A 547,017-nucleotide genomic window follows, 5' to 3' on the forward strand; every position below is an offset into this window, starting at 1 on the left:
CTGGTCATCATTCTGAAGTAGTGTGATCAGGATGACAGGAAGTTGGATGTTAGGGAGACAGAAAAGTTTTGCTTTCAAAGAATCCCTGGCTTGGCTAGCAGTGTGTTTAGTCAGCAGATTCCCAGTCTCTCACTCATAAATTGATTGTGTTCAAAATATTTCGTTTCAAAACCACTGTATGTATTTCCCTCAAAGTGAAATTTCCTGTGGGAACAATATTGTAACTGGTTGTTAGGATCCCAGCTAGTTGGTACTATCCTGCCTATTAAACAAAGTCCTATTAAACAAATAATGTAGCTAACATTTTCAATTTCTCCTTTGAGATCTATCAAGCCCCTAAAATATCCTTTCACTTCTTTTTATCCCCTTTTGTTGCTAGTCTCCAAAGGTGTACCCTCCCACCCCCCTATATTGGACCTGTTACCCCCATATTGGACCTCCCACCCCCCATATTGGACCATGCCTTCTAGAATTCATGCGCCTGTACAATTCTCTCCCACATTAAATCTGATCTGGTCCTGTGGAAACTAATAGCATGTGGCAGAAGTGGTGCTGCGTGACTTTCAAGCTAGAAAAGAAGAAGCCTTGCAACTTTTGCCTTTACCTTTAAAAACACTCACTCTGGGGGCGTGGCAGCCAAAAGTAAGAAGTCCAGCTACCCTGACACTATCACATTGTGAAGAAACCAAATTTCGCCAGGGGAAGAGTCAAGCAGAGAGGGAACATGGAGAGAGAAATGCCTGGCTGGCCACTAGCTCTTCAAACCATCCCAGTTGAGGTGCCAGACACAGTGGGTGAAGCTTTTAGATAACTCCAGCCCCAGTTCTACCTGGGTGCCACTGCATGAGACACCCTAATCAAGAATTTCCCAACTGAGCTCAGTCAACCTACAGAAACATGAAGGATAACAAACTATTGTTGTTTAGGCGTTAACTTTAGACATGTTTATTACACAGTAGCAGACAACTAGAAAATACATCATCCAGTCTCGATCTTTTTTCCTACACTGTATTTTTCTTATATATCATTTCTGCTACATTTTGAGTGAATCAGGCTATTATTGTGAGCCAGCCCGGGAACCTGGTCACTGATGTTGGAACATCGATGTGCTGGGATTGTGTGATTGGCAGGGAGAGAAGACATAGGACCCTGCAACATAATTAGGCATTTCTATTTAGGCCTAAAAAACAGACATGAGGGAATGAATACTGCTGTTCCTCAGAGCTTCTCAGGGGCTGGGATTGGAGAACATTATCTGTCAGGAAGTTCCTAAAATTGAGTGTTCAAAGAGAGATGCCTCTATTACAATTTCTATCTTAATCATATGAATTGTTTGGGGGGAGGAGGGGATGGGTATATAGAAACATAATGAGTGAAATATGCAACGTCTGGGGGATGGTCAGGCTTGAAGCTCTGACTCGTGGGGGAGGAGGGGCATGAGCAATATACATAACCTTAACATTTGTGCCCCCATAATATGCTGAAATTAAAAAAATGGGAAAAAAATAAAAATTTTAAAAAGGGCATATGAATTGTTATAGATTTTCTCAGACAGCAAATATATAGTTGTATTTATAGTTGGAATACAATTAAATTAGAATCTTTTCTAAGATAAAAATAGAGCCCTTGAAATTGCCCACATTTCTAAAGCACGATGGTGCTAATGATCAGTGCTTTGCTACAGTGTGTTTCTGTCCCATTGGCTTCTCCTCCCCAACCAACTAGGTAACACTTTACAGTGTTTGCTTTTCACCTTTTATTCCCAGACTTTCAAATGTAAATTTTTCATTGTAACTCATACTCCAGCCCTGGATAGGCAATTATATATTTGCTTTGTTATATTGATAAGAACATATTTGTTTAGCAGCTGTGCTGGTGCTTTTACAAAGCAAGAATAGGCAGGAGTTCATAGATCCTCAGCTCTTGTTCATATTAATCTTATTTTTCAGATGGAAAAATAGATAAAATCCCAGACCTTCACAAGGAATGGGCTTCATAATGTTCAGGTGGATAGCTGGTATGGATTTTAATTTTCTTCCTTTAAATCTTATTTTATGTAGGGAAAGCGTAACATGTTAGAGTGTTTACTTTTTGAGTTCATACAATAATGCTGAAATGGACTTGTGCATGAGGATGATTTGGTTCAATTTTAGGCTCTCACCATTTAATGAGTGACCTTGGGCATGGTACTTAACCTTTATAGCCTCAAATTTCTCATGTGTAAAGTGGGGATAATAATAGAACCTGAAACACACAGTTGTTTTGAGGATTACATGAGATACTGGATCTAAAATGCAGGTAGCGAATGCTTCCTAGATATTGGCAATCCTTCACTGACTCAGGTGCTCTGTGGGGTAGATCACTTTTATTTTCACTTATTGATCCCTGCTTTGGAAAGGATTAAAATCCCAATCTGTAGGCTCTTAATATGACCTAGATCTATTATGTCATACTCAAAGAATCTGGGTGTTCATCTCTCCTCGAATCTCCTAGTCTTTCTCTCATTAAACTCATCAGTGAGAAGCACAACTTTAAAAACACCACTTCTCTGCTCAGAGATTTTCAGTGGCTGCTTAGGGCTGACCTCAGTCAAGAGTAAACCCTTTAGCTTTGCATTCAGAAGGCCTTCTACAATTGGGCCTCTGGGTCTACCTGTCTAGATTTATCATGTTCCCTCTGCTTTTACCAAGCAAGGTCAGTTGCATCCTTTTTTCAATATATAGCTGCTTTTTTCCCTGACTTTATTCACATAATTCACTCTGCCCGAAATGCACATAATCCTCTATTTTTACCTCCCCGGAGTCTATCCATTCATCAAGTAAGGCCTCATTCAATAATTTTTTCCTTCATAAGCCTTCTGTTAGCTCTCCTGCTTGAAATCATCTTTCTCCTCTAAGTGTCTCTAGAACATGTTGTTTATGCTTGAATTGTGTAACCATCACAACCTACCCTTCTTATTAATATCCAAGCTTTATGAAAGCAGAGATCATTTCTTATCCACATTTTTGTTTTTCACAGTGCTTAGCACAGTTAAATCAGTGCTTTCCAAACTATCTGTGAAGAAGAACCAACTTATAAAAAGAAAAAGCATCCTACACCAATTCATCTGGAAAGAAAAAAAAATAATAAATAAATAAAAAGAAAAAGCAATCTGTTGCAAACCGAGATGTTTATAAAATACGATAAAAAGGAATTATTAATACAGGTGCAGTGGCTCATACCTATAATTCTAGCACTTTGGGAGGCTGAGGTGGAAGGATCACTTGAGGCCAGGAGTTCGAAACACAGTGGGACCCTGTCTCTACAAAAAATGAAAAATTAGCTAGACATGGTGGGACACTCCTATAGTCCCAGCTACTTGGGAGGTTGAGGCAGGAGGATTGCTTGAGCCCAGGAGTTTGAGGTTGCTGTGAGCTATGATGACAACACTGCCCTCTAACCCAGGCAACAGAGCAAGACCCTGTCTCAAAAAAAGAAAACGAAAGGGAAGAAGAATTATTAGAAAACTGAAATAAAAATAAAAATGCAGGTTTACAAAATATAAGCCCTAATATCTGATATTATAGTTAATAGGCATATTATTGTTAAGTGCCATACATGTACCTAAACAGTTTCTGTACTTTTTTCAGTTCACACTGGTAATAAACAGTTTATGGATGGGCATAAGTCCATGGGCCACATATTGAGTAGTATGACGTTACTTATTGCTACGTAAATATGTAAGTTAAATAAGTAAATCTATGGAACAGAGAAATGTTTTATAACAGCTTTTCAATTACTATTTGTTTCAAGGTCCATTCTTTAAAAATATAAGATAATTATTAATAAACTAGCCTGACATTTGCTCAAATTTGTACAAATTGCTTATTTAAACAAACCAACAAGTCAAAATACAATTTTCTCTTTGAAAGAAAAAACATGGAGTAGGAAAACTGCTCCCTGCCAGAAGTTTAGAAATGTTCCCTATTGAAGAAAAATGAAAACTTACTGTCTGGCCTAGTGTTCAGCCTTAAATTATTTAATTTCAAGAAATATCTTCTAAATTGAAGAGATATACATCACACAATTTACATTGTTAGTCAGAAATTACATGGAAAGTTCATTAAATGATGTCTAGGGAATTTAAGTGAACTCAAGTAAGTAAATTAAGTGCTGAGTTAATTAAGTTGTTAATTAGTTAATTAACTGTTATAGTTTTAAGTGATATCATTAACAAACTGACATAAATTTCAGTTTTATTTTCCTATATTTAGAAGATCTTCACAGAACTGTAAAAGCTTGAGGGCCTAATTCTTTTCACAGAGTTTTGAACCAAATACTAACATATTTGTAATAAGATTTTTATTATTTAGGGTTGAAGGCATTTTAAAACAATTTGTCTAATTGACTTTTTTTTTTTTTGCTTTTATAAATCAGAAGGTACTCTCTTCATTTTTTAAAAAACAATATAAAACAAAATATCTGGGTGAAACAAACATGCTGATATTCAGAGTACATAACCAGTTTGGTGTGTACCACCACATTTCTTTTTGGTGGTGTTTTTAGGCAAGAAGATTTTGAAAAGGTGGATTCCAGTTACTTTCTGTAAAACAAACCATCTCAAAACTTGGTGGCTTAAAATAATAGCAATCATTTATGTCATGGTAGTCCATGGATCTGCAAGGTGGACAGGGCTGGATGGAGTCAGCTCATCTGTCCCGACTGGGACATTTGTAAGATGGTTTTCCCACAAGGCTTTTGTCTGGGAGCTCAGCCCGGGCTGTGTCTATGGCTTTGGAGCAGCATAGTGGCCGGCTTCTAAGAGTGAGTTCTAGGAGGCCTGGACAGAAGCTGACAGGCTTGCCCAGGCGCGGTGGCTCACGCCTGTAATCCTAGCACTCTGGGAGGCCGAGGCGGGTGGATTGCTCCAGGTCAGGAGTTCGAAACCAGCCTGAGCAAGAGTGAGACCCCGTCTCTACTATAAATAGAAAGAAATTAGTTGGCCAACTAATATATATAGAAAAAATTAGCCAGGCATGGTGGCACATGCCTGTAGTCTCAGCTACTTGGGAGGCTGAGGCAGAAGGATCGCTTGAGCCCAGGAGTTTGAGGTTGCTGTGAGCTAGGCTGACGCCACGGCACTCACTCTAGCCTGGGCAACAAAGCGAGACTCTATCTCAAAAAAAAAAAAAAAAAGCTGACAGGCTTTGTATGACGCATGCTCACAGATCACAGAACGTCATTTCTGCAGTGTTATATTGGTAAGACAAGTCACCCAAACCAGCCCAGATTTAAGGGGAAGGGAATCATTCGACTTCTCAGAAGGGAAAATAACAAAGATATAGAGGAGTACTTCAGTCCAGCAAGTTAAGGAGGACTTGTAAACTCACATAGCGGACTCTGATCCTGAAAAAGATGGAGATGGAAACTTTTTTTCTTAGTTCAGGCCCCTCCACAATGAGCTGAGCGTTATGGGCCATCCCAGGGGCAGATGATGGAGTGGGAGACAAACTGGATTTGGACAGAAGATCTGCATTTGAGTCAAGGTTCTGTTGCATTATTTGAGATATTTGGTGAAAGTTATTTAACCTTTCTAAGATTCGGTTTTCTTGAGTTTAAAGGGATAATAATAGCTGACCATCCGAGAGCATTTGAATTAAAGAAGTTCGTGTATGGAAAAGTTTATTTTAGATGGAAAAACAAGTTGCACATGTATGACTGGGCATTCTTACTGCCAGAATATAGCCACCGTGCTCTCTTCCTCCTTTTACTTGTCTATGGTTACATTCGTTTATACATTTTTATTTACTTGTATGCGTATAAGTAACCCCAAATTCTTGAACTACTAGTTCATTGGGAATCATGATTCTGTGACCGCAGGCAATATGCTTATACATTGGGATGGTGGAAGCAGGGATCTGAGAGAGAGGGCATTCCTGCTGCTGGAAGTTTAGACTTTGGGAAGAGATAGAATTGGTGGGTACAGGCACATGACCTAGTTGAGACAGTACCTGTGAAACTGTGGAGATATGTTGAATGTGGGTCAAACTGAATTTCTGTATCTGTCACGCTTTAAATCTGGGAGCCTGAGTCATGGTGCTAAAGGGTGTCAGTGGTTGCTAAGTGGTTGGACTTGGTGGTGGTGATCATGGCTATGGGCCAACAGGGGATGCCAAAATGATCTCACCTGGTCCTAGAGAGGTCCTGTTATTAGTGAGCAATGCCAGGCAATTGAGCATCTGAAAGAAGTATTAGAGATGAGGAGAGTACAGGAAGGAATTGAACAAATCTAGCTTAACAAATTATAGCTGGAACTGCTTGGTGAATGAGACTTTGATACCCACAAAGATAGAACAATGCAATCCAATGCCTTTCCCATGAAGGTAAAACAAAGTGGAGTGTCCAGGCCAGGCCCACTGGGGACAAATGGCCCTTGCAGGCTGGGGCTTGTTTAAGTGTTAACTTAGTAGGGCTAAGGAAGCCATAATCTCTCTAGGCCTTTCTTTCCCCTGTTAAGCAGTGTTACACAGCTCATCTCCCTTACTAGGTATGAAATCTTTGAGGGCAGGCCCAGCCTCTAACAAAATCAGAGCTAATTGAATGGTTGGTGAAATGTATTTCCAAGTGAGTCTCAGATACACTGTTGGAAATGTTGGTTTGGATACTGGAGAAGAGAGGCCTTATTGCACCCTTGTGAAATGGATTGGCATTGCTTCTTGGCCTTTTAGCTAAGATCAAGTGTAAACGGATTGGCTTCCTTGAAGACTGGAAAAAAGAAAGTGGAGGCAAGCCACTCTGAGCAGTCAGCCAGCTTCTCTTTGCAGCCTGCCTAGTGCTCTCGGGTGCAGCCGATTGGCAAAAACTGAAACGATGGTCTTGACTAAGATTTATAAAAGTTTACAACTTCAGAGTTGAGCATGCACAATACGTACTTTGTAGAAGTGGAATTCTGCTCATGGTGGCAACATCCATGTGAATTTGAGATGGCACCCGAAGTTAACGTAGTGTGTGGGTCCAAACGGAGATAGGGAGTGAATAAAACAAATGTTTCACATGGTGCCTAAAACATAGGTGGAACAGCTGAAGAGCACTTTTCCCAAACGAAAGGACAATAGATGCAAAACAATATATAGTTTGCCCTGTTACTTGGTTTAGTCAGGATATAAGTTGTGTGTCAAATATTCAGGCTTTTAGAATGTCCTTCTAGGATTATATTTTATGGGGAACACTTGATTGCCTAATCCTTATCCATTCCTTCCTTGTTTCTCAGTAACAGAACTCAAAATAGTTGAATCTGGCGCTTAGCTGTAAAATGACATTTTTAGACTTTCTTACAGATAACGGCACAAAGTAAGGTTATGGGGGCAGGAAAAAAATCTCTGCATTCCAGATGATCATGGAATTACCATTCTAGCCCCAGACTGCCAGCAAAAGAGTACTTTTGCTGTGAGAAAAAACCAAATGTCTCTTCTGTCTTAACTACTATTATTTTTGGTTTCTGTTACTAGTAGTTAAGAGCAATTCTTTCTTCAGAGTATTAAATGCGGCAAAATCATTTCAACACTATAGACATAATGAACTTACTTTAATTTGTATGTGTGTGCTTATCTCTCTCTATATATATATGTATATTTATTTAATTATTATTTTTATTTTTTTTTTTTTGAGACAGAGTCTCGCTTAGTTGTCCAGGCTAGAGTGAGTGCCGTGGCATCAGCCTAGCTCACAGCAACCTCAAACTCCTGGGCTCGAGCAATCCTTCTGCCTCAGCCTCCCAAGTAGCTGGGACTACAGGCATGCGCCACCATGCCCGGCTAATTTTTTCTATATATATTAGTTGGCCAATTAATTTGTTTCTATTTATAGTAGAGATAGGGTCTCGCTCTTGCTCAGGCTGGTTTTGAACTCCTGACCTTGAGCAATCCGCCTGCCTCGGCCTCCCAGAGAGCTAGGATTACAGGCGTGAGCCACCGCGCCCGGCCTAATTATTATTTTTTTTGAGACAGAGTCTCACTCTGTTGCCTGGGCTAGAGTGTAGTGGCAACAGCCTAGCTCACAGCAACCTCAAACTCCTGGGCTCAGGGGATCCTCCTGCCTTAGCCTTCAAAGTAGCTGGGACTACAGGCATGTGTCACCATGCCTGGCTAATATATATGTATATATATATTTAAGTTGTCCAGTTAATTTCTTTCTAGATGTATGTATATTTAAAGACAGGGTCTTGCTCTGTCACCCAGGCTGGAGTGGAGTTGCAGGATCACAGCTCACTGCAACCTTGAACTCCTGGCCTTAAGTGACCCTCCAGCCTCAGCCTCCCACAGTGCTGGGATTACAGGCATGAAATACCATGCCCAGGGCCATTGATGTATATTTTTAGCCTTTCCTTTTTCCAGTTATGACTAAAGCTGAATTATAAGGTTCTTAAAATGCAGGAGAGCATGAACTAAAAATGATGTCAAAAGATCCCCCTTAATACTTTTCCTCCCTTCAAAAAGGTAAAGACACCAAAAAGGATTCTCTGAACATGCTTTAACCTTTTGTTCCCTTTCATTCTATAATTCCAAGTCACATCAGGATCTTTTATGCATTACAGCCATTATTAGGAGCATCATGTGTGGAAATTCTGGTCAATAGAGTCCGATTGAATTGAATGCCACTAGAGAGAAAGAAAAGGTTGAGTAAAGAGAAAGGTTGTTTCTATAAAAACTAAGTCAAATGCCTGGAATGATTATAAAAATGAATGTTCCACAAATTTTGCTTTTGGATTAGGTGTGGTGAAGTCAATAGTAATTGCAAAAGAATCTGTAAAGACACTGCTACCAAATTGCTTTGGAAGATCTTTAAAACAGTGTGTTTTAGTCAGGTGCAGTGGCGTACACCTGTAGTCCTAGATACTCAGGAGGCTGAGGCAGGAGGATAGCTTGAATCTAGCAGTTCAAGGCTGCAGTGAGCTATGATTGTGCCACTGTACCCCAGCCTGGGTGATAGAGTGAGACCTTGTCTTATAAAATAAAATAAAATAAAATAGTGCACTTTGAGTGTGGTATGAAAATAAAAATCCATGTGGAACTTCTAAAGAGTGGAGTTGGAAGCAAAAGAGCTTAGCCCTATCCCTAAAATTGGTTAATACAGAAGTATCTAAGTATTTTAGTTGAAAATAAAATGTTTAAGGTATATATGCTTGTTAATAACATTCCATTCTGCCAGGCAGTTTGCACTCATTATTACATTAGAATGGGTGAGTGCTTTTGCTACGTGTACAGAATTCACACTTAGTACAGGCATATTCAATAAAGAAATTGAAATCCAAGGGGATTAAGCAGTGCTTCAATGTATAGGTGGCAGGTCCATTACTGTGCTATCTTGTGCCTTTGGGAACAGGCATCACTAATCAATCATAGTGCTCAGCCTGCTCCTCTTCAATATTGAACACCAAGCAGCTACTTCCAATCGATCAGTTGGCCCGTGAAATGAAACCTCTTTGCCATGGTTTAGAGTAGGCTAGTGATATAGGTGACAGGCATGAACTGGCGTGTTACTTGAGGCTGTGAGGGTTGGAAGCGTATCAGGAACATACTTGGAGGATCTTGCTGGGACATCCACTGTCATGTGGATTGCCCCTGGCCAACCTCTCACCCTAGGCAATGTTCCCTACCTCACACTCCACTGGTGCTTCTTTCAGAAGTACACCCTAGGTGGAGAGGGTGATCCTGTCAGAGAAAGGGAACATTCTACGGGGATACCCCTCAGAATCACTGTGCTGAGCTGCCCCTAGGCAGCTCTGTGTGGCAGGACCCTGGTGGCAGAATGTCTCGGTGTGACCCTGATGTCTCCACTTCTAGCTATGGCTCCAGCAAGTTAGATAATCTCTCCAAGTTCCCATTTTATCAATAGAGGGTTTATAAGGATCAAATGTAATAATGCACAGAAGGCATAAAGGACTGGGTCCCAGCGCCTCCAAACCCTCTGCAACACGGTTTTGTAAATACAAATCTATGAGCTCTTCAAAATCCTGCACATATTTTTATGTTCAGGGTTTATGACTTTCCTCAAATTCTCAAAGGAGTCTGGGATAAAACAAAAGTAAAAGCAAAGCAAAGCAAAACAAGAGAAACTCAACATGTTCTTGTTCAGAGCAGAGCTTCTTGAACTTTAATGAATCACATGACAGTCTTGTTAAAATGCCAGTTCTGATTCCATAGGTCTGGGGCGGGGCCGGAGACTCCACATTCTTAATTAGCTCCCAGTGGGTACTGCTGCTGCTGGTGCTACAGACTACACTTTGAGTAGTGAGGGTTTAAAGTATCTGTCTTAGTTGGGGATATTTGTTAATAGTTTAGGCTGTAATCTGTTATAATAAAATGACACACACTGGGTGGCTTGTAAACAACAGATATTTATTTCTCACAGTTCTCGAGGCTGGGAAGTCCAAGACCAAGGCACTGGCAGACTCAGTGTCTGCTGAGGGCCTGCTTTTGGCTCATAGACAGTGCTGTCTCCCTGTGTCCTCACATGGTGGCAAGGGCTAGGGGTTTCTCTGGGGCCTCTGTGACTAATCCCATTCACAAGGGCTCCAGCATAATCTAATCACCTCCCAAAGGACCCAACTCCTATCACCATCATAGGGATAGGATTTCAACATATGGATTTTGGGGGCATAGGAACATTCCGACCTTAGCAGCACCTACACTTTTATTTTCTTCTGTAGTGTGGAAAGGCACTGTAACATGATTATTAGAAGCACGAGCTATGGAGACAGCTGGCCTGGGTTTGCTTTCTGTCTTTTTGTCCCTTTTTATAATGTTGGTCAAGCTCCTGAACTTCTCTCTACCCCAGTTTCCTCATCTGTAAAATGGGTGAAATAGCAATATCTCACCAATAAGCTTGATGGGAGGATTAAATGAGTTAAAGAGTTTATAAGAATGCCTGGTGCACAGGAAGTGTTCTGTAAGGGCCAGCTGTTATTCTTACCAAGCTTGTGAGTACACTCTCGGTTGCTAGTGCCACACTCTTAGCTTTGACTCAGGTGAACCCATGCCCAAGGCAATGCTTCCCAATGAGAGAAGGGTCAAATAAATTTGGAAACCAGGCGGGGCGCGGTGGCTCACGCCTGTAATCCTAGCACTTTGGGAGGCCGAGGCGGGCGGATTGCTCAAGGTCAGGAGTTCGAAACCAGCCTGAGCAAGACCCCGTCTCTACCAAAAATAGAAATAAATTAATTGACCAACTAAAAAATATATATACAAAAAATTAGCCGGGCATGGTGGCACATGCCTGTAGTCCCAGCTACTCAGGAGGCTGAGGCAGGAGGATCGCTGAGCCCCGGAGATTGAGGTTGCTGTGAGCCAGGCTGACGCCACGGCACTCACTCTAGCCTGGGCAACAAAGTGAGACTCTGTCTCAAAAAAAAAAAAAAATTTGGAAACCGTAAAATAGCCGTCCCTTGGGAAGATAGGTAAAGCAAAAAAAAAAAAAAAAAAAAAAAACAACAAAAAACCCGTTTAATTCACATTTCTACCAGTGAATTTGAACCCAATTCAGCACTGTTTTTCTTCCATCTAATCCTAATTCACACACTGGTGCCATATGTAATAATTATGGCTGGAGAGTGGAAGAGAGACAGTCAAAGCAGGGTCACAATGCAATGTAGGCACTGTCACACCAGAGAAAGTGGCTTCTCCAGGTTGTCTGGGGTAAAACAGAAGTTCCAACGCACAGTCCTGCCCCCAGCTGAGCCCTCACCCCAGAGCACAGGCCTTGGCGAGGGGCCGGCCCTGGTGCTGCCTTAGTTGTCCTGCTTTGGCCTGTGCCACATGCAGCCAGGCCTGAGCCCGCGTGCAGCTGAGCGCTGTCTTGGCACGTGAGATTGGGATTCACCAGACGTTCCCACCCAGCGTTGTGCTCCTGCAGCAATTTATTTCTCCCACAGTGTGTCGTCTTCAGCACTCAGTTGTCTTCTGAGAGAATGTGTGGAAACAGCGATTCCCCTTCCCTAACCCTTGTCTTCTCGATCTAGGTTTTTGTTCTTTTCCAGGAACTCAAAGCTTGTGGCTAAATACTGAAGCAAGAGGGTATCTGTTTGTTAGTATTTTTCCTTATTAAAAATGGATCCAGGTATATTCAGGTTGAAAGAACAGATTAGAGTATAGGATTTGACTAGCAGGAGATTTTTTTTCTTTTAAAATCACCTTTTTGAGGTATATTTTACATAAAATACAAATGCATTTATTTTGTATAAATAAAGTTGAATAAGTTTTGCCAAATGTGTGTGCCTGATCAAGATCTGGAACATTTCCATCACCCTAAAAGGTTCCCTTGTGCCCATTTGAAGTTTCCCCTGCCCCAGGTGACCAGTGATTTGATTTCTATCTGCATAGGGTAGTTTTGCTTGTTTTGGACATTCATGTAAGTGGAAGCTTATAGATGTGTTAGTTTATGTCTGGCCTGTTTTGTCAGCACAGTGCTTTTGAGAGTCATTATTTTTGTTATGAGTATCACTAGTGTCTGTAGCAGAATCTTTTTTAAGAAAAATCTTCCGGTCGGGCATGGTGGCTCATGCCTGTAATCCTAGCACTCTGGGAGGCCGAGGTGGGTGAATTGCTCGAGGTCAGGAGTTCAAAACCAGCCTGAGCAAGAGCAAGACCCCGTCTCTACTATAAATAGAAAGAAATTAATTGGCCAACTAATATATATATAGAAAAAATCAACCGGGCATGGTGGCGCATGCCTATAGTCCCAGCTACTCGGGAGGCTGAGGCAGAAGAATTGCTTGAGCCCAGGAGTTTGAGGTTGCTGTGAGCTAGGCTGACGCCACGACACTCACTCTAGCCTGGGCAACAAAACGAGACTCTGTCTCAAAAAAAAAAAAATCTTTCAGTTGCTGGGCACGGTGACTCACGCCTGTAATCCTAGCACTCTGGGAGGCCGAGGTGGGCGGATTGCCCGAGGTCAGGAGTTCGAAACCAGCTTGAGCAAGAGTGAGACCCCATCTCTACTATAAAATAGAAAGAAATTAATTGGCCAACTAATATATATAGAAAAAAATTAGCCAGGCATGGTGGCGCATGCCTATAGTCCCAGCTACCTGGGAGGCTGAGGCAGGATCGCTTGAGCCCAGGAGTTTGAGGTTGCTGTGAGCTAGGCTGATGCCACGACACTCACTCTAGCCTGGGCAACAAATCGAGACTCTGTTTCAAAAAAAAAAAAGAAAAGAATCTTTCAGTTAATTCTGTCAAGATGTCAACCATTATGTGTACATTATAAATTAATAATATTTGCACTTCAAAACATGTTTTTATTTTTTTAAATACAAACCAACTCACAGGTTGGGAGTATCGCCAAGTGCCAAACTATTTGAGTAGCTTTGAATTTTTCTGGAATTGTGAGGATGGTGTGGAGCAGTGGGAAAGCTGGTCACAGTGCTGGTCCAGTCACTGGCTTTGCGAGGTCCCTCACCCTCTGGGGCTCAGTTTCCCCATTTGTACCGGCCTTTGCTGTCTCCTGAGGCCCACTGTAGGTCTGACACACGCGCTGTTTTGGGGATGGCCACTGAGCTGTGGGGCCAGCAGAGGGAGCAGGAGTCAACAAATGAACGGCAGAGCTGGCCGGTGCTGAGAGGGGCCCGGGACACAAGCGTGGGCTGGCTGGCTCGGGGACCACATAGATCCAAAGTTCAGCAAGTCCTGTGGTGAACTGACAGTTTTTAAAATTGTTTTCTTAAATTTAAAATTATTATGGGGGTATGAATGTTCTTGGTTACATGGATTGTTTTTGTAATGCTCAAGTCAGGATTGTAAGTGTGCCCATCACCCAGATCGTGTTCGTTGTACCCGTTAGGTAGGTTTCACCCATATCCTCCTTCCTCTTCCCTCCTGCTTGACTTCCTTCGAGATTTACTTCCCTCTGTGCACATGTGTGCTCATCACTTAGTTCCAACGTAATAATGAGTACAAGTGGTGTTTTTCTCCCATTCTTTAGATATTTTGCTTAGAATAATGGTCTCCAGTTCCATCCAAATTGTTGCTGACTTTTATTTATTTATTTTTTTGAGACAGAGTCTCACTCTGTTGCCCAGGCTGGAGTGAGTGCCATGGTGTCAGCCTAGCTCACAGCAACCTCAAACTCCTGGGCTCAAGCGATCCTGCTGCCTCAGCCTCCCAAGTAGCTAGGACTACAGGCATGCACCACCATGCCTAGCTAATTTTTTCTGTATATATATAAGTTGGCCAATTAATTTCTTTTTTTAATTTGTTTATAGTAGAGATGGGGTCTCGCTCTTGCTCAGGCTGGTTTCGAACTCCTGACCTTGAGCAATCCGCCCACCTCGGCCTCCCAGAGTGCTAGGATTACAGGCGTGAGCCACCAGGCCCGGCCCGTTGCTGGCTTTTAAAGTGACTTATGACTCCAGATATGGTTTTGCAAATAGCTTTCTCTGATTAAGTGGGATTGTAGGTTCTGTTTTTTTTTTTTTTTGTAATGCGAGATATTATTGCACACAAAAGGGTGCATAAACAAGAGATCTATGTGTGGTCTTAGATGCAAATAAAATAAATTGATATTCAAAATTTATTTAAATTAACCTTTAAAATGACTTAACATTTCATGGTTATCACCCCAGAGAAGAATTATACAAAAAATGTTAACAGGGGCTTCTTTAGAGTTTGCTTTTCAGTGAAAAAAACTCCACAAAATGAAATCAGATGGAGTGATCAGAAATAATATAATCTACCTTCTGTATCTGCTGTTTCCACATCCTTGGATTGAACCAACCGAGGATAGAAAATATTAGGGAAAAAATATAACAATACAAGAATAAAAAAGAATACAAATTTTATAAAACACAGTATAACAACTATTTATATAGCATTCATATTGTATTAGGTAGTATTGGTAATTTAGAGATGATTTAAAGCAGTGGTGTCCCAACCTTTTTGGCACTAGGGACCGGTTTCATGGAAGACAGTTTTCCCACAGATGGAGCGGGGGTGGTGGGTGGCGGAACTCAGGCAGTGAAGCGCAGCCTGGTTCTTAATCGGTCACAGACCAGACTGGTACTGGCCGCAGCTGGGTGTTGGGGACGGCAGATTTATTTTTTTATTATTTTTTTATTTTTTTTTCTTTTTCGCAGCTTTAGTACCAGGCCAGGGGACGGCAGATTTAAAGTATACAGGAGGATGTGTGTAGGTAATATGGAAATACTATGCCATTTTATACAAGGGACTTGAGCATCTAGGGCTTTTGGTATCCAGGGAGCTCCTGGAATCAATCTTCCATAAATGCCAAGGAATGACTGTATAGAATTATGAAAGATAAAATAGTTTATAGCATACCATTATCTGAAAATAGTATTGAGTCTTTGAAAGCAGTTAACTGATCTGATTCTGAAACCAGATCTATAAAAACACAGTTAAATGGATATTTCGTGCCACAGAATTCCCCTCATCCACCATCCCTGCGCTTTCAGCTCTCAGAATTACTCCTGTTCTCTCTTCACTTTGCTTCTATAACTATAACTGACATTGTGTGAAATATTTATGGTTCTATATTTGCTCCCCAAATTCTTGTCTTCATAATATTGGATGACCCAAAACCAGAGAGAGGAATTAGGTTGAGCATGGCTTGCTGAGAAACACTCTACAGGCTTTGGAACACCACCCCTCTGTCTCTTCCACTATAAAACGTTGCTTTGAAATAACCACTTTGATGAAAAGCTTTGTAATTTTTAAATTAACTCAATAATATGACACATGCAAATAAGAAAGTTAAATATGCTATAAATAGCATTTTCCAGGTAAAATAACAAGAGTACTAAAAATGCAAATTGTAAAAAGGTAGCTTTTGCTGAGATTTGTGGAAGGAGTAGGAGGAAGGAGTGAGGGGAATGAGAATGATATAAAGTGAAGGGTGGAGGCCGGGCGCGGTGGCTCACGCCTGTAATCCTAGCACTCTGGGAGGCTGAGGCGGGTGGATTGCTCGAGGTCAGGAGTTCGAAACCAGCCTGAGCAAGAGCGAGACCCCGTCTCTACTAGAGATAGAAAGAAATTAATTGGCCAACTAATATATATAGAAAAAATTAGCCAGGCATGGTGCCGCATGCCTGTAGTCCCAGCTACTTGGGAGGCTGAGGCAGAAGGATTGCTTGAGCCCAGGAGTTTGAGGTTGCTGTGAACTAGGTTGATGCCACAGCACTCACTCTAGCCTGGGCAACAAAGTGAGATTCTGTCTAAAAAAAGGGGGGGGGGGAAGGGTGGAGATTAAGGAAAGCCTGTCTGGGTAGCAACAAGCTGAAGCTACATTCAGTGTCAGAAAACCTTATTTCCCTTGTCAAAAAGTGGTGCCTTGACAAACCTTTATGGTAAAGATGAATATGATGTTATTTTAGCTACCCCCTACCACAGAGAAAGAAGGAAAGCATCCCAATTATTTTTATTAGGCCAGCATAACAACTGATATAGAAACCTGAACAAAACACCATGAGAAAGAAAACCAAAGTAAATGCCAGCAAATAGATTGCAAAAAACACCTTGGAAGAAAGTACACCATGACCAAAGAACAAAGAAACTCATACTTTTCTAGGCCTTGGATACTCTTATTTTTGGATATGAGATCATATTAAGAGTAAAAAGGAGAAAAAAAGAGATTTGATCATATTAATAGTTGCTGAAAAGGTACTGAATAAAATTTGACATTCATTCCTGAATAGAAAGAAGCAGAAAATTCCTGATTATGATAAACAAGGTATAGCAAACAAATGTGAAGAATTTCTTTCTCTTTTGAGACAGGGTCTTGCTATGTTTCCCAGGCTGGTCTCAAACTCCTGGGCTTAAGTGATCCTCCTGCCTTAGCCTGGGACTACAGTCGTGAGCCACTGTGCTCGGCTAGAAGAATTTCTATTATGGTAGAAATTCTATTCTAAAGAAGAAAGTCTGCTATCATTGTTATTATTTCAACATGTTTCATAAACAGTTTTTCACAAGCTTAGGCTAATGCAATTATTAAAGAGAACAAAATAGGTGATATGAATATTAGAAGCAAGGAGGCAGAATTATAATATTTAAATATCTAGATATTTCAAGAGAATTATTTTTTTTAAAAACTCTAGTATAAACAGTAGGAAAATGCAGTAAATTGGCTACAAAAGTATTATACAAAATTATTATCTTTCCTGATATCAAGAATAATTGATAACAAATACAATACAAGAAGTATTAAATACATAAGGATATGCTGGGATTATGTAGGAATTATATGAAGAACAGTTTAGGCCAGGTACGGTGGCTCATGCCTGTAATCCTAGCACTCTGGGAGGCTGAGGAGGGTGGATTGCTTGAGGTCAGGAGTTCGAAACCAGCCTGAGCAAGAGCGAGACCCTGTCTCTACTAAAAATAGAAAGAAATTAATTGGCCAACTAATAAATATAGAAAAAATTAGCCGGGCATGGTGGCACATGCCTGTAGTCCCAGCTACTTGGGAGGCTGAGGCAGTAGGATTGCTTGAGCCCAGGAGTGTGAGGTTGCTGTGAGCTACGCTGATGCCACCGCACTCACTCTAGCCTGGGCAACAAAGCGAGACTCTGTCTCAAAAAAAAAAAAAAAGAAAAAAGGAAAAAAAAGATCAGTTTACCTTGGATTTGGCAGTGGATTCTTAACAATGATACCAAAAGCAAAAGTGATAAAAGAAAACAAAAATTAATTGGATTTCATCAAAATTAAAACTTCTGGGCCGGGAGTGGTGGCTCACGCCTGTAATCCTAGCTCTCTGGGAGGCCGAGGTGGGCGGAATGCTCGAGGTCAGGAGTTCAAAACCAGCCTGAGCAAGAGTGAGACCCCGTCTCTATTAAAAATAGAAAGAAATTAATTGGCCAACTACTATATAGAGAAAAAATTAGCTGGGCATGGTGGCACATGCCTGTAGTCCCAGCTACTTGGAAGGCTGAGGCAGCAGGATTGCTTGAGCCCAGGAGTTTGAGGTTGCTGTGAGCTAGGCTGATGCCATGGCACTCACTCTAGCCTGGGCAACAAAGCAAGACTTTGTCTCAAAAAAAATAAAAAAAAAATTAAAACTTTTGTGCATCAGAGGACACTATCGACAGTATGGAATGGAACAAAATACTCACAAACCATATATCTGCTAATGGTCTGGTATATAGAAAATAAAAATAAATATTACAACTTAACAACAAAAAGGCAAACAGCCCAATTAAAAAATAGGTGAAAGATTTGAATAGATATTTGTTTAAAGAAAATATACAAATGGCCGACAAGCATATGAAAAAAATGCCCAACATCAGTAGTCATTAGGGAAATGTAAGCCAGATCACAATGAGATACTGTTAATACTTCACACACACTAAGATGGCTATAATTAAAAATGGAAAATAGCAAGTGTTGACAAGGATGTGAAGAAATTAGACATTGTTGGTGGGAATGTAAAATGGTGCTATGAAAAATGGTTTGGTAGTGCCTCAAAAAGTTAACCATGGAATTACTATATGACTCAGCAATTTTCCTACTCATTATACACCCCAAACAATTGAAAACAGGTATTCAAACAAATATACAAATGTTCATATCAGCATGAGTCACAATAGCCAAAAAGCAGAAACAGGCTGGGCACGGTGGCTCATGCCTGTAATCCTAGCTCTCTGGGAGGCCGAGGCAGGCAGATTGCTCGAGGTCAGGAGTTCAAAACCAGCCTGAGCAAGAGTGAGACCCTGTCTCTATTATAAATAGAAACAAATTAATTGGCCAACTAATATATATAGAAAGAAATTAGCTGGTCATGGCGGCGCATGCCTGTAGTCCCCAGCTACTTGGGAGGCTGAGGCAGGAGGATTGCTTGAGCCCAGGAGTTCGAGATTGCTGTGAGCTAGGCTGACACCACGGCACTCACTCTAGCCTGGGCAACAGAGTGAGACTCTGTCTCAAAAAAATAAATAAATAAATAAAAATAAATTTAAAAAAGCAGAAACAGCTCAAATACTCATCAACTGATTAATAGATAAACAAAAATGTGGTATATCCACACAATGGAATCTTATTCAGCCATAAAAAGCCATAAAGTGCTGATACATGCTATCACATGGATCAACCTCAGAAACATTATGCTAAGTGAAAGAAGCTTGACTCAATAGGTCACATCTTGTATGATTCTATTTATATGAAATATCCAGAATAGATGAATGAGTAGAAATGGAAAGCAGGTTAGTGGTTGTCAGAGGCGGGGAAAAGGGAAAATGAGAAGTGACTGTTAGGTAGGGCTAAGGGCATGCAGGTGGCAGGGCAGGTGACAGGGGGAAGGTAGTTAAGGGCTGAGGGCCAGCACGGATAGCAACGGAGGAAAGAAACCACAATAGCAGGAACTTGAGGTTAGGGACTTTTCCTGACCAGGAGCACAGAATCTAGGAGCTTATGATCGAAAGTAGAGTTTGAACAACTTTCCCTCATTAGCATTGTAAAAAATCACACCCACCAGAGCCATGACAGTTTATAAATGTCATGGAAACCCCTGGAAGTTGCCCTATAAGGATAAATTTGGGGAAGGTCTTTAGTTCCAGGAAATCTCCCCTCTTCGTCCCCCCAAATAATGAATATTCCACCCACCATTTAGCGTAACATAAGATGGAGACATAAAAGTAGAAGCGTGTTAAAACCCCAGGGTCTCCTCCACTCATGGAGATAGACCCATTCCTCCCTCTCTGGAATGTTCTTTAGCTTTGTACCCCTCGCTTTGCAATAAAGGCTGCTTGTGTGGAATAGCTTCACATCTGTCTTCACTCTGTCCTACTGGCCCTGCTTGCAATTCTTCTAAGGTAGGAGCCAAAGAACAAGGACATCTCTCCAATACCACATAAACCCTAACACAACTGCTTAATGGGCACGGGGCTTTCTTTTTGGGATGATGAAAATGTTTTGGAACTAGATAGAGGTAATATTGTACAACATTGTGAATGTACTAAATGCCACTGAATTGTTCACTTTAAAACTGTTAATTTTATGTTACATGAATTTTACCTTAAAAAAAGTTACATACTGTACAATTCTGTTTATATGGTCTTCTGGAAAAGGCAAAACTATAGGGTCAGAGAGAAGGTCAGTGGTTGCTAGGGTCTGACATTAGGGGAATGTTTGATTATAAAAGAGCGACACAAAGGAATTTGGGGGGTGATACTATTCTCTATACTGATTGTGATGATGAATACATGCACCTCTGCATTCGGCAATAGAATTGTGCTTTTAAAAACAGTGAATTTTACTGTATGTAAATACAAATATTTAAATTAAAAAAAAAAACCCAAACAAACAAAAAACCCTAAGGTAACAGGCAGTGAAGCCATTGGATGAGAAGGTAAATAAAGTGGCTATAACACATTCAGTTTTCCCAACTGTAAGATGGAGCTAATAATAGAACCCATCTGATAAGGTTGTTATGAGATTCTGCTTACACGGAATCTGGCATGGAGTTAGTTCTCAGTAACTGTTAAGCATTATTAGTAATAAAATGTAGCCATTAAGCACACAAACCCTGAAGCAAGAAGGCCTGAGTCCAAATTCTGGTTTGTCCACTTACCAGTTGGGTGGCTTTGGTTGGACTTGAGTCATTTTGCTTCTGATCCTCTGAGTTCTCTTTTTAAAATGTGGATATAATAGTACCTACCTAAAAGGGTTACTGTGAGGTTCACTGAGTTAATCGGTGTAGTCCACTCAGAACAGGGTCTGGCACTGTGCTATAAAAGGAGACGAGAGGTGGGAAGATGCAGAGGCAGGTGGGAGGCACTCCGCCTACAGCACCTGTGAGTGCAGAGGCAGATGAGGCAGCTGTTTATGGTACTCATTGTGTGTTTGTGGGGAGGGGAGGCTGGCCTTGGCCTGGCTGTGTTATCTAAATGAGTGGTACAGGTGAGGTGAATGGAAAAAAGGTATGGAAAGGCAAATCTTACAATTTCTCAGATAGACCTTTCAAGAACTCTTTCCACCTGTAGCAGAGACAACGGGTATCGGGGCTGGACAGAAACAGACCTGGATTTTCCAGAGACCAAGAAAGCTAAAAGAGAGAATTTAACTTGGTTCTATGGTTCTAATGTGGTGTCAAAGCAGGGTGGATGAGCATTAAAGAAGTGTGAAAGGCCTGGCAAGTGGCTCACACCTGTAATCCTAGCTCTCTGGGAGGTGGAGGCGGGAGGGAGGATCGCTCAAGGTCAGGAGTTTGAAACCAACCTGAGCAAGAGCGAGACCCCCCGTCTCTACTAAAAATAGAAAGAAATTAATTGGCCAACTAAGAATACATAGAAAAAATTAGCTGGGTATGGTGGTGCATGCCTGTAGTCCCAGCTGCTTAGGAGGCTGAGGTAGGAGGATTACTTGAGCCCAGGGAGTTTGAGATTGCTGTGGGCTAGGCTGATGCCACAGCACTCTGGCCCTGGCAACAGAGACTCTGTCTCAAAAAAAAAAAAAAAAAAAAAGTGTGAAAGTTTAAAGGCAAAGTAGGTCATGAGAAAAGGGAATTCAATGGAGAGATCTGGAGACTATTAAGCTAATTGAACCAACTAAGGAGGCTGTTTTTTATGTGTCTGCACGGCCATAGTCATTGCCATAGCAGCTCAGGGTGACTCCAGTGGGCTGTCTTGCCAGTGGCTATGACAGAAATAGAAGAGACTGCTCAGCACTTGTTCTTTGCCTCAGTGGCTCTGTGCTTGTGCCTTTCCCTGGTGGATTAGTCATGGTCACATGAAGCTGGGGAGACCCCTCTTGGATATACTTTGTTGACCTCACTTCTAGGAATCACATACGTCGCAAGAAGATGAGGAAGAGAACAATATTAATATTTAATAAAATGAGAATTTTTTAATCAATATGTTAAGTGAAAAAATAGACTATGAAACTATATGGACTTAATTGGTTAAACATATGCATAGAAAATGAAATGAAACACATCAAAATTATAAATAATAGCTATCTCTGGGTGGGAATTATAGATGACAATCTTTCCTTTATATTTTATATCTTCTATATTTTCTATGATAAAAATGTTTCACTTTTGCAACTGGGAAAGAGGAAATAAACACAATTATCTTAAAAGAAATATAAGTTCCTCTTCCATGTTTATAGCCTTACACATTGTTTGGCAACAAATGGTTATTTGCTAATTGGTATGTAAGGGCAATAAGCAATTTAATTGCTGGCTACATTCTCTAACTTCTGAAGGAAGCCCAGAGCTTCTCAACTTTATTTTAGCTCCAAGAAAGGGGAACTCTGATGTAGGCCAAAGACATATGGAGTGGCCGGGCACAGTGACTCACACCTGTAGTCCTAGCACTCTGGGAGGCCGAGGTGGGATGATACCTTGAGCTCAGGAGTTAGACACCAGCCTGAGCAAAAGCAATACTCTGTCTCTACCAAAAATAGAAAAATTAGCTGGGCGTGGTTGTGTGAGCCTGTAGGCCAGGAGGATAGAGCATTTTTTCCAGAGTGTTCCTCCTGGGCACATAACACTTCTATACCTCTGGCTGCATTGAGGCTGCTTGAGAATTTGAAATCTTGGTCATCTCCTTCTTGGGGACATAATGAGTACATCATTCTGTCAAACTTGCCACTAGATTATTGGATATTTCTGCAAAAGCAAAGCAGAATTGAGATAAAAAATGTTAGAATCTTATTCAATAAATGATAGGGCTTAGAGGATGAAGAGGTGGCGTGGTAAAAGGGTGGTGTACTTTGGTCATATTACCCTGGATCGGCTGGTCAGCATGTCCATTCTCTGGTAAAAACAAGAAGCATTCTAGAATGTTAATGCAATTAAATGAAAGAGGTTATCTCTCTCCTCTGCCCAGGGGATGATCATCCATAGAATGTACTCTGACCTCTTACCAGTCACAGAGATGAACCCTGAAAGTTTTGCAATATGGCACTGATTTCCTTGACCTATGAAGGAGCCCAGGTTTATGAATTTTGCCTTTGCCCAGCCAGCAGATGGTGCCATTTTTCTAGAAAAATGGAGCCAGATTCAGCTTGAACTGTCATTTGGCCTTCAATGTTGCAGGCACTATGCTCACAGCATGGTGTATGGAGGATCATACATAACCAATTTCTGTTCTAGAAAATTCTAGTGATTTTATCTGCAATTAAACACCCTGAAATCTTCAAGCTTCTCATTTTAAGTAAAAATGTTCATTTTTCAAATTTAGGGATAATTAGGAAATTATCTTTTAATTATCTTTAATTAGTATCTTTTTCAGAACAATATTTTAGGATTTTATATTTTAGTCTTCTCCCCCCTTCAAAACACACACACACACACACACACACACACACATACACACTCACACTCAATCTTGTTCCAACATACTAGCTGGAATCATCTTGTCTGTCCTTTGAAAGACCTTCTCATAGTGTTTCACTGTTATGCATGGTGGTGGGACCAAATTCTATAGTAAAATTGCATCTGTTGGGAGTCGACTACCTCTCACCACCCTACCCAAAAGAGAGACAGAGACACCGAGGATGCAAACACACAAGAGGAGTTTATTTTCTGGCTAGCCAGGGTCCAAGCCTTGAGCACCAACGCAGTGGCCACTCTGGCAGGCAAGGACCCCGACCGGGGTTGCAGCGTGCCTTTTATCCCTATGGTGCATACGCTATGCAGTGGCTGATCACGCGTGGATCATGCATTGACCTTTAACATGATTGGTTGGCTGGCAGCCCCACTATACAGGGGTTCGAACAATGCAAAGTTGGCCCAAGCAAGCAAGCAAGCAACGGTTTCCATGGCAAGCAAGCAACAGTTTCCAGAAGCTGGATGTTGGTTCTAGCTTCACTGGGGGTGTGGGCCTTGCAGGTATGCAATGTCTCGACCCCTCACACATCTTTTTACTTTTTTTATCTTTTATTCTGAGGAGTGAGTAGTTATGAACAGCTGCTTTACTTTTGTGGGGATGGGGGACATGTAGCTCTCTGTATTTATCTTTTAAAGTATAGATATTTTTCTTCTGTCTCTCTATATAGAAATATTTGGAAGCCAGTTGCAGACATTATGATATATTAGCACTAAATATAACTAAATATTTTAGCATGTAACCCCTAAGAAAAGACTTTCTGGCTGGGCATAGTGGCTCATGCCTGTAATCCCAACACTTTGGGAGGCCAAGGCAGGAGGATCGTGTAAGCCCAGGAGTTGGAGACTGTTCAGTCTCTGCTAGCATAAAATATCCCCAGCTCTCCTTCTACTTAAGACAGCAAATCTATATGTATGTGTGTCTGTGTGTCTGTGTGTGTGTATTTTTTTAAGTAGACCAGGCCTATCCTCATTTAGAATGTTCCACATGCTAGATTTGTCTCATTGCTTCCTCCTAGGATCATGCTTAGTTTGCACAGTTCCTCAGAGATCACAGCCTGAGGAAAGGCTCGTGTGTACGACTCTAGCAGGGAGTGCAGCCTTTGGGAGCAGGCGCGGGTGTGTACTGTGGGTAACTCGGCAGGGAATGGGAATGGGGTGATACGAGGATGTGTCCTCAAGCTGCCCACTATCTGGTATTAAAGAGGATGACTACTGGCTGGGCGCGGTGGCTCACGCCTGTAATCCTAGCTCTCTGGGAGGCCGAGGTGGGCGGATCGTTTGAGCTCAGGAGTTCAAAACCAACCTGAGCAAGAGCGAGACCCCGTCTCTACTATAAATAGAAAGAAATTAATTGGCCAACTAATATATATAGAAAAAAAAATTAGCTGGGCATGGTGGCACATGCCTGTAGTCCCAGCTACTCGGGAGGCTGAGGCAGCAGGATTGCTTGAGCCCAGTAGTTTGAGGTTGCTGTGAGCTAGGCTGACGCCACGGCACTCACTCTAGCCTGGGCAACAAAGCGAGACTCTGTCTCAAAAAAAAAAAAAAAAAAGAGGAGACAACGGGGAAGAATTTATCCATTGGCTTTCATATTCCACTAAAGCAAAAAATCGTGTTCACCCTACAGAATATTAATGCCGCCTTCCTTCCACTTTGTGCACGAGCAAGCACAGAGCTGGCCGCAGAGTCTTATACCTTGTCTGCCCGGAAGCACCGGGATGAGCTGTGTGCTTCATATTGCATCATACCAGGAGGCACAAGATGTCAGGTTGTTTCACTCCAGTGATGCTAAGTCACTTGGTTTAGTTGTGACCACTAGATCTGTGACTGTAAAGGCCCACATTGCCTTTTGCCTTTTGCAGATTAGCAAGCAATCTGGGGAGATATACGGCACTGTCTTCTCCCCGGCAATCTTTCAATTAACGGTTTTAAGCATCAATTGATTATCATTTTCTGAATCTATTATTTCATTGAGGGTTGCAAAATGGTGATTTAAAAATTGCATGTTTTTTGAATATAAAGGCACCATTTAGATAAAATTCAAAACTCCAAAACAACACAATATTGTACAAATGCATGCAAAGGTGGCCAATACGAGTGGGAAAGCAATTATGGTAATGTCAGGAAAATGGTCATTTCTGGGAGAAGAAAGGCATTGTCCCCTTTTTTATCAACCAAATTCCATAGGTTACAGTAGGGCTACTCTTTGCATTGTACGTACTATTGATTTTGACTGATGTATAAAGACATGTTTCCACCATACACTGGCACACAGAATAGTTTCACTGCTCTGAAATCCCCCGCGCTCTGCCTATTCATCTCTCCCTCCTGCGAATGCCTGCAACTATTCATCTTTTTACCATCTCCACAGTTTGGTCATAAAAATTCCACTTTTGTTATACATTTTTTATTTATTTTATTTATTTTAAATTTTTTTGAGCCAGAGTCTCACTTTGTTGCCCAGGCTAGAGTGAGCGCCGTGGCATCAGCCTAGCTCACAGCAACCTCAAACTCCTGGGCTCGAGCCATCCTCCTGCCTCAGCCTCCCGAGTAGCTGGGACTACAGGCATGCGCCACCATGCCCGGCTAATTTTTTCTATATATATCAGTTGGCCAATTAATTTCTTTCTATTTTTAGTAGAGGCGGGGTCTCACTCTTGCTCAGGCTGGTTTCGAACTTCTGACCTGGAGCAATCTGCCCGCCTCGGCCTCCCAGATTTGTTTCATATTAGTTGACATTCTTCTGTGAAGAAGCTTTTCTTGATCACCTGGGGATTAACTACTATGTCTCCTATGAAGGCAGGATAAATATTTAGTTCTTTTTAATTTCCAATTTTCAGAGTAAGGAGTTGAATTTTTGCAATAACAGGCAAGTATGTATTATTCTATTTTTCCTTCACAAAAAGTGGCATGTAATGTACATTGTTCCACTATTTGCTTTTTTCACTTAATAATACACCCAGAATTTCACTCCATATTGGTATATAGAGATCTTTTTTATTGTGTTTTCAAGGTTGCATAATACTTTATTGTGTAGATGTGTTATAATTGGTTCATTCCTTTCCTTATTGGCAGGCACATGGATTGTTTGGAAATAATTTTAAAACTTTGATAATATTAGATGGAAAACTTTTTTTTTTTTTTTTGAGACAGAGTCTCACTTTGTTGTCCAGGCTAGAGTGAGTGCCATGGCGTCAGCCTAGCTCACAGCAACCTCAAACTCCTGGGCTCGAGTGATCCTTCTGCCTCAGCCTCCCGAGTAGCTGGGACTACAGGCATGCGCCACCATGCCTGGCTAATTTTTTTTATATATATATCAGTTGGCCAATTAATTTCTTTCTGTTTATAGTAGAGACGGGGTCTCGCTCTTGCTCAGGCTGGTTTTGAACTCCTGACCTTGAGCAATCCGCCCGCCTCGGCCTCCCAAGAGCTAGGATTACAGGCGTGAGCCACAGCGCCCGGCCTAGATGGAAAACTTTTTAAAGAGTGTTTCCTTACTCTTCTATCTTTATAAACAGAGGATTGTTTTTTTCTTAATGCCTTAACTTCTGATCTATTTTTCTTTAATAGTTGCTGCTAATTTGCTTTGATTTTGAAAATTAGATTGCCAAACTTGTAATAATTACCCGTAAAACAGGAATGCATAGACATGAGCAAGGCGCCAGGGAGCTTTCTTATTAGGTAAACTACCCTATTCAGAAACTTACATTCTAAAAGTCTTTTTATGCTTTATTTTGCTCTTTTGTTTTAAGCTACTTTCAGATTATCAAAGGAAAGTAAGTTTTCCCCCATATATTTATCAATCTGGAAATTGGATTGTGTGTATTTCTATGATTGAGGTAACAAAATTTTCCCACTCCAGAGACAAGTTAGATATGGTGGAGAGAGTAAGTGAGAAGTGAAAATGCTAGGAGTCTAGGGAGAGGGTCAGCACAAACACAGCAATGTGCACATATATACAGGTAAAAAATACCTGTAATATAATACCTGCATATACCTGTAATACCTGAGTCTTGTAGCTCAGTGTGCAGACTTCCATTTACTTCCCATTTTTAATCCGAGGCATCATCACCATGACCCTCTGCCATACCTGAGGCTTCAAGTATGGAAGCTTTGTTTTGCTTCTCTAGAGATTATATCTCCTGTCTCTTTGGAGGACAGTTAAAGGTTACTGTCTGAGTGCTCAAAGAGAAGGAGAAACCTGGGACATTTATTGTTTCCCATACAGATTTTTTTCAACCAATATTTTGTCACATGCGTCTTCCCCACTGTAGCAGAGACTCCAAATTCTGAGCCTTTCAGGGTTCTGTGGGGTGGCTTAGCTCTTTCTCATAGGTATCCTCCTCCATATGCACTTGGGTTTTAGCTTCTTTCTGTTCTGCCAAGTCAATTTTGAATTCTCCATCTGTTTTTCACTCCTAAAATGTTATCAAAATATCATGTCCACCATTATCCCTTCTCTTTGTCTTTTAGCCTTTGGTCTTTAGCCCTTTGCTGTCATTTTCATGACGTTTTAGAAGCAAGTAGAAGTGTAAGTACTCAGTCCTTCATATTTAACTAAAAACTTCCTCAAGCAGTTTAAATCTTCACTGTTTGGGAAAATGTATTTTGTTTATGAAACGTGATGAGTGATGACTCCCTAAAGCCCCACCATGGATCCTAATAGACATTGCACCATCATTATTGAACCATTACCCTAGTTGGGCATTTAGATGGTTTCCAAATCGATACTATGGTAATGACACAGTGAGCATTTTTTGCATGAATTATCATCCACAGTTATGGCGATTTTTCTGTATAAATTGTTTATATTTGTACTTTGTCAAGTTTATTTTTTCTCCCATATATGTATTAGAGATCTGCATTTCTTCTTTTGAGAACTATCTATTGTAGATAATAGTTCTGTTATACTTTATTATAATATTTATATAATCCACATCTAATATGTATAGATGTATATTATATTTATATATATTTATATAGAATATTTATATGTGTCAATTTGTTGTGTTTATTAAAATATTTTTCTGGTTTATTGTTTGCCTTTTTATTTTTGTATACATTTGCTGACTTAGACATTTTTAATTTTTGCATGAATAGATCAGATTTATTTATCATTTAAATAAATCTGATCTATTTATTAAATCTGGCCTTTAAATTTAAAAAAATGTTCTTTTGTAGATATTTAGTAAATATTTCTGACTTTGGAGATAAAAAGATAAGAATCATTAGCATAGATGTCAGAGTTCTGAGACTGAAGCTGCTTACTCTGGGAAGAATGTGGAGAGAGAAGAGTTGGGGGGATAAGAATTAAGGTTTGGGAAATGCTTACAGTGAGGAGAAGAAGGAGAAAGTGGACTTGGTAGATCCCTGAGAGTGCCTAAACACTTCTCTGAAGAGATAAAGACTTGGGAGTGGGTACAATGATCCTGCCTAATCTCATTCTTTCTTGTTGAAGTTCCAAGGCCACCCCTGCAAATGCCAGTAGGCACATCCGGAGACAAGGGAGACAGTGAGACAGATGCAAGTGTATCTCACCAGACCCACCTTCAGCTTCTCAAGTGAAGCTACTGCTGCAAATTAAAAATGCCAGTGAATCACAGTCCTCAGCCATTCCTTTGCTCTTCCTATTCAAGGAAGAGTTATTGACTAGCTGAATTATCAAGACTATTGTATCTCAAATGGAAAGTTTAGTTCCCAGAGCAGTGGTGTGTACCTGCCATTAGGAAGTGTGAATAAGAGCTACAAAGCTCCCCACAGTGGGTGGTGAACTATGATTTTTCAAGTTGGATTTTTTGACTTTGCTTCTTCTGATTCTTGGCCTCATTCTAGGTCTTCTACCTCCTACTCTTTAACACCACCAGTCTAATGAGAAGAGTCCTAAAGTACTATTTTACAGGAGTGGCTCCTGGAGAAAGCCTGTCATGTTTTTTGGGGGGATTGTTCAGAATGCAAAAGTAGTGCTGGATTTATGAGGTTGTAGAACGTCTCAAAAGGGCAGGGCAGAATGAGAAAGGGATCACAGGACACAAAGGTTTGGGAAACATATCTTTATTGAAGATAATATTTGCTCCATCCTTTATCAAATATACTTAGTTACTTTATACATATTTTAATGAAAACTGTATTTATATAAAACATTAGAGATTATCAGTGTCTTTAGTCCCTGAGCTTAATTTTTAATAGCATCACTGCTTGGTTTCTGTTAGATTTTCACTGATTTCATTCAGATTGGTGGTATATGAATACATCCTTAATGGAATAGCCCCTCATCTTTCAGGGTCTAAAGGCAGGGCATTCCCACAAAATTATCACCATGATGATTCCTTGGGTTCTCTAAAGATCGCTTTTTGCTAATGACTTGATCACATAGACCTCCATGGCCTTAAAATCAATGTTAATTAAAGTGACCTAAGCCTAAATCTTGGCTCTTAATTTTCCATTCTAATGGGAATTAACTGTGATGAAGGAGCTGTGATTTGAATAAACAAACATTTACTGAGTGCCAACTGAGTGCAGGACCTAGTGATGCTGTTCTTGTGCTGTTTGTTTGAGTAGAGTGCTCGGTGTGCGCCGATGCAGAGAACAGAGGCGGGCAGGGTGGAGGGAGGCTTGGAAAGTTTTCAAGATTAATTAGCACGAAGGTGGGGCATTTGGGATATCTGGCACTAGATAGCAATCAACAGCACTAATTATACTCTCATATGAAATCAGTTATGGTGGATGAATTGGAGTTGATCAGCCAGAATGGTTAAGGATACTGCAGTTGTCGTAAGTTTCTCTTTACATGTTTCTATAGCTCATGTGTTGGTGAGTTGTGTTTTATCTTGCTGGATTTTTCTTAGAGAAAATGATCCTTATTTTTTTTTTTCAGTTATAGTATAATGGAAAGTTGAAATGTAAGCGTAAAATGTGTGAGCATAAAAATCATCTGGAATGGTACATTCTCAGTCAAGTCACAGCATAGTCAACACTTTGCATTTTCAGTTTTTTGGTCCGTAGATGAGGATACTCACAGTACTATACAGGATGTGTGATGGATCTTGGAGCCTAAGTTCCAAATTAAGTGACTTCATTGTTAGATAGGAGAAGACTCCATAATATGTTCTCTTCATTAATATTCCTGTTGGGAAATTAGATGGCATTTGAGGCTGAGCACGCTGGCTGGTGGGAGCAAGAGTGGGTGTTTTGTTCTCTGAGCACACGCATCATTCATCAGCAGCTTTCTGGCGAGTGGGGTGGCTTTCCTTTGGTTTGATTGGAGCTAATTTTCTCTAGATTCATCACACACTATAATTGGGCTTTAGCCCTTAGGGCGCTGAGAAGATATCTATGCCATTTTGTAGAGAATTTAATTCAATTCCACTAAATGTGTTGAATGTACATGATTGGCTTTTAACACATTTCGTATTCAGCATTCTAGGGTAAGACACAAAAATGAAAAAAATACATTCTTTTTTTTTTTAAGAAAAAATATCTGTGATGAAGAATGTTTTCAGCAAGCAGCCACATATATTCACATAATATGATGACTCTTGGAGAATATTCTGTCCTCTGTATTTTCTGTAAATTGGTAATTAGATATAGAGTTCATTAACTGTAGAGGATTAATCAGATTTGAGTTAAATTATTTTTGACAAGAATATTTCCCTGGGTGGTGATGAATGTACGTACAGCAAGTCATAGAATGTTGGGTTGTTCCTCTTGTTCTGTTAGCAGTCATTGATGATATTTGCCTAAATTCCTTAGTTTATTAGAATTTGCAAAATGTTGATATTTTAATTCTTTCTTCACTTCTCCATTTATTTATTTATTTATTCATTTTGAGACAGAGTCTTGCTTTGTTTTCCAGGCTAGAGTGCCGTGGTGTCAGCCTAGCTCACAGCAACCTCAAACTCCTGGGCTCAAGCGATCCTCCTGCCTCAGCCTCCGGAGTAGCTGGGACTACAGGCACACGCCACCATGCCTGGCTAATTTTTTCTATATATTTTTAGTTGGTCAATTAATTTGTTTCTGTTTTTAGTAGAGACAGGGTCTCGCTCTTGCTCAGCCTGGTTTCAAACTCCTGCCCTTGAGCGATCCTCCTGCCTCGGCATTTCTCCATTTATTAACTGGTACATTTCTAGAAAGAGAAACTTCTCCTTATCAGCTATTTGAAGTATAGCTTATCTAGGAAAGTCAAGATAAATACTTAATGTGGGGACTGAGTAGGGTTGGATGGTTTTTCAAACTAATAAGACATTATTACTATATTTGCTTCAAATAGTCAATAATAGTTTAAGAAATTTAAAAATATTAAAATAAAGGCAATAACAGTCTTTTATGTTTACCCAGGTATTTACTTTCTTTGCTGCAGATCAGGGCTTCTCTGATATCAGAGAATTTCTTACAGATTAGGGTTTCTCTGATATAATTTTCTTCCAGCCTCTGGAATTTCTTATAATACAGATGGTTGTAATGAATTCTCTGAGCTTTTGCTCACTTAAATATGTATTCATTTTACCATACTTTTTGAAGGATCATCTGGTGGGATATAAAAATTCTAGGTAGATTGGGTTTTTTCTTTCAGCACTTTAATGATGTCACTTCTCAGTCATTCGTGCTCCATTTTTTCTGATGAGAAGTCAGACATCATTTGTGTCATTGGTCTCTGTGTATAACATGTCATTTTTCTCTGACTGCTGTAAACCTTATTTTCATGTTTGGTTTTCAGATGTTTGATTATAGTATGCCTACATGTTTTATTTTTAATTTTTAATTTTTTAAATTATTTTGCTGAGGTTTGCTGGTCTTCTTGTATTTATTCTGCTTGAGGTTGATGTGCTGATGTGTTTAATCCACTTGGGAAAATTATTGGCCATTATTTCTTTAAATATTTCTATTAATTCCATTTTTCTCTCTTCTCTGCTTTTGGGACTCCAATAACACATATGTTAAACTGTTTTATATTGTTCTGAATATCTCAGATGCTCTATTCCACTTTTTCTCTTTCGTTTTATATTTCCTTTTATATAGTTTATTTAGGCCTGTACTCAAGTTTATGATATCTATCCTATCAGTGTCCAATCTGTTATTAAGCCCATTGGGCGAATTCTTCATTTCTGCTATAGTTTTCATTTCCAGCATTTCCATTTGTGTCTTTTCATAATTTCCATTTTTCTGCAGAATCCCCAATGTCCTCATGCGTGTTGTCCATATTGTCCATTAGATGCTTTAACGTATTTGTCATATTTACTTTAAAGTCTCTGACTGATAATTCCTTCATATGGGTCTGTTTCCAATGATTGTTTTCTCAATTTCTCATAAGTCACATTTTCTTGTTGCTTCATGGGACTTAACATTTTTTATTGTATAGTGGTCATTTTCTTTGACATAACAGTAGGGATTGAGATTAAGAACATTTGCTTCCATAAAAGAACGTACTCCTTCTTCTCTCAGGCTGCTAAGTAGAGAGCACTAGTTCGTCATTGATTTGGGTGTCGGCTTTGCTGCCATTTTATTTGATTCGGTTCTCCACTAGCTTCAAGTGTTTTGGGGGCAGGATTAGGACTTTCTCTTCAGTAATAGTTTGAATCTGAACACTGATGAGATTCCAGGGATCTCTTTTTACTTTACAAATGGGCTGTCTGATTTTTGAACCATGGGAGATCACTCTTTGCTTTTTTGCCTGGCTGTTAGCTTTTGGGGTCTTTGGGGAGTTTTCTTTGCTTTCTAGCTCTGCCTTCAGTGTTCTATGCCAGGAGATATCTCCTCTGCTACCTGCTCACAGTCTGTGAAGGGCTGCCGCAGTATACTCAGGGAGGCTAGAGTTCCTCGGAGGGACTCTTTTTAGCTCTTCTTCCTTGGCCCTAACCTTTGGAAGCCTCCTAGCACTCAGTAAAGGTCCCATGTGCCTTAAATAGTTAGTAACACCATGTGCATACTTTTCTCCAATGTGCTTTCTTCACTTAATATATCCTGGGGAGCACTCTGTATCCAGACACTTCTCAGTACTGGATAGTATGTGGCTATTTGCACGGGTTATTCAGCCATTACTTTTTGTGGAAAGTTGTATGTTTCCAATCTTTTGCTACCATAAATCGTCCTGTAATGAATAACCTTTCATATTTTTTCCAGTCAACCTTTGAGATAGAACCCTAGAGGTCAATTGTTGGGTCAGAGAGTAAATGAATTTATAATTTTTAAGGACTTGAAATGGAGGAAGAAAACACATCACAAGCAACTGGAACAGAGTAAAAAAAAAAAGCATTGAGGTATAAACACATCAATTTGTTCAGGAGAGTAAGAAACCACTGGTCTGGTTAATACAAAGTATACAGATGGAGGGGAAGCTGGGCCATCACATCAATGCCCAAGATATTGATTGGTGCTATGTTATGCTGTGATTAGCTTTGACTGATAAGGCAGCAACTTTTTCTGTCCTATTGGTACTAGGAAAACTTGGCCTGATTTTGACAAAGAAAATGATGTACTTCAAATGACAAATGTACTTCTTCATTTTGGAGAGATGAATATTTCCAAGCTGTGTATGATGATTAGAGAATGGTCTTGAGCCATGGAAACTGGCTAGGTGATTATTAGAATATTCTAGGCACAAGATGATAAGAGCTACCATCAGGACAAATGGAGAAAATGGTTCAACATCTCTGAGGAATTCTTCGCCTATCTAAGCTGCTCATACTCATGTCTTCTTTTCCTAGAAGCTTCTGGCACTTATGTCTACCTTTTTTTTTCTTTTTTTTTTTTGCTTCATAAGCTTCTGTGTGTGACTTATGAAGGAAGAAACATAATAATGCATATTATGCTACCATAGGGGGACATTTTACTCAGAGATAATTGGAATACTAAAATAGAATTCAATACACTATATTGCTCTCATCAGTATGAAGAGAAGAAATTATTCCTGGAAATCATCTTTTGTTAATGAGTGAAATCATCTTCACTCATTAAGACTAAAGTGATTCTTAACTTTTGGGGGGTTATAGGTGTGTATCAGTGACGACAGATGAGGACATGATGTAGTAACAAATAGCCTTGAGATTTCTGTGGAATAAGACATCAAAGCTTTACTTTTTTGTACACAGTGCATGTCCACTTTGGATTGGCAGGAGGGGCTAGCTGATTATTGACCATCAGGGGCCTGAGCTAATGAGGCTGCTGCCATTTTGACCATTGCCAACCACTGTACCAGAAGGAAGAAACTTTGTTTCTTAAAGCTTCTGTCCTGAAGTGCCACGGGTCGCTTGTCACATTTCACTGCCCCAAGTCACATGGCCATATCAACTTCTAGAGGTAGGGGACTGCCTTCTTCTCATGGGGCAGTAGGAGAGAAGGCCAGAAGATGTGCAATTAGCCCTAATGACCATCATGGAATCACTTTAGTAATCTTATAAAAGCTATGGACTCTCCCTCTCCCGAATGCACAGATGCACACATTTTTGGTACAATTTCATTTCAATTTCAAGTAGTTTACAGGCATCTGAAAGCTCATATGCTGATTCTTTAGAGGTTCAAGTATAAGATAAAAACCTTAGTGCTAAATTATATATACGCTGCTAATTTCTTTACCAATATTACCAATCTCTGATCCATCTCTCTCTCTCTGTCTCTCAAAAAATCTTAGTTCTTTTCATGTACTATATAAAGTGCTGTGGGGATCAAAACAGTATTAGATTCTGGGGAAATGTAAGCAGCATAATCTGGCACAGTAAGTCCGGCTGTCACTTTATGATCTTGTCATTTCTCAGCAATGTGATTGGGGCAAGTCACTTAACATTCTCTGTCTCAATTTTGTCTCCTCTAAAATAGAAATCCCAAATCTTCTTCACAGGGTTGTTGAACAGTTAATGGGATGGATGTTTATGGGTCAGGACCATTATGTACTTCATCCCTAACAACTTTGCAAAGTCGGGTGGTACTGTGCATGTCTGAGGTGGAGAAAATGATACCTGTGGAAACTTGCAGGGTTATTAGAAGAAGGTAGGCCTGAGTATTATCATGAAAAGACATAAGGCTGTGCCCCTGCTGCTGATTCATGGCCTAATTGTAGAAGCAAGGCATATGAGACCATTGAATATTGAAAGAAATTGTGAGGCTGGGATGGGTTGTTGCCAAATGATTACTTTAGAAAATAAATGCTTTGGATTCAGATTAGAAGGAGATTGCTATGGGAGGAGGGATCATGCAAAGACATTATGGAAGAGCTGAGGTTTGAACCTGAAGAATCGAATTCAGGCCAGTGGTGTAGAGGAGGCAGACTTTTTGGTTAGAAGGAATGATGGAACAAAGCCATGGAATTAAATGAGATGATGTGCATGAGTTTTTATGAGCTTTTTGAGCATCTGGGAAAAGCCCAGCAGGATTTTAATAGCCAGGCTTAGGCCAGCGGGTGGGAAGAAGGGTACTTAGGTACTAGGGCACTTAGAAGAGTCTTGGTGAGGGAGAAGACAATATCCTACGAGGGTAACAGTGGGAGGGGGCTGGGGCTAGTCCTAGGCAATTCTGTAATTTCAGTCTGACTCAACCTGCCACCTTCTGTTACTGATTAGCACCACTTCCCTCAGGGAGCCTGAGCCCCTGTGAGTTCCTCCAGATCTTCCAGGAAAACTTAAGTCGTATCTGAAATCACCCATTCCAGGAGTATTTGCATTTTCACAGGGAGCAAAATCAGAATCTAAAGTCATGTATCCAAATGATGAACAAGTTATGTAATTAAGTGGTGATGGAGTTTGGGTGGCTTTCCAAAACCATGCACCTTGTTTTCAGCTGCTCTGCCAAGGCCACCCCACACCCCACGGACACTCTGAGGCTCACAGCCCTATCCCTGGACAAGGAGGCAAAAGAAGAGAAAGGCAAAAAGACTGTCTCTCATTGGAGGAGTCAAATGCTTGCCTTTTTCACCTCTCACAAAAGTCATTATGGACAGGAGGCTGAGAAAACCATACCGAGCAGAATGTTCACCTTTGGCTTTGGAGAATCATCTCAGTGTTAGCATCTTCCTGGAGTTCCTGCAGTGATTTTATTTGTATCACTAAGTCCGCTTTGCAACTCAAAGTCAAGAATATTTAGCAAAGAGGCTATCTGAGTACCAAAAGCTTATTACTGCCCTCTTTCCATACAGGATTTCTGCCAAGCAATTATTGTTAGGTTAATCTTTTTTTTTTTTTTGGAGACAGAGGTTCACTCTGTTGCCCAGGCTAGAGTGAGTGCCGTGGTGTCAGCCTAGCTCACAGCAACCTTAAACTCCTGGGCTCAAGCGATCCTTCTGCCTCAGCCTCCCCAGTAGCTGGGACTACAGGCATGTGCCACCATGCCCGGCTAATTTTTTCTATATATATTAGTTGGCCAATTAATTTCTTTCTATTTGTAGTAGAGACGGGGTCTTGCTCTTGTTAAAGGCTGGTTTCAAACTCCTGACCTCGAGCAATTTTCCCACTCGGCCTCCCAGAGTGCTAGGATTACAGGTGTGAGCCACCGTGCCCGGCCTGTTAGGTTAATCTTTGGGTGCCCCTTCCTGTATCTTATCAGTGGGGAACCATGGAGGTCTATAGAACTAAGCATCTAGAAAGGCACGTGGGACACTGTAGCCTGAGTCCATTAGGTTTTAAGGTAAGAGCTAGGTCTCCCCTCTGATTTTTCTATCCCAGCCATAGGGCTTCCTAGGGAGTTTGACATGATAAGGTAGGCAAGTATTCATTTACTTTTTCTTCTTACACATGATTTACTTTGATGAACTTGACAAACCAGCTCAACTGCTTTTGTGTTTCAATGACAGTGAGCACAATGTATGCATATGGCAAATCATACAGGTTTATTACACTTTTCTTCTGCTTCACTTAATCTGCTAGAACAGTAAAGAAGATAAGTTTGCTTAAGTAACAATGGTGCCCCCAAAATGTTTTGATCACTGAAATACAGATTCACTTCAGGACTCTGAGGGGTTCCCACTAAGCTAGGCAGGGATGAAAACTCCAGTAGACATTCCTTTACTAGAAGACTGCCCCTCCCCTACCAGCATCTCAGTTTCCCATTGGTGAGCGTCTCCTCCGCCGTGAGTGGGCAAGCAGGCCAGACGGCCAGGAGTGCCATGCTAGCGGAGTCCCCTCCATGGAAGAAAACCTCCGGAGAGGAAAGCTTTCTTCCAACACTACACTGCTCACTGCTTGTGCTGCTGCAGTGCCTTCAACCTGCCAAGCTCGTTCCTGCCTCTGGGCTCCTGCCATGTGTGTTCACCATGGAGTGCTGTCTCTCCCGACGGCCCCATGGCCCCTGCTCTTACAGGTTGCTGGTCAGATGTTGTCTCCACAAAAATGCCTCTGCTGACCATCATACCTACAGTAGTCACCCCTGCCCTATCCTGGCACCCTGCATTTTCATGTCTTTCTTGATGGCCGTCTTCACTGCTTGTTCATGTCTCTCTGCCCACTAGAATGTAAGTGCTCTGAAGGCAGAGACTTTGTCTGTTTGGCCCAAGCTATATCCCAGTGCCTCAGAACAATGCCTACTTTCTAGTACACACTCGAAAAAAAAAGTTGCTGAATGAATGAGCTATTTTCTCCCTTCCTCCAGGACAGCCATGAGCAGGTATATGACTTAAAGTTGACTAATCAGGGCCTCTCTCCTGGGATTCTGATTCTTGAGCAAAGGTGTCGGAGTGGCCAGGGTACAGTGACGGCATGTCCCAACCAGGCTGGGGCTCCTGCCTTGGCTGCTTTGGCCCTCTGCAGGCCTCTGCTTCAGCCTAGCTCCCCATCCTCTGTCACTTCTCTGGCATTCCTGGTAGTCCTTCCCACAAATCCCCTAAGTTAAGTCTAAGTTAGGCAAAGTGAGTCTCTGTTAACCTGCAACAGAATCTGAACGGATACCATGTGGGAACACACTCTCTTCCAGTCCCCAACACGCTGTCCTCACAGTGCCCAGAGGTGTCATGAGAATGTCTTGAGACTGGTCCTTGTGTGTAGGTTATGGAAGCAGCCTCATTTCTTTATAGCCCACTGCTAATATTTTACCCCTACACATGCCACCTGGATACAGCTGGACTATGTAATTGTAGATAGTTTTCATTACTCTCTTTGCTTCTGGTTTTGTTTTTCCTCTTCCTGACTTGTACCATATACGTACCCCATCCCTACTCTTTGAAATTTTGGTCAGTTTTGTTTTTGCCGTACATCTTTTATTCCTTCCCTCAGAGAGAACTCTGTTTAATGTGCATGCATTTAAAAAATAATTGGAGTTTTGTATTATCATTTATAGTTAATGGCAACACTCTTAAATGTTTTGCAGAAATAAAGACTGGGAGTGGCTGGTGTAGAAGCAGAGATCTGGGGGTTTTCCAGTTCTCATGGCTGTTGGAAGAGATGGCAATCATTCCTTCCAACTTAAATACTGTCTTTAGGCTGAAGAAAAAAAAATTATTCTAGAACAATCAGAGGCTAAAACCCCTGAATTGACTTTTTAGGAATATATGCCATGAATATTAAATAGTGTTCTTAGTAACGCTTCCCCAGCCCCACAGACATTTCCCCCCATCCAATACTGATGAAAATGTGCAGTACCAGTAAACACTAAGTGTTTTGTTTAAATATTAAACTTTAAAGTGCTGCATCAATTTTTAATGTGCAAACTATCCTTGAAAGCCTCCACGAGGATGCTCTTCCCTATCAGTGAAACACTTGAGGGTCATTAGCCAAGCTCTCAGGTTACAAGGAAAAGGCTGACCGCGCTGCAAACCCTCGGCGGACCATCTCTGCAAAGCCGGTGTGTGAGCACAGGGCAGGACGGCTCCCAGTCACTGAAAGCCTCTATTTCCAAAACTGCTTTAACCAGTCATATACTCAAGGAAGTTGCAACCCCAGGAACTTCTTTAGTCAACAGACTTTAGCGCTTACCTCTTACAAAAAAAAAAAAACAACAACAAAAAAACGGCTGATTGGAAGAGAATCAACCAGAACATGCCAGCATAGCAGTTTTTACTGGAGAAATTGGGGCCCTAGTGAAAATGTCTCTGGAGAAATAGTCATACCCTTGTTTCTCCCAAACCTGTTCTCTGGGAGAGTTAACACAATATTTGCATGGGCAGTTGTTGATTGTCATGACTAACTGGATTTGCATGTTAAGGGTCACTGTAGACGGGCATTCCTCATTCTTTTTATCCTTATGTGACTGAGATAAAGGGTCTCAGCGGAGTGGGACAGGAGTTTGTAAAGAGCAGGTGCAAGAGAAAGGTCAGGATCATGATGCCTGACTTGGTACTCGGGCAGGAGTATTCTGATGGTAAAGGGGAGACCACACAGCACGGACCTTGTTTACTTCATGCATTTATTCATTCATCTGTTTGCTCACTTATTGATGGAATTTATTGATTGCTCTATGGCCGGAAAGTCCTTGCTGGTAGCTAGTGTGTTTGAAACGTGGTGAGATGTGCGGAGAGTGGCATGAGATGAGGTTGCATCGTTAGTCCGTGTTTGGAGGCTGTTCCATCACTGGCTTAGAACACGTGTTAGAACAACTGCCTCAGCACTTCAGCCTCACCATGAGAGTAGATAGGCTCATGCACTGTCCAGAGTCTTTCTGGGCTTAGAAAATCCCCCAAATCATGTATATGTTATAGTTTTAGATCTTGTAAGTCTGTGCTTCAGTAAGACTTTGCTGCCAAGTAGTTTGGGATAAAAAGATTATCCCATGGCAAAAGGGATTTGAAATTCAGAAATAACAGTAGATAGAATTGCTTGAAAGGTGGCTGTTGGAGCTTTGAGAACCAAGAATTTCACGATGAATTTCAAGTTCAGTATAAACTGAATTATGAATAACATAGGAGAAGAAAATGATATACTTTGAATATTAGGAAGAAAATTGGATTTTAGGCTAGGATATTTACTAACTATATGAAAGGACCATATTGTGGTTGAACATTTATGGTTTCTCTATTATGTGCACCTGTTAGCTTCACTGTCTAATAGGGTAGCCACTAACCACTTGTGGCTATTTAAATTAAAATTAAATACAAATAAAAGTCACTTCGTGTTTTAGTTCATTTTATGTTGCTATAACAGAATAGCACAGATTGGGCAATTTATATTCTTTCTGGGTAATATTTCAGTCTTTTTTTTTTTTTTTTTTTTTTTTTTTTTGAGATGATGTCTTACTCTGACATCCAGGCAGGAGTGCAGTGGCATCATTGTAGCTCACTGCAACCTCTGATACCTAGGTTTAAGCAATCCTCCTGCCTCAGTCTCCCAAGTAGCTGGGACTACAAGCATGCACTACCATGCCTAGCTAATTGTTTAATTTTATTTTTTGTAGAGACAGGGTCTCACTGTGTTGTTCAAGCTGGTCTCAAACTGCTGGCCTCAAGTGATCCTCCTGCATTGGCCCCCAACATGCTAGAATTATAGGCATGAGCCACCATCCCTGGCCCAGAAATTTATTTCTTATAGTTTTGGAGGCTGGAAAGTCTAAGATCTATTCTGAGGACTTTCATGCTACATCATCCCATGGTAAAAGGTGAGAGAATGAGAGAACATCAGAGAGAGAGGGAGAATATGAGAGCAAGAGGGGGCCTAAACTGACTTTTATAACAAGCCCACTCTCACGGTAACTAACCCATGTCTGTGATAACCACATCAATCCATTCTAATAATTACCTCTTATTGGGCCCCATACCCAACACAATTACATTGGGGATTAAGTTTCCAACGCATGAACTTTGGGGGACACATTCAAACTGTAGCACTTGCTCAGTTACATTAGCCACATTTCAAGGGCTTGGTAGCTGCATGTGGCTACTGGCTATTGTATCGGACAGCACAGATAACAGAATGTTTCTACCACTTCAGAAAGTTCTACCAGACAGAGCTGTAGACAATATTGTGAGGTTAACAAACTTGGGCAATACAATGTTTCCATTAAATGTACTTTCTCATTTCCTCAGTGGTTATTCCAAACTTTCAGCTCACTCAAACTTTGTAATCCACCACCCTCTCATCACTTTTGACAAGTGGTTGTGGCTCCTGTGTTATAAGGAAAATGGACAACATTTTATATTTTGGCCTTCCATCCCCACCATCTACTTCCCCACATCTGCATCTATTTCCTCATGGGTTCTCAGAGGAAGTGGCATCATCCTTCCTATTTATTGCTAATCCCTCCATCTGTGCCCTGGAATCAACTCTTCTGTCTCTTTAAGGAAAAAAGCTTTATCAGTTATCTGCTTTCTCTTCCACATGTACTGTATATGAATCTAGAAGATATATCTCTCTATAGTTAATAGATTCAAAGATAGTTTTTAAAAATGTAAAGGAAGGTTCCATGTACTTTTTACCCAGTTTTCTTCAATGGTAATATCTTATAAAACCATAGCGCAGTATCTAAACCAGAAAATTGACACTGGTGCAATGCACAGGACTTATTTGTTTTTCATCAGTTTACATGTACTCATTGGTGTGTATATATGTATGTATGTATTTATTTATATCTATATTTATATAATTTACATAACATTCAAGAATGTTAATAATACAGTATGCAAACTTTTGAAACTGGATTTTTCATTCAGCTTAAGTCCCATGAAATCCATCCCAGTTTCTTGTATCAGGAGTTTGTTCCTGGCTGGGCATGGTGGCTCACACCTGTAATCCTAGCACTCTGGGAGGCTGAGGTGGGAGGATTGCTTGAGGTCAGGAGTTTGAGACCAGCCTGAGCAAGAGTGAGAAGAGTCTTTACCCCAAAATAAAAAAAAATTAGCTGGGCGTTGTGGCAAGTACCTGTAGTTCCAGCTACTTGGGAGGCTGAGGCAGGAGGCTGGCTTGAGCCCAGGAGTTTGAGGTTGCAGTGAGCTATGTTGACACTGCTGTACTCTAGATGGGGTGACAGAATGAGACCCTGTCACAAAAAAAAAAAGTTTGTCTCTTTTAAGTGCAGAGTAGTACTCCATGGTACGGATATGCTAGTTCATTTAGCCACTTACTCATTGAAGGATACCTGTTTTTTCCCCACTTTTTGAATGTTACAAATAAAGCTGCTATAAGCACTTATAGTTTCATGGGAACACAAGTTTTCATTTCTCTGGGATAAATGCCCAAGAGTTCAATTGCTGGATTAATGGTAAGTCCAGCTTTAGCTTTGTAAGAATAAGAAACTACCAATCTGTCTCCCAGAGTGGTTGTACCATGTCATATTCCCACAGCAATGGGTGAGCAATTCAGTGTCTCTGCATTCTTGCCAGCATTTGGTGTTATCATTATTTTTCATTTTAGCCACTCTGGTAGCTGTGTGGTGATATCTTATTGTGGCTTTAATTTTTATTTCCTTAAAGGTCCAAAATGTTGAACATCTTTTCATGTGCGTATTTGCCATATATTCTCTTTGGTGAAATATCAGCTCATGTCTTTGATGAAATATCTTGCCCATTTTCTAACTGGATTATTTGTTTACTAAGTTTTGAGAGTTCTTTATATATTTTAGAGACAAGGCCTTTGTTGGCTATATAGTTTGGAAATATTTTCTCCCAGGGTAGCCTGCCTTTTCACAGAGTCTTTGGCAGAGCAAAAGTTCTGTAATTTTGATGAGTATCCCTACTATATATATATATATATATTTTTCCCTTTACTATATTTTTAATTTACATGTTTCACCTAACCCGCTTTACTGCTCTATTTCTCCTAGTGCAAAAACTGCACCATGGTGATCTACCTTGAGACATATCTCTTTTCCTGTTGTTGTATCAGCTAACGATGCCATAATCCACCTGGTGCCCAAAACAAACACCTGGAAGTCAGCCTTCAGTCCTCCAATTCTTTCAATTTCTATCTCTAATCACTCCTCTCCCCAAATCCTGTCTATTTTTTTTTTTTTTGAGACAGAGTCTTGGATTGTTGCCCAGGCTAGAGTGAGTGCCATGGCGTCAGCCTAGCTCACAGCAACCTCAAACTCCTGGACTCAAGCAATCCTGCTGCCTCAGCCTCCCGAGTAGCTGGGACTACAGGCATGCGCCACCATGCCCGGCTAATTTTTTCTATATATATTAGTTGGCCAATTCATTTCTTTGTATTTATAGTAGAGACGGGGTCTCACTCTTGCTCAGGCTGGTTTTGAACTCCTGACCTCGAGCAATCTGCCCGCCTCGGCCTCCCAGAGTGCTAGGATTACAGGCGTGAGCCACCATGGCCAGCCTAAATCCTGTCTATTCTTGCTAAATATTTCTTGAATTCATTCTATTTCATTGTTTTATCCTCAGTGCCACTGTTTTAGTTCAGACTCTTATTATTTCTTGTTTCAGATCATTGCACTGAGCTTCTAATTGTGTTTCTGCTTTCAGTCTTGCCTGGCACAAAGCCAGGTTCCACATTGCTGCAGAATGATCTCAAATGCAGCCCATTCGTGTTGATCATGAATGATCTCAAATGCAGCCCATTTCTTAGCTCAAAAAAAAAATCCTATCAGCTTACCATCATCTTGAGTATAGTTGAAATCCCTGAATATGATGAACACGTTCCTCAGGATGCCTCTTCAGCTTGCATCTCACTTCTCCCCCACACCACACACTGGCTCCAACCACTCTCCTCTACTTGCAGGTTCTCGGATGCAGTGAGATTTCTTGATTAGGATGCTTTGCTTGAAATATTTTCCCAGACCTCTCTGCTTGAGGCTTCTCTTCTGCATTCAAGATCCAACAAGACGCCAACTCCTCCATGTAGACTTCCCTGATTGCCCAGCCAGGATGACCTCTGTTTTGCTCACCATAACATATTGTACATAGCCCTGTCAAGGCAGGGACTATCTCTGTGTTTATTCCTAGGGTTAGACAAAGTACTTGGCTCATAGCTTACAAATATTATGGAGTAAATGAATACATGGAAATAATTAGATTGTCTCAGTACTGTTTCTCCACCTTTGCTACTGTAATTTGTCAAGGGCTAGAGCTGTCTCTAGTCCCTATCCACAGCACCTGAATAGTGCCCAACTCACAGGACATTCTCAACACATATTTTTGTTGGATAAATGAATGAAGCCAAGTGTATATCCTTGCCCTGTGGTGCAATTTAAGTTAATTTTTTTGGCTTTGCTTATCCCTAGAGGTGGGCGCTGAACCTAACAGTAAAAATGTATGGGATAAAACAGGAATTATTGATGGTTTAATACATTCGTATGGCTGAGTGGGCCCTTCTGGCTCCAGTATGGATGTATCCGCCCTAAGCAGCCACAGGAACCCAAAGGCTACTTATGTTTTTCATAATTTAACAAGAACATACTGACCTTTCCACTATCGGACAGCTACTGATTGGCAAGAAGAATCTATCCTCATGGTTTGAAGTCAGATTCTGTTTTGAGCTACTGTTGGTACAAATAGAGATGTTAACCTTTTGGGTAATCATTCTTGAAATAGATGAGTTTCTTCATGGTATTAAAATAGGTATGATGAAATCAAATTTATCTGACTAATTTTAGAGTAGAAACTTCTCTTAGATGCATACCAAATTAGATGTGTGGTGTGTAAAATTTGGCCAGAACTGGCCTTAAGGTAACATTTATAGAGCAGCTCTTAGTTCCCTCATTTCTCCATTTCTCCTTCAAGCTCTCTTACCCTGCCACATAAGGGGCCCATGTCACCTCCTTGCTCCACAGGCTCCTCCGTACCCCACCTAACCTTAGCATCCTAGATGAAATAAGATTTGTCAAACATTCATGTATTAATAACCTATGAGGTCATCACATGTGCCCCAAAAGCAGTCATTAGTTTTTAGTCAAGAGATGGTGGACAATTAAGCAGAAGAGGGAAGGACAGGCTGTTAGGGTTAATGCTGGGTCTCTTGTGATCACCTACCTTAATGATTATTAATGTCATTCCAACTCAGCCACTTAGTCCCATGGTCACACCTTGGACCTGGTCATTGCCAGAAACTACTCCATATGAAGTCTTAATTTTGCATATCCTATTTTCTGACCATGACCTCTTGTTCTTCCAGTTTGCTTGCTTGGATTACCCATGGGCATGATTCTTTGTTGTTATTTAGACGGCCAATCCATTGATTCCCATCACCTTCTTCTCACTTTATTTCCTTCTTATCCATGTAGGTTCCAGGGTCCAACACAATCAGTCCTTTGCAAATACCGTCAACTTTCCTTTCCCTTCTCTGTCCATCATACTCACCTGACAAAATCCCAACCTTGGAAGAACATTACCATCTGTCTTCTCTGTGCCTCCATTGAGCAGTTCAGTGTTGCTGGACAAAATCACACACATGAATGGACTGGGTTCACTATAAATTCATTCGTAAGCCTCAAACTGGAATTAATCTTACTTTGTTGCCTTCTTCCTAGTATTACTTTCCTCTTTCTCTTTAAAGGTCCCATGGCCCTTCTTCCACTGTCATGCTTTGCTGACACCTCACCCTCAGGCTGACAGTCCCTTTACCCTTCCGGGTTCGTCAGAACCTGCAGACTGACCCACACTCGCACCCCTTTACCCCATGCCCTTGCAGCCAAAGCCGGTGCTTCCTTTTGTCTCGGGATCTCTTCTCAACCTTCAGTTTCTCCCATTGTTTTCAGTATTCCAGGAAAAATTATGTTAGCTATGTAACAAAAATAACACCAGAAATATTTCCTCTTCATATAATTATAATTGCTAATTTAGACCTAACAGGGCAATTGTTTTGCATTGGTTTTTTTCCTCCAAAAAAGTCATGCAGATTACTTGCAGAAAATTCATCTGCCCTGTCTATCACAGCAAATTCTCACTTTCCTACCTTATCTAGTCTTGTTTTCACCCATGCAACACCCTAACTGCTCTGATTAGGCAGGTTTCCTCACTACCTCATGATTTGTTTTATTCCATTTCCTGTTTAACTACTATGTTACAGAAAGGAACTTCATTTGAGAGCTCTCTGACCCCCAAGCCCCTAAACCCAGCCTTTTAATAAAATTATTGAAATTTAAATAATATCTATTTTATTGTATTCACATATTGTTAGGAAATAAACAGTTTGTGAAAATTCTCATAAAATATCTTGCTTTAAAAATCAATTAAAATATTTAGCTTTATATTCCAGACAATTTCAAGCATAAAGGTGAGACTAATATAACGAACACCTATGTAACTATCACTCAGCTTCAAAAATTAATGTTTTCTCCATCTGATTTAACTTATCCTCCCTCTATTTTTGTTTTTTTAAATTTTAGACCAAATCTCAGACATCATGTTTTTTATTCTTTAATGCTTAAATACATAGCTCTAACCAATAATAGCTTCTTAAAAACTTGATCATCATGCTGTTATCATACCTTATAAAATTAATGATTTCTTAATATTATTCAATACAGGGTTTCTCAACCTTGGCACTATTGAAATTTTGGGCCAGATGATTCCCTGCTGTGGGGAGATGTTGTGTGCCTCGTAGGATGTTTGGGAGCATCCTGATCTTTACTACTAGAGGCTTGTAATACTCCCTTCATTGTGACAACAAAAAATGTTTCCAGGCTGGAGGCAAAATCACACCTGGTCAAGATTCACTGATGCAATACCAATTTATATTTAAGTTTTCACAGTTGTTTTTTTATAATTTTTTTAATTTAAAAATTTTATTATATATTGACAATTATAGTTGTACATATTTATGGGGTAAAAAGTGATGTTATGATTTTCTAATATAATGTGAAAAGATTAAAATAAGCTAAATAACATATCTATCATCTCAGTTAACATTTTTTTGTGATGAGAGCATTATAAATTTACTCTCAGTGATATTGAAATGTACTGAAGTCATCATTATTATATTATTATTCACTATGCTGTGCAATTGATCTAAAAAAAATCAAACTTACTCTTCCTATCTGAGGCTTTGTACCCTTTTACTGTCATTTTCTCACTCCCCCCAGCCCCCAGGGAAAAGGAGGTCAAACTATCACTTTTTGCTGATGATATAATCTTATATCTAGAAAACCCCCAAAAATCTGCCAAGAGACTCCTGGAATTAACAAATAAATTCAGCAAAGTCTCAGACTACTAAATTAATGTACATAAATCAGTAGCATTCCTATACACCAACTATAGTCAAGCTGAGAATCCAATCAAAGACTCAATACCTTTCACAATAGCTGCAAAGAAAATAAAATACCTAGGAATATATTTAATCAAGGAGGTGAAAGATCTCTACAAAGAGAACTATGAATTACTGTGGAGGGAAATTGCAGATGATGTAAACAAATGGAAAAACATATCATCTTCATGGATCAGCTGAATCAACATTTTTAAAATGTCCATACTACCCAAAATGATTTATAGATTCAATGCAATTCCCATCAAAATACCAACATCATTTTTTTTACAGATCTAGAAAAAAATAATTCTACATTTGGTTTGAAATGAGAAAAGAGTCTGAATAGCCAAAGCAAACTTAAGCAAAAGAATAAATCTGGAGGCATCACTTTATCAGAATTTAAGCTATACTACAAGGCTATAGTAACCAAAGCAGCATGGGACTTGTACAAGAACAGACACACAGACCAATGGAACAGAACAGAGAATCCAGATATAAAACCATCCACATGTTGCCATCTGATCTTTGATAAAGTAGACAGTAATATACACTGGGGAAAAGAATCTCTATTCAATAAATGTTGCTGGGAAAATTGAATAGCCACATGTAGAAAATTGAAACAGGATCCATATCCCTCACCACTCACAAAAATTAATTCAAGATGGATAACAGACTTAAATCTAAGACATAAAACCATAAGAATTCTAGAAGAAAATATTGGAAAAACATTTCTAGATATCAGACTAGGAAAAGAATTTATGAAGAAGACCCCAAGGGCAATCACAGCAACAATAAAAATAAATAAATAGGACTTGATTAAATTAAAAGTCTTCTGCACAGCCAAGGAAACAATCAACAAAGCAAATAGACAACCTACAGAATGGAAGAAAATATTCACAAGCTATACTTCTGAAAAGGGGCTGGCAACCAGAATCTACAAAGAACTCAAGCAAATCAGGAAGGAAAAATCAAACAACCCCATTAAAAAGTGAGCAAAAGATTTGAACAGAAGCTTTTTAAAATAAAATAGACTAATGGTCAATAAACATATGAAAAAATGCACAACGACACTAATCATCAGAGAAATGCAAATCAAAACCACAATGCGATATCACTTAACCCCAGTAAGAATGGCTTTTATCAAAAAGTCCTAAAACAATAGATGCTGGCATGGATGCAGAGAGAAAGGAACACTTATACGCTGTTGGTGGGACTACAAACTAGTGCAACCTCTATGGAAAATAGTATGGAGAGTCCTCAAAGAACTAAAAGTAGACTTACCATTTGATTCAATAATCCCACTACTGGGTATCTACCCAAAGGAAAAGAAGTCATTTTATCCAAAAGACACTTATACTAGAATGTTTATTGCAGCACAATTCACAGTTGCAAAGATGTGTAATTAACCAAAGTGCCCATCATTCATGAGTGGATTAATAAAATGTGGTATATGTACATCATGAAATACTACTAAGCCATAAAAAATGAATTAATACCTTTTGTAACAATCTGGATGGAACTGGAGACCATCCTCCTAAGTGAAGTATCTAAAGAATGAAAAAACAAACACCACATGTGCTTACTATTAAATTACAACTAACTGATCAGCACTCATTTGCACAGATGGAAGTAAAACTCAATGGAAATCGTGCATGCAGGTGGGAGCAGGGAGAGGGGATGGGTGAAATCATACTTAATGGGTACAATGTACACTATCTGGGTGATGAGCACACTTATAACTTTGACTCAAGCAGTACAAAAGCAATTCATTGGTGGCTCACACCTATAATTCTAACACTCCGGGAGGCTAAGGTAGGCAGATTGCTCAAGGTCAGGAGTTCAAAACCAGCCTGAGCAAGAGCAAGGCCCCATCTTTACTATAAATAGAAAGAAATTAATTGGCCAACTAATATATATAGAAAAAATCAGCCGGGCATAGTAGCACATGCCTGTAGTCCCAGCTACTCGGGAGGCTGAGGCAGCAGGATTACTTGAGCCCAGGAGTTTGAGGTTGCTGTGAGCTAGGCTGACGCCACGGCACTCACTCTAGCCTGGGCAACAAAGCGAGACTCTGTCTAAAACAAAACCAAAAGGAAAAAAACCAAAAGCAATTCATGTAACCAAAACATTTGTACCCTCTTAATATTCTGAGGGAAAAAAGAAGTGGGATTGCTAGGTCATAGAGTAATTATAGTTTTGGTTTTTTGGGGAAACTCTGTGCTTTTTTCCATAATTGTTTTAATGGTTAAAGAAATTGTTTTAATGATTTCTATTGTAGGTGGGCTTACTTGAACTGGGATCCAGACAACAGTGATCATTCTCTTTATCACTATACACTAGGAGAGAGAAGGCAGCTGGGCGACATGGCCAGGAGAAGAGGGCTGGAGACAATGAGAGCAGCAGTGGGGATGGTAAAGTATTGGAAGTACAAGAGGAGGTGTCCCTGATGTAACTGGAAGGGTGATTGGCTGGGAATGTTCTGATGGTAAAGCAGGTTGACATCTCTCGACACACCTGTGCCAAATGTTCAGCCACAGAAGGACTTGTCCACAGGTGCACCTGTGACTGTGGGTGTTTGGGCAAGAGAATAAAGGCTGTGCTCTAGAAGATTGGCAACACCTGGCAGGAATGGGCACCCTTATTCCAGACAACAAATTGTTCTTGGATCCTAATTTGTTGTATGACCTGCCTCCCTCTCATAGTCACCAGAAGCACACTGAGAAGATAAAAACACACTCGCATTTATAAGGGAATCTCAAATTCAAGGCTGAGCACACAGTCCAGGATCACTAAATGTTTAGAAAAATGAATGCCATGAAAGAGATCTGATGACTCAGTGAACAGAAGAACTTATGCCTGAGAAAACAAAAAGTTAGAAGCCTGGGCGAGGTGGCTCACACCTATAATCCTAGCACTCTGGGAAGCCAAAGGGGGAGGATTGCCTGAGCTCAGGAGTTTGAGACCAGCCTGAGCATCAGTGATATCCCATCTCTACTGAAAATATAAAAATAATTAGCTGGGCCTGAATTACAGAAAATTAATCCAATAAATAGAAAATCTGAGTGGAGAAATAAAATTGAAACAATTGAAAATGTTGTCAAAGACCTAGCTCTTTTAAAGGTCACCAGACCTAGAAGGTTTTAAGGGTGAAATCTTGGTATATTTGGTAAATTACCATAAAAATTTGGTAACTTTTATGATAAATTATTATTTACCATAAAATACACAATTTCTATGTTAGACAAACTACTCCAAACAATCTAGAAGCTAGAAAACAATCTCGACTCATTCTGTGAAGTTAGGTGACTCTTATACAAAAATTGCACAAGAGTCATGCACACAGAAAAGAATTCCACAAGCAAAACTCACTAAAATCTTGATGTGCAGAACTCCTATAAAAGTTAACAAATTGAATCAGCTGGAGTGCATTACAAAATAGTAGATTATGACCAGGTAAGTTTTATAATAGAAATACAAGGAAGTTTCAATGTCAGGTAAACAATTTAATTCACTAGTTAACAGTATAAAGAAAAAAAAATCAGGTATTTTCACAATAAATAGAAAAAATTGACAAAATTCTATACCAATTCATGTTAAAAACTAGACATAGAAGGAAACTCATTAACCTTTATAAAGAGTATCTTTTAGAAATCTATAGCAAAAGTCTTATAGTGAAGCTTTGAAAGCATGCTCTTTACCTGTGGAAACAACATAAGGCTGCTAATCACCACTGTTTCTACTGGAGAGGTTTTGGCCAATGCAATAACACACAAAAATAAATCAGGCATGTAAATATTGGAAAGGAAGAGGGAAAAAAATCTATTGCTTTTGCAGACAACATGGTTATCGTTCTTGAAGATCCAAGACAATAAAATGACACATTGCTAGAACTCTTGTAAAGTACTTGGATAAAAGATTAAATGCAAAAAGTATTAGGTTTTCCATATATGACTAGAACCAATTAGGTCATCCACTTCCCAGTAGAAACAAAAAATAAGAAATGACTGTGAATAAACTTCAAAGTATTTGTACCATTCTATCTGAAAGCAAGAACAACAGCATCAGTGACATTGAAAAGTGTTACTGGATGATATAAAAGACAACCCAAAGAAACATGAGAAATACCATATTCCTGAATTAGAAAATACACTATTTTTAAAATGCTAGCTCTCCATAAATATATTTATACATTTAATGTATTCCAGTCAGATCCTACCAAGTTGAATCTAACAATCAGTTGGTCTTCTAAGTTCAAAATCTATTGATAGTTAAAAATAATCTTAAATAGAAGAAAACATTTCATTTAGTAAATCTAAAAGAACCCCTCCAAATCCTCGTATAAACCAAACATCATATCTGATGCAAAATGTCACAAGATTTCCCTCTGAGACTGGTAGCAAGAGAAAGATGTCTACTAAAATGGCTTTTATCAATGTTGTACCAGAAGCTCTAACTGTTAAAATAACAGTTGCTTCAATATTCTCAGGGGAGCAGCAAGTAGTGGAGGAGAAAGGGAGGAGGTATTAGAGGTCCGAGGCTAAAGGGAAAAGGGGAATTAGAGTGAGAGAATGGATGGACTAGGGAAATACCATATGACTGACTGGTGATATAGTCAGAGCATAAACTCCTATTATAGAGAGTAGCCCTGAACCATTAAGTTACTTCATGTCTCTGCAGAAACAAAACCTATGAGTTCTCTCCATTTTTTTTTTATTTTCATGAAAACAACCACCAAAAAGTAAACTGCAGTTCTGAGTTGGAAGACATGACCACTTAGTTAAGGAGATCAATGCGCTTTACGTTTCCCGTCCCAGTGCTTAGGAAGAGTCGCACGTGCCTTACAACCTGACTCTTCAGACAGAAATGGCCAGAGTTTCTAGAAAAAGAAAGTTTGTGACGCGTTGACCAATCTCAAGCCACACCACTGTGATCACAAAGTCACTGCTGCACATGGGTAATGACAGAACATCCCCTTCATTCAAACGAAAGCAGCAGGCGTCCTTGGCAAGGCACGATGAGACTAAGTGCTGTTGTTATACTCTCTGTTCCTGCCTGGAATAGCGTGATGAACCAAATTACTTTAAGTAATTATATAAGGTGCAGTGTTTCCAGAGCCATCCAGATACAGCCAGTCCCTCAAGGTCCTTGGTAGCTTAATGTCCAGCTTCATGATCTCTGGGACTTGATTTCTTTCAGCAATCTTATTAGTATGTCCTTGACAATGGACAGTGACTAAGACTGTTAATTTATTTTGGCTTGAGATTCGGTAGAAAGCTAAAACTGGAAGTATTTGGAGACTGGGTAGCTGTTTTCAATACACTTAAGTCAGTGATTTCAAAGAAAGCTCAATTCCCTCAGATATCACAGTTAACAACACCTTAAACAAAGAGTCGGGCAAGTTTGTCATCTATGTAGTCAATGTTTGAGTTTTCTCTAATATTCTAGATATTCTTGTTAACTGACAGCTGAACTTTTTTCCCCCCGACACATAACTTGTTGACTTGATCTCTTTTCCTTTTTCTAAGGAGTTGTGTTAGTTCTGGGAAGCAAATGCCGTGACAGTATTATATATGCAAGAGATTTATTGGGGAAAATGCCTGGTAGAGAACATGGGACAGAGCAGGAGTTGGTTGGGACATGAGTCAGACTGCAAGGTGAGACAGGCTTGTGAAGGGGAGAGAAAAAGGAAAAATCTCTGATGGTCGTGCAGTTCTAAGAAAGTTCTGGGAAGGCTGATGGGAAGACTTTTGTTTGTTTGTTTGTTTGTTTGTTTGTTTATTGAGGCAGAGTCTCACTCTGTTGCCCAGGCTAGAGTGCTGTGGCATCAGCCTAGCTCACAGCAACCTCAAACTCCTGGGCTCAAGCAATCCTTCTGCCTCAGCCTCCCGAGTAGCTGGGACTACAGGCATGTGCCACCATGCCCGGCTAATTTTTTCTATATATTCTTAGTTGGCCAATTAATTTCTTTCTATTTTTAGTAGAGACGGGGTCTCACTCTTGCTCAGGCTGGTTTCAAACTCCTGACCTCAAGCAATCCTCCCACCTTGGCCTCCCAGAGTGCTAGGATTACAGGCGTGAGCCACCATGCCCGGCCCTGATGGGACGTCTTAAAGCCAAAGTGGCTCATCAGAAGCGTCCTGTCCCTTCCAGGAACAGGCCTATCTCAGTATCCATGCCATGTTTAATGACTGGGGAGCAGCAGGTGGGAAGAGTGGCAGCTTTGACAGAGTGATGGATTGCAGAGTGCAGTAGCTGGGCTGTCAGTTAGTCACACTGATTCGTCAGTCTGCTCGGGCTGTCATGACAAAATACCACAGATTCTTTCTGAGGCCTCTCTCTTGGCTTGTAGATGGGCATCGTCTCTCTGTGTGCTTCTGACTTCTTTATGCATAGCTCTCTGGTGTCTCTTATAAGGACACTTAACCCTGTCAGATCAGGGCCCCATCCTTCTATGACCTCATTTACTTTTAATTATTTCCTTAGAGGCCCCATCTCCAAATGCAATCACTCTGGGCTTAGTTAGGGTTTCAACATTTTGGGGGAGCCACAAGTATTCAGTTTATAACAAGTATGTATAGTCAGAGATTTGAGAGGTACATCTTTTAAAAACATGTCTTGGCTGGGTGTGGTGGCTCACGCCCATCATCCCAGCACTTTGGGAGGCCGAGGGGGAGAGGATCACTGAGGCCAGTAGTCAAATACCAGCCTGGGCAACATACTGAGACCCTGTCTCTATAAAAATAAAAAATAAAAAAATTAGCTGGATGTGATGAAGAGCACCTGTAGTCCTAGTTACTCAGGAGGCTGAGGCCGGAGGATCACTTGAGCCCAGGAGTTGGAGGTTGCGGTGAGCTATGATCACACCACTGTACTCTAGCCTAGGTGACAGGACAAGACTCAGTCCCAAATAAATAAATAAATAAATAAATAAATTTAAAAAAGTTTTAAATGTTTTATTGCAGTATATAATATAGAAACTTACACAAACTTTATATTATAGCTCTATTAATTTTTCTAATGCTATGAGAACTTTATTAAAGCATAATTGATATACAGTAGAATGCACAAATTTTAAGTGACAGCTCAAGGTTTTTAATAGTGTGTATATCTGTGTAGCCATTACCCATGTCAAGATAGAGAGTGTGTCTATCACTCCAGAAAGTTTCTGCGTGGACCACTGTGCCCCAGTACAGTCTGGTTACCAAGACTCAGGTGAGCTTTCTTGACTGTAGGTAAGTACTATGAGGAAAAGCAGAGTAAAAAGGTGACGGGAGTTCTGGTCATGGCGTTGGCAGGTGTGAGGGTGTTCATTTGAGGAGAGTGGTCAGGCGAGGCCCCTCTGGTTGGGTGATCTCACCACCTGAAGCTAGTCTTGTAACAATTACAGTTACATATAGCAGTGCTGGTGTGCTGATGAAGGCTGCTTTTCAGCCATAATGAGTTTGGAAAACTGCACATTTTATCCTTTTGACACTGATGGAAATGCGAAATTCCCAAGAAGCTTGTAGTAAACAATCTTGCCCTCTTACACTGCAATGAGACAACTAAAACCTCCTAAAGAATGAATAACAGTTCTTACGGGAAACTTTGCTGGCTTCCATGTTAATATTTAATGGATGGAAAAATGCATCTGTAGGCTCTATTGAGATTCTCAGAAATAGAGATTCACTTATTCATTCAACCTTTTATCTAATTTGTTTATTCAACAAACATTTGTCGAACACCTACTATGTCCCACGTTTTGAACTGGGCACTGAAAGAGATAAAAATGAATAAGAAACTCTAGGATCACATAGTCAACAGCAGGGAGGCAGAACTGCGAATGAATTGTTCTGCTGTGCCTGGAACACTCAGCAATGGTGGTTGTCTAGAACAGACAGGAAGAAGGAGCTAGCTGAGAGAGGCACATGGTTAACTTGAAAGAACTAATTTAGTTAATGTTCAATGACAAATATTTACCAAAGTGATCCAACCATTTGACTTAGTACTGGGGCTATAGAGGTAAACACAGCAATTGGACAGTGAAAAAAGAGGCAGCCTTTTTATGATGTTGTTAACAGACAATCCTAGAAAAAGAGTCATTTAGAGCCAGATCTTGTCTAGAATAGGTATTTATGGGCTTTGATATGAAGGGGCCTGTGTAGGATGTGCTGCTGGGGACTTCTGAGCTCCTGAGAAGGGGGAACCTCATTCTCAGGAGAAGGCCAGGGGCTCACCTTCTGCCAGGACTGCAAGGTACGGGGGCAGAGAGGCCAGTGAGTGGATGGAGCTGGGGTAGGAGTGGAAGGAAGGCTGTTGGAAGGACAGTCCACCCCAAGGTTCAAAGGAGATAATAAAACCTAGATAAGAGTGAAAGATACTAACTATGAAGTTTAGGGGCCCAGAAATAGGCTCTAAGAATAGCAAGACACTGTGGTGGGGAGTGGAGCCAGGAACCTACATAAAAATCAGTCACATGGGTGATGGAAGATGGAACTGGGGAGTGGCTTGGCTGCACCCCCCTGCTCCCCCAGAGGATGGCTGGAGGCTGGTTTATAATCAGATGTAGAGACTGATTTTTCTCATGGGGAGTTTGCTTTTCACATCCTATCAGGCCAGGCTGCTTTTGGCACGAGGTGAAGTCCGTTGAGATAGGGTGTGGGATCCACAAAGGCAGGCAGGCTCCGCAGGAATTAACAATGGCTGTAAAATGTGAGAAGGGCTGTAGTGGAGCAATGTGCAAAGTGTTACTGGCACTCAGTGGAGGAAGAAACAGTTTTCTAAGGGCGCAGGGCAAGGTTTCACAGGAAACACATGTTTTCCCTCTTATTGATTCTTTTCTTCAAAAAATATTTTAAGATATTTTTAATAAAGGTTAAAAAAATAGTACCAAAGGTATTATTACCCCAAACAGTAGTCCCATATACCAGTTGTCAGCCCGATCACATTCCCTAAAGGCAAATGTTTTAACTATCTGAGCCATTCCCTTTTGTATCGATCTATGTACCTCTTAAGATTATGCTTAGAATGGTATTTCTTGATTGTTTTTTTTTATAATTTTGATATTATCTATTGATTTCCTGTTGGGATAGTTGAGAATTTTGTCCTCATAAATGTCACTCATTTTCCATTCTCTAGCCTTCCGAAGAGTTTCTTGATTAAATCAATATCCAGTGTTCTCAGTGTTATGATCATGTAAATATTGTTCATTGCAGAGCCAAGTGTTTTTAAATGATTGTTTCTCTTTTTTTGTGTGTAACGTTTAATTTTTTGTAGAGTTAATTGTTACTTTTTGAAAGTTGCATATCTGTGTGCTTATCCTTAATTTTTCCTTTTTGGTATATTTTAAATCTTTCAGTAGATTTTCTCCCCATGTGCTCAAATATATCAAGTGGTCCATAAGTTTTGCTGTCTTCCTCTCAGAGCTCTCCATCCTCTAAAGTGGTTCAGTTGTTATTAAGTTCTACTACCCAACTGTCATCTGGGACTGGGACTTTACCTCACCACTGTCCTCTGTAGCTGTGGTCCCCAACCACTGGGCTGGGACTGGGACCAGTCTATGGCCTGTTAGGAACCAGGCCCCATAATAGGAGGTGAGTGGAGGGCAAGCAAGTGAAGCTTCATCTATATTCACAGCCACTCCCTGAAGTGGCCTGATTACAGGACAGGGGATGAACACAGAACATAAAAGAATGACACAGACACACACAAAGACATTACATGACTTGAGTGCCCAATGCACTGGTCACTTTTATTTTATACCCCGCAGACCCAAGGTTAGTTCCTTGTACATGAGTATCTGAGCATAGCAGCGATAACCGTCGATCCCAGAGTTGTTTCAACAGGGAACAATTTCCCATGGTCTCAGACCTCGAAACGGTTACTTAAGGCGCCAGACATAACTCAAAAACCAAGGCCAAAATAAGCAACATTAAACAATGCAGCCATCAGAAGAACTTCTTGTGCTCTCTCCCAGTCGGCGGCAGACCCCCACGGTTGTGCCTGTCTTTGGTCGTCCCTCCTTTGAGGGACCTTACCCGTCGTTGACTACCAACCATCTTATGGGGCCAGACCTTGGGAATGTTCTTCTTAGCTTTATGGCCTCCAGACTCCCACTATGGGGCCCACCGTGTGGGAGCTGGGCAACATTTGCTTACGTGCAGAAACTCAGGCCTCTTGTTATGTCCCAAGGCAGTAACCGTGTCTGAAGAAAATACTGGCCACTGCTGCATCATGCAGCACACATACATTACAGGCTATAGTGAATGATTAGTATAAGGCATAACGCCAGAATCAGCCCCCAACAACTCCCCATGGCTTGCATCACTGCCTGAGCTCAGCCACCTGTTAGATCAGTGGCGGCATTAGATTCTCATAGGAGCACAAACCCTACTGTAAACTGTGCATGTGAGGGATCTCGGTTGTGGCTTCTTATGAGATGCCCGATGATCTGAGGTGGAGCTGAGGTGGTGATGCTAGCGCTGGGGAGCGCCTGCAAATACAGATAATCATTAGTAGAGAGGTTTGACTGCACGATACAAGTAATACGCTTGAATCATCCCCAAACCATTGCCCCCGTGCCCTCCCCAAAGTCCATGGGAAAATTGTCTTCCATGAAAACAGTCCCTGGTGCCAAAAAGGTTGGGGACCACTGCCTAGGATTTCTGGTCTCTTTCATTTTTTATCTTCCTTCATTTTGGTTCATTCATTTGTTTTGTTGGATCATACTTTCCCTAAAGTCTTTAGAAAGTGTTGCGGGTTAAATTGTGCTTCTCAGAAAGATCTGTTGAAGTTCTAATCCCTGATACCTGTGGATTTGACCTTAATCGCAAATATTGCACATAGGGTCTTTATAGGAGGAACCAAGTTAAGATGAGGTCATCAGAGTGGTGCCCTGATCCAATATGACTGGCGATCTTGTAGGAAGAGAAGAGAGGTAGACAAACACATAGGGAGAATGCCACATGACAAAGACAGAGATTGGAGTTCTGCTGCCCAAAACCAAGAATGCTATCTATTGCCAGCAACCATTAGGATCTAGGAGTAAGGCATTGAATATATTCTCCTTCTGGGTCCCTAAGAAGCAACCAACCCTGTTGACACCTTGATTTTGGACTTCTTGCCTCCAGAATTGTAAGAGAATAAATTTCTATTGTTTTAAGCTTGTTTGTGCTAATTTGTAATGGTAGTCCTACAAGAGGTGTATGAGTGGTGAATAGAATCTTGGCAGGTTGGAAATGTCTTTATTTTCTTCACTCTTGATACTTTGATATTGGACCTATCTTAATTTTATAAGAAAGTATCAATAGGCCACAACCAGGTTTTCATGCCACATGACTGGCAGTGATTGTAAGATGTATTTCCATTAAAAATTTTTTTAATATGTCAAAAAACATGAATCTTCTAACAATTGTAATAGGGTATTTGGCTGGGTATAGAATTTTAGGTTGAAACTATCCTTTATCAAACTTTTGAAGGCATTCTCAATTGTTTTCTGTTTAAGTGTTGCTTGAGAAAGCTAATAGTCATGTGACCTGTTTTCCCCGTGTTAGAAATTTATAAAATACGCTCTGCCTTTTCAGTCTACAAACACGTGTCTTTCGGTTCTGGGTGACTTTCTTTTATTATTTCTTTAAACATTTTTTTTTCACTTCTTTCCTCTTTCCCTGGCAAGTGTAATTGTTATTAGGCAGGTATTTGTCTTCCTGGATTGATCTACTTACCATGTGATCTTTGTCCAACTTTTATTGCTTTATTATATTTTTCAAGAGATTTCTTTTTTTTTAATTTTTTAAAAAAATTATATAACTTTATCTTTTTTTTTACTTTTTACTTCCTTTTTTTTTTTACTCTTTATGGGGAAGAGATTTGCTAGAGTGATTTCTTAAACTATATTTTCTAACCATCCTATAGATATTTTTACTTTGTTTATCACAATTTTAGTTTCCAAAAGCTCTTTTATGTTTCCAGATTCTTCTTTTATTCTGAAAAAATCCCACTGCTAACTTTTGGGAGGAAAAGAGACAAGGTCAAAGAAGTTGTCCCCAAGGAGCAGACATAAACTTTTCTTCTTACAGCTTTCCCATCATTTACTTGCCTTTCTTTATGTTTCTGCATTCTATCTACATTGCTTATTATTTCATTTCCTTAAACTATTTGCACAAAAAATGGTGGGATCCTGCTGTCCTGAACCTGCTACAGATTTGCTCATAAACAATACAGAAAGGCCTATCTTCCGCCTCTGCCTTATAGAAATCCTGACCCCAGACAACAAAATAAAACAAAACAAAATATATTTTAACATTTTACCTATTCTTGCTTCCAACATCCTTTAAAAAGTGTTGAACTAAGACCACGTTTATTCTAAAAGAGCTCTTGGTGGAGATAAATATGTGATAAGATAATTAGAATGTAATAGGAGAGAGATGGTGTAGTCGTAGGATGCTCAGTAGAAGCACAAGTACTGTATTTTAAATTATTTTAAGTTCTAGATCTACCAATTGGTAAGTCACCCCACACCCTCAGTTTGTTACTTGGTAAAGTAGCGATAATGAGGTCTATCATTTCTAACCCACTAGATTATTGTGTAAAATGAAGTAATATGTCCAGGCAATGACTGGGGTTAGTTAATAGTTGATAGAGGATTGGACGTGGACTTGCAAGATCTGGGATCAAGATCTTGCTTTACCTCTCATAGGCTGTGTGATCTTGGACAACGTTTCATTCCCGTTCTCTGAACCTCAGGAACAGGGGTTGATATACTCTCCATGGAATGAACATTCTCCTCTGCAGTTTGATCATCCCTCCTTTATTTTTCAATTTTTCCCTTTTATCCACTCTTCCCATTCTCATTCTCCTGCCCACTCCCCTTCACTTATAGGCAACCATCCTAACATGTATGAAATGGATCTTTTTATTAATTTCATTTTTGTACAGTGTGAATTGTCCTTCTCTATGCAAGCATTTGAATTTATTAAAATGGTGTTGTGCTATATATATCATTCCGTGCTTTCCTTTTTCCACCAAAAACTATATTTTTAAGATCTACCCGTGTTGCTATGTATTTATGTAGCTCATTGCCTCCAATTGCTGCCTAGTATTCTGCAATATTTTATTTATCCATTCTTCCTAGTGACGTATATTCAGGTTGCCTCCAACTATCTCTACCATAAATGACACAAAGTTATGAACACTTTGTACATATTTCCTCAAGAACCTCTGTGTGAATGTCCCTGAATATATGCAGTGTGCTAGCAATCAGTATACTTATTTTCAAAACATATTGCCAAATATATCTCTACAGTGATTAGACAAATCCACACCCCTACCAGGAGTTCACTGCTAACATTCATATTATCTACTTTTCTGATTTTTAACAATCTGGTGGGATAGAGTGATGTCTGCTTGCTGTTTTATTTTGCAATTTGTTTAACCACAAATAAGTTTGATTCTTTCTTCATAGTTTTCTTAGCCTTTTTGTGCTTAATTTTATGTAACTTACTTGTTACATTTTTTTACCCCCATTTTTTTTGTGTTGGATTTTCTGTCTTTTTGTCAGTTTTAGGAATTCCTTGTTTTCTATGTATTAGTCTCTTTTCGGTTTCAAATATTGAAAATATATTCTCTCAACCTACTAGTTTTTAACTTTGTCCACAGTGTTCTTCATGGAAGTGAAGTTCTTAATTTTGAAAGAATCAAGTTAATCCTCTTCATTGTGGTGATGTTGGCACAACTCTTGAATATATTATAAAACATCGAATTATACATTTTAAATGCATGGATATATGGTATGTGAATTATATCTGACTAAAGCTATTATTGAAAAAAAAAAAAGACATTGGTCAGATTGCCCTCCCAAACCAAAAGGCAGTACTTAAAGTCCTGGCAACTCTAATAGATAAGAAAGAATAGATGTGTGAATTGGAAAAGAAGGAGTAAAATTGTTGTAATTTATAGATATTGTCTTCTATGTCAAAAAACTAATAAAATGAACAGCAAACTATTAGTGTTTTTAAGATCAATTTATAAAAGCTTTATAACAACTATGATCAACCAGAAAATATAATTTAAATATTCATAGTAGCAACAAAATTTATAAAATATCTAAAAATTAATAAAAAATGTATAATACCTCCATGAACTAAAAGGTAGAACTGTACTAAAGGGAATAAAACGAATCTGAACAAATGGAGAAATTTTCCATGCTCTTAGTTGGGACGACTTCATATTATGAAGATGTCATTTCTCCCAACTTAATATATAATATAAAGAAATTCCAGTCAAATTTTCAGATTTTTTTAAACTTAAAATGTGTATTTTTGTCTTGTAGCCTTAAGAAGGATATCTTTAAAATGCCCCACTGAGTATTATAATGATTTCTGGTATATAATGTTCCCCTATTTGCTGAGTAGGAAGTTCCCTGTTTGCTGAAATGTTTTAAAATAATAAATTTATATTTATGTTTTTTAAAAAATATGTTTTCTTATATCTACTGAGGGAATTATGTAATTTTTTCTTATAATCTATTATTGTGGTGAAATATAATGATACATTTGCTTACATCAAACCATTCTTGCATTCCTGAGATATACCCTAATCACTGGATATGATTTTTGAAATATACTGACAGTGTGAGAGTTGGAGGTTGAGAAAAATCCCTTCTTTGGGGCAACACAAAATAGCAGAAGTAGGAGTCACAAGTACTTTCACTAGATGGGTTACTTGTTGTGGCATATTGGAATACCATGAAATATTATAAAAAACTTGAAATGGTAAAAAAAAAAAAAAAAAGAATTACTCACTTTTCTGAATAGTGGATCCTTTCCAGGTTATTTCTACCTTTCAGACATTGAGCTCTTTTCAGCTCTGTAAGTTTTAGAAAACTGATAATAATGAGAATGATTCTTGTCTATAGGTATATAAATTATTACTGTCTAGTAGAATGATTATTGTCCTATGGATAGACCCATTCTGTATCTATCTTAAATTATTTTTGGCATACCTCGTTTGTCTATATATATGTGGTACTTTGGATTCTCCTTTAAACCATTTGAGGTATTTACTGTTTCCTTCAAAAGTTAATGATTTAAATAAACCTTTGACAAATGTTCATTTTTGTATCTGCATAAGAATCACAATTGAAAATAATACTCCTTTGAAAATAATCTCTTTAAATTTTTTATTTCATTTTACTTTTTTTTTTATTTTTTGAGACAGAGTTTCACTCTGTTGCCCAGGCTAGAGTGCCATGGCGTCAGCCTAGCTCACAGCAACCACAAACTCCTGGGCTCAAGTGATCTTATTGCCTCAGCCTCCCGAGTAGCTGGGACTACAGGCATGAGCCACCATGCCCGGCTAATTTTTTCTATATATTTTTAGTTGTCCAATTAATTTCTTTCTATTTTTAGTAGAGACGGGGTCTTGCTCATGTTCAGGGTGGTTTTGAACTCCTGACCTTGAGTTATCCACCTGCCTCGGCCTCCCAGAGTGCTAGGATTACAGGTGTGAGTCACCACGCTCAGCCTCATTTTACTTTTTTTATATGTTAGATGCTTTTTATATGTTAGATGCTTGTTGAGCACATCTCTATGTTCCTTTCTTCAAGTCCCAGGAGCCCCTGGTAACCTTGGGCAACTGCTCTCTTTCAACCTGCACTGATCTCAGCCCCTACCACCTCCGTCTCAGAGCAGTCAGCTAAATCTCCCTCCCATATGAAAGCCTGGATAGAGAGGCATAACAGGTGTCCAGCCCCGCATGCATTTCCATCGTCCTGAAATTAGGTGTGGGGTGTAGGACTTGGTGTTATATAGCTCCAAGAATCCCCATTCCTGTTGAAGTCAATGTCAGCAGAACCCCCTGCAGCACAGCTTTGTGCAAGGTGAGTGACGATCCCTCGGTTCATGCCACACTGTGAGCTCTGATTGTGAACAAAAGGCATTTTGAAATATTTTCTAGTCAAATATGTTCTTGTCTCCTTCACCATTATTCAGCCAATGAACCTTCCTCTCCTGTTTTCCCATATGGGCAAAATTTAGGGAAGGTGAGGGGAGACACAAGTGCTGGAAGCAGACCAAGCCTGGGCCATCTCCCTGGACACTTCTCCATGTGGGGCGGATCTCCCACCAATTTCCCTGAGTGTGGAAATCCAGTTTGATTGCCTCATCCTCTATGTATCTATGGACATGTACAAACATAGGACATCCAGGAATGTTCTCTATGTCACCCAATGCCAGTTTCTGAGTTCTCTCAAGCTATAAACTCCCCATTGGTAGTGAGAAGTCCTTGAGTTTCAGATGCTTGAAAAAGATCTGGTCAGAATTCTCATCCTCTGAGGGCTCTGGTCCTTTCCTGCCTAATGAGTGAATGAGTGAGTATCTCTGAACTTTAAGTTAGTAAAATCAAACATGATGATGGATGTACAGTATTATTAATAGGTTCTTAAAAGCAGATATTAATCTTCCAGGGCTCTAGACTTGCCCACTAAGCCTGTTTCACTCTATAGGAGAAAATTTGCTTTTCTAGGACTATAATCAGGCGGTGGCTCACGCCTGTAATCCTAGCGCTCTGGGAGGCCGAGGCGGGCGGATTGCTCGAGGTCAGGAGTTCAAAACCAGCCTGAGCTAGAGCGAGACCCCGTCTCTACTAAAAATAGAAAGAAATTAACTGGCAAACTAATATATGTAGAAAAAATTATCCGGGCATAGTGGCATATGCCTGTAGTCCCAGCTACTCGGGAGGCTGAGGCAGTAGGATTGCTTGAGCCCAGGAGTTTGAGGTTGCTGTGAGCTAGGCTGATGCCACGGGACTCATTCTAGCCTGGGCAACAAAGTGAGACTCTGTCTCAAAAAAAAAAAAAAAAAAAAAAAAAGAGCTCTTGGGTAGGCACGGTGGCTCACGCCTGTAATCCTAGCACTCTGGGAGGCTGAGTTAGAAGGGTCGCTTGAGGTCAGGAGTTCAAGAGACCAGCCTGAGCAAGAGAGAGACACTCGTCTTTATTGAAAAAAAAAATTAAAAAATTAGCCAGCTGATTAAAAATAGGAAAAAACATTTATCCAGGCATGGTGGCACCCACCTGTAGTCCCAGCTACTTGGGAGGCAGAGGCAGGAGGATTGCTTGAGCCCAGGAGTTTGAGATTGCTGTGAGCAAGGGCATTTTACCTCTGGCAACAGAGTGAGACTCTGTCTCAAAAAAAAAAAAAAAAAAAAAAATAGAGAGCTCTGTCAGGGTGGAGTCGGGTGAGCCACAGGGCCCGCTAACATCTCCACTGCTCTGGTTGTAAAAAGCAGCAGTATCAATACATCAGATGGCTTCAGTGGCTTCTTTCATTATGCATTCATGTGGATTCCAATGTCACCTTTGCCTTATTCTTTAGTGGCTTCAACACCTTCAAAATCTTTGTGGTCACCCCACTCAGTCCTTCAACATTGTTCATTGTTCCAAATGACATGGATGTGGATAAGATTGAGGAGCCATTGGTGCCTTTGGCCACTCTGACCTCAATGAGCTGAGTAGGGTTGTAGCAACTCCAAGTTAATGAAGATCACAAGGTGGTGACTCAAACTCTTGAGATCAAGGACAGAGTATCATCCACATGGCTTCCCCAAGCAGGGCACTGCCTTGTCTGACAATATCTATGCAGATGCCATCTTTGTGTTCAAAGATACACCCATTCATACTTCTGCCAAGATGGCGCCCAAGTGCTCCACATTGGCCTGGTGAGACACAAAGTCATGGGGCTTAGATTGAGTGGTGTGTGTTTGGGAGCCATGATTAAGCATGATGGGGACATTCCTGTTCTTTACCACCTGCATCATTTTTTTCCTCCTTTTCATTCTTTTTCCTCCTTTCCCACTTAAACATCAAGCTTTCCCTTGCTCTCTGCCTCATTTTTCTCCAGGCACTGTGTGTCTGTACCATGAACACTCCCACCATTGATGTGCAAGTGCTCTCTTTGTCTTGCACGAAATCGAGACAGGGAAATGGCAGGCCCTGCTCAATAAAGTCATATGACCCTGGCCAAGGTCCCCAATAAAACAGGGGATGGCAGAGAAACTGGCTAGAACCCAGTTGGTCACAAAAAACGACCTCAAGTCACCCTCACTGCTCATTATACTCTAGTTATAATGTATTAGCATACTAAAAGAAACTCCCACCAGCACATGGACAGTTTACAAATGCTATGGCAACTCCCAGAAGTTACTCTATGTGGTTCAAAAAGAGGAGGAATCCTTGTGTCTGGGAACTCCCCACCCCTTTCCCAGAAAGCTTATAAATAACCCTTTCTCTGCATAACATAAAATTAAATACAAGATATAAAATAAGATCCTAGAAACTCACAAGGTGCTACTCTCCATTGCTCTGAGAGATAGCTGCTGCCCTATGGGACGACCTCCCTTTTTTCTTTTCTTGCTTTAATAAACTTGCTTTTGCTTTGCTGTATCAGCTCACTCTTCTTTCTTGAGTGTAGCCAAGAAATTTCTTGGCCTTCAGGCCAGACTCCAGTACTGGGGCCCTCTTTCTTGTATCAAAACCACCAAGAAGATACCATGGAGTGACTCTGTGAGGAGGGTCTTTCTGAGATGTCCACCTGGTAGGGAGACCTCATGGCCCAGGTAAAAATTCGGTCCCAGACATATGAATGCCACAAATACCACGTGAGAACACAGCACGAATGCGGCTGGCTATAAGCTAGGAAGAGAGCTTCCAACAGGAACTGGCCAGGCTAGCACCCTCATTTTGGACTTGCAGTCTTCAGAACCGTGAGAAAATAAATTCCTGTTGTTTAGTTTAAGTTACCAAGTCTATGAAATTTGTTATGGCAGCCTGAGCAGACTAAGAAAGGACAATTTTCATGTCCCTGGCTTTGAATCCAGTTCTTATCCCATTGCTGGAGAGTGCCTGGAGTGCCATTGGAGATCTGTAGAGATTTCTTGCCCACACCTGAAAATGCAATGTCCCCCTTTCCCCTCTTGGCTCTGGTAAGACCTTTCCTCTGCCCCCTCACCTTGTGGCATCCTCCTGTTGGGAGAAACAAGAGGGGAGAAAAGGGGACCCTATCCTCCCTACCTCGCCTGGGTCTATAGTGCTTGGCAGGAGATAGTGGAGGTTCCCACAAACACACTCACCCACCCACCTTGCTCAGATGCTGTCGGGCTTACTGGGGTTGAAATAGGGAGATGGGTCACCAATGGCCACATTTATTTGGAAGTAAACAAGACCCAGAGCAGCCTCCCTGCGAGATCCCCACCAACATACCCACAGGGCTGGAACTTAGCTCAAAGGAGGATAAGAAAAGCCCTAATTTTTTTTTTTTAAAGACAAAAACAAAATAGAACTCAAAGTAGGACAGTGAGCTCACACAGTTCGTTAGTTGTTCCAGAGTTGACCTGGGTGCAGGGGTGGGGTCAGCAACACATGCTATTCCAGCATCGAGTCTGGAACAGAAGCTTCTTTTAGTTCCTTTGTGTATTATCTCATTTAACCTGCTGCTTATATCTAAAAGTAGACTGCATTGATTATTAAGGTTCTTATTGCTATTAACAACAAAGCATTCTATAAGAGTATAAAGGGTAGCAATTTCCCCTCAAGGATACCATTCCACTGTACTGAGGCTTCATGTTTCTCATGTGCTTAGTGTGGAAGTTCTAGCAGCTGCCTGGCATTATTTTTTCTTGTGGATAAATAAGGCCATCTGAGCAAATATTGTAATTAGGACCATAATGACACATTTTGATTGCTTTTAATAAATAACACCAACTAGAATTGTTTCTTAGATGTGACACTAATGATCATTAATGGCCAAACTGTTAGATTTACATCAGAAATTCTTGGCTGAAAATCTTTGTGGGTGCAAACTACAATTCTATCAAAGCAGAAAATAAACGCAAAACTTTCTGCCATTGTCTCATTATCTGGCAATAATCTTCAAGAATTCCTAACCGAAAAATGCAAGGAGCTAGAAGCTGGTATACCTCAGCAGGTGTTTTTGTGAAGAGAATATGGGCAAAATTGAGATAAAGAGAATAGGATTGGAGCGTGGTTGGCAAGTCTAGGCTTTGTTCAGTCTTCATTTTGGGGAAACATTAGTAAAATTTGGGTAAAAGTAAAAAGTTGACATTTTTATTGGGCTAGAATTTAAAACTATCTAGACCACTTAAAACTTTAGGATTATAGAATTTTGCTTTTTAATTATCCAAGTGGTCAGATAAAGATGACTCATGTTGACATAGCAAAGCTGTGACTCATTACTGTTTTTCTGATTACATCATGCTGCCCTTTTATCTTTACAGAACTTAAATAGCTGACACCACCATCATGTATTTGCAGTTTGCCCTTCCATTCTCCTCCCTAAAACTTAATCTTTCCATTTCTTTTACCTTCTTGAGATTCCTTGATTATGAGCAAATTATTTCTAAATTCAAAGTTTCTTTTAGCTTAAAATAAAAAAAGAAAAAAAAATGGGATTTTTATTTAAAATGTTAAAGGCTAGCTGTTAAGATTTCCCATGAAGTCGCAGTGGTGACACTGTTGAACTAAGCGCGTGCCAAGGAAGCCTAAGCTGTTGACCCACCCACGCCCTGTAGGGTCCCGTCAGGGAACCACAGAGCTTGCTGAGGCAAATGGCTCTTGCTTTTCTGCGTGGGGCAGGGTTGGCAGCACTGAGAAGTTAGCTGTTCGTCTTCAGTCCCCTCTCCTCACCCTCCATGTTTGTCATTATTGCTTTGTGGCTGGAGCACCTTCCGCTATCCCACGGTGTGCTCTACAGACCCTTTCTCCCCAGGCGGCCTGTCCCCTGGGTCTGTGCGTTCAGTCACACAGTGCGGGCCTGCTGACTACGTGCCAGCCGCTGTCCCCGCCTCGCTTTTCTGGGGAAAGAAAAAGTGACACTGAACTGCGGAATGAGAAAAAAACCTCCGAGGTGGGGGAGACTGTGCTAGCTGGAGGGTGTGAACAAAGTCACGGAGGTTTGCAACTGCCTGACTTATTTAGGGGAAGGCAAGTAATCTGATGGGGCTGGGGACAGGGTATGTGACAGAAGGACGCTGGCTTGGGTGCAGGAGAAAAGAGACAGAGTGGGAAGGGGAGGCACAGCTAGACTGTGGAGGGCTGAGCACCAAGCAGAAGAGACAAGGGAGAATCATTTCTCCTCTCTGAGGAAACACTAAACCTTGGGAGGCAACACCTCCACCCTGGCTGTGTGAACAAGTCTTTACCACAGTGAGAATTTTAGGGTGAGTTGGAGGGGACAGGACCAGGTTGACAGCAGAGGTTGGCAAACTATGACCACCTGTGGGCCACATCCACCCTGCAGCCTTTTTTTGTGTGTGGCCTGTGACAAAAGCACAGTGTTTACATTTTTAGGTGGTTAATAAAAAGTCAAAAGAAAAATAATATTTTGGGACTTGTGAATCATCCAAAATCCAAACTTCATTGTTGACAAATAAAATTTGGTTGGAATGCAGCCACACTTACTTGTTACGCATTAACTGCTTTTGTCCTTCAAGGACTGAGTGGAATAGCTGCCACAGAGATTGTGTCGCCTGAAAAGCCTGAAATATTCACTGTGTGGCTCTGTTTAGGAAAATTATGCCAAGTCCTGTCTAAGCCCTTCAAAGACAAAGGAGCAGAACACGAGTCAGGTTGTTCAGGATGGGGCCCTAGAAAGATAGTCTAAGTTTTATGGAACTTAGTTCACAAATCACTTTAACTAAATTCACTAATTTCGGTGACCATGATTTCCCTAGTACTTATTCTCATGCAGCATACTTGAAAATTATAATAAGCCATGGGTTTTTTGGTTTGTTTGTGTGTGTGTGTTTTTAAATATATGTGGATTAAATATTTTTTAAAAAAGCATTCAAAATGATTTCTGGGAAATCTGGAAAACCATGTTGATAGTGTGGTTATCATGCATTTTTCAGGAACATTTACATGGTTGAAGAGTCATATCAAAAAGGAATATCTTCCAGAATCACATATCCAAATCAATATAAATAAATTGCTGAGACCTTTTCTAACCTTTTAAAAATGCATCTCTCTTTATGAGAGCAGTAATAAATGTCCTCTGTTCTTGGAGCCTGCCAATCACATATTTCTTCTTTAGTGTGGATAATTTTAAAAATTATTTTCGTTATCAGGTGGCTGGGTGCTGGAATTTGAAAAATAAAATAAAATAAAAAAATCATTTTCATAAGGCTAAGAAATATTATCTTATATAACATCTTTATTTATTTTTTAAAGATGGTAAGGCAGAATTTACTCAAGAGTGGGACCATTGAGATAGGTACAGGGATCATTGCAGGTGGGTCTTGCAGTTGGGGAGAGATTGGACTCAACTCCCCATAATGTCTTTACATTTTAAAAAATGAATCCTTACTTCCTGGACCCTCCAAATTTATAATCACATGTTGATCTAATTCAAGAGGAAAACTCAAAGTTGAGAGGGCCCAGTTAAAGAAAGGTGAGTAAAAGATGTAAAGCAATGATAGGCAAGAAAAGTTGGTTGATTATGTGAGACAGTAGTGGAGTTGTTAGAGTTGCCTGCAGTTTGATGTATTATATCTCAGAACATCTGGGATTCCCAGCTGAGAGCTTCTGCCTCCTATCTGATGGTGTAAGAGTAGAGGTTGTATTAATCAGTGTTCAGCAGGAGCGAAGAGAAAAAACTCCAGTTATTTTAAGCAGTAAGAGATTGAACATAGAATTAAACTACATGTGAAATCAATGAAAGTGCAGGTAGAAAAAGGTCTTCGAGCCTTTGGGAGACTCCCAGGACAATGCAGAGCTTGCCAGCTAGGAGAACAACTACCTTTTCCAAGAAAGTGGGGAATCAGAGGGCTGCTGCAAGATTAGGAATCTGCAGTTGCCTCCATGCAAATGCCTCTTGACTCCCATGAAGCTGGGAGTTGAGATCACCCAGCCGGAATGCTGCTTCAGAAATATCTCTTCATGACTGTGTTTTCCAGTGAAATTCGGCCAAAAGCAGCCGGAAAATCACCTCCGCCTCACTTCCACTTTTCAAAACTTGCAGAAGTGCATCTAACTAAGGTTAAGTAGATGGTCAGAACCCTAGCTGCAAGAGATTCTGGGCTATGTAGGTTTTAGATTTCTAGTGGGAAGTTTGCACACTAGAAGCCAGTGAAAGAGAATGTTGAGATCAATGGTCTGTATTTGTTTCCTGTTGGTGCTGGATGAAATTGCAATGAACTTGGTAGCTTGAAACAATACACATTTGTTACCTTTCAGTTCTGGAGGTCAGGAGTCTGATATGGATTTTTACAAGGCTAAAATCAATTTGTGTAGCAGAGCTGTGTTTCTTTTCGCAGACTGTAGGGGAGAATCTCCACCTTTCTCAGCTGCTGGAGGCTGCCCACATTCCTTGTCTCATGGCCACATTACTCCAATTCTGCTTCTGTTCTCACATCACCTTCATGTCTCCTTATTATAAGGACTCTTGTGATTTCCTTGGGCTCACCAGATAATACAGAATAGTCTCCTATCTTGTGATCCTTAACTTAATCACATATCTCTTCTTCCATGCAGTGTAACAAATTTACAGGGATTAGGATGTTGACCTCTTTTTTGGGGGAGGGGGGTGTTATTCTGCCCACACTCTGTCCATATCCAAATTATTGAGGGACGGAACCAATGTTTATTAACTATATGCTATGTGCCAGAAACATTATATATATCATTTCATTGACCATTCACAACAACCCCTCAAGGTGGGCACTATTATTCTTATTACAAATGAGAAAATGACATTTAATGAATTTTAATTACTAGCCCTAATAATTTAATTACTAGGAATTAAAAGGTAATTTCAATTACTTTTTATTCATTGATAAAAAGAAATGAGCTATTAAGCCATGAAAAGACACGTAAGAACCTTAAATGCTTACTGCTAAGTGAAAGAAGTCAGTCTGAATAGGATTCATACTGTACGATTCCAACTATATGACATTGTGGGAAAAGGCAAAATTATAGAGATAGTAAAAAATATCAGTGGTTGCTAGGGTTTAGGGTGGAGTGCAGGGAGAAAAAAGTGAACAGTTGGAGCCATATTTCTATATTTATGTGCAATAATTTTTTTCAAATTGTTGATATTATAAACAGCCTGTTGCAAAGATTCTTGATATACGTTTTTTCACACTTATTTGACTGTATTTTGAGAATACATTCCTAAGAGTAGGCTTTCTTAGTAGGCACGTTTTAGACACTTAATATATATATTTTTAGAAAGGGACAGTGGTGTCCCGAAGCTGGCTTGTAGCTGCTCATGATAGCTCATTGTCTTTAATCTCTTCCCAACTTTGTGTCCATTGACATCATGTTGTTATCTTAAAATTGGCCATGGAAACCAGCAAATACTACATCAGAGCCTTCTTTGGGGAAGACAATTATTAAACGTTTGCTAGCACACTACTGGAAAGTGCATGCAAATCTCCAGTCCTAACAGTTTATGAGGACTTATTATTTTCACCTCAAAATCCATACTCCTGCTTAAAACAGTAACATTTTCTATTTGTAATTTATATATTCTAATATTGATAATTCGTAATACCTGTTGTTATCTCTGGCTTTTCTACAGCTTGTTCAGAGGTTGAAAACAATTTTGGGTATATTTGGGCATAGTTTGTACTCAACCAGGTCAGTATTGTAAGGACAAGCAAATTTTGCAGACATTTGGCATAATTATGTGATAACTCCAAAAAGTGCACTTTGGAAAATTATTATTTATAAAAACCTTTTAACTAATTGTTTTGGCACACATTGTTGATCCGCAAGGAACATCAAACTTGGTGACACACAGGGAGGAAAGGAGAGAGAGTGATTAGCATCTCCAGGAGTCCCTTAGCTAATTTTCCATGATCACCCCAAACATTCCATTTCAGATCGCAGGTGGGGTTCTTCCTGACTTTGACCCCGACACATGCCCTGGTAGCTAGTAAACTACTCTGTTAATGGGGTTGTGTTGTTTTCATTGCAGCAGAATAAAAGTTTGGGCCACTGAGTGACCTAGTTCTAAGAAGTTGTGATTCTATGAGAAATGATCATAGAATCATTTCTCACTCTAAGGGGGGTTTTATCAACTTTTAGCAAGCTCACTGTTCATGTTTGGCTAATCCTATAAGAGCTGAAAGGTCTTAGCATTTTACTCTCCATGCAGAAATAAAAGATGGAAAAGACCTGTTTGGTTGCCTGGTTCTGTGCCAATGAAGGATTGCCTTTTCGATAGCTTTGAGTGTAATTTTCAGTTTGACTTTAGAAATTTTAAATTACTGAACTTGAACCACTTACTTGAGGAGACCATTTTAGAGAACAAATAAATTATTTGCTTAGTTGCAGCAGAATAAAAGTTTGGGCCACTGGGAAATCTAGTTTTAAGAAGTTATGATTCTATGAGAAATGATCAAAGAAGGGAGCCAGTCTGGCTTCATGAGAATAGCACTAATGTAGGAGTCAAGGTCTCCAGAGTCCTACTTTGCTATAGGGCTTTGCCTTCTTATGCAAAGAATATGACAGATTCTTCTATTACATGTCTACTCCACAGCTTGGTTTGCTGATATGCGCAACTAGATTGGTGCTCCATTTTCCCTCACTACTCCTTGTAGGTTTTTCCTGCAAGGATCTACAAAGGAGATGGTCAAGACATTCCTATGTGGAAGAACGATAGACTTCTACCCGATAAGCACACAGAGTAGTCACTTTACCTCTACATAACTGTATGCTCTTAGAAAAGCTTCAGTGTTCTCATCAATAGAATGAGAGTATGTGTGTGTGTGTGTGGGAGGGTGCGTGAGGGGAGACTGGGTTCAATAAGTGAATCCTGAAGGTCAGTGGTTCTGTGAAACCAATTCCACTTGCATAGCAGGTGTAGTGGGATCAAAATAGCCCCTCAATAGAAACTAAACTCCCTTAAGAGTAGCATTTGAGCTGGCTTCCACAGATTGCCAAATGAGAACATGATGCCAGAATGTCATATTTACATATGCTATAATTTGGCCCTCACCGGAAGAATGCAGCAGTGATGAAAGAGACTGTGAAATTTTGCCATCAGAGAATTATAGTCCATGATTGTAAGGGCTGTAATTCACTTATACACAGACACCCAGCGTTATTGTAAAGCAATTGGAAAAAATCTAGTTATTTAAAAAATGCAAATATTAATAAAATATATAACTTTTATTAAGTAATATAAATATAAAGTAAGATCAAATTCTGGATCTGAGCTGCCTTGCATGTTGATAACCTCTGGAGCATTTCAAATTGTGTGATTTCTTCATTGCTTTCTTTTCTTGGTAATACCAATGGCAGCCGCCCGCTCAATGTAAATTGAAGGGTACAGCAGAAATTATCACCACATCCCCCGCATATATTTTCTGCCAATGCTTTTGAAACATTTGCCCCTTGACATGAAGAAATCCTTTTTCTCGGTTTCTATCTCAGCATCCCTTTGTTATAAGAATATTGCAATATAAACGGGTCATTGCCACTGGACAGAGATGGACAAGGCAGTCACCAAGTGTATCAGTTTTCTGGGGCTACCGTAAGAAATTACTAACAGCTTGATGACTTAAAACAATAAAACAAAATTCTGTCACATTTCTGGAGGCCAGAAGTCCAAACCCAAGGTGTTGGCAGGGCCGATTCCTTCTGGAGGCTCCAAAGGAGAATCTGTTCCTTGCTCATCGCCCAGCTTCTGGTGATGGCCGGAAATCTTGGCATCCGTTGGCTTGCAGAGGTATGGATCCAATCTCTGCCTCCATCTTCACATCACCTTCTCTTTGTCTCCGTGTCTCTCATCTCCATCTGCCTTTCTCTTATGACTCCTGGCATCAGCTTTAGGGCCCGCCCTCAATCTAGAATGCTCTCATTACCAGATTTGTAGCTTAATTACACCTGCGAAGACTCTTTTCCTAAATACGGTCACATGCATAGATTCTAAGGAAAGCCCTGACAAAAAGGGACACATGACAAATAAATACTGACCAGAAGGGATGGTAAAAAGAGAGATTTAAAAGGTAGCATGAAACATTAGGCTGGAGCTGGGGGAAGGGTTGGGCACGAGAGAAGGGGAAATAATTTCCACTGTACTGGATGAGCATCTAAAAGTGGAATTGACAGTGTGTGAAGAACTTTGCCTTTGGGGTCTCCTTGCCAACCAGTTCTTTGGCCTGACAGATCACTGGCCCTCATGCTGTTGGTGCCGTAAGAGAACCTTGCAGCATGACTAGGACTGAAGCATGATGTAGGTGTTTATTCTAGATCCTTATTCATTTGTCTAATTATTTGTTCATTCATCCATCCATTCAGCAAACATTTATTGAGCACTTACTATGTTCTAGGCACATAGTAAGCTGCCTTCTTCTCAAGGTTATTGTTGGGATGTTCTGTCCTTGTTTGCATCCTGCATTGGGTTGGCTGTTCAGTGGGGCTGCATGTGGTTAAGTCAGTCACTAGGATTATAATCATGTCTGTCAAAATTACCCTAGAAAACTCCTTAAAATAGATATTTTAATATCTATAAAGCACACTCAAATGGGTTTCTCTACGCTGAACAAATAAATGGTCTAGACATCATAAACAATCACAGGATGAGGATGAATGAAGTACAGGATGAAGCACATACTAGGATGATTAACTTTTTTTCTTCTAACATTATTTTAATTGTTTTATTCTCCCCTTTGCCGAGCTTACAGAAATGAAGTTGTGAAAATTATGAGTATCATTAGTGTGATTCTAGTCCACAGCTACATGAGGACCTGCTGGAGATGTAGCAACTGCAAACTTTCAAAACTGTGTGAGCCAAAGGCAACCATAGGAATATTTCTGTTGCTTGTTTATTTAGAAGTCCTTGTTGTGTGGTTGAAAGTGACATGGACTTGGGGGTCAGACAGGTCTGGGTTTGAATCCAGGTTCATCTGCTCCTTTCTGTGTGACATAGACTTATGCAACCTGCAAAAGGCCAGGTTGCCTCATGGTTCATTTAAACGATGTCCCCATAAAGGAAACACCAGTCAGGTAACCCTTAAAGTATTGAAAACAATTTAATCACTACTGAAATTTCTTGAATATGCACCAAAGAAGAAGCCCATGCATACTAGATAGTATACTTTCTGAAAATTCTCTATCCCACATCTCTTTCCCAATACTTCACATATCACAAATGGCAGTTACCTAAAATTCCCACTTTTGGTCCCTTAAAATTCTGCAAATGCTCCCCAGATTGTTTGCACTCTGGCTCTTCTTTCTCTCCCTTCCTTTGGTTTTCCTGATCTCAATTTTCTGCCCTTTTTAATGTAAATCAGTCTGGAGGGCTTCAGTATTTTTCAGTTTTCTTGACCACTACCCCACCCCCTATACTTCACCCCTTCCCCTGTGGATCCATAAATCACAAAGCAAACCTACCCAGAAAACTCTGGGATTACTGGGATTTGAATTGAGCAGTCTGATTTTGCTACTTACCAGCATTGTGATATTGGGCAAGTTTCCTAAACTGTCTTATCCTCTTTTCTCCCCCCTTAATTTGTAAAGTACCATCAATGATATCAAGTTTGGAAAAGAGGGTTTGAAGATGAAGTGAAATAAAATATTTTGAGATTTCTGTCATAGAGCTAGCCCATATTAAAAGGTCAAAAAAAATGCTAGTCCTCTTCTTGTTCCTTTATCTATAGACAGACTCCTCCTCCCATATAGACAAATCATAAAGATGTTTTTTTTTTTTGTCAAGGTAGGATCAGAGAGCACATGGTACTCTGAAGGCACCATGCTAAGAATAACTGATGCGTCCATGCTACTATGAGAATCATTTTGCAATGGCAACTACAGGGCTAGCAGTCTGCCTTCCATCATTTTTTGGAGAAATTCACAAAATACATGGAAGAATATTCAAATAATAGGAAGCCAAGAAATTTCCAATATCTGCTACATTGGATCATTTTGATTTGGTCTTTTTGCCCCTTTCTGAAATTTCCATTTTGTGAAATCAGGAGCTGTGACTCAACAGTGGTAAATCTGCACACAGCTGGAATATGCCATTAATTTTACCATCACTAATGCCATGGTATTAGCACATACGGCACTGGACCCATTTAGTCAACTAATGGAATCTCAATTTATTTTACTTCCATGTTGGCTTTACCTTCAAAATTTATTGTTATTATTGCCGTTGTTGTTGTTTTCCTTTTCATCACCTCATGGCTACCTCTCTTGGTCCAAGCCATCACTGTCTCCTGTGCAGGTGAAGAGATAGAGCCCTAGGGGGTCTGGGGCTCTCCCACTGCTTCACAGCAACCTTCCCCTCTGCATAGAAGCCAGAGTGATCTGTACAAAGCCACTCGTGAGAACATGTTCCATTGGTGGCTTCCCACCACATCTGAAATAAAATTCTTATATCCTACTTGATCTAGTGAGCCCTAAGAGCTGGCCCCGTCTCTCTATCTGAATGCATTTCCCACCTCTCCCCACGTGCTGGGCATTGCTGGGCATGCTGGGTACTGCTGGTGGTGCTGGTCTGCCTTCCTAAGTGCATTTGCCCTTGTGATCCCTCTGCCTAAAGTGTCATCCCCTGCAGTGTCCCCTCCATCATTACACAGCTGGCTGTTCCTTGCCATACAGGTCTCAGTGTCTCCTTCCTGGCCCCTTAATCTTAAGTAGACCTGGTCCTTCCCCGGTCATTATCATGCTTTTCTGCTTTTTCTTCATAGCATTTGCTACTTTCCAATATTTCAAATTGATTATTATTTCATTGCTTATTGTCTGTGTAGGAGAGGAAATTGATTTTTTCCTTACTCATTGTAAGGTTCATGGCTGACACTCCTGACAAAAGACAGACTAACAAGAGAAGTGCGGATAAATGTATCTAATGTAAGTTTTATGTGACACGGGGCCGTTCAGAAGTGAAGCCCCAAAGACCCAGGGGAAAACTGCATTTTTATGTAGAGTTGTGCAGAAGGATGATTGGAGGATGTATGATCTAATGGTAATTAACTGGGGAAACTTAGCAAGGCCTGTTTGTTCAGTTTCTTCTCAGAGTCCCTCTGTGACTTTTCTTCCTTCTATGCATAGGGCAGGACACCTGTCACATGAGAGTCTTCAGGGGAGAAGGGAAGGAGAAGGTCAGAGAGTGAACTTCCTTGGTTTTATGGTCAGATTCAGGGGAGGAAGGCACGAGAGATGGTCAGAGAGACCTTCCTGCTTCTGCTGTTTTCTCAGTTTCCAAGATGTCATGCTTTGGGGTATTGTGTCCTGAGCTTCAATATCTGTCTCCTTCCACCCGATGTCTCTGTGAGACCACAAGCCTGCATGCATCTCTAGTGCCTAGAATAGTGCCTGGGACTTAGTAGGAGCTTAATCATTGTTATCTCTGCATGCAGGGAATTGCCATGGACATGTTTGTGAAGACTGAACAAATCCTTAATTCCTTCCTTCTCCTTCTAGGAGTCTTTCCCCCATTTAGGGCTTTTTCCAGAGCTCCCTGGGTCTCTGGGTCCTGACAAGTCTTCCTTATCACATAGAGAAAGAATCCAGGTTTCCTGTCTTCCTTCCCCTTACCAAGTCGGTTTTCTCTACTCTCAGCTGCTTTTGCTGCGTGCAAAGTTCAACTGTCTGCCTCAATTTTAATTATTCAGTGTTGAATGGGCGTATTTGCATACACAAATATTTGAGGAATTGAAATGGCAATTAACATATGTATTTGAGATTATTTTAAAATATCTTTTTGTCTTCCTGTTGTCTTCTCTGCATGGCCCAGCAGTAAATCTGGTCTTAGTGACTTGCTGTGGTTTTCCACCCAGCCGGCCGTGTTTTCAGATCTGTGCAGACCCGAGTCAGAGTTCTCGAAGGGGCTGTCTTGGAGTACAATTGAAAATCACCATTTTAACCACTTTATAGAACCTAATATGGCATTTCAAAAGTGCCTTCATTTCCTTCTATTTCTACCTGGTTAATGAGCCTCTCTCCTTTCAGGCTTCAGCGAGAGGGGATTTGATCAACACTTACTTATGATAATTATCTGAGGGCCTCCCAGGGAAAGGGCACCGGGTGGATTGCAATGAGTGGGGACTGGAGGGGTGGGGTGGGGAATCCAGGGGTGAGTGAGACCAAACCCCTGTCCGCTGGGGTTTTACACTTCCACAGGAGGAAGAAGATGTGAGGATCAGTAACCTCAACTTGACGTTTGATGAACGACTCAGCGTCCAACACAAAACATTTGGCATCCCCAAAGGTACCATCTGTTACCGAATGAATAAAATCTGGGTGATTTCCATGGCGTTTTCCCAGATAACAATGATTTTGGTCTCTTGGATTGTACATCAACAAAGTTTTTCAACTAACTTAACCATTGGGAAAAGTGGATCTATCTAGGTTTATCGTTAAAGAAACAACAACATTATGTTTTGGAGTGACAATGGAGCAGGCTTTCTCTAGCTGCTGATTCCACATTTTAAAATTGGTTTTAGAAATGTTTTTTTAGTTTTAGAAATGTTTTTTTAGTTCATTCAATGAAAGTAAGGGGCGGAGGGGTTGGGGGTAGTGGGGAGGGAAGCATGAGAGAAGGGATCCAGAATCCAGCAGCGATAATATCTGTTCCTAACTTAACTTTCTGAGCTGAGTCTAGTAGTAACACGAATGAGCCCTTGAGAGAAACAGAAGCAGTGTTTCCCAGGGGGGCTGAATTCCAGGTGGGGTCACCCAGGGAGTAGGTCAAGGAGAGTTTGACAGAGATCTTGTTGGGAAGCGTGTCCTTCGCTCTGCTGCCCAGGCTGAAGAAAATACAGTTAAGAAGACAAATGCTACAGCTGGCTGCTACAGCTCTATGTTAATGGAATTGGATTTCCTTCTTCCTTTCCTCCAGGAACTTCAGTGGTTTTATGATGCAGAGATTCAGAGGAGGGAAATGCAGAGCAAATAATTTTTTGCCCTCATTTGAAATTGATGGTTAGTTGGACACTTTTTTACATCCATTTCTATTTTACTACTTTCTATACAATATTACTGAAAACACATTAAATGCTGGATTCATTTTTTTTTCTAAGTGAAATGTCATCACTGTATAAGAAGAGAGATCAATGGCCTTTGTTAAACAGCAATCTAGCAGCATCTTTTAACCTGAAATTTGAGTCTTTTTTTTTTTTTTAGGCTTCCTGTCATTAATAGATAATTCCTCTGAGGACATCAGCATTTAAAACATAAGAAAACAGATAGTTTCAATAAATCCTGCTAGTAAAATTTCTCTTTCCAAGCTTGTTGGTTTACATCTCTTCATTACTGAGCTTTAAGTTGATGTTCCTTAAGTACCTGATTTTTTTTTTTACAGACAAACATTTTTATGGCATCTTAACATAATCTTTCTGTGTGTTACACAAACATCGAAAGCTACAAAGATATTCAAAGACTTTTTATTAAAAATATGGCTTAATTTCTCCGCATATATTTTCATGTTTTTATGGATCTAATAATTGTGTGATTCAGTTTAGGTTGGAAACATTCACTCAAATATGGCATTTTTCCTAGGACACAAAGACCTGGAGTGCTAAAACCACCACCCAAAGGACTGAAACTGAAGCCTCTGACCATTGGTATGTAATGTTTTCCACTTTATGGGGGCAGAGGGGAGGTGTTCAGGATGGGGAAAGGAAGAGAGTGGTGAGGATGGAGTCTGGGTAAAGGAGTACTTAGTGGGGAAAAGAGCGACTATTTAGCTGAGCCATAATCCATGACAGGAATTTTTAATGACTTATGATGCCCAGGCTTCCGGTACCTTCACCTCTCTCCTTCTGGTGATTTCTCTGGTGCATCTGCAAGCAGCAGGTGTAAGAGATGTGCCTAAGAAGTATTGGGTAGGTGAGAGTGAGATCAGCTCATTCCTAAGTGTAGAAGAGCAATTGAAAGAGTTGTAGAGTAACACCTTCTATATTTTTCTCCAGTCTTAAGTTCACAATGGACAGGCACTTCACAATGTGTGGTAGTTTAGTACCTGGGCTCTGGACCTTGTCACCTGAATCAGAATCCTGGGTTGGCTACTTACTCCTTGGGTAATTTTGTGAAAATTGCATCTTTGTAAATTGGTCTACATATCTTTAAAATGAAGTTAATAATAGTACCTGCTTTATACATTTGTTTTGAGAACTAAATGCTATTAATACACGTAAAATGATTAAAATGATATTTTATGCAAAGCAACTGCTCAATAATCATTGGCCTTTTTAATGAAAAAGGCTTGAACTTTGGAATACCGGGTCTGGATTTCAATCTTTGGGCATGTCAATGAACAATTTTGGGCCACAGTTTGTTTTTCTCTAAAATGAAATCGTTGTAGTCCCCATTGCTCTGTACCTTATAGGGTTATTGCAAAGATAGACTCACACAACTTGAAAATCATTAACATTCCATGATTCTTGCCAAACACTTTTCCAGTGGAAATGCATGATGGGACTATAAGTTAAAGTTTATACTATAACTGTGAAACATGCAGTATTGTTTTGAAGGGAACTGAGATGCCTTTCTGCAGGAGGAGAGTGTGTAAAACATGAACCACCTGGCCTTAGTAGTATAGCTTGAGTGGAAGCTGAGACTTTTAAGGCCATCTCCCTTTCTTTCACCAGGCCATAGATCTGAGAGTGGCGGCCACTGCCTTATTATCCTGATGACTCATAGAGCCAGAGTACTTCCTCTCTCCTCTGCTGTCCTTTCAAATTAAATTCATTGCTCTACAAGATGTCTGTGGTTCCCAGAAATGACGCAAATAGTATGTACCCGATTCAAAGCCTGGATATTTCACTCTTAGGACATTCTCCCATGAGATCTGGAACCTGCCACTTGCTAATACAGATCTGACAATTCTAATAACCCCTCTTTCCTCTTTCTTGCCAGAAGCTCAGAGAAGATAATGGCTCTACAAACTCCTTTTTTTAAAAAAAGTCATGCAGAGCCTACCTTAAAAATGTCAGATATTCTTGCCAAAACACAAAAGAAAAAAAAGTTAATTTTTCTTAATATTAGTTGCCAAAATGGGTAATATTTGACCATCCACAGGACAAAAAGCAGGCATTTAACAGTTGCTTAAAAGCTAAATGAGAAGCACTCTTAAATGCACATTAGTTCTGTTTCTGTCTCTTGTTCTTGAAAGAAGCTTGAAATGCTTTTAAACCTAGTTCATCTGTGAGATTCAGGTTCTTAAACCCCTTCTGTTGTATGAAATAATCTAAAAGCAGCTAACATAACACTCCTGCACGAAGGAGACCATACCTGTCAGAGGTGTGGCTGGTCAGTGGGAAGCTATTATGGTAATGAGCCCGGATGGCGAGTCAGCACCTGCCATTCCAGCTCCATTTCATTCTTAAAAGGATGGTGCGTGCCAGGTATTTTTTTAACCCACTAAAGAGATTTCCTCATATTCTCCTTTCCATGGTTAACATTTCTCATTATATGTAGGGATGTTAGCATGTGCTTTTTAAAATGATGATCTTATAAAGTAACTAGGGCAGGTATTATTTTTCCTAATTCACAGATAAGGAGATTAATAATCAGAGAGGTTAACTGCCCAAAAGTACTTGCCCAAAAGTATATAGCTGGGTGTCACATCCAAGCTTTCTGTGTCATGCTGCTGTGAACACCAGGGCAGCTTCTGCTAAGGATAACTTCGGATGCCCTCATGGTGGCGCTGACAGCATAAGAGCACCAGGAGATGGGTGCAGAGCTACACCGTCCCTATCAGAGCCTACACGGGAAAGACACAGTGTTCCACGGGGGTGAGGAGTGGTAATTTGGGAGTATAAAACACACAAACGCTAAGGAACTCAAATTTTGCCAATAAATAATACAGGTAGATGTGTTATTGCAGTGTCTTTTTCTGAAACAGGCCTTTCATCATACAAAGCCTAGGTTGCAGAGAAGCGTAGCCTGTTACGTGCTGTAGCATAGACACAAGTTATACTCAGATCGTTTCACATTCTTAGTGACTGCTGATCCCTCTACAATTGACTTGGAGATTCTCCTCTTGTTGGGCTCTCTTCATGAAAGCTCTTACTTTTACTCAAAACCACTGCATTAAGTTTCTCCTCTCCTTAACAGACACCTGGAAATGACAAAAATGGCAGCTACTGACCAGGAATTGGGCACTTTGCATGCATTGTTGCATTTAGCCTTCACAACAATCTTTAAAAGGGAATATTATTCCTATTTAATAAGATGAAGACACCGAGGCTTAGAAAGGATAACTTGTCCCAGTTTCTTAGCTAATAAATGGCCAGGTTTTCTGGTTATCTATTGGTATGGAACAAATCCCAGATATTTAATGGTTTATAATAACCATTTTATTATATCCTATAATTTTGTGAGTCAAGAATTTGGGCAGAGCTCAGCAGGGACAGCTTAACTCTGTTCCATGTGGCATCAGGAGGGGTGGCTTGGTTGGGGTTGGAGATTCTATCTTCAAAATGGCTCACCCCAATGGCTAATGGCAGTAGCTTAGTTCCTCTGTGTGTGGACCTCTCCACTTGGGCTTCCTTATGAAATGAAGGGTAGGTTCTAAGAGCATGTATTCCAAATGACGCGAAGTACAAATTGCCAATCTCAAAAGGCCTGGCCCCAGAAATTGACAATGATATCACTTCTGCTATATTTTATTGTTCAGGAAGTCATGGAGCTCTCCTAGATTCAAGGAGAGGGAACAGAGACCCTGTCACTATTGGGAGGAGTGTGAAAGAATGTGCAGCCATGTTTAATCTACCACCCAGAGCAAGGATGAGAATACAGATTTTAGTTACTACACCATATTACATCTCAACTAGTATCATACCACACGCATTCCTCAATCACTGCATTTACCTCTTTATATTACAGTGAATGGACTCTGAGCTCTTTGAGGGAAGGGATCACGTCTTACGTATCTTGGGCTAGACATATGCCAACCTCAGCATCGTCAATGCTCCATAAATGCTGAAGGAAGGAATGAAAGAGAGCTGAGTTCCAGTCCTGGCTCTGCTTCTAAGTAGCTCTGTTATTCCGAGCAGGATACTAACCTACTTTGGCCATGGCTCCCTCTCCATGGAGGGAGGAGGAGGGAAGAAGGAGGTGAGATTAGATGATCCTTAAAGTCTCTTCCTTTTTTCTAACACTACGATCCGATTAGTCTGTTTGTGCTTCTATAACAAAATACCGTAAACTGGCAAGATTAAAAAACAGACATTTATTTCTCACGGTTTTGGAGCTAGGAAGTCCAAGATCAAGGTACTGGCCAATTTGATTTCTGGTGAGGGCTCTTTCCTGGCTTGCAAATGGGCCATCTTCTTTCTGTGTCCTCACATGGTGCTGGCATGGGGGAAGTGGGGACAGAGGGGGAGAATATCAGGTCTTTCTCTTTTCGTAAGAATACTAATCTCATCACAGGGTTCCACCTTCATGATATCTAAGCATAATTGCTCTCAAAGGCCCCACCTCCTAATACCGTCACGTTGTGTTTAGGGCTTCAATATATGAAGTTTGGTGGGGGGACACAAGCACTCAATGCATAACAGCCTCCTGCTAATCTACTCAAGATATTGATAATGAATTGCAAGATAAAGAGAGCTCAGATACAGGTCTCAAATGAGGGGAGTCCAGGAATCAAGAAATCTGAGAGTGAAAAGAAAATAGCAAAGGAAGTGGGATTGTTCTACAAACAAAATGCAAAGGACCCTAGTGAGAGAAGGATGAACTTTAGGTTCAGATGCAATACTTGAATTATGGTGGTAGAATTTGGAGTATAAAGGAAGGAAGTTGAAGGAGGACTTTTTAAAGATTGAAGACATCGGACCAGGGATTATTTGGCCATACAGGGTTGGAGAAGGTAATAAATCAAAGGGAACTTCAGGTTTTGTATGTGGGTGAGTGGGAGATGCAAGTTCACCTAACATCAGCAGTAGTTCCCAACTCTGGCTACACAGAGAATTACGTGGAGAGCTTTGAAAAAATACTGATGCCTGGGCCCCTGTCGAGGTCACTCAATTCAGAATTTCTAGAGATGGAGCTTGGAGCATCAGTATTTTTCAGAGCCCCCAGACCTCCACAAGTGATTTCACTGTATAGCCAGAGTTGACAATATCTAGGGTTAAAGGCACTAGATTTTTTGCTGCTATGGAATTATAAAAAAACTGAGGATCAAAATCTGATAGCCACCAAATGACACAGGTATGGGCTATGTGGTATGCAGAATAATGACCTCCCAAAGATGCCTACAATATAATCCTCAGAATCTATGCATATGTGAGGTTACATCGTAAAGGGGAATTAAGGTTTCAGATGAAATTAAGGCTGCTAATCAACTGAGCTTAAAATAAAGGGATTATCCTGGATTTTCCAAATAGGCCAGATGTAAGCACAAAGGTCCTTAAAAAGTGGAGCAGGAACGGATCAGCCATACACTTTAACAAAAAGCAGAACAGGAGGTTGGAAGAACAGTCAGGGAAAGGCAACGTTACCGTTTTGAAGGCTTTGAAGATGAAGGAAGATGCCTCAAGTCAAGGAATGTGGGCAGCTTCTAGGAGCTGGAAATGGCAAAGAATGGATTGTCCCCTAGAGCCTCCAAAAAGGAATGCAGCCTGTTGATACTTCGATTTTTAGCCCATTGAGACTTATGTTGGACTTTTGACCTATGGAACTGTAAGATAATAAATTTGTGTTGTTTTAAGCCACTGAATTTGTAGGAATTTTTACAACAGCCTCAGGAAATTAATACCGGTGGTCAGTTCAGGAAGGCTTCATGGAGGAGGTAAATTTCGGTAAACTTCTGAAGGGCCATTATTGGTGGAGAAAAAGTAGGGGAGATAGATGGTGGCATTTGAGTTTACCAGAAATGTGTGTGTGTTTTTTTTAAATTCCAAGGCTGCGTAATACCTATCCAGAATATTTATAATTAAAAGTCAGAAGAAGAAAACAATGTTATGTAATTGTTGCTAAATTCCCCACTGAAGTCAGAGGCAAGGAATGAATTCTCAGGAATTTTTCTCAGTAATTTTACTTGAATTGTGAGCAATATCACAGATTTAAAGGCTGACAAAACACTTGTTTTACCTGGTTGGTTTTAAATTACTTAAGTCAGCAAAAGAAGCAGATAGAATCTTCAGCTTCCACATGGCCTGTAACCTGGAGCTTAATTTCTTAATTACGTTCTTTAAGCTGGAACTTAATTCCTATCACTCTCCCTTAATCAGATCTATGGACTCTGCTCATTTCTTTTCATTGGATCCTCCTAAAAAAAAAATTGGATCTTGAGGTGAGTGCATGTTCGCATGCGCACACACACACACACAAAGACAGAGAGACAGAGAGACAGAGAGGGCAAAAAGCTTTCCAATATACACGTATTCATTAAAATATCTATATTGAGAATCCATCAATGAACGAGACAGGGAAAGTCCCTGTCCTCATGAAATTCATAGCCTGGAGGACACAGAAAAGTATTCAGGCAATTTATAGTAGAATAGAAAATGTAAGTTACTATGAGAGAACACAGAAGGGGCAACTGACTCAGTTTAGGGATGGAAAGAGAGGACTGCATTAGGGGAGGAGGCTTTCTGGAGAAAGGTAACCCCAACTCCACTCCTTCTCAGAGTGTGGTACCTGGGTCAGCAGCACCTGCTCACCCTGGAAGATTGTGAAAAAATGCACATTCTCAGGCCCTTTAAGCCAGTTGTATTAAGCTTAAAATTCTGGGGATGAGCCACTGAAAGCTGTGATTATCCAGCCCTGTAGGTGAGAACCAGAGCATCACACCCAGGCTGTACTTGGGTGCAGGATCACTTGGGTCACTTTTATACCAGACTGATGCGTGGCCCTGCACCCACAGATACTGATTTAATTGGCCTGGATCCTAAAGCCTGGGTGTCAGTATTTTTTAAAACCTCGGGTGATTATGATGTGATTTTAATGTGTAGTCAAGGCAAGAAGGGTCTCGGAGGTGGGGATGCCAAGGCTCAGATGTCTGGGGACCGGACAAGGCCAGTGAGTCCACACGACCAAACTCCACGGCTTAAAAGAATATCCGTAGCTATAAGTGGGCGTTGACTGCAGTAGTTCTTAAACTTTAATGTGCATAAAAAATCATCTGAGGATCTCATGGAAACACGGACTCTTCTTCTGTAAATTGTAGGGAGGGAACTGAGATCCTGCATTTCTAATAAGCGCAGTGATGCTGATGTTGCTGGTTGGGGGCCACACGTGGAGCGACAAGGTTCTGTTGCCCCAGCTGTCCCTGAGCATACACGCCGGAGAGAGGAAGGGGACTGCAGAGAGATACATCTATGTACTAGCCCCAGGGCCGACACGCGGGCACCCAGCTGGAATGAACTGCGGATGCCGGGTGCCGGGTGGGTATGTTTGGAGGGTAGGGAGGAAAGACGACGTAGCCTAGCACAACCTCTCAGCCTGCTCGTCTGATGACTGCCCATCAAGGTCGTGCTGCCTTTAGTTCAGCAGGACCTCCCCCGCAGCCCCGCGCCCGCGCCAATCTAGCTGAGTGCATCCCTGGCCAGGCCGGCAGACCAGCTCATTAAGTGACCGCCGGGACACTCCGTAACGTGCCAGCTAGCCAGGGAGGCGCTGGCCGAGGAGGGGCCTTCCCGGGACCTGGCTCCCTCCTCCCACCTTCCCTCGCGGACCGCGGCGGCGCCTGCGGCAGAGCCTCCCCTGCAGCAGCCCCTTGCACTTGGCCCGCACTTCTGGGCGCTGTCCATGGTTGCGGCATCTCTCGGCGCGCCGCGTCAGGAGGCGCAGCGGGGCCCTGCCATTGGCGGAGGAGCCCTCGCCACCCCCGCGCCCCCGCGCCCGCGCCCGGCCCCGAGGCGCGTGCCCCCGCGCGTGCCGGGCGCTCCCTGGGGCTCCCGGGCGGCACGCCCACTTTCCTTATTAGGGCAGAGCCGGGCGCCCGGGGCGGGCGGCGGGGCGAGGGGCGGAGCGCGGAGCCCTGGACAGCCCAGGGCGCGACCACAGCCTCCGCCGCAGCCGCCTCCGAGCGGCAGGAGCGAGCGGTCGGTCGCTGCGCCCGAGAGGGGTCCTTGCCCGCGACCCCGCTCCTCTCCCTCGGGCCGAGATCTTCCTCTGTGCCCCTCCGGGCACCCCTGGTCCAAACCCCTCGCAGCGACATGGAAGAATTTTTGCAACGCGCCAAGTCTAAACTGGTAAGTTGAGGGAGCGAGGCTGTGTGCGCGCGTGCGAGCGCGTGTGTGCCGACGGAGAGGTGGAGAGGGAAGGGCGTTGCAGCGGAGGGGGAAGAAACAACTTTGTCACCAAGTTGTCAAGGCGTGCGGGCTGTCCCCTGGAAAGAAGCTCTGGAAACTCTGGTTCTTAAAGCAGGCAATCCATCATCTCCAGAATCGTCCACCACAGCCAGACAAAGGTGCAGAGCTGCGGACGGTCGTGGCCTGGCTGAGTCGCTTGGGTCGCTTGTGTCCAGCTTTGGTCCCCTTGGCCTGAGATTGGAGAGCGGCAGATCCAGCCAAATCTGCAGTCTGCTCCTGAAGGCTAGCAGATGAATGGGTGTGGTCCTCGTTGAGAGAATGAATTCAGTCTTCGCAGATGCAGTATGTGCAGGTGTAAAAGAGAAAAAAAGAGTCCCTTAGGGCTGTACTTCAGCTGGAGGTGACAAAACGTAAGTGAGAAAGTCAAGGTGCTGACTAGGAAGGATATGTACGAGGGTGCTGTTTACAGGGGCATCCACCGGGTAGAGCTTGCTCTGGCGCAGAGTTAGGGACAGTCTGTATTGTGTGTCTGTCGAATCCCTGTTCACATCTACAAATTGGGGCAGAGGCAGAAGGGGGAAGCCCTAACTGTTGATGGTGATATGGGGTTTGCCGAACTATTGTTCTCCCAGGAGCAGAGCAGCCTGCTGGCTCGTATTTTTTTTAGCGTCTCGCCATCCAAACAGTGAGTGGGTAATTTCACTGTGTACGTCCACAGTTGCTACACATTCTGGAACAACAGACTCTAGCAGTTTCCTAATTCCAAACTGTTTTGGCTCTCCAGGATACCAGTCATAAACATAATGGAAACGTTTTTGTTTCAGCACTTCAAAAAAAAAGCCCGTGCCCACTTAGAAGTAATATGTTTAATGAACAGTAAAAGCACCTTTTATGGGCCTGGCATAGAAAGAAATGCATAATTTATGATGCCTTTAACCTTTAAACCTTCACACTAGCCAAAATATGAAGTCTGCATTAAGGTGACATTTCAATCACAAGGCAGGATACTTGCAGGGTTATTACTGGAACTCATTTATCCTCGGACAACAAAGTGGGTGCAGGGAGGAAAGGCCCCAAGGTGCTGAACCACCATTCAGAGTGTAGACGGAAGTGTGATCCTTACAATGATTTAACTGTAAATACCTTTAAAAAGACCATGAAAGTTGATGAATGCTAATGTAAGAAGTTTGTTTTCTGCCTTAAGTCTCTCAGGGAGTTGAAAGTTCGTGCAGATTTCAGAACTGAGAGTGTTTACGATCATCTGTGTTTATTATAGTTTCACTATAGAGCATGTGAATGAAAATACTGATTGTAGAAACTCAAGTACTTTGCGTTTCTTAAAGTATAAGGACACACTCTGCTCTTTACCCACTAATGGGTGAGAAATGTTCAAAAATGAAAGTCAATTTTGACAACTTTGTGTGTGTGTGTGTGTGAGTGAGTGTGTGTATATGAAAAAGAATGGTGATTAATGGTGAATGTGGAGTATTTTATCAATGTTTTAACAATAAACATTAGATTGTGGGGTCTGATGTGAGCAAGAGGCTTGTCTCGTTTCTGAAGAGCAATTGCTGGGGTGGAAATTTCCCTATTCCAGAGTAATCAGCTGAAAGTAATGTGTAATTTATTTACTGAGTCCCTTCATTAGACAAGCAATTGCTCTACATCATTAAAAAAAAAAGATAGGAAAAAGAAGCAATTGTTTGAAATGCTGTTATCAGTTTCCTGTGTTAGCCAGAAGAATAATTACTGTCAATTTTATCTTTTCTCAGAATAAGTTTCTTGCTAGAAATCATGATTAGCCTTGCACATCCAGCCACAGCAAAAGTCACTTTTAGTCACCTTTGGTGTCACATTTCTCCTGGTAAATAACCTTTTCTAGGTAGTAAAAGTTTTACTTAATATGGAACGTTCGAATATAGTAGTAGATAACATTTTGCTTTGCTTTAGAGGGTAGATAACCTTTCCCTTGGAGGAAAAAATTAAGTCACTAATTATGCCATTTACTTGTGAGAAGTTTATTCATAATAAAAAGGTGGTAGGATTTTCTAAAATTCAGCCAATCCTTTGGAAAACATTTTAAGGAGAAGAAATTTATCATGCTGGTTTCTAATTAAGCCTTATTAGACTAGAATTAAAACTCAGGAATTGTTATGGTTAAGCTGTTTTTCATTAGAAGTTAATACAGATTTTAGGTATATGATACCTAAAGAAAAGACTAATTGATCGTTTTTCCCTACATATTTGACTTATTGCTTTGGTAGTCTGTAGGCATGATATATATCTTTTAATGGTTTGAAATAGTCAATGCCCCTTCCAAAGTCCTAACATAACTTCATTATCATGAGGGCTAGCTAATTCCAGTAGACCAAAGAATCTTTAAAATTACAAAATGGAATTGCTGTTGGCCAAAGATAGAATCTTCAATAATCAAAATGTTGGAAAACTGTGTGCCTTTTTTTCTAACTAGGAGCATTTATTACTCACCTATCATTGCGAAGAGCGAGGAAACTCTTCCACTCTAGTCCCGGCCCTTAGGTTGAACAGAACTCTTTGAAGGAAAGGGGGTGTTTTGAATTTTTATCATGTAGTTTGGGGCTTATTTCCATTGAAACTGGGCGATCACTCTTTCAATTCTATTTTTTCATTCCAGTGTGGCCCTACTAGTCCTTAAATTGAGGAAGATTCATTGGCATAGTCCCATCCTCCTTTTCCCTAAATCTTCCCTTCTGGAACCTACTATTCCTTCCTGCCGAATACTCAGTATTTATCAGGAATGACAAAAGTAAACTCCAGCATGACCTCAGTGGTATCACCCCCTCCTCTGGCTCCAATGCTTCTCAAGCGAGCATGCTGCCTTCTCCCTGGTTAGGACAGGCGTGGGAGCTGGAGCACATTTGCAAAAAACCTTAGTTGGAGGTGGGGGGCAGCAAGGGAGGTAGGTACTTCTTCCAAGCATGGTCTCCAGAAATGGTAACTTCTTGACAAATATGGAATGACGACTATGGAATTGATACAAGGATTGTTAAAACAAGATGGATAGAGTGAGCTGTCTGAGAGCAAGATCCCGAGCTTGTCGAGGTGGTAATCGGAGGGTTATGCTTTTTAGCTGGGCTCACTGCCCCAACGTGAGAACCCAGCTATATTTCTGATCTGGATGCTCACTAGTAGAACTAGAAATGAGAGTGAAAACAATTTTCTTTTTTCTCCTGCAAATGCCCACCCGGCTTTTCCTCTACTTGACCATTCAGAGTTGGAATAGGGACAGGAATCAAATCCTATAGTCCCAGATCAGTGCTTAAGTCTTAGCCACGCTTTCCATTCTTAGTTACACCATTTCTATGGTAAGAGAAATTGAAGGAGGCCAGGGCTTCCAGCCCTAGACTGTGATTTGGGAAATGTCCTCCACTTTTATAGTGGTCAGCTCAGAAAAATATTCAGGACAAGGACAACCTCATGGCAGTAAATGGTCCAAATTCCCTTGCACTTTGGGGGAAAAAATGAAGTAAATGAGGAATCGTCTGGAGACAGAGACAGCCCTGAGGCTCTGGCTGGTTGGAAGCCAGGGTCCCCATGCTGGGGACTCAGACTTATGGCTGATCCTCCCTGCCTGCCCAGATGCAATTCAAGTACTTGCTAACGGGTGGGGTTCACTGTAGCCCACATGCCCTAAGATGTAGATTATGAGGCAGCAGGAGTTGGGGCAGGGTGGTCAGCTGCCACATGCAGGATACAGGGCACATCAATGTCCCAGGAATGCTATCTTCAATGAGAAAGTGGAGAGAGAGTCACTACTGCAGTTTGGGGGCTGCATCTGCTACTTCAGCAGTGACAGCTGCAGACGAAGGGCTCATTTCTGCAGCAGGTCTTAGTCAGTACATGGACTTCTATAGAAGAAAAATTCTGGGTGACCTGAATGTCAACTCATACTCTGTGGTATGTGGCATGGGGACAAGAAACACATTCAAAACTCTAAATGAACAACTGCATTAGAGTGGATACAGGAGATGGGGTTTAAGAAAAAGAAAGAAAAACACTGCAGCTTGTCTGCAGAATAACCATCTTGATTAGAATTGAAGAAATATATTCTTCTTGATTTCCTATATGGGAAGAAAGTTGTGCATGCCAATAAAAAAAGATCTTGAGAGTGAATGCTTTGTAGCTTTTAAAGGGCTGCTGTAGTGACTAGTGAATATGGAGAAGCTGGCAGAGTGTTTCGTTTCAGGAGCTGAGCTCATTCTGATCGGAGACCACGGGATCAGCCCCGGCTCCAGTGCGAGAGAAAGCAGGTGCTCCTGAGACTGTGCCTCTTGCCAAAGCACTTATGAGCAGGAAACTCAGGAATCCAAAGCACTTCTGTGAATGTGCTGCCAACCCCTTGGGGCCTGATGAGGAATGAGCCCCTGACTGCTTTGGCCCCGGAGTCAGCTCCATTTCCCACTGCCCAGGCATGCAGAGGGTTGTCCCAGTCCCCGGACCTTCAGAGAAGAACCAGATGTGTTTAGTGAGTTGTCTATCTCAAGAGAAAAGAAGTGCTCACTGTCATTCAGACAGCACCTTAGGTCTTGGAGGACATATGATCATGTGAGCAAGCCCACCCTTTGGTCAGTGACTTGGGGAATATTTTATGTCACTTAAGTAAGAAGCTGACAGCTTGGCCGGGCGCGGTGGCTCACGCCTGTAACCCTAGCACTCTGGGAGGCCGAGGCGGGCAGATTGCTGGAGGTCAGGAGTTCGAAACCAGCCTGAGAAAGAGTGAGACCCCGTCTCTACTATAAATAGAAAGAAATTCATTGGCCAACTAATAAATATATATATATATATAGAAAAAAAAAATTAGCCGGGCATGGTGGTGCATGCCTGTAGTCCCAGCTACTCGGGAGGCTGAGGCAGGAGGATTGCTTGAGCCCAGGAGTTTGAGGTTGCTGTGAGCTAGGCTGATGCCATGGCACTCACTCTAGCCTGGGCAACAAAAGCGAGACTCTGTCTCAAAAAAAAAAAAAAAAAAAAAATAGCTGACAGCTTTAGTATAAGATGTGCATTTTTATGTAGCATAGATGTGGGCAAATATTCACAGCATTTTGGGTTTGGTGTCCCAGTCTGGGAAGCTCTTGTAAGCAGTGGAGGGTTGGTGGTAGAGGCATTATTCTTTCCAACACTCACCCCTCCCTAGAGTGCTAATTGAGCAGAGAAAAGAATGCGGGCAGAATACCTGGGTCTGGGTGAAGGCTGCAAAAGAGGGAAGAACATCAGGGGACCAGAGGGGCATAGTGTGTGGTCCTGTCCATCAATTCTTCTTGAGCCCTGGGGATTATGGGAGGGTCATGGAGTTTGGGGTCTTCTTTGAAAGGGATCTGGGGAGGGGCAGGGCTGATATATTCTGGAAGAAGCATTTCCTATGGACTTTGGTATGAATTACACCCTCTGAATTTGTGCAGTACGCAACTTACACAGTTGTTCGTGGCTGCCCTGCCAGGCGCCCCAAAGCAGCCTACTCAGCATCTCTGGCGTTATCCCAAATCCATTTCTTTCTGAGCCCTATGGCTTTGGGCTTTGGTTTCCAGGGAAAGGAAATCTTTCTTCTTGAGGGCTCTTATGAGGCTAATTGGGCTCTAGATTGCCCTGAAAACTCAGACCCACAAAGTCTAGGTTAAAAAAATTAAGCTGGCAACACAGCTTTGGTTCTTTTTTTTTTTTTTTTTTTTTTATTTTATTTTTTTTTGAGACAGAGTCTCACTTTGTTGTCCAGGCTAGAGTGAGTGCCGTGGCGTCAGCCTAGCTCACAGCAACCTCAAACTCCTGGGCTCAAGCGATCCTCCTGCCTCAGCCTCCCGAGTAGCTGGGACTACAGGCATGCGCCACCATGCCCGGCTAATTTTTTATATATATCAGTTGGCCAATTAATTTCTTTCTATTTATAGTAGAGACGGGGTCTCGCTCTTGCTCAGGCTGGTTTTGAACTCCTGACCTCGAGCAATCCGCCCGCCTCGGCCTCCCAAGAGCTAGGATTACAGGCGTGAGCCACCGCGCCCGGCCACAGCTTTGGTTCTTAATCTGGAAAATGGAATAATGGTGCCCACTTTGCAGGTTTGTTGTGAAGCCAAAATGATGTACGTACAGCCCTTAGCACAGAACTTGGAACAATGGCAGCTCTTTCCACTTGCCCCCAAGCCAGTCTCTTCTGCAGTTCCTCATCTTAGCAAATGGCACCATTCATCCAGTTTCTCCTACTGGAAACTCCCCCCCCCCACCCCCCTGTATCCCAGGTATCACCAAGTCTACCTGATTACTGCAATGGCTGGCAAATCAGTCTCCTGAAAATTGCTCTCACCTGCTGCCAGGGAGATTATTTTGAAAGCGTCTTTCACACCTGCCTCCCAGTCCCCTTAAAACCTCATAATCACTTTCCATTGCTCTTAGGAGAATGGACAACACTCTTAGCATGACCATGAGATGTGGCCTGGTCTGCCAGCCAACTTCTGGCTTCTCCTCCTGCTCTCTGTGGCTTAAATAACTCCTACCTCTTCTTCAGACTAGTAGAAGAGAGGGGCCTCTTCTGAATGAGCCCTCTCTACCCCTTACTCCTGGAGTCCAAGTCAGGAATTTTGGTAATGTTGTTAGATCTCTTGCCTCTGCTTGTCATTTATTGGACATATTTGTTCCATTCATGCCAGTTTGGTGAGAGTAGAGACCAGGATCTGTGTGATTTTGTTCATCATTGTATCTCCAGGATTTGGTACAGTACCTGATGTTCGATCTTAATTTTAATCTTGTTATGCTTGTTTTAATGTTTTTTAAATTTTAATGTGTATGTCTCTTTTATTATAAGTGGCTTATCTTTTTGGTCACTGGCAAGACCAAATACATTTTATAATAATGTATATGATCTTGAACATATTTTGGCAACAGATCTTGCCTGGTTCAGGGTTCATCTACTCACATTTGAGAATGAGCTTTTTTAGTAATAGAGAATCTAGTGAGAGGGCTTTGAAACAAGTAGCTAAAAGCAGATGTCAGCATAGTCAAATCTTTTCTGAGTTCTCATCCTGGAAGATCGGTGACCTCCCTGAGAGCAGCGATAACCCCACACGCCTATGTGTGAGGCAGCCCGTGGCAGCAGCTCCCTGCCCTAAATCAGATCCTGGGAGATTTTTGTACAGCATGAGTTGTAGATTTGGGAGGACCTTAGGAAGACTTTTGTCCTCCTTCCAACTTCTTGCCCCTAAATCCATGCATGGTGGCTGATCGTGTGGGCTCTGGAGCAGATGCCTGGCTTCAAATCTTGACTTCTACTTTCACTTACTAGTCAAACAATCTTACTTACTTAGTCTCCCTGAGTCTCGATTTCCTCATCTGTAAAATGAGAACAATAATAGCATTCCCCTCATAGGGCTACTGCAGATATGTGTGTACTGAGACAGGGACACGTGATCGCCATCCACGCTAACAAAAACATGAAAAGGCCACCAGTGGACAAGAACCAGGAAGCCTGATAACATTTCATAGAAACAGGGACAATTCTTAGCACCCTGAAGTTTAATTAGAATTTCTTTCTTTCTTTTTTTTTTTGAGTCAGAGTCTCACTGTGTTGCCTGGGCTAGAGTGCCGTGGCGTCAGCCTAACTCACAGCAACCTCAAACTCCTGGGCTCAAGCGATCCTCCTGCCTCAGCCTCCCAAGTAGCTGGGACTACAGGCATGTGCCACCATGCCTGGCTAATTTTTTCTACATATTTTTAGTTGGCCATTTAATTTCTTTCTATTTTTAGTAGAGACAGCGTCTCACTCTTGCTCAGGCTGGTCTCAAACTCCTGACCTTGAGCGATCCGCCCGCCTCGGCCTACCAGAGTGCTAGGATTACAGGCGGGAGCCACCGTGCCAGGCCTAATTAGAATTTCTTAAATAACTCTCTCAGCTCTATGAGATACATTTTTTTTTTTTTCAAATAACTCCCACAATGGTCTTGTAAGGTAGGGATTAGTCTCCTTTTGCAGTTGAGGAAACTAAGGCTCAATGAGGTAAGAGGTTTTTCCAAGGTTGCATAGCCAATAAACAGGAGAGCTGGAGTTTGCTCCCAGATTACCTGACTTCATCCAGTGGCAGGACCCTCTCTCTCATACCATAAGTCCCTCTTCCCACAAGATCTCCTGGAGCATCTCATTCTCCTTAAATTCAAAGTGAACAACCTGACAGGTTTATAGGAGGGTTGAGTGGTAGGTTAATGAGATTGCATACACGCTGTTCACTTTGACCCAAGAGAAGTTCATTCTTCCGTGTTGCCTGTTTTATGTTAAAAGACCTCAGACAACAGGGTAATCAACTAATGTTGTTGAAACCTTGCTATGAGAAAAATATGGCATTAGGCCATCTCTGATGTGAATAAATATTGAGATTTTTCTCACTGCATACCCATTTGGAAGGAAAAGAAATGACCGACAAACTATTTGGAAAATAAGGTACCTACCACATACCAGCTTTTAGAGTGACTAGAAATATTGTGGGCACTTGATGAATTTTTAATAATGAGAATGCATTTCAAAAAGAGTTTAAATGTCCCTTATTTTCTATCAAAGTTGTTAGCACAACTTTTGGTTTTGCTGATTTCTTCACTGTTGCCACTCTCTTGTTGGTTGCCTTAAGGGTTACTTTGACAGATTGATTGTAAGGTGGCCACACAGCTAGGAAGAAGAGAGGGTTAGAATACAGCTCTGGGCACTCGGTTGTGCCAAGCCTAATGTGGGTCTTGAATCTGTTGGTTCAGTGATGCCCCAGAAAACCGTGGGTTATGTTGGAGTGAAGGGAAAGAGGGAGAAGGGAAAGAAGGAAGGTAGAGGCAGAACTGGAAGGGAAATAGGAGGAAAGAGAGGGATAAAAGGATTCAGGGGGAAGCAAGTCTGAGAAGCAGTGAGGCACAGAAGAAAATCTTTCCAAAAGTCAGGATGTGATGAGTTGTAAGTGCAACAGTTCTTATGTCTGAGTTCACTTCTCTGGCAACACCAGCCAACCCAAAGTCGTCTGAAAACTGAGAATTTAGGCAAAGGCAGCTAAAATTGACTATTGTAAACCCATCATTAGAATTTGTTCTTTTCTCACAGGAATATTCTCCAAGCTCTCTCTCTTTGAGGCTATTTATGAGATGATAACTGTAAATCATTTAGAGCAATGCTGGGGTCCAGCAAAGACACACAAACATTAGCTACCATCATCAGTGTTATGATTTAATATGCACTTTGACACAATATTCAGAAACTTGGTTTTCTCGGAAGAGGGTGATGGAAAGAGAGGATTGTCAGAGGCTATAATCACTAATAACTTATGATGGGGAAATTACACAAACAAAATCAAAATCCAACAGGACTTGTAAGAAGTGGACCCAGGCCCCCAACACGTATGTTCTATTTGGTAACAAATACATAGTCTTAAATGCCTGCACAGCCTCTGGAAGGCATAACACCATTGATGTGAAGTACGTAACTGATGTTCATAGCAATGATCCTGAATAATCAGGGAGAAAAGGTAATTAAGCTTGGTGTCCTGTTTAATAAGAAAGATGTGATGCATGAGTGATTTCAGAGAAACTTCCCACTCAGGTAATTAAAATAGGAAAAAAACTAGAATAGTCATTGTCACATGGAGGATAAGCTTCGGTTGTCTGGAAAAGCCTCTTGTTCTTGAGTGAAGCCAGATATGGGAAACGTCATGGTTTATAACAAGTGACCATGAGTCAGGACAGAAGGCGATCGTGCGACCAGTGCAAGCCGGATGTTGGGAGGCATAAATAGGCCCCCAGCATGTGCAAGATGTGAGCAGCCCTGTCCCCACTCCTAGCCTCAGTCAGGAACTAAATCTGGTTCTGGACTCCAGAGGAGCCATAGTAATGACCACAGCCATGTCAAATAAGGTCCCTAAGAAGAGCCAAAGAAGGAGGGTCAGACTGCTTATGGCCTTCCAATTTCCAGAAAGATTTTGATGGAAGAATTCTCATTGATGGGAACCATTTCTTTCCTTCAGTTGAAAAAAAACAGGACTTTTAGGGTGAATGGCTCTTTCCTTTTTTAAAGAAAGTCCATCCATTCGATAAGGTCCAATTTTTTTCCTGCAAAAAAATTAATGAGAGGGTGCAAAAAGAAAAAACATGCATGCTGGCCTCTTGCTCTCCAGGAAAAGCAAAAGCAGAAGTTCCTCCTGAATGTAGAAGCATGCTGCTCCCCTCTGCATGCCTCCTACACATTTTCTGTAGCTAGTGGGGGTGCTGGCCAGACCAGCATCTGGCTCTGAGAGGACAGCAGTTTCACAGCAGGTGGACAGATCAGCTGCTCCCTGCTCCCTGCAGCTGTCTGACAGGACAGGACGTGTGTCTGGCTGTTCCCCCAGAAAGGCAGTGTCCCTTGGCTTCTCTCCAAGGAGATAAAGGAGCAAATCCTTCCATGTCCCCCATTCTTGATTCTGTACACTTCCACCTCTTCCCCGGCCTTTAGCAAGCTGGGTTGGTTTGCATGCAACGTCTCCTGTTCGAAATACAGGGTAGGATTCTCTCATCCTTCGTGGGCTACGATATACTTCCAGACTTCTGGAGCTACTTTCTTTTGGAAGGCTGGATTCTTGCAGGGAAAGGAGGGGAGTCTTTCAACTGATCCTTGTGGATTTATACAAACCTAAACTTTGATGCAGGTTTTAAGTGTTTACCACCAAGAACATTGAGATAATTGTTTTCCTTCTGTTTTCAGATTGTGGGCAAATTGCAACCATGGTCTTAGGAAATGTATACAGATCATAGTAAAAGATAAATAAAATGGAGACATTTTGTTCTCTAGCTGAATATTTTTTTTCTATTATTTGATTGTGAGTCTTCTTTTTAAGACCCTAAAATAAAGCTGAGCATAAAGCAAAGCAGTCTCTGAGGCTCTGACTGGGGGTGCATTTGCCATTTGGCTGATACCCCTGGACTGCGGCCTGAAGCGTTTCTACTCTTGGCTCCAGTCTCCAGGAAATCCAGACGTAAACTCAACGTGGTGGATACAGATCAAAATGCCATCCCAGAACTGGCTTTTAAAACATTTTGAAAAATTCATTATCCCTCCAAACCATAAGATCATTTTGAGCCTTATGGAGGAAAGCATGTATTTCTCACTTCCATGGAATTATTTCATGCCAAAACAGCCTTCTGACCAAGCATGACATCTCTGTAAAAATCAGTTCACACACAAAAGTTTTCATAGCTAGCATTTATGCAGACTACTTTGATGAATCCTGTAAACACTTATTATTCTTGGCCCATTTGTGGGACTTCTGCTCTTTGCAGATTTTATGCTCAGCCACCCTGGAGACCCCCTGACCCATGGCTTCAGGGATGGTGTGGACAGGAAACACTAGGGTTCCACATGTTTAAATACAGCATCCTATGGCCTTCGTCTTTTACTTATGATTTCTTGATGCATAACTGTTAGCAATTTTAGCAATTATAGAATCTCACACCCTTATGTTTGAAACTATTATAACGTCATAGATCTTTAACATCGGGACAGATGTTGTTGAAATAGACTTTTGTCTATTTCAACCTCCTCGTATTATGTCTCAGGTTTGCTTTCTTTATAAAGTAATAAATAAGCCTTAAAGCAAACCTGGAAAATAGAGGAAAGCTAAAAAATTACCCATAAATAATAAAAATAAAAACTAAATATAAAAATGACCCACTTTCATTGAAGCATGACTGGGTAATAGTTTGGCAAGTAGTTTTCTTAGTCTTTCTTCCCTGTAAGATTTAAAATAAGATAATCATATGTTTCGGTACCCTGATTTTTATTTTACTTAGCATTATTTATTAAATATGTTACTATGTTATTTCATAATATTCAGAATCAACATCCTAAATAATAGAATACAGTTTAATTAAGAAGATAAAATATGGTTAAATATTTTGATTATCCCCTTTTTTGCTATTGTTAATTACACCATAATAACCATTTTCTGTACATAAAACATTTTATCTCGTTTAAAATTGTCATTAAAATAGCTTTCCAAATATGTAATTATTGAGGCAAAAGATATTAATATTCTTATGCCTCTTGATAAATATTTCCAAATTGATTCCTGGAGGAATTATCTCCGATTTCCAGATTTAGAGAGGTTAACCAGCGCCATAGTACATTGTGACAGAGCCAAACAGAAAACCTGGATCTGTGCTCCTGAGAAATTTGAGAGACTGTACGGCACAGTGTCTCAGGGAGAGGACTGTGCTAATTGTGTATATCACGGATCTGAGCAAATAATCTGAAGCTGCCTGGCTGCTAAATTCAGAGGGCCATGACACACTAGGGCGCGGCAGTTACAGCTCTGTTAATGAGATCATGAGGAAGATTCTAAATAGAGAGACCACTTCCTCTTTTTCTTTTTCCTTCCTCTCTCAAGTATTTCACAAGGACTGGGAGCAGTAAAGCTAATCGCTCTTATGCTTGGTGAGGTAATTCAGAGTGCAGTATTGCACCTCATAACTGCAGTCGCCTACCCGATCTTATTTAAACAACCTCGGGTAGGGCACATGCTATTATATTTATGTCACCGATGAGAAGAAAAAGGCCAGAGAGGTTACATCCAGCCTTGCCCAAGGACACAGAGCCTGAAAATGGCAGAGCCAGGCGTCCATTCTGTGTCTGCTGATTCCTAAGCATCTGTGGGAACAAAAAAATTGATTGATATTTTCAAAGGATAGTTTGAAGGTCTCATTGAGAGTTTGGTGGTTTGGATTAGTCTGCATACAAGAAAATGGCTGAACGTAAATACGGGGCACTTTTCCCCCACGGAGGAGACGTGCAGAGGTCGAGTTTGCTTCAGCACAGGAAAACAAGCCTGTCGAGCTTTGGAGTTTCATGTGCTAGACTCTGAAGCACAGTTTGCAAGTGCCAGATTAATGAATGTGTCATTGGTGGAAACGTGCTGAGCTCCACAGGCCCTGGAGACCAAGTGTCATTTGCAGTGGGAAGAAGGTGGCTGAGAGGCAGGGTCTCTGGAGGGCCCCCTGGGCGCCAGCTGACATACCTGTAATGGGGCGACAGGTGACTGGATGTCACTTTCATCCATTCAGCTGAGAGTTCTGTGTAATGTGGGGAAAGAAGTTTAATTGCCTATAACACGAGCTTTTCCCTGCTACAGAGCAGCTGTGATCCCATCACATTCTCTGTCTCTTTCTCCTCCGGCCCCTCCCCTCAACCGTTTCTCCATTTGGATCATTCTCACTAACTGCCACAAAACCTAAATGCATCCTGCATGGATGCAGTCAGAGTAGTTTTGATTCAATGTCGTTTAGTGTTGCTTAAGCCGAATGCTTCTCTTTCAAAACCTGCTCTAAGAAACACATGCGTCTTCAGACCAACCTTTCTTATGGCCACAGCATGACAGACGCCACGTGACTGCTAAATTCACTACGCACAAACATGGAGATGCATCAGATATGTTGGTCTGTGGATAGAGGCCCTGAGTCCCCTGTGTTTTCCAATCTTTCTTAAGAGCTTTATTAATTCATACTGGTGGAAAAAGGGAGAAACATCCAAACATAATTGAAAGAAAATTTAGGGACATGGAATTCAAGGTTAGTCTGGACTTGAAATTCTGTACAGGTGAAAATTTTAGGTTGATAGTTGTCCTAAAACCCTAACATGATTTTTTTTTTAAAGGAGTCTATTGTCTTGTCTAACAGGATGATTTGTACACAGTACAGTAATTCCTTTACAGACGTGGTGTTGGGAAGCTTTAATATATGCCAAGGGAAATATACTTGGGGTGATATTTTCTTGTAAGTGCTGGGTAAGAGTGGAAATCACTGACTCTGAGAGACCTAGCTGCGTAGTTGTTAAATCATGCACATCTGCTAAATAATTAGCAAGCTGTCGGACAGGAAGCTCTGGAAGTAAATCCTTGTGTGCTGCGACTCCTACCTGTCCAGCTGCTTCCTCAATCCAATCTTGCTTTAATTTAAAGACACTGAGCAGAAAGCATAGAGGCCCAGGTAGGCACAATCAGATCACGCTAGTGTTTTGCCATGCCCAATATGTCTTGCAAGGTCTTCTTTCCTGCGCTTATGTTTTAGAACATCTTCACGTTGCTTCTTGCCCCGACCAGTCCCCCCCTCAGTAAAACCTGCTCTTGGTCAGCACACCAGGGAATTACCATCGATCAGTATTTGCTCTGCAGCTACGTAGGTTATTTTATTTGTCCTTCATTGAAATCCTCTGACACAGGCATTCTTATGCCAGTTTACAGTGGGGGAAACTGAGGCTTAGAGAGGTCAAGTAAAATGCTTTAGGGCATACAACTAATAAATGTTGGAGCTATGAATAAATTTCTAGTACGATAAACTTGAGAGTCTTAACTTGTATTTCTATTTCAACACACTGCAGGGACATAACCCGCTTATTTCAGGAAGAGTGGTCATTCTGGTGGCGCTGCTTAAACTTCCATGTGTGTAGGAGTCATGGGGGTCTTGGTAAAATGCAGACTCTGATTCAGTGCAGTTTGGGGTGGGGCCTGGGATTCTGCACTTTTAACAAACTCCCAGACCCCTACGATTTGAGTGGTGAAGTTCCAGAGCATCAGTTCGCTGGGAGGCAGAGGGTGCCGCTCATGCCCCCTTTAAAATGCATTAGAATCTGAGGGGGTTTCACAGCTGGCCCCCCGAGTAGAAATGGAACACTCCTCCAGAGGTGTGGCCTGGCTGCAGTCACACTGCCGTGAGATGCCTGCTGTGCCACATGCCTTCTAGCATGTTAAAACCAAAGCCAAAGCAGCAAATCTGTAGCAATCGTATTTCAGGTGAGAGAATTGGTCTGGGAGGAGAAAAGGATCTTTCTGCAGTCATGCCACACAGACAGCCATTGGTTCTAATTACCCACAAGGCAGGGCCTGCCTGTAACATGTTTCTAATGTGTTAAAATAGTTTCGTATCTCTTACAGTTTGCTGGTACAAAACACAGGCCCTTAAGGCTTCACAGTGCCTGGCAAAAAAGGAGGGATGGTAAGGACATCGACAGGCTTTAGGGAGGGCCTGGGAGATGGCAGCTGAAGGAACTGGCAGTCTTTTAGAAAATGGTCTTAGGAGTAAAGCATACCAGTGACCCTTTCCTGAGGACTCGCTACAGGAAACTTAATGTTTGAATGAGACTTTTGTTTCCCCCTCTCAAACCCATTCTCAGTAGCCCTCACCACCTTTTGGGCTCTCTCTTTCTTTATCTAAATTATCTAAAATTTTTCTCCTTGTTATTTGATGTCATCTTTCTGGCAGTCCTTTTGACATCTGGATGGCCATTTGCCTTCTGTTTCCTTGTCCCCACCTTGTCTATTGTTAGTGGAGCATGCTGTTATGTGATACTTATTTATGATGTTCCTCTATTATTCATGCTTTTCTTCCCTTGTTGATGGCTTTTGCTTAGTCACTCTGCTTCTCTGATGTGTTCTTTGTTCGTACTTCATTTCCTACCGCCCTTTGCACTTTTCTGTTCCTTTTCCCTGACCACAGAATTCTGTTTCTCTTACCGTAGTGGGGAGCCCAGTGGGGAGGTACATGAGGTTTGCCAAGAGTGGCTTGTGGAACCTCGTGTAGTTTGGGGACGATCGGCAGGCGTCTTGGAGGTTTTTTGAATCATTTTAGGTACTGTTCCGTAGCCATCAGCTTTCACTAGGTTATGCTGTGGTAGCAAAAATCCCCGAGGTCAGCGGCTTCCAACAACAAAGGTCTATTTCCTGCTCATGTTACAAGTTGCTGAGGGTCAGCTGTGGCTCCAAGTGCCTACTGCGTTCTGGAATGCAGCCGCCTGGGATATGCTGCTCTCGTGGCAGAAGAAAAGAGTAAGAGAGCTGGTGGCATCCGGCAATGGTTCAAGCTTCTGCCTGGAACTAGAACAAGTCACTTCCACTCGTACTTCATCAGCCAAAGTAGGCAAGAACATGGCCGAGCCCTAAAGCAGCGGGGTGAGAGGTATACTCTGCCCACAGGCAGGTACTGCAAGTCACATGGCTTTGCACAGGGACATAGTATCATCCTTTTTCAGGGAAGAAAGTGCATAATTAGGAATAATATTGCAATCTACTAAATGCTGTAAAGCTAGAATTCACCTTGTTGAATGAACACTAGCCAGAACCACACTTGCATTCTATTAATGGTTATATCAGTGGGTAGATTGTCACCAAATAAAAACTTTAAGAAACATGAGATTTTTTGGGACAGCTTTTTAATATTATTAATCAATGACAATCTCCAGTAGTTATTTAGTCACATCTTATGACTTCAGATGAGGGTTGAGTGGGCTTGTTTTCATGGCCACATTTGGGATGACTTCAGGCTGCGTCTGCAACCCAATTAGGAATTTGAGGAAGCTGGGTTAATCCCTGTAAGTTACCAGATGCATTTATGGAGTAAGACTGCCTGGGAAAATCCTTTACAGTCTCTGTGCTTTAGTTTCTTTGTATACAAGTTGGGAATAATGATAGAATCCTCCTTGCAGGAGATTTTGAAGACTAAATTGAATAGTATCTGTAAAACTCTCAGAACTGTGTTTGGTACATAATAAATATATTTGGGTGGGTGCTTTTATGATGATAATGATGATAATTTCTACTACTTTGGTATCTGAATCCCTGAAAAATATACTGGGAATCCCCAAACTACCAATTTTAGAATCAACAGACAACTGGAGTTATGTTCCTTAGTTAAGATTTACTTATAAATAAATAAAATCAAAATTAACACAGAAAGTAAGGGCTTACGTTTCTGGTCTCTTATAAAACTAGCCACAATTTCTCTTAGAGAAATTCATCTGTGTTGTGGGCTCACCTCCTCCAGTCATTGTGTGGAGTGAAAGTCCTTTAAAAGTTGTTACTTAAAGTTCTTGGTTTATGTGGTGACCACAGTGCATTTGGGGCTTGTTTGAGTGGGGACAGTTGCACGGTTTGCTGGAAAATTCCAAACAAGGGCAGAGAAAAGAGGCTTCTGTCTGTAGTCACTGGCTTGGCCTTAGGGCAGATCTTCGTGGAAATGCGTAGAGATAGGCAGGTTAGTGCTGGAGCAGAAAGTGGCATTCCTAATACATGCTGTTTATTGTGTGCACACCCTCAGTGATAATTGCTAGCACTGGAACCAGGACTCACTATGTGCCAGCACTGTGCTTAGTAGTTCTCATGCACTATCTCTTTGAATTTTCTTAGCTACTCTGTGAGCTCCTCTATCTATTGGCCAAAGCCAGTCATAAAGCCAGCCCAGATTCAAGGGGTGGAGAAATAGACTAATCTTGATGGGAAGAGCTGCAATGTCATAATGAAGGGATGCAGAAAAAGGAAGGGGCCATTTTTGTAATCGATTTGCAAGTCTCCATGCTATAAATAATACAAAAGATCATGCATTTACCTGGAGTAACTTCTACACCCAAGAAAAGGTGAGTCAGGTGACAAATGCCTCCTTGTATCTTGAATTCCCTGTATTACAAATGAAGTCCAAGAGGCAATATAACTGAAATGTAGCCCCATTGTCTGATAAACTCAGGAGCCATATTGCATCTATTTGGAGAATTTTGTACTTTCTGAATTCACTTGGGTTCCCATATTCAAAACAACCCCCAAGCTAAGAATGTCAGTATCTGTTATCTCACATCTCTGCCAAATGCTATGTGGTTAGTGTGGTACCCAAGGCTGTAAATATTTCAGCTAGCTTTTCCAAGGGAGAGAGAATGGGTAATGAATCTTACCTTTTAGAAGTAATCAGAGCCTTAGCCTATCAATTCATGAAAATGGTTGTTCAGGGCTGAACAGTATATCCAAAAGGTGGGATGTTTTGTATTGTAGGAAGTAAGGTGGATCATTGGATGACTTGAGGTGGTTCATTAATTTTTTCCTATTTGCAAGTGATACTGGCTTTCTATATGTAGTAGTGATAATACAGTTTTTTGAAATAATTTTGCTTATAGGTAAAAGTGAGTCAATTAAAATGTAAGCAAATAACGGAGGTGATCTATGGACAGGGCCAAAATCATGAAGATGGTATGTGAGTGATTCTTGGTCAATGGAGCCATGTGTACAAAAGCGTGGAGAGCCAACTTCATCATTCAAAGTGAGAAAATTGAGGCCTGAAAAAGGAAGTAAGTTGTTAAAAGTATTGTACCTGGTAAGGAACAGATCTGGGCTCTGAGGTGGGCCTCCTGCCTCAAAATTATCCCCCTTCCTGCTATACTGAACTGCTCATTTTCTCTAAATCAACAACCTGAAATAAACAAAAATTACTCATATGTGCAAACATATTTTATTAAGAAATGTTACAAAAGGAATAATATTTCCTATCATTTACAATTAAGTACTTTATATACTGGGTGATGAGAATGGTGATTATAATCATCATATATCAGGTTAATAGTCACCTCAGTATTTAGTGCCTCATAGTTTTTGTGGGCTCACACGGTAAGCAGAAATAACTCTATGCACAGTTGAAGTCTGTAATATACTGTATACACTTTGAGATAAATATTACTTTATAAACATATATTTGTGTATACACATTAGATTGGAGAGAGATTGTCTAATCAGAGATCATATTTATCCTTAAAAAATAGATGATAGCCCAGGCGTTGGTGAATCATGCCTGTAATGCCAGCACTTTGGGGGGCTGAGGTGGGAAGATCACTTGAAGCTAGGACTTTGAAACCAGCCTGGGCAACATAGTGAGATCCTGTCTCTAAAAGAAAAGTATAAAAAATTATTAAAAAGTATAAAAAAAGTAAAAAAAAAAATAGTATGGAATGAAGTACTGATACATGCTGCAATGGGTTGAACCTTGAAAACATTTTGTTAAGTGACAGAAGCCAGTCACAAAAGGTCACATATTGTATGATTCCATTTATATGAGATGCCCAGAATAGGTAAATCTGTAGAGACAGATTGCAGATAGATGATTGCCAGGTGCAATGGGGAATAACTGCTTAATGTGTACAGAATGTTCTTCCAGGGTGATGAAAATGTTTGAGAACTAGATAGAGGGGTGAATGCCCAACACCAAGAGTGTACTAGGCCGGGTGCGGTGGCTCACGCCTGTAATCCTAGCACTCTGGGAGGCCGAGGCGGGTGGATTGCTCGAGGTCAGGATTTCAAAACCAGCCTGAGCAAGAGCGAGATCCCATCTCTACTATAAACAGAAAGAAATTAATTGGTCAACTAATATATATAGAAAAAATTAGCCGGGCATGGTGGCGCATGCCTGTAGTCCCAGCTACTTGGGAGGCTGAGGCAGTAGGATTGCTTGAGCCCAGGAGATTGAGGTTGCTGTGAGCTAGGCTGATGTCATGGCATTCACTCTAGCCTGGGCAACAAAGTGAGACTCTGTCTCAAAAAAAAAAAAAAAAAAAGTGTACTAAATGTCAGTGAATTGTTCAATGGTTAATTTTATGTTATGTGAATTTCACCTTAATTTAAAAAATAGATATATACATAAAACCTACTCATATATACTCATACACGAGCCCAAGCGTGACATTCTTGCTATTTTTTTTTTTTTTTTTTTGAGACAGAGTCTCGCTTTGTTGCCTAGGCTAGAGTGAGTGCCGTGGCATCAGCCTAGCTCACAGCAACCTCAAACTCCTGGGCTCAAGCAATCCTCCTGCCTCAGCCTCCCGAGTAGCTGGGACTACAGGCATGCGCCACCATGCCTGGCTAATTTTTTCTATATATATTAGTTGGCCAATTAGTTTCTTTCTATTTATAGTAGAGACGGGGTCTCGCTCTTGCTCAGGCTGGTTTCGAACTCCCGACCTCGAGCAATCCACCCGCGTCGGCCTCCCAGAGAGCTAGGATTACAGGCGTGAGCCACCGCGCCCGGCCCATTCTTGCTATTTTATTAGTGCAATACTCCTCAGCCTTCTTGGTTTTAGGATCCCTTTACACTCTTAAAAATTAATGAGGATGCCCAAAAGCTTCTATTTACATGTGTTATATTTATTGGTATTATCGCATTAGAAGTGAAAATGGAGAAAAATTTAAATACTTATTTATTAATTCATTAAAAATAATGTAAACCTATTTTATGTGGACTAAATAACATTTTATTTTAAAAAGTATATTTTCCAAAACAACAAAAAACTTAGTGAGCAGAAGCTAGTTCAGTTCACAATTCAAATAATCTCACAGATGCTTTTACTTCCAGACAACCATTGATCTTCAGAATGCAACAAATAAATTAATTAATTAAATGCTGTATGCATACTTTCCATTTTACCACAGAGTATTAAAAAAGAGTTGAGTACTTGAGGTTTGAGATTTCATTAAATTTAGTAATTTTTACCATTTCATCAAGGAATTCTCAAGTGAAACTGGCAATTTTGGTCCTGTGAGGTCATGGCTACAGAGAATACACAGACTTCCGGTATAATTTGGTGCCATTGCTTTGATCTTTGCTAAAGCTCTGGCAGTTTTACCCACCACTGCTTTTGCGCAATGTCTACACAGAGAAAAACCATCAGTGCAGGTGTCTACACAGCAAAAAAGACAATGTTTTCTAATTTTCATGAAAATAGACTTGACTGCACAAGACAGCCTGAAAGTGTGCCAGGGATTTCCAGGGGTCTGAGGACCACAAATGAAGGACTCTGTGATTCCTCACAGTGAAGGACAAGACTTGTGAATTATGCGTACTTTAAACACGCATAGCTTTAAAAACATGATAGGTTTCTTTCTTAAAAAACTGAGGAATATTTACAGTGGAAATAAAAAACAGGGCCTCGTTTTAATCAAATTTCAGATCCTTCTCCCTGATATACTCCCACCTCACGGTCTTTGCTGAATCCTTTGCTCAGAATGCTTCTCTTCCTCATCTCCAGATGTGTGATAATTCCTTCCCTCACTTCCTTTGGAGCTTTACTTAGCTATCACCCCAGGGAGTAGTCTTTGGCCACCTTATCAAAAATAATTGCCTCTCTCCCAACACACAGCCTCATAAACACATGTGCACAAACTATTATCCTTCCTTGTTATTTTTCTCTTAACATTTATTCCTGTATGATATACTACACATTTTATTTATTTAGTTAGGTTTTTGTTGTTCATTACAATATAAGCTACATAAAAGCAGAGGTTTGCATATGTTTTGTTAATACCTCCTAGAATAGTGTCTGACACATTAATGTTCAGTAAACATTTGTCAAATGTTGTCGAATATGGCATAGACAATCCCAACATGTGTTCCATAAGATGTGCAATGGAAAAAGGACTTTATGATCACATAAGTTTGAGAAGCCCCTCCTCCGCCACCAACCTCAAACATACAGAGATTTATAATGGACTAGTATGAAGCATCTGAGAAGGCCTGTGATATGAACATGTGTTTAAACATTGTTAAACTCAGTGGTCTTCCAAATTTTTTATGAGTGTTAGCTGGAACACACTTTGGGAAATGCTTTCTTATATGCAACCTCCTTGACTCACCTTTTGGCATGATTGTGAGGGTCAATTGGTGTAAAAGCTATGGATTTGCTTAGTATATTCTGGGGAGCTATTCCAACATAAGATATTATCATTGGTTCATCCAAGTGGAAAATAAAGAAATATTTCATTTCATAGTTCTTAGTTTTGTGTGCTGGTGAAACATTTTGGTGTTACCAAGGATTGAAAGAGTAGTCTTTTCATAATTATACATTTAATATATTTGTAATTTCTAAGTATTTTGAAACAAAAATAATTTCTTGTAATTCAGATTGCTTTTGGGTGGGTGGAGTTTAAACAGGATGAGTAGTTGGACTTTTTATAATTTTAGAAGAGAACTTAAGAAATTCTTTAATCCTAATGGTACCTGTCTCAAAATCAATTAACCCAGAGGAATGAATACATTGCTTCAGATTTTACAGATCATAAAGGAAGAAAATCCCAAAAGACCACTTAATAATCTTACACCTCATCGGAAATCCTTACTGTGTGTCCTTTCTAACTTTTCTAAAGTGGATGGTCTACCTTACATCTCTTAGAAGATTATGAACAGAGATTTGCTCTAGGGACTGAAGAATTCTCAAGATACTGGGTTATTTGTGGTCCTGTCTAAGTAATTTCTCATTATACAGCCAGAGGGTCAACTTGACTATGAAAGAGAAAAAAGAAACCACCAGGACAATGGCTTCTTCGTAAGAAGATCGTGGTTCACCTTCTTGCCCATGACACCCTTCCCTCTTCCAAGGAATCCCCACCTTTGAGTCTTTGACATGTCCATGCACATAGACTGTTCCACTTGCCCTTCCCTTTTCCTTTTCCTCCTCTTTGGCTATCTTTAGAGAACACTTGGTTCTCTAACTGGCTTCCCTGTCCTTGAGGTCCGTCTGCACTTTTGTACTCAGAATCATCAATACCTTAAATCTCCCGTGGTTTCCAGGGCCATCTGATTGCCCACAGCACTGACCTTTCTTTGCCAGGGCACAACTTCTGAGAAATCAGCGGGACCTGCGGCATCTTGCAGATGCAGCTATTGATCCCTGCCTGTACCCTGCTAAACAGCTTGGTCAGCCCCAGAATCTGTCAGTAACAACACCGCTGCTAAATCCCTGCTTCCTGCTAAATCTGGATTCCACGTCTCTGACACGAAGGGTCCTGGTATATATTACACCTTACCTAGGTAGTTTTTATTTTCTGTCTTGAGCAAGCATATCCATGAGACAGGTATTCTCTGTAAGCCTCAGTGGCTGGAAGTGCTATTGTAAAAGGTAGCAGTTGCTTGTCCCTGTCAATGCATTTAGCTTTGGATTATTTATAACCCAGAGAAAATTTTCCTCTTTCAAACTACGGATTATTCATTCACCCATACTTGGTTACTGTACTCTGATGTCTCAATATTTCTTAAGCATTAATCAAACAAACCTCAGGAGAGAGTCAGCAGCCAAGGGGGCTTGCTTTTTAGTGGTATTATTGGAGGGGACCCTAGAAGGTCACCTCAAAGTCTTGAGTGCAGCAATGCCTGGAATTTCACACTTAGAAAGCCATTCCTTTGTTTTTATTTTTTAAATGAAAAATGTATAGGTCCTTTTTCAACAAGGAAGTCCTCTTGGGATCCCTATTCTATATGTGTATTCTTTTGTAGACTTGTTCTAGAGCATCAAAACTGAAGGGAATCTTAGTGATCATCTCACTATTTCAGAGACGGAAGAATCTGCGGCTGAGAAGATAGAAGCGTCTAGATTGCGGTCCCACAGCTAGTTAGTAGTGGAGTTGGGCTCAGTACCCTTGGTCTCCTGCCTCTTTACCAGAAAGCTTTATGTGTCTTATGGCATCCTGAGGAAACAATGTTCTTTCAGATGTGTCAACCTGAATTAAATTCCATGCCTAAAAATATTTCATGTAATGCAGTTTGATTAGTGTTTCTCTAGAGTCACTGTAATTCTAGAGATGGCAGGCATTTGGGGTAATTATATGTAAAAATTCCTCTTGGGTTTAAGTCACTTCCAAGATCCAATGGTTATTTTAAAACTAGTGTGTAGAGTGGCATGCTTAGGTAGCAGCAATATTAAAAAGTTAGAATGACAGGCGGGCACTGGTGATCTTTGTCAATGCCACTAAAAATGGTGGGACCATGTCGGCTTCACTTTCTCCCCCCAACTCCTCTCCCCCACAAATGTAATAGGTATGTCTGTGAGTGAGGGGAGGAACCCAGGTAGCACAGAAAGAGGGAATAAGTCAAAGGAAGGAAAGGGAAATTGAAAATTTGCTTATGGAGGTATCTCCATGAAATCAGTATTGCCAGTTGCCTGCCTTGGAAAAGTCCTGAAAAGTCCAGGGGGCAGCTGGCTCCAGAGATGTGGTCAGGAGGAGCCCTGGCCTCAGCCTCTCCTGTGCTGTGGGTCACGGACACAGATTGCTCTTGCGTTCCCAAGCAGGATGTGCTATTCTTTGCATTTATTGAAACACGTTTGACAATTTTCTGTAATTTACTTCAGTCAAATCCAGAGAAATTTTGAGTTCTGAATATTAATTGTATACTTTTAGTTCCATTTACCTATTTAAATAGTTTTCTTCTAAAATCCAAGACTGTCCCTCTATGTCTTTTCTCTAAAAATGGGTTTCTCAAGCAGATCCACAGAAACGATTTCCTCTAGCTCATGGGAAATAGGGATTTCTACTATTAATTACTATGTCATGGAGCCATGATGCTTGAATGTTGGTGAGTATTGCATTCATCTGGAGAGCTTGTTCTAAACACAGCCACCTGGGCCCCACTCCAGATCTACCTGATGAGAATTCAGCAAAAGGGGACCAGTGCTGTGTGCCTTTAATAGTTCTTGGTGCCTCCTGCACCCACCCTGTGATTTTGATGTTCTCCCAAGTTTGAGATACATGTCGGAGGGACATAGATAGGAAAGAAGGATGGTTAGCAATGATATAGCTTAAGTGTTGCGGAAGCCCTAAGCCCCTGTTCCCCATTCATTCATTTATAAACATTATTAAGCACCCATTTGCTGGGTGCACTAAACGATACTAGGTTTTAGGCTCACACGGATGAGTAAAACACAGATCCTGCCCTTAAGTTGCTCACAAGTTAGGACAAATAGATATGATGACATCCATTTACAGTTCAGACGCCTCCAGTACTGAAAAGTACTGAAGGTGGTGTGGGTGGGGTGGTCAGGAGAGGTTTTACATAAAAAGTGGGCAGAGCTTTGAAAGAAGAGTCACAGTTCACTGGGCAGACAAGGGGAAAGGGCATTCTAGGCATAGGGAACTGCCAGTGCAAAGACTTGGGGATTGAAAAATGTGCAAGGTTAGAACATTTCAGGCGCCCTCTGCATGGTTCATAAACACTGAGGTGAATATTGGGGAGAAAAACCTGGGAAAGGGCCTAAGAAGTATAAGTTTTTAAAAGCAGATAGTAACAGGAAGGTCATTGACAGGGAAGCAGGTTGTATGCAAGTGGCATTATTGTTTGAAACTTGTTACTGATGTTTTGGTGTTGATTTATGATTAATCTAGTCCCCAGGAGATACAGCCCTAGCCTGGCCCCATTCTGATTTCATCTTGGGGTAGTTAATATACTCTTCCTAATCTTTTCCTTCTCTCTTATTTTTCTCGCATGCTCTGGTTCTGAGGCATGCTCGAGCCTGCAGTTCCTAGCACCGTTCCTACTGTATGTGAGCCTTGCTATTAAAATGTATATGTCCAGTTTCCTTAAATGCGAAGTCTAAATTAAGCAGTAATGCCAAATGAAGCTGCGTGGTGGGATGGAAAATGTCGACTGTCTTTTACCTAGCAGACTGACCTATGAATGTGTCTCGGATTTTTTTTTTTTTTTTTACGTTTTCATTTCTTTTTAATGTCAGGAAAACTTAATAAAGCTCTGTCTAGATTTTGAACTTAATGGCTGTCAGAATCAGTCTCAATAATTGCTTCTTTGGGGTTATCTGCGTGTCTTCTTTCCGTCTGTAACAAAAACAATACCTGACACTGACTCATGGTGTTATGTGAATACTTTCCAACGTGCCTTCCCTTGCACTTTTTAAATGGTTTTAACAGGAACCCTCTGAGTTTCATAAAATGTTTTTTATTATTTTCCCAATGTAACAGGTGAGAAAATAGAAACTCAGCTTGGTTAAAAATTTTCTGTAGTGACTGTATTTTTGACATTTAATATGACTGGCGTTTTATGTAACTCTTTGGAGACAATAGGCTCTCCTTCCTTTTATGCTACCACCAGAGCAAACACTTTAAGTGCTGGTGTTGCCATTTGGTATTCATAATTAAGATAACATTTATTTGTACTAATAATTCAGTATTACATCTCCCTAATAGATGTACTGAGCAAGCACCACGGTGACAAGATAAGTTGCCCTGTTTTGTTCCATATGTCTGTGTTCTAAGTGTTCCATAGTTTTAATTGGTTCCCCACAGAATAGCATTTACAAGCATATGGTATGGAAAAATGCTGACTGCTTTTGTTATCATGTATTTTAGTATTTGTGGTGGCCCCGGTTCACTTAGCCTTTAAATGTGATTATGAGGTTATTTAATGCACTTTATGGTATGCTTTTCTTAAGCTGCCTACTGAGTGTTAAATGCCATCAATATAGCGTATCGGGTAGCACGTTCACATTTGGGCAGAAGACTAATCCGGGGAAGCATTCATCCTGAATGAGTGCTGCAAGATGCTCTCTCCCTCCTGGCCTGTGTGTGGTTCTCACAGGCGCTGCGAGGCCTCCTGCAATTATGCTAGAGAGGAGGATGCGCTGCTGGGAGCCCCAAGGAGCCAAGAGGCAGAACAGAGCTCTCCGGCGCCTTGTTTGGGAGATTTACCAGCAATTGCTTGAAAAGGGATTACAGATGTGAAATTAGACTCACGGATTGAAGAGGGGACCAGCTGTATTTTTGGATATTAGAACTACTTTGGTACTTGGGTAGTTTCCTCAGGGAGGACTGTGGCTGAATTATTAATATTTCTGAAACTATGTGCAAGGCTTCTTCTTCCTTTTAAACTTTTTTATTCTGGGAAATTTAAAATATATACAAAAGTGGAAATAATCATATAATGAAGCCTCAGTGGACCTATGAATTATTGCACGAGTTTTCCAGGCCTAATGTAACCAACTAGCAAAAACTGAGTGGCTTAAACAACATAAATTCATGGTTATAGAGGCTAGAAGTACAAGATGAAGGTGTTGGCAGGACCATGTTACATTCTCTCTGAAGGTGCTAGGGAAGGATCTGACCCAGGCTCTCCTAGGTGATGGTGGTCTTGGGTGATCCTTAGCTTGCAGATGGGCTTCACCCTGTGTCTTCACATCATTTTTCCTCTGTGCATGTCCCACGTTCAAATTCCCACTTTTTACAAAGATGCTGTCATATTAGCCTAGGGTCCACCTACTGACTGCATCCCAGCTTAGCTAATTACTTCTGCAATGACCCCATGTCCAAAGAAGTTCCCATTCTGAGGCACGGGAGGTTAGGACCCCAACATATGAATCTGGGGTGAGGAGAACACAACTCAACCTATAGCACTTATCTTTAGTAAATTACCAATATTTTGTTAATCTTGTTTCATCTGTTTCCATACCACACATGTACATTTTTGTCTCCTGAGATATTTTAAAGCAAACCACAGACATCATGCTATTCTGCCTGTAAATTCTTCAGTATGCATCTTTTACCAGTAAGGAGTTTTGGGGTGTGAGGGTGTGTGTATGTGTTGTGTATGTGTTTGTATGTGTGTTTTCCATAATCATCATGTGCAATTATTTCTTTAACTTAATGAGATGTGTAGAAAGAACAGTAGAGGCTCTTGCTACTTCTCAGACTGGGAAGCTTCCAGCTTTCTTCTCTTGAAGCAAGACAAGTCATCCCCGCATTTAGGGCAGTTAATAGCTCTTGTCCTATGTGCTCCCACATGTTCTTTGGTGACTTGTAATGCAGAAGTAATCATACTGTGTTTGTTGCAGAGTGCAGAAGAACTTTAAAAGAAAGACTGGTGTGGTTTTTTTTTTGGTTTTTTTTTTGAGACAGAGTCTCATTCTGTTGCCCGGGCTAGAGTGCCCTGTCATCAGCCTAGCTCACAGCAGCCTTAAACTCCTGGGCTCAAGTGATCCTTCTGCCTCAGCCTCCCGAGTAGCTGATACTACAGGCATGTGCCACCATGCCCGGCTAATTTGTTCTATATATTTTTAGTTGGCCAATTAATTTGTTTCTATTTTTAGTAGAGACGGGTCTCGCTCTTGCTCAGGCTGGTCTCAAACTCCTGACCTCGAGCAATCCACCCGCCTCGTCCTCCCAGAGTGCTAGGATTACATGCGTGAGCCACTGCACCCGGCCTAGACTGGTTTTTGTCCATCACTGGTCTGTCCCTCTTCCCCCATTTCCTAGTAGAGACATTCTAGAAGCCCATCTAGGGGCAGGGAGCTGAGGAGGAGCTCAGGGAGGGTGGGCTGAGGGAAGGGTTTGGAATGTGCACATGAGGATGCTTTGATGGCAGGGCTCACTGATGCTTCACTCAGAGGAAGTTGTGGGAATGAGGGGACAGTGCTCCCAGGGGCTACCCTTCCGGTTGGCAATGCCTCTGGTAGGTACGGCGTGGTCTCTATTGTTCCTAGGTGGAGCCAAACAATGGAAACCTAATGTGCAATTGTTTGTGCTAATCTGTATACATATTGATTGTTTTCATTTTTTATAACATCACTACCTATAGTGAAATCTAAAAAAATTATCATAGTCATTTATATTTGCCTCATTTGCCCCAAGTAAGAATTGACCACTGTAATTCATGTCAGTCATGGCCAGCAGATAGAGTGAGGCAGGACTGAGCAGGGCCTTGGTGGCACAGGATTACCAAAAACACTGAGCATTGCTGTCAGCCAATGCAGTTTAGTGGAGCGGTCACATGCACAGGTTTGGGAGAAGACGGGCTTTGGTGATCCTTGTTCTAGAACGGTTACCGCAAACAGTCTGATGGGCAGTCTGTCACGTAGGGACAATGTGGGATTTCCTAGCTCAGGGTTCTGATAATGCTGAGAAATGATGCCAGGCTCAGAGAAACCACATGATCAATGTTAGCTGCTCTGCCGTTGCTTTGGAGGCACCATTCACTTTGGATTCCACCTGAATGGCGCCCCCTGGAGTTGTGTGATGATGAGGTACTCTTTGTTACCACCAGCGTTATTAACTAGTTGTTGCCACTTGGGTTTCTGTCTCCAGTTGCTGGATTTTGCCAACCAATTAGCGGGAAGGAGGGACCTCCCTACACAATGGTCTCAAACTCGCCATGCCTTCTCTTGCTTTCGCTCCGCATTGTGCATTGTACCTCCCTACGACCATAACCACAAACTAACCCATCATACTTTTTTTTTTAAGCATCTTCTCCCTCCTTTCCACTCTGAAACTCTGAAGAGTAAATCAAATTATGAGTGAATTAAAAAGTCATTCTTTATTACAAAAAAAAAATTTGGAGAGTCTTTCTATTTTTCTTTTGATAACAGTTTATATTTTAATGTGACTTGCAGGGTCTTTGTTGCTATAGGCTTCTGAAGCAGAAACAAAGAAACCAACAAAAACAACTTGGGAGGGAAACATAGAGCAGGACTTTGGTCTATTAGAGAAGATAAGCAATACTTTCTTAACCCAGTTCAAGATCACTGCTAAAATGCTATTACTCCTTTGTGTCTTCAAACCATGGATTCACTTATATAACTGCTATTTGGAGAGTAATTGACAAGTGTTTATAATAAGGCTGTTTGTTTCTACATCAAGAGAAAAGCTTCACATCTATGCCTTAAGCAGTGGGTTTACATTGGTTTGCGTTGGTAGAAGTGTTGAGTTACTACCATGTTTCCCTGAAAATAAGACAAGGTCTTATATTTATTTTTCCTCAAGAAGACACCCTAGGGCTTATTTTCAGGGGATGTGTTATTTTCTTTTTAAGTACAGTACAACAATCTACATTTATTCACATATAGTTAAGTTGTCTTCTTCTGGAACATCATCATAACTCTCCAAACCCCGAATTCCATCCTGAATTTCTTGCAACTCTGTTTCATTTAGAACCATTGGCCCCAGTCTCTCATGTAGAGCAATAGAGCTCACATGGCGCAGATGAGAAGGGCTGCTCATCTTCTTTACCGCTCTGCGACGAAATGCATGGGTTGTGCAGATACGATACGTAGCCACGCCCATCACTAGGTCTTATTTTCAGGGTAGGGCTTATGTTGCGCAAATGCTTAGAAATCATGCTAGGGCTTATTTTATGGGTATGTCTTATTTTTGGGGAAACAAGGTAGTAGTTCTAGATATTTGAAATTTTCAGAGTGGACATCACAATATAAAGAAATTGATATATAATATTCTGGTTGTTGTTAGAATTCTAGACTCCTGCTAAGGAAATTACTTACAGGAGTACCTTAAGGTAAATAAAATGGTAAGAAAATTCCAAGTCTTTAATTAAGTGTTTTACATAATTCATCACTGAAGATAGCCAATAGCTCAAGATGAATAAAGATTTATTATAAAAAAAAATTGATTGTACAAGATATATAAAAAACTTTAAAAGCTGATGCCATCTATTTTACAGCTATTTATTACGGTGAAAAGATTTGGTAGTCTGTTGCATTTTTATTATGTATCATTAAGGTTTCCATAATACTTTTATTTTTAAGTCTTTTGCATTTTTTAATCTCTGGATATGTATTTTTTATTGAAATTCCAACAAAAAAAGTAAAACAACAAAATCTTCCTCTACTATAACAGCTTTCTTTTTTATGTGACTGATTTATTTAGAACATCAAGGTAGAAAAAACTTGTTCAAATGTTCTGTATCAATCTATTCAGTTGGTTATCTCTCTTAAAATTACAAAAATAATATTCAAATTGATAATACTAAAATTTTCCAATTGAAGATCTCTATTTGGAGACTCTAGGGAATTCTCTCAATAGAAGAAATCAGACAAAGGGAAAATGTTTGGGCAACTGAAAAATATATTATTTACTACTTAGAATCATAAAATCATATTATCCCACTGTGGGAACGATCTGATGCTTGGAAAACTTGAAACTTTACACTGGGAAAGCTTGCTCTTGCCAGAGCGTGACATTCAGTTAATGTTAACATGTTTATGCTTTTAAAATATCAGTAGAATAATACAAAATTTACATACACATGTATTTTTATCTCCCTCTCTTCATCTATATCTGCATCGTAATACACTATTCTGTGGCCCACACTGTGTATTTTAATAAACGTTTATTGAATATCTACTATGTGTCAGGTACTATTTGGTTTTAAAAAGCATTTTCTATTTTGCAAAATATTTTGAGAGAGAGAGCAAGTGAGAGAAAAAAAGCATGCGAGGTCACCTGGAAGGTGAGAGTTCTTCCGTCACTGAAAAACACACAGTGTAATAAATAATGGCATCATTAAAAAGTGTCGTCTTTGCAAAATACAGTAATTGCCCTGCATATCCCTTGTACATTTCCCCCTGAACCTGCGTAACCGCACCGTGCTAGAAACGATCGTCTCCTCCCGCCTGCTTGCAGACGCTTATCTGTTCATTACTGTCATGTCTGAGTGGGTTTCAGACATGCCAGGTGTGTGGTGTCACTGGCCTGACGTCCGTTCCAAACGCAGACGTTTACACTCGTGAGTATTAAAGCAATAGATCTTCCTTATGACAACAGAAAGCTGACTGCAGAAAAGCAAAGCTTCTGGGAAAAGTCTTCTGAGTGCATCTTGGCTTGTGCATGGGGGGAGAAGACCTGACTAATTAGCTCCAGCCCTTCTAATCAGAAGGAGCAGAAATAATTAAAGTACCTGGAGGAAGATGTGCCACACAGCGGCAGGCTATGGAAGGGGCGACGCTTTAAGAGGACCTGATCTTAACACGGGCTCACGAAAGAAAGTTCTGGAAACGTAGTGCGGAGTGACAGAAACATTTTTCTCTTCAAGGATCCATTAAAGAAAAACTAAAATATTTATGAATGGCAGTTTTTCAATAAAGTGAAAATATTTTAATCTAGAAGAGAAGGTAAAGTCCTACAATTATGCCAACTTTATTTATTTATTTTTATTTATTTATTTTTGAGACAGAGTCTCGCATTGTTGCCCAGGCTAGAGTGAGTGCCGTGGCGTCAGCCTGGCTCACAGCAACCTCAAACTCCTGGGCTCAAGCAATCCTCCTGCCTCAGCCTCCCGAGTAGCTGGGACGACAGGCATGTGCCACCATGCCCGGCTAATTTTTTCTAATTAGTTGATCAATTAATTTCTTTCTATTTATAGTAGAGACGGGGTCTCACTCTTGCTCAGGCTGGTTTCGAACTCCTGACCTCGAGCGATCTGACTGCCTCGGCCTCCCAGAGTGCTAGGATTACAGGCGTGAGCCACCTCGCCCGGACCCAACTTTAAAGTAGAGAAAAATAACAGCAAAATTTAGGACTGTTTATTAAAATATTAGCCTTTAGGGTGAATTTGTAGAGAAGTCCTAACATAATTTTTTGATTGTTACTGTATGTTGAGGCTAAGTGGGCCAGATGTTACCCGTGCCTGGGCAGAGTCCAGCAGGGGATGTGTAAATGCCCCTATAAATGTGATTGTTAAACACAGGTGGGCTTCCATCTTGCAGAATTCCCTGATAGGTGTTAACAGCGATGCCACTTTCTCTTTACTCCCACATGCACCTCACTCAAGGGCTTATTAGTAACGGTGGGCACAGGAAGTGGAAACAGACACCTGAGAGTACGCCTGGACACCTATAAAGCAACTTCATCGCTCATGTCTGCACAATGACGAGCACTTTGTTTTTCAAAAGGTTCTGTATTTTTAGTGGAGAGCCTCGGAAATAAATGAGTTTGGAGGGGTGAGGAAAGACAGGTAAATTGAAGAAGTTCAAAGGGCATCATAAGTGTTGTTATTTTGGATCTTTTCCCCTCTGTTCTTGATATGTTGCCATAAAAGTCCTATGCAAACATTTAGTGCATGTCATGTATGTATGATATTAAGGGTCATACTAAATTTTTCCTTGATATATTAGGAAAGAGTTTATAAAGAAATCTCCCGTCTACACCCACCCTGTATACAGAGTGTGTTTCTTTTTTCCATAGATGGGGAAAGTGTGTTTGAATGCTGTAGTGAATCAAGAGTGGAATCAGAATATGGGACTATTGCTCTACATCTTATAAATTGTTTTTGACTTAATTTGCAGCTGGGATAAACATTGAGATCATGTACTCAAGAGGGTAGGGATAACACTGGGCTGTCAAGATTAAGAAAGAAAAAAAAAAAGCAAAACCACAGAAGAAAAGCAAAGTGAAGGTCCTGGTCCTTTATCTTCCTCCAGTCACTTTTCTGATACTGAATCAGCCTGACAGCCCTTGGAAGTATTGCTGATGCAGCCTTAAATTCTAAGTCCACTGAGAATATTTTCTTTGTTCGGTTGTATCGCGGAAGATCCTGTTTGAAGCGCGTCATGGTGGTGTGTGATCTGTCTGCGTGGTCTGAGCAGTTTGTTGTTTCTTTGTTGTGTACTGGTGGTATCAAAAGCACTGCCGTTCTCCTCTACCCCCTCCCCATAAGACAAAAGATGAAAAAGAATGCCCCAAACAACATACGACATACTCAGGGACAGGGTGGTGGCAGTGGTGTGGTGTCGTGGGAGAGGACAGAGTAGTAGGTAGGGGAGGAGAAAGGCACATGGGGTGGCACATGAACCGTCCTTCTGTTTTTGTCATTCTAATCCCAGCCTAGGCTGTAGCTGCCCAGGAACTCAGAATTCAGGCTCCCTATTTATTGCTTTTGTTGGGTCGTAGTTGTCTGTTCTTGGTTCTTGGTGTGCTCTTGGCCAAAGAATGATCAGACACACCAAAAAGCAAGGCAAGAGTGAAATGAAGTTTATTGAGGAAGAACAAGATAGGTTCCCAGAGCAAGATACATTGGCCTCAGACTGCCATAACAAAACAGCCCCAATTACGGTCTGGAGTCCTGTTTTGCATTGCTTAGGCTGGGCCCTTGTCATGGTTCAAATGTCACCATTGAACCAATTCAGTGGACAGTTGGGAGTTATGTAACCTGAGTCTTACTTTGCATGAAGATCTCCCATAAGTCTCTCTGAAAGCCCATTTGAAGGGAGTGAGCTACAATGTGGATTAAGCTAATGACATGATAATTAGCCTCAGGTTGTTCTAAATCACCTTCCAGACCCCTGTGCTGCTTGGCCCACAGGCTGGGGAATCCTCTGCATTCTTTTGCAGGTGGCAGGTTAAATTCTGATGAGCATATTGGTAGGGTGTTCCCTCCTCCCCCAAGGTGTGGCAATTGCTTGGGGCATCTGCCTTTGTGCACAGGAGGGTCTGAGGTCCCTGGCTATCTACTTAACACTTTGATTCATTCTCTCTACAAATACTTAGTTGAGTGGTTTTACCAAGCACAAATCTAATTGCTGGTTGACCTCTACGGATTGAAACCAAAGACATAGTCTGACCAGTGTGTACTCAAGGGCCTGGGCTTTTCATAAAGCCGGATGAAAAGGGCTTTCCCTCCCTCCTACCCCTTCCTCCTACCCTCCCTTCCTCCCTCCCTCCCTCCCTCTCTTCCTCTTCCTTTCTTCTGTTCTATCTCTCTCTTTCTCCTCCCTCCCTCCCTCCTTTCCTTCCTTCCTTCCTTCCTTCCTTCCTTCCTTCCTTCCTTCCTTCCTTCCTTCCTTCCTTCCTTCCTTCCTTCCTTCCTTCCTTCCTTCTTCCTTCCTTTCTTTTTCTTTCTCATAAACCTCTTTGCCCTTTTGACCTAGTCTTATTTTTTATTCTTTAACTTTTCAAACATACACCAGCAGAGAGGCCAAAAAGAACTCTACAAGCCCATCTCCCAGCTCCAAAAATTACCAACATTTTGTGAAAAGGGCTAAATTTGAGTACTTAACAACCTTTGAGGGAAGGTAGTTGTGTGTCTTATTTTCATTTTATTTATGAATAGGCATTAGGAAGTTATTTGAGCTTTACTACATATTTACCACAATTTTTCCACTGAAAGAGACACTATGTAACTGTAAAATATCAATAAAAAATGCCATGTGAAATTTTGGAATTCCTTAGAAATCATTGTGCAAAATCGGTGCCTGGGAACAAAACCCCAGCAGCTCTGTTATTAATACATAAATACCCTTTTGTCTTGAAATCATTCAGACTTAAATTTCAGAACTACTTTATGCTGGACATCCCTTAATCACCCAAGTTTTGGGAAATAGAGCTAAGTAACACCTGGTAGCTAATTGCAATTATGCCCTTTCAGTTTGGTGGTTTATGGATCTGCTTGAGGGCCCAGGATTAGGCTGGATGGATATACGTGTGTTAATATCAAGTCACATTTCCATAGAGGTCTATAGCGCACGTGTTCACGCTGCTTGAGATATTTAAAAATAAAATTATTTCTCTATGTGAAATTAAAAAAAAATAAAATTATTACAACTGTTATGTCTTCAGAATAAAGAATAAATTAGAATTTGGTATTGAGGCAAAAAGTATTTTAAGTCTTGAGAGAAAAGAGGGAAATAATTGATGACATAATACTTCTAAAATCCATTACTTAAAATATCATTTTAATACATTTTTTGGAACTTTACACCATAAGGTAGGCAGAATGTATGTGTCATGGTGCTCTGGGGTATATGCATGTGTGTGTACGTGTGTGTACAGAGAAAGAAGGAGAGAGAAAAGGAAAGAAAGAGTCTCCACCACCAATGAGAGTCTATTAAGCTCGAGAGAGGAATGATTACTTATAGCAGGCGTCCTCAAACTATGGCCCGCGGGCCACATGCGGGTGTTTTTGCCCCTTTGTTTTTTTACTTCAAAATAAGATATGTGCAGTGTGCATAGGAATTTGTTCATAGTTTTTTTTTAAACTATAATCTGGCCCTCCAATGGTCTGAAGGACAGTGAACTGGCCCCCTGTTTTAAAAAGTTTGAGGACCCCTGCCTTATAGCCTGTAGTATAATTTTTGATTTTTGTGCTATTAACAAGGTGTTATTCCATGGTACTGTTATTTCACGAACATGACAAAGAAATGATATAAAGTCAAAAACTTTCTCCTGCTCCGCTGTCACATCTGATATCATTGTTTTCAATAGCAGATGTTGATTTGAGTGTCTCTGCGTGCAGCATGCTGCCTTAGGAAGTCTTGTGGGTACAAAGTTCAGGATGTGTCCAGGGCTCTGTGGGAACCATCAATCTAGAGGAAAGTGGATTACTGATGCTGAATAGCTGATCCCCAAATACATGCATGACTAAGAACTAAAGGTTACACACAACAATTGCAGAGAGTTACTGTTCAGTTTTATTTGCGTGGCTGACACCTGTTTCTCCATGCTCCACTGTAGAAGCAGGACATTGGGCCGAAGAGGCAGCATGTGGATTTCAGATGGGCAATGCAGTATGCAGTTATTGCCTGCCTCTGCTGTTCGCCTCTCGGATCTCATTGACTTATCTGTAAAAATCAATTTCCAACCTTTGTTGGTTGTACAATGACTTCACTAATAGTCTTTTGAGTATATTCACCCCAAACATTCATTCTGAATTCTAGTCATATATTACTTGGCTAGCATATAAGGGACATTGTAAAACATATTTTAAAAAACAGGAAATTTCAAAGGACGAGATAAATTGATGTTTGCATTGTTTCTTCCCTAATTACCTCATTTTAGAAATTGTTGAAGGGTTTCAACGAGGTGAATCCTAAGACCTATTTTAACTCAAGACTTCAGCAGATCTAAATAATGTAACACCAGCAATTCTCTCTGAAATTGCTGCTTGATCTAGAGCAACTCAAGCAGTACTTCTCAAAAACCAATTGCAAATGTATTCTGCAGTTGACAGGAGCCACATGGTCCTTGGGAGCTTGTTATGGGTCCTCTTTAAGGCAATGTTTCCCCAACCCAGGTGCTTGTAGGAATAAATTTTAATTTTTTGCCAATCTGATAGGCAAGAAAAAAGACATTTTATTGTTGCTCTAATTTGCATTTCCATGACTACTAATAAAATTGAGTATCTTTTCATATATTCATTTCTTGTTCTGTTAATTGCCCCGTTCACATCTTTACTGATTATCCCATTGGGATTTTTCTCTTTTTAAAAACCAATACGGCCGGGCGTGGTGGCTCGCGCCTGTAATCCTAGCTCTCTGGGAGGCCGAGGCGGGCGGATTGCTCGAGGTCAGGAGTTCGAAAGCAGCCTGAGCAAGAGCGAGACCCCGTCTCTACTATAAATAGAAAGAAATTAATTGGCCAACTAATATATATAAAAAAAAAAAAAAAATTAGCCGGGCATGGTGGCGCATGCCTGTAGTCCCAGCTACTCGGGCGGTTGAGGCAGAAGGATTGCTTGAGCCCAGGAGATTGAGGTTGCTGTGAGCCAGGCTGACGCCACGGCACTCACTCTAGCCTAGGCAACAAAGCGAGACTCTGTCTCAAAAAAAAAAAAAAACCAATACGTAGGAACTTTGTGTTTTAGAAATATTGCCTTTTAATGGCAAGAGGGTACAAATATTATCTTCTATTGTGTTGTTTCTCTTTTACCATTCTTTTTGGTACTATTGTTTTACCAGATTTTCCTACTTTTAAAGACATTTAATAATGACATGTTTGATACCTTAGATTTAATTTTAAGGTTGCATTATTGTTTTGACATGAAGCAAAGCAGAGGAGTAAATGCAGTGCAGTGAGGAGCTGGGAGACCTAGGCTGTTTTCTAGCCTAGTCTGAAGTGTATTATTGCAACATTTTCAGGAAGCAGAGTAGGTAGATCGGGAATAAGATGGTACAGAGTGTGCTGTTGTTCTTTAGTGCTCAAAATGATAATGTCATATTAAATAATGCATGCTTATTGCATACTTAATGCAATTTATGGAACAACTTGTTCAATAGATGCCCAAGGCCAGAAAACAAAATAGTATCTTATTGATGTTACCAGAGTTGAATATGTTAATAATATTTTAATAGTTTATTCATCACTGAGAGTAGGATAAACACCCTAAAACTTAAGCAGAGAAAAATTCACAAAATAATGTCTCTATAGAAAGACAATAGTATTTTTGTGTTCATGTAAAAAAAATGTTCTAAAGCATTCATAATCATAAGTACAAATTAAACAACATTAAGGCACAATTTTACCTATTAACATGATAATGCTTAAATATACAGTTGAAGGTTAAGAATTAGATATTTCTTTGGATGGGAATACAAATTTCTACAACCTTTCTGGTGAGCATAAAAATACTCACATTATTTGACCCAGAAATTTAAAATCCAGGAGTTTATCCTGAAGAAATACCTAGGGATGGACACAAAAATATTATCTTCCAAATATTTACAACAGCCTTATTTAGACTACTAAAAATGAAAATAAATTATATCTCTGACAATAGAAGATTCATTAAATAAATTACAATGTCCCATATTAAGGAATACTGTATTCATTAAATGTCATAATCATTCATCCATTCATTTTTTAATAGTTATTGAGCATGTACTATATGTAAAGCAGTAGGCTGGTGGCTGGGGTTACAAAAACAAACAGAAGTCATCTCTGGCCATCATAACATTTATAGTTATAATTTTAAAAGAACACAGAGTGTTGTTAAGTTAAAAAAGAGAAGTTAAACATATTATGTATAATATGATCATAGTATTGCAAAAGAGAACACTCATAGAAACATAAATAAAAAAGATTAGAAGGAATATATTCAATCTTCATAGTAATAAACATAATTTTGGGAATTGAGGGTTCTTTTTCCCCTGAGTTTCAACATTTTCCAAATGTTTCATAATGAACATATATTATTTTATAAAGTAATTAACATATAACCCTTAGACGACAGGATATAGGGTTCTATGTACACATAGCCGGAGTGTTCTTTCTCATTTGGCCTTGAAGACTCTTGTGTTGCTTTTGACATTGATCATTTAGTAAAAGAAACTCTTCTAAGCTTTTTCAAAAATTCAGTATCTCTTAGTGGTTTTGAATGACTCCAGCCTGGAGGACTAAGTGCAGTAAAGGGGCACAAGACAGTACAAGGTCAGAGGAAGCACAAGGATTGTGGACCCAGAGGCATGTCCCTGTGGGGCTAGGTGAAAACAACCACAGCTCTTGAATCTGAAGAGGGAAAGGTTGAGAGTTTATAAAAACCTATAGAACCATGGAGGATACTTTCCTAGAAGGGGCATCTATTTAAGCTGGAAGAAACCAGTCAGTAATAAATGGATACATCTCCCCCCAAAATGGGATAGCTGGAAAATGAAAACATCTTAGGAATCTATGTAGGACAGTTCTCCTGAGAGCTCTTCAGGGAAGATAAGAATTTGAGGGCACCATCCCTGACTTTTTGAGGTTGAAGTTGTGGAAGAAAAATAATGGTGCTGCCCCCCAAAATTGTCCTTTGAAGTCACTGTCAGAATGAGAATCCTGAACAAAAGTACTAAAAATTAAATGCTCTAAGGAAAATAATTCTTGCATAAGTCATTATTGTGATCCAGAATATGCACAGAGACTATATTTGAGGTCACTTCACTGCACTTGAGAACACTGTTTTCAAGACTGGCAGCAAACAGGCCTAGGAAGTATAGATTAAGCTGAGAAGGCAAAACAGTAGTTGAGTCACATCCCATGCTCCAAGTTAAAAGGAGCCTGGCCTGAAGGCAGCTGGAGACTCAGACTGCTCATCCAAGAAGGGCTTCTGGCAAAACTTGGATTTAGGTAAGGAACCTCCCATTTCCCAACCCCATGGCCTCTTGCATGTGAAAACACAGATGGAGGTGCAGGTGCACAGGGCCTGAACTATTGATAGCTGAATTTGCTCAAACCGGTCCCTTATCTCTCCCAAAGAAGGGATTTTAAATTTCTTATAATCTTATCATTACCTGGAGAAAGTTTGGGGCCCAGAGGCAGAGAATGGTCCTAGGAACCAACAACAAAGAGAAATTCAGGCATTCTCAAAATCATCCTCAACCCAGGGCCAGTATCAAGAGGCATGCCATTTGTTTACCAAAACGAACAAAGCATGTGGCTTTATCTGCACAGGGCAGAGCTGATGGAGGGGAGGGGTTGTCTTTGTCCTTGGAGGACCAGGTTGCTCTGGGCATCTGAGTCCTTGCTGTAGCTCCATAAGCTTCCTTGTCCACCCTGGCTTTCCTAGCGACTGTGACTGGGGAGTAGTTGGGGATCTACAGGCTCACAAGCAGCGTGTCAGTGTTCCTCCTTTCCAACCTCAGTCTTCTTATTGAGAATCGTGGCAGCCACAGGCGCAGGGGGGCTTCTGCACAGGACCTGGGGGGCCCTTTTCCATACCATCCCCAGCCAGCCTTCTGGAAGGCAGACCCCCTCATCGACTTGGGGTTGGTAAGTAGCTCAAATTGCAACTCATGTCTAAGCCCAGCTTTCTTCGCAGATACCATCCTATCATTTTGGAAGGCTTTTGCCTCCTCTGGTTTCTGTATCTGTTGGTTAGAAATAAGAGACTTAAGAAATGAGCCTTGCTTTAGTGAGGAAAGCCAATCTCCAACTTCTGTGGGCTTTGCCTATAATATGTTTGCAACAAAATTCATTGCAATTAATTATTTTTGAAAAAATGTTCATAAAATTTTTCAGAAAAGAGAGTTGGGGAAGATGAGTATTGGAAAGTCATAGCATAACTGTATGGCAAGGGCCTTTTGATGAAAAGGTTTATCCTGAGACTCTAGCTGTGGAAAGTTATAGGCAGGGGCAACTTTGTTTCTAAGAGGGGGGAGGTAGGAAGAAGCAGATGGAGGGCCCGGTGGCCCCCTCCTCTTTCTCATTGATTCTTCTGTTTTTTGTGGGTAGGTTTGAAAGTGCTTTTGCCTAACAAGTGCAGCTTCCTTTAATGGGCAGTTGAATCTGAATGTGTAGGCATTTTGCTAGCTTTTTTTAAAAAAAGATAAGAAATGAACTTCATTAAGAAGTCTCATTTTAGCGGTGTATAGGATTGCACTTTGACAGCATATTGTGATCTGGAATACTGGCTTGGTCAATATATTTTCTTTTATCCATTGATTGCAGAAAGAGTCTGTCCCTCTATTTGGAAGTGTATTTACATGGCAAAGTAGTATAGTATCTATTGCAACCATTATCATATTCCATTTTGTACTAGGTTTGGGCAGCACTGGGTTTAGGCATTGGCAAAGGGTCACCTGTCTCCTGAGGTTCCTTAATGCTTGGTGTGCATGTGCTGATATTAGGGAATGGGTGTTTACTTAGCAGAACCAGTCACTCCTAGTGAAGAGTTTACAAAGTTACATTTAGAAAATGTTTACACTGGGTGGTGATTATTTGTTGAACATGCCAGGCCTGCTGTCACCTCAGGGTCTTTGCACTGGCTCTTCTCTTGGCCTTAAGTCCCGCTCCCTGATTTCAGATCTTTATGCAAATGTCACTTTCTCAATGTGCCTCACCTTAGCACACTTTATCCTTCTTTCATGATTTCTTTTTCTGCATTTATCATTATCTGATTATTTGGTTCATGAGATCTCCTTGTGCTAAATTGCACGTGCCATGAGAGCTGGGATTCTTGTCCATTTGGTTCCCTGCTGTATCACTGGGGCCTAGAACAGTACCTGGTACAAGCAGGGTTTCATTGGTTCAATGACAATAATAAATTGAATTGATAAAAATTGTACATTTATCATTATTATTATTGTCCTTGTTATCTAGGCATGATTTATCTGTTTGTGAATAATCCAGAACCCAATCTGAACTGTGTTAATATTTAGATTGAACATCTGTGAGTCTCTGGATATATGAAGATGTGAGCTAGGAAGGAACCCACAGACCTGCAGTGAGCGGTGCAGAGTATCTCTCGGGTCAGGAGTCTCTGCTGAGTTCCACGGACCAGGGTCATTGCTGCCCATGCAGCTGCACCATTGCCGCACCTGCAGCTGCACCATTGCCTCAGAGTGGACCAGTGCCACGGGGACCTCCTGTTACCTGTCTCAGACACCCAAAATCAGCCCCCAGACTTTTCTGCCTTGGCTCGAGCCCTGTGCTTGCTCTGTTCTCACAGCCAAGGTTGTCTGTGGTGGAAAACTTGAGAGCAGGGTCTGTATTGTCTGGTTCTTGACATCAATTTGAAGAGGCAAATTCGGCCGGTCGCAGTGGCTCACGCCTGTAATCCTACCACTCTGGGAGGCCGAGGCGGGTGGATTGCTCAAGGTCAGGAGTTCGAAACCAGCCTGAACAAGAGTGAGACCCGGTCTCTACTAAAAATAGAAAGAAATTAATTGGACAGCTAATATATATAGAAAAAATTAGCCGGGCATGGTGGCACATGCCTATAGTCCCAGCTACCCGGGAGGCTGAGGCAGCAGGATTGCTTGAGTCCAGGAGTTTGAGGTTGCTGTGAGCTAGGCTGACGCCATGGCACTCACTCTAGCCTGGGCAACAAAGTGAGACTCTGTCTCAAAAAAAAAAAAAAAAAAGAAGAAGAAGAAGAGGCAAATCCTATACATTCCTGGAGCTCACCTACAGGGTGAGTCTATTTGACTAATCTCATGTTTTGTTCCTCCACGCAGGCAGGAGTCTGTCTGAGCATGGTTACCTTTTGCTGCCCTCCAATTCTCTCTTATCAGTGATTGCTGGTGGGCCCTGGGCACTTAGCAGCATCTAAGATATTTTGAGTTGGAGCCTTTTGAAAGCTCACTGGCAGGCACCAAAGGTACCTTCTGGTTGGGATGCTCTTTCTATCTGGTTGCATTCTCAGCCCGGCAAAAATTTCCAGCCATATTTTTGGATTGTGGCATGCTATCTGCCTTTTTACAATGACAGCATATTATATTGGTAATGCATTAACCCAGGAGTACTCATTGGCATATTCTCCATTGGAATTGCTGGGGGAGAAGCAGATAGGTCCCCTGAGAACCTGGGCACCAGGATGGTACATTCTAATGGAGGGGAGTGGTGGGGGAAAGAGATATTGGAGCCTGGAAACTGTGGCATTGACTAAAGATGGCACATGTGGGTGAATGGCACTGGAAATAGAGGAAATGAGGAGAACTCTCAAAATTTTACACCAGGGTCCGCTGTGGCCCTGAAATGATATGTATCTTTTTCTCTTTAAATGGAGAGGGAGGAATCGATGACGATTATCTTAGAAGGTTCCTGAGTTGTGAGAGTTGGTCTAGCATGCTTTGGGTTTACAATCCTCATTTAGCTCCTGTTTTTTCTTTTTTTTAAGTAATAATTGGGGGTGGCCTTGGCAATGAATTGCACACACATCTTGCAACGTCTCCGGTGTCTTCTTTCGTGTAAGTTAAGGGTTGAACACAGAAATGTGTGGAAATGATCAAGCCTAGACAAGAAGCAAATAGGTCGACTTTGGGGGTAATTTTGATGGTACAAGTGTCTGAAGCCTTGCTGTATGTAGCGTGCATGTTTAGTGTTCTCTTTTCTCCCTTAATGCCAGTGCTCGCTTGTTGTGTAGAGGGACACTGAAGTCATATGGCATTGTGGAGTCATTATGGCATTAGTGCAGGGCAGGGGAGACAGGGCTCACTGCACTGGGTCATGGATTCTGGGAACAAACCTGGCCTCATCGCAGACTCCTCTGACCTATAAAAAGTGTTGTTAATCTTCTTACTGTCTGCCTTACAAGAGACAGTAAAGCAGAGGAAGAGAAATGAGGTAATGTCTACTTAGACCTTTGGGCTTCTCGGAAGAACAGCATTCTGCAGTGATATGATTTCCTAATGCATTTGTTTGTGTTATAATGGAGTGTAATTCCATTTACCTAAATTTCTTTAGGTGCTCCTAGAATATTTGACTGTCTTGCACAGGGGAAGCAGCCTAACTCTGAGAGTGAGAACTGAGCCTAGACTAGAACTCTCAAAGGATACTCTGCAAAGTGAACCAGCTATAAATTTATGAGGTTGGGGAAGGAAACTGGGAGAAGAGGAAGAAATGGGAGCTAGTTTTGGTGGTGATGGGGAGAGGGGCTTGTAATTATCTTCAGAGGGTTTATATTAGGCTTTTAAATTATGTTGTTTGACTAAGGATAAATATCTTAATATTTTTTAAAAATGTAGGTTTATTTTGGTTTAGCTATATTTTATATAGGGTGACTCATCAGCACCATTGATCCTGCTAGCTTTGTCTATAACGATAGATTCTTTAATCCAGTTCCCTCAAAGATTTACTTTATTAACTTTCTTGGGCTACAGACTGATTGTTTATTAACTTGTTTCTGACTCTGATACCAGCAGTTCCATACAAACATTAACGAATGTTTAGATCCACCAGTAAAATCCCTCCTAGGTTATTAAATAGTGCTTTATCTTGGTTCTGCACATAAAAGAATAAGTCTTTTTTATTAAAACAAATAGTCTAAACTTTTATATAGCCTTTTGGAGCAGAAGTACAATGAAGTTGGCTTTCTGGTCAGTTCTAAAATGAGAAGTTAAAACAAATGATGAAAAGTGGGGAAAGTATACATGTGTCATCTATGACATACTATAAAGATGTTAATTTATGTTATAATTATCTTAATTGGACAGTTGTGCTATGGAATTTTCTAGAAGCAGTTGGTTTTTTGGAAGTTTCAAAAGAAGGTCAGCCTTCCAGAAAGAAATTTTCAGTAAATGTTGAGTTAACCAGGAAAAAACAAAACAGTATGCCTTCTCTTCCAGAGAGGTGACTATATACTTTGTAAGAGCAATTAATACTAATCATACCTCTTTCTTTGAGAGAGGAAAGTTTTCAAGTTTCATTTACTAAATTATAGAATATAATGCAGAGAACATATCCTGTTATCCAAAATGTGACGTGAAAAATAAATCCTTACCAAATTGCATTTATTTGCTTACATTGTGTGCCAGAGAGATATATGAAAAAAGTCACTTTATATCTTAAATTAGGAAGAAAATCTTACATGAGGAAATAGTATAGAGTACTATGCAACTGCTCCTTAGAACAAAATGATCTTTTACTAAAAAAAATTATGACTCAACATACAATTAATATGAAGTTAAATTGTGAATAATCTTAATAAAACCAATTTTCTCTTCCTGACAATTTATTAGAGTTTGAGTGAACATTTCAGAATGTTAAACATGTGCAATTTTTATGTTCTTATGTAAAATTTCATGATAAATTTATGATTTTCTGCCATCATGTATGACTATAGATAAGGCATACTTAAAAAAAGATTGAAAAATTTCCTCTTTATATAAATCCGTCATTGGTTAAACCGTGATGTTTTATCTGAATTTGTTTCAGAATCGAAGCAAACGCCTGGAGAAGGTCCACGTGGTTATTGGACCCAAATCGTGTGACTTGGATTCTCTCATTTCTGCCTTCACCTATGCGTACTTTCTAGATAAGGTGAGGAAAAAAGGATTATATTTTTAATATTTTGTATTATTATGTAGCTTTTAAGAACAAAGATTTTCCAGAAACAAAAGGACCTGTCAACCTAATTTTTCATGTTCTGGTTTATTGTTGCAGGGAAACAAATTATTATAATCCATTAATCAGCAAGTAGTACTTATTGAGCACTTCCTATATGTTAGGCATTGTTCTAGTTACTTCTTACCAACTCTCTTTATAAAACATTGCTACAATAAGGTCAAGGCTTTCAAGTAAAAACTTTAGAATGTTTATAATAGTTGATTAATTTTATGGGAATTTAGGGAACTAACAAAAGTAAGGAGCAGAATTTCTTATTTTCCTACATCATCGTTATTGGATACTCTTAAGAGTAGAAAAATACGTACAGAATAACTTGTGTGAACATTACATGAACCACAAAGATGGTAAATTATATTTACTATTTACTACTATCTATTTTACTTAAATTTAAAAAATCACATTGGCTAGAATTTTCAGTGGCAGAGGTATTATATGTCAAATCTACATCTTGTAAACCTTGTTTGGTTTTGTCTTTAGCCCTGACTTTGTACAGCAAGGTCATTCTCAGTTAGTGATGATCCGCCTCGAGGGAGAATCTCTCATATGCTGTGAAGCATATGACATACCTATAGAAGTGGAAAAGACCTTTCAATAAATTGCTTTAAAACCTCAATCCCACGATACTGGGTTTTATTACTTTAAAGCCTAAAAATGTACATTATGAGTGTTTGGGTGCTATTTCCAATGTCACACAATGTTTAATTTTTCAGAGTCTGATTTGTTTTATTCCAATTTTGTTTGGGTCCTTGGCCCCTGACAGTATGCATAGCTGCTCTAGAGCGATTTAAATTCACATGAAACCCAGTCTTCCAGAATGAGCTGTGGGTGGCAAAAACTGCTCTAGGGCAGCAGCTGACAAAAATGCCGGGTAAAATATTCTCATCTCTACATGTGGGCTTTATCTCAAATTTATCTTAAAATTTGTTGAACTTTACAAAGGAGATTAATTGGTATGAAGAGATGAATGGGCTTGTGCCAAGACATGCATATTGAACACTAATCTTACTAACTGGTTTTTTGACTCCTAGAAAAAAAGTGTTGCTTGTCTAGAGAACATAGAGTTGACTGAACTGGATTGCTTTTTAGACTGACACTGGCATGGACTTTTAAGGAAATTATATAATAATAATGACACCACCACCAATGTCATTGAATGACATACTACAATGTCTTGAATGAATATAATGACATCTAACAAAAGGGACAGGAAAAGTAATTTTTTTTGGTGGAGGGAGTAATTGTGATAGTTAGATAGATAGATAAAAATGAGGAGATGTGGATTCTTTTCTTCTTTGAAGGCTCCCACTGAGTGTGGAGACAAATGTGGAATTACTGAAGGGTCACATACTGAGAATTTTGTCACTTCTCTGTGATTTTCTCTCAGTTTACTGGGCTCCACCCCCTGCTAGTGGTCTATGTTCCCATTTAAATTTTTTTCTGAGAATCTCACTACTTCCTCTCAGAGGATTAACACATAAGGAAAACACAGAGCTTTGCAGTTCCGTATGCATGACCCTGTTTAAATCCTTCTCACTCTGGGTAAGTGAGCCCCTTCAATAGTTAAGGAAAACTGTGAGAGGAAAATGGCCGCTGTCTCCCAGCAACGCCCGGGGCTGTTACCTGGTTCTGCTGACACCAACTTCAGAGTAGGTCCTGACAGGGTAGGTTCGGGCCACATGCTCTTGACTTGTTTCTTTCTTTTTCTTTTTTTTTTTTTTTACCTTTTTTTTTTTATTTCGGCATATTATGGGGGTACAGATTTTAAGGTTTCAATAAATGCCCTTGACTTGTTTCTTCAGTCTTCTCCTCTCAAGAGTTGGCAAGAACTCTTAATTAATTGTGAAAAATAACTTGCCATACACAAAAAGTTAGTGATTATTATGCAATTGCGATTCAGTATTAACACAACAGGTGGAAGAAAACCCACTTTGTTGGAATGGCTTTGTACTTTGTGTACTATAGTAGTGGCTGATTCATTTATTTCATTCAATAAGTATGTATTTAATGTTTACTATGTGCCAGACTGTTTTATGTACTAGAAACATAGCTGAAAAAAACAACCAAAAAAACTTGCCTTCTTAATGTTAGAAAGGGGAGACAGAAGATAAAGATGTTAAGAAAAAAAAGAAAAATATATATATATATATATATAAATCGTAGAGGGGTTGAAGTGAGATAAAATATTTCAAGTAAGGCATGAGACATTTCAAGTAGAGTAATAAGAGTTTAAATAATATTAGGGGCCACTTACCAGTGGGTAATGCTCTACTAATTGGGTTCAGGAAAATTTGGTTATGAATGTCACATGGTTTAGTGAGGCCAAAAGACTTACATTCCCTTTAGCAGCTACTCTCCGGCTAGAGGAAATGTAGTTGAACCCTTTCCTCATGCTGTTTTCAGTGATTCAACCAACTTTTTTCTTGGTAGGTAGGTCCACCTGGGGTTCTCTGTTTACCAGTCCTAAACATACCAAGAACTGAATTCATCTACTTCACCGAGACAAGATTTATTTTAGAAGAGCTAAATATCCCGGAATCATTCCACATATTCCGGGATGAAATTAACCTGCATCAGCTAAACGACGAAGGGAAGTTATCTATAACACTTGTTAGCAGCAGCGAGCTGGCAAGGTAAGACTCAGTGGGAGGCGCTGGTTGTTCAGTGGCTAGAGGAAGGTTCTTCTGGGCAAAATGTCACCTTGTTCAGGATGTGTTTGGATTAGGAGATATGTTCAAATTAGAGGACACCCAAAGGAAAGGAAATGTCTTTTTCTTCTCTTATGGCAAAATTTGGGCTATGCTGATCCTCTGTTTTTACTTTTACATTTCAAATGTGACATCTTTAAGTGGAAAAATTCTTGTAAAATTAACCAAAATTATAATCTTAAAGCATTTCAAACATTTTCTTAGAGCAACACAATAGTCTTTTGTATTGATGCTGAAAGTGTGTGACGAAAATTGAAATTAAACACTAGATAAAACCGAATAGTTCTTAAGAAAGAAATCTTAGTAAAGTGAAATGGAAAAATATGTAGAGATGACTATGAACATTTGATCATTGGTTTGTTCATTCACAGCATTTTGTAATATAAGAGAAGGGTGGATTTTTGAATATTCATTTGTTAAGAGTTTAAACCTCTTATTTTACAGATAAGAAACCTGTAACTCAGTGTTGTAAATGACTTGCCCAAAGTATCCCTAAAGGTTATTCAAAATAATCATATGCTCGACATAAATTTATGTGTTAACTTTTTCAAACCAACTAATGCAAATAGACACAGAAAAAGACAATGCTAGAAGCCATTGTGTGTGTGTGTCAAATTCCGAGGAAGAGTTTTGTTACCAATTCAAATGGAAAAATTTATGCTGATTTTGAGACTAAAGTGGTGAACTCTGGCTTTGGGATTGTTTATGAAACAGAATACTTTTCAAAAATGAACTGAGATTTTATTTCCTTAATTGTCACTCATTTGTTTTTGACAGACAGAAAGAATAAAGTTAGTTTCATCCATATCTCTCTTCCTGCCTTTGGTAGACTCCAATTCTATCTCACATATAATGAACAATTCTTGAAATAAATAAGCACAGTAGTATTTTTTCTATACCACAGTGACTGGATGTGCAAGCTTTGGATCTACATTCTCAGAGTTTCAATACCAGCTAGTCTACTACTTATTCATGTGACCTTGGACAGATGTCTTAAACCTCCCTGTGCCTCAGTTTCCCCATTTGTAAGGTGGGGGTTTTAAGAGCACTCATTTTTTGAGGTTATTTCATAGTATAAAATATAATAATACGCCTAAAGTATCTGTCATAGTGTCTGGCCTGTAGTAGAAGCTCAATGAATGTTAGCTATCATTATTATTTTTCAAAGTGGAACAAGAGATAAAGCTGCTAAGGTATGAAGGTATCTTAAGATTCTTGGGGAAGAGAAATGAGTTGACACGAAATGTGGAAACACGGAGACTAAGGTTCTATTCTTCCGAGCCACGTGAAGTTTACCTCACATTTTTGGTTATTGAGAGGAAGTCATTTGTGCGAGAGCGGAGATGAAATAATTCCAGAAAGTGAGAGGAAAACATGCCATGTCTCTTTCTCTTCCTTCTCCTCCATCTGCTTTCCAGCGAGGACAAAACTTTAGAATCCGCGGTCGTCAAAGTCATCAATCCGGCTGAGCAGAGCGGGGCCAGGTTTGAGCTCCGCGAGCCTTCCTCTTCCCTCCTCGTGCTGCAGGAGATTCTCCGGGAGGCGCCCGAGCTCCTCACCGAGCAGCTGGCTCAGCTCCTCAGAGGTGAGAGACGGCGACTTCCATTACGCTGCAAGGCTTAATGGAGTGTCTCTGGGCCTGCTCATGTAGAAAGAGTGTGATCCATTCTTGGGTTAACAATCCCTTTAAAGACCACGGGAAGCTTCATCAGAGAGGCAGGGAGTAAAGAGTTTGTTAAAGAGTAGCATTATACGGAATATTAAAAATGTGCATTTAAAAACAGGCACGAAGGGCCTTTGCTGTTTCACCAGACAAGAATATGAAAGGGAACTGCTTGCACCGCTGCCGGGGAGCTGGAAAAGCCACTGTGGCTGCTTTAATAGCTCCCAGAGGTGATTCTTGCCCCCAGACAGAGTGAATTCCGGCCAGAATTTCGCATTCCCATGTGAAAATATCATCTGATATTTTTACATGCTTGGTTTCTACAATACTGTGTGGATGGCAAAATGCATACCTTTCATTTTGGCGATAGTGTGTCAGGACTTTTATATTCAGATGTCACCTCCTCCCCTCCCCCCATCTTGTCACATGTTCCGTCTTCACTTGGCCTGTTTTCAGCCCTGGGGGTCTGGGCACACGCCCTCAATTATCAACTAATCTGCCTTCCCTCTCCATTTGGTGGAGGCCCCTGCTTCCAAAGAGTAGTTTTTAAGCTAGACATTAGCAGTCGACTTTGGTGTCACCAAATGACCACAAAAATTCAGTTATTTTATCACGTAGGACACTGCTCTGGTTTTCTATAAGGCTTTTTTTTTTTTCCTTTCAATAATTCATTTTGAACATGGTAGACAGATTTTTCTCAGAAGTGTTTAACACAGGAAAGTGAAAAACAGTAATGAACAGACTGAAAGAACTAAACAAAGACTAAGAAAATGTTGACTCTACTTTTTTGAGGACTCTTTCCTTCCTTTGTCTCTATCACAATTTGGAGGGGAAAAGTTCCAAGAGTTTTTATAACTGATGCCCCCCGTAAAGATGCCTTAAATAGTTTTCTGGCAATGGATGTCTGTAAAAATGCTCTGCAGGAAACTGTGCCCTCAACTGAAATAAGTAAACAACCATTATTTCTGCAACTGAGCAGAAGGAAAATTAAGGTAATTGGGGGTCTCAGCCGAGAGGGAAGTTGTTGGGCGGCGCAAATGTGTGGTGCAGGCAGGCACTAGAGAAGATTTTGTTTCAATATCTTGTAAACTAAGAAATCTGGTTAATTGTTAAAATATACATGTGTTATTTAGTGGGAAAGAAATGTAGCCCGTCGTTGATTCTCTATAAATAGTAAAATAATATGAAACTGAAATACGTTGGCACAGAGATATGACCTTATTGTTATTGTTGATGATGATATTCAGGGAATGAAAAGGGATGCAGACCCTTTTGTTAATAACCTTGGTGTGAGTTTGCAGGGCTACCAGGAAATAGAGCTATGGCAAAGGGTTTTGTTTTAAGAAACTCAGAGATTTTTCATAAGGTTAGGCTTGAAAAATGGCATTGGGAAGGCTGGCAGAATGGGGACATCACTTCCTTGTCACTTGGAAATTGGGAGGATGAACAGCCTCTACCTGTGACAGCCGGATTCACTAAACCCTGGAGGCAGAAGAGGTAGGTGGCTTATTGTGATGAAAAGAGGGCTCTGGAGACCTTTGGCTAAGGCGTGTGTGTGTGTGTGTGTGTGTGTGTGTGTGTGTGTGTGTGTAAGATGGAGCATCACTGAATAGTTCTGGCAAGAGGGAACTGAAGAATGGTGATCCAAGGAGTCTTGACTTTAAAGAAATAACTCAAATGTTCAGAGGTAAAAAGTATTTGGAGGCAATAGGTCAATTTAAAAAAGCTCCTGAATCTTTAGTAAATATGAAAAAAGAATGATTAAGTCCAATTTTGCTATTTTCACTGAACTCAATTTTAGATTTTATAGTTTTTCAATCATGTAGTAACATTGAACCTAAGAAAACTTGATTTCTCTGTTCCTATAAATAATTTTAGCATTTTTTAATTTTCATAACATGAATAGTTCTCTTTCTAAAGGGTTCTTTTTATAAGCAGCTGTGATGTTACTTTGTATTTTGGGGTGCTCTAAATAATCATTAATTTGATACACATTTCTAGAAGGTGTATTTATGTATTCTTCTAGGTCTTAAAAGAACGCAAACATTTTATGCACACCTTTGCCATAAGGAATTTTAGAAAATGTCTGTTTTCAGATGTCGTGAGACTAGATATTTATGGTTGAGACTTGGAAGAGTCTTTAAAAGCATCATAAGTAGACCTCGGTGGAGAGTGTATTATTATAAACTTCTTACCAAAGAAATCTGAATTTACTATGAGCTAAGTAACTTATCAATTTGATTGTTCTTTGCTTTTCATTCCCATGGGCATAGCCTAGAACATGTCATATTGTGGCATGCTGGTGAGCTATAAGTGGATTTCAGGAGGGTCAAGATACTGATCCCCTCAGTTCTTGGGGGAGACCTTACGTATACCACTTAGCCTGCTGTGCTGAAAAAAAAACATAATTTCAACGTGTTCTTTAATGTGCAAAAGGTTGGGCTTACTTTTCATTAGCTAACTTGCTTGTTAGCTCCCTTTCCTCTGTTCAATTTCTAAGTATTGGAGCGCACTAGAATGCATCCTGGGACATTTTTTTTTTTTCTATACATATCTTTAGGTGACTTCATCTAGTTCCAAACTTTAATATTATGCACAGGTTGTGACTCTTTGTATTTCCAACCTCTCTTTAGAATTCCGGATAATATATCCAATGCCCTGTGACATCTTCACTTGCATATCTAATGAGCACCGCCCCCTTAACGTGGCCGCAGTGGAACCCTCTAGTCCCCTGTACCTCCAAGCCTGCTTTTATTCTAGCTTCCCCATTTCAGTAAAAGGCCCTGACAAATTACTCAAGCAGCAATCTAGGAGTTGTACTTGATTCTTTCCTCCATATTGATCCATCAGCAAGTCCTGCTGACCCTCCATCTAGGACATAATCTGTATCCACTCATGTTTTCCATGATCACTATTAGTGACCCAATCCAAGCCGCCATTCTGTCTCTCCTTCAGTACTGCAGTAGCTGCCTGAGTGTCGCCCTATTTCCTCCATAAAATCCATTGCCTATGAAGTAGTCGGAATGACCTTTTAAAAATGTAAGTCAGGTCATACCAATCCCCTGTTTAAAATCCATCACAGTCAAAATTGAAGCACCCTACCTCTACCCTTAGCAACCATAGCATCACCTCTCTTCTGCCTACTCTGACACCATCTGATGAGATTTCACCCTTTTCCAATTGTGTTCCAGGCACAAGGACCTTTCAGATTTTCAGCTATGTCAAATTCTTTCCACCTTTGAGGATTTCCTTTTTTTTTTTTTTTTTTTGAGACAGAGTCTCGCTTATTGACCAGGCTAGAGTGAGTGCCGTGGCGCCAGCCTAGCTCACAGCAACCTCAAACTCCTGGGCTCAAGCAATCCTTCTGTCTCAGCCTCCCTAGTAGCTGGGACTACAGGCATGCACCACCATGCCCGGCTAATTTTTATATATATATATATATTAGTTAGCCAATTAATTTCTTTCTCTTTATAGTAGAGACGGGGTCTTGCTCTTGCTCAGGCTGGTTTCAAACTCCTGACCTCGAGCAATCCGCCCGCCTCAGCCTCCCAGAGAGCTAGGATTACAGGCGTGAGCCACCGCGCCCGGCTACCTTTGAGGATTTCTATAAACTATTCCCTCCTACTAGAATGCTTGTTTTCATCTGTCTACTTATCTGACTTTCTGCCTATCACCAAGTCTCCTCCTTCCTCCTCCTCCCTCACTCCAGGATGTAAGCTTCATGAGAAAAGAGACCTCACGTGCTGTGTGCACTGCTTCACTGTTGTGTCTCTGGTGCCTAGAACAGGGCCTGGCACGTAGTAGACCCTCAATAAATATTTTCATAAAATAAATTTTGCAAGACTTTTTATGTGCTCTCTGTTTTTATTACTGCATTGATTTAGTTAGTGCTATAATACTTTAATTTCCATCCCATTCTCCAGTCCATCCTTCCAACGTTCTTAATATCTAGAATTTGGACGTTGTTCCTTCTAAACAATAAACCCTTTCTTTAAGCTTTTAGAAATCTTGATGGAATTAGTTTTGGTATTTTGAAAGCATTTGTTTTCATTTTTATCCTTTGGTTGTATAAATAAATAAACAGATGTAATTTTAGCCCTTTGTGGAGCATAATACATGGACTAAAAATAATGCAAAATCTATGTATACAGGTCAAGGGGTTTTTACGAAGGGAACACCTTTTAAAATATTATCCAGGTAAAGAAGAACTCTTTGTTGCCACTTGCCATCCCTGCCCACTCTCTCCCTAACTAGAGATAACCAGTATTCTGATTTTTATGGTATACTCTTATTTACTTTTCTTTATAATTTTACCTTTCCTGTGCATTCCCCCTAATACTACAGATAGATTCTGCCTGATTTTGTATATTATATGAATGAAATCATATAGTATATATACTCATTGTTTCCATATATCTGCATTTATATTAAATGTGGTATCTACTTGCATAGTTCAGTTATCTATCTAACTAGCTACTATTTATTTCATTATTTTGCCCTTCCTTCTTCCATAGACTATTTGAGTTGGCTTACAAAAATGCATGCAATGCAATAAAACAGAAAAAAAAAGTCAGGATCAGGAAAAATGAAAACAAGTAGAGAAAGGGGTAAAATCAGATACAGTTATAAATTTGGCGGAGTAAAAAGAATATGTGGTTTGAAACTTTGAATATGAACTTCCTGGAACCAATGAAAACATAGAAATATAATTAATTATGAATATTAGTTCATATGCTTTCTGAAACACATATACCAGTTTCTTGTTTTAAATAGATAAAACTAAGTCTAAAGATTTTGTTGCATCAGTCGTCTTGTAAAGACACCTGATGATGTCATGGAGATCTGTCAGCTCTAACTATCCTTTGCTGCACACAGTAGGGGTTTATGCAGGATTGCACACAATGTGTCAGCTACTTCCCATCCCTCAATCAAGCTATGGGGATTCCTTTAATAACTTTACACTTTAATCAGCTTCCCTTCTAGTCTAGTCACCTTATTATTTTCTGCTCCAAATTTCTTTTCTATATGTACTGAGGTTTTTCTCCAAATATAGAAAATACATGTTGAAATTCAATCATACTTGAATCTTTTTAGTTTTATTGCTGTAGCTATGTATCAGTGTTTGCATGATGGTGTATCATTCTATTCAGACATTGAGGTAGAATATGATTATTATGGATGTTGTTGAAAGATCGTTTATATGCCAATTAGAAGTAGGTGCTTCTCTAGTAATCTCCCTTGTCACTCTGTCATTTGGGTCCTGACTGGACGTCATGGGTAAATGTCAATAGTTGACTCAGCCATGGCCAAGAGTGTGTTCAGGTTTTGTGGGCTATTTAACAAAATTTAAATAATTTGCATTTTTAAAAATTAATACTTCTTACAGTAGCTAGGTCTTGCTGTCATTCTCTTTTAATAGGGCATACCCCAAAATGTAGACATTTCAGGATACAAATCATTAGCATCCACTTCCACCTGGGAAGGCGCATATTTATGTGGCATTACTTTCCAATTATTTGTCTAAGAAGAGAAAGTGCTCATGTAGATAAGATGATAAATGGCCCTGATTTTTGGAAATGTGTCTACCTGTTAGCCTCTTCCTTTCCCTACCCATTTCTGTTTCTGCTGTATGGTTCTTCTTTTTTCTTTGCTTTCTTTCTCTTCTTCCTTTTCATCTCCCCCCTGCCCTTCTTACTCTTCTCTCTTCTCCCATCTGCTTCTAAGATCCGTTTGTTATCATTTTCAAACACACTGCAACCTGAACATTCATAAAAGTCACATTATATGGTGATGGTGGCCTAAAGTTGGTGCTTGGTTATTTTCTGGGATTGTGCCAAAAGCCAACAGCTACAGACCCGCCAGACTCCTCAACCTGTATTCTGTTGTTTCTCCAGGGATGTGCACTGGGGGACGACTGCCAAATTGAAGATCCATTAAATTGCTGAATCATCACGCTGGGGCTTTGTGCGTGTGTGCGCATGTGTATTTGTGTGTGTGTGTGTTTCCGGGAACCAGCTGGCAGTGAGATTTCAGCCACTGATCACCAGGCACACTCCGATCAAGACCACACTTTACCCAAATGGCCTTTCATAGTTATTTGCAGGAGGCCTTGACAGAAGCCACGGGACAAGAGGAAAACAACCGCAATTGTTCTTACTTTAGGACTAAGTGGAAAAACTATGCTCTAGGTTTTGAAAAAACAAACCCTCTCCTTTCTATTGGTAGTTCCATTTGACCTTTAATAAAGAATAGTTGCTTGCTATTTTAGTAGCTGGATTAACAGCTTCGAAAAGATCCTTTTAAGGAGGTCAGATAGGAAAGGAACAGAGCCAACTATTTTTTTTTCTGTCTCTCTCTTGCCCAGAGTGAATCATCCCTCTCCTGAAATGGTTACAAAGCCCAAAGGGAATTACATTGCCTGTTTTGCTTAGGAAGAGGGAAGACTGTTTTGCTTGGGAAGGTGTTGTGGGTAGGGGAAAGAAATCATTGCTTTTGCTAGATGTAAAATCAAAATTATTCCTCAATCTCGGAGCGTTAATATTTCTTCTGTCATACAAAGATAATCCTTATTCTTAAATTTAGACATTTTAAATTTGCAAGAATAGTAAGCACTGAATATGCTTCCTCTTATAACTTTTCAGACAAAAATGTGACTTAAATTGTATTTCTTTTTTGCTCTTTTCTTCTCTTTTCCTACTCCCTCTCTCTCTCTCTATTGTTCACTCTTCATTATTTTTTTGTTTTAGTGTGAAAAAAATCAATCCCAAGTGAAAGAAGAAAAGAGATTTAAATCCCTTCTTTTCTGCTAAGAATTTATCATGCAGAATATGCCTTTACTATGCTGAATGTTTTCCCCAAACAACTTCTGACTTCATTAGATCATGTTTAATATTAATGTACTGCAATTGCTTTTGGCAAGAGGTCCTTCACTTCTCCATTCTTTTCAGCAAAGAATATTGTGGTTGATTTCTTTTCTAATGGAATGAAATGTTTGTCACTATTTTATTACAATTGCTTTCTTTGTTGCTTTCTGTTAATCACCCGTCCCTCTACCTTGCCTAAGAATAGCTGGGACACTTTGGGATACGTGTTTATGGATTTAAGTATTTTTTTCATTCTGCAAAATTTGCTGGAAGTTAAGTCAGTGCTTACTACAAAAACAGGTTTGAATTTGCTGAGAGGTGACTTTGGCTGCTATATATGCTGATATTTAACTGAGTTTGTAACTGAATGGGTTTCTAATGTGGTAGAAGAATTTGCCATACATGGGGCCCAGGGATAATGATGGGCCACAGCATTTGTTGTACAGTAAAATCAACTCAGAGTATGGTGAGCATCTTTGTGAGTTAGGTTTTGCTACCTGTGTCAGTACATTATCTGCTTTGTAATAGTCAAGACAAACTTCATCATAAGTCAATGTGTCAGAAATCTCCTTTCACCGAAATGTTCTGTAGTCTCTGTTTAATGCAGTGTCTGTTAATTTTTGAATACTGCCTTTCTATTTTACACATTTTAGAAAGTTCCCCAAATCAAAGAAAGGGGATTCGTGGTTTGAAAGAAAGCCAGGCACATTTTTGTGACATTTATTCCTTAGTATTCTGTATATTGATGCTCTTGCGGTTTTCTTTGACATTTTTGTTTGATTTTTAATCATTTGTGATTATTTGTAGAAATGCAGGCAAGAATCCACTTTCTTTGATTTGGAAAATGAAGAACGAACAATAGAAAGAGTGGGAGAGTAGGAAAAGAGAAGGAAATGCAGGCAATTTTGTATTCTTGACCTTATATGCAGCAAACTTGATAAATTTACTTGCTATTCTAAATTCATTTGTAGATTTATAGTTTTTTTTACATACACATGAGATCATCTATGTCTGCTGTCCCCAACCCCTGGGCTGTGGACTGTTACTGGCCTGTGGCCTGTTAGGACTGGGGCCACACAGCAGGAGGTTTGCAGTGGGGCTAGCAGTGAAGCTTCATCTGTATTTGCAGCTGCTCCCCACAATTCGCATCACCCCCGCCTGAGCTCCACCTCCTGTCAGATCCGTGGCATAGGAGCTGAAACCCTACTGTAAACTACGTGGGAGGGATCTAGGCTGGCACTCCTCCTGGGAATCTAATGCTGGATGATCTGAGGTGGAGCTGGGGCGGTGATACTAGCCCTGGGGAGCAGCTACAAATACAGCTTATCATTAGCAGAGAGGTCTGACTGCACAATAAATGTAATGCACATGACTCATCCCCAAACCATTCCCATCCCCTCCCCCCGGTCGATTGAAAATTTGTCTTCCACTCCCTGGTACCGAAAATGTTGGGGACTGCTGGTGCATGTGAAAAGACAGTTTTTATTCCTTCCTTTCCTTTATTTGCATTTTTTTACTTCTTTTGCTTGCCTTATTGCTCTCTGACTAGGTTTCACAGTCCATTGTTGAATAGGAACAGTAATAGTTGGCATTGCTGATCTCATTCCTAATCTGAAGTGAAAGTCTTTTAGTATTTCACAATTAACTATGATGTTTGCTTTTTTTTTTTTTTTTTTTTTTTTTTTGAGACAGAGTCTCGCTTTGTTGCCCAGGCTAGAGTGAGTGCCGTGGCGTCAGCCTAGCTCACAGCAACCTCAAACTCCTGGGCTCGAGCGATACTTCTGCCTCAGCCTCCCGAGTAGCTGGGACTACAGGCATGTGCCACCATGCCCGGCTAATTTTTTTTTTTTTTTTATATATATATATCAGTTGGCCAATTAATTTCTTTCTATTTATAGTAGAGACGGGGTCTCGCTCTTGCTCAGGCTGGTTTTGAACTCCTGACCTTGAGCAATCCGCCCGCCTCGGCCTCCCAAGAGCTAGGATTACAGGCGTGAGCCACCGCGCCCGGCTATTTGCTTTTTTTATTTGGCTTTTATAAACATCATTTATCAAAGTAAGAAAGTTGTCTTCCTGGGGCTGGGCATGTGGCTCATGGCTATAATCCCAGAACTTTGGGAGGCTGAAATAGGAAGATCGCCTGAGGCCAGGAGTTCAACACTAGCCAGGGCAACATAGAAAGACCCGGTCTCTAAAAAGAAAAAAAAGAAAAAGAAAGTTGTCCTCTATTTCTACGTAGCTGAGATTTTATATAATGATTAAATTTCAGATTTTATGAAGTAGTTTTGCTACTTGACATCTACTGAGGTGATCATATCATTTTTCTTTATTCTATTACTATGGTGAATTATGTGGGTTGCTCTGTGAATGTTAATTTACCCTTGGATTCCTGGGAAATCCCAACTTGGTGACTATCCTACCACACACTGTTGAATTTGACTTGGGACTAGTTTTAAAAACTTTTTTGCATCTATGTTTATGAGAGAGACTTGCCTCTAATTGTTCTTTCTTGTGATGTCCCTACCAGGCGTTGATATCCAGGTTATGCCAGGTTCATAAAATACGTTAGGAAATCTCACATCTTCTGTTCTTTGGAAGAATTCTTGTGAAATCAGTGTGTTTCTTTCTTAAATGTTTGGAATTGTGGATTTTAAACTTCCCTGCCAGTTTTGGCAAGTTGAGTTTTTCTAGTTGTCTGTGCTACTTCTAAATTTTAACACTTATTAAAATAAAGTTGTTCTTACCTTTTAATGTTAGTAGAATCTGTAGTTGTATCATGGTTTCATTACTAGTATTGGTAAATTATGCCTTCTTTCCCTCTACTCTCTTTTTTTCTTGAGCTGTTTTCAACACTATTTGTATTTGTTGTTCCCAGAGATCAACCTTGTGTTTTATTTATCTTTTTCGTTATGTGTCTGTTTCCTGTGTCTTTAAGTTTTGCTCTTATCTTTACTATTATTATCTGTTCTTCTATCTTTTATTTGAATTTAATGTTCTTTTTTAAACAGCTGACAGTAGCCTCCCAGCTGTTCTCGGCACTTCCCCCTTGCCCTCTCCAGTCTGTTTTCTGCACTGCAGCTGGAGTGATCCTTCCAAAGTGCAAATTTGTCCAATTTACCCCCTTATGTCAATGGTTTTTCCTTTAGCTGTTAAAATAATAACTTTCCAAAAAACTTTGGGCTGGTGCGATGGCTCATGCCTATAATTCCAGCATTTTGAGAGGCCAAGATGGAAGGATCTCTTGAGGCCAAAAGTTCAAGACCAGCTTGAGCAACATAGTAAGATACTGTCTCTATAAAAAAATTCTTTGGCTGGGCACGGTGGTTCACGCCTGGAATCCTAGCACTCTGGGAGGCCGAGGCGGGAAAATTGCTTGAGGTCAGGAGTTTGAGGTTGCTGTGAGCTAGGCTGATGCCATGGCACTCTAGTCCTGGCAACAAGAGTGAGACCCTATCTCAAAAAAAAAAAAAAAAAAAAAAAAAAAAAAGGCAGGGCGAGGTGACTCACGCCTGTAATCCTAGCACTCTGGGAGGCCAAGGCGGGCGGAGCATTTGAGCTCAGGATTTTGAGACCAGCCTCAGCAAGAGCAAGACCCCATCTCTACTAAAAATAGAGAGAAATTAATTAGCCAACTAAAAATATATAGAAAAAATTAGCTGAGCATGGTGGCACATACCTGTAGTCCCAGCTACCTGGAAGGCTGAGGCAGGAGGATCTCTTGAGCCCAGGAGTTTGAGGTTACTGTGAGCTAGGCTGATGCCAGGGCACTCTAGCCAGGGTGACAGAGTGAGATTCTGCCTCAAAAACAAAAAAACAAACAAAGAAAGAAACAAACAAAAAACCCCCCAAAACACAAAATAAACATCTTATGCTGTTAAGGCTATAAAATTTCCTCAAAACAAAACTTTAGTTGAGTCCCATGATTTTAAATGACATATTTTCATTAGCATTCAGTTTAAAGTATATTAAAATTTACATTGTGATTTCTTCTTCTACCATGAGTTATTTGTTGTTTTTGCTTTATTATTGATTTTTAGACTATTTTCATGTGGCCACAGAATATAACTCTATGATTGCAACACTTTGAAATTTGTTAGGACTTGATCTATGCTTCAGCAGATGGTCGATTTTGGTAAATGTTTCATTTGTATTAGGAAAGAAAGTATAGTTTGTCATTGTTGATAACAATGTTTAATATATATGCTAATTAGGTCAAATTTGTTACTCATGTTGGTCAAATATACTATATCTTTACATATTTTTTCCTGCTGGTTAATAGAGTTGCTGAGAAAGATTAAAGTTCCCCACTGTGACTGTGGATTTATCTCTTTCTTCATCCAGTTTTGTCAATTTTTGCTTTATATATTTAGAAGCTATGCTATTAGTGCACACAAATTTAGAATTGATATATCTTCTTGAGGATTGGCCATTTAATAATAAAGAAATATTTATCTTAATCTCAAGTAATTCTTCTTGTTCTGTAGTCTGTTTTGTCTGATAATAATGTATTACACCAACTTTCTTGTGGTTGGTGTTTTCATGTTGTGTCTTTTTCTACCCTTTAACTTTCAACCTTCCAATACCATTATATTTAAGGTATGCTCCAATAAATACTATATTGTCATCATGGTTCCTAAAATTCGGTTTGATAATTTTTACCTTTTAACTAAAATACTTTGTCTCTTTATAGTTAATGTGATTGCTGTTACACCTGGGTTTAATTTATCATTTTGCTATTTCCCCCTTTCCTCTCATTACTTTTACTGTTGTCATACTAAATATTTTTAATATCCTTGTAGTAGTTACAATAGAGATTACAACATAATTTAAATTTCATATAAATTGATACTTTATCATTTCCTTGACAATCTGAGAACCTAGAACACTTTCTACTTAGATCCTTCTGCAATTTGTTACTATTGAAATGTATTTTAATAATGCATATATTTTATAGTCCATAAGATAGTCTTATAATTCTTTTATTAATATATAGTGAGTGTTGATTTATTCTTACCTACATATTTACATTGTCCCATGTTCTTCTTTTCTTCCTGATTTCCTTGCTTCCATCTTTTTCTTCTATTATTTCTTTTAGTGTAGGTCTTCTTGTGACATATCCTTCCAGTGTTTTTTCTGAGATGTATTTATTTAGCCTTCACTTTTTCATTTGATTTTATCCATTGTAGAATTCTGGATTGCCAGTTATTTTCTATCAGCACTTTGAAGATATAATTTCATTGTCTTCTGATTTCATCATTTTAGTTGAGAAGTTGTTCTCAATTTTATTGCAGTTCCTTTGACAACAATTTTTTTTCTCTGATTGATATAATTTTTTTTTGATTCGTATAATTTTTAGCAGTTTTACCCTCATGTGCCTACAGGTCTTTTTCTTTGTGTTTATCCTGATTTGGCTTCATAGTTTCTCTTGAATGTTAGAGTAATATTTTTCATTAATTTTGGAAATTTAGTGTACCCATTGCCTTTTCAAATATTAGTTCAGCCCATTCTTTCCTCTCCAAGGAAAACTATTACCTGTGTGTTAGACTTCTCTCTATGTCCTTCATGTCTCTTATGTTCATTTCTATATTTCATCACTTTTTCTCTCCATGCTTCAGTATAGATATTTTCTTCCGACATATTTTCCATTTCACTAATCATTTCCCCCATGTGTCTAATCTACTGTGAATACATTTTTGAGATCTTAAATTCAGTTATTAAATTTATAGTTTTAAAATTTAATTTGGTTATTTTGTTTATAGATTCTAATTCTCTACTATAATTCTCCAGCTAGTTTTTTTTTTTTTTTCTTTCATTTCCTCTGGCTCTGTTTCTATTCTTTTTCTCATGAGTTTTTTCTTCTGGCATTTCCAATCATTTAATTGTGTTTCTTTTATGATTGGTCATTTTTAACTGATGGTTGAATATTGTATATGAAAATCATAGAGATGATGAGATCATGGGTGATGAAATTCTTTTGCTCCTGAGAGGATTTACTTTTGTGCCTCCAAAGTTAAAAGAGTGGTAGATAAATTTAATCTGTTCTCTGTCTAAGCTGATTCAAATAAGGATTTCAGTCTTTATGAAAACTGGTCCATTTTTGCTTCACCTTTCTCCTTGAGCAGGTGTTAGCAAAATTCTTGTAGCTAGGGCCAGATAGTAAATATTTTAGGCTTTGTGGGTCTACAGTCTCTGTTACAACTACTCAACTCTGTCATTATAGTATAAAAGCATCTATCAACAATATGTGAATTAATGGGTGTGGCTGTATTCCAATAAAACTTTATTTATAGAAATAGGAAGTTAGCCAGATTTGACCTCCAGACTGTAGTTTTCCAACTCTTATTCTAGGGTATAGCTTTCCAAGGGTCCTGTCTCAAAACCTGGGCTATTTAACTAAGATTTGTTTTTTTTCTGTAGAGGGCCTTAAACTTTGGTTTTTGTTTCCATTGCCCTGTGAAACTTCTCTTAGATCTGTTAACTTTCTCAGCCTATTATAGTGGGAGACCAGGAGACAGGGCTGAGACCCGATGCAGGGGCTTGTAGAGTTGGGTGCAGGTGCTGAAATGAGCAACCCTAAGGCAGAAGCTAACTAAGCTATGGAGTTAGGAGCTTGATGCAGGGGCTTGCAGAGTGTGTGCAGGTGTTAAAGTCTAACTACAGGGGCTGATGGCCACAGACAAGCACCAGCTTCAACTGGCTTGTCAGCTATCTAGGTCACCTTGCATGAACTTTGGCTAATTGCAATATCATTTGCATTATAGTTTAAAAATATCTCTGCCCTTTAAATTGCCATGACAGTTCCAAAATAACCATATAAAGTATGAGAGGGAACCCAATTCTAAAAATTACTACCTGAATTCTTAATAAAAACCAATCCCTTAGCCTTGAATAGTCCTCCCCTTAATTAGTGAAACTTCTTAAGACCAACAACTCCTTCCTTGCGGTACAACTGCTCTTTTCCTTCTTCTTTTTTTTTGAGACAGAGTCTCACTTTGTTGCCCAGGCTACAGTGAGTGCCATGGCGTCAGCCTAGCTCACAGCAACCTCAAACTCCTGGGCTCAAGCAGTCCCAAGTAGCTGGGACTACAGGCATGTGCCACCATGCCCGGCTAATTTTTTCTATATATATTAGTTGGCCAATGAATTTCTTTCTATTTATAGTAGAGACTGGGTCTCACTCTTGCTCAGGCTGGTTTCGAACTCCTGACCTTGATCAATCCTCCCGCCTCGGCCTCCCAGAGAGCTAGGATTACAGGCGTGAGCCACCATGCCCGGCCACAACTGCTCTTTTCAAGCCTGCCAGCGCCCTCTCTCCTGAGACACTGTACTTTCACTTTTTCAACTTTCACTTTAAATCTTTCAATAAAAGCTGCTTGCTTTTAGCTTACGTGGTGCCGTCCTGAAATTCTTTTCCCAACGGTCACCAGGAACCTGGAAGAACCTCCACATGGAGGATGATAACTAGCCCATCGGCTATAATTTATGAATTAGCAAATGCCCTTAGGTTCATGTCTCTGCACTCACCTTCTCCCCAGGAGGATTTTAACTTCTAAAAGAGTCACTTGGGTAACTCTCTGATGCTTTCACATGTTGTTATTATTATCTTGGATTTGATCTAGCTTTTATCCTTGTTCTTGGTACAAGTGGTCTATCAGAGCCAGAAGCAGATGAGGAACTTTTGTGAAATTCATATTCACCATTGCCTTAATAATGAGTGGGCAAATCATCTTTGTATGTTGGATTTTATGCCAGAAATGGACAGACCACAGGGTATATACAAAATCCGGTTGGCTACCCTGCACCTTCGAATGATCGCCCAAATTGAATTTGTCCAGTTCTCTGCATGCTGACTGTTCTTTCTTGGTTCTCATCCAAAAGAGCCTCCTTACTTGACCTTCCCAATATTCCTTGTCTAATTTACTCTCTACATGATAACCAGAGTGATTCTTATAACACATACATTTGAACATGTTATTTTACCTACTTAAAACTCTTTAAACACTCCCATTTCCCTTAGAATACAAAAGACAAACTTTAAAATGATTTGTAAGGCTCTTCATGATCTGGCCTCTGTCTACCTCTCCAACCTAATTTTTCAACCTTTTTTCCCCTCTAAAATCATATTATTAACCTCTCACTAATTGCTTTCCTTTCCTTGAACTGGCCAAATTCTCTCCCACCACAGTGCCTTTGCACATGACCTGTCTAGGTCATGCTCTCCCCCATCCTTTGCCTTAAGTGCCTAGTTATCCTTCAGTCTCAACTTAGGTTAACTCTCCTTAGGAAGACTTCTCTGACCCCCAGATTCTTGCCTAGATCTGGAGTACTGTGTATTTCCCCAGCGATATTTCTTATAACTTTATACTGAAAATGTGTGTGTTTACTTATTAGTAATGTCTAAACTACTGTGAGCTTCAAGGGGCAAGGTTATCTCTATTCCAATCTCGAATCATTACCATACAGCCCATTACCACTGGCCCATAATAGGTGCTCAGTAATTGTGAAGCAACAAATGAATTAAATGCTTTAAATATATTTGACAGTATTTCCTTTTCATTATGATGTTTGCATTTATTTGATTCTCAGTATGACATTGTGAGTGGGGAAAGCAGTATTATTTCTGCTCAAAATGGGCAAATGGGAACAGAGAGGCCAGATGACTTGCTTGGGACATTTCAGCATGTTTAATGGCAAAGGTAGACCTCATCTCTAGGTCATGTAGGCCTTAGGTCACGTGTTTAGATTGGGTACCATGGTTTTCCCTCATCAGATACTTTATTTCCCATTCCCCCCTTTACTTCTTTCCTCCTCCTTTATTTATTTTCCATTTTTGCTCTCCCATTATTGGCATTAATGCTACACTGAGAGTTAGAGAGAAACTGTTATCTTGATTAATCAATAGATTTGGGGGATTTTGGGAGAGTTGAATGGATCATTATTAAGCAAAACTCTCTCTCCCTGTGACTCTGTGTTGATCTGGGCGTGAGGTACAGAGGATGTACATGTAAGGCCAGACACGGTGGCTCATGCCTGTAATCCTAGCACTCTGGGAGACTGAGGCAGGAGGATTGCTTGAGGTCAGGAGTTCAAGACCAGGCAGAGCAAGAGCAAGACCCTGTCTCTACAAAAAATAGAAAAATAATAGAAAGAAATTAGCTGGACAACTAGAATATATATATAATATATATATATAATATATAATTAGTCAGGTGTTGTGGTGCACGCCTGTAGTCCTATCTATTCGAGAGACTGAGGCAGGAGGATCACTTGAGCCCAGGAGTTTGAGGTTGCTGTGAGCTAGGATGACACCATTGCACTCTAGCCAGGGTGACAAGAGAGTGACTCTATGTCAAAAAAAAAAAAAAAAAAAAAAAAAGGCCGGGTGCGGTGGCTCACGCCTGTAATCCTAGCACTCTGGGAGGCCGAGGCGGGGCGGATTGCTCGAGGTCAGGTTGGGAGTTCGAAACTAGCCTGAGCCAGGCCCTGTCTCTACCAAAAATAGAAAGAAATTAATTGACCAACTAAAATATATATATACAAAAAATTAGCTGGGCATGGTGGTGCATGTCTGTAGTCCCAGATACTTGGGAGGCTGAGGCAGTAGGATCGCTGAGCCCAGAAGTTTGAGGTTGCTGTGAGCCAGGCTGATGCCATGGCACTCACTCTAGCCTGGGCAACAAAGTGAGACTCTGTCTCAAAAAAAAAAAACAAAAAAAAAACGACAGAGGATGTGCATGTAATTGATGGTAACTTCTCTATTCCAAGGTGGGATTATCTGTAGAAATTCCAGGAGTTTGTGAGAGGCCATGCATACTGGCAAATTACTTTGTAATCTAGACCTGTGATTTAGACCCAGGTTGTAAATGCTTTTACTTCAAAACTATGAATGATGCTCAGAAGATTACAAATGAACTTCAGGTTAACCACCTTGTCAGATTCCTTAGCCACCACAGTGGGATTATGCAATCACTTAGTTGTGAAAAAGAGGAAGTTTGTATGTAAAATTAATAATGTGGCAAGTGGGAACAGTATTCCCTGTGGTCCCTTAAAGGAAATAATGTTGACTAGATTTTTAAGTAGTTTACCATTAACTTCCATCTTGAAATCACTTGAAACCACTGTATGTTTTGTTGGTGTGTTTGTGTGGGGTAGGGGAAAGGAATATATTTTGCTCCTTTATTCTATACCATAGAGCATGCTAGGGTCAGTTAAATGGTAGAGAATAAAATTAACACCTGGAAAACAATGAGGCTGGGAAGATGGCATATGAAGGATTTTCTACAAATTGCCTCTTGAAGGTTGTGGAGTCCCCTGGGCCAGGTGAGAAACAGGAAGGAAAAACTTAGAGTCTAGAAAACGTTGATTTTCCTGGCCCCTGTCTTGGCTGGTCTGGAAGGTCTAAGGCATATTTATTCATGTCTCTCAGGTAGCATCCTTTTCAAGTGGATGGCCATGGACTCAGAGAAGATCTCAGAGAAGCAGGAGGAAATTCTTTCTATCCTGGAAGAAAAATTTCCGAACTTGCCTCCAAGAGAAGATATCATCAACATCCTCCAGGAGACCCAGTTCAGCGCTCAGGGTGAGTGATTCTGTCCCTGGCTCTCTCATCACTAGCGAGTAGGAATGGTTTGTGCCATAGAGTGTAGTCAAGCCCAAGAAAGCAAGTTTGAATGTGTTTTTACTTTCTTCCCTTTGGCACGTGCTTGTGGAAGATTCTCAGGCACATCACGTCAGCTCACCTGGAAACAGGCAGTCTGTGCTACAGCCCCTGAGGCCTTCGAGCCCGGGTATGTGGTTAATTCACGTGTATGATGCTCTCGAGCCCGGGTATGTGGTTAATTCACGTGTCTGATGCTCACCCCAGAGGCATTGTTACATGCAATCCCTGAGCTGACAGGCTTCTATTTTGAGAATGTGGCAGGAGCAATGTCAAGCACCATGGGATTTCATAAATCAATTAATTTCAGAGAGAAATGAGAGAGAGGATGGCTAAGCTGATGACATCATTCTCTAAGTCTAAGCTTTCTCAGGACATTGAATTTCCCGAATCAATTGTTTTTTCATAGCAAATAGCTGTAATTCACTGAATGCCTAATATGTACGCGGTTCTGAGGGTGTAACTCTGCAAGGATTACCTCACTGCGTCCTCATGACAACTCTAAGAGTCAGGGGCTCTACCATCCTCCATTTCCAGAGAGAGCAGTGAAGCACAGAAAGCTTCTTTGCTTTCCCAGCATCAAACACACACATCCAGCAAGTGGCCAGGCCGGGAGTTAAACCCAGACTATCTGTCTTTAAGGTGCAAACACTACCAGGCCGGGCGCGGTGGCTCACGCCTGTAATCCTAGCACTCTGGGAGGCCGAGGCGGGCGGATTGCTCGAGGTCAGGAGTTCGAAACCAGCCTGAGCAACAGCGAGACCCCGTCTCTACTATAAATAGAAAGAAATTAATTGGCCAACTAATACATATACATATATATATATATATATATATATATATATATATATATATAAATTAGCCGGGCATGGTGGTGCATGCCTGTAGTCCCAGCTACTCAGGAGGCTGAGGCAGGAGGATCGCTTGAGTCCAGGCTTGAGTCCAGGAGATTGAGGTTGCTGTGAGCTAGGCTGACGCCATGGCACTCACTGTAGCCTGGGCAACAAAGTGAGACTCTGTCTCAAAAAAAAAAAAAAAAGGTGCAAACACTAAATTGCATAACTTTCTCCCTTAGTTTGGAATCCCCAAGGGGTAAAGCCTGAGGCAAAGCCATGTATGTGGGAGGTGATCCCAGGCAAAGCTGCTGGGGGCAGGGACTGCTTCATCAACCCTGTTAGCTCCGAGAAACCAGAGCTTACCTCTCCTGCAGACCCTTGAGAAAGAATATAAAAGTGCACCTCAGGGTCCTCCCCCTTGAGGGGTGAAGAGATGTGCAGGAATGTGCTCACCTGGGCTCCAAGAGCTGATAGTTAGATTTACAGGAATTTTGTGAGTTGGTTGCTGCTGGATTGGTAGCTGGAGAATTTATACCACAGAGATGGACAAACAGTACAAATCAGGTTTTGTTGGGGGTCTTCATTCTCCAGAGTAGGCTCTGGTGGCCAAAGAAAACCCCCAGGAAAAGAGGGGCAGGTGCTGGTGGTTGAGCCCACTGGGATGGGAAAATGAGGAAACAGGGTAGGGTGTGGACAGCGTCCGCTATACCATCTGCATGGGTGTACGTGTATATATGGCCACATGATGGTAGGCATTTATTTTGTCATACATTTTCAAAATGACACCAAACTTTTAATGGCACCATACATTTATAAATCATTTTATGCTGCAGGATGAAAGATCATGGCTTTTCAATCTTTCAGTCAAAGAAAAATATTTAGTGCCTCTGTGTTTCTCCACGCTGCTGTGATTGACAGCGTGTTCTAAGTGGGTAGGGCAAGCAGTCGGCTCTGAGGTCTTACCAAATATCCCGGGGGGGTACATGGGCTTTACTAGGCTTTATTGTGGATCTTCTTCCCAAGAGGGTAGGCCTACTCAGATGTAATTATATAGAGTGAGAATCAAATGGCAGGCCAGACCCTTTGCTGTTTTGCTGTGATAGATTTCATTGAGTCACACTGGTCAACTGACTACAACTGTGTAGTTCTGGATAATTCGACCATTCAGGATTATTACTCCCTTTAATTAAGGAGTTCGATAATTCCTATTGCCAGAGCCAATTACAAGGGTGAGCAACTTTTATTTATTTATTTGTTTGTTTTTCCAGCATATTATGGGGGTGCAAATGTTAAGGTTACGTATATTGCCCTTGCCCCCCAGAACAACTTAATTATGATAGTTTTATGGGTCACATTTATGAAGTAAGTGTAGTTTGAATAAAATTATACTAGAAAACATACGGGCTCACTGAAATGCATCCTGATGGCAAATGTTGGCCTTGTTTGGTATATTTGACTAGTTTGCATGGTTATGCTGGTTCTTCTTCATTTTCCCACTTCTACCCATCCGTTCCCTGCCGTTGTCTTCTTTGGGTCTCCGGAGTCTGACCCCTGAGTATTTAATCTTCCGGGTTCCCTCAACACTGGCTTCTGGCTGACTTGGCCAATGAGAAGAGTTAGTAACAGATGGAGGTGGTGAGAAGGAGAAGAATGAGGCTGTAGTCGATCTTCCCTGCTCCCTTCCTGCTTTGGTGCTACATTTCTGGCAGCCAGTCTTCTCCAGTTCCAATCTGCTTCCTGCCCTTGTTCCTTTGCTGGTCTCTGGATGTCTCACCATCTTTCATTCACTCTCTTAGTCCTGCCCACATCTCTTTAAGTGTCCTACCATCAAAGAGCCTTCTTTTGCATCATGAGGGGTGAATTCTCTTTCCTCCTGGGATCCCAGCTGATGCAGACATTGTCATTAATGTGATTATTGACTTAATGTGTGTGTGTGTGTGTGTGTGTGTTTATTGCGGAAGAAGTGACATTAGAGGGGAAAATATTGAAAATTAACATGGTGAATTATTTAAATAATACCTTGCTATTATAAAAAAGTTGTCCAAATATAACATAAGGTTTTTTTTCCCCCTCTCATTCACAGGTTTAAGTATTGAACAGACAATGTTGAAAGATCTAAAGGAGCTGTCGGATGGAGAAATAAAAGTGGCCATTAGTACAGTGAACATGAACCTCGAGGTAAGGGGGAAAATGCTTTTTCAGCAATGATAGATTTCACACAATTGCAGTGTAAGTAACTGGAATACAACTCCTTCTATCGCCTAAGTCAGTGTTCGTCTTTTGCTGCGAATGCTTCTTTGTGATATATTTGACGTGGAATGCAGGCTATTGCTTTGAGTGAAAACAGTGAAAGTCAGTGAAACACCCTACACCTGGATTCTCAAGATGAATGCTATTTTATTTGTCTTAGTGCAACAAAACCTAAAACATGCTCATTTTATGTGTGTGTATGTGTGTGTATGTATTTAGCCTGTTTAATAGCGATTATAATATTTGCGATTAGGTTCACTTCCATGTTTTCTATGTACCGCCCGGCATTTTTCATAGGATTTTTCTTCAAAAACAGGTTGTCCTTTGGCCTTCGTAAGCTATTGGGATGCATGTCATAGTGGTAACCAATGGTGACAAGTCAAGTATTAATAAGGAACCTCTTTCCAGTGTATTAAATGAATGACTTAGAATGAATACTACCCTCGTGTTTGTGTGTTTCCTTGGTAAATTATCTTGTGTCTACTTTGGGGGTTTTCAATGACTTGTATGTTAATCTTAATTAACCTAACTAATGGGAACTATATTTTACAAATGCGCTTTTGTGCTCTTGCAGAAGTCTACATATTTTTTTTTATTGCTATGTTGCCTTGATCAAGTTATCAGCCTTTGGTTGAGCTCTCAGGTCAAATTTATGGAGATTAAATTTGCTCTATAGGAATTTGTATTTTGATTTTTGGAAATTTATGTTGCTATTCTTTTTTACTCATGTTGGTGGTGACTACATCATGCATATTTCTATGGAATAGCAGGTACTCATTGTTGTTGACACCTCAGAAAACCCAAGAGCAAGACAGGTGCTTTTTCTGTAATCTTTTTGTAAAACTTATTCCCAGTTGATTAACATAATTCAGCTTCTATATCTATATGAATACTTGAAGGCAAACTGTCACATTATATAGTGCCTGAGAGTTTATAGAGCATGTTCTCGTTGTATGTACTTGGTAACTCTACTGTTTCTGTGAACTTTCAGATTGATAAAAGCCCCATATAATTAGTTGTTGATGTGAATCAATACAAGAAATATGTTCACTTTGGGATGTAGTAACTAGATAATCACCTTTAATTAGAAATCTGCTTTTTGCCTGGAAACCCAAGGAAAACATGGATTTTGCAAGGGTCAGTAGCTCTGAGAATCATTTCTACTAGTTCAAGCCTTAGGGTTTTCTTCCTCTTTTTCCCCCTCCCTGTCTCCCTACATTTAATGGCATCTTATTAGGTTTTAAATGCCTTGTTTGGAATTCCTTTCTAAATTAACATAGAACATCTTGTAATTGCTTAAGGAACTGTCTGTAGTTAGCAAATTATTTTAAGGCTGTTAATATTATAGGCTTACCGTAACTTTAATGTACCTTCATTTGTATTACAGGGTTATACAAATGGCTTTGTCAGATGTATTAAACTGTAAGTGTTTATCAAGCAGAATAAGTGCTAAAATGATCATCTTAATGTTGACAGTAATTTACACTCAGGTTCAGTGATTAATCGGGTAGTTAAGTACTTCTCTGGAATTACCGTATGATCTGCAAGGAGGGGAGAAGGATATTTGTATATATAAAGAGGTGGGGAGCTTTTCACTTTTGTATAATGGGAATACTAAAGGTGACTGAGAAACGAAGAAAGAACTTTTAAATAACATTTTCTATACTGTTCTTGATAGGGAAAATTCACATAATTTATCCAATCTGTCAGTTGAAAAAAAATCCCCAGGTTAAGAGCAGAGTTTGGTTTTCTCTGTAGATTGTCCTGTGATTACAGTGGTATTTTCCCAATCTCTACTCATATTTGATTACATTTCAGCATTCTTTTCTCATTCCCATTCGCCTCACTTTTAAAAACAATGACAGAAGCCCCACAATCTTATACTGTGGCACAGTGGCTCACACCTGTAATACTAGCATTTTGGGAGGTTAAGGTGGGAGGATTCCTTGAGGTCCAGCCTGAGGAAGAGCATGCCCCTGTCTGTACAAAAAATAGAAAAATTAGCCAGGCAGGGAGGCACATGCCTGCATTCCCAGCTACTGAGGAGGCTAGGGCAGGAGGATCACTTGAGCCCAGGAGTTTGAGGTTGCAGTGAACTATGATGATACCACTGCACTCTAGCTGGAGTGACAGAGTGAGACCCTGTCTCAAAAAAAAAAAAAAAAAAAAAGGAAGGAAAGAAAGAAATTACAGAATCCCCAAAATCTTATTTTATGTGTTTTGGAACAGTGGTATAATTACCCTTTGAGCATATACTTTTAAATCTAGGTTTGTGCTCAAAGAAAACTTCTTAATTCCTATGACTTTCTAAATCTTGTTCATCCTCCAAAGCATAGTCAACCTAGGTACTTCATAACGACTCATAAATTCTCCATTTTTAATTACCACCCTCTGAACTCTAGGACAATGTAGTCTAGGTGACCAACGTAGGACTTAAATTCGTGCTGTATGTTCCATTAATTTTAGACTTGTTTCATATATTTAATCATGGTTAGACAATATTTTAAGTTAATTGAGGGTAATGATGGTATCTTTGACCTCTGTCTGCCTTCAATTTTCTGGCACAGTGCTGGGCATACAGTAGTTGCTTAATAAATACAAATAGTTAATTCTTATTGATGTTTATTTGCAATGTGTCCCTTTGATACCTGATTTTTATTATGTTTCCTTTTTAATTTAAATAAATCAACTAGGAAAGCAAAGCCACCTAGCTAGGCATTCAAGGCAACCTACTTTTTCCCCTCCCCACCAGTTTCTTCTAGAAAATTATGGCTGAAGGCTGACATCAGATGAAAAATGGCCCATATATTTATAGACAGTACTGCTTATCCTGCTGTCCAAAAATGGAGTGGGTGGCATTGCAAAGTAGTTAGCTATTGTCACTGGAAGAAATCAACTGGCGGTTCTGTAGCATGCCAGGGAGGGATGTGGGAAAGAAGATTCCTTACATTTTTGATGGTCCTTTGCAATGATGTAATTCCACAGTTGTATGCGCCATGGTCTTTATTTGACTGGTGACCCAATTAATTTTCTTGTGTGGAAATGTTCATAAAATCAGAAGGATTTGTCTCCTTGCAACAGATAACAGCATGCTCTTCAGAGGGAACCATTATTTTGGGAGGTAGAAACCATTGCCTTTGATAGCTTAACTTTGAATCTGTACATGACAAGAAGGAGGCTTCTAAACCCTTTGTTTCTCATTTTTATTGTAGTATGTCTTACAAATGATAGTTGCAACCTAATCAAAGTTATGTAAATTACTGAATGAACTACCATAAAAAGTAATTAATTATAATGATACGGAGTTTCAATGCTTTGCTCAATATACAGGTCAGAATGAATGTGATTTTGATGAGCAGTGAGTAGACATGCTCTTTTCAGAGGCATGGCCAGAGGGGCAGCCCTTCTTATAAAGAGGACTGTTGGAAAGTCCCCTTCCACATGGCCTCCAGGCCATCCCAAGCCTGAATGCAGCATGCATCTTGTGGGGAATGCACATCACACATTAGAATCCACTTCATTGATTATTGTCATACCTGAGCCTTTGCGCCCTTTTCATTGCTTGCTGATTTGATTATCAGAAGAGAATTTATGGATATCAAAGACTGTGCTTCACTAGAACAAACTTTGCCTTTATTCCTCTGTCAGTAGAACTGGTAATGATTATACTTCTCGGGCCTAGTTTACTCCCTAGTAAAGCAGTATATTAAAGTGTTAAGAGAAAGGAACAGATCTTGTCATTCTAATGAGGTACCACTGAAGCAAGGTTGCTCACGGCAGTACCATATTAATGGTTCCCTTGCTGACACCAAATGTTATTGCGCCTTCTTTGAGCATCTCCTGAAAGGCTGTAAGTCACTTGCATCTTTACTCAGGAAGGACAATAACCAGGCACTGAATTATTATGATCAATTGCACTATGATTTATTCTTACATATACACCGTATTAGTGTGCTAGGGCTGGCACAACAAAGCACCACTGGGTGACTTAAACAATAGAAATCTATTGTCTCACAGTTCTAGAGGCTAGAAGTCCAAGAGCAAGGTGTTGGCAGGATAAGTTCTTCCTGAAGGCTGTGAGAAAGAATCTGTTTCATGCTTCTCAGCTAGCTTCTGGTGTTTCGCTGGCAGTCTTTGGTGTTCCTTGGATCCTAGAGGGGTCACCTTGATCTCTGTCTTCGTCTTCACACCATCTTCCTTCTATGCATGTCTCTGTGTCCAAATTTCCCCCTTTGTAAGGACAGCAGTCATAATAGATTAGGGCCCATTTAATCACCCCCTCTTAACTTATTATATCCACAGCAACCCTGTTTCCAAATAAGGTCACATTCTGAGGTGCTGGGGTTAGGACTTCAGTGTAAAAAGTTTTTTTGTGGGACAAAATTCAACCCATAAAATATGTTATCATGAAAGTAGTCACTTTCCAGACAACCTAAAAGAATAAAACTTATAAGACTGTAGGAACCTGTTGTCTGCTAAGCGTATCTGTTTTATGTGTTGCTCTCACTTTTAAAAAAAAATTCAGATCAATTTCCTTTAAATGAGGAACAGTGAAAACTTTTCAACTGCTGAGATTCTGTCTCCTTTATTCAGAGCTGGAGTCTAAGAGAATTGCTCAGGTCTGTTTTCTCTCTGGGGCTCTGGGCTGTTCTGCTATGCTCTCAACCAGGGACCTCCTCGTGGCCACTCTGCTATTTGAAACCTGGAATGGGGAACACATGAGATGCGTTCTGGTAAAGTACTCAGAGATCTCTGACTCATTCTGCCCTGCAAAGAGATTACCAGCCACCTTGGAACACTGCAGAGGGAAAAATACTAACATTTTCCATTAGCATTCAGAGCACAGACCAGAATGAATTCCCAGGATCACTGTTAAACTCCTCCCTGACAAAAGGGAAAGTTGACTTGGGCCTCAGTGAAGCATAATTGACTCACTATAACCAGGGATGTAAGACTCAGCAAACCAGTCTGAGATCTGGTTTACCAATTTTAGGCCCTGTTTTACCAATTTTAGGCCAGTGTGATTTCTCATGGTTCGAGCTTGGAGATTTTTGGAGCCACGGTAAAAGTACCTGTAGAGTATTCACCTACCTTATTTTGGGATGGAATGCATAGTCTCATTTGGGGGAGCATGTGTTTTTGATTAGGATATTCTTCAAAATTCCAAATACTTACACCAAAAAGTAAGGCGACTTTTCAAAGCCATTCTGCCCAATGTATGGAAATACATGCAGATTTGTCCTCTAGGTTCTAAATACCAATGCTTCCATTTACTTTTGGGTCCAGTCTGCAAACTCTTCCTTACTGCAGTGAGAGTTGACAATTGATGATGAGTACTCACTGTGTACCAGACAGCAGAATGAGAATTTAACAAACAGTATCTTCCTTAACCCTCCCAGCAGGAGATAGCAGTACTAGAATTACCCCTGCACTGGTCAAGGTGGCTCCAGCCGCTGGAACAGATAAACTTCAAATGTTGGCAACTCAAGACAAAAATTGTTTATTTTTTTTTACTTGTGCAGCGATCTCATTTGGTGTTCCCGGTCAGGTGGCCAGGGCTGATTCAGAGACCATCTTGAACATGCGGCTTCCAAGGTTGCCCTGGAGGACGTCTCCATCCTATATTCCAAAAGGGAGAAGAGCTTGCAGGAAGTTTTCATGGATCTGGTCAGGATGTGACACCTATCACTTTTGCTCACGTTTCATTGGCTCAGCCACATGGTCACATCTCACTGGAAGGAGGCTGAGAAATGTAGTCTAGTTATGTGCCCAGGATGAAGAACTAGTTTGGAGAATAATTAACCAGTGTCTGTCATAATCCCCATCTTAGAGGTAAGGACACTGGAATCTAGAGAGGTTAAATCATTTTTCTAATGTATAGCCAGGACCAAATCCAGGTCAATCCTGCTCCAGCACTACGTACACTGCTTGGGACATGGTGCCAGCGTGCACGACTAATATAGAGTTTTGCCTACTCAGGGGTTCACTGTTAAAGCATCAGAGGCAGTCACTGCCCCAAACTCCTGGTGTCAGACAGCCATCCACAAGCAGTCCTTAGTTGGCACTCTTCTTGTCCGTACTCCCGGCAGCAAACTTTCTTCCTCTTTGTTTTCACATCTTTGATTCTTTACAAAAGCATTTTACTTTTGAACTATAAACATCATCCACATTCTAAGGGCTCATAGTGAAGCTGTTATTGGCACCCAATATAGAGGAGATTTGGCAAGATAAGTCAAGTAGATAAAAGTGGTATCGTAGGCAAAAGGATTATGGGGCAAGGGGTGAGAGGGGAGATACCATGTAGGAAGAAAAAAAGTCTAATGATTTTTTCTCAAACTGTCTCTAGAATTCAAGGACATTGGTATTCTGGTTTTCTTCGGTGTGATTTAGCTTTTAAAAATTTGTGTTCATATCAGAGAGTATCCTGATTAGTTGGTGAAAAATTTTAATGGTTAGAGATTTTTTGTTGAAATGAAACAGTATTACTTTTGAGCACTATAGTAACTCCAAGTAACAAAACCCTGAGTAGTTGAGGTGTTAGGAGTTCTCAATTCATATTTGGCTGAAGAATTCAAAGGGGTCTAAAGCCAATGACAAATATAGCCATTGTGTGAACTTAACAGTCAGTCTTCATGAGGCACATGAAGTGTGAATTACAATCGGAAACTAATTTAGAGCTAACGATTCCTGGTTTCTGGAGGACATCAGCAGGATTAAAAAGTGACACACGGACCCAAAAAAGTGGATGTGGATTTTCATTCCTGCTGGATGGTTCTTGGTAATGAGATGTAACGGAGATGAGAGAATCGAAGATCTCTAATTAAAGAATGGTTTATCTTACCAGCAGCAACACCACTTGTCTTAGAAAAATTGTACTACGTGGTTAAAGCTGATAATATTTAGAATCCTTCCAATTTATATGGAGGGAGCTCCTTCTGCAGGTGTCCAAATATATTTCTTTTTTTTTTTTTATTTTAAATATACAGTAGGAACATTTATTTTAACACTTCTAAAAGATATTTCTCCATGCCTGATGATTTGATATAAAAATCAAACCCATCATACATTCCCCCAAATATATTTCAAAGACACTAAAATAAAGTCTGCAAAACCTGTTTACCTGGAAATGTCTTACAATGGAATTCTTGCTTTGTACCTCCAGCTAAACTCAAGTTGGAGGCAACGTGATGTTTCTATTGACAACTTTTCTCTGTTTTACCTATTGGTCAATTTCAAATAAGCTTAAATGATTCATAAAACTTGATCTATCTAGTGATGCTTCTCTGTAAATGGACATTACTTCCCAAAATGGTACAGAATTCCTCAATACTTTTTCTAAAACTCATTTTGCAACAGGAGTACTGCTATGATCTGAATGCTTGTGTCCCTCCAAAATTTGTATGTTGAAACTTAATCCCCAAAGCAGTGGTATTAAGAGTGGGGCCTTTGGGAGGTGATTGAGTCATGAGGACTTCACCCTCCTGAGTGGGATGAGTGCCTGTGGGGCGCGGTGTTAACGCCATTGCAAGATGGCGCTGGCTTCCTGGTCACGCCCATACTACAAGACTGATAAACAGGGTGAACCGCGCAGGTGTAGGGGCTTTTCCTGTCTCATCAAGTATGCATATGAAGGATCTTAGCTTGGCCTATCAGTAGTAACCCTCGCGCGCTCTTAACCTATCCCCATCACTTCCCTCCTTCCTTAAAGTATATAAGTGTGTGAGAGCTTGTGCTCAGGGTCTTCCGCATCATGTAAGTCTAAAGGGAACCCCATTAAAGCACTGTCAGAAGAACTCCTGTTGCCGCGTCTTCCTTGCTGGCGAGGCGGGCGCGACAAGAGTTCTTCTGACAGTGCTTTAATGGGGTTCCCTTTAGACTTACATGATGCGGAAGACCCTGAGCACAAGCTCTCACACACTTATATACTCTAAGGAAGGAGGGAAGTGATGGGGATAGGTTAAGAGCGCGCGAGGGTTACTACTGATAGGCCAAGCTAAGATCCTTCATATGCATACTTGATGAGACAGGAAAAGCCCCTACACCTGCGCGGTTCACCCTGTTTATCAGTCTTGTAGTATGGGCGTGACCAGGAAGCCAGCGCCATCTTGCAATGGCGTTAACACCGCGCCCCACAAGTGCCTTTATAAAAGGGATCAAGGGAGCCTGTGTGTCCCTTCCCCCATGTGAGGATGCAATGAGAAGGTGCCATCTATGAGGAAAAGGCCCTCCCCAGACACTGAATCTACTGGCACATTGATTTTGAATTTCCCAGCCTCCAGAACTGTGAAAAACAAATTTCTATTATTTATAAATCGTCCAGTCTAAGGTTTTTTGTTATAGCAGCCTGAATGAATTATGACGAGCAGTGGTGATCCAAGGTTTAGAGATCATAAAGTTACTTATAATGCAGTTGTACTTTCCTAGGCTTAGTCTCTCCTCCCCTGAAATGCACTGATAAAGACGCATTCATGTGGAGCAGGTGGAGAAGGGGGAGTATGTGGAACACAGAACCTGCCCCGGGCATGCACTCTCCTCAGGGCCCAGAAATGCCCCCTGACTTTCCTGTGCAACTGTGAACCAGGAACGAGGTAGCGAGATAAGATGCAATGGGGACACAGCCTCCTCAAGAGGCTGTGGGCAATTTAAGTGGTGCTGGCCTCAAAAATGGCTATTGATTTGGTGCAGAAAGGATGAAAGCTTGGGAGGAGACGTGTGCCATTCCAGGGAGTCCAGATGTGATTGGCTGTTAGTGAGTGAACGGAGTAGAGTTAGTGTTTCGTTAGTTGGTATTTTCTTAGGTGTCTGTCTAGTGGACAATGGCTTTCTGTGATTTAGACTTATATGCAAATGTGGATGTGTATTATTCAAAAGCATTCTTTCTTTTTGTTATATCCCCACCTCCAACATGCCTGCCATGTGTTTTTGCAAATTGGGTGTAGAACAAAACAGGACTTCTATACCCCAACCTGGAATCCTGGGGTCATGATGCAATTGGTTCAATTAGGTCCCCTCTCATTGCCTCCTCCTCAGAATATAACAGTGCTTCAGTTTTCTATTGCTGTAGAGCAAGGCACTCCCCAAACCTAGAGGCTTAAAACAAGATATTATTCTCTCTCATAGTTCTATGGGTTTATTGGGCTCAGTTGGGCGGTTCTTGCTCAGAGTCTCTCTCATTCAGTTGCATTCAGATGGTAATCAACTGGGAACTTAATTTCTACTGTCGTCTGGCTTGGGCTTCTCACAGCATGACACTTAGGTTCCAGAACAGTACCACATGGAGCAAGCTTTGTAAGAGACTCAGGTGGAAGCTGTAGATCTTCTTGTGACTTAACCTCAATATCTCAGACTATGTCTTTATGCTGTGTTATTCATGCAAATCCCTAAGACCAGCCCCGAGTGATGATAAGGGAATCAGTAGTGGTGTGCTGCTAAAGGTTTAACAATGGGATCTCTAAGAAAAAGAAATAAACACATCTATTAGGTTATTAAATATGAAATGTCCGATTTCCTTAAGTACCAACTTTGACAGTTGATATCTCTGACATTTCACTTTGATGCTTCTTGTTTTATTTTTACTGTGAAGGTACATCCTCAGTCTTTCAAATGCACATTTTAGCTTGTGATTATCTATCAAATTTGTTTTTGAGCAATTTTTGTGAGATCATGGATAAGTCAAAAATTTGTGTTATTTTTGAATATGGGTTCCATTGTGGAAACAGTGCAGCACAGACAGCTCAAAATATCAATGAATTGTTTGGGAAGGATGTGGATAATGGACACATAGTACATTGATGGTTAGAGAAATTCTATTTTGGTGATTTTAATCTTGAAAATGAGCTACATGAGCAACCTGAGACCAAGGTGGATAATGATGAACTGAAAGCTGTCATGGAAGCGAATCCATCTCAACCTGTGCGTGAATTAGCAGCAATTTTTGATGTTACTATTCCAACAATATTGGACAATTCGAAACAAGTGGGCAAGGTAAAGAAGCTGGATAGATGGGTCCTGCATGAATTAAATGGGTGTCAGAAGAGAAATCGTCTCAAAGCTTACCTTTCTTTGCTGTCACGACATAAAGGCAAACCATTTCTGTACCATATTGTTACGTGTGATGAAAAATGGATTCTTTTTGACAATCACAAGTGTTTGGCACAACGGTTGGATAAAGATTAAATGCCAAAACACAGTCCAACATTGAATATTCACCATAAAAAGCTAATGGTGCCTGTTTGGTGGTCCAGCACTGCTATTATCCACTACAGCTTCATGAAACCTGGTCAATCGATTACAGGGGATGTCTACTGCAACCAATTGGACGAAATGATGAGGATGCTTGCAATTAAACAGCCGAGATTGGTCAGTAGAGACAGGCCAATCCTCTTGCAAGACAAGACTCCACATGTCACACAAACAACGCTGCTCAAACTACAGAAGCTGGACTTGGAAACTCTCTGTCATCCACCATATTCACCAGACCTTGCACCAACTGACTACCACTTCTTCGGGGCTTTGGCCCACTTCTTGTGAGGAAAGATATTCAATTCTCAACAAGCTGTGGAAAATGCCCTTTGTGATTTTATTGCCATTTGCTCTCCAGGCTTCTTTGCTGCTGGCATAAACAAGCTACTCTTAAGATGACAAAACTGTGTCGACAGTTTAGGTGCACACTTTGACTAATTATACTGCTTCTTGTTTGAGGTATAATAAACTACAGTTTTGATTTGAAATCAAACATTTCATATTTAATAATCTAATATTACTGGTATCGGGCATATATGATATATAACACATTTTCTAAACAATATATGTTCTTTATTCTTTTTATTTTAAATTTCGTAAAGGTAATTAATTCTCATAGAAGGAGCTAGTTAATTTTCATGCTACCGTTGCATTGCGATTGATGAATGACTGCAGTTCCAACAAGGATGTAGTTGGTGTTTTGTTGTCCTTAACAAGAAAGTGAAAACAATGAAGACCTATGGTTGAACTTCAGTTGTTTGTTAACAACATAAATGACCCCTTTGGTGAGTTGAAGAATAGTTTTCAAATACTAGAAAAATATTTCCTCATGGGTTTTGTGTGTGTATGTATGTATGCTATTCACAATGGGATATCTAGAGACACAACACACTTTTAAATTTAATCTGCAGTATTAACTTTCTCTCCATTACTTTCTTAAATATAGAATAGGACTTGATTTTTTTCTGAAAAGGGCCAGGTAGTAAATATTTTAGGCTTCATAGTCCAACAGCCCAAACTGAGGCTATTATGTAGGAATTCAACAACTATTTGAGTGTTCAGTTCATGAGCCATTCATAAACAGATACTGGGCTGTAGGCCGTAGTTTACCAACACCTGGTCTAGACAATCAATAAAACAAGATCTGATTTGTAATGTTTGCCAATGTCCATAGTGGAAATACTCTTACCATGGCCCAATGACAAGGTATTAATGTGACATCATGACAACAAAGTTGGGAAGAGAGATGCAGAAGCAGACCATTGTGTAGCATTTCTACCACACAGACACAATAGCTGTAAATAGTCTCAAGAGCATTGATCATAGTAAATGTAGTAGGATAATTCGAAAAGAACGAGTTTTGAGAATTTATTACTTTTGTTTTTTAATATACTTTATTTAATGCAAATCATGTAATTTGGTTTTTAAGTTGGCTGTGTTTAATTTGCAGATAATGGGTTTGCAAATGTCCTGAAAATGTAACAGTCAGCTCTTGGCAACAGTTACAAGCCAGCTCCACATACCATTGGTAATTAAGCCTGGATTCTTGATATGCGGAGGAGCATGTGCTTCTAGGGAGGGGAGAGATGGAAGGGGCTTTCTTTGGAGAATATTCACCAAAGCAGAGAAAATCACTTCTGGTAGCCAAGACTGTGTCATGGGGTGTCGGATTTTCTTCTGCACATCCTCTGTCCTTTGTCTACCACAGTCTGGCATATATAGGGGGTGCAGTGTACAATTCATGCGTTGTTGGGTGTAAGTGTAAAATGGCTAGAATTGTAGGGGGGTGTCAATTACTTGCATGTAGTAGAAGTGTATCTCTTCATGAGATATTGTTGCTGAAGTGTTCATAGATTTTTTTTTTTTTTTTTTGAGACAGAGTCTCGCTTTGTTGCCCAGGCTCCAGTGCATGGCGTCAGCCTACCTCACAGCAACCTCAAACTCCTGGGCTAAAGCAATTCTGCTGCCTCAGCCTCCCAAGTAGCTGGGACTACAGGCATGCACCACCATGCCTGGCTAATTTTTTTTTCTATTTATATTAGTTGGCCAATTAATTTCTTTCTATTTATAGTAGAGATGGGGTCTTGCTCTTGCTCAGGCTGGTTTTGAACTCCTGACCTCGAGCAATCCACCTGCCTCGGCCTCCCAGAGTGTTAGAATTACAGGCGTGAGCCACCACGCCTGGCCAGATTTTTTTTTTTTAATGTAAGCCAAATTATGATTTTTTTTTTAATCATCAAGGAAAAAGTATTACAGAACCTTGATTAGGATTCATAATCTACTTAGCTGGTTTCATGCACTTTGGCCAGTGGTATCATATTTCTGACAGTTAATAAATTTAGTTGAGCAGGTAGGGCCATGCTGCAGCAAGATATGACAAATCATGTTTAAAACACCCAATAGCATCAAATCATTAATCTTTAGGATCTTTCCTGTTGGGACACAGAGCATCCCAGTTACCGCTGCTTCCACTTGTCGGTCACTGCGCATGCCTGGGTCTCAGGTTTGCGCCTCAGAAGTCTTGTCTTCCTGCTCTCTGCCCTCTTCTGTTTAGCTAGAGACACAGAGCTTGCACTCTCCAACGACACGTTCTTGGTTGTCATTACTTTCCTCCCAAGCTTTCACCATCATGGGCTGTACTAGTGAGTTCTAATAACACCCTTTGAACCACACCATGGATTTTTTTGTTTCCCTTCGACCACTTCCCATCTTTCCTTTGCTGAGTTGGATTTGCACAGCTTCCCCCTTTTCCATATGTCCACACGCCTCTTTTCAGAAAGACTGCTGCATTCGCCACGGGGCCACTTCTTGTGCCTCAGTATTACTGTACTTTCTTTCAGTAACTTCATAATGCACATTGGTAATTAAAAAACCAATTAAAGAGTCTTTCCATATGTCATCAAAGTGCCTAAGCCTCTCCTTTTCGATGGGGGTATTTCTGGTACCTCTGTCAACCTTATCTGGGACCTCTCTTAAGTTCACAAAATCACATTTGGGGAAATGGACATATTATCAGAAGGCATTTTTAAATAAATTTATTATCACTGCATCTTATATAAATTTAAAAAGTGTACATTTCTAGACCTTCAAAAGTAATAAGCAGACAATTCTGTTTTATTGACATTGTTGAGGAGGAGATAAGTTGGCCCTTTGCTCATGGACGAAATAGAGTATCAGTGTCTACCTTTCTGACAAATAATGATATTGGCAGAGTTCAGCATGGATATTGGCATTCATTGCCCTTTAATAACTTTTAGTATTCAGAAAAGTCATAGGCAGAACATACTTTGGGTCTAATCATTTTAGTCATCCTATAAGATGGCAAAGAAATCAGAAAACAGCCTATTGAGTTAATTAATTCTCAACTTTAGCATTGCTGAGGGAATTAAGAAGGTAAATTCACACCTAACGGGTACAATGTACACCATCTGGGTGAAGGGCACACTTATAACTTTGACTCAAACTGTACAAAAGCAAATTATGTAACCAAAACCTGTGTACCTCTGTAATATTCTGAAAGGAAAAAAAAAATGAAATGGCTTTTCATAAAATATCTGTGACAATTTGAACTTTCTTTGTAGCACAGTATCTAATTCTGTCTACATTGTTCTTTCTGAGAAAGGAAACCCTCAGGACATGGTAATATGCTAGGATGACTGCTCTTTCACTCTGTAAATACATTTTTAAAGTGTCCTATAATGTCATTTTGATGGTTTAATTTCTGGAAGGATTTGGCTAATTACATTTTTAAGAATGTACTCAGACCAGTTTTAGCTGCCTGGTGTTACTTTTAATAGCAGCTGTTGCTTACTTTTTCTCTCATTTATTTTCTCTGTCTTCTGCCTTCAGAATTATTTTGCTGATTTGGGGACCTGACCTTGGTTTAAATTAGTTTGTCTGTAACACTCCTGTGATTCATATGCAATATTTTAATGGTTAATTACTACATTGTATCAACTTGTCATAGAAAAGCAGGCTGTGAAACTTGAGGAAAATGTTTCTCCTTTCTCCTGACAGAGAAATCTGTACAAGAGAGAAACAGCCCACTACATTTGTCAGAGTGCCCCTTTTCTGTGTGTGTGGCAAATGCTGAATTGGTTCCCTAAGTAACAAAGACTTTTTTAGCACACGCTAAAGTGAAATAATAAATTTATACCGAATAGCTAGTGGCAACTCAGAGAAATAAGAAGAGTCAAATGAAGGAAATTCAGGAGAGTCACTTTCTACAACAGACATCCTTTTTGTTGTTCCTTAATCAACAGAGATTGCTAAGGAGAGCTGTGCTGTTGGAGAGTGGGTTATTATAGGTCAGTGGTGCCGCCTAGTGGTGCAAAAAGGAAAACAGGTAAGATGCTAGAACTAGTTTGGTTATTTATTATTGTCTTAGCTTTTATTCCTTCAAAAGAATAATTTAATGCATATTGTATTCATAACATGGTGCTAGTCAATACCTTGAATAATTAAAATTTCAAAAAGTGAATATAATAGTAGCAAGCATCCATTGAGTATTTACCATACACTTATTGAGTGTAAGTACCTTACATTTTATGTTTATTTTCTCACTGAACCTCCATGACCACACTTTGAAACAGGCTTATTATTATTTTCACTTTCTAAATGAACTTTAAAAGACTCTTCTAGAAAAGGTGGTTCACTACAGTAAGGATCTGTGCCTATATTTTGCCTCCCAACTCTTTTCACGATACCACTATGAAATCTAGTTTTCAGTTTCTCTGTAAATACTCATGCCAGGCACATCTATGGGTGATTCTCCATTGTTCTGGTCTTTCAGAATGATTTCTTTGTGTCCCAAACCAAAGTGAAACAGTCATTTTGTACCTTCTTGCCTATGGAGCCCAAACAATGAAGCTTTCAACCTACGCTATAGCCATTGACAGCACCAGTACCACCTATGGCCCATCCAATGGAATGACATGTCTTTGGGACTCCAGGGTTGATTAGGAGGGCTTGAACTTATGCACTCACTTCATCCATCCCCTTAATCACTCTTTAACAGAGTCATTTGTCATCAAACATTTATTGAGTAGCTGCTATGTGCCTGAAATATAGAGTAGATACTGTGATATGCAATGGTTTCTGTCCTCTCTAAGCTTACAAATGATTGGTAATTATAATGGGTTCTAATGAGCCAGTAAGGATCCAAAAGAAGCACAGAGTCTGATTTGGGAAAGGGAGGTAGATCAGAAAATGCTCCTTGAAGAAGCTGACATTGGAACTAAAATGTGTAGGACATGCAGAAGTTGGCAACACAGATGAGGTTTGTTGTGGGGGAGGGGGTGGCAGATGGGTGGCAAAAGAAGAACATTCCAGGCACAGGGAAGAACGTGTGCTAAGGTGGGAGGAGAGAGAGCATGGTTATTGCCACTGGGTTAAGAGCACCAGCAAAATGGCCCTACCCCCAGTGTTTGGGTCCATTCTGGATTTAGCTCTGGGCGCCCTGGTGGGTTGACTGGGCACTGCACAGAGACTGGTAAGACTGAAAGTGGGAGAATAATGGGTAATACAGGACAACCTGTGGCATGTGCATATTCAGGACTGTTTGAGGGTGGCAACAGAGACAGGGCCGTATGCCTTTGGCTGAGGTGGGGACTGTGGTACCCAGTTCATTAGAAAAGCATTTGGCTGATTCCTTCTGCTCAGTCCATCAGGGATAGGGTTGAAGTTTTCATGTGTTGACCCAGAATAAGCCAATGTGACAGGATGGGGGCCTGGAATACAGAGATTATTTCAGAGCACACAGGAGATGGAAAAGGCTGGGTGAGGAGAGGGGAGAAAGAATAATGTTTGGGTATCAGAGGAGCTGGATATTAGGCTGAGAGCTTCACATGTAGATCAAAGTTAAAATCACTGGAACCACTGAGAGGAGCCCCAGAAGGCATAACCATATTACTGGAAAAGAGATGGGAAAGACATGTGCAGACCCAAAGACCCTTTTCTTTTTTGCCCAGATCTGCCCACACAATATCCTAATGTGATACAATGTGAAATATGAGGTTGCATAAAAGGAGCTTCATGACTTTTGAAACTTTGAAACCAAGTCGACAGTTCCTTTTGTTTGGTAACAGACAATATAAGCATCACACATTTTCCATCAAGGTAGAAATTTAAAACAGAACAAAACAGAAAAACTATAAAGTCTTTCTAATGGGGAAAGGGACAGCCAGATATCGTCAGTACCTGCTCAATTGTTTTGATTCCTCAATTGTATTATTCCAAAATAATTTTGTTCCTCTGCCCAGCCCCCCGTGGGAGGAGAGGTCTTGTTAATTCCCACTGCCTGTAAAAGGAATCTACCTGTAGCTGCGCAGCAGGAATTCATAAGGCCCTTCCCAGGTTCCAGATCTGGCTTCTCTTAGTCTGTGAAAATGCCATGAATATTTGGGGATCAGATTGGTCTCTCCTCTCTTCCTATATCTACCTTGGGTGTTTCTGAGGATTACATAAACACTTAAGAAAGACCATTAATCCGTTTTCCCCACTCTGCTCTTTGAATCAAGTCAAAAATATAAATACTTTATTTCCCCAATAAATGATATCTTTCTGAGTTTAATTACCTCCTTTTCATATCATGGTGTGAAATACCAAGTAGTTGCTGATCACCAGGGAGTTTGTGAAATGTTGCAAATTGCTGACCCTTTCTGAACAAAGACCAAAGAGCACAGTAAAGAGGTTGCTCAGGGGACCGATCTTAACGAGGAGCCAGACTGCCTGAGTTGGAGTCTTGGCTCTGACACACACAAGCACTCTGATCCTCAGCTAATCTAATCCTCAGTTAATCGACCTCAGTGTATCTCATCTGTGAAATGGGATCATCCTTGTAACTACTGCAGAGGATTGTCTCGAGAATTAAATGGGTTAATATTTGCAAGATGCTTAGAATGATGCCTCTCACATGGTAAAAATCCTCCTAAATGTCAAATGAATTAAATAAAGCAGTTATCTGGAACTACCTATCCTGAAAATGTTTATAGACAGCAAGCAATGGTATGGTCTTTCCCCATGGACGGGAGTAACACAGTAACAGTGTATCTTAAAGCATTTTTCAAGTGCAACCTGAAGAAATACCAGATTGTTACTTGCTTTTATCCTGATTTCCATTATCCTAGAGTAGTAGTTTTAAAATTCTAGAATCACCCGAATCACCTGGAGGGCTTGGTAAACCACAGATTGCCGGTTTTCTACTCAGTAGGTCTAGGGTGGGGTCTGGGAATTTGTATTTCTAATAAGTTCCTTGGTGCTGCTGCAGCTGCTGGTCCAGAGATCACACTTTGAGAACCACTGGATTAGAGCGATTTGATTTAGGTCCCCACTTTTGGATGCACACATATGCCCAGGTACCGAGGAAGGGAACTGACAGTCATTCAGTACCTGCTATGTGCCCAGCACTATAGTAGGTGCTTTAAGTTAGTTATCTTTTAAAATTCTGGCACCTTTCTTATGACATCTTAATAGGCGATTATATCTATTTTACAGGTGATTAAACTGAGACTTGGAAAGAGAATATAAACTACCTCACATCCCATAGTAGCACACCAACCCAGGGACATCTGACTCCAAAGTCTTATTCTTTCTTCTTCTTTTTTTTTTTTTGAGACAGAGTCTCACTTTGTTGCCCAGGCTAGAGTGAGTGGCGTGGTGTCAGCCTAGCTCACAGTAACCTCAAACTCCTGGGCTCAAGCAATCCTCCTGCCTCAGCCTCCCAAGTAGCTGGGACTACAGGCATGCACCACCATGCCCGGCTAATTTTTTCTATATATATTAGTTGGCCAATTAATTTCTTTCCTTTTATAGTAGAGATGGAGTCTGGTTCTTGCTCAGGCTGGTTTCGTACTGCTGACCTTGAGCAATCCTCCTGCCTTGGCCTCCCAGAGTGCTAGGATTACAGGTGTGAGTCTTTCTTCTTATTCTTTGTTGGAACAGAAAAATCAGTTAATTGTCATCATTGTTGATTATCTAGTCATATTTTTCTGGACCTGCCTAACTGATTGAGTTGGCTGTGGACACAATTCAGTAGTGCTGGTGTGAGAGACAGGAAAGCCCCTGTTTAGTTAGCTATTGCTATACAACAAATCACTCTAAAACTAAAAAAGCCCAACAATTTAGTATTTCTCGTGATTCTACTGGTCTTAGGTGAGTTCACTCTTTCCACCGCAGTCAGGTGCCAGGACAGGCTGGGGCAGCTGGCCCAGGGTGGCCTTGCTCATGTGGGTGGACCTCAGCTGGGAAGACTGGCGTGAATGGCTGGGCAGCAGGTCCTCTCTCCCCATCTGCTCTTCCAAGATAGTGGAAGCAAGAATTTTGGGGGCCAAGGCTCACAAATCCCATAAGATCACGCCACATGCTATTGGTCAAAACAAATCATGGGGCCAGCCCAGACAAAGACTGAGGAAGGAGACTCCTCCAGATGGGAGGAGCTAGAAATAATTTGTGATTATTTAAAATCCACCAGAACTCCCAAAGAGGACTGTCCCTTTGTTATATAGTTTCTCGTGTATTCGTTAACTTTTTCATGGTTTTAGTTGTCTTGGAATTTATTCAGATAAATACCATCATATCAGATATGTTTAAGTCCATTATAACAGTCACATGACCAATGAGCATTGGGAGAGGACAGTAATGAAATCAAGTTCTTGCTTTTTGACTAATCTAATGGATAAATTTTGCCTCCTGGATAGGACCAGGACTCCAGGGCTTCAATATTCTCTTTGCAGGCTTAAAAATCTTCAGTAATATAGAAGATTTTTATGAACTATTTTTAAAATATTTATAATGGTTTGCCTTGGGTTTGCAAGAATTCACAGTAATAGGAAATTATAGAGAGTAAAAGGACACCTGAAGGATCAGGTTAGAAATATTTATTCAAAACTTTTCAGGAATAGGAAACTGGGCAAGTTCATATTTAGTATGGTATAATAGAATTTGAAAAATAGCATAATGTTGTGCATCTCCAGGTAATATATTTGCAGCCAGATAGTATTGGTCTGGGTCCCAGCAAGAACAGGTGGCCCATTCAGTTAAGACAATTTGAGGAAGGTCTAAGAAGGTGAACCATTTTCTTAAGTGAAGGTAGGGTGAGGAATACTGCAAGGAACAAAGTAGTCTCCCAGAAGTTACCACCTTAAGCCTGAAAGGAAAAGGAAGGGAGAAGATTCCAGAACCTTGGAGGAAATGGTTGAAAAGAGAGGGCCACTTTTAGAACACTTTTAGGCTTTGGTCAAGGAATGGCCAAGTTCATGATGACCCCACACAGAAGGAAATGTAGGCGCAAACACACTGTCCTGACTCTTCTTTCCCAGCACCTTCTGGGCCTTTCCACTGGCTGAAACCAACAGAAAGGCAGTGGCTGGAAGAGACTCTCGACGCTGTCTATAAAGTCACTGTGCTGTCGCAGAGAACAGGGTGGAGGAGGGTGAAGACCAGCTCAGGAGGGATAAATGGAAGAAAACTTGCAGAGAGAGATTCCATTAGAAGGTTTAGTTGAAGCACCAAGACAATAGATCACCCTTCCCAAAGTGGCGTGTGAGATCATGGTGCAAAATTTTCAAAGAAGTAAATGAAATATCGTTACAGTGCTTTTAAACCTCACACCATCTTAGAGGGAATAAAGGATTGGAATCTGGAAATAGAAAAGAGGAGGTATTGTAGAACATATGGATCCCGGGTGAGTAAAGGGGGGCTGTCGATCCCTCAACCCAAGTCTGGGCGATGGGTCGAGAGGCCACCAAAGAGATGCCTGTGTGTCCACTTCTGTCTGGGGGGCACAGGGGGGGCATGTGCTGCACTCATGGCTGGAAAATCTAAAGGGGAAGGAAGGTGCTGCCTGGCCAGCCTGACAGTGGGGGATGGAGTAGGTGGTTGCGTTGAGCAGCTTTCACCCCAAGAAAATTGTCAGAGTAGTAGATAAAGCAGATCTGGGCCTTGTGTGAGAATCAGCGTGCGTTTTTCTCAGACCTCATCCGCGAGGGCTGACTTGCAGTGAAAGCAAAGCAGATCTCAGCGTAGAGAAGCCAGAGGCAGAGCCAGCTTCCTAAGGGCTGGGGAAATGAGGAATAGAAGACCAGGGGAGATAGGAGAGAGGAGCTCCAGCAGATCCACAAGTAACCGGCAAGATGAAGTGTCAGCGTAGACACCTGCAAAGAGCGGAGAGCTGTAATACTTACGTGCTCCAGGAAGTAACAGTGCAAGTGAGGACTTTCCTACGCTCGCCTCATCTCACTGCCTTCTGCTCCAACCCAAAGGGAGTCAGAAACTACAGTTAGGAAGATCAATGAGAAGTAGAAGGAACAGGTGGGGAGAGGATGAAGGGGAGACCTCATTCCCTCCCACCAGCAACCGACCTAGCTGGGGCAAGGTAGGAACTTAACTCTATATGAGATGGACAGGGGGGTGGTCATTTTGACTACTACATTGAGACTACATCATGGGAATGGAAATGCCTGGGGAGTTATGTCAACTAAGAATATTAAAAAAAAAAAATCATGGGGTTTGCCTGAGTTTTTACATAGGATCAGGGCAAGAATGAGCCCCACAGCATGACCTCACAATTGTACCTTATGAGTCCAGACTATTCTACTTGCCCCTATATACTCTATAGAAAAAAAAAAAATGGGTTATTCCTTTCTCTAAGATAAGGAAGGTGGTCTTGTCCCTTTCCTCATTCTGTACATTTCTCCCTGCCAAGTATTTGCTTCTTTGTGAATTCTTTCTCCTTAAAAACCTTCTTAGGCCGGGCACGGTGGCTCACGCCTGTAATCCTAGCACTCTGGGAGGACAAGGCGGGCGGATTGCTCAAGGTCAGGAGTTCGAAACCAGCCTGAGCAAGAGCGAGACCCCGTCTCTACTATAAATAGAAAGAAATTAATTGGCCAACTAATATATATAGAAAAAATTAGCCAGGCATGGTGGCGCATGCATGTAGTCCCAGCTACTCGGGAGGCTGAGGCAGGAGGATTGCTTGAGCCCTGGAGTTTGAGGTTGCTGTGAGCTAGGCTGACGCCACGGCACTTACTCTAGCCTGGGAAACAAAGTGAGACTCTGTCTCAAAAAACAAAACAAAACAAAAAAAAAACAACCTTCTTAATTTTAACTTTTGGAGACTGTCGGATGTTAGAGAAAGCATAGGGGCCAGGGCAAACAATGTGGTTTTGTTATATTCCTGTCACCTAAGGATCTCCCTGGACCTACAACATTTTGATGTGTGAAGTGTAAATCAAGTGATTTGATAGAAAAGCACATGATTGGAAAATGTGTCAGTGTCAACGTGAATATTAAAAGCTTCATATGTCTAGGGCCAAGTTTTGTGGCATATTTTAAGCATGTTATTCTAAGAGGGAAAAAAGCTTTCTTTTTTGAAAGAGCAAGAAGACCCTTTAAAGCTTCCTAATTATTAGTACTTTTTTTTTTGCAGACAAATTTAAAGTTTATGAATCTTTCTCTTAAGTATTTAATTAAGCTTAATTTATAAGTTTGAACTTTTGATATTCATCCATTGTTTGATTTTAGTTTTTGATATTTGCAAACTTTCTCCCATTTTATGTTCATATATGTGTCAGGCACCAAGATGGTACACGAATTTGTTTTTGTTGCTAAAGAAGCAAGTAAACATGTTAACATTTAATCTTCCAGTAATGGAATTGGAAACAAAAATCTCAGCAACTTACAGCGCTCTTCGGAGATATTTTTCTGCTGCCTGTTGTGAGAAGTTAGGGTATGTAAAATAAATGATGTATGGAGCTGTAGGAATGCGACTTTTCCAGACTACCTTATGTCTAAGGAACATTAAACATAGGGTTCTCGTTTAGCAAATAAATAACCATTCATTTCAATGGCTGCATAGTCTGGACTTTCGTGCATATTTTTGCAAAGATAAGGAGAGGCCATTAGGGATTTAATATAAAATAAATCGCCAAGGGGTCTTCTTGTAGTCCTAGTCTTTCTGCCACATGGTGTGTTACTAATGTGCATAAATGGGCTTAAATGAATTTGTTATCTGTATTACATTTGCCGTATGTATATATTTATATATTATTTTTTAATTGTGTTTAAAAATAAAACATTAAATACATCATTTTGGAGAGTTGAGGACGTAAAATACGTAAATCAATCAGCTTCAATTAGTATTAAAAATGTCAGTATATTAGATTTGCCCGTGGGTGTATTTACCCCACAGAGTTTAATATATTTTAGTTTTGTCATCTGCGAGGTAGCCATATGGTTAATTTGTCACCTTATAAGAATACAGTGCTACAATCCAGGCTCGATTAATGACATAACGCTTATGTGCTGTTGAAAGAGTCCATGTCTTGGTTGTTTTATTGATGCCTTAGGTCAGATTCTGCGTGGTCATCTATATGCAACACTGATGGCTTTGCCTAACCAAAGAACTTTGATGCTTTACTTGCTTCTTGAGTTACTCCTACCACATTCTGTAACTCCTCCTGCAGTTGCAGTTACAGAAGGAAAGTGGCAGAAAATGTCTTGTTTCATATTAAACTCCTTAATATTTATTATTGTATCCACAAGGGAGTTGCTATAAGAGTTTACCTTTAGACTATTTCTTGCAATAAGTGGAAATGAAATAAATTATAATCTGGTAAGACTTAAAAGATAGATATGCTCTTCCTTAGATTCTAGAATGATTCCAAATGGTTTTGATAACATGTTTAAAATACAGTTACTCATCTCAAAAGAAAAGCTTTGATGTCTACTTGGTAGAAGTAGCTTTTATTAGAGTAATCATTTTCAGAAATTAGAGATGCCAATTAATTTTTTATTACTTTTCATTAGTAATCTGCTATGTGATGTTGCATTGTCATATCCCTGCCAAATTTTCTATATCTATTTCATATTCCAAGCGTAGACTATAGTATAAATACATTGTTCTAATATTCTTTCCTATTAATCAATTTTATTTGAGGCTACCCTTTTCAAAGGTAGCAAAAACTTTGTAAACTGCATACGGCTGATATTTTCTTTTCAAACAGTCTTAATGCAATACTGTCATTCAATTAAAATATTTATTAGATAACTATTAGACCTTAGTTAATAGCTTTCACTCATATTTGTTTCCAACACAAATGAAGTCACTGTTTTATAATCTAAAACAAGGAGAAGGGCAGTTGGTGAGCATGTGTGTGTAACCTTTGCATTTGACTGGTGAGGAAAATACCGCTTATTTTGACTTCTTTAAATTTGACCAATTTGTCATTTGGGGGTTGTTATTCTTGCTTTTATCACTGCTTTACTGAAGATGTTTATGGGGCATGGGCTTTAACAGCAGGAGGTGTTTTTTGAAAAATGTTAAGTGTAAAATATATCTTGTAATTTATTCAGATGTTATTCAGTGTTTGTTTCCACTCTGTGGCAGCGAATGCACACAGCCCAACACTTATGGGGCATCCGAAGCAGATGAACTTGGCCTTGATTCCCTACCAGTCCAGGCCAAGGCTCATAGAAGAGGTGAATTCTATGTCCAGAGGACTAGGGCGCAATGTCTTCCTTTTCTGAAGGAAGTTACAAAATATAAAACATATAAGTTATTTAGCCTCACAGAGGTGAGCTATCCATTGCCAAGATGCAGAACTGTACTTTGGGCTGACCATTAAAGATAAACAAGAAGAGTTCGAAAACTGACTTGAATCTTTTAAATTTAAAATTATTATTGTTATTATGCTAGTGACCATAAAAATAAACTCATTTGCATTTTGCTTTTGCTATTTCCAAATAAATTATTAATCATGTCTCAATAGAAAGAGAAAGAAGGGGCTGGGATTTTCTTTTCTTTTCTTTTTTTAATCTTTTAGCATTTTTCTTCATGAAATCAAGCAAAAAAACTCAACTGAACTCCTTGACTATCGCCTCAGCCCCAAACCAGAAGTAATTGCCAATTTGGCATATGTCTTTTCAGTTCTTTTTCTGGGCATTTTCTTTTTTCTTTTTTTTTTTTTTTTTGCCACATTCTTCACATTTGTAATGGGCATTTTCTTATACACACACACACGTATATATACATATATACATACACACACACCCATAGAAGTGTAATTTTTTTCAATTATATAGGCTGGTGAAAAGAAGAAAATATAACTAATGAAATGTTAATATATTCTTTCTGGCCAGATAATACCTATTGCTATTTTTAAAATAAAAATAATACTCATACAAGGTTAAACATTTTTAACAATACACAATTGTCAAAATGTAAAGTAAACCACTTCTGTCAAGCATCCATCAAGTCCTGGCAACTCCTTTGCCTAACAACCCCTGAATTCCTCACCTCCTCCTTTCCTGAGGCTTGCACCTTTGTTCAGGTTCTTGGTCTGCATCCTTTGGACCATTGTGAAGTTTCCTTTTTGGCCTCCTCCTCCCTAGGTAAGCTCTTTTCCAATCCACTTTCCTCACTTTCTAAATTACAAGTTGGCTGTCTTACTCCCCTGCTTGCAAATCCTTCAATGCCTGTCTGCTACTCACTGAATAAAGTCCACTCTCCCAGTTTGTCTCAGCTGTACCTTCAACCCTCGTCCATACAAACCCTATTCTTTATTCCTACCACAGGGAATGACTTGCAAGCAAGACCAAAGGTGCTATGTTCTCTCATTGCCTGTACTTTTACCCAGATGCACTTTCTGTGCCAATTGCTTTTTTCTCCCTCTTCCTGTTTGCCAACTCCTAAAGCCCTAAGGCTCAGCGCTGGCATCTCTTTCCCCAAATCCCCCTTTGCTTTAGGGAGAATTCGGAGCTCTGCCACTTTGCTCTTCTAGTTCCACTTATATTGCTCCATCACAGCATTTATCGCCTAATAATGAAACTGCTGGTTTCCTTAACTGCCTCCCTCCTCGAGACTGTGACCCTCTTTGGGTAGGGAAATGTTGTCTTTTTGGTCTTACTGACCCAATTCCCAGCCCTGGGCACAGTGTCTGGCCCTGTGCAGGCTCTCTGTGAATTCAGGCTGAGCGAATGGACTTGTCCTCCAGCCTGGGTTCCAGAGCATGCTGCTCCCACTTCTACCATGTTTTGTCTCATTTTCATCTAACTTCCTCCTTCTCGGTCTTTTTTCTTCTCTTTCTTTTCTATCACATTCACTCTCCTTTTCCTGCTTCTCTTGTGTCCAGGGATAATCATAATAGTGAGGTTTTACTTTGACAGCCCTGGTCATTCATTGATATTGTTTTCTCTGTTTTGGGCCATTGGATCATTCAGTTGCACGGCCCCTTCTATAGTCTCTCTTCTGGCTATTTAAAAAATTCCTTTGGAGCTTGCAGGGTTTATAGCTTGGGCTGCTGCTAAAAGAGTATTATCCTTTCTTAATCAGTTTACACGGCAAAATTTTAACAATGATCACATATCTTTTGTAAAGAAAAGCATTTTGTTTACCCAAATTGTACACAGACTTAATGTCAAATTTTAAAATGGAGGCCTCTGGGAAGTGAGTGATTGCAGCTGTCAATAAGTCCCCTTGATTTACAAGATTCTGCAGTTGTTTTACCATAGTCTCATAGTTCTAATATGGGTCTGTTCGAGTCTTATTCTCTCAGTAATTTTCTCAATATGAAAAGTCAGTGTTTAGGCTAAAGTGAGTATTTCAATACCAAATAATTTCTGGCCACTTGTTTAAAAAGTTATATGTGATTTTTATATACACCTGGGACTTTGAATTAAGGGGATATACTAACCTCATGTATAGAAAATTAAAATTATAGATTCATTAAAAGCACCCTATTTGGACCCTGTTAATGAAATTCTGTGTTTTAACAATGAACGACGAAATATTCATGTTTACCTCTCCTTCCTTCATCTGCCCCTTTCTGTCCACCCCTCCCACCCCAGAGTAGTTTACAAGAAATCATAAGGTAGAGATAACATGGTCACATCACTTCCAGGAGAACTGGCTCTCACAGAGGCTGCTAGCAACTCAAAATTAGGTTGAATCACACACTAAGGCAAATTGAATCATCAACTCTCTTTGGCAAAGCTGAGGCTGTTTCAAGATCGAGCGGTATCGGCTAAGCTGCAATTCACAGAATGACACTGGAGGGACCAGAAACGAGGCAGAGTCTCTTTCAAAGGCAGAGATCTGTGCCGAGTGCCTGATTTCTCTCTTAGTTTGTCTGGATCTCACCAGTTTGACGACTGTAGAGTCATTGTGCTTTGACTGTGTGCAGATGTCTTTGAAGACCAGTGTTACCAATGGTGGCATTATCCAGAAAAAGGTGGACCTGATCTTGGACACCTGTGTGCCTGAGATGCTGATAGTTGAGTCCTAGATGGAATCACAGTTTATGCAAATTCATTCTGGAGACTGGCCAAAGCATCTCACAGCTGGAGCCCAGCCGCCCGGCCAGTGCTGTTCAGTTAAGCCCCCGTTCCCAGGTCAGGCCTGCCTGTTGTCTCAGCTGTGACCATATGCCAGAGCAGCAGGAGTCCAAAACCTTCTCCTGCCTTTCTTCATGGCAGGCAGAAGAGCATTGCAGGTTGGTTTTTCCTTCTAATAGGTCTAGATCAACACACTGATAATTTGGAGAAGAAGAAGGAGAAAGAGGAGAAGAAGGAGAATTGGTAACACATATCAAATTCTGACTCTGTTCCAGACACTTTGCTTGAAACTTAACGTGAATTATCCTATTTAATCCTTATGGCCACTCCGTGCGGTAGTACTTAATACTCATATTCCCATTTTACAGAACATTTTATAGATGTCTGAGGCCTGGGAAAGGTGCATGCCTTGCTCAAGGTCGAGAGCTACTAAGCGGTGGAGCATCTGAGCCTCACGCCCGGGCTGAGCCTCACCACCACCATTTTGCCTCCAGGCGCCTCCCAAGGAATAAAGCCCCGGGCTTGCGTTGGAATTCGGCAGCTCTGCTATTTACTGTAGGAGTATATTTGTTTATTTTCTTTGAACCACAATATCTCATCTATGAAAAGGAAATTTAAAAACCTACTTCATTAAATTGTTTTGAGGGTTTAGTGTATATTAAATTCTCAGTAGTTCCTGATACATATTAAGTACTCAATAGTACTTAATAGTAGCTAATCATATTAAATAGTAGCTAATCATATTAAAATAGGTCTTATTAAAACCCATTTTTTAATAGAATTAAAAAATATATATTTGCTTGGCTCTAAGCAAAGCAAAGCACTGTTAAGAAACCAGAGGATATCTGTGGTTGCCCAGGCCCTGACTGGCAAGTTCATGACATCTTTACAGGCCTGTTCTTTTTTGGAAATCAGACTGAAAGAAATATCAGATTTGCTGAAATTCTATAGTCCGTGTTGTGTGGAACCAAGAACCATAAAATAGAAATTAAACGATTGGAATTCTAGACCTAGATTTGTGGTGAACTAACTGGGTGAGCATTAAGGTAATTGTGTAAACCCCTCGGAGCCTTTTTTTTTTTCCAAGAGCAATAAGGGGCTGGGTGTGGGAATGGGGCTGGCAGATTAGATGTGCCCTACAGACTTTTTGAATAAGAAATTCTATGATTCTGAATCTAAGCTGATTCAAACCAGGGCTATACTAATTGAGCAAATGATGCCCGGAGTTCCTGCCCCTTCAGTGTTCCCTGCTCTGAAAGGAGCCTGGTCAAAGGTAAGGGATTCATTCTTCTGAGCCGGCTCCACGATCCCCCAGGACAATTCGTGCTGCCATTAGCGGCTCTAATGAGATGGCCCCTAGGTAGACGTGGTGGACCTAAGCTTAGCTTGTGCAGAGCTCATTCTCATGATGCATTGGGGACCCTGGCAGGCGAACATTTGTCAGCCTTTCACCCCTTACAGAACACATTACAGCTTGCCTTGTATACCTCCTCTTGAGTTAATACCTATCGTGTTTATTGTTTGCTGTGTGCAGTATTATTTACATTATTAATTTGTGTGTGTGTATATATATAATATATCTTAGTGTTTCAAACAATGTCACTTTGTTGTACTAATTTGCTACCTCTTCCATTGTAAGAAGCAGCAGTCAGGAAGCGCCCTCTGTACTCTGCTTTACCTACATATAATATTATAAATGCAGCAGATAATATTACAAATGCAGAAGATAATTTTATAAATGCAGAAATGCCCCATGTTATACTTCAGAATAATAGAAGAATGATTTTTGAAATCTTTTCCCCAGCCTTATTGAGGTATAATGGACAAATTATTAATAAAACTGTACATATTCAAGATGTATAACATGATGATTTGATATACGTACGCATTGTGAAATGATTATTATGATCAAGTTAATTAACACATCCATTACCTCCCATAGTTACCCGTGTGTGTGTGTGTGTGTGTGTGTGTGTGTGTGCGTGTGCGTGTGCATGGTGAAAACACTTGGGGTCAATACTCTTAGTGAATGTGAAGTATGTGGTACATTATTATAGGCTGTAGTCACCATTCTGTGAATTAGGTTTCCAGAACTTTTTCATCTTGTAACTGAAAGTTTATATCCTTGACCAGCATCTCCCCATTTTCTCCTACTTCCTGGCCCCTGGCAGCCACCACTCTGCTCTCTACTTTTATAAGTTTGACAATTATAGATTCCACACAGTATTTGTCTAAAAGAATCATTTTTAAACTTGAACTCCAAATAGTAAAAATATGCGCTGTTCTTGACTTCAAAAAGTTTGGTCATGAACGATCTTCCACTGTATTTGAAAGCCTCATTGGATTTGTAATCATGTTGTTTCTTGATGCTTTTTGAATATTATGCCACTCCAAATAGACTGAACAGAATTAATTCAAGAATAAAAAATCATTTCTCCTTGTGTGTCTCAATCTGATATTTGCCAGATGGGAGGCTCAGCATTGTTCTCGCAGCAGGTCTAATTTATGGCAAACACACACCCACATCCCGTGAATGTGGGAAAACACAGCCGTTCTCCCCTTATTTTTGTAATATCTACACGGGCTTTTTTTCTTTGCTTTTTCTTCATTGATTCTAATTTAATTAAATGCAGTCTTCCTGGCAGTTGGGGTGGGAAGTGGGTTGCTGTTGGTAGGTACAAAAAGAATATCAAGTACATCGAATCATAGCTAGAGAGATGGAGAGTACCAGGGAGTTTTATCATGGTCTGCTTCTTAGATTTGACGATGCAGATGTAGGAGGTGACTGATTAAATGTTCTAATATTTTACTGGCATGAAGATTCCCCATTGCCAAGGAGGGGTCATTGAGACGGGGAGCTCTGCAATGTTCTTTAGTTGACTTATCACTACATAATCTATTAATTCATTATTTCAACAAACCAGGCCCTGTGCCAGGCATGGGAATTGCTGGGAGGCAAAGACATGGCTTCTTTCTTCAAGTTGCTCTCAGAAGACACTCAAGATTTTAGGAAGCTAAAATCTTCCTACAGTAAAGCTACTGTAAGAGGTTACAGTAAAGCTGGATGCTCACTTGGACTATGAACAACACCAGCCTGGAGGTCTCAGGGGAGGTTTCACAGAGGAAAAGAAGGTTTAAGCTGTTAGAACAAAGACTCTTTATCAGTTCCTCCCTCCATCCTGCATTTTATTGGTCCATCTGGAAATCCATGTTGCAGCCTCCCAAGGCGTAATTAACTAAGAAGTGGCCTACCTCTGCTTCCTTGCGTTTTCACTCTTGTTTATGATAAAGAGGGGATTGCATTTATTTGAGGGTCTCATTACCTCATCCTTAGAACTAAAGCCTTAAGCTCCTCCCAGAAGTATCCCTGCCCAGGCCCTCCATACCCGGTACAGCATTAGGCATCACAGAGGTGCTTATTGAAGATGTGTAGGCAATCATCCCTAGCTGTCAATCATCCAGGGATTTCAGGATGTGAGAGAAGAAGGGAGAGGAGAGGCCCAGGAAGCAGAATGTTGCTCAGTGGTGAAGCAGAAAAGTCTCCTTACTGATTGGGGCTGTAATCTCCCAGCCATGAGCATGTAGGAAATTCTCATGGGGTTGCTTGCTGGTATCCAGTTGAAGAGCTCTCTACCTTGCTTCCAGGTAGGCTCCACGTGGAGGACCTTCTAGGGAAGCTGCAGATTCCAGCTGTCTCTTCTGATTTGAATGTTGTAGTTCCATTGCTAAGGGAAGCTTCCACATTGGAAGAGTAACGACCTTCATGTGGAAAGAGGGCCTGTTCCCTGATACTGGAAGACCACTGGATGAAAAACTTGAAGTCTGAGGGTCGAGTCCTAGCTCGACCACTTACCAGTGCCGTGAACTTCAGCAAGTGAAAACCTCTTTGAGCCCCACGTCTTCTCCTGTAAAGAAAGGAATAATTGTGATTGTTCTGGTTACATCAAAGAGTCGTGAGGTCTGACGGGACAATGGATGTGACAACCTTTGCAAAAGGTAAAACACCACCAAGGTGGAAAGGATTATTTGGAAGATGAAGTTCCCTGATTTTTATTATATATTGGCTCAAGATGGCAGTGTACTTGAAGGGACTTGTCTTAAAGCTGTGCATGCAAACCATTTCCCCCCAAAAATGTAAAAATGCTTATTGTCCCTCTGAAAATATGAGGGTAGAGGCTGAAAGAAATTATGAGGAATCTGTAAGCTCCCACTAGTCCTCTCCTTGGTACTTTCCCAGGACAGAATGATCCTCAAAAGTTTGAAGTTGCTCTTCCTGTGAAGGTACAGTCAGGATAGCTGCTTTAACTCTATTTTGAAGCTTATATACATTTCCTTTCCTGAGATTTAAATTGGTGAAATAGAGACTCAGATTGGGACCAGATTCATTAAATTTGATGAACCAGACCTATCTGAGTGCCACCTATGTGCCAAGAACTCATTGTTTCCTCTGTACTTGCAAATCTGAGTCTTCTCTTTTCTTGTCATAAGATTTGTGATCCCTGAAATCTCCGATCACCAGATGTGGCCCCACTCAGGGGCCATCATCATCAAATTGGAACAGTAATAATAATGAACAAATTACAAGTGCTTAAATTGTGTCAAGCACTGCTCTAAGTGTTTTCTGGGCATTTGTTTAACACTCACCACACACTGTCACCATCATTGTCCTCAATATCGAGAAGATTGAACTTTTCCCCAAGGGCACATGGCTGGTGAGTAGAGGAGCCTTTCAACCTAGGCAATCTAGCTCTAAATGCAAGCATGTGACACTATGCCACACTGCACCTCAAGAAGTTTTCAAAGAGGAAATGAGTGGTTTGTGAATTTAAGGTCCAGTATATATTATAATTATCAAAAGATTAACATTGTTTTTAACATTTTTAAAGTAAAGGAGTTACTTGTGCTAACTCTATCAATGACAAGAGTTGTCTTTCTTTTGACTGGAATATATCTCTTTGGTGAGTTGACATTCAGTGGTTATTTGATGTTGTTTTGACTTGGCTTCAGTAAAACTAGGGAAATGATTACTTAGGAAATGCTGTGTCTCTAGGAGACAAAAATATTTCAAAGAAAGGGGTCCTGTGAGTTCCAAGGGTCTCATGGTCTATCGTACAAATATTAGAGAATCAGGTGAGGGCACAAAGAACTTTATAGCTGGTGATGGCTTCAGAATTGAGGGACTATTGGGCAGAATCTTGAAGGATAAAGAGGAGGTGGCAGGTGGAAGAAAGGGGAAAAGGCATCCTAGGTAGAACATTCTGGGGCCATGTGTGAGAAAGGAAGCTTGGTGACAATGGAGATGTGGATAACCTGGCGTTGCAGCCACAGGGGAAGGGTGGGCAGCTGTGGTCAGGAGAAGCTGGGGTGTGGAGGGCCTTGGGCACCATGGTACTAGACTTAGCTTTCTCTGGTGGGCAGTGGGAGGCTGGATTAGAGAGGACAATTAAAGTGACTGCAAGAGCATTGTGGAAGCTCTTGCCATGGACAGGCCAGGCTGGAGCTGCAAAAATTCTGAAGCAAAGCAATGTCTTTGTTTTTTGTTTTGTTTCATTTTCCTCTTTTTATTTATTTATTTTTATTTGAGAAAATTACAGGGGTGCAAACATTTTGGTTACATAAATTGTTTTTGTACCATTTGAGTCAAAGTTATAAGTGTGCCCATCCCCCAGCTAGTGTGCATTGTACCTGTTGGGTGTGAATTTACCCATCCCCTCCTCATCCCTCCCACCTGCTTGATTTCTCATGAATGTCATTTCCATATGTGCACATAAGTGATTGATTAGTTCCAATTTAATGGTGAGTACATGTGGTGTTTGTTTTTCTATTCTTGTGGTACTTCACTTGGAAGAATGGTCTCCAGTTCCCTCCAGGATAATGCAAAAGGTAGTCCACCATTTTTTTTATGGCTGAGTAGAACTCCATGGTATATATATACCACATTTTATTAATCCACTCATGTATTGATGGGCACTTGGGTTGTTTCCACACCTTTACAATTGTGAATTGTGCTGCTATAAGCACTTGAATGCAGAAAGCAATGTCTTTGGCTATGGAGAAAGAGGGATGAGAGTGTGAGACGTGTGGGATTTTCTACCTTAAGAAAGAAATGAGCATAAATTAATAAGAGGAAAAAATTAAGTATCATATATAAAAAAATCATAAATGGCAAAGGATCACATTTTTTAAAGTTAGCAATAAGGATAAATTGATACTAAGTTGAATAAATTGGTACTAAAGAAAATAAAATAATAAATATTAAAGCAATGTAATGTAACAATAGAATACAATAATGATAAAGGGAATAAAGTCACATTGGTGATAAAAGAGTAAGAGAAGCTAAAGTGTCTAAAGGCACTTTAGATTGAATGAGCCAAGATGGCTAACCAGAGACACCAGCTTCCAGATCATCTCAGAAAGAAGGAAAAGTTTTAGATGAAAAAGAAATAACAAATATAGATTGGATGTAATTTCTGAGGGAAAAGTGCCAAAATCTATCAGAGATTCATTCCATGGGAAGAAGTTGCAGACCAGAACAAAAAGGAGCAAGATGTCAGCAGAGATCAACCCCTGAGAGGCTTGGAGTCCAGAGAAAAGGGTAGGTGGAGTGATTTGTTTCTCCCTCCCTCACATCTCTGGCAGTCAGCAGACTCCCTAGCTGCTGGATAGCCTTGCTTCCCTCACAACCCAAAAGCTGCTGCTGCTAGTGAATTGGGAGCTTCTTAAAGACAAAGCACCAGGCTGCCAGCCCCTTTGGGGCAATTTGCATCACCACAGACCCAAGCTGAGATGGCAGGTGCTATATTGCTTCTCCATCTACCACATGCCTTTGTCCTTCCTCTTAGCTTAAGCCCCTCAGTTTTTGTCTTCCTCATTCCCACACAAACATTTCCTAACTCTAGCGTAGACTACAGGAGCCACTGGGTCTTCAGGGATCTGTGTGACCCCAGAACCTGGACATTCCAGGAGAGCTGCCTTCTGGAGAGAGGGACAGAGATGACCAGAGTGCTAGCTTTCCCCATTTAGACTCTTTTTCCCTCCTTCCCCTCTCCCACCCATGGCTGCCAAGGGAAAACATTGAGCCTGGGTTCTCAGGAACTGCTGCCTCCCCTCTGTTGGTACATCCACCATATCAGGGCTTCCACAGGGAGTGGGGCTCAAGCCTTTCCTTTCAAAGACCTACAGCAGACTAAAGTATGGTAAGGATGGTAAGGAAGCTCAATGAAATCCAAGAAAAGATGGAAAACGAACTCAAAGAAACCAGAAAAACAGTTCAGAAAAAGAATGAAAAATTCACTAAAGAGATTGACATATTAAATAAAACCAAACAAATGGAACTTATGAAAATGAAAAATTCATTTAAGAAAATACAAAACACAGTGGAAAGTTTTAAGATTAGACTAGACCAGGCAGAAGAAAGAATCTCAGAGCTTGAAAACAATTTGTTCTAATTAATATAGTCAGTAAAAATAAAGAACAGAGAATTAACAGGAATAAACAAAGCCTATAATAAATATGGGATTATGTAAAATGGCCAAATATAAGAATCATAGGTATCCCTGAGGATGAATAAGAACATGCACAAGGTCTGGAAAACCTATTTGAGGACATAATTGAGGAAAACTCTTCTGATCTTGCTAGAAATTTAGATATCCAGGTAAAAGAAGCTTAAAAAACACCTGGGAGATTCATTGCAAAGAGATAATCACCAAGACACATAGTCATCAGGCTGGCCGAAATCAATACCAAAGTCAATACCAAGGAGCAACTCCTGTGAGCTGTGAGGTGAAAACATCAACTAACTTACAAAAGAAAATCCATCAGGCTAACTTCAAACTTCTCAACTGGGACCTTAAAAGCCAGAAGGGATTAGGGCCCCATCTTTAGTCTTTTTAAATAGAACAACTGCCAGCCTAGAATTTTGTATCCTTAAAAATTAAGTTTCACATATGAAGGAGAAATAAAGACTTTTCCAAACAAGCAAACACTAAGAGAATTTGTCAAGACCAGACCTGCCTGCAGGAAATACTCAGAACTGCATTATACATGGATCATCACAATAGACACCCCTGAGTGTAAAACCACAGAAAAGCTAAAGAGCAGAGCTCATATAAAACAATAGCACAAGAGATAAAACAAGCGATAAGGTACTACCCAACAGGATGAACAGAACAACATCCCATATATCAATTCTATCAATCAACATGAACATCTGAAGGCCCCACTCAAAAGACATAGGCTGGCTGATTGGATGAAAATATATAAGCCAAGTGTCTGCTGTCTCCAGGAAACACGTATAACCCACAAGGACTCATTGAGACTCAAGGTGAAGAGATGGAAATGGAAACAAACAAACAAACAAACAAAAAAGCAGGTGTAGCCATTCTCATACCAGATAAAATGAACTTTAAATAAACAATAGTAAAGAAAGACAAAGGTGGTCATTATATAATGATAAAGGGAGCAATTCAACAAGAAGACATAACAATCCTAAATATTTATACACCTAACACAGGAGCACCCAGATTCATAAAGCCAACTCTACTAAATCTAAGCAAAGTGATAAATAGCAGCATTGTAATTGCCAGGGACTTCAACACCCCACTGACAGAACTGAACAGATCATCCAAGCAGAAAATAAATTAAGAAACCCTGGATTTAAATGTGACTCTAGAGCAAATGGGCCTAACAGACTTTTATAGAACATTTTACCCCAAAACTACCGAATATACATTCTTCACATCAGCACATGGAATGTTCTCCAAGATTGATCATATCTTAGGCCAAAAAACATATCTCAACAAATTTAAAAAAAGAGAAATCATACCACATGTCTTCTCAGATCACAGTAGAATAAAACTGGAAATCAACTCCAAAAGAAACACTCAATTCTACACAAAGTCATGGAAATTAAACTATTGCTGAATGATTATTGGGTCAGTAATGTCAGGATTTTAGTGCTTGCCATCACCAGATGAGAAGTTAAGAAGCAGCCTTTCTGTGGAGAGTAAGAATAATTGTGTACAAAGTAGAGAACTATCCAATTATGTGAAAACCTTTGTGTAATAAAAATTTGTTTAAAGTTAAAAAAAAATAATGTAATTAAGATGGAAGTCAAAAGAGTCCTTGAACCGAGTGACAAAAGGGAGAAAAGCTATCAAAATCGATGAGGATTCAGCAAAGCTGTCCTATGGGGAAAATTCCTAGCATTAAATGCTTACATCATAAAGACAGAAAGATCTGTCAAAAATTAACAATCTAATGACACATCTCAAGGAACTATAAAAGGAAGAGCAAATCAAACACAAAGCCAGAAGAAGAAAAGAAATAACTAAGGTCAGAGCAGAACCAAATGATAGTGAAAACAAAAAAAACAACACAAAGGATCAATGAAACAAAGCATTAGTTCTTTGAAAAGATAAACAAAATTGAGAGACCTCATGCTAGATTAGCCAGGAATACAAGAGAAAGGGCCCAAATAAGCTCAATTTCTGGAAATATACAACTTTCCAAGACTCAATCAAGAAAAAATGGAACTCCTGAACAGACCAATAATGAGCAAAGAGATTAAAGCAGTAATAAAAATCTTCCAACAAAAAAATGTCCTGGACCAGATGGATTCACAGCCATATTTTACCAGACCTATGAAGAAGAGCTGGTGCCCATGCTGCAGAAATTATTCCATAACATTGAGAAGGAGGGAATCCTTTCCAACTCATTCTATGAAGCCAGTGTCACCAAAGCCAGGAAAGGACACAACAATAAAAAGAAAACTACATGCCAATATTCCTTATGAATGTCAATGAAAAATCTTCTATAAAATACTAGCAAAATGAATTCCACAGCACATCAAAAAAAAAAAAAATCCACCATAACCAAATGGGCTTCATCCCAGGGATGCAAGGATGGTTCAACATACATAAATCAATAAATGTGATTTGCCACATAAACAGAAGTAAAAACAAAGACCATATGATCATCTCAAGAAATGAAGAAAAAACATTTGACAAAATTCAGCACACTTTCATGATAAAAACCCTCAATAAACTAGGCATAGAAGGCACATAGCTATACATGACAAACCCATAGCCAACATCATACTGAATGGGGAAAAGTTGAATATATTCCCTCTAAGAACTGGAACAAGACAAAAGTGTCCCCTGTCACCACTTCTATTCAACATAGTGTTGGAAGTCCTAGCCAGAGCAATCAGGCAAGAGAAAGAAATAAAGGGTATCCAAACTGGGAAAAGGAGGTCAAACTACTGCTTTTTGCTGACTACATGATCTTATGTCTAGAAAACCCCAAAGTCTCCACCAAGAGACTCCTAGAATTGATAAATTCAGCAAAGTTTCAGGTTATAAAATCAATGTACACGAATCGGTAGCATTCCTATACATGAATAATACTTAAGCTGAGAGTCAAATCAAAGACTCAATACCATTCACAAGAACTACAAAGAAAATAAAATACCTAGGAATATACTGAACCAAGAAGGTGAAAGATCTCTACAAAGAGAACTATTAGACACTGAGGAAAGAAATCCCAGAGGACACAAACAAATGGACAAACATATCATGCTCATGGATCATTAGAATCAACATTGTTAAACTGCCCATATTACTCAAAGTGATTTACAGGTTCAATGCAATCCCCATCAAAATACCTATGTCATGTTTTGGAGATCTAGAAAAAATAATTCTATGCTTCATTTGGAACCAGAAAAGAGCCTGAATAGCCAAAGCAACCTTAAGCAAAACGAACAAATCGGGAGGCATCACATTACCAGACTTCAAACTGTATTACAAGCATATAGTAACCAAAACAACATGGTATTGGCACAAAAATAGAGATATAGATCAATAGAACAGAATGGAGAACCCAGATATAAAACCATCCACATACAGTCAATTGATCTTTGACAAAGTAGACAACAATATACACTGAGGAAAAGAATCACTATTCAATAAATGGTGCTGGGACAATTGGATAGCCACATGCAGAAGAGTGAAACAGGATCCATATCTCTCATATCTCTCATCACTCACAAAATTAATTCAAGGTGGATAAAACACTTAAAGGTAAGGCATGACACCATAAGAATTCTAGAAGAAAATGTTGGAAAAACTCTTCTAGATATCGGACAAGGCAAAGAATTTATGAAGAAGACCCTAATGGCAATCACAGCAACAACAAAAATAAATAAATGGGACGTGATTAAATTAAAATGCTTCTGCACAGCTAAGGAAATGATCAAAAAAGCACATAGATAACATGGGAGAAAATATTTATAAGTTATGCATCTGATAAAGGGCTAATAACCAGAATCTACAAAGAACTCAAGCAAATCAGCAAGAAAAAAAAAAATTCCATTAAAAAGTGAGCAAAAGTCATGAATGGAAGCTTTTCAAAAGAAGATAAACAAATGACCAATAAACATAAAAAAATGCTCAACATCACTAATCATCAGGGAAATGCAAATTAAAACCACAATGAGATATCACTCTACCCTTTTGAGAGTGACTATAATTTAAAAGTCAAAAACCAATAGATGCTGGTGTGGATGCAGAGAGAAAGGAACACTTATACGCACTGTTGGTGGAACTCCAAATTAGTACAACCTCTATGTAAAACAGTACAAGGATTCCTCGAAGAGCTAAAAGTAGACCTGCCATTTGGTCCAGCCATCCCACTACTGCGTATTTGCTCAAAGGAAAAGAAGTCCTTTTATCCAAAAGACACTTGTACTCAAATGTTTATTGCACACAACTCACAATTTCAAAGATGTGGAATCAACCTAAATTGAATTGCCCATCAGTTCATGAGCGAATTAACAAAATGTGTATATATATCATGGATTTCTACTCAGCCTTGAAAAAGCATGACTTCATGCCTTTTGCAACAATTTGGATGGAACTGGAGACCATTGTCCTAAGTAAAGTATCTAAAGAATGGAAAAACAAACACCATTTGTACTCACTATTAAATTGGAACTAACCAATGAGCACACATATGCACAGAGGGAAATAAAACACAGTGAAAATCAAGCTGGGGGAGAAGCAAGAGGAGATGGGTGAAAACCTACCTAACCAGTACAATGAACACTATCTTGGTGATGGGCACACTTATAACCCTGACTCAAGCATTACAAAAGCAATCTAAAACATTTGTACCCTCATAATATTCTGAAATAATAATAATTAAAAAAAAGATAAAGACACGTTGGTAATAAAAGAGTAAGAAAAGCTGCAACAAAGAATCAAAGTTGATATAGTATGCCAAACATTGTAAGAAAAAGTAATTTGGAATTAGGATTTTGAAAAAATAAATTTTAAGCAAATTTTTAAAAATTGATAGAACAGATATAAAATATGCAACCAATTCAACTTTTGGAATTCTCAGATGCAGCAAATTCTGTGACTCCTTAGTGGGGAGGGGAGGGCAAAAGCCTGGGGTGGGGTGCATCTCAGGTCTTGCCCCTGACAACCATGAAGGCCTAGGAGCTACTGCCCCTCCATCCACAAGGCATAATCAGTCATCTTTCCGGCTTCAGCAACCTTGCATGCGTGTACCACGAGGAACCACTGGGTTTCTAATTTGCATGACTACATTGGGGATCATGCTGTTAAGTGCAATCAGTAATAAACAGAGAAGAATAAATCTAGAATTTGAAAGAAAGAGAAGATAAGTTTGATTTTGAATATTTTGAGTTTTAAATATTTAAAGTTCATCTAAGGCAATATAGCCAATAGGTAGCATCTATTAGAGATAATCAATAAGAGTCCAGGCATTCAAGTTGGGGGTGGGGATAGAAATAAGGACTTGAGAGTTATCTGGGGGAAGGACAAAGCAGCAGAGAAAAGAGGATCAGTAGGTAATGTATTGGGAGAACAGATAGAGGCATGGAAGCAAAGGCTAGAAGCTAATGTGCCAAGAAAGGGAGACAGTGATGGCAGAGGCTACTACCAGTAATAAGAGAATTAAACTCATGACATTAGCTTCCTCAGTTTAATTTATATGTGTGGACATCCTTTGGCTTGGTCCTGCTGTTGGTCGTGGCCCATACAGACAGGACAGTGAGTCATTGCCCAAAGTTCCTTGCACCCTAGTTCTTTTTGACAAATGTGAGCCTAGATCTAGTATTTCTTTGAATCTCTGGTGTTGGTGTCATTTAGAGTTCTTTTATTCTGTCCTATTAGCACCAGTTGCAAGATAACCTTATTCATTGGGCCATCAATGAGCAAAGAGTGTTGGAAGTTCAGAGATATCTGCGGAAACACCTGAGCCGCCTGAATCTTCTCTAAGCCTGCTAAATGATTCCTTAAAGACGAGAGAATTCAAATTCTGGCTTCTGCTGAGAATTGAATATCTCCCAAACTGCCTGATGCACAGCCCCAGCTGAGACCTAATGCAAGTATTTTGCTTAAGAGAACCCGCAAATGCGAGGTGCTTCTAACAATATGTGTCAAGCAGTGTGTAGCTGATGGTAGGAGTTAGATTTATGCATATTGTGGTTGTCCATTTCCAGCTGCTTTTGTGAAGTCAAACTTTTTTTATGTTAACAGATCACATTATTATCACATTTAGTGGAGAATAATGAGATATGGTGGTGATACATCATTGGCAGCTCATAGTGCCATTTGAAAACATGCTTGTTTTTAAGTCTGTAATAATGGGTCAGAGAGAGAGAGAGGCATACTCTAGCATGCACACTCTCTTCCTGTAACCCACAAACACAGCTCTTAACAACTGGTTCTGAGTAGCTCTTTGTAAATGCTTTGTTGCTGGGAATGAACATCTACAGTGGCTTACAATTTCTCCCAGTTAACTAAGGGAACAAAGACATCTCAAAGTTGCTAGGATTTGCTAAAATTCTAAAGAGTACTCACTATGAAATGGATAGAGGTTACTTTTGGGAATTCACACTGCCTCAATCCTGTCAAAAGCTTGTTTGATGTGATACAGATAGAAAAATGAAATGTGTTGTATAGGATAATGTAAGATTCTCTGGCTCACACTCCAAGCTTAGGAACATGCCCTGTGAACATTCCCTCTCTGGCTCCTGCATCCCATTTACTGTATGTATCTAAACTTTTATAATCAAATTATACTTTTAGCACGTGCTACCTCATGTGATAATGAATCCCATGTGGGTCCCTTCTTTGCATGAAGTAAGTAAGATAGTCTCTTTATTCAAAACTTTACATTGTTTAAGATGTAGGAGATGAGCAAGAGCCTCTTAGGCAGAAGGAATACTGTATGCCTGACACATCTGGGGAATTAGAAATTAGACAGATTTTGGCTGAGTGCATGAGAAGGGGTGATGGTGATGACAAATGAGGCCAGAGGGATGGAGAGAGGCTCTGGTCAAAAAGAGCCTCAGTACAAGGCTAAGCACTTGAGCCGTATGCTGGAAGGAAAAACAAGCAGAGGGGAAGGATATAGGACTCTGTCATCTTTAGATTAAAAATAGCTATATAATTAAGTTCCCACAGCTGCTTGTAACATTGAATTTTTCCAGGTTAAAAAAAAGTTAATCTGGTGATATTAATAGAATGACATTTTGAGGTCTTGAAAATGGGCACAGAAGTGGGAAATTAATTTCGAAATGGACAAAGGCACTTAAGATGGCAGTGATGATTCGATAATTCCCTCTGTGATCATCATGCTATGTGCTGTCGAATACAGCCCTGGAAAAGTCTTGAGACTCATGACAGCCAGTCTATCCATGCCCTAGGCCAGCACACTCCTTCAGGAAATACAGCCAGAGAAATGTTGGGCAACAACATGAAGGGTCTTTGAACCAAACAGAAAGTGTTATCCTTCCAATGTAGAAAGGTCACAGTACAGATCTGGGAACTAAATGTGAAAAATGAGTGTTGACTGGATATACAGAGGATGCTGAGACCAGAAGGAAAGTTAGAGATCAAATGTTACAATGACTTTATTTTATGGGTTAGAAAAGTGGAGACTAAGAAATATGAAGTGACTTGGTTATGAACACACAGTTTAGGCAGCAGGGCCAGAATCCTGATCTTCTGACCTGTGGTTATCTCCTCACCTGCTTGTGTACCTCACGATCAACACAGTATCCAGTCTGGTTTGTTATAATATATGTCACCGTCAAGGTTTTGTGTATTTCTCTCTCTCATTAGTAATGCTCACCTAGTAACTTCGTTTCAAAACCTACATCATGTTCAAATGAATATCGACAACAGGGTCCATTTTCCTGTTTGCTCTTTAAGGAGCACATCAATCTATTTTCTAATGTCCTTCCCTCACAAGCAGGGGCCAGACCAGGCATAGGGGCCAGGCCAGAGATCTGGGAAAATGAAGGACAAATATGGAAGGCAGGGGCTTAGCCACAGTGAAGACTCCAGATTCTGTGAGGATAAATTCAAGCAGGCCAAACAGACCATGGGAACCCAGCTACAGAGGATGGGCAGAGAATTCTGGGAGGCCAGTGACCAGGAAGGATAGAAATGAGCAGAGAAGAAGATGAGGAAGGAAGAAGGAGAAGTCAGAGAGATTCAAAGCAATAGGATTAGAAGTGCTGTCCCTGGTTTGAAGATGGGCACACACCTGGCAGTGGCCTCTAGGACCAGAGAGTAGCCGTGGTTGACAGCTAGCAAGGAAATGAGAACCCTTGTCCTACAGCCATGAGGAGCTGAATTCTAGCAATAACCTGAATGAGCGTGGAAGTGGGGTCTCCCCCATACCTTCCAGATGAAGTGAGACCCAGTGCAGAAAACCAAGTCAACTCAGACTTCTGACATACAGAACTGGGAGCTGATAAATGAGTGGTGTTATTTAAAAAAGAAAGAAAGAAGTGAGCAGAGAAAGTCAAGGCCATCAAGAATTTCTAAGTAGGAAATCATGTGCTCAGTGTTGCTTATTAAAGCAGTTATTTCTGTGCTTCCTTTTGTGTCTGTGTGTGTGTGAGTGTTTATAGGGGCTGGAAATGTGTGGAAACGTATCACTATTCAGACATAGTATTTTCATCTTTCTGCTTCCAGTGACATCAGTTATCTCAGCTACAGCAGATGTGTGGCCCCAGATGGTGAAGTCACCAGCCTCTCTTATATCTCTCCTGGAAATGCATGCCACCATTTGAGGTGACAAGTGGCAGGTGTCAGCATACCCTAAAGTTGAGTTGGGAACTAGACACAATGTTGTAGGATTCTGGGCCTCACAAGCACTCTCTGTTTCTTCACTGGGCACATAGAATGTTCTTACTGATCTCACTGGGCTAGTGGCAGGAACAAATGAAGCAACCTGTGTAAAGTTACTAGTGTACTGCCTGGCACATGCCAGTCCCTTGCCTTCTGCTCTGCAGATCCCATGGGTCACATCACTTCTTGTTAAAAAGTGCACGATCAGATACAACGGATACTTATCAAGGGTCTACTTTGTTTGTGGTTCTATACTTTTCTGTTTAATCACCACAATACCTATTATGCGGACTGCTTTGAACATTTTAAAAGAAACCAAAGATAAATGGCACACAGTTTGGGAGGTTAAAAGAGATCCTAAAGATTGTCTAATTTATATGCAATAATCTAAGACCCAGAACATTTGCAGAGGATACACTGCTAGATAATAGCAGGTCTGTGGCTAAAAGCCGGGACTTCTGGCTTCTGGTCTGGTCCTCATTCTCCCATGTAACTCACATCAGTCATCAAGATGTCAGTAGTCTTTGTTGCATTGACTGCTCAGAAATAATGCTGTCTGTGGGGATCTAGCACTTTATCACTGATGAGCTTTACAGTGGACGAGCATTTTACAGACTGACCTTGGTGTTGATCGAGACATTAAATAAATGTGTTGTAATTTATTAAGATATACAGCAGTCATACCCAAAGAAATATCTCCAACCAAACTTTACTGCTAGTAATTCCAAAATGTTATTGTTATTAAGCAATTTCTTATATAGAACTTAACATTTATATTCTATAGTTCTTATAGAATATAAGTTCTATTTCTTATATAGAACTTATATATAGAATATAAGTTCTATTTCTTATATAGAACTTATATATAAGTTCTTATATAAAACTTAACAAAAATTAACTCATTTACTTCTTATGAGAACTGTGTAAATGAGATGCTATAGTTATCTTTAATTTTCAGATAAGGAAAGTAAGGCACAGGGAGAATAAAAACTTTCTTGGGCCAGGCGAGACAGCTCATGCCTGTAATCAACATTTTGGGAGGCCAAGATGGGACGATCACTTGAGCCCAGGAGTTCAAGACCAGCCTGGGCAACATAGTGAGACTCCATCTCTTCAAAAAATTAAAAAAATTAGCCAGGTGTGGTGGTGCGTGCCTGTACTCTCAGCTACTTGGGAGGCTATCTCAAACTCCTGGGCTCAAGCAATCTTCTTGCCTCAGCCTCCTGAGTAGCTGGGACTACAGGTGTGCACCACCACACCTGGCTAATTTTTCTATTCATTTATAGAGACTGTGTCTCACTCTTACTCAGGCTGGTCTTGAATCGCTAGCCTCAAGTAATTTTCCTGCCTTGCTTCCAGAATTGCTAGGATTACAGGTGTGAGCCACTGTGTCTCGCCTGCTTCTTGGTTTTAAAGGAATCTTGAATACAGGTTGCCAGATAAAATGGGCTCTCAACTTTTCCTTCCAGTTAAGGTTTTCAATTTTTGATATTTTTCACTTTTCTTTGGAAATTTATTCAATTCTGAATTGGGAGGGTGGCCACTTCAGTATTGGTTTACTGGCTGATAATCAAATAAACATAGAAAATACAACTGGATTATGTAGCTATCTGTAACCAGTTTTAAAATATATATATATATATATTTTGAATATTACATAGGTCTGAAAGTTTAATTGCACCATTTTAAGGGCCTCTTTTTATGCATTTGTTAAATTAAAGGCTAACAAAGATAAATCCTTAAGAAAATATCATTATTTTTCCCACATATGAAATCAAGGGTCCTTGTCCAAAGATGGATTTTATTAGTTATAAGAATCTACCTATTATTCTAGTTTAGTCCCTGTCATTTACATGTAATAGACTTGCATTTTATCAGCAGCGCTCATATGATTTCTTTGTGAAAAATATTTCTCTGTATAAAAGAAAGTTTATCATTTGGAATGTTAAATGCAATTATATTGACATATGGTGATAATGGGATAAAGCATACGGGTTAAAGGTTGCGGGAACCATGGCTTGGCAATTAGCGATGTAAATGAAACATTCATTATCCATCATGCTGAGAAGTTGATGAACTGTACAGTAAATCTGAGCCCACAGTCAAGACTGAGATAAGTCATTTCAGACAATACAAGTGGAGTATTTATGAGCACCAGGGACAATGTTTCAGATTCTTGTCTTGTAGATTTCTTTACCTATCAGTTTGTGTTGAATAAAGGCCTTATAAAGTCCAGGCCACAGAGCTTTCCTTTTACAGGAATAAACAGGAAGTTTTAAAACTTTCTCTTAAAATGGAGCATTTCGAGAGCTACAGTGACTAGATGTTGACGATCCATATTTTTCATGTAAGTCCATCCCATCTGAAAGATGTACTACACGTTATTTGTCTTGAAGAAGAGCTTCGAAATACTTCAAAATAGAACCTTGGTTTTGGAAGAAAACTGTAAATGTAGAGATTTTAGACTTTCCCCAAAGAACCTTAATCCTGCAGGTTAGATTATAGGGCAGTAACTGCTGTTATTCAATTCTCTATCAAAAGATTAAGGGAACATTGAGATAATTACAACAAATATGTCTAAGCTTTTTACTTTGTCCATGGCCCATTTAATCATTTTGTGCATATTTTAACGTGTTTCCTATGAACATAACCACTGTCTACCCAGAAAATTTGAATCTGCATTGATTTTATATTTTATTAAACCTGATTCTTCTCAAATTCTTTATTTTCATCACATAAAATAGTGTCTTACAAAGCAACATTAAAAAATCATTGGGTGGGTGAGGGCACACTAAGCATTATAAAAGGTATGAATGTAAAAAACATTTGTACCCCCTTAATATTTTAAAAGTAGAAAAACAAACAAAAAACAAAAAAAAATTGGAAAAATGTTAAAACTTCATTTATTTAAAATAACTAGCGATATAGTTAGCAAACTCAAGAAGTCAACTGGAAGGAAAATGCTTGGTTGTGGTGCTTGGCCATTGCCCAGAACCAGAAATTATTTTGTTAACAGTTCAATTTGTTGGGGCATGAGTGGGGATAAATTGGGCCATGTCAAAACTGTGAAATCAAGTAATAACAGTAATATCTGACATTGATTAAACTTGACTTTATGCCATTTCAATCCAATTCCACCAAACATACTACGCCAGGCATTGCTCTAGGCACATGAAGTAAATCATCTCAGTTCATCCTCTTAATATCTCAATGAAGTAGATCATATTATTATCTCGCTTTATGGTTGAGGAAGTTGAGGCTCAGCGGTGAGAAATGACTGTCCAATCATCCAGGTTCACACAGCTGATGAACACCTGGGCTGAACTTCCAGCCCTGGGCAATTCCACAGTCCTGGGCAATTCCACTAAATTCCACAGTCCCCATCGAACACTTTGCTATTGAGCTTCTCTCAAGCTGCCCTCCTGTGCCTCTGGCCATCTCATTGTTTAAGTTTTGCTCTCAGTTTGCGGGTCCTTTTCCCCTCACCGTCAGGCATCCATTGCCTTCCAGCTTTTAATTGTCTCCTGTCAAACTAACCTTTAACACTTTAAGAGAAAATCATCCATGCCAATGAATCGATTTTTTGAATGTGTTGTCCCGTGCCTTTCTATGGGGTGAAAGGCTGCACATCGGCCATAAGAGAATGGTAGCTATCTCTAGAAGAGCTTAGGGAAGGGTTGGATCAGGTCAGTGGTCAGTCCTCTGTCCAGAAAGGCCCAGCTTCTTACAATAGCTTACAGCAGCGGTTCCCAGCCTACAGCAGTGGCCTTAGCAGTGGTCCTAGGAAACTTGTAAACATTATATTCCCAATGCAAACATTAGGTCCACCTCCAGAGATTCTGATTTAGTTAGTATAGGCTGGGCCCAGTCATTAGTGTTTTCAAAAGCTTCATAGAGTAATTCTATGTGATCTGATACGTACTCCTGGACACAAGGTACATGATATGGTTCCCTCTAATGTCATCTAGCATCACTCCCTCCAGCTCACCCTGCTATTGACATGTTGACTTCCTTGCTGTTCCTGGAACACAGATAGCATGCCTCTGCCTCACGGACTTTGCACCTGCTGTTCCTTCTCCGATTAGAACACTGTTCCCGCAGATACCTGCTTAGTTAGCGCTCTGAACTTAATTCAATTCTCTGCTCAAATATTATCTAAAACAGTGGGGTCTTCGCTGACAATCTTACATAAAATACTTCCCTCTCCTCTCCTTTCTCTATCTACTTCATCCTGTTTGATTTTTCTGTACTGCCCCTATCACCCCCTGACATATTATGTGTTGCATCTCCCCAACACGGAAATGTAAGTTTCATGAGGGTAGGGATTTTGTTTATTTTGTTCACTGCTGTATCCCTGGTGTCTCAAAGAATGCTCAGAAAATGGCTCAACAAATATGTATTGAATTGAATAAAGGAATAAACTTGAATAAATTGAATAAAGGAATAAATATTGAATTGAATAAAGGAATAAAGTGAAGGAGGCCCTGCCCCTGAAATTCATTTCTTCGGTCCATCAGCAGACTGTATGGAGGGCCTTCTGTGTGCCGAGCTCAGAGCTCTGTACCGTGGATGACATTTTATGGCATATGGTATGCGAGACTCAGGTAGAAGGGCCGATGAATGTTCTTGCCTACTTCAATTGTTGGCTTTCCCGCCATTCCTGTCGCACTCTCCCTCCCTAGACTGTCTTTCCCCGCTGTTGGGAGCAGGGTGGTGTAAAAGCCTCCCTGGTAAGAGGGAGACTGGAAACCCTCCCTTGCTTCACTGGGAATCCTTGAATACCCCCTTACCCTTTGTCCCTAGCAGTCCCAGATGCCTGGGTCATTGCATTTCTTCCCTTCTCTGCCTGTCCCCATTTGTCTCCCCTGAACACTCTTCTTTCTCAGCAATATACAACTTCACGGACCGTGGGCAGGGGAGAAAGAGAAGGGCCCAATGGGAAGCTAGCTGGATGGCAGTGTAGCGACAGATGTGGGAACCCAGCCCAGGAGGACAGAGCAGGAGTGCCAAGAATCTCAGCTGATTGGAGAAGGGTCTAGGCTCTTTGTGTGTGTGATGCCAATGAGAAAGGGAACTCAAGGGAAGGCTTGTTGATATATCTTCAAACATACCCAAAACTGACGCATAGAAGTGGGAAGAGTTACTCCAGGTGACAAAACTAGACCAGAGTGTACAAAGTCCCAGAATCACAGGTTTGACTCTGTTTGAAAAAGCCCTTTTAGGCCACCACAACTATCTAACATTACAATAAGTTTTGCTGGCTCTCCTGTAAGAAAGTGAGGTCTCTATTATTGGGGACATTTGAAGAAAGGCTAGATGACCACTGTGTAGATGCATCATGTAACAGATTCCAGTGTTAGCTGAGAAATAATCCAATCTTTCCATCTTTAGAATGTGGTTAATTTTTTTTTTTTTTTTTTTTTTTTTTTTTTTTTTTTTTTTGAGACAGAGTCTCGCTTTGTTGTCCAGGCTAGAGTGAGTGCCGTGGCGTCAGCCTAGCTCACAGCAACCTCAAACTCCTGGGCTCCAGTGATCCTTCTGCCTCAGCCTCCCGAGTAGCTGGGACTACAGGCATGCGCCACTATGCCCGGCTAATTTTTTTTTTTTATATATATATCAGTTGGCCAATTAATTTCTTTCTATTTATAGTAGAGACGGGGTCTCGCTCTTGCTCAGGCTGGTTTTGAACTCCTGACCTTGAGCAATCCGCCCGCCTCGGCCTCCCAAGAGCTAGGATTACAGGCGTGAGCCACAGCGCCCGGCCAGAATGTGGTTAATTATTGATTACCAAGATAGGAGGAAACCAAACTACCCAAAAGTGCTAGATTCCACGTGTTCCCTCCATTTTTAACTTCTTTAAAAATCTAAATTGCATTCTGGTTTAAAAAAATTGAGACTATTTTTTTCTCTCTACGCTGACCAAGTCTTCAAGTAGATAATCTAATTATTGTTTAAAATGATCCAATTAAGTTTAAAAATACCTGTCCTTTTCTAGCCCTGCAGACTTAAAATAGATTTACTGTCTTCAAACAGTCATTTCTTTTAGTCTTCACTTGCCATGTTCCTTTATAAGTCCTGTTTCTCTACGTGCTTTGTCCCATCAATTACTTTCCACCTTCTTTCTGTGGGGTTATTTTTACCAAAATTAATTAACACATAGGGTCCCCTAAATAAATTTCCTTGTTAAATTCCCTTTACCCATTGTAACATAGGAGCAGGGAAGAAAAAATTCTGACATTAATACTGTACATATTTACATAAGATGTATTAGTTTGTATGTGATATGACTGGAGGGTGAATGTATTACAATTAGAAAGCCAGATAACATGAATAAAGAATAGAGTGTCCAGCATAAATCAACCTTGCTTCTCATTCTTCATCCTGGTAGTCTCCCAGGGCTTACAAAAATTTCTATTTCTTCAGTGAAAGGGTTGGGGGGTAACATGAGCTGTTTATTTCATTCCTTCTCAATCAGTGCACATAGTAACTCAAAGTTTTTTTTTTTCTTAAGCTGGATGATTTCCAACAGCAACAACAAAAGACCACTTTAGTAAAGTAAAATTAACTTGGGAAATAGTCATGTGCTTAAAGTAATAGTAGGGGAAGATGGTGGGACCAAAGGTAATAAATTTCAATTTAAGAAATTCTGTTGTTTGATTTGATTTGATTTTTGCTGCTTAATATAAATTGTTTCTTTTCCCAGATGGAAAGGTTTTGGAGCAAATGTATACTTTTTTCATTGAAGGAAAAGAACAAAAAGTGACTTGGTTGGGCTTCCCACCTTCTGTTAAAGCCACTTAGTGTTTGAAATCCTGTGTGTGACTCCCTCTCAATGATTTATGTAGTCAAAAGTTGCAGTTAGCCTTCCCCAGGGAAGAGACTTTGCAAAGCAACAAAAGGCTGTTTTTGGTTTTCTTTTAATAGTTTGCTAGAGCTTGAAGACAAATAGTTCCCAGAGTGTCAAGAGTATGTATGCACTACAGCAACTGATTGGTTGTCCCTCAACCTATTACTATGGTTGCAGAGTCCCAAAATGACTATTGCCATTTTTTAGACAATTCAAATAAATATTTTTAACAAAATGATTGTGACTCTTGAACTGAAGAGTCCATCCCTTAGAGAACTCCATACCAGTGGCTCAGAAGCTGTGATCATTTTGTTATTTCTCTCTGCCCTGCAAAGAAGGGAGGCTTTTCCCAGTTGACTCCCTGGTCTAAAGTCAGGAGTGGAGTCCCAGGGTCCTTGGGCTAAAAGGCAATTTGTGTTGAGCCATGCACTCTGTTCTCTGACTTATGTGGCAAATTTGCTGCAATGCTACTTTGTATTTGGCATCAGTGTAGTGGAATCATCTTAATAAACCATTGAGTTACATGGTGTTGTCCTTTTCAGAGGTGAACATTTCTGCTGCCTTAAGTCTAGTAACCCTAGTGGCATTTCCGTCTTCACTCAGCACATGGTCTGCAGACCACACCTGGGTGGTCTGTGGCTTTCATGGGCAGGAGAATGGTGGCCTCTACTCCAGGAAAATAACTAGAAATAAAAACAGAATGCATTAGTGGATTCTTGGATCTGCTCTTCAGTCAGAATGACATTTAGGTTCAGTTTTTCCTTTTTCTGGCTCTTGCTGAATTTTCCAAAAATCAATCTGCTGATGAACATTTAGCAAATTTTTTAATTATTGTGATTTACCATAAACTGCTTTGATGTATACAACTTACAGCCATTCAGCACTCTGTTCAATGTTACCTGAATGCCACCCATGAACACCCTTGATAAAATAAGCATTCCCACTCTGCTGCCCCAGCAATCTCTGACCCCTGACCCCACCTGAGTCTTCTTCATTGCACTTACCCTCGTGTGGCTTTGCTAGGGTTTGTGCCTATCTCCTGGCTAGCACATGACTCCCCTTGGGCAGGGCCTTTTCTTGATTCTGTCACTCTTGCTCCTAGAAGGGTGCCTGGAACATAGTAGAACTTACATCCATATGTATTGGATGCTTGAATAAATAATTCATCTTTAACAGCTTTTGAGGATTCTGTAAAACTCTGAGTTTATCAGTTTCATTTTGCTATTATAGCAGCATTAAAGAAATGCCTAAATTGATGAACACTAAGGGATGTTGTCTGGTTGAGTTTTCTTACTAATATACTTAAGATGCAAAAAAAAATATTCAATCACCAGTTGTCAAAATTGCAACCTTTCACATGGGAATGTAATTTATATGACTAATATGATATATAATTTATGATTATATAATTTATATTATTAATATTGTCATATATAATTTATAGATTAGAATTTATATGTTATATTTCTTTGAAATCATTTTATGACATTTCCTGTTTTGCCAGTGTTTTGGTCCCTTAAGAAATTTTGCCAATTTTTCAACAAGTATATCAACTTTAGCTTGCTGTTTATGATAAATGGTAGCCAAAATTTAATAAATGATGCAGTTTCTCTGGTTAATTTTTGGTTTACCAGTTACTAATTCCTTTTGTTAGAGAAATACCCTTTCAATAGTTAGATATTTGCCATTCCCTTTCTTTATCAACTTGACTCAGCTACTCTTGGTTAAAAAACAAAATTTAAACTTTAAAAGAAGTTAACAGTTAACTAAGTTTATTGCAAATTGTTGCAATAAATTTAGAATGCTTTCAACAGCCTTGCAGGATTTGTTTGTGGTTGAAATGTTAGTTTAATTCAGTTTGGTTTTAGCTTCAGTTAATTTTAGCTTTACTATAATTTTTTCATTCCAGTATTTCATAGTACATTTTAGGTGAGTGCCAATATCATAAGAGGATCACATTTCAGATACTGAGTCAATTTTTGAATAATATATTCACTTAACAAGGCAGTTAATGAATCTGAAAAATAAGACAATAGACTGGATTGAAAATTTGTTTAAAAAGAGAAATTTTATCACCTTTTAAAAGATCTTTTATCTTTTAGTGCCCAAGAAATTCTCATTCCCAAAAGTATTTGGTTCAAAGTTCAGAAAAACTTAAAATACACTTAGGTTAAATGGCTGAGTTAAAATTAAAATAAACAATCTCTAATTAAACTAAAATACGTGTGAGATTTAAAAAAATCTTCAAGGGAAGTTGCCTCAAATGAAGGCAAAATTTTTTTTTTTTTTATAAATGCTATAGTGACATTAACAAAAGTAACCTTTTAATGACTCAAGAACTGCAGTGAATAGGTTTTGGTGCATTGATAACCTAAAAATTGGCAGTGCCCTGATATTCTGGTAGGACACCTATATTAGGTTATGATATAAAAGTTTTATGGTTTTAATTCTAAGAAATGACTTTATTGTTCTTGCCTGGTTAGATAATAAATTTTCAGGATTGCTTTCAATTTAATTATTTGATAAATAAACATTTACTTTGTTATTTTAAACTATTTCGGGGGAACTTTGACAGATTGTTGGTGGTAATTTGAATTGCTACCACTTTTTTTGAAAGCAACCCAGAAATATTGATTTAATTTTTAAATTTACATTTCTTTTGATCCAGCAAATCTACTTTGATAAGCTCCCCTATAGAATTATGAGCACTAATGTATAAGCACATATATTCAAAATGTTTCTTACAACATTTTTAAGTTGGGAAAGACTGAAAGGAGATTTAATGTCCATCAATAGAGGAAGGAATCAACTGTGGTACAGCCAGGAAAGAAGTGGTGTAGAGCTACTGGAAAGCAATTTATTAACTCTGCATGAACTGACCTTGAGGGATGTCCCCAATGCATTGAGGAAAAAAAATTCTAAGCTGTGTGTCATTTAATCTTATATTTTAAAATGTGAAAGATTTATACTATCTGAAGAGAAATGAGAGCATAAATAATCTCATATTTTAAAAACAGAATAAAACCCAGCCTATATGTACATAGCATAATGAGAGATTTGAAGGATCCCTCTCAAACTGCCAGCAGTGGTTGAAGTGAAGATCTACTGAGAGAATTGGAAGGGGTTGAGGTTATATAAATGTCTTTGTGTTTGACTTGTTAAAACAAGCACGAATTATTGCTGTAATTTCAATTTTTGATAAAGTACAATGTTTTTAGTAGTGGGAATTATGCAAAGTAAAGATTTATACATTCTTTTCATTAATGTAGCATAGAATCCATTCAGAGTTTCACATTGCACATAAATGTACAATGATTTAAGATTAAATTATAAGAGGTGATAAGAAATCCAAAGGGAGATGAGAGTAGGGTGAGGTGAGCTACAGATTTTTTTTCTGTATTGACTGCAACTTTGACTTAAAATTCCTGATGGTCTAGTCAGCAGGGATTTTCTTTACAACCCAAAAATAAGAGACCTGAGAGAAAGTTAGAAGCACTGGCCGAAGACAGACTTGGAAGTCATGGATGTGGAAGTTCTAGTTCGAGGGCAGAGTGTGGACAAGTTTTCTGGGGAGGAGAATAATACTTGTGTGATCCTCCTCCCCAGGCAGCAGAGCTGGGCTGGCCAGGATGGGGCCGGTGGGGCTGGGAGGAGGTAGGTCTCCCTCTGACCTGCCGCTGGGATGCATGTGCAGCCGGAGGGCAATTTCCCAATCATGGAAGAACGAATGCAGATCAGAGAGATGTGACTGTACTATTGATCAATACGCCCAGCCCTTCCTGCTCTTTCAGCAGCTCAGATCAGGAACCAGGAGGGTTGGCGAGCCATGGAAGATGGGAGTAACAGACAATGGGACTGGAAAGTTATGCTGAAAACTCTGAAAAAGACAGTATCCTGTAGAATAAATAGTGATAATGCTTGTGCATGCGTGTGTGTGTGAATTGAGAGTGACCGTAGTAGGGAAGGGCTGGAGAATAGCACCTCAGATCAGATTAGATTGTACTTTAGAGAGAAATTCCTCACAGAGGAAGTGATGTTTGGACTCCCTGTATGACAAGGAGAAGCCAAACATGAGAAAATCTGGGTGTAGTACATTTTAGGCTGAAGAAATGGCAAATCCAAGGTTGACATACTCAAGGAAGAACAAGCAGGCCAGTATAATTAGACCTCAGTGAAGAGGGGAAGTGGTAGTGGATGAAATGAGGGAGGTATGCAGGGACCAAACCATGTGAATGAAAACGAGATTTCCGAAAGAAGTGGGTAGAAAGAGACACTGTCTGTAAACACAATTCAATTGTCCAAGAAGCTCAATGTGGAAGAAAGAAATGTAATGTTAATTGGCTCAGATGCAGAATCTAGTATTTATTTTTTAAAAAGGGAGAATAAAGCATTCTTAAAGATGGAAAGGAAAGAGTGCATAAGGAGAGAGAAAGTTGACTCCTTTTCCTCCAGTGACCATTAGTAATATATTCTTCCACGAAGCACATGGCCACACACTAAATGCTGCATTAATTCCACACAGACAGGCTTTGCCTCAGGACTGAACATATGGTATCCTCTGAAACTTTCAGCTCTTCTGCTTGAAGCTAGTTTGTAAAAACCAAGAGTGACATTGCACTTGTAGGGGCCAAGGGAAACTTTCTCTTTGCCCTCTAAAGTTTCGATGAAAAATCAACTCACAAAAGGCAGATTAAGTAGAGAAAAGGCACACAAATTTATTAATGTATATACATGGGAGGATCACAGAATGATTGGCTACCCTCCAAGGGAGTTCAGAAGCTTACATCCTGGCAAAACAGGTTATGGGAATGGGGAGAAGGGGAATTCTGTTGAGGGGTGATAAAGGATTATTAGGGAGAATGAATGGATCCGGAACAGAGATTAACTTGCAATAGTTCTCTTTACTGAGAAAGGATCTCTCCGGGTGTGGTTACATTCTTAGTCCTACAGAGAGGGGAAGGAAAAAAAAGTTGTTACTTTGGTGTGTCTGTATCTTAGGCAGATAAAAGAAGTTTAGCTTCTTTGGGAAAGATAGTGAGGTTGTGGGAAGTCAGAGAGACCTTAGGACTTTTTCAGTTCAGCATATCAACGTGCCATATTTTGGGGGATTAGTTTCTAAACTCCAACACACTTACGTTGGTATGTTTATTCTGGCATTGAGCATTTCTAAAGGATAGGCTTTGAGTTAATAAATTTAACGTTAGATCTTAGAGGCCATCTACTGTAACCTCTTCATTTTGTAGGTAAGGAAACTGAGACCCGAAAAATAATGATTTGGGCAAGTTCAGAAAGCTAAATAGCGACTGTGGAGACAAGATTCTATGTCTTAACTCCTGTTCCAAATGTCTTCTCACCAAATAGGCTGTATCTTCTATATTTGAAGACTCAAACCCCATGGATGGATGGATGGATGGTTGGTTGGTTGGTTGGTTTATTCATTCATTTACTTATGCAGGAAAGATTGAACAGCCACCCCATCAGACAATGTGCTAACTTCTAGAAATGCAAGTATGAGAGCTGTTTATAGTGCCCGACTCTACTTCCTCTGGCCCCCTCCTTTGCTCAGTCTATGCCTGGCAGGTTCATAATCACACCATTGCATCAAGACTTCTCTTGTCAAGGGCCCTAGTGACTTATGTTGTCAAATCTAAGGCTTATTCTTATCTTTCTTGGCAGCATTCAAAACAATTGACTGCTTCTGGATGCCTCCCACCTACTGCAAGCTCCTTTTCTGTCCCCTTTGGAGGCTCCTCCTCCCTTCAGCTTGGTTCCAGCTCATTGGCTTTTCTCAAGCTCCACACCCACTCTAGGGGATTATATGTCAATGATTCCCCCCAATGTACATCTGCTACTAAACTCAAAACCTATATCTCTAACTTGCATGCTTGGCATCTTCATTTAAATATCTAATAGGCATCTCAAATTTAACATGTCCTCAACAGAACTTTTGATCTTTTTTCTCTGACTCCACCTTGCACCATTCTTCTTTCTCATGATAAATTCCTTCAACAACATTTAAGCAGTGTCTTCTACATGCCAGAGTCTATTCTAGATACTGGAGATATAATAGTGAATGAAACAGGCGAAAATCCCTGTCATCAAGTAGCTCACATTCCAGTGGAGGGAGGACGACCACGGAAGCCAAGCAAATGGCTTGTTCAATCCAAAAAGCCCCAACCACCACCTCTCACCTTAACCTTTGCAGTAACTTCACTGGTCTCCCTGCTCCTGTAGGCCTTTCTCCTGTCCAGGTCTGCTTAGAAGACAGAGTAATGTGCACAAAACTCAAATATAAACACAAATTTTGGGTTGAACACCCCCAACTTTAAACCTTCTAGAAGCTTCTTCCCCTGGCTCTTTGAGTAAAATCCAGACTCATCCCCATGGCCCAAAGAGCTCTGCATCATCTGGCCTTTCCTGCCACTCAGATGCTCCTCTGCTCCCTGGACTGCAGCCACACCAACCTTCCCTCTGTTTCTCTGATGCCAGGCCCCTTGCTCTTTCTTCTATCTAGAATACTCTGACTTCAGAATATGAAGGAGCTGGCCATGTCCCAGCATGCAAGAATGTCGACTCAAACATAACCTTATCATTTCCCATATTTCCCAATTTGTTTATTTATTTAATTTATTTTTTAGGGACAGAGTCTTACTCTGTCACCTGGGCTGGGGTGCAGTGGATGGTCACAGCTCACTGCAACCTCCAACTCCTGGGCTTAAGCCATCTGTCTGCCTCAGCCTCCCAAGTAGTTAAGACTTTATACAGGCACACACCACCATGCCCAGCTAATTTTTAAATTTTTTTTGTAGAGACTGGGTTTCGCGCTATGTTGCCCAGGGTAAGCCAGAAGTTTTGGGCTCAAGTGATCCTCCCACCTCAGCCTCCCAAAGTGCTGGGATTACAGGCATGAGACAGTGCACCAGGCCACAGCCATTCTTTTTGTTTAAAGTTGCAACCTTAAAAATGATTTCAGACTCTCCGGAGGCTGCTGATGTACACGTAGGAAAGGATTTTAAAATAATTACAGATTGTTAAATGACAATCTTTTGAAGTAGTCATTTAAATATGATGGACACAATTATTTGATCATGTGTGATATATGTTGCAGGTCCAGAGTAGCATTATTCAGAGCATAGTTTATGAATCATTTAAAAACTGCACCTGTAACCAATGCAAAAGCATAATTTTATATAAGCTATAAATAATGTATGTCAAAAGATAGGATAAACAAATAGACTACTATTTGCAGTTTTTGAGGTTTTTTTATAAACTTTGATTAATGTTCTCAAGTCAAAAATTGCTAAAAGAAGTACTTTTAAGTTATTTGGTGAAAATTACATATGTTTTTCAGTGTTTTCTAAAGACCTTTATTTTCCCATAGAAATTCAGAGCCACCTAGTGACCAAAAATAAAATGTCTAAAATATAAAACATGACTTAAAAAAAAAATTCCTATCAAAAGAGAAAAGCAAGCATTTGACCCTGGTCTTTGATGTCCAGGAATAAAATTTTATCCAGTTTGGGTCTACAAAATTGGAGTTCTCACAAATTAAATAGAATAAGTCTTTTGTTCACTTGGGGGTTAAAGATCCCTAATCACAGACTTGAGGTGTATCTGTGATTAATTTTTGGAGTGTTTTAATACAGATTCCACTTTATCAAATGTGATATGTGTGACCTACGCAAATATAAGCAACTCTTTTTCACAGGCATATCTGCCCTTCGTTGATGACGCCTTCTACTCAGGAATAGTTTATGTATCATATGTCTGGAGAAAAGAGAAGGTGGGGTGGCAGTCTTACAGAAGAGGAGGCCAACAGTGGAAGGAGCCAGAAAGGCATGGGGCAGGCCCAGTCTTCCCAAATGTGGCTTCTGACTCATGTTCGTTTTTGAGCGTAAGAATTCGAGCAATTCTATTCAGTTTGGTTCAGTGAAGTCCAGCAGACCTCACTGATATGTATAAGCTTTTTGCTAAGCACAGATGCAGTTAATCTAAGGTGTGTTTAGGGAGCCGGCATTTTCAGCTTGGATGAAGTACAGCAAGTCTTGAAGGATGTGCGAGGAGATGAGGGTGGAGAGGTAGGATGTGGCTATGATGTGGAACACTGTGACACCTATGTCACTTTTTGGGGCTTTGTCTAAAGTCACAGTAAGAGTTAGGAAGATTCATTTAGATGCAACATATAGGGCAGACTGATGCAGGGTAAACAGATGTCAGGAAGAGCAGTTGCTTATGCCAGTAGTTTTGGGTAGAAGCTGTAAGCAGATGACCTGAAATTATTAAAGTAAGAGGGAAAACAATGGGTCAGATGAAAGGAGAAGAATCTTTGGTATGATTTGGGGAACAATAGAGGAGTGCTATAAAGGGTGACTCCACAATGTCTGCCCTAGATGATAAGAAAAGAAAAATGATAGAGATAATATCATGTGATATCAATACTGGAAATAAAGATACCAGGGAGGTCGCTGGGGTGTGATGGAGAGAGTTTGAGTATGGTTTTGACTTCCATCCATTCGTTCAGAACTATGTATGAAGTGCCTGTATGAAGACCCCAACAGCCAGCAATCCAGGGAAGAGGAAATCAGCTTTACTTCCACACCAAGGAGCCAGATTAGATCCAAGTGACAGGCTCTTTGCCAAGTATACCAGCTTATTTAACTAATTTACTTGTAGGCCGGGCGCGGTGGCTCACGCCTGTAATCCTAGCACTCTGGGAGGCCGAGGCAGGCGGATTGCTCGAGGTCAGGAGTTCGAAACCAGCCTAAGCAAGAGCAAGACCCCATTTCTACTATAAATAGAAAGAAATCCATTGGCCAACTAATAAATATAGAAAAAATTAGCGGGGTGTGGTGGTGCATGCCTGTAGTCTCAGCTACTTGGGAGGCTGAGGCAGGAGGATTGCTTGAGCCCAGGAGATTGAGGTTGCTGTGAGCGAGGCTGACGCCACGGCACTCACTCTAGCCTTGGCAACAAAGCGAGACTCTGTCTCAAAAAAAAAAAAATAATAATAATAATTTACTTGTACTCCAAGGGATAATGATTGTTATGCTAATTGTACAAAGAAGGCAACTGTATGTCAAAGAGATGCAATGATGAGCTCACAGTCACACAAGAACGCTGTGACAGAGGCAGGCTTCAAATGTACTGTTTCCATTGCACCTCTAAGGATTATCACCAGGGAGGAAGACCCAGATAGGGACGTGGCAGGCAAGGCCTCTGTGGCTGAGAACTCTGCCTTTAGAGTAACGTAGCCCAGTCAGCTCGGTGGCCTCTAGCTAAAAGCGGCTTGTTTCTCCCAGTTTGAAGTCTGCTTCTCCAGCAAACACCTGCCTTGCACTGGAACACGGCAGCCCTCTGGTTCTTGTCCCCGTTGTTGATCTGCTCCTGTCTGAACGCCCTGAGCCCCTCATAGGCTTCATTAACTGGACTGGTCCCCCTGGTCAAGGCTGAGCATGGAATAGAGAAGGCTCAGAAGCTTTGGCTTCGAGTTATCCGCCTTTCGCTAGCTGTAATTTTTTTTCCCTTTTCTGGAGCAATCACAGAAATTCCCTGGGGCCTCAGCCTTCTCATCTGTAAAGTGAGAGAAATGATCCCCACTTATCCGGATTGTCTTGAGGGTTGCATGGATGATATAGATGGAAGTGCTTCATGGATTGTAAAATTCTGTGGGGTATAAAATGCCTACATCGTTTCCAAACACCTTGATTCAACAGAGCAATTATTGCCTCTCCTTTGTATTCCTACTTGATTCTTTTGCAACTCTGCAGCACTAAGCAAGGAAGCCCCTCAGCACCTACTGGATTGCAAATAGTTATGCACGCAGAATTCACTAAAAACCACACCACCCATGGCTGGGCAGGAGGGTGGTTTCAGTTCTACTTCTTAGTTTCATCAAACCTGTGTTTATTTAAAGTTTATTTAAAGTTCTACAGTTTGTCTCAAAGGCATCAGTGCCATTTTACACATTGATAGTGTCACAAGTATAAATACTATAAACTTACAAAGAACTGCACCTAGAAATGTAATTATTTTCATTTTTTACACTTATTTAGTTTTGTAAGTTTGAAATAATAAATTTTAAACTTTATGTTTTGTCTCCTGATTGAAGATAGAAAACATTAACTAAAAGAAAAAACAATAATTAAAATTTTTTTCTAAATTCACAAAACTAAATAAATATAAAAGGAATGAAAATAAACTTTCAAATGATATTTTATGTAAGTTTTAACATGCATACTTCTGAAATCATTTAAGCTTAAAACTGCACTAAGACTTTTAGGATATCTTATGTAATCTCTTGACCATTCTGCAAGAAACAAAGCTTTGGGTTTCATTAACAAATTCTCCCTCATCTCAATTATTATTGCAATTATTATTAACAATTCATTTTAACAGTGATTTATCGGCATTTTCTAACATTAGTCATCTCAAGAAGAAAAATTTAAAATCATTTATGAGTCCTTTATTTTCAAAGATTTTGATCTGAATCCTAGTTTAAGCTCATAACTCATTTTCAAAAACCAGTTTTCAACAGCCAACACGGCTCAGGAAGTAGCCAAGCAGTCAATTAAAGCTTCTCTTTGAATTCTCCAGTTGACAGTATTTATTCTGGCAGTAGTTAGTACATCTAAATATTAACTAATTAATCTAGCTTGTAATATTCGCTGCTGGTTTCACTGAATGAAGTGGGAGTGGGTCAAATCTGCAGACCATTGGCAGTCTCCAAATGCAAATAAAGTAGCATTTGTTTGTAGGTGGAACCAAATGATTATAAATGAATAGAGAGCTATCTCCTGGGATTGGACATAAAGGTCCTGTAAACGCAGAATTGTATCAACAAACAGCTGTTGGGAAAATACTATTATGCTGTAATAGCTGCTATTAAAATCCATTAGCAATCTTGATGGCCTGTTTGAATTTGATGCATCATTTGCTCTGAATAGCATTTCTTCCTAAAGTTTTGTGGTAGAATTTATGCAGATTGACAGGCGGTGGCAGTGGCATTCTGGGAGATTAATACCAATTACACACTTTGCTTGCACTGGCTAATCCAGGCCTGAGAAATGTGGCGAATACTGCAGTTTGGGTATCCCCAAAGGAGAGGCTACAGCATCGAGGCACCCCCTTCCTGGGAGGGGGGAGGGTTCTCGCACTTAGAATGAAACATCCCTTTTGTTTCCATGGCATATGTTCAGCAGGTCCTCTGTTTCCCACTTTTTAATACCCGGCCGTTTCCTCCTCCTAGTACTTTTTCCAGACTCGAGGGAGTCCTCCAGGGAGGCCACAGTGCCTTTGGGACACCGCTTGGCCGAAAGCACTGGATATCTAATGAGATTTTGAAAAAAGCGCCTGCGTTGGCGAAGAGAAGGCAGCTGTTGTGAGGGTGGGGGCAACGCTGGGGCGGGAGGATGGGAGGCCAGGCTTGCTGGGGGTGCCCGCCGCGCCCCAGGCCGGCAGGACGGGCGCCTGCAGGGGCCGAGCAGGCCGGGCTCGGTTTACGCCCAGTTCGCAGTCCTGCGGGCCCTGTGCCATCCAGGATGCAAGGATACGTTTCCACGCAGACTGTTAAGTGACATTAGGGCACCGTCTCCGGTATACGTGGAATAAGTTGAATCAAGATGTAATTGTGAATCTCGAAAAAGCAGTTCCTTTTGACATAGGCACTTACAAGACTTCTCATTCAGCTGGGGGATTTTCAGATTTTCACCCAAAAGGCTCTGTAAAGAGCTGCAGTTTGTTAAGGTTAAACATTTTTCATCTACTTTCACTTTCTTAGTAGCCAAAACTGGTGGTCGATAGGAGGTGGAAGAGAAGGACCACCGGGAAGTTATTTGAAAGCTTTGCTCCTCAAAGCATGGCCCCCTAATCAGCAGATTGAGTGTTACTTGGAAGCTTAGGGGGTAACCCAGACTCTCCCCCAGATCTGCTGAATTCGAATCTGCATTTTAACAAAACACTCCTTACTGCCCCTCCCCGTCTTTGAAGCAGGCTTCTAAATTCCTGCCCTCTGCTCTCAATACTCATGGACACCTCCACGACATAACTTAGCATCTTTTAAGCTTAGCTGTGTTAGGGCTACAAATCCTTTAGGGCAGGAAGCTTAACTAACATGTTTCCTTTTATATCCCCAGAGTCTGGCGTATAATAGTCACTTAATCATCCATCCATCTTTTTATTCATCCATTCTCTCATCCATTTACTTTTCATTCAGTAAGTATCTATTGAGCATCTACCACGGGCCAGGCAGTGATTTAGGTATCGAGGATACAGTATGAATATAACCAAGTTCCTGTCATCGTAGACCTAACATTCTGTTGAGGACAGGGGAGATGAACAATAAACAAGTAAGCAACTAAATATGCAATATGATTTTAGGTTTTGAAAAGTGTCTTGAAAAAACATAAATCAGGGCCAGGGAATACAGAGGGACATCATTAAATATCTATACAATAAATAACCAAATACATTAAAAAGATAAATCAGTAATGAGGTAAAAAAGACTGCAAAGGAAATTAACAGAATTTTAAGAACTGAGGTGATGGATTTATGAAATGTTCTGCATAATTAGTCAAATGAAAAGCAAGTGCATAAACTGCCACCACCACTCCACAAGCATCCACAGGAAGGAAAGGCAGGAGGCATGTGGCTTCTGAAATCCACCCAGAAGTTGAATGTTAGAACCACCTGAGGGTACCTCTTAGAAAATGATGCTCATGCTTGCCCACATAAGAAGGAAAAGTTCGTGGATAGGTGATTCTTTAGGTTATGATGGAATGTTTCTGTGAAATTAATGAGGTTGGGATGTCCTGAGACATTTTAATTCGCAAGTCAGAGAGTAAAAAAAATTAAGGAAGGACAGTGCCAATGTATCCTTACCTGTTACTCTGCGTTCTTCTTTTCCTTCTTCTTCTTCTTCTTCTTTTTTTTTTTTTTTTTTTTTTGCCATATCCAGCAGGTCCTGAGCAGTCGTAACCTGAAGCCATCTTAAAGCTAGTTTTTCTACGTGTTCACTCACATGTACATCCTTTCCACTGCAAAGGGCTTGTTCTTTCCTTCTTTCTTTTCTTTTCTTTTCCTTCCTTCCTTCCTTCCTTCCTTCCTTCCTTCCTTCCTTCCTTCCTTCCTTCCTTCCTTCCTTCCTTCCTTCCTTCCTTCCTTTCTTCCTTCCTTCCTTCCTCTTTTGATGAGCTGTAAAGAAGAGATGCTGGCAATAACACATGTTGGAAAAAATTCAAGATTGTTGAGTCATAAAACCTGAGTTCTAGTCCTACCTTCTGCCTCTTACTAGCCATGAGGCTTTTTACAGGTTTGCAATCTGAAGCATGACTAGTAACTAGACCCATAGTTTTCAACCCTGGATGTACATTGGAATCATTCAGGCAACTTTAAAAACTACTGAAGCTCGCCGGGCGTGGTGGTTCACGCCTGTAATCCTAGCACTCTGGGAGGCCGAGGCGGGCGGATTGCTCAAGGTCAGGAGTTCGAAACCAGCCTGAGCGAGACCCCGTCTCTACCAAAAATAGAAATAAATTAATTGACCAACTAAAAATATATATACAAAAAAATTAGCCGGGCATGGTGGCGCATGCCTGTAGTCCCAGCTACTCGGGAGGCTGAGGCAGTAGGATTGCTGAGCCCCGGAGATTGAGGTTGCTGTGAGCCAGGCTGACGCCACGGCATTCACTCTAGCCTGGGCAACAAAGTGAGACTCTGTCTCAAAAACAAAAACAAAAACAAAAAAACAGAACTACTGAAGCTCGTCACTACCCCTGGTCATTTGGACCAGAATCTCAGGGAGGAGGAGGGCATGGGTAGGCAAGTGGGTCATTTTTCAAATGCACCCTCGGGTGTCCTAACACTCATCTAGAATGGAGAACCTTTGGATCAAGTGTTCCACAGATTCCTCATTACTCATTGTAAAGAACAAGAACTTTTTAATTTTGTTGCAGTAAGAAAAAAGCAACTGTATATAAGTAGATGGCTTTCTCAGTTCTACTGTCATTTCATAAGTTTGGTATAAATTAGTTAGTAAGAAATGTGTTTAAAAACATGTCTTTTCAAAAGTGATACTTTCTTTAGCGTCAATAGATAGTTTAAATGTTTCATTATTAGATGATATAAAAAGCCATAGTTGTCTTTTTCTAGTAGAATTATCAGAGGGGAGCCCAATGACTCTTTTCAAATTTTCTCAACGATTGGGCCACCTACTCTTTAGGTTATTAAACTATAGAACTTGGAATACTCTGATTTCTTTTCAAATTGTATGAATCTTTCCCCTTAAAGTATAGAACTTGGGCTCTGGACTCCTGACTCCAACTCCTGTACCCATCATCTTTAAAGCATGTGGTTTTGGGAAAGTTACTTAACTTCTCTGTGCCTCAGACTTTCACATCTGTAGATTGGGAAGTGATATTAATATCAATATTAACCTATCAGAATGATTATTTTGAGGATAAATAAGTTATACCATGTCTCAGAATAGTGCCTGCCTGGTGTAAGTGCTCAAATATTTGTGTTATTATCAACGTTCTATTCAGGAGACCCAAAGCCAATAGGAAAAAGTTTAAGGGGACAATTTTGCCTTCATATAAAGAAAAAAAGCTTTCTACTAGCCTATCCAAAAATGGAGTGAACATCTCAGGGAGTCATGAGTGTCCTATATGTAGAAGTATTTAATCCCACAAGCACCACATGTGCTCACCATCAAATTGGTATTAACTGATCAACATTTAAGTGCACATATAGTAATAACATTCATTGGATGTTGGGCAGATGGGTAGGGGGTGGAGGGCATGGGTATATACACACTTAATGGTTGTGGTATGTACTGTCTGGGGTATGGACACACTTGAAGCTCTGCCTCGGGTGGGGCAGAGGCAATATAGGCAATCTAAACATTTGTACCCTCGTAATATGCTGAAATAAAAAAAAGAAGTATTCAATCCCAGGTTTCATAACCATCTGGCAGAGTGAAGTATAAGGAATTTAAGAAGTGAATGGGTGATTGAATCAAATGGCTTTTAAGGCCCATCTGAAACCTAGCATTCAATTTTTCCCTCATTTTAGTTCTAAAGTTATATGATTCTGTGAAGAACTTAACTAATCTATTTCTCTCAGGGAGAAGAAATTTCAGTGGATGTTCCTAAATGATGTCATGGGTTTTCTTGAAATCCAGATTTGATAGTTCTCCACATTTAAGTTGAGTAGAAAGAAAAGTACACTGCTTTGAAAACCATCTCTAGCTTTTTGTGACCTCCCTATCTTCTTTCTATCAGAGTAACTACCTAACCACATCCATTTAGTTACTCATTTTGGCTGGAGGTTGGAGGGATCAGTAAGAATTCCTAGTAATAGTCTATGAGAGATTTTTCCAAATATGGTGATTTAAACAAACCAAACAGAAACATTGCACCACAATCCGTTATGGATTTGTCTAGTATGTTTCCCAAGAACATACAAATTTAAAGGACTTCTGCTTCCTCTGACAAGGGCAGAAGGGAATCTGCGGTATATAAAACAATCATTTAACGATCTGATTATGACAAATTATCTCTTACTCTTCAAAAGTGGCATATAAAATGGAAAATATTTTTGTTCACAGAAACTATGCAAAATAATAATATCTGTGTTGGCATTAAACCCAGAAGCACTAACTTATGTATGTTTTTAATTCCGGGCCTTTCTCTTGACTCTGAATTTCAGTAACTTCATTGATGAATATCAATGTTATTGACCTTACTAAGGTTTCCGTGTGTGTGTGTGTGTGTGTGTGTGTGAGTGTGTGTGTGTGTGTGTGTGTATATATATATATGTGTGTGTCCCCTAGGGAACTGCTGCCATCTGTCAGTGTAGAACATCTAGCATTCTTGCAAAGAACAGCTGTTTTTATCCAGACTGCTTAGCAGAGTGCATGAGATGAGGCTATTTGTGAGGCAAAGGAAAAGTTCAACTTCTTTTGCAGTATGCGTGCATTACGAGTCTAGATTTAGGTGGACTAATATGTGGAACCCAAAAGCTTGGTAAATTGATACAGCAGGGGCCTTCTGTTGAACATTAATCATTTCTTTCCTTAATCTTTATACTTGTCTCCTAGTCTGATTCAGTAACTAACAATGAATTTCCATGCTTTTTGCTACAGAGACTCAATCCCAGTATACATTCCTACACATGATCCTTTGGGTGTGTATTAGCAATTTCCAAATTATACTTTTAGACGTGACTTTTCATTGATTTCTAGGCACACAAGGATACCTTTTGTGGGATAGCACACAGCTTTCCTGGTTTTCATACAGGTGACTCAAACTCAGCAAGGTAAATGTGAACTGGTCACCTTCTCTCTGCTCCTGTGCCACTGCCTTAGGTCAACACTTCATCTTGTCTTACCCAGAATATAGCAATCAAGACCCGCCCATGGGCTCCTTTATGTAAATTAAGACAGGCTCCTTCCTTCAGTCTGTAGTCTTCTCCCTCAAAAACAGCTTTGTGAGTGGTTGGTGGCCTAGATCATGAACTGGATTTTAGCCTCTGCAAGCTGTCCCTTGATAAGGAGACTCTCACAGGGCCATCTGTACCTGGCTGTTTATGAGAAAACTACTCTTCTCCTCTATTCTGTACTTCCAGCCACAGAAGCACAAATACTACCATAAAGTTTACCTTTTAAAATTATACAATCCAGTGATTTTTAGTATGTGGTTGTTTTTAATATGTGTTGTTTTTTCCACTGCAAACAATTCTCTCCACACCAACTGGATGTTGTACGATTCAATTCAATTCTGACACAATCTACCTGGAATTAGTGCAGAGCCCATGGGCTCAGTCTCACAAGACTACCCCCTACTTCAGATGCCAATTGCAAGTCCAGATTGTCACCTGTGCTTTGGATAAACCTGCTATGAATAGGAGGCTCCCGTGACCCCCTCATCCAGCTTAATAATTTGCTAAAACAGCTCACAGCACTCAGGGAAACACATTTACTGGTTTATTATACAGTTGAAGATGTGACAGAAAATACAGATAAACAGCCAGATGAAGAGGTACATAGGGCAAGGTCAGGAAGGGTCCCAAGTTCGGGAGCTTCTGTCCCCCTGGAGTTGGGGTGCACCAACTGGCATGTGGATGTGTTCATCAGTCTGGAAGCCCAGCCACGAGCCCACCAGTCACTTCATTAGAACAAAAAGACACTCCTACCACCTAGTAATTTCCAAAGGGATGCTGATTCAGGAACCAGGGCCATAGAATATACACTAAAACAAAAGATACTCCTAGTATCCCAATTAGGAAATTACAAGAGTTTTAGGAGTTCTGTGTCACAAAAGGGGACCAGAGACCAATATATGTATTTCTTATTATTTTACAGACTAACTTTCTGATCTTGAATCCAAATCATTCCCGGTCTGCCCTTTCCACTAAAATGCAAATCTAATTATGCCCTGTTCCCTTCTTAAAATCCTCCAGTGCTGCTTATACCTTTCCAGTCAAAGTGGTGCTTCCTTGCTTGGCCAACAAGGGCATTTGACTTCCAGTCCTTGCACCAACTCTAGCTGCATCCCCTCCATTCAGCGGACACCCCCGGCAACCGTGGGTGGCTCCTACAATGTGTAATTGTTTTATTCCTTCTGCTCTTTCTGTATTCTGCTACATCTAAACAAAATGCCCTTTCTCCACTTCTTCTCCAAGCTAGATCCACTCACCTTTTCTAATGCAGTTCAACCTCCAGCTTCTAAAAAGCCCCGACAGATGCTCCAAATCAGATTGCATCTGACAGTTTTATGGAGATATCATTTATATACGACCATAAAGTTTGCCTTTTTAAATAGTACAACCCAATGGTTTTTAGTATATTTACAGACTTGTGTGCCACTGTCACTATAATCTAATTTTGGAACATTTTCATAACCCCCCCCAAATAACCCTTGTACCCAGTGGCAGTCACTCTGCAATCCTCCCCCTTCAACCCCCAGCCATAGCCAGTTGCTAATCTACTTGCGGAATGTGTTGCCCCGCCCCTGGGCATAGCTGCACCCCATTAGCTGGCTTGGTTGTCTTCCCAGCCCTCTTCTCCAGTCAGTCCAGAGGTGTTAGCAGGTGAGACCTGATCTTCAACTTTGTATCCTTAGAAACTGGCTTGATTTGGAAACATGACAGGACCTCAAAGTTTGATTGAAAAAAAAGAGGACAAAGATTTTGCACTAAACTATCTCTTCTATCTAAAACTTATCTACTGCCTCAACTATCAGGATTATTTTTACTCTCTTAGGGAAAGAAGGCCTTCTTCTGAGCTTTGGCCAGAATCCCTAGTATGAGAGAAGTGGAGAGTTTGGAGGGAGAAGAGCGGGAATTAAGGAAGACAGCATTGTATTCAAAGAGAAGAACCGCCCAGAGGGGCTTGTTGTCATGGTCAATCAGTGTTGCTTGAGAATCCTTCAAGGATATATTTCTTAAGGGGGGTAGTTGATTTTCTTCCCTTAAAGAAGTTGTCTCCACATATAAAGGAACCAACTCAGTTATAGAAGTAGAAGGCAGAGGCTTTGGAGTCCAACAGAACTGAGTTTGAATCATGGCTCTTCCTGTGACTCCCTGTGTGGCCTTAGGCAAATTACTAGTCCTCTCTGAGCCTCAGTTTCCTTACTTATAAAATGGGGGAGAGAATGGAACTATCGTGGGGAAAAAATTTAAAATGAGACAATGTATTTAAAGAATATAGTAGGCCAGGCGTGGTGGCTCACACTTGTAATCCTAGCACTCTGGGAGGCCGAGGTGGGTGGATCTTTTGAGCTCAGGAGTCTGAGAGCAGCCTGAGCAAGAGCAAGACCCCCTCTCTACTAAAAATAGAAAGAAATTAGCCGGACAACTAAAAATATATATATATAAAATTAGCCAGGCATGATGGTGCATGCCTGTAGTCCCAGCTACTGGGAAGGCTGAGGCAGTAGGATTGCTTGAACCCAGGAGTTTGACGTTGCTGTGAGCTAGGCTGACGCCATGGCACCCTACCTGAGGCAACAGAGTGAGACTCTGTCTCAAAAAAAAAAAAAAAAAGAATGTAGTAGAATTTCTGGCATATTGAAGGCTCACTATATATTAACTTTTGCATTAGTTAGGACACATGCTTCTTCCCTTTACCTGTCACCAGGGGTAGTGAGAGTGAAATACTGTGATTAGTGCAGCTTGGATCACATGCCCATCCTTGTGGTCAGAGACAGGGGTCTGTTAACAGAAGGAAGGAAAAGGTGTTGGATAGACAAAAGCAGTAAGTACCTGCTACTGTTTTCTCCCCTCTTTGCTGGAAGGTGTAACTATCAGCCCAAGTCATGGCTCACTGAAACAGTGAATGTTTGGTCATGGTAAGGCAACTAGGTGGGGAAAGTCTAGGGCTTGACCTTAGACCTTCTTCTAGAGAACAATCATGTCTAGGGAAGCTGGCCCAGCTGTGAGAAGCCAACTAAAGATGTCCATCAAGGCTCAGGATAGTGTCCCAGCATCGTTTGGTCTGGGATCTGCAAGCAAGGTGCCAGGTAGAGTGGTGGGTGAGGCACAGCCACGCTGAGTGTGTGCTGAGAACTATGAGCTCCACTGGGATGAGACTCAAGTACCAGGGCTTCTTCCCCAAGGAGGATTAAAGAAGCAGAGGTTCATAGCAGGGGTGGGAGCAGGAGAGGGAAGGGAAGAGAGAGAAATTGCCCACCAAGTGGGGAATATATGGGAACTCAGAGGGCAATATTAGGAAATGCCTTTGTAAAACAGATTAGCAGTCTCACCAAGTGTATATTCTACCCAACCTTCAAGGTTTAGAGTGGGATGGGCATGGAGGTGGCTTTGGTTTAAGGCTGAGTATGCAAGAGGGGTGATGGGAGGCAGCTGTGGAGAGGCATAGACATGAGGCAGGAGCAGACAGCCCAACCCCTGGGAGAGACTAACCCCCGTCTGTGTAATCCCCCAATCCCCCGGGACCCTTTCTGTCCAGCCAACAAGCAATGAGGTGTCTCCCCACTGATGGAAGTCTTCTGTGGTCCACCCTCTTCTCTGGAAGGAATTTCCCTAATCACTCATCAAGAGCTTTAACCCCCTTTATCACTTTGACCTTCGAATGTTTGGTTTGCCTAGTGTAATCTTACAAGGGTATTTGCTAACTGAATAAACGGTTATAATAACACAGCCTCCAAACTTGGCATCGGAGACCCATCTGCAGAGTTTTTTCTTGTTTGGCTAGATAATGACTTGCATTTTGTTTAGGAGGAACTGACTGTTTAACAAATGAGTTGCTGAAGGCGCCTCAGTTAATTTCATAACCACTAGTGCTTATTAGTGCTCTTAGACAAACTTGAGCATAGTATCCAGACTCTTTACAGCATAAAACAAAGACAAACTCGTAGTTCCTTTTATTATTCTCTCATTTTCTCTTTATCATATTTTTTAAATGGTAAAAGTAATACATGCTGGTTTTATCAAGAAAAATGATACAAAATATATAAAGAAATATTTAGTAAATTATCTGCATCCCTAAACCCTCAACTACCTTCCTCCAAGGTAACCAAAGTTAATCAATCCTGTATTTACACAATTGCATACATATATACATATATATGGAAAAAATATATGTGAGTTATGGAATATGTAACTATACTGATGTTAATAGGATCATACCATGCACATTATTCTGGAACTTTCTTTTTGATCTTAACGTATGTCAGGTAAAGGTCTATATTTAACTTAGTCTTTTGATGTCAACATGATATTTCTTGCTATAACTTGATGGGACATAACTGTCCCTCTACTATTTCCAATTTTTTGCCACCGTAAACAATGCTGCATTAAACATCCTTATTTATAGATCTTTATATAGTATTTATTTTGTTCTCAAAACTATTGAATTATTGATTTATAAACTATGTTTTCTTAATATTAATAATGTCAGATTATTTTTCAGAACGTTATAACTTTTACCAGCTGTATTTGAGAGGACTGTTTTCCTATATTCTTAGTAGCTCTAGATTTTTTCCCTTCTTTAAAATCTGAGACATCTAATTAAACAAAAATTAATTTTTTTAATTTGCTTTTTCTTGATTACTTGTGAGACTGAACATTTTTTCATATGTTCATTGACCATTTGCCTTTTATTCTTACTGATTTTTTTGGGAAGGTTATGTATGTTAGGGATTAATATTTGCTTATCATAAAAGTATTGAAGATAATTTTCCTACTCCATCACTTATCTTTTGATTTTGTTTAAGATATGTTAACACACGGTTTTTAAATTTTTTAATTTTATAAAGTCAAATATGTCTCTTTTCTTTCATGGTCTCTGAGTTTTCTTGTGTTCTTAATAAGCTCTGCCAGAAACAGGATTATATAATCTTCTTGATTTTCTCCAAATATTATGATGTAACATTTTTACATTTAGATCTTTAACACATCTGAAATTTAATTCTATCATTCTTTTCTTGAGACATCTGCCAATTATGTTGATATCATTTATTAGTCAAAATATCCATTTCCCACTGAGTTTGAAACACCCTGGCATATATTAAATTCCTGTATATGCTTTCTGGACTCTGTAGTCTATTAATAGTTCAGGAATCTAATAGCTGATGCCATTAGCTAGCACCCATTCCATGGTACTCTTCTTGTGGTTATACCAGACGTATCGTGATGACTTCAGGAGAGATTACAACTACAACATTGTAGTTAGAAAGGAATCACATAAAGAAAAATAGCTTGTCTTGAGATATTTGAGAACAAATATTATCCGTGTATTTGGTCTAAAAACTCAACTGATGGGAAAATGATACTACCTACATCAACGATGCATCTATAGACCATATTTGTACATGACTGGCAAATTTGTCATACATAATGGAATTTTCTGGTTCGTACACATAAATAGATTACTTTTTAAATTTTTGTGAGTGTATCCTTAGCCCTTAAATCTTAACTAGAAATCAGTTTTGAAATCTTACTGTGGCCCTAGCTCTAGGAAAGGATTCATTTGGTATGGAGTTCAAACCTCGCTAATTTAAGTAAATGAAGGAGAAACCATAAATAAGTGAGATGTGATTTAGAGGTCATTTTTTAAATAAAAATTAGTTTTCTAATTTTCAGAATAATATGAAAACTTGAGTCAGCCAACAGATGCCTGATAACTAAAGGAATTCTAGTAATCTACCTTGATCACTAGCTAAGAGAGATTGCTAATTAAATATAAAAATTTACGTTTTAATTAATTATACAAATGTTTAATTAAATATAGTTTTTATTCTTAAGCAAGAATATTCCTCTTGCTGTATTTGGGAACCACTAAATGTTTTCACTGAGAAAGCAAATGCAAATTTTGGACAAGCTACCATTTGAATTAATTGGTAGAGTTCATAGTTATGGGATTTTATTTTAATGCTTTTTGGCTTTCTGCTTTGAATTGACGTATGTTAGGGGTCAGCCAGATGACCTTTCAATGCCTAATTCTAAATTTACCTTAGCATATAATTAGAAGTGATCCCTGCTCTTTTCCACTGAGCAATGGATATTCAATATCTAACATTATGTTGAGAATTAGTTCAGGTTTATAATACCCCATCTGCAATTCTGAAATCTAAAAACCTCTGAAAACCCTAGGAATTTTTGAAAATATGTGACAGCAAACTCTGACCTGGTATTTATGGTCTTTATCCCTCTTTATACACTTTATTGCATAAATATGTGTGTGTTTGGGGGGGGTTCCCTAAGATCCACTGAGGTTGATACATAGTAAACATTATAAGCAACATTTTACCTTTCTAAAATGAAACAAAAAATTCTCAATTACAAAACACATCCCTGGTCCCAGGGATTTATGGTAACAAATTATAGACCTATATTTGGGAGAGGCTCAGTGGAGCTTGCCAGCCACATTCTTTTTGTTACCATTATTAATGATGGCATTAAAGAATATTAATAGTGTCATTTATTCAGTACTTACTGTGTTTATAGGCACTGCTTTAAACTGAGAGCTTGAGGCTGTATCTCTTCACATTGAGCTACATAACTGTTTAAAAGTAGCTGTGTTGTACACAGCTGGTATCTAAACCAGGAATTCTGTTCCTGCCCTCTAGCATTTATTTTTACATCTAATATTTGTCCATGAGAATTTTCTCTTACTCCTTAGGACCCTGTTTCATTTCTGCCATTTGGTGGCCTCTGTGGAAAACAGGATGAGAATAACGAAACATATGAAGGAATCCGTGCATAATGTGTTCTGATGGAGGTCCTTAAACCCTCAACTCCTCCCTGTGGGTTTCCTTCTAAAATGGAATTCACACATCAGTTTTGCCCACTTCATGGAGTGATTATAAGGCTCCAATGAGATAATAACATATTGCAAAGACATTCAAAGTCTATGACACATGATACCTTTGACTTCATCCTCCTAAATATCTTCCCCAAAGCAAAGCATCTTGAATTCCAAAATATAAAGGTAACAGACAATGTGCAATTCTTAATGTTCAGAGTTATAAACAGAGGTTACCCAGAGTAGTAAGATCCTCAAAAGAAGAAGGAAAATCATGAAAGCCGGGATGACTCTGAGCATGCACTGAAATGCATCCATCAACTCCCATGAATTTTTAGGCCAAAGGTACCGTTTAGGAACCTGCCGTCTTCAGAGAATATCAGTGAGCTTGCAGACCCGCAGTGGTTAAATCAATAGTTAATGATGTTCGTCATGTAATTTGAGCCTCTAGTTTGTTTATGCTAGACCAACTTTATCCATACTCCAAACAAATTATCTCTTATAATTACCAGCCCGAAGATAAATCTCTAAATGTTTTTCTGATGATAGTGCTGTGGTTGGCAGGTGTTAAAAGTGCCTCCCAGGGACAAAGATTGAAGATGAGCCTGTTCCCGCAAATCCTTCAGGCGAGGATGTTGCGCTTTCTATCCTGCCATGTGCAGAGGAGCCTTGTATGGTGCCCTGTTAATGAAATCTAATAGGCAAAGGTCATATATCTTTACAAAGAAAAATACAAAGCTAGTATGTGATGAATGGGCTCCACGGGGCTCTGTGGACGAGGTTTGGTGATAAAACCCATGTTTAAACAGTCGGCTTGGTTTCTCTCTAATGTTTACGCCTTAAATATCCCCTCACAGTGATTCTCCTCACCTGGTAGAATGATAAAAATAAATACAAAAATAAGGAATCTATGCGGTTTCGGTGCTCTAAATCGAAGTGACTGGTCATTGAATGTTAATGTTAAACATAACCCACCATGACAGTTTGCATCAGAAAAAAAGCTATAGGTCTTTAAATAAATCCTTTAAAAAAAAACTACCTAATTTAAATGTGGTTTTAAAGTCTCTTACAGGAAAAAAGTCTTAGAATCTATATGTTTTAATCACTGCTATCAGAAAACTAAATAATGTAATATGGAAATATGTATAATATATAATAATATGTAAATATGCAAGGTTTTAGCCAAAAATGTATACTGTTTAGAAATGCAAGAATAAGTTAAATCTGGAATTATAAAGAGTTAAATAAATCAGATATTGTTGAATCGAATCACTGCTGGTTTTAGAAGAAGTTACCAGTTCATTTGCTGTAGTTGTACTGCTGAGCTAAGAGACAGTTCAATAAATCAACTCAAGCTTGATGGATTCTTCAATTCATTGAAATGAGTGCGTGGAAGAGAAAAGAAATCTCTTAGTATTCCCTCTTTGACAAAAGGGTATGCAAAGAGCCTGAATGGATGAATGGTTGATTAATTTTGCCAGAAATTTTCTTGACAGCAGGAAATATGTTTTTGCATTACTCTGTTTGCCTGGGATTTATTTGGTAGAATATGAATTATTGCATGTAAATCTGTACCTGAGGCTATGGTAGCTCCTGGTGCAGTTTCTGAGTATGAGCCCTGTAATATTTTTGTATGGTCTTGCACTCCACGCCCGTGTGTGCTGCCCTGCAGCAGTGTCTATAAATGTCTGCGTGCACTCATGTTAGCAGCACAGTCAAGCACTGTCAGTGATTCAATATTGAGCTTGGTTTGAGTGCTCATCTGTGCCTCGCTCAAGAAAGGATGGAGCTGGAGGCAACCAACTGCCGAAGCTGGATAATTCCTAGACTCGTCAACCTGGCAGCTTACTAATAAATAGACTCTCACCTTTAAATAAGGATGAGAAGGCACAAGGTATCTTCTTGTGCTTTCTATTTGCAGCAAGCCTGCAAATGAGCATGTTTCTTGGTTCTGTCTCACCAAGAAGGAACATAGCTGCACATGGAAAGACCTTAGCTCTTTGACAGCTGTTGACAGCTGACCTTGGTGAGAACAGAAATAGGGGTAGTCTCTCTACTTACCATCTCATACCTTTCCCATGAAGAATGGCGCTCTGCCACGTATGTGACCTTTCCTGGGTCAGTGTGTGCAGGCCAGGAAGGCTTATGGGTCTCAAAACCTGTATCGGGGCAGCAGGTGACACAATAATGGCTTCCATTTAGACCTCTTCTGCTGCCATATTCAGAGGCTGGAACACTAGAAAGCCCCAAAATAAAGTCACATAAAAAGAAATTCCCTACTTTTGCCCTACTTGCTATGGTCTGAATGTTTATTATGTCACCCCAAAATTCATTATGTTGAAACCCTAATTTCCAAAATGATGATATTAGGATATGGGGTCTTTGGGATGTGATTAGGGCCTGGGGCCAGAGCCCTCAGTATGGGATTAGTGCTTTTGTAAAAGAGGCCTCAGAGAGACCCTTGCCCCTTCCTCCGTGTATGGAGAAGGCAGCCTGTGAACCAGGAGGCAGGTCCTCACCAGACACCAAATCTGACAGCACCTTGATCTTAGACTTTCCAGCCTCTAGAACTATGGGAAATACATTTCTCATAGTTGTTTATAAGCTACCCAGATTATGGTATTTGGTCATAGCAGCAAGAATGGACTAACATACCACTTTCTGTTCCTTATTTACTTTCTGTTCATTTTTTCCTTCTAGAGGTTAAAATTGGAACTTCCTCTCTTTCTTTTAGGTACCAGACCAAAAATTATTTATGACATAAGGCATGTCGTATGACATTTTGCCTAACTTTGCATTATGTGGTTTTTTTTTTTTTTTTTAATACACATTAAAAAATGTCGATGGTTTCTCTTCAGAACCTATCACCACAGAGCTTATACTATTTCTGGAAATAAATGTATACAGAAATTCTCCCTTTAAAGTTTTTGAACACACACACACACACTCCCTACTAAGCTGAGGCTGTAAAGTTATTTTCATTAGCTGTCTAAATTTGGCATCTTATATTTTCTCCTTACATTGTAAAAGAGAATGAGAATTATCCTTCTTTTAATCACTATTAAAAGAAGGATAAATTAAATAAGAAGTTTCCATTTATGTCCTTATCAGATATGACACTTGACCTCAAATGAGAACAAATGGCATCTGTAATGTGCTAGAATATGGTTTAGAAAATTTGGGTTTCAGTTCCTGCTCCACCATCGAATGACTATGTCTGATATTGGGAATATTCCTGAAACTTCCTAAGCTTCAGCCTTCTCATCTGTTAAATGGGTATCACTAATTTTTACCTTACTACCAGCTAGAGAATTGGTGAATATCAATTAAGATTACTTTGATCATATATAGAAAAGTCAACATTGCTCTATAGACATGAACTTTTTCTTTTTAAGGGTCATAACACTTTTAGGTTTTTATTCTTTGCATGTTATCAACCTTAGTTCAGTGAAAGTTTCCTAGGCTGGTGCAGCCTAGCAAGTGATCCTGAAGTCTCCCATGGTCAGCCTTCCAGTTGCTTCTGCTATTTTCCTTGTCCTTGGCTTCTAGGAGTCCAGCTGGTAGGCTCCCCAATTCTTCTGGTATCTCAATGTCTTAATTGCCAGCCACTGTGGGCCTGGCCACTCTCTATAACTAGTAAGGGGGGAAAAAAACACCCCAAAAACTATCTTCCTCAATAAAAGGTGGAGGACTCTTTTTACATTTCTAAAATGTAAAAAGTCATGTTGGGAAGAAAAGATTTCCTCTTGAAGTGGCCTCTGTTCCTATAAATGTCCACTTACATGATTATAATTGCCCAGTAGGTTTTCGTAAGTCGTACATTTATCTCTCTAATTCTTTGATTGTGGGTGACAGAAATTCAGCTAAAATTCGCTTAGGGGAAACAATGAGCTAACTGCTCTGTTGTTACCCTAGGATAGATCTAGCTTCCAATACTCTTGAACTCAAAGTCAAGCCATTCCAGGGCAGCCTCCATGTTTCCCAGGGCTGGCTTCATTCTCAGGGAGACTCGCTCCAGCATTCCCGAAGACGGCCCTGGGCAGCTCCAGGCTTGTGCGATCCCTACATCTCAGGATCTCAGAGGAAGAGGGAGCTTCACAAAACCCCTATACGTCTCTCATTAGTCTATCTCAGGTCATGTATGATTCCTGAAACCATCGCTGTGGCCAAGGGGTTGGAGTAGAGTTCAGCGAGGCCTGCACCATCGGCCACACCTAGGGCTCAGTTTGGGACAAAGACAGCCCCGTGTTAGCCACATGAAGAGAGCAGGGTTCCTCCTCAAGAGAAGAGACGATGGACAGACAAAAATGCACATGTCTGTGACAAACTAAACTCCTATTTATATTTCAAACTGAGTATTTGTTATTTCCAGTATTCCAAGGCTGCACTAGCATTTTATATGAACGATCTCATTTAATCCTTTCCATAAACTATGTATTATATAGTAGGTGTTATTTTCAGATGTGGAAACCAAGCCTTCAAGGCTAAATATCTCACCCAGAGTTGGGTAACGAGAAGTGGCATTGCAGAGATTCAAATAAAAGTCTGCCTCATTTGAGAGCCCAGCGGTCTTCACTGCTTCAGTATGTCACCACCTTTTCCCCTGTAGGTTCAATAACTTAAAATTTAAACATTTTTGCACTTATCTCACCTTCTCCTCTGTCCCTGATCAGACCCCTAGTTTCTGAACATCCTTTCACCTTGGAATTATGAAATCATTGAATTTGACAACTTGAAGGGACCTTACAAGCATTTACCCACCCCCCTTCATTTCCACAGAAGTGTTTGGATGCCACCAAATCTGGAAACAGAGAAAAATCAACTCGCTTTCCCAATACCCAGACCTGATTTGCCATTTCATTGAATAACCTGAATCCCCTACATGGAAAGCCTTCAATAAACACTGTTCTTTGGTAATGAAACTAGCTTTGGGCTACAAGAGTATTGAAATTATTAATGTTATATACCTTTCAGAAAAAGAAAACCTAAAACTTTTCAGAAACAGACTGCCTTTTTTAAAAAAAATCACTTTATGGGTCACAAAATTAATAACAAAAACTCTAAAAGAATAAAGTGGCCCTCTATATATCTTTCTGGTTAGCAAATTGTGTAATGATAGGACAAATCGGTGAATTATCTGACCTCTGATATTGTAAAATTTCCTAGCATTCTCCTTAAACATTGTAGAGAGTTTAACCACCTTAGATTCCACCGTATTTACTTAGGCCTTAAAAATCATAAAGAAAAATCTGTGGTTTTATGACGGATTCCAAAGACACCGTGTAGTCAAGGAACGAAGTCAGAGCTTTCTGGGTTGGAACAAGCTCTGTCAAGGAGCAGTATCATTTGAGTCCTTAAAGATGTTCCTGTCTGTGTTTTCACTGCCGGGCGGTGCTGTCACATGTGTGTTGGGAGGACAGTGACACAGGAGCCATACATGCGGCTACCTGGTAAGGTGGAAGAGTGGTCTCTCTCAAGCATGTAGGAAGATTGCTGTTATTCTCTCAGCTACCCAGGTGCCTAGCTACTTTCAGAAATTTTTAAAAAATCAATATAAATGTCAGAGATAGAGATGAGAAGCAAAGGCCAGTTCTAACGTGAGAAGTATTTTTGGAGATCTCCTCCTTCTTTCTTGCCAGTTTTCAAATGTTAAAGTCCCCCGTGGCTGGCAGTTTTGTGTGCTGCGTCAAACATCTGCCTTGAAACTTTAGGCAGTCTGTTTTAGCCAGACTTTCAGAAATGCTGGTGATTTGCAGTTGTTTTCATTCAACATTATGTTTGTTTAGAGACTTTTAGCACCTGCCAGGAAAATTCTTCGGAGGGCACAGAAGCCATCCGAGTCATGGTCTCTGTTTATTGCCTAGCCTGGGACGCAGAGAATATCCCACCAAACACAAGTTAGAAACCACTGTTCTGGAGCAGACGCTGGGGATGGGCATGGTTTGGGAGCTTAGAGAAATTGGAGGTAAAGGATGTAACTCCAGAAGGAGGAAGAAGCCAGGAGTGAGATGGGCAGGATTTGGAGGAGGAGTGGCTGGAAGGCACAGAGGTTACCAAGCAAAGGTAACCTCAGCTCGTGACCTCAGCTTCTTCCAGATTTTCCACATTAGAAAATGCACCTCTGAGTTGGAGAATGTGGTTCACTTGTTGAGTGTGTCAATTTGCAGCTTTATGCAGAGGCATTTTTCTACAGAAGTTTCTGTTCAGTACATAAGTGCTGGGGATTGGATATTAGTGTGTTCGGCAGGAATCTATGAATAGGAGAAAATTGCTTTTTGTCCACACTTCTAGCCACATGGTCGGCATATTGGGATTATTGCTGGCCTTTTAGGATGACAGTGAGAACAGAATTGAGAATATGGAGAAAAATCAGGGAGATAGGTAAATACAAACAGACAGACATAGAGGTTTTCTGAATCATGAGCCTTGGCTCAGGGTCCAGTGGCTGCTGGAGGTCTAGTTCTCCCTCATTCAATTCGTCCCAGAAGGAGCTGCCTGCCAGAGATGCGCTGGAGGCCAGGAGTAGCAAAGATGGATGCTCTTTGAGCCTCACTAATGTGACATCTCAAGCCCCGGGAAAAAGCAGACACAGACAAACTACACAACCTAGAAACTGTGCATTCTTACGTTGATTGGGCCTGCTAACCAGGGACTATGGAGAACTGGGTTGCTTGTCTTTGCAGTTACCTAAGAAATAACGAAGCTTTAGCAGCAGTTGCCTGATTCTAAAGTTAGAGTAAATAAAAGGCAATACTACAATAGGATGATTCAAAACTCACATCAAAAGCCACACCAAATGTGTGTGTGTGCAGGAGGGGGAGGGAGGGGCAGATTTCTTAGAGGCTCTAGACCATGGTGGATAAAGGGAAGATTGCCTTTCCCTAGACAATGTGTCTAAGTGCAGTTTTCTATGACATAAACGCATGTTTTAGGGCCCCTTGTTGGACCCAGTGTTTGCTGGTGGCGGGGGCCATGGGGTTGTCTGGATATGAAGGTTTGACTCCTTTCCTATAAGCAAAGGAGGTTTGCTTTGGTCACTAACAAAATTAATCGCAGGCCATTGTTCTGTTGCTATAGTTGCTATAGCCTCAGCTTGAAACCCTCTCCTCTACACCTTAGGGTCCTGAACTCGGCTTCGATAAGTCCTATACTCTCTATGTTCTTCGTTTGGCAAAAGAGAGGTGTTAAGAATATTCAGCCTTTTCTTCCAGATTCACTGTAAGAACATCTCTTCTAGCATCATCTCTTTTTGATTTTTACTTCGGGGTAAATCCTCTCCTTTTTTCTAGCCTCTGACAGTATAGGTTAATATCTTGCTGTTCAACGTGTGGTGCTCAGATCAGCAGCGCAGCCATCGCCTGGGAGCTTGCAGAAATGCAGACTCTCAGGCCTCACACTGACCTACGGAGCCAGAATGTGCATTTTAGCAAGAATCCCTGGTGATTTGTGTTAAGGTGAGAGACGCTTGGGTTCATCCATCTTGTGACTCAAAATTCTTATTTTTGAAGGGTAAGAATGTAGGGCTGTACACTTGCTTCTGATAGTGGATCTCTCTTACTCAGTCTTCCCTCAACTAATGTACTGAACTAAACGATATTTTCCCTTGTACTCTGTAATATGTTCTGACTGATAACCTCCGCTGAATGCTTGCAGCTAACGAAAAATTCTCTTAATTGAACAGGTGGGCACACATGGATTAACTGAATTTAATGTTTACCAAGCATCAGCTGCGTCTGATCTCAAACCTGTTTGTATCAGTTTGTACTAGTGAATATAATTACACAATTTTGAATAAACTGATGAAATAGGAATAAAATGGTTATTTCTAAGATTAATGCTTTGGAAAGACAATAAAATGATCTTAATAACAATATGCTCTCAAATTAGGACACTACAGCTATAAAGAATTGGGGGGGCTGTAAAAAATGCAGATTTTTTTCACACATTTAATTTTTTAGATTTTTTTCACACATTTAATTTTTTAAATGTTCAGATTCTTTCGCACATTTAATTAATTATTCCATATTAATGAAATTGAAATTAGAAATTGAAAATTATATTTTATATGTATGATTTATGCAACAAAGAGATTGGAAAGCCCCTATAAACCCATGCCCAAGAAATATTTTAAAAGGTTTTGATCCTACATGAAAAGATTATAAATGCTTTGAGATGAGTCTTTATCCTAAATACAAAATAAAAAAAAAAAGATTATAAATGGATGCATAATCTTGTGTTTCAATTCAAATAAAATTGCTACATTTCTTTTTAAGTTTCCCTCTTTAACCAGATTTTTAACCTACTGCTTGTCCTAATCACATCAGCAAATATAAATAAAAATATACAGTAGAAGGATTCCACTGTATAGCTTTGTTTTTCAAGAGTCAACCAAAGTAGAACCAAAGATTTTATTGCCTTAATGGACTCTTTCTTTTTCACATAATAATCTGAGGTCCAGAAAGCTAAAATGGCTTGCTTTAAAAGGTCAAAGTGTGGTCCCCAGATCAGTCACATCAGCATCACCTAAGAAGAGCTTGCTAGAAATGGCAGCCCCAGACCTACTGAGTCAGAAGCTCTGGAAGTGGGGTCTGGGAGTCTGTATTTTCAGATACCTGGAGGGGATGAGGACCACAGCCCTTAACTGACCGATAAATTTACTATTAATATAGTTGATGCTTTTGGTCTTGCTGTTGCTATCATTGGGATCTACCACATATTGAGGGCTGACTGTGTGAGAGATCTCAAGCTAAGCATTTTATATATTATTATCTTATTTTATAAGTAGGTGATTAAACTCATTTTTCAGATCAAAAAACTGAAGATCAGTCTAGTTAAGTAACTTGCCTAAAGGTGTAGAGATAACAGAGTATGGAGCTAGGATTTAAATCCTGGGCTGCTGCAATCCAAAACCTATTCTTTTAAGCCCTACATTTTATTATCTGCTCATTTGGGGAAGTTAAGGCTACTTAAAAAAAATGTGAACCAAATTTTTGGAATTTGGGTTTTCCCCAGTGACTATGACTAGAGAATAGAAACAAGAATCACTAATGTAGAAACTATGTATGGCTAGACAACAAAAATTGAACATGCTTCTTTGTATCAATATAGACTACTGTTCTCCACCTTACCTGCACATTAGAGTAATAGTTGAAACTCTTTGAAAAATATGCTGATACCCAGGCCTCACCCTTAAGCCAATTAAACTTAAATCTCATTCAGTGGGCTCTGAGTACATATATATATGTGTGTGTGTATGTGTGTGTGTGTATATATATATATTTAACAGCTCCCTGGGTTATTCTAAGTTGCAGCCAGGATTGACAAACTGTTGAGATATGGGCAGTTTTAGATAATTCGAGCCAAGAACTGGGTTTTGATGACTTTTTCCACATAGCCTAAGTTATCAGGCAAGGATGCCAGCCAATCACTGAACAGTTAGTTGCAATGCTCTAGGTGTGTTGCATTGTATGACAATACTCTCAAATACCCACCATATTTTGGGTTACCATTATGGAGTTAAAAGGTAAGTTACAGGCAGTCCCTGGGTTACCAACAGCCCGGCTTACAGTGGTCCGTACTTAACGAATGGGCTCCCAAGGCTCCCTATAAGGATAATTTATATTAATAATTAAATAAATAATTTGGGAACAAGTTTCTTCTGCATATGTAAACAAACTCACATGGCATAAGGGGCTCATTGGTGCAGCATAGCATCACTTAACTTTCTATTCGATTCTGTGAGTCTGTTTACTCTTATGACCACGCCTCAAGTGAAAGTCCACTGCAAGTCCAGGTGAGCCTGCAGCAAAGAGAAAGGTGATTACAATGGAAACAAAAGTAGAAATAATTAAGCGTTCTGCGAAAGGCCAGATGCCACCATTCATTGAGAAGCATTTGGCTTCAGTCGCTAGACTATCAGAACAATTATAAAGAATAAAGTGAGAATAATGGAACATGTGAAAGGCATCAATTATTACTAAGTAGCGTAGTGGATTAATTATTGAAATGGAAAGGTTATTTTTGATCTGGTTAAAAGATAAAAGTAAGCATGACATTCATATTAGCCTAGGTGTGTGTTAACCTTTAATATTCTTTTTTGAAATGTGTCCTATCTCCTATCTAAATTTTTGTATGAGTTTGTTTTTATGTTCTGTTTGAATTAAAATGAAGAGCACAATTGTTTCTGTAACTTATTACAGTACAGGGGTATTATTATTACACATTACACTGTATTATTTTTACCACACATGAGTCATTATAGTATGTTGTTATTATTATTATGTGCACTGTTCACCAGGGATCCGACTGATATGCGAGTCCAATTTAAAGACATTCTCAGGAACATATCTGGTCTGTAAAACAGAGACTGTTTGTATACATATTTTCAGGAATCCCAAATATAAAATTTGGTGTTTAAAAATGCCCGTTGGCCAGGCGCGGTGGCTCACGCCTGTAATCCTAGCACTCTGGGAGGCCGAGGCAGGCGGATTGCTCAAGGTCAGGAGTTCAAAACCAGCCTGAGCCTGAGCGAGACCCCTTCTCTACTATAAATAGAAAGAAATTAATTGGTCAACTAATATATATATAGAAAAAATTAGCCGGGCATGGTGGCGCATGCCTGTAGTCCCAGCTACTTGGGAGGCTGAGGCAGGAGGATTGCCTGAGCCCAGGAGATTGAGGTTGCTGTGAGCTAGGCTGATGCCACGGCACTCACTCTAGCCTGGGCAACAAAAGCGAGACTCTGTCTCGAAAAAAAAAAAAATGCCCCTGTTTACCCATAACTGAGTTGGAATGATACAACTTTGCTAGACCGAAAAAAAAAGAAGAAGAAAAAGAAAAAGAAGAAAAAAACACCTCTGGAAAACACATAGGGTAAACTTCATTTTCCTGGAACAGGAAGTAGATGTTTCATAAAATCTTGGCTGTCTCTTTTAAACCTTCCTGCTATTTTCTTTGTTTGAGAAAAATCCAAACACTGTTTTATTTATAAGCATACCAATGTAAACTAAAAGACAATTGATGGAAATTTTTTATTTTTACTAATTTAGAAAAGGAAATATCTGGCCAATTAATACAAGGTATTCATGTAGATTCTCCCCATCCCTGATTTATTTGTATAGTTCTCCTACCTCTTAAACCAGGCAGAATTAATTAGTGGGAAAAGGCCAGAGATGCTGCTAAACATTCTATGGTGCACAGGACAGAGAATTTTCCAGCCCCAAATGTCAATAGTGTTAAGCTTGAAAAACCCTGTTCTAAAGTTATTACTTTTTACCTTTTATGAAAAATCTAAAAAAATTTAGATTTTTTTTTGTAGTTTGGCTTGCTTATAGCCCTTCTATAAATAACTCCTGTATAAAATAATAACAATTAAAATGCTACTCTTGTTCTACCAGAGTGAGTCCAAGTAACTCTCTGCCTTGATGGTAAGGCCTGTAGATCACTTCTAATTTGTATTTAAAGCATTTCATTGCCTCCTAGATGATACTAATAGCAATGGAAGTTTGACACTTACAGGGAAGATCTGAGCTTCTGAAGACCTCAGGGGCCAAAAATGAATCCCTCAGGTTGACCTGAAAGAATGAAATTAAAGGGGCTTAGCTCCCTTTTTCCTGGATTGTTTAGATAGTATTATGTATTTTTCATTGATTAAGCATAATTTTCATTTTGTAAGCTTAACACTTTTGTAGATTTTTTCTGCCATCTCTCTTTATAATACCTTTCTTAATTGGCATGCAAACTTCCAAGAAAGTAAAGTTAACTAAATTACCTTACTATACTTATCTTTTCAAGTATCGTGTCTCTCCCTACAACTGCACTTGGTTGGCTGGAAATAAAATAAGGGTTTGGGACATTATCTGATGTAGGTTAGAGTGTATGTGCATGTGCCTGTGTGTGTGTGTGTGTGTGTGTCACACCTTTGTGCTCGATAGCTAGAGTGCCCACCTGTGGGTTTGACTGCTCAGCACCCCCTCTTCTGGGAAATGACTCTTTATACACCCACGCTGTGATAACCGGTGCTGTGTCTGTGTTTTGTGGTCTTTCCAATCTACCTCAATGGTTTTGCCCAGGACTAGGCCCCCAACCCCAGTGGAACAACCAGAGTTCTTCCTTCAGGGTTTTTAAACGCAAGGCCAAAAGGGAGAGGGCCATGACTAAATCTGCAAGGTGTGCACTGCAGATGCCTGTGTTTCCCGCCATGTGGAAGACGCCATTTGGGTGCAGGAAAGCAAAATGCACCTAAAAGAAGAGGACGGAGAGGCAGGATGGCCCGCACACCCTTGGTAACCCTTACCCTTCTCCCAGCTTGTCCTCGGGTTCTTCTTGGCCTCTTCAAGAACATTCCCCAGATCCTTCCAACTTTCTGTCTCTTTGCTTAAACCAGTTATAATTAAGTTCCTGTGACTTGCAACCCAGAGAGTCATGGCCACGCAGTGTCCTTACCTGGAGAGGAATTCCTCAAGCTCCCCACACACAGACGTCTCCAAACAAAAATAAAACCACATACCCCAGAGTGTATCTGTTTTCAGGAGGGGATTTCTGGTAATTAGCTTAGATTGCAACAAATGGCACACACAGACTGTTGGCTCTGCATGTGTGCTCCAAGATTGGTGTTTACCCTATTATATTCCAATTTAAGAATGTCATAAAGTTTATTGGCGAGCAAATGGAAACGAGCAAGAACACATATATGGGTGGTGAGAAGTGTGTGCCTTGATGGATAGATTTTTTTTAAGATTTCAAAAAATTAATTGCTTTCATTGGGTTGATAGCAAAGGGGGCACAACCGTATTCCCCACTTATACTTGGCGATGGTTGGGTATTTTTAGCAAATGAGTTGTCAGCAGAAAGGCTTCATTAGACCCATCGGGGTATCTGCCCATGAAGAACGAATCCCAAACTGTACTGACGGTTTCCTTGAGCCAGAATGATGAAGCACCTCTGACAAGAGCCATATTGTGCTCCCCATGCAAGGAGAGTGAGGAACAAAAGAGACAGTTTGATCTTCGTTTGGTCAGGTTAATATTGACAGAGCGTAGAGAAATCAGAAGTGTGTATATTGTACACGTGCAGCAAGTGCTCTGGAGACTTGCCTGGTGGTTTCCATAAATCAGAAAGGGGAACTCAGAGAGGAAAGAAAGTCTCCTGTTTTCTTGAGATGGCTGTTCAAACTAGTGGTTTATTTTTTACAAAGGAAGATAAATAAAGCCGTGAGTGCTCAGTTGCATGACTCAAAATAAGCCAATAGGTTTTTTAAAAAATATATATGTATACATAATTATAGAAATAATCTATCATTATTATTATTTTTATTCGGGAGCTAGAGTGTTGCCCATGTTCTTTCATTTCAAAAATAAAGCATGCTTAATGTGTGAGTTTTCCACTATGCATGTGTTCTGAATTATTTTTTCCCATATAGAAATCCTTATAAACATACATGAACCAAAAAGGGGTCCTTATTGGGAACAACAGTCTAACACTTTCCTGGCCGAGTCCTTAAATCCATCCTGTAGAGGAAGTTTTGATGATTATGAGCCTATCCTTAAAGAAAATGTAAATTAGGCTGAAGTAGTTAATGAGGTGATGACTTATTTGTCTTTAATTGGTTGTGAAACTCCCCTATTCAAGTATTCAATCTTTTATTAACCACTCCTAAGAGTCTGCCTGGGACGACTCCTCTATGAAATAGAGTAGTCAAGCATTTTTTTCCAGGTCCCACTTTCTGATGGTGTAACATTAGTCCTTCTTTAAGAAGAAGACAGTGAGGACAGAGCAGGATATTAATTTACTTATTTCATTCAGGTCAGCCTAAAATCAGCCTACATCATTTCAAGAAGTTCTTAACCTGTGCTTTCAATGAATTATCTCCCAACCAATTTCTCTCCCTCCCTCTCTATCTCTCTCTCTACATTAATGATATGCTTAGGTAATAAATATTAGTTCCATGACATGAAAGCAATGATTTTTAATTTTCAATAAACATTTGATCTCCCCCTCTATTCTTGAATTTTTCAACTCAAACAAGAACTTTATCAGAGTTATTGCTTGACAGACTCTTGGTTATTCCTTTCATACTTACTACATGCTTGACTTAAATAGAAGCATTTGCAGATTGGTAACACTATTGTAATTTTGTCTTTGATGGTCGTAGCTTAACAAGAGGGCTTTGCTCTTAGCTTCTACTAAGAAACCTGCAAATCAGGATAAAAAATATTACCTCTTTAGTGTCCCTACTCCCCTCTGGCAATCCTAATTCCTGGTTTTCGGTGAGCATAAGGCACTGTATGTTGGGAGCATCTTTAGATAATGAGACTTTTACCTACTGAATGATAAAGTAGGCTTTTTTTATTGTTTGTGTGTCTAAGCTACTAGAGCAAGAAAAGCTACCAGAGGATAATTCTGGATAACCAGTGATTATGCTATGTGTCCTGCCTCCCCTGACCCCTGCCCTGTCTACACATGCATGCCCAACTTTTCAAAAGGACATACTACTGCAAGAGTATAACAGCATTCTTCCATGTAGAAATTTTGGGGGACTTTCAATTAATTAGACTAGATGGGGCTCTTACATTAATTGGAGTAGTTGGGAAACTGGAAATTGATCATAAAGCATAGTATATTGAATCTTCAAAAAATGTAAACAGCATATCGTTATTATTAGCAATTGTCAAAATCAAGAATGTGGCTTGCTTGTGTATAGTGACAAGGGAGAATCAATACTAAACAGAAGTCAAGGGAGTAGTTAAAAATGATTTTTTATTACATTAAAAACTGAAATCAATATCATCTTCGGTGATGAATCTTCTCATTCAAGGATAACACAGGATTTAAAATACGGGCTCTGAAGTCAGACTAACCCATGTTAGAATCCCATTTTTCAGACACTTGAGCTGAGTGACATCAATTACTTAGCTTTCTAAAGCCGCCATTTCCTCAATGCAAAACAGAGACAATGTTACTCATAGGGGCATCTTTTTTTTTTTTTTTTTTTTTCACTGTAGAAGATGGAATCAACATAGGGGCATCTTAACATTTAAATGAGATGATGCAAAACATTTAACAGTGCTTAATGCAGAGGCAGTACCCAGTCAAATTATGGGCTAGGCAATATACTATTGATTTAAATGAAAATTGTATTGACATTTATATATGTTACATATTCATTTATATATTATAGTATTTAAAATTTTCACAAAAGGGCTCTCTTTTTAGCTGTAAAAGATGATTAATACATACTCTCTGACTCTATTTTCAAAATGTGATGTATAATATAGTTTTAGTAGACCCAGTGAAGTTTTTACTACTAAGATGCCTTGGCTAGCTCATAAAAATAGGAACAATAGAATGTAAAAAAATGATGTCTGGGAAAAACATGGGAAATATCTTTGCTTACCAATTAAAGAATGTATGAAAAACAGAATAAATAAAATCTCTTAATTTATGCATTTTATGTTCTCATAAATCATTTTGCTGTCAAAATTATCAGACTTTATTATTGCTGAATATTTTAAACATCATAATGGAATTTTGGTAGCATAAATCATAAAGCTTTCAGTTAAAACATTTGTGTACATACCTCAGCATTTTTCTTATATTTTGGTTTAAAAAAATAGCCCTCAGTCTAGAAATAAATCCACGCAGAGTATAAATGTCAAACTATACTCTTAAATTTCAGGAACTCAGCAATCCAGGCTGGCCACTGTACTTGCAATGTAGTTATGGATTTTTAAACTGTGTTTGTGAGACTCACTATTCTCAAGAATGCAGCTGTCCAAGCTTGTGTTCTAATTTGGGTAACAATTTCTATCTCCAAGCATCCTTCCTGCAAGTGACACCTACTCACTTGAGTTTTCCATTTTCTGCAAAAAGAAAAAAAAATATCAGACATAACAAATCTGGGAATAGCTTGTCCTTGACATTAGAAAATAAGTTATTTCATTTAACAAAAGTCTTACTCAATATATTTCATTTGTGATTTGCAAGGGAGACATTGCTTTGGCTAGTGTGTGTAGTCCAGAATGCTGGACCTAAGCATCAGGAGTAAAATCCACTGACGGTCATATGGCACTGAGAGGTAAAACAGTGGAAATGATGAAAAAGACTATTTATGGTGAGTTAGCTGAAAGAAAAGTCACCACACATTTTTTTGATACTTTAAAGCTATTGTTTGTATAGTGGTAAATAGAAGCTCATTCACTGAGTCTAACTTGGAATTAAGGATAAATAATCCGTTCATGAGATAAGCCTCACCTTATCCATAGGTAGTATATCTTACATCTTTTTTTTTTTTTTTTTTTTTTGAGACAGAGTCTTGCTTTGTTGCCCAGGCTAGAGTGAGTGCTGTGGCGTCAGCCTAGTTCACAGCAACCTCAAACTCCTGGGCTCAAGCAATCCTGCTGTCTCAGCCTCCTGAGTAGCTGGGACTACAGGCATGTGCCACCATGCCCGGCTAATTTTTTCTATATATATATTAGTTGGCCAATTAATTTCTTTCTATTTATAGTAGAGATCGGGGTCTCCCTCTTGCTCGGGCTGGCTTTGAACTCCTGACCTTGAGCAATCTGCCTACCTTGGCCTCCCAGAGTGCTAGGATTACAGACGTGAGCCACTGTGCCCGGTCCATCATTTTTTAAAATGACTTTATTTCATATTTAACTTTGTGCAGCTTCTTCCATCATCTCTCATCTAGGAATTTTATGCATTAATTGCTTAAATGACATAAAGATGTATGTGATTATCACTTGAAAGTTCACGTGTATTATAAAGTATATAATGCAAAGAATTGTAATATGAATAACAAGTCCCATACATAGAATCTTGCAAAATACTTTCTGTGAGTCAAATTAATCCCATGAATGCTGGGAATGACCTTTTGATAGTTTAAGAACCAGGAAAGAGACCTGTCTTTATTGTCCACGGCATGCCAGGCACTGGGCCAGGCTTTTATATACATTCTTGATTCTCACAGCAGTCCTAGGAGGTGGGGGTCTACAGAAGAAGTAACTAAGGCTCAGAGAGGAGAAATAACTCACTCAAGTCACCTGGCTAGTGAATGGCAGAGGCAGGGCTAACCTCAGTTTCTGCTGACTCTTAAGTCTCTTCTAGAAACCGTGAAAAGAGCTCCTTAAAAAAATGGAGAGACACTATAAGGTTTTAGATTAGCATTTTGGATTAGCAATTTGGTTAAATTATGACAACTTTAATAACAATGAATCTCAGTGTCCATTGTCTATTAGAATTCAATACATATTATTTGAATACATATAGAAAGGACATTCTACTTTTATGTGACTATAGAAATTATCTTCCACTTAACACCACATCCTGAGTGTTTTCTTATGTCATTAAAGTATCTCTGATAGCATGATTTTTAATAGCAGTGTAATAGACCTTTGTGTGACTGTTACATAATTTAACCATTTCTCTTTGTTGAACATTTAGATTGTTTCTAAGTTTTAGTTATTTTATTTTATGTTTTTAGAGATAGGGTCCCACTCTGTCACCCAGGTTGGAGTACAGTGGCACAATCACAGCTCACGTCAACTTAGAACTCCTGGCCTCAAGCAATCCTCCCACTTCAACTTCCCAAAGTGTTGGGATTATAGACATATGCTACTGTACCTGGCCTTAGTTATTAAATTAATAATCCAGTGAATAGCTTTGTCCACAAATTTTTGTGTACATATCTGATTATTTGTTTAGAATATATTTCTAAAAAAGTATATGAGAGTACCCATTTGGAAATATTTACCAATAATAAGAAAAGATGAAAATTTTTATTATCAAAGAATTTCTTTGATTAATGAGTTTGGATATATTTATTGGCCATTTGTATTCCAATTGTAAGTTGTCTTTTATGTTTTCCAACTGTTTTTCTATTGGCATGTCTACTTTTTCTTTATTGATTTATGCAAACTTTTTCTCCTGAGGACATTAAACCTTCCTCCTCCCAGTTAAAAAAATAAAGCAATAGTAAATAATAATAATTGCATTGGAAAACTTTTAGTGAATTTTAAGCAGGACAGTGTCATTATTTGATTTACATTTTTAAAAGATGCCTTTTGATGCTGAATAGACAATTGATCATAGGGAGACCTGCAGTTAAACGGCAGTAGAGATGGAGAGAAATTGGAAAAGTGTTTGGACTTGAGAGATGCTTTAAAGGTATAGGATTAATAGGGTTGGCTGATAGATTATGTGAAGAGTGAGCGGAAAGAAAAAGAATAAAGAATAATTCTTAGATGTTGGGCTTGAGTGGCTGGGTGGATGGTGATGCCGTTAACTAAATCAAGGAAGCTGGGGAGGAGGTGGCCATGTTTTATTTGAGATGTTTATTAGACGGCTACATGGAGAGCTCACATGGGTGTAGATTTCGTCATCACTGGCAGATAGACAATGTTGAAGCCACGTGACTGGATAAGATCACCAAGGAGAATGTGTAGAGAAAGAAGAGAAAGTGGTCAGGAAACAGTTTGGGCAGTGAACTGGCAGCTCTTAATAAGGAAGAACAACCAGCAAAGATGACTGAAGAGCAGCCAAGGAATTGGGAGAAGAACAATGAGTGTGATGTCAGGAAGGTGAAGGAATTAGTGTTCCAAAAAGGACGGAGGGTCATCCTCATGGAATACTGCAGAGACGTCAAATAGGGTAAGGTCAGGAAAGAGATTTTTGGATTTGGAAACCTGGAAGTGATGGGTACTTTCAAGAAGAGCAGTTTCAGTGTAATGATGGGGCCAGATACCGACAGGAGGGATTGAGAAGGCAACAGAAGGTGAGCGAGTATGAGTGATGTAAGAAGGGGGAGTGTTTTTCTCTCTCAAGGAATATACACATTTAGGTACTCAAGTGCTCATAAGTCACTATTTCAATCTTTTTTACTTCATGTGCTGCACTGAAATCTATTCTCTGTAGAATAAAGATAAATTTTTTCAGAGCACCAGAATAAAAAGTAAAATAGGATTTTGTGAGAATGAAATTTTCCACTCCATTTGCCTGTGCACTCTCAACCATGAGTGTAGTAAATCTATTGGACACTACATCACTATCACTATTTTGGGTTTTATATTAGTTTAGGGGGAGCAGTATCATTTCCATTTCCTTGGCCTAGTCAAGGAATGACCTGAAGTCATTCAACTTTTTTTAGGGACCTACACCTTAGCTTTTGGCCTTTTTCTCCACACATTTCCAGGCCTTCCCACTCCTTGCAAAACCTAGGAATTACTCAGGCAAAAAGACTCATGACCTCTAAAACGTTTAATGATTGAATCTTTGGAACCACAGGGGACGAAGGACTGTGACAGGGAGCATTTGGCGTTCTTCCTTTGGTGAGATTAGTTTGAGATTTTGCCAGTCAATTCCCAATTGCAATTCTTAGTAAAGTAACTTTCTAAATTCCATGCAGCAATTACAGGCTGGGGTCATAAATACAGAAGGTGTGTGTGGCTGGGATAGGGGTGGTAGGCTAAAAGGGAGGGGGAGGTCCCTTTATTTTCTAAACCTTTAGCAAATTGAGTGGAAGATATATACATGTGTATGTATATAATTTTAACTTAAGGTGGAGGGAAACATTTTAGAGACATTTGAGCAGATTAACAAATAGTATTTGTATACATGTAACTAAAACAGTAATTTATCAGGTAGAAGGCAGATGGGGGGAATGAAACGCCAACCTGTATCTACAGTTGGGTTGTGTTGATGATGAAGTGCTGTTTATTCAGGGCCAGCCTAGCTTGTCAGCAACATAAGAGCCGTCGCGGCACATGACTCCCTGCGTAGCTAGAAGACAATAATAAATTATCTCCTATGCAAACAGCACCAGCAGAAAAGCAGAACAAATAGACTCTGCCTCCCAGAATCCTGAACATTCTCACTCATTCCCTTGTTTGATTCCGTTTTAAACATGAAAGTTTGACATTGTCCTAAGGCCAGTAAGATCACATCTGGTTTGGACAATTCTATTAGGGTAGATAGTTGTTTACATTGTGTTTTGGGGTTACTGTAAAAATGGTATTTTTGTTTCTCTAACATGCCTAGGTGATTCAGATAGTATTTTTGTTTTATCAATACTTTATTTGATCCTGTGGAATTTGAGGGCACCCAGAGAAAAACTGAGACAGTGGTACCCAAAGGAACTAGATCACTTGAAGGATATGATGAAAATACAGATTCTTGGACCCAATCCCTGACCTGCTAAATCTGTGGTCCCCAACCCCAGGGCTGCAGACTGGTACTGGTCCATGGCCTGTTGGGAACCGGCCACACAGCAGGAGGTGAGTGGCAGGGAGGTGACCAGCCAGCAAAGCTTCATCTGCGTTTACAGCCACTCCCCATTGCTTGCATCACCGCATAAGCTCCGCCTCCTGTCAGATCAGCAGCAGCATTAGATTCTCATAGGAACACGAACCCTACTGTAAACTGCACATTCGAGGGATCTAGGTTGCATGATCCTATGAGAATCTAATGCCTGATGATCTGAGATGAAGCTGAGGCAGTGATACTAGTGCTGGAGAGGGCTGCAAATACAGATTATCATTAGCAAAGAGGGTTGGCTGCACAATAAATGTAATGTGCTTAAATCATCCTGAAACCTTCCTCCCTTCACCCCCCACCATTCCATGGAAGAATTATCTTCCATGAAACTGGTCCCTGGTGCCAAAAAGGTTGGGGACCACTGTGCTAAATAAGAACCTCTACCAAGCAAATCAGCCCAGAAATACATACTCCAAGGTGACTTTTATGATGAGGCTAGTTTGAGGAGCAAGATGCTGAGGGTGTGAGTCAGTACAAGTCCTGTAATAGCATTGAGAGTGTCCAAAGGACTGGTTCATAGGAAAATGTATCCATGAACAAATGCCTTCCTAGAGTAGTGCTTTTCAGATTTCGTTGTGCATTTCAAAACCCTGGGATTGGTGGGAAATGCAGATTGCACTTCAGTAAGGCACAGGCATGGCTTGAGACTCTGCATTTCTAACAAGATGCCCCATGTTGCCAATGCTGCACAACACCCCCCAGGCATCAGCTTGACTCAGAATAATCCAAACAGGCTGGGGCTCAGCCAACATTTCTGAATAACAGACATTCCACAAGCATGGCTTTGAGTAATGCTGATTCTACTGATTCCTAACCTTGGGCTCAGATGTGAGTAAAACCTGCCCTGTCTTGTTTCAGTGACCCAGCCAGGAGTGCAGTGATAATTATCTTTATAAGTGAAAATCTCCTAGAAATGTGTCTTTTTTTATGGGTTTATGAATGTATTTTGGAAGTTTTATATATGGAATGAAAAAATATTTGGAAAGGACAATTGTAGAGATTATTATGGGGAAGCCTTTAGTTACTGGAGATAAGATCTAGGTAATTGTGGTCCATCCTCATTTTCCTTTGGAACCCTACCTGCTTGTACACTTCATAATGGCAAAGAGCCCAATGATAATCTGAAATAGTTTTATCTATTGAATGTACATTGTGTATAATTTGAGGTTTGATTGGGAAAAAAAGCTCATTCTAAATATCTATTTCTATTGTGGGTGAATTAACTTTTAAAAAATATCTACTTAAAGATTGTTATTATGTCATTTGGAAAATAAATAAGAAGCAGAAAAGCTGACAGTACCTTTTGGAACACACAGTTCCAAAAGCTATTGTATTTGAACATCATAAATGTCATTGTCAAATCAGTACAATAGATCCTTGGTATTCATCAGCAGTGGCTCCTGAGAACTTTGTGGATTCTCATGAGCAATTCCTAGTAACTAAAAAAGGGAGAGTGGCCTTGTAAGATGCCATGGAGTACACAGTAAAGCCCCTGGAGACGCAGAAGCTGGTGATAGGGGGCCCACCTGCCAGAGGCGTGCTGACCTTGAGATTGAACTCAGCAGAATTACAGAGTTCGTGTCTGATGACTATTTAGAGTGGTTGGTGAACAGTCTAAGCCACAAATACCCAAAGCACAAGTTTTAAAGAGTGGATTAATGTGAGTATGGAAAAATCTGCAACTATCTGCACTGCTCAGATCTTCACAAGTGACTATCTTAGGGGAAGTGTGTGGCGCTTCCACTTTCTATGGTACACATTTCTGTGTTGCTTTAGTATCTTGCCAGAAGCAGACACAATTCTGATTGCTATTACGATCAGAAAAAAATGAACAGAGTTCTTTAAATCCCTTGAGTGCACATCATGGTGTATTTCATCAAGTAGCACAAAAGACTAAGTTGATTGATTATATATGATGATCCCACATGTGCTCTGATATACATGTATGCATGCTATGTGGAGGATTATAGAGGATGTAGCACAGGTTGATTTTGTGTATGTATCTCTCCAGTCATGCAACAAATATTGCTTGAACAACCAGTATATGCCAGGCCTTATGTTACGGGCTAGCATGTTGTCTTTACCTGTACTTCTTTAAGGAAAAGTGACAGCCATGCAAAGTGGTTCTCATTGCAGTTAATAAAACTCTAAGAGGCCAGCGCATTTTCTGGGAATAATGTGAGCCATTGGTCTGGGTATGCTGAAGTAGTAGGTGTCCTTTCTGCAATTATTCATTCCTCTATAACTGCCACACAAAACAAGCAAATCTGACATCACAGCTCCTTTTAACATCTCCCAGATTTCTACACTGGAATAAAAATTACTCGGTAAACTTGACTAAGTTCATTCTTAGGAATTTCTGCCTGAAGTTAATAATAATCATCAGAAAACAAAATTATAGGAAAGAACAATAACTACCTCCTGCTTTCCTAGTGATGAATTGTATAATAACAGACATTCCTGCACAGATCTTATTAGTGATAGGAGGGAAAAATATAATTTGCAGAGTAAGTATTTAAATAAATATTTAGGCAAAAATGTTAAGATATTTGTTCCTTGTCTAGACTATTCTTAATAATAATGGCTAAAACTCCTTCCTTACTTGGATTGGGAAAACAAACAAGCAAAGTGTATTTTAACCCTTTGCACTCGCTTGCTTTTTTCTCATTATCTACTCGACATTATCCACACTCGACATCCGAGTGCAAAGGATTAAGCCACAGCATGAAAGTGTCCAAACGTTTTCAAAGCCAACTGTTCATTTCACTTGCCTTTAATAACAAATATCTGTCCTAATATGTCATAAGACTGGACAAGGTAGTGGCAAACCTCCTCACAGGTGGGCAGCTTGACATTAATATCAAATTTTCTTTTGTTGCAGAATTGTCTGTTTCACAACAATATCACCAGTGATTTAAAAGCATTTACAGACAAGTTTGGTTTTGATGTCCTCATCCTGTTCGCCAGCTACCTGTCAGAGGAGCAGCAGCCGAGAAGACAGATCGCTGTGTACTCCGAGAACCTAGAGCTCTGCAGTCAGGTGAGCGCCTACCCCAGGCCTGACGGGTTTCACTGCATCCTAACCTGCTGGCTCTCAGAACATGCAGTGCAAGACGGGGCCGATTGGTGGCATATAAGAAATTGACAGCTGGGCGAGGTTGCTCATTCCCGTAATCCTAGCATGTTGGGAGGCCGAGGTGGGAGGATCACTTGAGCTCAGGAGTTCAAGACCAGCCTGAGCAAGAGTGAGACCCTGTCTCTACAAACAATAGAAAAATTAGCCGGGTGTGGTCATGGTTGCCTATAGTCCCTGCTACTCAGAAGGCTAAGTCAGGAGGCTAACTCAAGCCTAGGAGTTTGAGGTTGCAGTGGGTTACTGTGATGTCACTGCACTCTAGCCAGGGCAAGACTCTGTCTCAAAAAAAAAAAAAAAAAAAAAAAAAAATTGGCCCAAGAGATAGCGTCCTAGAGGTTTGAGTTTTAGGAAATATTGGGGATATTTTGCACATTGGACCTTTTTAAAAAGCCCCATTAGCATTTCTCTTCTAGACTGAATACATAGAGTGAAAGATCAGATCTTTCTCAGCCAAATGAGGGCAAGTCCTCCTTTGGGTGCTGTTTTCTTTTAAGTCTATTAATTTCTATTAAGTTGATAATAACTAACAAGCTTTATTAGTTCCTTTCTCGATACCAATTTGGTGCCTAGTGTTTAGGAACTGGTGATCTGATGCCGTAATCAAAGTCAGTTTGTCTCCACATACTAAAACTCTAAGTAATTAACTGGATTCTATAGGTCTATAACTGAGTTTTTTAACCCAAGGTCTAGGGAAAAAAAAAAGAATTAGAGAAAATTAATCAACACAGAGCACTGGATATATCAAACTGGGTGTACTTAACAACTAATATGATAATGTACACGATTTATTATAATATGAACAACATGGGCCCAGAACACTTACATCATGCATCTTTCCTCACTGATGAGTTAGATGCCTCGTGTATCCACCATGCGTGGCTAGAAGCAAAGTCTCTACCTATTTCATTTCTACATCCTCCTTTCTGTCCTCCAAGAGCTTTTGTCTCTCTTGACATGTGGTTGTGGGTTCTCTTAGGCTCTCTCTGCTTTCTCAACTCCAAACATGAGACCCCCCTTCCCCTGCTGTGGTTACATTTTGCACCTGCTCCTCTGACCCACATGCATTTGTGCATGGGATCACCAGACTGTGGCGTTTTCAATGTGCTTTACTCTGCATTTGGTTTTCAAAGCTAAAAAGGGCTGGTGGTATATTAATTACTCATTGGTCACTGGGTTCCCAGGGACAGGATTTAGGTCCCTTAAGGTCCCCAATACAGTGGTTTTCAAATCACTTTTAGCAGCAGAGCTCTTTTTCAAACCAACTTAAAAACTGGCGCATTTGGCCGGGTGCGGTGGCTCACGCCTGTAATCCTAGCACTCTGGGAGGCCGAGGCGGGCGGATGCTCGAGGTCAGGAGTTCGAAACCAGCCTGAGCAAGAGCGAGACCCCGTCTCTACTATAAATAGAAAGAAATCCATTGGCCAACTAATATATATATAGAAAAAATTAGCCGGGCATGGTGGCACATGCCTGTAGTCCCAGCTACTCGGGAGGCTGAGGCAGGAGGATTGCTTGAGCCCAGGAGTTTGAGGTTGCTGTGAGCTAGGCTGACACCATGGCACTCACTCTAGCCTGGGCAACAAAGTGAGACTCTGTCTCAAAAAAAAAAAAAAAAAAAAAAAAAAAACTGTCACATTTAAAATAGACAAAAGTAGGCCAGCCACGGTGGCTCATGCCTGTAATCCTAGCACTCTGGGAGGCCGAGGCAGGAGGATTGTGTGAGGTCAATAGTTCGAGACCAACCTGAGCAAGAGCAAGACCCTGTCTCTACTAAAAATAGAAAAATTAGCCAGGCATCGAGGCACATGCCTGTAGTCCCAGTTATTCAGGTGGCTGAGGCAGGAGGATCGCTTGAGCCCAGGAGTTTGAGGTTGCAGTGAGCCAGGATGACACCACGGCACTCTACTCAGGGCAATAGAGTGAGACTCTGTCTCAAAAAAATAAAATGGACAAAAGTGGAAGAGTAGCCACTACCACGCTCCCAAACCTGCCACACCCTAGCAATAGCTGAAGGCAGCTCCTCTGAATGTGGAGCAATGCAGACAGGGCCAAGACCTGTGTCTGGGGGACCCGCATTGTCTGTGTGGTCATACAGTTGGCTAGGACTTGGCCTCTGCAGCTTGACCACCTGGATTCAGAACCTAACCTTCCTCACTTGTTGGACAAGTTATTTAACCTTCCTGTGTTTCTGTTTCTTCATCAATAAAATAGGGATAAAAAGAGTCCCTACCTTGTAGAATTACTGTAAGGATTAAAGGAGATAATTCTTGTAAAGCCCTTAGAACCATGCTTAACATGCAAAAGCATTCAAGCAATGTTAATTATTATTGTCATGATGATGCTTACTGTCTATGTGAGCACTGCCGTGGTAGTGGTGGTGGTTATTATTATTTTTTATTTTTACCTCCACTAATCCTGTGGGGCCATTTCAAAGGCCCAGTGTGGGAAAATATTCCGAATATTTTCTTAAGATCAGAGAGCCACAGCCCGGTTCTGGCCTGGCACTGACCATCCATCACAGCGCCCCCTGCCTGTCAGGTCGCTTGTCTGGGCTCCATGTGAGTGTTCCCTGGGGCAGGAAGGGACAGCCAAGGCCTGAGTGCTGTTTGGGCCCCTGGTCGCGTCTTTGTCTTTCCTACTTTTTCCTTTGCCATCTGAGGCCATCAGAGGTTAAAGCAGACCTGGCTGCCTGACCCTAAACTAAAGCCTCTCTCCTGCCCATTTCCCTGTGTTCCAACAGTTTGCCCATAGTTCTTGTCAGCGACCAGCATTCTCTGCTTTTTTGCAAACTTAAGTTACACCGCTGTTGAAAGATGGTATTATATTACACTGAGGAAAAGAAGTTAGATGATGGATGGCCAGGGCAAACCCATAGCCACGTGACAAGAGAGACAAGAGCTCCTGGAGGACAGAAAGGAGGCTATAGAAAAGAAATAAGTAGAAACGTTGCCTCTATCCACCCGTGGATACATGAGGCAGTTAATTCATCAGTGAGGAAAGATGAACCTGGGCTGTGGCTCTTTACCTATAACTTTCAGGAGCCACCAAAATTGAGCAGCTGGATTTTGAGTTAAACAAAAAGACATTTTGATAGGATTGGGGAAGGGTTGGTGGCATATTAAGGGGGACTTCCCATGTTTTACATTATATAATTCCCCATTGTCTGAGGTCTTCATTTAAAATGGGTAAGCACGGATTAATTTTATTTTTTAAAAAATTAAGAAAGAAGAATTGCAAAGTGCAAAGACTGCCTGAGTGCTCACATAAACCCCTGTGCCTCCTGACAGATCTGCTGTGAGCTGGAGGAGAGTCAGAGCCCCTGCCTAGAACTGGAGCCCTTTGACTGTGGCTGTGACGAGATCCTTGTATACCAGCAGGAGGACCCTTCAGTGACTTGTGATCAGGTGGTTCTCCTGGTCAAGGAAGTCATCAACAGGAGGTGTTCAGAGATGGTCTCCAACAGCCGGACGTCCTCAACAGAAGCAGTGGCAGGCAGCGCCCCGCTCTCCCAGGGCTCTTCTGGGATTGTGGAGTTGTATGGTTCTGACGTAGAGCCACAGCCCAGCTCTGTGAATTTCATCGAAAACCCTCCAGATCTCAACGATTCGAACCAGGCTCAGGTGGATGCGAACATAGACCTCGTTAGCCCGGACAGCGGATTGGCCACCATTAGGAGCAGCCGTTCATCCAAGGAGAGCTCAGTTTTCCTTAGTGATGACAGCCCAGTGGGAGAAGGAGCTGGGCCTCACCACACCCTCCTCCCAGGGCTTGATTCCTACAGTCCCATCCCCGAAGGGGCAGTAGCAGAGGAGAACGCACGGTCTGGAGAACACAGTGAACACTTTGACCTCTTCAACTTTGACCCAGCACCCATGGCTTCTGGGCAGTCCCAACCATCTTCCCATTCTGCAGACTACTCCCCGGCAGATGACTTCTTCCCCAACAGCGATTCATCAGAAGGACAGCTCCCTGCTGGGCCTAAAGGACTTGATGGGACAGGCATCAACATGTCTAACCATTCATCCAGTTCACTCTTGTCAGGCGCTGGCAAAGACCGCCTTGCAGCATTTGATGATGAGTTTGTTCCAAGACAAGAAAGTCCCGGAGATAACTCTGAAAGAAATTTGAGCCTGACAGGTTTTGTGGGAGATGATTCTCCTTTGCCAGAAAGGCCAAAAAATGTTGGAAAGAGGATCCCACCAACACCTAGGAATAGCTTTGTAGAAAGTTCACCATCCACTGAAGAACCAGACTCACTCTATCCAGAAGATATGGCCCCAAAAGCAATTGACACAGATCACATGGGGCCACCTCAGACCCGTGCACGGTGTCGCAGCTGGTGGGGTGGTTTGGAAATTGACAACAAAAATATTGCAGATGCATGGAGTTCCAGTGAACAGGAATCTGTCTTCCAGAGCCCTGAATCGTGGAAAGATCATAAGTCAAGCTCAGTTGATAGGAGGGCCTCAGATTCTGTATTTCAGCCAAAGAGTCTTGAATTCCCAAAGTCAGGTCCCTGGGAGTCTGAATTTGGTCAGGCTAAACTAGGTAACAGTGATAATTTAGACCAAAATGAGGAAAGTTTGCAGTTTCAGAACCTGCCCACAGAGAAATTGCATTTGCCAGATGTTCCTCAGGGGACAAACCACCTGATAGAAGACTTTGCTGCTTTGTGGCATTCTGGTCGCTCTCCCACAGTGATGCCTGGGCCGTGGGGAAATCCTACCGATGACGGTGAACCAGCAGCTGCAGCCTCATTCCCAGGCTGGAGTGCATTTGGTAAAGAAGATAATGATGAAGCTTTAAAAAATACCTGGAATCTGCACCCCACGAGTGGTGAGACGCCTTCGGTGAGGGACCCAAATGAGTGGGCCATGGCCAAAAGCGGGTTTTCTTTTTCTTCAGAAGACCTACTGGACAACTCACCCAGTGAAGCAAATAATGAAGCAGTTCCAGAAATGTGGGGCAAGAAGAACAACGACTCTAGGGATAATGTCCTTGCATCTGGAAATCCCAGTTCCGATCTGGCTCACGCATGGAATAATTCTAAGCCACCAAAGGATGGTCAGAATGATTTAGTAGATCCCAACACTAGGAGGAAGGTATATGAAAAGGTAGATGCCTGGAACCTTTTTGAGGAGAATATTAAGAAAAGAGGGTCAGATGTCCTAGCTCCTTGGGAAGATTCCTTCTTGTCCTATAAATGCTCTGATTACAGTGCGTCCAACATAGGGGAAGATTCGGTGCCTTCCCCCTTAGACACCAACTACTCCACCTCTGACTCCTACACGTCACCAACATTCGCTGGAGATGAGAAAGAAACCGAAAGCAAGCCATTTGCTAAAGAGGAAGGTTTTGAGGCAAAAGATGCTGACTCTGCCGCACAGGAAGCTGAAGTTCCTCCTCAGTCACCGCTGGAGCCACCCAGAAATCGAATCAGTTCAGGGCCCGGGAACCTAGACATGTGGGCTTCTCCTCGTGAGGATGATAGTTCTGAAACGAATGCCGCTCTCGACCCAGATGAAAATCTACTCCAGCCCGAGCAGGCAGATGGCAAGAGCGTCTCTGCGGAGGAAGACGTGGGGGAAAGCAGCCAGTCCAGCTACGACGACCCCGGCATGATGCAGCTGTACAACGAGACCAACCGGCAGCTCTCGCTTCTGCACAGCAGCACCAACTCGCGGCAGGCGGGCCCCGACGCGCCGGACTTGTGGAACAGAGTGATTCTGGAGGACACTCAGTCCACCGCGACGATCTCGGATATGGACAATGATCTGGACTGGGACGACTGCAGCGGGGGTGTGGCGATCACCAGTGACGGCCAAGAAGAAGGGTACATGGTTGAAGGCTCCGAGCCGGAAACCCGATTTTCAGTGAGACAGCTGGAACCCTGGGGCCCGGAGTATCCGGAAGCGAATCAGGCAGACTGGGAACCCCCTGTTCCTGCTGAGCACACCGAGGACACTGCTCCCAACAGATACCACACAGTGAACGAGAAAAGCGGACAGCTGATCGCGGACAGCATTTGGGATTCCGTGATGAGAGAGAAAGACATGTCGTCATTCATGTTACCAGACTCACCAGATATTACAGAGTCAGAACAAAGCAGATTACCTCCTGAAACTCCCAGCCACACCGCAGATGTTAAGGACACTCGTACCCCAGATGTGCTAGAAGCCTCTGGGACCAGTGAGTCAGGAGCACTTACACCGCATCTTGAGCACCGGGACACACCGAGGGGGACCCTGCAAAGTGATATGGCGTCCTTGGTGACCAGGCTTGAGAACCCGGGGCATGTTGCACATTCAGATCCATGGGAAGGTCATAGCTATGGACAAAGTGAAAGTGAGAAGGAGGCCCGTGGAGCTACTGACAGGGGCCTCCTCGGTGAGGAGGAAGCGATTGGCTCTGGGGTGGACAGCGTCTCCGGGATTTCTGAAAAAGGGCAAAGTGACCAGGAACTCTCTTCTCCAGTTGCATCTGAACAGCAAGAAATCTGCATCGAACCAGGCAAAATCAGCTCTCTTTCAGTCACTTTCAGTCCTCAAACTGAGGAACCAGAGGAAGTTTTAGAGTATGAGAAGGAGTCTTACGATCTAGACTCCTGTGATGTGCAAACAGAGGTGTCCACAGACAACCTTCAAGCAAAAGATGCCTATGAAAAGTACCTCATGAGTCATAGAAATTCAGGTGAAACCGCTGAGATTTCAAGTAGGATAAAGTTAACAAAAAATGTATCGTTACCTGAAATGGATCTTGATAAAATGGAAGAATGTAACATCCTGGATCCAGAGAGAGTGAACAAAGAACCCCCTCATGAATTTCTCCAAAGCCTTGACATTCGGGATGGCCCTCTAGACAGTGATGTGCATGTGAGTCATGCAAGTCCTGAGATAACTGAGAATCTTGAAGTTAAGGGGACTGAAAACAGCCTTCCAGAAGCCATTTCATCTGGAAATCATGACAAAGACAGTATTTCTAGTGATTATTCTCGTTCAAGTGCGTCAAGTCCTGGCCTAGATGATTCTTCAGCTGCACTGTCTTCCTGGGGGCAGCAACCCAGTACTGAGCATCACAAAGAGAACCGAGATGACTGGAGTGAGCACAATCGCCAAGAATCTGGACTAATTACCACCATTGCTGGCCAAACAGAAGTAACTACTGAAATGAAGAATTTAGAGGAAAAAAAAATGAATGAGTTTGATCACAAGGCTCCTAAATTTTTAGAGATTTGGGATGACTCCATTGATGGTGACTCCTTATCCTCTTTATCCAGTCCTGAAACAGGTAAATATTCTGAATATTCAGGTGCACACGAGGAGAGAAATCTAATGGTTAGCCATCAGGGGAAAGATGAACGTGACATTCCTGAAACTGTGCAGCCAGCAGTTGCCACGGTCATTTCAACCAGCTCAGGTTCTGAGGATGATGGTGTGGGTGGTGGAGAGTCAGTGGAGGCAGAGAGCCATCTGGCCACTTGCCATGTTGCTCAGAGTGAACCCAGAGCCTGGGATTCATTGAATGAATCTGATAAGTTCTTGGCTACAGCTGATCCCAAGTCTGGGGAAGTTTCTGACCACCTAGGCAGCCCAGAACCAGCTGAGAGTAAGTCAGACCCATTCGGTGACAATCAACAAAGCAGCCCTGAACACTGGAATTTTTCACCACTATCGGAGACTGAAATACAGGCTACCACAGCGGAGAAGGAGACAAGATCTTCTCTAGAAACAAGGAACACAGGAGATGTCCCATGGCAACCATCTTCCAACACTGAACCAAAGAATGAAGACATGTCTAAATTGGAGATGCTGGGCCTCTCGGCTGAGAGCAGTGAGTGGTGGAACACCTCGCCAAGGGAAGGCAGACCAATCGAGAGTGCATTGGAAGGGGCACTGTCTGACTCAAGTGGTGTGTTAGAGATAAATTCCTCAGTACACCAGAATGTGGGGCCCTGGGGCGTCCCCATCCAGGGTGATTCTGAGTCCACGGAAACACACTATACTAACCCTTTCAGTGACAAATATCAGTCACCCTTTCTGGATGGTGACGGGGAGAAGCCCTGTGAGCAGCTTTGGAACATTCAACCAAGGCAGCCAGACCCAGATGCTGATCAGTTTAGCCAGCTTGTGATACTGGACCAAATTAGAGAAAATAATTCAAGAGAGCAAACCTTCATGTCTTCAGCTGGCGAGGAACTAAATTCTGAAATGCCTACCCAAGAGCAGCATCAAGGTGCTGTGCTGTTAGTCTGGGATCACCCAGACCCAGCATTGACTCACCCCGGTGACAATGGGTGCGTTTTATCTAATGTTTCGACCATTGAGTGTCAAGAAACAAATTGGCGGGAACAAGAACAATCAAGCCTCAGTGAAATGACAAATTTGAGTGTTGCCACAGAAAATTTCCCTGCTGTCAGTTCTCCCACTCAACTGATAAAGAAGTCAGGCTCTGAATGGGATGGCTCCAGCCCCAGGGAAGGTCCCCAAAGTACCTTTGTTCCAGATATTTTACCTGGCAACTTCCAAGAGGGTGGGCAACTGGCCTCAGCTTCTCCTGACTTGTGGACGGATGCAAAGCAGCCCTTCAGTTTGAAAGCAGATGGCGAGAATCCTGACCTACTGACTCACTGCGAGCACGACAGCCACTCTCAGGCTTCCCACAGCCCTGATATCTGGCATGACTCTGAAGCGAAGCAGGATTCTAAGCAGCACATCAGTGCTTACATGGCACCTGACGTGGGGTCCAGTGAGCTTTATCTCACTGAGCCAGAGAAGGACGAAGAGCCCAGTTGGGAGCCTGGGCAGGAATTTGTCCCCTACAATTCTGAACTCTATCCTGAAAATGCAATTCCACTGCCTCCGACTGGCAACCAAGCAAACATACATGGCTCCTCCCAGCCGGCTTCTCAGAGAAGTTCTCCTGAACCTTCTGAAATAGATGGTGACAACAGTATGGGTTTAAAAGCATCAGAAAAAGGAACCAGCCCAGATCTAGCGCCAATTTTGGAACTTGTTGACGGAACAACCCCAAGGATGGAAAATATGGGAACTAGCATTTTTGTAACTCACCAAGAGACAACTGTGGAAGGAAATGCTTCTTGGGTATCGGAAGGCTTGTCTCCTGAGAGGCAGACAGGTGCAAGGGCCTTGTCTGACAGCGAGCCACCTTTTGCTTCTGAGAATCCGGCCACCGTCACTGATGCTTTGCTAGCCCCAGACACTTGTCTGGACGTAAGCGAAGCTGCCTTTGATCACAGTTTCAGCGATGCCTCTGGTCTCAACACATCCACAGGAACCATAGATGACATGAGTAAACTGACGTTGTCAGAAGGCCATCCTGAAACACCAGTTGATGGGGACCTTGGGAAGCAAGATATCTGTTCATCTGAAGCCTCGTGGGGGGATTTCGAATGTGAAGTAATGGGCCAGAATATCGATGAAGACTTACTGAAAGAGCCCGAACACTTCCTCTATGGTGGTGACCCTCCTTTGGAGGAGGATGCTCTGAAGCAGCCGCTGGCACCGTACACACCTCCCTTCGATTTGTCCTATCTCACAGAACCTACCCACGGTGCTGACACAGCAGAGGGAGCTGGGTCTCCAGAGGATGAGACTCCGGGGAGCAAAGCAGCAGAGATAGTGCTTTCCGCCCTTCCTGATCGACAAAATGAGGGAAACCATGCTGAGCCCCAAACCAGACAGCCTGGACCCCAGCTGGTTGTGCTGCACATTGATGAAGACCCTGAGTCCATTTCTTTACCTGAAGAAGCAGGCTCCAGTATGTTGTCTCCAGCAAACATTGACTGGGAAGTAGAAACAGATAATTCTGATTTACCAGCAGGTGGAGACATAGGATCACCAAATGGTAAGAACCATCCCGTTCCTCCACCCCCAAGAAACTGCCGCTTTGATTCAACTAGTGCATTTGTAAGGCATATTCTTCCTACCAATGAGGAGAGACAGAAACGCATTTGCAATGCATGCCTAACCAAGTTATGTATAGCAGCAGTAAGATCTAATGCATATGTATAATCATACCTACCCCTGATAGTGCACAAGAAAATTAGACCATTCTACAAAATAAGGATATTTCTTAAGTTACCTCTTTTTAGATGATATTTGCAAAGATCACAAATCACATAATGTGTTAATTAATCCTTGTTCTTCCCTTCTCACCTTCAACTTCCACTTCTAGGTGCTAGCAAGGAAATATTAGAGTTGGAAGAAGAAAAAATAATTCCTACCAAAGAGCCTGAGAAGACAAAATTCAAATACGAGGAGGAAAGATGCACAGAGAAGTATGAAGATCCTCATGTACTCCACATGGATTACATACTTGTAAACCATGAAGAAAATTCACCCCTGAAGCCAGAAGCCTGTGAAGTGAGAGAAAGCATATCTGAATTAGAAGAATCATACATAAGTTCCGAAAAAACGGGGCTGCCAGGAACTCAATTAGCAGGCCTCCCAGACACATGTCAGCCTGCTTCCCCAAACGAAAGAAAAGATCATTCTGCAGAGAGAATGTCTTCCAAAGATGGCAAGAGATCGTTGAGATCATCTCTTGAGAGCCCTGTGCAAGATCAGAGTTGGATGGTGTTGGGCCATAGTGAGGTTAGTGATCCATCATCAGAAGAAGCCAGGGACTCAGGGCCTGGATGGCCTGGCAAGACTGTGGAGCCATTCTCTGATCTCAGCATGAACAACGGTCCCCAGATGCAGGTTCTGGGAGAAATAAAGCCTCTAGAATCTTTAGCACTAGAGGAAGCTTCTGGGCTGATCAGCCAATCACGGAGGAACAAGAGCCAAGGCAGGGCCAGCCCGGATGCAGTGACATTGCAGGCTGTCACCCATGACAATGAATGGGAAATGCTTTCACCACAGCCTTCTCAGAAAAACGTGATCCCTGACACGGAAATGGAGGAGGAGACAGAGTTCCTTGAGCCCAGAACCAGGAAACCAAGATCAACTGGGTAAGCAAAAAGCTGGCTTTACTTTTTCCTAAAAATCATTTTATTTAGAAGCCTGGGAAATGGCGAGGTGTTATGGACTATGAAGAGTACCTAGATGATAGGTGCTTTGGTTACATTTACCGTGAGGCACACCATCAGTAAAAGCAGCTACTAGATAACTATAACCCTAATGATGGTTTGTGCACATTTTCACCTGAAAAACGCCCTTCTGTTTTCATCCAAACTTATACCTACCCTCCCAACTCCCTTCACCATCTACTTCAATACCCACCTGACTCTTAAACAGGCATTTGGAAATAGAGGGAGGTGGCACTAATAGTTAATCACCAGCTACTATGAGCAAGGCAGTTGGTACACATTATCTCATTTAATCCTTACGGGGGGATAGGGGAGTCAGAAGGGTGGGGTAAGGCCAGGGGACTCAAGGCCTGAGGGTTCTACACCTTGGCTAGAATTAAGTAACCACAGTGAACTCTGGGATTCAAAACTTTCCACTTCGAAAGGATGAGCTTTGACATCCTGACACGCTGCCTGTCTTATAGGAAAGGTGCTTTCTGGTTTTATGTAAGCAACTAACTCACTGGTGGGAGATAAGGAGACTCCACATGTTAGTGTGAAATGTTCGTTCCCTAAATGGCTGTAAAATTGGCAAACCCCCTTCAAATCAGTGATTCAATCATTCATTTGTTCACTAACTCATTCATTCATTCACCATATGGTTTTTGATAATTTGCTCTGTGCCATGTTTCTGGGCAGTACTTACCAGGGACCAGGATGTCACTGCTGCCCTCAAGCTTTCAGGCTTTGCTGACACTGTGTTCTTCAGCTCTCTTAATTCACCCTTATAAAGCCCTCCTGCTTCCAGGGAAAATAGGGCAAATTGTGAAAAGTAATTGAAGTAGACGGGAGAAAACATGTTTCCTCCTTAAAATGTAGTAGAGAAAAGATTTCCTTTTGCTCCTTAGTTTGGGAGTATAAAGCACTACACTCACCACGTCCCCACAGTGAGCAAGGAAGCTGGATTCCAGCCTGGCTCTATCATGATTGGTTCTATATGTTAGGATTAACCCCAGACTTAAGTTTTCTCATCCGTAAAATTAGTGGATGGGCTGAAAGATCTCAAGCCTTCCTGCAGTATTAAATTCTGTGAACTGAGTTTGTGTGGAAACAGACTGTGAACAGGAGAGCTTTGGCATTCACAAATGGCATTTATTGATGAAACAAACAGAGACAACAGAAAGAATAGCAGAGGTTTATTAAGGGTTCAGAAAGTGCCATAAGGAGTTAAAAGCTGTACCCTATTCGAGTGTAGCTTCATAAATCCAGACATTTTCAGTTGGCCTAATCTTTCTTTCTTCCTGTCAAGCTATTTCCTTCCAGAGAGACCCCAGATCCGTTATCAGAAAGAGAGTAGCAGATGGATCCCAGCAGCCCTGCTGGCATTGTTATAGATTGAGCTAAGAACTCAGGCAGCTTTGAGTTGGCTGAGCTATTGTTTGGCTTCTTGTCTGCATTTTGCACATGCCCCTGAAATCCAACAGATGACAGTCCGTGTTCAGTTGTGCCACCAGGACTTTTTCTTTCAACAAGATTTCTTTGCTCATCCTTCTCCACTGAGTCTCTATAGTAATGAAACTGTTCTCACAATGGGGTCAGGGGCAAATTTTTCTACCAGCATTTGTATTACCTTTTGCTTAAATAATTGACTCTGAATGTATTTGAAAGTTTCCTTTTGTGCTAGATTTGGGGAAGGGACAGAGTTGTCTAAAATAGTGGTTCTCTAAGGCCAGCAGCATAGATATCACCTGAGTAGTTGTTAGAAATGAGTCAGGAACTGAGCTTCAGCAGGTCCTGAGGCATAGTAAAGTTTGACAACCATTGGTTTAAAACATACTCCTAGCTCTCTGGGAATTTACAGTTTAATTAAATTAGACATACATGAAAAGGCTGGTAATAGTGTAATATTTAAGTCAAGAAGGCAGGCTGGTGCAGTGGCTCACGCCTGTAATCCTAGCACTCAGGGAGGCTGAGGCGGGAGGATAGCTTGAGCTCAGAAGTTCGAGACCAGCCTGAGCAAGAGCAAGACCCAAGCCATACTCAAAAAAAGAAGAAAAAAAAGAATAGAAAAAACTAACCAGGCATGATGGTGCATATCTGTAATCCCAGCTACTTGGGAGGCTGAGGCAGGAGGATCGCTTGAGCACAGGAGTTTGAGGTTGCAGTGAGCTAGGCTGATGCCATGGTACTCGCCCTGGCAACAGCCAGACTGTCTCAAAAAAAAATAAAAAAAAATTAATGACCAACATCAGTTTTAATATAAATAGCTACCAATTAGGGACATTTGCTGTAGACTTTATATGCACTCTGTCACATTACAATGGCAACTATGTGAGACAAGAATTATGCAAGTGAGGAAATAAGAGGAGAGATTTCTGTTTAGGGCTCCTTTAGGGAGCAGGTACCAGGGATGGCTTACTCACCATCAGACACACAGAAGGCAGAGTGCCCAGGGCTCATAAGAATGTTTTAAGTTTTTTAAACTCAAAAGAAAATAATTATTATACTCCTGTATGGATTATATTTGTCTTTATGCCAACACAGTTGTAAAATAAATTTTTTAATGATGTAAGGGATCCATGAAGGCAGAAGTGCCAAGGCCCCATGAAAGTCGTACCACATCTCTGAGAGATCTGATTAGAGATGGGCTTTAAAGGAAAGTCATCATTTGGAAAGGCAGGGAAGAGGGTCAGAGGCCAGCCAAGTGAAATGGGAAGAATCAGGTAAGGAAATCCTGGAGACAGAAAGGTAATCACAGGAGCAGTACAATGAGACGGCCATAGTTTCCCAAATGAAACCTGAAGACGTCTTCTGACACGTAATCTGATCATAGGATAGAATATCCAAAATCAAGACCATCCTTCAAAAAAAATTGAGAGGCTCTTCATAAATAGAAATAGGTTCATAGTATGCACTATGTTGCGTCAGCTACAAATCAGCTTCTTCCCTCCCCTTGCCCAGCTTCACTCCCTCTCAGCTCCCAAACTGTTTTGGGAGTAGCAAGCCACATTTTTAAAGCCTGAAAAAACATTAGAAAGATACATTTTTCCTCATATTCCACCTAGTGACCCTTGTCAATAAAACTTTTTACTAGGGTTAGGAGATAACCTTTCTGCTTTGAGGTTTTCAGCACTCCATTCACGTGCCCTAGAATTGATTTTCCCAGAAGTCTTTGCGGGCACCTTGGTCGTCCTCCAGCCATAGGCTGGTCCAGCAGAGGATCAAATATCAATTCACCGAGACACTGATGGATGTGCCTGATCATTCCTGCATGGTCACAGAGAACATCTTCAGGGGAATCTGCAGCACACACGCCTCTCTTAAAATAAGGAAACATTTAGATGTTTATTTTAAAGAAAGCATGGTTGGAAGAATAATGTGTGAAGAAAGGGATAATTTGGTTATGTATTAGGGTTTTTCAGAAAAACAGAACAGGAGCTATCTATACCTGTATCTCTCTATCTATCTAGCTAGCTAGCTAGTTATTGAGAGGATTTTCAGGATTTGGCTCATGCAACTATGGGAGCTGGCAAGAGCAAAATCTGCAGGCCAGGCCAGCACACTTGAAACTCAGGGAAAGAGTCAGTATTGCAGTGTTGAGTCCAAATTCTGCAGGGCAGCAGGCTGAAAACTCAGGTAAGTTTCTGCAGTACAGTTCTGAGAAGAATTCCTTCCTTCGGAAACTTTTGGCATTACTATTAAAACCTTCAACTGGGCCGGGTGCGGTGGCTCACGCCTGTAATCCTAGCACTCTGGGAGGCCGAGGCGGGCGGATTGCTGGAGGTCAGGAGTTTGAAACCAGCATGAGTGAGACCTCATTTCTACCAAAAATAGAAATAAATTAATTGACCAACTAAAAATATATATAGAAAAAATTAGCCGGGCATGGTGGTGCATGCCTGTAGTCCCAGCTACTCGGGAGGCTGAGGCAGCAGGATCGCTTGAGCCCAGGAGTTTGAGGTTGCTGTGAGCTAGGCTGATGCCACAGCACTCTAGGCCAGGCAACAGAGCGAGACTCTGTCTCAAAAAAAAAAAAAAAAAAAAAAAAAAAAACCCTTCAACTGATTGGATGAAGCCTACCAACACTATGAAGGGTAATTCGCTTTACTCAAAGTCTGCTGATTTCAGTGTTAATCACATCTTAAAAAATACCTTCACAGCAACATCTAAACTGACATTTGAACCAAATAATTCGACACCGTAGCCTAGCTAAGTTGACATGTAACATTAAGCATCACAGATTATAGTCAAAAGCCTGACCTATATGCTAAGCAATCATCAAACCATTAAAATATTTAAACTCACCATCTGAATTATATAAAAAGGTGACAACCAATATACAAGTATATTGTCTTTCTATAGCTATAGACAAGGAAATAGCTGTGCAAGGTGACAAAAGGAAATCAGTTCCAAGAGGACTGAGAAAACTGACAGTATTTGTCTAATCTTTTGAAGATACATGCATCAATGGGAGTAGGGGGGTAAGGAGAGAGAAGGGAGAGGGAGTTGTACCAGGTACTTTTGAAACAAAGTATCTAGAAGTAACCCACCCTCATATTTGTGAAGTTATCTTATTTCCTAGCTCTATGAGGTGAGGTGTTCAGTACTCCCGAAAATAAAAATGACCTTTAAACAGCATATTTCATATTCCACAAAATCCAATTCTATGGTGATCCCTATGTATTCTTTCTTTAAAATTAGTCAATGTTTTGCTTTTTTTTTCCCTATCTAATAGTACTATGGAAAAGAACTCATATTTTCACCTGTGAGTGATACTATTAGATCCTTTGTTTTTCATGAGATCTTTGAAATCAGGCTTTCTCTATAACTTATGGTTGGGGAGTTAGCACATTGGGTCTATTACCCATGCAGATGTTGAAAATGAGAAATAGACAAATAATCCATAGACTCTTTTTCTCAATGTTGGGTAATGGGCACTCTGAGAAAAAGGCTTTTTTGAGTTGTATCCCACTTTGGAACATTTGCCCTTTCTCAGAGGTAAGTTGATACTCCAGAAACTCCAGGTTTCCCTTGTTTATTCATGGTTTTTTGGCTTTTCCCTGCACCAAACCTGGAAGACCAAATTTGGCACTGGGTCTGTTTTAATTTATTTTTGTAAGTATACTTGATTCTTTGGTGTATTATATTTGGTGAGTTGGTGGCCATAATTAAGTATTATTAAAACTCCTTTATATTTGAAATTTAATTCAGGACTTAGTCTCCTCCTTTCTTTTCTTTTTCTTTCTTTCTTTTCCTACTTTCTTTCTTTCTCTCTCTCTCTTCCACACTCTCTCTCTAGTGCCCCTTCCCCAATCCCTGTCCATCTCTGCATTTCTGGTCAGCTCTACCCAGAACAGACTTTCAGTAATAAGTGCTTGCAGCCTGTAAAATATATTATTTTCTTTGGCCCACTCAGCTGCCATTTGAGACAGACAGGGAAAGTTTTACTGTCCCCATTTCCCAGGCAGATGAGCAAACTGACTTAATAAATGAACTGCTTAATGTCACCCAGAAATGAGAAAGTGAAGTTGGACCTTAAGCTTAAGTCTTCTCACTTCTACCCCAATGCTTGTCAATGAAACACAGCTGCCAAATGTGTTTTTCTTGAACTTCTTCTATAGGTTGGTGTATTCCTTCCTGTTTCCCCCATTATACCATTGAAAGGCACATGCAGTGTAATAGCAAAATTCCCAACGAGATATTTTGAGAATAACTGAACCAGAATTCATCCCTGACTCTTCAGCCTCTCTGGTGACATACTGAGCTCTTTTGAGGCCTGAACACATACTTCCCATCATGTCAGACCCGTGAGCGTGCTGCCATCGTCAGTGGGCTGCTCCCCATCTGTGGCGTGTGGGACCAACTCGCGTGGCCAGAGGCCAAAGGGAAGAGAGAGAATCAAAGCCCCTCAATGTTCATTTCAGTTTTCCAAATATTTATAGATGTGGTATTTTGTGGTGAGGGATTTTACAGCAAGAGAGAGCCATGGGTGCCAAGATGCAGCAGTATAACTCAGCTGTCCTGTGGGAAGAACACCCACAGAGGGACCCATTTGTGTTGTGTTGCCTTCTAGTTTGAGGAAAAATTCAAGGTGCTTCTCCAGCTGGAACCTTGAAATATCAAAACTAGTGGCATAGCTTCCTTCAAGGAAAAAAAAAACCTCCATGAAAATTGATGGTATTTGAAGAAGACAGGGCGGTGGCATGACTTTTGAAAGAAGGGTGTATTAGTATATACACACAGTAGGAAGGGGATGACACATTCAAATTAGGAAAATTCAAGAGATATTTAGTAAAGAGAGTATTTACAGGCCAGGCACGGTGGCTCTGTAATCTTAGCACTCTGGGAGGTCGAGGCAGGAGGATGGCTTAAGGTCAGGAGTTCAAAACCAGCCTGAGCAAGAGTGAGACCTCGTCTCTACTACAAATAGAAAGAAATTAATTGGCCAACTAAAAATATATAGAAAAAATTAGCCGGGCATGGTGGTGCCTGCCTGTAGTCCCAAGCTACTTGGGAGGCTGAGGCAGGAGGATTGCTTGAGCCCAGGAGTTTGAGGTTGCTGTGAGCTAGGCTGACGCCACAGCACTCTAGGCCAGGCAACAGAGCGAGACTCTGTCTCAAAAAAAAAAAAAAAAAAAAAAGAGTATTTACAAAGATGGAGGCAAAGTATGCAGAACCCGCAAGGAATAATGCAGTAGCCCAGGAATAGTAGCAATATACTTGTTATTCTTCCTACAAGTCCTACAAGTCCCCTTCCTACAAGGGGAGAGAGTGGTTACCAGAATCCAGAAGGAGAATTTCCGGTAGAAAAGGCCACCTTGAGAGAAGCAGTAACAGCCTGAGGGAGACACAGCTAGCCAGAGGCATTTTCACCTCTGTCTCCTTTCTCCCTCTTATCTCCTACCGAGGTCCTTATCAGTCAAAACCCAGTGGAAGTCAGAGGGCGAGGAGCCTTCAGGGTAGAAAACAAGATGGAGAAAGTAGGAGAGTGGAGCTGAAGAAGCAACCGGAAGTTATTCAGCACAGCTGGCTTAATGGTAGAATGGTGGAACTTCAGCTTCTAAAAAGTATACTGAGATATTAATGTACAGAATTAGTTAACTGTTCCTCTAGTACAGTAGAGGATCTATTTCCAAGACCTATGTGAGAGTTCTTTTGGAACAAAGGTTATAAAAAAGTCCAGGATTGGGTCACTCTTTGTAGAGAAGTCCAAGCTGCTGGCTCTCAACCAGCAGGGAATACTTGCCAATGTCTGGAGACATTTTGGTTGTCACAACTGGGGTGAGTCCTACTGTCATCTAATGGGTAGAGATCAAGGGTGCTGCTCAACGTCTTGCAATGCACAAGAGCACCCTCCTCAGCAAAAGATATCCAGCCCCAAATGTCAATCGTGCTGACTTTGCGAACCCTGCTCCATCCTGCCTTCTCTTCTTCTTACCACTTTTTTTCTATCTGAAAATATCTTCTATTTATTTATTTAATTGATTTTGTTGTATCTGTCTCCACTATGAGAGCATAACCTCTGGGAAAGCAGAAGTTTGGATTGTCTTGTCTGTCTCTCTGCCACTGGTGCTTAGAATAGCACCTGCCACATATTAGGCACCCCATAAAAATGCCTGCTTGAATGAATGGAAAAGAAAATGAAGTTTGTCCAACATAATTTGCTTTTAATGAAGCTGTGATAATTTCTGGGGTTTGCTGCTTCTTTTTTCAAGGGAGATGTACTACATTTAGTTTGGAAGCAACATAGATGCATCTCAAAATCCATCTCTTCTCTTCTTTTGAAATTTGAAGCTATAGTTATCTATTTTTAGTGTTCTCATATTTCTCCTGTTTGTTATAATTCCTCCAAGATTCTTATAGCCTTTCAGTTTTCTGAGAATGCTGTTATTCTCCACTCAACCTCATGGAGAAAAAAAATAGGTGTGTCTATCCAGTTTTTTTCTTGGTCATCTGTTGCATACACCATGGGTATTACAATCTCTTCAGTTTGAATGGCCTTTTCCTTATCAGAGAGGAAACATTGTTCTACTCAGTCATCTGTTAATGCGTATCAACTCAAGCAGCAGCTGACAATATATAATCTTCAAAAAACTTTTTCATTTTTACCTTTTAAACCTCAATTTGTTAAAGAATAGCTTGAAAGTATTAATTGGGCTTTCAGGGAATAACTAAAACTCCACTGGGGAATTTGACATTTACCATGCCCTTTTTGTCAATATAATAATCGGGATGCTACTTACTGCATTTAAGCAGTAATTCTTATTTTAAAAAATAATTGTAACTGCCTTCACCTAATGAATAAAATAATACATTTTCTCTGGTGCCCAGCTGACTCTGAGTTAGAACTATTTTGCCCTGGCACAATCTGGGAGAACATCTTCCAAGACAAAAGGAAGAGTCACTGGTCATAACCATGTGCCACACTTCCCATTTAATGAAGTATTACTTAAATGTCTTAAGGGTAGCTATGATTGGCCTGACAACAATAACTTAATCACTTTTCATATCAACTGGTGACTTTAAAAATAGATGGTATTATTTTAAACAGAATTAGTTACAGAGTCTGTTCTGGAGCTTTCAATTGCTGCCTATCCCTTGTGGGGAGGGGACCCCCTCTCCAGTGAGCCAGCCCTTCCTGAAGACAAGAGCCCCATTGCTCAGCCCTTACCCTGGACAGATATTCCCAGGATGCAGCCAGCTCTGAAGTCGTCTTTTCTCCCTAACCATTTTTCACCCCTCTTGCCTTTGAGAGACTGACCTAGTCAGTGACCCTGCAAGGTGACACCCTTCTGTGAGCCCTACCTCTAATCTCCTCCATGGCATCTGAGAAATTATTTCGGAACTACTCATAATTCTTGTACTTTAAATAAAGGCATAAAATTTGCTCCATCTCTTCCCTTCCCCGCTGCCTCTCCTCACTGTAAGAACAGGAGCTAAAGTCTCTTAAGCACTTACCATCCTATTCTCTGCTGAGTAATTCACTTTCCCAGTCCACTAGAGTTGGATTAATTGGAGACTGATCAGCACAGCTGGCTTAATTGGAGAGTGATGGAACTTCAGCTTCTGAAAAGCGTTCCGAAACATTAATGTACAGGATTAGTTAACTGTTCCCCCAGTACATTGGAGAAACCTAAAACTGCCCCATCCCCCTATTCTGCCATAGTCCTCTCCCACCCCACCCCCCACCAAAAAAGGGAGGAGATCATGTAACATGGGATTTCTAGCTACTTTCCAAATTGACATTTTTCCTGATTATGACCAGAAGTCTTTGATTTATCTCATAATATATTTTTTTCTTTGAAGATCACACAAATGAATGTATGGCTTTCTGTTATGTAAATGTTTCATTATATTTTACTTGCCTTAATCACATCAATATTTCTGCTGGCATTTTTAGAATTAATAATAATATTAGTAGCTAAGGTTTATTGCGAGTTTATTTTAACCCAGACTCTCTACACAGGTTATCTTACAAATTTAAAGGAACATTATAATTTATTACTCCTTCTGTGAATGAGCAGTGTGAGGCACCGTGTGGTTTAGTAACATGCACAGCTGCTAATAACTGGGGCCTTCTGACTTCAGGGCCCACTTTAGCCTCTGCACACCTTTGTCTCCCAAAAGCCAAAGCTGTGGGAATCCTGGGCAAGCATCCTAACTTTCTCTAGAACCTTCAATCAGACTTCTTTATGCATCCTGCTACACTTCCACAGTCCATTCTATTATGATCTTAACCACTATTCATTAAATGAAGATAATTAAATTGCCATCTTATATGGATGTGCTGTGAAGCTACAGGATTTTTTAAAGAGGTTTCAGGAGAACTAAATTTCTTACAACTTGTGCTTTTAGCCCATTCCCATCATCGCATCCCACTCAGAAACAGGGATGGCAGCAGTTTTCCTGAGCAGACATAAAAACCAAAGGGCATTTCTGACTCCACAACCTGGGCGAGAGAGTATTTATTGTATATTCCCAAATGAAACTCAGCACAGCTCCAGCTCTGGCCCCCAGTGGGAGCGGCCGGTGCACTGAGCGATCTGGGAGGCAGGTGATCATCCTTATTTAGATGTGCCAGAGATCATGTGACCAGAAAATGGAGGCGAATCTGTATTTCCAGTTAACTGCTCCAGGAGAGAGATGCTGAGGAGCTGTAACTGTGCATCCTTCTCATCCTCCCGTTAGCAAGCCTCCTCTCATCCTCAGAGGTAGGTGGGTCCTGGTGCGGCTTTAGGAGGATCGGGTGAGGGGAGGACAGATTGCGATGGAGAGTATCGTTCTCAAAGGCTAGTCTGTTGCTGCTGGGAAGTTGGAGGGGGAGCCGGGAGCCGGGAGGTGGGTGAGAGGATGCTCAATTCTGCCCAGCCCCTCGCAACTGGCAGCTGGCAGCTACATTTCATTCTGGATCAGCTTACACTGGGAAGCCTTGTGGTCTTTATGCTATCTCCGCCTCTTTCTTGGAGATCAGGTAATTAGGAAAAACAGACGCTGCATAGCTATAATCATTTTGTATTCTTTATGTTTGCGATGAAAACGGAGATAGAAAAGCAAAGGAAGTGACAGCTTTGAAACTGTTTAGGACTATTGCTTAATGAATATTATAATGTCTATTTGGACTATTTGACAAGCATGACAGCCCTGGTAGAGTGGCATTTTAATTTTGTATATTATTCCTAATAGTTGTTGAAGATAGTAACATACACTTCTCTATTTTTCTAAAGAATCTTATAACCTTTGAGTCTTACCTGAGTTTTAAGCTGCAAAAATAGGTCATCCTAAAAATGGGCTTATGTTGTTCTCTTTGTATTTACAAAATCTAGAGACAGAAATAATATTCTACTGAGAGGGTATTGATGTTTCACTGAGAAACTAAGTTATATGAGATGCTAAAAAAGAAATTACCACCTGGTTAATTTCAACCAAGAAACACAGATTATTAAATTTCTATGTGGAAACTAGGAAACAAAACTAGACTCCCACCTAGAGAAGTGATTGAAAGTATGATTCTGCCTGAAATCAGAGTACTGGCCATGTTGATTTAAGAGAGAAAGGCATAATCTCCATAAACTGCCCCCTCTTTGATGTGAACTCTTGACAGGGTTCGAATCTTATGTAAACTGCTGCTGTTCAGAGTTCAGCTTCCAACCAGATGGCTCCCAAGCCTCTCCTGTGGAGAAAAATGGGATCTGCTCCTGCGTGAGTCCATTTCAAAATCTGCATTTGATGAAAGTTTTCTTAAAATCATAATTGATAATATGCACAGAATGTAAATATGGACTAATTACATTAACATGCCTGGTGAGCAAAAATATCCATGGCATTTCTCTAAATTGATAAGAGAAAATTCTTATCTGAGAAGTAAAAAAAAAAAAAAATGACCTTTATGGAAATGTCTCTGGCAAATTAGACATTTTGAGGACAGTGAAAGCTCTGTACTTTAAAATAGCTTGGACCCTGCTCTGCAACTCAAAGACAAAGAGCAAGTTGACGCTGTTGTCATTCAAAGTCTGCAGCACCTAAACATCCCCTGGCGCTTTAGCTTTGTAATGCAAAGTCTCCCTTGGAGTCCTAAATCAGGTCTAAAGCCCCACAGGTACTTAAGGATAATGAGCCAGATCCTCCTTCCCATTAACAAGAAGTCAAATTAACTTTTTTCCTGTGGTTTGGTTCGTCCCAGTGAATTTCCATTTTCATTCTACTTGGTTTCTTTATTCTTCAGTGGCTTTGTACTCCTGGAAAGATTTCTCTTCAATACAAGATACTTACATATAAAGAATAAAGGATCACAGTACTTTCTTGATCTTAAAACTTCATACTTTCCAGCTAGCTAGATGACAAGGTGTGGGGTTTTTACATGGGTTCATGTGTTCAACATAGGTTACAGTGCAAAAGCTTGGGTTCACCTACAGCAAACAAAAGCTGAATTTTTCTTAACTAGCCTGAAGTTGCTTGCCCTTCACTCGCCATGTCAAGATTTTGCCATCTGACTCTTTACGTGAACCAAGCTCCTGCCAGAGCAGTATTTGCATATGGGATGCTTTCTTATTTTCTTACAATTAGAGTTAATGGTGTAGTTGGGGGAAGGGACCAGGGGTGAGAAGAGGCAGAAAGAAAGATGTCAAAGGACAGATTTTCCCCCGGTATCCTGTCTGCACCAGAGTTGACAAAGAACATGTGACCATGGCTCCTTCTGGAATAATAATGGCAGGAATTGCAGGGTGCTGGTGGACAGGTACATGAGAGGTGCATAAGAGAAGAGGCAAGAGTAGAAGCCCCCCATCCATTTGAGCACCACTGTCATTTGAGGGCTGCTGCCAAAGTCGGCTCTATCTTGTTCTGACAATAGGCTATTTGCCTGCTGTTTTTATAGTTGTCTGATTCTCTGTATTGGTCTTGCATCCTGAGGGTTAACTGCTTAAAGTAATATAAGCTGAACTAAATCTCAGAATTCATTTTGATTCGGTTCTTGAGTTTACAAGCAAGAAAATGAGCCCTAGTTTGAGGGAGTGATTGGTTTAAGATCACAGCCAGTCAGGGGCTGGCTGGGATGGGATTACAGCCCAGGGTTGCCAGTGCTTGAAGGTGTGCCTTTTCTCTCTCTCTCTCTCTCTCTCTCTCTCTCTCTCTCTCTCTCTCTCTCTCAGCCCAGGGCTTTTGATAAGCCCTTAGCAAAATCTGGTCCATGCATTTGCATTTCTCAGGACTTAAAAAAGACCTACCACTCTCCTATTTTTAAGATAAGGTGGCATTTCCTGCTTCCTTTACAACTTTCAGACTCATATACATCTGGGGAAAATGACACTGAACTCCATTCTCAGAACTTGTGCATGTGTTATGAACAGGATGCTGTCCCCAAGGACTGTGTGTGATGCAAAGGTAATTAAGATGCAGTCTCCTACCTCACTCCAGTGGGAAGGGGGAAGTAAAACAAATGGCTTGCAAAGGGCAGAGAGAAATCAATTCCATACAAGGTATAACAGAGGGTCTCTGGGTGCTTAAAGGTAGGGAGAGTGTTGCTCCATTTCCTTTGTTTAGAGGAGCAAGTAAAGGATTCATGGATGAGGTAGATTTAATAGGTAAGAGGATGACTGGAGGAAAATGTCACCATCCTGTCTTCACACACCACCCCAACGGGAGCACCCCAGTAAATTTTTGCACACTCATTAACACAGGAAGTGTAGTCATAGAGACCACAGTCCAGCACTGAGACCGTGGCTGAAGGCTGATGAAACAGGTGTGGGTTGGCTCTATCTTGTTCTGATGAGAGAGTCCATGCTTTCTTTACTTTGCTTATATTAACTTATATCAAGTAACTCACCAAGACTGCAGGTTCTCAATCATGAAGAATGAAATGATGACTTTCCAGAGGGCTTGCCAATTCTTCTGCAGGCACCTCCCTAGTCGGTTCTCATCTTCCTCTATTTTCAAGCACAACTGCTTTCTTCTGTGTCTGCAGTTCTGGAACCGCCTCCTTTCTTTCCTTGCCAGGCACAGTTCCAGCCTTGGTTACGTTTCGGGTGGACTACCACCTCCCATCTTGCTTTCCATTTCCCCTGCACCATTGCCAGTCTGTCGCCGATCACAGTGCTCAGCTCAAAAAACATTGGCTTCCCACTGCCAACACAGAACAGAACGAGTATTGACCCTGGGCATAGGGGCTGGGGAGAAAGTGGGAAGAAAGGGAACAGAACAGAATAGATATAATTTATCCTCACTACCTCATCAGCTTACCCACGAGGCCAAATGCCGCCTTTTACTGGAGACTTCAAGATTGATCCACTCTACCCCCACAGCTAGAGGAACTACTCCTGCCTCTAAAATTCCATGGTTACCTCTCATGACATTTAGCCCTTCCTGTGTTGTTTTATGTGAACTTGTATGTGTCTTTTTCTCTTTATGCTCCTAGATTTTAAATATTCTCCAAGTAGAATGTGTCTCTGATCCATTCTCTTTGCAGTATACCCTCCCCCAGACTAGCTTAACATTTTCCACGTGGGTCTAGGACTCAAACGTTTGTTGAACTCATACCCGAATGAACAGCTTGAGAAACAAACAGTGAGTAGCAGAGAGAAGGTACATCTGTCAAAGCTTGTGGTAAACTGGCTTGGAAACTCTAAGCAGTTAACCAGAATGATTTGGGTATAGTTTTGCTTGGAGATAGAAATCTTTCAAAATCCCTTCCAATACAAAAACTGAAAACCAAACATGTGCTTTCAATATTGCCCTGAAAAGCTGGATTTAGTGTTGTCCAAACCCAACATGAAAGTCCCATTCATAAAGCCACCATTGCCCAAGATGCAAGAGAATTACCAGAGAAATAAAAATGTTACCACTTAATGATTACATTTTTTCTACATCCAACTCCCAGAGATATCCAGGACAGGTTGATGAAATTGGTAATTCTAGAAATAGCTCTTCTTAAAATAGAATAGGAGTGAAACCAACAGAGTGTGATCCCAAGAGAGCAGTTGAGTAAGAGGTAGGTTAGAAGGAGAGGTAAAATGGAGATGAAAGGAGAGCTAGAGACAGCTAACGTGTAGAAAGGTTGGCATTGATAACTGAAAACAAGCAAGCTTGGGATGGAGTGGGTCCTCATCCCTGGGCTGGCCATGGGAAGGTTTTCCTTGCACATTAGACCAGGTTCAGGGGTGATCAAAGCTCATGTCTTTGTTATAAAGGCAGAGACTGGATTTCCTATGATGAACATCTCCCCAAATTTCTCATGTATTTGCCAGTTTATAAGCTCAAGTTTGCTTCTAACTAGATTGATGGGTGTGTGGCTGGTTTTAAGCAATGAAGTTTATTTCCCAGTACTTCTATCAGCAGAGACCTGGTCACCTGAAAATAAGAGTGATTTATAAGACAGAGTCCTAGAATCCCATGTAATGCTATAATTCTGTAAATGACAATTATTTAAAACCATGAGAACATTTTCCCCCTTGAATAGCTGTCTACATTTACACAATGAAGACATAGCCACGCCTGTAATCCTAGCACTCTGGGAGGCCCAGGCAGGGAGGATTGCTCAAGCTCAGGAGTTCGAAACCAGCCTGAGCAAGAGCGAGACCCAGTCTCTACTAAAAAATGGAAGGAAATTAATTGGCCAACTAAAAATATATAGAAAAAATTAGCCTGGCATGGTGGCGCTTGCCTGTAGTCCCAGCTACTCGGGAGGCTGAAGCAGGAGAATTGCTTGAGCCCAGGAGTTTGAGGTTGCTGTGAGCTAGGCTGATGCCACGGCACTCTAGCTGGGGCAACAGAGTGAGACTCTGTCTCCAAAAAAAAAAAAGACATAGCAATGAGAAAGAAATGGCTAAATGAATCAGTTCTTGCCGTGAGGTTAGTGTAGCTGTATGATTACTGAAAGTATCCCTCTGGAGAGTATGAAATTAATCAAGTCTTATAAATGAGCTTTGTAGAATGTGATTATACGCTGCAGTGGGGTACATGTAAGTAAAGGCGATGGCCTCTTTCTCTCAGTCTCGAGGGGCCTAACTTGTCTTTCTCACTCTTCCTGTAGATCTGTCAGGCAGCAATAGAAGGGCTTCCTAGTAGAGAGAATGAACAAAGTGACTGATATGCTCCTTCCAGAGTAAAGATTCTTCTCCTTGAAACTGGATGTGCCTGTGAAGATCAGATACTATATTAGTTGCTAGGGCCACCGTAACAAAGTACCCGAAGCTGAGTGGCTTAAACAGTAGAAATGTATTTTCTCACAGTTCCAGAGGCTGGAAGTCTGACATCAAAGTATTGGCCAGGTTGGTTACTTCAGTGGCCTCTCTCCTTGGCTTGCATATGGCGACCTTCTCTCCATGTCTTCTCATGGTTCGCCGTCTGCGTGTGTTTGTGTCCAAATTTCCTCTTCTTACAAGGACACCAGTCATATTGAATTAGGGCCCACCCTAGTGACCTCATTTTCACTTAATTACCACTGCAAAAATCCTACCTCCAAATGCACTCACATTTTGAGGTACTGGACTAACCTGGAGTTCAGCATATAAATTTTGGGGGAGGGGGGGAATAACACAATTAAGCCCATAATAGATACTTTAGGAATGTAACAGTGGATGTGTCAGGAATGCCTGATGTTTCTGTGATTGGTGACAGGCCCCCAACCTCCTGAAATCATTTGTCGTACTTTCGTGATGAGTTTACGTACCACTTCAAGGTTTCTATGACCACCTTGGAGACTCACAGTGAATATAGAAGGCTTAGTTTAGCCCCAAATCTTCTAATAATAGTAATATTAAAAGTGATAATACATTAGAACTTTTGCCAAATACTTTATTGCTTATCTCTTTGAAATCTCTCCTATCATACCCATTTTGCAGATGAGGCAAACTAAGTCTTAGAGAAGTCCAGTAACTTTATCACAGTTACATGGTTAAAAAGAAGCAGAAGTGGGACTTATCCCATTGATCCCACTGTGGTAGATCACCTCCCTATTTGTGAGCATTGTTTTTCTTAAACTGGTCTCAAAGGCTAAGGAGAAATTCCTTGCAGGAGAATGAGTCTGGGGATGGAGGTATGAAAGGACTTGAAGTTTTTCAGCTTTGCATTGGGAATCTAAGGGATTTCAGAGTCCTCAAAGAGCATAGAAATCTTTAAGTGTTTTTGTAGAATTTTCCCATTGCCAAGAGGTAGCTAACTTGGATCTCTTAGACCCCAACCATTGGGAAGGTGGAGGAAGTGAGAACCAGAGGCAGGAACAGGGAGTAGGGACTTTGGAGCTGCCCTGCAGCTGAGACTGCAGCCAAGTCCCACTTCTCTCTCCCCTTCCCTCTGACTTGTCTGGAAGCAAATAACACTGGGAGGCAAACTACCAGGGCAGACAAACTCAAGTAGCTTTGTCCAAAAGTGGCCTCAGACTGACAGAAGTAGAGAGTAAAATGGTGGTTACCAGAGGCTGGGAGGGTGGGGGGTGGGCATGGGGACTTGTTGATCAAAGGGTACAAAATTTCAATTAGACAAGGAGAATAAGCTTTAGTGATCTGTTGTACAGAGTGGTGACTATAATAAATAATAATATAATGCACTGTATATTTCAAAATTACTAAAATAGTAGGGATTTTTTATTATATTTTTTTAAAGAGATGGGGTCTTGCTCTTGCTCTGCCTGGTCTCAAACAGCCTGACTGCTCAAGCAATCCTCCCACCTCGGCCTCCCAGACTGCTAGGATAAAGAATAGATTTTAAATGTTTTTTCCACACAAAAAAGTAAGTATGTGAGGCTGTGGATGTCAGTTAGCTTGATTTAATCATTCCGCAATGTAAATATGCATCAAAACATCACCCTGTCCCCATAAACATAATATATACAATTATTACTTGTCAATTAAAAATAAGATTTAAAAAAAAATTTAAAAAGCGTCCTCAGGTTTCAGGTCATGTCCTCTCCTCACAGGACATTAGGATTAGAGGAGCGATACACACAAATGCATTCATCCGACAAACGTGTAAGGGTCAGCTGATTTCAAGAATCATCACCCTGGTACTTCATATGAGAGATAGCCCTGTGTTTATAAAGAATATACCACATGTAAGCTCTCTGAGAGCATACATATTTTTCCCAATCTGTCTTATCAGTCAGGTCATTTTTGGGTGGCTGGTGACAAAAACCCAACGTTCCCTGGCTTAGGCTAAAAAGCACGTTACTTGGCTTTTAGCATGAAAAACTCAGGAATTAACTAGGCTGTCTGCAGAGGTGGATAAGGAAGTTCCAGTTAAGTAGCCGATGTTTATCATTCTTTTTTCCACCTGTTGCCTCTGTTTCTCAATAGATTGGGTTCCTTTCTCTATAGTGCCCTCAGGTTTACATTATCTTCAGCTGGCAATTCCCCCCCAGAAAGGGTTTCTTTTTTCCAGAAGTTTCCACAAAGTCTGGGTGGAGTCTCACTAGAACAAGTGGAGTCACATGCTTATTCCTGGAACCAATCACTGTTGGCAGGGGGTGGGGACTATGCTGATTGGGCAGGCCTGGGTCATGTGACTGTCTCTGAAAAGGGGAGTAGTTAGCCTCAACAGTCAAAACCTTTGGACTTAGCGTGATGGAGAAATGATTCTCCAAAGGGAATATAGAGGTGATGTTATCAAAAGAGGAATGAGGCTGGGCAGGCTGATACTGAATTTAAAATATATAATTTTATTTTTATACATAAAATATATTTTCTAAGTTTTCTATGAATAGCATGTATTTTTATAATGAACAAGCTGCAAGTCCTTTTTTAAATATTTCTGAGAAGGTAAAGCCCCTCTGAAAGTCTAAATTGCTCCCTCTACCCAGGGGCTTCTTGATAAGGTCAAGACCAAAATCTCTTCTTTCTCCCAAGGTTTTTATCACAGTCACTGGCTCCTAATAATACTGGCTTGTTCAGACATGTCTCACTTTGTCACCTCCTCTGCCTTAGCCACTTCCCACAATTCTGAGAGTTCCTCAGAGGTTTTTTTGTTGTTGTTTATGTATTAATAATTTCAGTTTGGTGGGTGGGGTGCTCACGCCCATTATCCTAGCACTCTGGGTAGCCAAGGCAGGATGATCCTGTGAGCTCAGGAGTTTGAGACCAGCCTAAGAAAGAGTGAGACCCCGACTCTACCAAAAATACAAAAAATGAACTAGGCATGGGGGTGCATGCCTGTAGTCCCAGCTACTTGGGAGGCTGAGGCAGCAGGATTGCTTGAGCCCAGGAATTTGAGGTTGCTGTGAGCTGGGCTGACACCAGGGCACTCACTCTAGTGGATATCCACAAAATGAGATCGCAACAGAGCGAGACTCTGTCTCAAAAATAATAATAATGATATCAGTTCATCTTTAAAATAAACTATTTGGGCTTGATTAAAAATTTCAAGGTGATGGTATCTCTTTAAAAAAGACACATTTGTCTGGGTTAGATTTAATTACTGGTTTTTAGAAAAATTTCTAGCTGGTAAGAATTCCCTGAAAGGAGTTTTGAGCATAATTCTGGGACATTTTTATATGTATTTTTATGTGACGTTCTGGGATAATTTATTTCCACAATGCTGATATGATACACTTGATTGTGAGAACAGTTGAAGAGCACCTTTCTGGTAGTTCAGGTATAAAAATGATGCTTATCTTGAAGCCATGGCAGAAGCATCAGATGTCCCAGGAAATCAAGGTCTAGTGCACCCGAGTGGATATCCACAAAATGAGATCGTTCACAGGCAGGTCCCAGAGCTCTAATTTCCCTATCAGGCTACAGTTAGCAGTTTATGATCCGAAGGTGGTTTTGTGAGCTTAGAAAAATCTATCTTATACCCACTCCCAGGGCACTTGCTTTTTTTTTTTTTTTAAACTATGATAAGAAAAATATAACATAAAAGTTACCATCTCAATCATTAAGTGTACAGTTCAGTAGTGTTCAGTATATTCACAAGTGCTGGGCAACAAATCCTCATAACTTTTTCATCTTGCAAAACTAAAACTCTATACCCATTAAACAACAACTCTCCATTTTTCCCTTTCCCTGGCCTCTGGCAACCCACTGTTCTACAGTCTGTTCCCATGAACTTGACTGCTTTAGATAACTTCAGATAGGTGGTTTTTATGTGTATGACTATCTTATTTCATTTAGCATGATGTCCCTAAGGTTCATCCATTTTTGTAGCCTGTGACTGGATTTCCTTCCTTTTTAAGGCTGAATAATATTGTATTTATATTACCACATTTTATCTATTCATACGTCAATGGGCACTTGAGTTGCTTCCACCTATTGTCTATTCTAACTAATACCGCTGTGTAAGTGTGTGAGCAAATATCTATGTGAGATCCTACTTTCAATTCTTTTGGATATATATTCAGAAGATCATATGACAATAATATTTTTAATTTCTTTGAGGAACTACCATACTGTTTCCAGAGTGGCTGTATCATTTTACATTCCCACCAGCAGTGCACAAGGGTTCCAATTACTCCACATCCTTGACAATACTTATTATTTTCTGGTTTTCTGATAGCCATCCTAATGGGTATGAGTTGGTATATCATTATAGTTTTGATTTGCATTTTTCTAATGGTTAGTGATGTTGGGTATCTTTTCATATGCTTTTTTGCCATGTATATATCATGTTTAGAGAAATGCCTATTTATGTCCTTTGCCCATTTTAAAATCAGGTTATTTATATTTTTGGTTTTGGGTTTTAGGAGTTTTAAAAAATATGTTCAAGATATTAACCCCTTATCAGATATATGATTTACATATGTTTTCACTCATTCCATAGGTTGCCTTTCACTCTTTTTTTTTTGAGACAGAGTCTCACTTTGTTGCCCAGGCTACAGTGAGTGCCATGGCGTCAGCCTAGCTCACAGCAACCTCAAACTCCTGGGCTCAAGCAATCCTGCTGCCTCAGCCTCCCAAGTAGCTGGGACTACAGGCATGCACCACCATGCCCGGCTAATTTTTTCTATATATATTAGTTGGCCAATTAATTTCTTTCTATTTATAGTAGAGACGGTATCTCACTCTTGCTCTGACTGGTTTCGAACTTCTGACCTTTGAGCAATCCGCCCGCCTCAGCCTCCCAGAGTGCTAGGATTACAGGCGTGAGTCATGGCACCTGGCTTACCTTTCACCCTTGATTGCATCCTTTGATGCACAAAGTCTTTAAATTTGATATAGTCTAATTTATCTATTTTTGCTTTTGTTGCCTGTGCTTTTGGTGTCACAGCCAAGAAATTATGGTCAAATCCAATGTCATGAAGCTTTTCTCCTATGTTTTCTTCTAGAAGTTTTATAGTTTTAGATCTTATGTTTTGGTCTTTAATCCATTTTGAGCTAATTTTTGTATACTGTATAAGGTGAGGGTCTAACTTCATTCTTTTGCATGTGGAAATCCAGTTTTCCCAGCACCATTTGTTGAAGATATGGCCATTACCCCATTGAATGGTCTTGCCACCCTTGTCAAAGATCATTTGACCATATATGTGAGGGTTTATTTCTGGGCTCTCTATTCTATTGCATTGGTCTATATATCTGTCTTTATGCCAATACCACACTGTTTTGATTACTATAGGTCTGTGGTAAGTTTTGAAATCAGCAAGTGTGAGACCTCCAACTTTGTTGTTCCTTTTCAAGATTGTTTTGGGTATTTGAGGTCGTTTGGAATTCCAAATGAATTTTAGAATGGATTCTTCTATTTCTTCAAAAATTGCCATTGGGACCCAGGACACCTGATTTGGAAAACCACTTTTCTAGTCTAACTTTTAACAAAATTACTGAAATATTGACAACAATATCTAACCCTTCTGCAGTTTCATTTATGATTTTGCCAGGTGGTGTTCTCTATCTCTATGTTAATCAACTTATTTAATCTTTACAACTTTCTAAGTAGGTACTGTTACTTTCCCCATCTTACAGATGAGGAAATTGAGGCACATAGGAATTCTGTAACTTGCCTATAGCCACACACTTATGAAGATCAGAGCCAGATTCAAGTGCAGACAGTCTGACTCCAGAGTCTTGAGACTTTAGCTGCTATCCTGTACACTTTCTGGAAAAAATAGAAGTGCCACATAGTAGTTCAGGCTGCATTTTTTAGGTTCTTGTAAGAAGCAGCCCAAGATGTCCAGAGAGATCCACATGTCCCCTAGGATTATGTCTCCGCGCTGTGCTTTCCAAATTTTGTTCTGCTTAAAACATGTTACTCAATTGAAAGAAAGAAAGAAAGGAAGGAAGGAAGGAAGGAAGGAAGGAAGGAAGGAAGGAAGGAAGGAAGGAAGGAAGGAAGGAAGGAAGGAAGGAAGGAAGGAAGGAAGGAAGGGAGGGGAAAGGAAAGGAAAGGAAAGGAAAGGAAAGGAAAGGAAAGGAAAGGAAAGGAAAGGAAAGGAAAGGAAAGGAAAGGAAAGGAAAGGAAAGGAAAGGAAAGGAAAGGAAAGGAAAGGAAAGGAAAGGAAAAGGTAAGAAGAAAAGATTCCTTGGTCAAAATGAGACAAAATCAAACAGATTTATTTTCTATTGAACATCTCAGAGTCTATAATAGGTTTATGTGCCTTATGAAATCCCCTAAGGAAGATGTAATATATAGTATTTCCCAAACTTATTTGGCACGGAGCCCTTTGGCATAGATCTGTGGAACTGGCCACCTGGGCATAGGCTTTGGGAAGTGCTGGCTTAGGCATGTTAACCGGTAGTCCCCATCTGTGTCTCTTTCGCCCCCCAGGATGGTTTGGAACACTCAGGTACAGATCCTCCCTGGTATTTTTTCCTGTGTCTGCTCCTGCCCGCCCCAGGTTTGAGCTCACAGGAGCTGACCTTGGAGGTGGATTCCGGGAATCTGGCGGTGCCTGGCCGCAGGCCTACTTCCGGCCCTTCTCACTGGGGTCTGAGAGGTGACTGAGTTTCAACCGCGGACAGTGACTGTGTGGGAATGAAAGGATAAAGGAATGCAATGCTAAGGGAAAGCGCCGAACAGTGGATCCATCAGAAAGGAAATCCAGAAAATAAAAATGGGGCAGTATTACCAAAAGTTCAACACGGGTGCACGCATCTTGTATTTATTTAACAAATGTTCTCACAGTGCCAGCTGCTGGCTGTGCTCTCAGCCCCTGTGGGGACTGTCCTGACCACAGAACTATCTGCTCTTCAGGAGCTGACAGTTTGCTCATTGAGATGGAAATGTTTCATTCTCTGCCTCTTCTCTGTCTTCACCTGTGAAACTGGAACAGGAAAGAATGCCTTAAAGGGAGGCTGTCAAAAACAATATTAATTTTAAAAGTATAAGACTTTTGAAGTCAGAGAAACACTATATGAAATCAAAGAATTTGTTTTTCCTTTAAGGACAAGAAGAACATAAATAAGATAATGAAATTTTTATAAGCAAATAAGAATAATAATAATAAAGAAAAATTCAAAACTGAAAAAAGAGACAAAAACAGCAAATCTAACAAAATAGACAAAGTAATGGTAAAAGAAACCATAGTAAAAAGAATAGACTGTTGAAAAAGAGAAACTATTAAAAGATGGAGTGAAGATACTGAAAAAGAGACTGCAAATCAAGGATAGAATTAGATAAATTTAAAACAATCTATTGCAATTATCAGCAAGGCTTTATTCAGCAACTTCTGTGAGAAGCAGGTAGGGCCTGTCTCTTGTTTATTTTAATATGCTCACTGTTTACACAGGCTAGATCTTCAGAAAATACTTGAGAAGATGAACAAATATAAAAGACATGTGGCCAAGAGGAGACAGCAGGACCTCTGTCAGGATGGGTTAATCTGAGCCTGGGCTTTTCTGGCTTTCTTCGGTGATACTAACATTTCAGTTCTCGTACTTTGCTATTTCTGCTGCTTCCTACACTTTGTTTTGAAAACCTCAAGAGCTCTAATAATGTGGCAATGGGACATGACACCATAATATTGCTACTGATAAAAAACTGAAATTACTACTTACTAAGCACTTTTTTTTCCCTAACATTAACTCAGATGTCTCCAAGTAAAGATTTCTAGAAACTCTTATAGAATCTCACTATTTTTAAATTATCTTTTTACTTTTTTCCCCCTGTAGGCCAGCAGGCCTTTTTACTCTAAAATGTTGCCACATGCTCATGTTTTAAAAATTGACACAAAGAAAAGTAAATAAATAAAAAGTAAAAATCCCTTCCTCCCCTTACCTACTCCATATAGGTAACCACCATTAACAGTATATTCTATTCTTTCTGGATATTATTTATATCTTAAAAATATATAAGTGTATATAATTTTATGCAAATAGTATTCTAAAGATACCATTGTATAGTTTGATTTTTTGTTTTGTTTTTTTTTTGTTTGTTTGTTTGTTTGTTTTTGAGACAGAGTCTCGCTTTGTCGCCCAGGCTAGAGTGAGTGCCGTGGCGTCAGCCTAGCTCACAGCAACCTCAAACTCCTGGCTCAAGCAATCCTCCTGCCTCAGCCTCCCGAGTAGCTGGGACTACAGGCATGCGCCACCATGCCCGGCTAATTTTTTCTATATATATTAGTTGGCCAATTAATTTCTTTCTATTTATAGTAGAGACGGGGTCTCGCTCTTGCTCAGGCTGGTTTCGAACTCCTGACCTCGAGCAATCCGCCCGCCTCGGCCTCCCAGAGAGCTAGGATTACAGGCGTGAGCCACCGCGCCCGGCCTATTTTTTAAAATTAAATATTAATATATCTTCAATACCATTCTATGCCAATATACATAGATACCATAATGAGTTTCATGCTATATTTAATCACTCCACCACTAATGGGCATTTTGATTATCCATTATATTTTTGTAAGAAAATTTTTTTGGAGTGGAAAATTTCCTTTAGTCACTGAATGGGCAACTAGGGGCCAAGGCCAAGGGCAAAATGGTGCACATTTCTCTTTATCACAAAGAGAGAGAGAGGGCAAGAATTGGGTTAGATGCTTCCCTCAAGCCCTCTTAAAAAGTAACCCAATTGATGATTACTAAACTCAGTCGTCATCCCAGTCTATATGAGCAGAAGACTGGGCTGGAGGAGAGTGGAGAAATTGTCAAGAGTCATTGAGTAGTGAGGATTACCAGGATACATCACTTTCTGTCTCTCCAAAGCCAGGTGAGGGTTGCTCCAAAAGAGCCATGGGTAAAGAATTGCAGTGCCTTCCCCCAGGGAGCCTGGCAGCACACTCCCAGTTGGATGTCTGCTTAGACAGGGGACTTGTGGGTCTGCCCTGATCCTGCCTGAGGAAATGAAAAGAACATTAGAGAGAGGGTGCTGGTGGGGGTGACTTTGCACCATCACTGTATGGAGAAGCAGGTGGCATGGGTGTCCTGCAGGTACTGTGATCCCATGGACAGTAGTGGATTTGAACCATTTTGTAGTATCCCACCTGTCACAGGCTAAATCGTGTCCCTTCCCCCAATTCCTATGTTGAAGTCCTATCTAGTATTTAGAAATTGGGTCTTTAAAGAGGCACTTAAGTTAAAAACTAATTCATTAGGGTAGACCCTAATGCAACTTGACTGGTGTCCTTATCAGAAGAAGAGATTAGGACACACACACACACACACAGGGGATGACTAAGTGAAGAGAGAGGGAGAAGGTGGCCATCTACAAGCCAAGGAGAGAGGCTTTAGAAGACACTAGCCCTGCTGACACCCTGATGTCAGACTTCTAGACTCCAGAATTGTTAGAAAATAAATTTCTGTTGGTGAAGCCACCCAGTGTGTAATACTGTGTGATGGGGCAGCCCTCCAAGCTAACATGCCACCCAGGGCGAGGAGGCCCCGGCCTGAGGCAGTGGCAGGAGCTGAGGACACAGGGAAGAGGTGGGGTGAAGCCAGATCTCCCGTATCACAGAAGTGGACCACGGGGAGGCCCATGGGTCCTCAAGGAACTCATAGGAGTCTCAAATAGAGGGAGAGAGTTAGTTCCCAAAGTTCAGCCAGGGAAGAAGAGTGAAGGAACAGTGCAGGCCCCATCCACCCAGCCCCTCCTACGGATGTGGCATGCCACGCAAAGAGGATGGTGGGAGGAGCCCTTCCTACCCAAGTCCCCTCTGGCACAGCTCCAGCTGGCACAGGCAGGAGAGTGGAGGAGATAGAATTTTAAGATGAGAAATTGGCATTTTAAACTAGATTAGATTTTCAATAACTGAAAGTAAACATGATGCAGGGAAGGGAGATTCAACATAGCACAGTTGGGAATGGCAGCGATTAGAGAAATTTAAACTATCTCATGTTGGTGTCACCATCAAATTCAGACTGCTCAAATAAAAAGTCTTTTGTTTTTACAGTAAACGTCTTTTTACCTATATTTTGGTGTATATCTGTGAGTATTCTGTACTGTATAATCTTAGAACAGCTGCTGAAAGGCTCTTTGCATTTAAAATTCTGATTAATACAGCCAAAAACTATCCCTTAATTTATACTCTTCATACTCACACAAACACATTTGGGGTGCCACTTGCAGCAATATGAAAGCTTTACAATTTAAAAAATATATCCAGCATTGAAAAAATGAAATGTTATTCAAGTTGTTTGACTCTAGAGCAGATGTTGTGAAACTTTGTCCCCTATCTCCCCCAGGTCAAATCAAGGCTGCCACCTATTCTTGTACATTAGGTTTTATTGGAACACAGCCATACCCATTCATTGACATATTGTCTATAGCTGCTTTTATGCTGCTATGACAGAGCTGAGTCGTTGCCACAGAGACTGTAAGGAATGCAAAGCCTAACACATTTAGTATCTGGTTCTTTACAGAAAAACTTTGCTGACCTTAGCTCTAAAGAAGTCAGACAAGTCTTCTACCATGCCCTGTGGATCAGCAAATAATAACTGCTTGAGCAGCACTTAAAGGAGTATCTATGTATTTCTGGTGCCAGATTGTCCAGGACATTTGAGTAACTCCACACTCTTGAACTACTTAGGGGAAGGAAGTAAAACTGAGAGCATGCAGCCATTCGTCGCACTGTCGGGGAGAGGCCCCCTTGTGAGCTTATTTCCTTGGGCAGGAGAGTGGAGCAGGGAGGTGTCTACAGACCAGTCTTCACAAACGACAAATGCCAGGTGGTGCTAAGCAGGTGCAGTAGGAGGAAGAAGGGGACGGGCAGGGTGGCAGGAGTCTGTGCTGAGACCTCCACTAGTTCTGATCCTCACTTGAGCATCATGCACAAGCCAGTGCCCTGGCATTGAAGATTGTTTCCAGTTTGGAAGAAAAGCAATTGTCCTTTTTGTAAGAACCTTGTTCTTAGCCAGACCCACTCCCAATTACTCCTAACATCATCGAAGAGGAGCTTTTACTGTTGTAAGACAGGGCATAATAAATGCCACACTGGGTGAACGTTGCCTAATTGTGTACAGAGTAATTACTTCTTTGTAAAGCACTTCCATGAGAGTCACCTGATATTTCCAAATTATATTTTGAAGAAAGCCTGCCTTGAAGAAAGGAACTTGTTGGAAGAGAATTTTGGTGGTCAAGTTCCCCTATGTAGCAAGACATTCTGAGGAGCACTGTGCCAGAAGAGCAGGGCACCTTCCCCTCTCTGTGCGTGTTGTTCCCTAGTTACTTCTTCTTCTCCAACACATGCTACGCCCTGTGCAAAGCCCTGGGACTGCACATCCTCCAGGAGCTCTGTGTGTGTGTGTGTGTGTGTGTGTGTGTGTATGTAGCAAGTGGGGTCAGGAAGAGGGAGGCAGACATGTTTCAAATGGGAAATTGTAGGAATGTGGACAGGAGCCATGTGAGGTGAGCACAGGGTGTAGTGGGACCTGACCCAGCTCTGTGGGTGGAGGCGATTCCCCGGGACTGAGTTGCGGAGGACAGCGAGATTAGCAGAGCCAAGTGTGAAATGGAGAAGGGGAGAGCAGGCTCAAGTTTGCGGCCGAGGGTCAGCTCATGGAGCCCTGCTCTGGAGGCAGGACTCTTTTCTTGAGACAGTGGGAACACTGACAGGATATAAACAAGAAGGGTGGCTTCAAGGTTGAGATTGAGAAGGATATTCAGTTAGAGATTTGGAGGAGGTGGGGTAAGATTAGGAACAGAAAGGTTAAGCAGTTTCTGCATGCAAAAATTGACTTGAACTAAGGCATTAACGGTGTGAAGGAGAGGAGAAGGTAAGGTAAATCTACAGGACGGCATGGCCGACTGGATTGGGAAGAAATGGCAGAAAAAAAAGAAGTAAGAATGAATGCCAGTTTGGGGGCTTTGGGGTGCCCAGGCGATACACAGAGACATTCACTAGGATGGGGAAGGTGTTAGCTAGCTATTGCTGTGTCTAAACTATCTCAAAACTTAGCAGCTTAAAGCAACAAACATGTATTATTTCCCAGTTTTTGTGCATCAGGAATTCAAGAGTGGATTAGCCAGGTGGTTCTGGCTCAGGGTTTCTTATGAAATTGCCATCAAGACATCAGCCAGGGGCCGGGCGCAGTGGCCTGTAATCCTAGCACTCTGGGAGGCCTAGGCGGGAGGATTGCTTGAGGTCAGGAGTTCGAAACCAGCCTGAGCAAGACCCCGTCTCTACTAAAAAAATAGAAAGAAATTAATCAACCAACTAAAAAAATACATATAAAAAATTAGCCAGGCATGGTGGCACATGCCTGTAGTCCCAGCTACTCAGGAGGCTGAGGCAGAAGGATCACTTGAGCCCAGGAGATTGAGGTTGCTGTGAGCTAGGCTGATGTCATGGTACTCACTCTAGCCTGGGCAACAAAGTGAGACTCTGTCTCAAAAAAAAAAAAGGCATCAGCCAGGACTGCAGTCTTCTGGCTGGAGATCTTGCTTCCAGAAAAGCACACTCACATGACTGTTGGCAGAAGGCCTCAGTTCCTTCCTGGATTTTTTACAGGAACCCTCAGTTCCTTGCCACAGGGACCTCTCCACAGGGCTGCTCGGGTGTCCTTACCACATAGCAGCTGGCTTCCCCCCGACCGAGACCCCAGAGAGAACGAAGAGGAAGAAGCCACAGTGCCTTGTAGGACCTAGACTTAGAAGCCATAAACTGCCACTTCTACATTATTCTGTTCTTTAGAAACAAATCACTAAGTCTAGTCCACACTCGAAGGAAGGGGAATTAGGCTCCACCTTTTGAAGAGAGTGTCAAAGAATTTGTGGTCCTTTTTAAAAGTCATCTCAGGGAATTGTAGGATGTAGCTGGTCTGTGTAGAGGAAGGTGTTAGATACGGTTTTGTGCCTGTTCAGTTTGAGATGCCTGTGAGTGATCCTAGCTGTGAACTGTGAATACACTTCATAAACAAGTATATGCCCCTCCCCAATGTAAAGTTATGCCATGTAGTTTAATCTTCTCAACAACACACAAATCAGTTGGTGTATCTTAAGGTTATAGAAAAAATATTAAAAGAGGATGGCAGATAGCCTGCAGGCAAGAGGTGGAATTTTCTATGCACCCCTCATTCACAACCAAGGATTTAATTATTATCCATCCAAAAAGCAAAGTGGTTTAGATAATAAAAATGTGGGCTTTCTATTCCTGTTTAGTGGTCCTCAAATGTTAGTGTTTATGAAATTCACTATAAAAATTTTTATACACAAAACCATTTATGCTACATTCAGAGAACAATGCAATTCAAGAATTTTTTTTTTTTTTTTTTTGAGACAGAGTCTCACTCTGTTGCCTGGGCTAGAGTGCTGTGGCATTAGCCTAGTGCACAGCAACCTCAAACTCTTGGGCTCAAGCAATCCTGCTGCCTCACCCTCCCGAGTAGCTGGGACTACAGGCATGTGCCACCATGCCTGGCTAATTTTTCTATATATTTTTAGTTGGCCAATTAATTTCTTTCTATTTATGGTAGAGACGGGGTCTCACTCTTGCTCTGGCTGGTTTCGAACTCTCCTGACCTTGAGCGATCCTCCTGCCTCGCCCCTCCCAGAGTGCTAGGATTACAGGCGTGAGCCACTGCTCCTGGCCCAAGAAAATTTTTGAGGATCCTTTAGGCTATGAGTGATTTTTTTGCTACCTGCAGAGTTTTAGATTCTGACCCTGGGCACAGAGACTGCACCATGTTCCTCTCATCTGAGAAGAATGTATAGCTGTGCTTTGTGGCGTTCTGCAAATTCCCTAGGGAGGGTGGTCTCTGTGTGTTCAATGGTTGTCTTCCTATTGTCTTTTTTTTTTTTTTTTTTTAGAGATGGGGTCTTGCTATATTGCCCAGGCTGGAGGGCAGTAGCTATTTATAGGTGCCTTCATAGTACATTGAAGCCACGAACTCCTGGCCTCAAGCAATCCTCCTCCCTCAGCCTCCTGAGTACAGACGCACGTGCTACCACATTTATCTTTCTATTGTTTACTGTTGTCTTCTTTCCCTATTCTTTCCTCCTTCCTTCATCTCCCTTCAGCTTGCTGGCTTCTAAGACTCTTCCTCTTGCCTGGCCACTGTGCTTATCTGTGCCAGGGTGAGAGAGGCCCAGCTGGGTAGCGAATTGTTGCCAAGAGCCTGATTTCATGGGCTTAAACCCAACTTCCTATTGTAGGATCTCTTGTCATTGGTATCAGCTTGATTAGGCTGAGTGTAAAACTTCAGTCTTGCCTCCTGCTTTGAGTAATTTGATAAATACTGTAGGGTTCCAGGGTGGCATGTACTGCTGGCTCAAGTCGTGCAGTCTACTTTATCAGACAAGAATCCTCAAATGGCAATCCTCCAACCACTGGGCTAATTTACGAACTTAACAAAGGAAGGCAAGGCCCTGCTGAAAGGTTCTGTTTGTTTTTTCTCTTAATCTCCATTTCTACAGAAAGCAACTTTATCTGTCCAGCCTATTTTACTTGACTAGAAGAAAGCCAGGAGAATTTTAGAAACTTTGACACAAAGGAAATTTCTCTTTATGTAATCATTTTCCTTAAAATATACCAGCAGAACCATCTGGTATTTTTCTAAAGAACAATTAACCCCACATATTGACCTGTTACTCTCTTTCGTATGGAGCTATGTTTTTTAGTGGCTGATCTTGTAAGAATGGTTCTTCCCTAAAAGGGTGCTGCCTGCTGCTTGGTATCGGTGCCTGTCAGGAAACATTGCCATCTAGAAATGCTGCCTGTGTGTGTGTACCAAGTCTTGGGTCACTGCTCATTTCCTATTAAAAAGAGCCTGATCTCAGGCGAGGCTAATTCAACAACAATAATCAAATCCCTCAAATTCAGATATACTGAGAGGATGCAAAATGGAGAATGGGCTTAATTTTGTACCTGTTCTAAAACAAGAAGGTGCATTTAACTAAGACCAAAAGTTTTTCATTCATTGTCCTTCACTCTCTGTGGTGTCCAGGACTGCCATACAACTGCAGTCAGCTTCTGTATTAAGAAGCATCAATACCAGAAACACACAATCTACTAATATATGTGGGAGCTGTTGTCGAATTGGAGAATTCCATTTACATCACTGCTTTTTTCCACTTGGTGGTATGCGTGATCACTAGAGTGGGTGTACAGATTTAGCATAAATAGCACTGAATCATATAGAACATGGTTCTTTTTCTAACTGAGTTGAGCTCTTAGCTAATTCAGCCCATCTTATTTTCTAAGAACTGAATTGAAGGCTATTTATTTTCCTCTAGGTACTTCTTTAGCTGCTTCCACAAGTTTCGACATGTAGGACTTTATCGTTTGATCACTTACAAGTGTATGTTTTGGTCTCCAAAGTGTTTTATGATACGGCATGTATGGTCAATTTTGGTGAGTTTGAAAAAAATGGGATTCTTTTATTGAATATAGATCTTTCCATTAGATCAAACTGTATTTTTGCTATACTATTCCATTCCATATTCTTATATATTTCTTTTTAAATTAGTCTATAAAAATTTGAGAGATATATTCAAATTTTCATCCTTAAAAATTTATTTTGCTTTGTAACTTATTTTCAACTTATATTTTATGTATTTTGAGGCTATGTTGCTAAAAGCATATTGATCACTAAATAATTTCTTTAACCTTTAATAATGCCTTTTTTGTCTGAAGTATATTTTATTTGACTTGCTTGCTTGTGTTTAAATTGTCCTGATTTATCTTTTTATATCACTTCATTATCAACACTTCTGCATCATTGTTTTAGATGTTTCTTTTTTAAGCAGCATGGGTACTCAGGGCTTAAGTGGCATTACCTGCTATAACAAACAGCCTCAAATCTCAGTGATTTAACACATAAAGGTTTAAATATTATTCTTTTTAAAAAGTTTTATTTAAATTTTAAACTTAAATTTAAAAAAATTTTTAAATATTATTCTTTTTTTTTTTTCTTTAAATTTCAGTCGATTGAGGGGGTACAAGTGTGTTTTGTTACGTGAATGAATTGTATAATGCTGAAGTCAGGGCTTTTGGTGTACCTGCCACCAGAACAGTGTACATTGTACTGAATAGGTAATTTCTGATTTTCACCCCCTCCCACGCTCTCTACTTCTTAGTTTCCAATGTCCATTATACCACTTTGTATGACCATATATATCCGTTGTTTTAAATTTTTGTGTTTAATCATATGGTCTCTTTTATAGTGTTCTCTTTTTTTTAAGTACTTTTATTGTTAATTTTTCTGTTTACTGCATCTCCTGGCAGTCTCTCATAGTGTTTTTTCCCTAGTTTGTTTGTAAGCTTTTTTGATATGAGCTCATCAAGTTTTTTCTTGCTCCAAAGTGGATTTCCAGTGTACTTTAGGTTGTAAAAGTAATCACTACCAAGTGGTTTCACATTTGATTCTTTTGGAACCCTAAGGTCATAGATCTTCAATGATCCTATATGAATTTTAATTTTAATTTTTTGACTTGTGTTTCTTACATCATTCAGATGATATAAATTGATATCTGCTTGGCATATGACTGGCGTCTCCAATTCTTACAGGTTGCTTTTTATTTTCCACCCAAGTTCCACATAGACTGTGCTTTCCAAGGCCAGAGGGTAAAAGTGGTTTTTTTTGTTTTTTGATCCCCTTTTCAGTAAGGAGGCAGTTCCTTAAAGCCCAGAACCCTATTTAGAAGTTTAAATCTAGGCCTTTCTTCCAGCACTGGGGGATCTCTTCTGCTTGGGGACCCTAAGGCCTGTGTCTAGTCCAAAAACCCTGTGGGCTACCTTTTTATTAGCTTTCTATAATAACTCTTCATTTCTGGTGCCTAGGGATTTCCCTTGGCCTCTTTCAAGCTTCGAAATGTTTTAATTCCTTTTTGGGTATTCTATTTCATACAGCATTTCTTGTATTTGTAATGATACATGGCATTATACCTTTCCAGACATAACTAATACTTCTTAATCTCCTTTGTAGCAAAGAGAAAGCCTTCAAGTGAGACCTCGGGGGATCTAACTTGAATTTAATAGCATTATTTTATTTTTATTATATTTAATTTATGTGACCATTTATTATAGGGGTGTGATTTTTAATTTTCATACAAAGGCTGAGTATCTCTAATCCAAAATCTGAAATGCTCCAAAATCTAAGTTTTTGAGTTCTAACATGATACTCAAAGGAAATGCTCATTGGAGCATTTCAGATTTTGGATTTGCAGATTAGAGATACTTAACCAGTAAGTACATAATGCAAATATTCCAAAATCCCAAAAAATCAGAAATTTGAAACACTTCTGGTCCAAGCATTTTAGATAGTCGGCCTGTGCATTAGTGATACAAACCTTCCTTTTGAAACAACCTTAATAAAATAAGTCAACTTAGAGAAAAATATTAAGTGAATTGACAAGTGATAGACGGTTATGACAATAGCCATAAAGGTGATATGTTAATATGCAAGTTTACAGGATGCCTGAAAAAATTCAATATCCTTCTGAGCTTTTGTCCCCGGTTATTAAAATGTTCTTTCATGCTTTAGCAACCCAAATAAGAAGATGTGTACTGTCAACATGAGTCTGGGCTGAGAATGTGGAAAATGGGTTACCTAAATTAGAAAATAAAATTTTGAGCGTAGTGTGATTCCCTTCAAAACAAGCAATAAATGTCAGCTAGCTGCGTAGTGATACGACAACAAATAACCACAGTGTCACAGGGAAAAACACAACAAGAGATCATTTCTTGTTCACGTATCCAACACGCTTTAGTTGAAGTCTCTGCTCATCAGAGGCACTTGGAACGCAGCCTGGCCCCCATAGCCACCGAGGTGGGAAGAGGAGGTGGTCCTCTCTGCGAAGAAATGACATGTGCCACTTCCACTCTTTCTTGGTTACCCGAAGTTAAGTCACATGGCTACCCTAACTTCACAGGGGGCAGCACCCAAAAAGCCGAGAGCCAGAAACATTTGATGAAGAACAATAATGTTCTCCAGCAAAGAAACCATAAAACAGTTCTGACACTTCCTCTAGATGGAGACAGGTAGCTAGTTCAGCCACAGTAGAGTCAGCCCTCCCCTGTACATTAAGCTCCATGCCATATACAGAAAACCCCAAATTAAGTAGTTGCTGTAAATGAATAAGGTAAAATACCTGCCTTTATGCTGGATTGGCTTGTTTGTTACCTAACAGGTCCCAAGAGGTTTCCATTATGGATCATAAAACTGGCATCCTGCTTAATCTCTGGCTACTCCATTCGGCCACTTCATTTCTACAGATATTTATGGGCCTGATATATGAATGTGGTTGATGTATTACAAAGAGCGTGACTCGTATTTCTCCCAGATTTGCTTCCAGGCTATTCTGGCTCTGCTTTCCCTCTGTCCCAGGGGTTTCCTAACATGTCCCCACAGCCTTCTGTAAAAGACATGGGTTTGTGAGAGTCTCTTCCCTCCAATCACCCTCAGATCACAGCCTTCAGCGTTTCCTGTCCTCTAGTGCTTGCCCACACTGGCTTTCCAGAACCTTCTTCATATGGTCTCTGTGTTGAAGAGGAGGATTGAGAAGCAAAGGCTCTATTCTCTAACACCAGTGGGTTGAAGAGCATTTCTAGCCTCTGTGGACATTTGTGCAGTAATGAAATTACCCTTTATCTGGGCTATTATCCAAATTATAGTAACCTTAATTATGTTTTGTCCGACCATGACACATATTTCAATTAAACCACTGCTCCTGGTATTATGTGTTAAGTGGGGGGTATATATGAATAATACCTTATACTCAGACAATGCTTTATGATTTACAGAGTACTTTCATTTGTATTATTTTTATTCATCACTGTGACGTTGGGTATTTATTATCTCCATTTAAAATCACAAAAATGCTCAACTAATCTCGGAGTTAATCAGTTTGTCAATACTAGCACTGGAACTATCACTCACAACTATAACCTCATATCCAGGACTCCTTGTAAAAGCATAACAAATTTAAGCTGTTACTATCTTTCTATTCATACCATTCATATCTATGCCATTCATATTTATTGTGAAGCTAAATCCCATACTCAGTGTGTTCTATCAGGCTGGTAGAAATCTGATGTCTTTACTGTTTTCATCAAGGTTGTCTCTTAGACAAGAGAACTAGAGGTATAATGTCCAAGTGCACTTCGGGTATTTCCGGCTCAATAATTCAATCTAACACAGTAAGTGACAGAATGAAGATTTGAATTCAGCTGTTCTTCATAGCAGCATTTTGGTACTTGATCGGCACTGAGGTTCGATGTCAAGGAGAACACACAAGATGGCTTCAGATGGCAAGGGCCCATTTTAAGGAAATCTGAAAAACTGCCGCAGCATGGAAAACCCAGACATCCGTCCCTCTGGGTCCCAGAACTTTCAAAACTGAGGCCTAGCACAGACCTTCTCTTTGCTCACCTCTCCCACCTCTGTTGCTGAACAACTTGGTTTGCTCCCACCTAGCATAGCGTGTCCTTGTTTGGCACAGGTTGTCTTGTTCCTGGTGATACATTACTGCCTTACTTACACGGCAACCTCTTGCTCACTGTTTTGCCACCAGGGTGCGGGTATAGTTTTAGAGAGCAGACAGGGTCGAAGCCACAGATCGGATATGAAAAAGGAACTCCCTGACGCTGAGCTGTAGAAGGGGTCTGAGGGGTTGCTTGGTAAGAACACAGGCACTTACTTCCCTCCAGGGGAGCTGTTGAAAGTAGTGGCCGTTGTTTTAACTCCATCATCCCATCCCCACCGTGAGAATGAAGCTGGTCTGTTTTGTTCCTCTCTAGCCTCAGCACATAGCAGACACTCGATACATGTTTGTTCATAGAATATTTTTCTCATCATAGTGCTTTATTGACAGGGAATTTGACTTGGATCCTGGAGAAGTTGATCAAACTCCAAATGTTTGATAGACCCAGACTTACGTAGAGAAAGTCTTAATAAGAGAGGGAGAGAGGAACTAAATTTAGAACTTTAACATAAAGGCTTATCATGTTTCAATTTAGATTAGTTCCTACATCATGAGGATTCACCCTAGATGAATGGAAATTACCCTGAAGCCACCAAGAAGAAAAATGTATTATCATGGTAAATGGGGATTTACTGAACAAGGGCCAGGGGATAGAAATAAGTCAAGAGAATTCATTGTGAACAGTTGGTCAGCTTCCTAGAAAAGCATATAGGTTTGTCACAATTTTCTTTGGTATTTTCCTATTTTCCTATATGTGTTTTACAGACTGGGCTTGGCACTGATTAGAGTCAAGTGTTGGTAAATCATGAGTAGATCCATCTTCACCAAGATGTATTCACAGTGAATCTTTAAATATTCAAAGGAAAAGGAAGAAAAATAGCATTAGCCCATGCCTGCTCAGGAATTGTAGGCATTTTACTTTGGTAGAGTAATCTTTCAATAACTCGGTGATGTAGGTGCTATGTCCCTAATTTACAAATAAAAAGTGAGACCATCAGTCCTCTGCTCATGCAATGTCAGTAATATGCTCAAATTTATATACAGAAAGAGCTATATACAGACTCAGGACTGTCTCTTCGCCAAAGCACATATATTATTGCCTCTCTTATTGAAAAAAAATGTACTAAATGTCCCCTGAAGTCTACTTTATTAGTTGGTTCATATTTCCTATTTCTGAATTTTCTACTTGGCATGTGTTTACTCGCGTGAGCCTGCAGGAGAAGTGACTTGACGTAAGCATGTGGAATTGGTGTGCATGGTTCTCATTCGTGGCACTGCAGAAAGTCTTTGTTCTATTTTGGGGCCACTTGCAGTGGATTCAGTACACGTACAAAGTTTATTTCAAGCGAGTTGAAATTATTATCCTGGAATCTGTGGGTTTCCTTTTCAAAGAAAATGAAATCCCACGCAACTTTTTACACTCTTTGCTTTGCTTTTCTTCCAGACTACTGTCAGAGGATGTAGGAATGGACATCCCCTTTGAGGAGGGAATGCTGAGTCCCGGTGCTGCAGACATGAGGCCTGGTGAGAGGAGCATTTGTTCATTTCCTTCCGCGATGTGCTATATCTAAGCGTGTTCATTATGCAGCGACAGAATCTTTTCCTATGCGTCTCACTTGTGATTGCAGCGATGAAAGTGAAGAAGAAAAAAAATGTGTGAGAGGAAGGTGTCAGGCTCCATTTGGTTAATTTCAGAATTGGCTCCAATACTGATGCTCACTCGTGTGGGCTACATTTTGTCTCCTGGACCCAGCTTTATCTGCCAATGTTTTCAGCTCCTATGATAATTGGCTACTATATATCATGATACCAAATTCTGACTAACATCTAACTTCACAAATTTACATATAATTATGAGAATGTTTAAAATTGGAAATGTGGTATCAGGAATGCTCAGCACCTTAACTCTAAGAAACAAACAACAAACAAGCAAACCCACTCTACACTGTAAGGGCTTACAACCCAAGGCATACACAAAAAAGAATTTTTAAATTTCAGTTGCAAACTGCATGACTCCCACTCTGTTCTAGGATCACTCCCTGGGCTACACTAACTCCAGGATCATACCAAGATCCTGAATCATGGCTTTATCAGCAAAGCCTAGAACGGGATAGGAAGAATGAAGACAGTTACATTTGTTTTCTGTCCTAGTATTTAAAATGTGTTCTTCAAAGTATTAGTCATGTGACATAATTATTTTTAAATGTTCTCTGGCCAAAATAAGCTTGGTAACAACTGTGTGTCTATCCTAGCCTTCAAAGTTCACAGTTAACTAAAGACATTAAAGCTATGGCTATCGTATATGGTAAGTGGCTAGCCACATGTGGCTGTTTAAATTAATTGAAAATTAAAATAAATTTTAAAAATTCTGTTCTTCAGTTGCACTAGCCTCATTTCAAATGCTCAATAGCAGTATGTAGAATATTTTCATCTTCACAAAAAATTATTTTTGACATACTGCTCTGAGAATTCATATAATACAGAAACCCAGTATCTTGCAAACTTATGGTCAATAGGAAGGTTTTTCTCAGGTAATCCTTAAAAACATTATGTGGAACCCAGTTTGGGTGATGTTCCACACAGAAAAGAGCAATCCAGTCTATGGCCATACCCTCCTGAATGTGCCAGATCTCATCTGATCTTGAAGCTAAGCAGGGTCTGGCTTCATTAGTACTTGGATGGGAGAAAACAAAAATCTTAATGACAAAAGACAATACTAATTACCTTAGGACAAAGTCAGAGTTAGAATTCCAGAGTTGAGGGGTATACCAGATGACCTTCAAAATACTGGGCTGGGGAATCCTGTCATTTCTGTTCTTGAGTGAAGACAACAAACTGTTTTTTCACACAGAACGCTTCTTTGACCAGGTGTGTGGGGTTTTCGCCCACACACCAGTTCTCTAGTGGATACCAACCAGTGTCCTATAATTCAATTCCATTCTGACACTGTCTATCTCAGGAAATTCCAAGGGTTTTAGGAGCTCTGTGCCTGGAACCAGGGCTAAAGACCAAATGTATTTCTTACTATACTATGTTAGGTTATCTCTCCACTTTTGTTTAGTTGGGATAAACTTGGTTAAAAGCGATGCCTGCAGCTCTGCTATTACATGAAAGAAAGGCACTCGAGCAGCAAGACACATCCTACAATGAAGGGGTGGGAGCCTTACTTTAAGAGATCATCACTGTGTTATGGGAGCCAGTGTCAAGCAATATTGGCATAAGAGGTAGTAACTGCTTGGGTGGGTTCAACGTATATAACCTGGGGAGAATACTTATTAAAAAAGTAAAATGAAAGCCTAGCAGGCCAAGCCAGCCAAGGGAAGTTCACTGAAGATCATATACAGAGTTGTCAGGACTTGAAGAGAAGTATTTTGGGAGTGTCTGTGAACATGACAAATTTCTTAACCTTCATTCCATAGGAGCAAGGTCAACACGAACTATTAGAAAATACAGTTAGCCCTTTATATCTGTGGTTTCTTCATCCATGGATTCAAGCAATTGCAGATTGAAAATATTTTTTAAAAATTTTTTTATCCATACTGAACATGTACAGACTTACTTGTTTTCCTTGTTATTATTCCCTAAACAATATGGTACAGTATTTTGCATAGCATTTACATTGTATTAGGTATTATAAGTAACCTGGAGATGATTTAAAGTATACAGGAGAATGTGCATAGGTTATAGGCAAATACTGTGCCATTTTACATCAGGGACTTACATATACTTGAATCTTGGCATGCACCATGGAAAGTCCTGGAGCCAATCCCCCACTGATGCTGAGGGACTACTGTATATGTAAGCTTAACTGCTATTCTTATGCAATATACCCCTTAAAAATTCAATTCAGTATTATAGCAATGTCAAGTTCTCAAACCTGAGCAGGGAAGTTCTCAGTACTAATTTTCTACCCATTTAAGCAATAGTTCCCACTTCCTGTTTCTACATGGCCAGGGCTGATGGGGCTCGAGGGAGGCAGTACTGAGGCCTGTTGTCATGAAAGGGGTCTGAATCCCATATGAGGATTTTTTGCAGGTCTGCTTTTGCTGAAAGGGCCTTAAAAATGATCTACACTGAGGTCCAAACCCACTCTTGGCAGCAATATATATGTGGGTTGAGTATCCCCTATCTGAAATGCTTGGGACCATAAGTATTTGGGATTTCGATTTTTTTTCCAGATTCTGGAATATTTGTACTAGACTTACTGATTGAGTATCCCAAACTTGAAAATTGGAACTCTGAAATGCCCCAATGAGGATTTTCTTTGAGCATCATGTCATTGGTCAAAAAGTTTCAGATTTTGGATTTGGAAATTTTCAGACTGACAATGCTCAACCTTTGATCTAATATTTGATGTGACTGTTCTTTTTCTTGTTTAGAACCTCCTAATTCTCTGGATCTTAATGGCACTCATCCTCGGAGAATCAAGCTCACAGCCCCGAATATCAATCTTTCTCTGGACCAAAGTGAAGGATCTATTCTCTCTGATGATAACCTGGACAGTCCAGATGAAATTGATATCAATGTGGATGAAATTGACACCCCTGATGAAGCAGATTCTTTTGAGTACACTGGCCATGGTAAGCTACTAATTTGGCAAGGCCAAAGTTAAATGATACATGAATGATTATCTAAGTGGCATTAGGAACAAACCTCCCATTTTTGTGCCAGTGGATCCTTTCTGTGATTTCTAGAAGCTTCTGTTTGTATCTCAGGTCACAGGTGGCCATGAATGCCTGTTTAGAGCTTGATGGAGCAAGTATAGTTCACAGAGGTCATATATAACTTTTGTTCCTTTTGCAAACCCCTAGTCTATGCCAGGCTCATGCTAGGAAGAAGGGGCGAGGGAAGGCTATTACACACTGTGTTGTGAGAAAACTGGGGCTGAGTTTGCAGAGAAAGAGAATTTAATCTGAAAGATAAACTTTGAAGAGGAGAAATCAGGGATTACCAGTTTCTCATTCAAGCCTCCACTATCTGGAATGTTCTTTCCCTCAGATTCTTACATGACTGGCACCTTAATCAGATGTCACCTCCTCAGAGAGGCCTTCCTTGATCTCTATAATAAAAGGTGCTGTCCACCTTCCTACTCCATCATCCGGTCTCATTTGATCCCAGGAGTCATTTTATTTTCCATGTATGAACTTGTATTATGTACTAGACTTACTGATTGAGTATCAGAGTTCCAATTTTCAGAGTTCCAATTTTCAAGTTTGGGATACTCAATCAGTAAGTCTAGGACAAATACAAGTTCCATGTATGAACTTGTATTAATGAACTTGTATTATTTAATTGTTTGCTTGTTTGTTTGCATGTTTGTTGTCTTTCTCTTACCACTAGAATGTCTGTTCCATGACAACTTCATGGGACTTTATAGTGTTTGATGTTATATCTCCAATAAAGTAGGAAGGAAGAAGGGCTGGGATAGGTGGAGAATGGGAAGGATACACAGGAAGAAATTTACAAGTTTCCGGATCCCAGACAGACACTAGTGATGTGAATATCAGTGTCACTGTAGTTCTTCTCATGCTCAATAGAATTGGGTTTGTTAGGTACAAATACTGTACATTTGCTTTGAAAAATGGCATCATGTAGTTTCTGTCTCAGTACTAGCCAAGGTGGCATTCTCTGAAGTTATAATATTTGACAGTGCTTTCATTCATTGTATAAATTCATCTAGTCTTAAAAAGCAATACAGTTGCACGATTAAAAGATGCCCTGACTTCTAGGGACATGCTAATTCCAGCAGTTCCACTGATAGAAGAACATAATTAGAAAACTAAGAAATTCATCAAATTAGCTAATTAATTCAACCAGTGGTCATTGAGCCAGAGGGCTGCAACTGTGACTAGTTCAGATTCAGACCCTGCCTTCACGGAACTTAAGGCTTTATTTCCTCAAATTAAAAAAAAAAGGAAGTGGCTAAGCTATTCATTCTATAATCTATTATGTTTGAGTAGAGATTTGGTATTGCATTTTAATCATGTGCATGAATTTCTATTGTCATCTGGGTATTTGATCCTGTAGATTGAAATACACAAATAGGAGGTGAAAGAAGGTCTGGAATTTATGCTCTTTCCTGCCATCCCAAAGAGCAGTCAGTAGCTCCTCCCATGCCAGCTGCCCCTAGCAGCTCCTGCTCTTTTCCTGCTAATATATTGGCAAAACCCCACAGAAGACAGCTGTGGCGTGACCCTGCTGGTCTCTTCCTCTCCTCCCCCCTCACTTCTCTGTTGCCGGGAGAGCTTTGTCACACCACATCTGAACCTTTTATTTTTATAAATAGTAAAACCATCAAGCAAAGTGATGGTGGCTAAGCAAACTGGTAATTCAAACTGCCACTTGCTGACATAGTTCTTTCTATTTAGTTGACATAGTTATGTTGAAAGAACCAGTTTAATGGCCACAACCCTACTTTTAGGTCTTAAACTCAAAGGACAGAATTTTAAAGCAAGTTGAATTTTAAAATCCACTTTGATTTTCAAATGAAAGTTATATGTTTAGACACATTTTTAAACAAACAAAAATGTGAAACATTGAGAACACAAAGTACATCAAAATAGCTATATTTTGTAAACATGCAGACATAGATAACTGACTGAAAAGAGAATTGGGTTATAAATATTTAGGTTATTAAGTATGAAATGTCCTATTTCTTTAAATACTTCTCTGACATTTCACTTTGACACTTCTTGTTTTATGTTTACTGCAAAGGTACATCCTCAGCCTTCAAACACCTGGTTTGGCTTGGGACTATATTTCAAATTGTTATTTAGAGCAATTTTTGTGAAACCATGCATAAGTCAAAAATTCATGTTGTTTTTGAATATGCATTTCATTGTGGAACCAATGCAGCACAGACAGCTCGAAATATCAGTGAAGTGTTTGGGAAGGATGTGGTAATGAATGCACAGTACATCCATGGTTTGAGAAGTTCTGTTCTGGTGATTTTAATCTTGATAATGGGCCACATGGGTGACCTCAGACCAAGGGTGATAATGATGAGCTGAAAATTGTAGGGGAAGTGAGTCCATCTCAATCTATGTGTGAATTAGCAGCAAGGTTTGACGTTACTATTCCAATAATATTGGACCATTTGAAACAAGTGGGCAAGATAAAGAAGCTGGAAAGATGGGTTCCCATGAATTCAATGAGTGTCAGAAGAGAAATCGTCTCAAAGCTTGCTTTTCTTTGCTGTCACAACATAAAGACAAACCATTTCTACACCATATTGTTGTATGTGATGAAAAATGGATTCTTTTTGACAATTGCAAGCATTCAGCACAATGGTTGGATAAAGTGCCAAAACACACTCCAAAATAAAATATTCATCAAACAAAGCTAATGGTATCTGTTTGGTGGTCCAATGCTGGTATCATCCACTATAGCTTCATGAAACCTGGCCAGTCGATTATAGCAAATGTCTGCTGCCACCAATTGGATGAAATGATGAGGATGCTTGCGATTAGGCAGCCAAGATTGGTCAACAGAGACAGCTAATCCTCTTGCAAGGTAACACTTAACTACATGTCACGCAAACAACGCTGCTCAAACTACAGAAGCTGGACTTGGAAACTCTCTGTCATCCATCATATTCACCAGACCTTGCCCCAACTGACTACCACTTCTTCCAGGCTTTGAACCACTTCTTCCAAGGAAAAATATTCCATTCTCAACAAGCTGTGGAAAATGCTTTTCATGATTTCATCACCACTCACTCCCCAGGCTTCTTTGCTGCTGGCATAAACAAACTACCGTTAAGATGGCAAAACTGTGTCAATAGTTTAGGCACAGACTTTGATTAATTGTACTGCTTCTTGTTTGAGATATAATAAACTAAACTTTTAATTTGAAATTGGACATTTCACATTTAATGACCTAATACATTGTAGTCTTGAAGTATGAAAAAAAAAATGCTTGAAAACTGCCTGTTTTGGGGGTTTCTCATGAAAGCATTTTGAACCAGACATATACATCCTAAGCAAAATTGAAGTTTTTAAGGCCCAGTTTTTCAGAAACATTTGGTCGGTAATTTATTTTTTGATGAACACGTAATGCTTACTAGATGCCAGGATCCAGTCTAGGTACTTCGTAAACTTCAATGATCTTAATCCTCCTGTCAACTCTATAAAACAGCTATTGTATTTCCCCCCATTTTATAGATGAGAGGTTAAATAATTTGCATAAGGTCACATAGCTAGTAAATGACAGAACCAGCATTCAAACCCAGAGCTGTCATCATGGACCTCTGATCCATGCTGCTTCCCAGTGAATATATCAACAATGACTACAGAGGGTCTTTTACTGGATTAGGCTTACATACCTGCAATCAGGCATGACAGCCCACCCTCACATTTATACTTCCTTTTATCCAGCTGTTTTCATGATTTAAGGACTCTTCCTTTACCAGGTACCTGAAGTTCTTTCACACCATGTGCCTGTTTTATTCAGTGGCTGATAAACACCTCTCCAGGCTTTTTGCCCACAATGCAATTTTGCTTATGGAAGATTTGTGAATTTCACTCTCAAAAGATGTTTACTTGGTGTTCACTTCTAAGCAATTTTTTAAAAATAATTGTGTCCAAACAGTTGGGAAATATAATTTAAGGTAGTGATATAATTAAGGTTTGATTTCCTTTGATATTTACAAAATGTCAGTGATCTCAGAAATAGATGGATAGTGAAGGACTTAGGAGGTCAATCTTTCATATTAAGAGAGGTCTTAGTTTTTTCTTCTTTAATGCTTTCATTTACTAATTCTAGAAACTTAAAAATATCCAACGGTGAGAAAAAAAATGATGACCTATTTCTGTTTTCCAAACCAACAACAAAGTTATTTTTACCATCATTCTGATCATAACAAAGGTATTTCATAAGGAAAGTGGAAAAATGATAAAGACTTTTCGCCTGTATATTTCTGATAAGAATGTTATAAGAAACACTCATGCACTCTTACATTTTTTTTTCTTATGCACCTGGGTGGTGTTCAGTGACCTCTTCTAAACTATCTTTTCTAAAACTGCCCCCTGTGACAGCGTTCTGTGTTAATAAGGCACCCCAGCATTATTTCCAGAAAATCAGGGTGCCACTTCATTTAACTTCCCTATTTACAGTCTAATGTTATTTTCACAGCTTACAGACAACCAGCTTCTATAAAATCAATGTAACGTTTTAACTCTGAATATAAATGAATCAAGTGTTAAAACTTACTTTATTTTACCCAAAGGAGACTTATCCCATAATGGTGTTGTCTAAAAGGGTGATTTTTCTTTATATTTTTGTATGCTGAGATTTTACACTCATGAACTGCCTGCTTGCCTGCTGTTTGTCATCAAAAGAATTTTAAAGACTGTTTAACTGTATATGGGATGTTTTTCTTAAAATGACAACAACAGCAAAAAATTCAAATATTATGTCCTCTAAAAGTATTCGCATTATCAGTGCAAGACCATGATATAGAAAGCTAGCTACCTTTCACACATGTATGTCCCCACAGGAGAGCCACAGTTGACATCATCTTCAGTTAGTCCATAATGGGCAGCAACGATGCATTCCCCATCGTGATCTGTGTAGCACAGAACGTTCTAGAGCTTGTGTGCAAGATGATCTAAAAAAGACAAAAGGAAATGTTCAAGTTGCCTTCTCCCCTGGCTACAGAGTTTTAATTGACTTCAATAGTAGCCAGGGAGAAAAGTTCATTGTTGATAAAAAAAAAAAGAGAGAGAAAGAATCAAGCATTTCTTGGTGAAGAGGGCCAGAGACCAAAAATTAGATTTGGAGGGCCTGGGGACAGAATTAAATGAGACCTGAAAATTTTCGCATATAGTGGGAAAATGAAGGCTCGAGGTGGCAGGAGGGGAAAACAGTAATTTATAGTTATAGCAGAAAAATTGTTAGGATCAGGAGGGCTTCGCTAATACAAGGAAGTCAATAAACCTATCTTTATTTCTTAATAGCTAGTATTATTGACTTCTAGAAATGAACACCTTAAGAGAACTTAAGGTACCCCCAGCTCTTATAGAACTTTTTTTTTCATTTGCATCAGTCAGAAGAGGAAGGGAGGAAGGAGTCCCAGTAAGTTGCCTGTTCCCACCCTCTGAAACAAAAGGAGTAACACCTCATAAAAAGATCCAGCCCCAAAATTTTATAGCAAACTAAATAATAGTGTTTTTAAAAAGGAACTGTAGGAAAATACTGATATGAGTGTGTGTGTATACACATCTATACTTTTAATATAGAGGTGTCCTTTCTTACTATGATACTGTAATAAAAAAACAAAAATTTGACAGATTCAACTATATAAAAATATTAAATTTGTATTTGGTAGGAATATATATATGTATATATATATATATCAATTTAAAAGCTAAGCTCAAGTAAGCACCAGGCAGAAAAAGAATTATAACACATGAGAAAGTTCTATGTAAAAAACTCTAACAAATTAATAAGGACCATAATAGGAAAAGGATTTAATTTTTTTTTTTATTTTTATTTTTCACCCTGTTTAAAAAGTTTGAGGGAAAAGGATTTAAAAGATACCTCTCTGTCAGTAAGATAAATATAAAGAGCCAATTAAAAATTCTCACCTTCTTTAATAATTAAGGAAATTCAAATTACAACAACAACAAGGCCATTTTCATGTGAAATTGTCAAGGGTTAAAAACTACAGTAGCCTCCAGTATTCTTGACAGTGGGCTGTAAACGGGCACTCTCATACATTTTGTTGTTACACATGCAAGGACAAAAATGTTGATAAAAACCTTAAATGCCTGTACTCCCTGACTCAGCATTTCATTACTAGAAAGTTACTCTATAGCCGTGATCCCCAAGCCCCAGCCGGCCCCCAGACAGGTACCAGTCCGTGGCCTGTTAGGAACCGGGCTGCACAGCAGGAGGTGAGCAGCGGTCTATGGAGCAAAGAAAACTCCATCAGTATTTAGCTGCTCCCCATCCCTGGCATCACCACCTGGGCTCCGCCTCCTGTCGGATCAATGGTGACATTAGTTGCAGAAAAACAAGCTTAGGGCTCCCATTGATTCTGCATTATGGTGAGTTGTATAATTATTTCATTATACATTACAATGTAATAATAATAGAAATAAAGTGCACAGTAAATGTGATGCACTTGAATCATCCAGAAATAATCCCCCCACCCATGTCGGTGGAAAAATTGTCTTCCATGAAACTGGTGCCTGGTGCCAAAAAGGTTGGAGACCACTGCTCTGTAGCATTATGTGCACAAATAAGGTAAGATGCCTGTATGCAGATCCTTAATGAAACAAATTCATTTTTTTTTTTTATTGGACATAGTCATGTTCTGTTGCCTGGGCTAGAGTGCTTTGGCATCAGCCTAGCTCACAGCAACCTCAAACTCCTGTGTGCAAGCGATCCTCCTGTCTCAGCCTCTCGAGTAGCTAGGACTGTAGATGCACACCACCATGCCCGGCTTATTTAATTTTATGTTTCTATTTTTAGTTGGCTGGCTAAGTTTTTCTATTTTTAGTAGAGACATGGGGTCTCACTCTTGCTCAGGCTGGTCTCAAACTCCTGACCTCAAGCCATCCTCCCACTTCGGCCCTTCCAGAATGCTAGGATTACAGGCATAAGCCACCATGACAGGCCTTGAAGCAAATTCTTTATAAGGACACCAACAATAAAATGAAATAAAACTATATTTCCATCAACATGGGATTGGTAAACTAAAAGATATCAGTAAAATGGAATACTTGAGGACTGCTTTTTAAAAATGAGAAGATTTACATTCAATGAGACAAAAAGAAGCCCATACTATATTAATAGCTAGGAAAAATTATATAACAACATGTATAGAACCTGCAGAATATACGAAATAATCATACTTTTTGGGGAAAAAAGTGTGTGTGTGCAGAGGAGGAAGAATACACATCACTCAGTAACGGGTGAGTGACATTGGTGATTTTCGTTGTTTTCAAGAACAATTTCTATATTGATGGTACTTTTATTTGTGTGTTTTACTTTTTCAAAAATTAATAAACCTTATTCTCCAGAGCAGTTTAACTTTAGCAAAACTGAGTGGAAAGTACAGAGTTCTACTATACCTTCTTTCTCCACACATGCACGACCTCCTTCCCTATCTACATCTCTCAGCAGAGTGTACGTTTGTTAACATTGATGACCCTACATTGACACATCAGTATGGCTGAAAGTCCATAGCTTACATGAGGCTTCACTCTTGGTGTAGTGCACTCTATGGGCTTGGACAAATGTATAGTGACATGTACCCACCATTATAGATCATACAGAGTAGTTTCACTGCCCTAAAAATCCTCTGTAATCTGCCTGTTCATCCCTCTCTCCTCTCTAACCCCTGGCAACCACTGATCCTTTTACTGTCTCCATAGTTTCATCTTTTCCAGAGTGGCATACAGTTGAACTCAAGTGATCCGTAGCCTTTTCAGATTGGTTTCCTTCACTTATGCATTTAAGGTTCCTATATGTCTTTTCATGACTGGCTAGTTCATTCCTTCCTAGTGATGAATGATATTCCATTGTCTGGATGTATCACACAGTTTATTTCTTCATTTACCTACCAAGGACATCTTGGTTGCTTCCAAGTTTTGGCAATTATGAATAAAGCTGCTAGAAACATCCACGTGCAGGTTTACGTGTGGACATACATTGTCAACTCATTTGGGAAATTACCAAGGACCGTGATTGCTTGATTGATTGTATGGTAAGAGTAGGTTTAATTCTGTAGGAAACTGCCAAACTGTCTTCCAAAGTGGCTAGACCACTTGCATTCCCACCAGCAACGAATGAAATTACTTGTTGCTCTATATCCCCTCCAACATTTGGTGTCAATATTTTGGATTTTGGCCATTCTAATAGATATGTAGTAGTATCTCATTATTGTTTTAATTTGCAATTCGCTAGTGACATATGATATTGATAGTCTTTTTACATCCTTACTTGCCATCTGTTTATCTTCTTTGGTGAGGTGTCTGTTCAGGTCTTTCATCCATAATTGAGTTGTTCATTTTCTTATTGTTGAGTTTTAAGTGTTCTTTGTATATATTGGATAGCAGTCCTTTATCAGATGTGTGTTTTGCAAATATTTTCTTCCATTTTATGGCTCGTCTGCTCATTCTCTTGACATTGCCTTTCACAGAGCAGAAATTTTTAATTTTAATGAAGTCCAGCTTATCAATTATTTCTTGCATGGATCATGCCTTTGGTGTTTCATCTAAAAAGTCATCTCCATAACCCAAGATCAACTAGATTTTATCTTTTGTTATCTTCTAGGAGTTTTACAGTTTTTCATTTTACATTTAGGTCTATGATCCATTTTGAGTTAATTTTTGTGAAGGGTCTAAGGTCTGGGTCTATATTCATTTTCTTGCATCTGGATGTTCAGTTGCTCTAGCTCCATTGCTTTACCTTTGCTCCTTTCTCAAAGATCAGTTGACTATATTTATGTGGTATGTGTTTTCCTTTTATAACCAGAACAAAGAATGTAGTGTACATTCTACACACTTTCATGGAAGCAACTGCCATAAAAGTGTACAGAAAACAAAACAAAACAACCCACCCTCACCCCACAGAGTTCAGCAAGGTTAAGCTAGAGCAGGTCAGAGAGTACCAAACATGATGCAGAGGGTTGAGTGGGCGGTAAGTTCATTGCAAGGAAGGGCATGTGTGTACAGGAGCACTGGAAGACCAACCCACCTTAGAGTGCAGAGTTTTGAGGGAGTGGAGACCAGAAGGGAAATGGGGTCCCAGGAAAGGAGCTAAGACTAGCATCCCAGGGCCCTAATCCACGTAGAAAGGAAGGAGCAGGAAGGGATTCCACACAGACAGATGGATTTGCACAAGTGACACAGTGCTTGATCCGAAGCCAAACGTTTCTGCTTTATGTCCTTAACTAGCTGCTGAGTGCTGGTGGGAGCATAGTAGAGGTGGGAGGGAGCCAAGGGTCTGTAGGTAGTGGTGGCTGTTGGTGTTGGCAGAAAAGGCTAGGATTGCTTCCCAACTGAACTTCACTTTGCTATTCTAAGTCATGGGTAATTAGACACTTTTGAATGTATAATTGCAGAATCTTCCAGAACATAATGACATTGTTGTGGCTCCCTTACAGATTACCCATATTTCCAGGAACTTGTCCAGGCTTCCATTTATATACCCACTCACCCAATTTTTATTGAGTGTTCTGAGTAGGTTTACAAGCTAATTAGGGAGTGGGTTGGTAGAAGTGAATATTAAAGGTGACTAAGGCACAGTTCCTTAGCCCAGGGAATTTACAGCCTCTTAATAAAAAAGTAAGAATGAGAATCACACATTCAAGGTGCAATGTGACAGCTTAGAAGAGTTGAAAAAAGTAAATCTTTCACTATATTTACTTACTGACTGTGATCTGAAGCAAACTACTTTGGAGTCAGTTTTTGCATTGGTATAATGTTTGTTTTAATACCTGCTACTGCACCTGGTACAAGGTAGATACTTAATAAAGTTTTGCTATTATTATTATCAACATGCCATAGGAGGAATACCAGTAGAGTGCAGTATAAATTCAATGGTCTTTTTCCATGACTGGAAAAATAAAAATGATAATATCTCAGAACTATGATGGTTATAAATAATCTTTCCCTTCAAATTACTTAAACATACAAAGCATAACCATTGTTAAACTCTGCTGCTACTACTTTTAGTAAGAATGGAAACAATTGCTGCTTATGCTTTTTTTAAGAAAAAAAATTGTTACTTTTTTTAAGAGTAAATTTCTCCCCAAGGAGAGCTCAGTGAGTCCTTTAATTGTCTTATATACCTACAAATTTAGGAGTCTTGTGGATTTGGGGCCTTAGAGCATTTATGATATTCAAAATTGTTTGTTTCTTACTTTCTGTAAAATCTTTCTGTGGCATATTTTGGAATAGTACATAGAGGTAATATCAAATTTATGTTCAAATGTGCTCCCAATAGGAAATTCAACCCTGTTGTAAGAGTTAGAGTAGGGGTCTTGGCTGGTAGTATCATCACGACTCCAAGCTAAGGGCCCTCAAAGACTCTGAGCACTCAAGAGATGTGGCCCCAGGAAATCAAGATTATCTGGGCCTGGTAAACAGCCTTTCACCCCATCAGAAAGACCTGCAGTCTTTAACCTGCGTGATCAAGGATGAGTTAGTACCGGCTTATTCCCGTGGGATCACTACTGATGCAAGACAGCTCTGGCCTTGCACTTATTCCCACCCTCAAGCTGGCCTTAGCAATGGATTTGGTTGTTCGATCTATCTATGCAAAAGACTTTGTAATAAAGACCGAGTGTGACTGATGTGGTCAGGATGGGAAGCTCTGTGAGAGCTGTGCAGAACAGGGGGTTCCATCAGGTTGATTCCGCCAGGAGGTAGCTTACAGTCTAGTCGTTGAGCTGCCTCCACTGTGGGAGTCCTGCTCCTTCAGCCCTGCTCTGTGTTTCATTTCCAGAAGATTCCACCGCCAACAAGGATTCTGGCCAGGAGTCAGAGTCTATTCCAGAATACACAGCCGCAGAGGAACGAGAGGACAACCGGCTGTGGAGGACAGTGGTGATTGGAGAGCAAGAGCAGCGGATTGACATGAAGGTCATCGAGCCCTACAGGAGGGTCATTTCGCACGGAGGTAGTCAAGTTCTGTGCAAATGCGAAAAATGGGGATGGGAGCAGTTGTGTTTTTTATTAGAATATGAAATCGGGTTTTCTGCAGTACGACATCCCAAAGACCCTGCAGTCAATGTCCAGGGGGCTATAGAGCTAAGTATATTTCCTCATACTCAATAAGCATTTGAAAGCCTACTAGGCAAAAAACAACTTTCCCACGTGAAAATTGCTATTCACACCGCATATCTGATAGCTATAATCTTCTGTGCAAATTTCTTGAAAGCCATAGTAATCCAATTTAATAATATCTGTTTAGAATTGCTATTGGCCAATTGTAGGGTTGAACTGAGCAGTTTAGACTGTGTAACACCAGGGGCTGTAGTAATTGTGCTATTCCAGAGGTGCTTCTAAATACAAAATGGTCTTCTGAATCCTCTTCAGAAGCTTTCGGAAATCTTTTTAGGCTCAGCCTGGTAAACCTTTTCCCTACCTAAGGTTTGCTTTTTCTATAAACTACATTAATTTTAGGCCTGACAACAGCCAATCCCAGTCAAAGCCTCCACCTGCTTAGTGAGGGCTAAGGGAGAGAGAAAGGTGTGTTTTGTTTGTCCGGTGCCTTCCTGGGGGCTCTGGGAGCACATGTGGCCTTGGTTAATTTGGGATTCACAGAAAGTCAGACGAGCACAAGCCACACGAGTAAGACTGTCGACTTCAGAAACACATCAACAGCTTTTTGGCTTTTCTGCCGCATGCCTGCCTTTCCCGAAGTCCTGAGGCACCGCTTAACCACCCAGCTGTTCCAGAAAAAGTGCACGCTGACAAGGCAATTGTTACTCTCTAAATTCTCTCTTCCTCGTGAGGACAGGGAAATGAGAGTCTTGGCGCTGCATCAAACCCTTAGCTTTTGTTTTCTAGAGAGCAGAAGGACAATTTGTTATTTCAATCAAACCCCCGCTGCCAGCAGTTTTCACCTTCCCTCCCCTGCACCGCTACCTCCATGTGAGTGTCAGGACCACCCAGGGCACCTGACTGTGGCAGTGAACGTGAATGCCAATGTCAGTGTCCCTGGACGTGACCTTTCTTTTTCTTGCCCCATGGTTTGACCTGGAATGGTAGCACGGCCCAGTGAGAGCTGGTGTGGGGCCAGGGCACTTTCCTCCGAGCCAAACGTTTCCCACAGCCCTTCAGAATGCGGGCTCGCCTAATCTTGCTGACAGGGGCAGACAGCTGGCCGTGGAGCCAACCCTTTTGTTCCCCCATGAAAACCGCAACCGGAACAGTCTCCAAATCTCTCTGGAAGGTCACACCTTGTCTGCGCCATCTAGCAGGTATTTTTTTTTCCCCCTAAGACTCTCTGTTCCGAAAACCATCAGGTATTTTTTATTTGTTTGCTTTTTAGAAATAAAAACAAAGGCTAATTATAAGCATAGCCTATGCTCATTTAAAAAAAAAATACAAAAAAAAAAACCCCAAAAAAACCCAAAATAGAAAAGTCTGTCAAAGTAAATCAAAGTCACCAGAGACAATCCTTATAAACATTTTTATCCATCAGCTCTTAAATGTAGGGCCCCCGTGTTGAGAAGAAGGCAGGCTCACGATTATTTCTTACTACTCTGGTAGACTCACCTACTTCTTCCAACTATAGTAAAATTAGATGGGTTGGGTGGGTGAGTTAAGCCCATTGGCCTGTTGCTCAAATCAGGAGAGTGAATAACACCAGCCCACTGATGGTCAGAGAAAGTCACTGCTTCTGCCTGTCAGACTCTAATAAAAATCCCCCTGGGATCTCGGGGCTAACCTGGTTTGCTGTGCTTTCTCTCCCTGCCACCTCCCTCCCCTTGGCATTTGCTCTTCTCCACTCTGTGTCTTGAGCTCAGTCTTGTCTGTGTGACTGTCTGGTTTGTTTTGAGGAGGAAGCCGCCTCTCCTCTCCCCAGCTCTGCCTCAGCCTTCTCCAGGCCCCGGCCCGCATGAATGGGCCTCTGGCTGCACCCAACTGGAACCTGAGCGAGATGCCACCTTTTCCTGCACCCTGAACAGCTTTTGTGCTCTGCAGGTAGACAGCTCAGAGGTAACTCCTGGATTTGCCAAAGCTTTGTCTTCCATGTCGGAAGCTTACACCACTCTCTCAGACCTTAGCTCATAAAGCTCTGCAGTTATCCTCCTATAAATGCTTCTGACGAGCATTTAGAAAGCAGAGTCACTCTGCAGTGAACATGACTCTTGCTTTGGTGCTTTGCATTTTGCCATGAGGAACTTTTCCCAGGCTGTGACAAATGTCCCGCCAGTTGGGAACACTGCTGCATGAGAGCAGTATTTGAACAAATAGTTCGGTCCTCAGCTCCGGTGACCTGGATATGAGCTGTTGCCATAGGCCCTGTACCCAGTGGAGAAGAAGTGGGGGTCGAGGCCTGTTTTTGCCACTAACTAGTCTGTGATTTTGGTACATCACTCACCTTCCTGGGCCTCGAGCGCCTCATCAGTCAAATGAGGGTGATCTCAAGGCCAGTGTTCACGTGCCGCGTGCCATCAGCAGCATCCCTGCCCTCTGCACAAACAAAACAGTTAAAGAAGGGTATGGTGCTTCTGCTCAGCCAACAATGTAGGGTCGCTTTGAGGCCAGAACTGGGTTTTTTTTTTTTAACTGGAAGCAGAGAACATATTTAAATAACTAAGGACAATTATGCCAAACAATTTTAACAAGGAGTTTCCTTTCTTGTTTTTTTTTTTTTTTTTTTACTTATTTCATTATAGGAGATTCAGGTAACCTTCTCTGCAGTGTTGCTGGACAAATGATCCCGGAAAGAATGAGGAGAAGAGTTGCTGGCTGGTGTGTGTGTGTGTATGTTTTGGTTGCGACTGTGACATCCTTCCTCTCTGTCCATTCCATTGCTGGCCAGCAAACTTGTGTTTCATCCCTTTCATGCCTGTCTGTGCCACCGCAGGTAAGGTTTGCCGTCACTGCTTCAGAGGGTCTCTGGAGGCTCCACCGTGGGGTCACTCACGCACCCCAGCACAGGCCCCCAGAATCCACCTCCCGTCTATTGAGAGGAGAGCCTAACAAAAGAAATGTTTTCAAAACCAAACCTCAAACGAATTATGCCGCTGCCAACAGGCAGTTTCTTTTGAGTCAGCTGCCTATTTTAGAGCAGAAATTGAAGGGTTAATTGATCCCCTGAGGGTATCTGGGTGGGAGAAAAGCAAATGGCCCTACTCATTCTAGTTATTGCACTGTGCAGGCAGTTACAGTGTTATCTGAAATAGCTCTGAAGCCTGGCAACAATGCCACCAGCTCTTGATTTAGGAGGAAAGCTTTCATGTGGAAATCTCTTTCTTCTATTTCCTTTCTTATATCATCTCCTCTCCACCTACTATTGTTTTCCCTTTCTACAGCTTCTTTACCCAAAAGTACAAACAGCCATTTTCATCTGTAAATTTCAGCAATTTTTATATAAAGAGACATCCTTAGTGATCACGAAGTCGGAAGTTGATCCCTAAGAATTCATTTGGTTAAATAAACTCGAGTGAACACACTATAACGTTCTAAGGACAGACAGCACTTACACAATGAGCCGAATTGCCTCTTAAGATGACTTCCGAAGTACTGTTTATAAACCTCGGTCTTCCTGTTTAAAAAAAAAAAACATTCTTAGAAATTCTCCAGAAATAAAAAAAGAAATCAGAGTAACTGAGCAGTCACAATTTTGAAATTATACTGATATCTGGGAGCCAGACAACTACATTTAGAAGGTTGCTTTTGGTTTTTGTTTGTTGTTTGTTTGTTTGTGATAGGGGTTCACCCAGGCTGGAGAGCAGTGGCTCAATCATAGCTCACTGCACCTCCATCTTCTGAGCTCAAGTGATCCTCCTGCCTCAGCCTCCCAAGTACCTGGGACTACAGGCATGCACCCCCATGCCCAGCTAATTTTTTTCTATTTTTGGTAGAGATGGGGTCTTGCTCTTGCTCTGGCTGGTCTCGAACTCCTGACCTCAAGCGATCCTCTCGCCTCAGCCTCCCAGAGTGCTAGGATTACAGGCCATGAGTCACCATGCCCAACAGGAAAGATGCTTTTGAAAGAATGCTTTCTTACTTGTTTTTAAGTTGGATTCATTATGTCTATTGTCTCTTTTAATGAACTCCATCTTTTCATTGTGCTGAGGATGAATTTCATACTTTCCTGGCCTGAGGATTAGTATAGCTAAGCCACTATATACTTTATGGATTTCCATTTAGTTATGAATCTTCCTAAATAAACTTGTTTTGTGGAACAAGCACTTCTTGTATTAAAATATATTTCCTTCTGCCATTTTTCTCCATATTGCATTCTAAAAAGACATTGACAAGTACTTACATATTGGAAAAGATGGAACTAAAGCAAAAAATCCATCGGGAAGCTACTACAATCCTCTTTCACAAATGAGTTTTATCAGATGCATCCATAGGTCTACACATAGATTTACATGGGCAGCATCTTCTAAGATATGTAGTATAAATGCTATGTACAACAGCCTCAAATTAGTAACACATACAAACCCATAATTGGGTATATTTTTAACTGGTATCACTCTCTTCCCCCACCTTTTTTGTGGTAGAGTCATATTCTTGACCTTTGTAGAGAACATCTTATTAACTGCTTTTCAAGAGTTAACCCTATCCAAATCTATATTGAGCCAGTATTTTACTGCCATGTAATCACCATGAGGGTATTTAGAATTCGGGAAAAAAGTGAACACTGAGTTCTGGGAGGACTGGATCAGGCTTAAAGGTGTGTCTTCTCCTACTCAAAGCTTTGAGGAAATTTCTAACGATTCAAAAATCTAGAACTATATGACACAAATTGCAAGTGTTTAAACAGAAATATTTTAAAAAATGAAAATTTTTAAATACAGGGATTGCTTCCTGTTTTAAGTGTCAAAGACACAGGGCATTCCATACACCTGCCTATGGGGATTTGGTCAACAGCGGCTGTGAGTTTCAAAGATGAGCTCCAAGGGAATGTGGAGCTTGCTTAAAACATGGAGGAACACCAAAATTATGTCAGAGCTTTTCAGAGATTGGAATAATGTCCTTATCTGTGTCTACATTTTCCTTGACCCCCTAGAGTTGCAATGGCTCCACTTGCCTGCATTTCCTACCTCCTGTTTTCTCAGCACCACTTGCAAACAGCATTTCCACCCCCCAACCCCATGTTTCTAGGAAGCAATCCCCTAGTTTTCCCAAAAGTACATATTTTCATAAAATTAAAAAATAATTTAGCCAGACTCTTCCTGAGTTTTCCCTTGTCTTTAAGAGGGAAGGTTCTGAATTCTGTGCTGAGTTATTACAGGCTGGGCTAGAACTTTCCATGTATGCCTACACTGCCTGTTGAGTCCAGAGATGCCAGGGCCACTACCGGCCTCAAAATCAAAGTGAAGGTGTTTTACTCATCTACTCACTAGTGTCTGGTCCCTGGAGTGCGTGGGTCTGAGATTATGTTACAGTTCAATGACTAAATTCCCCCCTTTAACTAGGGTCTAAAACTAAAAAGAGCTAAAGAGGATCCAACAGAACCTCCTTCTTGACCATCAGAAAAAGAAAGTACTAGATAAATTAGTATTATATAGATTAGAAAGTCATAAATCAAGTGTTGCCCTCTCATTCTTTGGTAACTTGAATATTTATACACTCTCTCCACAACTATGTACAACACATATAATCATCCATAATATATGTATACCCATATATGCAAATATATTTATACCATCTATTTAAGACTCTATATAAGACATAGGTTAACCACTGAAAGATAATTACATGTGTATACACTTAGACAACTGTAGTCAGTATAATGCTCATGTCATGATATATCTGTTATATCCACATATACACACTTGCCAAGGCTTCAGATTTATCCTTTTAGGTTAGATGTTTCCTTGTTAAGAGCTTTCAATCTGTTACAAATGTCTTTTTGTTTGTCCCCCAGGATACTATGGGGACGGTCTAAATGCCATCATTGTGTTTGCCGCCTGTTTTCTGCCAGACAGCAGTCGGGCGGATTACCACTATGTCATGGAAAATCTTTTCCTGTGAGTGATACTTATAACAAAGTACTTTGAGTTAATGTCTATGGGCATGTAATGGCGGATAGAGCACCTTCAATGAAAGGAAATAGATGATGTGGAATATTCTAAGCCTTTGATTAAAAAGTCAATAAGGTTTCTGTCAAGGAATATTGCTCAAGAGGTTAACACATTTCAAGGAGCTCTTCTGTCAGTAGAATAGATGGAAAACAAAATGAACAGAGTTTGGCTCACATTTTAAAGTTCTGCAACATTTCCTGTAGGCAAAGTATTGTTTTTCTTCCTTGGTAACATGTTCTTAGTCAGCTAAGACTGACTATAACCTGACTTCATTTACATCTGCCTTATTTAATCTGAGTTGCCCTTAGCATCTGATAACATTGTTAACATTTTTTAAAAGTCAGGTTTCCGATGCACACGTTTTTCTAGCATACCTGCATTTTTTATTTAAAAAAAGATAACTATATAAATAAATGAGTAATAGTCACTTTCAGAGAAATTATCTTAGATGACTATATTCTTCTCAAGGTAAAACGGTAATATGTAGAACCATTCTTAAATGTCATATACCCTGTAATTTAAATGTTATATAATTATGGTGTATATAGGATGAGATATTTCATGTGGGAACTGAAAACACTCCTTTTCCTTCCTGTGATCAGATATGTAATAAGTACTTTAGAGCTGATGGTAGCTGAAGACTATATGATTGTGTACTTGAATGGTGCAACCCCAAGACGCAAGATGCCCGGGCTGGGCTGGATGAAGAAATGCTACCAGATGATTGATAGACGGTATGTGGGCTCCATTATTTAGTCACTATTTTGGCTTCCTCAATGGCTTCCATATCTAATTCCCTTTTAGTCTGCCAAAAATGCAATTACAGTTTAGGATCGTCCAGTTATGGGTATTTGAAACAAAGAATTATAGCAATAGTAATAAAAGTGTCACACATGATACCCCAAAATTTAAATAAAGCAAATCATTCCCAGATTTTTTTTAAATGTAGTCTCAATCCTGGCAGACCAAGTCTCCTTTAAACTATGCATATGCTGTTGCTACCAGGAGGTGCAAGTCGAGCTGATAAACCAAAACACCCATGATTCTTTAGTGATATCATGTGACCTTGCTACTGTTTATATACAATGGGACTATTGTGATTTGGACAGTCATTGTGCTCTTAATTCAACATTTGCTGTCAATTCAAGTTAACCACTAACTTATACAGTCCCTTTGTGTGCCTCGTCCTCAAGTCTGTCAGAACAAAACCCTTCATTGCCACCTACAGAAAAATTGTCATAATAAACATACAAATTTATATCTACAGCATGTGTGGCATCCGTTTAGATGTGGCTCCTTGAATAATAGCATGCACATGCCCTGTTATGTTAACTAAAATCTGTTTTATGACCCAAACCTTCATAAAGTAACATTGCTAATGCTGCAAACTGGATCTGGGAACCAAGAATTGTTCAAATGGTAAATTGAAGGCCGAACAACCACATGATGTACTGTTACTATTTTCATCATAAAGAAGGAGAAACCAAGGCTTAGTAAGATGCAATAAATTGTCTAAGTTGCTACTAAGAGTGTGTTCTTTTCAAAATAGTAAAGGTAATGCCGACAAAAATGAAAAGTATCATTGAACAAAATATGCCATATGGTTATAGATTCATGCACTCTAAGAATGCAACCATTCTATTATATTTCACATTTATTCCTATGAGAAAATAAGATTTGAATCATACAAGTTTCAAATTATGTCTTAAAAAGCAGTCTTGTTATTAATCATCACCATTCTATACTTTCTCACCAGGTATAAAATGCCTAGAACTCTCTAAAATTATATTCTTATTTAGGCATATATTTTGCTTTAATTTCCACTGAGAATGGGTTAAGAGTAATGTATTTCCTCCTTTTTCAAAATAGGTTACGGAAGAATTTGAAGTCATTCATCATTGTTCATCCATCCTGGTTCATCAGAACAATCCTTGCAGTGACACGACCCTTTATAAGGTGTAGTTATTATTGTCATAGAAGTAAAAATACTACTAAGTAGTCTTTAAAAATATATGTGTTCATTGCACTAAAAATAACAACTCATAAAGTCCAAGTATCTAGGAAAATATATTTTGCTCCTGACTTTCCTGGAAAGATTCTTTGGACTATTCATCAAGAGTCCCTAATTAAGAGTGAGAATCATTTCATACTGAATATTTCCCCTGGATCACTATAAAACATGACTTCCAAATTGCTTGCCATAAACATGGAAGATGAAGTGGTGGGATTTCCATTCCACCTTAGAAAAAATAAAAGTTAATACTTTTAAAGTGATAATGTTATTTTGTAGAGAATAGAAAAATAGAATAAAATGACAATGGAAAATAAAGACTAACCAAGGACAGAAACAGAAGCCATATCTTGTCTTAATTGTTCCATTTCTTCTGAACAAATATTATGTAGGTCACCAAAGTTAGGAAAGGGAAGCCATTAGGGAAGCCATTTTGAGAGCTGTGTTTTCATCACCCATGAGGATTCTTGGTTTCAATTCCATTCAGTTTGGTGAATGTATATGCATTTATGTTACTAATATGTTAGTTTCTGTGTAACAATACATTTTGGGGGATGCAAAGTAAAGTAAGATATGGCTCATAATATAGTGGAACTTAAAACAGTTAAATGAAAGGAATGATATTTATTTTCTAGAGAGCTTTAAAAATATAATAAGATCTTGCCTACTGTCAGGATACAGATTAGATAAAATTGAAATTTTTTGGTCTCAAAGTTACTAATGAATTTCTTTTAAAAGTTCTGATCATGTTTGGAGAAAAACAATTAAATGTTAAGATCCTTTTTTTAAACATAGATTTTACTGTATCTTACAGAGTCTACCCTTTTTGTTCAATGTTCACTTATATTTATTTAGCATTCTTACTTCTTACTTCCAATGACCAAGTAGCAGGATTCACCCTAGTTTTCTTCCAGCAAAGTTTAGCTTTTTACCATACTATGTTGAATTGCTTTTTAAAAAATATTATGGCCTGTTTAAGGTATACTAAAAATCATTTCTTTTAATAATTTTAGGAAATACTTTTACAAGGGAGTAGAAATCAATGTTCACTGATAAGCTTATAAAAAGTTGATGGGTAAAAAGTAAACATTAGCACTATTATCGATTCATCAATGTTTGTTTAAAAATTCAGCTCTTATAAAAAGAAGTATGTTTTTTCTTGATAATGTTAAAAAATAAGCTTTACACAAGTTCAATTTAGCAGAGTTTCTGTGAGCAAAGAACCATTCATGAATCAAGCATCATTCAGTACCAGGAGAGGTCTAGAAGGCGTCACCCAGCAATGTGGACAGGCAGTATCTGTAAACAGAGAAAGGAAGTGACCTACAGAAATTGCTTGATTGGTTGTAGCTGGTCATTTGTCTTATTTGGGCATAATGTGATGAGGCATTTGCCTTATATGGTAATAGTCTGGTTGGCAGCCTCTGATTAGCTGAAGTTCAGCTGCTATGATTGACGGAGACTCAGCTATTTATTGCAAAAATATACTCTTGATTTAGGTTGCAGTTTGTTTACATACTAAGTTAGGTTGCAGTTTGCTACCTAGGAACTCAAAGTACAGAGGGAGCCCCAGGCCAAATTTGGTTTAATTTAACAATAAGAAGACATTTGTTACTGTTAGTATATTTAAAAATGATTATAATTCAACACTATTTATTTATTTTTTATTTTTTCTTTCTTTTCTGGCACATAGTAGGTGCAATAAACACTATTTATTGAAGTGAGTTTCAAGATAACGATAGCAATAATAAAAAAATTATAGCAATAATGTGGTAAATTACATCTAAAAATGGCTTACATTTAGTGAGTGCTTATAAGCATTACCTAATTTAACCTAATGACATCTTCTGAAGTAGATACTGTTTATTATTTCTGTTATACAGGAAAAAACACGAACACTCAGGGAGGTCAAATAAATTGTCAAAAGCAGGAGCCAGCAAACACTGTGAAGAATCCAATAGCAAATATTTTTGGCTTCATAGGTCTCAGTCACAATTACTTAGCTTTGCTATTACAAAGTGAAAGCAGCCATAGAGAATATGTAAACAAGTACATGGCTATGTTCCAATAAAACCTTATTTATGAACACTGAAATTGAATTTCCTTTAATTTCCATATCACGAAATATTCTTGTTTTGATATTTTTCAACCATTTGGAAAGCTTAGAAACCTCGTAGCTCAAGGACTGTAAAAAAAGACACATCAAGCTGGCTTCAGCCCATGGACTGTAGCTTACCAACCCCAGATCAAGGGTAACATAGACAATAAATGATAGGCTTAGACTTTGAATTCTAAAAACACCCATGTCAAGGACTTAACATATAATACATATAGTTTCATCATGTAAGAGCCTCTTTAAAGATTCCCTTTTTGAATTAACTTATATCAGTATGACCAACTTTTAGACCTGAAAAAACAGGGCACTAAATGTATTATAGGTCTTTTTGCCACTAAAGGGTAACATCTGTGGGAGAGTATATGGCAAATGCATTTTAAAAAATGAGTTGTTTGTCTGTGTCAAGCAAAGTGCTAGAGATTGAAAAATCACATGGTTCAATTGTGTCTTTGAGGAGCTTAAAGGCCAGAGCAGATACAGGCAGACGAGTAATTAATTTCAACACAGGGTACAACTGAAGCACTTTGAGGGGGTAGGAACTAAACCCAGGTGAGGGTGAGTTTTGGGGTACTGTGTAGAGAAAGCAGGCTGAGTCTGCATCAAGAGAGGCTTTCTAGAAGGAGACTTTCTTTCAAAGTGAGTTTTGAAGAACTATTAATAATAGACTAGCTGAAATTAGGGAAAAGAGCAATTTAGGCAGAGGAAACAGGTAGAGGAAATAGCAGATACAAATGCATCAGTAAGGAGAGAACACGGCATGTTTAGAGAATGTAAATTCTACTGAAGATACATTTGAGGTGGAGGTTTCCCTTTGCATGATTTCTTCCTCCCTGTCACTCACAAAACCTGGGTTTAGCTCCAAAACTCCAGAGGAAGGAAGAGGTTTATTAATGCAGTAGTGTATCATTGGTAATGTATGTTGACCCAAGATGTATCAGGAGGACTAGAAAAGAGTAAGTATATGGAGAGAAAGTTTGTTCACAAGGCACAGCCTGTAGACCCAGGGTCAAAATAGCAAGTAAAGTATTAAAGATAGATGTATATTTTCAAAAAACACAAAAAAAGCTTCTTACTAGAATACACAGTAGTTGAACACAAGGCAGCACAGTTGGCAGACAGCTCAGCACAGTCTCAGTAGGGAGATCTTTTTATTTCACATCATTTAAGAATGTTAGATCCTAGATCAAGTTCCCTTTCAAGCAGAATGATATATTTTAAAAGTAAGTTTGCAATTACATAAATAATAAGGAAATGCATTCTTCAGAAATCCACCCCATCATTATAGATAAGACCAAGTTCTTCTTTTAACAATTACCAATTCCTGTTTCTAACCCCCTTCCCCAGAGACAAATTCTATTATCAGTTTCACTGGTATCCTTCCAAGTTGTTTTCTATGCATTCACATGCGTCTGAAATGATCACATTTGGATGAAAGCTGTTTGTAATTCAAATCCAATTATTGGAACATATTTTTGAATGCTGTTCCATATGGAATGAACTTTCAAACTAAAACTTAAAAAAAAATTGGAAAAAATTTTTAAATAAAACTGAAACTAATAAAATAAGAGAAAAATTAGTTCACATATTTTTTTTAAATATCATCAGCCTTGGTAGATTCTGAAAGAACTAATGATAAGATTTTTGTTTGTTATAAACAAATAAGCAAGCAAATATAGCCAAACAAACCATAAACCAGTGACTATTCAGAGTGTCAGGAACCTCTGGGAAGCTGTGTAATGTATGGTCAAGAGTGTGTACTACAGGCCGGGCGCGGTAGCTCACACCTGTAATCCTAGCACTCTGGGAAGCCGAGGCGGGCGGATTGCTCGAGGTCAGGAGTTCGAAACCAACCTGAGCAAGAGCGAGACCACATCTCTACTATAAATAGAAAGAAATTAATTGACCGACTAAAAATATATATACAAAAAAAATTAGCCGGGCATGGTGGCACATGCCTGTAGTCCCAGCTACTCGGGAGGCTGAGGCAGAAGGATTGCTTGAGCACAGGAAATTGAGGTTGCTGTGAGCTAGGCTGATGCCACGGCACTCACTCTAGCCTGGGCAACAAAGTAAGACTCTGTTTAAAAAAAAAAAAAGAGTGTGTACTCTGAAGTCAGACTCCCCAGGTTAGTATTATACAAGCTCCCCCACTTACTAATGGTGAGACCTTGGGTAAACACTTAACTGCCTGTGTCTCAGTTTCCTTTACCTTGTCTTTAAAAGAGGGTAATAATGGTATGTACCTCACTAGGCTGTAATACGAAATACATGAATGAATATATATAAGCCACTTAAAACAGTGTGGCCAAATACTGTATGAGCTCACTTATATGTGCAATCTAAAAAAGATTGAACTCATAGAAGTAAAAAGTAGAATGGTGTTTGCCAGGGTCTGGAGGTTGTGGGTAGGGTTGAGGAGATGTTGGTCAAAGAATACAAAATTTCAGTTAAACTAGAGGAGTAAGTTCTACAGCTATTGTACAACATGGTGATGATAATTAATAACAATGTGTTATATCCTTGAAGAGATAGTAGATTTAGATAAGAAAGTATATTTTAAGTATTCTTACCATAAAAAAAAGATTTATGTGTGAGATAATGCATATATTAATTAGCAAAATTTAGCCATTCCACAATGTATATGTATTTCAAAACATCATGTTATACATAATAAATATATACAGTTTTTATTTGTTAATTTAAAAGATTAAAAAAATACAACAGCAAAACAAGGTCTGATATGTAGTCACTGCTTGAATGATGTTAGCCTTTCTTCTTAGAAAGAGTGCTGGGGCAAGACGTTAAGTGTATCAGGACTTTGAAAAAGAGGCAATGGCCTTAGAAGAGATGACGTAGTTTCTAATGATATATTCTTCTCTTTTTTTAGTTCAAAATTCAGCAGTAAAATTAAATATGTCAATAGCTTATCAGAACTCAGTGGGCTGATCCCGATGGATTGCATCCACATTCCAGAGAGCATCATCAAGTGAGTCCTGATGGTTTCAAAGATGTGTTAAGAAATAGTACATGTTTGGAGAGCGGGGTTGGAAAACAACTCCATTCTGCAATAGTGGGGAAATGGCTTATCTTATTTTTAAAGCAATATTAAATTTTCTTCCATAAATAGAGTTGTTTTCCCCTATAACCTATAGATAACTGTTCTATTCTTTAAAATCCTCTTTTGTATAATCTTCTCCTGGGATTATTGATGGTTACTCATTTTTACCTTGAATCCTGTTACCACTTTGGAAAATGCGTAAATTGAACATTCAGCAGTGTATCAGTTACTCGTGTCCCTCTCTCTGCATAGGCACGATGGGGTCTTAGCATAGCTTGGATTTCTTTATTGCCTTATATAAAGCAATTTATCTGCATGACCCTAGGAAAATAGAAAGAAATAACTCTTTCTGTTTCTTTAAATCCCTTTTTTCCCCCATGAGTCCTTTCAGGTGCAAGACTAGGTAGAGAGTATTTGTCCAGTAGTGGGTGGTCAGGAAAGGTTTTCCCTGCTCGGTACGGGGTAACACAGCAGCAGCATCCTTGCTTGGCTTCCGAAGATCTCAGGATTGCACTGCAAAAATAAGAGTAAAAGTTAACTAATCAAGTACTTGGAGCTGGGATTTTAAAACAGGGGATCCTAGAACTGAACTGAACATTCAGTTCAATGGTCCATTGTTGCAAAGAACCATTGTTTTCTATGTGTCATATGTTTTTACTTTCTCTGTGTCTGATTCACTAGTTTTTGACTTGATTAGAATTGAGAGGGACTTAATCATCAGCTCAAAGAAAACAGACAAGTATCACCCATCTTCCTCCATCAGATGGATAGCAAAATGGACCTCTCAACTTGGGCTTCCAAAATTGTCTGTCCCCCACACCTCCTGCCCCGCCCACCATCACACACACAAAGGCACAGAAACTAGAAAGAAAGGATTCTCATTTAATGTGTGTCTATGAAATGCTGGGCATAGAGGTGCTGTATTTATATCATTTATTTAACTCTCATAGTAAATCCCCATTTTACAGATGCAGGGAAGATAACTTAGTAAGAAGTTAATTGTGCAAAGTATAAGTGGGAACCAGGAAGAGATGGAACTAGAATTCAAATTGAGGTCAGCCTGACACCAAAATTCTCATGCCCCTTTCCAGCAGTTTCTTCTACCTCCCTTTAAGTGTCCTTTTAAATTCAAAGCTCAGAAGTGGGTGCATTTGGTTTTCCTACATAACAATATCAGGCATGAACACAGGAGACTGATTGGTCTTATAGTGGTCAGTTGGCCCAGCTGAATCAAGCAGAGTGTTCGTAAGATCCTAATGATGGCTTCAGTCCTCATTAGCCTCATGGGGTTCCCACAGCCAGCATTCATCATAGCTCTGGCTTGCTGCCTCTAAAAACTGTGCCTTTAGAGGCACTCCTACTCTTTAAATAAAATCCACTCCTACTCTTTAAATAAAAAAAAAAAAGTACTGGTGCACTCACTTCCTTTAATGCTGTCTCCCTTTGCAAAAGATGACAAGGACGTTCTCTTTTTCGGTGGAATCGAGCATTGGCCACTTTTCAAGTAAATATGATAACACTTCCATGGTAGGACAGAGACAATAGGTGAAAAGAGAATGGGCTTTGTAAATTTAGATTTGGCCCTTCCCTCCTACCTCTCACTGTTTCTTAGGCTTCAGGCAACCTATTAAAATTCTCTGGGTCTCAGCTTCAGCATCTGTAAAATGGGGACATAATTTGCATTTCGTGGAACAGCCCCGAGGATTGAATGAGAGCACTGTACATAGAGCATTCACAAAGCCTCCCATCACAGAGTTGGCAATCCAGAATGTTATTTATTATAATCACGTTGCTTTGAGAGACTCACTACCAAATGGAAAAGTTCAGCTGAGAAATTAAATTATACCCAGGGTATTTTTTTCATTCCTCTACACACATCAGATTTCAAGGGCTCCATTTGGGAAAAGTTACTTCAGGAGGAAAGGTTCCATCTGGAAAGATTTTCTTCTAGAGAAAGAAATTGAGCATCATTCATGTCCTCCCCACATGTCCATGTTTTCCTCCGTTTTCTGTAATTCATCTTCTTGGGATATCCTCTCTGCCATTTATATTATTGGTCTTCATTGCCTCAATTTCACATTATTCAAATTTCAAATTAAGCCACAGCTTCATTTTATTACTGAATAACATTCAAACAATCTGATCTCAGCCAGTCCCAAAACCAGTACTCAGCTGAGACAGAACCTGTTATGAAAGGGTTTAAATGCAAGAAAAACTGGCCCATCCTGGAATCAGGTTTATACTCATTGATTATAGTTGATCCTCATTATTTGTGGCAGTTACAGTCTATAACGTCACTGCAAAGACTTAAGTAGTGAATACTGAGCTATTGTTCCAAGGGAAAATACAGGGTTAGGTTCCTGCAAGGCTCTGGTCACAATATTTTCATCCGCTGATCAACATATCACATTGCTTTATCTGTGTTTCTGTTTAAAGGCACCTTATTTAGTATATGTTGTTGATTTATCAACATTGAACTCAATGGCCAGCAGCACTCTAGCTTGCGCCTAAACAAAGCTTATCTAACTAACACCGTGTTTTCTCCGTAAGGCACATTGCAGTCTTCGTGCACTTAGGAACACGAGACAGCATTGCAGCACTATGCGTAAGGGCCAGTTTAAACCGCAAAATTACCAACAAAAACATGAAAATAAGAAATATATGGCATTAAATAGACTATGAAAAGGACACTTGTTTATGGTATGAACCAAGAAGACAGGGCCTCACCTTGTTTGACCTCAGGTAGCAACGTGCACATCACACAACTCCAAGTTTTCCCCACCCTGCACATATCCACAGGTGACCAAAAAGAGCCTGGTATTGATTTGGGGGTTGCAAATACAAGTGAACGGGCAAATTTACAAATATGGAATCTGCAAATAATGAGGATGGACTGTATATATTCATAAATTATAAATCATTGATTTATAATGATTATCTAATGAATCTAATGAAAATATGCTTTCTTCCAAAAGCCAATTTGGGCCGGGCGCGGTGGTTCACGCCTGTGATCCTAGCACTCTGGGAGGCCGAGGCGGGCGGATTGCTCAAGGTCAGGAGTTCGAAACCAACCTGAGCAAGAGTGAGACCCCGTCTCTACTATAAATAGAAAGAAATTAATTGGCCAACTAATATATATAGAAAAAATTAGCTGGGCATGGTGGCGCATGCCTGTAGTCCCAGCTACTCAGGAGGCTGAGGCAGGAGGATCGCTTGAGCCCAGGAGTTTGAGGTTGCTGTGAGTTAGGCTGACACCACGGCACTCTAGCCCGAGCAACAGAGTGAGACTCTGTCTCAAAAAGAAAAAGAAAAAAAAAACAAACCCAACAAAAGCTAATTTGATTATTACCATCATGTATTGTTTAACGCTGGGGGATGCTTTCTGAGAAATTCATCTTTAGGTGATTTCATAGTTGTGTGAACATCATAGAGTGTACTTACACTAACCTAGATGGTATAGCCTACGACATGCTTATGCTATGCGCAATAGCCCACTGCTCCTAGACTACAAACCTGGACAGCATTTGACTGTACTGAATACCGTAGGCAGTTGTAACAATGGTAAGTATTTGTATATCTAAACCTATCTAAATATTAAAAAGGTACAGTAAAAATATGGTATTATAATCTTATGGGACCATCATCGTATATGCAGTCTGTTGTTATGTGGCGCATGACTGTCTTTGTGTAGGCTTTTTCTCTCATTTAAAACATTTACCTGTCATTTTTTCCATCTGTTCTCATTTTCCTCATGGCATTCGTTTTTTATCCTGTAAGGTACGATGAAGAGAGATCTTATAAGAGAAGTGTGAGGTAAAAATCTCCTGACCTACAGTTCACGCTGGACCCTCTGTGTGTGTACACCATTGTTTCACTTGTGGGTGACCTCAACATGCTAGAGCATGAGCAAGAGGTCATTGTATCTGTCCCCTGTATACCATTCCTGGTCTTTGTCCTTTGTGTAAAGCTGTTGAGGTCAACCCAATTTGCAACTGAAACCTACTAAACCAGATCATACCTGACTTGGCCCAGGCTGCAAGCTCACTTTAACTGTCCCCAACAGACTGACATGGATGTTTTCAGCTTTCTTCAGCCAGCATGTTCTGATCCCCTTGCAACTCTTATATCTGCCTCTCGTGAAGGAATGTGCAACATAAATGCACATAAACACTGAACGGGAGGAAATGACACCATATTTAATTGGAGGAGTGTGTCTCATTGCTCCAGAGAACAGTTTTTAAAAGCATATATGCACCACTTACATTTGGCTCTGCTTTGCTGAGTGACTCTCTCATGCTCTGCTTGCTTCTTTTATGTTTTCTTTTCTACTGCGATAATTTTTGCTCATGCAGACTGGATGAAGAACTGAGGGAAGCATCAGAATCAGCTAAGTAAGACTTGGTTTTCATTTAGCAGCTGGCATGATGTTAGCTTGCATTTCAGAAATGAACTGGGAGAATCTGCATGCTTGGTGTTTTGTACTTGCATCCTGGTAATAATGCTACATTTTAAAAACTCCCTTTCTTCTATGATAAATGCAATCTCTGTGTTATTCTGACTACAATCTGTTTTTCCCCATGATCTTGGTTATCTGAAGGAATGCATTTATGACTGTTGTATAACTTTTGAAAGTGTACATGCAATTCTAGGCACCACAACAAAAAAGCACATCACAGGGACGGCTACGTATAGAGTAACATCCAGATGATCATTAGATATATTGAGGCAGCAGAACCTCGCTAATTGATATTCATGGGGAGAAATGATAGCAATTCAAAATTTGGAAGATTTTTATAGCATCAATTTAATGGCTTTCCAAAATTTAAAACAACAACAAACACCTTATTAGTGACCCAGACATACTGCCTCTGAGCTATTTTGATGAATAAGGAAAAAGTCATTGCTCCCTATTGTTAAAGCATGATTTTCAAAAAAGCAAAATTATAACTCCCATGCAAATCTAAAATGAACATATACCAATGATTTTATTCAACTAATTTTAATGAGGGAACCAGTAAGGTGTTAAAACCAGTTCCAGGATCATTTGAGAAGCTAGATATCTATAGACAATTTATGAAAGAATATTAGGATGAGTTTGTTAAGTTAGATGCAAAAGTGGTTAACGTCCAACAGAGCCATAAACTGTGATATCAGGGTTGACTTTTCCACTGGATAGAAATTATTTGCATGTTTGCTAGACAAAAATCTATAAGTTAACCTCTGTCCCTACAGAGTTGTAAAATAGCCCAACCAGTAGAAAGCCAGCCTAACTGCACTGAAAGAATCTCCAGTCATTTCCTTTTCTTGTTTCCAAGTTGCAAAGAAATTTTCTGACACTACAAGTTAAATGTAAACAAGTACTATTCAGAAGGTTTGCTCTATTAAGTACATTGAGCTTCTTCTCCATTTTAAATATTGCTTATGCTGTTAATTTTTATAACCAGCTCTCATTTTTGATAGATATTGCAAAAGCAGAAAGCCTGGAGAATGTCCAAATAGCTACAAATTTTGAATAAACAAGATATAAATAGTGAACATTTTCTGCATAGTTGTAAATGCCAATTTCTCATTAAAACACTCCATTTAGACATTTTTTTTCCTATAGTATATTTTTATTACAGGTAACCTATAGCGTTACTTGCTTATAGTATGGATCTTTTGTTTTAAAAATTAAAGGAAAGGTTTTTGCTTTAGAAGGGTTAGCATCAGTATAATTTGCCATTATACTATTCCTATTTTCTTTCAAGATAACTGGCACCGTTTAGAATAACAAAACTCAAAAATAACAATTTTTTATTCTAACAAGATCTTCTTAGTCCCTGACTCAACTGTCACAAATAACAAGTTGTGGAAGTAAGGAAGATATTAGGAATCAAGGACCTGAATATTGGTGTAATCTATCCCTTCAGCATTTATCTGCACTCAATTCACTTTGTTTCATCAGTTTCTCCACAGAGAGAAATCTCCATCAGATTCTCCTTCAGATTTATTTATTTATTTTTATGAATAATAACATATTTATGGAATTATAGAATTCCATAAATTGCAATAGAGAATTATCTATTTTCAAGACAACAGATAGGGGGAAGGAACATCAATAATTTTGCATCCAAACCCACCATAAAGTCATACTGTCATTCTTAATAGGATCATGAAATCTTGCCTCCTTCAATGAATTTTTTTTCCTCTCTATATTTATACTCTTCCTGTTTAGCTACTCTAGTAAAACAATTCTTATTTTTGGTTTATTTGTGTAGCTTTCTTTTCTTCTCTCACATCCATCATTTTGGTCTCTTCTTTCACCCCACCAACCCTGCCCCAAGGTATCTAAATAGCTCAGATGGTCCTGAAAAGTCTTGGTTTCCCACCTAAAGGATGCACTATGCTCATGCCCAGTACATAGTAGATGCTCAATAAATTTATGCTGCATGAATTAATGAATGAGCATAAGGGTCAGTTCATTGCAGTTGAGCAGTGGCTCTCAAACTGTATCATGTGTCAAAGTGACCTGGAGCACCTGTTAAAACACAATGTCCTGGCCCACAACCCCAGAGTTTCTGATTCAGCAGGTCTGGGGTGGAGCTAAGTTCCCAGTGACACTGGCACTGCTGGTCTCAGGACCACACTTTGAGAGTCACTGCCTGAAAGTGAAGGGCTGAATAAAAGTAGTTAGATTTGTCTTTGGAGTCTGTGCTCTTGCTTTGGATTCAGCGCGTGAGCCAAAAACCTGAAGAATCCTCCTTAGTTGGTCCTTCTTCTTTCGATGAAGTAGGTGACATCACATGTTGAGGAATTGAGATATATCTGCACATTGAAAAATGTGTTAGGGCCAGGGGTGGTGGCTCACGCCTGTAATCCTAGCACTCTGGGAGGCCGAGGCAGGGGGATTGCTCGAGGTCAGGAGTTCGAAACCAGCCTGAGCAAGAGTGAGACCCCGTCTCTACTATAAATAGAAAGAAATTAATTGGTCAACTAATATATAGAGAAAAAAAGAAAATTAGCCGGGCATGGTGGCGCATGCCTGTAGTCCCAGCTACTTGGGAGGCCGAGGCAGGAGGATTGCTTGAGCCCAGCAGATTGAGGTTGCTGTGAGCTAGGCTGATGCCACAGCACTCACTCTAGCCTGGGCAACAAAGCGAGACTCTGTCTCAAAAAAAAAAGAGAGGCCGGGCGTGGTGGCTCACGCCTGTAATCCTAGCACTTTGGGAGGCCGAGGTGGGCGGATTGCTCAAGGTCAGGAGTTCAAAACCAGCCTGAGCGAGACCCCGTCTCTACCAAAAATAGAAATAAATTAATTGACCAACTAAAAATATATAAACAAAAAATTAGCTGGGCATGGTGGCGCATGCCTGTAGTCCAGCTACTCGGGAGGCTGAGGCAGGAGGATCGCTGAGCCCCGGAGATTGAGGTTGCTGTGAGCTAGGCTGACGCCACGGCACTCACTCTAGCCTGGGCAACAAAGTGAGACTCTGTCTCAAAAAAAAAAAAAAAAAAGAGAAAAATGTGTTAGGAGAAAGCATTCTACTCTGTTGACCCCACAGATGATAGAGTGCCTCAGAATCCTACCACCTTAGACCAAAAACACCTTTTCAACCACCCTTCGGCCTCTAAAATGGCCCCTGAATTCTAGAGCAGACTGCATATGATGATTTGGGGTTCAGAAAACATGGTCACTGCAGATCTATGGTTAGAAGCCAGATATACCCAGTTCATTTTATTCACAGACATGCCTGACTTTCCACATGACTCTATGAGAAAGCTTCAGGCTGGGTCTAACCAAAGGCAAACATATATTTGGTCAGGGAACAAAACGTTTCTGTCGCTTTACTTTATTCCTACTAGTGTCTTTCAGTACTCTCCCTCTCCCCTCACGTACACACCCCACCACTCGGACTGCACCCCACCTCCAGTTGACTTCAGTACTCTCCCTCTCCCCTCACGTACACACCCCACCACTCAGACTGCACCCCACCTCCAGTTGACTTCAGAAGGCGGTTTGATCAGTCAGCCTTATCTTTTCTCTAAAATCTTAGATCGCTACAGGAAAGAAAATATTTCTGAAGAATAAATCGTATACATAGAGCCATTCTTAATTTGAAAATGAGGAAGAATCCATCTGCTGCCTTTGGAGTGGCAGTATTAAATGGTTCGCAAATTGCTGTTTCCTTTTGGAGGATTACTCGAAGTTAAAAAGCAGAAAAGCTTGGTTTGGAAGATTGCCCTATCTTGACTCCATTCCAGCTTTGCTAGGTTTTTCTAGCACACTGTCAACACTTACTTGCCTGTCCTTGTTCAGTAGAGTTGCCAAACAGTCTCCTTAAAAATACTAGGCCACCAAGGAGGGTGGGGAGGGAGGGAAGGAAGAGCCACTGTCCTGCCTGGGGAGAGAGCCTTCTGCCATTTTCAGCAAAATACCTCTAATGTGCAAACAGATAAATTAGCTTATGAAATTATTCACAAATTACAAAGGGAATGCTTGCATTTAAAAAGGATCATAGAGCCGGGTGCAGTGGCTCACATCTGTAATCCTAGCACTCTGGGAGGCCGAGTCAGGAGGATCACTCAAGGTCAGGAGTTCAAAACCAGCCTGAGCAAGAGCAAGACCCCCGTCTCTACTAAAAATAGAAAGAAATTAATTGGCCAACTAAAAATACATAGAAAAATTAGCCGGGCATGGTGGCGTATGCCTATAGTCCCAGCTACTTGGGAGGCTGAGGCAGGAGGATTGCTTGAGCCCAGGAGTTTGAGGTTGCTGTGAGCTAGGCTGACTTCATGGCACTCTAGCCCGGTCAACAGAGTGAGACTCTGTCTCAAAAAATAAAAAAATAAAAAGGATCATAGAAGTCCTCTAAATAGTGTTTCTTTGCCAATAATAAAATATTTACCAGGGGAGAAAAAGTAAGAATTGAAGTATACCAAGTATTAATGAGGAATTAATATAAAGCAAATTTAAAATTTGCTAACAGAGGAATCACACCACCATAGAATATCAAAAACAGCAAATATTACACAAAGAAGCACAAATGCCATCCAAAAACTTTTATTGCATTATTTTGTATGGTTACATTTTTCTTTCTGGGCATATTCAGTTTAGGTTAATGTTAGGATTCATTTGTATTACCCGAACACAGCTCAGCTGTATGGAGTGGTGAGTGTCCTGTTATTTTTCTGTAACAGCAACAGTAAGGAGAGCTGATACTGGCATTTTTTTCTTTAGGGTCTTGGAAAATCCTCATTCTTGTGAAAACTGAAAATTAGCTATGTTCATGTTTAAATAAAATCAGGCTGCTTGAGAGAGATTTTCCTTTGTGTATAAAGTATTTTAATTATTATTTGAGGTACCAATAGAATTTTATAATATTACGTTCTCTGAATAAGATAGGTTGTAAAGTCAGAAAAAAATGACAAAGGACAGAGGAGACCACTGGAGGTGTTTCAAGCTTTTAATCTTTCCTTTTTGTTCCTAAATCATGGGTAATCACTGTATTTCAAAACTGGTGGGAAAGAATCATCTGCTCAGGTGTGGATTGGTTCAGTATTAGCAACAGGACCACATGAAACAGTTTCAAATGCTCCAAATCTGTTGTGCTTACAAAGTGGTAACTAACAGTAGAGAAAATGTTGACTGCTTCCTGTTTTTTCCTTGCACTCAGAACTAGCTGCCTTTACAATGATCCAGAAATGTCTTCTATGGAGAAGGAGTAAGAATTCACCATTAATAACAGCTATGTGGTTACTTGTAGTGTTGTGTGGCCGGGCTCTGAAAGAAAACAAATCACACTAAGGACTGGGTAAACCTCATTTAGATGTTCAGCTCTCATGTAAGAGAAATCTGCCAGCTTCGCACTGTTCCATTCATGATCACCACCTAAATTTCATAAGGACAATCTAAGCATTTACATATGACGCTCTATTTTTCCAATCCAAAAACAAGGAGAAAATGAATATTAGAGCCAGATGTGAGAACACGTGGGCAAGAGGGATGCAACTCAGCTTTCCGAATTACATCGTCCGTTTTAATTAGTGAAAGTGGGAACTTCCATTTGGATTTAATATTTTGGCGGATGGGGGAGAAGATGTCCTTGTTTTGCAAAGTCCAGGAGGCATTTGAGTCTGGATGGGACTGTAGGAATGACCTAGTTGGATGATTCCCACCTTATGAGAAATAGAAATCTGACACGTAGTGAGTTCTCACCACGCGCCAGACTCTGTCAAAAGCTTCACACGCAGTGCCTGATTTTAATCTTCAAAATAAATTTATGAGGCACATTTTACAGATGTGGAAAGAGGGGCATAGAGAGATGATCTGAGCAGTCCAACGTTTTATAGCTGTGAGAATGGCCCAGATCTGGAATTTGAACCTAGACAGTGCAGTTCTGGAGCCAGTGGTTTTTAAATCAGAAAGAGGCAGTCTTAGTGCTGGAATGAGTGTGCCACCTCTGCCCTGACTAAGGACAGAACCTCTCAGCTGGGAGAACAGAGCTACTTAGTGACCACGTCAGTTTCAGGGAGGTAACTGTGGTCACCAACATGCTCTTAGAGAGAACTTGACCTTGACCCAACGAGGGGCTCCTAAGTTGGTTTGAGTGATGGAGAATTGAACATTGTCCTCATTCCTAGGACTGGAGAAGGAGAGGCAAAGATCAAACTTAAATGTGTCTCCGTTGTCACCTTTTGTGACAAAGGAAGCTCCTTTTCCTTGAGGCCCAAAGAGAAGCTGGAAAATCAGGGTGCAATAACTCCGCAGTGGCCACGTTGACCCTAAAACTTAAAGGAAGTTTAGGCACAAAAACTCCAGCGAAAGTCCCAACCGAACAGCGCACAAAGACCAAAGACCGTGGGGGGAACTTTGAACTCACACAGCTTGTTTTTCTGAAGGTCACTCTTGCATCTCTTTGAGATCAAGACAGCAATCGGTTCAAGCGAATAGCCACATGAAATTCTACAAAGCAAAAATATCCCAGTCCCCCAATCTATCATAGACCTTTTCTCAAATATTTCCTCCCTCGGCAAAACAGAGCGGCCCCTCGAGCAGCTCGCCGTGCCCTGGTTACCAGGCAGCGTGGAGGGCACACCTGGAAGCCCAGTTACTTGCTGGCGGGGCGCTGCTACATCTCGGGGTTTACCCTCTCCTTTGCCTGCCTTGTATGTTTTGCTCCTCATTCGTATGTAGGGCTGTTTTCCTTGGGAAAAGGGCAAACAGCGCTTCCTGTCTGGGTTCATTCCAAGGCTGGGCATGGAGGAGGGAGAGATGCTGCAAACGGGGAATGTAACTTCCTACTTGTCAGAAGAACACGTTCTTCTCCAGGCTTCCCTTCCTTCAGTCCTCTCTTTCCTAAGCCCTTACCAGGCACACGGTCAAGGTGTGGAGAACGAGAGCCAGGATGAGGGGCAGGAGTAGCCAAGAATTGTTTTGGCTGACTTCCAGCCCCGGATTTCTGGCTTCCTTTTAGTACTAGAATGAGGAGCTCCATTTACCTCCCTGTGGCCTCTGTCTGCTACAATCCATCAGGGACAGGGAAGAATTCTGTGTGGAAGCATTTTACACCTTCTGTAGCCGGTGTTGGTTGAATGGACAAACTGCAAAATAAGCAAAGAATCTTGCAAGGGGCTCACTTAGGACAGTAATAAACTGAAATGTGTGTGGATACCGTAGTGGCTTCTTGTTTTCCTCAGAGAGAGGAGGGAAGGTTATGCCCAGCTCCACCCTCTTCCTACATAAAATGCAAAATGCAAACACTCATATTCATCATTAAGCAATATTGTCAGACGCTTGGTAAGGGACCTCATCTAATACATGTTAGAGGTGAAATGGCCTATTGTAAAATTATCAGAAGGTTGCTCTGTCTCACTGCAATGCTAGCTATAGAAAACTAAGCTCACCTGCCTAAAGATGAAGGATATTCAATTCAGATGAAAGATGAAGTTTTAATTTCAAAAAGAATATATTTTTAAAAGTAGCCCTGAGCCGGGCGTGGTGGCTCACGCCTGTAATCCTAGCACTCTGGGAGGCCGAGGCGGGCGGAGTTCGAAACCAGCCTGAGCATGAGCAAGACCCCGTCTCTACTATAAAGAGAAAGAAATTAATTGGCCAACTAACATATATATAAAAAAATTAGCCGGGCATGGTGCCGCATGCCTGTAGTCCCAGCTACTCAGGAGGCTGAGGCAGAAGGATTGCTTGAGCCCAGGAGTTTGAGGTTGCTATGAGCGAGGCTGACGCCATGGCACTCACTCTAGCCTGGTCAACAAGCGAGACTCTGTCTCAAAAAAAAAAAAAGTAGCCCTGGATGCTTTTCTCCCTCATTTTTAGGTTTGGGTTTTATTTATTTATTCAAGTCCTAAAACTTACAACACACCTTTTTTGTATTTTTACATGTATTTTTAAAAGTATAAATGATCAAACACGGTTCTATTTGGGGAAACTTAAATTAGCAGTATTGTTAGGAGCTTCATTATCTCCACAAGATTACTGTTGTCTCAAAAATGAATCTTCTGTGTGGTTTCCTGTATTTACTTATAAGAAAATCGTTCACTTTTGACTATCTCTTGTTTGTTCTATAAAATGGGTAAATAGGTCTCAGTCTTTTAGCTTTTTGGTTACCAAAAGCTGAAGGGATGAATTAAACCCTAGACAGTTCACCCAAAAAAGTCAGCACGAAAAATAAAGTGTCCTGTGATGGGCATCTTGGCATAAGTGTTGGTTCAGATTTTTATCAGGAGCCCAGATGGTGCAACACAGTGACCATGCACTTTAAATTTCACAAGATGATTTCAAATATTCTGCCCCACATTCACACTTTTTAGATAATGTGCCACAAATTTTGGTTTAGTAAACATTCTCTTGGTTTGGGAGAGAAACTGAGCCAACACAGTGAGAGAAAGAATAGAAGTCCAATTACCAATCAAACTAATGCAGGCTTCTGGGAATAACTGCAGCCAGGAAGTACAATTTAGGAGCAAAAACAATATCAAAAAATGACCCATCTTATAAAGGTATGTAAGAAAAAGATCTAGAGGTCATAGTGAATAAAAAGAGAACACCTCTATGCTGTGAGCTAGGCTGACACGCCAGGGCACTCACTCTAGCCTGGACAACAAAGTGAGACTCTGTCTCAAAAAAAAAAAAAAAAAGAGAACACCTCTAAAGTAAAATTCTGCAGGTAAGAAAACAAATCAGATGCTTGAGGGCATAAAAAACAGATTCATATTCATGATGAGTTGGCCTCCCCAAGAAGACAGATTATTGCAAATAGAATAATTTGCAAAGAGATATTTTCTCATTTCAAAAAAATACTTAAATACTAATAGTAATAAGAGACATTACAGTATGTTGGCTATGTACAATTAAAAACTTTTAAGCTACATTTTTAGCAAGCTGCAAGAGAGGTTTGATTGTTCCGTTTTATTGACACAGAAATGGAAACAGAGAAGGTAGGTGATTTGGCCAAGTCCCCGCAGCTAGTAAGTGCTGGAATTGCTAATATTTTAAAAGAAAGATACTTTATTACTATAAACTGGGTGGGCAGGCAGCCAGGGTTATCCATGGCTTTATTTGCAAAGCTGCTAGAATGAATACTGTTCAACTGCTGCAAATTCCACAAGTAAAGCACAGTAACCTTTGCAACGTACAGGCTTATGGCTCAAGGGGGCAGAGATAAGCAAAATCTGCAGATACTTCCCAAATTACCTTTTTCAAACAAACCATTTCTCTGTTTTCATGACTGAAATTCTTCCTCTGACTGTTTGTTGGCTTTTAGTGCTAGGAAGTTGTGCTGTGTTCACTAGCACTTGATTCAAGAGGGTTTTACTTATTCCCTAGATACTTGGAAACCCACTAGACATTCTTAAAAACAAGATTTTGTCTAGTTATAAAGATCCACCTTATTAAGTTAGGCTGACCTCTTTTAGTCAAATCCTTTGGTTCCTAGAAAATAGTTGTTGTGGGGTTTTTTTCCTGCTTTGTTTTATTGTTTACCATTTCTTACTGTTTAGCACTTGTCAGATATTACTAATTTCAGGCAGATCATTTATTTGCTTCACAAGGAAAGGCCACTTAGTAAAACAGATCTTACTTCCAAAGTGCAATAATGTTCCTTATCTTAATTGACTTTAGGAATGAGCCTTAATATGAGTCTTGTTTCCTTAAATCATTTTGAAAAGGTGTAAAATGCTTCCAGAAACAATTTTGTAAAAATAAACAGATTCCATATTTTACAGAAAAGCTTGGCAACTAGGGAAAGATTGTGTTTTAGCAGATTTTTCTAGCATAAGAAACTTGCATGATTTATTTTCAGTAAGTCCTTTGAGGAAAAAGCAAACACATGCCACCCAACTCATTAAAAATGTTTCTCATTTAGTTTCTCATGTTTCTCTCTCTTTTTTTTTTTCTTTCTTTTCTTCATAGTATTGACTTGAAGCTGAAAGAAAAGCCCTAGTTGGCCATGCTGGAAGAGGAGGATGCCTTTCTGCTTCGTGGTTCTGTTGAAACATATCTACCTGGAAGAGACAGGGCTGATGTTGACCTTTTTCCACTTTGCACTACCTGGTGCCATTCTAAATTTCTAAGGGGTAAAATAGGAAGTGAATTTGTTTACTTTTAACATGTTTTATGAAACTGTGTGTACTTTCCTATTTTGCCAATTATGTGCCTCTAAGATTTTAGTTGAACCTTAGCAAGAAAGTACGACCTTCCATTTCAATATTTTACTAACACTTGGTGCAGTGGGATCGCATCCCTTAGGCCAGTGTTTACCAGTAAGGTACCTTTAATCCATGTTAAGTGTGAGTGGATATGTTTCTGTAGAATAGCTGGGTTTCTCCTTGGTTCTCTTAGGTTCTCCCTGGGAAAGTTGCCCCCACGTAACTCCACCTTCGAAATCCTAAACCTGCTTAGGACAGCCACAAACCAGACACCAGTGTGAAGCCATCATCCTTTAAGTACCCACTTTCTTCTTGCTCATGGGAATCTCTTTTAATCTCTCAAAGGGAAGCCAGGCTTTCGAACTCACATCAATTTTATTTTAGTTATCAAGTTGAGCATCATGTTTTATGTGAACTGGTATTTTTTTTTAAAAAAAATCATCATTTCTCCAATGAATGGTGATGACCTCCACATTGCAAAACCGAAGGATCAGTGTTGCATGTTTGGTGTCTGTCTCCCCTTCAGGCTGTAAACTTTGCTCAAGATGTTACATTTTAAGTGCCAAGAACTCAGTGTAAGGTGGCCTACTCAAAACTTACTTGGTAACATTCAGTTATCCAAATTTCTCTCTCACATGCATTATAAAAGGAGATCTGTTTTAAACACTGTAATCAGATTACAGGCTTAAAAATAAATTCAAGTTTGTACTGTCACTTACAAGATATTTTCATATGCCCTTTCACAATGCCAATGTGATTTCAGATCTGTGGCTCTCTAGCAGAGGGGCTGGAAAACTACAGCCAACTCTAGTTCACCACCGTAAGCTGAAAATGGTTTTTACATTTTTGGTTGGAAAAAAATTTTTTTGAATATTTCATGGCACATGAGAGTTATTCAAATTTTAGTATCCATAAATAAAGTGTTATTGAAACACGGCCACACAAATTTGTTTTCATACTGTTTAGGGCTACTTTCACAGGATAACGGTAGAGTTGAGTAATTGCAAGAGCCTATATGGCCCACGAAGCCTAAAACATTTACTATCCCTACAAAAAAGTTTGCCGACCTCTGTTCTAGCAAGTACATCCTTTCTCACTCCATCTCCCATTTGTATGTAGATGGTTTCTCTAACAGAATGGACAGATGCAGCTGCAAAATAAATGATTTTTGTGAGAAAGAAATTTTTGACATCCAGAGACGGTCAAATACACTACATGGCCTGCCGAAAAAGACAAGGCGCCCCAGCCTCGGGTTGTGTTGCAAGACCCAAGGTGAAGCCTTCTTAGAAGCTCCTCCGTAGCTATTTACAGGTGTTGCCGAAGTCTTTGCTTCACTCTGAGAACGTTTCTTAGTCTCCAGGGTCTCCTATTACAAATAAACTGGCAGAAATGCAAGCGAAGTGGAGAGGGTCACCATGGTCTCATGGTGGTGACTTCATCCAGCAGAGCTGTCTGGGACACCTTGAGCCCTGGCTATTAGCAACCTTGAACTGCTTCGAGGTAGAACAGGTGGTTGCGTTTCTCTGACCTCATTTGCTTCTTGTCTCCTCTCCTCCTTCCACTCACACACTCAGGTCAGCTCTCTTTCCTCCTTAAGCCTCCATGGTTCTCCATTTTCCCCTCTTGGTTTTTTCAACTTAGAATCTTGTCGAACCGTGTGTTCTATTGGATCTCCTTCCTCATAACATCCGACTTATTTGATACAAATAAATAAACCCTAGGGCCCATCCTCTCTCACAGCCCACCACCACTTTTTTTTTTTTAATTTTTTAGTTGGCCAATTAATTTCTTTCTAATTTTTAGTAGAGACGGGGTCTTGCTCTTGCTCAGGCTGGTATTAAACTCCTGATCTTGAGTGACCCTCCCACCTCAGTCTCCCAGAGCACCACCACTTTTGAAGCCCAAAGTATGCCTCTCCCACAACACCTCGTTGACATAAACACAGTGACCCAATATTCTGGTTTGTATGCCTATTTACCACTCTCGCTCAGTAGTGTCCCATTTTGGAAAATGAATTCCGTGGTCGCTCTAGGAGGTAATGAGGAATCCAACGTTCAGTTTCAGTGGTACAAACCTGAGGCCATCGGCCTGTTCGTAGAGGGTTCTTGTTACAGCCAACCAGACGCAGCAACAGTCTTACCATTCATATTTTTTTTTTCTCAACTTGTCCAGCCCATTTATGGAAGACCACTCAGGTGGAATGCTGTTTGAAGCTTTATCTTCCTACACTGAAATTACAAGCATCTTGCCCAACCGATGATTTTGTTCAGGCTGTTCTATGGTCTGCATACCCACTCTGATATTTAGGCATCTGCTATTTTATTATCTTAAAAAGATAAATTAATTTAATTGCATGTGCTAGAAAAAAGCTACCATGTAAATTCAATCCAAGTAAATAGAATCATAGCCAAATCCTGAAAAAATAATCCCTAAGCAGATAGGTAGACCTATGTAAACATCCACATCGTTCCACTATCTAGCCCTTGCATTCTGAGCATTCTTGCTTCGGTTCTGACTTCTGGGAACTGCTTTGCAGTTCTTCATCTGCAGTTTCCTGCAGATTTGTAGTGAAGGGAACCAAGGGGTCATTGGGGCGTACGCATTGTTTTCTCAAAGTGGCAATTGCTCTTTGCCTAGCTCCTTGATTAAGAGGAAGAACAAAAATCTACACAGAAGTTACTGTCAGGGAGTGAGAAAATTTCTTTGAGGGCAATAGCTAGGTGGGGAAGAAAACCTTGAAGTTCCTGTTGAAGCCATACAATGTTTTATGGGGTTACCCTCTAAGACATACCCTGAGATATGTGAGGAAGTCACTACTCCTAGCCTTTGTTATTAAGATATCGTTTTAAGTATTCAGTTATGGTACTATGTTTGCAACTCTCGTCTTATCACAATGCCTCAGTAGTTTGCTCCCTTAGAAACATTTAGATGTGCACAAATTAATCTTTTATATATTTAAAGGTTTTTCTATCATGTATTTGATTGCTCAAAAGAAAGTATCTATTAGACTTTGTTTTGGTAAACAAATTCTCCCTAAATAATGTGGATTAATTAATAATATAAAAATATGTAATGACACAATATATCTATATAACCTCTCTGTATAATTCAGAAATAAAAATTGATTCCACATGCTATGCCTTCTTTCTTTGAGTCAGCAAGAACCTTTCTCTGGCTTCACTTTGCAGCCGTTTTCTCTGGACATGAATCTAGCTGGTACTTGGTACCAGAGTCACCAAGTTTGAGTGACCTTTCCTCGTCACCCAAACTTTATTCTCTTTTGTCTATCATGGCTCGAAGGGCAGTGGACTAAGCTTTCAGAATGTGTTGTGTACTCTTTGGATGAGCAATTTCTTACTTAGGAAATGTCTCCATGTTTCATGGTTATTTGATTTTGCCAACTTCCCCTTTCACTTGCCTTTTTATGGCATATATTTATTTTTAAATTAAAATGTATTAAATGATATTTTATTTTTAGTTGTTTTCTTTGTTCACTTTTGCAACCTTCAGGCAAAACCAGAGTTGGAAATAACCACTGTGCTATTTTTTAACGGAATAAGCAAATGTGTACCCCTGCTTCTCAGAATGTTGTTAGACTAGAGCAGGGGTCCTCAAACTTTTTAAACAGGGGGCCAGTTCATTGTCCCCCAGACCATTGGAGAGTGTGCACTGTGGGCCCGGGACGAGTCAGCTGCTAAGCAGGACAGGCAGCGGCAGCAAAAACACCCGGAGGCCTGATAAATGTGCTAGACAGCCCGCATGTGGCCTGCGGGCCGTAGTTTGAGGACACCTGGACTAGAGACTAGCCAAATAAGAAGTTGCTCTACACAAAGTGAGACATTGCACGTTCTCGTGATCTAGGAATGAGTTCTGGTGAGTACTGTCCTCTTCCCAAGGAAGAGAAGCAGAAGAGAAGGCCGGAAGTAATTGCAGGCAGATGAAGCACATGCTACTATAAGGTGTACTGTTAGATTCATTCTGTTCCTGGTACCTAACTGTGGTGGCAGGAATTGGAGTCTGGGTAACATGTGGTGACTGCACACTATCGTGTATACACAGTTGTCAGAAGAAATCTACACGTTCATGCAGTAACACTTAAGTCATAGAGTGGAAAAAGTAAGAATGAACTCAATGTTTATAGCATAGCACCACTTATACAACTTTCAAACATATACACACACAAAACAAAGCTACACATTATACAAAATCCTTTCATATTTAAGGACTTAGCACACTCTTCGGAGTGAGCATAGGGTGTGGGGATCAGGGGTGAAGTTGGGAGCCTAATTAAAAATCAAAATCATAAGGGGCCTTTTGTAGGCTGGAGTTAAAAATAAACAAAACGAGAACGTAAACGTTCAGCCAGGACTTTCGGTCATAAATCCTAGAAACGCTGTGTTAGGACACGTTGAGTCCTCAGGGGGGACTATTCCCTTCCACGGCTTCCCTTGTACATGTGTCATTTCCCCGCGTTGGCCATGTCACTGCACGGCCACTTGCCAGGAGCCTGCCCCGGGTTGCATCATCCTGTACAGTCATGGAGCTTTCAATTAAGCCGATGCCTTTTGACACATCAATCTGCACACAGCTGTGGGCTTCATTTTATTTATTACTATTTATTTAGAAACAGGGTCTCACTGTGTTGCCCAGGCTGGAGTGCAGTAGCACAATCACAGGTGACTGCAATCTCCAGTGGCTGGGCTCAAGCAATCCTCCAGCCTCAGCCTCCTGAGTAGCTAAGACTAGAGGTACACACCACCACACCTGGCTAATTGTTTAATTTTTTGTAGAGATGGTGTCTCACTATGTTGCCCAGGCTAGTCTTGAACTCCTGGCCTCAAATCGTCCTCCCGCCTCAGCCTCCCAAATTGCTGGGATTATAGATGTGAGCCACCATGGCCAGCCTATGGGCTTTAGAAAGCAAGGAGACTGCCTTATGAGGCTAATTTTCCTAGATAGTTTCATTCCCATTCGTCCAAAATAACTCTCTTTAACCAGGCAAAATTATTTATTCTCAATATCTAAATATTTTAATGATATTTAGATGGCAGGTGCTCATAACTGCTATCCATCGTCTCTCTAGCCTTTCCCCTGGTGAGAGACCCACAGCCCTTGACACTTGATCATGCTGTCCTTGTGAAACTCCTCCCACTCAGATTGGGTGAGCTGAATTACCTTGTTTTCCCCCATTGCAATAGATAGCAATAGATACCTATTGCTACGTTAACAAATTACAGTCGATTCTCACTATCCGCACTAGTTCTGTCCTCTAAAGGTACTGAGAACGCAGAATTAGTGAGCGCTGATCCATCGCTCCTGGGAGAATACAGGGTTAGGTTTCTAGGAGCCTCTGGCCACAACATTTTTGTCAACTAATCAATACAAAGGCTGGTTTTATGCATGTTTCTGTTTAAAGATTCCTTATTTAATATATATTGTTGATTTGTTAACACTGAATTCACGGCCAACAGCCTGAATATAATTTAGGTCTGAATGAAGCTTCTCTTACACACATATTTGCCCCATAAGACACATCACAGTCTTCTCGCGTTTAGGGACGCCACGCAGCACTGCATCGCTATGTTCATTTTAAACAGTGAAATCAGCAACAAAACAAAACAAACCAAAACACAAAAATGTGGGGGGAAAAGGAACTAAATAGGCTGTGAAAAGGACATTTGTTCATAAGAGCTGAAACAGGAAGGCAGAGCCTTGCCTTGTTCTACCACAGCTGGGAGTCGAACAAGGCAACCCAAATTTTTTGCTGCTCTGCACGTCTGTAAATGTGAAAGTGCTGAGTGTTTATTTTGGGGATACAAATAAATTTTAGTAAGCAGGCAAATTTGCAAGTATGGAATTCGTGAATAATGAAGATCAACTGCATGCCAAAACTTAGTGGCCTAAAACAACACACATTTATTATCCTGGTTTCTGTTAGGTCCTCCACTAGAGGGGCTGTCCCAGGTGCAATCAGAGTGTTGGCCTGGGTTTCTCACAAGACTCATTCAAGGTTCAACGGGGACAGAATCTGCTTCCAAGCTCGCTCGCAGCGTCGTCGTTCGCAGGATTCAGTTTCTCGACGGTTGTTGGACCCAGAGCCTCATTCCTTGCTGGCTGCCAGCTCGAGCCTGCCCTCAAGGGTCCCTCCAACACGGCAGCTTGCTTCATTGACACCAATGAGAGAGATCGCTAGCAAGACAGAAGTTGCAAATTTCCGTGACCTAATCACAGAAGTGACATCCTCTCCCTTTTGCTCTATTCTGTTGGTTAGAAGCAAGACGCTAGATCCACCCACACCAAGTGGGAGAGTATTACACAGGGTGACATACCAAAAGGTGCGGATCATTGGAAGCCACCTGAAAAGGCTGCCTCCCAGAGTGCCTTCTGCGCTTATGTGAGATACTCAAGATCGTGCAGCTGGGGAATGAGAGAACCGGGGCATGAACGGACCCGGTAGTGCTTGCACGTCTGAATCTTTCTGATGATCATCTATGGCTCTTTTCTAATTAATTCTCTCTCTGTCTCTCTCTCTCTCTCTCTCTCTCTCTCTCTATCTATCTATATATATATATATATAAAAGCTGTGAGCTAGGCTGACGCCATGGCACTCTAGCCCAGGCTACAGAGTGAGACTTTGTCTCAAAAAAAAAAAAAAAAAAAAAGACAAAAAAGGACCAGCTTAAGTAACATAGTGAGACCCTGTTTCAAAAAAAAAAAAAAAAAAAGAAGAAAGGGTGGTCAGGGCCCTCGGCTATATATGTATATACGTACACACACACACACATATATATATATAAAGCTTCATTTTCTCTTCTGTTTACAAGAAAGATATATGCTTCTTGGGGGAGAAAAAAAAACATACCAGAAATTATAGAAAGAAGGTAAAAGTCACCCAGTCTCACCACTCAACTGTATCATTGTTTGTAAATAGATTTTAAGGGAAAACGTTTTCAGATGTATTTCTAGGAATTATATATATATGGCAACAGCTATAGATGTTTTGCATAATTTGTGTTCTGAACATCTTTCCATGTCCAAACTTCCTTTAGCTAATTTCCTAGAAGTAGAGAAAAACAATCCTGAGCCACAGGAGAGACATATACACCTTAAAGGGACAGAGGAAGGACTCACCACTATAAGCTCCTCTTAGTAAATGCTCTAAGAAAGGGTGATGAGGGGCCAGGCGCAGGGGCTCACGCCTATAATCCTAGCACTCTGGGAGGCCAAGCAGGAGGATCCTTTGAGCTCAGGAGTTTAAGACCAGCCTGAGCAAGAGCAAGACACCATTTCTAGTTTCTACTAAAAATAGAAAGAAATTAATTGGCCAACTAAAAATATATAGAAAAAATCAGCCGAGCATGGTGGCACTTGCCTGTAGTCCCAGCCACTTGGGAGGCTGAGGCAGGAGGATTGCTTGAGCCCAGGAGTTTGAGGTTGCTGTGAGCTAGGCTGACGCCATGGCACTCTAGCCCAGGCTACAGAGTGAGACTTTGTCTCAAAAAAAAAAAGACAAAAAGGACCAGCTTAAGTAACATAGTGAGACCCTGTTTCAAAACAAAAAAAAAAAAGAAGAAGAAAGGGTGGTCAGGGCTCTAGGCTAGAACAAATAGCGAATTCTTCTAGCAGCCTTGAGCTGACTCAGGCAGGTACTTTAAAGGGGACTGGGGTCATCCCAGGCATGTGGCCTTGAGCTGCTAGAAACCAGGTTAGTGTTTGTTTAAGTCTTTTAATATAGGGAGAGTGGTGCACAAAATTATTTGTGCTAAGAAGTCTGTAGCTTTTCTAGGCCAAAGTGGAAGCCTAGTCAAGATGAGGGCTCGGAGGAGCCTGGATAGAGTTTGGCCAAAGAGAATCTTTGCCAATGGTCACCAACATTGGACTTTGATATCTTTTAAATCTTGACCATTTTGACAACAAGGAAAAGATATCATTATTTTTATTTGCATTTCCTCAAAACGAGTAAAATTGAACATCTTTTATATATTGCTTGTCCTCTGTATTTCTTCTTTTGTGGATTAACTATTTGTGTCCTTAACTCATTTTTCAATGAACATACTATTTTTGATTTACTGATTTGTAAAAGATGAATTTTTTTTAGCTTGCAAATTCAGAAATTTTCCTTAATATGGTTGGCATTTAATAACCTAGCCTTTCAGCCTAGGCAACACAGTAAGATCTCATTTCTATAAAAAAAATTCTTTTTAATTAGCCAGGCATGGTGACATGCTCCTGTAGTCCCAGCTACTTGGGAGGCTCAGGCAGGAGGATAGCTTGAGCCAGGAATTTGAGGTTACAGTAAGCTGTGATCGGGCCACTGCCCTCCAGCCTGAGTGACAGAGTGAGACGCTGTATCAAAAGAAAAGAATACCTAGCCAATGCCCCATTTGTACACCTCAAATACTATTCCTGTGCTTGTAATTATCAAATCAAGAAAATGTTGAGCACCAAACTCAGTCAGTTGCTCTACTCTTTACCCCAACACTTTGTCCCTGAGGTTCTCTGAGACTATGAGGCCACTAGGGGACCCCTGGCTCCTAAATGCATGTCCACGACTCCAGATAATAGAACAGACTGGCTGTGCTTCTTTGAGCTCTGGGCAAGCCTGAACTGACTACAAATGTCTTCTTCTCCTTACCGCTTCCCACCTCAAGTCCCGCAGACTGGAGAGGCAAAACACAGTTAATTATGCTATGATAGAATGAATGCAAGTCCATCTCAAAAAGCTGTCTACTCACATTTTTCTCCTGCTTGACATTGTTATGGATAGATGGCTCTAGATTCTGGTTTACAGGTCTGTTAGTTTAATGGGTTCACAGCCATGAAGAAGAATACAGAAAGGATAGTGGAAGGACTGATTTGGTCCACCTCTGTCTCATATCAAAGAGATTAGGAGGTGCTCTTGAGCTCACGAGGGAAGACGGCAAACACCAAGGACCAGCTGTCTATTATAAAAGCCCAGCTCTCTTGAAAGTCACAAAAAAATATTGGTCTTCCCAAGTCACTCCTGAGGAACACTGGAATGGCCAATATGTTCTGGGGGAAAAAAATAGCCTCACCTCTTGCCCCCACCTTCAATAAGTGGAGATATTTCATAAATAAAAAAGGCAACACAGGAAAAGACGTTCTCCAAACTGAGAATAGATTAACGATCAACCCACTGACCTGAAGTTTGGAAAACACGGCATCAGTAAAAAAGCATTGGTCAAACAGGAAATAAATTGATTAATAAATTTAGCACTTGATAATATTTACTTTCCTTATAATCTATGTATAGCTTCCAATTTCCCTTATCTTTCCTGTTCTCTCCAGTGTAAAATGATCCAAGAGGTCAAGAGTAACTGTCATAGCAGTATTTGGTGAAGAAATATCTTTTGACCGCTAGAATGACTTTGAGATTGGAAATCACTTAGGATATAAGTAAAGGAAGTACAAATAGAAACTCTTGCTATGTTTCTAATTTTATTTTATTTCATTTCATTTCATTTTACTTATTTTTTGAGACAGAGTTTTGCTTTGTCGCCCTGGGCAGAGTTCAGTGGCATCATCGTAGCCCGCTACAGGCTCAAACTCCTGGGCTTAAGCAATCCTCCAGCCTCAGCCTCCCAAGTAGCTGGGCCACAACACCAGGCTAATTTTTCTATTTTTAGTAGAGATGGTGTCTTGTTCTTGCTCAGGCTGGTCTCGAACTCCTGACCTCAAGCGATCCTCCCACCTTGGCCACCCAGTGAGCTAGAATTACAGGCGTGAGCCACCATGCCTGACCCCTGTTTCTAATTTTAATTTTCCCCCAAAGTACTGTATTTTAAAAATTTTAAGTGTACATGAGTTTATTACAAAAATTTCAGACAAAGACTTACGTAAAGGGAAGTCTCCTTCTGTTATTCATTTATTGTTATGTTACAAATGACTCCAAAGCTGAGTGGCTTAGAACAACGCCATTCTTTCATCTTCCACACTAATCTACAATTTGGGCAGGACTCAGGGAGGGATTAACTCACCTCTGTCCCACACAGCATCTGCCAGGCAGCTGGGCCAGGAGCTAAAGGATCCACCTCCAAGAAGTGTGACTAACCTGGATGATGGATTGTTTAAAATGTCAGGCAAATTTAAAACTTTGATTTTCCTGAAGATATAAATTATCTGGGTAGTTTTTAAAGGAAAATGGAAGTTGTAAATACAAGGAATAGAGTAAGTAGCCTACTCTCACTTGCAGAAATACAATTTTCAAAAAACTTAAAAACATGATTTTCATACAAAGTGAACATGTCAATTCCAAGACTACTTTCCATTGGAAAAACAAAAACAAACAAACAAAAAAAAAACAAAAACAAAGTGAACACGTCAAAAATTTATTCAACTTGCCAGGCAAGGTGGCTCACACCTGTAATCCTAGCTCTCTGAGAGACCAAGATAGGAGGATCACTTGAGGTCAGGAGTTTGATACCAGCCTGAGCAAGAGTGAGTACCTGTCTCTACTAAAAATAGAAAAATTAGCTGGGTGTGGAGGCATGCACCTATAGTCTCAGCTACTGGGGAGGCTTAGGAAGGAGGATTGCTGGAGCCCAGGAGTTTGAGGTTGCTGTGAGTTAGGCTGATACCACGGCACTCTAGACCAGGCAACAGAGCAAGACTCTGTCTCAAAAAAAAAAATTTATTCAACTCATTAATCATGTTAAGTAAGATGTTAAAACTGGTTAAAAGGACAAAAAACCATGAGAAATAACATCAGGAATGTTCAAACGTATTATTTGCTCATAGATGCAAAATCAGGCACTATCCAATATAGCAATAAAATGTTATGTTTAGAGTTGTCATTTCTACTGGTTCACATCATTTCTGGGGAAATCACCTCCATCCTTCACCCTCAGTCCACGGACAGATGGAGTTGTCCCTACAGAAAGCCCTATTGTCCAAGATGGGCGTGTGACCCAGGGCTAGCCAAGAAGAGCATCCTGTTCCCCCAGTGACAGACTCAGAGATAGATGTGTGACCCAACTGGAACTCAAAAGACATAATAAGATTTGGCAGGGACTTTTGGGAAAGCCGCCACATTTAGAGGGGCACCTGTGTCTGGAAGGTTTAAGGTCTGAAGTTGCTGACAGGCATCCAGCTACCACGAGAAACCTAAAAATGCAGCAGCATAGAATAAAAGAGACAGACAACAGAGGGAAACAGCGTCCTGATGACTTTAATTGAGCCCTGACTCAACTGTGCTGCCTGACTGCAGTGTTAACCCTAGGCTTTTCTGTTATGTTAGTCAATATACTTCCTTTATTTTTGTTTGCTTTTTTTTTGTTTTTTGTTTTTTTTTTTTGAGACAGAGTCTCACTCTGTTGCCTGGGCTAGAGTGAGTACTGTGGCATCAGCCTAGCTCACAGCAACCTCAAACTCCTGGGCTCAAGCAATCCTCCTGCCTCAGCTTCCCGAGTAGCTGGGACTACAGACATGCACCACCATGCCCGGCTATTTTTTTCTATATATTTTTAGTTGGCCAATTGATTTCTTTCTATTTTTAGTAGAGACGGGGTCTTGCTCTTGCTTAGGCTGGTTCTGAACTTCTGACCTTGAGCAATCCACCCGCCTCGGCCTCCCAGAGTGCTAGGATTACAGGCGTGAGCCACCGCGCCTGGCCTGTTTGCTTGTTTAAACCAGATAAATTGAGTCCAGATTATTCCTGGTTTCTTCTTTTATGCTAGCCCACTAAACATATTCACTTCTCTGGGATTCCGTCTCTCTTTCTGTAAAACGAACAAGTAATACCTACTACAATGAGTTGTAAAGATTAAATAAGTAATAAATATAAATAAAATATACTTTATAATACCAAGGTAAAAGAGACATCACATAGCTTAATTTTTCTACATTAAATTACATGTGGTTCTATCCTACTGCTATGGTCTGAATGCTGATATCCCTGCTAGAGTCATATGTTGAGAACTAAGACCCAGTGTGATAGTGTGATAGTATTAAGAGGTGAGGCCCTTAGGGGGTGATTTAAGTCATGAGGACTCCACCCTCATGGATGGAAGTTGCCTCTTACAAAAGGGCCAGAGGGAACTATCTGGGCCTTTTGGCTCTTCCACTTTCTGCCATGTGAGGATGCAGCAAGAAGGCCAGCATCTTAAATCTTAGCATTCCAGCCTCCAGAACTATGAAAAATAAATGCTAATTGTTTGTAAATTATCCACTGTGGTAATTATGTTATAGCAGCACAAATGAACTAAAATTACATCCATTTACTTGTATTGAAGACTCCCAATATCAGTCATTATGGGGGCTCTTTTACTCTTTACTAGTAAAATCTGTCAAAAATTGCCTAAGAAAGATTGTTTGGTCTTTGGTATATCATGGTTGCTACAGGGATGTTCATCGTCCAAGACCATATAGTCCATTTAAAGACAGGTGGCTCGGCCAGGTGTGGTGGCTCACGCCTGTAATCCTAGCACTCTAGGAGGCTGTGGCAGGCGGATTGCTCGAGGTCAGGAGTTTGAAACCAGCCTGAGCAAGAGCGAGGTCTTTACTATAAATAGAAAGAAATTAATTGGACTATATATATATATATATATATATATATATATATAGAGAGAGAGAGAGAGAGAGAGAGAGAAAATTAGCTGGGCATGGTGGCACACGCCTGTAGTCCCAGCTACTCGGGAGGCTGAGGCAGGAGGATCGCTTGAGCCCAGGAGATTGAGGTTGCTGTGAGCTAGGCTGATGCCATGGCACTCACTATAGCCTGGGCAACAAAGCAAGACTCTGTCTCAGAAAAATAAAAAATAAAAAAAAATAAAGACAGGTGGCTCCATGGCCTCTTTGACATTTATGGGATCTGGCGACTTTTACGTAGCTCATGAGACTATGGTGTTTGATATTCAGTGCCTCCAACAAACACAGCTGCTCACTCCATCAAAAGTCCTGCTGCCTCCTAGGACACTTCTGGGTAGGAAATGGATGCGTACAGATTCCTCTGCTCACATCTCCTCAAGTCCCTGGAGTGCTGCTAGCCTTGGGTAACTCTTTGTCTTTGAACCCAATGACCCCATCTTCACACTCTATCTTCTCCTTCTAAAAACCACCCGGCTAAATTCACCTCCCACAAAAGAGCCTAGATAGAGCTTTACAACACATGGCTTGGGACTTTGCTTTGAGCTGGGAAACACAGAACATCATTAACAACCTGTGATGGGCAGCCTTCGAGAGCACTCTCCATCATCCCCACCTGCTGGCATGCATGCCCTTGCATGATCCCCGCCTCTGAGCGTGGGTTGGACGCAGTGACTCACTTCTCACACACAGAATACAGCCAAAGTGCGAAAATGTCACTTCCAAAATTAGCTTATAAAGCACCAGTGACTCCTATCTGTTTACCCTCTCTCTTTTTCTCCCTCACTGCTCTGAAGGGAACCAGCTGCCACACTGTGAGCTGCCCAACCAAGAATCCCACATGGCAAGGAACTGATATCTAGGACAACAGCCAGGGAGGCCCGGAGGCTTGCCAAAGGCTGCGGGAGTGAGTCTGGAAGCAGATGGATCCTCCCCAAGATGTGCCTTGTGAGGACAGGAACCCTCGCCAAACCCGAGTTCAGCCTCGCGAGAGACCCTGAGCCAGCTAAGCAGCTGAGGCCTGACTCACAGAAACTGTGAGATGAGAAGTATTTCTGGTTTTGAGAGATTTGGAATAATTCGTTATGCGGCAACAGATAACTACTACACGGCCTCTGAGATAAACAGTGCAGAATTTCCTGGAAAAGAAGATAAAATTGCCTTTTCCTCCTTTCAAAGACCTTTTTTTGGGGGGGAGCAGGGAGTGGGAAACAATGCTAAATAGCTTGTAAATTATCCTGTGACAAATGAAAATGACCTGAAGCAATGTAGGTAGATGGAACCGAAATCCTTACGGTGGGAAAGTGCCACCTCCTATCATAGTCAGTCCAACTCTGCCCACGTTGAAGAGTGGCCGTGCTCCCTAGGCTGCACCCTCCCAAACCCCCCAACACAAGAAAGGAACAGAGCCTGATGCTCAGAGGAGAGGTGGGAGTTCTGCTGCCTTAAGTCCTTAACCTGCTCCTTGGTCTCCCCTAAAGAAACTCACACCTATTCCTGTGACCTCAAGGAAATAATAAGCTAACTTTGACTTGAGATTCCAGGTTAATGGAATTTCTAGATGAAAGCCTCAAAGGCTAGAAACTCTCTTTTTTTTTTTTTTTTTTTTTTGAGACAGAGTCTCGCTTTGTTGCCCAGGCTAGAGTGAGTGCCATGGCATCAGCCTAGCTCCCAGCAACCTCAATCTCCTGGGCTTAAGCAATCCTACTGCCTCAGCCTCCCGAGTAGCTGGGACTACAGGCATGTGCCACCATGCCCGGCTAATTTTTTCTATATATATTAGTTGGCCAATTAATTTCTTTCTATTTATAGTAGAGACGAGGGTCTCGCTCTTGCTCAGGCTAGTTTTGAACTCCTGACCTTGAGCAATCCGCCCGCCTCGGCCTCCCAGAGTGCTAGGATTACAGGCGTGAGCCACCGTGCCCGGCCTAGAACTCTCTTTCCTATGATGGGGGCCCTGCCCTAAACCTGGAGGTTCTGGTGCCGTTCTCAGAATTAAAGCCTGCCATGAAGGCTGCTCCAGGAATATGAGCCCTTTCCACAGCGTCCATCACCAGAGTGTAACTTGTGGTCCAAGAAGTTGGGCTCTGGAGAGACTCTGGACCACCCCCGAGGTGTCAACTCACGCATGCAGGGTGTTCTCCTGACACTCGGTGTGGGGCGGAAGGCCTGGCGCTGTATAGCCTCAGGGAGCTCCGTTGCTGTTGTGTCCAATGTCAGCAAGGCCTGCTGAGGCCCAACTTTGTACAAGATGAATGACAGTGTCTGGGTTGATCCCATACCGTGAGCCCTGAGTGTGAGCACGAAGCATTTGAAAATGTTTTCTAGACAAAAACACCCTCAGCTTCCCACCATTACCCAGCCAACGAGTTCCCCTGCTTTTGTGAGTCCTCCTGTTTCCCCACATGGGTGAGAGTTGGGGGAGGGGAGGGAACACAGTGCTGAAGCATCTGTCCTGGTCACTTCCCCTCTCCATTTGGGACAGGTCTCGTGCCAGCTGCAGTGGGTGGAAATCCAGGCTGGCTGTGACTATGGAGGGAGGCACGGATATGGTACCCACAATGGCTTCTGGTAGGGCTCCAGTGCGCGCTCTGAGGTGTTCGCCTCACCTTTGTGAAGCTCAGGTACATGAAGAAGATCAGCATCATGGGAGTCATGTCACCTGAGTTCTGTAGTCCTGGCTTTCCTAGTTAATGTCTGGGTGACTGAGTATCTCTAAACTTCAATTTGGAAAAATCAAATTAAATGATGAGGAGACTTCTGGCTTCCAGTCTGGCATGTAGGAAGTCTGTAAGTTTTCTCTCCTGTTCACCAAACAAACTGAAAGCCAGCACCTTCTCTACCCATCAGAGAACTGAGGTCATAGACTGAACTGTTGTCCCCAGAACTGAAGAGACAAGTCTCACAGTGAAGGTCAGAGACAAATTCCTTAGTGGTTCCCCCTGGGGTAGGGGAAAGTAGCCATTTAAAAATTTTCCCCAGAACATTCTGCTCTTTGTTTTTTTGGGTTTTTTTGTTTTTTTTTTTTTTTAAAGATCGAATCCCCCTCTGCCACCCAGCCTGGAGTGCACTGGCACAATCATAGCTCATTTCAGCCTCAAATTCCTGAGATTAGGTGATCCTCCCACCTCAGCCTCCTGAGAGTAGCTGGGACTGCAGGCATGCGCCACCATGCCGTGATAATTTTTAAATTATTTTTAGAGATGGGGTCTTGCTATGTTGCCCAGGCTATTCTCAAACTCCTGACCTTAAGTGATCCTTGGTCTCCCAAAGTACTGGGATGATAACCTGGTTCATTTTGTTCTTCTTAACAAGGCATGCCCTCAAGAGAAACTAGAGCCTAACTGACCTGGGGGAAGGAATATGCCCAGTTTCAGCCGGTTCTAGCCTTCTGGTCTTTCACTTAGGAGGGAAAACAAAACAAAACTGAGAGGCACTTGTGCTGGTCACAGCCCAGGGGCACAGGCTCACTAACAGGCGGAGACGTATTCACAGGACTAAGGAATACTTCCTATCTCCCACATCTGAGCACCACATTAATAGGGCTCCTGTATAATACCAGGAGAGTACAATTGAAAGAACAACTTAATAAGTCTCTGGAGAATATCTAAGAAATCTCTGGGGAAACTCAAAGACAATAGGGAGGCAAAAACAAGGGCACCAGATGAAAGTTTAGCTTCCAACACCCATAGCTACAGCAACCGGTAAACATGGCCTAACGTCTTGGCCAGAAAAACATAAAACCTCACCCCAAGGCCTATAAATAGCAGTTCCTTTTACCCAGGACATTGTATCCAGCTTTCAACAAAACATTGCAAGGCATACTAAAAGACAAATAAAATGATAGATATTATCGGATAGATTATTAAAGGCAGAAATTCATCTTCCCAGACTCTAGTCTTTGGTCTCTAAGCCTGCCCCATTCAATAAGAGTTAAAGTTTGCTTTTCTGAGACTGTGATCCCAGAGCCAGGGAAGGTGGACAGCGTGGGGTGGGGAGGAGCCACACTGCCCTGACTTCTCCACCCCTCTAAGTATAAAGGACAGTGTTGATACGTCAGATGGCTCCTGTGGCTCCTGTATTACACATTCATTACACCACATGCTGCATTTGGGGTGTGGGGTTCCTTCTGTTTCGCCACCTGCTGAAGGGGAATCCTATTGTCACCAGTATTTTGGAAAAAACAGAGACAACAATTCGTAGTAGATAAATGTCTTAGTTCACAGATAAAATAACTAGGTTTACGTTAAAAGTCATATTTAAAAATAGTTAACTCTATTTCTTATAAAGGAGATACAGATGGATGGATGGGTAAAGAGATGTAGGTACATAGGCATACCTATACATTTAATAAAGGTTATGATTGGTATAAACATTTTCTGATATAAATTATTCATAAGTCTGAGACTTTTAGGTGAAATTCCTGTATCATTTCTACTTAAAGAAAATGTAAAACATTATCTCTCTGGTCCCATCACAGTAATAACTAATCAAAAATAATTGTTCCACTTATGTGACTTTTGCTTGGCACTTTGGTAATAAACAGTTTTCATTTGTTTCCACTAATATTGACTCTGCTTAGTATGTTTATAATCTTCAGCTAAATTTTCATTACTGTCCTAAACTAAGTGCCGTGGTGCAGACAGAACACATTGATTTTGGCCCCTGGAAACTTAGTGTTTAGAAGGAGAGAAAATATAGAAGTACAACACCCTTAAATGGCATCACTAGGCAGAACAATGTGGAGTTAAGAGTTAAGTGGATTAGAGGTGGCAGAGTGGTCTAGTCCCAGCTCTGCCCCTAACTAGATATGTGATCTGGGGCAGGCACTCCCCTTCATTCCCCATGGGGCCCCATTGCCTTGTATGTAAAATGGGAGGAGAGCCGAGCTATTATCTCAAAGAGCCTGGCTAGCTATTGAATCCTAGGAGAGGCAGTGTCTATTAACAGAGAGAGGGGATCTATTAGAGAAGCCATAGGAAGGAAAACATCTGGGCTGTCTACCAATAGCTATTCTACCACCTGCCCTTTGTGATTTGTTAGGTTGGTATTAACCCTACTCTCAACCAGAAGATGTCCTAGATGGATCAACAGGGCCGCTTCCCTCTCATCAAAGTGATTAGGGGATCCCAGATTTAAGCCATTCAACCTCTAATACAATTTTAGCCACCAGGATTGGTTTGTTCAGCCAATCAGAGCAAAGCATAGGGCTTTTGCTGGGGATTCTGGCACACAAATGTTCCCCTTCCTCCTGGGTAACATGGAAGCCTGAAGATGCTGCAGCCATTGACAAGAGGGACCCCATAGATGCTGGTAGAAGCAAAATCAAAACACTGATGAGAAAACAGAGCCAGAGCTAAGATCAAACCCCCTGGGAGCCCCAAAATTCATGTAGCCAATCCTTGAAGGATATGTATGATTTGGACAGGAAAAGGGAAAATATTAACAATAGACAAATGACAGAAGTCTGGAAGGAATGTGCAGTATTTCAACAATGGCCTTTTGCAATTATTTTTAATCTGTTTCCCTTTGCTTGGCTCAAGCAGAGAATTTGTATTCATTCAACATGAAACATCGACCTTATCATAATATTTATTCTGCGGGAGAGGTTGGCTGTGTAGGCATGGGTTCAGAATGGAGGCAGGACAGTTCTAGTCCTCAAAAAATTTAAACCCCGGGCAGAGGAGCAAAAAGGTAAACTACCAACTACAGTGGAAGAGGGATGGAGCCCTCTTTCAGCACTAGGGTCTGTGGAGAACAGAAGAGTTTGGACCAAGAGGTATTTTCTGAATTCCTGTCTGGGAGGAATTATTATCCCCATTGTTATGAATGTGGATATAAATTATATTTATATATAAGTTTATATATATGTATTTTATATATAAAATATAAATTATGTAAGTATAATTTAAATGTTTTGGGTACCTCCAAAACCCTTTAAGCCTGAGAAATGTGACTGTGATCTGAGTCACATATGGTTACAACTTTTGTTTCTCAGATTAGAGATTAATTCAATGCCTTATTTTTCTTGTTCTGTACGACGACTTAAGAGAATTAAACAAGGTCAGGAACAAAAACCTCCTGCCTTCTTCATTAATGACGCTTGCTATAGATTAACCTCCCCTTTGTTGTCCTGCTTTGTTTAGGCTAGATCACAGAAAACTCACAGCTATTACCCCCTCTGTCAAAAATGTTAAATGTACCCTTCCCAAAAAGCAGCACTGCCAATAACCAACCAAATTGCTGTAATTATGCATCAATCTTGTATGAAATTGTTATAATCCTGCTAAAAACCCTTCCGTCTCTGCCTGTATAAATGACATTTTAGCTTCCCCCCTTTGGAACACCGACTCCATTCCTTCAGAGTTGGTGTTTCTGGGTGGGCTATCCTCAAACTTCGTGCTTGAATAAACTCTCTTTAAATTAGATTCTGACCCTTTTGATTATTGTAGGTTGACACTGTATATAGATAAGGAGACTGAAGTATGTGAGCAAAAATGTCACATACCAAGTGAGACCATTATTGTCCTTACAGATAAGCAAGAAAGATAACGCTTTGCCTTTCTTGCCTTTTACAAAGGAATGCCTAAAATCACAAAAACAACTAGTGAGCAATACAATCTATGGTTGAATCCAGGTCTGTCTGGCTTCCAAATCTTGCTGAAGACCCCAACTTCTCCAAATGTGGTCTGTGGGGTACCAGCACCAGCCAGCAGCAGGACTGGCTACATAAGTTTGTGTGGCCCAGGGCAAAATAAGAATGTAGGCCCCTGTTCAAAAGGCGGGAAAAAAAGTACCACTAATGGTACTAAAATATTATACTAAGCTCCTTCTTTTCTTCCACAGCCACTCAACTTGTTACGGTGTTTTACGTTGGCTACTCAATGTCATTCTACATAAAGAAACACTTTAAATGACTAGCATGGATTTACCATTGGTCTTTTTAATCAAGCAATGCCAGTTTTAAATGCAAAACTATGAACATTTAATTCATAATGCGGAATCACCGAAATGACACAATTATATTTTGTAGCTTGTACACAAGTCTGTGTTTTGTTCTTACCAGAACAATGGAAACACTGAGCAAAGTAACTCAATTGTTTTTATTTTACTTCTTAAAAAGCACACACTCTACTGTGTCTACTACTACTCTACCTTCACTTCCTGATGAATAAGGAAAGACTGAAAGGAAAAGGAACTTTCCCTTCTCTTCCAAGTCATAATTTTACAAGGTCAGGAACAAAAACCTCCTGCCTTCTTCATTAATGACGCTTGCTATAGATTAACCTCCCCTTTTTTAACCTTCGCTTCCTGATGAATAAGGAAAGACTGAAAGGAAAAGGAGCTTTCCCTTCTCTTCCAAGTCATAATTTTCAGCACCAATGGTTGTCTAACATAGGGAAGTAACGCGGGAAACATATGATAGCGTTCTTTGTCATTCATGTTTCTAGAACATCACTGCCTTCTTTCTGTGTTCACAGCAAGTCCTGGTGCCAACGGTAAGCATGGCTTCTCCAGGCTGTTGGTGCCCACAACTCCACTAACTCACAGCCATCACACACCACCCTGTACTTGTTTTGGGACTTGCTGAACTTCCACTCAAGGGATATCCCAAGCACTATATGCAAATGGGTGGCAAAAGACAGTGGACACCCATATCCATACTGCACTGCATGCATCTCTTCTATTCTCATGCTGCCTGTATTGTTCCATTGGACTTCACTTACAAAACACAAGATCAAATTTAAAATTATTAACAATTGCAAGGTGACAGCAGTGCATGAAACCAAGTGCAGGGCCCTGATGACTGCACAGGTGACAGCATGAAGCTGGCTTTGCCTGGGAGCTTGTGAGGAATGCAGGTTCTCGCTCTTTCTGTGCCTAGTGCAGCCACGTCTCGTGGTCCCAAGAAGCATCTGAAGCGGGTAGCAGCTCCAAAGCGTTGGATGCTGGATAAATTGACCTGTGTGTTTTCTCCTCCTCCATCCACCAGTCCCCACAAGCTGAGAGAGTGTCTCCCATTCATCACTTTCCTAGAGAACAGGCTTGAGTATATGCCCTGGCAGGAGACAAAGTAAAGATCTGCATTCAGCGGTTCCTTAATGTTGACTGCAAGGTCTGGACTGCTATAACCTACCCTGCTGGTTTTATGGATGTCATCAGTATTGACAAGACCAGAGAGAATTTCCGTCTGATTTATGACCCCGAGGGCCGCTTTGCTGTTTATTGTATCACACCTGAGAAGGCCAAGTAAAAGTTGTGCAAAGTGGGAAAAATCTTTGTGGGCACAAAAGGAACCCCTCACCTGGTGACCCCTGATGGTCACACCATCCGATATCCTGTCCCCTCATCAAGGGCAATGACACCATTCAGGCTGATTTGGAGACTGGCAAGATTACTGATTTCATTAAGTTTGACACTGGTAACCTGTGTGTGGTGACTGGAGGTGCTAACCTGGACAGAATTGGTGTGGTCACTAACAGAGAAAGACATCCTGGGTCTTTTGAAAGATGCCAACAGCTTTGCCACTCCACTTTGGCTCTCCAACATTTTTGTTACTGGCAAAGGCAACAAACCATAGATTTCTCTTCCCTGAAGAAAAAGGTATCCGCCTCACCATTGCGGAAGGGAGGGACAAGAGGCTGGCAGCCAAGCAGAGCAGTGGGTCAAATGGTCTCTAGGTGACATGTTAAAAAGGTCTTTGTACTTAATTAAAGACAATACAGCATGAAAAGGAAAAAAAGAAATGCAGATGTAATCCTAGCACTCTGGGAGGCCAAGGCGGGCGGATTGCTCCAGGTCAGGAGTTCGAAACCAGCCTGAGCAAGAGCAAGACCCTGTCTCTACTATGAATAGAAATAATTAATTGGCCAACTAATATATATAGAAAAATGTTAGCCGGGCATGGTGGTGCATGCCTGTAGTTCCAGCTACCCGGGAGGCTGAGGCAGGAGGATTGCTTGAGCCCAGGAGTTTGAGGTTGCTGTGAGCTAGGCTGACGCCACGCACTCACTCTAGACTGGGCAACAAAGTGAGACTTTGTCTCAAAAAAATAAAAAAAGAAAGAAATGCAGGTTCTCAGCTCTGCCCCTTCCCCAGCCCAACCCCCCCACACACCTAGCCCCACCCTCACCTTCAGATCTTCTGAGTCAGAATCTGCATGTTAAGATTCCCAGGTGGGTCTTTTGTTAAAGTTCGGGAAACCAGATGATGACTTTACTCCTGGGTAGGCAAGTGACAGTGTTTTCTCTGCTCTGCCCCGCCCCTCTCTCTAGCCTCGGGTCCCTACGTGCAGCTCCCCAGAAGCTTACCAACCCCACTCCTGCTGGCATTTCTGAAAACCTATGTATGAGGCTTTGTTCTAATCTCAGGTTTCATCTGCCTTCCATCCATCTATCCAAGTCCTTTGTATATTCATGAATTCCTGTGGCAAGAAAGAAACCACAAAGAGCATCTAAAGGGAGCTTTCCTTTTAAAGGCCAATTTTAAGGGCTGGGCCAGAGGCAGAGCCCCCAAAAGATGAAAGCCTTGCTAATTTACATGTCAATGTGTAGCAGAGATGCTTTCATTATTGAGAATTCAAAAGTGAAAAGAATCCTGTTTCTTCCCTCTGTTTGCTATTTAATTCCATTTATTTCCCTGCTTTTGCTAGTCATGCTATGTTGCCCAGAGTGGATGAGGGTTCACTATACTCTTCTTTCTGCTTTCGTTTGAGGGTTTTCATGGTAAAAAGTTAGAAAAATGATAATAACACCCACCCTCAAAATCTTTTTTTTTTTTTTTTTAAGAGATGGGGTCTTTCTCTGTCACCCAGGGTGGAATGCAGTGGCATCTTCTTGGTAAACTACAACGTTGATCCTCCTGCCTCAGCCCCCTGAGTAGCTGGGACTACAGGTGTGTACCACCATGCCTGGCTAATTTTTTTTTGAAACAGTGTTCTGCTATATATTGCCCAGTCTGGTCTTGAACTCCTAGCCTCAAGTGATCCCCTGCAAAGTGCAAAGTGCAAAGATTACAGGCTTGAGCCACCACACCCAACCCCCTTCTGGAATCTTGGCTGGGTGGGGTGACTCACTCCTGTAATCCTAACATTCTGGGAGGCTGAGGCAGAAGGATTACTTGCAGTCAAGAGTTCATGACCAAAATCTTTAACAGAAAAACAAAAAAGGAAGAAGAGGGAAGAGATTTGAAATTTTAATTTTCTTTGGCATTCAAGAAGATTCTAAGAGTAACCTGAGAAAAGAAATTAATCAAAATTAGTATTAAATAAAATTTAGAGGAGGCCCTTAGTTTGGACTGAGCTCCTACACCAGGTCCAACAGAGCAAAAAAAAAAAAAAAAAATGGAGTCACTCATGCTAAAGTTCCACTTCACCAAGCTGAAACTAAGTTGTTTGTCTGACCTTCCAAGAAATCAGAAGAGTGACAGCTGATAGTCAAATCCCCAACAGGCCAACTTTAGCCAGCATGATAAGGAAGTCCTCTCTCTTTAACCTTTATAAGGAAAGTAACTGTGAAATGACTAATCCGCTTTTTGTTCTCTATTTCTGCTTTCCTTAGCCCTTTTGTGTCTGTGAAGCCAACCTCCTTTCTCGGCTCATCAGAACACTCATTCTATTTTAGAGTGAGGTGTTGCCCAATTCTACAATTGCAAATAAGAGCCAATTAAGATCTTTAAACTGAATTTGTGGTTGTCTTCTTGTTTTACTTTTAACCTCAGAAATAAAACAGAATCAGCCCTCAGCTAAAATCGCATTGCCCCTCAGCACGTGAGCAAGGCTTTACTGCACTCTGTATCGCAAGCCAATATAGCATTTTCTTGCACAATAGTGGCTCCCTTCCTCTGTGAGGGAGGGCATGAAAAAAAAAGACAAAAGAAAAGAGAAAGGAAGAAGACAAAGAAAGAAAAGAAAAAGTTTTGAAAATACATCTGTTGGCCCTTTGGTGGAGATGGCCTCTTTTCCTCTTCCCCGCCAAGCCCACCAGAAAGCATCTTCTCAGCTCAGTGAGGTGGCTCACGCCTGTAATCCTAGCACTCTGGGAGGCCAACGGGCAGATCGCTCGAGGACAGGAGTTCGAAACCAGCCTGAGCAAGAGTGAGACCCCGTCTCTACTAAAATTAGAAAGAAATTAATTAACCAACTAAAAATATATATACAAAAAATCAGCCGGGCATGGTGGCGCATGCCTGTAGTCCCAGCTACTCGGGAGGCTGAGGCAGTAGGATCGCTTGAGCCCAGGAATTTGAGGTTGCTGTGAGCTAGGCTGACGCCATGGCACTCACTCTAGCCTGGGCAACAAAGTAAGACTCTGTCTCAAAAAAAAAAAGCATTTTCCCAATGGCCAAGCTTGTCAGAAGTCAATATGGGCTCAACTAGTTACTTATAATTAGTCCCTTTCCGACATCCAGACATCTCAATTTTAAGAACAAGCTTTACGTTCTCTAACCAAGACTGGAAATGGCATGGAGAAATGACAACCTGCCAATGGGGGTTGAGGAAGCAGGTCAGAGGCAGTGGGGGGCGTGACTTGTTCCTCCTAAAGGTCTTGGCCTTTCCTCATTCCTCCTCCACCCCAACCAAGGCAGGAGCAACAAAGAAATGGCCTAGCCATCATCTTCTTGGGATTGAGTTTTTACAGCATAACTGTGTGTTGTGAAGAACTTCCTTATAAATTGTCCTGCTCGCACAATGATTGCATTCTTTTCTGGATTACCAACTCGGGACATTTGGTAGCATGAGTGACAGGGACATTTTAAATTCATGGGAAATACAAAACCCCTTTTGTGGGCATTGGTTTCAGCTGCCTCCTCAGGTAACAAGTGTTGAGCTAAGTTTTCCTTCTTTTCCTTTCCTTATCCATTGATTCTCTGGCCAAGGTGCTATCGAGTAGCCGGGTGACCACACCGGCCAAGGGAGAGGAGGAGATGAAAAGCAAGTTAATTCACCAGATGGAGAGCAGGACGGTTTCAGCAGGAGGTGGCTGTATTTCCAAAGCCAGATCAAAATCAAGTTCAAAAAGTTAAGTCCTGCTTAAAAAGCTAAAGGCATAGACATCCACTGGGTCTGAGCTGGAACAGGAGATGGGGAACTTTCTTTTCATCTCTTGCATTTCCCCAAGGCCTGGACCAAGGAGACTCCCCTACTGTCTTAGGTCAGACGGCTTGCAGTTAGCATGACCTTGGGTCGAATCCTGTTTCTGCCCTTGTGCAAGTTATTTAACTTCTCTGAACCTTAATATCTTCATCTAGAATATGTGGAGGATGCTATCATTTATCTCATTGGCATTCTGGAAGGAATCCATGAGATAATATATGCAATGGCCTGACAGCCCGGGGCACATAGAGCTTAATAAGAAGTAGCAATAATGATTGTAGTTGTTATTTTGAAGGGGAAGCTGTTGCCCAGAAGTCCAGCTTCACATATTGCCAAAGAACATATGGAAGGTTCATCAGTGAGTCAACAAAACCCTGATTGGCTCATTTCCTACAGAGCCCAAAGGTCTGGTAGGCAAGCCACAGCCCTGGGACATGAGATGGAGTAGGGGGGATCCACCCCATCACCCTTCGTGAGCAACGAAGGAACCTTCTCTTTCTTTTTGCCTGGCTTCCCTCTCCTCCTTCTGCCCATCTCTACCTCTTTCTTTCCTTCCTTCTCCAAAGGTCCCATCAGCTGCACTCTTTCCTTCCAGAGCAGCTTCGGGAATGTTGTCTCGTGATGCTGAGCTCTGCTTGCTCCTCAAAGGCAGTGAGCCTGATGGAGCAGATTCTCGCTAAGTCCCTTTGGAAGCCAGCATTCTCCAGTGACCCATCTCCCTCTTTTCCCTTTCTCTTTTCTTTGCCTCTTTAGCACTCAAACTCCTGGGATTAAAATTCTAACTGGTTGAGCTTAGGTCACATGCCTGCAGCTCGAAGTCTGGCAGTGTAAGAGAAAGGCTCTGGGGTAGGAATTAGGAATCCCCCAAAGACTCTGGGCTTCCTTGGTAGAAAAGCAGGACCTGCCAATCAATCAAACGATCAACAAGAATTTATTGACACTTGCATATGTTGAACAAGGACAGCTCAAGGAAAAGTCTAAGTGGAGAAGAGAAATTAGTATTTGTTGGATGCCTACATGTGCCGGGCACAGTGTTAATGACTTTATATTTAGAATTTCAGCTTGCCCACTGTACTGGAGGTTGATGTTACTATCCCACTTTACATTTGAGAGAAGTTAAGGATTAGAGAGGTCAACTAACATTCATCAGACTACATATATCTAGTAGTTATTAGAACTGGGGTTTGGATTTAAGTCTATCTCCGAGGCCCATGTATTTTCCCTCTACAAAAGGAATAGCAAACTGTGGCCCATGGGCCATATTTTGTCTGCCACCACCTGTTCTTGTAAATTAAGTTTTATTCTAATAGCCATACCCATTCTTTTGCTCTATAATAGCAGAGTTGAGTATTTGCAATGGAAACAGTAAGCCCTGCAAAGCCTAAAATATTCACTATTTTTCATTTACAGAAAAAGTTTGCTAACCCTGGCTCTATGTCCTACTCTGTTTCTCATCCCAGATTCTTGGTGCACTTTTTATGGACTTTCTTTATATGTCCTCTCAGGCATCTGGTTCTCCATTCTTCCTTTGTCAGATCTAGTGGGAAAGCATGGTCTCATTCACACAAAAGTATAAGCGACCATTAAAGCTTAATGTTCATCCCTGTCATAGGTATTTGCATTTTCAAAGCCAATCAAAATCTTAGGCCAAGAAGGCAAGTCCAGTGGGAATTTTTGTTGGAAATTCTGAAGCAACGGCTTTATTTCATTAGATTTGAGATGGGGCGCCCCTTTCCTTGGATGTCCCTAAATCATACTACGTATGAAGTCCTTTAATCTGGTTTTTTCAGATATGTACCATTCAGAAATGCCTTGCGTGGGTCATAATCTTCAGGTCATTGGTGTGGCTGCCACTCATACTAAGGACCATGACACTGGCTACTGATTTCAGGTATCATGTCTTTATATATTTTCTAACTTTTTATTTTGAAAGACCACAAAAGAAATACCTTAAAGGAGTTGATACACTATTTTACCAACTATTTAATGACAGCATAACTGTCTCTACACAGCAGTTGCCAAAGATGGCCAGTTGAAATTATCTACAGCTGGGTTTGATGTTGACTAACAACCCTCCTCAATAGTGTAAGTTTTGCCAAGAGAAGCTGAGGAATTCTCTGTTCTAGATGGAGCTAAGGGCCTCTCCTATTTCCTCTTGGCTCCATGCCATTCTCTGATCTCTCTGTGGTCCCAACTGTGTGTCCAGCCTTTAAATTAGAACCAATGCCGAGATGGCAACGCATGTATAGCTGTGATAAATGGGAAGGAAACTACTTCTCACCTCCTGACCTCCAATTACTCACTAACTGCTAATGATTTTATCTCCTAAATTGTTTTCAAGTATGGTCTCTCCTCTCCTTCTCTATTATCATTGCTCAGGAAGTAATTGCATCTTGCCCTTTTTATAACCTTCTAACTGATCACTCAGCCCCCATCTCCCCCTCCCCCTCACCACGTCCATCCCCCACACTGTTTCCAGAGAAATCTATCTAAAAATCAAGTGTGGCCAATGTCTCTTTCTAGCTTAAAACATTGCAATGGCCTCAAGTCTCCTTCACAGATGCCACAAACTCAAGTCCTGTACCTGAGCAGAGCTGGCATGTGTTAAACAGCAGGGAGCAGTGGGGCCTGGGTGAGCTGGAGGGCTTGTGATCTGTTATTAGATTTTATTCAAATGCCATGCCAGCCATAAAGACACCATCGGCAGGCTGAAAGCAGTCCATGAGCAATGAATTTGCTACCCCAAGGTAGTCCTCTTATCATGACACAACAGTCCTCTCTGGCCTGACATCTACTGCTGAGTCTTTTTTTTTTTTTTTTTCTTTTTTTGAGACAGAGTCTCGCTTTGTTGCCCAGGCTAGAGTGAGTGTCGTGGCATCAGCCTAGCTCACAGCAACCTCAAACTCCTGGGCTCAAGCGATCCTCCTGCCTCAGCCTCCAGAGTAGCTGGGACTGCAGGCATGTGCCACTGTGCCCGGCTCATTTTTTCTCTATATATTAGTTGGCCAATTAATTTCTTTCTATTTTTATGGTAGAGACGGGGTCTGGCTCTTGCTCAAGCTGGTTTTGAACTCCTGACCTCGAGCAATCCGCCCACCTCGGCCTCCCAGAGTGCTAGGATTACAGGCGTGAGCCACCATGCCCAGCCTACTGCTGAGTCTTGTCTCAACTACAACCTGACTCCCACTCTGGGCCACAGCAGTTCCCATCTGCTTGATTTTCCTTGTGTTTCATGTCTCCCTCCTCCCTGCCCCTGCTAATTGTTTTGTTTTGTTTTATCTTTTTTTTTTTTTGCCTATTTACTGTTTATTCTTTCTTTAATGAAGCTTTCCAAGATCACTCCCCCCCACACACACACCTAGGTGGACCAACGTTGATCTTCTGTGCCTTTAGAGACCCTGACGCTGTCCTTGATCATTACATTGACTGCATTATTTTAAAATTATATCTTGGCCAGGTGCAGTGGCTCATGCCTATAATCCCAGCACTTTTGGAGGATGGGGCAGCAGGATCACTTGAGTCCCAGAGTTTGAGACCAGCCTGGGCAACATAACAAGACTCCACCTCTACAAAAGAAATTTTTAAAAATTAGCTGGGTGTGGTGGTGCATGCCTGTAGTCCCAGCTACTTGGGAGGCTGAGGTAGGTGGACCGCTTGAACCCAGGAGTTTGAGGTTGCAGTGAGCTATGACTTCGTCATTGTACTATAGCCTGGGTGACAGAGAGAAACCCTGTCTCAAAAAAAATTAAAATAATAAAGTAAAATAAAATAATATCTTTACTGTGATTTCTCCAAGAAATAGTAAAATCCTTGAGAGCGGGAAAATGTGGCAGAATTGGTGCAGAATTCCCCATGTCTATGTACATAACAACCATGCATCAAATATTTGCTGAACCAAACACTGACCTGAGAGAAAGAGCTCTGTCTGGATTTAGGAGTCATTTGTTAGGTAGGACATTTTTAGTTGTTGGGCAAACACTCTGTGTCCCAATTATTCTTTCTACATGGAAATAGCATACTTTCCCCAAAAGGCATTTATGGAATAAGATGAAATGAAATGTGTACAAAGAAATAGCACAATAATGTTTTTAATGGAGCTATGTCAGAAATGGCTCAAAGTCCAGCCTTTAAAGTGTAGGTTATCTTTGACTATATGGCTCCTCTAATTATTTCTTATTTTTTACTGTTTTGGCATTAACATGCTCTGCAGACCCCAGCTAAGCTGTGGTGTTCAGAACACAGGTTATCTTTGGGGAATATTGACCCAGAGGAGTCATGAGGGAGCCTGTTGGATGTGGGGAGTGCCTTGTATCTTGATCTGCTTGGTGTTCACACGGGTGTACATACCTGCCAACATTCACGTGCTGTTACAAATTGAATTATGTCCCACAAGAAGATATGTTGAAGTCCTCATTTCTGGTACCTATGAATGTGACCTTATTTGGAAATAGGGTCTTTGTAATATAACCAAGTTACGATGAGGTTATTAGGGTGGCCCCTGATCCAATATGTCTGGTATCCTAATAAAAAGAGGAAAAGTTGGACAAAGATGCACAAACAGGAGAATACCATATGAAAACACTGGAGAAGAATGCCGTGTGATTAAAGAGGTAGAGATTAGAGGAATGCCAAAAAATTGCCAGTTACCACCAGCAGTAAGGAAGAGGCCAGGAAAGATTCTATCCAAGACTGCAGAGGGAGTACAGCTCTGCTCCTTGACTTTGGACTTCTAGCCTCCACAACTATGGTAGCATACATTTCTATTGTTTTAAGCCACCCAGTTTGTGGTGCTTTGTTATAGTAGCCCTAGCAAACGAATATAGATTTTGGTACTGAGACATGTAGTGTAACAAATACCTAAAATGTGGACATGGCTTTGGAATTGGGTACTGGATAGAGGCTGGAAGAATTTTCCGGAGATTGACAGTAAAAGCCTAGACTGCCTTGAGGAGATTGGTGGTAGAAATATGCATGTTAAAGGTGATTCTGGGCAGGGCTCAGAAAGAAGTGGGGAGAGCTATAGAGAAAGCTGTTACCATCTTAGAGGGTACATGTATCATCAAGGACAGAATATTGCTAGAAATATGGACATTAAAGGCCTCAGAAGTCCTCCTTGCTAACAGGTGTGGGTTTTTTGTTTTTTTTTTAAAAGGCCTCAGATGAAATGAGGAGTGTGTTGTTAGACAGTAGAGGAAAGGCCAACCGGGTTATAAAGTGGCAGAGAACTTGGTTGAATTATATTATAATGTTTTGTGCAAGTAGACTTATAAGCAAGGAACTTAGATATTTAGCTGAGATGATTTTCAAGAAAGCATGGAAGGCACAATCTGGTTTCTCTGTGCTGCTTAGAGTACAATGCAAGAGGAAAGAGATAAATCAAGAAATGAACTGTTAGGTGAAAAGGAACCAGCACTTGATGATTTGGAAAATTCTCAACCTGACCAGATGGCCTTCTCTGGAACAGGGCCAAGCATGTGTCTGGACAACCCTTTGCTAAAGAGATTAGGTGTGTGATTGATGACTCCTACCAACTATCTCAGCAGAAGCCAGGAGTGGAGATGCAGTTATCTAGGAAAGATCTGTGGAGGACCCTCTTGTCTCATGGCTTGGACCCCGGGATCATACCAGTGCAAATGCCGCCAGCCTGGACTGAAAGGAACGGAAGGAAGAAGAAATGAAGTAAGAATGAGTCTCCATGAGCAGAGTCACAAATGCAGGGTCAATAGGACCCCCGGGGGGTGGGGATGGGGCCAAGAGGGGGAGGCCAGGACCCCAGTGGGCCAAGAGGACAGAGCATGAAGCCACAAAGGATTATTTTCAGGCCTTGAGATCTAATGGAATTTTCCCTCCTGGGTTGTGAACTTGCTTTAGGCCAGTGACTTCATTATTCTTCCCAATTTTTTCCCTTCCACTAGCTCCCCATTTTAGAGCTAAGCGTGAACACGATGTTTTTGCCCTGGCTCTCTAAGCAGGTGATTCAGTTTGGGTGGAAAGATCAAGACCAGGGAGCGTGGCCGGGCTCTGCACCCCCCCATTAGCTTAGTGTATGTTGAGGTCTGTGTGCTCTGGGTGCATCAGCTCTCCTTTAGGCAGCACAGCCCCTAAGCAACGATCCTCTTCACAGAGGACTGATCCTCTTAGCAGGAGACTGTGCTCCCTGCAGAGGGTTTTCAGGGCTGCCTTGCAGACCACCCCCCCACCTACCTAAAATGGCCCATTTCCTTTGCCTTTGTGTGAGCATCCTTGTTTTCTGGGTGCTAAATCCCGAGGAGCCTGGCACCGTATCCTTAGATTCATTCATAGTGCTTTCTAGAAATTGTCCTCATGTGACTGGTTTGAGATGTTATGCTTCTTGGGGAAAGTTCCAGGCTATCCAGGATGGGTAGGCCGGCAGCTGGGCACCACAGGGAAGCTCTGAGGGAGAGGCACAAAAGTGGATCTTAGCTTGTGTGGTGTAGGTGTGTTGTGGGGATTGACCTAAAACACGAGAAGTGCACTTCACAGTTTCGCCAGCACCTGCCCCATCTCCCTCCTACACCTCGTTCCACATTCCCAGTTATGTTCCCTTTCAAAAGATGCAGAGGAAGGGAGGCATCTTACCACTAAGGAAACACTATGGAGGCTGGGCGCGGTGGCTCACGCTTGTAATCCTTGCACTCTGGGAGGCCAAGGCAAGTGGATCGCTCAAAGTCAGGAGTTCGAAACCAGCCTGAGCCAGAGCATGACCCCATCTCTACTATAAATAGAAATAGAAAGAAATTAATTGGCCAACTAATATATATAGAAAAAATTAGCCGGGCATGGTGGCACATGCCTGTAGTCCCAGCTACTTGGGAGGCTGAGGCAGGAGGATTGCTTGAGCCCAAGAGATTGAAGTTGCTGTGAGCTAGGCTGACGCCACGGCACTCACTCTAGCCTGGGCAAAAGAGTGAGACTCTGTCTCAAAAAAAAAAAAAAAAAAGAAAAGAAAAAGAAACACTATGGAGATCATTGAAGAGGTCGCTCCTCAGGTGATGTCACCCTGAGCCCTTCCAGGATGCCCTGGTTTCTTTAGAAAATCATTCTACCTCCTTGGCCTGGTGTGACCTGGGCTGCCCTCCGGCCTCACTCCTGGACACTTTCCCCATCATACCCTTCACTGCAGCCATCGCGGGATATTTTCAATTCCCTAAATGTGTCCCTTTCTCTACTCCCTGTGCAGGGAATGCCCTTCTTTCTGCTGTACCCCACTGGCCCTGTCCTCAGCCTGCTCATTTCAGGGTTCCTCTGGGCCCCCTTCCCTGCTGTGCAGACTCTATTCCAGTACACAATTAGCATTTTCCCTCTTATCTGACTTCTCTGCTACACGATATTTCCTTGGGCATCAGGGACTGGCTTTAATCTCTGTATTCGAGCACCTGGCAAAGTGAGTAGCACCTATTGGGTACTCAGAGGGTGGCAGAGTGTTAACTTTGAGACAGCTAGTCCCGTATTTTAGCTTTCTGTTTACTGAAAAATGCACAGACATGCATCCATCCTTTTTGTATGTTTAGTGTTATTGTTATGGCACAATATTACTTTCATGCACACACAGGGCATAAAAAATGTGCCATATATAAATTGTTACTTTCAGAAAAACCCAAAACTTTGTTTTACTCTCTGAATCATTAAAGGACTTTCTCAAATGTCCGGTTGTTTTGGCTTTCTGCTGGTATTTAAAAGTAGATTCTAAAAGACTCTGACTGAACAGTAAAAAATAAAATAAAAAAATAAATAACCAGACTAAAAAATCAGCAAAAGACCTGAATAGACATTTCTCCACGGAAGACACACAAATGACAGACAGGTTTATGATAAGATGTTCAACATCATTAATCATCAGGGAAATGCAAATCAAGACCACAATGAGATCAACTCGCACCTGTTAGGATAGTGTTATAAAAAAAAAAAATAAGTGTCTGCAAGGATATGGAGAAAAGGGTATCCTTGTACACTGTTGGTGGGAATGTAACTAACATGGGGCGTCTGATATGGGAAACAGTATGGAGTTTCCTCAAAAAATTAAAAATAGAACTAACGTGATCCAGCAATCCCACTTCTGGATATATATCTGAAAAAGTTGAAATCATTCCACCTCCTGGATCTTGCATTCCCATGTTCATTGCAGCATTCTTCACTATAGCCAAATGTCCATCAAGAGACAAATTGATGTTAAAATATGTAGTATATGCATACAACGGAACATTATTCAGCTTCAAAAAAGAAGTGAAGTCCCACCATTTGCAACAACATGGATGGACGTGGAAGACATTATACTAAGTGAAATAAGTGAGTCCCTAAAGGTCAAACATTGCATGATTCATTCCTCTTAGGTGAGGCACCTGAAATAGCCAAAGGTATCAAAGTGGACAATAAAATGGTGGTTACCAGGAGACGGGAGGAGAGTGATGTGGAGAGTTGTTTGATGGGTATAAAGTTGCAGTTGTACAAGACTGAGGAAGTTCCAGAGATCTGCTGTACAACACAGTGCCTACAATAAACAATAAATACTGTTAAGTTTAGGCTACAGCTGCCTCCTTACATATTTTAGTTGGACCTAAAGGTTTCTCTGAGCTGTAGCCTAACTAGATGTGCAAACAGACTGTAACCTCCTCTGGTAATGAGCAGCCAAGCCTCAGCCAATCAAAACAGCTGAGTTTCTGCCAATCACAGGCAGCCAGCTGTTTAAACCGTATTCAAACACGGTGAATCAAACACCCAGCTGTCACCAATCCGGCTGTTTCTGCACCTCACTTCCGTTTTCTGTATGTCACTTTCCTATTTCTGTCCACAAATCCTCTTGACCACGTGGCAGCGCTGGAGTCCCCCTGAACCTGTTCTGGTTTTGGGGGCTGCTGGATTCTCGAATCATTCTTTGCTCAATTAAACTCTGGTAAATTTAATTTGTCTAAAGCGTTTCTTTTAACAGCACATATGGGCAAGCGCATCAAATTGTATACATTATGTGCAATTTTGTGTATACCAATTATACCTCAATGAAACTGAAAAGTAAAATAAATATTAAAAAATACAAAGCTCTGAGTGCATGGATGAGGCTTATCCGCGACCCTGCAGGGTGACATGGCTGTGCTGTCTTCCTGGAGAAGACCCAGCTGTGACAATTTGTCTTGGTTTAAGTTCCCTTGAAGCAGACCCAGAGTCAAGGAGCCCAGTTCAGGTAACTTATTTCAAAGGTGATCTCAGGACACCCTGGTGAGGGGTGGAGAAGTGAGACTGGGGAGAGGAAGAAAGAGCGAGAGTGGGCAGTGGAAATCCTGTGCTGCGTGGAGCCCTGGAAGTGGGAGAGTGAGGGAGCCAGGCCCTTCACGTCACCTCAAAGTGGCTCTGAACTCTGGCACTTCCGGCTGTGCCTGTCTGCAGGCTGAGAGGAGCCTCAAGAAGAAAGTTGCAGGAGTTTGCAGGAAGCTGTCCCCACGTGCAGGAGGGAAGGCTGCAGGGACACGGGCAGGGGTCTGACAGCGTCTGCTTGGGTATTGTTTGGCAGGCTGGTCCGCTTCTCTTGAAGTGAATGTTCCAATGTCCTACCTGGAGGTTAGGGGACCAGTTGCCAGCATTCTGGGATGGGAGTGAGAGTAAGGGCTGAGGTCTCACTATCTAATGTTAGTATCTTCTGTATATGTGTGAATTAAAAAAAAATTCACACATATACAGAAGATACTAATTTTAATATTATGTGTTATTTAATCTAATAGATTAAAAATACCATTTTAACAAATAATCAATATTTTAAAAAATTTCAGCCTATTTTACATTATTTTCACTGTACTAAGTCATCAGAATTGGGTGTGTATTTTACACTTACGGTGTATTTTACAGTTACTTGCTATAAGTGTGAAATACACGCTTCAATTCAGGATAGACACATTTCAAGTGCTCAAAAACCACATGTACGTAGCGGCTACCACATTTCGCACGTAGTTCCAGTCCTGAACAAAGGTGAGGGAGGGACAGGTCTTCTGCCACAAGGCCAGAAAGGAGCAGGGAGTCTAACTGCTTCTTGAAAAGACTTTTGACCAATCCACCTGTGCTCTCATTCACCCCCATTTTAGAGATACCTGGTGACACCAATTCGTGAGCACGTCTATGGTTACGTGGTGCAGATTGGATGGGTGACTCACTTTCCCCCACTGCCAGCTTAGGTTTTCGCCACACTGAGTCAGCTAGGGGCAGTTCACACTCATCCGTAGGCTTTCTATCTTTCAATTTTTCCCTGCTGTTTTCTCTACTCCAAGTCTCTTTGTCTTTATGGGTTTGTGTCTGTGTAAAAAAAATTATCCACTGTCATTTTAGTGGGGTTTTTGGAAAAGAACTAAGATAAACATTTATGTTTAAGCTACCATCTTTAACAAATAATCAATAAGTTTTCCATATCATTGGGATGTGAGATTTTTTTTTTTTTTTGGACTACAGATTTTTATTGTGTGTCGGGTGTTTTGGTTTTAACCATCTGACAGCCCTATGTATGCAATACCTGTCTGCAAAAGGAATGGAGAGCTATCCAGGAGAGTAAGTTAGTCTTCAAATGTCATCCTGGTTGAAACCAATGCCACATAGTGACATCCTCTGGCTCACCCTCAGGGAGCCTGGACACCCAGGCACGATCCCCACTCAGCCCTCGCAGTTATCACTGAGCTGAAGAAGCCCACAGAAATGCTTGAGAATTTGCTAAGGTTCTTAGCAGCAAACCAAATAAAAGAGGGAGGGTGAGTCAACTGTTCCACCTGCCTGCAACCTCATTGCCCAACTGTCTGCTAGCACTGACCACTTCCTTGTAATGTACACGCTCTTTCTCTAGCATGGGGACTTAGCTTAACCCTACCTCCCACATTTAGCCTCATTTCTTCTTTTAAAAGGTGCGCAAATCCTTTTTGTGCTTTTTTAGGGAATCTTTTAAAAATGAACCCTAGGCCCCTTAGAACACAGAACAATGTTCGAGTCCAGTCTTTATGCATGATCTATGTAGGCCTGGTGGCTTCAGGTGCTTTTTTGGGTTTGGTTTTGTCCTTACTAATTCATTATCCAAGGATAAAAGAAAAGCAATGTAAGTATGTATTAGGGTCTCTTATAAAAAATGCCAAAGATGAGATTTTCTTCATAATATGCAGAAAAACATCTTAAATTCATTCCTTTTGTATAAATGGAAGCCTTGGGTGGGAATCAAGGAATTTTTAGACTCAGAGATCCCATTTAGTTGGCTTCTTTTGTTGAAGTAGGAGATGGTTCAACTGGACACGACATGTTTCTGGACAGTAGACAGTAAAGAAAAGGGAAGTTTCCTAGAAGCTGCTACAGTGGGGTTAGAACACAGAGGAAATTTCCACAGAGGAGATAAAGAGAAGTAAATTTGGGGGTGGGGGTTTCATGGACAGAGGAAACTTGCTCGCACAGAGTTTACAGTAAAAAGATCAATTCAAGATGCAAATTGAATTAAATTGGAGGTTCTTCAAAGCACTTTCCATGAGCTTACCAGGCTCTGGTTTCGCAAGACCCAGCATGTCATAGCTGATCCCACCCCCACCCAAGCACCCCATCGTTTCCTTCCCCCGCTCACATTTTCAACTCTGTGTATTGGGATGTATTTTATTCCCATCAATTTTGTAAATCATAAAGAAAATAGGACTTCCCTAATAAAAATGTGCTTTACATTAACGTCACCTAACACAATATTTTTCTTATAAACAATGTCATATTTGCGTAGGTTTTAAAGTGAGATATATCTGATCTTCAATTGAGCTCCAAAAAAAAAAAAATAAAATAAAAAATAAAGTGAGATATTTTCACTTATCTCACTTCATCTTCACAACAACTATCTCTAGTTTATACACACAGAGAAAGGGACTCTTATCATGCTTCTTATTTATTGATCAATTGATTTATTTATCACCCCATAATACAAAGAACTAGCAGTAAAACAACCCGCTTCACATAGCTGGGAAAGTGCAGGACCAGGACTAGACTCTAGGCTTTAAGACTTCTTACTGGATGCTCCATCCACTGAAGATCTTTATCACTGAGACTTTTAACTCCTTGCCCAGAGATGGTCTCCAAAATAAACTTCATCAAAAGCCAACTCTTTTGTCAACTTAAGAGTTGAGTCAAGATTTGTCATGGTGATGATTCGGGGCTCAGAGGAAAGGAAATGTTTATCTTCCTCTTTTTCCTCTTCTTCCCTTTTCTACCAGAACAATTCAGTCCTAGAGCCATTCAGTAGGGGACAGAAAGTTGAGCAGCCACTCTGGAGTGGGGGTGGTGGCCCAAGGCAGAGTGTCTCCTTGGGCCAAACTGTGAGGACGGTATCCATGATTGGGAATGGCTTGGCACAGGGTGTATCAGAGCCTAAGTAGCTAAGAAGGGCCTCCAGGTAAGAGAGATGCTTGTGGCAGGTGTGGGCACCCTAGCAAGGTGAAGAGGGCAGCCCCACGGAGAGACAGCCTGGCACAGGTGCAGAGTGTGAGCAGGGTGAAGAGAGCATCAACTTGTAGAGGGGGCGGCTCGGCGTGGGGGGTTGGGCTGAGTGGGTCAAGGAGGATGCCCCAGGGCTGCTATGCATCTGGGAGACCCCGCTGGCAAGAAGGACATCGTCACCAGAGCAGAGAGTCCCAGCCCAAGGGGGCAAGGAGGGCAACTGTATTAGACAGTGGCCCTGGGAAGAGAGTCAGAACGCTGATGGGGTGAGGAGGACGTCCATGTGGTAGGAGGTGGCACGGCATGGACCATCAGAGTCAGAGCGGGGTAAGGACAGTTTCTGAGTAGTGGTGGTGACAGGTGGGAGCAAGGGAAGGGACAATGGCCATGATGGCAGATGGGCTACAAACAGGGGATTGAGCACGCGGGGAGATTTGCAGGTCATGGGAGCCAGATTTCATACTATTGCAGTTGGGAGTTACAAGTATGGAAAAAAAGAAAATTATTGATGTGAACTCATGGTTTTCAACATATATAGATGGAGATAATAATAACAATAAACATAGATGAAAATGTGTGTACATATACATTTATATATGTATATACCTTCAAATATTTACATATATCCCCAGCTTTGTCTGGGCTCTCTAATAGCAGTAAGCACAGCCCAGATTTCATCTTATAGAAACCATTCTCTATTAAAAGAAACCAGGCTTCTTAGAGAAATTGGTGGTTCCAGAACTAAGGCAGGGAACTTGAGAATCAACCTTTTGCCAGAAAGCAAGAAAATGATAAGAACATATCAAAAGTACACAGAAACCAGCCTCACCATCAAAATAATTAACTGTTGTAACAGATCATACCTCCTTACATAAAATAGAAACCTATGAGTCCTTAGCTATGTAAGTATATGGAGAAATTGAAAGTTTAATTGAAAGTTTAATGAAAGAATGGGATATTTACATAGAACTTCTCCCACAAAATTTGCATTAATTACAGCAGGAATAAGAGTAAGCTCCTGATGCAGAAGGGTGGCAGACACCACCTTAACCAAGTGAGCAAAGTGAACATTATCAGTCATGGGAAAATTGAAGTCATGCACCCTTGATAGGATGTAATAAGAAGAATTAAGGGTTACATGAGAAATTCGTGCTAAAGATGCGTAAACTGAATCCTACATCGGACAAACCCATATTGAGTGACTTCTACAAAATAACTGGCCTGGCCGGGCGCGGTGGCTCACGCCTGTAATCCTAGCTCTCTGGGAGGCCGAGGCGGGCGGATTGCTCGAGGTCGGGAGTTCAAAACCAGCCTGAGCAAGAGCGAGACCCCGTCTCTACTATAAATAGAAAGAAACTAATTGGCCAACTAATATATATAGAAAAAATTAGCCGGGCATGGTGGCTCGTGCCTGTAGTCCCAGCTACTTGGGAGGCTGAGACAGAAGGATCGCTTGAGCCCAGGAGTCTGAGGTTGCTGTGAGCTAGGCTGACGCCACGGCACTCACTCTAGCCTGGACAACAAAGTGAGACTCTGTCTCAAAAAAAAAAAAAAAAAAAAAAAATAACTGGCCTGTAATCTTCCAAAGCATTCAAGTCAGAGAAGTCGAGGAAAGACTGAGGAGCTAACCTTGGCAGACAGGAGGAGACTAAAGTGATTTGACAACTAAATGCAACAAAGGATTCTCAAGTAGACTTTTTCCTAGAATAGACTCATCAGACAATTGATGAAACTTGAATGGCGCCTAAGGATTAGATGGCTACTATAGAACAACGTTAATTTGCAGATTTTAAAAATTGTGCTTTTGTAAAAAAAATGTTCTGTTTTTAGGAAATGCACAGTAAAGTATCTGGGGAGATAGTGCCTCACATAGTCAACTTACTATCAAATGGTTCAAGGTGAAAATATTCTTTGTGCTCTTCCTGCAAAATATCTGTAAGTTTGAGACTGTGAACAATAAAATGTATTTAAAAACAAAGTTAGTTGTCAGTTTTAAGAACAAGAATAACAAAACGACAATAACAGAAAAGAACAACAACAAAAAGATTATATCACATCAAGAAATGCCATGCAGGCTGGGCATGGTAGCTCATGCCTGTAATTCTAGCACTCTGGGAGGCCGAGATGGGAAGATTGCTCGAGGTCAGGAGTTCGAGACCAGCCTAAGCAAGAGCGAGATCCCATCTCTACTAAAAATAGAAAGAAACTAGTCGGACAACTAAAAATATATAGAAAGAATTAGTCAGGCATGGTGGTGCATGCCTGTAGTCCCAGCTACTTGGGAGGCTGAGGCAGGAGGATCACTTGAGGCCAGGAGTTTGAGGTTGCTATGAGCTAGGCTGATGCCACAGCACCCTAGCCCGGGCAATAGAGTGAGATTCTATCTCAAAGAAGTATATATATATATATAAAAGAAATGCTATACAATGCTAGTGGGAAAATGTTAAGTGGTATGATTCACACATGGATTCTTTTCCCAGCAAACAGAATGCCATTTGCAGTAAGTTACCCACCAAGGTACAGAATGAGGTAAAGCCACACCCATTCCAAACAAGGCAACCAAAAAGCTTTTCTTATTCCATCACCGCAATAAGCCCTAGAGAGAATATGCAAAAGCAATTCCAGGAAAGATAAATGGTCACATTTCTCATCCCATTACTCTTGAGAAAGTTTTTCCCTTATTTTTTTTTAAATAAATGCTTTTTAAATGGGAAAATTTGCCTCCTCCTTCCCTTTAAGGAAAATTGCCATCCCAATGAAAAGCTTTGAACTAGGAAAAAGTTTTCTCATAGTTTTGGGAAATAGAGGAGAATACAACAAAACTGTACTCCCCTGACACAAGGACTATTGTGAACTTCATGTGTTCCTTTGAGTTTTTATGTGCCTCCTTTTATAATCGTAGCGTGCAGTTGTGTTGTTTGAGAGTTGCATAGTGGTTAAGCACAAGCTTTAAAACTGATTGATCGAGATCCTCCTCTGGCCTCTGCCACTGATGTAACTCTTTTTTTTTTTTTTTTTTTGAGACAGAGTCTCACTCTGTTGCCCTGGCTAGAGTGTGGTGGTGTCAGCCTAGCTCACGGCAACCTCAAACTCCTGGGCTCAAGCAATCCTTCTGCCTCAGCCTCCCGAGTAGCTGGGACTACAGGCATGTGCCACCATGCCCGGCTAATTTTTTTCTATATATTTTTAGCTGTTCAAATAATGTCTGTCTATTTTTAGTAGAGACGGGGTCTCACTCTTACTCAGGCTGATCTCAAACCCCTGAGCTCAAATGATCCACCCGCCTCTGTTTCCCAGAGCGCTAGGATTATAGGAGTGAGCCACCGTGCCCAGTCACTGATATAACTTTGGGTTATTTCCTAAACTGCTATAAGCTTCAGTTTCCTCCAATACCAAAAGGGACTACTCCCTTATCTTGGGGTTTATGAGAGCATTAAATAAGATAACAAATGTAAAGCACTTAGCACAGTACATGGCAAACTTTATGTATTTAGTAAATATTTATTATTGTATTATAAGCACTTTGCCATGCTTTTAAATCATCATTTGCTATGGTCTGAATATTTGTGTCCCCTCAAAATTTATATGTTGACATCCTAATCTCCATGGTGATGGTATTAGGAAGTGTGGCGTTTAGGGAGGGGATTAGGTCATGAGGCCAGAGCCCTTGTGAATGAGATTAGTGTCTTGTAAAAGAGGCACAAGGAAGTTCATTTGCGAAAACCGTTGCAAGGATGTGGCTAGAAGTCAACATTCTACGAACTAGGAAGTGAACCCTCATAAGACACTGAATCTGTTGGCACCTTGATCTTGGACTACTTAACTTCCAGAAGTGAAAAATAAATTTCTGTTGCTTATAAGCTACCTAGCTCACGGTACTTTGTTATAGCAACTAGAACAGACTAAGACAGCATATAATTATGATTATTGTTAGCTGCTTCTAAAAAGATGGTCAAGGAAAACTTTGGTATGTATCTTTTTCAGTGGTTGGTGTGGCAGAATCTGCTAGCTGTTCAACAAAACTGGTTTCCTTTTCTTCCTAAGCACAGAGCTAGTCATTTTCCAGACACCCTTAGGATTATATGTGCCATATAACTGAGTTCCAGCAACAGGACGTGAGTAGAAGCAACATATACCACTTCCCATGCACAATCCTCCCATTTCTTTCCCTTTGGGGCTCACTGAGATGGCAACACTCCCACGGCCACCTCAACCAGTGTGGCTTTAGAAATAATATTTTGAAAATGCTAGAACCACCTTTAGGTTAGGTCTTATAAGGCTGCATGGCGCACAACCCTCTCCTGACAACCAGAACTTCCACTTTGGGCTGTTAATGAATGAGAAATATCAACTTTTATCATGTTTGTCTTTGTTACAGAGCTAGCTTAATTTTATACATATTGTTTAGGCATGGTCCTAAAAGAAGACACAGGGTAACTCAAAAATTTTTTGAATACCTGTGAAATGAAACAAACAAACAAAAAATTATCCCTGTGGCAGTCCAGAAATCACTCTTTCTGGGGCAATTTTCTGAAATGGTTTACTTATAATATTAAACAGTATTTAAATGATTTGTAAAATCCTTTGTGTGGTGTTTATTTTTTATTTTTTAAATTTATTATTATTATTATTTTTTGAGACAGAGTGTCACTCTGTTGCCCAGTCTATAGTGCCATGGCTTCAGCCTAGCTCACAGCAACCTCAAACTCCTGGGCTCAAGCAATCCTTCTGTCTCAGCCTCGCAAGTAGCTTGGACTACAGGCATGTGCCACCATGCCCAGCTAATTTTTTCTATATACTTTTAGTTGACCAATTAATTTCTTTCTATTTTTAGTAGAGACGGGTTCTCACTCTTGCTGAGGCTGGTTTTGAACTCCTGATCTTGAGCGATCCACCCACCTCGGCCTCCCAGAGTGCTAGAATTACAGGCATGAGCCACCGTGTCCGGCCTTTGCGTGGTTTTTAATAGGTTGGCAAAGAAGCAGTGATTGGTAGTTTCATACAAGTTCACATCCTAAGTCTGTAATTTATTTGGAGTTTCTGTTTTCTAGTCCTATCTATCTCATGGGACTATTATGAAGAATAAATGAGACAATGCACATAAAATGCATAACAAAGAGCCTAGTCTGGCATATGGGCTTAATAAATACTAGCTCTTCTAATTTTTTTTTCATTCCTTAAATGTAACATTTTTCCAAGTCTGTTCAATGAAAGAATGAATATTGATATGTTCTGTTAAATATATGTCAAAAACAGATTTTTATGGTCAAACAATACTACTGAGAAATGTGGCACACTGGCTCACTGTTTCCATGAACATTGTGCATTAGATGAGATGTCCTAAAATAACATCTTTAACTTTTCATTTAACCAACTAAGCATAAAGTCAGCTTTTCCATGACGTAACTGTAGATATCCTACATGGTTAATGTTCTACCAGACAAACTTTGAGAAACTGGCATAGAGCTTGGCACAGGGTGAATAATCAACAAATGTTTACTGAATGTGTAAACCGAGTAGATCACAAAAACACTTTTTTTTTTCCAGCTTAGAATTTTTATTAAAACAATCATTTAAATTACAATCGTCCCCCCAGAATAGAAAATAGCCTTCTGTGGTCTGGCCCTGACTGGAGGCCCCGCTCAGGACCCACATCTTTGAAAATGGAGGGAGCTTTCCCGAAAGCCCCTGGGGGGTGGCTTGGCCCCGGGGCCAGTGGGAAAGGTGGTCTCTCTCCAGGGGCTGCGAGGCCCCGGCCCTGTCAGCGAGGAGCGCTTAGTCACCGTGGCTGGTTGTCAGCCTCTGGACTTTTGAAAAAGAAAAGAGAGGCAGGGAAACCTGTCCCCAAGATTACGTGACACAGTCACTCAGGAAGTGCTGAGGAATGCCATGGGGCATCGTCCAGCAGGGCCTGGTGGGTACAGGAGTAACTGAGCGGACGTCAGAGGCCAGAGCATGCTGGGGCTACGATGGGGCCTCAGTCAGGACGAACCAGGTGCTGAGCAGCTACGGGCCAACAGCGCAGCCTCATGGAGGGTCACCAGCTGGGTACCGACTTCACAAACCGTTTCTGGGCCATGGCACTTCTGTCCAAGAACCATCAGAAGAGCTCGTGGTGGAATAATCGTGGCCAGAGTGCTGCTCTCAATGGACTTCAGAGACTTCCTTACTTGGCAAGTTCCCAGGCCCTAAAAATATTCACTTAAAAAGGACAGAGTCACCTCAGCCACAGGCACAAGTCTCTGAAAATCAAGCGCCTGCACCTCTTTCATGCTTTCTCCCCTGCTACTGGGGCTCGAGACCTTTCTGAGGCCACCATCTTCTCTGCCTTACCCACATGTGGCTGAGGAGCCATTAATTCTGGCCTCCACGGGAATGAAGTGCTCCCGGCTGAGCAGGCCCTGCCTTCCCCATCCTGCTGCTCAGGCTCGGGTGCCAGCCAGCTCCCTTGGGGCCGCAAGCTCGTCATTTCTGGACTTCAGAAGTACACAGATTATTCGCACCATTTTCCCCTGTGTGTCTTGTGTCTTGCAGTCTGGCATAATGGAGACCTCTGTGCTCAAAGAATGTGCTCCATTCTTTGTCGTTTTGGAATTCTTCTGGATTCGACAGAACAGTAACTTCAGAGCATTCTGAAGATTGGTTGGTAGTCAGAATCAAAAGAAGGCCCGTGATTACGACACAAAAATTAGAAGGAGGGATATATACCTGGGAGGTACCTGTCCTGTAACAAGACTGGTGTCGTTTAATGATGAGTTTTCTTGTCATTTATTGTGGAATCAGGAAAATTGTGGTCCAAGGGAATGATGTTGTCATATTATGTGAGATCAGTTATAGACCATGGTTGGATATCATCATGAATGATATCCGGTGATTTGCTTTGTGAAGAGGCTTAAATTCTCATCTGTGTTGCATTTTGGAGTGAAGGGGTACAATGCCAATGCCATGGGTGATGGCCCTCAAGGGACAAAAGAAGGGCAAACATCATCAGCTCCTTCACAAAGTAAAAAATGTGAGTCCAATTTTAGCAGCATTAATAGGAACAACTATCCATGCATCACTGCATCAATCATGCCTGTATTATGACTTCCACTTTTCCCTAAGATACAGAAGCAAGAGGTACTATGTCCAGGAGCCAGTTTGAATAATGCTGTTATCATATCTGTCCAAAGATGAGTAGTAATATCGGTTACCTGCTTGAATACCTTCCAGAATTTTGGACAGCATTAATATATATCCATAATGTGACATTTAAACTTTTTAATGAGTTAATTTTAAGATTGCCATTCTAATGTCATATGTGAGATCATACAAAATAAAGCTTGCCTATATTTTTAAAAAAGTACACAGAGCATTTAAAGAATTAAAAAAACAAAGCCTGACTTTGCTTTTATAAAACACCATGATGTTCCTGCGCCCGAAGCCACTGTTAATGAATAAATTTATGAGTCACAAGGAAGGTAACTCGTGATGGAAAGTCAGGGATAGGCTTTAAGACCGAGAAGACAGAGCCACCACACGAGAGCCAGAACTCACTGTACAAATGCCCGAGGCTTCAGCTCCTGAGAGCGCTCCAGCTGGGACACAGGAGAAAGACACAGGGAAACTTTTCCAGCCACAGCCATCCACACTCAGACTCCAGATGTGGAGTCCCGCTCTGCAGGCTGTAAGTGGCTGGCTGCCTTGGGGCAAGGTGGCCTAAGAAGGCAGCGGCCAGCCCAGGACACCGTTAGGTCAGCCCGTCAGTGAGAGAAAGGCAAGATCTCCATGAGCTTCTCAGTTGCTCAAAACCAGATCGATTTGCCAGGGACCACTTCTATACATTTTTGGTTAATAAGAATCTTTTCGCTGATTAAGATGCATCACCTGCTCCGTGTAACAGCCCAACCAGGAGCATCTGAAGGGCCCCACGTAGCCACAGCAGCATCGGCCATGAGAACAGCAAGGGCAAGAAGGTGGCCCCCTGGCCAGGCGAGGTGGCTCATGCCTTTATTTAATCCTAGCACTCTGGGAGGCTGAGGCGGGAGGATCGTTCAAGGTCAGGAGTTTGAAACTAGCCTGAGCAAGAGGGAGACCCTATCTCTACTAAAAATTAGAAAGAAATTAATTGGCCAACTAATATATATAGAAAAAATTAGCTGGACATGGTGGCGCATGCCTGTAGTCCCAGCTACTCAGGAGGCTGAGGCAGAAGGATCGCTTGAGCCCAGGAGTCTGAGGTTGCTGTGAGCTATGCTGACAGCATGGCACTCTAGCCCAGGCAACAGGGTGAGACTGTCTCAAAAAAAAGAAGGTGGCCCCAGGCCAAGGTGTGGGCGAGCCCCAGTGGGTGGTTCTGTGACCTACTACTTCTGCCCAGAGGGGAGTCACAAGCCAGCCCGTGAGTGGACACGTGCATCCAGCTGGTGCTGACAAAGGGACCCCACTGGGCCCCGAGGGAATATGAAATAAAGAGCCCTTAGGAGGCTGAGGGCCACAACAAAATGAGGCCCGGGTACGACAGCGGGCTGGGAAGGGCTCTCTGGCACATGGCCAGGAGGTAGATGCTACAGAACCGAGACACAGAGTAGGGCCAGGACAAGTACCTGCAGGAGAAGTACCTGCAGTACCCCACAGGCAGGCGAGGCTGAGGCTGCCGAGGGAAAGGGGCAGGGAGGACACCTCAGGCCATGGTCTGCGGTGGCCAGGGGAGGACGGTGAGTGCTCCCTATTGGCAGCTCCCTACACGGCTCTACTTGCCTCCCAGGTCCGCCGTCACAGCTTCTGCCCGAAGTCGCTCCCCAGGCACAGCTGCTCTGCCTGCTCCCCACCAGCTGGCAGCGGGGAGCCTGGCGGAGGCTCATCTCTTTGCTTGTCGGGAGCTGCAGGCAAGCCCCGCGACCATGCACAGCTGGGAGGCCGCTCGGAGCCTGGGCTCTGCCAGATGTGCTTTTTCGCTACATGCCGCTTCCCAGACTGGGCAGTGGAGGCCAGCACTGGACAGGAAGACACACGCACCCGGTGCCCTGGACTAGGGACCAAACATTGGACAAAAGAAGACAAGTAGAGACTCAGGTCAGGAGAACTAGAAGGCCATGAATGAACGCTCTGCAGGGTCACAGTTCAAGGCAACTGCATATCAAGGGGTTGGTCTCCACTCAGCTGGGGAAAGTCTGGGAGCTTCACAGAAGCCCCCAGCCAGTGCCCCCCACCCACGGCTCGCATGGCATTTGGCCTGTCTCGCTGGTGTCAGGAGCAGCAGAAGTGGCAGGTCCTGGGATGGCTGGGTCACCTGCTAGGGCTCTTCAAAAAGGCCACTTGGGACTTGGCGCTGTGCATAGTGAGGTTTCTAATGGCACTGTGTTTACTGCTGCTGCCCTAGCCAGAGTTCTCGTGCTGCAGGATGTCCGAAGCCAGTCCCCTCTCTTTTAGTCTCAAGCCTCAACTTCTGTCTTGAGTTCATTGAGCTGCTCCTGCAGATGCCTGCTCTTCTCCACAAATTCCCCCCTTTTCCTTCTCTCTTTCCATGGAAAGTGATTTAAGTCAGTATCCTTGAAGTTCAAGGACAGTCTGTCACCAATGAGGCTGAACTTGGTATGTCAGGAGACAACAGTGCTGGAATTAGGTTCATGGGTGGGTGCATGGGATGGGGGCAACTTCCAGGTGCTTTTTCTCAGCTCTTGGCTCTGCCTCGAGGGCTTCCTGCAGGTCCTGCTTCAGCTGATCTGCCTCTTTGTCCCTCCTCTCTGCCAGCTTCTGTGCCGGAAACTCAGCCTCTGGCACTTTCTGCTCCATCAGGTGCTTCTCCTCTTCCATGTGAATGTGGCCGTGGCCTGGATGCGGAGCACTTTCTGCTCAGTCTCTGTGTCCTTCTGCACTAGGAGTTTTGCTCCCTCCTTGGTGACCTGGGCTGTGTCGGCCAACAGGTCGGCCAAATCCTCAGCCCGCATTGGTCTTCACTGCCAAGGTTGCTTCTCCTTCCCTGGGCAGCAGCCTCCTCCAACTCACCCCTCCTGCGTTCGGCCTCCCCGCTAACCTGCTTCTCTCCAGCCGGGCGCTACTGCTCCCTTTGCTTTCTGGCCTTCTCCTCCCCAGCCTGGGCTTGTCGTCTGCTGAACTGCCAAAGAATGGGCCTGCCCTCCCTACATGGACAGGCCATGGTCCCTGACACATAGCTGGAGGATCGGCTTATTAACATGAAGCCTTGGGGGGTTAAATTCAAAGACTTCAGTTTCCTTATCCAGTGGTTTAATAGTAAACTTGTCACTGTATGAGATGTTTGAGATTTCATGCCACGGAAGGAGACCTTGGAGGTCAGCTTGTTCTCAGGGGCATGGACGTGAAGCCCCTGAGCACACACTCCAAGCACCAGCTCCGTGCACTTTTTATTCCAGATCTCAAAGTAGTTGGCACTGCACATCTCCAGGTCCTGAGCTATCTTCAGATATCCCATTTCACCTTCATCCCTGGCTCAGCCTCGGTGCTCTGCGTACCAGGCATTAGTTCTCTCCTCCCACATTGCAGAGTCATTTGATGCAGATTTATTACCCGTTTTGGAAGCAAAATTCTTCTTGGGTCAAAAATCCCCGCTTGTGAACAGAGGGGTTTAATCACCCTACCTGGCCTGGATTGCATAACAAGTCAGAAGCACAGAAGCCTCGGGAGGGCAGTAGATGTTTTCATTTAAAATTTGCTTCTTAGGCCGGGTGCGATGGCTCACGCCTGTAATCCTATCACTCTGGGAGGCCTAGGTGGACAGATTGCTCGAGGTCAGGAGTTCAAAACCAGCCTGAGCAAGGGCGAGACCCCGTCTCTACTAGAAATAGAAAGAAATTAATTGGCCAACAAATATATATAGAAAAAATTAGCCGGGCATGGTGGCGAATACCTGTAGGCCCAGCTACTCGGGAGGCTGAGGCAGAAGGATTCCTTGAGCCCAGGAGTTTGAGGTTGCTGTGAGCCAGGCTGATGCCACGGCACTCACTCTAGCCTGGGCAGCAAAGCAAGACTCTGTCACTAAATAAATAAATAAATAAATAAATAAATAAATAAATAAATAAATAAATAAAAAATAAAATTTGCTTCTTAGATAGCTGGGCATGGTGGGGGGCTCCTGTACTTCTAGCCACTGCAGAGACTGAGCCAAGAGGATGGATGGCTTGAGCTCAGGAGTTGGAGGCTGCAATGAGCTGTGTTCATGCTACTACACTGCAGCCCGAGTAACAGAGTATCATCTTGTCTCAAAGTAAAAAATTAAATTAAATTGAAAAATAAAAGAAAATAATCTGCTTCTTTACCTGCAAGAATAAATAAATGTTACATGATGTCCTGATCTAGCTCTTCCTCAGCATTCTCAGGATAAAATTTGGCCAGAAAGTGAAAGGTGAGACTGATTCTTCCTTTGAAACATCATGATCCAGCATCTTCTTGTCCATTTCCAGCCAGGCCATGGTGTCCTTGTGTGTTGCAGTTGGAAGAACCAGGTTTCTCCAAGTCCCAGCGCCTGGCACACCGAATCAAATAGGGGCTTCCCTTTCCACTTCATCTCTCAATTTAACTTCATCTGGTCGCCCCCTGCAGTGACAATTTCCACAGTGAACGTTTTGGGCTGCTTCCTCTTGAGAGCTGAAGCTCAGGCGGGAAGCCCAGGGGCTCAAGGCCCGGACTCTTGCACCCCAAGGCCTGCGCTCTGGGCCTGTTAGTCCCCCTGGAGGAGCTGCACCGGCCTCAGGGCCACCACGGAAGCCATCTGGTCTGCAAAGGTCTCAGTGGACAGCATTGGCCGCGAGGACCCTACCTTGGGCAGAAAGGGGATTTGGGGGGCAGGCCCTGACCAAGGCAGGAGGGGTCGCGAGGCAGCACAGACGGGATTGGGGGAGACCTGGCGCTCCTGGATTCCAGCCAGGGACACCAAGGATGCCCCAGGACTAGAACTCTGGACAGCTGTGGCCCAGACATGGAGGGGCTCTCAGTTGCCAACAGGGGTCGTGAGGCCAGGCTGCAGCTGGGCTGAACGTGGCTGTCACTGTTGTCTCTTTGCGCGCCCGCCCACAAAGTACTTTTTAAAAAGTAATAAAAGAGTTCGAGACCAGCCTAGGCAACATAGTGAGGCAACATTTTCTCCAAAAAAAAAAAAAAAAAAAGAAGAAAATTGAGCCCAGGAGTTCTAGGCAGCAGTGAATGATGATTGGGCTGCTGCATTCAGCCTGGACGACACAGCAAGACTCTGTCTCAAAAAAATAAAATAAAATAATAATAATAATGAAGGAGCTCTCTTTTTCACATCAGCTATGATGTTAGGCTGGTTTGGGTGTATTAAATAAGTTTTCAGCTAAGACATTTTCAACTTACGATGGGTTCCTTGGGAGGTGCATCAGATACTCATTAGATACCTTCTCATATACACAAAGGCATCGCTCCTGCAATTGTCCCCATCTTGCTGCTGTACCGTCAATTTTTCTTTCTTTCTTTTTTTTTTTTTGAGACAGAGTCTCGCTTTGTTGCCCAGGCTAGAGTGAGTGCCGTGGCATCAGCCTAGCTCACAGCAACCTCAAACTCCTGGGCTCAAGCAATCCTCCTGCTTCAGCCTCCCCAGTAGCTGGGACTACAGGCATGCACCACCATGCCCGGCTAATTTTTTCTCTATATATCAGATGGCAAATTAATTTCTTTCTATTTATAGTAGAGATGGGGGTCTCGCTCTTGCTCAGGCTGGTTTCAAACTCCTGACCTTGAGTGATCCGCCCGCCTCGGCCTCCCAGAGTGCTAGGATTACAGGCGTGAGCCACTGCGCCCGGCCTGTACCGTCAATTTTTATCTTTCCGCTGTATGTGCTGTATTTCCCATCTTTAATAAAAAGATGCTCATTCCCACCAATCACTGCTCCATTTCTCTGCTGTCCTGAACAGTAAAACTGCTCCCTTTGCTATACAAATATTCCAAATGAATTTCCAGGTGATCATAGTCTGTCTTAAACTTGGTTTGGTGAAGTAGGTTTGTGGTTTCTTCCAATAATTTTTTTTTTTCAGTAGGAAACCTCTCATTGACAGCTCAGAGCTTTTTTTTTTTTTTTAAAAAAAGATATATATATATTTATTCCCACATGTTCCCTGCCTTCAGTTCCAATGCAGGGGGCCAGGCAGCTAGCCCCTCAGGGAAGGAAGGGGTCTTTCCCAAGGTTCCACCCCACTTGGGTTGGGCTGCAGGTATGGAAGACCTCACTGAACTCTTTTTCTTTTTCTTTTTTTTTTTTTTGAGACAAGAGTCTCACTCTGTTGCCCGTACTAGAGTGAGTACTGTGGCGTCAGCCTAGCTCATAGCAACCTCAAACTCCTGGTCTCAAGCAATCCTTCTGCCTCAGCCTCCCAAGTAGCTGGGACTACAGGTATGCACTACCATGCCTGGCTAATTTTTTCTATATATTTTTAATTGGCCAATTAATTTCTTTCTATTTATAGTAGAGATGGAGTCTTGTTCTTGCTCAGGCTGGTTTCGAACCCCTGAGCTCAAACAATCTGTCCGCCTGGGCCTCCCACAGTGCTAGGATTACAGGCGTGAGCCACTGCGCCGGGCCCTCACTGAATTCTTCGGGACACCCCACCCCCACTACCTGGTCCATTGTCCATGTGGGAACTGCAAGTGCAGAAGTGGGTGGGGTGGGCCGGCCGGTCCAGTGCTGGCTCAGTCTGATGGATGCTCTCCCTGGAGGACCCCCAGGGATGATGTCTCTTGAGGCTGCAGAGTGCTGGCCCTGGCTCCTCCAAACTCCTACCCCCCTGTATTTTGAGAAAGAAGAAAGAAAGAAAGAAAGAAAGAAAGAAAGAAAGAAAGGAAGGAAGGAAGGAAGGAAGGAAGGAAGGAAGGAAGGAAGGAAGGAAGGAAGGAAGGAAGGAAGGAAGGAAGGAAGGAAGGAAGGAAGGAAGGAAGGAGAAAAGAAAAGAAAAGGAAGGAAGGAAAAAAGAAAAGAAAATAGGAAAAAGAAAGAAACGAAAGAAAGAAAGAGAAAAAAGAAAGAAAAGAGAAGGAAGGAAGGAAGAAAGAAAGAAAGGAAGGAAGGAAGAAGGGAAGGGAAGGGAAGAAGGGAAGGGAAGGGAAGGGAAGGGAAGGGAAGGGAAGGGAAGGGAAGGGAAGGGAAGGGAAGGGAAGGGAAGGGAAGGGAAGGGAAGGGAAGGGAAGGGAAGGGAAGGGAAGGGAAGGGAAGGGAAGGGAAGGGAAGGGAAGGGAAGGGAAGGGAAGCCAGGGGGCAGGGGACAGAACACGAGCGAGAAACAAAAGTGGTCAGTCGGGGAGGGAGCTCCTGGGCTCTCCCTGGCTGCCCTGGGTGGCCTGAGCCTCGGTTGCAGTCGGAGTCTGAGGAGTCCCCTGAAGAGGAGGACCTGGAGCTGCTGCCCTCAGACCCGTTGTCTTCATCCTCATTGTGTCCCCATCATCATCTTCATCGTTATCCTCCTCATTCTCGTCCCTGTCCTAGATCTTGTCCTTGCTGCCGCCGGACTGAGAAGAGTCCCCGCCATCCTCGGATTTATTTAAGCATCTTGAATAATCAGTGTTCATTTAAGTTAGCAACCTACCAGAGTGTCCTTATGTTTTGGTATTAAGGTAATAATTTCTAAATTATTTGAAATGCAAATAATAAAAACAAGAAATTTTTTAAAAAGAAGGAAAAAAAATCCCTTACTTCTCTCTTGAACCTACTCCAATCTGGCTTTTATTGTCACCATTGCAGCCAAACCGTTTTTGTCAACTCTACCAGTGACTTTCATATTGTCAAATGATCCAAAGACCCATTTTCTAGTTCAATTTACTCTACCTCTCAGCTGCCTTTGACCTAGTTGATCATTCCCTCCTTTTTTTTTAAAGAGATGGGATCTCACTGTGTTGCCCAGGCTGGAGCACAGTAGCACTGCTAACTGCTCACTGCAGCCTCAAATTCATGGGCTCAAGTGATCCTCCTGCCTCAGCCTCCCAAGTATCTGGGACTACAGGTAGACTACAGGCAGTGTGCCCCACTGCCACTTAGGTGTCTGGGTCATCTCTCTCTCTTGATTCTCCTCCTATCTCACAGGCTGCCTTGCTTCAGCCTCCTGTGCCTTTTTAAAATTTTTTTATTTTAGAATATTAATCTGTCACTCCTGTGCTTTTTCATCCTCATTTCCCAGCTTCAGATCTGACTGTAGACAGATAAGTCTAAAAAGGGCTCATGAGATGGAAGATTTATATTATAAGAAAAATTTAAATGGCAGTCTAGAATGAAAATACTCAAATGATATCAGAAAAACTTGGGTGCCGAAATTTGGGTGAGGAAAAGGAGGGAAATATAAATGTTTGAAAATTCACCAGGACTGTGGATTTCTAGCTGAATTTTATTTAACATTTAGAGGACTGACAGTACTACTTTTATTCAAACTGCTATATACCATGCAGAACAATGAAAGCCCCCAATTTATTGTACAAAGTCAAAAATAAATTTAATCAAAGTTGATAAAAATAAGATAAAATCAAAAATTATAGACAATCTCAAGAATCTTAATAAAGCATGTTTAAGTAGAATCCAGTAATGTATCAAAAAAAAATGATAGACCATACCTTCTTCTACGAAGTCAAGGGGGGTTCAGTCCCAGGAAGTCTATCAACACAATCTATTACATCAACACTTTGAAGGAGGATGTCTGATCATATCTTTAAGTGCTTAAAATTTATTTAGTAAAATAAGAAGTAAAGAAATTGTTTAATAAAGTAAGGGCAATTTACCAAACCAACAGCAAGTAGAATCCCAATATACAAAATGCTAAAGCCATTTCAATTAAACAGAAACTACACAGGGATCCTCACTGTCATTATGATAACTAAACATTGACTTGGAAGAGATCTGAAATGAATGAACATGACACAATCAAATAACTGACAATATTTGAAAACAGGAATAAAAATTTTTGGTTTTGCTGATGGTGTGATTGTTGTTTTTTTTTTTAAAAAAATAAACAAAACAAAAGTGACCCTAGTAAAAAAACTACTACAGGTAATAAGAGAATTTGCTAATATAGTTGGATAAACAATCAATGTTTAAAAATCAATAGCTTTTTCCATATCTTAACAATAATTACATAGAAGTAGAAACATGGAAAAATATTTCATTCACAACAATGGCAAAATATAAAATATTTCATTATAGTTCAGTTTTATATATAAAATAAAAAAAATAAATAAAAAATATAAAATATTTCAGAATAAATTTAGCAAGAAAAAAACAAATCTCATATAGAGATATAAATATATGTGTATATATGTGTGTGTGTGTATATATATACACACATAATTGTATTGAAGAAAGTAAAATGAATACTGAACAAAAGAAAACAGACTATGTTCTTGAATGAGAATACAAATACCATAAAAGTGTCAATTTTCAAAAAACTAATCTATAAATTTAACATAATTTGTATCTCAACACCGTATTAGTTTCCTATTGCTGCTGTAACAAATTCTCACAAATCTAGTATCTTAAAAACAACACAAAATTATTTTCTTAGACTTCTGGAAGTCAAAAGTCCAAAATTGTTTTCACTGGGCCAAAGTCATGGTGTCAGCAAGGTCAGTTCTCTCTGAAAGCTCTGAGGGAAGATTCCATTTCCTTCCTCTGTCAGCTTCTAGTGGTCATCTGTATTCCTTGACCTGGGGCCCCTTCCTCCATCCTCAGAATGCAGCATTCAAATCTCTACTTCTACCATCACACCATCTTCTCTTCTAACTCTAACTCCCCATGTACCCTTGTTATAAGTGTTTTTGTAATTCCATATGTTAAAAGAAAAACTTTAGACAAATTAAATTTAACAGAGTTTAATTGGACAAAGAACAAGCCGAGATTTGGCAGCCCCCTAAATCAGAACAGGTTGAAAGAGACTCCACTGCTGTCACATGGTCAGACAGGATTCATGGACAGAAAGTGGGAAGTGACCCACAGAAAACAGAAGTGAGGTACAGAAACAGCCAGATTGGTTAGAGCTTGGTATTTGCCTTATTGGAACATGGTTTGAACAGTTGGCTACCTGTGATTGGTCGAAACTCATTGCCTGGTCCAAGAGCAGGTACATAACCAGTTGGGTTACACTTCACTACATACAGAGAAACCTCTAGCCTGAACTATGTAGGAAGTCACCTTTAGGCTAAACTTAATTTAACACATAGAATCCACAAGATAATTCTGGATAATCTCCCCATCTAAAAATCATTAATCACATTGCCAAAGTCCTTTTTGCTATACAAGGTAACATTTACAGGTTCCAGGGATTAGGAGGTGAACATATGTGGGGGAACAGTGTACATTATCAGTCTACCACAAACACCTAAAAGATTTTTTAAATTGTTACGGAAGAATAAATGCCCAGGAATAGCCAAGAATGTATGAAAAAGAATAGTAAGTGTGGGGGTACATTGAAAGGCTTTATAATACAATCAATATAGGATTATAGAGAAATACCTTCTTAATGGAGACTGGAATCCCCAGAAGATTTTTTAAAAAGTCAGAAATATTTTAACATAAACAAATAAAAATCTCTTATGTGGAAAATGGGCTAGGTACAAAATCAACTGACAAAAAAATATGGTTCGAAAAAATTTTTAACGCAAAGCCAAGTGGTAGTGTCTGTAATAAACAAAGAGCTCTTGCAAAAGGACAGGAATGAGACAAACAGCCCATAAAACCATCATGAGCTGCCTGCCTGTCAGTTGCTCCATTTTTCCATCTTTCTATCTCTAAGAGATGCTGGCTTATCTTCGAGCAGAATTGTCAGAGTCTTAAACACTATCATTTCATAATTCTGTAGCTGTTAAAACCAAGTGAATGATGACTTTGCTGGTGACTAATACAAAAATGGTTATCTGTTCCTGCCAGTGAGAGGCTCAAATATTTTTCATTTCTCTCTGGCGCCATTTCAACTGAAAGAAAAAGAATGTCTTCATTCATTTGGTTTCCTTTCTTCTCTTTCTCTCTGTTACAGATCACTTAAAAGTTTCCATGATGAGCTAAGTTTCAGGTTGGTTGGTTTGTGTGTTTTTCCACTAACAGCACTCAATGTTAGTTTGCTTTGCAGAGCAATTCTCCCATCTGAATTTCAGATTTTATGATTTGTTAGTTGCAGTATATCTTCTGTTATTCAGTAAGTTTATGCTAGGTTTGAAAAGAAGAAAAAATGACCCAAAGTTGGCAACATAGGAGGAAAATAGAACTTCATCATGTGCCTAAGACTGTATGCTCACTTACTTGCTACACCCATAAAAGAACTTTCTATTTTAATTCTAGCTCTTTCTTCCTCTTTTAAAATATAAATCCAGATTGAAAACAATGTGGGTTGCAGACAAGTCTCTATTGAAACCCAAATCTATAATCTAAAGAAATTCCAGATGGCATCTGTGATAATAAGAGACAGTGACAGTTTTCTTCAAAACCGGTATGACAGGAGGAAACATAGGATGGAAACATCAGCCCTGCAGCCACACTGGCCTCAGTCTCAGTTTCTTACCAAGTTCCTTACCTTCTCTAAGCCTCAGTTTCCTCATCTATAAAATGGGAAGGAAACTAGTACTTACCCATAGGATTGTTTCAGAAATTAAATAAGGTCATGCAGGTGATTTAGTCAAGAGCCTGGCATATATAAGATCTCAATAAACATTCATTATTATTAATGTGTTCTTATATAGAGCCATGAGCACTAGATTAAGAAAGTGGCTATGGGCTGGGTGCGGTGGCTCATCCGTGTAGTCCTAGCACTCTGGAAGGCCACGGCGGGTGAATTGCTCGAGGTCAGGAGTTCGAAACCAGCCTGAGCAAGAGCAAGACCACGTCTCTACTATAAATAGAAAGAAATTAATTGACCAACTAAAAATATATATATACAAAAAATTAGCCGGGCATGGTGGCGCAAGCCTGTAGTCCCAGCTACTTGGGAGGCTGAGGCAGAAGAATCTCTTGAGCCCAGGAGATTGAGGTTGCTGTGAGCTAGGCTGACGCTGGACAACAAAGTGAGACTCTGTCTCAAAAAAAAAGAAAAGTGGCTATGTTTCCATCTCTCTTCTGGGAGGTCACTTTGCATCTGCTGTACGATGTGGAGGCTTAGCCAGCAGAGGTTTTCCAGCTGTGTTCCTTTCAGAGCCCTGGGATTCTGCAGAGGGGCCTATGGGTTGTAGAAGCATCGATGGCGGGTGGGACTCTGGGAGTCCCACTCTAGCTTTGATTTTTTTTTTCCTGCTTTATATAAAAGGGACCTGACAAGACTACACTTCAAAACCCATTAATCCTTTAAATCTACAAGCCCGTTTCAATTCTATTATTCTGTGTGCATTCCCACTTTTTAAAATGACTTTCCCCAACTTTTTAGTAATCTTTTTTCATTATCCATGCTTAGCCACCTGATCCCTCCTGAGAGAAACAAAGCCTTCGAGAAAGCCACATCTGTTTCAGTATGGATTACTTTGATGTATCATGCCTTCCGGGAGGTGCTTGCATTTTAAAACAGTCCAAACAAGAAGAGGACAAATAAAGATTGCATTTCTATTGACAGAAATCCTGGCACTACAGGGAAGACTTGGGGAGGTGTGGTGGGAGGGTGGTCTTTTGTAAAACTGCTAAGATGGCAACTCCAACCACTGCCTTAATGAAATAGTAACAACGACTGACATTTGTAAAGAGCTTCTGAGTTACACAACAATTTCATCTCTGTTTTTTTTTTTTTTCAGCTGATTAACACAAGCCTCCTGTAGGTGAGATGCTATTTTTATCCCATGTGCATTTCCAAGACGAGGACATGGGAGCCCTGAGTGGCTCGGGGACGTGCCTCAGTTGGCAGAGTTAGGCCCTGACTCCAGTCCTGGGCTCTCTCCCCGGGACTGCTTGCCGCCTCCACCCACTTGGGGAGCCAGGCCTGCTGACTGCGCCAGGCACAGACTTCTGAACACTCCCTCTGCAGAAACGGCACAAGGAAGGCGGCTAGTTTTTCTGGCGTGTCCTTCTCGGGAATAAAGGAATGGCTGTAGCAGACCTGTCAGCTCTCAATGAGGTCTTTGTGCAAGTAAATTCCAAAGTTTTTTTTTTTTTTTTTTGAGACAGAGTCTCACTTTGTTGCCCAGGCTAGAGTGAGTGCCATGGCGTCAGCCTGGCTCACAGCAACCTCAATCTCCTGGGCTCAGCGATCCTACTGCCTCAGCCTCCCGAGTAGCTGGGACTACAGGCATGCGCCACCATGCCCGGCTAATTTTTTTGTATATATATTTTTAGTTGGTCAATTAATTTCTTTCTATTTTTGGTAGAGACAGGGTCTCGCTCAGGCTGGTTTCGAACTCCTGACCTTGAGCAATCCGCCCGCCTCGGCCTCCCAAAGTGCTAGGATTACAGGCGTGAGCCACCGCGCCCAGCCAATTCCAAAGTTTTTATGGACGATGATTACTACGGTGAGGGCTGCTCTTCCCCCCAGTAGTTATGGTCAAAAGATTGCTGTTTCAGCCATGCCTGGCACTCCCCCAGAAAACGCTTGGTCAGATGTACTATGAGTTGCAAACTCATAGATCAGTGAATTTAGGAGACTGGAGAAACCAAGAAGCCCTCGTTTTCAGTGACTAAATTTTTCTTTCCCTGTGAAAATCCCTGGTGACACAATTTTTTTGAAGTTCGAAAAAGTAAACTTGAAAGTCATTAATCATAGGAGGAAAAGGTTCCCTTTTTCTATCATATTTACAAAGAGCAAAGTTGCCTGGGTTTTATTTATACACCCATATCAAGACTAGCTGGTATGAGGGCAAATGTGTAGTAGTCTCTTAATATGTATCTGTTAATGAATAAATGAATGAATGAGTGAGTGAATGAATGAATGAATGATTATATCCTTTGATTTGGAGGCCAAGGAATCATGATCACAAAAGCAACCGAAAAAACATGGTAATTTCCTCTGGGTTTGCCCTTCGTTATGGCTGACTCCTTGAAAATTTCAGCAGACAATACTGATGTTAATTGCTCACCACACAAAGGGAGACCACCACCTTGATCACCTCAGCAGCTGAGTAGAGAAAGAAAAGTTGTAATATTTATGAGATTTGAGGTATGGTTGAAGGCAAGTCTTTCAATGTAGGAGCTTGAGATATAATAGTTTGGGACCAGTGGACACAGCAAGGCAAGAGTTTTGAGGTAGGAATTCTAAAGAATCTTAGAGAAAAAATGACCCTGTACAATGAAAGTGTTCACCTTTCACTGCTCAATGAAAGGTGACATAGTCTGACGTTCATTCAAATGGGTTTTTCCAAAGATATTTGCAAGTTTTATAATCCTGAGTGAGAGTTTCCTGGAATGGAAAAGTCACCTGATGAAGATGATGGAGTAGTAAGGTCATGTTAATGAAGATAGCAAAAGAGCACAGTCACTTTCACCCAGACGAAGGTCTGCAAGCCACAGCCCAAATCTGGCCCATGGCCTGTTTTTATAAATAAAGTTTTATTGGAGCATGGCCACATTCATTTCTTTTAAGTGTTGCCTGTGACTGCTTTTATACTGCAAACACAGCGTTAAGTAGTTGTAACAGAGACTGTATAGCCACAGAGCCTAAAATAGTTATTATACTATTTGTCCCTTTACAGGAAAAGTCTGCCAACCCCTGATACAGACAGTAAGCTGTGTGAAAATAGATGCTTTCATTTCTCACTATATTTATTCATTCATCAAGTATGTATTAGGCACCTACTGTGCAAGGCACCCTTATAGGTGCTGAGAATACAGCACTCAACATAACGAATGTCTGCCTTCACGGAAACAAACAAATGAGTAATACGAATCAGATAGAGACAAGTGCTATGAAGAAGAATTAAGCACGGAAAGAAGATAGAGAGGTATAGGGCTGATGGGGGGAGCAAGAGGGACTCTTTGGGATGCAGTAGTCAAGGAAAGCCTCTCTTAAAAGGTAATATTTGAGTAAAGACCTGAATGAGGTGAATGATGTGAAGCCATGCAGTAGAGGCTATCTTGATCTGTTTTCTGCTATAACAGAGTATCCTTAGGCTGAGTAACTTATAAACAATAGAATTTTGTTTGGTTCATAGTTCTTTTTTTAGATATGGGGTCTCGCTCTGTCACCCAAGCAGGAGTGCAGTGGTGCAGTGGTGTGATCATAGCTCACTGCAGCCTCCAACTCCTGGGCTCAAGCAACCCTCCCACCTCAGCCTCCCAAGTAGCTGAGACTACAGATGGCTTGTGATTCTTGCCGAGGAGTCCAAGGGCAGGGCCCCAGCACCTGCTAGGCCATCTAGTGAGGGTCATTCCATGGTGGACGGGCAGAAGGCGGAAGGAAGCAAGGATATAAGACAAGAGAGAGAAGTGGTCAGAACTCATCCTTTTCATCCGAAATCCACTTCTGAGATAACTAACCCACTCCTGTGATGATGCTAGGTCTGTCTCTGTGTTCCCTGGTCCTCAGTCCCCAGTGTCAGGAATGAGCACTGGTACTGAGTTGAGTGGAGTGATCACAAATACAAAGCGATCTCACACATGCAGAGTTTATTGCAAAGCGAAGGTACATCTCAGAGGGAGAGCCAGGTCATTCTCTGCAAGTGGAGAAGACCCTGATGTCATAGCACACATTGTCTTTTATATGCTAACTAGTTTGTCACGCCTCTCTCCTTGGTGGGATTGGTTGCCTTTTCCCACCTTTGGATGATTGACAGGCTGGGGTTATATAACAGGTTACATAACAGGTTGGGGTTATATAACAGTTTCCTTTCTACACATACATATTCTCAGAATCCTTCACAAAAACCCTACCAGGGGTCAAAAGCATAATGCTAATTAGATGGTAATGAGGCCAAGGTCAGTTAAGGTCACTAGGAGCTCCTCACTATGCGTGTTTCATGTAGAGAAATATCTCTAGCCACTGATATCTGATATTGCAGTTTCTTCTCTGCATTCTGATTTGTTTCTGCTTTCTGCCTTTAGCCACTACCTCTACCTGCCTTGCCACCTATTTGCCCTCCACCCAGACCTAACAATAATGGCATTAATCCCATCATGAAGGCAGAGCCCTCACAACCTAATCACCTCTTAAAGGCCCCACCTCCCATTACAATGGCCATTAAATTCCAACATGCATTTTGGCAAGAACGTTCAAACGATAGCAGAGGCTTTGGGGAGAGATTTCCAGGCAGAGGGTACAGAAATGCAAATATCCACAGCCTGGAACAAGCTGGGTGTGTTGATATAATGACAAGCAAGCTAGTGTGGCCAGAGCAGGGTAAGCAATGGCAGAGGGAAGAGCCAAAATTGAAGAGATAGCAAATCCAAATAAAGTCACAGAGGCTTAGGGGAGGTGACAGGGTTTGAATTTTATGCTGAATATGATCAAAAGCTAATTGGGGGATTTTAAGCAAGAGTGTGATGGGATGTGATTTACTTTTTAAAGGCTCATTTTGGCTGCTTGTAGAGAATTGACAATAGAGGGACAGAATGGAGGCAGGGATCCTGCCACAGGAGAGAAATCATGCTTAGGTAACCTGGTAGGGATGGAGGTGGTGGATAAGTATAAGTGTGAGTTGAGACAAATTTTAAAGGCACAGCTGCTGGATGCAATGGCTCATGCTTATAATCCCAGCTACTCCAGAGAATGAGATGAGAGGATCACTTGAGGTCAGGAGTTCAAGACCAGCATGGGCAACACAGCAAGACCTTCTTCTCTAAATAAAAGAAAAAAATAAATACGCAAAGAATTAATAAGGCCCATTAACAAATGGGATGTTGCAGGCAGGCTGCGGGCAGATCAGCTACTTCTCCCGGTGAGAAACTGGGTCCCTTAGGTGGTGGTCATCACAGAGGATAAGAAATTAATAGGAAATAGAGAGAATAATGGAAATAAAAGGATACACAGAGATGAAGGTATAGTTTTATAGGTTTATACGAAGAAATTAAGGTAAAGCGAGGGTATTCAGGGGTCTCCCCTACATCTCCGTCTGAGGTGGAGCCCCAAGGTTAGTTTCACATAGGTTTTATAATCACAGATATCAGTTATTGGTTGCCGGTGGTAACATATTTACATAATAAAGGTAGTTCGGTTGCTATGGATAACAGATTTACATAATAGGTAGTCAGGTCCAGGAGTAAAAAGTTTTTTCAAAGAGTTTCTAACTGGCTGGGCAGATGGCTCATGCCTATAATCCTAGCACTCTGGGAGGCTGAGGCAGGCAGATTGCTCCAGGTCAGGAGTTTGAAACCAGCCTGAGCAGGAGTGAGACCCCGTCTCTACTATAAATAGAAAGAAATTAATTGGCCAACTAATATATATTAAAAAAATTAGCCGAGCATGGCGGTGCATACCTGTAGTCCCAGCTACTCAGGAGGCTGAGGCAGCAGGATTGCTTGAGCCCAGGAGTTTGAGGTTGCTGTGAGCTAGGCTGATGCCACAGCACTCACTCTAGCCTGGGCAACAAAGCGAGACTCTGTCTCAAAAAATAAATAAACAAAGAGCTTCTAACAATTTCTAATCTATTCTATCTATGTGAACAAACAGTTAGGGTTCAAAGACTAACTTCTAAGTTGTAAGAGATAACTATCAATTAACAGAGAAGTAACACAGAGATATAGTAGCTCTATATTTCTTTTATCTAGTTATTGTGGACAGTCTTCTTTTATCTAGTTATTGTGGATAGTCTGGAGAAAGCAGGAAGCCCAGCTCTTCGTTCTAAATTGCTCATAACCACAGGGGTTCATCTCTGGGCTGGAGTACTCATTGTTCCAGTTCCCACCCTGTGACACCATGCATATACCTGTCTTGTCTTTCAAGATCTGGGAGGCCCCACAGATCTGAGATATGAGAAGCCTCATGGAATGCATCTACCAGAGCTTTGAGAGCCCTCCCAAGGCAAGGCAGCCATTGATATGCAAACTAATGAGTTCACATATTCCTTCAGGGCAAAACCCTGCAAAAAAAACCCCTCCTGAAATCAATTCTGTCTTTAATATAGCAATATTGGGCGATACAATAAAACAATAATCTTATGAGCCACATCTCATTAATTCCTCAATCACCTTTCCTCAACAGGATGTGGAGTATAAGAGAAAGACAGGAGTCAAGGATGATTCGAGGGTTTAGAATTGAGTGGGTGAATGATGATGCCATCTACTAAGACAAAATGGAGAAGACTTAGAGGCAAGCACGGATGAAATTAAGAGTTCTGTTTTGTTCTTGTTAAATTTCACATGCCTATTAGACATCCAAATGACGATGTCAAGTTGACAACTGGATATGAAGATGTGCAAATGGAACAGATTGGCATAAGATCCAATTTGGGATTCATCAGCATACAGTGAGTCTTGAAAGCTGTGAAATTTGGTGATATCACCTAGGGAATGACTATAAATAAAGAAAAAGACTGATTACGAAGGCCTAGGACCAGTGGTGACCTGGAACTGGCTCTAGACTGCTAGTGAGTACTGACTGACCACATCTCTTCCCAGCTCTCCATTCAGTGTCATCATGTTAATACCTTGAAATCAGCCACAGCAGAAATGTTTGCACCATGAAAATTACCAAACACTACACATCAAGGTTTCCCCCCATAGAACCAGTTGTTAAACATTTACAGCACACCACTGCCTGGGGGCCTCACATTTAGACTTCACAACAAGCAGGAAGAGAGTATATACGAGATTGTGAGGGACTAGAACATGAATGAGGTAGGAAGAATACTAGAATGTGGTGTCTTGATCAAGCTCAAGAGACACCATTAATATGTGCTCTTTCTCTTTTTGAAGGCTTTTAGCACTTGGAATTGATGGAACATATCACATACAGAGCATAAATCTTTTCCTTTAATTCTTCAATATGTCCTTCCCCTAATGACTTGAACTCATTCCTGTAAACCCTGATGCTCTGGGAAGCCATTATATATATATATAAAAAAAAATTATATGAATTCTAATGGGAAGATTTTGATGTTTTCTACCTCAATCCAAACAGAGCACCTAAGCAATTTCCACAAAAAGAAAAATATATCAACTGACTATTGAAAGCAAGTTTAAATAAGGATAGAGCATAAATTGAAAGTAAATAAATATAAACTGTGCAGAAAATGCAAACTAATGAAGGTTTATTTTAGTCACCTATTGAGAAAGAAAAGTCTTGAAAGTGGATGAGAATCATCATTTGGTATGTGCATTCTTTCTTTTTAACCATTTTTACACATATTTTTCAATCTTTTGTGGCTCATAGTTATCTGAATGCACATAAAAATAAGATTATGCCACAGAAAAACACACTTAAGGCTAAAGAAAGGCTGCTTGAAGCATACAGTGGCAATATACATGCATAATGAGACTGTGGAATCCTAGAAGATGCTACTCATTCATTCCCCTTGCTTGGCTTGCTTATGCACAGCAAAATGTCTAGCTTTTTCTCAACATGGCACACAGTGATGTTATCTGACTAGAAATTGTTATGTCAAATGACTTAATGAGTGTATCTTTCTCTAAAACCATCATGTCAAAATAATATTTCTTGGCCAGGCGCTGTGGCTCACGCCTGTAATCCTAGCTCTTGGGAGGCCGAGGCGGGCGGATTGCTCAAGGTCAGGAGTTCAAAACCAGCCTGAGCAAGAGCGAGACCCCGTCTCTACTATAAATAGAAAGAAATTAATTGGCCAACTGATATATATATAAAAAATTAGCCGGGCATGGTGGTGCATGCCTGTAGTCCCAGCTACTCGGGAGGCTGAGGCAGGAGGATTGCTTGAGCCCAGGAGTTTGAGGTTGCTGTGAGCTAGGCTGATGCCACGGCACTCACTCTAGCCTGGACAACAAAGCGAGACTCTGTCTCAAAAAAAAAAAAATAATAATAATATTTCTTATAGAGTATATAGTTACTGTGTTTGGGGTTAAAATGTGATATAGCTCCAAAAAGGCAATGTCCAAAAACTGGTAAAACTTTTCAAAACCATTGTGATGAAACATCATCAACAGTACAATTGTTATGGAAGGCAAGTGTCCTTTCACTTTTGCTGTCTATGAAGAAAGTTCTCTGTTCTACAGAAAGCAGAAGCACTTGTCAATTCCGTATGTTCTGCTTTTGAAAGGCTTCAGCCTCACACAGCCAATATTATCCTTGTCATCATTATTACAGCTTCTATTTATTTAGAATCTAATATGTTTCAAGCAAAGTAATGATCCGTTCTCTCCCATTATAGAAAAGAAGAAACTGAGCTTCAGAGGAGAAGTAATTTGAGAGGGGAGACTAAAGTAGTGTCTTTTAAGCAAACAAAATTAGAAGGAGAGGCCAGGTGAGGTGGCTCACACCTGTAATCCTAGCACTCTGGGAGGCCGAGGTGGGAGAATCGCTCAAGGTCAGGAGTTTGAAACCAGCCTGAGCAAGAGCAAGACCCTGTCTCTACTAAAAATAGAAATAAATTAATTGGCCAACTAATATATATAGAAAACATTAGCTGGGCATGGTGGCGCATGCCTGTAGTTCCAGCTACTGAGGAGGCTAAGGAAGTAAGATCACTTAAGCCCAAGAGTTTGAGGTTGCTATGAGCTAGGCTGATGCCATAGCACTCTAGCCCATGCAACAGAATGAGAGTCTGTCTCAAAAAAAAAAAAAAAATTTAGGAGAAATATTTTAAATAATATTTTCTTTAATTGTGCAATTTAAAAACTTGTTCATATGCTTCTTGACTTTAGACACACTTCTTCAGCAGCAGGGACACACAGAGCAGAGCATATATTTAGTAAGAGTAGCTCTTTAAAATAGGAAGTAACCATGCACATGCACCATGAGTAAAAACCTCATGAATGACAATGTCAGCTGGAGGGCCCATTTTGTACTGTAATTGTGGAGCACAGTCTTATTCTATTTTCTACTGCTATAATGGAATACCTGACAATGGGTAATTTATAAACAATAGGTTCTGGGAGCTGGGAGGAAAAAAATTTAATTTTTCAAAATATTAAGGGGATGCAAATGTCTTTTACATGGATCATTTTTGTAATGCTTGAGTCCCAGCTATAGGAAATATTTAATAAATTTAGTGTAGCCTAAGTGTACAGTGTTTATAAAGTCTACAGTAGCATACATAATGTCCTAGGCCAGCACATTCACTGGCCACTCACTCACTGATTCACCCAGAGTAACTTTCACTCCTACAAGCTCCATTTATGGTAAGTGCCCTACACAGGTATACTATTTTTTTTGTCTTTTATACTATATTTTCATGTACCTTTTCTATCTTTAGATACACAAATATTTACCATTGTATTATAATTGCCAGCAATTTTCAGAACAGTAACATGCTATACGGGTTTGTAGCCTAGGAGCAGTAGACTATACCATATAGCCAGCCCAGGTGTGTGGCAGACTGTATTAGCTAGGTTCGTGTAAGTACACTCTATGATGTTTGCACAACAGTGAAATCACCTAACAATGCATTTCTCAGAACATACATATCCCCGTTATTAAGCAACCCATGATTGTCCTTGGTAGAGATCCCAACACAGTGTTCACTGGCACCAAAGCCTATTGGCTTTCCATCCCAGCAGGCAGCCTTTTGCTTTGTGTACACATTCCATACTCAGAGCTTTGCTCCTCCCTCAATGGCAATGATGGTATTTTCCAGCCAGAATCCCAAGCCCCCTTGAGCTCTAGTGTAAGCCTGGTGCTTTACCTCCTCTGCCACACTTTCACTTCTACTTCACTTTCACGCTTAGAAAGAAAGCTCAGCCAATGCCCAGAAATCTTCACATTCTGCTCCATGGAATTATGAACACAGGACTGGAAAATTACCTGTTTCTGTACAGACAACTTGGGCAGGAAGTGAAGACACCATATACCTTTCCTGTCTCCCAACCCCTGTCATCAACAATGCAAATAATATTACCTTTTTTTTTTTCCCTTAAGAGACAGAGTCTCCCTATATTGCCCAGGCTGGTCTTGAACTCCTAGGCTCATGAGATCTTCCTACTTTGGCCTCCTAAAGTGCTGGGATTACAGGTATGTGCCACCACACCTGGCCAATATTGCCTGTTTCAACTACAAAAATCATTATTGTTATTATTTCTGCCCACTAGGGACTGTATCTTCTGCTTTGAAAAAATAATCACCTCATCTGCATGTTACTGTATTCATTTGCACTATGTGATTTGCCCACTCCTCCCACTCTAAATTCTCAGCAAGTTGAGAAGATTGCTGATGAACAGCAGTTGCACAAGAAAAAGGAAACCCATGTGTTCATGTTTTTTCAAAAGTTGGAGTCATCTTCTTGTGGGCTACACAGTTTGGGGGCTGTCTTCATTTTCTTTTATTTACCCCCACCACCAACTTGTTTCTCTCTGCTACAATGGCCAATTTACTATTTTTCCTACAATAGAAAACTCAAACATGACGAAAATTCAAGGCTTTCTAAGAATAAACAATTGGAAGATAATCTAAACAAAATCAAAAGTTAGTGAAGATGAAAGCTGCTGCCCATTGGCCCCTCTAGCGATGTCCACAGGGAGCCAAGCCAACTGGGGGGGCTTTCAGCAGTGAAATTAACATGCCAAAAAGACAGCCATTGCTACCGTGCAGTGCTGTTGTTGCCATGGACATGGTAAGCAGGAAATAAACTGCAGCCACTATTACTACTTATGCCCCCTTCCTCGTTCTGGTTCCCAAGTTCCTCCCTCAGTTAAACCCAATATCTCTAAAAAAAAAATGTCATTAACCTTGATGATCAACAGTATTCCAGATTTGTGTTTGTGATCCTGTGATTTTAAAGGTACTTTAACTGGGTTGAAAGAAGTCTGTAAGGCCTAAGTCCAAGCTACACTGAAGTCATATGTCAAACCTCCTACCAGGATAGAAAAACAATGGTGTAATAGAGGTTTGGAAGGTGTTTAAATGGTTTAGGGAGAAGACATTACAAAATTTAACTGAGGCAATGCAAAATTATTCAAATGTCTTGAGCATATAATATAATCCAGAGGAGAAGCATGAAGACTTTTATAATGTTTTCATGAAATGTTTTAAGACATTTGAAATGATAAGCACCTTAGATTTACTATGAAATCCAGCAAATGCTTAGTTTGCATCAATCTATCAAAGATTAATTTCCCAGCTTCTACTATTAATAAATTGTGACATGATCTTAAATTTAAGTAAAAGTTTATGTGTAAGTTTCTAAAAGTTAGTTGGCATAGAAATTAATCTGGAAGGGGAAAAAGGGAATTTTTATTTGAAGTTAAAAACTAGATCCTGGAGTTGTTCTGTTTTGGATTTTTATTCCTATCCCCTACCTCTTTAAACACTCTTTAGTATGAATGTGAAACAAACATGTCTTTATTACTACCAAATGAGTAATCTGATCTTCAGCAAAAAATAAAAAAAATGTAACTGCCTCCTAATAACCAGGTATAATGCAAAGAATATAACTGAAAGGTTATTCTATATATATGTAAGTCAATAAGGTGATTGTGTGGGTCTTGTAAATTTTCCAGTAAAGAAAACAACCAAGAAAAAAGAAGCCTTTGTTTCAGAAACCTTGGGCCCAATTAGAAACAGATTTAAGATTATGTTCATCCAGGCAGTTGTCTAGTCAAATCCAGCCAACTCCTATCCTGGGGGAAGCTGTGATGTAGCTCACTCAACATCCTTGTACCAAAGGGAACACAAAGGCAAAATATCACACTACCGCACAGGCCAGGCTCTTTGAACTGAGAATACTAAAAATTTACCTCTTTGTTTAGTTGTAAGCTTTTTACAAGGCAATTTCTGTTTCTAAGATTTGTGAAATAAATGTCTTTATTTCCTGACATTTAGAAGTGATTCTTATATCAAAACTGTGAATTGTAAATTAACAAAAACTTAGTCTATAAATTGCTTTAAAGATCTAAGAACTTGGTCTAACAGGGCAAGTGCCAAGAAACATTACTCACCAACAAATTTTCATTCTTATCTTCAAAGGTTTTGATTCTGAGAATTCACAAAACTACATTCACCACCTTTGGCTTGTGATCTACATAACCAATTAGCAGGGACCTAGTAAAATATGTTTTAATTTTTAAATGTCAGTGTGATGATACTGCACTGATGAGTGTAAACATTCTTTGTTTTGTCAGATTAATTGCCTATTAATACCTCTCTGAAAGACAGAACTAATTGCTTTTTTCCTGAGTCTAGCAGTTATTGTCAGGGATTGGTGTTTCTAATTTCTTTATGCATTTCCAAAAGAGAATCTATAGTTTTTCTTTTTCATTTTTGTTCCTCCTAATTAGATAGCAACAGAAGATCTACTTCTCCATAGATAGCTGTGATCCTTCAGCTGGGGCAAAATTACATGTTTTTTTTTTTTTTTTTTTTTGAGACAGAGTCTTGCTTTCTTGCCTAGGCTAGAGTGAGTGCCGTGGCGTCAGCCTAGCTCACAGCAACCTCAAACTCCTGGGCTCAAGCGATCCTCCTGCCTCAGCCTCCCGAGTAGCTGGGACTACAGGCACGAGCCACCATGCCCGGCTGATTTTTTTTTTATATTATATATATTAGTTGGCCAATTAATTTCTTTCTATTTTTATGGTAGAGACGGGGTCTCGCTCAGGCTGGTTTTGAACTCCTGACCTTGAGCAATCCGCCCGCCTCGGCCTCCCAGAGTGCTAGGATTACAGGCGTGAGCCACAGCGCCCGGCCCAAAATTACATGTTTTTATAAATTGGAGTTTGAAAGTACAGAAAGAAAGAATTCACCTTGAAGGAAGGAAAATAAAGAAGCTGTAGCAAGCTCTGTTGCTTGAGTATTCAACATCTATTACTCCTCTCTTTTTAAAGGACCCATGTTTTGTTTAGGTCTCTGCCCATCAGAAAAGGTGTTGTGTTTTCCTCTAATTTGTTCTTGAGGTCTCTCTCAGGAGAGTGGCTATAAACTCTAGCTCTGCATAGGTGGAGTGGGGAAAGGCTAGAGGAGGTTCCAGGAGTTCTGAGTCTCCAGGGGAGGTGATCATGGATGTTTACAATGTGCCTTTCATAGGATACCCTTCTTTATCCTGGAGGACAGCCTAATGGCTAAGGGTCCAACCTGTGACCAAGTGTTCTTCTCACAGGAAACTTGTTTATACTGGCAGATGCCCTGGGGCTCCTGTCTGACCCGTGTCCTATTTATTCCTAGCAAGATAGACACTCTCAAGGAGAGCCCTGACCAGGAAGAGAATTAGGTTCAGACACAGAGCAGGCAATACAACAGAACACAAGAAATGCGAGGAGCACTGTATTACTTACAGATCCCAGAGAGAAGAGGGCAGCATACCTTGCAGGGCTAATGGGAAGGGGAGAGCCATCTGGGACGTGCATGATTAACCAGTGGGTGGAATGCAAGAGAGAGAAAGAGAGAGAGACCTGTGGGCCAAAGCCTTTATTGAGGTCCAAGGTGTTACCCAAGCAGGTTTCCCACAGGGAGTTCTAACTGGTGGGTTTACGATAAGCAGGCACGGGCTCCGTGGAGTCACACTGTGACTGAGAGATGTTCACTGCAGCATATCAGTGCAATTCATGCAGGTGTGGGGGTCAGTAGGGAGAGTCAAGTGGGCTGTATTTAGCTTTCCAACCAAGAGGAGGCTGCATAAGGCAGATATCTGGATCGACCACCTCCAGGAACTGGGAAGAACTGGAAACTGTGTCAACGGTGACTGAACTCTGCTTGTAGTATGAGAAAGTCCAAATTATTCAAAATGGACGCCAAGGCAATATAAAGTTATAAGAATTCACTATAGAGGATGACTCTGTCTCCAGCTCAGAATTACATCTAAGATTGCAAACATTTTAGGTTGTGACTCAGAGTAAGAAACAAATTTCACATGGCAACCGAGTACACAGATGCATTCTATGTAATTTTTATAGAAAAATGAAAAGAAAGCTTAATAAACCAATACTCACATTTATAACGTGCATTATGCTTTGATACATTTCTTCTATTTCATTTTCTAATGATGATTCTGATCCACACAATTTGATTTCCCAGCCCTCTAATAGATCATAAGGCAAAGTTCCAAAAACTTGGGTCTAAGCTTGTCATGTCAACACTACTCCTCTTGGCAATGACTAGCTTAGGGCTCAGCGACCCATTCAAGTTCATGAGACATGAGGGCAGTCTGCGAGGGATTTTTCTTGAAAAATTTCTTCACTTTTAAAAGGGAACTAAAAGAGTGAATTATACTGTGTTCATAGATTAGAAGAACTCAATATTGTTACCATGTTGGTTCTCCGCAAATTGACCTATAGATTCAACACAATATCAAACAAAATCCCAGAAAGATTTGTTTGGTATAAATCAAGAAGATGATTCTAAAAGTTATAGATAAAGGCAAAGGAAGTAGATTAGACAAAACAATTTTGAAAAGAAAACCAAAGATATTTTTCATACTATCTGACTTTAAGGCTTACCATGCTGAAACTGTAGTAATCAAGATAGTTTGATAGTGGTGAGAGAACAGATACACAGATCAATGCAACAGAATAGAGAGTCTAGAAGCAGTTCCATGCAAATAAATTCTACCAAGGGACAATTCAATGAAGAAAAGATAATCTTTTCAACAAATGGTGCTGAAAAATTTGACATCCATATACAAAAAAATAGAATCTCAACCTGTGCCTCATACTTTATATTAATACAAAAGCTAACTTAAAATCTATCCTAGATCTAAATGGAAAACTGAGTATTTTTAGTAGAAAACATAGAATAAAACCTTTGTGAACTTGGGCTAGGTAAAGACTTCTTAGATATGTTAACAAAAGCATGATAAGAGAAAAAATAAATTTGACTTCACCAAAATTAAAATCTTACACTTGACAAAAGATGGAGTTAGAAGAATGAAAAAACAATCCAAAGGCTATGGAGAATATATTGGCAAAAGATATATGAGACAAATAACTCGTATCAAGAATATAAAGAACTTTCAAAACTCAACAGTAAGGGGGAAAAATATAATAAAAACATGGGCAAAATACTTGAACAAGGATTGGGCACAGTGGCTCATGCCTGTAATCCCAGCACTTTGAGAGGCTGAGGTAGGAGGATCACTTGAGGCTAGGAGTTTGAGAGCAGCCTGGGCAACATAGTGAGACCACATCTCTACAAAGAATATTTAAAAATTAGCTGTACGGTGGGCACACCTGTAGTCCCAGCTACCTTAGGAGGCTGAGGCAGGAGGATCGCTTGAGCCCAAGAGTTCAGGGTTGCAGTGAACTATGATCAGGACACTGCACTCCAGCCTGGGCAACAGAATGAGACCCTGCCCCCACTCCCCCCAAAAAAGAAAAAAGATATGAACGGGATCTTCAGGAATCTTCACTAAAGGAAAGTATACAGATGGCAAATGAGCATAGGAACAGATGGTAAAATCATTATGCATCAGAGAAATGCAAATTACACCCACAATAATTATGCCACTACACACCAATGATTAGAATGGCTAATTTTTTAAAATGACAATATTAAATGCTGATGAAGACACAGAGCAACCGGAACTCTCATACATTGCTAGTGGGAATGCAAAATGGTGCAGCCACTTTGAAAAGACAGTTTGCAGTTTTTGACAAAGTCAAACATACTCTTACCATACGAGCCAGCAGCCATGCTTCTAGGTATTTACCCAAGAAAAATACAAATTTATGTCCACACAAAAATACTGTAAGCAAGTGAGTACAGCAGCTTTATTCATAATTGCCCCAAACTGGAAACAACCCAAATATCATTCAACTAGTGAATAGAAAAAGAAATTGATACATCCATATGTGTGAGACCAAAATACGCTTCTTTGGCATAAGGATTATTTTATGTTGCTTATTTTGAGAGATTGTAGCCACAGAAGAAACTCTCCCACCAAAAAAGTAGAAGTCACCCTTTTGTAAGTGGAATTTATATCTATAAAGGAAATCTCCGTTTGTTAGGGCAACTTCCTCTCTGAAATAAGAAGAGAAGGATGACTCTACATTACTGGAGATTCTTATCAATGCAGAAGGCACTGGCTTAGACTTAAATCTGCAGAACAAATCCTGCTCTTGTTTGCCATACTTTTCCTGATCTCCTCCCCATAAGTAGCTTTCCCTCCATGTCCTTCTTACTTTGTTTTAAGGGATGATAGTATTTAAGTCCTAACTCAAATCCACCTCTTTGAGATTTACTCATTTTTCCCTAGGTATCCTCTATGTATACACAAGGTATATGTGTTAATAAACTTGTTTGGTTTTTTTTCTCTCTTGTTAATCTGTCTTTTGTTATAGAACTAAGAAGCATAGAGAGAAAATTATTTTCCCTCCCCTACACATACGATGAAATACTACATACTAATAAAAAAGAACAAACTATTGATAAACATAGGCAAAAATGTGAACTAAATTCAAATGCATTGTGCTCAGTGAAATAAGCCAGACCCAAAATGCTATATGCTGTATGATGATTTCATTTACATGACATTGTCAAAAAGGCAAAACTATAGGGACAAAGAATCAGAGGTTTCCATGGGTAAGGACTAGAGGATTAATGACAAAGGGGCAGCACAAAAGAATTTTGAGGTTAATGAAATTGTTCTATATCTTGAATAGTGGTCAAAACTCAAAGAACTGCACCATAAGAAAGTGAACTTGCCCCATATGTAAATTTTGAAGTAAATTCGAAAACAAAAAATTTTTGAAAAACACAAAAAAAGAAATGGTTCCTCTTTCAGCTTGACGATGTGCTGGATTGTGACTTCTGGAAGAAGGGCAGCTATTTTGTCACTATGAGGAAGCCAAATTGAGGACAAAGCTCATACATGCAGGTGGCAAGACAGAAAAGGTGAAAGAACATGGGTATTCAAAATGTTATAGAGCCATCTGTTATCCAGTCCTGAGGCCAACTCATCTTTGAACCTTATTGTATAAAATGATTATCATTTCTTTTCTGTTTAAGCCATCTTGAATTCTGTTTTCTGTTATTTGTAGCCAAAAATATCCTGTTACAGAAGGTCACAATGACTTTGCTTCAAAAGTTACTTTATCCCCATCATTAAAAAATCGGGTTTAGGAGTCTTGACTATTTTTGAATAATTTTCAGCTTATGTTTAGGTCCAACTTATACAATACCATTTCCATGAGAAAAAAAATACATGATATTTCACAGATCTAACCCCTCAACTTATTCTTTTTGTTTGTTTTCTCCCTGAGTGCCATGGCGTCAGCCTAGCTCACAGCAACCTCAAACTCCTGGGCTCAAGCGATCCTACTGCCTCAGCCTCCCGAGTAGCTGGGACTACAGGCATGCGCCACCATGCCCAGCTAGTTTTTTCTATATATATTAGTTGGCCAATTAATTTCTTTCTATTTTTTAATAGTAGAGATGAGGTCTCACTCAGGCTGGTTTTGAACTCCTGACCTTGAGCAATCCGCCCGCCTCGGCCTCCCAGAGTGTTAGGATTACAGGCGTGAGCCACCGTGCCCAGCCTATCTTGTGACTTTTGCAATGCAATTCGAATGAAAGACGTGTTGGGATTGGCAAATGCCAAGAATTGGATGGAGGTGGACAAAGTCATTCCACAGTTACTCTATCTCTCTTCATGAGAACTGTGTATGCCTTCTTATTTCTTTTCACCAGAGTCAAAGTGCATTCATCATAAAAAAAAAAGAATGATGACACATATGAACTTAAATTTGAATAATTTTAGAACCAAAGAGAAAATTAATTTCAAAATATTTTTTGGCACATATTCAATGTCAGACCTTATGAGATGCAGTAATCAATCCAACAGTGTCTTATCCTTATTGAGCTTACAGTCAAGTAGGATATATAGACATTGATCAGGTAATTCCCACTGTGACAAGTGGTCTAAACAAAAGAAGGACAGGTCTACAGCCATACCACTCTGAACACACCCAATCTCGTCTGATCTCAGAAGCTGAGTAGGGTCAGGCCTGGTTAGTACTTTGATGGGAGGACAGGATGTTATGGATATATATAACAGGAATATGGAAATCAACTTGAATGTCTCAAGAAGAACTCCCCTGGAAGTGATATTTAGGCTGAGATCCAAGGCAAGAGCCTGCCAGACAAGGGATGGAGGAGGAAAAAGATGAAAGACTATTTTGATACAAGCAACCTATAATATATGTGATAAGGCTGAAGTAGCAAAGACATTTTGAGGCACTCACCTTGATATAACTCCTTTCATTTAGAGAACATTTTGAAACTGTCGTTTGGACAAAGATATGTTGATTTTAAAATTATTCTCTTTCTTGCCAATTCTGTGTGCAATAGAGCTTCCTCATCCTAACCTTGTGGTTCTCAACTAAGGTACTTTTGCTCCCAGGGAGATGTTTGGCAAAGTCTAGAGACATTTTTGGTTGCTACAACTGAAAGGGGGTTGCTACTAGCATCTAGCTGGTGTAGGCCAGGGATGCTACTCAACAGCCCATGCCACAGAAGACAGCCCCCAACAAGAAAGACTCATCCAGCCCCAAATGTCAGTAGTGCTGAGGTTGGGAAAACTTGCCCTAACCTCACCTCTAAGTGTCTTCACTACTTTCTACCTGGAAACTCAAATTATTGGATACTTCCATGTTTAACTTCATTATATTTGGCATTGTTTGAATTGTTTATGAATGAACATATATATGAATATGTAGTATGTATATATTTCCATGTTTAACCTTATATTTTTTGTTTGAATTCTTTATGAGTGAATATATATATGAATATATAGTACCTTAAAAGAACAGTAATAACTTTTTAGAAGTCTACTAGAACCAATTCAGTTTCTAAAACTCTGTCATTTGTTTTTCTTTAAAAATCCATTATAAAAGTTTATAAACATTCATTTTTATGAGCATGCATTACTGGATTAAAAGGAAATGGAGTAAAAAGGAAATGATGAGTTTACTGAACATTCCTTGCAGACTAAGGAATCAGTTTTAGCCAACATTTTCTTCTCTCCTCTTTACCCATCCTTCGCCTCAGCCTGAATAGCCACTGCATGTGGACCCTCCTTCCCAGATGATGGGGCCAGTGAGGGAGAAAATCTTGGAGAGAGAGGAAGACTGCCTGTCTTACCTATTATATGATTGCTAACGATTGCTTTATTTTTTAGGCTGTGTCAAAGCTGGGAAAATGTGAGCATAAAAATAAAAGGAACAGAACCCCTGAGTTTAAAACAATGCTTTGAACATTTTTAATGGAGTGGAAGAGGGCAAAGAGAATGCTCTTCTTCATAGAAAAAAATGCCAACTAATAAATGTAGAAGAAATGATTGAATTAGAAAATAACCATTTTGCAATAACTGATTCAGTAGCCAAGAATTATCAATGAATGTGAAAGCTTTTGTGCAAAATGATTTTAGGAAATCAGATATTTGAAATATCATACAATATATCTTTATAATGGAAAAATATGGCAAATACCAGCAAATCTGACATCAGCAGTGACATTATGGGCCTCCTGATGGAATAAACTGAGCAGGACACAAAATGACCTGCATAACTATTGTATAATAAAGAATTTGTCTGGCCTTTGTCCCTGGTTTTGACATGAAGCTTCTATAACCCTTGCAATTTCTTGAATGGTAGAAGTGCTGTAGTTATTCATGAGCCCTTGGACCACATCTGAGTTTACACGAATGAGGTGACTTGAAATGGTCCCCTAGATAGTTCACAACGGGGACTAGTACCACATGATACCACTAGTACCATGGTACCACTAGTGTCACCTAATACCACATGATCAGAGGGTTGGGACTTGGAGCTGGCACATCCTCTGAAGAAGGGAAGGGATCTGGAGACTGAGTTCAGTCTGGTAGACAAGGACTAAATCAATCATGCCTACAGAATGAAACTCCCACACAAACTCTGGACACTGAAGCTCAGTAAACTTCCTGGTTGGTGAACACATTAATTTCCCGGGAAGGGGATGTGCCCTGATTCCATGGGAAAGGCCACAGAAGCCCTGCCTTTGGTGTCCTTCCAAACCTTACCCTACATGTCTCTGCATTTGGCTGTTCCTGAGACATGTGTCCTTTATTATAAAATCATCGTCATAATCATAGCACTTCTGAGCTTTGTGAGTCATTTGAGCAAATTATTGAACCTGAAGTGGGTCATAGGAACTCTTGAATTTGTAGCTAGCTGGTCAGAGCATGGGTGGCCTGGAGACCCCCTGAACTTGCGGCTTGCATCTAAAGTGAAGGCCGTCCCTTTGGGAACTATGCCCTTTACTTGTAGGATCTGCACTAATTCCAGGCAGTTAATACCAGAACTGAATTGCAGTACACCAGTTAATGTCAAGACAATATCTTCCTTATCAATAATACTTAACTTGAATCTAAACATGAAACATTCAGACAAAAAGAAATCAAGGGATAGTATGCAAAGTAACTGTGCTGGCAATGTCACAAGTGGCAATGTCACAAGTGGCAATGTCACAAGTGGCAATGTCAAGATAGGCACACATACATATACACAACAAACACAAACACAAAGACTCGGGAAGTGTTCTGGGTTCAAGGAAACAGTTCAACTAAATGGGATGTGATCTTTAGATCCTGAGCTGTAAAAACAAATGAGTTTGAGGGCTTTGAAGAATATGCTTGTTTTTAAGAGATACATGGAAAAATAAATAAATAAATAAATAAATAAATAAATCTTTTTTTTTTAAAGTAATGCACTTTTCTGTGATGCACGTAGAAGCATTTAACAATGACTTGTCATCATGATGCCGGTGACTTAATCTCAAATGCTTCTTCAGCAAAAACAAACTACTACCCACCGTGAGAGGGAGAGAGGGAGGGAGACAGAAAAGGAGGGAAACCCTCACAAATAGAGACTCTTGGGTGAATGGTTGGTCATCACCCTGTTCTCTTGAAATTTTTAAAAATAAAAAGTTGGGGAAAAATTAATTCATCAAGTGGTCTGCCTTGAAATGTCCCCTGCATGGAAAGGCTATATTGAGCACAACGTGGCGAATGTACTTAACGCCATTAAAATGTACACTTAAAAACGGTTAAAATGGTAAGTTTTATGTTATGTTTATTTTATCACAATTTTATCACAATATTTTACCACAATATTTTATCACAATATTTTATCACCAAAAGGCTACATCAAAATGTGTGCACCCAGTCTGGTCACCTCCATGCAGGGGGAGCAGTGAGGGTGACAGCCATGGGCAAAGAAGTCCCGTGTGACTCACACAGAGAGGGCCGCCAGAAGGGGCCTGAGAGGGGGCATGAGCTGGATCAGCACCTACTGTGAAGCCATAAAGGTTCAAGGCAGGGGACCGGCTGGATGAGGACCCTGCTCTGCTGGACTATTCCGGACTATTCCGGCAGGGCTGCAGTACAAGCCGCTTCAGCCTGGCCTCCGTGTCCTCAAAGGCCTCCTGTGTACGCCTGGCCCCCTTCCCTCCCTCCTCTCCACGCAGGTGGGCACCTGGCCAGGAAAAGTTTGCTGGTGCCAGTTCTAATGCTGGGGACCCAGGTGTCTGGGACATTTTTATTTTGTCTCGGTTTTTAATGGCAAAGTGAGTGAAAGAACAATGTGGGCAGAGTTCCAGACAGATTATGCTGCCGGCCTGGCTCCCGGGAGTGGCCGCGGAGCCGGCCCGGGGAGGCGTCTGCAGTGGGTGCAGCAGGCCAGCTCGGCCTGGCTGGCCCGACCTTGGGACCAACTTGGCCTGGCTGGCCCGACCTTGGGACCAACTTGGAGGCGGGAAGGTAGCAAGAAATACTGTCAAAAAGGTCGCGGGTCGCTCGTTTTGCCTTTTCATGCCTAATGGGGCTCTTTATAGTTGTCCAGGTGGCACATTTTTCTTTTTTCTTTTTCTTTTCTTTTCTTTTTTAAATAATTACAACTTTTTTAAAAAGTGTATATATATATATATACATGTATATATATGTGTATATATATACATGTATATATATATATACATGTATATATATACAGAAAAGCACACATCTCATAAGAATCCAATTCAATGATTTTTTTTCCCACAAACTGAATATACACCCATGTAACCAGCACCCAGATCAAGAAACATTACCAGTACCTGGAAGCCCCTGTCCAGTTCCCTTCCAGTTTCTGTCTCCGCTCTATACACAGGGTACTCACCACACTATCCTGACTTCTTTTTTTTTTTGAGACAGGTCTCATTCTGTCACCCAGGTTAGAGTATAGTGGTGTCACCATAGCTCACTGCAGCCTCAAACTCCTGGACTCAAGTGATCCTCCTGCTTCAGCCTCCTGAGTAGCTGGGCCTACAGGAGCACACCTCCAAGCCTGGCTGATTTTTTTGCACATTTTTCTTTTTAGCATGTGCCCCCTCACCAGTGGAACCATCTCAGGAAAAGCAGAATCGTGTTTACAAATTTGTTTTTAGTTCCGTACTTGATCAAGTTTGCTTCCCCTTCCCTTCTCTCCCTTCCTCTTCTCTCCTCTCTTCTTTTCTTTCTTTCTTTCTCTTTCTTTCTCTCTTTCTTTCTTTCTTTCTTTCTTTCTTTCTTTCTTTCTTTCTTTCTTTCTTTCTTTCTTTCTTTCTTTCTTCTTTCTTTCTTTTCTTTTCTTCTTCCTATTATAGTAAATATATATATCATAATTTACCATTTTAACCATTTTAAATGTGAAATTCAGTGGCATTAAGTACACTTTCTTTTTTAATTTGAACCAGCTTTTAGAATTATTATTACAAAAAGTAGGCCGGGTTTGGTGGCTCATGCCTGTAATCCTAGCACTCTGAGAGGCCAAGGTGGGCGGATCGTTTGAGCTCAGGAGTTCAAGACCAGCCTGAGCAAGAGCGAGACCCCATCTCTACTAAATATAGAAAGAAATTAGCTGCACAACTGAAAATACACATAAAAAATTAGCCAGGCATTGTGACACATGCCTGTAGTCCCAGCTATTTGGGAGGTTGAGGCAGGAGGATTGCTGGAGCCCAGGAGTTTGAGGTTGCTGTGAGCTAGGCTGATGCCACAGCACTCTAGGCCGGGCAACAAAGTAAGACTCTCTCTCTCTCTCAAAAAAAAAAAAAAAAAAAGAATTATTATTACAAAAAGTTATTTATGCACACAATAAAAAATAATATAAACACTATAGAAGGAACAAAATGAAAAAAAGAAAAGATTCTTTGAGTGACATTCACAAATTACATTGCTTGTGACACCCACATGGAACATTTTAATGGACAATCCATCAGTCACACTCATGTGTTCACTCTCCCGGGTGAGGGGGCTCAGTCCTTGGAAGCGCAGTGTTTACTTTTGTTACCTAGAGGTACAGACGAGGTCACCTTACATACCTGTGCACATATGTGCCTGTGAGCACACACGCACACACAGATAGGCACACACGTGCACTCTTATAACTGATTCCATTTATATATACATATATATCTTATAGGTATTTAACAAAAGAGTAATATTCATGCTGCTCCATAACTCGATTTTTTCACTTATACTATATCTGCCCATAACCCAGCAAAGCCACAGACCCTTTATGCTCATGCCACACTCTGAGGCTTCAGTCAAACACTATTCTCTGCCTGCAAATGCTCCACCATCTCTCTCCTCCCAGGTGAGTCTACGAAGGCATGAAGACCTACCTCATATTCCCTATTCTTCAAGCGTTTAGAGCTTCTATATCTTAATTTGGTAGATAATGATACAGGAACTATTTTAGCTCAGTGGAAAGGGGGACGAACTCCTGACTCAGTCGTTCGGGGATGTGAGTCTCAGCGTCACCACTAACCGGCTGTGCAAGGGGTCTATGGACATCACCTTGGACATTTTTCTAAATTTCTCTGGACCTATTTTCTCATATAAAAGTTTTAACTTTTTGGTTATTTTTTTTTTCTTTTTTTTTTTTTGAGACAGAGTCTCGCTTTGTTGCCCAGGCTAGAGTGAGTGCCATGGCGTCAGCCTAGCTCACAGCAACCTCAAACTCCTGGGCTCAAGCGATCCTCCTGCCTCAGCCTCCTGAGTAGCTGGGACTACAGGCATGCGCCATCATGCCCGGCTTATCTTTTCTATATATATTAGTTGGCCAATTAATTTCTTTCTATTTATAGTAGAGACGGGGGTCTCGCTCTTGCTCAGGCCGGTTTCGAACTCCCGACCTCGAGCAATCCACCCGCCTCGGCCTCCCAGAGTGCTAGGATTACAGGCGTGAGCCACCGCACCTGGCCAAGTTTTAACTTTTTGGTGGGGCATGGTGGCTCACGCCTGTAATCCCAGCACTCTGGGAGGCTGAGGCTGGAGGATCTCTTGAGCTCAGGAGTTGGAGAAAAGAAGGATATAATAAGAAAAGAAGGATATAATATAAATGCTATTTTATGATAAAAGATTATAATTTAATATTTCTTTAAAAGGAGGAAAAGGAATTAAAATGTAACTTCAAATGAATGTTCCTTTACATTAAAATATGTTTATTTCTAAGAGATCCTTCAGCTCGGTAAAAACATTTTGGAAAGCCATTAAGAAGTTGGTCATTAAGCATTCCTTTTTTATTGTTGTTCTTACTACTTATTGCAATTTTAGACAGAATCAATTTGTTTCCTATTATGAAAGATAAAAGAAGTTAATACAGTATACAATCTCTTGACTTCCTCCCTCTCTCCTCTTGACAATATTTGTTATATGTATTGTTAATAGTTTTACCTTGTGAAGGTTTATAAAACTTATACTATTTACCTAATTATAATTTCCACAGTGTTTTCTTTTAGAGTGTTTGTTTGTTTGTTTGTTTGTTTGTTTTAGACAGGGTCTCTCTCTGTCCCCCATCAGGCTCGAGTGCAGTGGTGTCATCGTAGCTCACTGCAATTCAAACTCCTGGGCTCAAGTGATCCTCCTGCCTCAGCCTCCTGAGTAGCTCGGACTATAGGTGCATGCTACCATGCCCAACCAATTTTTGTATTTTTTTGTAGAGACAGGTGTCTCCCTATAGTGCTCAGGCTGGTCTCAAACTCCTGACCTCAAGTGATCCTCCCTCCTCAGCCTCCCAAAGTGCTAGCATAACAGGCATAAGCCACTGCACCCAGCTCCCTTTTAGCTTTATATATAAATATATTCAATGCTCATTACCTTTTATTTTATCAAGCCTTCTATATTTCTGATTGTTTTGGAAAAACTCTCAAACTGTGTTTTCCCCTTTGCTCACACACCACAACAATCATCAGCACATAAAAAGATGTCTGGGTTAAGTATGGGGGGTTTCCCACACACACCAAATGTCTACCTGGAAACAGCATCAGATCCCACAGGGTGAGATGAGGGCTCAGTCCTCAGGACTGCCCCCAGCCCACCCCGCCCCACGACAATCAGTCACAAGTCCAGGCCTCCAGAACCTCTGACCAACCGGCTCCAAGGCAAAGTCACCACGGACCCCCTCTTTGGGGCCTATTCATTTGCTGGAGCGGCTGCAGAACTCGGGGAAACATGCTTACCAGTTTATTATAAAGGATATTACAAAGGATACAGATGAAGAGAAGCATAGGACAGAGTACCGGGAAAGGGGCGTGGAGCTTGCATGCCCTCCCTATGGGTCCCCCTTCCAGAACCTCCACCTGTTCAGCTATCTGGAAGCTACCCACACTCTGTCCTTTTGGGGTTTTTATAAAGGCTTCCTTACATAGGTGTCATGGACAACTGTGATTGGACAGAAAGTGACCTGAACCCGGCCAGGCCTGTCTGTTCAGATTCTTCCCTCCAGGGTATGGGCAGGACACTCTCTGGAATGAGGGTCTTTTGACCCACATTCAGATTGAAGTCCTGCCTCAGGCAGGTGAAAACAGGGCAGGAGAACGTCAGAGAGAAGTCAGGTTCTGTTTCCTGCGGCTTCCTGTTTCAGGAGGCCTGCTCCTGAGGCCTAGAGCACCCCGACATTATATAACAAGGACTAGGGGAGTTACGAGCCAGCAACTGTGGACAAAAACCAATACGTGTGTCATAACACTACACTGATCTCTTAGTTTTGATTTTTCTCTTGGTGAGCTAGATTTTGTCAACAAATGAGTTTTGTGTATATAGCAACTAACCACCTACCCGAACTGTCAGGTTGTAGCACTGCAAGTCCTGTATCCCAGACAGCCCTCAGTTCCAGGCGTTCTGGGCCACGTGGTCACTGTGGCTATGTCCCCCTCTTCTTGTTTTACACACAGACCAGCCTCTTCCCTGGGAACACGGGGAACATTGCTTCTCTGGTTTCTGGCACTGGGCACTGCTCAGCTGGAAAGATGTGTGACAGAGGCCTGAACTATCCCCTTCTGTACTTGTCTTCTTGTCTTGCTTTGTCTTTGAATCCTCGTGGATTCTTTTTTTTTTTTTTTTGAGACGGAGTCTCACTTTGTTGCCCAGGCTAGAGAGCCGTGGCATCAGCCTAGCTCACAGCAACCTCAAACTCCTGGGCTCAAGCGATCCTCCTGCCTCAGCCTCCCAAGTAGCTGGGACTACAGGCATGCGCCACCATACCCGGCTAATTTTTTATGTATAATTTTAGCTGTCCAACTAACTTCTTTCTATTTGTGGTAGAGACGGGGTCTCGCTCTTGCTCAGGCTGGTCTCGAACTCCAGAGCTCAAACGATCCACCTTCCTCGGCCTCCCAGAGTGCTAGGATTACAGGTGTGAGCCACCGCGCCCCCGGCCTACGCGTGGATTCTTGCTTTAGCCTTGATGTTTAGTAACTTTTCCTTTCCACTTTTTTCTGGGGACAGGATGGACTCTCTCATTCCATAGACAAAACTCTTTCACTATTTCAAACAAGTGTTCATTCTTTTTTTACATCTTCAAGTAGTTTTTCTGTTCCCTTTTGTTCTTTTCTCATCTCTAGGAACCCCAGCTGTCTGTATGTTTTCTCTCTTGATCTCTCTGTGCTCCCTTTGGAGTGAACCCCAAGTGCAGTGGTCCTCTTGTATCCCAGGCGACACATTCCAAGACCCCAGTAGATGCCTGAAACCACGGGCAGTACCGAACCCTCTACAGACTATGTTTTTTCCTATGCGCGCATACCGGACAGCATGGATGTGCTGCATGAAGGTGTGATTCACATCGCAAGCATGTTGGAGCAGGACAGCTCGAGATTTCATCACCCAAGTCAGAATGGCGTGCAATTTAAAACCCATGAACTGTTTATTTCTGGCATTTTTCACTTACTATTTTGGGGCTGTGGTTGACTGCAGGTAACCGAAACCACAGAAAGGAAAACTGCAAGCGGCAGCTACTGTGCTGTCACGAGCCTTCTCAATTCTGCCCCACACAGTGTGTCCCCAATCAGACTATGGGCCTCCTGAGAACCAGGGTACTTATTAATTACCATCACCATCCCCTTCTCCATCAGCCCCCCATTGTGAAAACTTGCCAAGCCCTTGCTATGGGCTGGGCAGGGTGTGTGCCATCCACATGCTTTAATCTCATCTTCATGGAAACTCCACCAAATAAGGTCCACCCTGACATCATTTTAAAGATAAGGAAATGAAAAAGAGAAGATAGTGACCCACTCACAGACACACAACCATAAGTAACATAGCTGGTATTCAAATCCTCCTCTTCTAACTCGGGCCTGAAATTGTAACCCTGAGAGCATGCTGCTTCTCTGTCCCTTGAGGCTTTGAACAATAAGGAAGTGCTGAAGTGATTTCATTCTCTTCTTACTAATTAAACCACTCCTTCGGCCCATTTATGGAATGCCCAGTATATGCTGAAGGTTATCCCAGGTGTTAGAAATGCAAAAACATGTATGACAGGGTCACTACCCTCAAAGCAATTCCAATCTGGTGGGGGAAGAAAAACCAGACTTATAAACTGATAAATTGCAATCTTCATGGCAATGTGAAAGTTGTTAGAATCAAAATGGAGTCACTTGTGTTAAAAAGAAAATAAACAAAACAAACTTCCATGGCAAATAGAGCCATGGAAGGCCATTTGCAAATGCCTCATAATAAGAACTAACACGAAAGACTGCAAACCCCACAAGCTTAAACAAAGGTTTACACAAAAAATACTTTTGCAAGGGCATCTGCCCAGGAATTGCCTGTCCAACCTTGGACTAGTTCCTACCCTTGTTAGTGATTCTTGTAACCAAGGGTAATTATCTCAAAACAATTATATAATCTGCATTTTTTTCCTTTAAAAACCATAATCTTCCTTTACCTCCCTGAATACACACATAGTTTATTATGGCACACATACTCCCATTGCAATGCCCTATTTCCAAATAAATATAATTTCCTCTTAGAAAGCTTCTCTTTGTTTGTTATTTAGGTTGACAGTGAGTGCCCCAGTGAGCTCACTCCCATAGGATTGTGGAGGCTGGAGAGAGGTGTGGGCTGTGTTAGACGGAGGAGGGAAGGTGCTCAGATGAAGGAAGGTGATGGGATTTGTGCTGGGGAAAAGGGCACATTCCAGGCAGAAGTGGAGACCTGCTTACTATTGATCTGAAAGAGAACACCATCATATGTTCAAGGAATAATGAAAAAGTTGAAGTGGCTGGAGGATAAGGTACGTGAAATAGCAATGCAAGAGGTGCAACTGGACAGGTAAGTCAGGACCAAATGACGAGGCCCTTTGGTTTGGTTGTGTTGACTGCCACTTTGTCCTTCATTAACATTTGTACCCTAGAAAAGGGATGTCGATGGGTTTTAAGATTCTTGGGAGGCTCATATGCATACTCAGATCAAAATTTGCATATAACACCCTCTATCCTACATCGGTTATTGGTTTCTTTTTTTTCTTTTTTTTTTTTTTTTGAGACAGAGTCTCGCTTGTTGCCCAGGCTAGAGTGAGTGCCGTGGCATCAGCTTAGCTCACAGCAACCTCAAACTCCTGGGCTCAAGCGATCCTGTTGCCTCAGCCTCCCCAGTAGCTGGGACTACAGGCATGCGCCAACATGCCCAGTTAATTTTTTGTATATATATTTTTAGTTGATCAATTAATTTCTTTCTATTTTTAGTAGAGACAGGGTCTCCCTCAGGCTGCTTTTGAACTCCTGACTTCGAACAATCCACCCGCCACAGCCTCCCAGAGTGCTAGGATTACAGGCGTGAGCCACCATGCCCAGCCTACAGTCAATTTTAAATAAATCTTGGTGAAAAAGTCCTATTTGGATAGAAAGGAACAAAGTAGTCAGGAGAGGCCCCAAGTGAGGGAAGAGAGAAAATGTGGCTGTAAAAAACCAGAAGAAAGTGGTTAGCAGGGAACCTGCTATTAGTCTATTAGCCACAGTAGGCAAAGTGCCTGGGGACTGCGACACTTTTAGTGGCCTACAAAAATGATTTAATTTGTATTTCTTTTAAAATCAGAAGAAGAAAGTGAATATATTATAATAAACCCAGCCTGGATTATATCCATCTTTATACTAGTGTAGTTATCAAATGCAATTTAAAATACTTTCTTTGTGAAGGATAGAGCCATTAAGGCAAAAGTGCTTAGGACCCACAAAAGTCCTCATGTGGTCCTGGCGGTTATAAACTATGTTGGCTCAAAGGCCTAAGGAAACACAACCCCGTGGTTAACGTAATGTCGTCAGTTCCATTGACTGAATGCCCACGTTTCTCTGGCTGAGTGGGTCCCATCTACAGAGCTGCGGGACCCCGGCCCACCTGTCAGAGTGTCTCTAGCTGCGTCTGGAGACCCCTGCCAAGTGCTCAGTATCAAGGCCAATCGGATTTGTCTTCGCTGCTCCTTCGCTTTGCCAAGAAGCCACATCGGGAGTTGCCTCCCCAGTATGACCTTAGCTGGTATCTACTTCAGCTTTTCTGGTGCTGTTACCAAAAGTTCAACGCCTCCAGCAGCTCAACAGCACTGCAGAACCTTCCATCCCGACCCGGTATTAAAGCTGTGCTGCAGACACCCAGGAATGAGGAGGCTCCTCTGTCCCCAAAGCTGGGTGGCGTGTTTTCACTGAAGTCCCCAAACAGCTTTGCCTATACCTAGAGCCTCTCAAAGTCCCTCGTGTAAATAGCGACTCCAGCAAATTACTGGTCTCTCTGAGTCTGGGCTGAGGAACAGATAATGTCCTGTCTTCCATCTTTCCATTTGCTCCTCGCCCAGGCATCCAGAGACTTTTTCCTCAACGGTTCTGTCCTTCCAGAATAATATACACACACACCACTTTGGTGCTGCCCCACAGAAAATTAGTATTTGTTTTTCATTCTATACACACACACTCACATACACACACACACACACACATACCCATACACAAGTCATTAAAGCCAAATATTTCAAAAATGAACATCAACTTTCAAATATTTCAAAAACAGTAAGAATGTAGATATATGGATACATATAAAATGAACCACCACCAACACTGTTAGTGTGGTACGTAATTAATACATCCTCTTTCTACCATTTTTATTATTATTATTATTTGTTTTGTTTTGTTTTTTGAAACAGAGTCTCACTTTGTTGCCCAGGCTAGACTGAGTGCCGTGGCATCAGCCTAGCTCACAGCAACCTCAGTCTCCTGAGCTCAAGCAATCCTCCTGCCTCAGCCTCCCAAGTAGCTGGGACTACAGGCATGCGCCACCATGCCCGGCTCATTTTTTGTGTATATATTTTTAGTTGGCCAATTAATTTCTTTCTATTTTTAGTAGAGACAGGGTCTTGCTCAGGCTGGTTTCGAACTCCTGACCTCGAGCCATCCGCCCGCCTCGGCTTTCCAGAGTGCTAGGATTACAGGTGTAAGCCACCACGCCTGGCCTCTTATTACCATTTATTTTAAGTTCTGGTGAACAAAACTGGATCCTTCATACCTAACAATAAAAAATGTGCAAATGATATTTCTAACTCTGCAGTGAAGAGGTAGAGGAAGAATGCGATGCTGATGGGAAGTCCACGTGGTAAGGCAGTTCCAGGCAGCTTTTGAGAAATGGTCAAGGAAACTGGGGTAAAGTTCACCTGGAAATCAGAGATCACTGGAAATGTTTTTTTTTTTTTTTTTTTTTTTGAGACAGAGTCTCGCTTTGTTGCCCAGGCTAGAGTGAGTGCCGTGGCGTCAGCCTAGCTCACAGCAACCTCAAACTCCTGGGCTGCAGTGATCCTTCTGCCTCAGCCTCCCGAGTAGCTGGGACTACAGGCATGCGCCACTATGCCTGGCTAATTTTTTATATATATATCAGTTGGCCAATTAATTTCTTTCTATTTATAGTAGAGACGGGGTCTCGCTCTTGCTCAGGCTGGTTTTGAACTCCTGACCTTGAGCAATCCACCCGCCTCGGCCTCCCAAGAGCTAGGATTACAGGCGTGAGCCACAGCGCCCGGCCTGGAAATGTTTTTATTTAAGAAGAATATTAGAGACATCACTGCAGTCTGGGAAAACTCACTTTGGCCCGAGGCACGTTCTGAGACGGGGATGGAAGTCCGACCCCTCAACTCCTTGCCCCTCCCCTGCCACTAGAGACCCTTGCAGCCTCTCTAGGGACCTGCGAGACAGCCGAGGGACCATCAGTACAGCAGTGCTCAACCAGGCCAGTCTTTCCCTTTGGAGGCATTTGGAAATGTTTTGCTTTTTTAAAACAAAACCATTGTCTTTTAGTGGGCAATTCAAAGAATGCTAAAAGTCTTGCAAGACAGGGATAGTTGAGCAAAAGAAGGATTTTTCTTTTATTTCAAAATATCAATAACACCTCTACTGAGATATATTAATATTTTATATGCAACAATTGGGGGATTTGATTGAAGGAACTTCTTTGTTGCTGTTATAAGTGTTTCACTTACTGTATAGATGTTAAACATAGGGAGGGATGATATGTAATATTAGCTGATACGATTTCCCATGTTCACTTTTTTTGTCCCACAAAAGGGACAGAGATGTCCCCTCTCCATGTTCCCCACAGATCAGGAGTAACATAGAGGAAAATTGTATTGGTCTTGAGCGGTGCATGAAAGAAAGTCAGGAGATCGCACCAGGACACCTAGATTAGGATGAAGGGACACACAGAAAATGAATGAAGAGTGCCCGTCCTCAGTGGGTGAGGACAGGCTTATTGTGAATTGGCCCAAGTCAGTTTGTTCATGCTCAACTCTTAGATTGTTGTTGCTAGAAAACAGAGGACAAGAGGGGGGGCAAGGGCAATATGTGTAAACTTAACATTTGTACCCCCACAATATGCTGAAATAAAGAAAAGAAATTAAAAAAAGAAAGAAAACAGAGGACACTAAGGAAGTTTGAGGGAGTGAGATTTAGCTACGCTCTCATAATCTCACTCTTAAGTCACAGGGAAAGCAATCTCAGATCAAATTCTGCCACCCATACAGATATTTATTCCAAAAACATTCATTAGTCATCACTAAAGAGTTGATACTCTCCTGGCTGGGCGCGGCTGCTCACGTCTGTAATCCTAGCACTCTGGGAGGCCGACGCGGGTGGATTGCTCGAGGTCAGGAGTTTGAAACCAGCCTGAGCGAGACCCCGTCTCTACTAAAAATAGAAAGAAATTCATTGATCAACTCAAAATATATATACAAAAAATTAGCCGGGCATGGTGGTGCATGCCTGTAGTCCCAGCTACTCGGGAGGCTGAGGCAGGAGGATCGCTTGAGCCCAGGAGTTTGAGGTTGCTGTGAGCTAGGCTGATGCCACGGCACTCACTCTAGCCTGGGCAACAGAGTGAGACTCTGTCTCAAAAAAAAAAAGAGTTGATACTCTCTTGTTAGTGTAACAAAATTCTGGCCCTGCACCGGTTTGGGTGATCTGATCACACATTGCACGAGACGCTTACAGGCAGCAGACAATGACACTTCAGCAGCAGTTTCTGCCTTCTAATTGGCACCATTCAGAAATCCTCCTGCATCAATAGCTGGGTATACGAACACTCAAGTGTCAAGCCAGGTTTTAGATCTCCTTAAATTCTTACAGCCTGGTTCATACAAGAGTAAGGACTCTCTTTAAGGTATTTGTACCCAGTCCTCATATTTTAAAGACTTTTAACATCACCAATGGGAGCTCATTTCTAAGAAACATCATGCTAAGTAACTAATTTTCCTAAGCAAGTTGCTAGTTTCTCCAATAAAATCCCTTTTCCGACATTCAGTATGCTGAATAGCAAAGTGTTGGCTGGATGAAGCCATGTCTGGAATGTAACCTTTTCTGATTTGATGCTAGCTGATCACTACTTGAATATGCATTACACATTACCTCTGTGGTTTTCACTTAACTAAATAACAGATTCAAAATATCACAATGTATATGCTGAAGTATTTTAAAATAAATTAATCACTGTAACAGGGTTGCATCTGCATGGGTCCCAATGCCATGAGGTCTAAGTGAGATCTGCATCTGCAGATGGGCCACCACTCAGAACACCCTGGGTACCACACAAGTGCCAAGGGAACCTCTGGGGCCAGAGGCCAGCAAGATGGAGAGCAAGAGCCAGAAGCAGGATGACTCCCTCCTCGCTCTCAGTTATAGGCAAGAATTTAGAACCAATTGAGGAAAAAGGAGAATAAAAAGAAAAACCCTGGAAGAAGAGATACCCCTAATAGAGTGGCCACTTAACCCTGAAGAATTTTTTTTAAAGTCAATTATTTTGTACTCAGACTATTAATAGAATTTTAAAATTTATTAACAGAATTAGTAAATTACCAAAGTTGTTAACAAAATTAACAAAATTAAATAATTTTCCCTTCCTTCCTTCCTTCCTTCCTTCCTTCCTTCCTTCCTTCCTTCCTTCCTTCCTTCCTTCCTTCCTTCCTCCCTCCCTCCCTCCCTCCCTCCCTCCCTCCCTCCCTCCCTCCCTTCCTTCCTTCCTTCCTTCCTTCCTTCCTTCCTTCCTTCCTTCCTTCCTTCCATTCATTCTCTCTCTCTCTCTGTCTCTCTCTCTCTCTCTCTGTCTCTCTCTCTCTTTCTTTTTTTGACAGGGTCTCTCACTATTCTCCAGGCTGCAGACTGGAGGGCAGTGCAATGGCGTCCATCATTATAGCTCACTGAAGTCTCAAATTCCTGGGTTTATCAAGCAATCCTGCTGCCGCACCCTCTCAAGCAGCTGGGACTATAGGTGTATGTCACCAAGCCCAGCTAATTTTAAAATTTTTTGTAGAGATGGGAGGAGGGTCTCACTTTATTGCCCAGGCTGGTCTTAAACTTATGGCCTAAAGTGATTCTTCAGCCTCCACCTCTTAAAACACTGGGATTACAAGCAGGAGTCACTGCACCCAGTCACCAAGTGCATATAGGATCTGTGTGGGCTCAAATGCCCTAAAAATCAGAGTCAAGCATGAAGAATGAGTTCGTCCACCACGCCCAATACCAGCAACTTGGGAGGAGATGCAGGCTTCGAACCCAAAGCTGGGACTGTAGCTTCAGAGAGAAATCTAGATGAGGAGGTGTTTATAGAGTGATCCAGCCCTGGTAGCCAGAACAGGGAAACAGCTCAAGCCAAATATAAAATGGAAAAAGAAACAGGTAGCGGTGCTTGGATCTGAAACCTCCTTCAGAAATTTATGTTTCTCATATTTTCTGGACTTATTTATTGTCTGTTACCTCTTGGTATGTTTGGCAAAGTGTTTAAAAAATTCCAGCTATGCTAAGGGAAATCAAAAGTGATTGTGCATCTGCCTGATTGAGAGACTCAGAAGGGAAGTGGTGCTCTGCAGGCACCACTTTGCTGATGGCCTGGTGGGGCTGGGGTAGGGAAGGAAGGTGGAGATTTCCCAAAGGGGAGTTAGAACTCAGGGACACAGATGGGTTCCTTTCATCTGCCAAATCTTCCCTCATGGAGAGTGTTTATTTCACACTCTCTTAAATTTGCATAAGTAATTGTTACATAAGTAAATGCATACATTGTAGAAACATTTGAAAGTACAAGTGAACTGTTTTAAAAAAGAAAGAATAATTTGTAACCTTCTCACCCAGTGATAACCATTATTAACATTTTTTTTCTTAACACATTCTCAGATGAGCACATTATTAACATTTTAATGTACACTTTTACAAATCTGTTTCTATATCATTCATATATATATATATATATATATGCATGTTTCCAAACTAGGATCACACCGTACTATTCTTTTGCAATTTGGTTTTATTTAACTCATTATAGTATAGACCTCTTTTTATGTCACTAAGTTTGTCTATTCCAGTGGTTCTCAAACTTGAGCATGGATCAGGATCACTTCAAGAGCTGGATAACACACAGCTTGCTGGTCTCCAGCCACTGAGTCTCCGCTTCAGTAGTTCCGACATAGGGCCTGAGAACTTGCATTTTGAGGAAGGTGCTACAGATGTTGCTGGTCCAGGGAGCACGCTTTGAGAACAGTAGTTTACACCATCACACTAATGATTGCTGAATATTTCATCATATCAACGAATGGGTTCATTTAGCTGTTACCCTCTATTGGGATATTTAGATTATTTCAAATACAAACCTTATAACTAAACCTGTGTTTCATCTTTATGAAAGACCAGTTTCCTTACACTGAGCCCCAAGGAAGTTAAAACATTTGAAGGAATTTTCACTACCAGGAAATGATAGAGGAGTGATTAAAAGACTCCTGGCCTATGATTACTTACAGTCCACCACAAAAGACCAAATGCCCTGGGGTTGCAGGATTTATGAAATTGTAGATGGATGTAGAAGTCTGTCCATAGAATTCTTCGGCTAATTTCATTGAATGAATATTTATTGATTGATTGCTTGATTGAGACAGCGTCTCAATCAAGCTGGAGTTGCCCAAGCTGGAGTGCAGTGGTGCAATCATAGCTCACTGAAGACTTGAATTCCTAGGCAAGCGATCCTCCTGCCTCAGGCTCCCAAGTAGCTGGGACTACAGGCATGCACCATTATGCCCAGCTAATTTTTTATTTTTTGTAGAGATGGGGCCTCACTATGTTGCCCAGACTGGTCTCTGACTCCTGACCTCAAGTGGTCCTCCCACCTTGGCCTTCCAAAGTGCAGGGACTGTAGGCATGAACCACTGTGCCCAGCTGATTTCATGGAATTTCTGACAGCCCTTCCTTAAGTGAAACATTGCTTGAGGAGGAGGAATGTTACATGTGGCCTCAATGACTTAATGAATAAAAAATTAAAAAGCAAGAAAAGAGAAGAAAGAAAAAATGAAAAGCAATTTGGCCAAGAAAATTATTTCACAATGAGAAATGAGTCTCTGTATAAAAATAAATAAATGAGGTGACTTTCATGTAACTAAAAGATTTCTTTTATGTAAAAATAAAAAAAAGAAAGAAAAGAAAAAGTAGCCCAAAACAAATTGTCTTGAGACTTTTCAGATTTTGAAATTCAGACTCTATATTAAATTTCATGAATGGGAATTCAAGTACATCTCAAGGCTAGATTTCATGAACAGGAAATTAAGTGTGAAACAACCTAATTTAAAAAATGGACTCATATTTTTTATTTTTTTTTTGACAGATACAAAAAATGTACCTGTCAAAAAAAATGGGCAAAAGTTACAATAGGGGAGTTTACAGAAAGAAACTTAATTTTTAACCTGACTAGTCCAGTGGTAGGGGAGCTTCCAGGCCAGTTAATGCAGTGTCTCAATCTTGTCATCAGGGCTGTGGTTTTTTAGTCTTTCCATTTTACTATTTTGGGTCACAAGATGACGGCACTTATTCCAGGTGTCCCATCCAGGAAACATCGAATTCAGAGATTCTGTCTTTTTCAATGTCCTCTTAGGAGCTCAAAACCTTTTCCAGAACATCCACTGCTAAGCAGACCTGCTCCGTCATCTCATTGGCCAGAACTGAGCCACATGCCAACCCCCAAACTAAATACTAACAAAGAGAACAACTCTACCTTGATTGTCTTAGTCAGGACTTAAACTTAGAATATTGGCTAGGACTGTCTTCCTCTGAAGCATGTGAGGGGTGTGTATGTGTGTGTGTGTGTGGGGGGGGGCATGTTATATACTCAACACGTTTGAGGCACTACCAGCGAAAAAGAGGGAAGAAGGTAAGCTGGCAACTAACAATGTCTGATGGAATAATATGGGCTAGTTACAAAAGTCTGTCTGAGCCTCAGTTTTCTGATCTGTAGAATAGGACTCAAAATATCTACCATATAGGCTTGTGAGGAATAAATGAGATAGCAACTTACTTAGCATACAGTAAGTGCTCAACGAATATTCATTCACTTTCCTTTTCATTCAAACACACGTTCGACCACATTTTTTGGAACAGCCACTGTGCAGCAGCAGGCTCCAGACCAGGCATCAGGTGCACGGTGGTGAATAAGACAAACACAATATCTGATGCTTAAATCCTGCAAGAGATGCAAAATAATGCACAAATATTGATACCAAATGATCAAAATAGTGATTATGGTAGTGCTGAAAACAAGTAGAGGAAGATGTCATATTCAAGGAATCTTTTGATCTTTTCTTTTATCAGTTTAGAGAGCAAAGAAAAGTATAGCATATCATTTTTCCTGAGCATCAAATATAGAAGGAAATGTTCATCATACACTGATCTTTGCCCCGTTAGGCTTGACTGCCTTTTCCAACAGTAAGTGACTATTTGGCTTGTGCCTTCTTTCCTATCTCAACCCAACAGTAGTAATTTTGTTTTTATAGACCTCTATCTCAAAGAAAAAAAAATTTAATCCCTCTGTTATCTGTGATTGAAAGAATAAAAATGATTTCTTCAATGAATCTCAACAAATGGTAACAACCACAAGTGCAGAATAAGACATACACATAGGTTTAAACATTTTCTTAGTTGGACCAGAACAGTAAACTCGAATGTCCTGGGGCTATATCTCTTCAGAAAATTGTGTACTTCTTGCACTGTCACCAACATCAAATAGAAGCACTACTTCACGTTCATAAATTATGTGATCCAGCATTTCCTCCATTTGACTGGGCATTACAATCCCTTAGGGAGCTTGTTAAAAATATAGACGCCATCAATTCTCATTATTCACAGATCCTGTGTTTGCAAATTTGCTTGCTTGCTAAGATGTATTTGTAACCCCCAAATCAGTGATTTGGGTACTTTCATGGCCACTCAGGAACATGTACAGAGAGCAAAAAAGTTTGAATTGCCCAATGTGCATGTTCTCAGCTGAGGTCTAGCAAGGCTGGGCTCTAACTTCCAGTTTCAGCTCTCATGCTGTAAACAAGTATCCTTTTCACAGTCTACTTAGCGCCATGGTTTTTGCATTTTTGTGCATTGTCTTGGTGACTTTGTTGTTTAAAATGGCCCCCAAGAATAGTGCTGAAGGGCTGTGTAGTGTTCCTAAGCACGGGAAGACTGTAAGGTGCCTTGCAGAGAGAAAATGTATGCTAGATGAGTTTTGTTCCAACGTAACTTATGATTGGTCATGAGTTCAATGTTGATAAATTAATAATCTTGTACCTCCAAAAAGGATGGAAGAGAAAATATGCCAATCCAGGTGTGAGGCTGCTCCAGAAAGTGCTAAAGTAACATCTACAGCGCATGACAAATCTATGGAAAAGATGGAAGGGTGGCTAAATTGGTGTATGCATAAGAAAATGATAGATTTAAAAAAAAGAGAGAAAGTATAGTGTACAGTATTATCGTGAAGCTGAAAGCCAAAGAAATTTATGGTCATTTTATTCTGGGTCAAGAAAGTGTTAAACCCTTTTTGGCAAAGAGCTGGCTGACTCACACTTTTCAAAAGGCAACAAAAGGCCAGGTGTGGTGGCTCATGCCTGTAACCTCAGCACTTTGGGAGGCTTGAGATGGGAGCATCACTTGAGGCCAGAGAAAGAAGTCTATACTTTCCCCCTTCTATTGTTATGGTTTCTGTCTATGTGAGGCTGCAGTGAGCTATGATCACACCACTACTCTCCAGCCTGGGCCTGGGCAACAGAGTGAGACCTCATCTCTTAAAAAAAAAATTAAAAAAAAAAAAGACAATAAGGCATGCAAAATATTAAACTTATAGATGAGACACATTCTGAAGATGAGGAAGCTGTGAAACAATTTTTTAAGTGTCAGATGGGAGCAGGGTTATACAGAAGGGTGAATTTTCAACACCAATGAGACTGGCTTGTTTCATAGGGAAGTTGGCAAATGAACCTATAGAATGCGAATGGCATTTAGGTTGACAAAAATGCTGTGACCAGAGCTTCTCAGTAACCTAACTTTGTATTTCCCCTTATAGCAATAGTTCAATATTCACTGATTTAGTGTTTGCTGTGACATTGTAGCGCATAACTCCCATAACAAGAATTCATCACATCTGGTCTACCCTCATAGATTTGAAAACATAAGGTGGGGCCCAGACATCTGTATGAGGCAGTCTAGTATTTGAGAATCATTTTTTTTACATACTGTACCTAGTTTCCACATATTTTCAAAAATCTATCATATTGTCCACAGGTATTATTACTTTTTTTTTTCTGGGGTAATAAGACTGATGGTGAACTGCTTGGTCTGACCTACCCAGGGATTGCTTTTACCTCTTGGGACTGTCTAGGAAGGAAGTAGGCTGGGTGACTTCTTTTTAACACTGGTTGGTTCCTGAGAAAAATCACATCCACTTGTTGAAATATCTTACAATCATCCATCCGTCTTTTCACTCACCAAATTTAAGTTCCATATGGGCAGCAATCACGAATATTTGTTTCACCCGGGTAAACCTAATACCTAGTCGGTGATTTTCCCATAGCAGTCACTCTGCCCTGTATGAGCCAGGCACTGGGATGGAAATGGAATTCTTCCTGTAAATCAGGGCTTCTCAAGCGAGGACAATTTTGCTCCCCAAAAGACATTTGATAATGTCCGGAGGCATTTTGGGTTGTTGCTACTGTGATCTAGTGGGTAGAGGCCGGGGATGCCACCAAACATCCTACAATGCACAGGGCAGCCCCCATCCCCCGTAACAAAGAATTATCTGCCCCAAGATGTCAGTAGTGCCCAGGTTAAGGGGAACGTGCTTAAGTGGCTGTAACAATCACAGCAGTCACTTTCTCATCACTGAACCTGTGTTCCTGCCAGATTCTATGGCTACATGCCACAGCAGTACTCAATCCTCTCTCTCTCCACAGCCCACCTACCATGCAGTGGTTATGGAGAACGATTCCTGGAGAAGGTTTTCCTCTCTCCTGTCTCACTGGTTTGCTGTTGCTCTCTTAAGCCACGAGTGCATGTATTTTTTATTCAAGCTTTTACACACACACATCTTCGCTATTTTCATTCTCCATCCCTAATTTCTTTGTTTGTCCTTCATGCAAAGTAGGGGCCAGCTTCCCAGGAAACAGGTGTACCCTGACCCTTTTCGTGGAGTTTCTATAAATGGCTTGGGAAAAAAATGCAAGCAGCGACTCACAAACACACACAGGCTCCTCCTGCTTGTCCTTTCTCCTCTTCTCCTGGGGAACTAAGGGAACCTGGCCCTGTCTGAGCCCCCAGTTCTGTGACTTCACATGAGGGATGGAGCCTGCTCCTCAGTTACTTCAGTCATATGCTTAGGTGGTGAGGAAAGGACATCGGCTTCCTAAAGATCAAATTTCCTGAGCAGAAATATTTGTGGGCAGGAAATAAAAAAAAAAAAAAAAAAAAAAAAAAAAAAAAAAAAGGACATTTAATCCAGGTGCAGCATTTAGTTTCCAGTAAGATTTTGTTTCACAGAGAGAATAAGGACAAGGTGAATTCAGCCAAACGTTAGGAGGTTGTGAGTAAAGCTATACTTTCCCCCTTCTATTGTTATGGTTTCTGTCTATTTGAGGAAAAGATATCCAAAATGAGATATGTTTTCCTAAAGGGCAGTTAATCAAGACTAAGCAAGTTTATTGACTTTATTGATTTACCATGTATTTGATGAGCACTTACTCTATACCACACTCTGTGCTAGGCCTGGAAACACAAAAATGAAAAGGACACAGTCCTTGCCCCTACACTTTAACATGCATTGTTCTGTTAAAAAATACAGCCAGAGGCTGACAGAAAATATTTGCAAAATTTACATCTGATAGAGGACTGTTATCCAAAATGTACAAAGAATGCTTAAAACCCAACAAGAAAATGGACCCAATTTAAAAAATGAAAGACCTGAATAGACACCTCAAAAAAGATGACATACAGATGGTGAATAAACATGAAAAAAATGTTCCACATCATATGTCATTAGTGAATTTCAAATTAAAACAACAATGAGGCTGGGCATGATGGCTCACGCCTGTAATCCTAGCACTCTGGGAGGCCAAGGCAGGAGGATGGCTCAAGGTCAGGAGTTCAAGACCAGCCTGAGCAAGAGTGAGACCCCAACTCTACTAAAAAAAAAAAAAAAAGAAAGAAATTAGCTGGACAACTAAAAATATATAGAAAAAACTAGCTGGGCATGGTGGCACATGCCTGTAGTCTCAGTTATTCAGGAGGCTGAGGCAGGAGGATCGCTTGAGTCCATGAGTTTGAGGTTGCTGTGAGCTAGGCTGGCACCATGGCACTCTAGCCCAGACAACAGAGCAAGACTCTGTCTCAAAAAAAAAAAAAAGAAAGAAAAAAAAAATCAAATTTAAACAAAAATGAGATACTACTATACACCTATTAGAATGGCCAAAATCAAGCACACTGACAGCACCAAATGCTAGTGAGGATGTGGAGCAACAGGAACTCTCATTCATTGCTGCTGGGAATGCACAACGGCACAGCTACTTTAGAAGATAGTCTGACAGTTTCTTACTAAACACATTCTTACCATCATCCCAGCAATCACATTCCTTGGTCTTACTCAAATGAGATGAAAATGGATGTCTACACAAAAACCTGGATAAACAGTGATACATCCAGACAATGGAAGATTAAGAACTAAAAAGAAATGAGTTCTCAAGACATAAAAAGACAGGGAGGAAACTTTAATTCATATTACTAAGTGGAAGAAGACACTCTGAAAAGGCTACATATTATATAAATCCAACTATTAATATGTGACAGGCTGGAAAAGGCAAAACTATGGACACAGTAAAAAGATTCATGGATGTCAGAGGTTAGTGGGAGGGAGGGATGGAGCACATGGGGTCTTGGGGGTAGTAAAACTATTCTGATACTAAAATGGTGGGTATGCATTATTATACATTTGTCAAAATTCATAGAGTGTACGACACCAAGAGCGAATCCTCATGTAAACTACGGACTTTGAGTGATAATGGTGTGTCAGCGTAGGTTCAGCAATTGTAACAGATGTACCACTCTGGTGGGGAATACTGATAGTGGAGTAGGTTTTGTGTAGGGGTGGGGAGGGTAGAGGGTATATGAGAATATAGGAATTCTCCGTACTTTCTATTTCATTTTGCTGTGAACTTAAAACTACTCTAAAAAATAGTTTTTTTTGTTTGTTTTTATTTTTATTTATTTTTATTTTTTTGAGACAGAGTCTCACTTGTTGCCCAGGCTATAGTGAGTGCCGTGGCGTCAGCCTAGCTCACAGCAACCTCAAATTCCTGCACTCAAGTAATCCTTCTGCCTCAGCATCCCAAGTAGCTGGGACTACAGGCATGTGCCACCATGCCCGGCTAATTTTTTTTTTATATATTTATATTAGTTGGCCAATTAATTTCCTTCTATTTATAGTAGAGATGGGGTCTCGCTCTTGCTCAGGCTGGTTTCGAACTCCTGACCTCGAGCAATCCGCCCGCCTTGGCCTCCCAGAGTGCTAGGATTACAGGCGTGAGCCACCGTGCCCGGCCTGTTTGTTTTTATTATAATACACCCAGCTGCATATATACATGCATTCGTCAGTCCAGTGGCCTATTTTATTTATTTTTTTAATTTTTATTTTCTGGAGACAGAGTCTCACTCTGTTGCCCGGGCAACAGTGCCGTGACGTCAGCCTAGCTCACAGCAACCTCAAACTCCTGGGCTGAAGCGAACCTTCTGCCTCAGTCTCCCGAGTAGCTGGGACTACAGGCATGTGCCACCAGGCCCAGCTAATTTTTTTTATATATTTTTAGTTGTCCAGCTAATTTCTTTCTATTTTTAGTAGAGACGGGGTCTCACTCTTGTTCAGGCTGGTCTCAAACTCCTGACCTCAAGCAATCTTCCCACCTCGGCCTCCCAGAGTGCCAGAATTACAGGCGTGAGCCACCATTCCCGGCCCCAGTGGCCTATTTTAGATGGTGGTGATGAATTCTGCCCAGAGTACTGTGGAAACCAGAGAACAGAGTGGCACTTAAGCAAGCTAGTGGGGGACAGTGACCCTCAGGAAAGACCTCAGAGAGAAGGTGATGGCTGAGCTGAAGTTGAAAGGTGAGGGCAGACTAGTCTGAAAGCCTGAAGAAATAGGTTTGTGTCTAGCACAGTGTGTAGTGTGAATTGGGACCGTTTCTGATAGAAGTGCTTAAAAAAAAAAAAAAAAACCCAGCTGATCTCTCTTAAACTATAAAACAATTTACCACATGGTAGAAGGGGCAAACAGAAAAAAATTAAAAATTTCAAAAAAATTTTTATAAGATCACATAAATGAACAGACTTGGGCTCAGCTTGTTCCAGGGCTCGGAGGATAGTCCTACAACATGGTTCGTAAGTCTCCGTTTCTCCTCAGTGCTGGTTAATTCTCCCGCTTTCTTTAAGCTGAGTGCAGCAATCCTAATACCTTCTTACTCTCAGTTCATATTAAATGGGGACGAAGTGAACAGGCTGAAAGTGAAGGAAGAGACCATTTCCCCAGACTACTGTTTAATCAGATGGACCCGGGGCAAGAACTTCAGATGAGCATTGCTCATGAAAACGTGAAATAGCAACATGTGCTCAGAGCATGTGGCCCAGGAACGGGTAGAGCATTTGTGCAATAAAGAAGACTGGAGAGGGCCGGGCGCGGTGGCTCATGCCTGTAATCCTAGCACTCTGGGAGGCCCAGGTGGGCAGATTGCTCAAGGTCAGGAGTTCAAAACCAGCTTGAGCAAGAGCCAGACCCCATCTCTACTATAAATAGAAACAAATTAATTGGCCAACTAAAAATATATAGAGAAAAAAATTAGCCAGGCATGGTGGCGCATGCCTGTAGTCCCAGCTACTGGGGATGATGAGGTAGGAGGATTGCCTGAGCCCAGGAGTTTGAGGTTACTGTGAGCTAGGCTGACACCACAGCACTCTAGCTCAGGCAACAAGAGTGAGACTCTATCTCAAAAAAAAAAAAAAAAAAAAAGAGAGAAGACTAGAGAGAAAGGGCAGAGACCACCTCATGGAGAGCCCTGTGTACCATTTGAAGAAATCAGGATTTTACCTCTTAGACAACAGGGAGTCATTGAAAAAGTTTATGCAACAGTGTGCAATCATCAAAGTTTCATTTGATAGATCACTCTGACGGTGGGAAGGTGCTTTGTGATTTGGGCAAATAACTTGACCTCTCTGAGCTGCTTCAGTTTCTACATTTGTAGGATGTGGACAATAGTGCCCATACCATAGGATTGTTTTGAAGGCTGAATGAGCTAATATTTCTAAAATGCCTAGGACAGTGTTTGGCACACAGTGAGAGTGAAATATTTTCTGGTACTAACATTGCCACCACTGTTATTATTATTGCTGCTGCTGTTATTATTGGAAGGCAAGAGTTTGAGATGGGAGATGTTGGAAGTGAGAAGCAAAACCATCCACACCCACACGGTTTACTGTCTTCATCAACATAACTTTAGTGTTGCAGAAACTCTTGCCTTGGAAGGTAAAACTTGCAAATAACTTTTCTCACTCCAGGAACATCCCCAAAGAACCATCAATAAAAAGCATCAAATGACAGTTTATACTCCAAGACTGTTTGAACCCTTTGCCCCGAAATCCTCACCTTGCTATGTCCTCCAAGCCTAAACTATTTTATCATAATCATTAGTCAAGATCTCACATTGTCAGACCCACCGTGAGCAGAATTCAAAACCTCGTAAATAGCTTGACTTGGCCTTTCTCCTACTGAAATGCTACCAAGACCTTGCAGATGAGGCTCTCCATTACTGCGGTGAGCAATAGACTCTGCTTTGTCTTCTGACCAGACTGTCTTGGTGATATTTTCAGGAAGCCAGCATTCAAAAGCAGGCAGCTCAGAAACTGGCAACGGTCCAGGTGAGAGATGATGAGGGAAGAACAGGGCTTGATGACAAGACAGGAGCGTTTGAATAGAAGCACTGTAAAGGAGACAGGAACATTCAAGGACGCCTCTCAGTTTGTAGCTTCAGAACCTGGCTAGATTGTAGAAGATTTTTCGAAAATAGAACCTCTAAAATTAACTCGGTGTAATCCAGTATGCACATTGACATGTCATTACTGGAACCGGCTTTGTTGGACTTACTCTGATTTCTAACCATCCACAAGCCCTGAGGTAGGGTGGCCTGGTTACAAATAGTTTGGATTGTACTTCTCAGGTTCCATAAGAGGATGTCATCCTTATGCCTTCTCAGTTATAATTCTCTCCTTAATCAGGAACTTCGCCTGTTGATGCTGAATATACCTATAGCTGTTTAGGTTGATTTGTAGCCCCCTTATTCCTTCTCTGTGCTTGCATGAAAGCCAATTTCTGAATTGCTAATGCCCATATAACATAAATCCCCCTCTGAAAGCACTGATGTAGACTGTACCAAATATTTGGGGCAAAGATAAAGGTAGGGTGACCAACTCATCTTGATTTTAGCACTCAAAGTCCAGTATCCTTAGAACCCCCACAGTCCAGGCAAATTGAGATAGTTGGTCACCTAAGATAAAGGAAAAGGTTAAAATTACTTTAACATCCACCTTCACTGGGAAGTTTATAGCAATAAACACTTACATTAAGAAAAATGAAAGATCTCAAATAAACAATCCAACTTTACACTTCAAAGAACTAGAAAAAGAAGAACACACTAAGCCCCAAGTTAGCAAAGGAAGAAAATAACAAAGATTAGAGCAGGACAAAAATGAAATAGAGACTAGAAAAACAATAGAAAAGATCAATGAGATTAAGAGTTCCGTTTTTGAAAAGGTAAACAAAATTGGCAAACTTAGCTAGACTAATCCACAAAAAAAAAGAACTCAAGTAAGTAAAATTTTTAATGAAAGGGAAAACATTACAACTGATACTACAGAAATTGAAAAAAATCATAAGAGACTGCTATAAGCAACTACATGCCAACAAATTGGATAACCTAGAAAGAAATGGACAAATTTCTAAAAACATACAACCTACTAAGATTAAATCATGAAGAAATAGAAAATCTGAACAGACCAATGATGAGTAAGGAGATTGAATCAGTAATCAAAAATCTCCCAAGAAAGAAAAGCCTAGGACCAGAGAGCTTCACAGGTAAATTGTACCAAATATTTAAAGAAGAATTAATACCAATCCTTCTCAAAGCCTTTTGAAAGAGTGAATAAAAGGTAACACTTTCAAAACTCATTTTATGAGGACAGCATTACCCAGATACCAAAGCCAGACAAGGACACCATAAGATAAGAAAACTACAAGCCAATATCCCTGATGAACATAAATGTAAAAGTCCTCAAAAAAAAAATACTGGCAAATTAAATTCAAGAGCACATTAAAAGAATCATATACCATGATCAAGAGAGATTTATCACAGGGATGCAAGGATGGTTCAACATATGCATATTGATAAATGTGATATAGTACATTAACAGAATGAAGGATGAAAAACATATGATCATCTCAATAGATGCAGAAAAAACATTTGACAAAATTCAATATTGTTTTGTGATAAAAAACTCTCAACAAACTAGGTATAGAAGGAATATACCTCAATATAAAAAAGGCCATATATTACAAGCTCATAGCTAACATCACACTTGATGAAAAGCTATAATAAAAGCTTTTCTTATAAGATCAGGACCAAGACAAGGATGCCCATCTCACCACTTCTATTAAATGTACTACTGGAAGTCCTCACTGGAACAATTAGGCAAAAAAAGAAATAAAAGGCAACCAATTTAGAAAGGAAGAAGTAAAATTGTCTTTGTTTGCAGATGACATGATCCTGTATATAGAAAACCCTGAGGACTGCACTAAAAAGCTATTAGAATTAAACAAATTCAGTAAAGTTGTAGGATACAAAATCAACATACAAAAATAAATTGCACTCTATACACTAACAACAAACTATTCAAGAAAAAAATCGGCCGGGCGTGGTGGCTCACGCCTGTAATCCTAGCTCTCTGGGAGGCCGAGACGGGCGGATTGCTCAAGGTCAGGAGTTCGAAACCAGCCTGAGCAAGAGCGAGACCTCGTCTCTACTATAAATAGAAAGAAATTAATTGGCCAACTAATATATATAGAAAAAAATTAGCCGGGCATGGTGGCGCATGCCTGTAGTCCCAGCTACTCGGGAGGCTGAGGCAGGAGGATCGCTTGAGCCCAGGAGTTTGAGGTTGCTGTGAGCTAGGCTGACGCCACGGCACTCACTCTAGCCTGGGCAACAAGTGAGACTCTGTCTCAAAAAAAAAAAAAAAAAAAAAGAAAAAAATCAAGAAAACAATCTCATTTATGATAACATCAAAAAGAATAAACTACTTAGAAATAAATTTAATCAAGGAGATGAAAGACCCTTACAGTTAAAATTATAAAATATAGATGAAAAAATTGATAAAGGCAAATAAATGGAAGGATATCCTATACTCATGGATTGGAAGAATTAATATTGTTACAATGTCCATACTACCCAAAGCAATCTACAGATTCAATGCAATCACTATCAAAATTCCAATGATATTTTTCACAGAAATGGAAAAACATCCTAAAATTAATATGCAACTACAAAAGATTCCAAATAGCCAAAGCAATCTTGAGAAATAACAAAGCTTGGAGGCATCACACTACCTTGATTTTGAAGTTTATTATAAAGCTATAATAATTAAAACAGTATAGTCTTGGCATAAAAAGACACACATACAACGGAACAGAATAGAGAACCCAGAAATAAACCCATGCATATACAGTCAATGAATCTTTGCCAAAGGCACCAAGAATACATAATGGAAAAACAACAGTCTCTTCAATAAATGGTGCTGGGAAAACTGGATAACCAAATACAGAAGAATGAAATTGGACCCTTATACCATGCACAAAAATCAACTTAAAATGGATGAAAGACGTAAGCGTAAGACCTGAAGCCATGTACGTTCTAGAAGAAAACATAGGGGAAAAGCTCTTTGACAGTGGTTTTGACAATGATTTTATAAATATAACACCAAAAGGATGGACAACAAAAGCAAAAAATAAACATGTGGAACTACATCAAACTAAGAAGTTTCTGCACAACAAAAGAAACAATCAACAAAATAAAAATGTAACCTGTGGGATGGGAGAAAATATTTGAAACCATATTTCTGCTTGGGGGCTAATATCTAAAATATGTAAGTAATTCATACGACTCAACAGCACAAAATACCAAAAAACCCAATGAAAAATGGGCCAGGGACCTGTATAGACATTCTTCAGAAGAAGACACACAAACGGACAACAGATAGATTAAAAAGTGTTCAACATCACCAATAATCAAGACAATGCAAATCAAAACCAATCACTTCTCATTTGCTAGGGTGCCTGGTACTGAATGATAACAAGTATTGGCAAGGGTGTGGAGAAAAGGGAACGCTTGTACACTATTGATGGGATTATAAATTGGTACAGCCATTATAGAAAACAGTACAGAGGTTCTTCAGATTACTAGAAATAAAACTACCAAATACTACCAAGGGATCCAGCAATCCTACTTCTGAGTATATATCCAAAGTAAATAAATCGGTATGTCAAAAAGATATATGCACTCCTATGTTCATTGCCACATCACTCACAATTGCTAAGATGTGGTAACAACCTAGGTGTCTTTGATGGATGAATGGATAAAGAAAATGTGACACACAAATATGCACACATGCAAATACACACACACATGTGCACACACACTATGTAATATGATTTAGCCATGAAAAAGGAAATCCTTCCATTTATGACAACATGATGAAGCTAGAGGGAATTATATTAAGTGAAATAAGCCAAACACAAATGCACGATCTCACTTATATGTGGACTCTAAAGAAGGTTGCCAGGGGCTGAGTTGTGGGGCAAATGGGAGAGGATTTGGGTCAAAGGACACAAACTTTCTGGGGATCTGATGTACAGCATGATGAATGACTATAGTTAAAAATATGATATTGTATACTCAAAATTTGCTGAGAATAGTTCTTAAGTATTCTCACCACAAAAAAGTATATGATGTGATGGATATGTTAATTAGCTTGATTGGGGTAATCACAATGTGTGTGTGTGTGTGTGTATATATATCAAAACATCATGTACACTTTAATTATATACTTTTATTTGTTAGATATGTCTCAATAATCCTGTCGGAGGAAATCTCCCGTTTCCCTCCAGTTCTACTCTATAAACTGTGGGCTTACCTGCCTCTCTGCCTCCAACAGAGCCCTTGCTGGTCTATCCAGCTGGCACCTCCTCCCCTCACATTGCTTTGCAAAATCACTTTATATGAGTCACTAAGGGACACAAAAGCCAACCCACCAAGGTTCAGCCTGACAAAGACAACCTATGGCTCCTCATGTTTCTGGGGCCACCTATGTGTGTGTGTATGTGTGTGTATATGTGTGCGTATGTGTGTATGTGTTTGTGTGTATGTGTGTGTGTATATGTGTGTATATGTGTGTATGTCTGTGTGTATATGTGTGTGTATGTATGTATGTGTGTATATGTGTGTGTGAGAAGCAATGGTCTACAACTGGAAATCGGGGGTTGACACTTGCCATATATTTTATGCCAAAACGTTTCCCTCTCAAACTTCCCAGGCTTTCAACAAGCAGTAAGGACTTTTTGAAGCTTCCCCTGATGGCTTCTAGACCCCTCTCTTCTCCTGCTTTTCCTTCTACCTTTGAGCCTCTCCTCTCCCGCCTGCTCCCACCGAATGGGTGCTCACTGCGCTCCTGCGTTCCCTGCTCTCTCCACACACCCTTTGGGGGTGATTTCAGGAGGACTTGCAGATTAATTCTTTCCGTTTCTAACCTTCCTATTTCTCAGTACATTTGCTGTTTAAAAGAAGATGTGCTGCACTCACAGCAGGGCATGGTCTGAGGAAGGAGATGGGTAGTTAAAACAGTAAAATGGAAATGAACAGATCAGGAAAAAAACATTTCTTTTTTAAAAAAAGATGTCATTTGTTACAGATTCATGCCTTTCTGTGACTGTTATGTAAATTGAGCAAATAGTAGCGCCCACTCCAAGGTGGTTGTAGCATAAATAAAATACACACAAAATACTTAAAACATGCACAAAGTAAATGCTCAACAAGTGCCAGCTGTTGTCATTATTAGCTCATTATTAGTGGGCTTTAAGGAACATGTTTAAGGGGGCATTCTGCTTTCATTGAAAGTACAGGGAACACTTCCCCAAAGAGAAAACACTTATTTGCATTAAGTCAAATAAGGGAATTCTTAGTGGGCCAGGAAGTTTACTAATGCGTTTAATGACAAAGAAAGTGAATTATAAATACCCAGTAACATTTAAGCCAGCGATTAGTGGTATCCATATTTTGCTGAAGTTTTAAAACACTGGTTTCTGTTTCTTAGCTAATCTTAAGGGTCGTTGAGCCTTCACATGAAATGCACAAAATTCTCTACTTAAACAAGATTCTCTTCCTGCACCAATAATGCTCATCTAAGTTTCGCCCACGGTGGGATGGTTGCTACTGGAGAGTGTGAATCTTTTCAAGTCTTCCTGTTGAAGGGGAACATCTGTTTCACATTCCCATGCAGCTCAAGGAACCAGACCATCCTGAGCTAACTGGCAATTAAATTAACATTTATCTGGTTGGGCTGGGCATAGTGGCTCATGTCTGTAATCCTTACACTCTGGGAGGCTGATGCAGGAGGATTGCTTGAGCTCAGTAGTTGGAGACCAGCCTGAGCAAGAGTGAAACCCAGCTCTACTAAAAATAAAAAAAATGAGCCGGGCATGGTGGCACCTGCCTGTAGTACCAGCTACTCAGCAGGCTGAGGCAGGAGGATCGCTGGACCCCAGGAGTTTGAGGCTGTTGTGAGTTAGGCTGATGCCATGGCACTCTACCTAGGGCAATAGAGACTCTCTAAATAAATAAACAAATAAATAAATTTATCTGGTATTAGAAAACAAAATTTCACATATACATTCCAAGAAGCTAGAGGCAAAACAGCTGCTAATCTGTGTATCCTGGGATCTTGAAGTCAGACTGGCTACTGCTGCAAAAGGTTCTGTTCATCCAGGCCAGGCTGTACATCAGGGATATCTTACACAGATACTGAGAGACACACATTGTTAAGCACTAAAGGTTAAATCCAAAACATTTCTGTAAGGGAAAGATAAGTGGAGAAAAAGCATGGCTCCTTCCTCTCTGAAATAAACGCTGGGGATAGTAAGACTCCCTAAGGCAAACCATATGTGGAAAAGGCTCCAAATAAATATTTGGCAAGCAATAATTTTTTGGAGGTGGAAGGAATTGCTCTGAAAATATCAAGATGTGATTTTAATGAAATTCTGAATGCTCCTTTCTGTTCAATACTTTTTCTTTCATAACTGAGATCACATTATATGTAGTCTTGTTTCTCAACATAATTTCCTAAGTAATGAGGATGAATGCTTTAAAAACAAAATACCAAAACTGTTAACTTGGAATATAAAAATCAAATTTTGTTTTAATTTGAATTATTTATTGAATTACAATTTTTTGATACTAGCCATTTCTATATATTTTTTTTTCGAGACAGAGTCTTGCTCTGTCGGCTGAGCTAGAGGGCCATGGTGTCAGCCTAGCTCACAGCAACCTCAGACTCCCAGGCTCAAGTGATCCTCCTGCCTCCGTCTTCCAAATAGGTGGGACTACAGGCGTGCACATGCCTGGCTAACTTTTTCTATTTTCAGTAAAGACTGGTCTTGCTCTTGTTCGGGCTGGTCTCCAACTCTTAACCTCAAGCGATCCTCCCGGAGTGCTAGGATTACAGGCGTGAGCCACCTCTCCTGCTCTCCTTTCATTGTATTTATTGGAAAATTTTGTCACATCCAGAGATAGTTACTAATATGTTTTTCTAGCTAGCTTATTTTCATTTTTAATCCACCTGGATTTTGGTGTATATTATGAGGCTATAATCTAATATTCCCCAAAGGTTTACCCTTCCCTATATTCCTAGATTCTTTTGTAATACTTGTTTATATTAACATCTATTTCGGGGCTACTACTGCATTCACCTGAGCTCAAATGTAAACTATATCTTCAACATTGTTTAGCTTTAAAATCTAGTATTAATATCTCAAGACTTCATTACTTTCCTCCCCTTTCAAAATATTCCTAGCTATTTCTGCACTTTTTTCTTTCAGATGAAATTTAGAATAATTTTATCAATTCCTTAAGAATAATATTGGACTTACATTCAACTAATGAACTAATTTGGGAAGGGACATGTTTAAATTAATTTTATCAGCTAGGAACACAGTGTATTTTTCTATCTATATAGGTATTCTATTTTCTCTCTATAGTTCTCACATATATATCCAGTCTGTCTATAAATTTTACAGAGCTTGATGCCATGAAGAATGGTAACATATTACCATTATATCTTTTCTTTTCTTTTATGAGACAGAGTCTTACTCTGTTGCCCGGGCTAGAGTGCCATGGCGTCAGCCAAGTTCACAGCAACCTCAAACTCCTGAGCTCAAGGGATCCTCCTGCCTCAGCCTCCCAAGTAGCTGGGACTACAAGCATGCACCACCATGCCTGACTAATTTTTTCTATATATTTTTAGTTGGTCAATTAATTTCTTTCTATTTTTAGTAGAGACAGGGTCTCGCTCTTGCTCAGGCTGGTTTCAAACTCTTGACCTTGAGCTATCCTCCCGCCTCGACCTCCCAGAGTGCTAGGATTATGGGCGTGAGCCACCATTATATCTTAAAACTATCTTTTTCACTTGAATTTAGGAAAACTATTAATTTTTAGATGTCTGGAGGTATTTGCTAATTTCATATTAATTCTAACACCGGATTTCTGGGTTTTCCACTTAGACAATCATATGATCTGCAATAATAACAACAGTCTTTTCTTTTTAAATTCATTTCTAGTTTGGGTCTTACTGCATTAAAAAGTTAAATCAATATTCTGATGACAAGCTTTGAAAACTATAAAGCATATATTAAAAAATGAAATCTTTCATAAACAGGCTTATAAAGTATATGTAAAGCTATCAAGCTTTAAAGAAAGATCTGCAATCCATCAATTTTGCCACTTTCTAGAATGTTTCACCTAAAATGGGGCTAAAGAGTACCCAGAAGAGCTTAACAGATCAAGTGCGATGACATTTGTAGCAGGCACTTAATACTGGGGAGGAAGGTCCCTCTTCCTGTAGCTGTGCCTGTCACATTAAAACCACAGCAAGTGACAGACCCTATCAGTCTTTGCAGTCATTGAGTCACTAACTGGAAAACGGCTCTCCTCTCTCAGCAGACACCAGATGAAGTGTCTAATGTCCTAGAATGCGATATTGGCCATTCAACTGCATCCTTTCAAAGTCCCTTGTGGAAATCTTTTTGCATGATCTGTGTTAAAGTTTCTGTTTTTGCCACAAGCCCTTCCCCTCTGACATTCCTGCCCTGAGAAATAATCTTATTTTTAATCACTATTAGCACACACTCATTTGTTACAAAGTATTGCATCAACTACTAAATTTAACATTTGAGTGCTGGTGGCTGACAAGGAGTCAGTTTGTACAGGCGAGGCATTGGTTTCTTAGAGGTTGATTTCAATGGTTCTAATTTCATTCAGTCACGCCCATATTCGAAAGAGTAAAACTTACGATGACCACATGTACCATGAAATAGTGTTGCATTTATTTTATATAGACAGTCCCTGACTTAGGATGGTTTGACAACATTTTTTGACATGAAGATGATGTGAAAACAATATGCATTTAGTAGGAACCGTATTTCAAGTACCCATACAACCATTCTGTTTTCACTTTCAGGTCAGATTCAACACATTACATGAGATATTCAACACGTTATTATAAAACAGGCTTTGTGTTAGGTGATTTGGCCCAAATGTAATGTAAGCGTTCTGAGCATGTTACAGGCTATGCTAAAGTACGATGTTTGGTACATTAGGTGTGTTAAATCCATTTTGGGGATGTAATTGCATCATAAGTCATTGTAAGTTGAGGGACATCTGTATTTAACATGATAAATGATTTTTATTTTTGTAAACAATCAAAAAAGTCCAGTTTAATTGACCCTATAGAAACTAAAACATGGCTTCTTTCCACCCAAACTATAAGAGGAAATCGACTTAGGTGAATTGTCCTTGACGAATGAGATAAATACATGTTTAGAAACGATAATGTTCCACATTTTCAAGGATGAGCAGCTATTTACTGTGATCTGGGAAGAGCATAGGTAATTGCCTGTAAAATAAAGAACGATCATTGTCATACTCTTGTCCTTAATAAGAAATATGTAAATCTAGATGTAGTAGTCATGAACTAGAATCTTTCCATCAAACTTTCCATATGTTTACATATGTTTAAGAACTTCTCATTTGTGAATGGGATTTCTAAAAATTCCCTATAGAAGACCTTAAATGACAGTACAAAGAAATTAGTGTTTACTAACATATGAAATAATTTAAATACTTTCTACATTTCTCCCAAAAAACTTGGGAAGCATCATTGGGTTCCTCTCCAATCTTTTTGATTCTTTAAATTTCTTATTACAGTAGTTTAAATTTCATTTGCTTTAAGTTATGCTAAAGAGTTTAAAAATAAGATACTTCGAGTCCCAATGAACGAACCCTACATAATCTCTGTGGCAGGTATTAGGGACCAGGTAGTGTTTGAACACATTTCAACAAGTGCCATTCTAGAAAGATGAGATATCACAGCTACATAGAAGATGGTGGGTTCACAGTTTTAAGGTGAGGCTTGGGGAAATCCTATTTTTAAATCCATGGTAAAAAAAGGAAAAAAAAAAACCCTCAAACCCTGCCAATTTAAGTATAAATCAGATGCAGTTACACTATAATAAATGTGTTGAGATGAATAACTTTGTATATTTGTAATTAAAAAAATTTTTAATTTCCATTTTTGCTAAATTCAAAAACACATACAACTTAAAGCAAATAGGGCACTATGTTAACAACTGGTAATGCGAGTGAGGGTTATATGGTGATCACTGTACTATTAACTTTCCTATAGATTCGCAAATTTTCAAAATAAAAAGTGGAAAAAATTTCTGTAAGGCATACACATAAGGTATATGTCACTGAGTACCACTTATTTTAGAGAAAAAAAAAGTGCCCTATCTTATAGGTAAAAACCTTTCTGCTAAAAGGAGCATGGAAGAAATATTTGATACACATTAAAGGAAAAAACAGGTTTACAGGCCAATAAAGAGACAACACATTGCGCGTACCACCTTCATCAACATCATGTCTTGAGTTTTCAAATCAAACATGCACCTCTTGGTCCAACGCTGACTGCCATGCTAGTCATGCAAAAACACAGCAATCCACTGACTTCCATATTTACAAATGATGGTATAGGTTTAAAAACACACCTCTCAGTAAAAATGAAAATGTTCTCTAACTTTGAGGAATAAAAAAAAAAAATGCGTCTTCAGTTGAATGCCTTAAAACCATCTGATATTCTGAATTTCTCATGTGGCATTTAAGTTGCTATGTTTTAAAAATAAAGCATATGCTTTTGGTTCTTGTTTAAAGTCTAATACTAAATGACAAAGCTTCACAGCTCGTGTTATATCTTTGGTTGAACAGTAGCAACTTAGCAAAATGACAAGAATTTTTTTTTTTTCTTTTCAAATTTTCATTTACTTGGAGATATGAGAGATAGCACTATAGCAACCCCAAATCATCGATCTATCTTTTGGTGAAAATAGAGCAAAAACCATATGCTGTGAATAATACCAATACTGAAGCAATCTGTCCCAAACCTAAAGCCCCCTTCCCAGGCCTTCCAATCCTCCCAGGTGTCTTCCAATACACCACGGGTGGCAATAGCACACTTCTTTCCTCCTCACAGAAGGTTATGAGCAAAGAGGAAACTTAACAGCCAATGGGCAGATAACATGAAGACCAAAGGACAGGGACAGGGCCTTTCAAATGAAGGCACAGGTGACATTAAGATATAATGTGACATTAGGAACTGGAAGGTTGGGCACAAGTGGGTCCAATGAGCAACAGCATTCATTTCTGGGGATAGTGCCAACTGCTGGTTTTTCAAACTCATCATGGGCCTCAGAAATTATCAAAATAGATTCGTTCCCCCCATCACCGCCCCCCAAATGTACTTCACCCTTTCTTAGTTCCCTGTACTAATTATTGGCAATCAAGTCACGACAGAGAACATGACAGTAATACGGGGTCCTGTGAAAGTAAATTATTGCATAGCCTAATAGTTGGGTCTGGGGAGACTGGGGTAAGAGTATAAAGACAAATCTTTGAAAAAATGGAGTGTTACTCTTTGTAGAAACCAGAATTGAAAAGGCTATCCCTGTGAGCAATTTGATTCTTCATAGAAAAAGATACCTTAACTTTTTAATAACCTAAGATGATTCATAAAAATTAACTAAACTAGAAATCGTCATTTTTTTGGCTTTTGAAAACACATGTGCAGTTACAAGCAAAAGGAACACAAAAATATTAAAGTGAAATCAAGCCCATTGTAAGCTCCCTGAGATGACACAGAAATACACTACACACAGCACAATGTTACAGCAGAAAATAACGTACAAGGATCATTTAAAGTAAAATCCAATTTCTATTTCAATAGCTCCTATAACATACAAGATAAACTATCTTTATGATTGTTTGTTGCTATAAAGTTATTCGTACCAGGAAAATGGTCATATTTAAAATTCTCAAAATTATTTTGGCACAGGTCAAATCTCATTTTGTTAAGTCCCTGAGCTCCTTTAACAGGCTGATTTTTTTTTTTTTTTTGCATTGGCCTCTTTCTTCCTCCTTCCAGCCTCCCTCTCCAGAGTGCCTTGCTCCCTGCCCTGGCCTTACAGCTACTCTCTCCCCTTCACATTAACCCCAGGGCAGCATGTAATGCTATAACCTTTCTAACCAATTGTGCTCTGCAAAAACCATGTGGCTTGGCCGGGCGCGGTGGCTCACGCCTGTAATCCTAGCACTCTGGGAGGCTGAGGCAGGCAGATTGCTCGAGGTCAGGAGTTCGAAACCAGCCTGAGCAAGAGCGAGACCCCCATCTCTACTATAAATAGAAAGAAATTAATTGGCTAACTAATATATATTCAAAAAATTAGCCGGGCATGGTGGTGCATGCCTGTAGTCCCAGCTACTCGGGAGGCTGAGGCAGGAGGATTGCTTGAGCCCAGGAGACTGAGGTTGCTGTGAGCTAGGCTGACGCCACGTCACTCACTCTAGCCTGGGCAACAAAGCAAGACTCTGTCTCAAAAAAAACCCCAAAAAACCATGGGGCTTCTCTGATATAAAGACTTAGGGCTCCTACCCCCTAAAGAGGACCCCATATAATTTTTCTGATGCTTATTGTCAAGTAAGAGGAACCAGATGGGGCACATTTTGAGCCTCTCTCTTATTAATCCTAAAATTGCCCACAGGGGTCAGTGTCTTAATGTCTCCAAAGCTTTACGCCTCAGATGCTCATCCAGACACTGGATGGCAAAGTGGTCGACGTCCACGTCAAACTTATTGGCAAACAAGTGGTGCTTGCGCAGCATCCAGTTCAAGTCTCCGGCTCCAAAAATGCACACCGAGCGCACGTGGATGCCGTTGCAGGGTGGGTAGGGAGCGCCCTTAGACATGTCACCCTCGTAGTACTGCCACTTGACAAACCTGGCAACCGCCTGCATGTCAGACAAGTCGTACTTATGGCTCAGGGAGAGAGAGCCAGGGACCTCAGGGATCCTTTGGATAGTGGCCCAGAGATACTCATCTGGGCTGTATGTGTCCTGCGCCCACTGCATGAACTTTTGGATTTTTTCATTCTCTAGCACATACCCCACATACTCCCTGCTGACCACAAAATAGGCACTGCCTGAAAAAAGAGGAGTTTCAAGCGGAGGACGCATTTTGACAGTCCCCGTGTTGGTCAGCTTCCCATTAACAACTGCATACTGCTTTTTCCACCTTTCTTCTTTATGGGAGGGCATCTTCTCGGTTTCAAGGTTATTTTCCCCCATGAACGACTTGAGCTTCCTCACAATTTCTAGGTTGGTTTTAATAGGAAAATCCATGCCGCACAGATTTATCAAGTACTTCCAGCGTGCGCTCATTCCGTACAGGTCCTTCATGCAGTTGAGGTCGGCCTGAACGCGACTCCACGACGCGTAAACCACACTCTCCAACTGACTGGCCACGAAGACGTTACTGAAACAGGACGCGATGCCCTTCACTGCGGCTAAGAAGGACTCCTCTGATTTTCTGTCCACGTGAATGCAGTAGAAGTTCTGAGGCATATAGATGGCCCTCAGGAGCCTGTCCAGCATTTCAATTTTGTGGTGAACCACTAAGGAATATGCTATTGGAAACTGCTCCTCTTCTTTGCTAAGGGGTTCCATAATATATTTGCGCCTCTTGATGAAAGAAGTGCAGTCGCTGGTCATGTTTATGTAGTCGTGAGGTGTCCACCGAGTGCGCTTTCTGAATTTTACCGTGAGCATCTCAAGCTTTACCTTTTGGATTTCATCCACGTCACCCTGTAAAACTTTGGTGCAATTAATGTTACTGCTAGGACTCTCTCCGACCAGCTGCAAGTGTCTGATGCTTACAAATTCGGGCTTTTGATGAATCCTTACAACAGAGAAGGTGACTAGGGAAAAAACAAGAACCACAAAGCAGCATTTAGTGGGATAAGAAAAAAGTCTTCTCCGTAGCAGCTTCTTCAGCATTTCAAACAACAATCAGAGACTTTCCTTTGTTAAGGGACGTCTTCTAGGCTTCTAGGACCAATGAGATTTTCCCTCCGCCGTGGCCTGGACGGTTGTCAGTTTGCATTTATCAGAAGTGCAAAGGCATCTTGGAATGAAGAACAGCACTGAAAGAAAAATAGAAACAGTTTATATATATAAATGGAGTCTTCTCAGGCTCAAAAACTGTCATCTTTGCTATAAGGCTAGATGTTTAAAAACACAGACAAAGTGGGTCAGTCAGAGAAAAAGGGGTAGTATTATAGGAAACTCACAGGCTCTAGTATTGATGCCACAGATTGAAAAAGAAAGAAAAGCCGAAAAAAACCCAAAAAACAAAACAATAACAACAAAAAAAGAAAACCACCAAAGCCTAGTACAAGGAAGTAACAGAATATCCTACAACAAATATTTTACCTAATATGCTACAATAAACATTTTATTTCCCAGGTACACTGAAGTGCAGAAACACTACTGAAGACCTATACTATAATTCCTGAACTGCTCATAGTTGGTGAGTTTTTGATGCTGTGCCAGTTGGAAGAATTAGCAACCCTTTTCTTTAAATCATTACTAATTTAAGTTGCTCCTGACATCTCTTAATGTCTACTGGCCGGTGTCAGCAGCCCTGAAGATTTGAAGAGATCAGACCCATTCTGCTTTTTGTTGATTTAGGATTTGGGGCACACTTAGGGAGAAGTTCACAAATGATTGCGACTTCTAAGAATCTTTCAAGAAAGGGCAACTCATCTGAATTTTCAAACTGGATTGAAAGGGCTCAGCTGACATTAGACCCAATCTGGGACTGTGTTGGGTTGACCTCACACTGAGTTCACTTCTATGCCAGGAACCACAGAAGACAAAATATTCACAATCCAAAATAGACACGCAACCTTAGATTTTCTGCATTAGTTATAACAGATTACAATAATTATACCTTGCAGAAAACAATAGTGTATATAAATTGTAATTTAGGACAGACTTTATGTTGATATTCAAATTTCAGAAACCCAACCCAATTTTACTATATAAAATGCTTACAAACATTTAAACATTGTTTTGTTTTCAAATATCAATTTTATAACTTGGTAATTGGTTCTAAAATTAATAAGTGCTGTTGCTGTAAAAGAGAAAGTCAAATATCATCAACTGTCTCCATAACAGATTTATAAAGATTTGAAACTAGTTTTTAACATCAGAGTTAACACTCAAACTTTTAAATATTTCATTAGGAAATAAACTATTAATAATACAAATAAAAATAAATGATTGATCATTATAAGTATAGAATAATCTTAAGAAATGTATTTAGGCTGGGCGAAGTGGCTCATGCTTATAATCCTAGCACTCTGGGAGGCTGAGGCAGGAGAACTGCTTGAGCCCAGGAGTTTGAGACAAGCCTGAGCAAGAGTGAGACCCGGTCACCATCAAAAAGGAAAAAAAAAAAAAAACCAGCCAGGCATTGTGCCTGTAGTCCCAGCTACCTGGGGAGGCAAGGCAGAAGGATCCCTTGAGCCCAGGAGACTGAGGCTGCTGTGAGCCACAATGACACCACTGCACTCTACCCAGGGCAGCAGAGTGAGACTCGGTCTCAACAACAATAACAACAAAAAAAGGAAAAACAAGAAAGAAAAGTATTTAGACTTTTTACCATTTAGAATTAAGGAAAGTCCCGATCATTTAGTGCTTGGATTCCAGGTGACATCCTGTGCCCATTCGGAGTAACTCTCGTGCTGTCAGGTGTCTTGTATGTGCCAGGCATTCAGCAATGGTGATATGTTCCATGAGGCTTTTTAATAAATCTGTGAAATGAAAAGGGAAATGTGTGAAGGAACATACACACATACCCACATGCAGTACACAAACACTCAGAAATCACGCTGGCGAACTAATCCTACATATTTACTGTTGTTCCTCAAATTATGGCTGGTTGATTTCTTTCCTTTAAAATTGTCTTCTTTCCAGTCCTACTTATTTTTCTAACTCTATGTGGATTGCTAAAGATTGGAAAAAATCTTGAAATTTGGGAAGCTCTTTGAAAGAAAACTCTAGTAGCACTTCCTACAATGTGTACCAAAGAATAATTTAACGGTCTAACATGGAGGAGTTCGAAACCCACCCTGAGTAAGAGCGAGATCCTGTCTCTACTAAAAATAGAAAGAAATTAATTGGCCAACTCAAAATATATAGAAAAAATTAACCGGGCATGGTGGCGCATGCCTGTAGTCCCAGCTACTCGGGAGGCTGAGGCAGGAGGATCACTGGAGTCCAGGAGTTTGAGGTTGCTGTGAGCTAGGTTGACGCCACAGCACTCTAGCCCAGGCAACAGAGTGAGACTGTGTCTCAAAAAAAAAAAAAAAAAGACTTGAAATCAGCTATTATAGTATGTTTAAAGAACTAAAGAACTAAAAATGTATGAGAATGCTATCTAATCAAATTGAGAATTTCAATAAAGAAATAGAAATTATTTTTAAAAACCCAATAGACACCTGGAATTTTTTTTTTTTTTTTTTTTTTTTTGAGACAGAGTCTCACTCTTTGCCCAGGGTAGAGTGCCATGGCGTTAGCCTTAGCTCACAGAAACCTCAAACTCCTGGGCTCAAGCAATCCTCCTGCCTCAGCCCTCCTGAGTAGCTGGGACTACAGGCATGCACCACCATGCCCGGCTAATTTTTTCTATATATATTTTTAGTTGACCAATTAATTTCTTTCTATTTATAGTAGAGATGGGGTCTTGCTCAGGCTGGTTTTGAACTCTTGACCTTGAGTGATCCTCCCACCTTGGCCTCCCAGAGTGCTAGGATTACAGGCGTGAGCCATCACGCCCAGCTGACACCTGGAATTTGAAAAGTACAATAACTGAACAGAAAAACTGACTAGAAGGGTCCAACAGCAGGTTGGAACTGAAAGATGAAAGAATCAGTGAAAGTGAAAAACAGGTCAATTGACAGTATCCACTTTGAGGAACAAAACCAAAAAAGAATTAAAAAACTAAAGTAAGCCTCAGAGACCTGTGAGACACCACCAAGCATATCAACAAATGTATATAACAGAAGTCCCAGGAGGAAAGCAGTGAGGGAAAGAAGGGGGCAAAAAGAATATCTGAATAATTGCTCAAAACTTCCCAAATTTGATTTTAAAAAATTAATCTGTACACGCAAGAGGCTCAAAGAAGTCCAAGTATGCAAAATAGTATACCCACTCTGGCAGACAGCTCAGTAGTTTCTTACAAGCTAAAAAAGTAGGCTAACCATTCAACCAATAATGATGCCCCTGTATATTTACCCAAATGAGTTGAAATGTATGTCTACACAAAAACCTGCATATGAATGTTTATAGCAGCTTCACTCATAATTGCCAAAATTTTGAAATAACCACGATGTCCTTCAATGGGTGACTGGATAAACAAACTGTGGTACATCCATACAATGGAATACTATCCAGTGATAAAAGAAATAAGCTGCAAGCCACAAAAAGACATAGAGGAACTTTAAGTGCATATTACTAAGTAAAAGAAGCCAGTTGGCAAAGATTACATACTGCATGATTTCAATTACATGACATTTTAGAAAAGGCAAAATTATAGAGACTATAAAACTATCTGTGTTTAACAGGGGGCTGAGAGAAGGGAGGACAAAATGAATAGGTAGAGCACAGGGAATTTTTCAGGACAATGAAACTATTTTGCATGTTACTACAAAGGTTAAATTACATGCATTTGCAAAATGCATAGAATGTATAACAAAAAGAGTGAACCCTCAATAATAATAATGTATCAATAATTAATTAACAATGGTAGCCAGGCTCAGTGGCTCATGCCTATAATTCTAGCATTCTGGGAGGCCTACAATGGAGGATCACTTGAGCTCAGGAGTTTGAGGTTGCAGTGATCTATGATCACACCCCTATGCTCTAGTCAGGGGGATACTATCTCAAAATAGTAGAGATTCTATCTCAAAAAATAAATTTTTGAGATAGAATTTTTGAGATTCTATCTCAAAAAATAAATAAAATAATAATGTATAAATATTGATTTAATTGTAACAAATGTATCACACTAATACAAGATGTTAATAATAGGGAAAACTATGTGAGGGAATAAATGGGAACACTGTACTTTCCATACAATTTTTCTATAAACCTAAAACTTCTTTAAAAAATAGTCTATTAAAATTGAAATAAAAATTAATCTGTACATCCAAGAAGCCCAAGAAGCCCCAAAGAGGATAAATTCAAACACATCCTCACCTAGACACTTCATAATCGAACTGTTGAAAGACAAAGAATTTTGAAAATAGTGAAGAAGAGTGATTATACAAGAGGTCCTGAAAATGATTAGAAACTTCAAATAAAAAACAAGGGAGACCAGAAGGCAGAGGGTGACATATTCAATGTGCAGAAAGAAAAAGACTATGAACCAAGAATTCTATAATCAGCAAAATCAGTCAAGCACAATGAGAAATTAACATATTCCCCAGATAAAAACTAAGAGAATTCATTACTAGCAGACCTAACCTACAAAAAATACTAAATGGAGTTCTTCAGGCTGAAATGAAAGGATGCTAGACAGCAACTCAAATCCACATGGAAAAATAGAAAACAGAGCTAAAGGTATATACACATAGGTAAATATAAAAGATAACATAAATGCAACTTTTTTTGGTAACTCTTTTCTTTTCCCTTCTGATTTAAGAGACAACTACATAAAGTAATGATTATAAAACTGTGTTGATAAGCTTATAATGTATGTGTTATCTTATCAATGGACAAATTGGAACCAACATAAATTGTTGGTAGAAATGTAAAATAGTGAAACTGTCTTAGAAACTGGAAGGTACTCAAAAGGTTAAAATTAGAGTTACCATATGACCCAGCTATTCCTCTATTATGTATATAGCAAAGAGAAATGAAAACATATATCCATGCCCAGAAAAGGCAAATCCGTAGAGATGAGGGGAATGGAAATGAGTGCTGGAAGGTACCAGATTTCCTTTGGGGGTGATGAAAATATTCTGGAAGTAGATAATAGTGATTGATACACAACTTTGTGAATATACTAAAAACCACACAATGTACACTTTAAAAGAGCAAACATTATGGCATGTGATATTATTTATTATACCTCAATAAAGCTAGTATTAAAATAGTAAAAAGTTCCTAAAATGAAAGAGTTTAAATTACAAAACTGTGGCATCAGTGGGTTTTTTTTAAAACAAGAGAAGAATTATTCTAAATAGGTTTTTTTAAGAATGTGAGTACATAAGAGTCACCCCAAAATCCATACAGAAAATACGAAGTTGATAACCACCTGGATATTACCTCAAAAAAGACATAGGTCTTTACCCTTCTCATTCATATCCTAAACGTCCATAATGCTCTGAAAAACGTTTTTCAAAATATAAAATCACTAGTCTTAGGTTTTAACAACATGCATAAGTATCCATAAAGTAGGTAAGTATATGAGAAAACAAGTTTATTTTATTAATAACGCTTTTGATTTTGTGTATTTATCCCCAGGGTAAATAGAGAAGGCAAATCATTAAAAGGAATTGCAATTAATCATCCTAATTTCAAGACATAGAACATTCTCTGAAGGAAAACTTGGCTAGCAGTTTGAAGAAGGTTGAAGGGAAAATAACAATTTAAATATATAGAGAAAGGGATTTCTGTGAAGAAAACAAGTTTAAAAAGAAGTAAAAATGTGCATATGCTATGCTATTTTAATGCAACTTCGGTCACCAAAAATTACTTTAAGCACACCCACACGAAGAAAAGTGAATACATCAAATATTCAAAAATATATAACAAAAATGTGGCAGAAGTTACCTAGCCCAGTGTTCCTTCACATTCAGATTTCACACAGGAAGTAGATCCACTGAAGAATGTGGGATGGGAATAGTCAGTGAGGACAGCAACAAGAACAGTCAGAAACACTCTAAATGACAAAAGGCCATGAATTCTCAGAGAGCAATGAAGACACAAGTGCTAAACCACACTAAGCCTCCCTCGCCCAAGGCCTGTAGGCCCCCAACAACTGTCTCAGGGTACATCCTGAAGAAGGTCCCCTCTCTAGACACTGACGCCTTTCCTGAAAGAGAAAGTGTCTTCCTGCGGACACCACCGTGAATAGTTTTAAGCGGAAAACACAACCTAAGAAGAGACATTGGAACGATATGGTTCCGCCACGAAAGGAACGAAGGAAAGCCAGTACCCGAAGGCGATGGTTCTTAATATGTGCCTTTTAAACACTAAAACCAAAAAGTGCAAGAATACTAAATTCTAAAAATACTGAAAATAAACTCTGATCTTTTACTCTGTCGGTAGTAAGCAGAGCTAGTTAAGGAGAGGGACAATAAGAAAAGTATCGAGTGCCCCTCAGGTGGCAATATGGTCACTAGAAGCGTTCCAACGTTAAACAAGTCACTGCCACCAGTCGGGGTGAAGGAGGAGTTGAGTAGGTACCGGAGTGGGAAGACGGACAGGATGACCCCAGGCAGCGAGAGGGTAGGCAGCAAAGAAACTGGAAAAGCAGATGGATGAGAAGTAACTGATTACACACACACACACACACACACACACACACACACACACACACACACACACACATCCCAGGCTGGCAGCAGGGAAAGAAGAAACCAGCTCTATTTACATAACAGGATCTTGAAAAGGTTCAGGAACTGGTACTGGTGGTGGCACAGACATCTCTGAAGGGAGGCTGAGAAGAGAATGTTCCAAAAAACAAAATAGCAGTATTGACTGGTAGCTGTTTATAAAGGAGCTGTATTTCCACCTCAAACCTGGCAAAGACCCAAGATTTCATCTCCGCAGAGGTTCTCCAGGCTGTGGCACGCCAGGAGTGATGGAAGGCAGGATTCCTACCCTGAAAAACAGCGGGACCGGGGCACAGTGAATACTGAGATCTCCTTTCCCATTTCCAGCTTGCTTATACACAGCACTTTGGCTGTCAAGCCAAGGCAGGAGTTTATTTATTTACTAGGGAATCCAACTAGGCCAAAGGAAAGAAGACCTAAATATGCTGCTTACATTGGGAGTTCCCCAGATGGCCAAAGGAAAAAGACTGTGCTAGGAGAAGAAAAGTACCAATAATATCCTCAGGGAGATAAAAAAAAAAAAAAAAATTGCATTCGTTAAAAATAAATGAGGTAGATTATATTTTCTTTATTTTTTTTTTAATTTTAAGGGAAATATGGCCTTTGGGAAAATCCAAAAGTATACACGCCCACGCATTATATTTTCTGAAAACAGGCAGAACAATACTTTCATCCCATATGCTCTTCTGTAAAATGATCTTGCCACTCCCAAATCAAGAAGTAGTAAAATTCCCTTCCTCTTGAATTTGAGCAGCCCTATGATTATGCTGAGTTTGGCAGAGGTGATACTATGTGATCACCGAGGCTAGGTCATGTAAAACCATGCAGCAACTGGCAGAAGCCCAGTTGTCTTGGAAAATCTGCTCTCCAGAAAGCAGCTCCCTTTCAAAAGCAGTTTCCATGCTGTGAGAAGCCACGTGGGGAGATCAGATACATGTACCCCTGTCAACAGTTCCAGTCGAATCTGCTCTTTGAGACATTGCAGCCCAGATGTCAGACATATAAGTGAAGAAGCCATCAGATGACTCCAGCCCCTAGTCATTTGAGTCTCAACTGAATTCTTGACACACAGAATGTGTGAGCAAAACGATAAAATAGCAATGTTGTATGTTACTACTTTTGAAGTGGTTTGCCTCACAGCAATAGATAACTAGAATAAACAGGAAACCACATACAAAGAATACCTAGCAAATAAAAAGGAGCCCTTGAGAATTAATGATGTGATAGCAAAAATAAAAAATAGAAGGACTGGAAAATAAGTTGAGCAAAAATCTCCAGGAGTTGGCCGGGCATGGTGGCTCACGCCTATAATCCTAGCACTCTGGGAGGCCGAGGTGGGCGGATTGCTCGAGGTCAGGAGTTCGAAACCAGCCTGAGCAAGAGCGAGACCCCATCTCTACTATAAATAGAAAGAAATTAATTGGCCAACTAATATATATATATATATATATATATATACATACAAAAAAAAAAAATTAGCCAGGCATGGTGGCGCATGCCTGTAGTCCCAGCTACTTGGGAGGCTGAGGCAGCAGGATTGCTTGAGCCCAGGAGATTGAGGTTGCTGTGAGCTAGGCTGACGCCATGGCACTCACTCTAGCCAGGGCAACAAAGCGAGACTCTGTCTCCAAAAAAAAAAAAAAAAAAAAACTCCAGGAGTTAAGCAAATAGACCAAGTGATAGAAAAATAAGAGAAAAAGTATAGTAATTTAGAGAACCAGGCCAGAAGATCTACCGTCTGAATAATAGGAGCCCCAGAAAAAAAAAAATGGAAGGAAGTCATCAATTAAATAATTCAAGACTATTTCCTCACTCTTGGCCATCTATTTCAAAAAAAAAAAAAAAAAAAAAAAAAAAGACTATTTCCCAAAATGAAAGGATGCCTTCCAAATTGCAAAATCTACTGGAGTAGCAGCACAACAGATGAAAACAGACCTACACCAAGACGTATGTGTTCATTAATCATGAAATGTCAGAACAATGACAGAAAGAATATCACATATACTTCCATAGAGGGGGAAAAACTAAGCCACATAAAATGCATTCAGAAGTAGAATATCTTCCACAAAAACAAACTACAGAAATGAGAGGACAACGGAGCAATGCCTTCAAAGTGCTGAAGAAAACTGAACTCTAGCTGAGAATGCTTATAGCCAGCTGTACTACTAATCAGAGTAAGGCCTCAGAATATTTACCGTTATGCATCCTTTCTCAAGAAGCTATTGGAGGATAAGCTCTATTAAAAGTAAAGTATTAACCAAGAAAGGAGAAGACACAGTAAGAAAGGGGATCTAATATAGGAAGAAAAGGGACTGCCCAGAGCCATGGTAAAGGGGCATCCAGGCTGTAACGAACCAAAAGACGGCAGCAGCTGCCTGGAGCAGGTCAGAAGGCTAGGAGAGATGTCTTCAGAAGACAAAACTGATGGGAAAAAATATATGGAAAACTGGTAGACTTTGGGATTGAATTTCTTTTTTTTTTTTTTTTTTTTTGAGACAGAGTCTCACTCTGTTGCCCAGGCTAGAGTGAGTGCCGTGGCGTCAGCCTAGCTCACGGCAACCTCAATCTCCTGGGCTCAAGCAATCCTGCTGCCTCAGCCTCCCGAGCAGCTGGGACTACAGGCATGTGCCACCATGCCCGGCTAATTTTTTCTATATATTAGTTGGCCAATTAATTTCCTTCTATTTATAGTAGAGACGGGGTCTCGCTCTTGCTCAGGCTGGTTTTGAACCCCTGACCTAGAGCAATCCGCCCGCCTTGGCCTCCCAGAGTGCTAGGATTACAGGTGTGAGCCACCACGCCCGGCCTGGGATTGAATTTCTAATAAATATCTTGAAAACAAAGCAAAGGAAGGGAGTTAGCGAGATAATTACGGACTCCACAATGATTAAAAAGCTGATCATTATGTTCTCTATAGCTCAGCTCTGAAAAGCATCAGTCTAAATAATGTAAACACTCTTTATCAATCGAAATTCAATAACACTATATTGGAACACAGAGCAGAGGGAAAAACAGGTGTGGAAAAGGGTCCATTGCCCAGCACCAAGTGAGCAGCCATGGGACTGTATTTTATTTTATTTTTATTTATTTCTTTATTTTTTTACTTCGGCATATTATGGGGGTACAAATTTTAAGGTTTCAATAAATGCCCTTTCCCCCTCCCCCACAAGTCTGAGTTTCCAGCATGACCATCCCCCAGATGGGACTGTATTTTAGATTACTGTGCTGCTGCAAGCTAAAGGCCTCTTCCTGATTTTATTCCACCACCAACTGCTCTTGTCTTCAACAGTTTGATATGGTAAGGATCAGACGGAAGGAACGAAGTGAGGTAGAGGGTGCAACCCAGTGCAGGGTTGTTTGCAGTGAAAAAAAGGTAACGAAATACATTTAAGAAAAGTACCCAAATCACCGATTATTAGATTTGGATTTCAGCTTGAAATAAGTGAGAAACATGAGAAGACCTACAAAGTAGAAAGAACTACAGTGGCATTTCAAAACTTAAATCTACTAGATAGAACTAGCATATGCTTCTGAATTTTGAAATGAACTAAATTTTAAAAAATGATATTCATCGCAGTATCACACATGTACTAATAAAGAAAATGCAAAAATGTAAATTCTTTCTTTTCTTCTGTACAATTACTACCAATGTAATTCTGGTCTAAGTCCAAACAAAACTACTGCAGATAAGAATTCATTCTTTCTACCTATTGTACCATTTGTTAAAGCAGTGGAAATACTCTTTCTTAAAAAAATACACAGGTGTACATGCAAATGTATACACAAGTCTGTGCGTCTGAGTGGGCATGCGTAAGCAGACGGCTGGTGGACAGACCAAGCTCCGCGACCACGAGCAATTAATCAATTGCTGGTCTGCAGCAGGAAGTGTGCGTGGTTCAGCTGGGCCATCAGACTCAGTGAGCAGTCCTCAATTTCACCAACTATTCAAGGACTGGTACCCTGTGGCCTAGAGACCACTGTGACTGTCGCAAAATACCAACTACTATGATTGATATCGGAGCCACGTAGATATCTCAGATGATTGCAACCCAAGTGAGGGCACCGAAATGTCAGCCGAAGCAGTTCAAGGGAAGGAGCAGGAAGCAGATAAGATCGCAAGGCGGAGGGCCTGCCCTCTGGGGTGTAGCTCTTCTTTCTGGCTTCTGTGCTTCCCTGGGCCTCGCCTCACCCCAGGGTACCCAGTGTCTGACCCCCCCCCAAGCCTGCCCTGCATGGAGGGTGGTCGCTGCCCCTTACCAATGTCTGTGACTCACTGCTGTGAGCCGCTTGGCTTTTCTGAGGTCTCACATTGAACAAACCGCTGAGAACCTAACCGTGGCTGGTCCTCCAGCCCGTGTTCTGCGTCTAAAAATTTCTATCCATTCTCTCTCCCTTTTTGGCTGTCAGACAAGAGTTCTGTTTCCAGTTCCCAGCACTTGCAGAGACTGGAGATATCTAAAAGACAAAATGATGATAAGCAATATTTCTAAAAAGCTCAAACCCCTCAAACTCAAATAATATAACTGAAGAAACTGCATCAAAAATTTGAAAGTTAGAGGGAGTGATCATTGACTTGGAGATCTCAGAAAGCTGAGTCCTGAAGCAGGTTGGGGTGGCGGGGGGCATGCCTAGGCAATGCAATTTACAGCACAGCTTCTGATGAAGGCTCGACTAAAACAGGGCAATGCCTTCCACATTCTGCGGGAAAACTGCTCTCAACCTAGAATTCTAAACAACCAGCCAGGCTACTGGGCAAATGTGATGCAGAATAAGGCATTTTCGTGCACCTGTCAGTTACCTGCACCTTCCTCAAGCAGGTTACTGCAAGAAGTGTGCCACAAAAGATGAAGTCCACCAGTGACTGTAAAAGCCATGATAATGTCACCATTCTGGAGTGCTTAGGATGCTCCAAAACTCTTCTAAGTGATGTACCTATATTAACACAAAGAATCTTCAGGAGAATGCTGCACAGAAGGTGAAGTTTTCCAGATAAGAAAGCCGAGACAGAAAGAGGTTAAATAGCTTTCCCAAGGTCACGTGGCTAATTAATGGAGGAGCTAGGATTGAAACCCACAAATCTGGCCCCCAAGCGTGTGCTATAATTGCCTAGCAAGAAAAAAAAAAAAAAAAAAAAAACAGAGGACCCAGTATAAAAGAGAGGAAACAAAAATCTGAGGATGACAAGGAAGAGAGATCCTAAGACCATGCGTGTGTGTACAGGTCCGAGGAGGAAACCAGCTTAGACTAAAGGAAGTGAATAGCTCCAGGAAATATTTTTTTAAGATGCCAAAACTGAAGAATCTCTGCTGTCAATAAGTGTATTTAGAAGAGATTTTGACAACTAAGGCAGAGCTCAGAGTTAAATAAGTAAAATGTACATAGTAAACAAAAAAACATGAAAACAAGACATTAACTCTGGGGGCGGGGGAGTACAATAAAAGAAATCACGGTATGCTACATTCAATTTACATATGGTCATAATAATATTGATATAAACACTGAGTTGTAGTCTAACAAAAAATTTGATAATTCACAGAAGGTCTCAAAACTATTTTCACAATAATACTGGGACATTATTCACCCTGTCCACTACCACTTTATTTTTATATATACAGTGTAGTTTTCCAGCGGCTACATGATGTGTTATTTCTCAACAGAATAAATGCAGAAGCTAGCTTGAGAACCCAGCTGTTTTCAATTAAGTCAAACATTAAGAGATTTACAAAAATACAAAACATTGCTATTCTTCTAATTTTTATAAAAATAGTTTCCTAAGAAATTACTTAATAAGTAAAGGGCTTCTCATTGTTACTTTCACATAAGTAATATTTAAATTTTTTTTTCTCAGTTTTTTTGTTTTTTGTTTTTTACAGACAGACTCTTGCTCTGTCGCCTAGGCTACCTCAAATTCCTGGGCTCAAGCGATCCTCCTGCCTCAGCCTCCTGAGTAGCTGGACTACAGGCACACACCACCACAGCTGGCTAATTTTTCTATTTTTAGTACAGACAGGGTCTCCCGTTTACTCAGGCTGGTCTCGAACTCCTGACCTCAAGCAATCTTCCCACCTCGTACTCCCAGAGTGTTAGGATTACAAGTGTGAGCCACAGTGTCCAGCCGATCGTCAATAATTTTCAAGAGTATAAAGCTGAAATCAAAAAGTTTTCTAAAGAGTTGACTGAGGGGATGGGAGGTAGGGCTGGGGACTGAGCATAAATGTGGTAGGGGGCTTGGAGGTAAAAGAATTCAACCCTCCCTGGTAGAAGAAAAAACTTAAAATGGAATAATCTAGAAATAGTGTAAGCATGTTTATAGCTATGGAAATACACACCTGAAGAAATCTGTAAAAAGTTGAAAATGGTTACTGCCAGGGCTATGCAGTCCAGAACAGTAGCCACTAGGCACATGTGACTATTAAGCACTTGAAATGTGACTAGTCTGAGAAAATGCATTTTTAAAATTTTAATTAATTAAATTTAAAAAATTGAAGCAGTGTAAATATCTTTCTCTTCACAACTTTATCGTTTTGGCAGAACTACGTTTTGCTTTAATGGCTGTATCATGTCAGATATTACTGTTACACTGTAGTACATGTATTGGACACATGCATCATTTTAATACCTCAATAATTTTCTTCTATTGCTTACATATTAAAATAACATTTTGACATCTAGATTAAAGATAATATTAACATTAATTTAACCTGTTTCTTTTTGCTTTTTTAAAAATGTCACTATCAGAACATTTTATGTGGCTCATGTTATATTTCTAATAGACAATGGGGTTCTAGGGAGTAAGCAGTTCTGGGAGCCACTGGGAGAAGAATGCCATTTTTCATAACTAGGACTCTCTGTTGAAAGACGATTTTCCGTGGGTCCCTTGCATTGCTGTACACCTTGCCAGTGAGGTGCTAACCACCCTTTTGTTCCAGATCATTTTTTTCCTAGGCTATTTTTTTATAGCAAATAGGCTTAAAAGACAGAGATGGTGTTGCCCTCCCTAGTACAGGGTGAGCCCTTTTACTGACAATATAATGAAGATGTCACCTGGAGCAAAGCAAAACATGCTTACTGCCCACTATAAAAGATTCCTGTTTCCTAAGCTCAGTGTTCGTTTTCCATCATGCAACCTACTGTTTGTACAGTTAACACTTGGCCCTCTTGGCGTCACCCTTTGGGAATTATGCCTCAAGGAACCTACATGAAAAATGCTGATCACCTGCTACTGTTATCACCATAGATAACAAACTATCCCTCATCGCTGGCATATTGTGCTAGGATCCATGAAAATTGTGGCAGATTTGTTAGCTTCCAAGTAGGGTAAAATCTCTGACCCTTCATAGTTCTGGGAACTCCTATGGAAATATCTGCTTTTCTGAACAATATGCATTTATAACTTTGATTAAAATAAGGACTGCCTTTTAAAAAAGTCTTATAGGTAGTGATAAAATTAAGAGCTATAATATAAAGATGGTTAACCAGTTTTAAAATAGGATACAAATCAACATTCTAAACCCTTGATAAGTGGAACAGGTATAGGAATTACCTCTTCTCCATTCCTACTTTTTTTTTTTTTGCAATTCCATTCGCTGATTAATTCCATATTAAAGCATATTTTATAATTATGTAAAATTCTAAAATACATAATTAATGAAATTTTCAATGAACTCTTCCTAATTTTAAGTTAGATGAAATTAAAAAAGATTGAGTTTCATTTGCATAGTCACCTATAGAAGAAAAAAAAAATGGTTCTCCATGCCTGAATTAATGGCATGAAAAGTTCTACAGAATTTTTTTTCATTTACTCATTATAGTACTTTGAGACCAAATGTCACTTAAATAACTAACTCTTGAGTTTCATGCATTAATGAAAATAGTATTCATTAGTACATTAACAGAGGAAGAAGTATCCTCTCTTTTCCTGTCACTCTCTCCCCAAAGGCACAACCAGGGACTTAAGCAGCTGACAGCCTGGGGAGGAACTGAAACCTATCTTCCTCCCTGCAGACTTTGCAGGAAAGATGAAAAACACCCCAGTCTCTGCACTAAGTGGAAAGCTTTCAGTTCACCAGGAGGAAAAGAAAGAAACCAAGAAGGCTTCCCCAATTACAATTGACCTGAATCTTGAAAATGGGCAGGATTTAGATATGAGGAAATAGGAGAGAACAGCATTCCCTCCTTTTTATGCTTGCTCAGGAAGTGGAAACCTGAAGCAAAGGAAGCCCGAAAGGAAGATAAGAGACTAAATAGCTGTTTGCCACTCCTGTTGGGTAACCCTAAAGACCTTTTCCCTGCTGCATGATGACACTAAGTCTGTTTCACAATATGAAGAATCGCAATACTAAATAACTTCCTAAGCACATCTGCAGAAACAAGGGCAAGATTTCAGGAAAACAAATCAGAAGATTGATGATAAACAGGCCTCATTTTCTCTCTCTCTCTCACATACACACACACACACACTGATTTAAAATGATCACTCCTAAGAAAGAGCCCACCTGAGAAGTGGGCTGCAGAAAAGTTCTATCTAGTAGCCGCAGCAGTGGCCTGGCACCAGGGCCAGCTCTGTCCTCCCCTGGGATGATCCGTCATCTGCATAATGAGATTTGGCCCAGTCTTTATGGAAATGCTCAAACCATGTCCTAAAGGGAAGGAAACTGGGAAGAACCAGGACATTGTTCTGTAAATTTCCTTTGCAAACAGTAAGCACAGAGACCACTGGGACTAGACTTGATTTGTTTGTCCTCAGTGTGCCTTCCTTTCCTTTTACTTACGGACATGCACACACACACAATATTTGAGCCTAACAGCCTATACTCTTCTCAGTTGGATCTCTTTGAACACCAAATGATAGCTTGAAAAGGTGAAAGAAAACCCAATAACTGGCGTAGGTTAGTCCTTTCCCCAAGATGATACGCTAATGGATTCAGAAAAGAGGAGGAGGAGAGGATGAAAGGAGGGCAGGCAGCGCAGGGCAGACGGGATGCACTGAAATGAGCATGCTGACTTGCTGGGGGCCTCTCCTGCCCAGGGCCCGCTCTCTTCCCCAGGATGTCTGGTCATGGGAGCAGGGCCCATGGCAAAGCAGCAGGACTTGAAGATACTGGCTCTACCGCAGTACTAAAGCAAAAATGGAAACAAGAAAATGCAGGGATTCTAACAGGGTTCTACAACTGTGTGCCCTCAAGACTTACTATCTGTTTTCCACAGCAAAAACAAACAAACAAAAAATCCCACTAATCTCTGTCTACTGTTCGTTCCAGTGCTTTCTCAATATCAATATCCTTCATCCAACTTCTCTTTAAATCTAAAATGTAGTGCTAGAAATGCACATGGCTTTGTCATACGAATTTCATACATTCCCTTAAAAGCCAAAGGAATGCCCATGATCGTACTTATGCATCAGAATAAAGACATTGTATGACTAGTTAGGAAAAGCAAGTGATAAACAAAATGTGGCATATCCATGCAATGGAATAGTATTCAGCCTTAAAAAGGAACAAAATTCTGACATATTCCACAGTATGAATGAACCCTAAAAGCACTATGTTAACTGAAACAAGCCAGACACAAAAGGACAGACACCATATGACTCCACGCACACAGGTACCTAGAGGAGCCCAACACAGAGGCAGAAAGTAGAATGATGGTTTCCAGGCTGGGGGAGGGGAGGATGGAGAGTAACTGTTGAATGGATACGGAGTTTTTGTCTGGGATAATGAAAAGTTCTAGAAATGGGCAGTGTGCCATGGTAGCGCCACATTGTAAATATACTTAATGCCACTGAATTTCCTCTGACTCCATCAGTGACACAGATTTTCAGCCTGGAGGGTTGTTTTTAACTTGTTGGTTATGACTTAAAAAGATGCAGCTGGCTCACCACTTGACTGGCTGCACCTCCAGAGCAGGTGAATGCAATCAGAAGCAGCGTGCTACTTAGAAGAGGTTTCTAAAATTAATTCAAGAGAAGACAGACATCGAAGGAAATATATTACGAGGGTAAAAGTCGGTATGACTCTAGGTTGTCTGGAAAAAAAAAAAAAAAAAGAATGGACTTTCTTGAGTTTAGTGTCATGAAAATTCACAGATTGTTCAACTCCCTCTCAAAGCCCAGTGTTTTTCCTACTGCCTAGGTGGCTTTCCTGTTACCCCAATTTGCTTGGAGTAATAGCTAAACGAACTTTTACACAGCAAAGGCCTATGCTGTAAAGCAGGAGAGTTCATTTGCAGTAAAGCAGGAGAGTTCATTTGCAGAGGCTAACTTTGATAGGCTTGAATTGAAATATATCTGTTTATGTACACACACACAAAAACAAATAGTATTTTTCAAAGAAATCTTCAACCTCATTACCACTGCAGGCCAGAAAAGAGAATAAAAGATCTCATTGTCCCCTTCAAAATTCCAGACTGGGCTGGGCTCCGGTCGCTCATGACTATAATCCTAGCACTTTGGGAGGTGTAGGCGGGAGGATAGCTTGAGGCCAGGAGTTAGAGACCATCCTGAGAAACCTAGAGAGACCTCATCTCTACATAAAAACCCAAACAAAACGAAACAAAAAACAAAATTCCAGACTGAAGAGTAATGCACTTTTTTCCTTCTTTTTTTTTTTTTTACTCTAAAACTATGTAGTTTATAATACTGAATACAACACCACAGTTAAATGGGAACAGAATTTTAGATTGGAAAGTTAAAGTTAATTTTGTCTACTCAATTTTATTATTTTTTTTTCTTTTTCTTTTCTTTTCTTTTTTTTTGCATGGAAATGTCTACTCAGTTTTAAAGATGAGAAAACTAGGGCCCAGAGGTTACTTGTCTTTCTAGGCCAATGTCAAGAACAATTTTTTAGCAGAGACATCTTATAGTGGCCCTGGTTTTCCATCCCCAAGCTGGATGAAACTGTAACCCATCCTGTTTGTCACACAGGCCACTAGTCCTGCGTTTTCTGAACAACCCAAATTTTAAATACTTTAATCTCCTAAATGCTTCCTAAGTCTCAGAAATTCTAATTCCAAACTTCTAGATTCCTCAACAGTGGATTAAAAAAAAAATTCTAGATTTCTCATTTTTAGATGGAGCCCCCAAATTATGGATTTTCAGTTTGCTAAATGTATTGTCAGAGTAAGTATTCTCATTCCGAATGACAAAATAGAAGGCTAACTATAGCAAGAATGAGAAATGCTCTACCTAATTTCTTCTAAAATGTTCGAAATCCAGCTCAGCCTCTACCACGTGGTCTCTTTCACTAATCACAATGGCTCCTCTTTGAAATCCAACATCATTCACTATTGGAGGCCACAGAGCAAATAAGAAGTATAAAGTCAAATAGAAGTAAATATAATGGTTTCGGCAAGTTGCTTAACCTCTCTATGCCTTACTATCTTTATCTGAAAAATGGAGATCATAAGACCCATCTCATTTGTTGGTGATGATTAAATAACCCGTAGAGCACTGAGCACAGGGACAGGTACCCAGCAGATGCTCAATAAACAGGAGCTATCACCGTTTCTCCTATCAGCACTGAATCCCACGTGACTCTGTCTCTGTAAACCTATCCATACATGGGCTTTGGTGAGCTCCTAGAGACCTGGGTGCAGTCTTAGGCTTCTTTCCTACCCTCGGTCTATTCACACTGCTCCCTGGGCCTAACACAGGCTTATTCAATCAGTTAGGACAAAAGAAAAAAAAAAAAAGAAAGAAAAAGAAAAAACCAAACCAAAAAAAAGAAAAAAGCCCAAATATCTTTCTTCCTCCCTAAAGTGGATGCTTCCCCCCTAAAAGCATCTTGGATACTTTTTGTTAAATGTGCCTTCTAGCTCGTAGTCATTTCCAGAAAAGGAAATGAAAGTATAGTATTTAAAAGTTTTAAATTACAACATGTCAGGGAGGTAACATGAATTCAAAGCACTCGGTGTTGGGTCTTATAGAATGAATAACTATAAAGAAACCCAAAACAACTGGCCTCGAATGGCACTGGGCGGTGTTCTTTGAGATTGGCCTTAAACCTTTCTGGACTCCGGTCTCCTCATCTGCACAAAGGAGTGGTTGGATTTGGATTTGGTTAGGGGTCGCCAGTTTCAGAGCGATAAAGCACTTTGCTGACGTTAGCAGGTGCGTGAGGAAGGGAGATACTAACATACTAACACATTCTGTAGTTCTTCGAGTCTGAGAACTCATTTCCCCCTCATACTGACATTTTTTAAACATTGATCTGAATCTGATGCACTGCCAAACCGTGTCATAACTGTGATGCTGTTTCTTTTTTCTTTTTACATCCTTTAAAGATGATACCAAATGGATGGTGCTTTCACAGTTATCTCAGAATCGAGGAAACTGTTACCATTAATAGTTAGCAAGTAGTTTGCCAAGCATTTTGCATACATTTTCTTATTTCACTCTCATAAGCACCCTGCTAAGTAGCTATTTTTATTCTCGCTTAAGAGTTAAGGAGACTGAGGCTTTAGCTGCTTTGAATGTGGTCATTTACTCCGGTTTACCAGCAGTAAGAGGTGAGGCCAGGGCTCAACCCGGGGCTGACTCCCCTGGGAGCACAGAGAACAGAGCACAGCCCTGCTCTCTGGCCAAGAACAACACTGGACCCAGTTATTAACAGCTTCTAATTAAAGCTCGGCCTGCCTCCTAACCTTTCAAAGAGCCCCCGAACCTCCCAAATCTCCCTGCGGGTGCGAATATTACAAATTCTCCTTTTTGAAGGTTTCAGTCCAAAGACACATCAGAGCGACCTCTTCAACCCCACAGGGAACTATTTGTGATCTAAGCTGTGGATGTGCTCTTCAAATGGTTCCATAAACCTACGCGGCAAACTTCATCTACCGTTTTCATTTCAAGTCAATTACATTTAGGTGTAGTTACTGAATTTTAAATCATCACTGAAGCCAAGAATGAAGTAATTCTCAATGTAATGGCACAAAAAGAGGTTTGCTAGATAATGCGGTATTCAGAGTTGAGTTGTACCTCAGTGTGTGCAGAATAAGTCCACTAAAAATTAAATATTATTATAAATGTGCACTAGAAAAAAATGTGAGAAGCACACACCCAAAACTATTCAGTGAGCATCTTTTGTTTTTTTTTTTTCCTGGGGAGAGGGTGTTTATTTAAAGACTTTTGTAATGCTCCAATTTTTAATGTTCACTTCAATAATTTTCTTAAAAAAATTACAAGCTGAGATAAAATGGTGTCAATCCTCTAACATAAGTTCCAGTTATATGTATTTGCAAAGCATTATAGTTAAGATAATTTCTCCAAAACAAAAAGCCATTTACAATCTCACTTCACTTACACATCATCTGTGTTCGCTTTTCCTGTTACCTTCTGGCACTTGTCTTTGTACACTACACTTACATTTTTGCTCAGATATAAGAGCTGGAAGGATGCAGTTTTCTACTCTGTTTTAATTACTGGCTATCAAAGAATCTTCATTATTTTTTGCCACAATTACTTCATGTCTTACGGTTGGATATTAAGGGTATTTCCAAATTATACTGTTATAAACATGAGCTATGAATAGCTTTGTATACTTGCTTTTATGTATACTTGCTTTCTCTTGGCTTTTAAAGATTTTCCTGGGAATTTCCAGGAGTGGAGATTTTAGATCAATACTTAGAAATTTCTACACCTCTTGAATGGCTTCCAAATGGACCATAGTTAACTTATACTTTCACCAGTAATAGCTGAGTATCATTTTCTCTACATTTACTATATAATTATTTTAATTATGTATCACATATGAATGTGCTGTATAATTATTTTTTTATCAATATTGCAACTGTAAAATGGTACATGCTTAAGGTTTCATTTTGTTATTTCTTTGATTACTAGTGGTTGAATATTTTCTCTTGAGTTTGTTTAAATGTGAGAGAGGTAAGAGAGTGTAGTAGCAATGATTTCAGCTCTGAAGCCAGACTGCCCCAGCAGGAAACCTGGGAACTATCATTCACCAACTAAAACTTTAGTAAATCCTTAACCTCTCCAAGCTGCATCTTCTTCATTGGTTAATAATAATAATAAACAACAACTGGAAACATGATCATATATAACTTAGGATTTTTATAAAGAATAAGTGAGCCAACCAGTAACATGTTTACATTGCATTTGACATACAATGAGCCCTTAATATTAGCAATTTATTACTACTGTTTATATTTTCTCTTGTCTGACTTTTGTGCAAATCTTTAATTCTTATCTAAAGGTAATTTTTTCAGTCTACAAAATAGGAAACCATATTTCAAGTTAACTAACAAATACTTCAATACACTCAATTCCATACTGAGCATCTATTATACAAAACAGACTCCTAAGTTCTGGGAAGAAAAATACAAACATGAAAAGTACATACTCCCTGCTCTCAAGGAATTCACACAATAGTTATTTGCTGAGTCTTCTGGGGGAAATTATAGGCTAAGTCAATATATTTAAAAACTATTTTTGGAACAACATATCCATTGCAGAGCTGGAAGAAACTTTTAGAGAGCATCTAGTCTTGCTAGAAACCCCAGCTCTGGGGAGCAATTACTAGGTCTTCAGGTGGGAGTGGATCCTGTGGTCCAATAAATTAAGAGAAATGTAGGCATAAGAAAAGTTATACAGGATTCTATACTGCTGGGCTTATTTCTTAGCCCTTAAAACAGTAATGTCCATTGTAAATATTTAAAGACAGAGACATAGTGTAACAGAGGGAACTGCCTGAAAAAGAATAAAAATGTTTTATAAGCTGTCTCTTTAAAACCTACCCCACTCTTTTTGGAAATTAAAACCTGCATCCCTGCCCAAGGCCAGTAATCACAGGGGCAAGGGAGTGTCCTTTGTTCTTTGTATCACAAGAGATGGCTCAATGGAATTGTCCTGGTGGAGGTCAAGAGATTGTCTTCACCAGAAATAAGATTGATTGGAACCATCAACTACAGTTAGACAGCAATAGTGTGAAGCTAAAAACCCTCCCTTTAAAAACTCTGTATTTCTGCTTATAGTTAGGAAAACAGTACTTTAATATTGTTGGCCAATTAATAAACCTCTCTTTCCTTCTCCCCAAACCACTTGTCCTTGTTCTTCTGATGCAGCCTAAGGGACAAGTGCCGAACTTTTGGTGACAGAATTTGATGTCCCTAGGTGGGCGTGTAGGTGCCTGGTGGGACAGCACCCCAAGAATGCTGGAAGAGGCAGGGAGCAGCCCCAGGTCAGGCTGTGGGTAGGAGCATCACCTTTTTGAGTAAGCTTCCCAGCAGCTGCCAGAGGCTGATTAGCTCCAGGGAACATTCGCCTCTCTCTTCTCTGAATTAGATGCAGCTCTGACCAGCTTTAACTTTGTTGAGGAAAAGGAAATGGATTTGGGAAGTGTGTGGATACCCTAGCCATTTGTTTAAGTTCCCTGGTGTGCACACTGAGACCCTCAATTCTACCCATTTGGGAGGGTTTGAAAACCTTCCAGCCCTAGGGCAGGGCATTTGTTTGTAGGTGCTGCTTGTGGGTAGAAGTCAGGAGGCTGAGTGGAACTAGGGAATGGGATGTGGGTGGGGGGAGGATGGGAAATGTTGGTTCTCATTTGAGAGAATTTGTTCTCCTTTGGATGGTCCCCACTTGTTTGGTAGGCCTTGGCATTTGAGAGTGTTGGTGTTGCAGGTTTCCTGTACTGTCTGTGGTTGTTGTTTGTGAGTTTTGTTTCAACTAGGGAACCTGAGGAATTCATTCCCTTTTGGATTGGGAGATGTTGGTTCTCGTTTGAGAGAATCTGGTTCTCATTTGTCCAGTTCCCATTTGTTTGGTAAGGGCATAGAGTTTGCCTCTTTCAGGTCCTTGTCCCTCCACCCCCTTAAACCAGGAGACTTATTGGTTAAAGCCTGGAAAGAACAAGGACCTGAACAACAACTGGCAGAGAAGTAGAAGGGACCCTATGAAGTGCCTCTAGCAACTCACACCTTGCTGAAATTGTCAGGAATAGAAACCTTGGGTCCATCATACCCAAGTAACAAGGTGTCCCATGGAAGAAGATGACCCAAAGATGGATGGGCCAGCCTTTAGATGATCTAAAGTATCTGATTATGAAGGAAAAATAAAAATGATATTTTCACAAACCTTTCTTTGGCTATTTGTTCTGTCTGTAGAACAACTCCTCCTTAGTGAGGATTTCCCAGGGGCATCGCATCTTCTGCTGATCTGTCTCGCTGCTGGTTTGTCATCCTAAACCTGGTTCAGGGCAAGTATTCCTGTATGTGACTTCTGAATTTGCAGAAGCTGGCCTCTCAGATCACCTGCAGAGCATGACTAATAGCTCCATACTCAGAGGCCCCATGGTTCTTTCTTACCCAGCCCTGTAGTAGACACTATGTACAAGGTGACAGGAAGGACCCGCAGTCGTACTGGTGTCTCAGATATCAAGCAGGGTACAATCTCTCTTATTAGCTATCCTCCTCCACTTTGCCTTGTCAATCTTCACGGTTATTATGGTTGTTGTTTATGTCCCTTTTCACCTGGTAATCTGTTGTAGTCTTTATTTTTTGTAAATCTACTGCCAAAGCTTTCCAATGGCATAAATAAGCCATAAACCTTCCATCTAAAACATCACACCAATTCAGCAGGAAGTAGCTCAATGACATCACTCCTCCTCCCATAAATATGGAAGGATAAAATTGACAGTGGGGAATATGTATCAGAGGGAACAGCCTGAAAAAGGATAAAAATGTTTTATGAGTGGTCTCTTTAAAACCTCGCCCATTCTTTTTTGGAAATTAAAACCTGCATCTCTGCCCAAGGCCAGTAATAGCAGGGGTAGGGGAGTGTCCTTTGTGCCACAGCAGATGACTCGATGGAATTGTGCAGGAGGAGGTCAAGAGGTTGACTTCACCAGAGATGATATGGATCAGAACAATCAACTATAGGTGAACGGCAATAGCCTGAAGCTGAAAACCCTCCCTTTAAAAGCTCTGTATTCCTGCTTACAGTTAGGAAAATGCTACTTTAAGACATGAGTCTGCCTTTTCCTCATTTGTCAGCAAATTAATAAACTGCCCTTTCCTTCTCCTCAAACCATACTTGCCCTCGTTTTTCTGATGCAGCTTCGGGCCCAGGTGCTGAACTTTCAGTAACAACGATATCCAGTATTTCTCAAACTTATGCGAACAAGGAAACTTCTTCGAGTAGCACATCACCAGTTCATAACACAAAAATCTATCTAGACACCAAGTTCCACCCTCCTTCTTAACTCAAGAAAACACTGAGGCCCAGGGGCATAGATGGCTTTTTTAGGGGTCAAGATCAAACTGAAGGCCGAGACTGACCATAGCTGGGAACTTTACCTTTATTGGTATGTGTCTTTTCACACCCTCCTGCATTTCCTTGATTCAATTCTACTTTTTTGGGAAGAAGGGCCACCCACAGAACTGTAGCAGAGAAATCTGACTTTCCTTTGTGATCAGCACAAAACATTGTTTCTCTTTTTTCATTTCCTCTTTCAATACAGATCAAATTTTATAACCACAAAGGGAAAAAAATCTCTGGATAAGTAAAACAAGAAATGCAGTCTGTTTTCAGAAAAAATTTACATTTATTTTTGACACCAAATGACCTTACTGAGCCTCATCCATCTACCTTGTTAATGCAGACTTCTGACGTGCTCTGTCAAAAATTGATCCCTTTCCTAATGGACCCACTTTAGCACAGAGGACATTCCTCAGAATAGTCAGAAATATCTGTTACTAGTGGCTGAATATTTCCTCCTGGGTTTGTTTACATGGGAAAGTCAGGCATTTACTTTAAATGTATTCACTTCCATTGATACATGGTTTTAAAAATCCTGTATTTGTATAGCCATACCATGTATTTTCAGGAAATTCATGCTTTCTGACAAAAGATAACCAACAACAAATTGTTAGGTTGTCTATCATTCATTTAAAAACACTTCCAGGTCTGGGGTGGTGGTTCACACCTATAATCCTAGCACTCTGGGAGGCTGAGGCGGGTGGATCGCTCAAGGTCAGAAGTTCAAAACCAGCCTGAGCAAGAGCGAGACCCCATCTCTACTAAAAATAGAAACAAATTAATTGGCCAACTAAAAATATATAGAAAAAATTAGCCGGGCATGGTGGCACATGCCTGTAGTCCCAGCTACTCGGGAGGCTGAGGCCAAAGGATTGCTTGAGAACAGGAGTTTGAGGTTGCTGTGAGCTAGGCTGACACCACAGCACTCTAGCCCAGGCAACAGAGCCAGACTCTGTCTCAAAAAATAAATAAACAGGCTGGGCGCGGTGGCTCACGCCTGTAATCCTAGCATTTTGGGAGGCCTAGTGGGAGGATCGTTTGAGCTCAGGAGTTCGAGACCAGCCTGAGCAAGAGTGAGACCCACATCTCTACCAAAAATAGAAAAAAATTAGTTGGGCATGGTGGCGCATACCTGTAGTCCCAGCTACTCAGAGGCTGAGGCAGTAGAATCACTTGAGCTCAGGCATTTGAGGTTTCTGTGAGCTAGGTTGATGCCACGGCACTCTAGCCCCAGCAACAGAGTAAGACTCTGACTCAAAAAAAAAAAAGAGTGAAAAAATAAATTAAAAAAAAAAAAAAAACACTTCCACAGCCAGTAAGATATACAGGTGTGGGTTCCATCTCTCTCTACCCCGGGTGGGTGTGGAGGTTGAGGGCCCCAGGCAGACACTACAAGTGTTTCAGGCTTTTCAATTACAAACCAGGTTTTGTTCATTAGCACAAGGAATATGAGACCGGGATCTTCCCTGGTGAATTCAATGACCTTGTTGGTTAGCGTAACAGAAGTGTGGACAGTGATGGAATCTGGGCGCTCCATTCATGTGGAAAAATTAAGGACATTTTAGGGGCAAGTCCTGCATTTACGTGAAAAGGACAAACAAGCTTGGCAAGCCCCACAGCCTGGGACACTCCCCTGGGTGCATTCCTGTGTCCAGCTGATTGCAGAAAATTCGTGATTACCTGACCCCAACAGACAGCTGAACCACGCTGCCAGAATGTTGATATGTGTGCCCTAAGTGAACTTTCAGAGGAGGTGCAGTCAGAGGCCCTCGATTGGGCAGAGTTAATCAGAGACTTGCTTTTTAACCTTCACCTGCTAGTACAGCTGCCCAGAGAACTACAGCCCTCACCAATCTCTGTTTACTAACAGAAAAAACAAACTGGCTTAGGCCAGCTAACAACAAAAGCTTTGAGGACAACAGCACCCTCCGAGGTGGCTGGTGGATGAAAGAATAAAAAACCATGCCGGGCGTGGTGGCTCATGCCTGCAATCCTAGCACTCTGGGAGGCCGAGGCCGGTGGATTGCTCGAAGTCAGGAGTTCGAAACCAGCCAGAGCAAGAGCCAGACCCTGTCTCTACTATAAATAGAAAGACATTAATTGGCCAACTAAAATATATAGAAAAAATTAGCCAGGCATGGTGGTGCATGCCTGTAATCCCAGCTACTCGGGAGACTGAGGCAGGAGGATTGCTTGAGGCCAGGAGATTGAGGTTGCTGTGAGCTAGGCTGACGCCATGGCACTCACTCTAGCCTGGGCAACAAAGCGAGACTCTGTCTCAAAAAAAAACAAGAAGCAGTGATTCTTTCTCAGCCCATAGCATATACCCCAAAAGGTAACTGCTGAGCTTCAGTTCACTTGGCTGAAGAGAGAGGGCTGAGAGACAAGCAATGTCTCTGTACACCTATAGACTTAACCTCTGTACACCAGAGGTTAAGTCTACGTACAGCAGTTGAGAGATGCTGATTTAAATGGAAGTTCTTACACCTTCCTTCAACACCCCAAAGGACTGTCATTCACATCCTGCTCTGGGTGTCAGTATGATCTCAACTCCACTTGCTGTCTTTGCCTCAGTTTCTGTCCCACCCAATTGGTCTTAGCGTCATTTTCTGTCCCATACAATTGACAAATGCAGTAAACTCCAGGCAACAGGGGCTGGAGCTCAACACAACAGAGTAGCTTTAATTAGTCTCATGCCCACTCTGTAGGTGAGTGGTTCTCAATCTTGTTTATACATTGGAATCACCAGGTAGCTTTCAAAAAATACCAGTAACTAAGTCTCCCTACGAGAGATTTGACAGAATTGGTCTAGAGTTTGACCTGGGCATCAAAAGTTTTTAAAGTTCCCCAGGTGTTCCTAATGCATAGCCAACCTTGCAAACCATTACCCTGGACATGAACCTGCATGGTGGGGAGGGGGCTTGAAATGCTAAGCTCTCAGCTGACCATTACTGACATTGGTCACCAAGCAAAGAGCAAAGGTAGGAAGCAATCCTTAGGAAGGGTGGTGCAGGGCTATTTCAGGTGTATAGGGCCAAGCTTCGTGGCAATCAACATCATCCATAATACTTTCCAAGGAGTCAATCATGAAGCCTGGCACTAGAAAATGCTCGATAAATACTGGTTGAAGAAATACCTGACTTCACACACACGTCAAACTGGGTCAATGGTTCTGCCACCTCCATCAGAGAAAAGAGAAGTCCTCACAATTCTAATCCCCAAATCTAGAGCATCTTTATGCATCCTCTCCCTCCCTCCTTCCATCAAAGGTCAACCCTTCCACCTGTGTTCTTACCTGCTCTGAAAATGGGTCCTATCAGTTATTTCACTCTCCTGCACCCTTAGCCTCTCCCTCTCTACCAGAAAACTCCCAGCAGCATGACAGTATGTTTAAGCTTCTCCTATCCCAATTTAAAAAAAAAAAAAAAAGCATGGACAGGCACGGTGGCTCATGCCTGTAATCCTACCACTCTGAGAGGCTGAGGTGGGCGGATTGCTCCAGGTCAGGAGTTCAAAACCAGCCTGAGCGAGACCCTGTCTCTACTAAAAATAGAAAGAAATTAATTGACCAACTAAAAATATATATACAAAAAATGAGCCGGGCATGGTGGCGCATGCCTGTAGTCCCAGCTACTCTGGAGGCTGAGGCAGGAGGATCGCTTGAGCCCAGGAGATTGAGGTTGCTGTGAGCTAGGCTGACGCCATGGCACTCACTCTAGCCTGGGCAACAAAGCGAGATTCTGTCTCAAAAAAAAAATAATAATAATAAAATAAAAATTTTTTTAAAAAAAGCAAAACAAATGAAAAGAAAACCACAGACCCCACATTTCATCCCTACCCTGCATGTACATTAGGCTTCTCAGCAGCTTTAAGAGGCTTCTCTTCCTCTACCTAACACAATGGTCAAGCTCTGCGGGCCAGCCCGTCTCTTCTCATTCTTTACCCTCCTTGATGATCTTTTGTTATGAAACAATTATTTATATGCAATGGCTCCTGGACATATATTTCCACCCTAAATCTCTTTCATCAATCCCAACTCTTTGTCTCCCTTTGGATGTCTCACAAGCACAACACACCCAAAAGAGAATTATCTTCCCCACCCCACCCTCATGCCAACCGGCTCCCCGTCTGGTGTCCCCAAATCCCATATTGGTTTCACCATCCTATCCTACTCAGTTTAAGCCAGAAATTTTTGAATCCTTTTTGTTACCTCCCTCTGCATCAATCATATGCAAATAATCACCACCTTCTTACTGACTTTAACTACAAACTCAATCTCTGCCATTAAATTTTATCCAGTGCCCCTACACCATCCCTGGGTGGCTGCAAAAGTGCCGTTAGCACACACCCATTCTCCCCCTCCCTAGGGTGGCCACGGGTGATTGCACAGCCTGTCGCTGCACAAAGTGACTGGCCGAGGGAACCGAAGCCTTTTGCCCTGGGCTAGCAAAAACAAGATTCTACATCTTCTCTAACTGGTCCACCCAGAATGGAAGCCCTTTTCTGGTTTGCACAAAGGTACCATACGTGCCAGCAAGACCTACCTTTCCAAGCCATTTGCTACTTGGCAGCGGCCAAGATCATTTTAAAACCTCAAGTCAGTGGTGGTGCATGCCTATGGTCCCAGCTACTCAGCAGGCTGAGGTGGGAGGATCACTTGGGCCTGGGAGTTCGAGGCTGCAGTGAGCTATGATTATGCCTGTGAAAAGCCACTGCACTCCAGCCTGGGCAAAAAAAAAAAAAAATCTTATTGCAAATTGGAGAAAAGGCACATGGGCTATAAACTGGAAGACTGTGGGGCCATAACATGGACAATTTAAAGACTATGAGATAACCTTTAACCAATTTGGGATCTGCCTGAGTAGATTTCTAGAAAGAATGTGGAAGGTGCTACATGCCTCCTCTCTGTCTTGGAGAAAACATGAGAGGAGGAAGATGAAACTAAAGGTATATGTTCAATTTTTAAACAGAATTTAGAGAAAACATAAAAGAGCCAGGACTTGCTAGGTTTGAAATAAAACTACTTCTAGCCGGGTGCAGTGGCACATGCTTGTAGTCCCAGCTATTCAGGAGGCTGAAGTAGGAATATCTAACCCAGGAGTTTGAGCCTATAGGGTGGTATGTTCATGCACATCTATGAATAGCCACTGTACTCCAGCCTGGGAAACACAGTGAGACCCCATTTCTTTAAAAAAACAAACAAACAAAATTCAAGTCAAATCATCTCATCTATTTAAAACCCTTTAGTGGGTTTCCACTACCTTTACATTAAAGTTCAAAATCCTGAAAATGACCCAAGAGGTCTCATGCCCAGCCACATTTCCTCCTTGGTCTCAACCCTTTGAGCCTGGAAGCTTAACCCCGAATTCACCTGGATACTATCTACTTATTTTTCAGGCCTCATTTTAAATATCGTGTTTTAGGGAGACCTTCCCTGAACAATTGCCTTCCCCTAAACCAAGTTAGGTCCCCAGGTCCCATGCTCTCCTGACACTGTGCTTTTCTGAAGTACCACTTAGGATTGTGACAGCCTGTGTGACTGTGTTTACCTGTCTCCCCCTCTAGCTACCAGATTAGATGGCTCATAAAAGCAGGGAATGCTCCCTCGTGTTCACGGCTATAGCCCCAGAGCTAGCAATGCCCGGTATCTAACAGATGCTCAGTAACAGTCATTCAATGAATGCCTGAATAAATAGGTCGCTCAGGTACCCAGGACCCAGACACCCACTTTGGCTATCTCTTTAGCAAAAGAAAAATTAATCATGGGAGGATTTCTTAGTAACTTTACTGTATTGATTACCAAATACATACAGACTCTTGTATGGAAACAAAAGCATAATCAATGAAGCAGAAACTTCAGGTGCTTGGTGGCAACAGTAACATTTCATTTTATGGATTCACACTTGTGATTACGACCCTCCTCTTAGCTAGGAATAAAGGATTTTACCAAGGCCAACTTCATGGGTGTGCAACTGTGCAGTCACACTGGGCCCTGTGCTTGGCTTAATTAATGCTTGGCAGTTACCATCTTGAAATTCTTAAATTTTTTAAACAAGAGGTCCCAAAAATTATGTAGCCAGTTTTACAAATTAGTGTGATTTCTGGAAGGGGCCTACAGACAGCCAGCCAGTCTGTATCTAAGGATGCATCCTCTATAATCAGAAATGTGTTTTCAATCTCCCTGAGCTTATTTAAGGCCTAATAAAGAGGGTTACAATTCCAGGACATTTTTTCTTCTGATATGAGTTATACCATATATTAGCTAGAGCTCCCTTTCATAAAGTCTGGAATTCTCAGACTATAGAAACACATGGCAGTTTTAGTTTTATCACTGTTAGCAGAAAAGAGTTTGATTTTTCCTAAAACTAAATTCTTCTCTGAATATGATTTACTCACAAGGAGTTTCAGTATTAAGAGGGACTTGCTCCTGGCAACTCGTGGGTAGAGGCCAGGGATGCTGCTAAACATCTTACAATGCACAGGACAATCCTCCAAAACAAAAAATTATCTGGCCAAAAATGTCAAAAGTGCCAAAGTTGAGAAGCACTGGCCTCAACATACAGGGCATTTACTTGAGACAGGAAACAAAACAACACTAAGCCATGCCTCTGGTGCTAAAGCCAGAATATGGACCGTCTCCACAAAAAAACACCCCTGATTTATATAAACAGTCATTTGGGAACTCTCGTTTTAAGACAGGGACTTAGGCATTTGACATCCTGACATGGAACCAATGAATACATTTCTCATTAGAATGAATATTAAAAATAGTGACAAGTCCCCTTGCTTGGCCCCATAAAAAACTACTCCATGCAGCTGAAATACTACACACTTCACAGAAAACAGAATTTGACAATCAGAACAGATCATTTCCAGTAGTATTAACTTCTGCCTCCTACCACCTCATTTCATGAAAAATGTACAGCATGTGTCTCATAGTTCAGAATTTTCCACTCACCTGAGAATGTGATCACCAGCATAGACAGCTGTTTCTAGAGCAGAGATTTGCAATGGGATAGTGATGGATGGATCAAATTTGATTCTTTGTTGTTTTAAAAAAGAAAAAAAAAATGAACCAATCCTTACAATCAGATTTTACATTTTTTTTTTTTTTTATTTTTTTAGACATGGGTTCTTGCTCTGCAAGAGAGAGTTCCCAAATGACTGTTTATATAAATCAGGGGTGTTTTTTTGTGGAGACGGTCCATATTCTGGCTTTAGCACCAGAGGCATGGCTTAGTGTTGTTTTGTTTCCTGTCTCAAGTAAATGCCCTGTATGTTGAGGCCAGTGCTTCTCAACTTTGGCACTTTTGACATTTTTGGCCAGATAATTTTTTGTTTTGGAGGATTGTCCTGTGCATTGTAAGATGTTTAGCAGCATCCCTGGCCTCTACCCACGAGTTGCCAGGAGCAAGTCCCTCGGTTATAATAAGCCAAAATGTCTCCAGACGTTGCCAAACATTCCCTAGGGAAGAAAATCTCCCCTGATTGAGGAAGAAAATGAGGCAGTGTTTAAAATGCTCCAGATGTTTATGAACTAAACTACAAGTTAAAGATAATTAACTTCAGCTTTGAATGAATAGAGAAGCTACTTGTAAATTTAAACATCTAACATTTGAAAACATTTTTATCATAGAGATTGCTAAACCCATGTTCTACGTGAATGGCCAATGTGTTCTGCCAATGTGTTCTGCAGGTTTTATCTCCAAAGAAATTTCAAGTGTCCAATCCATTTGTTAAATTTCATAAAGTTCATTTTTTTTTTTGAGACAGAGTCTCACTTTTGTTGCCTGGGCTAGAGTGCTGTGGTGTCAGCCTAGCTCACAGCAACCTCAATCTCCTGGGCTCAAGCGATCCTACTGCCTCAGCCTCCTGAGTAGCTGGGACTACAGGCATGCGCCACCATGCCTGGCTAATTTTTTTTTGTATATATGTATTTTAGTTGGTCAATTAATTTCTTTCTATTTTTGGTAGAGACGAGTTCTCGCTCAGGCTGGTTTTGAACTCCTGACCTCGAGCGATCAGCCGCCTCGGCCTCCCAGAGTGCTAGGAGTACAGGTGTGAGCCACCACGCCCGGCCTTAATTTCATAAAGTTTAAAATGTTAGAAACTAAAAGGGAATTCTACAGTAGTTCTCATTTTTCTCCTTTCAGTATACTTGATGTCTTTCAATCTTTTTTAAGGTGATGAAGTATCAATTGACCATGCTTGTGGATTTGGAAAGATTGACATAATCTCTTAAGATTAGAACCCCAAACAAAACGTTCTTGCTCTGCCACCAAGGCTAGAGTGCAGTGACACAATCATAGCTCACTACAGCTTTGAACTCCTGGGCTCGAGCAATTCTCCTGCCTCAGCCTCCCGAGTAGCTGGCACTACAGGCGCACTTCGGCACACCTGCATTGTTTTTTCTTATTTATTTATTTATTTTTTTTTTGTAGAGATAAGGTCTCACTATGTTGCCCAGGCTGGTCTCAAACTCCTGGCCTCAAGTGGCCCTCCTGCCTTGGCTTAGGTTTTACATTTTTTAAAAAAGTAAAAAGATTTCAGCTACTCATGGGAAAAAATAAAGACAAAAAGAAGAGACAATCTGGACACAATGGACCAGAATTCCTGCATATTTACTGAGTGGGGACTGGACAACACCTACTCAGAGTTAGCAAGTTCTTCATAGGTCGAAAGGCCCAACCAAGCACTCTCGTGCATGACCTGTTCAATCCCTGTAGGTAGAGTTGATTTTGTGATCCCAGAGTTAGGGAAAAACATTTTTCTTAGTACTAAGCAACTAAATTGCAAATGGAAAAGGATCAACTTGTGAGTCGAAGTACTGCTACACTTGATCAAGGATGAACTATAATTAATGGAGGATGGAATTCCATACAAATTCCGTGGGGAGGCTAAGGAGGTCCTTCTCCCCCCCAGTTTGAAAGATGTGCAGAAGAGGTGGCAGCAACCTTCAAACCCTTGCCATGAAATGGAAAAAATATCAACCTCTTTCATCTACCAACAAAACACTTTTTAAAAGTAAATTCACAGTATGGCATATTGTATTTAAAAATAAAGGAGTTAGCCATTTCTAAGAAATTAAAGTTTCTCAAAACTACCCTTTTGAGGGCCTGAAAAAAAAAAAATCTGTTAAGAAAAAGCAGATATCCACACAGTCCCCGAGTTTTCCTTCCTGCCGGGACTGAAATCTGTTACCAAAGGCTCCAGCAGGGGGGCCTGTCTGGAACTGCCTAAGCCCCTAGCAGGTAATTTACACTGATCTTTATAAACCATCAACCCCTCCTCTTCCCCGCTATAAAACAAACCTGCCTTTCAGAACAGATCTGAAAGGGGGGCAGTATGCCAAAGGAAGAGACACGTCCCCGACCAGTCTCGCACCTCCCAAATACCAAATTCAGGCCACAAAAAGCTGTGGCTGCCTTCTCATCTCAAGGCACCACTTGCTCTCTCTACACACCACCATGTATCTTCCTCATTTGCCTCTTGCCCCATTTGCTTGTAAAAAGATGATTCTCTGTAGAAAGAAATAACAAGGCAAAGGGTGTACGTGCGACGTTTATAGGCATCTCTAAAATGCCAGGTGACCACAGAACTTACCTCCCCCGGGCGACCGGACTGGCCCGCCGGGATCTGCAGGGATCTCATCCACTCCGGAAGATGGGGAAGGAAGCGTAACCCGCAAGGGTGCCTGTGTTTTATTCTGCATCAAGAGAAAGCTCTGCAAGGAGAAAAGGAGCGAGCGATGGATGAGAAAGAACTTTTTCCACTTTGAAAAGCTAATAACCAAAAATGAGCAGAATTGGACTCAGGGATTGAGTACTAAAAAAAAAAACTATCGAGAACTTGGCATTGAGTAAAAAAAAAAAAAACAAAAACAAAAAAAAAAACTAAACAAAACCAAGAAAGAAATCTAGGAGGGAAGTACTACGCGCGTTAAGACGAAATCACCTGTTTTGGTAACAGCCCCTGCGGCGAGTTTCCTAGACCGGTGGGAGAAGAGGGAAAGCAGGAAGGGAAAGTGCTTCGGGGGGGGGGGGCGGCCCCCACGTGAGCGCCTCTCTTTTCAATCGTTTGCCCCAGGGTGAGTCATTTACTATCCTAGCATCGCTTCTCCACTAGTAAAACAGGAGTAGCCGTGCCTCTTTGCAAGGCTGCGGTCAGGACTGAGTGAAGTCAAAGCCTTTGGCATCCAAGCGACGGCAGTAACTGTCTGTCGCTCCCTGCCCATCCACGCCCGCAGCCAACCGCTCGGATTTCTGCGCTCCTACACACTACGGGCACCAGCGCGAAAGAGACCAGAAAGTGACTTCCAGCTCACACCGGGCACCAGCATCCTCGCCCAGGACCCACCGATGGGATGGGGAAAGAGGGTCGGCGCAGCACGCGCCGCTCCGTCCCGCCCGTCCCGGGCGCACTCCGGACCCGCTCCGCTTCCTCCTCCCCGGCGGAGCCCACCGTGCCCGGGCAGCGGGGGCCCGGCGGAGAGCCGGCTCCCTCCCACCCGTCCTTCCAGCCCTTCCCGCCGCCGCCGCCGGGCGGCCGAGTGTGCGAGTCGCTTACCTGGAGTCTGGCCCGGAGGCGCGGGAGAGGGCCGGTCCGCGGGTGCCGCTCCTCGCCCGCCACGCACCCCCGGCGCTGAGCGCGCTGCGCCCCGGGCCGCGCCTGCAGCCCTCGCCCCGCGGGCCACGCCCCCGCCCGCCCGGAGCCCCGCCCCGCCGCCCCGCCCCGCCGCCCCGCCCAGGAGCCGGGCCCGCCCCCGACCCCGCCTCGCCCACCTGCGCGGGCGCCGGGCTGGGGACCGGCGGGGTGGCCGCGCGGGGCGAGCGGAGAGCGCCCTCTGGCCTGGCCCTGGAGGGGAGGCGCTCCTCTTCCTCCGCTGCGCTCTCCTTCCTTCTCCGAAGGGCATAAAGGGCTGCGCGCGAGCGGGGTCTTTTTTAAGAATGTCATGCCCCCTTCTTTCAAAACAGGAAATGCCAGAAATACTGCCTTCTCTGATTTTAAACATGAAAATGTGTTATATAGAAAACTAAAATTTAAGTGCCTGCGTTCTTCATGTCATGCAGAGTTTAAAGGTGACCACGTAGGTGGTTTTGTTTCCCTGATGAGCCTTGCTTACTAAATTTAGCATTTAAAAACTCATTACATTCATGTGTATTTCCACACAGAAAGTAAAATCAAGTTAAACTGTGGAACAATCCACAGGGCCGTGGAAAGTAGGAAAAAAGCCTCCTTCCTGCCCTTAGAGCATGTAGCTTTGTGTTGATTATAAAAATGAACAGTCTTCTTTGTAACAAGAGGGATATCGTGTCTTTGTCTTCCTCCGTTGGATTTTTAGCTCCTGGAAAACAGAACAGGGTCTTATTCGTCTTTATATTGTTTAAAAAAAAAGAAAAAGAAAAATCTAATTAGGCCGTTAGACTAGGGTATGTTTAATACCTGCCTGATTAGTCAACAAAAATAAAAGTAATTTTATTACTTTATTAGGATAATAGTGTAGTGGAGGGAAGACTTTACCCTCTTAGAGTCCAATAACTAAGTTTATGAAATAAACCGACAGCAGGTAGATTAACAGGAGAAAAAGTACACAGATTTATTGTGTGCACCAGGCATCACTGGAAAGAAAAATGAATATCCCCTCTCCCATTAAAAACAAGCAAGCAAACAAACAAAAAGATTTAGGGGGCTTGTGTACCTTGTTCACAGGAGAGAGACAATTTAGGGGACAGTAAATTATTTGGGGGAACTCCTGAACTCCTTCAATGGCTAGTTTTGTTTAATGCCTCAGGAAATTTTTCATGAGCAAGTCAAGCATAATTGTTAAAAACAAGTGAATTAAGTAAATGTAAATAGAATAAAAATTTATAAATGAACTTTTCAAAAATAGTTATATTTTATAAAATATGTCTACTTAATGTTTCAAAAATATTTTTGTAACTTGAAATCATAAAGTTATATTAAATTAAATGATATTCATTAAATGCCTGATTCATTTCTAAGTAAGTTAAAATACTGAAACCATTAATTGCTGAACATAAGTTTAGTGTACAGTCAGGTGTCACTTAACAACACGAATACATTCTGAGAAATGTGTCGCTAGGTGATTTTGTCATTATGTGGACATTCTAGATGGTACAGTAATTGTACGTGCTGTGCTTTTATACATCCGGCAGCACCGTAGGTTTATTTCCACCAGCATCACCACAAACATGTAACTAATGCCTTGTTAAGATGTCACTAGGCATTAGGAAGTTTTCAGCTCCATTACAATCTTAAAGGACCATCATTGTATGCGTGGTCCATTGTCATTATGCAGCGCCCAACTGTATATATTCTTTGGCATCTCGTTTTATATGGTATAGAGAAGCTAAATATATTTGGGTCTGACAATGAAACACATGAAAAATTGCATTCATGTGATGATGTTTATCTACAAAATGCTCATTTGTGGCCAGGTGCAGTGGCTCACACCTGTACACGCAGCACTTTGGAAGACCAAGGTGGGAGGATCACTTGAAGGGCAGGAGTTCAAGACCAGCTTGGGCAACATAGGAAAACCTCATCTCTACAAAAAATTTTAAAAATTAGCTAGGTGTGGTGACACACACCTGTAGTCACTGTAGTGTGTTCTGCCAGGCTCTCACATAGCCACTTGAATCATTTTAGCTCTTCTCTAGAATAATTGTGTTTTATTTTGACCCAACTGATAATCTTCAGGTACAGAAAACCAGATATTCCCAGGGGAGTCCTGTTGATGATTGAGTTAGTGCCTCAGGAGGCTGAGGCAGGAGGATCACTTGAGCCCAGGAATTGGAGGTTGCAGTGAGCTACAATGATGATGCCACTGCACTCCAGTCCCCACGACAGTGAGATTCTGTCTTAAAAAAACAAAAAAAAAAGGCTGTTATAAAACAGTTTACAATGCTAGTGTTCACTAGAAATAAAAGTACTGGGAGTTAAAAATTCTAATTAATATATGTAATTAAAACCAAAAATAGGCCGGGCGCGGTGGCTCACGCCTGTAATCCTAGCTCTTGGGAGGCCGAGGCGGGCGGATTGCTCAAGGTCAGGAGTTCAAAACCAGCCTGAGCAAGAGCAAGACCCCGTCTCTACTATAAATAGAAAGAAATTAATTGGCCAACTGATATATATAAAAAAAAAAGTTAGCCGGGCGTGGTGGCGCATGCCTGTAGTCCCAGCTACTAGGGAGGCTGAGGCAGAAGGATCGCTCGAGCCCAGGAGTTTGAGGTTGCTGTGAGCTAGGCTGACGCCACGGCACTCACTCTAGCCTGGACAACAAAGCGAGACTCTGTCTCAAAAAAAAAAAAAAAAAAAAAAGAATTAAAAAAAAAAAACAAAAATATTAAGGGAAAAAGCTTTGGACTTGAAGAGCTTAGATACCAAGGGGTGGATGGTATCTGCTAGAAAATGTCCACATAGAAGTAAGCAGAGGATAAGAGTGCCCACTATGTGGAGCATAAATTAGCCACATCACATAAACCACATGTTAATGCCACATTAATCCCTTTTGTTAAGCCCTGGCCTTTTCTTTTCTATGCTTTGGAATATTCTGGGAGGATTGCTCTGAACTCTCTGTCACCTCTCCCCACCGCAGGCCAGAGTGTTACTAGGTAAAGCAGCACCTGTACTGACAATGGCATAGGTGCTAATGATATATTACTGGAAGAAGGTAAATCTTGTCTCTTCTCCAAGGAGATCCTGCCCTCTATAACAATCTTGGAACATCTTCCTTTAATTTTATTTAGGAAAGTAATTTTCTTCTAATGCATTACATATAAGGCCTAGAACAAGAGGAACACATGAGTTCCTTTTAATCTGTGGTTTATATTTTCATCATGGGAAACAGAAGTATGAGCCCAGAATATTTTCTGCAAAATATTCTGAATGTGCATTTTGGTCTGAACATGCATAAAAAGCAATTTCAATTTGTTTTCTCCACTACCGCTAATCTGTGTGACTATATTTAAGAAGGCACCAAACAATATTTTTCAATTCCTTAAGTAAAGCCATTGTAAAAGCAAATGTGTTGCAAAAAACCTCATAATATATTATGAAATTAATTTTCCTCCATCCTTGGTTGACCAGTTTTCTTTCTGAGCTTTCATCAAGCACATTTTAAGCTTGTTTTTAATCATCAATATCTGATATGACTATAAGAATACACTTTTTTAATTTCTAAAAGAGTGCTTAAAATTTGTTATTGGTACAATAGGTTGCAACTTTGAATATATGTTGCAAAAGCAATGCTAACTCTGTTCCCTAATAAGATTTGTACAATAATATACTTCATTACATTATGAGCGTAGATGGATGTGACCATCAAACTTTAATGTATAATATTATTTTGATAGGAAAATTAATTTCAAAATCCAAACAATGGATTTATAAATTAACTTTTAGAATATATCTTGTCAGTTGGATACTACCTATATACCATAAATATAATCCACTTATTTTTAATTACTGCAATAACATACACTCATAAATCTATACACATAGTTCAAAAGGTATTTCTGGACTGCTTGGGGGTATATCAGTTAGGGCTCAGTCAGAACACAGAAATCACAGCACTTGCTTTTACAGAGAATTTAAGGGGTTGCTGAAACAAGTAATGGAGGATTGACAAGGCAAAAATGGAAACATTTCAATGATAGGGAGAGAGTAGCTACAGATAATGGGTACAATGTACACTGTCTGGGTGATGGGCACACCTATAACTTGATTCAACCTGTACAAAAGCAATTTTTATAACCAAAACTTTTATACCCTTGTAATACTCTGGGAAAAAAAAAAAAAAGACAGCTGCTTATAGAGTTCTTGGAAAATGTGAACATAAATAGTTAACATTGGAAAATAATCATTTTCAAATCGCTCTTAGCAACTGGAGAGAAGAAATACAAGACCAAAAAAAAAGAAAAAATAAGCTTATTATGATAACATGAACCAGGATCCTCTCTTAGGAGGAATTCTGTTTAAATGCCTCACATGTGTTGGTCATCCCCACCAAAACAGCCAAAATCCAAACCACCAACTCAATCATCAACAGGACTCCCCTTGGAATATCTGGTTTTCTGTACCTGAAGATTATCAGTGGGGTCAAAATAAAACACAATTATCCTAGAGAAGAGCTAAAATGATTCAAGTGGCTATGTGAGAGCCTGCAAGAACACATAAAGTCTGGAAGATTCAAAAGAGTTGAATGACTATATCTTCACAAGTCACAACATGAGAGACCTGTGGGGGAATCAAATAACCATCCACAAACATCCCAGGAGTGAAAACAAGGAGGAACAGGAATTTCTTCTCCTGGTACCAAGTGCACTTCTGGCATTTTCCGAGAAGGAGTAGGAAGTAAAAAGTACAAAGAAAACAATTCCAATTAATACCACCCAAAAAGTTCTTCCAGTTTTACTTTCATGCTTCCCTCTTGGTCTGCTATGCTACTATTCTTTGTACTAGCTCATTTCTGGCAATTTTGGAGCTTTTCAAAATTATTTTGTTGTGGTAGCTCACGCCTTTGTAATCCTAGCACTCAGGGAGGCCGAGGCGGGAGAATCGCTTGAGCTCAAGAGTTCAGGACCAGCCTGAGCAAGAGCCAGACCCCATCTCTACCAAAAATAGAAAAATTAGCCGGGTGACATGGGATATGCCTTTAGTCCAAGCTATTCAGGAGGCTGAGGCAGGAGGACGGCTTCAGCCCAAAAGTTTGAGGTTACAGTGAGCAATGAGGACTCACGGCACTCTACTGGGGGGAACGGAGTGAGATTCTGTCTCAAAAAAAAAAAAATCATTTTGTCTATATTTCTATATTATTTAAAATGTTTTCTTCAAAGCTTAAAGTGTTTCTTGAAAAAATTATGTGATTCCAGAAATTGAAGGTGGTAGCCTCTACCGCTACTCAGCTCTAAAAAAATAAAAATAAAAGAGAGATAGTAGCTGCAGGAAGCAGCTGCTACTCATAGAGCTGGTGAGAGGGGAAGTATTGAGATTCTTAAAACCTAAGAGCTAGGAGAGGGCTCCTGGGGTGCTGGGACTCAGACCTCAGAAAAGCAGGTGGTAGCCAGCTGGTGCTGTTATTTCTGCAGGTAAACACTGAAGCTGGGTCAGAGAAGATGGATTAAAAACTAGAAACTGGAACCGAGTGCTGCAGCCAGGGAGAGGAGACATTGCTTGGTAATAAAATTTACAGGAACGGCAAGCACTGATGAAGGAGCAAGTCCCTTGTCCCTTCTCGGGACTTAAAGTACTCCCTGTTGGCAAAACCTTATAGGAAATAAGGTTTGCTGAGTCCTAGCCCCAGCTCACAGAGCAGAAGATGAAGGATGAGTTTGACCTTTGAGATGTACCTTAATAACCAGCACAAGGGGCAAAGTAATGATTACAAACAACAATTACCCTTATATTACAGATGTGGGGACGTATCTGATAAACGCAGCTGTCATAGTAACGATTAATACAATAGCAGTGTATTTGTTGTTATAATAAAACTAGAGTTCTAAGTACACTCATATAAGGGGACAATGTTGAACTTGAACCATACTTTGTGCTCTTGGAAAAGTGAAAATTAAAGAAATCCCCTCCCCCTTCATTTTCTGGGAAATTGCTTACTACCAAGAACCACCTTTCTGCCAAATGACTTCCAGAAGCCTCATGGTAATTTCCCTGTTTACCTATGACAAGGTCAGACACTGACCCTGCAAATTCCCATTTTCACCTCATAAATGATTAGCAGAACCATTTGCCCCTACAGACCAATCTGAACAAAGCGCCTTACCCTTAATCAGGCTTTCCTACTTCCCTAGGGCCTTTGACTTTTAATCTACTCTCAGGCTAAACCAGCACTGGAATTGGAAATGTATCCTTTAATGGCCCCTCCCAAGAAGCCCCTTCCAAGCAGACCACAAAGAAAACCTCTCCTGATCAATTGCCTCATCATGCCACCTGCTCAGCCCATTCCCTGCTACTGGCTCCTGGTTTACTACTCCCTGTAACAGAAAAGCCCTTTCCTGCCTGACCTTCCAAAAGCTAGTAGATTTGACACTTGAAGCATTCTATTAAAACACCCTCCCTCCCCTATTGCTACCTTCTCTTCTCCTATTGCAATAATCCTCTTGAATAAAGTCTCTCCTTACCTAAATCCAGATTTGTTTTTTTATCCTATCTTTTTCTTTTTCTTTTTTTTTTTTTTTTGAGACAGAGTCTTACTCTGTTGCCCAGGCTAGAGAGCCATGGCATCAGCCTAGCTCACAGCAACCTCAAACTCCTGGGCTCAAGCAATCCTACTGCCTCAGCCTCCTGAGTAGCTGGGACTACAGGCATGTGCCACCATGCCCGGCTAATGTTTTTATATATATTTTTTTAGTTGGCCAATTAATTTTTCTCGATTTAATAGAGACAGGGTCTTGCTCTTGCTCAGGCTGGTTTCGAACTCCTGACCTTGAGCGATCCTCCCACCTAGACCTCCCAGAGTGCTAGGATTACAGTTATGAGCCACCACTCCCGGCCTTTTTATCCTATTTCCTATGTGTTTTATAGACAATATCCCCTTTTTAGGAATTGTTGATAGAATTTTTTAAATTGATAGGAATTGTATCAATTCCTATATTTTTATTTTTCTACTTCTTAGGGTGCCATCTTTTTCTTTTTTTTTAAGAGAGAATCTCACTCTGTTGCCCTTGCTAGAGTGCATTGACTAGAATCAGGGGTCCTCAAACTTTTTAAACAGGGGACCAGTTCACTGTCCCTCAGACCATTGGAGGGCCGGACTATAGTTTTAAAACACTATGAACAAATTCCTATGCACACTGCACATATCCTATTTTGAAGTAAAAAAACAAATAGGCAAAAACACCTGCATGTGGCCCACGGGCCACAGTTTGAGGACGCCTGGACTAGATCATAGCTCACTGCAACCTCGTACTCCTGGGCTCAAACAATCCTCCTGACTCAGCTTCCGAGTAGGTGGGACTACAGGTGTATGCCACCACACCTGGCTAATTTTTTTCTATTTTTAGTGGAGATGGGGTCTTGCTCTTGCTCAGGCTGGTCTTGAAGGCCTGAGCTCAAGTGATCCTCCCACCTTAGCTTCCCGGAGTGCTAGGATTACAGGTGTGAGCCACCTCACCAGGCCCATGAGCACTTGGATTGTTTCCACAGCTTTGCAATTGTGAATTGTGCTGCTATAAACATTCGAGTGCAGGTGTCTTTTTCATAAAGTGATTTTTGATCTTTTGGGTAGATGCCCAGTAGTGGAATTGCTGGATCTCCTTGAATTCTTTGATCTGTCCTCCTTCACCCCTACCTCCTCCCTACCTCTCCATCCCTGCAGACCTTTTCCTACCTGCTTCAGCCCTCAACTCATAGTCACTCAAGATTTATTCCCCCACTTAGTTCTGATCACCTCCTCTGCACTCCATTGGCAAAGGTGGGGTCCCCTGCACTAAATAGCATGAGATGCCTGGACACATGACAGCCAATACTGGATAGGTGAGATTGACCACAGATTTTTAGTCAAATACAGCCTGGGGAAGAGGGGAGGACACTGCGTGCCATTCAGGGCCCCATGGGAGTTGCATTTGAGAGCACAGGAAACCAGTGGGAGCTGTGGGAGGCTGGCTTTGTAGTAGTGACACAAGGGTGGGGTGGCTCTTGTTTCATGGGCAGAGGTAATTGGCTTGTTTAAATAATTCTGTGGGCTGGCAGGAAGGTAAAATTCCTTAGATTGAGGATGGAGTAGGGTTTAGCTGGTCTGGCTGAAGTGGGGAACCTTTCCCACTAGGTGGGGAACATATCTACCAGGAACAGGGGAACTCATGGTTAGGCCTTTGGGGCCCTGTGAAAATAAAAGATGTCAAGGCAGCACATGGAATTTCAGGCCTTACAATACATCCTTCCCTAGGATGGGTATTGAGGGGCTTAAAGACCCCAACAACAACCTCACCTGAGGTTGAAAAATGTAACTAGAAACAGGCTGATTATTTTATCCACTCAGGCTTTGGAAACAGATGGTCACTTAGCCTTTCCTTGGTGTCTCATCCAAAATTTAGTCCATGGCCTCCATAAGGTTATACATCAGAGCAAAGGACATCTTGGGGTCTCCTCCACAAATATTGCTAGAAACACAACCCTCATACTGAGCAAGTAACCATCTGCCATAAGCACAATCCTGATTAAAATGTAAAAGTGGGGAAAGTATGAGAACCAACTCTTTTATGTGAACCTCATTTTGATGAGTTGAAATTTAAAAACTGAAGCTGTAAACCAGGAGTCCCCATTCTATGGTGAGTTGTATAATTATTTCATTATATATTACAATGTAATAATAATAGAAATAAAGTGAACAATAAATGTAATGCACTTGAATCATTCTGAAACCATCCCTCTACCCCCCCACCCCCCACCCTGCTTAGTGGAAAATTGTCTTCCATGAAAACAGTCCCTGGGGCCAAAAAGGTTGGGGACTGCTGCTATAAGCTCTCCTTGTGTCTGTGCCTATGTTTATATATGTATGTTTATATATCTATTTGTATTTTTATATATGTATGTATATTTGTATGTAATATTTTTCTGCCTCCAAATGGTTACCAAATTAGATAATAAAATCCCTTAGATGCCAGGCACCATGGTGTACATCTGTAGCCTGTACCCCCAGGGCTTTGGGAGACCAAGACAGGAGGATCGCTTGAGCCCAGGAGTTGGAAGTTGCAGTGAGCTATGATGATGCCACTGCACTCCAGCCTGGCTGACAGAGCAAGACCTCATCTCTGAAAAAAAAAAAAAAAAAAATCTCTTAAAATTTTGTAGAGGTCTTCAATTGTGATTGGCTTAGATAAATATGTATGTATTAAGGAAATTGAACTTGTAATATTTTCAAAGTATTCTTAGAGAAACTACCTCAAATGTTTTAAAAATTAAAGGTCACATAATTTAGGTAAATATTTGGCAAATGAGACTAGTCAAATATTGTTGCTTTCATAAAAGCAGCTATCTTCTGAGTTATCAGCATTAAGTATAACACAGCGTACATTTTTATTCTATTTGGGTATGTTCTTCCTACACTTATTCAAGCTTACTGAACAATAAACTAGTATTATATCTACTACATGTTTAAGATTATAAAAATGTGAATTTGTGTTTAACCAAATTAAATCATTCTTCTGACAAACTTTACTTCAACAATAATTATGTCTTTTAACACATAAACTTGAAGATAGTTTCCAAGATCTTTTAGGGATCTTAAAACCTTAGACTTATGCTAAATTAATTAATGGACATTCATGTAGGATCTAGATCATTTATAAGTAAGATAGAAGAGTGGAGCATAATTTCAAGCTTATGTAAATTTAAATTTTTTTGCCTCTTAGACTACTTCTCAGTCCCTGACTCACCCTATGCAGGAGGTTTATAATTGCCTCTCAGTTATTCCATGATAAAAAATACTCATTTATCATGAACAAAAGGGAAGATCAGCCACGCTGGACTCTGTCAGAGTCTCATGCTCCTAAAAAATAGTGCTGGTTGGCCGGCGCGGTGGCTCACACCTGTAATCCTAGCTCTCTGGGAGGCCGAGACGGGCGGATTGCTCAAGGTCAGGAGTTCGAAACCAGCCTGAGCAAGAGCGAGACCTCGTCTCTACTATAAATAGAAATAAATTAATTGGCCAACTAATATATATAGAAAAAATTAGCCGGGCATGCTGGCACATGCCTGTAGTCCCAGCTACTCGGGAGGCTGAGGCAGGAGGATCCCTTGAGCCCAGGAGTTTGAGGTTGCTGTGAGCTAGACTGATGCCATGGCACTCACTCTAGCCTGGGCAACAAGTGAGACTCTGTCTCAAAAAAAAAAAAAAAAAATAGTGCTGGTTAAAGACTCTCCTCCCCTTCTTGCAATAATCCTCTTTAAAGTCTCTCCTTACCTAATTCCAGATTTGTTTATTTTGACAAAGGCTACAAAATTGCTTTGAAAAATTTTAAAAATTTAACAAAATTTCCTTGAATGGAACACAGGGAGAATATGTAAAAGAATTAGGTACCACTTTCAAAGTATGAAGATGGAGAAAGCAAATTCAACAATAAATGTACTGTTTAGGGAGAAAATAAAGTGTGACTTCTGAGCATACAAATTCCAAATAGAGTAAACCCTGAAATATGTCTCTGAAACCCACACATATAAGTTACAATTTTTTAAAAAAAAGATACAAAGAAAGAAGTTGATTTCATTTAAGAGCAAGCAGCCTTTCTCAGAATGGTAACAAAACTAAAATCACCCAGACACAAAGCTTAATAGAGTTAACTTAATACATTGAAATTTTAAATGTGTGTACAGCAAAAGATAATCATAAACAAAGTTAAATGTCAAACAACAAATTAGAAAATATATGTAATAGTATATAAGCAAAAACTATTTTTAATAGTTTTTTACTTGGCAATTTTTAACGTATATATCAATATGTACTAGGGGAAAAATGGTGAAAGGGCATGATCAGATACTTCACAAAAGAAGAAATCCATATGAAAAGATGCTCAAGTTCAATAAAATCCAAGAAATGCAAAATACAACTAGAAATCATTTTGAATCTATTAGACTGGCAGAGTTGAAAAATATTGATAAGCCAAATACTGATGAAGGTATAGGAATAAAGACTCCTATACTGTTCTCATTGGTGTAGATTACCATAAACTTCTAGAAGGCAGTTGGACAATATGAATACATAAAACAATTATTCATCTAGGAATTTATCCTATGTAAGAAATTTCACAAATTTTCTGATTTCACAAAGATTTCTGAATCAAAATATTGGAAACAATGTAAGCATTGCTAAAAATGATATTTAGAAAAAGGTAAAATCATGACTCATGCAGACCTAAAATGCACATGTGTTAAGGCATTTATTTTACTCATATGATATGAGGGAATCAGGCAGATGTTATAACCATTTCGAAGAAAAAAATCAAAATAGTACAGATTTATTTGGAGTAAAGGAATGTTGAGATGAATTGCAAATGGAAACAGAACTGGTATTTCCATAGGGTGGGGGTGGGGGAGCCAATTAAATCATTACAAAACAGAAGTCACACACTATCAGTTACATATAACTTACAAAAAATGGCAAATGTCTCAGAGACAATGGAGTTAGAATTTATAACCCAGAAGGACATGCTATAGACAATGCATAGTTTTTCATTAAAATGTCAGCGTTCATTGGCTGGGCGTGGTGACTCATGCCTGTAATCCTAGCACTCTGGGAGGCCTAGGAGAGAGGATCACTCAAGGTCAGGAGTTCGGAACCAGCCTGAGCAAGAGCAAGACCCTGTCTCTACTAAAAATAGAAATAAATTAATTGGCCAACTAAAAATATATAGAAAAAAAATTAGCTGGGCATGGTGGTGCATGCCTGTAGTCCCAGCTACTCAGGAGGCTGAGGCAGAAGGATTGATTTAGCCCAGGAGTTTGAGGTTTCTGTGAGTTAGGCTGACACCATGGCACTCTAGCCCAGGCAACAGAGTGAGACTCTGTCTCAAAAAAACTAAAAAATAAAACAGAGTTCATTGATAGAAAAGTGGTTCAATTATGTTGTGCTGATGTCATTCAGCTATAAAAAAAATGGTGTGGGTTATAACACTATATTATCATAGAAAGTAATATTAACCCATCATTAGGTGAAAAAAAAAGCAAGAGAAATCACTCTATGTGTTAACAATGCTGAAAGATACAGGTAAACAGATATGCAGTCATTTTGAGGGATTTTTTTTTACATTTTACTTCTTAAATGTTTGAATGAAGAAAAATATACATATATACATTTTTTTATAGCTATCATTTGTAGGGAAGGAGGAAAAAACCCTCTCCTTTAACATGTTTAGGCTCAGTAACTGAGGCCTAGGAATTAAACTGACAAAAGATAGATTAACAGGAGAAATGTTTTATTTTGTTTGCATATGAAGACTTCACAGAAAAGAAGAAAAAACCCCAAAGAGGTGGTTAAACCAGGAGCTTATATACCCTGTTAACATAGGGTGATAAAGAGTGGAGAAGAGACTAGACAAAGGAATAGAGGGGGAGATTAGGCTTCACTGGTGGGGTAGATTGTGGGAAAATGACCGGAAAAGGTAAGGTAATCAAGGCTTGTTTAGTAAGTTTCTTATGCAGATTAGAGTTGTTCACCTCTTATGGGTATAGGTGAGGGAATCACCTTTATAAATGGAACATCACCATTACAAAGGACAATTTATGCTCTGTTTGTAGGTAGAAAGAGGGCAAAGAGTTTTTATTGTGTCGGTTGTTTCTCAGTTCTCTGTAGCTCAAAATAATCCTATGCCACAGGGACACATTTTAAGGTGGCATATTTTGATCCTTTTCAAGTTGCCTCAAAAGATATTTCCAGGGCCGGGCGTGGTGGCTCACGCCTGTAATCCTAGCACTCTGGGAGGCTGAGGTGGGAGGATCACTGAAGGTCAGGAGTTTGAAACCAGCCTGAGCAAGAGTGAGACCCCCGTCTCTACTAAAAAATATAAAGATATTAATTGGCCAACTAAAAATATATAGAAAAAATTAGCCGGGCATGGTGGCGCATGCCTGTAGTCCCAGTTTCTCGGGAGGCTGAGGCAGAAGGATTGCTTGAGCCCAGGAGTTTGAGGTTGCTGTGAGCTAGGCAACAGAATGAGACTCTGTCTCAAAAAAAAAAAAAAAAATTTCCATTTTGAAAACAATAATATAAAACAAATGAATAAATAATCAACAACACACTTGGCATTTCTGTCCAAAAGGATAAAATTTACAGTAAGCATATGCCCATCAGGATGTTTACCAGCAAAAAGAAGTATCCGTCTGAGTGGATAAACAACTTGCAGCATAGTCACCTCAGGTTTCAGTCTGAAGTGTCGGTTCTTGGCACGTTCATGGTTGAAGAATGAGCAGACACAACCAAGTAAGGCAAGCATGAAAATTAGGTTTATTGAGGAGAGAAAGCTAGGATTATAGGGGAAGAGCAAGATATAGGTTTACAGAGCATGATACATATGCCACAGATGACAACGAGACCCATTGTCACAGCAAAGGGAAGGTATAACGAAGGCAGGGGGTGGGGTGGGAAAAGAGAGTTGGTGATGGTCTCAGTCTTCTTCTATAGTGCCAGGATTGGGAGTTCCCTGTGGCTCACATGTCACCATAGAACCACTTTGATTGGACAGTTGGGAGCTGCATGACCTGAGTCTTACTGCGCATGTGGAGTGTTTTAGGTCACTTCCAGACTCTATGGTACCTACGCTGCTTGGCCCGTGGGCTAGAGAGTCCTCTGCATTCTTCTGCAGTTGGCATGGTAAGTTCTGATTGGCAGATTCTTAGGGTGTTCCCTCCTCCCCCAGGGATGGCAGTAGCTCAGGGCAGGACCAACATGGGGGCCTCATAATTCTTCCCAGGTGGGGCAACTGCACCAAGGTAAAAACAGCCACTTTCATCCCTAGGAGACCCAGAATCCCTTGCTACCTACCTAACATTTATACAATGATATAATATTTAGGGGGGGGGGTGAAAAAAAAAGCTCTGAAACTGGATGAATATCACAGACCTTATGCTGAGATGAAGATGCCAAACACAAAAGAGTACATACTGTTTGATTCATATTTATATAGTTGAAATTCTAGAACAGGCAAATCTAATCTCTAGTGATAGAAAGGAAGGCAGTTGTTGCCTGGGCTGAGTGTGGAGAGGGGAGGGGACTTACTTTTGGGGGTGAAAGAAATGTTTTTTATCTTGACTGTGGTAGTGATTGCCTGGGTGCATACATTTGTCAAAACTCATTGAACTATACACTTAAATTAAACCAGTCATATTTTATTATATGTAAACTATACCTGAATAAAATTGCTTTTTGTTTGTTTCCTAATGTCTGTTAGTAAAGACCAGAAAGGGTAAACAGAAAGGAGAGAGCATATGGTCGGCAGGACTTGGACACCCTGTGTTTGCAGAGATGATAAGCTCCCAAAGAGCAGAGCATCTCCAGGCTTCTGGAAGTGTGCCTGGACCGCAGTGGTTCCTATCTGGAAGCCACCTGGTCAGGGATGGCTGGTACAGCCATGCCACTAAAGGAACTATTTTGAAGGTGAAAGTGGATAGGAGAAGTTGTGAGGAATTTTCACAGTTATGGAAACTGGCACAGAAAAGGAAGGGGATAGGGTCAAGGGGTAGAGGAGAAATATTAACACTGGGTACTGGACACCAGGGAGGGCAGACTGACATGCTAAATAAAGGAGACAGAAGAGCCAGGTGGGCTCATAGAGTTTTTTAAGCCAAGAACTAGAAAGTCTTTGCCTGGAGAGTTTTCTAATTAAAAAAAAAGGAAAATGGCCATGCGTGGTGGCTCACACCTGTAATCCTAGCACTCTCGGAGGCCAAGGCAGGTGGATTGCTCGAGATCAGGAGTTTGAAACCAGCCTGAGCAAGAGTGAGACCCCGTCTCTACTAAAAATAGAAAGAAATTAATTGATCAACTAAAAATATATATACAAAAAATTAGCTGGGCATGGTGGCACATGCCACCATGCTACTCGGGAGGCTGAGGCAGCAGGATCACTTGAGCCTAGGAGTGTAAGGTTGCTGTGAGCTAGGCTGACGCCACGGCACTCACTCTAGCCTGGGCAACAAAGCAAGACTCTGTCTCAAAAAAAAAAAAAAAAGAACTACAATGTCCATGCTAAATGAACAAGAATATTCCAGATACAAACGTTGTTTAATAAGCTACCTCCCTTCTGACTTGCGATGTTGCATGAAGTGTGGCAGAGGTGCCCTCTGGTGGTAGCATGCAAAACCAAACGCATAAACATAAAACGGACAAGAAACAGGATGGAAATCAGCTCTAGTATTTATATGCATTAGATCTTAGAAGGATATTCTAAAGAAGCAATTTAGCAATACCCACCTAGCATATCTGTTCTTTACCTTGCTGTTTCTCATATAACACATTTTGGAAATCACACCATATTAGTTTTTATAAAGTGTCTTTGTTCTTTTCAACATCTGCATAGCAGAGGGGGTATACCATGATATTCAAATACATCCCTAATGGGCATTCAGGTTGTTTCCAGTTAGTTGCAATTACAAACAATGTTGCAATGAATATCTTCACACATATGTGAAATATATGTATAAAATAAATTGCCAGAAGTGATATTGCTTGGTCAAGATGTATGTGCATTTAAAATGTTGATAGGCATTGCCCTCTGTGTGGTTTCCTTCAAGACTAAAGGTGATTGGCAAAAGGATACCATCAGACACAGGCAAAAGAAACCACTTCCTTAAACCTATGTAAAAGGTAGGAGAATTTAAACTCTAAGAAGACTAGAGAGAGCTGGAGTTCCAGCAGCCATCTCGGCCAGAAGGGCAAACTCCCCTGGGTGCTGTTTGCTGGATCCCAACAAGTTCTTCAGAAACTTGCCTTCTAGGGCACCCTCTTTATGTTCTGGAGCCCCCAGCTATGTGCCTGACCAGTGAAGGAGACTGGTAGTCACCCAAGTTCATTGCTGCATAATCATTGTAAGGGGAATTTGAAGGTCCGTTTCTCAGGGTAAATTTCCTACATAGGGCCGGGCGTGGTGGCTCACGCCTGTAATCCTAGCACTCTGGGAGGCTGAGGCAGGAGGATTGCTTGAGGCCAGGAGTTTGAGACCAGCTTGAGCAAGGGTGAGACCTCATCTCTACTAAAAAGAGAAAAATTAGCCAGGCGTGGTGGTGCACACCTATAGTCCCAGCTACTTGGGAGGCTGAGGCAAGACGATCACTTGAGCCCAGATCATACCACTGCACTATAGCCTGGGTGACAGAGTGAGACTCTTTCTCTACATAAATTAATTTCCTACAGAGATGATCCCCTTAGGACTCCCAGGCCTTAGGCTTCGTGATGACTTTTCATGTCTCCCATGGAGGCACTACACACTCCCCCCAACAACATATGACTGACTGCTTCTTTCCTCACATCCTCACCAACACAGAAAAGCATCACAGTTTTTTTTTCTTTTCCAGTTCTAATTGGTAAAAACTGGAAAACAGGGTTTAAATTGTACATTTCTCTCAGGTGTAAGGTGCCACATCTTTTTACATAATGATATAAGAGACACATATGTCTATAGCCCCAGCAAAGCCCCTTCCAACGGGACCCTTGATCCTCATCCCTCTGTTAGGATCCAGAGCATCACCCTGGCAAAATTCTTCCTTCTGCAGCATCAATTTTTATTCTCTATACTGAATCTTTCCTAGCAGTACTCAAAAATGTTATTTCTGGCTGGCTGTGGTGGCTCACGCCTGTAATCCTAGCACTCTGGGAGGCCAAGGCGGGCGGATTGCTCCCGGTCAGGAGTTCGAAAGCAGCCTGAGCAAGAGCGAGACCCCCGTCTCTACTATAAATAGAAAGAAATTAATTGGCCAACTAATATATATAGAAAAAAAAATAGCCGGGCATGGTGGCGCATGCCTGTAGTCCCAGCTACTCGGGAGGCTGAGGCAGGAGGATCGCTTGAGCCCAGGAGTTTGAGGTTGCTGTGAGCTAGGCTGACACCACGGCACTCACTCTAGCCTGGGCAACAAAGCGAGACTCTGTCTCAAAAAAAAAAAACAATGTTATTTCTACTTTAAAAAAAAAAAAAAAACCCTTGGCCTGGCATGGTGGCTCACACCTATAATCCTAGCACTCAGGGAGGCCGAAGCAGGAGGATTGCTCAAGGTCAGGAGTTCAAAACCAGCCTGAGCAAGAGCAAGACCTCATTTATACTAAAAACAGAAAGAAATTAATTGGCCAACTAAAAATATATATAAAAAATTAGCAGGGCATGGTGGCGCATGCTGGTAGTCCCAGCTGTTCAGGAGGCTGAGGCAGTAGGATAGCTTGAGCCCAGGAGTTTGAGGTTGCTGTGAGCTAGGCTGATGCCACGGCACTCAGTCTGGGCAACAGAGTGAGACTCTGACTCATAAAAACAAAACAAAACAAAACAAAAAAACCCTTTATTGAACTCTTTCATCCTTACTGTCCTAATTCTCTCTTTCTCTCCTGTTTTACAGTGCAAATTTCCTTTTCTGGAAAGGACCAGATAGTAAACACTTTAAGCATTGGGAGCTATACGGTCTCTGTTACTTAACTCTGTCCCTCTAAGGTGACAGTAGCTATAGACAACCCATGCACAGATGGTTTGGCCATAGTTTGCTGCGGTTTACTGACCCTGTTTACAGAAAACTGACCTTCACCCTTGCTGTGATCGGACAGAACGTCCAAGAGGATAAAAACCTCCCTGTGAGTACAGCAAAGGGAGTTTCTGGAAGAACTGGATTGGTGTTGTCAAAAGAATTATCTGTATCTGCTGTCTCCAAATTCTGTCAAACCCTCTCTAATCAGCTGCTTAGTCTCATGCCTCTAGGGAAACTCCTCATGTCAAAATCAGCTCCACCGTACTAAATCCTGCAGGCATTTATCTGAACTCATCTTGCTTGTCATCTCGGCAGCATTTCAGGCAAAGCATCTCCCTTTAACTTTGAAGCCCTTTCCTTGCCTGGGCTCTGAATCCTTGTCGTTTCTCTCCTGTCACTCCTGGTCAGCCTGCTGGTGCCTCCTCATCTTCCAGACCTCTGAGCGCCCAGAACTTCACGACTCAGCCCTCAGATCTCTTCTTTTTCCTCTTTTTTCTCACTAGAGCCATTCCTCGTGACTTCATCCAGCTGCATGCTGTGAACTACATCTAGATTTAACCTTGACATCTCCCTAATTTCTATCTCCAGTCTGGACCTGTCCTCAGAATGCCAGACTCGTATTTCTAACTGCTTAGTTGACATCTCCCCTTGTAGGTTAAATCAGCATCTCAAAACAAATGTGTCCCAGCTGCTCGGGAGGCTGAGGCAGAAGGATCGCTTGAGCCCAGGAGATTGAGGTTGCTGTGAGCTAGGCTGACGCCATGGCACTCACTCTAGCCTGGGCAACAAAGTGAGATTCTGTCTCAAAAAAATAAAAATAAAATAAAATAAAATAAAAATGTGGGTCAGAGCACATCAGCTCACTGCTGCTTCCTCCTCAAGAGAAATGCCAAAGGTGTCCAGTGGTCTCTACAAATCCAGCCCCCGCACCCTCTCTGGCCTTATCTGCTCAGCTTTCCCATCGACTCTCTCAGCCTCTGGCCCACAGGCCTCCTTGCTGCTAGAGAACACACAGGCATGCTCACATCTCTGCGGTTGAGCACTTGTGGCCTCTCTTCCTAAAAGGCTCCTCCCCGAGGTCCAGGGCAGGCTCAAATACAACTTTGCAGTATTACCTCCGTGACCACCCCATCTCACACAGCACCCCCTTTCCAGCCCCTCTCACTGTTTTATTCTTCCGCAATAGCACTCACACCATCTAAAATACATAATAATAGGGGCCAGCCAGTGAGGTGGTAATCCCAGCACTTTGGGAGGCCAAGGCAGGAAGATTGCTTGAGCCCAGGAGTTTGAGAACAACCTGAGCAACATAGCCAGGCCCTGTCCTCCCCCAAATCAAATAAACAAATAAATAAAATATGTAATAATACTATGTGTTTTACTTAATTTTTTTTTAAAACTCTGCTCCACCCTCCAATAAATAGAAAGTCTTTTTGTGAGGGCAGAGGTGTTTGTGGTTTTTTTCAATCTGTTTTGTGCTTGGTGTAGCCCCAGTATCTATAAAAGTGCTTGGCTCAAAGTAGATGCTCAATAATATTTGATGAATAAATAAGGGGACAAATGAATGAATGAATACTTTGTATTTTATGGCTCTGTGTGGCCATTTCCACATTTCCTTTACTATCTCCAATAATCAAGTAAAAGCACTTTATTATTAATAGTTACTTATTGCTGCTGTAACAAATTGCCACAAATATAATGGCTTGACACGGCACAAATTTATCATCTTACCGTTCTGTAGGTCAGAAGTCTGAAATGGGTCTCACTCAAAATCAAAGTGTCAGTAGGACTATGTTCCTTCCTCGAGGCTCCAGGGAAAAATCCGTTTCCTTGCCTTTCCCAGCTCCTGGAGGCCACTCACGTTCCTTGGCTCGTGGCCTCCTCCCTCTATCTTCAAAACCAGCAATGGTCGGTCAAGTTGGTCTCAGACCAAATCACGGTGACCTCTGCTCCCATCTTCTCGTCTCTTCTGAGCCAGAGCTGGTGAAGAGAGGTATCTCCAAAGTCACACTGTGTGAACTGCTGTGAAACAAGGTTAAACTATTTTCATGTTGATTCTTATCACAAATGAGTATTTTCCACAGCTCTGAATCAGATTTTATTTTTAAGACCAAAACCATATTACTAATTTAGAAAAAAATCATGATCACTTCTGCAGGTTTCAGATTTCTCAAATATGAAACCTTAGGACAGAAATTAATACATGATGATGTCATTCAAATTGCTTGTATTACCCATTAAGAGTCTCTAAACTTTTTTTTTTTTTGTGTGCCAGGAAACCTCAAAGAATAATACTGCATCACCTTAGAGGTGATATCTCAACATGCAAAAAAAAAAAAAAGAATACTGCATTTACCAACCATTTCATAGGCCTTAATGGGAGCAATGACTGGTAGAAGGTGAATCTGAGCCTTATCCCCTCTTTAACAGTTCATTTGTAGCCTGTGTTATATGAGGCACATTTTCTTTGTGTCTCAAATTTTCAATCTGTTAAACAGCTAGTATGATGGTGTGGGAGTGAGGAGAAACTCCCCCTTCTTTCCCAAAAGTTCCAGGAAAGATCAATTCACAATTAGTAAGAGGAAGAGGTTTACTTACCATGCACATGATGAAAAACACAGAGTGATTAACCAGTATCTCAATAGGATCCAGATATTTTTATATGCTCCTTTTAAGAGAGGGGAGGGAAAGTTGAAGAATACAGGTAATTCTGTTTAGGCGCAATAAATGGTTGCGAGGGAGGACAAATGAATGGGGGGAACAGATTGACTTGTAAATGATTCTCTTTGCAAATTAACTTTGAGAGACAAATATTCTACTTAAAATGATTTGGGCCAGTTTTGCTTGCATTCTTGATTTTCTTTCCTGCAATATAGTGAGATAACAGGGAAGGGAAGGGAAGATGACTGTTCTTCTGATGGTCCGCCTGGTTATGCAGGTAGAGGGAAAGGGCCTGTTGATCTCCAAGGGCCTTTAATTCAAAATACCCTTTATAACAAGGAGTCATGGGCCAGGCGCGGTGGCTCACGCCTGTAATCCTAGCTCTCTGGGAGGCCGAGGCGGGCGGATTGCTCAAGGTCAGGAGTTCGAAACCAGCCTGAGCAAGAGCGAGACTTCGTCTCTACTATAAATAGAAAGAAATTAATTGGCCAACTAATATATATAGAAAAAATTAGCCGGGCATGGTGGCACATGCCTGTAGTCCCAGCTACTCGGGAGGCTGAGGCAGGAGGATCGCTTGAGCCCAGGAGTTGGAGGTTGCTGTGAGCTAGGCTGATGCCATGGCACTCACTCTAGCCTGGGCAACAAAGCAAGACTCTGTCTCAAAAAAAAAAAAAAAAAACAAGGAGTCATATTTTGGGGTGACATTTCCTGAGCTCCTTCAGTGAAAATATAACTCATTTAATTATGTGAAGTATTTTGAACAAAATTGTTATAACATCTTAGCATAATGTAGAACTTCTGTGCACCTTGTAGGCTACTGGTTCTCAAACTTGCTGCACTTTGGAATTATTATTTATGGAGCTTTAAAAATCCTGATGTCTAGGTTCCACACCAGGGATTCTGATTTAATTAGTGTGGAATGTGGCCTAGGCATAGGCATTTTTAAAAGCTCCCCAGATGATTCTAATGAGAGTCTCAGAACTTCTGAGACCGGGGAACACTTCTCCCAGGTAGCTCTAAACATACCTCTTGTGGATGTGCCACTTCCTGGACCCAGTCCCCAAATAATACCCTGTCAACACAGCCTTCGCTCTCCCCTCTGGGCTTTGCTCCCAGCCATCACCAGGAGGGGAGCAGAACAGTTGGGCACGGGACCCAAGCCACACTCAGGGTAGGGGGACAGTCAGGTTGGAACACCAGTCTAAAAAAGGCCCTGGACTCTGACGGGGACAAATTGGAAACACGGTAGCACCCGAACTCAAGTTTCCTCCTTGCTAATGTAGCAAATGTAAACCTGAGAGGTGTTCATGGATGTCCGCTCATTCAGCAAAGCTTTGCTGAAGCCCAGGAGCTGGGAGATCTTTTGTTCACACGGCAAAGTCTTCATTCAGCCTCTATATAATTCCTTCTATTTCCTTAAAGATATTATTGACTAGTAGGTGGGGTAAGACTTTGGAAATCCTGTAGGGAGTGAACTGACCTGCTCTTTGAAGGAAATGTCAGAGAGAAGGTGTGGAGTCAGCAGCAGGAAGAGTGAGCGGAGAAGAGGGATTTGGGAGATGAGATATCTCTAGGGATTTTTTTGTGTGTTGTTTTATTCCTAAGTGAAATCCTGATACCCTGCTATACAACCCTTCTCTTTCAGTTCCCTTCTCAAGTCTTGAGTACATTTTATATTTCTCACTAAGGCCTTAATACCAGTGCTGGGAGAGTACTGTTTTTGAAGAATTCAAAGAAGAGAACAATGAGAGTATGAGTCACAGTGTGAAGAAAGAGTCACACAGCTTCTGCACACAGTTGGTTTACCCCCAACTCTCCTAAGAAAATGCAGACGAATATTTAGAGACTGTTGCTTCAAGAAATACATTGGCACTCACATGTCTCAGTTCTGCATCGGGAAGAAAAATAAAAACAGGAAAGGGAAGTGATAGAGGTATCAGAAGGTTTACAGCATTGGCTCTCAAACTTTGGCATGCGTCAGAGTCACCACAAGGTGACCCCTTCTCAGTTTCTGATTTAATAGGCGAGGCAGTCTAACAAACTCCCAGGTGACTCAGTGGCGTCAGTATTGCTCTCGGGAACACCCTTTGAGAACTGCTGGTTCGCAGTGCTCTCATAGAAATCACTTCCTAGTCCGGTGTTTACCGTGATCTGTTCTTTGAAATGTTCACAGGTTTTATGAGAAAAGAAAAGAGGGTTGTGGTCAAATGTGTAAGGAAAATACTGTATTAAAAGAAGTTAAAAGAGGATTCTTTTGAGAACTTGAAATTTACTGCTTACACATACACTGTTTACTGTCTACATTTACCTGATTTTCCTATTCCAGGCAATTCTTACCCAGTAAGATGAAATGGCAAATAATATTATTGTTTGTTCCAGAAAATTCCTGAAAATCCATTAGTGTAAACACTAGACTACTCAATTTACCCTGGTTAAAGTAGATACTACTTTTCCAGGAAAACAGAATCAAAAGATCATTTACTCTTCAAGACTTCTTTGAAAACTCTGACCTCACTGCATCCACCAGTCCAAAACCATTATGTCACATACCATGTTTCCCCGAAAATAAGACAAGGTCTTATATTTATTTTTCCTCAAGAAGACACCCTAGGGCTTATTTTCAGGGGATGTGTTATTTTCCCCTCAAAGCCTCAGCTTGCAGCACGCACAGGATGGCTGAGACCTGACAGGGGGAGCCGACCTTGTTGGTGGGGCTGCCCACACCTTTCCGGTCACCTCTGGGATAGCAGCTGTCACGATGGGGCAGATGAGAAGGGCTGCTCGTCTTCTTTACCACTCTGTGGTAAAGAATGCATGAGCTGTGCAGATATGCCGCATAGCCACGCCCATCACTAGGTCTTATTTTCGGGGTAGGGCTTCTATTGTGCAAACGCTTAGAAATCCTGCTAGGGCTTATTTTATGGGTAAGTCTTATTTTCAGGGAAACACGGTATACTTGTCTAACCCTAATCAAGCTCTGTATCAAAATTGTCACCTTAATCCAGATCCAAAAAAACTCATAAATATCCTGCCATTGCCCTCACCCTTCTGAGAAGCCACTAAAACTGTTATGGTAATGATCACCCTTACCTTAAAAAGCACTGCACTAAGCCTGGCATGACCCACAGGTTATCTTGGTGGCATTTTGAGGGTGCCAGCATTTAATCACCCATTGCCTAACTTCCTACACTAGGTTACGTTACTACCTCTAATTCCTGTCTTATAGCCTACTATGGTACCTGGAAAATAGTGGACATGTGCGAATTAAAATATAATCCTAAACCCCCTGCCAACTGACCAGACTCCTCTTGGCCAAAGGAACCCCAGAAAAACCTTAAAACTGAGTTCCCAGCCATGAAAGGAAGGGAGGTCAGACAAAGGATCACTACACCCCTTCCCTTTTGGAGTTTAGACACAACAACTGATCAGTATTAATGTTAAAACAGAGATCATAAGACTGACAAAACAGACTCTCTGTGACAATAAGCTACTAAATTATTAACAAAACCAGAGGCCATGCAGAGCAGAGATTAAATCACCTGCAGGCCATCAATTTGCTTAACAGATCACTTAAGACAGAATATTGTAAATTGCCTCTGATTAACAGACTTCTTTATCATGTCTTAGAACATTCTAAGGCGTTAGACAAAGCTTTATTTCTCTAATTACAAATCAAAAAAAATCTTTGAATCCACCTATAACCTGTAAGCCCCTGCTTTGAGATGTCCCACCTTTTCAAGCCAAACCCATGTGTGCCTTCCCTATATTGATTTATGATTTTACCTGCAATTCCTATCTTCCCAAAATGTATAAAACCCAACTGTAACCTGACTGCCTTGGGACCTCTTGCTAAAGACTTCTCAAGCATGGTTCCCAGGCCATGATCATATACATTGGCTCAGAACAAACCTCTTTAAATTATTTTATGGAGTTTAGGTTTTTTCTGTTAACACATCCAACAAACATTGTTTGAGTAAATCTATGAACTTTTCAGTCTTTAATATGTGGTATTGTGGGCTGGGCGCCGTGGCTCACGCCTGTAATCCTAGCACTCTGGGAGGCCGGGGCAGGCAGATTGCTCCAGGTCAGGAGTTCAAAACCAGCCTGAGCAAGAGCGAGACTCCGTCTCTACTATAAATAGAAAGAAATTAATTGTCCAACTAATATATATAGAAAAAATTAGCCGGGCATGGTGGCTCATGCCTGTAGTCCCAGCTACTTGGGAGGCTGAGGCAGCAGGATTGCTGAGTTTGAGGTTGCTGTGAGCTAGGCTGATGCTATGGCACTCACTCTAGCCTGGGCAACAAAGCGAGACTCTGTCTCAAAAAAAAAAAAAAAATGGTATTGTGCATTGAAACTTTGCATGTAGGGGAAAAGGTGTGATTGCCCCAAACTTTCCATCACTTGTGGAAGGGGTACCTCAGAACACCTTTTAGAGAACCCTGCCCTGATTCATTTTCACAGATATCTTTTTAAAGGGCATGGGAACTATTGCTTAGCCCTCTGTCATTGTTCTTACTAAAGGAAGTGATCCAGGGGCTGAATTTACAGATAAATTTAGGACCTTCCACCATGCGAAAACCCTAATCTCAGGATTTTTGTCTGAATAATCATGATTATAGTCTTTGTTATGGACTAAATTGCGTCCCTCCCTAAATTCATATGTTGAAGCCCTACCCCCTAATATGATTATATTTGGAGACAAGGCCTTTAGAAAGGTAATTAAGGTTAAATGAGATCATAAGGATGGGGCCCCAATCCAATAGGACTAATGTCCTCATAAGAAGAGAGAAAGAGACCAGAGAATCCACCCCCACGGGTGCTCACAGGGACAGCCACGTGAGGACACAGCGGGAAGGTGGCCATCTACAGACCAGAAAGAGAAGCCTCACCAGAAGCCGACCCTGCTGGCACCAGACTTTTAGCCTCCAGAACTGTGAAGAAATAGGTTTCTGTCATTTAAGCCACCCACTCCTTGGCATCTTGTTATGGCAGACCAAGCTGACTAGTTCAGTCTCCTAAGGGCTGAAGTTGGAACCAGGGAGTCATGAACGTGACCCTTGACCTATGGCTCAGGGAACTCCTTCTAGCCCAGTCCCGGCATCATAGCTGTTGTTGATGGTGATAATCATATGATAATAGTCCCCCTTATCCATGGGAAATATGCTCCAAGACCCCCTCAGTGGATGTGTGAAATCACGACTAGTGCTGTACTCTTTATATACTATTTTTCCCATACATACTGTGAAAATAAATAAAATTTAAAAGCCATTAGAACCCCCCAGACACTTTCAGCTTTGAGAGAGATGTGAGGGTGATCTGAATCATGCAGTTGTAATTTCTGCTTCTTAGATTATAGATTAATTCTCTCCCTCATTGTTCTTGTTCTGTAAAAGACTAGGAGAGACCAGAGACCAGACTTCCTCCCTTTCCAATCACCGACCTTTGTTGTAGATTAACTACCTCCTTTATTGTCCTATATCTAACTCAGACGGTGCAAAAAAACCATTCAGTTGGAATGTTAAAGATACTTTTCCTGAGAAGAAAAAGACCACCTGTACAATTCAGATTACTGAAGCTATGCATGAAGACTTGTATAGAAAGATGTTGAGGCCAGGTGCGGTGGCTCACGCCTGTAATCCTAGCACTCTGGGAGGCCGAGGCGGGAGGATTGCTTGAGGTCAAGAGTTCAAAACCAGACTGAGCAAGAGCGAGACCCCCGTCTCTACTATAAATAGAAAGAAATTATTTGGCCAACTAATATATATAGAAAAAATTAGCCGGGCATGGTGGCGCATGCCTGTAGTCCCAGCTTCTCGGGAGGCTGAGGCAGCAGGATTACTTGAGCCTAGGAGTTTGAGGTTGCTGTGAGCTAGGCTGATGCTATGGCACTCACTCTAGCCTGGGCAACAAAGCAAGACTCTGTCTGAAAAAAAAAAAAAAAAAAAGATATTGAAATTCTGTTAAGCTTCCCAAACCTTACCTGTATAAACGACCCCAAACTTCTGCACTTTGGGACACTGACTTCCATTCATTGGAGTCTATGCTTCCTGGGCAGCTGTTCTCAAACTTAGCACTTGAATAAACTCTATTTAAACTAGATTCTGACACTTTTGATTATTTTAGGCTGACAACACACACTTATGATAAAGCCTAATTTATAAATTAGGAATAGTAAGAGATTAACAATAATAACTAATAATAAAATAGAACAACTATAACAAGATACTGTAATAAAAGTTATATGAATATGGTCTCTTGCTCTCTCAAAATATCTTTTTTTTTTTTTTTTTTGAGACAGAGTCTCACTCTGTTGCCCAGGCTATCAAAATATCTTATTGTACTGTACCAAGGGTAATTAAAATCATGGGATGTGGAACTGGGGATAAAGGGGGACTACTGTATGGTTTTTATATTACTTCACATTTTGCAAAGTTCTTTCACAGGCATGAGCTCAGTGGCACTTTACAACAATGCAGGGATATAAGGAATTTTACTGAAGGACTATAAATTGAGGACTTAAGATTCACAACCATCAAAAAATAGAAGAGCCAGAATCCATCACTGTTTGGTACATGAAAGATTATACTAAACTAAATATTAGACATTTTTAAATTCAATTGCCCATATTTTCACTAGACAATTTTAATTTGGATTGCCCACATTTTTTGGACTAGATGTAATATATTTTATGTTTAATAATGAAGAATTTGTCTGGTCTTTGTCCCAGGTTTCTGGCAAAGAGCTTCCTTTTTTTTTTTGGAGACAGAGTCTCACTCTTGTTGCCCAGGCTAGAGTGCCGTGGCATCAGCCTAGCTCACAGCAACCTCAAACTCCTGGGCTCAAGCGATCCTCCTGCCTCAGCCTCCCGAGTAGCTGAGACTACAACCATGCTCCACCATGCCTGGCTAATTGTTTCTATATATTTTTAGTTGGCCAATTAATTTCTTTCTATTCTTAGTAGAGACAGGGTCTCACTCTTGCTCAGGGTGGGCAAAGAGTTTCTAAAAGCCTTGGAATTTTCGAAGAGATAGGAGTGTCTTTGCTATGCTAATGGGGTGACTCATAGGGTGCCCTTAGATGGCTTCAGGATGGGGACTTGTCACTAGAAAGGCCAACTACTTAATTAGAGGGTTGGGACTTTGATATCAATATGGCCTTCTGACCTGCAAATGGGGGATCCGGCCTGGAAATTGAGTTCAGTCAGCAATTATATCAATCATGCCTACATAATGAAACCCCAATAAAAGGCTCTGGACACAGACGCTCAGTGGAGCTTCCTGGTTGGTGAACACGGTGTGCCTGGAAGGCAATGCTGTCTGATTTCACAAAGACTGGGCAAAGAAGCTGTGTGTTCCCTCCCAGACATCACCCTATGCCATACTTTTTAGAATAAAATTATAATCGTAAATATAGCACTTTCCCAAGTTCTGTGAATTGTAATAGCAAATTATTAAAACGGAGTGGATCACGAGAATCTCCAGATTTGTAGAGTAGGTCAGAGTATGGGCAGTCTCGTGGGGGACCGAGCTTTTATTTTGTGGAGTCCGATGCTCACTCCAGGTGGTTAATGTCAGACTGAATTTCAGGACACCCAGTTGTTATTAGCCCAGCTGGGAATTTTACCAGAATATTTTAACATGTAAATTGACTTTTCTCCCTCTTTCCAATAGTAATAGATGTTCATTTCAGAAAATTCAGATAAGAGAAAATAAAATCTGTAACTCCACTACCCAAATTGAACCACTCCAGTATATATGCTCCCAATCTTTTTTTGTGTATGTGTGTGCATGTTACTTTAAAACATGAGTGTGGCCAGGCATGGTGGCTCAGACCTATTATCCTAGCACTCTGGGAGGCCAAAGCAGGAGGGTCCCTTGAGCTCAGGAGTTCGAGACCAGCCTGAGCAAGAGCAAGACCCCCATCTCTACTAAAAATAGAAAAATTAGTCAGACATGGTGGCACATGTATGTAGTCCCAGCTACTTGGGAGGCTGACGCAGGAGGATCACTTGAGCCCAGGAGTTTGAGGTTGCTGCGATGATGCCACTGTACTCTAGCCGGATGACAGAGTGAGTTTCTCTCCCCCCCCCCAAAAAAAGAGTGCTATGCCAATAATTACACAAAATTATAAAATGTCCAACCTTACTAATAATCACCCAAATGCAAATTAAAATGAAGATGATAATGATATGCTTCTTTGTCCTTCTCAGATTGGCAAAAAATTAAAGTCACATAACACCACGTGTTGTCAAGAATGTAGTGGAATGGGAACTTTCATCTGTTGCCAGTGGGTAGTAGATTGCAAAAATAGCCACATAATTCTCCCATTCCTATATGCATGACCCTTTACAACCTAACTTTGTCTCTCCTCCCATCAAAGGGTAGAGTATATTTTTCCACCCCTTGAATCTGAGCTTGGCCATGTGACTTGCTTTGGCCAATGGGATGTTTGCAAACATGATGAAAACAGGTTTAAAAAACTTCTGGGCCGGGCATAGTGGCTCACGCCTATAATCCTAGCACTCTGGGAGGCCGAGGCAGGCAGATTGCTCGAGGTCAGGAGTTCGAAACCAGCCTGAGCAAGAGCGAGACCCCATCTCTACTAAAAATAGAAAGAAATTAATTGGCCAACTAAAAATATATAGAAAAAATTAGCCGGGCATAGTGGCTCATGCCTGTAGTCCCAGCTACTCGGGAGGCTGAGGCAGCAGGATTGCTTGAGCCCAGGAGTGTGAGGCTGCTGTGAGCTAGGTTGACGCCAGGGCACTTACTCTAGCCTGGGCAACAAAGCGAGACTCTTGTCTCAAAAAAATAAATAAATAAAAATACATAAAAAACTTCTGTAGGCCAGGTGAGGTGGCTCATGCCTGTAATCCTAGCAATCTAGGAGGCCGAGGTGGGTGGATTGCTCAAGGTCAGCCTGAGCAAGAGCAAGAGCGGAAACACCCGTCTCTACTAAAAATAGAAAGAAATTAATTGGCCAACTAAAAATACATAGAAAAAATTAACCGGGCATGGTGGCACATGCCTGTAGTCCTAGCTACTCAGGAGGCTGAGGCAGGAAAATCGCTTGAGCCCAGGAGTTTGAGGTTGCCGTGAGCTAGGCTGACGCCACGGCACTCCAGCCTGGGCAATAGAGTGAGACTCTGCCTAAAAAAAATAAATAAATAAAACTTCTGTTTATTAGAGTTTATCCTTTCTTGCTGCCAGGAACCTTTCTGCCTCTGTGGGAGCCAGCTGGAGCTAGCCTCCTAAATGACATGGCCTCCTAAAAGGCCATGCAGAGAGAGGCTCCAGTTGCCAGCTGCCCATCACAGAGGAAGGATGGCTTATAGATGGCCATTTTCTCCCTGTGCTTTCACATGGTCTTCCCTTTGTGTGTCTGTATCCAAATTTCTTTGTCATATAAGAATACCAGTCATGTTGGATTAGAACCCACCCTAATAATCTTACTTTAAACGTAATTTCTTCTTAAAAGATCCTATCTCCAAATACAGTGACATTCTAAAGAACTAGGGGTTAGAATTTTAACCTATGCATTTGAGGATTACACAATTCAGCCTATAACAGTGAACGTTTATTCATAAATTTATTATCCAACTTAGTTTTTCTATTGCAAGTTTTCATATTTGTGTTTTTTATCCTTTATTGTATCCTTTTATTTGGGACTCTTCTTATTAACTTATAAGAATTCATTATATATTAGACTACTTGTCACAAAAGCTGCATGTGTTTTCTTCCCAGTTTGTCATTTATTATTTAATTTACGTATAGTAAAGTTTAGGATTTTGTTTCCATGCAGAAGTTTTATGTAATCAGATGAAACAATCTTTTCCTTTATAGTTTTCTGTATTGGGTGTCCCAAAATTTAATAACTATTTATGTTGGGACTTGAGTATGCATGGATTTGGGTAAAAGAGAGGAAAAAAAATAAAAAATAAATAACTATTTATATATCTAATATGACTAAAAAAACTTTTAATTGTAATTTATAAACTCTACCTATAACTTCTAGTACTTTTATAGGTTGTTTTTCACATGTAAACACTTTAACACATTAAAAATATATATTTTTAGGTTTTATTTTTATAGACTCAGGAGATACAAGTGCAGGGGGTTTTTTTGTTTTTGTTTGTTGGTTTTTAGAGACGGGGTCTCATTTGGTCGCCTCAGCTAGAGTGCAGTGGGGTCATCATAGCTCACTGCAGCCTCAAACTCCTGGGTTCAAGTGATCCTCCCACCTCAGCCTCCCAACTGGGACTACAGGCACATGTCACGACATCTGGCTAGTTTTTAAAGTTTTTTTGTGGAGTCTGGGTCTTGCTATGTTGCCCAGGCTGGCGTCAAGCGATCCTCCTACCTTGGCCTCCCAAAGTGCTGATTTTACAGGCATGAGCCATGATGCCTGGTCCAAGTGCAGTTTTGTTACAAGGATTTCATGTATAGTTGTGAAGTCTGGGCTTTTAGTGTAACCACCACTTGAATGGTGTACATTGTACCCTATTAAATAATTTTACTTAATGTATTTTTTACATTTAAGCATTTAATCCAGATGGAACTGATGTGGTATACATTATGAAGTGTGAAACTAACTTTATTTTTTCACAAATACCTAGCCAGTTGCCTAAGCTTGGTGGCCCCTGTTTTGAATAAATCATAAATTTAAAAAAAATTAAACTAAGTACTGTCCCTTATGAGCCTTTTGGTGATTTTTTTCACCTTTTTTATTAAAAGTTTTCAAAAATGCACACTTCACTGTTGATTTCTGTTATGGGTTGGCCGATTTCATTTTCACTATTTTCTGAGGTGGGGTAAATGAATCATTTTTGCCCTAACACCAAAATGAAACTTTTGACCTTTTCATTTTGAATAGGGCATAAAAAGAGATTTATCTGTCTACCATGCAGCTTTATATTACTCTGAGTGCTCTGCACAATAGAAAGACTTTATTTTACAGGTCCTATCTAGCTTTTTTTTTTTTTTTGAGTTGAAAAGACAGTTAGACTAAGATCCAGCTATTGGGGCCCAGAAACTGATACCTCAAAATATGGCACTTTGTATTATATATGCTGAACTGAAAAAGGAGACCTCAAGCTCTGACCTCTCCTCACCCCCCATCTCTCCCCTGCATAGGATTCTCTGAAGTTCCCTTATCTGCTTAAAGTCCTGACCCACCAAAGAAGACAACAGTTACCTCTGGTCTCATCCCTGAGTTTTCAATAATTGAACAGACTTTGCCCCAAACCATTGCATGTTCCTCAAGCCCATTGAATTCTCCCTAGTGATCATTCACTGCCCCTCTGCAGAACTCCTTTTCTCCCCCTCTCCACCCCATAGCCTGCTTTGCCAGGGTGTAAGCCCCCATTCTTTCTATACCCTCAAGATGGTATATAAGTTCCTGTATCTCATTGGGGGGGTTGGGTCTTCATTCTAAAGGCTGCCATGTATACACATTAAATAAACTTGTAAGCCTTTCTCTGATTAATCTGACTTTTGCAAGCTGATTTTTCAGCAAACCTTCAATGAGCTGAAAGAAACTTTCCCTTTGGCCCCTACACGGTCTTATCTGAAGGGCCACTAATCCGCATTGGCTGCTGTGTCAATTATCTACTTATTGTCTCTCAGTTCCAATTTCACTCATTACCTACTCTGAGAAAATGGGCCTGGGACCTTTAAATATTTTTCCTTTGCCAGTGGGCATAATGTTAAGCTTTGCCAGGAGTGGGTGCTGGAGAGACACTATAGGAGGAAGCAGCTATTTTTCCCCTAGTTGCAATGTGCACCCAGGCAGAATCCTGTTGAATAAACTGCTTCCCCAGGGCCCAGGTCCTATTTAGCACAAGAACTGGGTCAGGCAAGGTGTATTACACCTGTATTACACCTGTAGTATTACACCTGTAATACTAGCAATCTGGGAGGCCAAGGAAGGAGGATCACTTGAAGTCACGAGTTTGAGACCAGGCTGAGCAAGAGTGAGACTCCATCTCTACTGAAAAATAGAAAAAATAAAACTAGCTAGGCAACTAAAAATAGACAAAATTAGCTAGGCATGGTGGCACATGCCTGTGGTCCCACCAATTTGGGAGGCTGAGGCAGGAGGATCACCTGAGCCATGAAGTTTGAGGTTGCTTTGATCTAGGCTGATGCAATGGCACTCTAGCCCAGGTGACAGAGAGACTCCATCTCAAAAAAAAAAAAAAGTATGCTATCTCATAAACCACTTATCATTTAATAATGGAAATTTTCAAAATTTTATTTCAGACTATTATGGGGATACAAAAGTTTTGGTTACATAAATTGCTTTTGTATAGTTTGAGTCAAAGTTATAAGTGTGTCCATCACCCTGATAGTGTGCGTTTTACCCGTTAGGTGTGAATTTACTCATCCCCTCTGTCCCCCTCCCATGTGCTTGACTTCTGATGAGTTTTATTTCCATATGTACGTGTGAGTGGTGTTCAATTAATTCCATTGTAATGGTGAGTACATGTGGTGTTTGGTTTTCCATTCTTGTCATACTTCACTTAGAAGAATGGTCTCCAGCTCCATCCAGGTTAATACAAGAGCTATTAGTTCAACATTTTTTATAGCTGAGTAGTACTCCATGGTATACATATACCACATTTTATTAATCCACTCATGTATTGATGGACACTTAGGTTGTTTCCACATCTTTCAATTGTGAATTGTGTTGCTATAAACATTCAGTACAGGTGTCTTTTTAATAAAATGTTCTTTTTTACTTTGAGTAAATCCTCAGTAGTGGGATCGTTGGATCAAATGGTGTGTCTACTTTTAGTTCTTTGAGGTATCTCCATACTACTTGCCATAGAGGTTGTACTAGTTTGCAGTCCCACCAACAGTGTGTAAGTGTCCCTATCTCTCTGCATCCATGCCAGCATCTATTGCTTTGGGATTTTTTTTTTTTTTTTTGAGACAGAGTCTCACTTTGTTGCCTGGGCTAGAGTGTCGTGGCATCAGCCTAGCTCACAGCGACCTCAAACTCCAGGACTTAAGCAATCCTCCTGCCTCAACCTCCCAAGTAGCTGGGACTACAAGCATGCACCACCATGCCCAGCTAATTGCTTCTATATATTTTTAGTTGGCCAATTAATTTATTTCCATTTTTAGTAGAAACGGGGTCTCACTCTTGCTCAGGCTGGTTTTGAACTCCTGACCTTGAGTGATCTGCCAGCCTTGGCTTCCCAGAGTGCTAGGATTACAGGCGTGAGCCACTACACCAGGCCTGTTTTGGGATTTTTTTGATAAAAGCTATTCTCACTGGAGTTAGGTGATATCTTACTGTGGTTTTGATTTGCATTTCCTTGATGATTAGATATGTTGAGCATTTTTATATGTTTATTGGCCATTAGTCTATCTTCTTTTGAAAAGTTTCTGCTCATGTATTTTGCCCACTTTTTAAAGGGGTTGTTTGATGTTTTCTTGCTGATTCACTTGAGTTCTTCACAGATTTTAGTTATTAGCCCTTTATCGGATGTATAGCATGCAAATATTTTGTTCTACTCTGTAGGTGGTCTATTCGCTCTATTTTTTGAAAGCAAATTTTCCTTGGCTGTGCAGAAGCTTTTTAATTTGATCAGGTCCCGTTTGTTCACTTCTGTTGTTGCTGTGATTGCCTTGGGTCATCTTCATAAATTCTTTGCCGAGGTGGATGTCTATAAGAGTTTTTTCAACATTTTCTTCTAGAATTCTTATAGTTTCATGCCTTAGGTTTAAGTTTGTTATCTATTGTGAATTAATTTTTGTGAGTGGTGATAGATGCTGTTTCAGTCTTCTATATGTGGCTATCCAATTTTCGCAGCACCATTTATTCAGTAGGGATTCTTTTCCCCGTTGTATGTTTTTGTCTACTTTGTCAAAGATCCGATGACTATATGAGGATGGTTTTATATCTGGGTTCTCTGTACTGATTCATTGGTCTATGTCTCGGTTCTTGTGCCAGTACCATGCTGTTTTGGTTATTATAGCTTTGTAGTATAGCTTGAAGTATGGTAAAGTGATGCCTCCCAATATGTTTTTTGTTTCTGTGGGGTTTTTTGGGGGGTTTTTTTGTTTGTTTTTTGGTTTTTTTTTTTTGCTTAAGGTTGCATTGTCTATTCAGTCTCTTTTCTGGTTCCATACGAAGCATAGAATTATTTTTTCTAGACCTGCAAAAAATGATGTTGGTATTTTAATGGGGATTACATTGAATCTATAAATCACTTTGGGTAGTATAGATATTTTGAAAATGTTGATTCTGCCAATCCATGAGCATGATATGTTTTTCCATTTGTTTACATCCTGTGCCATTTCTTTCCTCAGTATTATATAGTTCTCCCTGCAAAGGTATTTCACCTCCTTGGTTAAATATATTCATGGATATTTTATTTTCTTTATTTCTATTGTGAAAGTTATTGAGTCTTTGATTGGATTCTCAGCTTGACTGTTGTTGATATATAGGAATGCTACTGATTTGTGTACATTGATTTTGTAACCCAAGATTTTGTTGAATTTATTTATCAATTCCAGGAGTCTCTTGGAAGAATCTTTAGGGTTTTCTAGATATAAGATTGTATCATTAGCAAAGAGCAATACTATGACCTCCTCTGCCCCCATTTGGATGCTCTTGATTTCCTTCTCTTGCCTGATTACTCTGGTTTGGAGAGCTATGCTGAATAGAAGCGGTGACAGTAGGCAACCTTGTCTGGTTCCAGCTCTAACTGGGAATGCTCTCAGTTTTTCCTGGTTCAGTAAGTATGATGTTGGCTGTGGATTTGTCATATATGGCTCTTATGATTTTAAGGTATGTTCATCTATGTCTGTTTTGTAGTGAGTTTGTATCATAAAAGGGTGCTGAATTTTGTCAAATTTTTTTTCTGTGACTATCGAGAAGACCATGTGGTCTTTGTTTCTGCTTCTCTTTATGTGGTGAATCATGTTTATAGATTTGCGTATATTGAAACATCCTTTCACCTCTGGGATAAATCTCACCAGGTTGTGATGGGTTATTTTTTGATATGTAGCTGAATTTGGTTTGCTAGGATTTTACTGAGAATTTTTGCGTCTATATTCATAAGTTATATTGATCTGTAGTTTTCTTTTTTTGTTGTGTCCTTTCCTGGCTTTGATATCAAGGTGATATTGACTTCAGAGAACAAGTTGGGAAGGATTCCTTCCTTCTTGATCTTATGAAATAATTTCTGCAGTATAGGTATCAGCTTTTCTTTGTAAGTCTGGAAAAATTCAACTATGAAACCATCTGGTTTGGGACTTGTTTTATGTTGGAAGATTTTTTATTTCTGCTTCAATTTTATTACTTGATATTAGTCTGTTCAGGAGTTCTATTTCTTCCTGATTGAGCCCAGGGAGGTTGTATGTTTCCAGGAATTTGTTTATTTTTTCAACATTTTCAAGTTTATGTACACATAAATTTTTATACTATTCAGAGATGATATTTTGTATTTTTGTGGTATCAGTTGTAATATCTCCTTTTCAATTTCTGATTGAGCTTATTAGGGTCCTTTCTTTTCTGTCTCTAGTTAATCTAGTGAAAGGCCTGTTGATTTTGTTTATCTTTTCAAAGAACTATCTTTTTGTTTTATTAATTTTCTGTATAATTCTTTTGGAATATATTATGTTTAGCTCTGCTCTGACCTTAGTTATTTCTTCTTCTTCTTTTTTATAGATATGAGATCTCACTATGTTGCCCTTGTTGGAGTTGAATTTCTGGGCTCAAGTCATCCTTTTGCATCAGCCTCCCAAAGTGCTGGGTTATCACAATGGAAATTTTAATAATAGTATCACATCAACTCACTTCTGTGGATTTCATTGAACTACCCTTATAGCTATGTTATTTCTAAAAGAATTGTTGAATCCCCTCCTCAAGGAAACATGAAAAAAATCAGTTACATTATCTGTTGCTTTCTTGTTGCAGATTTATAAAAAAAAAAAAAAAATGACATTTTGCTGTATGGACTAAGTGATTCTTTTGTTTATTAAAATCTTGCTGAGGCCAGGCCTAGTGGCTCACACCTGTAATCCTAGCATTTTGGAAGGCCAAGGCAGGAGGATTGCTTGAGGTCAGGAGTTCAAGACCAGCCTCTGCAACAGCAAGACTCCATTTCTACTAAAAATATAAAAAATTAGCAGGGCATGGTGGTAGATGCCTGTAGTCCCATCTACTTGGGAGGCTTGAGGCAGGAGGATCACTTGAGCCCAGGATTTTGAAGTTGCTGTGAACTAGGCTGACACCACAGCACTCTAGCTCAGGTGACAGAGTAAGACTTTGTCTCAAAAAAAAGAAAATATCTTGCCAAAATTGGTAACTGTTATGACCTCTGTCCTACTCTGTTGGGTGCTGCTATAACAATACCTGAGATTGAATAATATATGATAAACAGAAATTTATTGGCTCATAGTTTTGGAGGCTGGGAAGTCCAAGACTGAGGGGCTGGCACCTGGAACGGGCCTTCTTACTGTATCATCCCCTGGCAGAAGGGCAAAGAGAAGGTGAGAAAGAGCAGGAGATTGAACTCACAGCCTCAGCCTTTTTGAGAATGAAATGTTTCCCATGATAGTGGATTATTTTTTATTTTGCTTTATTTTATTTTATTTTATTTTATTTTATTTTATTTTATTTTATTTTGAGGCAGGATCTTGCTCTTTCTCCCAGGCTGGAGTATGGTGGTGCCATTATAGCTCCCGGCAACCTCCAACTCCTGAGCTCAAGTGATCTTGCTGCCTCAGCATCCCAAGTAGCTGGGACTACAGGCATGTGCCACTGCACCTGGATGATCTTTTAATTTTTTGTAGAGACAGGAGTCTCACTATGTTCCCCAGGCTGGTCTCAAACTCCTATCCTCAAGCAATCCTCCATCATAGGCCTCCCTTCCTTCCTTTCTTTCTTTCTTTCTTTCTTTCTTTCTTTCTTTCTTTCTTTCTTTCTTTCTTTCTTTCTTTCTTTCTTTCTTTGTGAGACAGAGTCTCACTCTGTTTCCTGGGCTAGAGTGCCATGGTGTCAGCCTAGTTCACAGCAACCTCAAACTCCTGGGCTCAAGCAATCCTTCTGCCTCATCCTCCCAAGTAGCTGGGACTACAGGCATGCACCACCATGCCCAGCTAATTTTTTCTATATATTTTTAGGTGACCAATTAATTTCTTTCTATTTTTAGTAGAGATGGGGTCTCGCTCTTGCTCAGGCTGGTTTCGAACTCCTGATCTTGAGTGATCCTCCCATATAGGCCTCCCAGAGTGCTAGGATTACAGGCGTGAGCCACCTCGCCCAGCCCTTAAGCACATTCTCTATCTATGCGGCATGCTAGCTGGATGTCTTTTGGCATAACTGTTGCACATTTGGCATGGATAGCACACAGATCGGTGTCTACAAGAAGTCCCACGTGATAGACCTCTCCTGTTTCCTGCAATAGACTTCACTTACTTCCAATAGCTGTGCTCTGAAACACAAATCTATCTTGAAGTTCTAAGCAATTTTTCACACCAGGTTTTGGAAGGGAAATTTGTAAATCAGAAATGTAGTGGACTTCTGATGACATCTAATTTCATGGAGTGCCACAGTACCAGGCCTGCTACAATGCGGTTTCTTCACTTCTCCAGTAGAGGGCACACTCTGAGGAAAGGCTTTTGCAGCCAGTTGTTTCCTGAGAGCTTCACCAGTTGATTTGCCTGCAGTCTGCTTTGTACAAGCCATGGTGTAGACACCTCCTCACTTAACCTCCTTCTCATTTGGCTAGAGCTCAGTAAGACAGGGGTGGCCCTGGTGATTGTGTGGTGGCAGCTCAATTCGTTTTTTGTTTTTTTTTTTTTTTGAAATCACCACCATATCAAATTTATTATTCCAATGGCACTAATACAGCTGGACGTGCTCATGATCACACCACACAGGACTTCCTGCCTTCTAGTTATTACCTACCCGCTTGTTCCTTTCCCTTCTCAATTCGTTTTTTAAATGTTCATTTTAAAGCCAGGTGCAGTCACTCATGCCTGTAACCCCAGAACTTTGTGAGGATGGAGGTGGGAAGATCACTTGAGTCCAGAAATTCAAGACCAGCCTGGTAACATAGGAAGACCCTTCTCTCAAAAAAATAAATAAATAAAATAAAAAAGTTATTTTTAAGTATGCTACTGGCATAAAAACTGACACATAGATCAATGGAAGAGAATAGAGAACTCAAAAATAAATGCACACATCTATGGTGAACTTATCTTTGACAAAGGTACCAAGAACATACAGTGGGGAAAGGACAGTTTCATCAACAAATGGTGCTGGGAAAACTGGATAACCATATGCAAAAGAGTGAAACGAGACCCTTTTCTCTCACCATATACAAAAATCAAATCAAAATGGATTAAAGACTTAAACCTATGACCTGAAACTTTGAAACTTCTAAAAAAAAAAAAAATTGGGAAAACACTTCAGGACATTGGTCTGGGCAAAGACTTCTTAAGTAATACCCCCAAAGCACAGGCAACCAAAGCAAAATTGGACAAATGGGATCACTTGAAGCCAAAATGATCTGCAAAGCAAAGGAAACCATCAACAAAGTGAAGAGACAACCCACAGAATGGGAGAAAATATTTGCAAACTACCCATCTGACAAGGGATTAATAACTAGAGTATATAAGGGGCTCCAACAACTCAATAGAAAAAATCAAATAATCTAATTAAGAAAACGAGCAAAGGATCTGAATAGACATTTCTCAAAGAAGACATACAGATGGCCAACAGGTATTTGAAAAAATGCTAAAGACCATTAGTCATCAGATAAATGCAAAGCAAAACTAAAATGAGATACTATCTCACCCCAGTTAAAAAAGGCTTTTATCAAAAAGGGAGGCAATAACCAATGCTGGCGAGACTGTGGAGAAAAGGTAACTCTCATACGCTATTGGTTGGAATGTAAATTAGTACAACCACTATGGAGAACAGTACAGATGTTCCTCAAAAAAATAAAATTAGAACTACTATATGGCCCAGCAGTCCCACTCCTGGGTATATACCCGAAGGAGGAGAATTAAGTATATCAAAAAGATACCCGCACTCCTATGTTTATTGCAACACTATTCACAATAGCCAAGATATGGAATCAACCTAAGTGTCCATCAGTAGATGAATGGATAGAGAAACTGTGGTACATATACACAATGGAATATTATATAGCCATAAAAAGAATGAAATTCTGCGATTTGCAACATCATGGGTGAAACTGGAGAACATTATGAGTGAAATAAGCCAAGCATAGAAAGACAAATCTTGCGTGTTCTCACTCATATGTGGGAGCTAAATATTAAAAACAGTTGATTTCACGGAGACAGAGAGCAGAATGATGGTTACCAGAGGTTTAAAAGGGTGGGGGAAGATAAAGTGGAGAGGGTCAATGGGTGTAAAAATACATTTAGATAGCTTGAATAATATTTGATAGCACAACAAAGTGACTATAATCAACAATAAGGAAGGGTATGCTTTAAAATAAATAAAAGAGTGAAATTGGAATATTCCTAATGCAAAGAAATAATAAATGCCTGAGGTGATGTATACCCCAATTACCCTGATTTGATTAATTCACATTGTTTGCCTTTATCAAAACAACACGTATACCCTATAAAGGTATACAGCTATTATGTATGCATACTAATTAAAAATTTAAAAATTTTAAATATTATTTTCAGACAGCAAATTTTATGTTAGGACTCAGTTACATAAGTCACAGTATACAACATGATCTCCAAATGGAAATCATTACACATTTTAAACTATTTAATTTTCATTTCTTTCACCAACAAAAATTTACTTAGTAGCAGCCCTGTGCCAGACATGGTGTTAGATCTGATGACATGGTGGTGAACATGAACAAAGTCTTTGTTCTTGTGGAGTTTATATTCTGGGGGAAGGGGTGGATTGTAATGGGCAATAATCTTGCAAATAAGATGGTGAAGGTTGTGATCAGGGCCATAAGGGTTTATGCAGTGAGAATCAGAAGAGAGATTGATTGTTGAGGTTCTACAGATTATGCACAGTCCATAAAGCAATGTTGGGACTCAGAAAATGATACCTCAAAATATGGTATGCTGAATTAAATTAATTCACTCAGCATTAGGCATGCTGAATTAAAAAAGCAGCCTCAAGGTCTCTCTGATCTCGCCTCCCTCGACACTCTTAGTCTCTTCTAAAGCACAAGATGAGGCTTTTCTCTAGTATTCCCTTATCTACCTTAAGACTGGACTAGCTGACCAGGCGCAGTGGCTCACGCCTGTAGTCCTAGCACTCTGGGAGGCTGAGGCAGGCGGATAGCTCGAGGTCAGAAGTTCGAAACCAGCCTGAGCAAGATCGAGACCCGGTCTCTACTATAAATAGAAAGAAATTAATTGGCCAACTAATATATATAGAAAAAAAATTAGCTGGGCATGATGGCACATGCCTGTAGTCCCAGCTACTCAGGAGGCTGAGGCAGCAGGATTGCTTGAGCCTAGGAGTTTGAGGTTGCTGTGAGCTAGGCTGACGCCACGGCACTCACTCTAGCCTGGGCAACAAAGTGAGACTCTGTCTCAAAAAAAAAAAAAAAAAAAAAAAGACTGGACTAGCCAAAGAGAACACTCTGAAATCTCATTGTCTATTACAGGAAGGAAGACTGAGGAATGCAATCACACTTGGATGGATTTTTTTCACAAGATAGTGTCTGCCTCTCCAACTCATTCAAATTCCAAAGAAAATAAGTTACAAGTTAATTTCTGTCTCCCAGGTCCATTCATTTCCCCTAAAAATCATTTACTACCTCTCAAAATTGCTATACCCACCCGCATCCCCACTTCCCCTATGAAGAAGGGGACCTCATCTGGACCTCACTTGGGTTAGTGGTGTGGGGTGAAGGGAAACTTTTCCCTTATCCTGGAAGGTTTGCTGAAAGATCAACTCACAATAAGGCAGATTAATCAGAGAAAGTGGTTTATTTACAGTGCGCACAGGGAGAATCAGAGAGTGATTACCCAATATCCCGATGGAGTGCAGAGTTTATATACCCTCATTTTAGAGGGGAGAGGGAGATGAGGAATATAGGTAATTCTATGTAGAGGCAATGTATGGTCACTGGGGAGGATAAATAGACACTTGAAGAATGAAGGGATGGAGGTAAACAGATTGACTTGGAAATGATTCTCTTTGCAAATTAAGTTAACCCGAGAGACAGGTATTATATTTAAATTGTTTTGACTCAGGTCTGGTTGCATTCTTGATCATCTTTCCTGGAGTATATTGAGATAACAGGGAGGGGAAGGGAAGTGGATTGTTCTTTTCTGATGGGTCTGGTTTTTTATGAAAAGGAAAATCCCCTTCCAAGGCTTGTTGATCTCTAAAGCCTTTAATTCAAAATACTCTTTATACCAAGAAGTCATATTTTGGGGTGAAATTTCCTGAGCTGCTTCAGTGGGTAATCATTATGCAATTTCCTCAAGCTTATGCATGTTAAATAACTTTTGTATGCCGTTTTCTCCTATTAATCCACCATCATCAGTTCATTTTCAGTGAAACCTTAAAAAGAGGGTGGGAAGCTTTCTCTTGGCCCTTACGAAATCATATGGGTGAATGATGTGTGAACTTTGCCATAATCTTGCTGAAACGCTATGAGTTGCTGAGAAATTACTGAAGAAATTAATAGCCTATGAAAGTGATATGAAAATTCCTTTAAACTGCAAACATAGGAACAACCAGCAGCCACAGAAATAAATGTTACCTAAACTTGAGCAGATCTCAACACAGTATTCCTGAAAAACTAAAAATAAAAACTTAAGCAGAGCCTCCAGAAAATACAGATAACATCTACCCCCACCTCCAAGAAGCTTCCCATTTTAGGGAAGATTGAATTACCTTACCATTCAGAAGCATGAATTCAGCTGGCTATTAGCATCCCAAATGCCAACAGAACTTTTCATTCTTTCCCACTGAAGCTCTAAACTCCTCCCTTTTTTGTTAAGTTGGTATATAAATCCTTACCACTGGCTATTTATTTATTTATTTATTTATTTTGAGACAGAGTTTCACTTTGTTGCCTGGGCAAGAGTGCCATGGCATCAACCTAGTTCACAGCAACCTCAAACTCCTGGGCTCAAACGATCCTTCTGCCTCAGCCTCCCGAGTAGCTGGGACTACAGGCATGCGCCACCATGCCCGGCTAATTTTCTCTATATATTTTTAGTTGGCCAATTAATTTCTTTTTATTTTTAGTAGAGACAGGGTCTTGCTGTTACTCAGAGCTGGTTTCGAACTCCTGACCTTGAGCGATGCACCTGCCTCGGCCTCCCAGAGTGCTAGGATTACAGGCGTGAGCCACTGCACCTGGCCACCTCTGGCTATTTAACAGGTTACTCATTACTGAGTAGCATGTGTGTAAAGAAACCTGTTCATCTGTCTATTGTCAGCTAATCCTTAGGCGCCCAAGCTATTGAACCTTAGTGGATAATGGAAAATTTTCCTTCCAACATTACACTGTGATAAATATTAAGGTGGATAAAAAAGGCTAGAACACATTTTATTGAATTTTTTTTTTCCTGAAACGGGAGTCTCGCTCTGTTACCCCAGCCAGAGTGCTGTGGCATCAGCCTAGCTCACAGCAACCTCAAACTCCTGGGCTTAGGCAATCCTCCTGCCTCAGCCTCCCCAATAGCTGGGACTACAGACACGTGTCACCAGGCCCAGCTAATTTTTTCTATTTTTAGCAGAAACGGGGTCTCGCTCTTGTTCAAGCTGGTCACAAACTCCTGACCTCAAGTGATCCTCATGCCTCTGCCTCCCAGAGTGCTAGGGGAAGTTTTAGTTCTAAACATAAAACAAAATAGGAAGCACCAAACTCCTTTTTAAACCCTTCAAAGAAATAGCAAATTATTATATGGAATATAGTGAAGAAAATCTCAAGATGCCTCCTGCTCCCTAGCCCCATTTCATCCTTTTGAATTTATGAGTTTATGCATCTAGGGTCGAAATATTACATGTTAAATAAAACATATGCTTTGTCGGCTGGGCGAGGTGGCTCACGCCTGTAATTCTAGCACTCTGGGAGGCCGAGGCGGGTGGATCGCTCAAGGTCAGGAGTTCGAAACCAGCCTGAGCAAGAGCAAGACCCCATCTCTACTGACAAATAGAAAGAAATTAACTGGCCAACTGAAAATATATAGAAAAAATTAGCCGGGCATGGTGGCGCATGCCTGTAGTCCCAGCTACTCGGGAGGCTGAGGCAGTAGGATTGCTTGAGCCTAGGAGTTTGAGGTTGTTGTGAGCTAGGCTGATGCCACGGCACTCTAGCCAGGGCAACAGAGTGAGACTCTGTCTCAAAAAACAAAACAAAACAAGAAAACATATGCTTTGTCATTCACCATCCCACAGAGGATTTTTTTATTTTAGGAAAGCATGAAAGTGAAGTTTATTGAGGACAAAAAGATTGGATTATAGGGCAAAAGCAAGACATAGGTTTACAGAGCATGATACATAAGCCACAGATGACAGCCTTGCAGCAGGGCAAGCAAAAAGAAAGGCAAAGAAGGGCTGGTTATGGTCTGCGTCTTGTTTTATAGTGCCCCCAGAGGAGGATTTTTCTAATTTATCTTTGGTGTCATCTACTATAATAGACTATTTTACATTTTTGAATGAAAGGTAGGGCAAAGAAAATTATCCATTGCATTAGTGAACTTTTACATTTTTTACTTCAGCATCGCAATTATACTGGCCACAGTCAGAGGAAAAGCAGAACCAGGATCCTCATGGGAAACATTGTATAACGTGTGTGATCATTACTCCCCCTGCAATGTCTTGCCCAGTGATGTCAGTGATGCAACACAATCCTGTTTTGCTAACACTACTTTGGCTTCCAAATGCCATTTCCCTCCTGTTTAAAAAATATTAGGTCATCACAGGACTCTGGTTTCTAGTCCAGCATGTAAGGATCTTAGAAGTTGCCATGCTAACAAATAAACGAAAAAACCAATATCGCTTCTGAGATCTTGCAGAGAAATGAGGTTACAGGACAAACTGCTGCCCCCCAAATTAGAGAGAAAGATAGGTATGTACAGAGAATCACAATTCGCCAGAACAGAATCTCACGAGCAGGAACCTCTGCAGGAACCAGTTATAGAGTAGAAAAACTGAACTTGAACTGATGAACGCCTGGAGGCTCAGTTTGTACATATCTATGATTTTTTTTTTTTTTTTTTTTTTTTTTGAGACAGAGTCTTGCTTTGTTGCCCAGGCTAGAGTGAGTGCCGTGGCGTCAGCCTAGCTCACAGCAACCTCAAACTCCTGGGCTCAAGCGATCCTCCTGCCTCAGCCTCCCGAGTAGCTGGGACTACAGGCATGCGCCACCATGCCCGGCTAATTTTTTTATATATATATATTCGTTGGCCAATTAATTTCTTTCTATTTTTATAGTAGAGACGGGTCTCGCTCAGGCTGGTTTTGAACTCCTGACCTTGAGCAATCCTCCTGCCTGGGCCTCCCAGAGTGCTAGGATTACAGGTGTGAGCCACCGCCCCTGGCCATATCTATGATTTAAAAACTACAGAGAGGCCCCAACACTTACCTCCTGCAGCTCTAGCAGGTTTTTAAGGTGACTATCAGAAAAATCCCCTCAGGCTTCCAGAAGGGGAAAGGGGGATAACTGTTTTGAAACACACCAGAGCATTCTGTTCTTCTTAACAAAGTCTGCACTAAAGAGAAGCTATTTTGCTATAGTATACCCTATTGGGATTTTGTCAGAGCCTAACTGACATGAGGGAAGTGAAATGCCCAACTCCAGCCCTCTCTAGCCATCCTGTCCCAGCTGAGGTGGGAAAAAAAAAAATCCAAGAAGCACCTATGAAGTTCACCGCCAAAAGACACTAAAAGACTGGTTCACTAAAAGATTGAGATCTGGCTAGGTGCAGTGGTGCATGCCTGTAATCCTAGCACTTTGGGAGGTCGAGGTAGGAAGATTGCTTGAGGTCAGGAGTTCAAGGCCAGCCCGGGCAACATGGTGAGACTCCAAAATTAGAAAAATTAGCCAGGTGTGGTGGTATGTCCCTGTAGTCTCAGCTACTTGGGAAACTGAAGCAGGAGGATCATTTAAGCCCAGGAGTCTGAGGTTGCAGTGAGCTATGATGATGCCACTGCACTCTAGTCTGGGCAACAGAGCAAGACCCTATCTCAAAAAAGTAACCCAAAAAACAAACCATAGAAGGTATAATACAACACCAAGAGTGAACCTTTGTGTAAATGAACTTTGGGTGATAATATATGAATGTAGGCTTATTAACACGTGTATACTCTAGTGCTGGATATTTATAGTAGTGGAGGCTGGTGGGGGAGAGAGTATATAGGAAATCTCTTCTCAATTTTTCTGTGAACCTAAAACTGCTCAAAAAAATGAAGTCTATTTAAAGGGGAAAAAATATCAGCCAAACAGAACTCACTAGCTGGTTTGGTTATCTATTTTGCAGAATAAACTGCCCCAAAATTTAATAACTTAAAGCATGCATTATTTCTAATGATTCTGTGGGCAACCTGGGGCTCAGCTGAGTGGTTCTTCTGGCAGCTCATCAGGGGCTGCAATGTCCAAGATACTCCAGGTTTCTCTCCACGTGTCTCTTTCTCTGGTAGGGTAGCTGGACTCATATGGTACCTAGCTTTAAGAGCATTCAGAACATATCAAGTGGATGTTGCAGCTCTCTGTAAGCCAACCTTTGAAGTTACACAATATCACTTCTCCCAAATTCTATTGATCAAATTTCAAGGCCAGGTCAGTTTTTTTTTTTTTTGTTTGTTTTTTGTTTTTTTTTTGAGACAGAGTCTCACTTTGTTGCCCGGGCTAGAGTGAGTGCCGTGGCGTCAGCCTAGCTCACAGCAACCTCAAACTCCTGGGCTCGAGTGATCCTTCTGCCTCAGCCTCCCGGGTAGCTGGGACTACAGGCATGCGCCACCATGCCCGGCTAATTTTTTATATATATATCAGTTGGCCAATTAATTTCTTTCTATTTATAGTAGAGACGGGGTCTCGCTCAGGCTGGTTTTGAACTCCTGACCTTGAGCAATCCGCCCGCCTCGGCCTCCCAAGAGCTAGGATTACAGGCGTGAGCCACAGCGCCCGGCCTCCAGGTCAGTTTTATGGGTAGGGAAAATGGGCTCTCCCTCTCAGTAGGACTGGAAAAGAATTTAAGGGCATTTTTAATCTACCACATTATCTTTTATTCAAATGGTGACACTTTCCAATCTAAAGCACCCCACATATGCTTTTATTTTTTCTTTTCAAACTATAGTTATAGTCTCTGATGAAAATAACTCAGTAGATAAGAGAAGTTTTCTGTGCAGCTGTATTATTTTAGACATTTGGCAGAAAAAAGTGGCAAGCCCTAAAATTTCACATTGTCATCGTGAAAAAGGAGAAAGGAAACATCAATAATTTTGAAGATAAACCGAAATAATTAGATAAATAGTTGTTACTTTTGGTAACATCTATATTTTTACCATGGCAAACATCTATATTTTACCATGTGGCAAAGGTGTCATGAATATGAATGAACACAAGACAGAAGGCTCTCATTAACTCTAAAGAATGGCTAATTTGGCTGGGCGTGGTGGCTCAGGCCTGTAATCTTAGCACTTTGGGAGGCCAGGCGGGCAGATCATTTGAGTTCAGGAGTTCGAGACCAGCCTGAGCAAGAGTGAGACCCCATCTCTACTAAAAATAGAAAGAAATTAATTGGCCAAATAAAAATATATAGAAAAAATTAGCCGGGCATGGTGGCTCATGCCTGTAGTCCCAGCTACTCGGGAGGCTGAGGCAGAAGGATCACTTAAGCCTAGGAGTTTGAGGTTGCTGTGAGCTAGGCTGATGGCCACGATACTCTGTCTCAAAATAATAATAATAAAAAAAAAAGACTAATTTCACAAAAAGTAAATCCTGCCTTAAAAAAGGAAGTTTTTTTGAACAGAGGTAAAATTTCATCTCCAGAATCTGAGAAGTATTTACCTATTATTGTGAAAAGATTCTAGTAAAATCTTTACTGGATAAGTAAATTTCCTCCTAGAAAATTTTTCTTATCTCTCTTCCCTAAAAGTTTTAGCATATCTTCTTCTCTTATACCATCATTGTGCCAAATTATAATTAAAAACATTTTCTAAATGGAAAAGAAGTCTGAATTCTTCTGTATAATTCTAGTTCTCTTCTCCTCTTTCTTCTCCTTCTCCATCTTATTCTTCTTTAGTGAAACATGTATTCAAAGGAAGCACCAAAAAACATTAACTTTCCAAATTAGAACAGTCTTTTTATCAAACACTTTTGAGGAAGGAGGTAGAATACATCGGTCATGCCTCACCAAAGAACCAAATCCAAGCCAAGCGAATGAAGCAGTGAGCAAAACAAACTTTTCTGAGTATAAGATTCTCCTGTGTCTAGCACAGTAACTGATAAAAACAACCTAATTTGCTAACTTTAGTTCTAATTTCAGAAGTCAGTAAAATGAAAAATAATGTGGTAATATGCCACCTTGTGGATACATGAGGAATGATTTCTTGTAGTGAGTTTTTTTTGTTTGTTTTTGGTGGTGAGAATTTAACATTGTATTTTTGGGTTTTTTTAATGTATTAGACAAGCAATAATTGCTTAGTACAAAAACAAAACATAAAACAAAACAAAATATTACACAGGAAATACACAAAGAACACTGGTTACTTAAATATTTGTGTAATAGAAATAAAAAAAGTAATCATCCCAAACATGGAGTGTACCCTCTTGGTGCAGCACAATAGAAGAGTGAATGAATAAATTTTGCTTAAAAATCTGATGTTTTAGGTCAGCTGTTGGCTTCCAGGCCTGGCCTGACATTAGTGTCTGATCTTCTGGAGAAATTAACATTTCATGTGAGTAGAAGGTGATAAATTTTGGGTTACATTCCATACAGGTATAAAAATCATTTATTAGTACTACTGATAATCCTTCATTTCCATGAGTGAGGTGTATTTATTAAACAATCAGCTAAACAAACATTTCAGGACATGTTTTTATAAGGTAGCTGAACATAGAAGACAGACCTGGAGATCAGTTAACTTTTCTAGAAAAAGTGACTTTGGGTCCCCTATCAAAGGGTGGGATCACTTCTCAGTATTGTTACTGAAAGTTCAGCACTTGTCCCCAAGTCTGCAACAGAAGAATGAGGACAAGTGGTGTGAGAAGGGAAGAGAAGTTTATTAATTTGTCAGCAAAGAGGAGGTTGGCAGACTCCTGTCTCAAAGTACCAACATCCTTCTTCTGAGCAGAAGTACAGGGCTTTAAATTTTTGACCAATTCTATCTTTGGCTAAGACAATCTCATGACCTCTGCTCAGATTCATCCCACCTTCTTAAGGCAATCTTGTGACTTCTGCCTGGATTAATCTCAGCTTCTGCTAAACTGATCTCATGATCTCCACCCAGACAATCTCTTGAGCAATCTCCTGTGGCACAAAGAGCAAAAAGCATTCTTCCACCCCTTCTGACCACAGGCCTGAGGCAGAGACACAGGTCCTAGTTCTCCAAAAGGAGTGGGGGATGTTTGAAACAGACATAAAACATTTTTGCCATTTTTTAAAGCCATTTCTTCTGTTACAGTATTTTATAAATTCTCCCTGTCATTTTGGGTTTAGCAAGTCCAGGGCTTTCAGGCTCAGTTTCCTTTACTGCAAAATAATACTGGTAGACCAGATTAGCAATTTTCTAACTGTGTGCTTCAAGAGGTTCCAAAAATATTCAATCTAAATTTTATTTAAAAATATGTTTTTACTGCTGGTGGCTCTGTAAAAAAAATGAAAAAAAAAAATAAAAAAAAAAAAATAAAAATATGTTTTACATTGGATGGCAAGATGTATAATAGAAATAAGAAAAAGAATGAATAAAATTATTTATTAAAAAAATAAAATTAAAATAAATAAATAAATATGTTTTACAAATTTAGTTTTCACAATGTTATTTTAAAATACATATTTTATGAAGTTAGTATTATAGGAGTGAAGGAAAACTTCTCCTATCCCCCTGAAAGTTCATTGAAAGATCAACCCACAATTAAGGCAGATTAATAAAAGTCATTTACTTTGTGAACTAAAATAAAATTTTAAGGCTCATTCACCCCCACCCCCACCAGCTGACTAAATGGACCCTCTGGTGGCTAAAGGAATATCCTAAAACTAAATTGCCTGCCAGGAGGAAGAAGGTCAGACATGCCTTATCATAACCCCCTCCCTTCTTGGGGACATCCTTTGTAACCCATTAACAGGCCTAAGGGTATGCAAGAAAAATCTGTGGGTCCTCAATTTACATAACCAATCTATGTCCTGTGGCTTATCTCTGATAATAGTTCCTTATGTGGAAACATTCCAAGCCTTTAGACAAAGTTTCATGTCTTGAACCAATTACAAACCAAAAAGTCTTTAAACCCACCTATGACCTGTAAGCCCCTCACTTTGAGACCGCCCACCCTTTTCTGGCCAAAACAATGAATGCTTCCCACGTATTGATTTATGACTTTACCTGTAATCTCTGCCTCCCTGAAATGTATAAAACCAAAGTGTAACCCAGCCACATCGAATCCACTTGCTTAAGGCCTCTTGGGTGTGGCTCCGGATCATGATCCTCAAATTTGGCTTAGAGTAAATCTCTTTAAAATCATTTTACAGAGTTTAGGCCTGGCGTGGTGGCTCATGCCTGTAATCCTAGCACTCTGGGAGGCCGAGGTGGATGGATCGCTCAAGGTCAGGAGTTCGAAACCAGACTGAGCAAGAGTGAGACCCCATCTCTACTAAAAATAGAAAGAAATTAATTGGCCAAATAAAAATACATAGAAAAAATTAGCCGGGCATGGTGGCGCATGCCTATAGTCCCAGCTACTTGGGAGGCTGAGCCAGAAGGATTACTTGAGCCCAGGAGTTTGAGGTTGCTGTGAGCTAGGCTGATGCCACAGCACTCTAGCCTGAGCAACAGAGTGAGACTCTGTCTCCAAAAAAAAATTAAAATTACTTTACAGAGTTTGGCTCTTTTTTCCTTTGACAACCATGAGCATGGGGAGAATCACAGAGGGATTACTCAACATCTCAATGGGATCCAGATAGTTTTATACCTGTCTTTTTGGAGGTTAGGGGAAGATGAGGAGTATAGGTAATTCTGTTTTGGGGTAATAAATGGTCACTAAGGAGGATGAATGGATGGGGGAAACAGATTGACTTGTAAATGATTCTCTTTGGGGATAAAATTAACCTGAGAGATAAGTATTCTGTTTAAAATGATTTGGGCCAGGTCTGTTTGCATTCTCCTGATCTTTTTCCCTGCAATATAGTGAGATTACAGGAGAAGGGAAGTCAATTGTTCTTTTGATAGGTTTCTGCAGACAGAAGGAAAGCCACTTCCAATGCTTTTAGATCTTTAAGTGCCTTTAATTCAAAATACTCTTTATACCAAGGAGTCATATTTTGGGGTGAAATTTCCTGAGCTCCTTCAGTATGATAAAACAGTGCAAACAGTGATATGAACCAAATTTGGATGTAGTAGAGACTGTTGAGGGAAACCAGAATATGCCATCTCCCCCCAAAAAAAATACACCTCTTTGATGTAAAAATTATTTGGGCTGACAGCAAATGGGAGGAAGGAGATACAGGAAAGCTCTCTGTTGTTCCCTATTTACCCAGAAAAAGGACATAGATTCACAAAGACAAAGGTGCCCTTTTCCCCTTCCACAGGGAAAGACAACTTTAGCTCTTACCTACCTGAAGGTGGCAGCAGAGGAATCAACATTAATAAGCTTTACTAAGTAGGCTTTACCTACCATTTATTTGCCTTCTTTGTCTTGTCCTTTCTCTAAAAATTTAATACTTAATGTTCTTTATGGGAAGATATACATAAGCTGGAGGTCTAAGTCACCTCTTTGAGAATTACTCATTCCCCAAGTATCTCCCGTGTATATATAAAATATACATGTTAATAAATTTCTGTCTGTTCTTGTCTTCTTAATCTGTCTTTTGTTATAGGAGTCTGTTGTAAGAGTTCATTAGGGTTAAGGAAAATGATTATTTTTCTTCCTTTACACAGTCAATGTGTTAAAGTATTTTTATTAAATCAATTTTTACCATACAGGCCAGGCGCGGTGGCTCATGTCTGTAATCCTAGTACTCTGGGAGGCCAAGGTGGGAGGCTCACTCGAGGTCAGGAGTTCAAAATCAGCCCGAACAAAAGCAAGAACAAGACCCCCATCTTTACTAAAAATAAAAATAAATTAATTGGCCAACTAAGAATATATAGAAAAAATTAGCCAGGCATGGTGGCGCATGCCTGTAGTCCCAGCTACTGGGAAGGCTGAGGCAGAAGGATTGCTTGAACCCAGGAGTTTGAGGTTGCTGTGAGCTAGGCTGATGCCATGGCACTCTAGCCTCGGCAACAGAGCGAGACCCTGTCTCAAAAAAAAAAAAAAAAATTGTGCCATACAAAGTAAATTTTGCAAGTTTCAACTACAAAATATATTTTCAGGCCGGATGCAGTGGCTCACGCCTGTAATCCTAGCACTCTGAGAGGCCGAGGCAGGCAGATTGCTCGAGGTCAGGAGTTCGAAATCAGCCTGAGCAAGAGTGAGACCCCGTCTCTACTACAAATAGAAAGAAATTAATTGGCCAACTAATATATACAGAAAAAAAAAATTAGCAAGGCATGGTGGCACATGCCTGTAGTCCCAGCTACTTGGGAGGCTGAGGCAGGAGGATTGCTTGAGTCCAGAAGATTGAGGTTGCTGTGAGCTAGGCTGACGCCACAGCACTCACTCTAGCCTGGGCAACAAAGTGAGACTTTGTCTCAAAAAAACCCCAAAAAACAAAATATATTTTCATTAATCAATATCACTTGTTTTTTTTGTTTTTTTGTGTTTTTTTGAGACAGAGTTGCCCAGCTAATTCCTTTCTGTTTTTAGTAGAGATGGGTCTCACTCTTGCTCAGACTAGTTTCGAACTCCTGACCCTGAGTGATCCACCCGCCTTGGCCTCCTAGAGTGCTAGGGTTACAGGCGTGAGCCACCACACCCGGCCGATATCACTTGCTTTTAAGCTGAGTGTGGTAGCACATGCTTATACCCCCACCTACTCAGAAAGCTGAAGCAAGAGGATCATGTAAGGCCAGGAGTTGGAAACTGTACTGCTCTATAACTATGCCTGTGAGTAGCCACTGCACTTTAGCCTGGACTACATAGCGAGACTCCATCCTTAAAAATAAATAAATAAATAAAACATCACTTGTGTTCTATCTTGGGCTTTCATGTGAGATGTTACATGTGTGTTTTTAAAGGTGGAATTCTAAAGACATTTTCACTTAGCCAACTCATTCGTATTGTAATCTGGTTATAATAAATTCTCTACAACAGATCAACAAGTAATCATCATAATAATAGCTAACACAGAATTCTTACTACACTGATTTAGTTGCTTTCCATGCATTAAGCCTTAAATCTTTCAAACGCTTTATGAGGTGCTATGGTGGTGTAAAAAGAAGATAAAAATCTCAGAATCCCCTCCTCCCAACTTCTTCTGCAAAAGAGAAGGTAAAGGCCCTAGGCACCTGTGAAGAACTGGCCCCATGGATCATTCATTAAGCAAATTCCTTGCTGGCCTCCCATAAGCAAGGACATGCAAATTATAACTTTAGATCTGCAGGCTGTGTCTAGCTTCTAAAAACTAAAGTGTGTTCTGATTCCACACTAATAATGAATTATAAGTTTATCTTCACATGTGCCAAATAGAGACAAGATAGTATCAGACATTCTTCCATCTACCCAGGGATATCTACATAATTGATATTTTCTTCACTCCCTTTTTTCTCCTCTAACATTTGCTTCTTCTAATGTAAAATGTAGGCTTTTCTGGGTCTCACGAGAATGTAACTATTTTGTCTCACTACCTTATCTCCTCTTTTTTTTCTTTCTGTATGCTTTTAAATGCCAAAACCTTCAAATTCTCCTTCAGAAAAACATCCACAGCTTTGTCTGTGATTGGTGTTTTTCCCTGGCATATCTTCAACTTTGGCTTAATAAACCACTGTTGATTGAGATTTTTGCCTCAGTCACTTATTTTGGGTTGACAGTGATTATTCCTTTCTGACAGACAGGAATCTGGGGCACAAAGAGGTTACTTAATTGTGCTGAAAGAAGTAGTAAAGGCAGGGTCTCTCTGTTACCTACTACTAAGATCTATCACCTCTCAATAGAATCCTCCTATTCTGGTTGGTGTATTACACATTCCTGCCTTGGAAACATGACTACAGAAACTCATCCCAGCTTGACATTTTTCTTTCTTCTTCTCTGTTTAGCTGATTCACATGTGACGATGAGGAGAATATTCTCCTTCACCCAGGAAGTTTCACTGAAAGACCAACTCACAATAAGGCAGGGTAATAAATGAAAGAGATTTATTAATATTTACCGTGCGCACCCGGAGAATCACAGAGTGACTGCCTAATATCTTGGGGTGCAGAAGTTTACAAACCCTCATTTTAGAGGGGAGGAGGAGATGAGGAATATAGGTAATTTTTGTTTACGGGCAATAAATGGTTGCTAGGGAGGATGGATATTAGGTTATTAAGTATAGAATGTCTGATTTCATTAAATACTAAGTTTGTCGATATCTCTGACATTTCACTATGACACTCTACTTTTTTTTTTAATTGTGAAAGTACATCTTCATTCTTTTGTTCTTTTTTTTTTTTTTTTTTTTTTTTTTTTTTGAGACAGAGTCTCGCTTTGTTGTCCAGGCTAGAGTGAGTGCCATGGCGTCAGCCTAGCTCACAGCAACCTCAAACTCCTGGGCTCCAGCAATCCTTCT

The 547,017-nt window shown here is 40.7% G+C and overlaps 2 protein-coding genes and 1 pseudogene across 13 annotated transcripts; 1 reads left to right on the forward strand and 2 right to left on the reverse strand.

Annotated features, from left to right (window-relative positions):
* Positions 1-87,284: 87,284 nt before the first annotated feature.
* PRUNE2 (prune homolog 2 with BCH domain) lies at positions 87,285-348,111 on the forward strand. Of its 10 annotated transcripts, none has more exons than XM_076008613.1 (20): positions 87,285-87,482; positions 132,262-132,366; positions 134,881-135,083; positions 136,577-136,743; positions 154,111-154,263; positions 157,261-157,355; positions 253,469-253,627; positions 257,011-263,587; positions 263,918-264,695; positions 301,399-301,478; positions 304,334-304,534; positions 315,414-315,584; positions 321,525-321,627; positions 322,284-322,415; positions 323,551-323,637; positions 328,696-328,794; positions 332,644-332,679; positions 333,219-333,257; positions 338,520-338,567; positions 343,274-348,111. In XM_076008613.1, the coding sequence occupies exons 1-20, from the start codon at positions 87,447-87,449 to the stop codon at positions 343,302-343,304; spliced, it is 9,300 nt and encodes a 3,099-aa protein (XP_075864728.1). In that variant the 5' UTR covers positions 87,285-87,446; the 3' UTR covers positions 343,305-348,111. The 10 variants fall into 10 exon arrangements, with proteins under 10 accessions (XP_075864728.1, XP_075864727.1, XP_012615242.2 ...); XM_076008612.1 differs by having other exon boundaries at positions 315,411-315,584; positions 343,274-348,110; XM_012759788.3 differs by lacking the exon at positions 333,219-333,257 and having other exon boundaries at positions 315,411-315,584; positions 343,274-348,110.
* Positions 348,112-389,404: 41,293 nt separating this feature from the next.
* Positions 389,405-392,252, reverse strand: LOC142874240 (merlin pseudogene; annotated as a pseudogene).
* Positions 392,253-453,336: 61,084 nt separating this feature from the next.
* On the reverse strand, positions 453,337-492,984 carry GCNT1 (glucosaminyl (N-acetyl) transferase 1). 3 transcript variants are annotated; one of them, XM_076008620.1, is made up of 5 exons: positions 492,875-492,984; positions 491,912-492,032; positions 486,853-487,032; positions 460,083-460,233; positions 453,337-458,559 (listed from the first exon to the last, which is right to left on the reverse strand). In XM_076008620.1, exon 5 carries the CDS (start codon positions 458,411-458,413, stop codon positions 457,127-457,129), a length of 1,287 nt encoding a protein of 428 aa, XP_075864735.1. In that variant the 5' UTR covers positions 458,414-458,559; positions 460,083-460,233; positions 486,853-487,032; positions 491,912-492,032; positions 492,875-492,984; the 3' UTR covers positions 453,337-457,126. The 3 variants fall into 3 exon arrangements, with proteins under 3 accessions (XP_075864735.1, XP_075864733.1, XP_075864734.1); XM_076008618.1 differs by lacking the exon at positions 486,853-487,032; XM_076008619.1 differs by lacking the exons at positions 486,853-487,032; positions 492,875-492,984 and having other exon boundaries at positions 491,912-492,771.
* Between the last annotated feature and the right edge of the window lie 54,033 nt (positions 492,985-547,017).

Source organism: Microcebus murinus, chromosome 12 (assembly GCF_040939455.1).
Source record: "Microcebus murinus isolate Inina chromosome 12, M.murinus_Inina_mat1.0, whole genome shotgun sequence".
NCBI lineage: Eukaryota > Metazoa > Chordata > Mammalia > Primates > Cheirogaleidae > Microcebus > Microcebus murinus.

Coding starts and splice junctions, on each gene's coding strand:
- PRUNE2 (XM_076008612.1), top strand. CDS start 87,447: ATGGAAGAATTTTTGCAACGCGCCAAGTCTAAACTG. Junction 301,479..304,333: donor TGCTGCAGACATGAGGCCTG/GTGAGAGGAGCA, acceptor TTTCTTGTTTAG/AACCTCCTAATTCTCTGGAT. Junction 322,416..323,550: donor TACCAGATGATTGATAGACG/GTATGTGGGCTC, acceptor TTTTCAAAATAG/GTTACGGAAGAATTTGAAGT.
- GCNT1 (XM_076008618.1), bottom strand. CDS start 458,413: ATGCTGAAGAAGCTGCTACGGAGAAGACTTTTTTCTTATCCCACTAAA.